Source organism: Carcharhinus amblyrhynchos, chromosome 10, assembly GCF_965287045.1.
Source record: "Carcharhinus amblyrhynchos chromosome 10, sCarAmb.v2.hapA, whole genome shotgun sequence".
In the NCBI taxonomy this organism is placed as follows: Eukaryota; Metazoa; Chordata; class Chondrichthyes; order Carcharhiniformes; family Carcharhinidae; genus Carcharhinus; species Carcharhinus amblyrhynchos.
This window is the reverse complement of record NC_137333.1, coordinates 31,993,555-32,570,270: the sequence shown is the minus strand read 5'-3', so window position 1 is coordinate 32,570,270 and position 576,716 is coordinate 31,993,555. Positions and strand designations below refer to the sequence as shown.

Here is a 576,716-nt window from a genome sequence, read left to right as displayed (position 1 = left end):
GGGCTGAGGACACAGCCTTGTGGGGCACCAGTGTTCAGGATGATTGTGGAGGAGGTGTTCTTGCCTATCCTAACATTGCAGTCTGTGGGTTTAGAAGTTTAGGATCCAGTTGCAGAGAGAGGAGCCAAGCCTCGGACCACACAGTTGGAGATGAAGTTCATGGGAATAATGGTGTTGAAAGCTGAACTGTAGTCGATAAATAGAAGTCTGAGATAGGTTTCTTTGTCATCTTGGTGTTCCAGGGTTGAGGGCAGGGCCAGGGAAATGGCACCTGCTGTGGACCTGTTGCAGCAGTAGGCGAACTGTAGTGGATCCAGGCAATCCTGGAGGATGGAATTGATTCGTGCCATGACTAATCTTTTGAAGCACTTCTTAACGTTGGATGTCAGAGCCACCGGACAATAGTCATTAAGGCATGCTGTCTGGTTTTCTTTGGTATCGGGATGATGGTCGTAAAGTAACCTGAATTGCTGGCTCACATCCATAACTGAGAATGACAGAACACAGAGTCCTAAAGAACAATCTCATGTTGTGGCCTCAGTATGATGATGAGGCCAGAACGTTATTCTTTGAGTGCTGTTGCCTGGATTTAGATCAGTTCTCAGATGTTAATGTGAGAACCAGGGATTGATAATTATCCTTCTTGAAGCACCTTGCAACAATCCATGCATACTGGAACATTACTGCAGTCTAGAATTTGCTATTTGCCTCTTTTAGCATTTGAACATGTTCCTTGTCATATCTTTTGTTCACTATTTTAATGGACTAATTTAATGCTTGTTTTAGAGGCCAATTATTGTGAACTTCCATTCAAATGTGTTGATCTTGCAAGTTGTTTATGTTTGTATGACAATACAGTTTCAATTACAATTGGCAAAGTAATTGGCCAGGATTATCCAGCCCCCTTACAATGGGAGCTGCTACAGGAGATTCAGTGGCCTAGTCAAAAGACAGCTGTAAGGCCAGAAAATCTCACCCATTTTTTGTGTATCACCAGTAGATAATGAATTACAGTTGTTGGGAGTCACAATGTGTGTGTAACACTAGTAGATGAGGCTCAATTACTTGTTAAATTTAACAGGACCAGGGATAGAGTTTCTGGTTTACATGCTGTGGTAGTGTAGTCCATTTAAGGGCCCTGTGATTGGGCTGGACTCTACGGAGTAGCAGCGTGGAAAGCTAAGCCAATCGAGTGCTAGGGCAGATGATCTGGTACGGGGTTGATTCTCAGTTGGAGCCGGAGAGCATTGGGGATTAGACGTATATTCAATTCTGTCAGATCCCAGTTTGCATATATCTATTTATTGTTGGTAATAAATCTTTTGTAACTTAATGCCTTCAAGTTATTACACAATCAGTAAGCCTGTGTACAAATTGCTCTCAAAGTTGTCCTAATTTTCCAAAGTGAAGTAATGTTTTATTTTTCTGCTGAAACTTATTTGCATAATAACACTTAGAAAATCTTCCATAAGTTATCAATGTTTTGAAATGTAATTGTTAATTGCTTTTTTTTCCATTAAAACATTTTGCTTGGCGTATTTTAAGGGGTAATATTGTGCAGTTTTAAAATTACAGAATCTATTTTCAGGGACATGATGATAGGGCACTTAGAGAATCATAATTTAATTGGAGTCAACACAGTTTTATGAAAATAAAAATGTGTTTGACAAATCTGTTTGAGTGTTTTTCAAGATGGAGGACTGAGAAGAATATCCTCCATGATTGAAATAATGTATCATTAATCAGAAGACAGAATGTAACAAGAGATAATAAGCTGTCCACAAACTGAGCAAATCAGTTGGTAAGTAAATTGGCAGAAGATCAATGGGAGATGTTCAAAAAAGAATTTGACGTGATACAAACCAACTTATACTCTCGAAGGAGCCGAGTTCTACTTGCCAACAAATAAGTCCATAAACAACTAAAGAGGGAAAGGACAACACATGAAAAAACAGAACAAAATCACAAACTTTGGCAATGGGAAGAGGCACAAAGACAAACAAACACAACAAAACAGATCACAAAACCAATTTAAAAAAAAGTATGAAAAGAAAGTTCAAAACAAACACAACCATTTTGTACAATTAAGAGCTGGATTTTCATGGAGTTGGGAACACTCAGTGGAGGGGTGAAAATGGCAGCTAGGGCATGATTCTGGGATCTTCAATCCCATTCCCAGGGTCTCTGATTTTCACTAGACCCTTTTAATGGTTGTTATGACCAGGTAAGAAGAACTGGCTCCTCTATTCAGCCTGCTTAGTTGGTCACAACAAAGATTTAAGTTTCTTTTTCATGAAGATATACCAAAATATATTTAACTATGTAGTGAGCAATCAGCAGCCAATCAAATAAAGTTTTCTTGGGTTAAAGAGAAAACACATTTATTAACAACTAGACCCAGAAAAAGAAAGGAAAAACACATCTTATTCATACACACATAGGTATCAGAAATAAGAAAGTTTAGAGTCCAATAAAAAAAATTAATTGATTGTGTAGTGAAGTATCTTTTGCTTTTCCTTGAGTTGTAGGCTTTAAATGTTGCCAATTTAGGATATGTGGCGTCTTGGCTGCAGTCAGATGTAGAAGGGGCAGCATAGTGATTAGCATTGCTGCCTCACAGTGCCAGGGACCAGGGTTCGATTCCTAGCTTGGGTCACTGTTTGTGTGGAGTTTGCACATTCTCCCCATGTCTGCATGGGTTTCCTCCAGGTGCTCCGGTTTCCTTCCACAATCTGAAAGACGTGTTGGTTAGTTGCATTGACCCGAAAAGGCACCGGAGTGTGGCGACTAGGGAATATCACAGTAACTTCATTGCAGTGTTAATGTAAGCCTTACGTGTGATTAATAAATAAACTTTTAACCTTAAGATGATGTGATGAACACAAAATCTGGGTTTGGTTGTAAGTTTTTGTTGACTTCTTCAACTGAGTAACACTCACTTTTTTCAAAAGAGGAAAATGGAAAGAACAAGAGCACTTCAGCTTGTTTCCTCTGCAGAAAACCTTGGCACTCCCTGTGTCACATGCAATCTCTCTGCAATTTTTGCAGCTTGGCCTCTTTTTGTTACGCCCATTGTGTATTTTCAAGGGATTTTGGGTGGATCCACCTGAGGCAGCCATTGTTTCAAAACCCAGTCTTTGAAAAATGTCCTTTGGATGTTGACAAGTTATTCAGGATCTGTGAGTTAAAGGAAATGTCTCTTCACAGACCCCTAGGGTGTCTTGTTTGCCCTTTTCACCTTCAGTTTAGAAATTGGCTGTCCATTTTGAAGAAATTTGTCCTGTCTCATTTCAAATTGCAAGTTAAAAGTTGAACTGTCATTATTTTTCAAAATTAATGGGGCGTAGCCTCATGACCAGGTGTGCGAGCTGGTTCAGTTCATGAGCCCATATCCTGACCCAGCTAGCTCCATTAGGTGGTAGGAATGTAATAGTTCGCCACAATTTTCATAAGAGTCAGGCCAGCTTTGTAAATAATTATGGATCACAGGATTTGAGGTGACCTGAGCCATAGTCAACATGAGGGAACCTTTTTAAAAAGTAAGCTCAAAAGACCTTTTTATGCTCTCAGGGCAATTTATGGCATTTTAATGTCCATTCTTCCATTGTACAGTGTATGGAACCATTAAAACCTATAGTAACAATAGGATATACAAAAATTGTTTTTTGCACATTGTTGATAACCTTTCACTTTCTTAGGAAAAACCCCTTTTTCCTACATGCTATTATAGACAATCATCTAGATCCTTTCAAGTATCAATAGCAGAAATTGCAAGAATCTCTTTATAGAACGTAGAACATTACAGCGCAGTACCGGCCCTTCGGCCCTCAATGTTGTGCCGACTTGTGAAACCAATCTAAAACCCATCTAAACTACACTATTCCAATATCATCCATATGTTTATCCAATGACCATTTAAATACCCTTAATGTTGGTGAGTCCACTACTGTTGCAGGCAGGGCATTCCACGCCCTAATTACTCTCTGAGTAAAGAACCTACCTCTGACATCTGTCCTATATCCATCACCCCTCAATTTAAAGCTATGTTCCCTCGTGCTAGCCATTTCCATCCAAGGAAAAAGGCTCTCACTGTCCACCCTATCTAATCCTTTGATCATCTTAATTTTGTCAATTGATGGCATAGATCAGAGAGTGTTAATAGTAGCACACTGGTCTCCAGTGGAGCTCTAGGAGCATAAAGGTTCAGAGCAGTTGTTATTTTTGCAGCTCTTGGTGGAGCACTTCAGCACAGAGGGCCTCACAGATTATTGTGGCTTATGCGCAATCTGGCAAGCCCTCCTCCTTTCCATCTCATTATCTTGCATGACTTCTTTCTGTCAATGACACTTCAGTGCATGTGGGTTCAAGGACGTTACTTTGACCAGGCACTTGGATGTGCAGCTTTCAGTCCAGGCACTGTAATCCTCGTTCACTTTTATCAGAATATCCACAAGATTCCCAGTTTGAATTGGGATGCAAATGACCTATTATCATAACTTAAAGTCTTTAAACAACATACAGAGCTTTGGTTTCATGAATTAGGTGCATCGTTACAAGCAAACAAGCCATAAAAATGACCTGGCAATTGGGAATGAAGGCCTACATAGGCTGAACATATCAGAATTAACAGCAGGAGAGTTAAAGATCCCCAAAAAATATGGATTGACATTTTGACAACAACTTACAGAATCAATAGACCACTTCATCAACAGATGCAGGGAAATGTGTATACTGTGGTTTTTCACATATAGGCAGAATTATTAACCTGGTAATTGCATCCACTCCCATGGAAGAATTCCAGAAAGGTCTCCAAGACAAGCCCAAAGTACATAGCATTGCAGAGTTACACAAGGATGAAGGTAAGTACTAAGTGATCCTCAAAGATCAACAAAGAATACAGATCCGAAGTGCAACATCAACTGTTGACACACTCACTAGAACACCCAGACCTAGCAAGACATGTGTGGCTTTCTCCATGCTCCAAGGAAATGCTTATCCTTCCTGCAATTCTCCAAGACATGCGGCAGAACAAGTCATTCTGCAGTCTACTAGAGCAAAGGCTGATGCAGCTACAAAAAAACCGTGCACTGATCCACACAGACTGTACACAAGAAATAAGGCTGACCATCTGCTACCTCGTCAGAAACATTTACATGAGGTGATTGATACACTGAAAAAATGACAAGATGAAGAATGATGAACATGTGTTTCACACCATCATTCTTTTGAAAAGCTCAAGTGCAGTCACAGCACCCGAGGTGTTTGATTAGATTCAAATTATCTGCCCTATTAAAGCCAAATTCTAAAAGACATGTATCTACAGACATGGAAGGCCATGGCTCAACATACTACTGCATAGTGTATACGGTTCACTTCTTCCATGTGCCCGAGGCATTGTACTGAAGTGCAAGGACAAGCAATCCTCCTGTGTGCCATAGATGTTCTTGTGGAGACTAAAGGCCCAGCAATTACACGTCTCCTGGAGTATGCCGTGACCTCACACTAGTAACAATCCATGGAATCTGTCAGACTCTACCTCAGAAGCTATTCCTATCACTCCTGTTCATGACCTAACATTGAAACATCCAGAGTCTTTCCATATAATTGGCAGTTTCATTGCAGGAGAATGCAGTCCATCACTTGATCTGGTATATTTTACACAATGTAAATGCCAGCAGCTATAAGAGAAAACAATGAAAGATTTACACTGAGGAAATTGTGGAAAATCATAATCAAAAGATGGCTTGCTTCAATTCAGCATGTCCACAAACACGAGACTATTTTGGCCTTACTTTTACAGGCAGGCAAGTCATGATACTGGAATCTTTGCGACTTGATATTTTTCACTACTTCGTCACTATATATGGGCTCGTAGATCTGATGAAAAGACTCGTAAAGAGACAGACTATTGGCCAGGTATGAATAATAACATTGAAGTTTTCATTAAGAAGTGCAAGGCATGTGAACAGCATATACCAAGTCAGCACAAAGAAGCTCTGATTCCACATGAAATTCCTACCCATTCTTGGTCCAAAGTAACACCGACTTCTTGAGTCCATGGCTCTGATTTCATCATCATGTTCATTGTCAACTACTTTACCTAGTATCTCATTATTCAACAATCATTCAATCCATAAAGAACAACTGTTGAGCACACTCGGAAGTGCTATTCTCAGTTTAGTTGATGTGCCTAGAGAGATCACAGTGGATAACAATCCGCAATTTATTGGTACATTATTAAAGGATATGTGTGAGAGGTTGAATATCGATCACACTACTACTTCTCTTCATTACACAGAATTTAACGGCCTAGCTGAATGAATGATTCACACAAGTACAGAGTTGCTAAGTTTATTGTTGAAACAATAAGCTCATAATCAAGATGGCACAGAAAATACATGACAACCAGCCGAGGTGACAAGGTTTTGATCAGAACCATGATCGTATGAAACCATTACACACCAAGGTGCAACAGTGAGGCATAACCCAGGAAAGATCAGATCCATTCCAGCTTCTTAACGCATGATGCAGTCTTACTGGAACAACTAGGAACAACATCCAAGAGTGGCAATGCCACAGATAACTGAGTATATAAATAAACCTTCAGACAAGGTTACCATTACAAGGTCTGGGCCTACAACAGATTATCTTTATGCTTCAGAGACTCATAGGCTGGAATCTTACTACTGTTCATGCCGGTGGGATAGCCACCAAATTCCCCAATCTCGTCGCTTTAGGAGCATGGCACGAATGGCAGGTAAGATCATACCCACAGATTCACCAATCCTATGCATTTGTGTAATAAGTAATTATACTTCTTTGGAAGGGGAAAGGTATATTTAAAAAGAGAGGAGGATGTTGGAAGATGCCTTTAAAGGATAGCAGGATGACATCACCAGAAGGGAAGTATGTTGCAATCTAGTTTTAGTGTTAATTTTAGCAGAGCACAGCATAGCTAGCTCTATAAATGTTCCCATGTACCTAGTCTGAATAAATGAACCCACAATGTGTTTACTCAATCCTTTATTGGTCCCTTTATAATATTATTAAAACATGATTGAGAGAAAGATTTGGAACAAATCTTTTGGATTAACACCGAATGGCAGATTGAAGTAATTAGCACTAAATATGGCAGGAAAATGTTTGAGAAAACTTTCTATAGAAGAGTCAAGAAAAACTTCTGTAAAAGACATAACTTATCTGAAAACAGCTTTTACAACAGGATGTCCAAATTAGCCCTCACAAATTCTGTACTTTTTGAATAATTTTATGATAGCCTTCAAGTGTGCAATCTTAACGAGATGGGGTTCGATGAGTTGTATGAAAAATTCAGCATTGTGAAAAGTATTATATCATCCATGTAGTATTCAGTTATTCAATCGTTTAGTGTTTGATTATCTTTCTGTTGACACTCCTCTGTTCTGTGTGCTGTTAATTCTGCTTGGGTGCGGTTACAGAGAAACTGATATGAAGCTGAAAGCAAGCAACAGTGGTTGAAAGCCCGAGAGGAGACATTTTAGAAGAATTGAATAAAACTTCTGTTGTGATATAAATGTTAAATAAGTAAATGGACAGTGTACATCAGTGATGTAAAATCAAGTGACGAGAGTGTATGTTGAGAGAGAGATCTACGTGAAGCCTTGTGCTGTGCCTTATGTTGTATATACTTTGAGGAATGTTTAATAAAAATTAAAATTCACCAAAAGCCTTTGATTCTCACCAAAGATAATCTAAGCTAAGGTGCATAAAGATGATAACAGAAAATTCAGATATAAAATTTGGTGTATGATTTCTGCATATCTCCAATGCATACATCACAAATTGTAACTTTAAATTTAGATTGAATAAAGGGACGCTCTGTTTGATAGTAAACCTGGATGGTTTGGCTGTTAGAGGTCCGAGCAAAACTTTGATTCTTTTACTAAGAAGAAAAGTCTAAGGTATTTAGGCTAGGAGATAATGACAGCACTTACCATGATTAAACTCAAAGGGTGGATTTTATGGGGCGTCCAAGAGCATAAAATGTGGCAGTGGGGTGACTTAATTAGGCAGGCATGGAAATTCACTTTCTCAAAGGGAACCTGACCTTTAAAGGTGGCCATTTATTTAGTTTATTCTAGTAGGGCGGGCTAGACTAGAAGTCAGGCCCACTGCCCCCAGAACATGTGCAGAGGCCATCAGGTGCTGAGGACTGGACTTGAAGGCCTTTCTTTGTGCTGCAGCACTTTGTTGAGTTAAATGAAAAAAGCTTAAAACAAGAAACAATTACGCACCATCCTCATCCCCACATAGTCTCATGCCCCATCCATTCTAACCCCTGCCCCCACATGGCCCTCAACCCATCCCGTGGCCCCCATAACCTCTTTTCAAACAATGCCCACCACCATTTCCTTGCATCTTCCATGGCAACTCACTCAGCATCCTTCAACAGTTATTCAGCAACTTTGACAGTTTCTTGACAGCTTTGACTGCTCTTTGGCAGCTCCAGTGAGCGTATACACTTATTACATACAATCATGTTTACTTTTAATAATTTCAAAAGGGAGTCTTACTTCTCCCAAAGGATGCCTTACCTCTCCTCTCCCAGAGGGTGACTTACCTCTTCCAAGGGGTACTCTGGCTATCCAGGTGAATCCACCAAGTTCAGACCAGCTCTTATCTGGTTTAATCTGTACACATTGGATTTCACACTGTTGACAGACAAAAATCTCACTTCTATAGAGGCAGTTGGTCATTTAAATGGCTAGCTGTCTCTGCAAACTTCATATGCATGAACACTAGCCAAACTGTAGTGCCTCCCCCACAAAAATAGGGAATGCCAGTTTAGGGATGAAACCTAGGATTTTTAGGCAAGTCCACTACTTTTGCTATGGCGGAGAGGATCCAGAAATTAAACTGTAACTCCTTTGCGGTGGTGGGCCTCACATCATCCCATGGTGATTTCCTATCTTAATATATTTGCATGTTATGAATACTCATTAAAATAAAGCGTTTTGTGATTACATAAGAACATAAGAAATAGGAGCAGGAGTAGGCCATCTAGCCCTTCGAGCCTGCCCCGCCATTCAATAAGATCATGGCTGATCTGTCGTGGCTCAGTTCCACATTCCTGCCCTCTCCCCATAACCCTTAATCCCCTCGCTTATCAAAAACCCATCAACCCGTGTCTTAAAAATATTTAGCAAGGCAGCCTCCATCACTTCAACGGCAAAGAATTCCAGAGATTCACCACCCTTTGAGTGAAGAAGTTCCTCCTCAACTCCGTTCTAAACCGTCCCCCTTTTATCTTGAGGCTGTGCCCCCTAGTTCTTCTGTCCTTTCTGAGCGGGAAGAGTCTCTCCACCTCTATCCTATCCATCCCATTCATCATCTTATATGTCTCAATGAGATCTCCCCTCATTCTTCTAAACTCTAACAAGTACAAGCCTAGTTTATTCAGCCTCTCCTCATAGCTCAACCCCCTCAACTCTGGTATCAGCCTAGTAAACCTCCTCTGTACTCCCTCCAAGGCCAAAATATCCTTGCGTAAGTGCGGCGACCAAAACTGCACACAGTACTCCCGCTGCGGCCTCACCAATGCCCTATACAGCTGCGGCAAGACCTCCCTACTTTTATATTCAATCCCCCTCGCTATGAAGGCCAACATCCCATTCGCCTTCCTGACCACCTGCTGCACCTGCAGGCTGGGTTTTTGCGACTCATGCACAAGGACCCCGAGGTCCCTCTGCACCGTTGCCTGACATCCTACCTTCATGATAGAATCACTGGCACACAAAAATTTTGCAGCATCCAGGTAATGTTTGTTTAAAGGTGGCATGCAATAGTTTATGTAGTTGCATCTGAGGTCAGCAGTTTTCCTTGTAGAAATGCTTGGCAAAAGGAAAGGGAGCAGGGGGATGGTAGCTTGCATGGAGGCTTGGGACTGCCAAGGGTAAATCATGGACTGGGGTGGTAGGTGTAGAATGGAGTCAGGTACATGGAAGGGTAATGTGGGACGTATCTAGCATCCTATGTGTGGTGGGTTAGTAGTAAAAACAGTCAGTCAAGGTAAGAAAATGTAGAGCCTAAATCCTGGTGTTGGTACTGTCCAAATGTGGGTCCATCTCAGGCTAGCACACTGCTCACAGAGCTTTGAGTTCACCTATAATATTCCAATTATCGCCATTGAGAGTGATCTCATACAAGCTCTTTTAAAATGCAAAGAGAGAAGGGCTGAAAATTTATCCATATTCCACAGAGTGGTGAGTACAACATGAACATTCAAAAAAGAATTAGTGCAAAAACACAACATTGATTCTTCCACAATAAAGAAAGGTCCCTAAGTCTCCTGGAACCATCAATTTATCCCAACCAGTACATTGAGCTCTCTGACAAAACCAGTCTTAACAAACAATGATGATGCATGTTTAAATAAAGTGAAACCAATGTAACATGAAATATCTACAAGCAAAATTGACATTTGATAAGTAACCTCTGTGCTCTCAGTAAGTCTTGTTTTAATGACAATGGAGTTGGGCAAGAAAGTTGAGGCTGTGAAGAAAAGCTTTCCTTTTTGTCCAGGATGTTCTTTTATAACCTGCACGTACCTGCTGCATCACCAGCTGACAGAGGATTTCACAATTGACTAGCTTTCGTCACCATGTGATTCCATGTTTTTTTCCCATGCACATTGTTGTCATTTTAATTGGCATTGCACGGGAAATGGGAAAAAACAATAGAGCAGAAGGTGCACACAACTCCTGTTCGACTGTTACAACAAGGCTTCATAGTTTTATAAGGGGAAAATAATGTAGTATTCAATGATTTATTTGTTTGATTGCGTGTGTATGTTGACTTTTCTCTGTTCTGTATGCTATTAGTTAGATCAGGGTATGGTTACAGAAAAACCGAACCTAAACTGAAAACTGGCTGCAGCAATGTGGAAGCATGAGAACAGATATTTTGGAAGCTTTGTAAATAAAGCTCTGTACACAAGGAACTTAGTGTGTACACATGAATGAAGTACAAAACACAACACTCCCCGATATGAAACATTGTCAGAGCAGGGCAGTGAAACCTTTCAGCAAAGTTCAGCAAACTATAACATTACATTCCCCACTCTCTCCTTTCCCTCTCTATGCTTTGTCTGTATAGTGCGCAAGAAACAATACTTTTCACTGTATACTAATACATGTGACAATAATAAATCAAATTTAAAAAAGTTCACAAACATAAAGGAAACAACTCCTATGTGTTTTCCATACTTTGCAATACTGCTGATAAAGAACAAACTTTTAAACATCTTTAATTGGCATCATCTGAGTGCAGAATGTGATTCCTGTTGAAGTGAGGAGAATGGGGCCTCCCCCACCCCCCACCCTTCCTCTATGTTAGTGCCGGAATCACCACACAACCACAATAAGGGAAGTAGAAATTATATATCTTTGCTACTTGCAAGGCTCAGCAATGACTTTGTGTTACCATGATGTGGATGTGCCGGTGTTGGACTGGGGTAAACACAGTAAAAAGTCTGACAACACCAGGTTTAAGTCCAACCAATTACTTGGTTGGACTTAAACCTGGTGTTGTCAGACTTTTTACTTTGTGTTACCAGCCATGCAAGTATAATTTTTTGCTGCTAACGTATAATCAGATTGCTTAATTGCATCGAAATGCATCACTGACTTTGATATAAGTAGGTCATTTTTTTAATACGTGGTAAATTCTAAAGAAAGCTGACTGCTAACTTTTCCTTGTCAACTATTATTGTTCTGCTTGCTCCATAAAGTGACAGTGATTGATTATCCAATTGTTAATTAATTACATGCCAATATCGTGTGAAAATAACAAGTACTTGTAAGAATTGATTGAAATTGTAATGTGTTGAACATGGCCTCAAGATGTATTGCCTCAAGCCACGTCTCTCGCCAGTAATTGTGCTACATCTTGCATTTTCAGTGATTACAGTACATGGGAACTCGTGAAGCAATCAGCAGTGGAAAGAGAATGCAGACTGAAATTGCTTTTCCTTGACAACATGGAATTTGTATGATATTCTGCTGCTGAATGTGGCCTAATAGACAATCTGATTGGTGCTTTTTAATTATATAAGTGATGAATGTGCAGCCATCACTGGCTTATTTAACATCACACACAATTGTGCCTGTACTGAAATAAGACGTGTCACAGAGGAGACAAAACATTTCAAAGCATTCCAGATAACTTCAATATATTTATCTTCTAGCAACTATTATCCATTTTTGGGATTATGTTCAAGGCTTGAAAAATGTTTCAAGGAGAAATGTTTCATCTTTTTATTAAATTCCCTTTTGAAAATTACTATTGAGTCTACTTCTAGCACCATTTCAGGGCAATATATATAGACACACAGAGGGATCTGAGTGTGCAAGCCCACAGATCCTTATAGGTGGAAAAGGTGGTGAAGAAGGCATATGGCATGCTTGCCTTTATTAGATGGGGCATAGAGTATAAAAGTTGGCGCATGACGTTGCAGTCATATAGAATGTTGGTTAGATCGCATTTGGAATACTCCGCCCAGTTCTGGTCACCACCCTACCAGAAGAACGTGAAGGCTTTGGAGAGAGTACAGGAAAGGATTACCAGGATGTTGCCTGGTATGGAGGGTATTCACTATGAGGTGAGATTGAGTAAACTAGGGTTGTCCTCCCTGAAAAGACAGAGGTTGAGGGGTGACCTAATAGTTTATAGAAGTATGAAGGGCATAGATAGGGTGAACGGTTGGAAACTTTTCCTGAGGTCAAAAATAACAAACACAAGGGGTCACAAGTTCAAGGTAAGGGGGGGGGCGGGGGCAAGGTTCAATACAGATGTGCGGGGGATGTTTTTTCACACAGAGGATGGTGGGGGGCCTGGAATGCACTACCAAGCAAGGTGGTTGAGACAGACACACTAGGATCATTTAAGACTTATCTAGATAGCCACATGAACAGACTAGGAATAGAGGGATACGAACAGATGGTCTAGTTAGGAACACATGATTGGTGCAAGCTTGGAGGGCCGCAGGGTCTGTTCCTGTGCTGTATTATTCTTTGTTCTTTAATGTATTCCGAATCACAGCTCACTGAGTAGCATTTATTTTTCTTATCCCTCCCCTCAGCTTTGCTTCAATTGTTTGAAATTTGTGTGCTGTGTCAGTGGAAACAATTTCTCCCTCAGCCTTTATTAAAGGCCATTAAAAGCTCTCATCATTTTGATACCTTGTAGTAAATTTCCCTGTAACCTTTGTTGCTCAAAAGAGAAGAATCCCAACTTCTTTAGTCTCTCCACATAATTGAATTACCTCCTCTCTGGTATTACTATGGTAAATCTCTTCACCACTTTTTCAGCCCTTTTTCTCTTGCTTCTCAGCAGTGCTCCTTACCTTTAAACCTTTAGGTTTATCAAAGAGGAAAAAAAAGAAAGGTGGAATTTTCCAACTGTTCACACTGGTGGGATTCTCTGTCCCACCAGGAGTGCACCCCCACCCATAGGTTTCCCAGTGGCATGGGGCGGCTTCAATGGAAAATCCCACTGACAGTGGCAGTACCGGAGAATCCCGCTACCTGTGAATCGCATGATGTTTCCTGCAGCTGAGAAACATGTGGCTGGGAAACCTGCCCAAAGTCTTCCCTTATTTAGTTGGGGGTTGAAAGTAAGTCACTTTAATTGTCTAAGTTCTCTCTTTGGGTCACTGTAGAAGGGTTTTCAGCATGTTGAATTGCTTTCCCAGTGCTATAGATTTGTGAATTACTCAATTTGCTGAGTCCATACTTCACTTTCCCTCCTAGAATTATCCTGATAGCTCAACTGGCATTCAGTTACAGGTTGTAGATAAATTTAAGCACTGAGGGCTGTTCTTTTATTATTCGCTCACTCATTCTGTGGGAAAGAATTAGTACAGACTCTGGTTTCTCACCATTCTTTTCAATGGAATGGGGCAGAAGCAAGATGCATTCTACTCTACGCCAGGAGAAGGCCTCCCACCAAGGTCACCAACCCCGTCCAGCTGCCCTACCCTGGCAAGCTCATTGCAAAAGTGGACAGGGCAGCAGTACTGCAAAAAGATGAATGATCTTCTGCACTCGACCAGGCTAAGTGAGCCTCATATAGTCTTTTCCTGAACCCCCAGGACACACCTCCTACCTCCACCTTCATCGCTCACCCAGCTACATTGGCCTGTGCCAACACCTGTAAGGACATCCTCATTCCCCCCTCTCCCCTGCCCCCAGATGATTTGTCATGTTCTCACTCTACTCGCTGCCATACTCTTCACACTCCAACTCCCGTTCAAGATCCACGCATGCCACGCCTCATCACTATCTTAAATGTCAACACTGTTGTCTACACTCTCCCTATGTGTGCCATTGCAAGACAAACTCAACCACAACAAGCTTGAGCAAGCATGCCTAGCTGGAGTAATGCCGGAGCTCAGAACCCTCACTGACTTTGAGGAGAGAGCCCTTGAGCTGGCCAGGGAGGGGAAAGAGCGTGCCTGTGCTGGTGGTGAAGTGGGGCAGCAGACAAATGTGAGAATCCTCAAGACATGCTGTCATTCTCATGTCCCAAATGAGTAATCAATGTTCCTTCTTTTTTCCCCTGTGAAGCACTAATGCCATCTCCCTTCTTTTGCAGGCAAAACAGCCAAGCAGGCTAAACCATCCTCGCATTAATAGAATATTATCGTGGATGGCAAAAGAACAATGTTATACTGGCACTTGTTAAAGAACTGAAGATTTCTGTAAGTTAGAGAGCCAACTGTATGGCTTATTCTACAGAGCACTGGACACAGATATGAACAGACTGTGTAGCTGTGCAACATCAAAGCCAATCAGATTGATGAATCATTAATGAGGCATGTCAACCAAACTAGGAAACTGCATTTAGAATATTGCATTCAATGTCAAATTATTGTACAGAAATAAATAAAGGGAAAGAAAGAATGGAGTCGGAGAGAGAAAATGAGAGACAGAGAAAAGAAAAGACGAGCACAGTTTTCATATCAGTGTTAAATTTGGCAAATCATTGAATTGATTTGAGACATTCTGGTCAGCTAAAATTCTACAAAGTTTTCCACAGAGAGGCATTTAAAGTGCAAAAGGAGATCATTGGGCCCATCAATTCCATGCTGGATCTCTGCAAATCAATCTAGTCAGTTCCAATTCTCAACTCCATCCCTTTGGCTGTGTAAATTTAATTCCATCAAGTGCCCATCTAACTTTCTTTTGAAGTCATTGATTGTTTCCAGTTTAACTGACCTGTGCAGGTTGTGTTTCGGGCAGGGCCCGGGAAAATCACACTCTGAAATCTCATTGGTGCAAATCTCATTTTTGGCCTCTTGCAGTATTTTCATCCCATCATTCCACTACTTGGTGTTCAGGCAGTAAAGTTGAAAATGGCCTCCATTTTCTCATAGCTATATGTTTTTCTTTATTGTGATGGAAAGGAAGTTCTTTATTCAGAATTTCAAAAGTACCAGCTAATTCATTTGTGTACAACAATTATAGTGTGTTACAAGAGCAAAATACTATGGATGCTGGAAAATTGAATGTTCTGCTAGGGGTAATGATCAGACAGATAAGATAGGGACATTTAAGGGGCTTTTAGCTAAGCACATGAATATGCAAAGAATAGAGGGATATGGACCAACGGCAGAAAAAAGGGATTAATGTAATTTGGCAACGTGTTCGGCATGACAACATGGACCGAATGGCCTGTTCCTGTTCTATGAAAGGCGATAGATCACAGTGGGACTGGAAGATCCCTCCAGCACCCTATGGCGAGCTGCTTATACCACGAAAATACACGCCGCCAGAAGAATGAGTTGGCCAGAAATACCAATGTTTTAAAGCCATGCTTTTCCTGATTTCAGAGAACTAGTTCCTTCTCTTCAATTTTTTATTTCAGCAACCCACTGTAGGAAAGATGGAGACCAAGCATGAAAGCTTCAAGGACTGGTTCCAGGGATGAGAATCTCCAGTTATGTCGATCAATTGGAGAAGGTGAGACACTCCTCTTTTGCTAAGGGAAAGTTGAGGGGAGATTTGACCAAAAATCATAACACAGAGTAGATTGGGGAAAACAAAAACTATTTACACTGGTAGCATAATCATGAACAAGAGGGTGCATAAAAGAAAAAAAATTTTCACTCAGCAAGTGGTTAAGATCTGGAATACTCTGCCTGAGAATCTGGTGGAGGTAAGTTCAATCAGTACCAGGGTGTCTGATGGGCGGTGCCAGACTGGCATTGCCCAAGATGCAACCCCCTGCCCCTGACCTCCCAGACGGCCTCAGTGGTCTCTCTCCCCACCAATAGAGAACAGGCGTGTTCACACTGCTGGTGGGGAGCAGTTGTAATCTCTGCTGGTGGGGACGTCTCCTGGCATGGGAGGTGGGGTGGGTGGGGATGGGTGGGGGGTGGATGGGGGGGTGTGGGGTGGGGGGGGGGGGTGGGGGGTGTTGGGGAGCGGGGGGGATACTACTGAGCCCAGAGAATACTGTCCCAGGCCCGCTAATCATATGGAAATTCGGAATTCAGAAAGAGGGCCTGGGAGACTTGTGATCATCCAGACATTGGTCATGAGTGCTGCTAAAGGTTCCCTGCTAATGTCTCCTGGCCCATTGAGCACTTGAACAGTGCAGTGGGCTGGGAGAATCCTGGTCCTGCTGTAGATATGATGGGCTGAATGGCCTCCTTCTGAGCTGTACCAATTTGGTGATTCTGTGAACATAAAATATATGCATCAATCTTAAATGGATTCTGCGACCTTTAAATGCAATATTGCTGTTCAGTGATATATATTTCTGTGTAATAGAGCTGACAACAGTATTTTTTTACAGTAATGCGCTGCACTAGTGGCTTTTTCTCAGTCATCTATGAAAGATATTTTTCAATTTAACTATCATCACCACTGCCTCCAAAATATCTCCTTCAGCTTGGAGTGTGATAATTTATCCAATCGTGTTTGCCATTTCCTAGCTGAGTGCAGGACAACGATCTGCCTGGACAGCTCTCCAATTCTCTCCTATCACGAGTATGTGTTTGATTCACCTCTTCTGTGCACCACTAGCCACAATAAATTGGGCTCTTCCACTGGCATTTGAAGGGTACACCAGAGCATTAACATCCTTTCTGAGGTTTCAATAAGTGATGCATACATTATAGAATCCTCTCAGGAAATCCGTCAGCCTCACTCCACATGATAAATGCACTCAGAAAATCATAATGCTAAAAGGCAACGAGGACAAGACAGCAATCTCCATCCATTCTATAAAGGCGAGCTGATTGTTTTTTCGGGCTGCTGTTAACTTTGGAATCTACATTTGCCTGATTTCTGTGTTCCAAAACTGAATTGTGACTTCTGCTGACAAGTATTTTTGCTGATGCTGGAGTGGTTCGATTTGCCTTCAAAGCAGTTTTATTACAGTCATGTGTGAGCTGGTATATATCTATTTTTGTACTTGAATAATGAACAAGAAGACAGGAAAAAGCAGGAGCAGCCGAGATAAATGAGACAAGGAGGGCTATGGTCACAGTGAATCTGCAGGTAGAACATTTTATACTATACCTCCAATGAGGAGCAATGCCTGAGGCACCTTCACTGAATGCAGAAGGATATCAGTGAGCTGTTACTAACTACAACTAGACCCAGATCTCTGACCAGGTCTTGGGCAGCATTTTCTGTTTCTATTTCAGATTTCCAGCATTTGCAATATTTTGTTTTTGCACAGGCAGCGCTGCCTGTTGGTGTCAAGATCCTTGTAGCCCTTTATGATATTAAATTTGAATTAATTTTAACTGCCAACTACACTCACAGCAAGGGTGTTTAGCAGCATGTCAGGAACCTGGAAATTTGAGTTGTGGGTTTGTTCGTGACATTTTAAATTCAGATTTGGCTTTTTGCCTCTGACTTCCAGATTTCCTGACCAATTAGAACGGGTGAACATAATGATGGCTATTCATGGGATGTGGCCATCATTGACTAGTCATGATGTGGGTATGCCGGCGTTGGACTAGGGTAAACACAGTAAAAAGTCTGACAACACCAGGTTTTAGTCCAACCGATTTATTTTACTATCAAATAAATCGGTTGGACTAAAACCTGGTGTTGTCAGACTTTTTACCATCATTGACTAGGCCAGCAATTTTGTCCAGCCCGAGGGTGTCTTGAGAAGGTGGTGATATGCAGCCTTCTTGAACTGCTGCAGAATATGTATCAATGGGACGGCCACAGTGCTGTTAGGTAGAGTTCCAGTATTTTAATTTTAAAGGTATACAGTACAAAAGTAAACAGGGGAGGCAGTGACATTGTGGTATTATCACTGGACCAATAATCCAGAGACCCAGGCCGTAATTCTCTCAAAAAAGTTCTAAGTGTCGGATTTGCAGGAAAACTGGTGCAAATACGCCAGTTTTTTCAGTACAACTTCACACTTGAATTTCCCATACTCTATGCAATGCAGAGGTCACAGTCGTGAATATAATGAAAAGCTTGGGGGGCAGGGCGTATTCATCCCTGAGGCCAACAGTTCCGAGCCTCTGCGCATGCACAGTGGTCCCTACCTGTCATCCTCCCGAATGCTGGCCAGCTCAATCACTGGTCAGCACAAGATCCTCAAAGTGCTGCCCCTCCTGACACCCCCACAACCTTATCACAACCCCCACTAGCATTCCCCGGCCAGCTCCAATCCACCCCACCCACCACCCCCAGCCCAGAATGCCCCAATCTGTAGCCCTACACGCCCTATCAGTGATGACCCCCCTAGAAGACTACCCCTTGCTAGACAGACACCATCACAGAATCCTCCCTGGCACATATCCCCATGCTGACCATCCCCCAAGGCTGACCAGCCCCCAGTCCTCAGGCTGTCCGATCGCTGGTCTCCCTCTAGCCTCGACTGATCCCAACGCAGAGTGGCAGTGGGACATTCCATCTCCATGCCTTGGCCCCACCATAAGCTCCACCCCCTTGGCACTGCCCAATGCCTAATGGGCAGTGCCAAGGTGCCCATGCACAGGGGGCACCACTCCCCTGCCCAATCCCCACTTGCCTCCCCTTCCCTCCAGCTGGGTCATAAAGTCATAGTCATAGAGGTTTACAGCAGGGAAACAAACTTGCCCATGCTGCCCTTTTTTTAAAACCCCTAAGCTATTCCCAATAAGCTAATCCCCATTGGTTGCATTTGGCCCATATTCCTCTATACCCATCGTATCCATGCAACTATCTAAATACTTTTTAAAAGACAAAATTGTACTGCCTCTTCTACTACCTCTGGCAGCTTGTTCCACACACTCACCACCCACTGTGGGGAAATAATTGCCCTTCTGGACACTTATGTATCTCTCCCCTCTCACCATAAACCTATGCCCTCTAGTTTTAGAGTCCCTTACTTTCGGGAAAAGATATTGACTATCCAGTCGATCCATTACTGCCCCTCATTATTTTATAGATCTCTATAAGATCACCCCTCAGCCTCCTATGCTCCAGAGAAAAAAGTCCCAGTCTATCCAGCCTGTCTTATAGCTCAATTTATCAAATCCCGGTAGCATCCTAGTAAATCTTTTCTGCAGTCTTTCTAGCTTGAGAATATCCTTTCTATAACAGGGTGACCAGAATTGCACACAGTATTCCAAGTGTGGCTTTACCAAAGTCTTGTACAACTTCACCAAGCCATTCCAACTTCTGGATTCAATGTTCTGACGAATGAAACCAAGCATGCCAAATGCCTTCTTCACCACTTTGTCCACCTGTGACTCCAGTTTCAAAGAGTTTTGAACATATACGTTGAGATCTCTTTGTTCTGTAACTCTCCCCAACGTCCTATCATTAACTGAATAAGTCCTGCTCTGGTTCAATCTACCAAAATGCATCACCTCACATTTGTCTAAATTAATTCCATCTTCCATTCGTCAGTCCACTGTCCCAGTTAGGACCATAGAACATTATAGCACAGAAACAGTCCTTTTGGACCTTCTTGGCTGTGCCGAACCATTTTTCTGCCTAGTCCCACTGACTTGCATCTGGACCATATCCCTCCACACCCCTCTGATCCATGTACCTGGCCAAGTTTTCCTTAAATGTTAAAAGCGAGCCTGCTTTCACCACTTCATCTGGCAGCTCACTCCACGCTCCCACCACTCTCTGTGTGAAGAAGCCCCCCCAATATTCCCTTTAAATTTTTCCCCCTTCACCCTTAACCCATGTTCTCTAGTTTTTTTTCCCTCTAGCCTCAGTGGAAAAAGTCTGCTTGCATTCACTCTATCTATACCCATCATAATTTTATACACCTCTATCAAATCTTCCCTCATTCTTCTACACTCCAGGGAATAAAGTCTTAACCTATTAACCTTTCCCTGTAACTCAGTTTCTCAAGTCCTGGCAACATGCTTGTAAACCTTCTCTGCACTCTTTCAACCTTATTAATATCATTCCTGTAATTAGGTGACCAAAACTGCACACAATATTCTAAATTCGGCCTCACCAATGTCCTACTTGGTCTGGCCTACATGTGACTCTAGAACCATAGCAATCCTTTGAAATGGTCTAACCAGCCACACAATTCAAGGGCACCTAGATACAGGCAATAAATGCTGGCCCAGCCAGTGATGACGAGATCCCATGAAGAAATAAATAAAAATTATGATGAAACTTTCAAAGGGAGTGGAGTATAAAAATAGGAAAGTCTTCCTAAAACAATGCAAGGCACTAGACCACACCTGAAACATTGTGTTCCTATATCTAACGAAAGAGACACTGGCATTGGAGACAGTCCAGATAAGGTTCACTAGGCTGATGCCAAGTATGGAGGGTTAATTTTTAATGAGCAGAGATTAAATAGGTTGGATCTGTACTCATTGGAGTTGAGAAGAATGAGGTGACCTATTGAGACATATAGAATTTTCAGGCTTGACAGTGTAGATGCTGAGCAATTGTTTCTCCTTGTGAGAGAGTCTTGAACCAGAGGGCATAATCTCAGAGTAAGGGGTTGCCTATTTAAGATGTGGAGATGCCGACGTTGGACTGGGGTAAACACAGTAAGAAGTCTGACAACACCAGGTTTAAGTCCAACCGATTTATTTGATAGTAAATTTACAAGCTTTCGAGGTTTCCCTCTTTGTCAGATGAATATCAGGGAAACCTCGAAAGCTTGTGAATTTACTATCAAATAAATCGGTTGGACTTAAACCTGGTGTTGTCAGGCTTCTTATAGTGTTTGCCTATCTAAGACAGAGATGAGGAGGAATTTCTTCTCTCAGATGGGAGTTCTTTACCACACAGGACTGTAGAGGTTGGGTCGTTAAGTATGTTCAAGGCTAAGGTAAGCAACTTCTTGCCTTCAGACAACCACACAACCTCAAACAGACCATTGTTCGCAGCAAACTACCCAGCCTTCAGGAGAACAGTGACTACAATACCACACAACCTTGCCACAGCAACCTCTGCGAGACATGCTGGATCATCGACATGGATGACATCATCACATGTGAGAATACCATCCACCAGGTACACGGTAAATACTCTTGCAACTCGGCCAACGTTGTCTACCTGACACGTTGCAAAAAGGGATGTCCCGAAGCATGGTACATTGGGGAGACCATGCAGACGCTACGACAACGGATGAATGAACCTCGCTCGACAATCACCAGGCAAGACTGTTCCTTTCCTGTTGGCGAACACTTCAGTGGTCACGGGCATTCAGCCTCTGACTTTCGGGTAAGCATTCTCCAAGGCGGCCTTCACAACACACGACAGCGCAGAGTCGCTGAACAGAGACTGATAGCCAAGTTCTGCACATGAGGACAGTCTCAACAGGGATCTTGGGTTCATGTCGCACTATCTGTAACCCCCGTGACTTGCCTGGATTTGCAAAACCTCACTTACTGTACTGTCTGGAGTCAATACACATCTCTTTAACCTGTGATCAGTGCTCCTTCCACTCACATAGTTGGCCACTTTAAGTCTTGAACAGCAGGTTAGGTGTAAAGATTCGCACATTAATCAGTAATCTGTAAACTGTCTGTGCTTTATATGCTTTGTCTGAGGCCAGAACTCTCCATTCACCTGACGAAGAGTTTAACCTCGAAAGCTTATGAGTTTACTATCAAATAAATCAGTTGGACTTAAACCTGATGTTGTCAGACTTCTTACTGTGTTTACCCCAGTCCAACGCCGGCATCTCCACATCATCAAGGCTAAGGTAGACAGATTTTTAATTCAGTAAAAGAATCAAGGGTTATGGGGATAAGGTGGAAATGTGAGTTGAGGATTATTGTATCAGTTTAGTCATGATCTCACCGAATTGTAGAGCAAACTCAATGGCCGGAATTTTACTGCCCCGCCTGCCACAGGAATCAGAGCAGGCAAGGGGCGGACAATGGAAAAGCCCATTGACTTGGATGGGATTTTACAGTTTCAGGATAAGCGAGGCCATAATATCCTATCCGATGTGCTGAATAGCCTACTTCTGTTCCTATGTTTTATCATCTTTTGTCTTTATAATTTAAGATGAATGACAAAAGAGCCGAAGACACTCTTATGGTTGACAAAGACTCCAGGTTGACTTTTGAGTATCATCAGTGATTCCCTCAATAATAAACATGGCATTGCTCACCTGTGTCTAATGCACGTGTACCATTCATTTTTGGACAGATTGTAAGATTCTGAGATATTGCCGATCAATCATCGAAAGGAATCAAAGGTAAAGGTAAAGATCCAAAGATGTGTAGGTTAGATTGATTAGCCATGGTAAGTGTGTGGGGTTATAGGGATAGGGTAGTGGAGAAGGATTGGGCAAGTTACTCTGTCAGAGAGTTAGTGCAGATTCAACCAGTCAAATAGCCTTTCTGCACCGAAAGGATTCAATGATTGTAAAGAAATAAAGATGAGGGTGACTTAATGACAATGCATGTTCACTTGGACAATCGTAGAAATGCCAAATTCCAAAGCAATGAAAGTCTATTCCCGGAAAAAGTCAAGTGAACTTATATTATCCATGAGATTCACTTCCTGATCTCTTGATCCAATTCTCATTAGACTGCTCATCACCCAACTTTCCTTCCTGATCTCTAAGTTAACCAATATTGTAAATCATTCTCTCTCTCTCCTTTACATATGTTTTCTTTGCACCTCTTAAGAAATGAGTGTGTTGTTCCTCAAGGGAAGGGGCATTTGAGGCACCAGTATAAGACTAAGCCAAGCCAAGCCTGTTCAGTAACACATTGCAGGTATACTGTGTACAATGATTTGGGTGTTCATGCATTAAACAATGTGAAAGTGAGCAAAGTAGCCCTCATTGCAATGGTGCTTTTGGATTAATGGTAAGCCTTTAGAGATGGAAATAGACACAGGAGCATCTGCTACCGTAATAAGGAAACACATGTAAAAGCACTTGCGAGAAGAAGTTCAGCCTTTGGGTTTAAGGAATACGTCAGCAAAACTGACAACCTATATGGGAGAATCCATCAAGATCATAGGTACTACCACTGTGCCAGTGAGACATTAGCAGCTATCTGCCCAACTTCCACTGATAGTTGTATCAGGTTGAGGACCAAGTCTACCAGGCCACAACTGGCTTAAAGAAATTAAATAGGGCAGAATATTTTCAAATAAAAAAGGAGGCCTGCTAGAATTAATAAAGAAGTGTGAAGGTGTATCTTGCAATGAGATGGGAAAAATTAAGGGCCTGCAGGAAAAGATCCACATAGAGGCAGCCCCATTGTTTTTTTAGGGCCAGACCCATACCCTATGCCTTGTTAGAGAAGACAGGGTGTAGTCAGGTAATTGGGAGAATGGTCGGGTGGTTAGGCTAGATGCAGAGGTCAGGGGGATAGTTGGATCAAGTCAGGGGGTAGTCAGGTTTAGGTAAGAGTGGCAGTTGAGATCAAAATGAGTGATTTGGGGGGGGGTGTAAATTGTAGAGTTAAACAAGAGTTAGAGTAGGTTTTAAACCGTCTAATATTCCTGGGTAACAATCCATGTAAGTGCATTGAAACTGTCTGAAGTCTCTGTCTCTAACATGGAGTGGGAGACATTTGCAGGGGTCCTGGCAAGCAGGGAAATTGCCCATCAGATGTTGAAGCTAACTGAGCAATTCCCATATAGGTCAGCCAGTCAGACTTTCCGAGAGTCCTGGCTCACAACTTAGTCATATGATTAGTCTCTAACCACCCAGAGGCTGGAAGGTTCAATCCACTGAACTGAAGCGTCAGCTACTTTATGGTGACCTTTGGCTAAAGAATTGTGCATGCATTTTCCAGAACATTACAGCTCACAAAAGTTATATCTTCCATCATTTTTGACAGATAGCTGTCTGTTCTGTGGCAAGCCCAAGGAGAGACAATTAATTGAGTTATTTAGACTGAATATATTTTGTTAGGGAATATTTGGATGAAATAATCTCATATAGTGCATAGAAACTATAAAATACTGCTTTAAAAAATGGAAATGGAACAGTGAAGCAATGAGCTCCAGATAAAGAGAACTCTCTTCAAAGTTACTGAATTGTTTACATTATTTGTTTTGGCAAATATCACTCTTTTGGGATTTATCTTGACAATCCCTCTTCCCTGACATGAACATTTTATGCTGAGGAATGTTGCCAATGCAAGGTTTAGGATGCATTTGTTGAGAATCACTATTTGTCCTCCCTCACTTTCCCAGGTATCGTTAGCACCATGAAAAGCAAGTCAACATGAATAAAATGCATCATCAATGACATCAGTTTTCACCAAGTAGAAGGTAACTATGGCAATGTACAAGGTTTTCCTTGTACCAAGGAAGTCCCATGCTTAATATATTAACTCATTAAATAAAGGAGTTTGTGTGTTAACTTTTACATCTTCCTATCAGAGACAATGGACTAGGTTTTGTGGCCGTCAAGAGCTGGTTTGCTGACTTAAAATTGGGTGCTGTGCCATGGGCACTCTTTCTAGTGCCTACCCAACCCCACCACAATTTTACCAGTGGCAGGGGAGGTATCAGCTGGTAGGAGGACCACCTGCCTGTAGGCCAATTGAGGCAATAAGTTTACAATTAATAGCCATTTAAGGGCCAACTCCCCCCTCCTACCCCCATTACTAAGTTTTAACCCATCATTAGATACAGTTTTAAGTAAACTATATTTGATTTGAGCTGTTAGAAACAAGACTTGGCTTTAAGTTTAGTTTATATTATTTTATTTGTGTTAAGGAAGGTGAAACCTGGGTTTTGCTTCAGTAGAGATTTTTTGTGAAGAACCAGGCCCTGTTTGTATACATGCATTTTTAATGAGTTTTTATGACTCTTGAGGTGGAATTTTGCTGTCCCACCTGCCATGGGAATTGTAGCAGGCAGGACATGAACCATGCAAAAGTCCATTGACCTCAGGCAGGATTTTTTGACACGAGGCAAGCATGACTGGAAAATCCCACCCTCAAAGTGAAGAGAATGGTTACTGACGCATTGGTAATTTAGGGAACTTAAAATGAATACAGGAAGTTGAAAAAAAACTGTGCTGTTGACCCAAAACAGGGGATCAGAGAACAGATTCCCATAGAGACAGGGCCAGATGTGAAAAGCAGTTTGAGTTCCATTTAGTACAGATATACCATAGAGTGAAGATAGAGAGGTCTGAGTTTCTTTAGCTGAATATGCCAGACTGCTGAAGAAATTAGTTGGAGGAACTCATATATATTGCCCTAAAATTAAAGTTAACTTACAGTGGGTTTTCTGGATTTCAAGGGAGATATCAATGGAAGGACTTTTAGTGAATGTTCAGAAGTCTACTGGAAAACAACTTCTTGCAGCTGAAACAGTTCTACCCTTGGGGTGGAAACAGTACTACCTCTTCACTGAAGTTTTGGGTCTGTAAGGTTATTACTGAGAGAAAAGTGATAGCATGAGTTTAAATTTTTTTTGTGGCATCTGTGGCGAAATGCTCCCAACCTTTTTGTTGTCTATTGTAATATAATTAACATTCCTTGTTTAGTAAGTGTTTTATCTTTTAATTAAAAAGTTAACAGCAGGCTCCAGCCAATCTATTCAGTAAATACGCTACACTGCTTTAAAGAAAAATTCAATGATTATCTGTCAATGCAGGTTCCATAGTAGTCAGGCCATTGTAGCTCACCTTCTTTGAGACTGCAAGCAGCAACACTGCTGAGACCAGTTAACTGCCAACCATTTGATTGGCAGGCAGCTCTCGAAGGGCTGATTTCCTTCCCAGATAGAGATGAAAATCCCATCTTGAGACCAATAATATCCCAATGGCCCTTAAATGTCTGAGGGGGGAGGGGGCAAGGTTACACCCCCCATCCCCACAAAATATTTCCAAATTCCAGCATTTAGAAGCTCGAGGTATTAAATATATGCACATTTCAATGAATGTGTAGTTAAATGAGCCCCATTAAAGGCCTTAAAACAGCAAGAAAGAGATGTGATTTGCATTTTGAATATCTGGCAGTTGTGGATGAGATGCTCAATATATATACAGTCTGATTTCTTTCCCGCTCATTTCAACAACCTGTGGCTGTTGCACTGTTGCCAGTTCTCTGCTTCAGGCAAAGACGGAAAATTTTCTCAATGTGTCATTAAAGTTTGGGACAAGCAAGTCACATCACTGGACAATGAGTAAAACCATCACAAACTTTGCATCCATCTGAGTGGTATCTTGGATGAGCATCTCATCCTAAAGATAGCACCATTGACACTTGCTCAGCATACTGGAAGTGTCAGCCTGGGTTAAGTTGCTGGATTGGTATGTGAACAGAAAATGCTATGACTCAGAGATGTTAGTATTACAGATGAACGTGGACTGACATTGGCAACCTTAGGAAACATCCTTTTAATGCGCAGTTGCTAACTTATGTAATGTAAATCTCGAGTGGCTGCCTGAAATGTTTCTGATTTTTATAAACTAAGGGCTTTGCTTCTTAGCCACTGCAGCAATGCAGAATGAGTTGTGGCTGTGGGCTCCAACGTGTGTAAGAGCATACTACAAAAATCAATGCACTTAGATCTGAAGTGGGAATTGAAATGGGGAGCCTCCATCAGAGGATAAGATGGTCGCTAAAGTAGAATTTCCTCCAATGCAAGGAGTGGACGTCCCACCTGCAGCCACTTAAACTCATTTGAGCACTTGGGGTCTTCGGATGGTGGGATGCAAAAATTCACCATCCGAAAAATTCAGGCCTTTGAGTTATATTAGAAAATTGGAATAACTCAGGAGGAAAACATTATATTCTTTGAGCTGCTGTCCTATTTTGTAATGATATTCTTAATGACATTCAAACTGGAGTTGGCTATTCAGCCCCTCGAGCCCATTCCACCATTCAACTGTACAATGGTTGATCTGTACCTTAACTCCATCAATCAATTCATAATGATGGTTACAGAACCACTTGATGGATCACTCACAGAGCCAAAACAGTTCCTCACTGCTTGTTTTATCAAGATTGCTCAATTTTAAACACCTTCATTTGATCTCCCCTTAACTGCTCTAAGGAGATCAATGCCCACCTCTCCAATTTCCCCACATTATTGAAGTCCGTTTCCTTGCTGTAATGCTGATAAATGTCCTCTGTATTCTTACCAAGGCTTTGACATCCTTCCTAAATTGTCATGTCCAGAATTGATGCAATACTGTGTTTTCTGTATTAAAGGCTAATATTTACAGGGGTAATAAGGGGTAATAATATGCTTTCTTAACTGCTTAACCAACTTGCCCTGCCACCTTTAAAGATTTGCAAATAAGCGTTGCCAGGTCTTTCTGTTCCTGAATGCTGCTCAAAATAGTATTGTTTAGATTATATTGCCTCTCCATTTTGTTTCTCCCAAAGTGGATCACTACACATTTTACATTATTAAATTACATCTGCATGTGTACACTTCATTTATAAGACTGTCTATCATTTCCTAAGGCCTGCTCCTAACCAATTCACAATTCAAATGATAAATTTTGTATCATCTGAAAACCTTGAATATGCATTCCATTTGCCAAGACCAAGCTATTTATATAAAACAAAAAAAATCACACTAATACCACCCTTCTGGGCACCCACTGCATATTTCTATAGAGTCAGAGAAAGATCTCTGACTCACCATTACCTTCTGCCTCCTCACCCGCACCCAACTATTTACCCAGTTACCACCATCACTTTAATATCATGGGTTGGAGTCTCCAACCCACGATATTAAAATAGACTGGTGTCTACGGCTGAAGAATTCTGGCCTATGTATTTCCATTTAAGTTTATTATTTATTAAATGCCTTTAAACAACATTAATCTTGTTAGCTTCAATCTACTTTGCTACTTCATTAAAGAATTCAGTCAGGTTATTCGCAACAAATTTACCTGTGATAACGTTTCATTGGTATTGCAAACTGCAACTGGAAATAAAATAAACCGAGGTCATGATTTTCTGTGCCCTGTCCTCCCCTCCTTCCCTTCCCCCCACCGCCCCCCATGTTTTCCAGCAGGCTCTTCAGGTCCCACCAAAGCCTGCCATGAAGGTGAGATCAGAAGATCCCGCGGTGGAAAGGGCTGGAAAATTCTGACCCAAGATAGAGATATAAAGAACATACAACCTCAGAAGATGCAGATTTCAACCCATTTTTTGAATTTGGATAAGGAAAACCAAGTCACATTGGACCACAGACAGATTGGAATCCCCTATAGAATGCTGCATTGGACTTAAAGGTCACAGATGCTAGGTTGAATTACTATAGATTGTATAAAGGAAACCATTCATAAACATGGACATAACGTTAGATTGTAACCAATATTAACATTGGATCTGTTGTAGTGACCAATGGTAACATGCTGTAATGGTCAGCTAACCCAGTAAACTATATAACCAATGACAAAATGATGTGATGGTCAGCTGACCAGCTGATTCAGTATAAATAAACTGCTGGTGTTTGTGGGAGCTTGGAATGGTCCAGGGTGAGACCTCAAGTGTTGGAGTAATGATTTTTAAACAGCTTTCTTTGATTTATAAGCTGGAATAAGTTTTGTTTCATTTTATTGCCTATAACTGAAGAGTTCCTTCAATACACAATGCCACAGGAAGGCTTGTCACCAGCTCAACAGAATAAGCATAACTCTAGGTAGGTGCATATTCAGCACATCATGCACTGAAGGCAGATTTCATGGGGTTCAGTCACAACTTAATTCTTAAATCATGCATGTCTAAATCATGCATGTCCAAATCATGCAGTTTCCATACAGGGCTGGTGGGGGGTGGCAGTGCCTGGGCAGAGCTAGAAAGTGGCAGGAGAGGAGGGGGTGAGGTGTTTAAGTAAACTTTTGTGCACAGAGATGGCCTTTAAAAAGGGTGCCTCAGTCTTCAAAAAAACAAAACTACTGGTGGCTTAATCAGAGCCTGCCTTGCCTGTGTGAGGTGGAATGTGCCTCTTGCCTTTTTACTATATCCTGCTCTTGCCATTTTTTAATATATCCTGAAAGATACAGCAGATAAGCAGCTGTTGGCTGCTTGTTAGCCGTTGGTGATGTTCAGGAAAGTTTTACCCTCTGTGTCCTGTTTGCAACTTAACAAAGGAGAGCTGGTGAGACAAATTATCCTCAATTCAGTATAAAAGACCACCAATCCCCTACTGTGTAATGTTGTCTTTGGACTTCCAAACCATTGTTTAGACAATGTCAGTATTGGTCATGTGACAAAGTGGCTTGAGATAATAGCTGGAACTTTATCACCTTGCCTGCCACAATCGGAGCAGCCAAGGGTCTGACAATGGAAATCTCCATTGATGTTGGGGGAGAATTTCTGGTCTCGCCCAATGAGTTTTATCTAAAGACCCAGAGAAATTATTGAGTCTGCAAGAGAACAGTGTAGGCTCACAGCTACAGGAAATCATTATCATCTTTTCCTTAAGAATGAGGAGGCTGTACATTTTTTTTAAAAGCTGATAAATCAGAGGTGTAGACTGTTGATCTGTAGACGTGAGTTCAATTCCTCCCAGGGAGCTGAGAAATTTGAATTCAAGTAAATAAATAATTGTGAAATTTAGAAAAAAGACTGGTAACAATGGCAAGTCATGAACCTACTGCATTATCTGGCTTACTCCTTCCTTTTAGGGAAGAAAATCTGCTGTTCTTTCTTGGTCTTGCCTTTGTTTCTCCAGACATTATGTTGGCCTACAACTGTTGTCTTATAAGGTGTGGCAAACAGTTCATTTGTATAGGGATTTTTAATCAGTAAGGGAATCAAGGATTATGGGGACAAGATGAAAACAATGAAGTTGAGGATTAGCAGATCAGTCATGATCTTGCTGAATAGCGGAGCAGACTGATGGATCGAATGGCCTACTTCAGCTCTTGGCTTATGATCAATGAATGAACGTTGACCCATATTCTATGAATGATTTTTTTTTGAAAGTTGTTAAAAGCAAACAGTGTTTAACTAACTTCAGTGGTTGTTAATGCTGGTGCTTACTTGATGGGCTAAAGGGTCTTTTCTTTGAGGGATGATGCTATGACTCCTTATCTTAATTGAGTTTTTGATGAAGTAACAAAGGACTCATGAATAAGGCACAAATTACACCATGTGTATGGATTTTCAAAAGGCATTTGACAGGGTATTGCAAAATAGATTTATAAGCAAAATTAAAGCCCATAGCATTAGTAGGACAGTGACAGCATAGATACAAAATTGGCTCAGAGATTGAATGCAGGGAGGAGTAATGAGCAGTTATTTTTCAGGCAAGATGGAAGTATACATTGGTGTCGTACAGGGATTGTTTAACATATTAACCCCTTTTTGTTAGATTTGATATACATTAATGAACTAGATTTGTGTGTACAGGGCATAATTTCAAGGGTTATGGCTGATACAAAATATCATAACGAGGATGGTAATACACAGAGATGGACAGGTGAATGGGTAAACACATGGCAGGTGAAATGTAATAGTGCCATGATACACTTTTGGTCAGAAGAATGAGAAGAAGCAACATGATCTAAAAGGTACAATTTTAATCAGGCACAGAGATACCTGGGAGTGTATGTCTGCAAGTCTTTGAAGGTGACATCCCAAGTTGTGAAGGCTATTCAAAAATTAAATTGGACCCTTAACTTTATTAACATAGGAATAGATGACAAAAACAATGATATGCTAAATCTTTATAAAACACATAGCTGGAGTAATGTACATAATTTTGAGTACCAAGCTTTAAGAAAAATCTGATGACCCTGGAGAAGAAACTTAATAGTATTATGAGAGCTGAGGGGCTTATGTTATATGGAGGGACTGGAGAAGCTGAGATTGTTCTCCCTAGGGAAGAAAGGATTCTATTGCACTTTTGTTGAAAGTGCTATCCTTTTTGGATGTTTCTCCTGATACTTTTATTTTACAGTAGACTCATTAAACACACAGTTTATTGAATCAGAAAGGAAGGTATTTGAAAAGCAGATCCTCCTTGACAAAATCCGTTCTTGACGAATATTGACAAAAGTAATGAGTGCCATGGAAAATGAGAATCATCCCTTGTCTCCATATTGGTTGCCTTCAGAGGAAAGACTTCAAGTTGATTCCTCATAGAAGAGCAGAATCCTACAGTGCAGAATGAGGCCATTTAGCCTATCAAATCTGCATCGGCTCCCTGACAGAGCCTACCCCTAAAACCCCAAGTATTTATCCCATTAATCCCCTACCTATACATCTTGAAATACTATGGGGCAATTTAGCATGGTCAATCCATCTAACCTGCTTATCTTTAGACTGTGGGGGAAATCAAAGCACCTGGAGGAAACGCATGCAGATTCAGGGACAACGTGCAAACTCCACACACAGTCACCCAAGGCTGGAATTGGATCTAGATCCCTGGTGCAGCAGTGTTAACTGTTGTGAATCCTGAACTTGCGTCCTTCCCTATAAGATCTTTTAACAAGAGTTTGCCAAAAGAACTTTTAACAAAAGTTTGATGAATGAATGAGGAAACATACTCGTGGTGGGACTCACAAATTGACTATCTCAATACATTTGGGATAGTGTTTTTTATAAATTTCAATTAAATGATCATTAATTAAAAATTGCCTTCTGATTGAGTAATTTCCTTTATCTAACTGTTAATATTCATTTGAGGGTAATTGCTTTAAATGAAAGAACAAAATTAATTTCTGTATTGTCAATAAAGTAAAATTATATTGAAGAGAATTAAGAGATAGAGATGCTCAGGTTTTGACAGAGTAAATAAAGAAAAACCGTTTTCAGTGGCACGCGAGTCAGTAATCGAAGAAAATACATTTAAGGTGGTTGACAAAAGAACCAGATATGACAGGAGGAAATGTGTTTTACACCATGAGTTATTGTGACCTGGAAAAGATGGTGGAAGTGGAACTTTCAAAAGAGAAGAGAATTGGATAATAGTCACAGGAAAATATTTGCATCGGCCTGGGGACAACAGGGGAGTGGGATTAATTGAATAGCATGACCAAAATTGGTCATTCTGGCACAGGCCCAATGGGCTGAATGGTTTCTTTTGATGATGTATCAATCTAAGATTCATATACAATGATAGCTTATAATTTTATGCATACCATTATGTTTTGAGTACAACTTTTCAACTTCTCACAGATGGAGGGTGGCATCTTATTCAGCAAAAGTGTGCGTTGACAGATCATGAGCACACAGCTGCAGATGAGGATCCCACTGGCAGCAGTTACTGGGAAAATCACTCTCATGTGAACATTAGAAAAATAATTTGTCATGCTATTAGTTTATAATGAGATTTGGAAAGAAATATATATGTATATAGGAACTTTGTAAAACACAGATTAGATTGTATTAAAACACACAGTTCCTTTTAAAATCTGTTTGTTTTATATGTTACACGTGACAACTCGGGAATTCTTTGTGCCACTTCTTTGTTAGTAGTTTTTTCTAGGTTAAGCATTAGCTGCATTGGGTCAACTGCCTGCCTTTGTTATGCTGATTGGAACCAGTCAAATACAGTCTGAACTTTTAGGCAACCCAAGGGAGGAACTTTGTAATAGAAGAAGGCATGCCGGTCTACTGTACACTTGGACGTGTTGAGGATTACAGTCCATTAGCAAACTTATGGCACTTCATCTTTACTTTCAGTGTTGGAGCATGGATATTAACCTCTGAATCAGCTTCATTTTGTAAGCCACTCTTGGCAGCGTGGTTGGTTTGTTTGGTAAGAGGCGTGCACATGAATGTGAACCAACGTGTCTATACTCAGTTCATGCAGCCCAGATCACTTTGTGTTGGAGGATATCCGCTGTGCGCTCATGCATTCCAAATGAACTGGTGAGTAAATGCAGATTAAGTTCTGCAACAAGTCTCCAGCTTGATTTATTTTGCAGGAAAGAATTAAACAACTATTTTTTGATATTTGAGAAAGTATATTTCTTTGGAAGTTTAGCTGAACTGTGGTCACATAAGTCATTTAGAAAATAAAACTCTTTATTTAGTACAGCCTTTGAAATGAATAGTGAATTTTGAATAATTTATTACTAACTTATATTAAGATCCTTATTGGCTAAGGAAAAGGTCTACAGTATTAATTGTACTCTCTAAAAATCAAGTGTTATGAGTGATTGTGAATTATAACATTAAGCAAAGATAACTTTTGAATTTTATCAATGAATCAGCACTGAAGCAAAAAATACAGTTCTTGAATTCGAATACATTCCATCATGAAGATTTTTTAAAATTTTAAATAAATATAGTACACAATTTGGAAATAGAATATACTTCAAATGAATAGAGTCCAATTTAAAAAAAGAATGCTTTTCTGAATTGTAAGTGTGTTAAAAAAATACATCTAAGTCAGTTAGAATAATATTCTATTCAATATTTTCTTCAGTCAATATTGAAACAATTAATTATGTTCAATTTTTTCAGAATTTGTCAAACTTTAATGATTTTACGTTATAAAGAAATCATGACAGTTAATTTTCTATTACAGCATCAGAATGTCTTATTAAGCCTTGGGTTGAAGTACAGTATTAGAGATTGTTTTTCATTCTGAAAACTTGCTGGGAGCTAAATTGAAATGACAAGTGAGAGAACATGAGCATCTGTTGTTCAGAAGTAGGGCAATCCATTCCCATCTTGGTTATATAATTGGGCAGTAACTGAAGTGAGTCCTTTAGTCTGTACTTTGCAATGGAAATTGTGTACTGAACTTTGTTGCTGTGCTGCTATTTTACAATAAAGACAAGATAGTCTCCATTGTAAAATGGAGGCCCACTAAGGTCCTGAGATTGTGCTATATCACCCTTTTTTCACAAATGGATCTTTCTTTTCTTTCCACAAGAATAACCTGCGACTTGTAACTCTTTTGTTATAGCCTTTGATCACATCATTGAAATGTGAGGGGTGCATGTAGAGAACAGTTTCTGCCACATTGCTCATTGTTTTGTTAAAAGTAATTCAATTTATTTTTCCAAAAAGGTGTTGCGATTTAAACATTAGAATGGAATGACAAACTTATGAGCTGTATGTTAAAGAAGCACCTGTTTCAGAGGATCAGATAATTTGGACAGACTGTTAATATAAATTATTATAGATGTTAAGAGGTAATAACGTGTTCAGAAAGCCAGCAGCTATAAAATATAAAGAGGCATAATCAACATAAATGTTACATTTTCAGAACAATTATTAGATGAATGGAAATTTGGGGGGGCAACAGTTTGTAACAGTGCAAATTAAATTGCTTATGATGACATCTTGATTTCAAAATGTGACTTGTGAAAAACTGGCCTAATGGGTTTGATAGATGTTAATGATAAGGAGGTCTTGTGGAACAAGTAATGTCTGCCTCTGAGCAAGAAACTGGGTTCAACTCATTGCAGGTTTTGGTGGCAAGGAAGGTGCATCCATAACATGGTTGAACAGTTTTAAGTATCAGCTTGTAAATCCTTCCAACATACACCAATGGTAGATGGTCAGAGTGGAGAGATTCCTGGTCAGCCATGTGACACAAATAAATTGGTGCAATCCATGACTGCAGGCTACAAGATGCATGTAAATTGTATATTGCCACAGCAAGTTGGACTCCTGAGGTGGGTTGTTGATTGCCTCCATTGGTTGAGTGGCCTGTGTGGAGCAGATTGGTGTCAGTAGCAGTGCGTTTGATTCCTGAGGTAGTTTCAGGACCTGCCTATTTGTGAAAGTGCCTGTAATGTGATGAGTCGGACCTGCCTGCAGGCAGCAAAATCTCTTCCATCCCACAATGGTAATTTGCTTGTCAGAAAAGAGTTTGGATGTAGGAGCACTAGACTGTAGAAAACACAAATGGCTGAAGTGTGCTAGGACATCAGGCACTTTGTAAACATATGGAATGGAAGTGCTCTGGATAGATAATGGAGAAATAGAGGAAATGTAGTAGAAAATTTATTAGATCAAAACTAACAATCAAATAATATTACCTTTTAAATGTATTTTAATTTAAAATCCACAGTCTCAATGTATTTGGATTACATTAGTTAGAATACATTGATTAATTAATCTATTATGTATCCTAAGGACGGTAGGTACAAGGGTAGTAAAAAAACAACTGTTGAAAATTAAATATAGCAGCATATTAGAAAAAAGTCTTGAGTGAACAGCAAATTTTGAAGCTGAAGGAACACCCAATAATGATGGAGCAAACACCTTACAAAATAAATAATAAGCTGGTGTTGGGGCTCAGAGCCAGCCCATGCAGCAATGTAATTTCTTTTGTTCATTCAGTGGACATGGGCATCACAGGCAAGGCCAGCATTTGTTGCTCGTTCTTAATAACCCTTGAGAAAATGGTGGTGAGCTGCAGTCTTGTACAGCTGCAGTCTATATAGTTTGGGTACATCCACAGTGCTGTTGGGGAGCATTCCAGGATTTTGACCCAATGACAGTGAAAGAATGGAGCTATATTTTCAGTCAAGAAGGTGTGTGACTTGGAGGAGAATTTACAGATGGTAATGTTTCCACATTTCTGCTGCCCATGTCCTTTTAGGTAGAGAAATTGTGGGTTTGGGATGTGAATTGCTGCAGGGTAGCTTGTAGATTATTCACACAGCATCCATTGTATGCTGGTAGGGGAGTTTAAAGCTATGAAAAGCATGTCGATCAAGCAGATTCCTTTGTCTTAGAACTATCATTGCAATAGGACGGTCAAGACCATGGTAGCATTCAGTGCAGATGATCTTGAAGGCAGTTTATTGAGGCATTAGAAGACAGTGATGTATATTCAAGGATGGGACGTAATTAGAATGTGGGGGACTGTGAAAATGTTAACATAGACAACAATGTTCTGAATGAGTTGTAGTTTGCAGTATAGGAAAATTGGCAAGATCAAGGTAATAAATGCATGGGCTAGCTCTTTGGCACCAGAGAGAAACAGGCAGCAGGGGGCAATTTTTTTTAAGGTGGAAGAATGCAATTTTGGTAGCAAATCAATTAGAGAATGAAGCTGAGCCTGAGGTTGAACATTTTCTCATAGCTCTGCATCTCTAAACTAAACTTGAGGTGACAGCCAGCAAGATGAGTCAAACCAGAGACTTGAGGATGGCTTCAATTATTCCAATTTTAGTTGAAGTGCATTAACATTTATTGTATATTTAATTCAGTTATAGTTTCAATTAATTTGTTCAGTTATTAGAAAACCACATTTTATTATCATTTTAGCTGCAGAAAAATTGAATTAGAAGTGTGAGGAGGAACATAATCCTGTAAGACCATTTTCTGCTTTACGTTTAAATTGCCTAAAGTTATTTTGTTTGTTATAAATGAATCATAATTGACTCACACAAAGTGTTAAATAAACAAGTTAATGGAGTGAAGGTGAGAGGCATTTCCATTATTTATTCAATAATAATCTAACAGCTTTACTGAAGCCTCAGGAAAACAGAATTTGTTGAACCTAAAACTGTTCACCCAATGATTAATTAACTATCCACAGTTCAAGTTAATTTTTGTATAGTACTTAAGTTCACACAGCATATTGAAGTTTTCTTGATTCCTTTTAATGATACGGTGCAGTTTGGGGACAATACATCTGATCAGCCATGAATGCAATTGAAGTTGCAGTTATTCAATTGAAATTAATGAAATTATGAGACTAAACTCCTGGATTCAGTGTGATTTTAGTTTATCTTTGACGATTTTTACATCGACCATCCATTACAATCCCCTTGGGGAAAATCATGAACTAAAATAACCAAGCTTTACTGAATGAAGCCCAATGAAGAAATTACCAACAAGAAACAAAGTAGCTTTTACTTCAACCAACCAATCAAAATTACAAATGAATTAACAGGCCAAGGAGACTTCAAATAAAATAATAAATTTCACTTTAAATAATTGATACAACAAAGGGGCTACACAACCATAAACACTCCTGCTCAAATGTGGCAGTATATGCAATCTCAGTCTTTTCAAAACAAGATTTGATATGTGGGATCGCTCTGTTTTCCACTCAATTCATTCAGTCCTCAAGTTATTTTCATTGCTGCTGCATTCTATACAAGGTCCTCAAATATGGTTAGCACGGCTATGAACCTTCTCTCATCTTGGCCATGTCAGTCCTGATGGCATAGCCTCCCAGAGTTCCTTTTCAACCAATAGTACCCAATAACAGTTCACAATCTGGTCCTCAGATACAAATTCTCAGCTCTTTTGCAAGCCTGAACTATGCACACCACTTTTTGGATTAGCTTGGTCATACATCACTACCCCCAAGAGCTTCTGGTATTCCATTTTTCTTCTTACTACCAGAAAGAAAACTCTTCATTGGTTAGTTTGCTCCTATGCACACCAGAAGTTTGATAAACTATGTCCTGCTGCAGCATTTCTTTCAGTCTGCATCTTTTTGCTGATCGCCTTCTGCCTCCAGCTCTCCTTTCTGTTTGTCAATTACATGGTTTCTGATCTTAACTTCCTTTCGGTTGGTGCTGCTTCCAGTTCATGGGAGTGCCAGATCTCTCAGACCCATACTTCTTATCACCCAATAACGTTTCAATTTATCCATTTACAATTGATATAAATTCTTAAGTCTCTTTCAAACATTAAAGGCAATTATAGATTGAACAGCCACTTGAAAGAGACTTCACATTTTTTCTTAGTGCTGTTTTGGGACAAAGGTCACCACATCTTGTATGTAACAAGGGAAACATCAAGAGAAAAATATACTTGACATGGTCCTTGCCAATCTACCTGTTATATATGATGTCTAATGCATAGACCTTGTGGAGAAAAAGTCCCGTTTTCAAATGGAGGATACCCTCAGTCATGTGTAATACTACTACCATAATAAATGGAATGGACATTGAACAGATCTAGCAACTCAAAATTTGGTATCTACAAGGTGCTGAGGACCTCAACCACACAATCTGTAACTGCATGGCACAATATACTTCACACTCAACCGTTATCAGAAAGCCAGGGGATCAAACATGGTTCAATGAAGAGTGCAGGAAGGCATGCTAGATGCACTGGGCATAAGTAAAACTGAGGTATCAACCAGACGAAACTACAACACTGTCAATTGCATGCTGCTTCTGCTGTTTGACAAGCAAATAGGCCTGAGCTAAGTGATCCCATAATCAATGGCTCAGACTACAGGTCTGCAGTCCTGTCAAATCCGATCATGGATAGTGATGGATAATTAAAATCTAACAGGAGGGGGATAATCCACCAATATCCCTATCCTAATGATGGGGAACACAAAACATCAGTGCAAAAGTCAAGGCTGTAGCAACAGCAACCACCTTTAGCCAGAAATACCAATTGGATAATCATCTTAGCCACCTCCAGGAGGTCTCCAGCATCATGGTCAGACCCCATTTGGGGATAAAAAGGTCTTTTTTCAGGATGGCAGCTGGTGACTAAAAGTGTGTCTCAGGGGTCAGTGCTGGCACCACAATTTACATTAAAGATTTGGAGTAAGGAACTGAAGTCGTTGTTGCTAAGTTTTGAAGGTGGTACAAAGATATGTCAAGAGACAGGTAGTATTGAGGAATCTGTGGACTGCAGAAGGACTTGGATCGATTAGGAGAGTGGGCAAAGAAGTGGCAGATGGAATACAATGTGGAAAAGTGTGAGGTTATGCACTTTGGAAGCAGGAATGAGGGCATAGACTAATGTTCTAAATGGGGAAATCAGAAACACACAGGGACTTGGGAGTCATGTTCAAGATTCTCTGAAGATTAACGTGCAGGTTCAGTCGGCAGTTAGGAAGGGAAATGTAATGTTAGCATTCGTGTTGCGATGGCTAAAATACAAGAGCAGGGATGTACTTCTGAGGCTGTATAAGGCTCTGGTCAGGTCCTATTTGGAGTATTGTGAGCAGTTTTGGGCCCTATATCTAAGAAAGGATGTGCTGGTCTTGGAAAGGGTCCAGAGAAGGTTCACAAGAATGATCTCTGGAATGAAGAGCTTGTCGGATGAGGAACGATTAAGATACCTGGGTCTAAAATTTGTTGGAGTTTTTGAAGGATGAAGGGAGATCTTATTAAAACTTGCAGAATTCTGTGAGGCCTAGATAGAGTGGACACGGAGAGGGTGTTTCCACTAGTAGGAAAAACTAGAACCAGAGGGCATAACCTCAGGCTAAAGGGATGATGCTTTAAAACAGATGAGGTGGAATTTCTTCACCCAGAGAATGGTGAATAGAAACCATGGAAATCATAGAAATCTGTGAAACTCTTTGCCACAGAAGGCTGTGGAGGCCAAGTCAATGACAGAGATTTTTGATTGATAAGTGGATCAGGGGTTATGAGGAAACTGCAAGAGAATGTGAATGAGAAATAAAAATCAGCTGTGATTGAATGGTGGAGCAGACTCGATGGGTTGAGTAGCCTAATTTTGCTCCTATGTCTTATGGTCTTAGATGCCAGCTTTAGGCCAATTCAAATCACAAAGTGATGTCAGGAAACAGCTGAAGGCGCTGGATACTGCAAAGCCTACAGGCTCTAACAATATTCTGGCAATTGTACTGAAAATTTGGGCTCCAGGATGAATCACACTCCTAGCCAAGCTGTCCAGTACAGCTACAACATTAACACATACACAAATGTGGAAAATTGTCCACATATGTTCTGTCACAAAAAGCAAAGAAATCCACCCCAACCAATTACTTGCCCATGAATCCACTCTTGATCATCAACAAAATGATAGAAGCTGTCATCGATACATGGCAATTATTCAAGAATAACTGTTCAGTTTGGGTTTTACCTGGACCACTCAATTCCTGACCTCACAGCATGGAATAAACATGGACCAAGGAGCTGAATTCAAGAGGTGAGGTGAGGGTGACTGTCTTGATATCAAGGCATCATTCGATTGAGTATGGTATCAAGGATTCCCAGCAAAACTGCAGTGAATGGGAATCAGGGGAAAACACTCCATTGGTGTCATACCTAGCACAGAGGAAGGTAGTTTTGGCAGTTGGAGGTCAATCTTCCCAGTCCCAGCACATCATTGCAGGAGTTCCTCAGGGTGGGGTCCTCACCACAACAATCTTCAGCTGCTTCATCAATGACCTTCCCTTCAAATTAAGGTCAGAAAAGAGAATATTCACGAAGGATTGTGCAATGTTCAGCATCATTTGTGACTCCTTATTGATGGAAAATATATGCATTCATCTGGACAAAATTCAGGCTTGGGCTGATGAGTGGCAAATAACATTGCCTGACACTTGAGTGGCATGAATGATCATCTCCAACTAGAGAATCTAAACACATCCCTTTGATATTCAATGGTATTACACTGTCAACATCCTGGGTTTTACCATTAACCAGAAACTGAACTGGACCAGCTATAATACTATGGCTACAAAAACAGGTCAGAGGTTGGCAATACTACCAAGGATGATTTCCTTCCACTCCGGGGAGGTAGGTCCTGCAGTGGCTGAATAGTCCAATCCTGGAACTCCAGGCATTACCACAGGTTTGGGAGGCAGTGTTTGATGAGGTGGGCAGGTGGGATACTGGATTCTGTACTCTTTCTGCTGTTTACATTTGGCATCTGTGTGTTCAACCCAGTGACACTTAAGGTGATTGACATCTTTGCGGATACTAGTTCTCCAGTTTTCGCATTTTAAGGTAAGTGATTCCTACATGTTGGTGGGGATGTTGCATTTATTTATGGAGGCCTTCAGAGTGTTCTTATGGCATATCTTCTGCCATCCTAGTGATCACTTACCACTGTGGAGCACAGAGTAGAGCATTTGTTTCAGCAGTCTTGGGTCAGGCATGCAGCTACTGCCAATTTGCTGACAGGATAGGTGTGCCAATGTGAGCATCCTCTCCCAGATCAATAACCCCAGCATCAAGGCACTGGTCACATTTGACCATCTTAGATGGGTGGAACACATTGTCTGCATGTCCAACACAAGTTCACCACCACCTCCTTCAGGTCAGTTAAAGACGGGGAGTAAATGCTGGCTTTAAAAAAGAGATTTAACTTTTATTATTATTTTGACACGGGACACCAAAGATTATAAAATGTTTATGGAAAAACCTGTAACTAGGAATTAGGATTTCAAATTAAATTATTTCTTCTTTGTAACTAATTCTGATATGAATACAATTTGATACCAAACTAACAATACCTAAGTTTGTTTTTTTATTAGCCATTTTATGAATTCTTGATTTTCCTTGCTGTATTTACATGAGCTGTGTTTTTGGCATAAACTGAGTCAGTTGTTGTGATGATTTTCTAAAGTATTTGGAGCAGCTATCATAACAAATAGAGCACAGATTGAAAGTTGAACAGCTCATCATGTCTTTCAAATTACTCTCATGAATTCTTTAATTTCTCCATGTGGAATAGCAGGGTTAAATGTTTACAAGATTTTAAAAGGTTTAGATGTCATTGATTAAAATGCAATAGGAGTATGAGGTGGTGTCAAACATTTACAAGGATTGGAGAATTGAAGATAATCCATAGGGATACATGCTGAATTCAACAAATTACTTGAAGCCAGTAGAGTTAAATGCCAATAGCAAAAATTGGCACATGCCATTTCGTTATTTAGACTTGCTTAGAAAATCATGTTACATTTTGCTGTGACTGCATAATAACTGAAGAGCTGTGTTTAAATGTACAGCAGCACAATGTTTGTTTATTTCAACAAACATCTGTTTATTGCTTATGCAAAATATCTGATGTGAAAACATTGTAGTAAACCTATCTTATTTGAAACAGACTGCTTTTGTTTTGTAAAAGAAAGACAGCTGTTCCCAGTAGCTCAAAAGGCAAGATGTTCAGCCTTGCTGACATGTTCCTTTGTTACTGTGTTGCTGTGGTAATTTCAAACCACTGAATAAACTTCATGAATGAGACAGCAAGATGAGGAAGCAAAACATATTCAGCACTGCAAAAGAATAGAGGAGGATAATTTATCCAAACCATACATGGAAAAATATGCCTGGTAGGGAATAATCCATTTTTCAAACTGATTGAGACAATGAGCAGGACTTTTCTCCTACTCCCAAAGTGTGTTTCGTAACCATGCGTCACTTGCTGGTGGTGGGATTTTATGGTCCTGCCATTGTCAATGGTATTTCCTGTTGAACACACCCATCACTGCTGGGAGACCCACTGTGGGGGTGCATCATTGATGAAGCTGTAAGATCCCATTGGCATGAAAGGGAGAAAAGATTTTGGCTAATGTAATAACAAATGGAAAATGGTGTTAAGTTATTTAACATGTTGCATTCTTGGCAAGTCTCTTATTTTTTGTGTGTCATTATAAATATATTCTTGCACTAAACATAGCTTTTTGTAGTTTCTGTCTTTTGTTCAAGCGAAGAAAGACATAATGTGATTTAAGAATTAGCCTAGAACTTGTTCCAATTTGTGAACTTCAATTTATTAATAAATATTTGAAATTCTTCAAGGAATACGTTGGTAAAATGTAAAACATTGGCTATTTAACAATGAGACACAAAATACTGCTTGATTCAAATAATGGTAGTCCTGAAGAACTGTAGTAGTTTGTTAATAACAATTTACTCAAGTGGGCAATTACAGCAAAAATATGTTCGCACAGACATGTTTCAGAAATATTGAAAAAGCAATCATCCATCACTACTGAGCTGGACTTGCTGAAGAAGATGAGTGGAAAGATACTGTAAATTCCTGAGATATAAGCAGCCTCTTCTAATGCAAGCATGATAGACTTGCGTCACTACCTATTTGGCAGAATGTTGGTACATCTTAGGATGGTATTGTTAATCTTTTACAAAAAAAAGGCGCCATGGTAGCAGTTGTTAGCACTACTGCTTCACAGCTTCAGGAACTTGGGTTCTATTCCTGGCTTAGGTTACTGTCTGTGTGGAGTTTGCACATTCTCCCTGTGTCTGCATGAGTTTCCTCCGGGTGCTCTGGTTTCTCCCACAGTCCAAAGATGTGCAGGATAGGTTGATTGGCCATGCTAAATTGCCCCTTTGTGTCCCAAGATGCATAGCTTAGAGGGATTAGTGGATAAATACTGAGCGATACAGGGATAGTGCCTGGGTGGGATTGTGGTCAGTGCAGACTCAATGGGTCAGATGGCCTCTTTCTGTACTGTAGGGATTCTATGATTCTTTCTTGTCTTTAGCATATCAGAGATGTTGTTGACAGTGGGGATTTGTTGTCTCATTAATGCCTTTTCTCTCATTATGTCTATCAACGTTTTCTGCACTTTTCTATATGATGTAATCATAGTAAGAAGTCTGTCAACACTAGATTAAAATCCAACAAGTTTATTTGGTAGCGCAAGCCAGTAGCTTTCAGAGTGCCGCTCCTTTGTCAGGTGAGTGGGAGTTCTGTTCACAAACTGAATTTACAAAATAATGGTTGGGATGCGAGTCTTAAAGATACAGACAACGTGAGTGTAGAGAGGGCTAAGCATAGGTTAAAGAGATGTGAATTGTCTCCAGGCAGGATAGTTAGTGAGATTTTGCAAGTCCAGGCAAGTTGTGGGGGTTACAGGTAGTGTGACATGAACCCAAGATCCCAGTTGAGGTCGTCCTTGTGCGCGGAACTTGGCTATCCATCTCTGCTCAGTGACTCTGCATTGTCATATGTCGTGAAGGCACCTTGGAGAACGCTTACCCAAAGATCAGAGGCCAAATCCCTGTGACCGCTGAAATGTTCCCCAACAGGAAGAGAACACTATTTCTTAGTGATTGTCGAGTGGTATTCATTCATCCGTTGTCGGAGTGTCTGCATGGTCTCTCCAATGTACCATGATTCGGGACATCTTTTACTGCAGCATATCAAGTTGACAACATTGGCTGAGTTGCAAGTGTATGGCCTGTGTACCTGATGGATGGTGTTCTTACGTGAGATGATGGCAGCCGTGTCAATGATCCATCACGTCTTGCAAAGGTTGCAGTGGCAGGGTTGTGTGGTGTCATGGTCACTGTTCTCCTGAAGACTGAGTAATTCGCCGCAGACAATGATCTGTTTGCAGTTGTGCGGTTATTTGAAGGCAAAAAGTGGGGGTGTGGGGATGGCTTTGGTGAGATGTTCATCTTCATCAATGACATGAAGGCTCCGGAGAAGATGTCGGGGCTTCCCCACTCCAGGGAAGTACTGGATGACAAAGGGTACTCTGTCCACTGTATTTGTCTTCTGAGGAGGTTGGTTCAGTTTTTCACTGTGGTGCATCAGAACTGTCGATTGATGAGTCAAGTGCCATATTCTGTTCTTAAGAAGGCATTTTTCAGTGTCTGGAGGGGTCTGTTGCGATCCTCCTCTTCTGAGCAGACCCTGTGTATACGGAAGGCTTGTCTGTAGGGGATGACTTCTTTAATGTGCTTAGGGTGGAAGCTGGAGAAGTGGAGCATCGTGAGGTTATCCGTGGGCTTGCGTTACAGTAGTGCTGAGGTGAATGTCCTTGATGGAGATGTGTGTGTCCAAGAATGCAATCGATTCCAGAGCAGTCCATGGTAAGTCTGATGGTGGGATGGAATTTGTTGATGTCAGCATATAGTTGTTTCAGTGATTGTTCACCATGAGTCCAAAGGAAGAAAGTGTCATTGATATATCTAGTTTAGCATTGGTTGAAGGTCCTGTGTGGTGAAGAGGTCTTATTTGAACTGGTGCATGAAGATGTTGGCGTTTTGAGGTGCGAATTTGGTCCTTATGGCTATTCCATGTGTCTGGATGAAGAACTGGTTGTTGAAGGTGAAGATATTGTGGTCCAGGATGAGTTGTAAAATTGCATCTGGAGATTGGCAGTTGTCAGCGTTGAGTACTGAGGTAGTTGCAGCAATGCCATCATCATGGGGGATGCTAGTGTAGAGCGTCCTGGCATTCATTGTGATGAGTGCTCCTGGTTCAACTGCTCCATGTTGCTGAGTTTCTGTAGGAAGTCCATAGGTTGCGACAAAAGCTGGGGGTTCTTTGTACACTGGATTTTAGATACCCTCAAATTGTTTTAACTCAGGCAGGAGGAGTATAGCTGCAGAAATGTTTGACAATGTGTGTATGACCTGTTATGCAACCTACAGTGATTCAGTTTTAAGTGCATTTATCATTGCTATCAGGATAAGTTCATACATTTTAAATGATTAAAACATGATTAGTAAGTGAACACAATTATGCACTTTTTTCATAATGTTTCTTTAATAAGACTGAAATTGTCTCAAGTGACTGAAGGTATCAGTGTATGAGATGTCAGCACCATCTGTTCAAATCTCTATGTTCAAGTTCCTCTTTGCTTAAATACAGCAAGATTAAATAAGGTTTCCCATGGGGAAGATGTGATTCCTAAGGTATGGTTATATGAGGAAACATTATTGGGAGAAGGGTAATGACATGTTATTTATATTCATGTCTAAATAACTCATTTCAATTTCTATTGACAGATATTTTTGATTCACCTGAGGCTACAAATTCAACTGGGCCACTTTTTTGAAATGAGGAATACACCACCTCATAAAATCCATACAGTGCAGAAAGCGGCCATTCAATCCATCGAGCCAGAACTGACAACAATCCCACACCTACAAGTTTACCCTGCTAGTCCCCCTGACACTAAGGGACAATTTTAACCCACGATCAGGGTCATACTTTATGCTGCTTGCTCTTACAATCCCATAGAATCTTAGTGTAGGAGGAGGCCACTTAGCCTCTGATAGAGTACCTTATCCAAGCGCACTTCTCCACCCTATGCTAGTAACCCTGCTCATTTACCGTGGCTAATCCCCATAACCTGCACATCTTTTGACACTAAGGGGCAATTTACCATGACCAATCAATCTAATCTGCATATCTTAGGGTGCTCTAGTTTCTTCCCACCATCCAAAGGAAACTCGGAGAAAATGCAAACCCCACACAGTCACTCATCCAAGGTGGGAATTGAACCTGAATTCCTGGTGCTGTGAGGTAGCCCTACTAATCACAGTGCCACTGTGCTGCCCTGCACCAAGATTAACCTAGATTGTCCTGATTAGCCCAGTGCTGGTCAGTGGCTGCACACTCAGCAGGTAGTCCATGTGCATATATGGCTAGCATAAATTAGAGGAGGATTGCAACAGACACCTCCAGATGCTGAAAGATGCCCTCATAAGAACATAGAACCTACCCCTGACATCCGTCCTGTAGCTACCCCCCCCTTAATTTAAAGCCATGCCCCCTCGTGCTAGCTTTCTCCATCCGAGGAAAAAGGCTATCACTATCCACCCTATCTAAACCTCTAATCATCTTATATGTTTCAATAAGATCCCCTCTTAGCCGCCTTCTTTCCAACGAAAACAACCCTAAATCCCTCAGTCTCTCCTCATAGGACCTCCCCACCATACCAGGCAACATCCTAGTAAACAGGATATGGTATTCAACTCATTGATTGACAGTTCTGACTTGCCAGTGAAAAACCGCACCAACCTCCTCAGAAGACAAACATAGGACACGGTGGACAGAGTACCCTTCATTGTCCAGTACTTCCCTGGAGTGGAGAAGCTACGACATCTCCAAAGTTTTCAACATGTCATTGATGAAGACGAACATTTCGCCAAGGCCATTCCCACACCCCCACTTCTTGCCTTCAAACAAACGCACAACTTCAAACAGACCATTGTCTACAGCAAACTACCCAGCCTTCAGGAGAACAGTGACCATGACGCGCAACCAACATTGTCTACCTGATAGGCTGCAGGAAAGCATGTCCAGAGGCATGGTACATTGTAGTGTCTGTATGGTCTCCCAACAACAGGTGAATGAATGCTGCTTGACAATCACCAGGCAAGACTGTTCTCTTCCTGTTGGCAAACACTTCAGCAGTCACGGGCATTGATCTTTGGGTAAACATTCTCCAAGACAGCCTTCATGACATGACAGTGCAGAGTCACTGAGCAGAAACTAATAGCCAAGTTTCCCACACATGAGGACAGCCTCAACCGGGATCTTGGGTTCATGTCACACTATCTGTAACCCCCATGACTTGCCTGGGCTTGCAACATCTCACTTACTGTCCTGTCTGGAGACAATACACATCTCTTTAACCTATGCTTAATGCTATCTCCACTCACATTGTCTGCATCTTTAAGGCTTGATTAGCTGTAAAGACTCACATTCTAATCAGTATTCTGTAAATTGAGTATGCACCTTTATATGCCCTGTTTGTGATTCGAACTCTCCACTCAACTGACGAAGTGGCAAAGCCCCGAAAGCTAGTGGCATTTGCTACCAAATAAACCTGTTGGATTTTAACCTGGTGTTGTAAGACTACTTGCTGTGTTTACCCCAGTCCAACGCCGGCATCTCCACGTCATGGAGTCATACTTGCCAGAAAGGATGCTTGTTGTGGTTGTTGGAGGTCAATCACCTCAGCTCCACAACATCACTGCAGAAGTTCCTCAGGGCAGTGTCCTCGCCCAACCATTTTCAGCTGCTTCATCAATGACCTTCCATCCATTAGGTCAGAAATGAAAAATGTTTGCTGACTGCACGGCGCTCAGTACCATTCACAACTCGTCCGATAATGAAGTAGCTCATTCTACTGCAGCAAGACTTGCACAACATTCAGGCTGAGGCTGAGAAGTGGCAAGTAACATTCATTCCACACAATTACTAGACAAAGAGCACCTCCAATGAGGATCTAAGCATCTGTTATTTTTCAAAGGTATAATGATTGCTGATTCCCCACCTCCAACAGCCTGGAGGGTATCAGTATCTGGAAACCTATCTATACCAGCCATATAAATGCTGTGGCCATAAGGACAGCTTAGAGGCTGGGGAACTTGAGAGTGGCTCTCCTCCTAGCTGCCTAAAGTCTGTCCAACATCTATAATAATTAAGTAAGGGGTGTGTTGCCTAGATGAGTTCAGCTTGAACAACACTCGATGCTTGAGACCGCCCAGGACAGGCAGCCCACTTGATCAGTACTCATTCAACCACCTTGAACATTCGCTCCCTACACCATTGATGTACAGTGGCAGCAGAGCGTATCTTCTATGCAATGCATTGCAGCAGTTCATCAAGCTCCTTTAACAGGACCTTCAAAACCTGTGACCTTTTTATCACTCAGAAGCACAAGACAAGCAGGCTCGTGTGGATACAAACACATGAATGTTCCCCTGCAAGTCACACACCATCCTGACTTGAAACTATATTGCATTTCTTCTTTGCCACTGAGTCAAAAGCCTCCCTCCCTCCCTAACAGTACTGTGGCTGGGCCCGCACGATATGCCCTGTAGTTGTTCAAGAATGATGTGGGTATGCCGGCGTTGGACTGGCGTAAACACAGTAAAAAGTCTGACAACACCAGGTTTTAGTCCAACCTATCTATTTGATAATATACTCGCAAGCTTTCGGGTTAGCCCCTTCGTCAGGTGAATGGAGAGTTCTGGCCTCAGAGCATATAAAGCACAGACAGTTTAGAGATTACTGATTAGAATGCGAATCCTTACACCTGACCTGCTGTTCAAGACCTGAAGTGGCTGATAATGTGAGTGGAAGGAGCACTGATCACAGTTTAAAGAGATGTGTATTGTCTCCAGACAGTACAGTAAGTGAGGTTTTGCAAACCCAGGCAAGTCACGGGGGTTACAGATAGTGCGACATGAACCCATCTGTAACCCCCGTGACTTGCCTGGGTTTGCAAAACCTCACTTACTGTACTGTCTGGAGACAATACACATCTCTTTAAACTGTGATCAGTGCTCCTTCCACTCACATTATCAGCCACTTCAGGTCTTGAACAGCAGGTTAGGTGTAAGGATTCGCATTCTAATCAGTAATCTCTAAACTGTCTGTGCTTTATATGCTCTGTCTGAGGCCAGAACTCTCCATTCACCTGACGAAGGGGCTAACCCGAAAGCTTGCGAGTATATTATCAAATAAATAGGTTGGACTAAAACCTGGTGTTGTCAGACTTTTTACTGTTGTTCAAGAAGACAGCTCATCACCATCTAAAGGGCAGTTATGGATAGATAATAAATTCTGGCTTTGTCAGCAATACTTGCATCCCATTTCTGAAAAAAAGACCTCAAAACATGAACCACTGAGGGCAGCACAGTGATGGGCACTACTGGCTCACTGCACAGGGATCCAGATTTGATTCTGGCCTTGGGTTTCAGTCTGTGTGGAATTCACATGTTCTTCCTGTATTTGCATAGGTTTCCTCCCACACTCCAAAAAAATGTGCAGGTTAAGTGGACCGGCCATGATAAAATTGTTACTTGGTGTCAAAAGCTGGGGCCAAAGGAGATTTTCGTAGTAAGTTCATTGCAGTGTTAATGTAAGCCCACTTGTGACACTAATAACAACCTCAAAAGGTGTGCAGGTTAAGTGAATTAGCCATGACAAATGTAGAGGGTTATAGCAATGGGGTAGGGATCAGCCTGGGTAAGATGCTCTTTATTGAATAAATGGCCTCTGTACTGTTGGGATTCTATGGAATAGGAGCAGGGACCCACAGAGATCTATTCAACAAGTTTGGCCCCAAAAACCTGACTCCATTTTTTTCCTCCAAATCACACACTGGCTTGGAATCACGTTGCCATTTCTTCATTGTAACTTGGTCAAAATTATGGTGCATTCTCTAGTAGCACTGTTGGTGTACTTTACCGCATGGACCAAAGCAGTCCAAGAAGTTAGCTCACTATCACCTTCTCAAGCTCTAACCTTGTTAGCAATGTCCACAACCCATGAATGAATAAAAAGAAAAATGAGAAAGCAGATTGAGATGGAAAGAAAGATGGTCATATCACTTACAACTTGTACCTCATGCCAAATGGTGAGATGAGGATAGGTATTTAACAGCAGGAGGTTGCTCTGTGCGCGCATGAGATTTCATTGGATTTGGAGTTAATATTAAGGATTCCCAGCAAGCAACCCCTACATGACTGTGTTTATGCTGATCCTCTTTTCTATCGCTCTACTGCCACCTTGAGTAAATCTGTTCTGCTGACAGGACAGAACGTAACCAAGGAAATTGAGGAGACAGTCTTGGCCTTGTTTGTGACCTATGATTTGATGAATATGATCTTTCAGATTATTGATTGACTAGTGTTTGGGACACTTCCAATTTTGAACCAAGTTTGTAGATGTCAGTGAGCAGGATTGGGCTGAGTTGCCTTCATGTTTAAGAGGTTTAAATTGATTTTTCAAAGACCAAACATGGTCACTGTGCAATTCTATGAAAGTATGCTTAACCTGTAATCCACTGGATTTTCAGGTGTACCAATAAAGCGATGTTTCTTAATCAGCTAAGCAGAAGAAATGAGTTTCAGATGTATATTTTCACTGACAGTGAACTTTTTTCTTCAATCAAGATGCACTTTTAAATGATCAATTGTTAAACAATTTTTGACTACTTTCCATTCAAAATTGCTGAGGGTGAGCTTTGCAATGTCATAGTCATAGAGGTTTAGAGCATAGAAACAGGCCCTTTGGCCTTGTCCATGCCTCTTTTTTTTAAAAGAAAGCCCCTAAGCTAATTCCAATTGCCTGCATTTGGCCCATACTCCACTATACCTATCATACCCATGCAACAGTCTAAATGCTTTTTAAAAGACAAAACTACTATCTGTGGCAGCTTGTTCCAGACATTCACCACCCTCTGAAAAAAAAATGCCCCTCTGGACACTTTTGTATCTTCCCTCTCTCACCTTAAATCTATGCCCTCTAGTTTTAAACTCCCCTACTTTGGGAAAAGATCTTGACTACCTAGCTGATCTGTGCCCCTCATTATTTTATAGACCTCTAAGATCACCCCTCAGCCCCCTATGCTCCAGAGAAAAAAGTCCCAGTCTATCCAGCTTCTCCTTTATATCTCAATCATCAAGTCCTGATAGCATCCTAGTAAATCTTTTCTGTTCTCTTTCTAGTTTAATAATATCCTTTCTATAATATGGTGACCAGAACTGCACACAATATTCCAACTGTGGTCTTACCAATGTCTAGTACAATTTCAACAAGACATTCCAATTCAATGTTCTGACCAATGAAACCAAGCATGCCAAATGACTTCTTCACCACTCTGTCCACCTTTGAGTCCACTTTCAATGAGCTATGAACATGTATCCTAGATCTCTTTATTCTGTAACTCTCTTCAAAGCCCTACTAGTAACTGAGTAAGTCCCGCCCTGTTTCAATCTACCAAAATGCATCACCTTGTGTTTGTCTAAATTAAACTCCATCTGCCATTTGCCAGCCCACTGGCCCAATTGATCAAGATCCTGTTGCAATTGGAGATAATTTTCTTCACTGTCCACTATGCCACCAATCTTAGTGTCATCTGCAAACTTAGTAATCATGCCTCTTATATTCTTATCCAAATCATTAATATAAATGACATAACAGTGGACCCAGCGCTGATCCCTGAGGCACACCGCTGGTCATAGGCCTCCAGTTTGAAAAACAACTCTACAACCATCCTCTGGCTTCTGGTCAAGAAGCCAATTTTGTATCCATTTAACTACCTCACCCTGGATCCCATGAGATTTGACCTTATGCAGCAACCTACCATGCAGTACTTTGTCAAATGCTTTGCCAAAGTCTTTGTGGACTACATTAACTGCACTGCCCTCATCTATCTTCTTGGTTACCCCTTCAAAAAAGCTCAATTAAACTTGAGAGATGATTTTCCACGCAAGACCATGCTGACTGTCCCTAAACAGTACTTGTATCTCTAAATGCCAGTCTCTCAAAATACCTTCCAACAATTTACTCACTGGCCTGTTGTTCCCAGGCTTTTCCTTGTAGCCCTTTTTAAACAATGGCATAACATTCGCCACTCTCCAATCTTCAGACACCTTACCCATGATTATCAATGATTCATATATCTCAGCTAGGGGGCCCACAATTTCCTCCCTGGCCTTCCACAATGTCCTGGGATACACTTCTTCAGGTCCTGGTGATTTATCTAGCTTAATGTGTTTTAAGACTACTAGCACCACCTCCCCTGTAATATGTACACTCCTCGAGACATCACTATTTATTTCCCCAAGTTCCCTAACATCCATGCTTTTCTCAACAGTAAATACTGATGAGAAATATTCATTGAGGACCTCACCCATCTTTTGTGGATCATAGATGACCTTGTTGATCCTTAAGAGGCACTACTCTTTCCCTTGTTACTCTTTTGCCCTTTATGTATTTATAGAAGCCCTTTGGATTTTCCTTTTGCCTAATCTGCCAAAACAATCTCGTGTCCCCTTTTTGCCCTCCTGATTTCTCTCTTAACTCTATTCCTTCACCCCCAAAGTCTTCAAGGGATTCACTTGATCTCAGATGCCTGTGCATGTCATGTGCCTCTTTCTTCTTCACCAGGGCCTCAATATCCTGAGTCATCCAGTCATGTCCTTTTAATAATGTAAGAATGTATATATTCTGTACATTTCACTCAGCAAACTGTTGTGCTTTTCATTATTGCTTTGGTAGATGGTGCGACATTTTTCCTTCTGTACAACTCCACGTGAATGGGTGTAGAGAATTGCTGAAACGTTGCCAGAGGCATCTTTGCAATATTTGCCTCAACATATTATTGAGTCGGTCAGCTTTGACTTTGCCAGAATTTGCCTGTTCTATTTTGGTTATGGGAACCTGTGTTTTTGAACTGCTTTTTTTGTCATGTCTACAGACAAGGGTAATTACCACCTCACAAAAAATTGAGGAGCAGGTTACACTTTGGAGTAGTTAGTTTTTTTTGTTTAAATGTGTCATCACTTTTTCAAGAGTGAATAAATCCTTGTGTTCCTTCAATTGCATTAACAACAACTGGAAAAATCTATTGAGCCTTATTTGTCTGTAACTTGTCATCTAAAGGTGTCAGCTATTAATAAGCCTGCCTTTGCATGTTTAGGTTTTTCAAGTTTTTTTGTGTTTCAATTTGCTTAAAGTGCAAACTGATAAGAGCGTGGCAGGAAAAGCTGAGCATGTGGGACCGAGTGAACAGAGCAATTAACTATGTATCACCTTTCCCAATCGGATTACACAATTGTGAATTTGACAGCGCAAGAACTGGGAAATGTAAATGAGAACATGTGTTTGCAACCTCAAATTGGGTAAGAAAAGAGAAATCAAGAGAGTGCCAGAAAGATTAAATTAAGAGTGAAATAAAGGAAAAAAATATGCATTGCACAAATTAAACAAATACTTTTTACAAGATCTCAAAGGTTTCAATGTATTTTTACAATGTGAATTATTTTGAGATAAGAAAAATCATTTTAAAAATCCAATATTTGTAAAATCTGGCAAATCATGGTACAAATCATAAACTTTTAATACAAGATTTATTGGAGTTTTAAAAAGTGTCATATTTAAAAATGCATCAATTTTCACATTTAAATGATTGTTCCCAATCTGGGTCTCCTTATTACATATTCAAAAATTGGGGAGGCCTTTTTAAGTAGGCAATGACCCCAAATTCATGCTGGTTCCAAACTTGCCATTTGAAGTAATGAATGTTTAGAGTGATGTTGGCTGGGCCACCATACTGTGCATTCTGTGTGCATTCACATTCTTGAAGTTGTGGAGACTCTCTGATATCCAGTAGTGGGGATATTGCAAATTCCGGCTCATTATTCAGTTCTAGATATGTAGACTGGGATATATTGCATATCTCATGTTGTTCCTAGACTGAAATGCATTAAATTTAACTTTGTGGAGAGTTTAATTTATATCTATTATTCAGCTACAGCAACTTCATGTTGTTCCGTGCATTTCAATGAGCCAGATGAGTTGCTATTTTTGTGGGGATAACTGTGTGGAGGGGCTTGTCTTAAATACCAAATTTGGATTTCTACATTTATCCATGCATCTGAATTCATCATGCATGAATAATTGAGTGCTGAGTGTTCAATGTTAGCTTGACAACAAATGAGGGAGCATTCATTCTAAATTATTGACACAGATGGTAGGAAGAAAAAAAGCTGAAGATCGAATAGGTAAAGGTTATGTAAGATTTTAGGCAATCAGTGTTAAAATATAAAAAGCATTTTATGGGGCAGACACAAAAGGATGTAATTTTATGATCCTGTCACAGCAGGCTTGGGGCCAAAAAAATGTTGCTGAACCATTTGTGGGACCTGAAAAACTTGCAAGCAGAAGGGACCAAAAAATTTCACCCAAAGAAATTATTTACTTTTGGCATGGGAATCGAGAATGAAGAGACAATATCTTAAAATTGGAGCTAATCCACTTAGGGAAAAAAAAAACAAGCAGCAGCATTTTTCCTAAAGGATAGTAGAAGTGTCAAATTCTATCCCATAAAAGATAATGTTATTACAATCAGAGCTTTCAAATCTCAGGTTTCTTTGTGCAAAAGTATTAAAGTTTATTGAGGACAGGTGGGCAAGAGTTGTTGTAAAGATTAACCATTATCAAAATGAATGGCAGAATGGACTCAAAAGGTGAAGAGGTCACTGCAGTTCCTTGTACTCCTAAAGTTCAGGTGAGTGAGATTCTACGTATTGGAGAAGCTACCCGAGTATGTACATTGCTTAGTCTTTTGCTAGACACCACTTGAATCCAAGATGGTGTGTTACGATATTTTTATGATCCATGACTTTGCAAAGTGCTCTCACTGTGAAATCCACTTTCCATTCATATTGTTAGACTTTTGAATCACCTCATCATGCACAAAATGTGAAAATCCAATTTTGTTTCATTGTAACAGTAATTTTCTGAAATAACCCAATAAAACTTGGCAAATCAATTGATTTTCAGTTAGTAAAATCAATGCATAAATTTTGCAGGTTTTTGATGCAAGGGCAAAGCATAGAGTATAAAACTAACTTACCTCAGGGATCCACAGCCTTGTCTGCAGGGAACAGAGCAGTGCAGTAAGTATAAAACTAATTTACTGGAAAGCTGTGATGTGATTGGCTAGTAAGAAATTGGTGTTAAATTTGAAAAAGAACACAGTTAATTGCTAAAATTAATTAGCTTTACAAAGTGCAGATGGCTAGGCGGTGATGTGCTGCAGCTGTATGATGTAGGAGCTGGCAGATCCCATTGTGAGCTGTAGTGACCACATCTGCAGCAAGTGTTGGTTGCTCTGACACTGTACCACGTCTGGGAAGGGGGGAGAGTTACCTGGACACTTTTTGTTTCAGGAGGTGGCCACACCTGGTGGATTAAGTATGGATGTGGAAGCCACAGGATTTACAAGGACGTTGCCTGGATTGGGAAGCATACCTTATGAGGATAGGTTGAGGGAGCTCGGCCTTTTCTCCTTGGAGAGACGAAGGATGAGGGGTGACCTGATAGAGGTGTATAAGATGTTGAGAGGTATTGATCGAGTGGATAGTCAAAGGCTTTTTTCCAAGGCTGAAATGGTTGCCACAAGAAGGCACAGGTTTAAGGTGCAGGGGAATAGGTACAGACGAGATGTCAGGGGTAAGTTTTTCACTCAGAGTGGGGTGGGTTCATGGAATGGGCTGCCAGCAACGGTGGCGGAGATGGTTTCGATAGGATCTTTTAAGACACTTTTAGATAAGTACATGGAACTTAGTTAGATAGAGGTTGAAGTAAGACTAGTAATCTCTAAGGTAGGAACATGTTCGGCACAACTTTGTGGGTTGAAGGGCCTGTACTGTGCTGTAGTTTTTCCTATGTTTCTGTGGAGTCAACAATGACCAGGAGGTCAGTTTCTGAATGAGCTCACGCTCAAGGGTCATCTGAATACTGGAGCTCAAATACTGAAGAATTGATATGATCTTGGTTTTGTATTGAAAGAAGTAGAATTTCAGTAGTTTCCTGACTGCTCTGTAAATTATCTCCATGCATAATTTTCTGGAGGTGAGGTGCTGTATAGCAGCAAAGATGGGTTGATGTGATGGCACAGACTTGCTTAATCCCACTTTTCACTGAGAGTGCCTGTGGTAGTTAGAGCAGGAGAGTATGTGGAACTGAGTCCATGAAAAGATCCACCATGATCTTATTGAATGGCAGAGCAGGCTTGAGGGGCCAGATAGCCTACTCTTGCTCCGAGTTCTTCTGTTCTTATGTAGTTCCATTGGTAACAATTAGGGTGTGTCTGGCATCATGGAGTTGATACAGGGCAGCCAAATTTGGGTAAGATATTGCATAAACCTCAAAAGGTCAAAAAGGCCATGTACAGCAGGTGGTGCTGCTCTTTCATTTTTCTTGGAGGTTCTTTGCAAGTAATGTTATTCCGATAACTGTGCTATTCATTTTAACTTTCTATCAAGATTTGTATTTCAATTACAATGCAACACAAAAAAGATGATTATGATACACCGAACTATTAAATGTTTTCACCATGGGAAGCTTTTAGCCCTTTCGAAATCACATTTTAAAATATTTCCATTATTGAATCTTTCTATCAGTTTCTGCAAAAGGAGTGGAATTGTTTTAAAAAGGGTAAGTTACACATTTCAGAGTTTGAACAATTGCACCTGATGGTATGGATTTCACACCTAAACAAAAGTTACACGGAATATTAAAAGTTCCTGTGCTTGATGAGGCAATAAAGACTGAAGTATCACTGAATTGGTTATCAGGCCATTCCTACAAACAGGAAGGCTGGAGGACAGAAGGGTGTCATTTGGCCTGTCAAGTCCAATGCTGGTCCTCAGCCCGAGGAATTCAGCTATACGCACATCCTAGCCAGAATTCTCCCAGTGTGATAGTGAGAGGCTCCAGCTGAGCCTGTCTCACAAACCAGAATAACCAGATCCCACGCCATACTTTGCGTTTGGAACCTGATTAATTATTCAAAATTACATTCCCCACTTGGCAGGTTGGGAGCAAATTTGTCCACCTGCCCACAGCTGGTGGGTTCAAAGGTCCCAGTGCTATATTTAAACACTAGTTCTGCATACTCATATCACTCTCTCCAGCCAACCTGCCTTCACCAGACTGTGCAGGAGGGATATCAGCAACCCAGTGAGAAAGGCAAGCAGCCTCAATCAGAAATCTATTCCTTGATTTAATTACCCTCTCCCCTGAGCCCATCACCTGCAAGGCACCCAAACCACACTTAAACCTCTACCCATTGTACCTGGAGTCTTCATTCATCCCCTTCCAGTAAATAACACGGTTGGTATTCCTTTGACCCCATTTTCATGCCGCCTTGTTGGGGTCCCATCTCCACCCCTTTGTCTTCCCTTTGCCTTCCATTGTTCAGCTTCTTCATCCACCTCCTTGACCTATTACCTGCCATCATGAAGCTTCGCCTTCTCCACCCATCCCTGTACAGCCCTCCTTCCATTATCTCTCTTGTCTTCATCAGGCCACACCCCATTTGTCATGGCCTCACCTTGCACTCCACCCCCAGTCAAACTTTGAACCTTTGTTACGATGGCTGCATGAATTCTGCAACACAGTGCTGTTCAGATAAACACTAGTGTGGGGGAGGGAGGAAGGGAGGATTGGGAAGGGGAGGGTTGGGGTGTAGGAAGGGTTGGGGGAAGGGAGGGATGGTTGGGGGCTGGAAACTCCCCAGTTCCAACCACTGTGCTGAGCTGACTTATTCACACAGGACAGTCCATGGGTCCACAATGCAGTACTATCCATGAAGACCAGCTCGGCATACAGATGGAGGCATGAACCATTCTGCACTGGCAGAGTGGTGAACAGCACACTAGGAGCAGTGCAGCACTACGGCACAATGTTTGCATTCACCGCAAAGTTTCTGGTGAACTGAGGATCACCTTGCGCACACTAATCTGGCTTGACACCAATTGATGTGAAGACCTTAATTACCCTTTGTGCAGTTGGTTGTGAGTCACCTCTGTGAACTGCAGCAGCCCATTTGGTTCATATGAACCTGTGGGGCTGTTAGAGAAGAAAGGATTAGATTTAGTATATTTTCACTGTCCCTTCAATGTTGTTAAGTCAGGATTGTATGTAGCATGGTGTGGAAATTACAAATAATGATTATCCCTTGCCCTTTTAGGGGTAAAAAGAGAGGTGTTTTGAAGATGCAGTCAGAGAAGACCTGGTGAGCTGTTACGGGTCATCTTGTAGTTAGTAAACAATATTGCCAATGCTGATGATGGAGGGAGTGAATAATTAAAGTGATGCTGATCAAATAGGTTGTTTTACCCTGGATGGTGTCAAGCTTGTTGATTATTATTGAACACGCACTCATCCAGGCAAGTAGGGAGTATTCCATCACATTCCTGACTTGTGCCTTGTGGAAGATTTGCAGAGTTAGTCATTCATCACAGAATTCGCAACTTCTGATTTGCTCTATTTGTATGTCTGTTCCAGTTAAGTTTCTGGTTGATGACAATGAGTGACCAACTCTATCATCAGTATTTTTCACATTCTCACTCTTGCAACAGATACTTTTAAAGACCGTAAGATGTAGGAGCAGAAGTAGACCATTCAGCCCATTTGCTCCAGCATTCACTGTGACCATGATTGATCGGATGTAATCCTCAACTTGACATTCCTGTCTTATCCCCATAATCCTTAATTCCCTTATTGATTAAAAATCCACAATTTTGAACATAACAACCCAGCCTCTTCAGTGGTCTGCAGTAAAGAATTCCACAGATTCACTACCCTCAGAAGAAATTCCACCTCATCTCTATCTTAAAAGGGCAACTCCTTATTCTGAAAATATGCTCTCTGATCCTAGTCTCTCCCACATGAGGAAATAAAATCTCATCATCTACCCTGACAAACCCACTGCTCACTTGCCAAGCCATTCGAGGCTGGGTGTTATGAAACTGACGAAAAATGGCATATCCAATTTGACTTGGCAAATTGACGAAACTCCTCAGCTGTAAATGTTGTGTCATTTTCAAACACCATGAGCTTTGGGATGCCATAGATGGAAAAGATCTGCTGCAATCCGTCAATGGTGGCTGTGTCTATTGTAGGCTTCATTAGCTGGACACTTAACCATTTGAATGTGCATCAACCAGGATGAAGAACATAAGTCCCATGAACAGTCCAGTGAAGTCTGTGCAATCAAGACCATGGTCCACCAGGACACTTCCACGTGTGCATATTTTCTGGCGGCAGCAATGACTGCTGGGTTTGACAACTCAGGCAGTAACTGACCATTCTTTCAATCTTTTTGACGTCGGGCCAGTGTCTTCATCCTACTTTATCCATGGTGTGCATCATGCAGCTCCTGTAATAAAAGCCATTCCCCTGGGATGGCACTATAACACAAGCCCCCACAATAACAATAACACACTATCCTCTCAGGTTGGGTGGAATTTTTCCATCCCACTTGCTGCAGGTACAGAAAATTTGGAGGACGATGTGGAAGTTCATTGAACTCAGGCATGAATTTCCGGTCTTGGGATGTGCATGGCTGGAAAGTCCCGCCCGTTATCTCTATCCAGTGCTATCTGATCTATCAGAGTGCCAACCTTGTAACACCATCCTCTTAACGTTTGACAACACTGGATCCCTCTCAGTCCAGGCTTTTGAGTAGCTGAGACTGACAATGTCTCTAGCAGGTCCAACATTGGTGTGCCACCATGCCACCCTCCTTTTAATTCAAACCTTCCAGTCCTGTAACATCTTTTTGCTCCCTTTCCAGTTTAATAACATCCTTCCTATAGCAGTGACCAGAATTGCATGCAATACCCCAAATGTGACCTTACCAATATCTTGTACAGTTTTAACGTAATGTCTGAACTCCTGTATTCAATGCTGTAATTGACGAAGGCAAGTTTGCCAAATGCCGCGTTCATCACCCTGTCTACCTGTGATGCTACTTTCAAGGAATCATGTACCTGCACCCTTAGGTTTCTCCGTTCAACAACACTCACCAGGGCCCGACCATTAATTGTGTAAGTCTTGTCCTAGTTTGTCTTAACAAAATGCGACATCTAACATTGAATCAAATTAAACACAATCTGTCATACCTTGGCCCACTAGCCCAGGATTCTGTTGTAGTCTTAGACAAGGTGTCCACTACACCACCAATCTTGGTGTCATCTGCAAACTTGTTAACCATTCCTCCTACATTCTCATCCAAATTGTTCATATAAATGACAAACAGTGGACCCAGCAGCATACCATTGGCCACAGACCACCAGTCTGAAAAACAACTTTCCACCACCACCCTCTGTTTCCTACTGGCAAACCAATTTTGTATCTAATTGTTTCTTCTCTCTGGATCCCATGCGATCTAACTTTGCCGACCAGTCTACAAGGCAGTACCTTGTCCCAGGTCTTGCTCAAGTCCATGTAGACAATGTCTACCACACTGCCTTCATCTGTTTTCTAGGTCACCCCTTCGATACACTCTTTCAAATTTGTAAAATACGATTTCCCACGCACAAGCCATGCTGACTATCCTTAATCAGTCTTTGCCTATCCAAATAAATGTAGATCTTTTCTCTTAGAACCCCCTCCAACAATGTACTCACCACTGATGTTCGACTCACCAGTCTGTAGTTCCCTGCTGCCTTTCTTAAATAATGGCATAACGTTTGCCTCCCTTCAGTCTTCCAGCACAACCTCTATCATTGATGCTTCTTTAGAAGTTGATGTAATGAGGCCAGAGTCGTGGAATCTCTCATGATGATTTACCATCTCTAGGAAAAATTTATCTCCATTACATTCCTAGGCTGTGATACTTCTTTGGCTTTTACTTTGTCCTTCAGGGGATGCAAATCCTTGGCATCTACCTTGAAGCTGAGCTACGTAACCCCATCCACCTCAAAGGTGCATTTCACACATTTTAAGCAGGTACCTCCTTCTTTAAATCCTTTTAGAACCTTTTCCAGATTTGTCCTGTGTTTCTCAAGGTCCATTAGTACACCATCCAAATATATCACCACTTCGGGGATTCCCTGCAATGAGCTTTCTATAGTACCCTGGAAAATAACGAAATGGTAGGCAAGTGTGCAGATACAACCCTTTCTGGATGTTAATGATGACCAACCTTTGGGAGTCTTCATCCAACTCCAGCCGCTGGTATGCATGTCTAAAATCTAACTTGGTGTACTTAATGCCCCCTGCTATCTTTGCATAGAGATTCTCTATTCGTGGATTGGGGTATCGATCTATCTGGGTTCCTCAGTTCAGTTAATTTGTAGTCACCATAGATTCTCACGGTACAATCTGGCTTCAACGTAAGGATAATAGGTGTAGCCCATTCAGAAAACTGCCTGGTTTTATGACACCCAAGACTTCCAATCTATTCAACTCCACTTCCACTTTATGATGAAGTGCATAAAGTACTGTGTGTGCTTGAAAGAATTTAGATGTGGCATCAGGATTCAAATAAATTTGTGTTTTCGGCCCTTTTTATTCTACCCAGTTCTTTTCTCAAAATGAGTATCTGCAAGGAACTCTTCAAAACCTCCGTCTTGACCATTCAATTTCTCCAGCCAGTCAAATTTTATGTTTCAGCCAGTCTTGACCCAGCAGACAAGATTTGTGATGCTCAACCATTCGAACTGGTAGCTGTGCTGTCTGGTTCCTATTGTTCTAACTGACCCTGTTGCTTTCAGCATCTTTCCCACAGATTTAAAAAAAACTTCCGAACAATTTTACCTCGAGTGCAGACCTTTCTGGGAGTATTTGAATGCATATTTGCATTTGACTGTGGCTGCAGTTCCAGTGCCGACCTTCATGTTCAGGAGTCTGCTGTTGACCATCAGGCCTACCTTGATAAGTGGCACCTTGTTGAGTGGGACCTGGTTTAAAGTACAAGTCCCGGATCCCTCCTTGGTTCCTCAGCCAGTTAGTTTAACAGTGTTGCCTGAACCATACTTTTTTTTGTGTTCTGTTCTGCCTGTTTTACTCTACATCAAGGCTTTTTGCAGTGAAAACTTGGATAACTTTTACTCCGGCAAGTTTCCTGAGAGTGCTCTCCACCTCACCAAAAACATGTTTTCATCCCTGGTGCTGCCCTATCCTTCTCCTGCTCTGTTGCATCCTCACTCAGGCTGATACTTGCAGCAGTCGTTTCCTGCCGTAGAAGGTTCACCTTATAGGGCACACCTTGTAGTTCACTTGCACCCTGCTCAGCACATTCAGTTGCCTAGGCCATCTCTACAGCATTCTCCAATGAGATTTAATCTAGCTAGCAACTTTTTTTGGTTTGTATTGTGGGACTGTTGATCCCGCAGACTAAAAGATCTTATAACATCTCTCTAAAGCTGAGCCGAATTTGCAGTGCCCTGCTAATCCCCTCAATCTGGCCATGAACCCAAATGGTGTCCCCGGCTCCTTCATGGTAGAATGAAACTTGTACTTCCAATATGATGTTTGAAGATTGGCTGTTAAAATGACCTCTGACCAGTCCCACTATTTGATCGAAAAACTTTGTCGGAAACATTAGATGATGTTAGCTCCTCATTAGACTGTAAGTTTGTGGGCTACACTCTGAGTAATATCATCTTTTGTTTTTCCTGTGACCTCATTAGCCACAAAGAAATAATGCCACCTTTCAATATATTGCCCCCTGCTCTCAACTTCTGGGTCAAATGACTCTATCTCCCTGATTAAATGCATCTTTCCTTGTTTCTTCTTAGCTTAATTGAATACCTTCCTCCCCCTCTAACTGTGCACTTCGATCTCCTGATGACTGACGTAGTTTTTCCACCGTGTGGCAACTGGAGGTGACTCAATGTGACCCCAATGAAAAAAGGTTTATTAAACTAATAACTCTCTATATAAGGGTCTAACAGAACATATGCAGAATTCCACTCTCTTCTCCCTGACTCCAACTGAAGGTCTTTTCTGTTCCAGGACATATGTTCTCGCTCCTGATTCATCCAGCAGCTGCTCCATAGGGTCTAGCTGACCACATGGCCACAAAGGATTACATCTTAAAAGGGGCCATTCACATCACTCATGGAAAAGACAAAACAGAACATGATCACCCATTATCAGCACTGCTGATTTGATAGTAAAACATCTTAACATTCAACCAGACCAAATGGAAATTTGCAGCACTCGAGATTAAAGGGTTAGCATTCCACCTCACTGTCACCAACTTTTATTTTTAATCACAAAATTTGTTCCCAAGTATGCGGAGATCACAGAACCTCTTTGGAAGCCAATCCCCACAGATGCAGGATGAGAATGGAAACTCCCCGAATAAGCAGTGATTGACATGTGAAAGTTGAAGTAACATCCATTGTTCCTGATGCATTTCAACCGATGTGCGGAAACGTATATTAGGAAATACAATTGAAGCTATAACCTCACAGTTTATTGGAGACAACAATCACTCATGTATCACGCTCATAGAACATAGAACATTACAGCGCAGAACAGGCCCTTCGGCCCACGATGTTGCGCCGACCAGTTAAAAAACAATGACCCTCTAACCTAAACCAATCCCTTTTTGTCCATAAACCTATCCATGGATCTCTTAAACGCCCCCAAACTAGGCGCATTTACAACCGCAGCAGGCAGGGCATTCCAATCCCTCACCACCCTCTGGGTAAAGAACCTACCCCTGACATCCGTCCTATAACTACCCCCCCTTAATTTAAAGCCATGCCCTCTCGTGCTAGCTTTCTCCATCCGAGGAAAAAGGCTATCACTATCCACCCTATCTAAACCTCTAATCATCTTATATGTTTCAATAAGATCCCCTCTTAGCCGCCTTCTTTCTAGCGAAAACAACCCCAAATCCCTCAGTCTCTCCTCATAGGATCTCCCCTCCATACCAGGCAACATCCTGGTAAACCTCCTCTGCACCCTCTCCAAAGCCTCCACATCCTTCCTGTAATGTGGGGACCAGAACTGCACACAGTACTCCAAGTGCGGCCGCACCAGAGTTGTGTACAGTTGCAACATGACGCTGCGACTCCTAAATTCAATCCCCCTACCAATAAACGCCAAGACACCGTATGCCTTCTTAACAACCTTATCTACTTGATTCCCAACTTTCAGGGATCTATGTACACATACACCTAGATCCCTCTGTTCATCCACACTATTCAGAGTCCTCCCGTTAGCCCTATACTCGACACATCTGTTATTCCTACCAAAGTGAATTACCTCACACTTCTCCGCATTAAACTCCACCGGCCACCTCTCGGCCCAGCTCTGCAACCTGTCTAAGTCTCGCTGCAAACTATGACACCTTTCCTCACAATCTACCACACCTCCGACTTTGGTGTCATCAGCAAATTTACTAATCCACCCAACTATACCCTCATCCAGATCATTAATAAAAATTACAAACAGCAGTGGCCCCAAAACAGATCCCTGAGGCACACCACTCGTAACCGAACTCCATGACGAATATTTACCATCAACCACCACCCTCTGTCTCCTATCTGCTAGCCAATTCCTGATCCAATTTCCTAGATTACCCTCAATCCCATACATCTGCATTTTCTGCAGAAGCCTACCATGGTGAACCTTATCAAACGCCTTACTAAAATCCATATATACCACGTCAACTGCCTTACCCCCATCCACCTCTTTGGTCACTTTCTCAAAGAACTCAATAAGGTTAGTAAGGCACGACCTACCCACTACAAAACCATGCTGACTATCTCCAATCAGTTCATTACTCTCCAAATAACTATAAATCCTATCCCTAATAATTTTTTCTAAAGTCTTGCCCACAACAGAAGTAAGACTCACCAGTCTATAATTCCCGGGGAAGTCTCTGTTCCCCTTCTTAAACAATGGGACAACATTCGCTATCCTCCAATCTTCCCGTACTATACCAGAGACCAACGACGACCTGAAGATCAGAGCCAGAGGCTCTGCAATCCCCTCTCTTGCCTCCCAGAGAATCCTAGGGTAAATCCCGTCTGGACCAGGGGACTTATCTATTTTCAAACTCTCAAGAATATCCAGCACATCCCCCTTATCAACTGCAACACTGTCTAGTTTACACCCCTGCAACCCAGTGTTCTCCTCAGCTACATTCATGTCCCCCTGCGTGAACACCGAAGAGAAATATTGGTTCAATGTCTCTCCAATCTCTTCCGGTTCCACGCCTCTCCAATCTCTTCCGGTTCCACACACAACTTCCCTCTGCTGTCTGTAACTGGCCCTAATCTTGCCCTAACCAACCTTCTGTTCTTAACATATATCTATAGAACGCCTTAGGATTCTCCTTAATCCTATCAGCCAAAGTCTTCTCATGTCCTCTTTTAGCCCTTCTTAACTCACTCTTTAACTCCCTCCTAGCCAATCTAAAGCTTTCTAGTGCACTACCTGAGCCCTCAAGTCTCATCCGAACATAAGCCTCCTTTTTCTTTTTAACCAACGAATCAACTTTTTTAGTGCACCACGGTTCCCTAGCTCTACCAATTCCTCCTTGCCTGACAGGGACATACCTATCAAGGACTCGCAGTAGCTGCACCTTGAGAAAACTCCGCATCTCGGACGTTCCCAGTCCCTGTAGTCTCCTAGTCCAACCTATGCTTCCTAATTCTCTCCTAATAGCCTCATAATTACCCTTCCCCCAGCTAAAACTACTGACCCGAGGTTCATGCCTATCCCTTTCCATCACTAAGGTGAACGTAACCGAATTGTGGTCACTATCGCCAAAATGCACACCAACTTCCAAGTCTAGCACCTGGTCTGGCTCATTTCCCAGCACCAAATCCAATATAGCCTCACCTCTAGTTGGCCTATCTACATACTGAGTCAAAAAACCTTCCTGCACGCTTTGTACAAAAACTGACCCCTCTAACGAGCTAGAGCTATAGCAATTCCAATCAATATTAGAAAAGTTAAAGTCCCCCATAACAATTACCCTATTACTTTCACTCCTAACCAGGATCGTCTCCGCAATCCTTTCCTCAACCTCTCTAGAACTTTTAGGAGGTCTATAAAAGACTCCCAACAGGGTGACCTCTCCTCTCCTATTTCTAATCTCTGCCCATACTACCTCAACAGACAAGTCCTCATCAAACTTCCTCTCTGACACTGTGATACAGTCCTTGACTAATAATGCTACCCCTCCCCCCCTTCTACCTCCTTCTCTATTCCGACTAAAGCATTTGAACCCCGGAACCTGCAACAACCATTCCTGACCCTGCTCTATCCATGTCTCAGAAATGGCCACAACATCAAAGTCCCAGGTACTGATCCACGCTGCAAGTTCATCCACTTTATTGCGAATACTCCTCGCATTAAAGTATACGCATTTCAAACCCTTCTCCACCCCACCCCCACGATGCCGTGCATTGCAGTCCCCATCTACGCCCCCCTCACTTTCACCCCCTCTACTCAGGATCCCACCCCCCCCCTCCGAATCAGTTTAAACCTCCCTGCATAGCCTTTGCAAATTTGTCCCCCAGGATATTGGTTCCCCTGTGATTCAGGTGTAGACCATCACTCTTATAGAGGTCCCACCTTCCCCAGAATTGCTCAAGTACCTGAACCCCTCCCTCCTGCACTGTCCCCTCAGCCACGAGTTCAAACTTTCCCTCTCTCTATTCCTCTCTAAACTATCCCGTGGCACAGGCAAGAGTCCGGAGATAACCACTCTTTCTGACTTGGCCTTTAGTTTCCACCCCAACTCCATAAATCTCTGCTTAATATCATTGTCATAATCAAAACACAAATATTCTATTGGAGGTTAGAAAGCACTTGTGATTCACCTATGAGCATTGACTCATGTATCTCAATGCTTGAAAGATCAGTCTCTGCACCAAGCACTGTTAACCACATTAGGATTTGGTCATTGTCTCCCACACTTCTACAGATGGTCTTCATCAGTATAATTTCAAAGTTAAGTATTTCATTGGTTCAATTAGCCTAGTATCTGACAAGCTTAGCCATGCTACTATCATAGCATGTAATAGTAGGTCAGTAATAGTGAAGTAATAGAAGTCAGTAATAGTGAAGCATCTTGCAATGGCGAAGCTAAAGTGATAGTAATGATGTTGCATGTAACTGTAAATCTTGTTATGTAGAAAGAGTTGAAATTAGAATTTATGACAAACAGCATATTGCAGAATGTAAGCCAGTCCTTCAAAATTGAGTGGCTTCATGAAATAGAGGAGGAACTGATGCTGTACTACAGACTATTACAACACAAAATGGGCCATGAGTTGTTTCCAGTGAGTTTATGGAATTCCTAGCAAGTTACAAATTCAGCACCATCTGATGCCATGTTCCAACCCACATTTGAATGGTGACATGGAATTATTCAACAGGGTGATAATGAGTAGTCTGAAAGCTAGTATGTCAGAGAAAAACATTTGAGCAATCCATTCACATCTTAATCTGCGCATATTGACCCATTCCACACTCTGGCCTATACTAGGTCGTAACTTTCACATGCATTGACCATTGTAAAGCTGTCACTGCTAGTCAATGAGAATGTCGGAATAAACTCAGGTGAAATCACAAAGACATGATAAGGCAAAAGCATATTTTGACAGTGAATAGGTGATGATCTGAAGTTGGAGATTGAGTATGCATCAAAGACCTAAAGTGCCACCACAAACTTGTATCACCTCTGTTTTGCATATTTAAAGACTTCCTTAAAATTATAAAAAAAGACAATATTTTCTAGTTGTAACTAGATTTGATGTTGAGCTGCCAGTGTTGGACTGGAATAGGCACAGTAAGTAGCCTCACAACCCAGGTTAAAGTCCAACAGGTTTATTTGGTAGCACAAGCTTTCGGAACTTTGCCCCTTCATTAGGTAAGTGAAGAGTCAGTTCACAAACAGGGCATATATAGACAAATTCAATTACAAGATAATAGTTGGAATGCGAGTCTTAACAGGTAATCAAGTCTTAAAGGTACAATGTGAGTGGAGAGCATTAAGCAGAGGTTAAAGAGATGTGATTTGTCTCCAGACAGGACAGTTAGTGAGATTTTGCAAGCCCAGGCAAGTCGTGGAGGTTACAGAAAATGTGACATGAACCCAAGATCCCGGTTGAGGCCGCCCTCGTGTACAGAACTTGGCTATCAGTTTCTGATCAGCAATTCTGTGTTGCCGTGTGTCGTGAAGGCCACCTTGAAGTATGCTTACCCAAAGATCAGAGGCCGAATTCCCCAATAGCTGAAGTGCTCCCCAACAGCAAGGAAACACTCCTGCCTGGTGATTGTCGAGCGGTGTCCATTCATCTGTTGTCGTAGCGTCTGCAATGTCTCCCCAATGTACCATGCCTTGGGTCTTCCTTTCCTGCAATGGATCAGGTAGACAATGTTGGCCAAGCCACAAGAGTATGTATCGTGTACCTGGTGGATGATGTTCTCATGTGAGATGATGGCATCTGTGTCAATGATCTGGCACGTCTTGCAGAAGTTGCTGGGGCAGGGTTGTGTGGTGTCATAGTCACTGTTCTCCTGAACATAGAACATAGAACATTACAGCGCTGGGTAATTTGGTGCATACAATAGTCTGTTTGAGGTTGCACGGTTGTTTGCAGGCGAGAAGTGGGGGTGTGGGGATGGCCTCGGCGAGATATTCGTCGTTCATCATATTGAAGCTCCTGTCCTGGCTGGAGACAATTCACACCTCTTTAACCTGTGCTTAACCCTCTCTTCACTCACATTGTCTGCACCTGTAAAGACTTAATTATCTGTTAAGACTCACATTCCAACCATTATCTTGTAATTGAGTTTTTGTCTATATATGCCCTGTTTGTGAACCAAATTCTTCACTCACCTGATGAAGGGGCAAAACTTTGACAGCTTGTGCTACCAAATAAACTTGTTGGACTTTAACCTGGTGTTTTGAGACTACTTATTGTAACTAGATTGTAAGGGAAGAAGGGAACTACATTGGGTATGTATCTTTGAGAGCAATTTCACAGAATACTCCGTCAATTGCCCTGGTTCTAGAAGCCAAGTAGTTTTCCCTCCATACAGTAAGAACACTTGAGCAGATTCTACATTAAACTGATAATCCCCTCCACCTGATTACTGTGCATCTGAAGATGAAACTTTACCCAGCAGCTTGCAGATTCCATTAGCAGAGCCTCTCAGAAAGCAGGGCGCCCGCTGTCCATAATTTCAAAACATTATAGTCAGTTCACACCTGAATGTGCACTACCAATGCAAGAAGATCCCAGTCCACAGCATGGAAGTTACACCATCTGGTTATGGCATTGGCAGTTTCACATTGTACTGAATTTCACAATATGGGGGAAATGTAACATTCAATAATCCAAATAATAATTAAGCAGAACAGATAATGACACAGAATTTACTGAAAGATAAACAGCATGTGAAGAATAGCTGCTGTTATTAAAGTGCAAATTGGCCAGCACATTTGGGGATGAAGAGATGAGCTGAGAGTTGAAAATCTCCAGAATGTGCTGTTCAATTTATTCCACTCCATTACTTGTTTTGTACAAACAACATCCCCTCCTTAGTTATCCCATCATTTTTCAGAACATACTGAATTTTCAAATTAACTGCCAAATAAACTCACCACAGAAAGTTAAGACAAGTAACTACTGACTAGTTAATAACTAATGAATAGTACCTTATTAACAACGTGACATTTTTAGTGACTTTTGAAGGTTTTAAACCACAGGATAGAATTTTATCGAAAGAGATCCACTTGCAGCTGGGTGGGAGGACGGCAGCAGGTTGAGAACCTTTTTGTTTCAAGAATGGATTTTGCCGTGGATGTTTAACCCAGTCACGTTAACATCCCATTCCTGGGCTTCCTAAGCAAACATTGTGCAGGGCTGATAACAATCGCATCTATCAATGGAAGGCTCTGTACTTAAAGGGATCCCAGCAGGGGTCAGAATCGCTGCATCCAACATTCCATACGAAGGCAGAAAAAAAGAATAATGGCACAAACTTTTAATTCACTCATGGGACATGGGTGTCACTGGCTGGCCAGCGTTTTATTGCCCATCCTTAGTTGCCCTTGATTGATAAAACTGAGTGAGTAATTAGGCCATTTCGGAGGGCAGTTGAGAGTCAAGCACATTGCTGTGGTTCTGGAGTCACATGTAGGCCAGACCAGGTAAGAACAGCAGATTTCCTTTTTTCTGACAATCAACAATGGTTTTATAGTCATCAGTCGATTCTTAATTCCAGAAATTATTTTTTGTTGAATTCAAATTCCACTATCTGTTATAGTGGGATTCAAACCTGGGTCCCCACAACATTAACCAAGTTTCTGGATTAATAATGTCTAATGTCCTTTAGGTTAGAAAATCTGCCATCCTTACGTGATCTGGCCTACATGTGACTCCAGAGCCACAGCAATGTAGTTGTCTCTTAACTGCCCTTAGGCAACGAGGGATGGATAATAAATGCTGGCCAGCCAGTGATGCCCATGTCCCATGAATGAATAAAAAAGAATAGTCTCGCAATAATACTACTAGGCCATGGCCTCCCCACATCCCCAGGAAGACACAGAAAAGCCATTCCCCTATTCTTTGACTCTTGCATGAAGGTAATATTTCAAGTAGTAATGGCCAGCAGGGAAATATTTCCTGTGGATATGAGGAAGAGATCAGTCACACAGGAATGGCTAGTCATTGCTTAGATAGTAAAGGGCAGCAGTAACTGGACACAGTGCCACAAGAGATGTAAAAAACAGGAAAAATGAGTGGCATGATATTTGGTGTCAGCTCCACAATCAGACTTCTGCACAATATTCTTCAGACCAACACACTTCAGCATTCTCATTCACTCCTCTCTTCTCCAGCACCTCTTCGTACACCCTTTTTTAACATTCAATGTTCACAATCACCTTCATCGGAGAGCTATCTCTCACCCTGTGGCTACCCACTGCAAATATTCTCATTCTATCCTCAACACACGTTCCACTTCTCACACTCAGAACTCCCTGCTTCCTCTCCCTGACAGGAAAACATAAAACTCCAGGGAAAAGCAGAGAATTAACTTTCAGTCATTGCCACATTGACAGTTTTGAGGTAACAGGCTCCAGGCATCATTGGGGTGGCACAGTCCAAGTGTCAATGATGCAAAAATGGGGGAATCCCAAATAGATGGTGACAGCATTAATTTTTAAAGTTTATTTATTATTGTCACAAGTATTCTTACTTTAATGCTGCAATGAAGTTACTGTGAAAATCCCCTAGTCACCACACTCCACCTCCCATTCTGATATACAGAGAGAGAATTTAGCATGGCTAATGCACCGAACCAGCACAGCTTTCAGGCTGTGGGAGGAAACCGGAGCACCCAGAGGAAACTCACACACAGTGACCTAAACTGGGAATCAAATCCAGGTCCCTGGCGCTGTGAGGCAACAGTGCTAACCACTGTGTCACCATTAACAATCATACTGAATTGATGTCATCATTGAAATGTCATGGGATCAGATTTTATGTCCACGAATTGGGCATGGCAGCACCATCTCCCACTCAATTTCATCAATTTTACATTGCCCGCTGCCTTTCCCTAGCTTCAGATGCGAAAAAAGTTTGGGTGTGCCTTTCAGCAACTACGCAAAGGTAGCCCAGGGTAGAAGGAAAGGTTGGCCACTGGAAATGTGGTTGTTGGCATAGCAACAGTGGCACAGAGGTTAGCACTGCTGTCTCACAGCTCCAGGGACCTGGATTCAATTCCTGGCTTGGTTTACTGTCTGTGTGGAGTTTGTACATCCTTCTTGTGTCTTTTTCCTCTGTGCTCGGTTTCCTCCCACAGTCCAAATATGTCTGGGTTAGGTTGATTGGCCATGGTAAGTGTCCCAGGATATGTGAGGTTAAGGCCTGAGGTCGGATTGTTATTGGTCCAGACTCAATGGGCTGAGTGGCCTCCTTCATTATAAAGTTCCTATGAACTACTAATTCAGTGACCTAGGGTAAAACTCTGGGGACTGAGTTTCGAATTCCACTGTGGCAAATGGTAAAATTTAAATTCTATAGAATTTTTGTTTTAAAAGTCAAATGGTGACCATCAAATCATTAGTGATTGTCATAATAACCCAACATGTTCACTAATCCCTTTTTAGGGAAGGAAATCTGCCACCTTTACCTGGTCTGGCCTATATATGACAATGTGGTTGACTCTGAAATGGTTGAGCAAGGCATTCAGTTCAAGGGCAGCTAGGGATAGGAAACAAATGCTGACCTACCTGGTAATGCCCATATCCCATGAATGAATAGGGGCAAGTTGCAGTATTGGTATGAGTTTTTTATGTCATTATTTTTATCTTTTTGACATCTCAATAAAAAGCAAAAACAGATTCTGACAGCTGGGGCCTTTACCATGACTGACTCAATATTTTCAGTATTGGTAACCCATGTGACACATCAACAAATTTTGGAATTGCACAATCAGTTGTAAGTGAAGTTCTAAGGAGTGAGAAGTCTTAATTATAGCAAAACACCACCTCAGGCATTAAAATAAACTTCATTGTGTGTTGAGTCTCATTCCTTCAAATATTATTGAAGGTTTCTACAACAATATAAAAATTGGATTTATTTTGGACCACATCTTTCTGTCTCTCCTATCTCTCTCTCTCTTAATCCTATCTTTCTTTCTATCTCTTTATGTTGTCTTATGTACATAATTTTAGCTTGATTAAATATTCTAATTGATGCTTCGGGTTGAATTTCACTAGCCTTTCGAGGGCAGGTTGTGAGGTAGGAAGGTTGACAGAATAATCTGGAAAGGCCAGAGTGGTGTATCCATGATCTTCTCACTGTCATTATTATTATTTTCTCAATAGTGGGAAAGGGAGCAGACAGCCACTGTACCAGGAGTTCAATGAGTGACAAATGAAGAGCTTCTTCCCACATCTGCTAGCATTTTACTGTGGCAGAGAAGCCCTTTACCTCATGGGGAAACCATTCTGTGAAACCCTGCAACAAACTGGCTGGCTGTCAGTGTGTTGGGGTCTCCTTTTGCAGCAATGTTTGGCCCATAGAAGGACCCCAAGCAGCAATGGTTGACCCTGCAATGACAATATCAACTGTCACCATCTATTCCTGACTGTGGCCTGCTTGACTGGTCCTGGTTCCCGCAGACCCCACCTATGTGATGCAGAGGGTCCACAACTGTCAACACACCCTCATCCTCAGGCTGCAATCCCAGTGGTGCCCCTGGAGTAGCACCCCTAGGGGCTTCTCTTTGGCTGTTATTTGCAAAATACCACCCAGTAGCCCTATTGCCTGTGTAAGATCCAGTTTTCATTGGCATGCACTGCAAATCTGAGTTTCCTTCAATGTGATTGGATGACGAGACACACTAAAACTTGCCCAGGTCATAGTGATCTCAGCGCCCCAGAATGGGGTTAGGTATACACAAGTAGGGCGCAACTTTAGTAGTTGTATTTTCTGAGAGTGCATGTATGAAAAGGAGTGCACAACTGAATGTCTAATCCTTAGCCATACTGGAGATGTTTGCCTAATTTAACCATCCATACATTTCGGGCTTTGAGTTTAGTCAACTGCAGTTATAACATTTCAAGAAGAAACAGAGGAACAGCACAGTGGGCAGAAACCATGATTTACTGATGAAGATCTGTTGATCATTGTCAGTCTTTTAAAAACAAGGGATATTTACTCTCTATAGTGTAGAAGTGCAACCTAGAAAGTTGATAACTAGAGAGCCAAGCAGGCTTGGGAGCTTATCACCATGGTCTTAAATATAAGTTAGAGAGGGTTGGGAAATATCCATAAGTATAGTCATCTGACTTAAAGAGTCATGTCAAAATTTGAAATGACAGTGGTGTGAAGAAAATTTAACAAATAGTCTTTGATATGAATGGAGTTTGCAAATTCTCTCCTTGAGTGCATGGGTTTCCTCCAGGTGCTCTGATTTCATCCCACAGTCCAAAGATGTGCAGGTTAGCTAGATTGGCCATGCTAAATTGCCCCTTACTGTTTAGGAATGAGTAGGTTGGGAGCTTAGCCATAATAAATGCATGCGGATAGACTGGAGGGGGGTCTTGAGTAAAATAATCTTTTGGGGAGTCGGGGCAGACTCGATAAGCTGAATGACCTCCTTTTGCATTGTAAGGATTCTATTGATCTACAGAAAGGAAATTAGAGGTATTGGAACTGTTTACTGCAGTATCTTAGCACACAAATCAAATTAATCTTCATGGTTACACAAAAAAGAATAATGAAGTAGGCAGTTACGTTACCAGGTTAAAAAGGTATCTGAAGAAATGCAGCTGAGAAATGCTGGATAGTGACTATAATTATTTACACATACAGCTGGCTATTGTAACATGTCCAGTTGGCTATCAAATATGCCTCATTTTACAATAAGCTATACTTAAAGCCAAAAAACTGTGCTGCAGCTTAAATGCACAGCACAAACTATCCTCTTCTTTAATCAGCATAGAAGGTAGATAGACAGGGAACCTCAGCAAACCAAAATGCTCATCTGTTTTGGTGAGGTTAGAGTGAGAGCTTTTGAATGGAAGCCATCATCCAGAATGTGTAATGCACAGCTAAGTATAACATCTTCAGCCATGCTTCATATTACCTTTAGAACCAGAGCCATTGAGAATGTGAGCTGGCAGGCAAACATAAAAGAATTTTCACTTTTTCATTTAATTGGTGTTTAACAAATAAAGCAGTCATTAAAGCAGTTCATCTGTGATAAAGTACATCTCTCTCTCTCTCTCGAATACACTTAGACATTTAAGGAATGTGGCTGAGAAGTTAAAGCACCAAATGACTATGCATTCACTCACTTGGGAGGATGATTTAATCTGATACCACCAGGGGAAACTGATGGGATCAGACTAACTGCCTGTTTTACATTGAAAATGACAAAGTTAAACAAGGCAGGGCATAAACCTGATTGCAAAGTTAATCCCATCAATTTTGTTCTGTGTATATGAGATTAAAAGGACCCATTAGTTCTTGTGATAGCTTTAAATAGCAAAGGAGCTTCAGCTTCTTTGTGAGGTTTTATTTCTGGTCATAACTGCTTCATTGCCACTGTCTACACAGCACAGTATTCTTGTTAATTCCAATTCTTGCACATGAAAAAGTGACAACAAGATAGAAAAATACATTAATGCAACTTTACTTTTGTCCACAGAGAATCATTTCAGAAGCAAAATAATGCTTTTAAATAAAAATAATCACATTCACATTTTTCTGATATCTGCAGCTTTGCAAATAAAAATTCTGATGATATTGCCAAGTCAAAAACACTATCCGTCAGAACTGTGAATATTCTCAGGCAGGCATCTGGCTCATTAAATTGCAAGCAATTGAACACCAAGAAACACGCAGACTTGTAAATGACTATGACTTTCAAAGCTGTAAAATCATCCAAAAAAGCTTGAAGGTGGAGATATACTACACTGAGATTCCTACATGTATTAAGAGCAATTTAAAGTAGGTTTATCAAGTAATGGAAAATATGCTATCACGCTCCTGACTTGTGCATTATAAATGGTGAATAGGCTTTGGGGTGGCATGAGGTGAATCATTTGTTTCAGAATTTCCAGCTTCTGACTTGCTCTTGTTGCCTCAGTATTTATGTGACTGGTCCAGTTAAGAATCCAATCAATGATAACCCCCAAGATGTTGTTGCTGGGGGATTCAGTGGTAATGCCATTGAATGTCAAAAGGAGATGGCTAGATTATTTCTTTTAAGAATGAGTCATTGCCTGATACTGATGTAACACGATCAGCCATTTCTCAGTCCAAGCCCAAATGTTGTCCTAACCTTTATTCTATGAGGCGTAGACTTCAATGTTATCTGAGAAGCTGCAAATGGATCATAAGAACATAAAAAGTAGGAGCAGGAGTAGGCCATCTGGCACCTCCACTCTGATTTGTGTGAAGAAGTTCATCCTCAACTCAGTCCTAAACCCAAAGCCTGTTTACCATTTATAATGCACAAGTCAGGAGTGTGATAGCATATTTTCCATTCCCTGGATGAGTGCAACTTCAAGGATACTTAAGAAATTCAAGTTTTTGCAGGGGGCAGTGCTGGCAGCAGTAGCAGGCCACTGCCTGGCCACGTCCTACTCTTCTGAGGGCTATAATCATCTTTACTCCCCCAGAGGGATCCCCGTGACAGGTTCACACCTGGGTGAGCCTGTTGTAAAGCTTGGTGATGTAATGTCACAGCTGAGAGTCATTGTATTGTGAGAGGGGGCCTGTTAATGACATTTAAATTTAGTAAAATACATTAAAATCTTGGGGGTTATCATTGATTGGTCCAGTTAAGAATCCAATCACATAAATACTGAGGCACCAAGAGCATGTCAGAGGCTGGAAATTCTGAAACAAGTGATTCAATAAGGTCATGACTGATCTTTTTACAGATTCAGCTCCACTTACCCACCTGCTCACCATAACCCTTAATTCCTTTACTGTTCAAAAATGTATCTATCGTTGCCTTAAAAACATTCAGTGAGGTAGCCTCAGCTGCTTTACTGGGCAGGGAATTCCACAGATTCACAACCCTTGGTCTGAAGAAGTTCCTCCTCAACTCAGTACTAAAGCTGCTTCCCCTTACTTTGAGGCTATGCTCCTGGCTCTGGTTAACAACATGGCATGATAGGAACTGCACATTCTGCAATCATCAGTGAACATGATTAGGGATATGGGGGTTGGGCCAAGGTGGGATTGTGGTCGGAGCAGACTCGATGGGCCGAAGGGCCTCTTTCTGCACTGTAGGTTTCTATGATTCTATGATTGATTCTATAACATTCTCACTCCTGATCTTATGAGGGGAAGAGGGTCAATGATAAAGCAACTGAAAATGATTGGACCTGCTACCTTAATCCCTTCTGGAGCTCCAGCGGCAACATGCTGGGGCTAAGATGGTTGACCACTAACCTTTTGACCACCTTCCTTTGTGCTGATGTGACACTAAGCAGTGAAGTGTTTTCCCTCAGGTTCCCATTGACTTCAGTTCACTATCAGGTTCCACAATGCCAGTTAAATGCTGCCTTGATGTTAAGAGCAATCATTCTTACCTGATTTCTAATTTCAGCCCTTTTCTCCAACACTGCCATGAGGTCAGGAGTGAAGTAACCATGGTGGATCGCAGACTGAGCATGGTGAGCCAGCTTGCTGACATTTGAGAGTGGACTGATGGGACAATAATTGGTGGAATTTGACTTTTCCTTTTTTTGGTCTGAAAATAACTTAGCAATTTTCCACTTTGTTGGGTGGATGCTGCAATTTAGCAATCTGGCTGGGTACGCAGCTGCTTCTAGAGCACAAATTTTCAGCAGTAAAACTGGGACTTTGTGATAATCTATACTGCCATTGCTGTGTCCAGTGCAATCAACCCTTTATTAATACTAAGACAGTAGCATAGTGCTAAATGTTACTGGACTAGTAATCTCGAGGCCAAGTCTAAAACTTCTGAAAGCTGAGTTTAAATTCCTCCGTGGCAGCTGGGGTATTTAAATTCAATTCATTAATACATCTGGAACAAAATTTTAGTCTCATCAGTAATATTTAAGAAACTATTGGATTGTTGTAAAAACCTAATTGGAGGAGGGGGGGCTCAGGAGGAAACCAATATAAATCATTTACTTAATCCTTTCTGGGTGAAGCTGGTTACTAATGCTTTCAGCCTTTGTTTTTTTAGCACTATCCTACTGGATTTAACCATCACTGAGGATGGGGACGTTCATGGACATTCATGAAGCTTTTCTAGTAGTTTACTGCCCTTGATGACTAGATGTAGCAAGACTGCAAAGCCTAGATCTGACCCAGTAACTGTGGGATCGTTTAGCGTGCAGATTCCACCATGTAACATGGATATAGCTTCGCTAGGTTAGCTTCTCATGTTTAGGTATGCTTGCTGCTGTTCCTGCATGCTATTTTCAACTTCTCATTGAAACAGCATGGTCCCCTGGTTCGATGATAATGTTAGTGAGTGATATGCCTGCTACATAGTTTCCAAGTCTATCCAATTTCGCACTCTGTTGAAGGCTGTCCTTAGTGCAAAGGCTAGTTTTTGGCTGGGATTTTGCACGCCCCCTCCCCCTCTCCCTGCCCACAACTCCCCCAGTACCATCCTCCCCACACCCCTCCCCCCCCACAGCCGGTTTTCTGGTAGTGGAGACAGCTCACCATTGGCCAACAGCAGATCATCTAGTCGTGTTAAAGTCAGCGGTCATTTGCATTCCTCACTGATTGTGTTGCCGGGATACCCTTCACGGGACGGTTGCATTAGGCAGGTCTGGAAAATCCCGTAGGTGGGAAATGCTGGAAAACCCTGGCCTTTGTCTTCACAAGAATGGTGAGCTGGTCACCCACAAACACTCTCTTGGACTGATGCATCTGTGAGCATAAGTCAGGTAGATTATTCCTTCCTGTTGGTTCTCTCGCCACCTGCTACATCATGTTATTGCATCGAGTTTGTTTATGATGCACAACAAGTCCAATAGCCACTGCCGGCTAAGTCCAAAGATGACTGTTGGTACCAATAAAAATTTACACCTTTGGGAAGATAGAGGGAGAATGGAAGAATATTACAACACATCAATTTAGCTTGTCAAGCCTGGTCCGCTATTCCTAGGTAAGCTCTTTAGTCAAGTCACGATCTCCTGTTTGCTTCTTTCATATTCTTATTTAATCAAAGAAGAAATGAAAAAGAGACAATAATAAACAAAAATAGAATGTCATGATTTTCTGGATTAAAAATTCTATGGATTTACGTCTTTTATAAACAGATGAATGCCAGGGGAATAAATGAAATTTTCACTCACAAATGTAACAAACAGTGTATTCTTATCAATGCAGATGGTAAACAAAATTTACAGTTTGACAGAATGCTAAGGTACTAAGATTAAAGCTGCACGGCTGTACTGCCACATTTTCATATGCACAACTGAAAAATAACTTTACTAATCTGGAGTCACATCTAGATTGGATTCTGAAATGTGTGTGGAAGCCCAGGGGAAGACTGTCTTGGAGGGTTCATGTTACTGCTTAGCAAAAATGGATTTTCCTGCCCATACAAGCAGCAAATACTGGCCAGGCATGGAAATCGGTACAAGCACCAATGTTCTGGCGTCAAGAAGTTGATTTGTAGCAATGCACTATAAATCAGGTGCAAATCCACATTGCAGAAATCGGACTTGGACACAGTCACAGATTATTGAGAAGAGGGATGAAGTAAGTTGCTAAAATAATTAAGGGAGCTAGTTCTTCATTCAGAATTAAGCAGAGCTTTAACAAGTAAGATGGCACTTGAAGGCAGGTGTAAACTAAGCTAAAGTTAGCAGATAAAGTTCTTGTTAACTTTAATGATTTGACTTACACAATAGACTCCCATTTAGCTCTGCTATTTCTGCTTTAATTGAACGTTTCAAAAAGAATATATGTACAGACAAAAGGTCAGGAACTCCATTACCATACATTAACATCTCATTAACGGGCTTTCCTGCTCTATTATCACCTCCACGTTAGGATTTCCACCACTGTTGAAGTGGCATCACATTGACAGTGTTTATACAGATCCAGACAAATGAGGGCCCAAGTGCACAAACAAGTACAACCCCAGAAAGGAGAGAGCCATGACTGGGGGCATTACCCCTTTGTACTGCGCCAGCACCACCCGCTGGGGAGTCTGTGCCAGTGGCACTGCCAGGGAGGGGGAGTCTTCCATTGCAGAGGTCCATAGAGGGGCAATTCCCTGGGTGGGCAGTTCCCCCAATTCTATTGGGGCAGTTTCCATGGGCGGTGGGGTGGAGGGGAGGATTCTGGAAGTCCATAGAGGAAGGAGTCCATGGGGCCTTTCCCTAGTGGATAGGATTCCCCATCCCCTTGGAGGGAGGGAGGGACTGGAATGGGGGTTGGGGGTGACATGTGAGTGTGGTGGGCCTCTCTGTGTCACTTTGGGGGGATTTTTTTTTGTATTGGATAGGTACATGAATGTTTAAGGCCAGGTTTGCTGGCAGGGTGGGCTTATTCAGAGGAACGTGATGTCTGGGAATGACCTCCAAGATTTTTTTTAACTGAAGTTGAAGAGGCAGGAAAAGTCAACACATCGCTTTTCCTGCCTGAGCTGATGCTTAGTTAAAAATGATAAAATGACACCTAATATTTAAGTATAATGGACAACTATTTCTTTTACATTAGGACATGGAGATGAAATGGTTGATATGCAGCATTGGATGAGTCGCAAAAACCCAGCTTGCAGGTGCAGCAGGTGGTCAGGAAGGCAAATGGGATGCTGGCCTTCATAGCGAGGGGGATTGAATATAAAAGTAGGGAGGTCTTGCTGCAGCTGTATAGGGCATTGGTGAGGCCGCAGCTGGAGTACTGTGTGCAGTTTTGGGCGCCGCACCTGCGCAAGGATATTTTGGCCCTGGAGGGAGTGCAGAGGAGGTTTACTAGGCTGATACCGGAGTTGAGGGGATTGAGCTATGAGGAGAGGCTGAATAAACTAGGCTTGTACTCGTTAGAGTTTAGAAGAATGAGGGGAGATCTCATTGAGACGTATAAGATGATGAATGGGATGGATAGGATAGAGGTGGAGAGACTCTTCCCGCTCAAAAAAGACAGTAGGACTAGGGGGCACAGCCTCAAGATAAAGGGGAGGCGGTTTAGAACGGAGTTGAGGAGGAACTTCTTCACTCAAAGGGTGGTGAATCTCTGGAATTCTCTGCCCGTTGAAGTGGTGGAGGCTGCCTCGCTAAATATTTTTAAGAAGCGGGTTGATGGGTTCTTGATAAGAGAGGGGATTAAGGGTTATGGGGAGAGGGCGGGAAAGTGGAACTGAGCCACAACAGATCAGCCATGATCTTATTGAATGGCGGGGCAGGCTCGAAGGGCTAGATGGCCTACTCCTGCTCCTATTTCTTATGTTCTTATGTTCTTATGTTCTTATAAAATTGCAAAGTGCTATAAATAAATTAGGTGAATGGGAAAGCTGCAGCAAATGGGCTTCAATATAAAGAAATGGAAAGTTATTCATTTTGGACCAGAAGGAAAGAAAATTGCCTAAATGGTGAAAAAAACAGAAACGGTGGAAGTCAGTGTACATAAATCATTAGAATGCTATTGGCAGATATGGGAAAAAAATACTCACATTTATATAGTTTCAGCAATCTTACCAGAATTTGGAAAAGTGACAAGGTTTGACTGAAAACTGGTGTGTTTCTCTCCAGAGAAAGAGGCCGGTTTTCTCTTCAGATCTTCTGAAGTGTTGTCAATAAAAGATGGGTGTGTCTCATGTTGAGGGGTAGGCCCCAAAAATGTCAGCAAAGCTAGGCTGCAATGAGATTTGGGAGCCCTTTTTAAAACGTGCCCTTATCAGTGCAGAGAAAAAGAACCTTAGGTCTCAGAAACACCCCCTGTTCCCCCACCCATGTGATCAAAGCCGACACCCTCCTCCAAAATTCCCCTGTAATATGAACTGGCATTTCTCCCCACCTCCCAAACAGTCAATGCCAGCGCCCACCTTCTTTTCCCCTGAACTTCGCCAAATCAGATCCCTTCCCCAACACCCCTTGAAACACAGTTTGCCAGCATGACCAACTCCCACATACATTCCCCCTCCACCACAAATAACAGAATCTTTTCCACATGAGGTTCCCATTAGGGTCCAGCCTGGCACTGCCTCCAGGCACAGGTTGGCACCATGCCAAGGGCAGGACTTGTCTCTTAGTGCTAGGGCAGTTCCAGACCACTGTCTGGCCATGTTCCTCTCCCCCATGGGACCAAACTCACTTTTATGGCCCCTAGAGGATCCCCACCATTGATTCACATTTGGGTGAACCTGTTGTAAACTGCGCTGACATGAGGATACATCGGAGAGATTTGAAAATATACCTGGGGTACTACATAGGGAGGCTGAGTGTATTTAATGTACCTGATTACAAGAACCTGATTATGTCACCAATGAAGGGCGTTGGAAACTGATGATTGCAATCTTGCCGGCGAGAGTTGCAATTCCTGGGTTTTGCTGGATCTTGACCTCCTACCACCAATCCTATGTAAGAAGTCTCACAACTCCAGGTTAAAGCCCAACAGGTTTATTTGTAGCAAACACCACTAGCTTTCAGAACTGGCTGTTCTTCCGTCAGATGGGTGGGAGTTCTGATCACAAACAGGGCATATAAAGACACAAACTCATGAATAATAATTGGAATGTGATTTACATGAATAATGATTGGAATCATTACTCATGTAAATTGAGCTTGTGTCTTTATATGCTCTGTTTGCGATCAGAACTCCCACCCACCTGATGAAGGAACAGCTAGTTCCGAAAGCTAGTGGTGTTTGCTACAAATAAACCTGTTGGATTTTAACCTGGTTTTGTGAAATATTCTGCTGTGTTTACCCCAGTCCAATGCCAGCATCTCCACATCATGACCAATCCTACGTACAGCAAGAGTGGGCTCAAGATCCCACCTTCCAAATATTTCAAAGCACATTACAGCCAATAAGATGCTGTTTAAATGTATAAATAATCAAAAGAGTTCATAGAATGCTGATCTTTGTGTCTCAAATTCTAAAATATAAGTGAGTAGTGGTCTTGCCTAAGAACATAAGAACATAAGAAATAGGAGCAGGAGTAGGCCATCTGGCCCTTCTAGCCTGCCCCGCCATTCAATAAGATCATGGCTGATCTGTCGTGGCTCAGTTCCACATTCTCGCCCTCTCCCCATAACCCTTAATCCCCTCTCTTATCAAAAACCCATCAACCCGCGTCTTAAAAATATTTAGCGAGGCAGCCTCCACCACCTCAACGGGCAGAGAATTCCAGAGATTCACCACCCTTTGAGTGAAGAAGTTCCTCCTCAACTCCGTTCTAAACCGCACCCCCCCTTTATCTTGAGGCTGTGCCCCCTAGTCCTCCTGTCCTTTCTGAGCAGGAAGAGCCTCTCCACCTCTATCCTATCCATCCCATTCATCATCTTATACGTCTCAATGAGATCTCCCCTCATTCTTCTAAACTCTAACGAGTACAAGCCTAGTTTATTCAGCCTCTCCTCATAGCTCAACCCCCTCAACTCCGGCATCAGCCTAGTAAACCACCTCTGCACTCCCTCCAAGGCCAAAATATCCTTGCGTAAGTGCGGCGCCCAAAACTGCACACAGTACTCCAGCTGTGGTCTCACCAATGCCCTATACAGCCGCAGCAAGACCTCTCTACTTTTATGTTCAATCCCCCTCGCTATGAAGGCCAACATCCCATTTGCCTTCCTGACCACCTGCTGTACCTGCGTACCTAAGGTACACAATGACCTTGTTGGACAACACCTGGAATATTGTGAGCAGTTCTTAGCACCACACTTTAAGAAGGGTGCAGTGGTCTCGGAGGAAGAGCACTGTTGAATTATCAGAATGATACCTGTTCTCCAAGGGTTAAATATGAGGAGAGATTGCATACACTACAACAAACTTAAATTTATATAATTTCTTTAATATAATATCCTGAAGTTCTCTACAGGTCCATAATAAGGCAAAATTAAACATTAAATCACATCAGGGTACATTAAGACAAATAGCCAAAAACTTTGGCAAAGAGTTAAGTTTTAAGGATTTTTAATTGCAGTGTTTACAAAGCACTTTTGAGATGCATTCCACTGTGAAGAGAAAGAAAAACAAACAAATTTCCTGGCCAGTGGGTAAGTGATCCAACTTGTCAATTCTTCCAGCGGAGGAGGCAGAGAGGGGAACGATTCTTGTGAGGAGAGTTGGAAGGTAAGAGGAGGCTGTGGAGAGACCTGGAAAGGTTTTTGTATATTTTTTTTTGAAAGATACTTGCCTTTGAGGTTTCAACCTCATTCTTCCAGCAGAGCAGGCAGAGAGGGGAACAATTCTTGTGAGGAGAGCTGGAAGAAAAGAGTGTTTGATTTTTAACTTTTTTCTGAGTTTTTTCCGGAGTAGCAGGAAACTGGAAGTAGGCCGTGGAGAGACCTGGGAATATTTTTGTTTTGCCCAATAAATGTGAACGGTGAGGAAACCCGCGACACTACACATTCAGTGTCTCCCACCCTCCTTCCTCTAACCTAAAAAAAAGGCTCAGTGTGAGAGCAGGTAAACTTTTTTCTTTTCTTCTTTTCTCTTTCGTTTCTTAGTAAGGGACATTAGCAGGGATGGTAGTGCAATGTTCCTCCTGTGGGATGTTTGAGGTGAAGGACACCACTAGTGTCCCAGCTGAGTACACCTGCAGGAAGTGCACCCAATTCCAGCTCCTTGAAGACCACATTAGGGATCTGGAGCTGGAACTGGATGAACTCAGGATCATTCAGGAGGCAGAGACAGTTATAGATAAAAGCTACAGGGAGGTAGTTACTCCTAGAAGTGAAGATACTTGGGTGACTATTAGAAGGGGTAAGAAGCAGTCAGTGCAGTGATCCCCTGTGGCCGTTCCTCTGTATAACAAATATACCATTTGGATACTATTGAGGGGGAACGGCTTACCACGGGTAAGCCATGGTGGACAGATCTCTGGCACAGAGTCTGTCCCTGTTGCTCAGAAGGGAAAGGGGGGGAGGAATAGAGCATTAGTCATTGGGGACTCCATAGTTAGGAGGACAGATAGATTCTGTGGGAATGAGAGAGACTCACGGTTGGTGTGTTGCCTTCCAGGTGCCAGGGTCTGTGATTTTTTTGGGATCCTTGACGGGAAGGGGGACCAGCCCCAAGTCGTGGCCCACATAGGCACCAAAGACATAGGTATGAAAAGGGATGGGGATGTAAGGCAGAAATTCAGGGAGTTAAGGTGGAAGCTTAGAGCTAGAACAAACAGAGTTGTTATCTCTTGTTCGTTACCCGTGCCACGTGCTAGCGAGGTGAGGAATAGGGAGAGAGAGCAGTTGAATACGTGGCTACAGGGATGGTACACGAGGGAGGGATTCAGATACCTGTATAAATGGGACTCATTCTGGAGTAGGTGGGACCTCTACAAATGGAATGGTCTACACCTGAACCAGAAGGGGTACCAATATCCTAGGGGGGCAGGGGGAGATATTCGCTAATGCTCTTTGGGAGGGTTTAAACTAATTCGGCAGGGGGATGGGTACCTGAATTGTAGTTCCAGTGTACAGGAGGTTAAGAGTAATGAGGTCATGAATAAGATTTCAAGGTCGCAGGAGTGTACCGGCAGGCAGGAAGCTGGTTTGAAGTGTGTCTACTTCAATGCCAGAGCATCCAGAATAAGGTAGGTGAACTTGCAGCACAGGTTGGTACCTGGGACTTCGATACTGTGGCCATTTCAGTGACATGATAGACAGGAATGGTTGCTGCAGGTTCCGGGTTTCGATGTTTCAGTAAGATCAGGGAACGTGGTAAAAGAGGGGGAGGAATGGCATTGTTAGTCAAGGACAGTATTACGGTGGCAGAAAGGACGTTTGATGAGGACTTGTCTACTGAGGTAGTATGGGCTGAGGTTAGAAATAGGAAAGGAGAGGGCACCCTATTGGGAGTTTTCTTTAGGCCTCTGAAAAGTTCCAGAGATGTAGAGGAAAAGATTGCAAAGATGATCCTGGGTAGGAGCGAAACTAACAGGGTAGTTGTAATGGGGGATTTTAAGATTAGGGCCAGTCAAGGACAGTAGTGAGAAGTTCCAAAGAGGTGGGAGAGGTGCTAAATGAATATTTTTCGTCAGTATTCACACAGGAAAAAGACAATGTTATCGAGCAGAATACTGAGATACAGGCAATTGAACTAGACGGGATTGAGGTTCATAAAGGAGGTGGTGTTAGCAATTCTGGAAAGTGTGAAAATAGATAAGTCCTCTGCGGCAGACTGGATTTATCCTAGGATTCTCTGGGAAACTAAGAAGGGGATTGCAGAGCTTTTGGCTTTGATCTTTATGTCGTCATTGTCTACAGGAATAGTGCCAGAAGACTGGAGGATAGCAAATGTTGTGCCCCTGTTCAAAAAGGGGAGTAGAGACAACCCTGGTAATTATAGACCAGTAAGCCTTACTTCTGTTGTGGGCAAAGTTTTGGAAAGAATTATAAGAGATAGAATTGAAAATCATCTAGAAAGGAATAATTTAATTAGGGAGAGTCAACATGGTTTTGTGAAGGGTAGGTCATGCCTCACAAACCTTATTGAGCTCTTTGAGAAGGTGACCAAGGACGTAGATGAGGGTAAAGCATTTGATTTCAGTAAAGCATTTGATAAGGTTCCCCACAGTAGGCTATTGCAGAAGATACAGAGGCATGGGATTGAAGGTGATATTGTGGTTTGGATCAGAAATTGGCTAGCTATAAGAAGACAGGGGGTAATAGTTGATGGGAAATGTTCAACGTGGAGCTCAGTTACTAGTGGTGTACCGCAAGGATCTGTTTTGGGGCCACTGCTGTTTGTCATTTTTACAAATGACCTGGATGAGGGCGTAGAAGAATGGATAATAAATTTGCGGATGACACTAAAATCAGTGAAGTTGTGGACAGTGCGGAAGGATGTTGCATGTTACAAAGGAACATAAATAAGCTGCAGAGGTGGGCTGAGTGGTGGCAAATGGAGTTTAATGCGCAAAAGTGTGAGGTGCTTCACTTTGGAAGGAGTAACAGGAATACAGATTATGGGCTAATGGCAAGATACTTGGTAGTATGGATGAGCAGAGAGATCTCGAGGTATATGTACATTGATCCCTGAAAGTTGGCACCAGGTTGATAGGGTTGTTAAGAAGGCGTACGGTGTGTTATCTTTTATTGGTAGAGGGATTGGGTTTAGGAGCCATGAGGTCATGTTGCAGCTGTACAAAACTCTGGTGTGGCTGCACGTGGAGTATTGCGTACCGTTCTGGTCGCCGCATTATAGGAAGGATGTGGAAGCATTGGATAGGATACAGAGGAGATTTACCAGGATGTTGCCTGATATGGTGGGAAGGTCTTATGAGGAAAGGCTGAGGGACTTGAGGCTGTTTTTGTTAGAGAGAAGAAGGTTAAGAGGTGACTTAATAGAGACATACAAGATGATCAGAGGATTAGATAAGGTGGACAGTGAGAGCCTTTTTCCTTGGATGATGATGGCTAGCACGAGGGGACATAGCTTTAAGTTGAGGGGTGATAGATATAGGACAGATGTCAGAGGTAGGTTCTTTACTCAGAGAGTAGTAAGCGCGTAGAATGCCCTTCCTGCAACAGTAGTGGACTCGTCAACATTAAGAGCATTTAAATGGTCATTGGTTAAGCATATGGATGATATTGGAATAGTGTAGGTTAGATGGGCTTCAGATTGGTTTCACAGGTCAGCACAACATCGAGGGCCGAAGGGCCTGTACTGCGCTGTAATGTTGTATGTTCTATATTCTGTCAATCAAAGCAGCCCAAAGGGTCAAGGCAGCAGGTGCAACTCTTTCAAAGTTAAAAAGGGGATCTTCCCAATGAATCTGACAACCTACTGTCAATCAAAGCACTTCACAGCAGTTTCAAAGCAGCTGAGCCTTTTGAGAGAAAGTAAGGGGATTTCCCTGGTAAGATTGACAGGCCCTTTCCATATGTGTCATTTAATACCTGGAGCTTAAGGCATTCATTAGGACCTACTGTAGAATGCAGTGCTGTGGCCATTTTAAAGGCTTCCATGTATCCAAGGGGGACAACTATCAGCGACAAGGGCACTTCAAAGGTTTTAAAGGACAGACACAATAATGAACATCTTTCCCAGAATGGTATCTGAAATCACCATCCTGAGATTGAACACCAGAGTGTTTCTCTGGTGGGGATGAAGAGTCTGGCTGTATTGAGGGTTGGGGGGGGGTGGCGGTGTGGAGAAAGAGTTTGGATCATCTTCATGCCTGTATGGAACGGGGAAGAGGGGGTAAGTTGACCCATTCTTCAGTAGATGGGTGGGAAAATGCCATGTGTACTGAGAGGTTGGGATTACTGCTATTGTGAATGGGAGTTACCATCTCTGCAATAGGGGGAGGCAGGCTTGTAGCTGTGCTGAGATCAGGGCTCTCTTTAAAAATGGAGCCCTGGTGAGCGCAAAACTGGGCTGGCCAACTTATTTCACGTTACACATGATTCTAAATGCTAAAAAGGGTGAATCCAACCTGATGCGCTGCAAATACCCGTAGGAAACACTCTGGTTTTCCCGCTGGGGGAAGGCACTTAGAGTGCAGTCCAGTGAATCACACTCAGCTTGTTAGAGTACCAGGCTCTGACTGAAAATTGCCATGTATCTCTCCAGAAACACTATCGAGATCTTCAGCCACTCTGACAAAGAAAATCAGGGGATGTAGTTTACATTGTCAGGACCCCATCAGAACTGATATTAAACTCAGCCCAGAAACTGCACCTCCCCTTCCCACCACCACAAAGGTAATCAGGGGCTTTCCCTCCCAACAACAGAATTATCAGAGACTTTTGCCCCCACTCAAAGTGCACAATTATCGGGAACTTCCCCTCCCCATAACCATTATGGCAGTATCACTGTTGTTTCCCTCCCCCATCTCAGTTCTCACTTCCCCCTGCATCATTGCAAGGTTCCCCACCTCCATGCCTGCACCACCCCCCTTCATGCCTGCTTCCCCTTCATTGCCAGCTTCCACCCACTTCAGTGCAAGATCTCCCTTCAAAGGCCATTCTCCATCACTGCCTAGTGTCCCCTTCGAAGGCCTCGACACTCTACCACCCTCCTGCATCATACATAATCAAGCAGCCCCCTCCCTCCCACCCAACATTGCCTCCTGGTACTGGCCAGTTGCCAACCTGTGCCAGGAGGCATTGACTGGTGTGCCCCTCTTACCCCTCAAGGGTATAGTTACTTTAGCTTCCCCAGCAGCAATCCCACTGTTTCTCCTCTTCCTAAAGCTGTTGTGTGTCTTGCCAGCGTCAGGTCATGTTGGTGAGGTTAGAATATTCAGTAAGGGGAAGATCATGTAGTGCGTAGACCCTTTAACATGTAAGACCATTAAATTTATCTGTGAAAGGGTGGAAATCTTGCTACCCCACAGGCGTTGGGTGGGGAAAATCAGGAAATGAGATCGTGCCAGCGTTGATCTGTTTTCCACAACCCACAAGTTTTAGCGCCCGCATCGGTATTCTGACAGGTGCAAAAATTGGCCCAGTATTCCAAATGTGGGCTTACCAAAACCCTGAACAGCTGTAACTAGACTTCTTTATTCTTGTACTCCAACCCCTTGCAATAAAGGCCAACAAGCAATTTGCTTTCCTAATTGGTTGCTGCAGCAACATTATAACTTTCTTGAGTTTGCACAAGCACATCCAAGTCTCTTTGAACGTCAACTCTTACAAGGTTTATACTTTTTTTAAAAATCTGCTTTTCTGTTCTTATGACCAAAATGAATAATTTCACACTTCCCTACATTGTACTCCATCTGCCTTCTTGTTGCAAAAGAAAGACAGGTTAAGTAAATGGGCAAGTCTCTTTTTTTTCTTTTCTCTGCCTGCAAAAGATGGTAGAAGTTTGGAATTTTCTTCTACAAATAACAGTTGAAACGCAATCAATGTTAATCTTAAATCTAAGATGAATAGATCTTTGTCAACCAAAGGTAGTAAGTGATTTGGAAAAAAGATGGGTATGTTATGTGAAGTAATCAATCAGTCATGATCTAATTGAATGACAGAACAAGCTCAAGTAGCTAACTGGCTGACTTCTGCCCTGATCTGCAATTGTCCAAACTTGGTTAAAAGCACTGGATTCCAGAAGTGAGGTGACAATAAGGGAACGCCACCACCTGCTAGTTCCTCTTCAAATTGCATATAATCCTGTTGTAAAACTGCACCTCTTACTTTATCAAATTCCTGGATGATCCAAGGTCCTGCCAAACAATTCTATGGATGCACCTTCACTGCAAAAATGCAGTTCACCATCAAGGTGCCAACAAGGTGTATACACGTGGTGGGTCATGCAAGGGTTGCTCTTGGATGTTGCTTTGAGAGTTGCCTAGTGTTTCATGTCCGTTAGTGTACGTTTAATCTGGACCAATTGACGGGCAACACGTCAACTCAATGACTATCACTGTCTGCTGTACAGTTACAGGGACCTGGGTCAGATCTCTGGCTTGGATCAATGTCTGTGGGAGTTTGCACATTCTCCCTGTGTTTGCATGGGTTTTCTCCGGGTGCTCTGGTTTCCTCCCACATCCCAAAAACGTGCTTTTTAGGTTGATTGATGTCAATAAATTGTCCCTGAATTGGATCTCCCTTAATCTGGCGTACATATAATTCCCTAAATTTCCACCCCCTTTATTGTGGAGTTCCACCAGAGGTAGACAAAAACGTCGACGAGTGACGAAAGACTTGAATAAGGCACTCACTGAGTGTTAAAATGGGCGGCGTGGGTTTGTAGGGCCGAAGGGCCTGTTTCCTGTGTTGTTCTTTGTTCTTTATCACCTTCTAATGGTAATTAGAGATGATCAATTAATGCTGGCCTTACCAGCGAAATCATACCCTATAAATGAATTTTAAAAATGTAGTCTGAAAAGACTCATTATCCCCTCGACTGGAGATATGTTCTGCTCAAATTAGAACTAAAGTGTTTTTGTGTGTTCCTCTATCCAATCAAAGCAATTATGATTAGGAGCCTTTCATCAGAACAAACTTGTGATCTAAGGAATCACTGAAACAAATGCACAAGTGAAAATTCCCAATCCCGAGTTAACGTATTAAAGTACCACAGCCTAGTAAAGATGGAGAAATCTCAAAGTCAACATTCTAAGCCAGAATTTTCTAATGTCACACATCCTTCTAATACCGCCAGCGAGAATGGAGAATTTGGCACTGAGCCAAATCTCTGCTCATGGCAGTGGGACTGGAGAATCACAGCCGCAGTCAAGGTTGGTAAATTCCGGCCCTAGAATATGAAGAACCTGCTTCATGGTGATGGGCATATTCCCATGCATAGGCATATAATTTGTAGTGGGGAGGGAGGGGTAAAGGTAAAGATGAGATCCCCCCTTGCTTAATGAGATCAAGCACAATGTAATCAATTAAATTGGACTCTAAAATATGTGAAGAGCTTAATCAAGTTCACTGAAAAATGCACCAAGGCTTTGTGTTGCACAATAATAAATGTCACAACAAAAGTGAAAATTAACTTAGATTTTACTGTCTAACTCAGTTGACATGAAAGTGCCTCACACTGATGAAGGTAGCAGTAGAATGAGTTCATGGGGTTTTTCTATAGATTGGAGAATATCCATCACAAAACTCTGACTAAAATGACAAACAGAGGGTACGTTATGTGCCATGATATAGACTGTGAAGCTGATTCAAAATGAAGACAGGATTTTTTTTGAGGAAGAAATAGTCTCACTATCAATTAATTTTCAGCATTTTTGTATACCGCAATATTCACTTTGAATATTTTAATATTACTCTGCTTTGAGATAATGTATGCAAAATACAGAATCTGACCCTTTTAGATGCCAATGCATGCTATTTCTGAGTATTTAAATTAGATCTCCCCAATAATGCTCATTAGTAATAATTCTTAAGCCATTTTAAAACAATTTGCTTTACTGGCTATAAGAAGCAGACTGCAGCTTTAAATACCTCAATGCTGGAAGTGCTAATCTGTGCACCAATTAAATCTTCCCTTTTCCAGGGATTTTGGGATTAGGAAGGAGTATTGTCAATCAGATGTGCTATAATAGCATGTGCAGTAGTTATGGTTCAAGAGGTTTATCCTTACTCGAGCTCCTTGAGCGTTGCAGTGAGCTGCTTGCTCCTGCCTGGTCTCCGTATCCAATTTCATTTAAATAATATATATTGAGGCAAGCAAAATATTGTGCTTGGGACACTGACTGATGCATTTTTGGACATGGATGCTTCATTGTGGGAGAATTTCAGAGCCTGTAAGATGACAATATTCTGAACTGGAAAAATGTCCCATTACCATTTCATTAAATGCTGTAAGTAGCAATGCTAATCTTGCTTGTCACTAAGCAATCATTGTATTTCATAATCTGTTTTATATTTTAATTATTGATGTCTAAAATAAAAGCTCATTTAATAGTTCAGTAACAGTGTTCTAGTACCAGAAAGGATTTAGTAATATGTATAGCAGTTAAGCAGCAACATTATTTAGCATATATTCAATCTTTAATTTTTTTTTCATATTCAATACCATTTGTTGTTACTGTAGCTTTTAATGCTTGGGATAGCTAAAAATGAGATATTTGGATGCTGATGCAATGATCAGGAATCTTCAGCAGTTTGTTTCCAGGTTCTCTAGTCAAATGAGAAAATTAATTCTGCAATAGTGCTTTCCAAACAAAATCTGACATTCTTCATTCAAAGTTGTAGATTATAAATTGACTGTGGAAATTTTATTGAGGATTTTAAAGTAATGTTCAATGTCTTTGTTTCCTATTTTAACCAAAAGATTGTGGCTCTGGATTCTGTTCACTGCAGTGAAGTAAAAGGCTTTCTAAGTTTCTGGTCCACTGCATTGCTGATTTTACCATAGACTAACTTGGAGTGGGAACGTTTGGCTGATATTAATCCAGATTTATATTTGTGAACGGTATTTTTATGCATATTTTGATGGCTCATGTTTTAAATTTCAGTTGACGGTGACTAATGTCACATGTGAGTAAATTGAAGTCAATTCACAAAATAAAAATATGCTGCACTCCCACTAACTCTTAAAACAAGTCACTTTACACTCCAAAGTTTAAAAAGTAATTTCTGAAAAGGATGGTTCTCTAAAAACAAAACACAGAGGAGTAGAATGTACAACCAGCAATTATTTTTGAAAGGAAACTGTTTTCTTGAAGGTTTCTTTGATATTAACACAATAACACAGAAGCTCCTGCTGTTGTACATAACGCAATGTTGCTAACTTGGCTGAAAATTGTAGCCTGTTAGGTCAGACTGAGAAATGGTGTGGTGCTCAGGAGATGAATAGAAACATAAAGGGGTGTAACCAGAGCAATACACACAGCAGCTACTAATAAGTAGGTATTTTCTTCAAAATGGATTAGAGTAGGTGACAAGTACTGTTTATTAATCTGGCCACAGTGAAGAGCTCTTTGGAGGAGGAAAAGTATCTGTAAGTGGATTTTTATAGAAGGATGTTATGTGGAACATGTTCAGAATTTCTGTTGGGTACAGGCAGAGGAAGTTGCTTCCAGGAATACTAAAACAGCAGGAGGCTGGCCTAGTCTCTGAAGGTAAATGCTGGCACTGCAGGGTAGATCTCTGCTACTAGGATTTAATAGGCATCAGAACAGTATAATGGAAAAAAATTAAGCTCAATCATTTAAATAAAATCAGTGACTGCTTTTAACCATCTTTAATTAGGTATCTATGCATGAGTGTTAACGCCATATGAATGTTTTACAAATATAGATGTTCAGGTTGCAGTTAGTGTATATATGGCTAATTACTAAACAACTGAAATATGGGTGTATCACCTGATGATAGAATAAATAGAAGTAAAATATACCGTGGAATATTTGTACAGTAGTGTCAAATTGAAAGAATTTAGATTGCAAGCCAAACAAAGTAAATACAAATAAATGCAAAATTCTTTGATAGAAACTAGATCCTTCCTCACTTTTGAGATTCATTCATACATCTGAAGTGTTTGGATAGTGATTTACAAAATATACTGACAGATGTTACACAGTGGTGTTATCAGTATGTAACAACATGATTGTAGCAAGTACCGTTAATGTCAAACTGGTTTGTTAATGAGAAATGCAGTTGTAAAATTAACAGCCGAATTGTCATGGGAGAGAGATAGCATTATAGAGCTGTTTCTTAATAATCAAATTCATGTGGATTATTGTAGGTATCCTGGCTGTTTCAGAAATAGCTACAGTTTAAATGTTCTGATCCAGATTGGAACCTCTATTTCTGACCTTGATCAGACAAAATAATACCCACTTGATTTCCTCTGATTTTTCTGGGCAATTTTCTGATGGAGAATCCTTTCAAATCATTCAGTGCAGGAAATCTTGTGGGGAGCAGCAAAGGGAACCTGAGCAGGGACCGCGTCCTCTATTTACAGCATTAGCTGTCGTATTCTGGTAAGTAAAAAGTTTAAGTGTCCCAAAGCTTCTTTGTAAAGCTATGGAGAGAAGGGAAGTGTGTCCGTAGATCAGATGGGAGATGGTAGGGTCGGTGAGGTAAGGAGAAGGTTGGAAGGTGGGTAGGGTGGCAGGTGGGTCACTGGAGGATAGTCAGCGATAATTAGGGGAATCGGGGATCAGTGAGGTGAGTTGGGAGTTGGGGAAATGGTCTGTGTGGTCAAGCAGGGGGTATTCGAGAGTCAGAGGGGTACTTAGTGAGGTTGGAGGATGGATGGAGGTGTAGTCAGGTTTGAGGGGGAATTGGAGGATCAGTTGTACAGTTAAACAGAAATTAGACTAGGATTTTACTGCATACCATTTCCTGGGTATCTATTCAGGTAAGTCAGAACAGTCTAACATCTGTGGGTGGAATCTTATCACCATTCATGCTGGTGGAATTTTCCCATCCAGTTGCAATGAAGAGAAATTTGGCTGGCTGAATACTCCAAACTTGCTGCAGCAAGAGTGTGATGTGAAAGGCCGGTAAGATCGTGCCCAGTGACTCTGACTCAGTATTAAAGACCTTTTCGGAGGTTCCTGGGGAGCCAAGGAATTGCCTACTCAAACGTCCTGGGTAATTCCCATGGAATCAGTGCATTGATACTTCCAAGAGATTTCCATGACAACTCTTGGATGTCCCCAACTATCTGGTGATCAGAAGATCTGGAGCCATATCTTTTAAATTCCAAGTGGTGAAAGTTTGTTGAGGTCAATTAGCAACACAGGGATTGGGATATGTGTACTTCATTCACATTGCTTTTTCATTTCCATGGCAGCAGCATGTGGACTAAAGTTAAAGACTTTGTTAAATTATTGCGCACTAATAGGACCCAATGTTTGTTCAAGGCTAATATGAATTAAGCATGGCCTGCATTTCTTATAACTAGTCTGTACCTCTTAATTGTGAGGTCCATTCTCACTGTATTAGGTACTGGAACTGTATCAAAAACCTGTTTTGTACATTCTTCTCATAAGGAAGAACGGGTGGAATTGGAGCAGTGGGAAATGGCTGGGAAAGAGTAAAAAGAAATCAGAGCAATGGAGCAGCAGGCCAGGGAGAGAGAGAATCGTTCCCACATGCAATGCTTGAGACCTTAGTACAGAAGCGAAAGGAGGTTAGAGCTCATTTTTCTGCAGATGGCATGGACAAGCACTTAAAGAGAATTAAGCAGATAGCTATGGAGATTAATGCCAGCAGCAGGCCCCAAGGACATGTAAACAGTGCCAAAAAACATTCAATGACCCCACACCATCTGGCTACCAGGCACATCACCAGCTTCACACTATCAGCAATTTCTAGGACTGAGGATCCATGCCTAACATTTATATAATACACCTCAGTCTCAAACACCACTACTGCAAACTTCAGACTGACAAACATCAGAGCATTAGAAGCAGGAGTATGAAATTCAGACCCTTGAGCTTTTACGACAATCATTACGATCATGGCTGAACTCCTGTCACCCTCAACTCCACTTTCCTGCCCGTTCTCCATAACTCCTTCATCCAATAAAAACATGCATCTCTGAGCTTTCACATAGTTAAAATATGACAACTCCACAATCTTCCAAGATACCTGCACCCCTCTAATTTTGGCCTCTTATTGTTTCTCTATTGAGGGCTGTGCCTTTAGTTGCCAAGTGTTATATGCAGGGATGAAATAGACATTAAACTTGTGTTCCTTTCCCTTACTGTCCATAATCAGTGTTTTTGAAAAGGAGTATGTGGGTGTTTGTTAACCCCCACATATATAGTCAATTTAAATAACCAACTGTAAGCTTTTCATGGATTTGAATAAAACAATTATTTGTTCGCATGTTGAGTCTGAAAAGCCAACGCTACATCTGTCACTCTTTCAGAGCACGTACACACCTGTGCACACATATGCACTTTAGGATAGTTCACCTTTACAAGTTAACCTAAAAGCTCTTCCTTTCTTTTTATGTGATTGCCTCGTCTTGTGGCAGACCTGGTAGAGAAGGGGCTCTTTACCATTCCTGAAGTGTTGTCATAGCAAAGTTGTTGTAGGTTCCCCCTGAAGAGATGGATTTTGAATCGGTCACGGAAATACCTTAGATCTCTGAAAGGTTCCTAATTGAATGATCATGGGTGGAGTGCATCCCCTGAATGGATATACCATAACAGCACCATTTGTGGATTTCACACTTCCGATTGTTTGCAGGCTTATCCAATACAGAAAACTGACAAACTTCCAGACTCTGGAAGGAATTTTCCCATCCCACCTGCCACGGGAATCATGGTGGGTGGGGGACAGACCACACAAAGGTCCATTGACTTCAGGTGGGATTTTCCAGTTTTGTGACAAGCGGGGCTGGGAAATCCCACTGCCGGTCTCCAAGCTCGATACATAACAAACAGAGGTACAGAAACCATTTAAATCATAAGTAGGTGTAAATGGTCACAAACCCTACTCCATTATATGCAATGGATTCAAACTTCATATCATTCTGGGTGCACAAGAAAAGTCTTGATTGGTCAGTTGATCAAACACCACAGCAACATCTATGCTTTAAACTGGAGATTGCATCATAATCAGGTTTTCAAGGCTGTTCCTTTTCGATTCCACCAGCACAGTTCATAAACCTCTGACTGATATAGAACTTATAACAGTTATTTGACAGTTGTGATTGTAGCATCCTTTTAATGTCTATTTTTAATAAGAAATGGCATTTCCAGAAAGTTATTGTAATAACTCCACGGAGGCGAAAGTCCTGTCATCAAGTTTCTTTATTTACACCATCCATCTGTACACAGCCAGCTCTCCAGTTGCTCCCTGCTGAATGCAGGCTGGGAGGCTGACACACCGGCTTTAAATAGGGAGAATGAGGCTCCCTGATTTAACCACCAATTAGGACTCATCAGGTATTTTCAATACCAACCAAATAAACAAACTCAAATTAACTTCAGGACAAATTAAAAGGGGCAAGCTCCCCAAAAGGAGGGTGAATAGCCCAAATCAGAAAGTAAAGTACAAAGGAAATTTAAAATGTGGTAATTAGGATCGATAATACACCATGGAAGGCACCAACTGTGTCTGCGGATACCACATTTTCCCTCTCCAGGGATACCAGGCTGCCAGTACAGCCGCAGTAGAGAAGCGGACAGTCAGGGTGAATGATCCCGTCAATCGCCCGATGCCCGGATCTGTTAGGACTCATCAGGTAGTTCATACTCTAAAAAGCCAACCTCATTCACCTGGCTGGAGTCATCAGTTATAAACTGAATGCAATCCAAGTTGCAAAATGATGAACATGAGATGCCGTTATTGGGCATTACACACTTCCATCGCAAGGAAAGGCAATGGAATCAGTGTGTCCATTCTAAGTGCACCTTCTCATATATGCATCAAATACCTGGTAAAAGTTCTTATGGAGAAGGGTACAGATGAGTTCAGGAACTAATTTGCCCTGCATCTAAGAAATCATAACCTTTTTCCTGAATGCAGCCAACAACAATTGTGAAGTGATGTGATTTTCATTATTTGTAACACTTCTTATGTTTGTCAAAATTCTTTGAGAGCACATTTTGTTGAGAAAGTTCTGCTCAATGAATATTCTTCCTGACTGGTTCAAAAATCTCTATTCCCTTAAAGCGTCTGCTTTACTTTTAAGAGTGCCAGGTGAAACATCCAAAAAGGATAGCACTCAACTATAGCTGCAGAGAAGAGATTCATGATTGTCGGATATATTCAAGGAATTAAGCTTTCTGATATATAATCATACACGCCACTTGGCCAACAATTTGAACACTGTTCAAAGATGCGCAGTTTAGGTTTATTGGCCACGCTAAAATTGCCCCTTAGTGTCCTAAGATACTTAGGTTAGAGGGATTAGCGGGTAATAATATGTAGGGATATGGGGGTAAGGCCTGGGTGGGATTGTGGTCGGTGCAGACTCAATGGGCCGAAGGGCCTCTTTCTGCACTGTAGGGTTCTATGGTACTGTAACCTTCAATGTTAGCTATTCATGTTAGCTAGTCCAAATTTCTTCAGGCAACTTCACCTATCTGAAAGTTTCTCGAAAGATAATAAGAACTCTCCAATGCCATATTTTCCAACTTTGGGTGCTAATCAAGGATTGAATTTCACTGTCTCCCTCCGGCGGGTTTTTAGGCAGGCAAAGTGTGAAATTTAAAGAATGGGATTCCTTCTATGTTTTTGCCCAGCCTCAGCGAAATCTCAGTGAGATTGCAGACTTGCCTCAATTGAGGTGCATAAATGCAGGACCATTTCCCATGTAGCCTCAATTTTTAGGTAGGCAGGGGGATTTCCCTTATGTGAGGGATGCCCAAAAATTAAAGGGTAGGAAGTAGAGGGATACCTCTGTCAGAAGCTGCTCCTCTCTCCACTTAAAATCTGGTGGCCTTTGGACCTTCCTGCCTCCTAGGACTCTCCCCCAGCACCGCAATCACCCACTTTGTTCCCCTTCCATCCCTACCCTGGAACCTGTTAAACTTCTCTTCCCTCACTTCCTGATTCTAAGTCTTGGGCTCAGAACTTCCTGCAGTTCCCTTCCAATTCATTGTAGCTCTTATTACTGCAGGAATTGGAGAGTTGCTGGCGAATCAGATTGGCCATCAGTTCTCTAAACTGGAATTTCCTCTAGAGTGAGGCTGGAGGTCCTGCCTGTAATTAATTTAGCTGAGCATGAAGTGGCTGCAGTGCTTTTCAAGCTGGGGAGGGAGACCTACCATATGAACTAGTCAGGCCGAGGAATTCTTTAAGAAATTGAAGCTTATCTCAGGTCATTGGAATTACTAATGGCTTTTCATTTTTGATTTGATTTATTATTTTCATATGTACTAGTGCACAGTAAAATTTTTTTTTGCATGCTATACAGACAAAGCATACCATTCATAGAGAAGGAAAGGAGAGGGTATGGTGTTACAGTCATAGCTAGGGTGGAGAGAAAGATCAACTTAATGGAAGGTAAGTCCATTCAAAAGTTTGATGGCAACAGGGAAGAAACTGTTTCTGAGACTGTTGGTATATGTCCTCAGAATTTTGTATCTTTTTCCCAAAAGAAGAAGATGGAAGAGAGTATGTTTGGGTGCATGGGCTCCTTGATTGTGCTGGCTGCTTTTCCGAGGCAGTGAGAAATGTAGACAGTGTCAGTGGATAGGGGGCTGGTTTGAGTGATGGACTGGTCTTCATTCATGACCCTTTGTAGTTTCTTGTGGTCTTGGACAGAACAGGAGCCGTACCAAGCTGTGATACAACCAGAAAGAATGCTTCTGTAGGTCAGAAGTGTCATTAATGATTACATGATGTTCAATTGCATTTGCAATTACGCAGAGACTGAACCAATTCATGTTCAGAAAGACCCGGACAACATTCAAGCTTGGGCTGAAAGTGGCAATTAACATTTGTGCCACACAAGTGCCAGTTGATGGGCATCTCGAACAAAGACTCTAAACCATCTCCCCTTGACCTTCAGTGCCATTACCATTGCTGAATCCCTCACTATTATCACTAACAAGAGATGGAACTGGACAAGCCATATAAATACTGTAGCTACAAAAGCGGTTCAGAAACTGGGAATTTTGCAGTAAGTAACTTGCCTCTGACTCCCCAAAGCCTGTCTACCATCACAAAGACACAAGTCCAAAGTGTGATGGAATATGCTGCGCTTTCCTGAATGAGTGCAGGTCCAACAACACTAAGAAGCTCAACACCATCCAGCTGACTCTGTTGGCACCTCATCCGCCAACTTAAAAATTCACTCTCTCTGCCACCAATATATAGTGGCACCAGTGTGTACCATATACATGTATTGCAGTAACTCCTCAAACAACAACCCCTAAACCCACACATTCCACTACCTAAAAGCACATGGGCAGCTAATACATGGGAATACCGTCATCTGCAAGTTTTCCTTCAAGTTACACAGCATCCTGACTCAACTATATTGTTGTTCTTTCACCATCACTGGGTCAAAAACATGGAATTTCCTTCCTAACAGTACCATGGATGTATCTACACAAAATGTACTGCAGTTATTCAAGAAGGTGGCTCACCACCACCTCCTCGAGACCAATTCCAAATGAGCAACAAATGTTGCCTTAACCAACACTGGTGACATCTGGTGAAAGAATACATTTTAAAAATCTATGAAAACACTTGCAGAACCACCATTTGATAGTCAACTTCCAGGACAGCATTGGTAGAAACCACTGAATGTCACAATGGAAATGTAGACTGAGGTTATGGTATCAATGCTTGCTGCCAAGCAAGTCCAGCTTAGTACCAGACAAATTCAGGCCGCTGTCCTCATGATTGTAGAAACCTGTGCTCAAAGCTCTTTTCAGGCTCTCAAAGTTCAGAAATCTGTTAATTCGCAGGATTGCTGTGAAGAACTACCTGGGAGAGAGATCATTTTGCAGAATTCTGCTGAATTCTCTCAGGATAACAGTATTCATACTCCCATCAATGCTACATTGCCAGTGCCCTTAATGATGCCCAGTCTGAAAGGATATAGCCTGAAGCTGGGCCTTAAGTCTAGGGCTGTTCAAGAGTTTCCTGCAAGGAAACTGTGAACTCACCCTTTGAACGTCAGCAGCACTTCCCAGCCATTATACAGCCACTTGGGGTAGCAATGCTGAGTAGTAGGGCCTGGGCAGGTGCAGCAGCACTCTGGACTGGCTGACAGACCACTGCAAAGGCAATAGTGGAGTGACAGTGTGAATGTTGCCATGAGGTTTGTGTAGCATAAAGTCATTACTGCTAACCTCAGTAATCCTAGAAACCTGCGAGAGTTGACGTACTGCTGTGAGTCAGAGCTATACAGCAAAGAAGCATTTGAGTAAAGATAAGAAAAAAGGGTCAGAAAAGGTCAGAGAGAAGCTAAGGTATCTTCAGAGGAAAAATAAAAAAAGCTTAAAGCACTCCATTGAAATATGTGAAGTATTTTCAAAGATTGAATTAATAAGTGGAAGTAGTGAATATATTTTCAAAATGGAACTGTCCTTTATAGATTTCACATTCTTAAAAATATTCTTTCACAGGACGTGGGTGTTGCCAACTAAGCTAGAACTTTTATTGCCCATACCTAATGTTCCTAAGATAATGATGAGGCATCTTCTTAAACTACTCACAGTGCAGAGTATTTCAGGAATTTGACCCAGCGATGTTGAAGGAAAAGAAATATATTTCCAAGTTAGGATGATCGGTGGTTTGAAGGACAATCTCCAGGTGTTCCCTTGTCTTAGCTACCTTCCTTCTTTTGATGACGGAGGTCATGTGTTTGAAAATGCTGTTGAAGGAGCCTTGGTGAGACTTGTAGATGGTACTGCCCTCATTGTGTGCCAGTGGTGGAGGAAGTGAATGTTGAAGCTGGTGGATGGGGTGCCAATTAATCAGGCTACTTTGTCTTGGATCAAGCTTCCTGAGTTGTTGGAGTGCATTCATCTAGTCAAGTGCAGAATATTCCATCACACTCCTGACTCATGCCTTGTAGCCACAGTATTTATATAGCTTGTCCAATTCAATTTCTGGTTAGTGATAACCCCCAGGATGTTTATAATGGGGTAATCCCACTGGGTGTCCAGGACAGTTAGTTATATTCTCTCAGGTTCGAGATGGTCATTGTCTGGACCAACCATCTTCAGTTGCTTCGTCTCCATCTTCAGTGGCTTTCCTCTCATCACAATGTGAGAAGTGGGGATGTTTGATAATGATCAGCACCATTCACCACTCTCCTCAGACACTGAAGCAGTCCATGAGCAAATGCAACACGAACTGGTCAGGCTTGAGCTGACCGTGAAAGTAAGATTCGTGCCAGGCAATGACCTCCAACAAGAGAGAATTTAACTATCACTGTTTTACATTCAATGGCATTACCATCACTGTCAACATCTTGTGTTTTGCCATTGATCAGAAACTCAACTTGACCAGTTTTATAAATGCAGTGAGTACAAGAGCAGGTCAGGGCTTAGAATTCTGCAGTGAATAAAATATCTCCTGACTTTTCAAAGCTTGTCCACCTTCTTCAAAGCACAAGTCAGGAGTGTGATGGGATACTCTTCACTTGCCTGGATGAAGGCAGCTCCAACAGTGCTTCAGAAATATGATACCATCCAGGATAAAGCTGCCCACTTGACAATACCCCATCTACAAATATTCATTCCCTCCAACACTAGGAGACATCGGCAGTAGTGTGTACCATTTTATAAGCTGTATTGCAGGAATCCGATGACGAGTAACTCATCTAGACATCTTTGACAGCACCTTCCAAACCCAATATAGCCAGTTCATATGCCTGGTAATTTTCTTTACCTTAGACTGCCAATATCTAGTAGGAAGTGGGCAACAGACATATGTGAGCACCACTGCCTGGAACTTCCCCTCCAGGTCACTCACTATCCTGACTTGGACTTATAATCACCGTTCCTTCACACTTGCTGGATCAAAATCCTGGGACTCCCTCCCTAATAGCGCTATGGGTGTATCTACACCACAAGGACAGCAGCAGTTCAAGATGGCAGCTCACCACCATCTCTTCAAGAATAGTAAATGCCTATCTAGCTAGTAATACCCAGATCCCATGAATGAATAAAATAAAGAGAAGTGTCAGTAAAAGTAAACCTGAAGATGTATCAAGCTGAAGTTTATACTCAGTTGGTGGGGATGACACCAAGATTGGGGGAACGGCAAATTGTGCGGAGGGTGTGGAGAGTCTGCAGAAGGATCTAGATAGGCTGGGCAAATGGGCCAGGAAATGGCAAATGGAATTTAATGTTGGCAAGTGTGAGGTGGTCCACTTTGGTAGGAAGAATGGTAGGAAGGACTATTACTTACGTGGCGAAAAACTGCAGCAGGCGACGGTGCAGAGGGACCTCGGGGTCCTTGTGCATGAGTCGCAAAAACCCAGCTTGCAGGTGCAGCAGGTGGTCAGGAAGGCAAATGGGATGCTGGCCTTCATAGCGAAGGGGATTGAATATAAAAGTAGGGAGGTCTTGCTGCAGCTGTATAGGGCATTGGTGAGGCCGCAGCTGGAGTACTGTGTGCAGTTTTGGGCTCCGCACCTGCGCAAAGATATTTTGGCCTTGGAGGGAGTGCAGAGGAGGTTTACTAGGCTGATACCGGAGTTGAGGGGGTTGAGCTATGAGGAGAGGCTGAATAAACTAGGCTTGTACTCGTTGGAGTTTAGAAGAATGAGGGGAGATCTCATTGAGACGTATAAGATGATGAATGGGACGGATAGGATAGAGGTGGAGAGACTCTTCCCGCTCAAAAAAGACAGTAGGACTAGGGGGCACAGCCTCAAGATAAAGGGGGGGCGTTTTAGAACAGAGTTGAGGAGGAACTTCTTCACTCAAAGGGTGGTGAATCTCTGGAATTCTCTACCCGTTGAAGTGGTGGAGGCTGCCTCGCTAAATATTTTCAAGAAGCGGGTTGATGGGTTTTTGATAAGAGAGGAGATTAAGGGTTATGGGGAGAGGGCCGGAAAGTGGAACTGAGCCATGACAGATCAGCCATGATCTTATTGAATGGCAGGGCAGGCTCAAAGGGCCAGATGGCCTACTCCTGCTCCTATTTCTTATGTTCTTATGTTCTTATGAGATCATACTGGATGTTGTAACAGACTGGATTCCTACCAAACTGTATGGCGTTATAACAAGATGCAAGACAAACTAAGAGGTGCAGCAAACTGCAAAGAACATGAAGCTGGGTATGGAAAATTAATGAGAATATGAACAGGCTATTTACAATTGGGGTTTTATCAAACTGAAGCAGAACATGAATAAATCATCGTACAAGTTGCCTTTTTGACATGTACAACAACCTTTCCCATTACACTTGAGAGATATTCACATGTTTCAACTTTGAGGTAAAAAATCGATGAAGGAAAATGTGCCATCTGCCAAGTACATGACAAAAGAAGCATTTGTATTGGAGAAGGAAAACGTCAGCACTTGGCAGCTTCATTTTTATACTGTACTATTGAAGCTGTTTCATTTGAGTAATTCTTTTCAAACCATTCTTAGCAGAGTAATGTGCAGATATGATCAGAATTGAACTTATTTAAGTGACTGCTCATTGGATTGGAAACTAATTAAGAAGTGGAAAGCAGTTCTATATTGTTTGGAGGATATAAGGACATATTTTAAGCTTTTCTTATTATTCAGGAATTAAAGTTTGCAAAATATATAGTAGATGTTTCAAATCTGTGCCCCTAACATGGAAGTATGATTTGAGATTTGGAGTTTATGACCTAGCTGTAACTCCCTGCAGGATCTGCTATTCTCTGCAGTTCAATTCCCACAAGGACACAAACTGCACCAGGAGCAAAAATAGTAAAATATACCCTTGGAATAAAATTAAAATCAAACCTTATCAGAGGGAAACTGTTAGAACCTCCTATTAAAGACCTGATATCATAGATAAACTTAAAGTAATCAAGCATAGTTATCAAGCCAGCATTGTAAGATATCCTGATGGAGCAAATTCTTAAGTAATATTTCTAAACAATGAACAAAATAAAAAAAATACTTGTAGCATCTATTCAATATTCTGTTTGCAGAATTTAAGAGTAACTTGTTTTGTTTCACAATAGGAGGAATTTTGGTAGCAGGGAAAATAAAAGTTATGCAATCTTAGGAGGCAAATCTCCAATTTGGGAGAATGAAATCAAATAGCATGCCTTTATAATTTGAAGATTCATTAAAATAAAATGCAGCTTTAGATGCTAACAATTTTAACAGGACCTTTCTAAATTAACATTTCTTCCTTACTTAAACTTTTCCTAACCTCTGACTGATTCGCAACAAAACCAAAAGCACAGTCTGACATGTCCTCTTAATATTCATTTTTGGAAATTTGTATGCTAGATTCTCTTGTCAGTGGATTGTTATCTTACCAACTACACAAAGCTTCAGTGCATATTGTTCCACATGAATTCTCCCCTGCCAATGTTGTAATTCAAATTATTTTTATCTTGTCACTGATCTTATTCAACGCTATCAGTGGTTGGTTAACCAAATTATTCAGAAACATTTTCACGAGACTGCCTGTGACAAGATGCCGTATAGACCTGCTCGCAGCAACATCCACAAAATGCTCTACTGCTTAAAACATGATGCAACAAATATTACAATAAAGAACATGCACCATTGATGGGATACAGTCTGTTTTTCCAACCCGAGTGTCCATACCACTTTCCATTCTACTGTCCATAGTGAAATCCTGATTTAATTAATTATTGTCACATGTATTGGGATACAGTGAAAAGTATTGTTTTTTGTATGCTATTACAAAACATACTGTTCATAGAGTATGAGAAGGAAAAGAAAGGGTGCAGAATGTATTGTTGGAGTCATAGCCAAGGTGAAGAGAAAGACCAACTTATAAGAGTTAGAGAACAGTTTTAAAAGCATAGAACAAGAGAAACTGATAGAATTAGAGGATATACAGGGGGCAGCTCACAAGATGTCACCGTGTTCAAGTGCCATCCTGAGTGATGTAATGTGAAGTTTAGTGGAATTCTGTGGAGAATGTACTTCTATTAGGTTAAATATGATCAAGTTGCATTGGGTAAAAATTGGTCCTCATTACACCCATTTTCCAGGTAAAAAGAGTTGGCAAAAATTATTTTCTCAGGGTTAGCTGAAGAAAGTTGTAAGGAGAGACTAGATGCACTGGGTCTTTTTTCCTTGGAGCGTGGGAGGCTTAAGGGTGATTTTATAGAGGTCTTTAAAATAATGAAGGGCATAGATAAGGTAGATAGTCAAGGTAGGGGAGTCTAAAACTAGAGGGCATAGATTTAAGTTGAGAGGGAAGAGATACAAAAGGGTCCAGAGGGGCAAATTTTTCAGAGGTTGGTGAGCATCTGGAATGAGCTGCTAGAGGTATTAGCAGAGTCGGGTACAATTTTGTCTTTTAAAAAGCATTTAGACAGTTACATGGGTAAGATGGGTCTAGAGGGATATGGGCAAAATGCTGGATTTGGGACTAGTTTAGTGGTTTTTAAAAAAGGGTGCCATGGACAAGTTGGGCCAAAGAGTCTTTATCCATGATCTGTAACTCTAACTTCCTGGAATGGGGAAACTGAAGGCAATTATAGTACAAATATTGTCACCTTGGCTAAGACAAGTTACCTCAGTACTAGAAGGGGATCAAACTGGGAATTTTGTTGTTTATTTGGTTCACTTGCATTATATTTGGTGAAGATCTATGACTTGGAAGCAGTACAATAAGGACAACTTGTAATTTCTTTAAAATGTATACGGACTCTCATTGTTTTTGAAAATTTGACTTTTAAGAGTTTGCATCAATAGTAAAGGAATCAATTGCAATGTTCCTGGATGATAGGAAATACTGATCCATGTGACTTGGTGACTCTTGATCTGGAAGTAGTTCCAGTAGGAGGGAAGTTAAGACCAAAAGCAATGTGGCCGACAGACACAAAATAGGGCAACAAGCAGAAGAGTTGGAGGACAAAGATGATCAGTGCACAGATGTAGGCATGAAGTAAAAGAGACAGACAGAAAGAACACAGATAATTATTGTGAGGAAAAGATGCCAATCACTGAGGAAGAGGTTAGTTTTTTGTTCAGCAGAAGAGTTGATAGAAACTCCTGGAGGTAGTGTGAAAGCTGGCTAAGCATGTCTAAAACCTGGAAAGCTATGTAAATAGCTCTGAGATTCTGAAGAGTTGGGTATTTTCCCAGAAGTGGCCAATCAGTGAACCAGGGTATTATTGGTTAGTTGCTTGAAAAGGAACAGCATCTGGACTTTCATGACCCAAGAAAGAGAGGATTTGTAGAAGTGTGCCTTGCTGATGATAAGCACACACTTGAAACTCGGAGGTAAAAGTGTTGTTGGGGTTAGGATTTCTGACTGATTCTATGAATAGCAGCATTTTGTGGAACTGTGTAGCTAGCTGCATAATGTTTTGTGTCTTCCGGGAGTGCTGTGAATGCTTGTGGTTGTGCAAGACATATTTTTGCTATATTGACTATTTAAAGTGAAATTTGCCATTTCATCCCATGAAGTGTCTTTTGCTGTTAGTTCATGTTTAGCTTGCATTAGTTCTGATTCATGTTAATTGAAATTTTGTTTGCAATCTCTTCACTTGAGAATTGTTTGGCAAGTTTGGTTATTTTGGTTTACTGTTTTCCCCCATGGGGATCATAATGTTTTTACCAAAATTGGGGCTAAGGAAACCGAGATTTCAAAAGAATAATTTGCTATTTTGCTTGTTTTTGATTCATTTAATAATTGATTGGTATAGAGGGATATGGGCCAAACCTGGGCAATTGGGAGTAGCTTGATGGTAAAAACTGGGCGGCATGGACAAGTTGGTCTGAAGGTCTGTTTCCATGCTGTAAACCTCTATGACTGCCTCTCAAAATTCTACATGATTTTCTGTCACTTGTTGCATCTATAGCATGTTGTAGGCAGCCAAATGCAAAGGTTCATCATCTGACTCAGACGCCTGTGGTGCCTTATCTCAAGCAGTTCTGAGTGCCAGAGACCAGGGCTGACATTGCCTCCAACTGCTGCCGAATGTCACTGAGGTGCTCCCCAGGATATGACCCTGCGCCTAATATAGACTCATGAGCCAGTACATGCCTCTGCACTGGTGGAGGATGCAGTGATGGTCCTTCCTCTGATGTATCCTGTTCTGAGCTGACCAGGGAGCTGGGGCTTATGGTAGCTCTGGTGCTCTATCAGGCCTACTGATGTCTGTAAGAGAGAGAAGATAGGTTTTGTTTATAACCAGGCAGAATGCAACTTTGCATGTCGCTCACTGTTAATATCAGGATATGATCAACTCATGGAGATGTCACCCATCCTGGCTTGCTGGGAGAGGCCTAACTCATCAGAATAATCTTAATTTTTGCCTGTCAGCTCGATGGAATTCTCCGCAAACTGGGACAACTGCTGGACATCACACATTCCTCTTCCCATCTGGGATATCACCCTGTAGCCGTGGACAAACTTGAACTGCACAAAGATAAAGAAAATAAATTTGGGGTGGCACAGTGGTTAATACTGCTGCCTCACTGCACCAGGGACCTGGGTTTGTCTGTGTGATGTTTGCATGTTCTCCTGTGTCTGCGTGGGTTTCCTCCAGGTGTTCTGGTTTCTTCCCACAGCCCAAAGATGTATGGGTTAGGTTGACCCTAGTGCTCAATTTACCCTAGTGTCAGGATTAGTGGGGTAAATATGTGGGGTTACGGTGATAGGGCCTGGATGAAACTACAATCGGTGCAGACTCAATGGACCGAATAGCCTCCTTTTGCATTGTAGGGATTCATAAGAACATAAGAACATAGGAGCAGGAGTAGGCCATCCAGCCCTTCGAGCCTGCCCCGCCATTCAATAAGATCATGGCTGATCTGTCGCTGCTCAGTTCCACTTTCCCGCCCTCTCCCCATAACCCTTAATCCCCTCTCCTATCAAATACCCATCAACCCGCGTCTTAAAAATATTTAGCGAGGCAGCCTCCACCACTTCAACGGGCAGAGAATTCCAGAGATTCACCACCCTTTGAGTGAAGAAGTTCCTCCTCAACTCCGTTCTAAACCGCTCCCCTTTTATCTTGAGGCTGTGCCCCCTAGTCCTATTGTCTTTTTTGAGCGGGAAGAGTCTTTCCACCTCTATCCTATCCATCCCATTCATCATCTTATACGTCTCAATGAGATCTCCTCTCATTCTTCTAAACTCTAACGAGTACAAGCCCAGTTTATTCAGCCTCTCCTCATAGCTCAACCCCCTCAACTCCGGTATCAGCCTAGTAAACCTCCTCTGCACTCCCTCCAAGGCCAAAATATCTTTGCGCAGGTGCGGCGCCCAGAAATGCACACAGTACTCCAGTTGCGGCCTCACCAATGCCCTATACAGCTGCAGCAAGACCTCCCTACTTTTATATTCAATCCCCTTCGCTATGAAGGCCAGCATCCCATTCGCCTTCCTGACCACCTGCTGCACCTGCAAGCTGGGTTTTTGCGACTCATGCACAAGGACCCCGAGGTCCCTTTGCACCGTCGCCTGCTGCAGTTTTTCGCCTCGTAAGTAATAGTCCTTCCTACCATTCTTCCTACCAAAGTGGACCACCTCACACTTGCCAACATTAAATTCCATTTGCCATTTCCTGGCCCATTCGCCCAGCCTATCTAGATCCTTCTGCAGACTCTCCACACCCTTCGCACAATTTCTATGAAGAATGGAATGGAATGAAAAGAGATGAAGGAGAGGTTGGGAAGCATATAGCCCTGCTGTGTGTGCAGAGCCCACCCCAGTAAGGGCTGAGAATAGAATTTGTGTAGAATGATAGATGAGATGCTGGGGATGTCCACACGTCCTGCAGCATCTTTCTGGGTGACGGAGGCAACCCGGCACTGGTCAATGGTGAGATCTTCTTTTCCCACTGTTGCCAATGGGGTTTCCTAAAGCTTGTACTCCCCACTACCAGGGAACCCACAATCTCTCCAATATGAAGGCCAGAAAATTATGTCCGTTGAATGAGATCTTTAACTGGATGATACCATTATGAGAATGTGAGATTGGAGTGAGCTAAAAGTTAACTTACCCTGGCGAAGTGGATTAGATCATTCATCCTCTTGCTACACTGGATGCTGTTTCTGATCTTCCTTTCCACAGCCTCCCAGGCCAGAGACTTGATGTCCTTGAATAAAGGACATCTCGGTGTTGGCAGTCACCATGGATGAGAGTGTTGAGGAAGTCATTGCTGAACTGGGATCATGCTTTATTTCCTTGATAACACCATTTTAAGATGTTTCCTGACAACCAGTGGGCATACTGAGAGCAATGTGTGTCTTTGGGTGGCATTTAACTATGGCACTTGTTAGACGTTAGACACTCGCAGAGCAGATGAATCAATATCCACTAGAAATGCACAATAAAACCCACCTGCCAATGAACAGAAAATTCTGCACATTATCTTTTTTTTTCAATTGAAGGTCTTTGAATGTTACAAAGAAAGAGGAAAAGTCTTGCATTTTTCCCATTGTTTGGGTGCCCTGAAATTGAAAGTGATTATTTCTGAAGCACAGTCACGATTGTGCTATAGGCAAAAATGGCAGATAATATGGGCACAGTGAGATCCCACAAGCAACAATGAGATAAATGTCAAAGTCTGTTTTAATGGTACTCCTATGGGGATAAATGTTGGGAAGGGTAATGAAATTATTTCCATATTCTTCAAATTGTGCTATTAAAAAGATAGATAGGGATTTAGTTAATAACTCATCTCAAAGATGGTTGGGCCAATTCTCCCCACAAAAATTTGTGTGCCAAATTCTGTAAAACCTGGAGTAAATCCTGTTTTGTTTTCCAGCAGGAGTTTCAAAATGGATTTCCCACATTGTGCATTGCAGAATGCATCAGCATGAATCGCATGAAAAATCTGCAGGTGGAGCCTATTTCCATTGGAAAGGCCAGCAGCATAGTGCTAAGCAAGCCACTGCGCGTGCACTCACCTATCAGTATCGATCAGCACACGCACAGTAGCCCCGCAGTGTCGGTCTCCCAGTTGAACATAAGAGCATAAGGCCAGAAGCAGGAATAGGCCATCTGGCCCCTCGAGCCTGCTCTGCCATTCAATAAGATCATGGCTGATGTCTTTGTGGACTCAACTCCGCTTACCCGCTTACCATAACCCTTAATTCCTTTACTGTTCAAAAATTTATCTATCAGCTTTATCACTGGCCAGCCCCAGGACCACACATCGTTGCCCCTCTGACCCCAGCCCTGGACGTTTCCAGACCAGCTTCAACCCCACCCCGGCAAATTCCAATCTCCAGATTCCATCCCCCACCAATGGCCAGCCCTGATCACTGGCTTCTCTCCCGATAGCACTAAGCCCAAGTGCAGAATGGCAGCAGAACCCATCACCCCCACAAATCATGACCCCATTAGATTCTATCCCCTTGGCACTGCCCCATGCTTGACTGGCAGTGCCATGTGACCCCTGGCCATTGCCACTTTGCCCTTTGGGCAGTGCCTAGGGAGCACCCCTTCCCCTTACCCCTGACCCTCTGGGGGGCCTGAATGCCCCCCCCCCTTTCACTCCTGCAGGGTCAGGTCACCAGCTCCCTTCAAATGGGGAGCTATTGTAAACCCTGCTGGAGTGAACCACTCCTGGTGGTGGTGGGGAGAGGCTAGCGGGCCTGGAGACTTCAGGCCCACTAATGATACATAAAATAGAGTTAAATTCGATTTGAAAAAATTATACAACAACATGCCAATTTCTGGCGCACAGCTGACAGCACCAGAAATCCAACGGGGGAGATGAACGGAGGTTATGGTGTCCAGTGGGGAACCTGCAAAATGGACTCCACTTGAATCTCCCGGTCTGATTTGCCCCTGGTATCTCCAACACTTCATCAGATGAAAACATGATATCACCCTATATGACACACTCAAGTTTCTCGTGGAAGGCTTTGAATGATGGAATCATAGAATCACAGTGCAGAAGGAAGCTATTCAGCCTATCAAGCCTGCACTGACAACAATCCCACCTAAGCCTTATCCCTGCAACACCTATGCATTTACCCTGGTAGTCCCTCTGACACTAAGGGGCAATTTAGCATGGTCAATCCACGTAGCCCGCACATCTTTGGACTGTAGGATGAAACCGGAGCACCCAGAGGAAACCTACATAGACATAGGGAGAATGTACAAACTCCACACAGAGAGTGACCTGAGGCCGGAATTGAACCCGGGTCCCTGGCATTAAGAGGCAGCTTGAAGCTTCAATCTTTGAGTCAGAAGTAAGACAGTTACCACTGAGCTGATGTTTATACATATATTAATCTCTCTTCAATAACATTGAAGGCTAGCTTTAAACAGTGCTAGCTAGCTTTAAACAGAGCTTGGATTTCAGGTCTCCTGCTGGTGTGTGCGGGCAGCGAATGGTATAGTTAGCAGTGGCTGCACACCAAAATTATTAAAATGTGCAAGCAGCACAAACATGGGTGAGCTGCTTGCAATTCAATCAATAGATTGTTTCAATCAAATGTCAATCAATAGCTGTTCAGCTAGGCTTGTGTACTAGGTAGCGTCCTAATAAATCTTTTCTGCACTCTTTCTAGTTTAATAATATCCTTTCTATAATAGGGTGAACAGAATTGCACACAATAATCCAAGTATGGCCTTACCAATGTCTTATATAACTTCAACAAGAACGTCCCAACTCCTATATTCAATGTTCTGACCAATGAAACCAAGCATGCCGAATGCCTTCTTCACCACTCTGTCCATCTGTGAGTCCACTTTCAAGGAGCTATGAACATGTACCCCTATTTGTTCTGTAACTCTCCCCAGTGCCCTACCATTAACTGAGTAAGTCCTGTCCTGGTTCAATCTACCAGAATGCATCACCTCGCATTTGTCTAAATTAAACTCCATCTGCCATTCGTCAGCCCACTGATCCAATTGATCAAGATCCCATTGCAGTTGGATATAACTTTCTTTACTGTCCACTATGCCACAATCTTGGTGTCATCTGCAAACTTACTAACGGTGTCCCTATATTCTCATCCAAATCATGAATATAAATGCAAATAACAGGGGACCCAGCATTGATCACTGAGGCACACAACTGGTCACAGACCTCCAGTTTGAAAGACAACCCTTTATAACCACTCTCTGTCAAGAAGCCAATTTTGTATCCATTTAGATACCTCACCCTGGATCCCATGAGATTTAACCTTATGCAACAACTTACCATGTGGTACTTTGTCAAAGACCTTGCTAAAGTCCATGTAGACAATATCAACTGCACTAACCTCATCTACTTTTTTGGTTACCCTTTCAAAAAACTCAACCAAATTTGTGAGACATGATTTTCCATTCACAAAGCCATGCTGACTGTCCCTAATCAGTCCTTGTGTCTCTAAATGCCTGTAGATCCTGTCTCTCAAAATATCTTCCAACAAGTTACCCACCACAGATGTGAGGCTCACTGGCCTGTAGTTCCCAGGCTTTTCCCTGCAGCTCTTTTTAAACAAAGGCACAACATTTGCCACTCTCCAAACTTCTGGCACCTCACCCGTGACTATTTATGTTTCAAGTATGATTGTGTGGCTACACGTTTTCTCCTGCAATTGCTGGGAAGAAATTTTGAAGTTAACAAGGCGGTGGAGGGTTATCTCTATTTGTCTTCATACTGCAATGTAGATAAATTTTATGCACAGCATATATTATTACAATATCATTGTTATGAAATATTATCCGTGCATTATTAACAAGGCTACTGACATGTTAGTTTGTTTTAAATGCTAATATTTATTGCAGATTTTATGGAATTAAGGGTATTCATTAATGAAAATAATTTTTCTGTTTCTAATTTAATTTGTAACTGTTATGTCTTATCAATATTTGGTACATGAACAAAGTAAGATAAATGCAGTAAGTTCCCCTTTCATTTAAAACAGAGAGCCAAAGGTTCAAATTAATGAATAATTGGAAATGATTCAGTTCATTTTATACTATGTACTTTCGACCACTGGGATGGTATGATTGCTGCAGTTTTGCTGTATAATTATCTTTTACAAATGATAAATAGTTATCCAGGTGACCAGTCAAGTTTAATGTTGGACACCACTCAGATGTTCTCAGTTATGTTCTGTTATGAAGCTGAGGTATGATGGAACATTATTCAGTGATTGATGGCACAAGCGGAAGGAATCTGTGGCAAGCAGGATGTTGTCGAGTTTGAAATATGATAGATTGGTCCTGGTTACGCCTGTTATCAGTGTGACAGAAAACACAAATTTAACCTTTCTCATAACAGCGCATGACAGATGATCTGCTCCCAAAGTGGAAGCAAAGTCATGGGTTATCAGGGCTGATTCCAGTAGGTGTTTCTGTGATAGATAATGCCAGTAACAGGCAAATAAATTGTATCCTATAGTCTGTACAGTGAAGTGATGGGAGCACTCCTGTTTAATCATTAGCTGTAGAGGATCTTCTCCTGCAGGATTGTCAATCCCCGTTAGGGGAGGGTGTGGAGAACGAGTCCTCCGGCTGCTGTGCTGTTTTGTCGGCGAGATCGGGTAGGCAGAGGGACGGTACTCAAGAGGAGGATAGTCGATTAGACTCGGTTAAGGGCCCGATTTAAGGTCAACTGAATGAGAGACTGACTGGAGTTGTTTGAAAATCCCAACAAGTGACTTTTTCCTCCTACGCCAGCAATGGGGTTGGGACATGGGAACAGTTCGAGCTCTGTTTTCTAATTTAGTCTGGAAAACCCAGCCGCCTTATTGTGTGTTTGAAATGGGTTGGACGTGCAACTCGGTTGAAAAGTTTCCAACTGTAAACATCCAAAAAGTACCTTTTCCTTTCTTTTTATCTTGCTGCTCTGGCTCCTTCATTCACTAGAGATCTGAGCCCTCCCCAGGAAACTTATCTCCCTCTAACTCAGGCTGGTAGGATTGCCTATACTGTGGCAACGTGGAACTAACTGTTGGGCTACCCTGGGCCTGCACCTTGCTAGTCTGATGGAGCAGAGAGAAGGGCCACAGAATTTGCCAGGTCATCACCTGTTCAGCCGTTTGAATCCTGCAGTTGCGGGCAAGTCTACTCCATATCCAAAATCAAATGTTGCTACGGATGCAAAATAATCTTAAAATGTTGCATGTTTCTGAAGTACAGACTGCAATATATGAGGTTTATTTCAATCTTCAATATTCCATTGCTAGGCAACGGTTAAACTTTGATCTTTTAGAACCTGGATCTCTGATAATTGTACATTGGGAGCGTTAATGGAATCAGTGTCACTGGGTAGAGTAGTGCATAATATATTACAAGGGATAAAAAGGCACATCCTAGATCTTAGCGTAAATGTGTTAAAATAGTTACAATGACTGAAGCATTCATTATTTGATAGTACTTTTCACTTAGTTCATCCATGTACTATAAATTAAAAATAAACCTTGATGTGATAGTTTCCAATTGTGACAGTATTTTTCCTTGTTTAGGTTGTTTCCAGCTCTGTAATGTTTTCCGAACTCATGACATGGAAATCGACCAGTGCTTGTTGGAGTCACTCCCTTTAGGACAGCGGCAACGTTTGGTGAAACGCATGCGATGTGACCAGATAAAGGCCTACTATGAACGTGAAAAGCTCCTTCAGAAACAGGAGGGATTCAAATACAAGCACAAACATGGGAAGAAAAACAAGGTTCACTTCATCTCCTCAGACATAATACAGGAAGCCATTATACGGCATGACGATAAAGAAGGTAAAAGATTGTCTTAAAAAAATCTCATACAACCTGAGCCATGGCTTCTAATTTTATGCAGTATAAAGCTAATAAGATCCATCCCAAGGTTCAGCATTCAGACAAATTTAATGTGCACATTTACATATAAATATCGAAGGAAAATAAGTCTTCTTCTGCTTCCTGAACTTTGAAACATGTACTCATATATATGAGGAGATGTTGATCTGGTGGTCATGTCCTGAGGGATCTCGACAGAGTGAATGTGAAGAGGATGTTTCCTCTTGTCAGAGAATCTAGACCTAGAGGGTCATTGTTCAAAAATAAGGGGATGAGACAAAATATATTTTGACGGTCATGAGTCTTTGGAAATTTTTCCTGAAAATTAATGGAAAAAGAGTCTTTGCATATTTTGAAGGCAGAGGTAGGCTGATTCTTGGTAAACAGGGGGGGTGATAAGTTATTGGGAGCGCAGATTTGAGGTTACTATAAGATCACCTATGATCTTATTAAATGGCAGAGCAGGCTCGAAGGGCTGAATAGCCTACTCCTGCTCCTTGTTTATATGTCACTGAATTGGTGATCCAGGCCAGTTCAAACCCTCCCATGACAGTTGGTAGCAGAATTTAAATTCAATTAATAAATGCGTATTATAAAACTAGTCTCAGTAATGGTGACCATCAGAACTATTATTGATTGCCCATCGAGCACTAATTCCTTTTGGGGAGGGAAATGTCATCTTTACCCAGGATGGCCTATCATAAGAACATAAGAACATAAGAAATAGGAGCAGGAGTAGGCCATCTAGCCCTTCGAGCCTGCCCCGCCATTCAATAAGATCATGGCTGATCTGTAGTGGCTCAGTTCCACTTTCCCGCCTTCTCCCCATAACCCTTAATTCCCTTGCCTACCAAAAACCTATCTACCCGTGTCTTAAATATATTTAGCGAGGTAGCCTCCACCACTTCAACGGGCAGAGAATTCCAGAGATTCGCCACCCTTTGAGTGAAGAAGTTCCTCCTCAACTCTGTTCTAAACTGCACCCCCCCCACCCCCTTATCTTGAGGCTGTGCCCTCTAGTCCTGCTGTCCTTTCTGAGTGGGAAGAATCTCTTCACCTCTACCCTATCCATCCCCTTCATTATCTTATACGTCTCTATAAGATCCCCCCTCATCCTTCTAAACTCCGAGTACAGACCCAGTCTATTCAGCCTCTCGTCATAGTCCAACCCCCTCAACTCCGGTACCAGCCTAGTGAACCTCCTCTGCACTCCCTCCAAGGCCAAAATATCCTTGCACAAGTGCGGCGACCAAAACTGCACACAGTACTCCAGCTGCGGCCTCACCAGTGCCCTGTACAGTTGCAGCAAGACCTCCCACCTTTTATATTCTATCCCCCTCGCTATAAAGGCCAGCATCCCATTCGCCTTCTTGATCACCTGCTGCACCTGCAGGCTGGGTTTTTGCGACTCATGCACAAGGACCCCCAGGTCCCTCTGCACTGTAGCATGCTGCAGCTTTTCGCCCTTTAAATAGTAATCCCTCCTACTATTATTCCTGCCAAAGTGGATAACCTCACACTTGCTAACATTGTACTCCATCTGCCAGGTCCTCGCCCACTCGCTCAGCCTATCTAGATCCCTCTGCAGACTTTCCACACCCTCCGCACAATTTGCTTTTCCACTTGTCTTTGTGTCATCAGCAAATTTCAACACCCTACACTCAGCCCCCTCCTCCAGATCATCTATATAAATAGTAAATAGCTGAGGCCCCAGCACCGATCCCTGGGGCACTCCACTAGTCACCAACTGCCAATCAGAATAGCACTCATTGATACCAACTCTCTACCTCCTATTAGACAACCAATCCTCTATCCATGCTAACACCTTACCCCCAACTCCATGCCCCCTAACCTTCTGAAGCAACCTTTTGTGCGGCACCTTATCAAATGCCTTCTGAAAATCGAGAAACACCACATCCACCGGTTCCCCTCTATCCACCGCACTAGTCACATCCTCATAGAATTCCAATAAATTTGTCAGACACAACTTCCCCTTAACGAATCCATGCTGCGTCTGCTCTATCAAACAATTCTTCTCAAGGTGCCTCGCTATATCTTCTTTGATGACGGATTCAAGCATTTTTCCAACAACAGACGTTAAACTAACCGACCTATAATTCCCTGCCTTTTGCCTACTACCCTTTTTAAACAGCGGCGTAACATTAGCCGTTTTCCAATCTTCCGGCACTTCCCCGGAATCCAGCAAAGTTTGGTAAATAATCACTAAGGCATCTACGATCACCTCTGCCATTTCCTTCAGAACCCTGGGATGTATTCATAAGAACATAAGAAATAGGAGCAGGAGTAGGCCATCTAGCCCTTCGAGCCTGCCCCGCCATTCAATAAGATCATGGTTGATCTGTCGTGGCTCAGTTCCACATTCCTGCCCTCTCCCCATAACCCTTAATCCCCTTGCTTATCAAAAACCCATCAACCCGCATCTTAAAAATATTTAGCGAGGCAGCCTCCACCACCTCAACGGGCAGAGAATTCCAGAGATTCACCACCCTTTGAGTGAAGAAGTTCCTCCTCAACTCCGTTCTAAACTGCCCCCCCTTATCTTGAGGCTGTGCCCCCTAGTCCTACTGTCCCTTCTGAGCGGGAAGAGTCTCTCCACCTCTATCCTATCCATCCCATTCATCATCTTATATGTCTCAATGAGATCTCCCCTCATTCTTCTAAACTCTAACGAGTACAAGCCTAGTTTATTCAGCCTCTCCTCATAGCTCAACCCCCTCAACTCCGGTATCAGCCTAGTAAACCTCCTCTGCACTCCCTCCAAGGCCAAAATATCCTTGCGTAAGTACGGCGACCAAAACTGCACACAGTACACCAGCTGCAGCCTCACCAATGCCCTATATAGCCGCAGCAAGACCTCCCTACTTTTATATTCAATCCCCCTCGCTATGAAGGCCAGCATCCCATTCGCCTTCCTGACCACCTGCTGCACCTGCAGGCAGGGTTTTTGCGACTCATGCACAAGGACCCCGAGGTCCCTCTGCACCGTCGCCTGCTGCAGTTTTTCGCCACGTAAGTAATAGTCCTTCCTACCATTATTCCTACCAAAGTGGACCACCTCGCACTTGCCAACATTAAATTCCATTTGCCAGTTCCTGGCCCATTTGCCCAGCCTATCTAGATCCTTCTGCAGACTCTCCACACCCTCCGCGCAATTTGCCGTTCCACCAATCTTGGTGTCATCAGCAAATTTCGACACCATACACTCGGTTCCCTCCTCCAGATCATCTATATAAATGGTAAATAGCTGAGGCCCCAGCACCGACCCCTGGGGCACTCCACTAGTCACCAACCGCCAATCCGAATAGCACCCATTAACCCCCACTCTCTGCCTCCTATTTGACAGTAAAAAGTCTGACAACACCAGGTTTTAGTCCAACCTATTTATTTGATAATATACTCACAAGCTTTCGGGTTAGCCCCTTCGTCAGGTGAATGGAGAGTTCTGGCCTCAGACAGAGCATATAAAGCACAGACAGTTTAGAGATTACTGATTAGAATGCGAATCCTTACACCTAACCTGCTGTTCAAGGCCTGAAGTGGCTGATAATGTGAGTGGAAGGAGCACTGATCACAGGTTACAGAGATGTGTATTGTCTCCAGACAGTACAGTAAGTGAGGTTTTGCAAACCCAGGCAAGTCATGGGGGTTACAGATAGTGCGACATGAACCCAAGATCCCTGTTGAGACCGTCCTCATGTGTGCGGAACTTGGCTATCAGTCTCTGTTCAGCGACTCTGCGCTGTCGTGTGTTGTGAAGGCCGCCTTGGAGAATGCTTACCCGAAGGTCAGAGGCTGAATGCCCGTGACCACTGAAGTGTTCGCCAACAGGAAGGGAACAGTCTTGCCTGGTGATTGTCGAGTGATGTTCATTCATCCGTTGTCGTAGCGTCTGCATGGTCTCCCCAATGTACCATGCTTCGGGACATCCTTTCTTGCAACGTATCAGGTAGACAATGTTGGCCGAGTTGCAAGAGTATTTACCATGTACCTGGTGGATGGTATTCTCACGTGTGATGATGGTATCCATGTCGACGATCCGACATGTCTTGCAGAGGTTGCTGTGGCAGGGTTGTGTGGTATTGTGGTCACTGCTCTCCTGAAGGCTGGGTAGTTTGCTGCGAACAATGGTCTGTTTGAGGTTGTGTGGTTGTCTGAAAGCAAGAAGTGGGGGTGTGGGGATAGCCCTGGTGAGATGTTCGTCTTCATCAATGATATGTTGAAGACTCCGGAGAAGATGTCGTAGCTTCTCCGCTCTGGGGAAGTACTGGACGACGAAGGGTACTCTGTCCACTGTGTCCTGTGTTTGCCTTCTGAGGAGATCGGTGCGGTTTTTTGCTGTGGCGCATCGGAACTGCCGATCTATGAGTCGAGCACCATATCCTGTTCTTATGAGGGCATCTTTCAGGGTCTGGAGGTGTCTGTCACGATCCCCCTCATCTGAGCAAATCCTGTGTATACGGAGGGCTTGTCCATAGGGAATGGCTTGTTTAACATGTTTAGGGTGGAAACTGGAGAAGTGGAGCATTGTGAGATTGTCTGTGGGCTTGCGGTACAGTGAGGTGCTGAGGTGACCGTCCTTAATGGAGATGCGTGTGTCCAAGAATGCAACTGATTCTGGGGAATAGTCCATGGTGAGTCTGATGGTGGGGTGGAATTTGTTGATATCATCATATAGTTGTTTCAGTGATTGTTCACCATGAGGCCAAAGGAAGAAAATGTCATCGATGTATCTAGTGTATAGCATCGGTTGAAGATTCTGTGCAATGAAGAAGATGAAGACGAACATCTCGCCAGGGCTATCCCCACACCCCCACTTCTTGCTTTCAGACAACCACACAACTTCAAACAGACCATTGTTCGCAGCAAACTACCCAGCCTTCAGGAGAACAGTGACCACAATACCACACAACCCTGCCACAGCAACCTCTGCAAGACATGTCGGATCATCGACATGGATACCATCATCACACGTGAGAATACCATCCACCAGGTACATGGTAAATACTCTTGCAACTCGGCCAACATTGTCTACCTGATACGTTGCAAGAAAGGATGTCCCGAAGCATGGTACATTGGGGAGACCATGCAGACGCTACGACAACGGATGAATGAACATCGCTCGACAATCACCAGGCAAGACTGTTCCCTTCCTGTTGGCGAACACTTCAGTGGTCACGGGCATTCAGCCTCCGACCTTCGGGTAAGCATTCTCCAAGGCGGCCTTCACGACACACGACAGCGCAGAGTCGCTGAACAGAGACTGATAGCCAAGTTCCGCACACATGAGGACGGTCTCAACAGGGATCTTGGGTTCATGTCGCACTATCTGTAACCCCCGTGACTTGCCTGGGTTTGCAAAACCTCACTTACTGTACTGTCTGGAGACAATACACATCTCTTTAAACTGTGATCAGTGCTCCTTCCACTCACATTATCAGCCACTTCAGGCCTTGAACAGCAGGTTAGGTGTAAGGATTCACATTCTAATCAGTAATCTCTAAACTGTCTGTGCTTTATATGCTCTGTCTGAGGCCAGAACTCTCCATTCACCTGACGAAGGGGCTAACCCGAAAGCTTGTGAGTATATTATCAAATAAATCGGTTGGACTAAAACCTGGTGTTGTCAGACTTTTTACTGTGTTTACGCCAGTCCAACGCCGGCATACCCACATCATTCCTATTTGACAGCCAATCCTCTATCCAGGCTAACACCCTACCCCCAACTCCATGCCCCCTGACCTTCTGTAATAACCTCTTGTGAGGTACCTTGTCAACAGCACTAACTCTCTAGTGACAGTAATTGCATTCAGGCCCTCAACTCCTACCATCCTTCTATCTTTAATACCCGGCAAACTATTCGCGTCCTCCTCCAGAAGACCGAGGCAAAAAACTTATTTAAGGCCTCAGCTATTTCCTCATCCCCCACCACTAAATCCCCCCTCCCATCCTCTAAGGGCCCAACATTCACTCTAGCCAGCCTCCCCCTCTTTATATATTTATAAAAACTCTTACTGTCCTTTTTTATATTTAGTGCTAGTTTAGCTTCATAGTCTATCCTTCCTTTCTTTATCAACTTCTTAGTCAATCTTTGTTGATTTTTAAACGTCTCCCAATCTTCTACTCGCCCACTACTTTTAGCCACTCTAAACGCATCAACTTTTAATTTAATGGTCTCCTTTATTTCCTTCGATAACCACGGCTGATTATCCCTTCTCCTACGTTCCTTCTTTACCATCGGAATAAATTTCTGCTGAGCACCGAAAAAGGTCTCCTTAAAGATCCTCCGCTGTTCCTCAGCGGTCCTACTGACCAATCTGCACCCCCAATCTACATTTGCCAATTCCTCTCTCATCCCATCGTACTCCCCTCTGTTCAAACAGAGGACACAGGTTCGGGACCCTACTTTCTCATCGTCCATCTGCATCAAAAACTCAACCATACAATGATCACTTGTCCCAAGAGGATCCTTCACCACAAGGTCCCTAATTCTACCCGCCTCGTTACATAACACCAGATCTAAGATAGCTCGCTCCCTCGTCGGCTCCAACACACACTGTTCAAGGAAACTATCCCGGCAGCATTCCAAGAACTCTTCCTCAAGCCCACCGCGTCCGATGTGGGTCAACCAATCAATATGTAGATTGAAATCACCCATAATTATCACCGTTCCATTTCTGCACGCATCAATTATTTGCTTGTTTATAGCCCGCCCCACCTCCAAGTTATTATTTGGGGGCCTGTAGACCACACCCACCAGTGCCTTCCTCCCCTTACTGTTCCTTATCTCCACCCACAATGATTCCACGTTCTGCTCTTTGGAGCCTGTATCTTCCCTTACTACCGCCCTGATATCCTTAATCAACAGAGCTACCCCACACCCTTTTCCCTCCCGTCTATCCTTCCTAAACACTTGATACCCCTGGACATTCAGCTCCCAGTCTCTGTCACCCTGCAACCACGTTTCTGTAATGGCCACCAGATCATATCCATTTGTGCTGATCTGCGCCACCAGCTCACTCACTTTGTTCCGAATGCTTCATGCATTCAGGTAAAGTGTCTTTATCCCAGCCTTTATCTGGACCCTATTTGAAGGAACGCTACCAACCTTTCTCATGCCCCTTACTCCCTTTATTATTGGAACATCCTTATCATCTTCCCACGCCCGTAACCCTCTCTTTTACTTTAGACATTGTAATTTCTCCTACCACGCCCCCCCCAATTAGTTTAAAGCCCTTTCTACAGTCCTAGTTATACGACTCGCCAGGACTCTGGCCCCAGCACAGTTCAGACCAAGACCATGCCATCTGAACAGGTCCCACCTGCCCCAATACTGGTGCCAATACCCTATAAATTCAAACCCATTCCTCCCACACCAATCCCTGAGCCACTCATTCATCTCTTTAATCCTATTTACCTTACGCCCATCTGCACGCGGCTCAGGTAGTAATCCCGAGATAACCACCTTGTTGGTTCTGCTTTTTAATTTGATTCCCATCTTTTCATACTCCCTCTGCAGATCCTTAGTCCCCACTTTGCCTATGTCGTTGGCACCCACATGTACTACAACGACCAGATTCTCACCCTCCCACTCCAGGTTCCTCTGCAGCCCAGATGAGACATCCTGGACCCGAGCACCAGGCAGACAACACACCCTTCTGTATTCCTTATCCCTGTCACAAAGGACAGTGTCTATACCCCTAACCACACTATCCCCAATTACCACTACATTCCTCTTTACTTCTTCCTCTTTGTCCTGTGTCTGCACCACTGTACTGTGGGCAGTTTGCTCATCAGCCTTACAGCCCTTGTCCTTGTCTACACTGGGAGCAAGAACCTCAAACCTGTTGTGCGGATTGAGAGGCTAAGGCCTTTGGGTCCCCCCCTCCTTCCTCCCCATTCCCCCCTCCTTCCTCTCACCCTTCTTCCCCGCAGCAGCACCATCTTGTTCCTGACCCTTAGAGTTAGCCAGTCTAGAGGGTGTGGATGTCTCTTGCACCCCATTATCTACGGTACACTCCTTCTCCCTGATGAGCCTCAGTGTCTGAAGCTCAGAGTTCAGCTCATCTACTTTGAGCTGGAGCTCTTCCAGCAACCAGCACTTACTGCAGACATGGTCACCTGGGAAGGACCTTGGGGTCCACCAGCTCCCACATCATACAGAAACAGTACATCACATACCCCTCCATCACAGTCTGTTATATCTGTGACTCCAGGCTCTCTCAAACGTGTTTGACTCTTAATGGTGTTCTGAAATAACTCAGATTAAGGGCAAATATGTACAAGCAACAAGTGCTGGCCTTGCCAGTAATGCCCATACCCCATAAAAGAATAAATAAAAATGAATATGATGGCACTATTACTTACTACTGTCAAGAATAGGTAGTCTCTGATCATCAAGTGTTCCTGTGGCTCTTACTTAAAGTTTGAGTTCCAATTGCTCTACTCAATGCCCACCTGAAGAATGAGTGGCGTTGAAAAATTGGGGTTGTGGGTGATGAGGTCAGAGAGTGCACTTTGTTTGCATTTAGAATACAAAAGTTCCGACAGTGCAATTTTCAGGCAGGTTGTTACTGACAACTGGGGGTCATACAATATTCACATACACCATGTGATGTGCTGCCTAATCAATAATACTTGAAGGGACCCCTTGAAGGGCACTCCAAGAACAGGAATGCTCCTCGCAAGTCCGTAATAATATTGTGACCCACTGTCAGCCACTTAGTAAACAAACTCTCCAAACAAGCAACCTTACATGGGACTTTACTGCTTTCTCTTGTTTGCAGTTTCTTTGAGTCTCTGTGCCTTTTTGTCTCAAAGTTAGTCTCACCCTCCTTGTTTCAAAGGAACTATTGAATAGCAGCAATTCGGATGAGAGATACATCTAACGCCTTTGAAGTACAAGTTAGAACAAAGTTAAATTTGTTTCTTTCCAACTTCAATAAATTTCAATGAGTTGTCTCGGATACTTTCTTAGCTTTCAACTGTCTCCTAGGTGACTACACAAGAAACTGCCCAATTATCTAATAATTATGGCAGGCTCTTTTGAACTCATACTATGTATCTTACTTTGTTCTTTCATTATCTGTTGTGTAAGGAATCAGCACTAATACAGAGTGATATCAAAGTTTAAATTTAAAGTTTATTTATTAGTCACAAGTAAGGCTTACATTAACTCTGCAGTGAAGTTATTGTGAAATTTCTCTACTTGCCACACTCTGGCGCCTATTTGAGTCAATGCACCTAACCAGCATTGTCTTTCAGGCTGTGGGAGGAAAACCACACAGACCCGGGGAGAAGGTGCAAACTCCACATAGTGACCCAAACTGGGAATCGAACCTGGGTCCCTGGTGCTGTGAGGCAGCAGTGCTAGCCACTGTGCCGCCCAAGAATATATTTGGGTAGAACTATATTACAAAACTATTTTCTTGTCCATAAGTAACGTAACATAAAAAAAATTAGTTATATAATAGAGTCTACTCTAGCCACTACTTAGAAAAGATTAACAAATGAGAGAATGCAAAGATCTGTTTTGAGAAAATCAGGCTTTGATTAGATTGACTTTTTTTAATACAGTGACTGAATGCTGGAGGATATCTTAATTAATATTGAGCATATGAACTTTCAAAAGAAATTTGATAAAATAACATGTACTATGCTTGCTAAAAAAAGAAGCTAATGATATATAGGGGGAAGTTGCTGCATGGATATAAAATTGGCAAAAGATGGAAAATAGAGTTGTGGTGAATGGCTGTTTTTCAGAGTATTGTGTCCAATTCTGTATGCAGTTTAGGAAAGATATAAAGACTGTAGAAGATTCAGGGAGATTTACCAGCAAGTTACTGGATTAAGTTGGGGTTGTGCTTCCCCCAACACTTCCATGACAGCAATAGGATCGATATCCAGCAGAAATCCCAATTTGGTCCCCTCACCTGATTCAACTGGCCATCAAGGTTCTTGGGTGGAAGGGACGTACTTGGAGAATCCCAGGCCTCATCTTCCAATGGATCAATTGATGCTACAACAGCCTCTTCCTTGTGGCCATCTTCTGGAAGAAGCCAATTCCAGACCAAATGGTCACCTTGTGGACAGTCAGTGTCTGTGGCAATGTCTTCTGTATCTGCAACTTCTGGCCCAGCTTTTGAAAGGAACCAAGAGATCCACAACCTAACCATCTGTCTGGGATCTAATGGATGGTGTCTCTGTGATGGAGTGAACCATTGCTCAATGAACACAACTCTTGAGCTGTTGTTGGATGAAAATCCATCGACTTACACACGACTTTGGAAATTCCTCTATGAAAAGCATCCAGTTGTCCAATTGCACATCATCATTTACATTTTCCAGAATACCCATTGGTATACAGACATCTCCATACATTAATACTTTTCACTGTATATTAATACATGTGATAATAAATCAAATCATTAAGGATATGTTTTTGACTGTGAACAACATAGAGGGAGCCAATGATTTGTTGCTTCTGGTAGTAAAGCTTGATAATTAGCTGACCTTTTTATTGGGGGTTTGTCTCACATGGAGCTTTCAATTTAATATCTAATTAAACAAGGTATTGATTAGAATCAATCCATATGGTCAACTCGTATTGTAGCACCAGCTCCAATGTCAATTTTAAAGTCAGTGTCAAAGCTTTTAACCTCTACAGACTAATAGTCTTGGTCAAGACCATTTACTTTCCCTAGAAACTGCAACTTTGGCTCTGTCAATGTTTCCAGTTTCTTGGATGGTGTGCATTTCATAAATATTCTCTTGTCTTCTCTATTGAAGTTGATGGAATGCAAAGGTACTTGAAGTGTCCTGTCTTTCCACGATGGAAACTACGATATGTTCCCTGCTGGACAATCTTAGCACCTATGCCAGTTCTTTGCACTGCAGCATAAGCACCTCAAGATGGCTGCCTGGTTTCCAGCTGTTTCATCCCTTTTGGCAGATTTTTGAACAGATGGGACCGCTGCTGTTGGCCTTGCTGAGCTAACAGGGTCATCTATAGCCTTGGTATATTGATGAATCATAGGCCAAACTACTAAATAAGGCTGTCTCATTAACTGAAGTGTTTGACCAAATGCGAGGTCATCTTTATTGCATGAAAAAAGATTTAGAGTCAAAGAGGTTTACAGCATGGAAACAGTCTCTTTGGCCCAACTTGTTCATGCCGCCCTTTTTCTTTAAAACCGTTAAGCTAATCACAATTGCCCGCATTTGGCCCATACCCCATTGTATCCATGTAACTATCTAAATGCTTTTTAAAAGATAAAATTGTACCCACCTCTACTACTACCTCTGGCAGCTTGTTCCAGACACTCAAAAAAATTGCCCCTCTGGACACTTTTGTATCTCTCCCCTCTCACTTTAAACCTATGTGCTCTAGTTTTAGACACCCCTATCTTTGGGAAAAGATATTGACTACCTACCTTGTCTGTACCCCTCATTATTTTATAGACCACTATAAGGTCACCCCTCAGCCTCCTCTGCTCCAGAGGAAAAAGTCCCAGTCTATTCAGCCTCTTCTTATAACTCAATCCATCCCTGTAGCACCCTAGTAAATTTTTTCTGCATTCTTTCTGGTTTAGTAATATCCTTTCTATAATAGGGTGACCAGAACTGCACACCGTATTCCAAGTGTGGCCTTACCAATGTCTTATACAGCTTCAACAAGACGTCCCAACTCCTGTATTCAATGTTCTGACTGATGCAACCAAGCATGCCGAATGCCTTCTTTACCACTCTGTCCACCTGTAACTCCACTTTCAAGGAGCTATGAACATGTACCCCTAGATCTCTTTGTTCTGTAACTCTCCCCAGTGCCCTACCATTAACTGAGTAAGTCCTGTCCTGGTTCAATCTACCAAAATGCATCACCTCGCATTTGTCTAAATTAAACTCCATCTTCCATTTGTTGGCCCAATTGATCAAGATTTGATTTGAGAACCTTTCGTCATGGGCTCTGACAGTGCAATCAAAAATAAGTTCATCTTTTTAATGCACAATATTCACAAGAACTAGCTAGATGATACAGGTTAGTGAGAAATAATTGAGTGAGTTTCTCTGCTCTTTGGGATAATTACACACTCACACAATCATGAGGTTTTGCTTTATGCTCAAAAGTGTCAAGGGCTTTAAGGACAGTTTCGATATCTGCAGAGGTCTCTTCTACCCCTGTCTCGAGGACATCACAAGTGATTGGTCCTACGGTATAACGGAATGAATTAACCTGGTCATCTACTCTTTAGCATGGAGGCCCAATGCTACATAAAATGCTTTTTTCCATAACTCTCACTTTTGGCCACTCTGTGGACTCTTGAGACTTTTGAGTGGGTGGGGTAGCAGCAGTGACTACTGACATCATTACCACTTTCCAGTCTGCCTTCTGCTTAAGCAGGTTGCAGATTCTCACTTTGATCAGGTTTTCTCCCAGTTCTGTGTTAAAAGAACAGTATAGCACAGGAACAGGCCATTTGGCGTGTGCTGATCATGATGTGTTTGCCAGTTTATCCTCTGTAGATTTTCCTACAATATTTCACAACTGGTTGTCCTCAAGTAAGATACGTGAAACTTACTCAATTTTCTTTTTCTGTTTAATCCATTTTATATTGGTGGCCCAGTGGTTGACATTACTTTCGCACAGCGCCAGGGGCCTGGGTTCAATTCCTGCCTTGGGTCACTGTCTGTGCAGAGTCTGCACATTATATAATGTAGAACATGGAGTAGTACAGCATAGCACAGGCCCTTCAGCCCTCAATGTTGTGCCGAGCTATGTCCAGGCCAAAGATCAAGCTATCCCACTTCCTATCATTCTGGTGTGCTCCATGTGCCTATCCAATAATCGCTCGAAAGTTCCAAAAGTGTCCGACTCCACTATCACAGCAGGCAGTGCATTCCATACTCCAACCACTCTGAGTGAAGAATCTACCTAGGATATCCCTCCTATATCTCTCACCATGAACCTTATAGTTATGCCCCGTAGTAACAGCTACATCCACCCGAGGAAATAATCTCTGCATGTCCACTCTATCAATCCACCTCATCATCTTATAAACTTCTATTAAGTCGCCTCTCATCCTCCTCCGCTCTAAAGAGAAAAGCCCCAGCTCTCTCAACCTTTCCTCATAAGACCTATCCTCCAAACCAGGCAGCATCCTGGTAAATCTCCTCTGCACTCTCTCCAATGCTTCCACATTCTTCTTATAGTGAGGTGAACAGAACTGAACACAATATTCCAAATGTGGTCTCACCAAGGTCCTGTATAGTCGCAGAATAACCCCATGGCTCTTAAACTCAAACCTCCTGTTAATAAATGCTAACACACTTTAAGCCTTCTTCGCGGCTCTATCCACTTGAGTGGCAATCTTCAGAGATCTGTGGACATGAACCCCAAGATCTCTCTGTTCCACCACATTCCTCAGAACCCTGCCGTTGACCCAGTAATCCGCATTCAACTTTGTCCTACCAAAATTAATCACCTCACACTTATTAGGGTTAAACTCCATCTGCTACTTTTCGGCCCAGCTCTGCATCCTATCAATGTCTCTTTACAGCCTACAAGAGCCCTCCACCTCATCCACTTTTCCACCAATCTTGGTGTTATCAGCAAATTTACTAACCCACCCTTCAGCCCCCTTTTCCAAATCATTGATCCCTATGGTACACCGCTGATAACTGGCCTCCAGTCTGAAAATTTTCCCTCCACCACCACCCTCTGTCTTCTATGAGATAGCCAGTTACTTATCCAATCAGCCAAATTTCCTTTTATCCCACACCTCCTTACTTTCTTCATGAGCCTACTATGGGGAACCTTATCAAACGCCTTACTACAATCCATGTATACGACATCAACTGCTCTACCTTCATCTACATACTTAGTTACCTCTTCAAAGAATTTAAACAGATTTGTGAGGCATGACTTACCGCTCATGAAACCATACTGATTATCCAGGATTAACCTGCATCTTTCCAAATGGTCATAAATCCTGTCCCTCAGGACCTTTTCCATTAACTTACCGACCACTGAAGTAAGACTAACTGACCTAAAATTACCCAGATTGTTCCTATTTCCTTTCTTGAAGAGAGGAACAACACTTGCCACTCTCCAGTCCTCTGGCACAATTTGCATGGACAATGAAGACCCAAGGATCAAAGCTAAAGACTCCGCAATCTCATCCCTTGTCTCCTGAAGTATCCTTGGATGTATCCCATCTGGCCCAGGGGAACTTCTGACCCTCAGGCTTTTCAAAATTGCTAATACACCTTCCCTCAGAACATCTTCGTCCTCCATCCTGTCAGTCTGTATCACACGCTCATCCTCAAAAGCATGGCCCCTCTCCTTTAGTGACCAATGAAGAAAAGTATTCATTCAATGTCTCACCTATCCCTTCTGACTCCATGCACAAGGTCCCACTACTATCCTTGTTTGGCCCTAACCTCACCCTGGTCATTCTTTTATTTCTCACGTAAGAGTAAAAAACCTTGGGGTTTCCCTTGATCCGACCTGCCAAGAACTTCTCTTGCCCTGTGTCAATGTGGGTTTCCTCCCACAGTCTGAAAGATGTGCTGGTTAGGTGCATTGGCCATGCTAAATTCCTCCTCGGTGTACCCGAACAGTGTTGCAACTAAAGGATTTTCACAGTATCTTTGTTGCAATGTTAATGTAAGCCTACTTGTGACACTAAAAAATAAACTCTTTATTTTCTATGAAATTTGATACCGCCTTCAATGGATTTTTTAATGCTATTTCTCCTTCCACTTTTAAGCATAGCATTTATAGCTTCAAATAATGTAATTTTCAAATATGTATTCGCTGAACTTGAGTTTCTGTATGATTTCTATCCACATAACATCTAATTTGCACAGAATCAAAACAAGCAACTCAAAAATAGAATTTGTGAGCATAACTGGGTTGCAGTCATTGCTATATTATATCCAAATATTGTGATCTTTTACATTGAGATCATTTTGTCTGAAACAATCGCCATTCAAAGAAAACAGCAACCCTACCAGGTCAAAAGTGATTTTCTACCAATTGTGTTGATTTGGGTTGTTCATTGATTTGCACCAAATTTCTTAGGCACCTTGGTACCTGTTTCATATGAATCCAATGATACCTGATCAACAGTGACCTGTCCATTGAAGCAATAGATTTGCTCTGCTGCTGCAGTTATCATCAATTATTTTAAAACAAATAGAAACTCCTGCTCTTATATAGCACTTTTCATGACTATGGGCATTTTATAGCCAATGAAGTAATTTTGGAATGTCATCTCTGTTGCCATGTAGGAAATACAGCAGCCAATTCAGGCACAGCTAGCTCCCATAAACAGCAACGCGACCAGATCATCTGCACACTTGAAGTTGATTTGTGTGATAAATATTGGTCAGCATACCATTATAATACCCCTGAAATAGTGATATGGGGTGTTCTATGAAATGGCAAATGTGGCTTCTGTTTACTATCTCATCTCAAATGTGGCACCTCTCTCGTAGGATCACTCTCTCAGTACTGTGGCAGCCTAGATTTCTGTGCTTGGGTCCTAGAGTAGGATTCGAGTTCACAGCCCTCTGACTCAGAGGCAAGAATGCCATCAACTGCATCACTAAAAGTTTGAGGATGGATCATTTTCTCAAAATTCCACTCTTATCGTGGTTGCTATTGAGAAGTAACAAAGCCCATACGCTCAATAATTAATTCAATTCAAATTACATATAAATGGAAAATACAAGCTCTGCAATTAGGGATTTGATCATGCTGCTTGTAATCTGAGATCCAATTTATGTCAGACCTTGAGCCCACAGGTTCTCATTTATACCATTGACATAACATCAGTTATATACCTGAAAATGGACTATAACTAATTTATCTCTCAAGGCATTATGAAAACTTAAAATGTGGTTTAAAAAACATTGATATAGTAACTGGCAGAATATTACATTCTGCATCATGTTGAAGCCTCCACCATATTGTCAAATGGATGTGTGAAAGAAAATCCCTATGGCTTTGTAGGTCCCAGTTCCGATTTGACAATGATGATCCAACCAGCTGTCACACTTAAGCAGCCAGCCATTCTGGCTCTGACATCCTCAACCATCTGTTCACAGCATCAATTCCACCAGACTCTTCCCACTACAATGAGAAGGATAAATATTGCATCAGTGACACTTGTAATTGAAATTACTGGCAATCACAAGAGTTGGCTAAATGTGTTTTAATGTTCTTTCTCAGTTTTTTAACCTTAATCTTTGGAAACCTTTGCAGCCATCTCAGTTTTAGTTAACAGTCTGATGGTGGACTGTCCTCGTGAATAAAATATTACAACCTACAGAAACTGGTTATTTCACATTTAGAAGACACAATTCTTCAGTACCATTTGTGTGTTGATTTATATAAAGTGATATGATAAAATCCCCTCAACTGCAAAAATGTAAAAACCTATGCTGAAGATCATAGTTTCAAAGTACCTCATAATTGGAGGCAATTGGGTTTGAACTCTCTTCAGTTTTCTTTTTTTTCCCTTCAAATAATATGGATAGTAGCAGCCCTTTGGGTCCTGAACCAAGTTGTTCTCATGCAAACTGGAAGGTGTTTCTTGGCTGGTTACTTTACCATATGTGCATCCAGCAGTGACAAGGTCCTTGTGCAGCTCAATATTACATTAGATGATGTGAAGGGTTTTGATGATGTAAGGAGGAACACCAATTTAAGATAATTGGGTTAACAACCAGCAGTGTGATGAGAAATACTTTTGAATGCAGTGAATTGTTAGTTTCTTGAAAAGGTGGTCAAAGATTCAATAGTATTTTTCAAAAAGGAATTTGATCTATTCTGAAAGGGAACAATTTTCAATTCTGTTGATGTAGCGACTAGAATGTAATTTACTTTAAGATAATGGCCCGCATCTTCCAGTCTCTAGATTTTTGGGACCACACACATGACCCAAAATATGCATCAGATCCCTACAGAATCCATAAAGCACTGAGCTCTGAGGAAATTATCCATAAAGTTTGAACATTCAATGGGCAATTCCACAGCTTTCTAAGGCCTCCAAAAAAGTTTCTGTCTGAGTTGGAGTTGGATTCTTTGGTTTGTTTTGACATGTAATCTGTATAATAAAAGATGGAAGGCAGAAGTTCTGGGGAGGGAGTTTTAGGAAGAAAGAAAAGTTTTAGAAAGCAAGAGGGTGATGGTCAAGGGGTGTTTTTCAGATTGGAAGGCTTTCCTGTGGGGTCCCACAGGGATTAGTGTTGGGGCCCTTTCTGTTCATGCTTTGTATTAATGATTTAGACTTGAATATAGGAGGGTTGATCAGTAGGGTCACGGATGTTACGAAATAGATAGAGTGGTAAATAGTGAGGCAGATAGCTTCAGATTACAGGAGCATATAGACAGGCTGATCAGCGGCAAAATCAGTCCAAGTAAATATGAGGTGACGCATTGGAGCAGGGCAAACAAGAAAAAGAAATGCATGGATGAATGGCAGGACCTTGGAAACACCAAAGATCAGAGGAATCTTAGTATGCCATTTCCTTAAGGTAGCATGACAAGTGGATGAAATGGATGAAGAAGGCATATGATATACTTGCTTTTGGCATGATGGCTAGCACTGCTGCCTCCCAGTGCCATTGTCTGTGTAGAGTTTGCAATTTCTCCCGGTGTCTGTGTGGGTTTCCTCCAGATGCTTTGATTTCCTCCCATAGTCTGAAAGACATGCTGGTTAGATGCATTGGCCACGCTAAATTCTCCCTCCGTGTACCCAAACAGGCACCGGAGTGTGGCGACAAGGGGATTTTCACAGTAACTTCATTGCAGTGTTAATGAAAGCCTACTTGTGACACTAATAAATAAACTTTAAACTTCTCAGCAACTTGCCTACATATTTACTCTTCAATTGTCTGTTAGGGGATCTTTAACATACTTACAGCAATGTGATTGCCCATTCTTTTGTTCCTCAGAATGCATGGCCTTGGAAGGTAGTGGAGGTCAGAAACCTTTAAAAAATATTTGGATGAGCCCTTGAAACATCATATATTTCAAGGATATGGGACAAGTGCTGGAAAATGGGATTTGTGTGACTTTAGTGGCAGTTATTATTGGTGCAGATTCAATGGGCTGAAGGACTTTTTCTGCGCTGTTCAACTCATAGTTCCAACCCATACAACCTCATATAAAGTTCTCTCTTGTGTACTGACTCTTCTATAGCTGCATGTATTGTGACACTTTTTTTTAAATCACCCTCTCTATCCCATCTGAAAACCCTGACAGGACAGCTCCTCTTTAAGCCACATTATAATGGCTATGATATATCATAACCTCTATACGTCTGTACCTTTTTTGTAATTTTGTGCTGTCAAATGCTTCCTGTAAATGCACTCGGAAAATGCCATTTGTTCTTCAAACCTCTGCATTTCCGATTCTTTGCAGGCATTAACCCAATAGTCAGATAGTTTAGTTTTCCTCTGTATAACAGTCAACTTAAAAGTTATGGATCTGAATTCTCACAAGGGATCCTGAGTGTGACAGTTGGAGTGTTTAATTATCCAATGACTGTTTCTTTTAGACACTAGCTAAAAACTGCTCACCGTTAATTCAGATATGTTACAGAGTTGTTCAGTTAAAGCGGGACTGTATGATGCACGATTCGTGCTTTCATGGTAGAACTGAGAAACAACATTTCAACTTCCAAGAATTGCATTTACAAAAGCTAGGACTCTCATATGGATGTTAAGAAACCAATGTTGGCAATTGAATTAAAACTCATTCATTTTGGGATCATCCTGTTATTTGGAGATTCCATATCATGGCATGGTCGTTTAATTGGAAATCCACTGCTGGTTCAAGTAGTGATTTACTCTAATTTTAAGCATATAGGCTCTGCTCTTATTGTGCAAACAAGGTGTTGACATGGTTTGTCCAGTTAAACTTCTAAGTCAGTGATGTTCCCAAAATCTTGATCATAGGAATCAGCTGGCGGTGCTGTTGAATTTCAGAAGAATATATTTGGCCTTTTTCATGTTGAAGATGGCCATTGTCTGGGAGTCATATTTTGAACATATCTGCTGTACGCTGGTTTAAGGCTGGATGATGCCCAGGCCTTCCTTTAGTTATGAGCTGTTTAACTGTCAGCCAATTTTTGAATGAAGCTTTATGAACTTTATGGAATTGTTAGAAACAATAGGACAGTAGTTACCATCTAGCAGATGATTTATCCCTCACGTCTTGTCTAGATCACGCCATTGTCGATTTCTATTGTTATTTACTTGAACGTGGGGTTCAGCAACCCAACAAAAGCATTAGGGTCTACTTTGAATATGAACATTGAAGAATGATTAGGTGAGGGTTGCGATTTTAACTCCAGCCTGAGTCTGGAAACTATCTTGTCTTTCCTGCCAGGTGAAGGCCTGGCAGAGTAGGATTGGAAATTGCCATTCAAAGCACTTTTGGACTTTTTTATGCCAACAGTAGGAGTAGGAACAAGCCATTCATAGAATTCTTATAATCAAACTTGCCGGAGTAGCAGCTGATAGGTGTGTGCAATACTGCACAGGTCTGCAGCTACATGTTAATAAGAGCTGCAGCTAAATTCACCTTGGGCTCATACTGACGTAAGGAGGAAACTGACTCGTGATTTCCTGCTAGTAACTCGGGTAGAGTTAAAATCAACCAAAATCACATAGTTTCTTGCCATTAGGATTCTTTCTTAAGCATATTAACTGATAATAATCTAGAATGATATTTAAAGTAACTTTATATATGTAAGTTTCTAATGTTGTATTTTCACTTACACACCCAATGGCTATGATAGCCAAAGATGCTATTGATACAAAGGAAGCTTTTGGCATTTTCCTACATTGAAGTCACCATACTTGTTCACACAATTGGACCATTTGCTGAATTCAGTTGCACTCAAGCTGTGCAGTTGGACTTGTGCCAAGTGAGTTTGTGTTTTTTATTAGAGCCGAGAAAGTAAAATCAATGTGTGTGGCATAAGTGCAAACATTAAAAGCTGTTAAATGTATAAGTATTTCCATCATGTTCAGCACGAAATGTTAGAAGTGACAAAGTGCATCAGAAGGTAGTCTTGTTCATACTATTGCAAAGAGGGATGCTTCACAAATGACGTGCAAGTTGTTGAATTGTTATCAGTGAGTGATAGCAGAGGAAAATTCTGTCCTTTTCTTAATAAATCCCAGGTGAAGAGAAAAGCTGAGATAGAGTAATAGGAGAGAAGATGTGACAAGTCAATCAATGGTTTGTTGAGAGTGAACACTGTTTTTAAGATAGTAGAAGGAAAGACTGTTGTTGTGATAACCTGCTATGCAGCTTCAGTGATTTAACATGAAGGGCCCTATTTTACCATTTTGATTCTAAATGCTGGGCAGACTTAAAACTGGGAGTGTTTCAGATCAACTTTTAGACCTGTTCTCAGATACCCCCATCCACACTCTGCCTGCAAAAATATCAGCGATTCCAAATCGCGCTTCACAAGCCTGTGGATGGGGCTTAATGCACCTCAAACCCTGCAGCTCTGATCGGCACCTCCAAAAAAAAAATAGCATGCTGCTCTCCTGCCACATCCCTGCCGGGCCGGGTAATGCTTCCTCCTGGCCCCTACTGATGCTGTCCCACCCAGAACGATCACTGCCCCCACTTTCGCCTCCCACTGATCTCAAGCAGAACGGCAGCAGACGTTCCCCCTCCACCCCCCGCAATCTCGGGCAGAGTGGCAGCGGACTCCCTTTCCTCCCTACCGATCTTAGGTAGGGGAAGGGGATATCTCTGCCTATCTCGGGCAAAGTGATTTCCCCCCCCCCAAACCCAGACCCTCCTGCACAAGGCCACCATCTCCTCCGGACTCCGATGGCTGTGTGACACCTCCCTATCTCTCCCCTGTTCCCCAATCATAGAGATACTGTTCCACCTCCTCACCCCCCACCCCTGCAACCACCCCTTCTCCCTCCTCCCCATCAGCACACCTGCAAGTGCTGACATGCTTTCCCCTCAATGCTAACAAGCAGACTGCATATAACTTGCTGGAATGTTCTGCCAAACTGCCTGCAGCTGATCTGCCCTAATAAGGCAGAGAAAACCCAAAGATGGACAGGCAGGCAGTGCAGCAAAAAAAAGGGCATATGACCAGTCCCCCGATTTTACTGGGGACGACCTCAGGAAGCTGCTAGACTGGCAGGGACAAGGTGGGACACGTGACCCATCCCCCTCCCCTCAGGGCCTCCCTGCCGCCCTCACATGCCTCATTCAAACTGCCAGCCCTCCAGCGCCTGGGTGGTGTTTCTTAGCATGCTCCTTCTCTTCTTCCTCCTCCTGTTGGGCATCGGCCCCCACCTCCTTCCCCTCCTCCAATTGGTCATCTCTCTGACGTGCAGGGCATAGCGTACCACCACAATGTGGGAACAGATTAGAGGGCTATATTGTAGGACTTCACCAGAGCGGTCCAGGCGTCGGAATCACATTCTGAGGAGCCTTATACACCTTTCCACTATCGCGCGAGTGACTATATGGGCCTTGTTATAGCGGGTCTGAGTCACAGGCCTCCACACAGGAGTCATCAGCCATATCTGAAGCAGGTAACCCATATCACCCACAAGCCACCCCCACTGTCTGGGATCCTCCTCAAATACCTCCGGGATGTCAGAGTTCCTGACAACGAAGCTGGCGTGCACACTATCAGGGTGTCTTGCGCTGACGTGCATAATGTTCATATTGTGGTCACACACCAGTTGGACATTCAGGGAATCGAGCCCTTTTCTATTGACAAATCTTCTTGGATTCTGCAGCGAGGCCTTGAGGGCAACATGAGTACAGTCTATGGCCCCCTGTACGTTAGGCATTCCCAAACCCTGCAGCCTGGGCTTCCTGATGGACCTGGTCCAGGTTAAATTTGAGGTACTGCCAGGCTGGGCAGAGACGGTTCAGTGACCTGCTTGACACAAGTGTGCATAGCTGACTGGGCAATGCCACAGACATCTCTGCTAGGGCTCTGGAAGGAGCCAGTTGCATCAATTTGAAGCCACAAAAGTGGGTGCCCCCTTCCCCAGCTGGGGTGCTAGGTCCTGCAGCAGGTGGTACAAGTGTTGCAGTGTTTCCTTTCGGAGGCAGAGCCATCAGTGGCACATGGTGCCCGACATCAGTTCAAATGACACTTGTGAACTGAACTGCCAGAGTCTCTGCTCCCTTTTTCTCCTGTGTTCTCTCCCCCTGCTGCTGGGCAAGTGGCAGACACCACCTTCCTCTAGTGGTTGCCTCCCTCTACTCCTGCAAGTGGTAAGTCCAGGGCCTCCTGTGCCAGCAATTCTTCATCCTGCCCCTCCTCCTCAGCTCCAGCAGCAACCAAAAGAACAGCAAGATCAATCGGTTGTATCGTCATCTCAACACTCTGAAGGGGGTGACTGGTGTTGGAGATGAAGAGGAACACATTTAGAGGTTAAGGAACTCTGCTTGCCCCTAGCCTAGTAACAGTCACTGTCCATACTACCCATTCCCCTACACACATGCCCCCCAGAATCATAGCCTCCTTGAAAAGTTCAGAGGCTGCAGCGGTGCAATTTGCAAGAGGTTTTTGCACATCCTTGAGCTGGCAAAGTGCAATAGTCAATGCTGAGACTTGGGTCCATGCTGCAAATCAGACATCCTGCTGAGCAACAACCCCCATCCCTCATACATACTCGCAGAGCCACCACCGATCTGAGAAACAAAATGGCCGCATCAAAAGAACCCCGTAAGCAGCAGAGAACTGTTTGAACGCTAGGCACTTGTGTCCTCGCTGATGAAGTGCGAGAGTCAGACTTTTATGGAGCATGTCCATTTTGCGCCGGTTCCCAATGGGCGAACACTATGGTAAAGGAGGACATGCCGGTAAAGTTGGGTGTGCAGCCCATACGTAATTGGAATGCATGCAAATGTTTTTAAATGGCTGTCATGACCGTTTTGGGCATGGTCCCGATTATAGCTATTTTTGGGCCTTGGTAAAGGGGGAACCGGCGCAGAGGTGGGTGAAGATCACGCTTCTTGCCTCATGCCAACTTTACCAAGTTTTTGCACCTAAAAACGTGTGCACTTCGATTGTAAAATAGGGCCCGAAGGTTTGAAGTTGAAGGTTGGCAAACTTGTTTATGTCTGAAGTTTGATACAATGCCAAATGATTAGAAACCCAATAATTAATTGAAGTTCAAGAAAAACCGAAATATATTTCAAGGAAGCATTTTGCGATTTTCAAAGAAATACTTGACAGGACTCCCCAGCCCTATAAGCTCAAGCTGTGTTTAGGAGAATTATTTTTGTTTTAATGATAAATCTCTATGATGCCCATATCCACATTTATTTTTGAAAAACAACAGAATAATTCTTCCACTTGCTCTGTGTTCTACCAATTAATGTCAGTGTGGATATTTGGCAAGAGATCAGGTAAATCAGAGAAAGTTCTTAAATACGTTTAGAATGGAATATTTGAAATGGAGGGATATGTTCTATGGATGTATGTTCCCAGCACTGAGCCTTTGTTCCTCCCTTACACAGAAGAATTTATGATATCTGCTACCACAAATTCCATCTATTAATTTATAATGGGTGGGAAATTATAGGAGGACAGTAGGTGATATTGCAATGGTCCAGGCACCATGAAAGCTGTGATGATATTCTGCCTTCAAAAAATGTTATGTCATGTTTCTGGTGAAAGGGGTGTTTATGCTTCAACTCTGATTACGGTGCAGATTATCTATAGTCGCCAGTTCATTTGCTGAGCATGCAGAAGATTAATTGCCCCTTAATATTAGAGTATTTTAATCTAGGCTAATGCACTATTGTTGTTAAAACATAGAACCTAGAAGATAGGAGCAGGAGGAGGCCATTTGGTCCTTCGAGCCTGTTCCACCATTCATTACGATCATGGTTGATCATCCAACTCAGTAGCTGAATCCTGCTTTCTCCCCATAACCTTTGATCCCATTTACCCCAAGTGCTATATTCAGCTGCTTCTTTGAATACATTCAATAAATATTCTGAGTTGTTCCCTGGGGTATCGGAATAAGGTTTGATTACATTGATTGACAAGAAGAAAATCATGAGTGAATGGAGCTAGGCTTACTGAGAGGGGAAAAAAAACAGTAGGCAGTAATCTCAGGTGTCTGAAAAAGACAAGAAGTTTATTTTCTGTCTCTCTCAGTTTGGGAGATTCAACCAGAATAGCATATTCATGATGAACTGTAGGTTCCTAGGGAGTATTAAGGAAGCAGTGCATAGATCTGAAGGTGGCAGCGCAGCTAGATTGGGTGGTGGAGAAGGTATATGGAATGCTTGCCTTCATTAGCTGTGGCATAGAATATAAGAGCAGGGAGGTCTTGGTACAACTTTAAAGCATTGGTTAGGTCACAGATGGAATATTGTGTGCAGCTCTGGTCACTACATTATCAAAAGGACATGATTGCACTGGAGAGGATGCAGAGGACATTCACTAACATGTTGCCTGAGATGGAAAGTTCCAGCTATGAGGAGAGACTGGATAGACTAGGTTTGTTTTCCCTGGAACAGAGGGCGGATCTGATAGAGATGCACAAAAATGTGAGAAACATAGGGTAGATCATAAGAATCTTTTCGACACAGCAGAGCTGTCTTAAGACCAGAGAGCATAAGTTTTTGATTTGATTTATTATTGTCACATGTATTAGCATGCAATGAAAAGTATTGTTTCTTGCGTGCTAAACAGACAGAGCATATTATCATCGATCATAGAGAAGGAAATGAGAGAATGTAGTGTTACACTCAAAGAACAAAGAAAATTACAGCACAGGAAGTGGCCTTTCCGCCCTTCAAGCCTGCACGACCATGCTGTCTGACTTAACTAAAACCCCTTACCCTTCTGGGGACCATATCCCTCTATTCCCATCTCATTCATGTACTTGTCAAGACATCCCTTAAAAGTCACTATCGTATCAGCTTCCACTACCTCTCCCGGCAACGAGTTCCAGGCGTCCACAACTGTCTGTGTAAAAAAATCTGCCTCATAGCTAGGGTGTAGAGAAAGATCAATTTAATGCAAGGTAGGCCCATTCAAAAGTCTGACAGCAGCAGGGAAGAAGCTGTTCTTAAGTCGATTGGTAAATGACCTCAGAGTTCTGCATCTTTTTCCCTACGGAAGAAGGCGGAAGGGAGAATATCCGGTGTGCGTGGGATCCTTAATTATGCTGGCTGCTTTGCCTCTCCAAATCCCCTTGCAGCACCATTGGAACCTTATCACAACTCACACTTCCACTTAGTTCTGTGCCATCTCCAAACTTGGAAACATTACCCTTAATCCCCACACTCAAATCATTGATATACATTGTAAATAGCTGGAGACCAGGCACCCACAGCCTGCCAACCTGAAAATGACTCATTTATTCATAGAACATAGAACATTGCAGCACAGTACAGGCCCTTTGGCCCTCAATGTTGTGCCAAGCTATGTCCAATCTCAAGATCAAGCTATCCCACTACATATAATTCTGGTGTGCTCCAAGTGCCTATCCAATAACTGCTTGAAAGTTCCTGAAGTGTCCAACTCCACTATCACAGCAGGCAGTCTATTCCACACTCCAACCACTCTGAGTGAAGAATCTACCTTGGACACCCCTCCTATATGTCCCCCCATGAACCTTATAGTTATGCCCCCTACTAAAAGCTACATCCAGCCGAGGAAATATTCTCTGCACGTCCACTCTATCAATGCCTCTCATCATCTTATAAACCTCTATTAAGTCGCCTCTCATCCTCCTCTGCTCCAAAGAGAAAAGCCCCAGCTCCCTCAATCTTTCCTCATAAGACCTACCCTACAAACCAGGCAGCATCCTGGTAAATCTGCTCTGCTCTCTCTTCAATGCTTCCACGTCCTTCTTATAGTGAAGTGACCAGAACTGAACACAATATTCCAAATGTGCTCTCGCCAGTTGCAGCATAACCCCACAGCTCTTGAACTCAAAACCCTTGTTAATAAATGCTAACACACTATAAGCCTTCTTCACAGCTCTATCCACTTGAGTAGCTACCTTCAGAGGTTTGTGGGTATGAACCCCAAGATCTCTCTGTTCCTCCACATTCCTCAGAACCCTGCCGTTGACCCTGTAATCCACATTCAAGTTTGTCCTACCAAAATGAATCACCTCGCACTTATCAGGGTTAAACTCCATCTGCCACTTCTCGGCCCAGCTCTGCATCCTATCACTGTCTCTTTGCAGCCTGCAAGAGCCTTCCACCTCATCCACTACTCCACCAATCTTGGTGTCATCAACAAATTTGCTAACCCACCCTTCAGCCCCCTCCAAGTCATTGATAAAAATCACAAATAGCAGAGGACCCAGCACTGACCCCTGTGGTACACCGCTGGTAGCTGGCCTCCAGTCTGAAAATTTTTCTTCCACCACCACCATCTGGCTTCTATGATACAGCCAGTTACTTATCCAATCGGCCAAATTTCCTTCTATCCCACACATCCTTATCTTCTTCCGAGCCTACCATGGGGAATCTTATCAAACGCCTTACTAAAATCCATGTATTCCTGCTCTGTTTTCTGTCTGTTAATGAGTTCTCAAACGATGCCAGTACATTCTCTCCAATTCCATTTACTAATGTTTTATCTGGGATCTTATCAAAAGCTTTCTGAAAGTCTTAATCTATCACAATCACTAGTTTCCCCTTATCTATTCTGCAAATAACATCCTCAGAAAACTTCAACGAGTTTGTTAAATATGATTTCCTTTTGTAAATCCATGTCAACTCTGCCCAATCCTGCCAATATTTTCTAAGTGTGTAGTTATACCATTCTTCGTTATAGATCCAAAATTTACCCCACTACTGATGACAGGCTACTAGGTTCTTTATTTTTTTCTCTCCCTCTTTTCCTGAATAGTGAGGTTACATTTTCCACCTTCAAATCTGCAAGAACCATTCCAGCGTCAATAGCATTTTGAAAGATGACCCCCAATGCATCTAATATCTCTGCAACACCTCTTTCAACACTCATAGATGTAGGGCCAAGGGATCTATTTATTCAAAGTCCCATTCATTTCTGAAGTATGATTTTTCACTCACAGTATCCTAGCAAAGAACAAAAACAGCCCGGGAAACAGGCCCTTCGGCCCAACGAGCCCGCGCCGCCATTTTAATATTACCAGTCCCCCCCTCCACCCATGACCCTTATCTATTGTTTTTATGGCAATCCACATTGAGGGAAACTAATTTAGGGACAATTTATTACTTCCAATCAGCCTAATAGCACATCATTGGGGTGTGGGAGGAAACCGGAGCACCCGGAGAAAACCCACGCAAGCACGGGGAGAATGCGCAAACTCCCACAGACACTGGCCCAGATCCATGTGTCTGCACAGCAAACAGTGATAGTCGCTGAACTGTCGTGTTGCTCAGCATCTGGTCCCAGTTTAAGCACACACTAACGACATGAAGCACTAGGCCAATCTCGAACATTCAAGAGCAGCCCAAGTACGACCCATTGAGTGTATGCCCCTCGTTGGACAACAAGGCGGACCGACTTAAAACCTGTGAATTAAAAGAGAAAAAACATTATTATCATACCATATCCTTTTACATTACCAGGGACGTCCCACTGCTAATGAACTTTATTTAAAACAATCTCCTATATCCTCCCATCTCCAACCCATGCATGTGCCTGTCTAAGTTACACTTAAACAACTCCAGCGTGCCTGCCTCCACCACCTTACTTGGCAGACCATTCCATTCCCCCATTACCCTCTGTGTGAAAAACCTCCCTCTAAAATCTGTGATATACCTCTTGCCCCCTCACCTTAAGCCCGTGGTCCCTCGTACTATGTGTCTCTAACATAGAACATAGAACACTACAGCACAAACAGGCCCTTCGGCCCACGAGTTGCGCCGATCACATCAACACCTATCTATAACCCCCAATCCCATAAAACCCCATATACTCATCCAGAAGTCTTTTAAAAGACCCCAGCGAGTTTGCCTCCACCACCACTGACGGCAGCCGATTCCACTCACTCACCACCCTCTGAGTGAAAAACTTACCCCTAACATCACTTCTGTACTTTCCTCCCCGCACCTTAAATCTGTGTCCTCTCATAGCGACCATTTCAAACCGGGGAAATAGCCTCTGAGAATCCACCCTATCCATTCCTCTCAACATTTTATAAACCTCTATCAGGTCGCCTCTCAACCTTCGTCTCTCCAGGGAAAAGAGTCCCAGCTCCCTCAACCTAACTTCATAAGGCATGCCTCCCAGTCCAGGCAACATCCTTGTAAATCTCCTCTGTACCCTTTCAATAGCTTCTACGTCTTTCCTATAGTGAGGCGACCAGAACTGCGCACAGTACTCCAAATGAGGCCTGACAAGGGTCCTATAAAGTTGCAGCATTACCTCCCGACTCCTAAACTCAATCCCTCGATTAATGAAGGCCAGTACACCATACGCCTTCTTGACCACTTCTGATCGAGGCTTAGCCTGTGGAAGGTGTGAGGCCGGTTGTGGCCCCGGGCTCGTCGTGACTGGTTCTTCTCGGAGTCGGGTTGCTTGTGAATGCAGCCCAAAGTGGGTGGTAAACTCCATCTAAGGCTAAACACTGGCACGAGACCGATAGTCAACAAGTACCGTAAGGGAAAGTTGAAAAGAACTTTGAACATAGGAAATAGCTTACCTCTGTTTACTCTATCTATTCCCTTCATAATCTTATATACATAAGAACATAAGAACATAAGAAATAGGAGCAGGAGTAGGCCATCTAGCCTCTCGAGCCTGCCCCGCCATTCAATAAGATCATGGCTGATCTGTCGTGGCTCAGTTCCACATTCCCGCCCTCTCCCCATAACCCTTAATCCCCTTGCCTATCAAAAACCTATCAACCCGTGTCTTAAAAATATTGAGCGAGGCAGCCTCCACCACTTCAACGGGCAGAGAATTCCAGAGATTCACCACCCTTTGAGTGAAGAAGTTCCTCCTCAACTCAGTTCTAAACCGCCCCCCCTTTATCTTGAGGCTGTGCCCTCTAGTCCTACTGTCCTTTCTGAGCGGGAAGAGCCTCTCCACCTCTATCCTATCCAACCCATTCAACATCTCAATGAGATCTCCCCTCATTCTTCTAAACTCTAACGAGTACAAGCCTAGTTTATTCAGCCTCTCCTCATAGTTCAACCCCCTCAACTCTGGAATCAGCCTAGTAAACCTCCTCTGCACTCCCTCCAAGGCCAAAATATCCTTGCGTAAGTGCGGCGACCAAAACTGCACACAGTACTCCAGCTGCAGCCTCACCAGTGCCCTATACAGCTGCAGCAAGACCTCCCTACTTTTATATTCAATCCCCCTCGCAATGAAGGCCAGCATCCCATTCACCTTCCTGACCACCTACTGCACCTGCAGGCTGGGTTTTTGTGACTCATGCACAAGGACCCCGAGGTCCCTCTGCACCGTCGCATGCTGCAGTTTTTCGCCACGTAAGTAATAGCCCTTCCTACCATTATTCCTACCAAAGTGGACAACCTCACATTTGCCAACATTAAATTCCATTTGCCAGTTCCTGGCCCATTCGCCCAGCCTATCTAGATCCTTCTGCAGACTCTCCACACCCTCCGCACAACTTGCTGTTCCACCAATCTTGGTGTCATCAGCAAATTTCAACACCATACACTCGGTTCCCTCTTCCAGATCATCTATATAAATGGTAAATAGCTATATAAATGGTAAATAGCACCGACCCCTGGGGCACTCCACTAGTCACCAACCGCCAATCCGAATAGCACCCATTGACCCCCACTCTCTGCCTCCTATTTGACAACCAATCCTCTATCCACGCTAACACCCTACCCCCAACTCTATGCCCCCTGACCTTCTGTAATAACCTCTTGTGAGGCACCTTGTCACCTCTATTACCTCTATTAGATCCCCCCTCAGTCACCATCTTTCAAGGGAAAACAGCTCTTGCCACATTTTGCAGCACTCTGTGTTAAGGAAATCTCTTGGCGTGAGCCACACCATCACACTGGCGAAGTGGGGCCTAAACCGGAAGGGCACCCGATTTGTGATTAAAAGAAATGCACCTCCCCCAACATGCATAAGGGGACACCCCTCTCCTCCTTCCAATATGCACAAGGTAAACTCTCCTCTTTTTCTCCACCACCTATATTTACCTGTGCGCTACCAATGGGTTCCCTTCATCTGGATCACGTTTTGCAAAAGCAGTTGTAAACCTCGCTGATGTAACATTAAGAGGAGATCCAAATTGTGAGGGCAGGGAGTGGCACGATGTGTCAGGAAAATCCTTTAATTATACTTATTGAAATGAAGTTCTCTGCCTTCTTGGGCAGGAATCTTGTTACGTCACCAGAAGTGGGCGCAGAGAATCGGAGAATTTGATCTTAAAGGTGAGATTCTTGTTTTCCAAGTCTCATGAGATTTTTGCACTCGTGATGAATGTGGGTGCAAAATGCCATATGTGTTTTGACCTTCAGAGATAAGATCGTCTCACAGTATTAATGCTCTCCTTTAATTAATAGAGCTATCATACCACCTTAATCAGCATCCTGCCTTTCCTAAATTTTGCATACGCTTGGATATTCAGTTCCCTGCTTTGGTTTCCTTGTTTCTCTAATGTTTCTCTAATGGCTGTCAGGTCATACATCTTCTTTTCAATTTGAGCTGACAGTTCCTCTGTTATATCACAAATGCTGCAGGCATTCAGATACAGAGACCGTTATTCTTTTTTTAAACTGGTTTTGTAAACTCTGACCCTATCTGCTGGCATATTCTTAAGTTTGCAATCGCTGTCCCTTTCTGCCATGCTCTAATTAACATTACCTTTATTGCCCAGAAGGAAAAAAACAGTTCAGACCAGTATTCTTATTTCTTGTTTTAGTGATGTTTCATTTTAAAGTATATCTGACCAGTATTCTATTTTCCTGTTTTTTGCTTCTGGGTGCCTTGTCATTGCCCTTCAATTTACTCAGTCTCCCCCTACATGATCCCTTCTTCCCTCTATTTACTTTAAAGCTTCCTCTACCTCCCTAGTTATATAACTTGCTCGAGAACTGGCCTGGGCATATTTCGGGTAAACTCCATCTCGACGTATAGCTTCCACTTTCTCCAGAACTAGTGTCAGTGTCCCATGAACTGGAACTCAATTCTCCTACACCAGCCTTTGAACCATGCTTTAATCTCTCTCATTTTATTTATCCTATGCCAATTTGCACTGGGCTCAGGAAATAATCTAGAAATTATTGCCATTTATGTTCAGCATTTTAATTCAGTGCCTAGCTACTCATACACTCAATGTAGAATCTCTTGCCGAATTCTACCTTTGTCATTGGTACCTGCATGGACCACAGCTGGATTTATCTCTCCCACCATAACTTTCTCTCCAGCCCTGAGTGGATATTCCAAACCCTGGCACTCGGTAGACAACACGGCCTTCTGGATTCTCACTTTCAGCTACAGAGAACAGTGTTCATCCCCCCTGACCATACTGTTTCCTATTGCCAGTGTATTTCTTTTGACTTTCCCTACCTGAATGGCTTCCTGTACCATGGTCAGCCTGCTCATCCACAATGCAGCCCTCAACATCGTCCGTACAAGTCGCAAGAACCTCAAACACTATTGCTGAACTGCAAAGGCTGTGGCTTCTCCACTCCTACCCTCTTGATCCCCTTACCTGCCTGTCTGGCATTCACACTATCCTATCCCTACCACTAGCTAAATTAGATGGTAAGCTAGGAAGTATGATTGTCTTCTGAAACAAAGTATTCAAGTAATTTTCCTCCTCCCTAAGGCATCCTAATATCTGCAACTCAGCATCCAGCACAGTGATTCCAAGCTAAGGATCCTCTAGATACAGATACCAGAGATCTGGTTGCCATGGGTGTAGTGGTATCCAAAAGTTCCCACATGCTGCAGCCGTAATGCATCACTGTCCTGCCATCTTTATTGTGTGAATTAAATTGATCTTAATTAATTCATAACTTCCCTCTCACCTACCTCCCTCACTCACCAAACTTCCAGTTTGACAGTCTGTGCACTCGGGCAGCACTCAGAACCTCCCGTACTTGCTGTTATGGGTTGGGGGAGAGGGGCTGGGTGGGTGTTGGTGAGGGTTGCTTCAAAGAGCCCTGAGGTCTCCTCTTACCACCCATTCATAAACAGAAAGATGTTTTGATTTACATCCCACTTTATGGGCAGTGCTGTGTTTCCCAGACCCTTAAAGTTGGAGATAACTAGTTTAGATCTTTATCAGGAAATCCCAGGAGTAGCATTTTGCCAAGGGACAGGTTGTTGAGGTTTTTTTTGAATTTAGGTTTTAAGGTTAGTCAGCCTGGGAGCAGCTATGAAACAAGCAGAGAGAATTTAAAGTAAAGTTTATTTATTCATCACAAACAGGCTTACGTTAACACTCCAATGAAGTTACTGTGAGAATCCCCTAGTTGCCACACTCCAGTACCTGTTTGGGTACACTGAGGGAGAATTTAGTGTGGCCAATGCACCTAACCAGGATGTCTTTCAGAGGAAACTGAAGCATCCAGAGGAAACCCACACAGACACAGGGAGAATAGGCAATCTTTGCACAGACAGTGACCCAAGCCAGCAACAGCAGTAATCAATCAATTTAGTTAAATACCATTTTCCTTTTAAGAAATCTGACCTTTTAAGAAATCTGACTTTCCCTGACTAATCCACATTTGTCCAAGTGATGGTTAATATTGTGTTTGTGAGAAACTTTCCCACCACCATTGCTAGATTTATACTTGCATCCCTTTCAACAAAGGGTACGATATTTGCAATTTTCCTCTGACACCACCCCTTTACCTAAGGGGGATGGAAAGATTATGTACAGTTGCTCCACAATTTTTACACTTGTGTTCCTCGGTGTCCTCTGATGCTCCATATATATCAGTCCTTCATGCCATTTTGTACAGCAGAATTGAGGTTAGGAACTCACTTTGTTGGATGCCACTAAATTGAACAAAAAAATTGCAGGACCAAATGAGATTGGGATGCACAGTTAAGAAACTAAGATTGAATCAATATTCTATCATTGAATATGTTGTCAAAACTTTAATGTGTTCAAATAAATGCACTCTAAATCTAATTAGCATATCAGCATTAATGAAAGCACTATTTGCATCTAAAGTTTTTGTTTCTTGTGCTAACATTTTGTTTTTCTTATTGTTATTGCAGTATTGAAGCTGCTGAAGGATGGTGCTGACCCAAACACATTGATCTCCTCGGGAGGCTCACTGCTCCATCTGGTAAGAACAGCCATGATGTGCCATTATTCATTAGGTACTATGAGGACATATGGACACAGCTCACTCATAGCAGAGTTTGCCTCCTTAACACATACATGTTAAATAAATGGATATAATTATTAGTAATTGTTAGGGTGTGAGAGTTAAAAATATTTTTCTTTTACCCATGGCAGAGGATTTTGTCGATTGTTTATGGTATTTTAGATTTCAGTGTTGCATCTGAATTTCGTCCCCACACTCTTTTCCCTGTCATAGTTTTTGCTCTTTGTACAGAAGGTTACATAAAGATAAGTGTGATACATTTTTGGGACAGGAGCCTCCCATAGGCTATCTGTAACTCCTCTTGGGCCATTTTCATGAGGAACCATCTGGATCAAAATTCTTTAAAAATATTTCATGACTACCATCATTTTCAAGTTTTCTTTGATCACAAATATTTGTATGATGCCTTCAATGTAGAAAAATATCCAAAGGTGCTTCAAAAAGGCATAGTAAGAAAAATGAATGACCCATAAAAAGATTATTAGAAAGGGTAATCAAAAACTTGATAAGCAGCATTAAAGAGAGTTTTAAGGGAGGACAGGCAGGTGAAAAAGTGAAGGGACTAGCTATGTGGCTCATTGGCACAATCACTAATGACAGGATGATGCAAAGCAAAGATAAGTCAAAGACAAAGTCAGAGGTACAGAGCATTCTGAAGAAGGGAGCTCTCAGGTTGGTTGAGGTTACAGAGATGGGTGGAGTGACCATTGTTGCCCTCGAACTTGGATCAACTGATGCTATGGACAAAGATACTCAAACTCTTGAATTATTATATAACAATCTCCTTTATAGAACTCTACCAAGTTACCACAAATGTATCAAACTCTACTACAAAACCTTAGCACAACAGGCATCAGGTTCATTATGCACAAAGTATTCAACCTCTACCTTTACTACTTTATACACAAAGTATTCAAAAGATATCAAAATTTCATACAACATAAACTCAAGACTTGGGCTTACGTATGGTAAGGCAAACTAATCAGATTCCCTCAACAATTGGCTTTGCTGTAGTTCCCAGACGTGGCGTCTTGCTGCTTGGCACAGACGTGATGGACTCAATAGCCTCTTTCTGCACTACAACTTTTCTATGATTCCATCTATTTTTTTTGCATTGTTCTTGTGATTGCCCCAGATCAGAGAAGGGTTTGAAAGTAACTGGTAAGCAAGCAAAGGTCTTAAAAAATCCATATACTTTTCAGATGAAGGAACAGTTTTAAAGTTGATCCTGGGTTATTGCTGCCGATATTTCCCCATTTCATCTTCTTATACAGATCTTATGGGCACTTACCATGCTTTCAGTCACTCCAAATGTGGCTTAACCAGGGTTTTATATAGCTGGAAAATGATTTTCCAACTCCTGTAAATGCCCTGGTTGAGGAAGGCAGGCACGCCTTAATCACCTTGACCACCTGTGTTGCCACTTTTAGGGAACTGTGGATCTTCATGCCCAGATCCTAAGGGTCCTCAGGTTCCTGGCATTTACAGTATAATTCACACCTAAATTTGATCCTCCAAAATATATCACCTCACATTGACCTGGATAAAACGCCATCTGCCATTTCTGTGTCAAGTCTCCAATCTATCTACGTCCTGTTGTATCCTCTGACAATCTTCGGCATTATCAGCAATATTTCTGGCCCATTTCTACTTGGGAGTTACAAATTAATCACATGTTGTGGACCTGAAGCAATATATCAATCAGATTCCCTTCCCTAAAGGAATGACATTGATGAATGGGTAATGTTTTATGACAATACTTTCAGGATCCCTTTACTCTCCCTGAACGTAGCCCAAAAATGATCAGATTTGCTGAATTCAATTTCATAATTTGTCATGGCCACATTTAAACTCAAAGGCAGGATGTTGCAGATGCTGGAAATCTGAAATACAAATTGAAAATTCTTGAAAAACTCAACAGGCCCAGCAGCATCTGTGGAGAGAAACCCAGAAGTAACATTTGACGTCTAATATGACTCTTTGGAACTGACGGGAGGTGGAAATGTGATCATTTTATTCTGTTGAAAAAGGAGAGAGAATTTGGTGGAACAAAAGGAATATCAGACATAGGTTAGAGAGTGAGAGAGATTAAATGACACAAAAACAAAAGGAGTGATACTAGCTATAGTACAGTAACAATACCAAAGAGCAGTAAGTGTTAATGGCAGAATAATGAATACCATGCCGAGCTCGAAATTGGTTTAATTGAATTGGAGTCTAAGGAAATAAAACAGTTGTTCAGTATCAGAGAGGGGAAGAAGGTCAGAGGGCATAGTGAACACATGACAAGGGGTGGGGAGAAAATATTTGGAAAGGCATCTATGCCCATGTTGGAGCTTGTATTCCTTAACACCTGAAAGGAAAACATTTTTTGTTAAGGTGTCAAATGAGATGAATGAAATAAAACTTGGGACAGAATAATTTTGAGATAGGGTGAGTTAGTGCTGCTAGCAAGGGTACTCAAGTGTGTATGTGTGGAGGTGCATGGCCTTGCATGTGGATCACAGGATGCAGCCAGAAGAGTAGTCCAAGGAATATTGTATGTCTTTAAGATACTTGTAATCCTGAATGGACTCAAAAAACTGAGGATGGAGCTTCAGTTGGAATTTACACAGAGTGAGATGAAGCTGGACACCAAGGAAGGAGATGCAGTTGTGATGGTGTGTTTTGGTAAATGTCTTGTCAAACACCAGAAGGAAAGTAGAAATAAATGAAGGCAAAGAAGGTAACAGATAAATCAAAACCCTGTTGGAGAGAGGAGCAGAATTTCTTCAAGATAGCTATTCCTGGAAGAGGAGTGGCAATGAATTAAACACTAAAACAAAAGTGAAAAACTGCAGGTGCTGGAAATCTGCAAGACAAACAGGAAGCAGCATCTGTATTTCTTCTCCCATTGTTGAGGAGATGGCATTGTGAGCAGTGAATAAAGCATGTTAAATTGAAAGAGCTACAAGTAAAGCACTCCAAGAACTCTTGTTAGCTGGTACAAATAGCTTGGGTGGAATCTTCCAGTCCTGCCAGCAGTGGGTAGCTTGCTGGACAGGGGGACTTAATCTGGTGGGAGTACAAAAATCAGTTCTCCAATGGCAGCATGAGCTTTAGCAATTAAGTTCCTGGATTTTGAAGGTGGATCTAGCTTCCCAGTGAACAATGTTAGGAAGCCTTATTGCATGCTTATTGAAATGTCACATTGCTGGAATCAAATTCCACACCCCCCCCCACCCCATTCCAAATTAAGTTCCCCACCAATGAAAAATAGCCATCACATTCATGAGTACACATCAATGGCATGCAACAGGCAAGGTAGACTTCTTCCATGATGTATGGATTTTTGGTGCTGTATTGTTGCCTTTGGGAAGCATCCATATATACTAGCCCATGCTTGAGATAAGGTGGTGGCAATGCAAATTGTGTGGAAGATGATCAAGAAGGAGAGGAAAGAATAGAGAGAAAGGTCGGAGTAGTGCCCAGGCAAAGGTGGAAGGGATGATGCAGGCTGTCTGGGTGACTCTTTAGATATGGTGTCTGCACCTTCAACCCCATTGAGTTCACAGAAGGGACAGCGACTTCCTGCTTCCCACTGCAAGAATTGATAAGCTCCTCATGGATGCATATGTAGTGAGATGAAAATCCATAATAACTCAGCTATGAGTTATCACCTTCAATAAGTGAATTAAGATGAATTTTACAACTTCACATTCCTGGCATGGAGATTAAATGCCTCAGGTTTTTGAGTCAAATCGAATGATCAAATCCTCTACTTGCGCTCTCTGTGTGTGAATCTCTGCACTGGCAAAATACAAAACTTGGCCAATTGCATCAACCAAGCTTAAGAATTATCATCTTCACTGCATCTGAGGGCAGTGGATCTGACTCCATCCTCCACATGGCCTCTGGAGTAAAAGTTCCACAAACTCCCACTACCTGAAGAAACACGGGTCAATTTGCTCAATTCAGAAAGAATTGGGGGAAATATCCCAAGGAAATATGATTAGACAGTTCATTTAAAAAAAGTTTTCTCATTTGATATGATTCAAATTTAGATAATCTTTGAAGGGAGCTTAATTGCTAACATTTAGCTTCAATGAGATAGAATATTTATTGTGTCAATCCTACATCACACTTCTCTCACACAGTGGAGGTTATGTGGATGGTTTATCTACTGAGCGTTTTTTTTTGGTAACACTACCGTGAAACGTTTTCTTGCCATCAGTAACAGCTGTCACGTTCACGTTTGAGACAGATGGAGCATAAGTCTCTCTCCCTGGGCTCAGATCCTACTAATTTAAAATGCCAGCACAATTATAAAAGGCAAGAAATATATTTTCAATCCCTAATCATCAGATCCTGGTCCTTTTTTATTTTCTCGTCCCTCTTCTAGACGTCAGCCATGTTTTTCCCACTCTGGCTGTACTTTTTTCAATCAGCCTGACTCCTGGATTCCTAACGTTGTATCCTCTTGTGTTATCCTTGACCTATTTCTCCACCCTTTACAACAGACTTATTCCTATTATTGTTACCTTTGTTTCAAGCCACTGTCTCTACTGGCATTTCATGCCAATTTGTGACAATCTATTTCCTAACTTACACCTTCTTGATCATAGAATACTAGAATGCAAAAAGAGTGATTCGGCCCATCAAGTCTGAAAGAGAAAGAGCTTCTTACCTAGTCCCTCTCCTCTGCCCTATCTGTGTAACCCCACACATTTATCATGACAAATCCACCTAACCTGCACATTTTTGGACACAAAGGGGAAACTTAGCATGGTCAATCCTCCTAATCTGCATATCTTTGGATTGTGGGAAGAAACTGGAAAACCTGGAGGAAACCCAAGCAGACACAGGGAGAATATGCAAACTCTACACAGAGTCACCCAAGACTAGAATTGAACCTGAGTCCCTGGTACTATGAGATGGCATGCTAACCACTGTGCCACCATGCTGTCCACAGTGTTTTGTGTGAGTTGATGACAGTTTTGCACGCCAAACATTGGGAAAGATAGTGACCTCAGATGAAATGTAGTGCAGTTTCATATTAGTGTTTAAGTTATAGGGAGTAATTGCATAAACTCAGTTGATTTGTATTTCATGAACACTCATTAAAACTGCTGTTGGAATCCCATCAGGGCTTCCAATCTTGCAGCATACCAGCAGGAAATCATGTCAGCGTCAAGCCTTTTTGATAAAGGCTGGCATGAAAAAAGCGGCCTTCAGTTTGCCAGAGAATTTGAGGAGAATGCAACATGCAATATCTACATACCATAGTGCTGTGCTGCTCCATGTGCACTCTTCCACGCAGACCAGTCTGACTACCATCTCCTGTTGAGCTTGTCTTCACTGGCAACTTGGAGCAGTACAGTGCCAGAGGTGGGAAGTATAGGAGTCTTTCCCTCTAACTCCCCACCTTTCCCTTGCCATGCACCAGATCCTCTCATCAGTGTCTATCTGGCCAACACAGTGCTGCGGGACATGCAGTCAGCATAGTAAAATTCCGAAGTTCGACTGGGAGTGGGGTGCAGTATGACGAGTGAGGTTGTGGAAGATCAAAAGCAAGGGAGGGGAAATGTGGAAGGAAGGCTGTGCAAGGAGGGTATGGGAAGGGCAAGCACAATGGGGGCAATCTGGTAGAATGGTTCTGCAAGTAGTAGGGTAGGTGAAGGTCAAGAGCTCACAATGGCAGGGATCCAGGTTGAATTCTGGGTTTGGATGTCTGTGTGGTGTTTGCATGTTTTCCCAGCGTCTGCATTGATTTCCTCCTGGTGCTCCAGTTTTCTTGCACAGTCCAAAAGCAGAGAGGTAGATGGAGAGGATGAACAATGGAAGGCAAAAGGGAAGACCAAGGGGAGGGAAGCTGGCTCCTCAGGGCTGCATGATACATAGACAAACAAGGAACACATCTGAGTGAGATGCAGTCCAGTTAAAAGATTGGTAAGGTAGTTCACTCAGCCAACTGGCAGTTAACTGTCAAACACCTGAAGACTGCTTACAGCCTCGCTAAATGATGATTGATACAGCTTCACAGCTCACACAGAACCATAGAATCCCTACAGTGCAGGAGGAGACCATTTGGCCCATTGAGCCCTTTCCCTGTAACCCTGCTAATCTCCTTGACACAAGAGGCAATTTAGCATGGCCAATCCACCTAACCCGCACATCTTTGGACTATGGGAGAAAACCAGACCATCTGGAGGAAACCTACACAGACACTGGGAGAACATGCAAATTCCACACAGTCACCCAAACCTGGAATTAAATCTGGATCCCTGGCACTGTGACGCAGCAGCACTAACCACTGTGCCACCCTTAGCTCTATTTAAGGAAGGGACTATTGGAAGCTCATGATCAGCAAGTTTTATGCGCAACCAGTGGGAGAGAGCACATCCTGAGTGAGATGGGGCCAGACTGAGTGTGGTTATCTGGAAATTTGGTACAGAGAGGAAAATATATTTTTTGTTTCTTTGGCTTTAACTTTTTAGTAATAGTGGTCGTGCCCTGCTGCAGGAGTACGGGCTACAAGGGGACAGAGCTGATTGGCAGTGGGTAAGGTTGAGTAAGTATTTACCACTTTTATTGCTTCTAATTTATAAAGTCTTTGTTGTGGTTTATATATTTAGCAGTGGCTGTATTCTGTAGTAATGACGACTGGGGAAGAAGGGCCCTAGAGAAATGATATTAAGCATCTTCCAGAAGGTTGAATTTAAAATAGCATGTCGTGGCAGGAGTGCTCAAAGCCATGGTGTGTTCCTCACGCTCTGTGAGAAGCCAGGAACGTCTCCAGCTGCAGCTCATGGAAGCCCGGTTCGGAGCTGGAGTAGTGGATGGAGACACTGGAACATCCGTGAGGTGGAGAGTATTGTTGTTAATACATATAGAGTGGTGGTCACACCACAGGCAGGAAGGGAATGGGTGACCACCAGGCAGAGCAAGAGAACTTGGTGGGCAGCGCAGGAATCTCCTGCAATCATTCCCCTGCAAAACGAGTATACCGCTTTGGATATTGTTGAGGGGGAGGCCTCTTGGGGAAAGCAGCAACAACTCAATTCATTGTACTACAGTTGGCTTTATTGCACAGTGGAGGGGTAAAAAGTTAAACTTAACAAATTGGTGCTGTATAAAAAGTGTAGATGAAGAAAGATATAAACATTGCTAACGTACTGCATTCTCCTTTTAAACAGTGTGCCCGGTATGACAACGTCTTTGCTGCAGAGATTCTGATAGAAAGGGGAGTAAACGTTAATCGGCAAGATGAGGATTTGTGGACTGCGCTTCACGTGGCGTGTGCTTGTGATAATCCCGATATTGTTTTGCTTCTCATGTTGGTGAGTACAGAATGCAGACATGACCAAACTGCATTAATATCAATGCTTCCAGTGAAAGGGATAGAGGATGTCAAGGTTTGCTTGAAGGCTTCCACCTGAGCTGTATCTTCCGACAGCCTCATTCCACATATTTGGTGACAAAGCGATTAGATTTCACACAACAACCTCCCTTTCCCGAATAACGTACTGAAGTCTGGGGCTCCAAAGATGAGGATAAATCACTGAAAGACTAAAGATGTAGCCTTTTTTTGCTGTAGCCTTTCTGCATCAAGCTCAAAATTAAGACTAAATTCTTGGCAATTTAGGTAGGAATATGGTGAATTGAAGAACAAAGGCTCTGCTTTAATAACTTCCTCAGAACTGTGCAAGTTTTCCTTGTCAACACATTTGTCCAGGCATTTATCTACTAGGACACTGGGCTCAGATTTACTTGCACAGTATGGGCCCCACCGCCAGAACCAAAAGCTGGGGGACTTCAGGCTTTAGTGAGTGAAGGGTTGATGAGGGGAATGTAGTTCACTTGGTATACAAGAAATTTGATGAAGTGCCTCCAAATAAGTTGGCAGAAAAGATGAAGCCCATGAAATAAAAGGAATAATACTAGCTTGGGCATGAAATTGGCGATGTGATAGGAAGTAGAGTTGCAGTAAATGGTTGTTGTTCAAACTGGAAGGAGGAATACTATGTGGTTGCCAAGGATTATTACCTTTCTTGATCTATATTAATGATTAACCTAGACTTGGGTGAGTAATGAATGAGTTCAAAATTTGCAGATGACACAAAACCTGAAAGAATTGTGAACTGAGAAGATGATGCTAAACTTCAAGAGGATGTTGGCAGGCAAGTGGAATGAGCGGACACAGGGCAGATGAAATTTGATGCAGAGAAATATGAAGTGATATACATTGGTAGAAAATACAAGGAGAGGGAAAATAAAATGGGATACTTCCAAAAAGAGCATAGCAATAAGAGAAATCTGAAGGTATATACGCACAAATCATTGAAGATTACAGGGCAGACAAAGAAAGTAGTTCAAAAGGCAGATGGGATCCTGGACTTTATAAATAACCAGATGAAATCAAACTTCTCAGCCAAGGGCTCAATTTTTGCCCTGCCCCCACCCCCCCAGTAAACACAGAGAAATTCATCAGGCGAATGAGGCTGCGGGAGTTCTTCCACAAATCCCAAGAGACCAACAACGAACACAATGAGACAGCCAATGAACCAGAACAGCTGACATAGAGATCTGCAGTGCAGCAACTGAACAGGAACAAGTCGAATTGGACTCCTCCGGAAGGCCGCTGCCCTCGACTTGACACGTATGCTCAAGCCATCAGGAGGTGCGTCAACAATAGATTCATCAGCCGCACTCTCAAAATAGCTCCGAACATCATCCAAGCACAATGCAACGCCATCCGCAGTCTCAAGACCAACCACAACATTTCATCAAACCAGCGAAAGAGGGGCCATCGTCATACTGAACAGAGTGGATTACTGCAAAGAAGTGTACCGCCAACTGAACAACAAGGAATGCTACAGACCTGCAGATCCAACCAAAGAACACATCCGTCAACTCAACAGAGTGATCACGACCTTTGATCCGGACCTTTAGAGCACCCTCCATACTGTCATCGAAGGTACTCCCCACGTTGGAGATCTCTACTATCTCCCGAAGATACACAAGGCAACCACACCTGGCCGTCCCATCATATTGGGCAATGGGACCCTGTGTGAGAATCTCTTCGGCTACATCGAGGGCATCCTGAAAACGATTGTAAAAATAACCCCCAGTTTTTGTTGCGACAGTACGGGCTTCCGACAGAAACTCAGCACTCATTTGAACCAGGAGCACTCCTCATCACAATGGATATCTCAGCATTCTACACTAGCATCCCCCACAAAGATAGCATTGCTCCAACTGCCTCAGTGTGGACAACTGCCAATTCCCAGATGCAATTTTACAACTCATCCGCTTTATCCTGGGCCACAATGTCTTCACCTTCAACAATCAGTTCTTTATCCAGACACACGGAACAGCCATGGGGACCAAATTCGCACCTCAATATGCCAACATCTTCATGCACAGGTTCGAACAAGACTCTTTGCCGCACAGGAAGTTCAACCAATGCTATACACTAGATATATCAATGACATTTTCTTCCTTTGGATTCATGGTGAACAATCACTGAAACAACTGTATGATGACATCTGCAAGTTCCATCTCACCATGGACTACTCTCCAGAATCGGTTGCATTCTTGGACACACGCATTTCCATCAAGGACATTCACCTCAGCACCTCACTGTACCGCAAACCCACAAATAACCTCACAATGCTCCACTTCTCCAGTTTCCACCCTAAACATGTTAAAGAAGCCATCCCTTATGGACAAGCCCTCTCTATACAAAGGATCTGCTCAGCTGCGGAGGATCGCAACAGACACCTCCAGACACTGAAGGATGCCCTCATAAGAACAGGATATGGCGCTGGACTCATCGACAGTTCTGATGCTCCACAGCGAAAAATCACACCGACTTCCTCAGAAGACAAACACGGGACACAGTGGACAGAGTACCCTTAGTTGTCCAGTAATTTCCCGGAGCAGAGAAGCTATGACATCATCTCCGGAGCCTTCAACATGTCATTGATGAAGATGAACATCTCACCAAGGCCATCCCCACACCCCCCATTTTTTGCCTTCAAACAACTGCACAACCTCAAACGGACCATTGTCTGCTGCAAACCACCCAGCCTTCAGGCGAACAGTGACCATGACATCACATAACCTTGCCACAGCAACGTCTGTAAGACGTGCTGGATCATCAACATGGATGCCATCATCTCACGTGAGAACACCATCCATCAGGTACACGGTACGTACTCTTGCAACTCGGCCAGCGTTGTCTACCTGATATGCTGCAGGAAAGGATGCCCCGAGGCATGGTATGTTGGGGAGACCATGCAGACGCTACGACAACGGATTGAATGAACACCATTCGACTGTCACCAGGCAAGACTGTTCTCTTCCTGTTGGGGAACGCTTCAGCAGTCATGGGCATTTGGCCTCTGATCTTTTGGGTAAGCGTTCTCCAAGGTGGCCTTCATGACACACGACAGCGCAGAATTGCTGAGCAGGGGCTGATAGCCAAGTTCCGCACACATGAGGATGGCCTCAACCGGGATCTTGGATTCATGTTACACTACCTGTAACCCCCAAGACTTGCCTGGGCTTGCAAAATTTTGCTAACTGTCCTGTCTGGAGACAATACACATCTCTTTAACCTGTGCTTAACCCTCTCTCCACTCACATTTTCTGTATCTTTAAGACTTGATTACCTGTAAAGACTCGCATTCCAACCATTATTTTGTAAATTGAGTTTGAGTCTTCCTATGCCCTATTTGTGAACAGACCTCCCACCTTCCTGATGAAGGAGCAGCGCTCCAAAAGCTAGTGGCTTTTGCTATCAAATAAATCTGTTGGACTTTAACCTGGTGTTGTGAGACTTCTTACTGTCTTCATAAATAAAGGCAGAGTGCAAGGATTATGATGAGTCATTGCAAAGCACTGGTTCCATCTCAACTAGAGTACTGTGTTCAATTCTGGGTATCACATTTTGGGAAGGATGTGAAAACATTAGAGAATGGTTTTAACGATAAGAAACTTCAGTAAGGTGGATAGATTGAAGAAGCAAAGACACTCCTTTAAGGAGAAGGTTAAGGAGATTTGACAGACGAGTTTAAAATAATGAGGGGTCTGGATAGACTAGGTAGAGAGAATTAGCACCAGTTGGAGAAAGATTCAAGAATCAGACAACACTGGTTTAAGGTGAATGACAAAAGAACCAACAGCAAGATGAAGAAAAATGCTTTTACACAGAGGGTGTTTCAGACTGAGAATGCACTCCTTGAAAGTGTGAAAGAGAGAGATTCAATTTGGGACCTTGGAAAAAAAACTTTCATAATCACCTGAAGAGAAAAATAAAGGGTACTATACAATAAGTGAGTGAGTGGGACTAGCTGAGTTGTTCTTGCAGAGATCTGACACTGTCTTGATGGGCCAAATGACTCTTCCTGTGCTGTAACCATTTTATGATTCTCATTACTCTATACTCTCTACTGGCTCCGTTAGAGTTTCTAGAGATGCTTAGTAGTTGACAGAATGGTTTAAAGTTGGTGAAATAGGGAACAGTACTGCACTTGGAGAAGCCTTGGTTTTGACATCCAAAAACTCTGGTCAGACCACTTGCTCCTAATTATGGGTGTTAAGAGTTACAGTCACTTTTGAGTTTCAACATGAAAAGAGGTTTGACAGAGCCAGTAAAGAATAGGACAAGATGCCGACAAGAGGAAAAAGGGCTTTCAGCTTAGGGTTCTTTGAGAGTGTTTCTCTTAGATCAACATAGGCCAGGAACAGTTTGTGTGTCATGCAAGATTTAACATGGAGGTGCTCATAAAACTCTGCTGATTCTTGGAAGCAGGCCACTAGCTTCAAAGTAGGGCAAGGCTGGCATGGCCAGTGATAGTGAAGGAGTTCATTTTCTGACCAGGGAGAAGCAGGCAAAACATGAACATGGCCTAATTTGGATATTAGGTTTTTCTATGGTGCAGACTGCCATTGATTATGTGCACGATGCTTTGCAGGCTTATATCAAAATGCTGAAATGCACCCACAAATGTTCTACTGACTGCTGACTATGAAGTTGTTTTGTGACCGTGTTTAGCAGATCATTCCAGTCTAAATCCATTATCCTGACACAAATCATGCTACTTTCATTCTGCACTAATCTGTAGTCCTCTGAGCATTCCAATATTTCATATAAAAGTTGTTCGCTCACTTGGTACCTATTTTATATGCCTTATTCCCTAGTGCTCCTATGAATTGACCATGCAGAGGCTGCAACGTGGCTGGTGCAGAGCTGTTGGCTTTCACTAATGGAGACTGCAGAAGCCTTTACACAATGTTGTCGAGCAGCTCGGCATAAAGTCTAGCTTCAGATTGTACTACCTTGGCATATATGGCAATAGTCAGGGCTGGCTGGTTGAGAGATAACAGTAATGACACTGGCAGAATGGGAGTAGTGGAAGCATAACCATGTGCTTAAGCCCCATCCCTCAAAATGACAGCATGAAACATGTCCATTTGCTTTTTTTTGATGAAGTACCATAACATCTGAGGAGAAAACCTGCCTGTTTCTCTGGTGGGAAATACACTGGTTTTCGGTCAGAACCTGACACTTGGCCATTTTTTTTGGTAACATTCTGCCCAAAGCCTCACACTGAAACACTTGCATGTTTGTCCCTTTGTGGTTCTTCACACACTTGTGTGATCAAATCCTTTTCCAGAAGTTTTGTTCTGACCATGGATAATTGTCTATGCATTCACCTGATATAGCTGTTTGAAGGATGAGTTACCTTGTGTGATTATATGTACATGCTGTACCTTACTGTCAGGAAGAGACCATTCCATGCGTCAAACCGATGAAGTCTTCTTCAACAATCTGCACAACTTTGCAAAAAGGTTTCACTTAAAGCACAGTTGCATTTCTTCCCTCAGGCTGGATATTGTGTTTGACTAGCTGATATTACAATCCTGGACCAGATCCTCAGATGTTAGGGACCAATAACTTTTTGTTTGAAGTAAAAAGTTTGAGATTCTAGGCACTTGCTTAGAAAATAAAGTAACAAGGTTCTACAGGTTTTGAACAAACAATTAACTTTACTATACAAGGTTAGAAAGATGAAACAATTTACAATAACTATTTTCAGAGTTATGACATATGTGTGAATTAGTAGAAAAACTGTGGTCAAACACACCACACTGCACGATAAGTGGCAAATGCAGCCAAGACAGATTTCTCAACGATCCAGTAAATATCAAGTCAATCAATCTTACTGGAATTCTATCTCTCTCTTTCTCTCTGAAAGAAGATCTCATCTTGGAATTCTCTCCTAAGGTTGCTCTGACTTGGAGTGCCTCAAACATGGTGCAACTTGTAGGTTTTAGTCTACTGAGACTCCGTTCTCCTGGATTTCTGAATCTACACTCCAGCACCTATTCACAAGCACAACTTCAGTTCTTTAGCCATGCCAAGCAGCATACCACTGCTTCAAAAGGGTACCTTCATCCCAGTGGTCCACACCAGGAATTCACCAACCTTCTTAGAGCTACAGTGATTCATTTGAGCCCCAATTCTTATAGTCTGCCAACTGCAGCCCTTCTTTTCTGCTTGGAACCTCTTTCTTTGTCCCTCTCTCTTTTTAACTGGAACCTCACTTTAATCTTATCTACAACTCTCTTTGGGACTTCTCCTGTCCCCATTCCCTGTTGCCTGCTTTGAGCTCCTTCTCTGATTTATGGTGTCCAGCTTCTGAGAGATGTAGTCCAATTTTCACACTGTTTTCTTTTTGTGCAGCCTCACAGGGCCTGTCCTTAGCCAAAAGCACTGCAAAATTCTGGATTGTACATGTGCGGCCTGGTTTTGGCCCACGCATGTGCAAAATTCCTGAAGTCTGTCAGGACTTGGATCCTGACTTCTGCCTGACAAGAAGGTAAGTTGACTCTTGTAACAATGAGCCTTTCCACAATTTGCAGGTATCTGACTGTGATGGGGCATTTATTGATGGGATTGCTAAGATCTTCATCCATAACCTTTGCACTTGAGCCATATGGGCAAACTGTGTCTACAACTTGGGTTGCTGTGTAACCTTTTTGTGAATGACAGTCCAAATCCAATCTGCCAATGTTGTGGCTTATTCCAAGTTAAAGCAGCTCCATAAGAACATGTTTCTTAATTTGTGGATTGGAGTCTTTTCAATTAATTGGTCAGTTTAGCTCATTAGTTAGTATACCAAACTTACATGTAGAAACAAAATCTCTCAGAACCGTCACATATTGTTTTATAGGTCCTCTATTTCCCGGGTATTTCTGATGCAAAGTATATTGTTGGACCATCGCATGTTTCTTTAGTTCAAAGTATTTCTCAAGGGCACATAATTGCTTTATCAAACACAGACACATTTTCTGTGAGCTGCTTGAATATTCACCAGCCTTCTGCTCCAAGGCAATGCACAATTATCATCATCTTGAAAATTACTGCTACGTCTGGCTGATCCATCCCTGTAGCATGCAATCCCACATCAGTGGAGGGTCTCCAGGTGTTGCTGGAGCTGCTAAAGTTAAACTTTTCTCAATCATCTCCAAACAATTTTTGCTAGTTGGCTATATATTTTGTTTATTGTAAAGCAATGCAGAGATTTAAATCCAGGGGGTTTATTACCAGAACTTTAAAACATCTCAAAACTTGCAGTAGTTTCACCACATGCATATTTGCATCTCAGATCCCAGGCTTTTTCTGGAATATTGCTTGTGTCATTTGCAATTTACCTCAGTAGCTACATTCACAGGCTTAAGCAAGCTAGCTAGTGTACAAAAATTAGTTACCAGACTAGCATAATCAAAAATAGATTAAACAAACCATTCAACATGACAGGCAGTTAAGTCCAAAAATAAAAGCAAAGTATTGCTGATACTGGAAATCTGAAATATATGCAGAAAATTCTGGGGAACAAAAACAGGAGTTCTGGCAGCATCAGTGGAGAGAAAAACAGAGTTAACATTTTGAGTCCCTCTGGGGACACACTGAAACTGCCAGGCTGTGTTTCTTTAGTTTTAACAGGTTTGGGGTTTAAATAAATTCACCGTTTCACAGTTCTATAGATATTCTCTGGCCTTTAAGAGTATTAATAACTACTCTAATAATTTGTTACTCCCGCATTAGGTTAATGGCTTTGTTGCAGCCAAAATTGAGTCAGTTTGGATTTAGCACTGAGTTCAGAATGCCCTATAGGGCTCAGGTTTCCCTTATATGTGAATCATCCTCCATCCTCTTTTACTTCCACTGCAAAATGGGATCTGTGAGAAATGAAGACACGCCTTCCAGATCCAAGTCCTGCCTGACATTTGTAAAGACCCATGACTCTGAAATTCCAGATCAATGCATCTGCCTTAAATTTTAACAAAAGCTATTTTCATCCTCAATTATCAATGCACAGCTTTTATAATGGAAGCAGCAAGCTCTCCAAAATGTTTAACAAATATATGTATACACAAATAAGTTTTATCCAAACTGTCAGCAGTATTTTTTTGTTAGGTTAATTTCTATGGTCATCTCACTCCACTACCTCTACCTATCAACTAATGCATTAATAAAACACTGTGGCTGACAATTAGATTAGTTTTCTGATATCGGCACTTATAATATGGAGCAGACTTATTGCATAGTGTTTTCCTCTTAAGTTTCAACTTTCACTGCTTATTAAGTGTGTGTGATCATACTGGTACATGGAATAGGATCTTCTTGGGAACACTCATGCAAAAAAAAATGGATTTCTGAAATGCAATGCAAACATTTTTTGTTACTGTACTGTAATCAGATATTTTACAATGCATAAGGTGTGGCAGCTCATGTACATGAAGTAACATTGTAAAAGCAAGAACATTGACTGCAAAGTTTTACTTGTCTTAAAGATGGCAAAATACATAACTGCAAGCATATTGAAGCAATGCAAAATATATTCAACGTTGAGCATTCAGTGTCCTTCAATGGCATGAAATGATTTGTGCAGTTTTTTATAGTGGAAAGCAGAATTTGTTTAGCTCTGCAACTCAATTGAAAAAGCACCACAGGTTGTGAATGCAATGATAAGAAAATTACAGCCAATAAATTGATCCGATTTTCCTCAATGGTTTCCAAATTCATAGATCCACAGAATCCCAGTGGTGCAAAAATGCAAAAACAGGCCATTCAGCCCATGGAGGCAGCACTGACTCTCCGAAGAGCTTCATTACTCACTATGCCTGTAACCGAGCACATTTATCATGGCTAATTCACCTATCCCCATGCATCATCATAGTTCTCTTTTGGCCTTCTGTTCAAGAAGGGCTGAAGAGACAATCTGGAAAATTACAGGTCTGTGAGCCAACTTAGATACTCACATCTAGAAGAGAATAAGCTTATTAGCGATAGGCGATTCAGTTTTCCGAAGAGGATGTCGTGTCTCTCAAACTTGATTGAGTTTTTTGAGGAAGTGACAAGAAAAACTGACCAGGGCAGGGTAGTGGACATTGCATACATGGACTTTAGTAAAGTCTTCAATAAAATTTCTCATGGCAGGCTGGTATAGAAGGTGAAGACGTATGGGATCCGAGATGAGCTGTTAAGATGGATACAAAACTGGCCTGGGCATAGAAAACAAAGAGAGTCGCAGTGGAAGGGTACTTTTCTAACTGGAGATCTGTGACAAGCAGTGTTCCACAAGGATCAGTGCTGGGGCCTCTGTTTGTAATATATATTATTTGGAGGAAAATGTAGGTAGTCTGATCAATAAATTTGCAGATGATACTAAAATTGGGAGCGTAGCAGATAGTGAGGAAGATTGTGAGAGGATATAGCAGGACATAAACCAGCTGGAGACCTGAGCCAAAATATGCAGATAGAATTTAACCTGGACAAATGTGAGGTGATGCGATTTGGAAGGTCCACTGCAGAAGAAAAGTATACAGTAAATGGTACAGCCCTTAGAAATATTAGCATATAGAGCAACCTAGGCATTCAGATGTACAGTTCCCTGAAGGTCGCAACTCAGGTGGTCAAGAAGGCATATAGCATGCTGGCCTTCATCGGTCAGGGCATTGAGTATAGGAATTGGAAAATCATGTTGCAACTATATAAGACTTTGGTTAGACTGCATTTGGAGTATTTTGTACAATTCTGGTTGCCACACTACCAGAAGGATGTTGATGCATTGGAAAGGGTGCAGAAGAGATCTGCCAGGATGTTGCCTGGTTTGGAGGATATGGACAATGAAGAAAGGTTGAACAAACTTGGATTGTTTTCACTGAAACCTTGGATGATGAGGGGAGACCTGATAGGGAGGCTTACAAGGTTATGTCAGGCTTGGATAGAGTGGATAGTCAGAGTCTTTTTCCCAGCGTCGAAGGGTCAATTACTCAGGGGCATAGGTTAAAAGTGAGAGAGGGAAAGTTTAAAAGAGATGAAAGGGGCAAGATTTTCATACCAAGGGTGGTGAATAAGTGGAGCATGCTGCCGGAGGCAGTACTGGAAGCAGATTCTAGAACAATGTTCAAGAGGCACCTGGATAGATACATGAATTGGCAGGGAATAGAGGGATATGGACCACGTAGAGACAAGAAAATATTAGATTAGATAGACATGTGTTGGCACAGACTTGGTGGGCTGAAGGGCCTGTTCCAGTGCTCTAATGTTCTTTGTTCTCTATTGCCACAATATTATGTTTCTGTGTGATGTTACAATGCAGAGATTAACCCCTTTTTAGAAGTAAAACTGAATCCCCCAAAGAGGAACACCTTGCCTCATAATCTGTTAAGTGTTTGGAGAGGTGTGAACTGTTCTTCAGTGATGTTTAGTGGGTAACTAATAGAAATGCCTGACACTGACTTTAAAATGAACATTTAACCATTTATTCATTTAACTAACAGGGAGCATTAACTAAACAAGTAATGTGTCAAATAAAATCAGATTCTAATAGTATGTTGAAATTAGTGCAATACAATAGATAATAGAAGTCAGTCATTCTCAAAAATACAACCAGGTTTGTGGCTTTCGGAATATTTTGGATTTCTTCTGTTGAATCCTCTGTCTGAAAGTTCTTTCTGATTTGGTAGCTTTTGCTAGTTAGATGGTGTGTTCCCTTAAGAGATATCTGAAGCTGGCAGAGCTAAGAAATACACTCTTCCTCTTGAGGCTTAAGAGGTGGCAGTTCTTCAGTTACTCCTTTGTTTCTCCCCCACATTCTCTCAATATTTTCTTATTTCTACATAGGACCTATCAATATTTCTACCAGAGGATTGGTCTGATGTTGTCAACACCATCAAATTCAAAATTATAGGTTCCTGGTAGCTGAGTGCCTGCTTTAAATTGCTGGGGCTAAATTCAAAAAACCAAGTTGTCTTGACAAGACTACTGCTTGACTTTTTGATAGAGTCCAAGCTGAAACATTTGTATGTATTTTGCATTTTAAACCTCCAAGCACTGAAATAAAACACCAGCTTTTAAAGGGATCACACAATGTTTATTTTCCCTGTAGCATTTTTACAAATTTTTGTATCTTTACCAACATCAAATTCCAAATTCTCAAACTCAGCTTTGCAACAATGGCAATGTGCAGCTCACCAACTATAGTTGCTACTAAAGTGTTTTGTATCTATATACATATGCATTTATATGTGCACTGGAGACCTAAATTTGACATTGCATTACCTCTTAGTCTGACCCCATCTAATAGCTTATTTTTTTTCTTATTCTAATGCTATCTGCCTTTCTCAATCCTTTGTGCACCTGATTTCTCCTTTCTAATGCTACATCCCTATTCCCATCCCCCAGCTAAGTTGATTTAAACGCAACAGCAGTAGTAAATGGCTCCAAAGGAAGTTGACCCTGGCTCTGTTGAGCTGCAACCTGTCCAGCTTGTTTAGGTCCGACTTCCCCCAGAACCAGTCCGAGGAATTTAAAGCTGCCCCTACTGCACCATCTCTGCAACCTCAGTTCATCATTCGGGAGTGAAACGGTGACACAGTGATTCGCACTGCTGCCTCACAAAGCCAGGGATCCGGGTTCAATTCTGGCCTCGGGCCCCTGTTGGTGTGGAGTTTGCACATTTGTGCCTTGTCTGTGTGGGTTTCCTCCGGGTGCTCCAGTTTCCTCCCATAGTACAGAGATGTGTGGGTTAGGTTCATAGAATCATAGAACCCTACAGTGCAGAAAGAGGCCCTTTGGCCCATCGAGTCTGCACCAAACACAATCCAACCCAGGCCTGATCCCCATATCCCTACATATTATCCCTCTAACCTACACAACTCTGGACACTGAGGGGCAATTCCTTAGCATGACCAATCAACCTAACCCGCACATTTTTGGACTGTGGGAGGAAACCAGAGTACCCGGAGGAAACCCACGCAGACACAAGGAGAATGTGCAAACTCCACACAGACAGTGACCCGAGCCGAGAGTCGAACCCAGGACCCTGGAGCTGTGAAGCAGCAGTGCTAACCATTGTGCTACCGTGCTGCCCAATCAAGGTTGATTGGCCATGGTAAATTGACCCTAGTGTCAGGGGATTAGCAAAGTAAATATGTGTGGTTACTGGAATAGGGCCTGGGTGGGATTGTGGTTGGTACAGACTCAATGAGCCTAATTGCCTCCTTCTGCAGTGTAGGGATTTGATGATTCTATTTGTCCTCTCCTCCTGTTTCAAAAACTCATTGGCATGTGGCAGCAGGAGTAATCTAAAGATTTCTATCTTTGATGTCCTATTTCTTGGTCTCCGTCCTAAATCTCCAAAATTTGACAGCTGGACCTCATCCTTCTTTCTACCTTTATTGCTGTTACTGATGATAATCTGATATTGATCACGATCTCTGGCTGTCGATGCCTCATACAGCCCTCCTAGAATGCACTGTAGCCGCTCAGTGACCCTGAGGATAAAATGCCATCCTGGAATTGCTTCTGCAATTGCAGAAACATCTTTAAATATATTATTATTGCTTTCCAAAGCCTTCTCCTGTCCCACCATACAGTTGAAACACTCATGGTGCCGTGGGCACGGCTCTGACTGCTGTTTTCAGAGGAACTGGATTTATCTTCACATGCTTTTTTGAACAAGGGTGTAACATTTGCAGTTCTCCAGTTTCTAGGGCCAACCCTGTACCTAAGGAAGGCTGAAAAATGATGGTTAGCGCCCTGCAATTTCCATTTTCCTCCATTTACTCAGATGCATCATATGCAGTCTTGATGTTTTGACTTTAAATACAGCCAGCCTATCCAATACCTCCGCCTTATCAATTTTAAATTCTTCTAATGTCTGAATTACCTTCTCTTTCACACTGGCCGAAATGGCATCTTTTCCCTTGGTAAGGACAGATGCAAGGTATTCATTTAAAACCTCAGCTATGCCCTCTTCCTCCGTGTTTAAAACCCATTTTTGCTCCTGGATCAGCCTTAGTCCTCCTCTTTTCACCTTTTTACTTTTTTATATATCTACAGAATACCTTGGGATTCCTTTATTTTGGCAACCAGTCTTTTTGCCTAGTCCCTCCTTTTCTTCTTTTATTTGCTTTTTCACTTTCCCTCTGAGCTTTCTATATTCAGCTGGTTCTCAATTGTATTTGTCCCTGATATCGGTCATAATCACACTTTTTCCTACTTTTTCATTCCTATCTCTTTTGTCATCCAGGATTTCACTAATGGGAGGTGAACAGAGGGATAGAAACCACATATGAGTAAAAAGTAGTCAGTCTAAATAAGGATTAGGAATCGGCTCAGGCTTGGTGGGTCAAAGAGCCTTGTGCTGTACTGTTCTTTTGCATTTTTTTGTAATTTCCTTGCAAATTTGTTCCTCTACATCCTTCCCACTAGTTAGTTCCTGTAAGTGACACCAACAATGTAATTGCCCTTTTTTTGTTCCTTAGGTCTATCCAAATAGACTTTGTTCTTGATCTCACTGGGACATTCTCTTTCATCAGTACTTCAATGGTCTTAATACCCCCACCTTTTCCCCTCATTTTCACTTATCTTTCTGAACATCTTCTATCCAGGAATATTTTACACCATGTCCAGGTCTCCTAAAGTCACAGGGTAACTCACACCTGTAACTCATTAATTTTATTTATTACATCTATGCACAGTAACCTTGATTTATACTTTATTACTTCCTACCTTAGTCTGTTCCCACCAGGTTTTTTTTTGAAAAACCTGAGGGTCAATAAGTCCCCTGGGCCAGATGGGATACATCCTAGGATACTTTGGGAGGCAAGGGATGAGATTGAGGAGCCTTTAGCTTTGATTTTTGTGTCCTCACTGTCCACGGAGATTGTGCCAGAGGACGGGAGAATGGCGAATGTTATCCTGCCTTCGAGAAAGGAAATAGGAATGACCTTGGTAATTACAGGCCAGATAGACTTACTTCGGTGGTAGGTAAGTTAATGAAAAAGGTCCTGAGAGATAGGATTCATGACCATTTGGAAAGATGCAGTTTAATCCGGGATAGTCAGCACGGTTTCGTGAGGGGTAAGTCTTGCCTCACAAATTTGATTGAATTCTTTGAGGGGGTAACTAAGTATGTAGATGAACATAGAGCAGTTGATGTTGTATACATGGATTTTAGTAAGGTGTTTGATAAGGTTCCCTATGGTAGGCTTATGAAGAAGATAAGAAGATAAGGATAGAAGGAAATTTGGCTGATTGGATAAGTAATTGGCTGTCTCATAGAAGACAGAGTGTGGTGGTGGAAGGAAAATTTTCAGACTGGAGCCAGTTACCAGCAGTGTACCACAGGGGTCAGTGCTGGGTTTTTTGCTATTTGTGATTTTTATCAATGACTTGGAAGAGGGGGCTGAAGGGTGGGTTAACAAATTTGTTGATGACACCAAGATTGGTGGAATAGTGGATGAGGTGGAGGGCTCTTGCAGGCTGCAAAGAGACATTGATAGGATGCAGAGCTGGGCCAAAAAGTGGAAGATGGAGTTTAAACTGATAAGTGTGACGTGATTCATTTTGGTAGGACAAACTTGAATGCAGATACAGGGCCAATGGCAGTGTTCTGAGGAATGTGGAGGAACAGAGAGATCTTGGGGTTCATATCCACAGATCTCTGAAGGTTGCCACTCAAGTGGATAGAGCCGTGAAGAAGGCTTGTAGTGTGTTCGCATTTATTAACAGGGAGTTTGAGTTTAAGAGCTGTGGGGTTATGCTGCAACTATTACCAGACCTTGGTGAGATCACGTTTGGAATATTGTGTTCAGTTCTGGTCACCTCACTATAAGAAGGATGTGGAAGCGTTGGAGAGAGTGCAGAGGAGATTTACCAGGATGCTGCCTAGTTTGGAGGGTAGGTCTTATGAGGAAAGTTTGAGGGAGCTGGGGCTTTTCTCTTTAGAGCGGAGGAGGATGAGAGGCGACTTAATAGAAGTTTATAAGATGATGAGGGGGATAGATAGAGTGGTTGTTCAGAGACTATTTCCTTGGATGGATGTAGCTGTTACTAGGGGACGTAACTATAAAGTTCATGGTGGGAGATATAGGAGGGATGTCCAAGGTAGATTCTTCACTCAGAGTGGTTGGGGTGTGGAATGCACTGCCTGCTGTGATAGTAGAGTCGGACACTTTAGGAACTTTCAGGCAGTTATTGGATAGGCACATAGAGCACACCAGAAATATAGGGAGTGGGATAGCTTGATCTTGGGTTTGGACATAGCTCGGCACAACATTGAGGGCCGAAGAGTCTATACTGTGCTGTACTGTTCTATGTTCTATCAAATTACTAATAAAATATTTTATTCAAAAGAGTTCTTATTTTCAGCTCCGTAGTTAGATAATCAATCAGGAGTAAGCTGTATAATTGTAATATGTTGCATTGACGCATCATGACAGAGGTATGCGCTCCACTGAGTGTTTCACTTGTTTATCTATGCAAAATGTCTGTTAAGGGTGAGATACAGGATGTCTCCTGCTGTCCTTACCCAACACGGCAGGTGGTGCCCTTACAGATAAACCTGCAACTTGGTGAAAAGTCAAGAGCATAAATGTAACCTGAGCTACTGTGTCCTGGAATAATATCTGGGCCCTAAATTGTTAGTTAGGTAATCGAATCTATTTTTGTCAGATTGGTGTAGTGTGGTGATGAGGGGAAGAATATACTCCAAATGCATACCATACTTCATCCACAGGGGAAATCTCTTCAATTCTGCGCACTGTAATGGAGTGGAGATGCCAGCGTTGGACTGGTATAAGGATAGTAAGAAGCCTCACAACACCAGGTTAAAGTCCAACAGGTTTATTTGGTAGCACAAGCCACAAATGGTTGGAATGCAAGTCTTCCAACCATTCCAACCATTACCTTGTAAATTGAGCTTGTGTCTACATATGCCCTGTTTGTGAACCCAACCCCCACTCACCTGTTGAAGGGGCAATGCTCCAAAAGCTTGTGGCTTGTGCTACCAAATAAACCTGTTGGACTTTAACCTGGTGTTGTGAGACTTCTTACAGTGTAAGAGGCAGTTATAGTGATAGAGGCCTGGAATGGTCTGTACCTTTTTTACTGTGTTTTAGACCCCAAGCCTACATCAGACGTAAACGAAAAAGAAACTCCATCCTTTCACCTGATGAAGGGCTGCATTATTGGTGTTGTTGTTTTTGAAGATGAGGTGTAAAACTGAGGCCCCAGCCTGCTTATTCCATCAGTTTGTCCGTGTCGTCCTCACATGGTCTATGTTTCTGAATATTATTTCAATTACTAAAAAGAAAGCATGCCAGTTTTATGGAATTTTGTATTTGAATAGTAAAGTTTGAAACAGAATTGCCAGTGATGTGCCGTTTATTCTAAATCCCTATGGATGGGTTTATCATACTTGGATTGCAGCATTATCATCTTCTTGCAGCACATAATGCAGGCAAAACATTGGAGTAATCTTTTATTCATACTATTTTTCTTAAATATAAAACAAAATTGTAATGAAGTGTTGAGTTAGTGTTACAGCCCAATTAAGAAAACAACACATATCACACTTGCCCTCATTTGCTAATTTGTTTTTACAATATCACCGGGGCCATTTTCACCCTCACTGCCTTGGGCATTAATATTGTGGGGAGTGCAACATTGTGGAATGCAGCTGACTGTCATCCCACTGTTTTAATGGAACAAAACAGAGACAATTTTTAGAGTAGGTTGCCAATCAGCTCCTCTAGATCATCATTCAGGAAGAGAAAGCCAAAGTTGTCAGATATGAAATTCAACAAAGTTTGAACCATAGCTAATTAACGGATTAATGTGAATTAAAAGATCACACCTTTTAAAATGGGTTAGCAAAATATCAGGGGTGCCAGATGTAATTCAAGATTAAAGACTGATTCAACTTCCCTCAGCTGCGCTGAGCAATATATGGAGGGGTAATGAACTGGAGAGAGGGGGGTACTCGTTCCTTACATTACAGCAGTGGCTATATGGCAAAAAAAAGACTTACATTAGTAAAGAGCTTTGGGACATCCTGAACTTGTGAAAGGCACATTTTCAATGCAAGTGTTTTTTTTTCTTAAATGCAACTTGTATTGATGTGTGGGTTGTGGAATGCTTCAGGGCTGTAACTGAAATGAAAATAGTTTAATCGAGCTGAGAGCTAGACATGTGTTTTTATAAGTTACGAGATTTTTTCAAATCGCAGTCCAACTGTCATTGCCAATTTGAAGGCTGATTGTTGTGAACTGTTTTTGGAAACAAATCAATCATCTGTTTTTGGCTGTAATTCTCTGCAGGTAACATTGTAACACTCTGTTGGCCGTGATTTCCAGGCACGTTCACCATGGCTCCAATCCTGTTAAAGCTGCAGCTTCTGGCGTGAGCCCAAAACCAGCAATTGTGCTGGCGGGAACCCTGAATATGATCATCCTGGGTCCTTCCTGTTGGGGTGATCAGGCTTAGAAGCCGATTTAAATCAATTTCAATCTCATAGGGGAGGTATCCTTCAAGAGAGCCGGATGTTGAGGGGCTCGGGTCGGACTGGAGTGGCCAGGTTGTGGGTCGTGATTGGATGCTGTTACCTTGAAGTCTGGTGCCTTTCACGTTCAAATTCTTATCTTGGAAAGCATTTCATACGGGGCGACACGGTAGCACAGTGCTGCTTCACAGCTCCAGGGACCTGGGTTTGATTCCCGGCTTGGGTGACTGTCTGTGTGGAGTTTGCACATTCTTCTTATGTTTGCATGAGTTTCCTCCGGGTGCTCCGGTTTCCTCCCTTAATCCAAAGACTTGGGTTGATTGGCTATTGCTAAAATTGCCCTTAGTGTGGTGAGATGCGTCGGTTAAAGGGATTAGTAGGTAAATATGAAGGGATATGGGAGTAGGGCCTGGGTGGGTCAGTGCAGACTTGATGGGCCAACTGGCCTCTTACTGTACTAGAAGGATTCTATGATTCTATGACCTTATTACATTTGAAGAGGTTCTGTGGTTAAAAAAAAGAAGCTCTTGTTTCATCAATCCTCTTGACATTATTTGTTTATGCAGCATTTTGTGCCTCATTAACTTCCAATAGGCTCTGTGGTTGCATATCTGAGGTCTAGCTTCACTTACCACAATCATCTCAACATTAAGAGGTTTGTTTGAATAGAAGTAGGAGAGCATCCACTCCCAATGGCCGTGAAGCTCATGGCAGCCCTAAGGTTCGATGCAACTGGGCCATTCTAGGGCTCAAGTGGTGATTTTGTGCAGGATTTCAGCCCACAAGTGCATCCAAGAGGTCATACATGCTCTGAATGCCTGCGCCTCCAGTTACGTTCACTTTGACCTCAACCCTGCTCACTAAGATGCCTGGACTGCAGAATTTGCAAAAGTTGCCAGGATGTCTCAGTTCAGGGGACCATCGATGGATCACATGTCACCTTGAGAGCACATGGCATCAACCATAAGGGGTTCCACACCTTGAATGTCCAACTTGGCTGTGGCCACTGACTGATCGTCTTGCACGTGTGTGAATGATTCCCAGGAAATGTGCATGACAGCTTCACACTGAGACAATCATAGTGCCCTGGGTCTTTTGAGGACCATCTCAAGCAGCAGCGATAGCTCATGAAATGAAGACCTACCTGATAAGGCCATGGCTGAAGCTGCCAGAGTGGGGGCCCAAGACTTTATATAATCCCTACAGTGCAGAGAGAGACCACTCGGCCCATTGAGTTTCCACTGATTCTACAACAGAGTATCTTAGCCTGGCCCATCCATTGTCCTACCCACGTAACCCCAAGATTTAACCCACTAATCCACCTAACCTGCACATCTTTAGACTGTGGGAGGAAACCCATGAAGACATGGGGAGAATGTGTAATAGTCACCTAATTGAATCCGGCTCCCTAGGGCTGTGTGGCAGCAGTGTTGGCCATTGTACTACTGTGTTGATACTATGTCGCCCCTTATAACTGTTCTAATGAGGTGCTCAAAGTCACTTGGACAGTAATCAAGCAGTGCTTATGGCTGCTAAAGATGCTTCTTCACCACATTGACTGCATCAGCAATGCTCTTTAACATAACCCCAGAGGGTATCCTGCATTTCCTTCACAACCTCGCTCAGTAGCAGGTTGACATACAAGAGTAGGAAGAGAAGGGGCATGCTGCTTCCTATGAAAAGGAGGGACCACGTGAAAGGAACCCAGACGGCAATCAGAATGCACCAGCTTAAGAGAACCAGGAAGGCCCTCATATCCTCATGGATTGAGGTTTGGTATCAACCAGCTCCATAGCACCCTCCTCTCCCACAACCTTCAGTAAGGCCTTTGACGAGGTCTCACATGGCAGCCTGGTGAAGAAGGTGAAGTCGCATGGGATCAGAGGTGAGCTGGCAAGGTGGAGACAAAACTGGCTCAGTCATAGAAGACAGAGAGTAGCAGCGGAAGGGTATGTTTCTGAATGGAGAGCTGTGACAAGTGGCATTCCTCAGGGATCAGTGCTGATCTCTGATCAGCTGTTTGTAACATATATAAATGATTTGGAGAAAAATATAACTGGTTTGATTAAGTTTGCGGACGACACAAAGGTTGGTAGAATTGCAGATAGTGATGAGGACGATCAGAGGATACAGCAGGATATAGATCAGTTGGAGACTTGGGCAGAGAGATGGCAGATGGGGTTTAATCTGGGCAAATGTAAGGTAATGTATTTTGGAATGTCTGATACAGATGGGAAATATACAATAAGTGGCAGAACCCTTAGGAGTATTAATAGACAGAGGGACCTGGGCATACAGGTACACAGTTCACTGAAAGTGGCAACTCAGGTGCAGAAGGTAGTCAAGAAGGCATACTGCATGCTCACCTTCATCGGCCGGGGCATTGAGTTTAAAAATTGGCAAGTCATGTTGCAGCCTTATAGAACCTTAGTTAGGCCGCACTTGGAATATAGTGTTCAGTTCTGGTTGCCATATTACCAGAAGGATGTGAAAGCTTTGGAAAGGGTACAAAAAAGATTTACCAGGATGCTGCCTGGTATGGAGGGCATTAGCTATGAGGAGAGGTTGGAGAAACTTGGTTTGTTCTCACTGGAGCGACAGAGATTGAGGGGAGACCTGGTAGAAGTCTACAAGATTTTGAAGGGCATGGACAGAGTGGATAGTCAGAAGCTTTTCCCCAGGGTGGAAGAGTCAATTACTAGGGGGCACAGGTTTAAGGTGTGAGGGGAAAGCTCTAAAGGAGATGTACAAGGCAGAGTTTTTTTATACAGAGAATAGTAGATGTCTGGAACTCGTTGCTGGAGGTGGTAGTAGAAGTGGATACAGTAATGACTTTTAAGGGGCGTATTGACAAGTACATGGATATGTTGGGAATAGAAGAATATAGTCCCTGGAAAGTTAGGGGGTTTTATTTCAGTCAGGCCGTATGGTCTGTGCAGGCTTGGAAGGCCGAAGGGCCTGTTCCTGTGCTGTAATTTTCTTTGTTTTTTGTTCTTTGTTCTATCCCAATTTACCATTGAGAAGGTGGTGGTTCTTTACTTTAGATATAAACCCAACCAAGAGTGTTTTATAGAACATAGAACATTACAGCGCAGAACAGGCCCTTCGGCCCATGATGTTGCGCCAACCAGTTAAAAAACAATGACCCTCTAACCTAAACCAAACCCTTTCCATCCATAAACCTATCCACGGATCTCTTAAACGCCCCCAAACTAGGCGCATTTACAACTGCAGCAGGCAGGGCATTCCAATCCCTCACCACCCTCTGGGTAAAGAACCTACCCCTGACATCCGTCCTATAACTACCACCCCTTAATTTAAAGCTATGCCCCCTCGTGCTAGCTTTCTCCATCCGAGGAAAAAGGCTATCAATATCCACCCTATCTAAACCTCTAATCATCTTATATGTTTCAATAAGGTCCCCTCGTAGCCGCCTTCTTTCTAACGAAAACAGCCTCAAATCCCTCAGTCTCTCCTCATAGGACCTCCCCTCCATACCAGGCAACATCCTGGTAAACCTCCTCTGCACCCTCTCCAAAGCCTCCACATCCTTCCTATAATGTGGGGACGGACCAGAACTGCACACAATACTCCAAGTGCGGCCACACCAGAGTTTTGTTCAGTTGCAACATGACGCTGTGGCTCCTAAATTCAATCCCCCTACCAATAAACTCCAAGACACAGTATGCCTTCCTAACAACCCTATCTACTTGATTCCCAACTTTCAGGGATCTATGCACACATACACCTAGATCCCTCTGTACATCCACACTATTCAGAGTCCTACCGTTAGCCCTATAATCTACACATCCGTTATTCCTGCCAAAGTGCATTACCTCACACTTTTCCGCATTAAACTCCATCCGCCACCTCTTGGCCCAGCTCTGCAACTTGTCCAAGTCTCCCTGTAGACTAAGACACCCTTCCTCACTATCTACCACACCTCCGACTTTGGTGTCATCAGCAAATTTACTAATCCACCCAACTATACCCTCATCCAGATCATTTATAAAAATTACAAACAGCAGTGGCCCCAAAACAGATCCCTGAGGCACACCACTTGTAACTGAACTCCATGACGAATACTTACCATCAACTACCACCCTCTGTCTCCTATCCGCCAGCCAATTCCTAATCCAATTTCCTAAATCACCCTCAATCCCATACATCTGCAATTTCTGCAGAAGCCTTCCATGGTGAACCTTATCAAACGCCTTACTAAAGTCCATATATACCACGTCAACTGCCTTACCCCCATCCACCTCTTTGGTCACTTTCTCAAAAAACTCAATAAGGTTAGTAAGGCACGACCTACCCTCCACAAAACCATGCTGACTATCTCTAATCAATTCATTACTCTCCAAATAACTATAAATCCTATCCCTAATAATTTTTTCTAAAACCTTGTCCACAACAGAAGTAAGACTCACCGGTCTATAATTCCCGGGGAAGTCTCTGTTCCCCTTCTTAAACAATGGGACAACATTCGCTAACCTCCAATCTTCTGGCACTATACCAGTGACCAACGACGACCTGAAGATCAGAGCCAAAGGCTCTGCAATCGCCTCCCTTGCCTCCCAGAGAATCCTAGGGTAAATCCCGTCCGGCCCAGGGGACTTATCTATTTTCAAACCCTCAAGAATATCTAGCACATCCTCCTTATCAACTGCAATACTGTCCAGTTTACAACCCTGTAACCCAGTGTTCTCCACAGCTACATTTATGTCCCCCTGCGTGAACACCGAAGAGAAATATTGGTTCAATGCCTCTCCAATTTCTTCTGGTTCCACACATAAATTCCCACTGCTGTCTCTAACTGGCCCTAATCTTGCCCTAACCAATCTTCTGTTCTTAATATATCTATAGAACGCCTTAGGATTCTCCTTAATCCTATCAGCCAAAGTCTTCTCATGTCCTCTTTTAGCCCTTCTTAACTCTCTCTTTAACTCCTTCCTAGCCAATCTAAAGCTTTCTAGTGCACTACCTGAGCCCTCAAGTCTCATCCGGACATAAGCCTCCTTTTTCTTTTTAACCAGCGAATCAACTTTCCTAGTGCACCACGGTTCCCTAGCTCGACCAATTCCTCCTTGCCTGACAGGGACATACATATCCAGGACTCACAGTAGCTGCTCCTTGAAAAAGCTCCACATTTCGGACGTTCCGAGACCCTGTAGTCTCTTAGTCCAACCTATGCTTCCTAATTCTCTCCTAATAGCCTCATAATTACCCCTCCCCCAGCTAAAACTACTGACCCGAGGCTCATGCCTATCCCCTTCCATCACTAAGGTGAACGTAACCGAATTGTGGTCATTATCACCAAAATGCACCCCAACTTCCAAGTCTAGCACCTGGTCTGGCTCATTTCCCAGCACCAAATCCAATATAGCTTCACCTCTAGTTGGCCTATCAACATACTGAGTCAATACTGAGTTTCCCCTTGTTACCATTGAATTCAATTATGCTTATGCTCCTTAATGCCAAGGGCATTCATTCTCACCTCACATCTTGAATTCAGCTGTTTTTTCCATATTTGGATGGGGATTCATATTGCCAAGTGGCCTTAGCAGAAACCAAACTGAGTATCGGTGAGCAAATTGTTGGTTGGTAAATGTCACTTGACACGTTATCAACAATACGTTCCTCTACGTTACTGATAAGTGAGTGTGGACGCATGGGGCAGTAATTAGCTTGATTGAATTTATCCTGTTTTGTGTGGTGAGGATATACCTAAAGAATTTTCTGTATTGTCAGATAGAAGCCAGAGAGTTGCTGTTTTGGAGCAGCTTGGTTAGCGATGTGGTCAGAGACCAGGACCACAGCCAGGATGTTGTCAAGATCCATAACCTATTCTGTATCCAGTGCATTCAGCCATTTTCTGATATCATATGAAATGAACCAATTTGGCAAAGAATTGTTTTTTGTGATGCTGAGGACCTCAGGAGGAGGCCAAGATGGATCATCCACTTCACAGTATTGAAGATGGTTGCAAATGCTTCAATCTAGTCTTTTGCACTGACATATTGGTTCCTTCACCATTGAGGATGAAGATGTTTATAGAGCTGCCTCCCCCTCCCATTAGTTGTCTAATTGTTCACCATCTTTTACAACTGGATCTGGCAGGTGAACAGAACTCACACCCTGTCTCTTGGTTGTAAAGTTGTTTCGTTCTGTCTATTGTATGCTGCTTATACTGCTTAGCAATCATGAACTCCTGTCAGAAGCTTTTTCCCAGGGTGGAAGAGTCAATGACTAAGGGAGCATAGGTTTAAGGTGCAAGGGGCAATGTTTAAAGCAGATGTACGAGGCAAGTTTTTTACATAGAGGGTGGGGGTGTCTGGAACTCGCTGCCGAGGGAGGTAGTGGAAGCAAATATAACAGTGAGTTTTAAGGGGTGTCTGGACAACTACATGAATAGGATGGGAATAGAGGGATATGGTCCATGGAAGGGTAGGAGATTTTAGTTCAGTCGGGCAACATGATCGTTGCAGGCTTGGAGGGCTGAAGGGCCTGTTCCTGTGCTGTAATTTTCTTTGTTCTAACCTTCCCAAACCTCTGCTGCATTCCTCACAAACCTTCTCAGATCAGCAACCTCCCCGCCCGCTTGACATCTCACCAAGGTAATGGGCCTGGACTGGCCATGTGAGTGGTTCACTTGTCAATGCAGGGGGGTATTGAGGACTCGCTGAGATGTTCCTCAGGATCCGCTTGTGTCTGATTACTGTCTGACTGCTGATTGCACACTAACTCCTGGGCTCATGTCTGAGTGAGTGTGGAGGGAGGGGGAACACACTCCTTTATCCAAGGCAGGGGGAAGGGACAAAGTTAAGGGTTCAATGATTGATAAGACTGTCACTCCAGGGTACCTGACACTGAGGGTCTCTTGGGAGTCTAAATGTTTTGATTGCTTGAAGGGCCCCCAGAAGTTTCACAGTTCTGATGGAGAAATGAACCCACCCTGTGGGACAGGGATCAAAGACAAGCATCGCAGTTTTAGATGAAATATTTTTTAAAATGGTGAACTATGACAATGCTATATTATCAAAACCCTTATGAACAATGTTTAACTTCACCTGTACCCACCTCTGTGCTCCTACAACTTATTAATCTTGTTTGACCCACTGCTATGTCTATGTTTGCCCAGAATGCACATCAGGTATGGAGATAGCCTGCTACCTTCTGCTTCCTGGGACCTCTGATGCCCTTGGCGCACTTCCTCTAGAGAGCCTGGACCTGACAGGACCCGACTGACTTTTGGAAGTCACTGGTGTTGCCCACTGCCCCTGACTTGCATCAGTATCAGAAAGCTGGGGATTGAGCAGGGCTGGAGACTGTTGGAGCCTCCTTGCTGGAAGGCTCTGTGATGGGTCCCAGGGTTCCCTCCTCCTGCAGGGTGCTTGTGTGCTCCTGGGCTACTCCATAGGATGAAGGAACTGCTGGAATGAGCTTTAGAAGCCTGTGCATCACCTGGTGTTGCCAGCCCTGGAGGCCCAACATTGTCTGCTTCATGGTGTTGAAACCTTTTGTGATAGTGATGTGTGCCTGGGCCATGATCTCAAGACCCTCAGTGACTGATCCATGCCTTTAACTGCAGCACTCATTGCCTGGAAGTCCTGCCTCAGGCTCTCCACTGTGATCGCCATTCTTGCAGTGTTGGCATTGGTGTTTCTCAATGCCAGCAACGTCTCCTGGAATTGAAAGCTTTAGGACTCATGAACAGGCTGGAAATAGAGGGATACAAGTGGTTGGTCTCGATAGGACAATGTGATCGGCACAGGCTTGATGGGCCAAAGAGTTTTTTCCTGTGCTGTACTGTTCTTTGTTCTTTAAGTCTCCCATCAGCCTTGCAGTTGCAGGAATGTTGCTGACAACATTCTTGCAGTCATCCTCCTGGCTTGACTGGAACTAAGTGCTGAGGGATTGCAGTGCCCCAGACTGGGTAAATAGGACCTAGTGAGTCAGGTTTGGTGTGTTTTATGTTGGGCAGCACTGAGTGGGGTTCAATCAGGATGGCATTGGCACTGATGCCTGGTATGACACACTTGTCAGTTTTGGGGAAAATTCTGCTCTATGAGTAGTGAATAATCTAAATGGCTCCAGCAGTTCATAGAATCCCTAATTGCAGAAGGAGGCCATTCAGCCCATCGAGTCTGCACCAACTCTCCAACAGAGCAACTTACATAGGCCCACCCTCTTTCCTGCCCCCGAAATCCCACACATTTATCCCACTAACTCTGCTAACCTACACATTCTCTGACACTAAGGGGCAATTTTTTTTATTACGGCCAATGCACCTAGACTGCACATCTTTGGACTGTGGGAGGAAACCAGAGCACCCGGAGGAAACCCATGCTAACACAGGGAGATGTGCAAATTCCGCACAAACAGTGGCCCAAGCCAGGAATCGAATCTGGGTCCCTGGTGCTGTGAGACAGCAGTGCTAACCACTGTGCCGCTGTGCTACCACCAGTTCTATGTTTGCATGAGTATGGCAAGTTAGTGGACAGGATATTTATCAAGATATCTCCATTTAAACTACTTATTGCAGCAATAGGCTAGCTGTTACAGTTCTTTTTCCAGGGAATTCTGATCTTCTAGGATACGTTACCAGTTGATGTGGTGAGTGCTGAATCTATGCATGCCTTTGAGAGGGTGTTTGATTCTTTGGGAAGAGGCAATGTCAAGACAAAAGTGTGTGTATATATATATATATCTATATATGTGAATTAATAGTTAATGTATAGATGGTCAATGTGATTTGCTGGCTTAGTTTTGAATATCAGTGGGGGGTGGAAAGAAATAATTTTGTGACATTTTTCCCCTATCTTCTCTTTCTGCTGCCTTTCCCAGTAGATGATATAAGTTTGGGGATGAGAAGGAGGTTAAATAGGAAGTTTTGAATTATGATGTGCCTGTCAAAATGTGCATGTGGGAAGCTCAGTGGATTAACTGATCTGTTCCTGCCTGTCACTTTTCTGCACTTATGAATCACTATGGTTGGAAGGCAATAAAAAAAGACAACTTAGCCTAGTAACTTCAGTGTTATAGAAATCCTGTACCTGCTTTGCATGAGCCCATCTAACAAACTTAAAGAGAAAATCCATCTGCTGCTGCTACTGGATTCAGTTACACGTGTGAAACTGAGGAGAGGTGAAGAAGTGCAGCACTTACAGTGTCAAGTTTCACACGTCAGGTACACAGATTGAAAACTTGAGTGAGTCCCCTTTTAACCACACTAATCATCTTCCACACAATTAGAAAATCTCTCCAGGAGGGTTCAAGATCAAAGAAATGTGCTGCAAACAATCTAAGTGAGGCATTACTCTACCAGACCTGCAAGCTGGTGCTAAGAATACAAGAGCTACTGCAGCTCTGTGCCAGAAATCTGCATCAAACTGAAGGCAGATTGTGTCTTCTCTTGGAACTCATTGCAAGGCCACTATGAGCAGAATTTTAAATGCCGGGTCAACCATTTGAACCAGAATGACTGGGGCTATGGGAAATGTGTAATTTATTCATCGGTAGACATGTACAACATTTGCAGGATTTTCTGCACCATCAATGAAAGAACTGCCCTGGTTATTTACTTTAGCCTGCACCCTGTACAATTTCAGACATGTTTAAAGATCCTAACAAGGAAAGTTAGCAAAGAAAATTCTAACAAAGGAAGCAACAAAAGCATGACTTTTATCGAATATTTGCGCAGCCTAAATCAAGAGAATGAGCAGTGACATTGCAGAGGGGAAGGTCAGGGAGCAGGATGATATAAAGCAGTCAGGTCCAGATGATATGCATGCCAGGAACTGAGAAAAAAGAGCAAGTGGCAAAGATCAAGTGTCAAGAATTTAAATGGAGAGATATATCACCAAACAAAGCAAAAGGACCTTGAAAGAAACTAAGCAACAAAGGTCTAACTCCTAGAAAACTATATGGAAAGAGAAATGGCAGAGGTCAAAAGATGATACAGCCTGGAAGAGCAATGGGAGTGACTTTATTCTAGAGTGAACTTCTCCCGTTGGGAATCAAAATCAGGATAAAGAGTGGGAAGCAGATGTTGGAATTCCCAGTAAGCACTCCCACTGAGCACAATACTGCAGGAGTGCTCAATTTTGGAAAATTACTCATTTGTTTTATGTGGGGGGTGAGGGGGGGTCAAGGTTTTGAAAATTCAAGCATTTATATATGGAGGAAGAAGAGAAAAATGTAACAATTTAAGATGGAATTTTATCTGAGGTGTGTCATTCCTGACAACTGAAAAAGATGTGGATGCCACTGCCACTGTTTTGTTTCTTGCTGGTTCCCACACGATAACAATTAAAGTTGAAAGTATCATCATGAGCACAGGAGAAAAGTGTGGTGATGCAGCGGGGGAACATTTTCACTAGTGAAACCTGCTGTCAGCTCGTGATGCTGCAGCAGCAATGGGTGGGCTAGAAAAGAACCTCCTGGACAAACAAAGTTCTGTGTCGCGGCCAAAACTTCCTGGCCTAAACTCCCTTGTCATTAACATAGATTTATTGAGATCTGAAAGGGTTGGCATGGGTGTTTTTCAAATTTAAATTTCACTTGTCAAATTTCACATTTCCTTTTATTAGTGTGCATCATCATTATCTGTTGAGACTAGCTTAATCAGTGAGCTAAATGTATTGCATGTCTAATGGCTCATAGTTATGAGGGGTGGGGGTGGCATTGCAGACATTTCCTTAACGTGGAAGAAAAGATGTTGGGGGCGATCTTACCAGCCTGTCACACCGGTCGATCAGCATGGTGAGCTGGTAAGATTGTGAGAGAAAAACTGGGTTTAAGCGCGGTTTCTCATCTCATGTGATCTTAGCAGCCTTGATCTGCTTGGTATCATTGGACGTGAGATTGATTTTAATATTTAAATCCACATTTAAATATTTTTTGTGAGCCCAGGCCCAGCAACGCAGATCAGATGTGATGACCTCACTCATGGGAACAGAAGCCATTGAAGCCTCCCCCATCCCCTCCCTTTCAGGTGGTCAGGGCAGGCAGTGCAAACCTTTCCCTACCTGTGGGGGGGATCATATGGTGGGGAAGTGCTAAGGGATGGGGCCTAAGGATAGGGAGGGTGAGGCCTAAGGGGCAGAGATCAGGGTGCACGTGCAATAACTCCCTCTAGCAGGGTTTCTCGACATGAATAGCCACCGTCTACTCTCCCTACTGGTGAGAATCATACTTTGCTTCATTCCTTTTCCCTTAAGTGTCGTAAGATTTTTTTTCTTGCTGTAAAAAAGGGTCTGAAACTCTGCTGTTTTCATTCTCATTCAGCGCTTGGAATGTTTTTAGTAAGATCGCCCTCATTGTGTTTTGCTTTCACTGTTTCTTGAATGTTCATGCCAGTGTGCAGTAATGTACTTCCTATTCTGTGGGACATGGTTGAACTTGCAGACTTAGATGTGCCTACAGTCTCGATTGCAAAGGACACTGGAGAGGGCTTTCTACTGGCATTCGCAATGGGCGAAAATGCTAACGCTGGTGGAAAATCCTTCAAGACAGCAGGAATGGGAATCTTCCTGTGAGAACTCATTCTCTGATTTTCCCCTATTCCTAATTAGTGATGCAATGAGGTTCCCACCCAAGAAACTGCCTTAAATACATTTAAATAAAAGTAAATATATGTAAGGGATCTCTCCACCATATGTTCCCCCCACAGGTAAGGAAAGGTTTACAACTTCTGCAAACGTGAAGCAGTTGAAGGAAGCCTGCCTGGGGCACAAAGGTAAGTACAGTCCCCGGGCAGAGAGGGACATCCCTGGGCACTATGCTGACAGTGCCTGGATGGCGGTGCTGTGGGCTGTGCCAGATGTGGGCCCTCTGGGCAATCCCATTGAAGGAGGGGAGGTTTCCCTTGTGTACATGTGGGAAGAGTTGCTCCAATGCTTGTGGTGGATGGAGGGTTTCCCCTGATGCTTATGGGAAGGTCCCCTGTGAGGGATGGGGGTAAGTTTATTTCTAATGCAGATTGGGTGCCCTTTTAAGTGCCACTACGATCACTGTGGGGCTGGCATTATTGGCTTCAACTAGCCTTGACCCACTAGAGTGACAGCAGAAGCCATGCCCTCAGATATTCTGTGTATAGAGTGCCAGAGAGCCTGAAAGAAAACTCATCTGTGCCCCAGGAGGGCAACAAACCAGTTTTCTTACTGAAACCCACACTCGAACAAACTATCGGAAGAATCCGCCTATTGCGGTGGCACAGCTGCCTCACAGCGCCAGGGACCCGGATTTGATTCCGGTCTCAGGTCACTGTCTGTGTGAAGTTTGCATGATCTCTCTGTGTCTGCATGGGTTTTCTCTGGGTATCCCAGTTTCTTCCAACAGTCCAAAGATATGCAGATTAGGCCATTCTAAATTGCCCCTTAGTCTCCCAAGATAGGTTAGGAGTATTCGTGGGGTAGATATGTGGGGTTATGGGGATAGAGCCTGGGTGAGATGCTCTGTTAGAGAGTCAGTGCAGGCCCAATGGACCGAATGGCCTCCTCCTATGATTCTATTCTATGATTCATCGTCTGAGATCACTCTCTGTGGGGATAAGTGAAATGTTGTAGCTGCATTGCAGGGCCTGTACAAAGTCCAGCTAGCCAATACTTTGATATGGACATGCTTTTGGAGAGTACTGACATTGCTCTTTAGACCCGTTATTTTCATACCTTCATTCACTGCCCACTTTACTCAGGACACCAAGCCATTCCCTTTTCTGTTCCTGCATATCCCTTGACCCCACCCTCTGTCTTTGGATCCCCATTGCACTTCTCCTTGCTCCTGACCCCATACCAAACCCAACCCCCTCACCCTGGCTCACCTTTACTATTCCCGAGCCTCCATGAAAGCTACCATTCTCCTGCTTTCTGCTTTCTTTTCCTTATGCCACACAATTCAAAAATGAATACTGCTGACTTCAGGCTCAACTACACAAAGCCAAATGTTGCATATCATCTTTAAACGAAAGCAAACCTCGTGTCACTAGGTTCTCTTGTGCCATTGACTTTGTCTTGAAGTCGAGACATAATTTTAAAAAGTTTAATGTTGATGAGTATTCCTAACTTAAAAATGGGTTACGATTGGGAAACTGCCACAGGACAGCGTGAGGCCCAACATCCCAACACGGCCACCACCGCTCAAGTATTGGATGTCTCTCCCGACCCACCACTCCACAACCACTGCGTTAGTACCGTGGGCATTCCCTCCATTACTGCCAGATCATTCTTCATTTTTCCCCATTCCACTCCATCAGCACACATTTCAGGAACCCTCCCCCCCCCGCAATCCCTCGTGCATCCCAGAGGACCCGCCTCCGGTACTGCAAGTTTTTGCCAGAGGACAGTGCCTCAAACAGATTGCTGATTTAATGTACGCCTCTCGACCTGCTGTCAGCAAATTGAAAGTTTAGCTGCTGCCTAATTCAGTTACTCTGCGCGTTACATTTTACAGGCTCCATAAAATCCCACCCCGCCCCACCTTTAGTCTGAAAATCTCTCATATGAACAAAGAGAGAGAGAGAATAAATTTTCCCTGCGTAGCTGACCTTGTCAGCTCTATCAGGCCCTACCAGATAGATGCCAGAAAACATGTGCCCTGATATTTTAACAAATAGAAACATAAGAAATAGAAGCTGGAGTAAACCATTCGGCCCATCGAGCCTGTCAAAGTGGCTCAAGATCTGAAGAGATCTATGACAGTTCTCAGTCAGAGCCTGGCATATCTGAAAAGTTATCAGAAAATTCAGCCCATCATCTCAGGCCCACAATTTTTTGTATGCATAAAATGAATTCGTAGAAGATCATGCAGACTTAGAGTCAGGCAAACTGGGTTAGCAATCAGTTTTTTCACACCTGCTGGTGGTTTGAAGCTTTGTATTGAGATAGTTAAAAGTAACATTTGGCTTGTTAGCACATGTTTGATGTAAGCACTAGCTCCATCACATAGATTTCACTCCAGAGGGTTGTATCAAGAACATGACTGTAGCTGTCACTTAAGAGCCTGACTAAAGATAGCTGGTGCTGAGCAGCTGGTGAGTGGAACAAATACACAGCAGTATGAATCTACATAACTTTAGACACACAAGTTGATCTGAGCTTTTGCTTTTAATGTAGAACTTCAGCAGCTAGCCATGCACATCAGGAGGACAAGAGGGAAAATTGTTGGAAATTAGGCAAAACATACCCATAATATGCATAGTCGTGTCAATGCGTGGTCCTATATATGATTGCTGGTAATGATTTTTATTTGAATCACTTATCTGTGATGAATGTATTTTATTGCAAAGAAGGCATGACAAATGATTTTGGATGTTGCAAATTTTTTCCCACTGGCTGTACACAAATTAAAATTATTGAAAAGTGATAGGACAACATCAGAAACTTGCAGCAACACTTAGTGAGGTATAATTCCTTCCTCAGACACACTGCCAAAAACAAGAATGATTAATTGGTTAGGCATTGGTGTCCTTGTGATTTTTCTGTTTATAAAATGGCTATCACCTTCATTCATAATAAGTGTCTGAATGACAAACAAATTCAAATCATATAAAGTGCTTCGGGATATTCTGACAGCTACGATAAGGTGCCGTAAAATATCAAGTTATTTTTCTAATAAATTTTATTGAAATTTTCTAAATATTGATTTCAAAAAACATTCAAAGCTATCCAGAATTTAGTTGTGAATAGCAATGAGACTGAAAAAAGAAAAACCTGAACACTTGTAAAAAAAAGGATGCAATTATGTTCTATTATTAGTCCTTGCTGAAGTTCTCTGAAATATTTTGCAATAGAGTGATGCACAACACTGAGTCTAATCCACACAGAGGCCATTTTATATCACCTCCTCGTCAGCTTTTCACCGAAGACTGACTCAAGATATTCCATACTTATGCAAGTGAATGTTCATTCTGTCTAGAAAACAATTAAAGTAAAAAGTCTGACAACACCAGGTTTTAGTCCAACCTATTTATTTGATAATATACTCACAAGCTTTCGAGGGACACCCTCTTCGTCAGGTGAATGGAGAGTTCTGGCCTCAGACAGAGCATATAAAGCACAGACAGTTTAGAGATTACTGATTAGAATGCGAATCTTTACACCTAACCTGCTGTTCAAGACCTGAAGTGGCTGATAATGTGAGTGGAAGGAGCACTGATCACAGTTTAAAGAGATGTGTATTGTCTCCAGACAGTACAGTAAGTGAGGTTTTGCAAACCCAGGCAAGTCACGGGGGTTACAGATAGTGCGACATGAACCCAAGATCCCTGTTGAGACCGTCCTCATGTGTGCGGAACTTGGCTATCAGTCTCTGTTCAGCGACTCTGCGCTGTCGTGTGTCATGAAGGCCGCCTTGGAGAATGCTTACCCGAAGGTCAGAGGCTGAATGCCCGTGACCACTGAAGTGTTCGCCAACAGGAAGGGAACAGTCTTGCCTGGTGACTGTCGAGCGATGTTCATTCATCCGTTGTCGTGGCGTCTGCATGGTCTCCCCAATATACCATGCTTCGGGACATCCTTTCTTGCAACGTATCAGGTAGACAATGTTGGCCGAGTTGCAAGAGTATTTACCATGTACCTGGTGGACGGTATTCTCACGTGTGATGATGGTGTCCATGTCGATGATCCGGCATGTCTTGCAGAGGTTGCTGTGGCAGGGTTGTGTGGTATTGTGGTCACTGTTCTCCTGAAGGCTGGGTAGTTTGCTGCGAACAATGGTCTGTTTGAGGTTGTGTGGTTGTCTGAAAGCAAGAAGTGGGGGTGTGGGGATAGCCCTGGCGAGATGTTCGTCTTCATCAATGATATGTTGAAGACTCCGGAGAAGATGTCGTAGCTTCTCCGCTCCGGGGAAGTACTGGACGACGAAGGGTACTCTGTCCACTGTGTCCTGTGTTTGCCTTCTGAGGAGATCGGTGCGGTTTTTCGCTGTGGCGCATCGGAACTGCCGATCTATGAGTCGAGCACCATATCCTGTTCTTATGAGGGCATCTTTCAGGGTCTGGAGGTGTCTGTCACGATCCTCCTCATCTGAGCAAATCCTGTGTATACGGAGGGCTTGTCCATAGGGAATGGCTTCTTTAACATGTTTAGGGTGGAAACTGGAGAAGTGGAGCATTGTGAGATTGTCTGTGGGCTTGCGGTACAGTGAGGTGCTGAGGTGACCGTCCTTAATGGAGATGCGTGTGTCCAAGAATGCAACTGATTCTGGGGAATAGTCCATGGTGAGTCTGATGGTGGGGTGGAATTTGTTGATATCATCATATAGTTGTTTCAGTGATTGTTCACCATGAGGCCAAAGGAAGAAAATGTCATCGATGTATCTAGTGTACAGCATCGGTTGAAGATTCTGTGCAGTGAAGAAGTCTTGTTCGAACCTGTGCATGAAGATGTTGGCATATTGAGGTGCAAATTTGGTCCCCATGGCTGTTCCATGTGTCTGGATGAAAAACTGGTTGTTGAAGGTGAAGACATTGTGGTCCAGGATAAAGCGGATGAGTTGTAAAATTGCATCTGGAAACTGGCAGTTGTCAGCATTGAGTACTGAGGCAGTCGCAGCAATGCCATCGTTGTGGGGGATGTTGGTGTAGAGCGCTGAGACATCCATTGTGACGAGGAGTGTCCCTGGTTCAACTGCTCCCTGTGTGCTGAGTTTCAGTAGGAAGTCCGTAGTGTCGCGACAAAAGCTGGGGGTTCTTTGTACAATGGGTTTCAGGATGCCCTCGACGTAGCCGGAATGCCCTCGTCTGGACTTGTATGCCCAAACCATCAGGAGGTGCGTTAACACCAGATTCATCAGCCGCACTCACAAGACAGCCCCGAACATCACCCAAGCACAACGCAACGCCATCCACGCTCTCAAGACAAACCGCAACATTGTCATCAAACCAGCAGACAAAGGAGGGGCCATCGTCATACTGAACAGAACGGATTACTGTAAAGAAGTGTACCGACAACTAAACAATGAGGAACACTACAGACAATTACCCACAGATCCGACCAAAGAACACACTCGTCAACTCAACAATCTGATCAAGACCTTTGATCCGGACCTTCAGAGCACCCTCCATGCTCTCATTCCACGTACTCCCTGCATTGGAGATCTCTACTGCCTCCCAAAGATACACAAGGCAAACACACAGAGGTTCTCACACAGAGTTCCATTGCCCGATATGATGGGACGGCCAGGTGTGTTTGCCTTGTGTATCTTTGGGAGGCAGTAGAGATCTCCAATGCAGGGAGTACGTGGAATGAGAGCACGGAGGGTGCTCTGAAGGTCCGGATCAAAGGTCTTGATCAGATTGTTGAGTTGACGAGTGTGTTCTTTGGTCGGATCTGTGGGTAATTGTCTGTAGTGTTCCTCATTGTTTAGTTGTCGGTACACTTCTTTACAGTAATCCGTTCTGTTCAGTATGACGATGGCCCCTCCTTTGTCTGCTGGTTTGATGACAATGTTGCGGTTTGTCTTGAGAGCGTGGATGGCGTTGCGTTGTGCTTGGGTGATGTTCGGGGCTGTCTTGTGAGTGCGGCTGATGAATCTGGTGTTAACGCACCTCCTGATGGTTTGGGCATACAAGTCCAGACGAGGGCATTCCGGCTACGTCGAGGGCATCCTGAAACCCATTGTACAAAGAACCCCCAGCTTTTGTCGCGACACTACGGACTTCCTACTGAAACTCAGCACACAGGGAGCAGTTGAACCAGGGACACTCCTCATCACAATGGATGTCTCAGCGCTCTACACCAACATCCCCCACAACGATGGCATTGCTGCGACTGCCTCAGTACTCAACGCTGACAACTGCCAGTTTCCAGATGCAATTTTACAACTCATCCGCTTTATCCTGGACCACAATGTCTTCACCTTCAACAACCAGTTTTTCATCCAGACACATGGAACAGCCATGGGGACCAAATTTGCACCTCAATATGCCAACATCTTCATGCACAGGTTCGAACAAGACTTCTTCACTGCACAGAATCTTCAACCGATGCTGTACACTAGATACATCGATGACATTTTCTTCCTTTGGCCTCATGGTGAACAATCACTGAAACAACTATATGATGATATCAACAAATTCCACCCCACCATCAGACTCACCATGGACTATTCCCCAGAATCAGTTGCATTCTTGGACACACGCATCTCCATTAAGGACGGTCACCTCAGCACCTCACTGTACAGCAAGCCCACAGACAATCTCACAATGCTCCACTTCTCCAGTTTCCACCCTAAACATGTTAAAGAAGCCATTCCCTATGGACAAGCCCTCCATATACACAGGATTTGCTCAGATGAGGAGGATCATGACAGACACCTCCAGACCCTGAAAGATGCCCTCATAAGAACAGGATATGGTGCTCGACTCATAGATCGGCAGTTCCGATGCGCCACAGCGAAAAACCGCACCGATCTCCTCAGAAGGCAAACACAGGACACAGTGGACAGAGTACCCTTCGTCGTCCAGTACTTCCCCGGAGCGGAGAAGCTACGACATCTTCTCCGGAGTCTTCAACATATCATTGATGAAGACGAACATCTCGCCAGGGCTATCCCCACACCCCCACTTCTTGCTTTCAGACAACCACACAACCTCAAACAGACCATTGTTCGCAGCTAACTACCCAGCCTTCAGGAGAACAGTGACCACAATACCACACAACCCTGCCACAGCAACCTCTGCAAGACATGCCGGATCATCGACATGGATACCATCATCACACGTGAGAATACCGTCCACCAGGTACATGGTAAATACTCTTGCAACTCGGCCAACATTGTCTACCTGATACGTTGCAAGAAAGGATGTCCCGAAGCATGGTACACTGGGGAGACCATGCAGACGCCACGACAACGGATGAATGAACATCGCTCGACAGTCACCAGGCAAGACTGTTCCCTTCCTGTTGGCGAACACTTCAGTGGTCACGGGCATTCAGCCTCTGACCTTCGGGTAAGCATTCTCCAAGGCGGCCTTCATGACACACGACAGCGCAGAGTCGCTGAACAGAGACTGATAGCCAAGTTCCGCACACATGAGGACGGTCTCAACAGGGATCTTGGGTTCATGTCGCACTATCTGTAACCCCCGTGACTTGCCTGGGTTTGCAAAACCTCACTTACTGTACTGTCTGGAGACAATACACATCTCTTTAAACTGTGATCAGTGCTCCTTCCACTCACATTATCAGCCACTTCAGGTCTTGAACAGCAGGTTAGGTGTAAAGATTCGCATTCTAATCAGTAATCTCTAAACTGTCTGTGCTTTATATGCTCTGTCTGAGGCCAGAACTCTCCATTCACCTGACAAAGAGGGTGTCCCTCGAAAGCTTGTGAGTATATTATCAAATAAACCGGTTGGACTAAAACCTGGTGTTGTCAGACTTTTTACTGTGTTTACGCCAGTCCAACGCCGGCATACCCACATCATAGAAAACAATTGACAGCAGACAATTTTAACTCTTTGGTTATCACAATAAAACCTGATCTATACACAGGCATTTGTAAAATTGATAGAAATCATGAGAAGTTCTGACTGATTTATTTCTTTCTTCTTCACCCAAGGGGCATGTTGGATCATTACAAGTCTCTTATATCAGCCAGGTTGAGTTCAGCTAAGTAAACACCAATAAAGTACTGAACCTGCTGGATTACATGGCATGTTTCAGATCTGAACATGCATTTACCTACAGACTTCTTGCCTTTATTGACACGTGGGTTATTGGTTCAAGTGTTGGAACAGGATGGCCATCATTCAGTAAAATGGGAATGCAGTTATTGATTGCATTATCATTGGAATATGACATTAGTATTTTGGGTAACAGAGCATTTGGGTCCTGAAACATACTTTTGCTGGGATTGTAAAAGAAATTACTTCAATTGTTAATCATTGGCCATCAAATTACAGAAGTGATGTTCTTCTCATTCTAAGCAATAATGCAACTTCCATCCCTATTGTTAAAAATATCAAATGTGAAATGTATAAATTTTTATTTGTTTCAGTATATATTTTTTTCTTTTTGATTTGACTCTGAATCACTTCTTTCTCCAACATTCCACTGTTTCTTTCTCAATATAGACCAATTTTTCAAGAGAAATCAGACAGCCATTCATTGATGTCCCTGATGTCCCAGATGTCCCATTGTCTTCACCATGCCATTATTAAAAAAGCTAGATGGTCTTGTTTTCTATGTTAAACCAGATGTCCTGTCAATCAAAGCAGTCCAGGAACAGGTAGAACTATTGAGTCCCTACCGTACAGAAAGAGGCCATTTAGCCCTGCAAGTCTGCGCTGACTCTTGGAAAGACCATTCCATCCAGGCCATCCCTCCACTCTATTCCCATTACACTGTGCATTTACCATGGCTAATCCACTTAACTCACTCTTTTGACTATGGGAGGAAAGGATGTGGTTGCACTGGAGGGGGTGCAGAGAAGATTCACCAGGGTGCTCCCTGAGATGGAACATTTAAGTTATGAAGAGAGGTTGGGTAGGTTTGTACATTTTTGTAGGAGCAGAGAAGACTGAGGGGCAACCTGATCGAAGTGTACAAGATTATGAGGGAGCTGACAGAATGGATAAGGAGCAGCTGTTCCCCTTAGTTGAGTGGCATGGTAGCACAATGGTTAGCACTACCTCACAGCGCCAGGGACCCAGATTCGATTCTTGGCTTTGTTCATTGTCTGTGTTGGAGTTTGCACTTTCTCCCCGTGCCTCCAGGTGCATCGGTTTCATCCCATAGTCCAAAAGTGTGCGGGTTAGGTTAAGTGGCCATGTTAAATTGGCCCTTAATGTCAGAGGAACTAGCTAGGATAAATAAGTGGGGATTGGGGTTTGGGTGGGATTGGTGTCAGTGCAGACTTGATGGCCTCCCTCTGCACTGTCGAGCTTCTATGATTCAAGAAGGGTCAGTCACATAGGTTCAAAGTGAGGGATAGGAGGTTTATGGGGGATGTGAGGAAAAACTCTTTTACCCAGAGGGTAGTGATGGTCTGGAATGCACTGTCTGCAAGGGTGGTAGAGGTGGTTTGCCTCACATCTTTTAAATAGTAGCTGGATGAGCACTGGGCAAGTCATAACATTCAGGACTATGGGCCAAGTGCTGGCAGATGGGATTAGGTGGAAGTTCAGGTGTTTCTAGTGTCGGTGGACTGCGATGGGCTGAAGGGACTCTTCTGCACTGATTCTATAAAACTGGGATGTCTGGAGGAATTAAGTGAAAATATGTGGAGAATGTGCAAACTTCGCCCAAGGCCAGAATTGAACACAGGTCCCTGGTGCAGTGAAGAAGCAGTGCTAACCACTGTGCTAGAAGTTTTACAAATTACTAGCTCTTCAGGAAAAAAGAGCCATCATCAACTTCCTAGGCCAACTAGGATATACCAATATTGCCAGCAATATCCATGTCCTGAGGATGAATTAACAATAACATGCTATGTCTTGTGGGAATAACTAATCTAGTTTTCCAGGTGTGGAGGTCGGTCAATTTCTGGCGTGCACTGCCCTTGGAAAAAGCTTTCACCAGCAGCATTCATGCTAACCATGGCCAAAAATATACAAAATGAGTCAAACATTTCCCTGAATCAGCTAGACACTCAACAGTTAAGGGAAGAGACAAATCCCGTAAAGTGCATTTTGACAAGTGCCTAGTGTAATTCTCGTCATATATAATCATTTTTTTCTATCCGTATTTGTTTGGAATATTTGATGTGCTGTATTTTTTATATTTGAATTGTGCTTCAGGGCCACTTTGCTATCATAGACTTGAGCCATAAATGCCAAAAGTGTGTCATAGCCGGATGTTTTCCCCACTGAAATAGATCAAGTCTATTTGTTTCTGATTCTTGTAATGATCCAGTTCAACCTTACGGATCATATTTATTTGACATGCATACAATTGAGCTCAATAATATGTGCTGTAACATCAATTATTGAGCAGCATGTCTTATGAATGCTGCTCCTGCTTTGAGAGGTCTGACCCATTTCTACTGACTAGTTTCTATTCTTGGGCTGCTTTAAGAGTTCAAGTTTGAATAATAATTTGCCAATTGCAGTGTCATAATAGCTTGCCAAAAAACACAGAGCTTTTAATAAGTTAAACTGCTGCTTCACCTTTACTGCCAATTCCGAAGAGTATAAAAAGGCACTCATTTTTTTTCCGCTTTAGATTACAGGAAGGTACAGAGAGATGGAGCTTAATAACAGGTCTCTGGTTCTCCCAGATGCATAAGTATCCGTGTATATTGAAAAATTAGACAATGTCACAAATGCACTTGTATTATTAATGTATCATGTTTTCCTTGATGTACCAAATATACTAGCACTGCATTTGCTTTATATTGAAGTGACACCTATAAACATATTAGTGGATTTTTTAAACTCCATAAATGATGCCCTTCTTTCTCAATTTGGGAGAATTTTATCTTGCCATCAGTTACGGATCTTGATGCAAAAGCAATTAACTGTCATATGCCATCTTCCATTCTGAGAGAAAACTGCCCCAAGCCAACTGGTGAAGAAACACACATTAGAATTATTCTCTTTTTGTATCAAAATGGATTTGCAAATCTGAAGATGGCAAAGCAAATTTAACTCTCGAAAGCTTTTTGTAATCTGCACCAATACTGATGTCGATTTTTAAAAAAAAGCAGATATAACGGTGCCAGTATTGTTGATAGATTTGGTTTCAACTGGCCTTAATAATTAACCATGCCCAAAAGAAATTTCAGTTCTGGCACATTTCTAGGTGCTGGTTCTCTCGTTATAGCTTTACTTTTTCTTCAAGAGGGCATAGCCCCTTGATATTGACTTTAAATCCAAGGTAAGTGCCCTTGAGGGCCTGGAAGGTGCACTTCTCTCTTTTAAGATGCATCACCACCTCTTTGAATCTCTGAAGCACGTCCTTGAGGTTTGCTAAATGCTCTCCTGGGGAACCTCCTGTTCTTAAGACATCATCCAGGTTAAAATAAACTTTCCATGATGCATTGAAAACAACATATGCTGAAGGGACACCTAAAGGTATTCCGGGTGTATTGAAGTAAACCCTTGTGGGTATTAATTGTTAAAAGTTTTCTTGAATCCTCGTCCAATTCTATTTGGCATGGCTGTACTAGGGATGGCTCATGTCTAGTTTTGTATTTGTTCGGTCTCCTATTAGCTTTGCACATAGATGCTCAATTTTTGGAATTAGATGTCTGTGCATCTTAGCTGCTTGATTGATAGTTAATTGTAGACCCCACTAATATAGAGAACCTGCTTAATTTCAGTATGGGTATGATGCGGGCAGCCCATTCAGAAAACTGTATTGGTCTAATGACACCCAATTTTTCAAAATGCTTTTGTCTCAATTTTTTGATTCAAGGCATAAGGCACAGGGTAAGCTCTAAAGAATTTTGGGGTAGTATCCAAATTGATGTAAATTTTAGCCCTGACTCCCAAAATTCTGCTTGATTCATTTTGAAAAACCTTGAGTTTTACTTTAAACTTATTGTAAACTACAATCCAATATACTGAAGAAATCTAGCCAATTTTAACTTTATTTGACGTAACTAATATTGTCCCATGAAACTAAGCCCCTGATTTTTTGAAATAATGATCAGGCAGCATGATTCCAGCCTTGGGTGACTGTGTGGGGTTGGCGCATTCTCCCCGTGTCTGTGTGGGTCTGTTTTCCCCTCTCAGTCCAAAAACTTGCCGGTTAATTGCATTGGCCATGCTAAATTGTCCTGTAGTGTCCCAAGATGTGTAGAATTAGTGGGGTTACAGGGATACAACAGGAGTGTGCCTGGGAAAGGTATTCTGTCAGAGAGTTGGTGCAGACTTGATAGGCTGAATAACCTCCTTCTGATATTCTATGATTTACTGATGCTTGAATAAGTGGGGCTGATTAGTCGCTGGTGTGGATGCAGTTCCCAAAATTTTTAGCGTTCTCTCTGTATGTGTGGCCAATCTAGCTTTGAATGACTTCACTTTAGGGGTTGAGATTAAAACCAGTCTGATCGCAGCCTTCCATTGCCAAAGATGAGTTTCTGACCACTTACTCATGTCATTACTAAGACCTTATATTTCCAAAGAATGTAACACAAGAACAGGAGTAGACCATTTGGTCCCTTCAGTTTGTTCCACCAGTCAGTAAAATCATGGTTGATCATATTGTGGCCTTGATTCCACTTCTCTGCCTGCCCATTGTAACCCTTAACTCTCTACTGTGGATCTGAAATCTATTTCCCTCAGCTTTGACTATCATTAATGACTCATCTCCACTGCTCTCTGTAGAAGACAATTCTGAAAATTGCTGACTCTCTGGGAGAAGAAATTCCTCCTCATTTTATTTTAAATGGGAGATTCATTGGGTGAAAATGTTTTCTGTCTAATGGTGGTGGTGGATGTTTCTGGTGGCACCATTCCTGCTGGCCAAAATGTGTGGACCTGCACCCGAATCTTTACTTGGAGCCTCATTAATTACGCAAGAGCGAGCATCTCTCCGAATCACAGGTCAGGAGCTGATTCACCCACCTGCTGTGAATTGGCAAGTTCAAGTGTCTGACTGTCAGGGACACTGCTACAGGGATGATTGATGATGCATTATTTTGATTGTCACAGACATTCAACCCTAATATGACAAAAACTGCTGTTTATAATGTACCTTTCATATTGTTAGGACATCTCAAAAGTGTTTGCCCTCACATTTTACCCCACCAGCTTCTACATTCAATAGATAATCTTCTGCCATTTCTGGTGTGATGCCACCATGAACGCATCTTCTCTCCTTTCCTTTCAGCGTTCTGAAGCAGTATTTCTTTTGTGACACCTTGGTTCACTACTCAATCATCCCCAATTCTCCTTCTCACAGCATCTTCATGTTAAAGCATGAGCGATGCAACAAATGCTTCTTTACCTCTCTTCCCACCAACTAAGGCCTCCTTCCAGTTGGATCAGTGACTTACTTGTACTTCTTTCAAATTAGTGTTCTGTATTTTCTGCTCACGATGCTGCCTTCTTTACACTGGAGGAATCAAATACAATTAGATAACCTCTTTGCATAACACTTCCATTCCATCTACAAGCCTGACACTGTCACTTATCTGCAGTGGTGATGATGTTTCCGTATACTTCCTTACCTTCTCCTTTCAATAAAGGTGGATACAATTTTATCTCTTAAAAAGCGTTTTGACTTTTACTTGGATAAGATTGGTATAGAGGGATATGGCAATTGGGACTAGCTTAGTGGTAAAACCAGGGTGGCATGGAAAAGTTGGGCTGAAGGGCCTGTTTCCTTGCTATAAACTTCTATGACTATGACTCTAAGCATGGCTGAGCAGGAGTGTCTCCTGCTCTTACTGTCTGCCATTAGTGTGTTGGAAGGGTTTTGCAGGATGATAGCCATGTTATGAATGCATCCTTCTTTGGATGTAAACCCTGAGCCTCTGGCTATATAGGGACACTACCCACTGAGTGATTAGGTCTCACGTTGTGACAGTAGAGCATAAAAAACTTTTTAAAAAGTAATTCATCCATAACTTTTGTTGAAAAGTAAGTCATTTCACTACAAGGCAACAGAAGTGTCAATCATCCAGGCTGTTTAAAGTATCAATAACAAAATTCATAAGCTCTTGAACCCACATAACCGTGTGTGAATAAACATTGTGAAATTGACCACAGAGATCTGACAGCTTGAGCTATGAAGCAACATTTTTTTCAAGGGTGCAGGTACATTAGCAGGAGTAATGGAATTCTAGTCTCTCAATCAAGTCTCATTATGCATTATTGGCAGTGGGGATATGTGGGTCCTGGGGCAAAATGGAGGGAGGAGGGGCATAGCTTGAAATAAGGAGCATAAGGAGCCATATGGGTGAGAGGAAGGACATGGCTTGGTATTAGGGATTTGAGGGATCATGGGACATAGGTTGGGGGCATCCTTAACATAGAGTGCACAAAGAGTCATGGGGTTAGGTGGAGGGGCACAATTTGGAATCGAGGGCACCCAACCTTTGACCTCTTGCCCAGGTCAGTTGAAAACTCCAACCTGCACCCGCCATCCACCCAGCAATGAAAATCCTGTCTTTGCGGGCACTCTCTCCCAAGCTGGCAAGTTTCCCAGCTACTGCTGCCATGCTAGAGGATGGAAAACCAGGCAGCAGTCTCAGGGTACAAGGATATTGAGGTGAGGAGAAAATTATTTGTTCAGAAGGTTATGAATCTTTAGAATTGTCAACACAAAGGACTATGGAATGCTGAGTTGATAAATATATTCAGGACTGAGATAAATAGATCTTTGGATTCTAACGAAATCAAGGAATGGAGATGGTGGAAAACTGGAGCTGATGTAATGATTCAGCCATGACTATTTTGAGCAGGAGAGCAGGCTGCAAGGCTCTATGGACTATTCTACTTCAATTAATTTCTGACCCTGCATTTCTGGCATGGAGCTCTACCCAAACTAATGCTCCTCCATAAGTTTGGTTGCTGACTGGCATTTGAATATCCCAACATTGCAAGTTGCATAATTCTTCGCAAAGTTATGGAAACACCGTCACCTTGAAGTAATGTATTATCCTGACTTGGACATATATATCTTCTCCTTGAACAGAGTTAAAACGTTGGAATATCCTACAAGACACTGTCATCACAAGATCTTCCACGAGTCAAGAGGAAAGCTCATGACTGTCACCTTAGAACAACTAAAGTTATTGTTGCCCACATCTCAAGAACAGTCTTGGGAAGGTGAAGGGTGGATGAGTCACAACTGACTACAACTTGCATTTATATCTCATCTTTAACATAGAAAAACATTCCCCAGCATTCCATAGAGATTTAATGAAAAATAGTCAATCAAAGGAAGAAACTAGAAGGGATGGTCAAAATTGTTGATTCAAAGGAGGATTTTTAAAGGAAGAGAAGAGAAGGAGATGAAAAGGTTTTGGAAAGGAATTCCACTGGTCAGTGGAAAAATTAGAGATAGAAAAGGGAAAGAAAGAACATTGAATTCTGAAATAAATTATTCAAAATATGTTTACAAAATAGAATATATCATTAAATTAACTAATGAGAAAAGCCTATAGCTGTAAAAGCTGTCCAAATATTAAAAGTATTGTCATCCAGAGATGTATGACAAAGTTTGATATGTATTTAATATTTTTTCCTCAGGCTGGAGCCAATGTATTATTGCAAGATATCAATGGAAATATTGCATTGGATTATACAATAGAAGGCACAGAATCAAGTTCCATCCTTCTCAGACATCTTGAAGATAACGGTACATAATTGATGTATTGATTTACGAACACTTAAATCCTCAGATTAATTTTCTGTTTGGAATTTTTTTTGCTATTTGTGTGGTGTAGTTTTTTTTCTATTTATTTTGCTCAACAAAGTTTCAAATCTAGATACAGTAAACCAATCAGGATGACGCATGATTTTCATGAGCAAAAATCCCCTGAGTTCCAGGCTAATCAGGAACTTTCCCTAGTTCCTGGCAAAGATTGTCCTGGCCCTTCAATTCATTTCAACGGTATTGTCATTGTATTTGTATTTGTGCACTATACAATGAAAAGTGAGCTTGCAAAATCTTATAGCAGAACACAAATGAATGCGTGAAAGCACATAGATTCATGTCATCTGTGTTCATATTCTGTTGTATATTTCTCTGTTTTACACCTGTGAGTCAATGCAGTCTCTGATTGGGTGTACGAAACAAAGGTGAGGGTGAGTATATGAAGGTTGATGGAACTCAAGTCAAAAACAATTGATAAGATCAGTGGTTTGTAGAATTGTATTAGTTTTGCCAAACAAGACAAATACAAACATCAGCATTATTAATTATGCTGTTAATAATTAGTTAATTATTAACTAGTTTATAAAACTAGTTTGATAAACATCTAATAAATGCAAGATAATTTTCATATTGTTAGCATGAAAATTCCTTGCCTTTTTTTTAATGTTTGTGAAGCTAAGCAAAGTTAGTATTGAGAAACAGAACTCTCCTTGCTTTTCCTTTCAGACATGCAGTGTTACTATTGAGTCGTGTCAGGTTAGGTATAACACAACTAGATGTAGACTCAATACAATAACATACCTCAGCCTGAACCTCAGGACAGCAGTCCTGATTGCGCTATTTCTTACCCTACCATGTGGCCTGGAATAGCCAATTAGTGCTCAGTTAGGGATGATTTTTGTTACTAGTCGATGTTACATATAGGGGGATATAGCAGGCCTTACTAAACATTGTTGGATTTGGGCCTGTGTCTGTGGGAGTTTGCACGTTCTCCCCGTGGTTGCGTGGGTTTCCTCCGGGTGCTCCGGTTTCCTCCCACATTCCAAAGATGTGCTTTTAGGCTGATTGATTGGGTAACAAATTGTCCCTATATTGGACCTCCCTAATCCTCGCACATTAGGCGTAGACTAAAATCATGAATAGGTCACTGAGACAATGGGACGGCGGCGCGGGCTCGTTGGGCCGAAGGGCCTGTTTCCCGTGCTGTGTTGTTCTTTGTTCTTTGTAACTAGGAATTGAGGGGTCAGGTTTTACAGTCAGTAGTGAAGCAAAGATGTAGCACAGTGATTAGCACTGCTGCCTCACAGTGACACGGACCCGGGTTCGATTCCCGGCTTGGGTCACTGTCTGTTTGCAGTTTGCATATTCTCCCTGTGTCTGCATTTATTTCCTCTGGGTGCTCTGGTTTCCTCCCATAGTCCACAGATGTGTGGGTTAGGTGGATTGGCCATGCTAAATTACCCCTTAGTGTCAGGGGGACTAGCTGCAGTAAACGCATGGGGTTATGGCAATAGAGCCTGGGTGATCAGCGCAGACTTGATGGGCCGAATGGCCTCCTTTTGCACTTCTGATTCTATGATTCTATGCTTGCCACTTGTTGAGAGATTTAGTGGGAATTTCAGCTTGCTAACTGTGCAGTGATACTGCAACTGATGGCATTCCCAGGGTACATAAGAACATAAGAACATAAGAAATAGGAGCAGGAGTAGGCCATCTGGCCCTTCGAGCCTGCCCCGCCATTCAATAAGATCATGGCTGATCTGTCGTGGCTCAGTTCCACTTTCCCGCCCTCTCCCCATAACCCTTAATCCCCTCTCTTATCAAAAACCCATCAACCCGCTTCTTAAAAATATTTAGCGAGGCAGCCTCCACCACTTCAACGGGCAGAGAATTCCAGAGATTCACCACCCTTTGAGTGAAGAAGTTCCTCCTCAACTCCGTTCTGAACTGCCCCCCCTTTATCTTGAGGCTGTGCCCCCTAGTCCTACTGTCTTTTTTGAGCGGGAAGAGTCTTTCCACCTCTATCCTATCCATCCCATTCATCATCTTATACGTCTCAATGAGATCTCCCCTCATTCTTCTAAACTCTAACGAGTACAAGCCTAGTTTATTCAGCCTCTCCTCATAGCTCAACCCCCTCAACTCCGGTATCAGCCTAGTAAACCTCCTCTGCACTCCCTCCAAGGCCAAAATATCCTTGCGCAGGTGCGGCGCCCAAAACTGCACACAGTACTCCAGCTGCGGCCTCACCAATGCCCTATACAGCTGCAGCAAGACCTCCCTACTTTTATATTCAATCCCCCTCGCTATGAAGGCCAGCATCCCATTCGCCTTCCTGACCACCTGCTGCACCTGCAGGCTGGGTTTTTGCGACTCATGCACAAGGACCCCGAGGTCCCTCTGCACCGTCGCCTGCTGCAGTTTTTCGCCACGTAAGTAGACTAGTAGTGATGTCATCAAGCATGCCAAACACTTCCTAAGATTTTCACACACACCAAAATGAAAACTAATGGCACTAAAATAAAATGTTTACATAAGGCAAACTGAAATTGGGATTTATAGACCTGGTGAAAGTAGAAGTTTAAAAATTCTGAAAAAGTGTTTTTAAATTCAAACAATTTAGCTTTAAAAATCCACCTAGTAATCATTTAGCAACACCCTATGATTATAAAATTACTTTTTCAGGATTAGTTGAGTTGTTCAATGAGTTTATTAATCACATCGTCATTAAAAATTCAGTTATACCTGACTTGATAGGTATCATTTTTTAAAATGCTTCAAAAACAATATGGGATTGGAAAAGTTGAAATTTGCATTAATTTCAATGATGCTGTTCAAGGAGGAGTCAACGGTGCAACCGATGTCCAAGCACTGAGTGACAGATCAGAACTTCGCCATTTCATAGAATCACAGAATCCCTATATTATAGAAGGAGGCCATTCAGCCCATCAAGTCTGTACCGACCACAATCCCACCCAAACACTATTCCCATAATCCTCATTTGCCCTGCTAATCCCCCTGACATTAGGGTCAATTTAGCATGGCCAATCCACCTAACCTGCACATCTTTGGACTGTGGGATGAAACTGGAGCATCCGGAGGAAACCCACACAAACACAGCAGGGAATTAAAACAAGGTAAATTTTGCATATCCCTCTTCAGTATGCATCTCCCTCTAACATGTTTCTATTATCAGCTTTCAAAAGCTTCCATCTAAAAGTTACAAAGCATTTCCATGTTTTTCGGCCCAGTTAGCCTGTGTTGGTATAGCAGTAGTGCTAATCCCACACGGCATCTTGTTCTATTTAAAATTTATTTATTAGTGTCACAAGTAGCCTTACATTAAAATTGCAATGAAGTTACTGTGAAAATCCCTCCGTCGCCACACTCCATTGCCTGTTCTGGTACACCGAGGGAGAATTTAGCAAGGCCAATGAACCTAACCAGAACGTCTTTTGAACTGTGGGATGAAGCAGGAGCACCCAGAGGAAGCCCATGAAGATACAAGGAGAATGTGCAAATGCACACAGTGACCCAAGCTGGGAATCAAACCCAGATCCCTGGTGTTGTGAGGCAGCAGTGCTAACCACTGTGCCTCCATTCTGTCCCATTTAGTCCCCTTTCTGTCAACTATCTATCTCGTGCAGCCATAAAAGTTGACGTGACAGGGTGGGAGAATAGAGAAACCTTGCCCAGAGGCAGATAACTTTGTTGCCGCCATCTCTGTGCTGTGTGCAATATTTGTCAATTATATCAATGAGGAATTCTGCATCACTCTCTGCCCTCGGGAAATTGTATATCACTATGCAAATGAAATTTTTCCTCATGGTCTTGGCATTAATTCTTAGTTCCAGTAACATTTTGCACAATTTCATAACTCTGTGTATAAAAATGTTTCTTCTGCTGTATGTTCTAATTCTCCTAGATGTGTACATATCTCTTGTCCCAGGCTCCAAGTTATCAGAAATAGTCTGTTTCTAATTTATTTTGTCTGTCTTTTTATAATTTTACATATCCCTAAGAAATCATGGTTATACAGGCAATTCTCGGACATATCATTTAATTGGATCCTGAAAAACGCGTCATAAGCTGAAATATTGCAAGTTAAATCAATTTTCCTGTAAGAAAAATGTTATAAATAGGGAACTGGTATCTGAACCCTAATTTCACTGCAAAGTAATGTTTCCTTTCCATCAACTTGTGACACAATGAACAGAGGTTTGGGATTGCCTCGTCATTTGATGATTTGTAATTTTGAAGAGAAAACCAGTTTACAGTGAGTGTTAAATAAACTCAAGCTTTCTGCAAAATAAGCTTCCACCTCACCTTTTTCTGCTGAGTCAGTTGGTTTTAAACTGGGACTTTTGTCACATTAAAGTTTGTGAGATCTTCTATATCTGAAAAGTAATTTGTCCTTCCGGAAGTTTGAAAGATGAAACATAAAGGAAAATAACTGTTGGTAAAGACCAACTGTCCACTGACATAGAATCATAGGATCGCTAAAGGGAGAAGGTGGCCATTCAGTCTATCGAGCCTACACTGAGCGTCTTGCAGAGTATCTTATCCATTTCCCCTCCTGCCCTATTCCCGTAACCCCTCACACTTACCATGGCCAATACAACTAACCTGCACTTATTTGTACTTTATGGTATCATAAAGTTGAAACCAGTGTTGTTTTTAATTTGATTTGATTTATTATATGGTGGCACAGTGGTTAGCATTGCTGCTTCACAGCACCAGAGACCTGGGTTCAATTCCTGTCTTGGATCACCGTCTGTGTGGAGTTTGTACATTCTCCCTGGGTCTGCATGGATTTCCTCTGAGGGGGTCCGGTTTCCTCCCACAGTCCAAAGTTGTGCAGGTTAGGCGAATTGGCCATGCTAAATTCTCCCTCAGTGTACCCATACGATCGCCAGGGTGTGGCGACTAGGGGATTTTCACAGTAATTTCATTGCAGTTTAAATGTAAGCCTACTTGTGATTAATAAATAAACTTTACTTTTTGCTTTTCCTTACTTTATTATTGTCACTTGTATTGGCATATAGTGAAAAGTGTTGTTTCTTGGGTGCAGAATGTAGTGTTACAGTCATAGCTAGGGTATCACAAAAAATAAACTTAATCTCAGGCAAGTCCATTCAAAAGTTTGATGGCAGCAGGGAGAAGCTGTTCTTGAGTCAATTGGTGTGTGATGTCAAACTTTTTTTCCAACAGAAGAAGGTAGAAGAGAGTATGACTGGGGTGCATGGGGTCCTTGATTATGCTAGTTGCTTTTCCAAAGTGACCTGCGTGGAACCCAAACTGTGTGTCATTGAGCAGGTTATTTCTAAGCAAGTGCTGCTTGATAGCATTGTTGACGACCCCTTCAATAACTTTACTGATGATCAAGAGTAGATTGTGGGGTGGTAATTTGCCAGGTTGGATTTGTCCTGCCCCTCTTAACGTTTTCATTCTTCAGTTTTACTTATGGCATATTGTAGCTCCTTTGATAAACTCTGGCATCACTTCTATTAATTGGAGAGGGTGAAATTTTATTTGTAACAAGATAAATGAATTGGTAATAAAGCTAGAAATTGAACTTATCTTGCTTTTTGTGTACTGCACATACCTGGGTAAATTTCACTATTGTAGCTGAACTGGAACAATTTGCCTAGGGGCACAGCAGATTCCAGAGCACAAGTCTTCAGTATTATTGCCAGAATATTGCCAGGGGTCGTAGCTTTTGCAATATCCTGTGCATTTGGCCATTTCTTGATTTTATGTGGGGTGAATCTGAAGACTGCAATCTGTGCTGGGAACATCTGGATGATGGCCACGATGGATCATCCACTCGGCACTTCTGGCTGAGATTGTTGGGAATGCTTCCATCATACCTTTTGCAGCAATGCATTTATATATTGCCATTCATGATTTCAAGATGTTTCAAAGAGCTTTTTAGCACTTGAAGTAGAGTTGCTGCTGGAATGAAAAGAAATGCTGCTGTAACTTTGTGCAGTCCAAGCTGCCATAAATATCAGTATCGCAGATCCAAAATTATTATAGTATTTGTACAAGGCTGTATTCTGAATATCTAACTGTGACTGGAATCTTATACTCTTATGGGTAGTGAGCTTGGAGATGGAAAGGCATTTGCTTAAGCAGGATGCTGAACTTTCTCATCTTCCTACCTCTGCCAGAATTAGGTTCTGTGAAGGAATGCCCATGGTCAACTTTCTCATCCCGCCACCAATTGAGTTCCTTAAGTTGCTAATTAATGACCAATTAATGGCCTCATCCTACCATTGCTGGTATTAATCAGCAGCAGTCAGTTCCCTGTCACTGCGTTGTCTGCATAGCAAATAAAACTGTGCTGCCAGCTTCTCACCTCTGGTTGGGAGGGCGTGAGTTGGGGTCCTTAGATCAAAGGCACTCACTGCCTGATTGAGGGGCTGAACATAGGGATGTAGGGTCTGCTAAGACCCACATCCCCTGTCCTTGCTGTTGAATTCATGCAACCCAATCCCCATGACCCTGACCACCAAACCCACCACCCCTCATCCCCCCACCCCACCAACCTTTTTACTTGCCTGTGGTCTTTCTCACTCTGTGATTCTTGGACTCCAGTGCCTGTCCTTCCTTCAGTAGCCACAGCCTCCCTAGTGGCGCTCCTGAGCACAAGAGTCGCCAGCCTCTGATTTCAAGGGAAGGCCAGCCGTTGGCCTTGCCACTGCTTGATTGACATGTGGGTCAACAGGCCTTCTGGAAAAGAAGCAGCATGGACCTCTTACTGCCTTTGCAGCCGGCAGGTGATTCCCCTGGTGCCTCAACATGATTCCAGCCCCAGACTCTGCACCCTGATTTAATTTTACTGTTGTTGTATAAATCACCCTTAATTTCTTAATATTGGTTTTCTGTAATGGCATTTATGTAATTGGAGCTGTATATTCTAATTGAATTTCACACTAATTATTCATTATTCCTATTCTCTTCTAATTATGTTGGTCATTAGTAATTGAATGTAATCACAATGGGAAAATCTAGTAAGTATGAACAAACTTCATTGTTCATTCATTGGAGGCAGATGCAGAAAGGGCTGCTTTCACATTTTTGCTGCAAATAGAAGTTATACAGAATATGTGGAAGACCTCGGAATTGAGTTCAAAATTTGGAGTGACTCAAGTAAGATCTTTTTACATTTACTGCATATCTATATGACATGCAAGGGAATATTGGGATTTGGTGAACCAGCAAAAAATATTGTAATTTATCTGACTTTTGCCATAGTTTAAAAAATTAAAAATTGAATTTGACAGCACAATCCACCTACACTGTCACTTTGGAAGGCAAATCTATTTGCAGGTTCTTTGTAAATTATTTCTGTGTAAATTCTATACTCACTATGCCTCTTCTGACCTTGAGTTAATGTTCTTTACAGATTTTAGTCAAGGTTAATGATGTGTTAAGCTGACTAAGGAGGCATTTAAAAATGATGGGTGGACTGTATTCCAGATTCTCATCCCGATTTCAGTTTACATATAAACATAGAAATTAGAAGCAGGAGTAGGCCATTCAGCCCTTTGAGTGTGCTCCGCCATTCATTTTGATCATTGAATTCAATATCCTGATTCCCCCCCCCTTCCTTTCATATCTCTTGATCCCTTTAACCTCAAGGGCTATAACTAATTTCTTCTTGAAATTAGACAATCTTTGGGCCTCAACCATCTTCTGTGGTAGTGAATTCCACACATTTGCCACCCTCTGGGTGAATAAATTTCTCCTCACCACTGTTCTTATCCTCAAATGTGATCTAGTTCTGGTCTCCCCTAACATTGGGAACATTCTTTCTGAATCTACCATCTCTAACCCTGTTAGAATTTTATAAATTTCTATAAGATCCCTTCTCACTCTTCTAAACTCCAATGAATATAATCCTCATATGACCTGCCATCCCAGGAATCAGCCTGGTAAACCTTTCCTGTACTCCCTCGATAGCAAGGACATCCTTCCTCAAATAAGGACACCAAAACAGCACCCAATACTCCAGATGTGAACTCGCCAATGCCCTATAATTACAATTAAATATACAATTGCAAGAAAAATTCCCTATCCCTCTACTCAAATCCTCTCGCTATGAAAGCCAACATATCATTTGCTTTCTCTACTGCCTGCTGTACCTGCGTGCTTACTTTCAGTGATTGATACACGAGGACTCCCAGGCCTCATTGAGTGTCCAACTGTCTCAATTTATACCCATTCAAGTAAAAATCTGTCTTCCTATTATTGCTACCAAAGTGGATAACCTTGCATTTATCCACATTATACTGCATCTACCACGCAGATGCCCACACACTCAGCCTGCCCAAATCACACTGAAACATCTCCACATCCTCCTTACAGCCCACCCTCCCACCCAACTTTGTATTATCTGCAAATTTGGAAACAATACATTCAGTTCTCTCTTCCAAATCATTAATATATAATATGAACAGATCCTTGCAGAACCCCACTAGTCACTGACTGCCAATCAGAAAAAGACCCATTTATGCCAAATCTTGGCTTCCTATCTGCTAACTAGCTTTCTATCCATCTCAAGACATTACCTGCAATCCACGTGCTTTAACTTTACACAGTAGCCTGTTATGAGAGACCTTGTCGAAAGCCTTCTGAAAGTCTAAATAAACCACATCCAATTGTTCTCCTCGGTCAACTCAACTAGTTACATCCTCAAAAAATTCCAATAGATTTGACAAGCATGAATTTCCTTTCTAAATCCATGATGACTTTGTCTGATTATACCACTGCCTTCCAAATGCTGAGTTATGGAATCCTTGATAATAGACTCTAGCAACTTCCCCAGTACCAACGAAGGCTGACTGGTCTATACATCCCTGTTTTCTCTCTACCTCCCTTTTTGAATAGTGGGCTTAAATTAGCTACCCTCTAACCTGTAGGAACTATTCCAGAGCCCAAAGAATTTTGGAAAATAACCACTAATTGATCTACTATTTCCAGGGCCACTTCCTTAAGCACTCTGGAATGAAGATTATCAGGACCAGGAGATTTATCCACCTTCAATCCCATCAATTTCCCCAAAACCATTTCTTTATTAATGCTGATTTCCTTCAGCTCCTCACTATAAAATATGTTTCTCTGATCTGAAAGTTTTCTAATTCCCACCCATTAATTGAAACTGAGCTCCTGATGTTTGTGTGGAGCAGTTGGATCCAGTTGCAGATTCTCTCTTCAAATAGGCACTCTTGCCCACAACAGTGAAAACTACCAGAAATATTACAGAAAGGAAAGAAAGTGGACAGGCAATGGCAGGCATTTAAAGAATGAATAGGTGAACACCAGAAGTTGTTTATTCCTGTTTGGCGCAAGAGTGGTAAGGGCATTGTGGCCAAACCATGTCGTACAAGGGAAATTAGAGGCAGTATCAGATTCAAGGACAAAGCATATAAATTCGCAGGAAAAAAACAATAGGCCTGAGGATTGGGGGCAGTTTAAAATTCAGCAAAGGAGGAGCAAGGGGATTGATTAAGAAGGGAAAAATAGAGTTTGAAAGTAAGCTAGCAGGCAACATAAAAACTAATTTTAAAAGTTTCTATGGATATGTAAAGAAAAAAAGATTGCAACCCCGGTTCAACTGCGGTCTTGTGGCTATGTGGAGTTTGCACGTTCTCCCCATGTCTGCGTGGTTTCCTTCGGGTGCTCCGGTTTCCTCCAACAGTCCAAATATGTGCGGGTTAGGTTGATTGGCCATGCTCAATTGCCCTTTGTATCAGAGAGCTTAGTAAATAAAGGTGTGGAGTTACAGGAATGGAGCCTGGGTGAGAGTATATTGTCAGTGCAGGCTTGATGGACCAAATGGCCTCCTTTGCACTGTAGGGAATCAATGATTCTATGTGAGCGCTTGGAGGTGGGTTCCCATTTTCCTGACCTGACCGCCTGTCCCCCCCGCCTCTACTCACCATCATCCTCTTGAGGCGCATGCTCCTACTACTCTGCTGGAGATTGAAGGCCATGTCGCTAAAAAAATGAACCTTAAGAGCATGACATTTTGTCAAACATTTCAGGTGCATATTCTTAGTAAAGTACAATTTCTTTCTCTGACACTCTCTACTGTTTTTTTTGCCAACTCAATGCTGCTCAAAATCCTGACCTGCCTACTGACTTTGGCTAACATCTTTTTGAGTTTTAGAGCTCCTAACCAAAAACTGTTTTACCTGCAAGTTTTTAGAAAAAACTCAACCATTGGAAGATGAGTTAAAATATTGACTATTGCCTGAGGTTGTGCTACTTGTGGATAAGTGGGAGCACTTTGAGTGGATTTCCCACTTCCACCCATCTCAGTACAGAATCACTCCTTACTGCTCTGCTAGAAAGCACCTTTGTACAGATCAGTGGTGCATTGCAAGGTCACAGATCATCGAATCGTAGAATCCCTACAGTGCAAAAGGAGGCCATTTAGCCCATCAAGCCTGCACCGACAACAATCCCACCCAGACTTTATTCCAATATCCCCACGTGTTTACCCTGCTCATTCCCCTGACACTAACGGTCAATTTGGGATTGCCAATCGACCTAACCCGCACATCTTTAGGGCGTGGAAGAAAGCCGAAGCACTTAGAGGAAACGCACGCAGACATGGTGAGAGCATGCAAACTCCACACAGACAATCACCCAAGGCTGGAATTGAACCCTGGTCCCTGGTGCTGTGAGGCAGCAGTGCTAACCACTGTGCTGCCTGATACAATATCTGTCCATTTGTTTAATGAAGCGGATTTATCCTGAATCACCATTATCATGGCCTGCATTGACTCAGTTGAGAACCACTCCTGAGGCTCCACAAAGGCTCTCCTTGACAGACATTCTCCTAATTACCTGCAACACCAATGCACAGAGCTAGTCTCCCCATCATCTCTGGCTCTGGGTGGCATATCTGGCAGTGCCTCACGAAGTGCTGTACCTTTAACATTCTCCTTCTCGAGGACCCTGGGTTTCAGTATTTGTATCCAGAAGGCAATTATACCCAATTATCTGAACCCACTGAAGAGGGAGTATTTATCCTAGACCATAGCTCCTATAATTGTGAATCCTTAGGACAAACATGTCAGGCATATTCATAGACAGTTCCTGATGGGTGAAGGCCCTGGAAGGTAATAAAAATGGATATGACTTAGTCCTAATAAATTAACAGTATTGACATTCAGGTTTCTCTTACATTGATAGAATAAAGTCAGCATGTGTTTCAGAGATATTTTTAATTGTCATCTATATTATGAGTCCATGGTTCTCAAATGAGTCAATGGAGGCCATGATCTTTGGTGATTCAGGATAACTTTAATAACTAAATTTACTGAATAACCACAATCTCCTCTCTACCCCCTCCGTTCCATCCCCTATCCAAATGAAGAAACTACTGGACAAGATTTCACTTTCTGTATTGTTATGAACACAGCAGATGTTAATTGCTGCACAAAGTAAGGTGTGGCACAGTGGTTAGCACTGCTACCTCACAGCGCCAGGAACCCGGGTTCGATTCCCAGCTTGAGTCACTGTTTGCACATTCTCCCCGTGTCTGCATGTGTTTCCTTCAGGTGCTCCAGTTTCCTCCCACAGTCTGAACGATGTTCTGGTTAGATGCATTGACCCAAACAGGTGCCAGAATATGGTAACTAGGGGAATTTCACAGTAACTTCATTGCAATGTTAGTATTAGCCTTACTTGTGACTAATAAATAAACATTACTAATCTCATGAGAGACTTATCTTACTGGGTCATATGCTACTTTTTTTTGAAAGTGAGAAGAAAACATACTAATCTGAGCATTTTCAAATAAAAAAAGTAAATTGTTTATTAACAAGAAGAAAAGAAAACTTAAGCACACTAGATTAAAGTTACACAGGCAAATTGATCCTACGCAACATTCCCCAAGAAGACTCTCTGTGTGGTTAGACTGACAAGTAAACACCATCTAGGAATACTCCCTTGTAGATGTTTAACTATAAAAATCCAGTGATATTACCCTGAAGTAAAGCTGCTTTTGCTTTAATCAGGCATACAGCACAACCTTGCAAATTTGCATCCACTCTGTTATGGAAATCCAGAACAGGACTGCTTTTTGCAGCCTGAATAATGTTTGGCTTAGCTGGATGTATGATTCAACCTGTACCACTTCTGAGCCCAGGCCTGTTTCCAGCAGTTCTTTCTCTCACAGCCAACATATAAGCTCTCAACGTTCACAAGTGAGGTGCTTGAAGAATGAAGGGTGGAAAATGTTTTTTTAAAGTTTATTGATTAGTGTCACAAAGTAGACTTTGCGACACTAATGTACATTATGCAATGAAGTTACTCTGAAAATCCCCTAGCTGCCATACTCTGGCACCTCTTCGGGTGCACTGAGGGAAAATTTAGCATGGACATTACACCTAAGGTTGGTGAGCCTAACATTTGCAGTGAGTAAGTGTTCAATGGTATTCTGAGAGACAGGGTCTACAGGCATTGAGAGAGGCAAGGATTGATTAGGGACAGTCAGCATGGCTTTGTGAGTGGAAAATCATGTCTCACAAATTTGATTGAATTTTTTGAAGGGGTAACCAAGAAGATAGATAAGGACAGGGCAGTTAATGTTGTCTTCGTGGACTTTAACAAGGCCTTTGACAAGGTACCACATAGTAGGTTGTTGCATAAGGTTAAATCTCATGGGTGAGGTAGCCAATTGGATACAAAATTGGCTTGATGACAGAAAATGGAGGGTAGTTATAGAAGGTTGTTTTTCAAACTGCAGGCCTGTGACCAATGGTGTACACCTGGGATCGGTGCTGATTCCACTGTTATTTGTCATTTCTATTAATGATTTGGATGATAATTAGGAGGCACGGCTAGTAAGTTTGCCAATGACACCAAGATTGGTGGCATAGTGGACAGTCGAGAAGGATTGCACATGAAATTGATCAATTGGGCCAGTGGACTGATGAATGGCAAATTGTGTTTGATTTAGAGACTGTGAGATGATGCATTTTGGTAGATCGAAACAGAGCAGGATTTACTCAGTTAATAGTATGGGGGTGGGGAGAGTTACAGAACAAAGAGATCTAGAAGTATCGGTTCATAGCGCCTTGAAAGTGGCATCACAGGTGGACAGGGTGTTGAAGAAGGCATTTGGCAAGCTTGGTTTTGTTGGTCAGAACATTGAATACAGGAGTTGGGAAGTCTTGTTGAAGTTGTATAAGACATTAGTAAGGCCACACTTGAAATTCTGTGTACAGTTCTGGTCGCCCTATTGTAGAAAGAATATCATTAAATTAAAAAGAGTGCAGAAAAGATTTACTAGGATGCTACTGGGACTTGATGGATTGAGTGATAAGGAGAGGTTGGATAGACTGGGACTTTTTTTCCTGGCGTATAGGAGGCTTTGGGGTGATTTTGTAGACGTCTATAAAATAATGAGGGACATAGATAACATAGATAGTCAACATTTTTTCCCAAAGGTAAGGTGGTCTAAAACTTGAGGGCATGGGTTTAAGGTGAGAGGGGAGAGGTACAAAAGGGTCCAGAGGGACAATTCTTTTGCACAGAGGGTGGTGAGTGTTTAGAACAAGCTGACAGAAGTTGTAGTGGCTACAATTTTGTCTTTTAAAACACATTCAGATAGTTATGTGGATAAGATGACTATAGAGGGAAATGAGTCAAAAGCGGGCAATTAGGACTAGCTGAGTGGTTCAAAAAAAAGCAACATGGAAAGTTGGGCCAAAGGGTCTGTTTCCATGCTATAAACCTTGATGACTCAATCTCTCCTTATATCCACTTTACTTTCCATCTATAATTCCATTGAGTTCAGCACTTCCTTAAACTTAACTTTTCCAAGATATAAAAATATTTCATTTTTTCCCATGGCCCCAAATCTCAGGTCAAATACAATTTAGAAATCATAGAACTCCTACAGTACAGAAAGAGGGCATTCGGCCCATCAAGTCTGCACTGACCACAATCCCACCCAGGCCCATCCCCATATTCCTACATATTTACCCGCTAATCCCTTTAACCTACACATCTCAGGACACTAAGGGCAATTTTTAGCATGGCTAATCAACCTAACCTGCACATTTTTGGACTGTGGGAGGAAACTGGAGTACCTGGAGGAAACCCACGCAGACATGAGGAGAATGTGCAAATTCCACTCAGACAGTGACCCAAGCCGGGAATCGAACTCAGGTCCCTGGAGCTGTGAAGCAGCAGTGCTAACCACTGTGTTACCGTGCCACCCCTTGTTTACTTATTAAAACTTTCCCTGAAACTTCTTTGGCTGTAAGAGTCTTTTACTCCCCCTTTGAAATTTAACAGTTGAAAATAACATATCCCTAGGTATCGCCAAATGAAAATGCTAAAGCAAGCTTATCTGGTCCCAAATTGGGCCCATTGCCGCTTTGACAACCTTTTTACAGTTAATATGCTAATACAATTGACTTTCCTTTTATGTTAACCTCTTAATTTTACTGTGATAAGGATTGTTTTCTTTCAAACTATTTCCTGCTTTCAGACAATTCCTCCCATTTTACCTTCAAAGTTGTTCTTACTACTTATATTTTTCCATTTTGTACGTATATACAGAACCATTTGAAGAAAATGAAATTTAGATTTGACACTTTTGTAGTATCACATTCATTTTGTTGATTCAATTTAATTCCCTATTTTACAAATGGAAAACATAAATCATTGCTGGGGTCGTGAATATTTATCATATAGGCTTGCTTGAAGAATGTTACTGACTTTTATACTGAGTACGTTACCGGATGACGTACTCTGAATACTGTACTTGCATCAAGTGGTGCTTTCATTGCTGTTAAGTTTTGTTTTCTAACATTTGAACGCAAATGCTAAACTCAAAAGTGGACTATTTATTGTGAAAATTAAGTCGCACATATATACTCTTGGAAATCTTTAGTAATGCTTCTTACTTGAATAACTTCACACTGCAGACTATTTTAAGACTAAAATCATGATATATTACATAAATTCCTATCTGATAATGTACAGGGTGGCACAGTTGTTAGCACTGCTGTCTCACATCATTTGGGTTTGATTCCTGGCTTGGGTCACTGTCTGTGTGGAGTCTGCACATTCTCCCCATGCCTGCGTGAATTTCATCTGGGTGCTCTGGTTTCTTCCCACAGTCCAAAATACGTGCTGGTTAGGTGCACTAGCCATGCTAAATTCTCCCCCAACGTACCCCAACAGGCGCCGGAGCGAGGCGACTAGGAGATTTTCACAAGACCTTCATTGCAGTGTTAATGTAAGCCCGTTGTGACTAATAAATAAGCATAGATCATAATTAACTAATTAAAGGTATACAATAAGTTACACTCAATAAGGCTTGTGTAGTTCTTTACAAGAGCTATTTAATTTCACTTCAGTCAGTTTTTCATAGAATTCTGATATTTAAATCCATCCGTTTACCATGGATGGTGTAAAGCATACAGCTGACTCATCAAATAGGTGAGGAAAGTGACGGTTTGAACTGATCCTGAAATAAAGGTTGTGGGATGTAGTAAACACACAGGAAGGATGTGACAAGCACTAACTTAATTGGTGTGCCATTGAATTTTAGCTTTTGAAGAAAGCTCAATTCTCAAAAGAATGCTATATATATATCTTTCAGTAGATGAGCTACTCTGTTTCAATTGGCATGACTCTCCAAGCAAAAAAGAATGGGCTGGAATTCTGCTCATTTTTTTAAGTGTCAATTTCAGTGATAAAACTGGAGAGAATCCCAACAGCATCATCGCTGTATCTGCAGTCACTTTGAAAAAAAATTGTCTTGAGTTTCATCTTGATTCTGATTTGCTCACCCCAGAATGATTTTATCTCAGCAAGCAGTGGGAGGGGTGTGTGTGGGGAGGAGGGGGGGTTGCTTTCCCTTTAAATGCTTCCCCTGCATTTGTTCCAAATCCAGTTGGGAGCTGTGGCCGCCAGCAGACAACCCCATCTTTCTCAGGGAGAGCTCACCAAGATACAAGATGGTGTGGAGCAGAGGCATGATATCTTCGATCCTCGCACAGGCAGATAGCCTGCCAGAAAGGTGGCTAACTCTGCCTAGGAGGCAATGTCAGCACGAGTAAGCAGCAGCTCTTTGCAGAAGAAGACACTGATCCAGTGCAGGAAGAAGACAAACAATCTTCTTTATACAGCCAGGGTAAATCACTGTTTTCTTACATCCACCTGCACCGCTTAACACACCCATCATACTTCCATGGTGACCTCACTCCCAGCCACCTCACAAGGTCATTGTCCAATGTCCTTCCTCTGCCTCCCAGGAGGGTTGTTCCGACCTGAAGAGTTGTGTTGGTCCTCCATTTCTGCCTCATATAATTCCTCACCCCTTTTTAGTGCCAGATTATGGAGTGTGCAGCACACCAAGAAGATGTGTGATTGTTTTCTGTGGGTTGTACCGGAGGAACCCAACTGGTTCAGGCACTGGAGCTGCATCTGCTTGGCCAGAACATGTATAAACACATGAGCCTCATTGTATTGAGTCTCTTTGGGTGTTTATGGTCTTTGCACTGGTGTGATCAGCTACCTGCTGAGTGGATACCCCTTATCTCCGAGGAGCCATGAAGAGGATGTGAAGATTGCGCTAGACAAAATATACACCACTACGAATAGCCTTGAGATGAAACATCCCGAGGCCTTGTTCATCATGGCCGGGGATTTCTATCAGGCCAAGCTCAAGAGCATACTACCAGGTTTCCACCAACACGTCTCCTGCTCTACCAGAGGCCCAAACATCCTAGGCCACTGCTACACAAATATCAAACATGCCTGCTTTATCGCCCGCCCACACTTTGGCAACTCAGACCACAAGGCTGTGCCCCTGCCCCGGCTGACAAGCAAAAACTGAAGTGGAAGAATCCATTAACGATTTGGACAATGTTGGTCTGAGGAGTTGGATGATCCCCTATGGGACTGCTTGGAGTTAGTGGACTCTCCGTATTTAAAAACTCTGTGACCAGCCTGAACGAGTGCGCCATTACAGTAACTGACTTCATCAGTATGGGTGTAGAAGACTGTGTGCCAAAGAAGCAAACCCGTGTGTTCCCTAACTGGAAACCATGGATGAACAGGGATATCCACTGCTTGCTGAAATCCAGGTCTGAGGTGTTCAAGTCAGGCGACACTGAGCTACACAAGAGAGCTAGATACGATCGAAGGAGATCCATCAAAGATGCCAAAAGACAGGACTGGACCAAGCTAGAGTGCCACACAGAACCCCATCAACTATGCAAGGTCTGCAAGACATAACAGGCTACAAGATGAAGGCATGTAAAATTGCCGGTTCCAATTTCTCTCCCTGATGAGCTCGATGCATTCGACACCCATTTTGAGCAAGAGGTCAGTGAGACCTTGCCCTCTACCCTGGAAGTCCAGAATGAACCTGTGTCTGGCATCATCATTGCAACTATCACAGAAGCTTTCTTGAAGATCAACCCATGGGAAGCAACTGACCCGGATGGGGTACCCAGACGTGCATTCTGATCCTGTGCTGATCAGTTAGTGGAGGTATTCAGTGACATCTTCAACCTCTCTTTACAACAATCTGTTGTCCCTATTTTCTTCAAGATAACCATCATCCCAGTACCTAAGAAAAGCTAAACAATATGCCTTAATGACCATTGGCCGGTGGCTCTGACGTCCATCATTATGAAGTGCTTTGAAGGGTTAGTCATGGCACAAATCAATTCCAGTCTCCTGGACTAGCTGGATCCACTATAGTTTGCCTACTGCCATAACAGATCTGCAGCAGACGCCATTTCCCTGGTCCTGCACTCAACCCTGGAACATCTAGGTGACAAGGAATCTTTGACAGGTTCCTATTTATTGGCTACACCTCAGCCTTCAACACTATTATGCCCACAAAACTCATCTCCAAACTCTGTGGCCTGAGCCTCAGCGCCTCCCTCTGTGACTGGATCCTGAACTTCCTGATTCACAGACCACAATCAGTAAGGATAGGCAACAGCACCTCCTCCACGACAATCCTCAACACAGGTGCCCCACAGCTGTTCTCAGCCTCCTACTATACTCTTTGTATGCCTATGACTGTGCAGCCAAACTCCCCTCCAATTCGATTTTCAAGTTTGCTGATGACACAACCGTAGTGGGTCGGATCTCAAACAATGACGAGACAGAGGACAGGAATGAGATGGAGAATCTGGTGAACTGGTGCTGCAACAATAATCTCTCCCTCAATGTCAACAAAACGAAGGAGAATATTATCAACTTCAGGAAGCATAAAGGAGAACATATCGTGCCTACATCAAAGGGAATGAAGTAGAAAGGGTCGAGAGCTTCAAGTTTTTAGGTGTCCAGGTAATTAGCAACCTGTCCTGGTCCCCCCCATGCCGACACTATAGTGAAGAAAGCCCATCAACGCCTCTACTTTCTCAGAAGGCTAGCATGTCAGCTATGACTCTCACCAACTTTTATAGATGTACCACAGAAAGCGTTCTTTCTGGTTGTATTCCACCTTGAGATGGCTTCTGCTCTGCCCTAAGACCAGAAGAAACTATAAAAGATTGTGAATGTAGCCCAAGCTTTCATGCAAGCCAGCCTCCCATCCGTTGACTGTCCATACTTTCCGCTGCCTCAGCAAAGCAGCCAGCACAATTAAGGACCCCACACACCCCAGAAATTCACTCTTCCACCTTCTTCCTTCGAGAAAAAGATACAAAAATCTGAGGTCATGTACCGACTGACTCAAGAACAGCTTCTTCCCTGCTGCTGTCAAACTTTTGAATGGGCTTACCTTGCATTAAGTTGATCTTTACACACTAGCTTTGGCAGTAACACTACATTCTGCACTCTCTCATTTCCTTTTCTATGAACAGTATGTTTTGCCTGTATAGCATGCAAGAAACAATACTTTTCACTGTACGTTAATACATTTGACAATAATAAATCAAATCAAAAAATCCCTCCAGCTACTGCTCTCCCTCAAAGACAGCCAGATTTAAGAGCATCCAAGAATGTAGCTATCATGGCAGCTCCTGGGGAAAGGGCACACACCAGCATAATACACATTGCATTGTCTGTGTCAATGTGCACATTGAGGGAATAAATGGTGACCCTTGCCATGGGGATCACAGAGCCACTTATGTGGAATCAATCAGATTCTGCATTTGGAGCAGGCCAACTACGCAGGCAAACCCTATGGCCCTGGCATCCTAGCTAGCCTGGTTCCGGTCAAAGTTGATGCACTTATGTGTGACAGACCGGGAAATGCTACAGAGGCTACCATTCAACATGAAATGAGCTGTTGGCATAAAAATTCAGTGCAGCTGTGATCTACAGGGCCACTGGCAATGGGTGACCTCCAAGTTTAATCTTCCCTCAAACGTCAACTCCTTCAATCTCCAGAATCCACCTGGTGAACATTCTCTGAACTGCCTCCAATGCCACCACATCCTTCCTTAAATAAGGAGACCATAAACTGGGTGCAATACTCCAGATGTGGTCTCACCAATGCCCTATATAATTGCAACAACATTTCTCTACTCTTACACTCCAGTCCCTTTGCAATAAATGCCAACATCCCATTTGCCTTTTTTATTATGTGCTGCACCTGCATCCCGACTTTCTGTAATTCATGAACATAGACACCCAGATCCCTCAACCCAGATGCATTCTTTTCTTTTTTTTGGTACTTTATTCCTAATCCAAAAGCCAATTAAGTCCAACCAGAGTCTCCTGATGAGGGACAAACCAGATCTAAGCTGACAAGACAGGATATACACTCCATCTTGGGCTCAACCAAACAAGATTCAAGTTGACAGGATGAGATATTACATCCCCTCCCAGGCTCAATCTGATGTTCTTCTTAGCCGAAAGGCCCAGATGGCTTTAAAAAAATTGCGTCAGGCAAAGCTTTAGTTTAATCTCATTGGCTACCCTGGGTAGCCTTGATCTTGGCCAAAAGGCCAAGAAGTAATGCACTTTGAATCTACTTCCCATTTAGGTAATAATTTGCCTTTCTTTTTTTCTGCCAAAATGGATAACCTCACACTTATCCACATTAAACTCCATCTGCCAGGTTCTGGCCCATTCTGCTAGCCGATCCATATTCATCTGTAAAATCTTTATATCCTCTTTACTGCCTGTTTTCCCACCTATTTTAGTATCATCAACAAATTTTGCTATGTTACTCTCTGTCCCTACTTGCAGATCATTTATATAGATTATAAACAGTTGAGGCCTGAGGACTGATCCCTGTGGCACCCTGCTAATTACATTTTGCCAGCCAGAGAAGGGCCCATTTATCCCGACCCTCTGCTTTGTCAGTCAACCAATCCTCAATCCAATCTAACACTCTACCCCCAATTCCCTGCGATCTCACTTTCCAGATCAGTCTTTTATGTGGCACCTTATTAAATGCCTCTGGAAGTCTAGATATACCACATCCACATGTTCCCCACTATCCACCTTTCTGGTTATGTCCTCAAACAACTCAAACAAGCTTGTCAAGTATGACTTACCCTTCATAAAACCATGCTGACAGTGATACATTGAGTTTTATATTTCCAAATGTTCATTCATTTCCTCCTTAATGATTGATTCCAGCAACTTCCTCACCACAGAGGTCAATCTAACTACCCTATAGTTCCCTACTTTTTGCCTCTATCCCTTTTTGAATAGGGACATCACATTCCCACCATTCTTTCCCACCTTGTCCACCTTGAATCTGCCAGTGGGAGCTTGGGAGAATTCCACCCACCTTCACATCCTGTCTAAAGTCAAATCATCTTTATTTTGGCAATTAATGAATTAATTTGGTAATTTTCAGTTGCAATGGAAATTACAGTAGCCTAGTTTATTTGGAGTAAATTCTGAATCTATTGTGTTAATTGGCCTTTGGATCATCTTTATTCATATTGGTCTTATGAGAGTGTTACAGCTTATTTCCAATAAAAAAATTGTTATACAAACATTTATATTATGATGCAAACATGAAGCTAATGATTTAAACATAAACAATTAAAACCAAAGTTGGAATTCATTTGAAGAACACTCTCAGCCCAACTAATGTAATGACTTTAACATCATGCTATTTCAGTTTCTATCAAAAAGTATCAATGTTTATCTGCTTCAGTTGTTTTTGAAAAAGTAAAATCAATCTGGAAAATATAATGTAGCTTAAAAATGCTGCAAGATTATTTATGAAATATTTGACAATCTGCCAATAAAACTTCAGTAGAATGGAAATTATGTTCATGGTATTGTGAGTTGATAATGAAAGATATTTTGCTATGTTGTCTTTATAAATTAAAACAACAAAACAGATCGAGTTGCCAACCCTGCTTGGATTCGTTCTGGAAGATTTTTTCACTTGAGTGTCTGCCCAGTCCGTGAACAGGCTATCCACTCCACCATCCTGCAGCGCACAGCAGTGCCACATTGATTGGAATGCAGTTTCATTGTTTGGATGATTCTTGACTGCCAGCCTAACAGCCTTTCTGTTAAAGTACCCTTTGATTTTCTGTAGAATTATGTAGTCTACGGCATAAAACAAGCAATTTGACCCAACAAGTTCATGTTGGCAAATACACTGTATGCAATCCTCCTATTATCTCTTCTAACCTGATCAACTTGTATCTATTACTTTCTCACTTACCGTGATTATCTGGCTTTCTGTTAAACATTGGCCAGAATACAGCACCAAAGGGAACTTATGGTCTTGTTGGTGATGGACCCCCATTGCAGGTTTCCTGTTGGCATAGGGTGAAATCAATGGGAAATTCCATTGATACTGGCAGGACCAGAAAACCCCTCTATTTGTGAACAGAGTGCCATCTCCTGCCGTGAGAAACACAATAAGAAGTCTCACAACACTAGGTTAAAGTCCAACAGGTTTATTTGTTAGCACAAGACACTAGCTTTCCAAGCGTTACCCCTTCATCAGGTGAGTGGGAGTTCTATTCACAAACATGGAATATAAAGACACAATCTCAATTTACAAAATAATGGTTGGAATGTGAGTCTTCACAAGTAATCAAGTATTAAAGGTACAGGCAGTGTGCGTGGCGAGAGGGTTAAGCACAGATTAAAGAGATGTGTTTTGTCTCCAGCCAGTACGGTTAGTGAGATTTTGCAAGCCCAGGCAAGTCATGGGGGTTACAGATAGTGTTACATGAACTCAAGATCCTGATTGAGGCCATCCTCAAGTGTGCAGAACTTGGCTATCAGTCTCTGCTCAGAGACCTTGTGCTGTCGTGTGTCATGAAGGCCGCCTTGGAGAACACTTACCCGAAGATTTGAGGCCGAATGCCCATGACCGCTGAAGTGTTCCCCAACAGGAAGAGAATGGTCTTGCCTGGTGAATGTCGAGTGGTGTTCATTCATCTGTTGTTGTCACGTCTGCATGGTCTCCCCAAAGGGAGATAGCCAAGTTCCGCACACTTGAGGACGACGTTAACTGGGATTTTGGGTTCATGTCACACTACCTGTAACCCCCACGACTTACCTGGGCTTACAAAATCTCACTAACCGTCCTGGCTGAAGACAATACACATCTCTTTAACCTGTGCTTAACCCTATCTCCACTCACGTTGTCTGTACCTTTAAGGCCTGTTTACCTGTAAAGACTCACATTCCAACCATTATTTTGTAAATTGATTTTATGTCTTTATATGCCCTGTTTGTGAACAGAACTCCCACTCACCTGATGAAAGGGCAGTGCTCCGAAAGCTAGTGGCTTGTGCTACCAAATAAACCTGTTGGACTTTAACCTGGTTGTGAGACTTCTTATTGTGTTTATCCCAGTCCAACGCTGGCACTCATGAGAGACAGAGCCAGGTAGGTCAGAGAATCCTGCTCGTTATCTAGTTTGACTACATTTTGTGGTAGTGTGTTTACATTTTTACTGTTCATATTGTTGGGTAAAGATGTCCTTCCTGAATTCATTATCGTACTTATTAATGACTGCCTTGTATTTTGACCCCTGGTATTGGAATCCCCAAAAAGGAGAAATATTGGTTGCGATTTCACTCAAAATGTGTTCTCCCTTCTCGTACAGCACTTTTTAATAAGTACATGCCCTCAGTTTCAATGTCATCTTTTTTGCACTTGGTCCAGAATCTCCTTTGAATACCCCAGGCGAGGTCCAACCAAGATTCTACAGAATAACTTCTCTGCTTAATAACCTACTCCTGCTCCTATTTCTTAAGTTCTTTTTAATTCTACTTGTCAAAAAATTAAACTTTGAGTTTTTTGCACTGGATTAGAGATGGGCAGGGCCTAAAGAGCACCCCAATCTCAAAAAGCTAAATTGAAGACATCCTCCCTGCCCCCAGGAACATTGGGAACCCCCTGCTCCCTCCCCCCTCCCCCCAAACACAGATTGCCAGCCTGATTTCGCTTTCCAACTTACAGAACGCTGGGTTGGAGCCTTCCAATAGTTCTCCCCTTAGGCCCCTGCCCCACCAATGCTAGGGGCAGTGCCAAATTGGCACTGCCCAGCCATGTTTCTGATCACCTGGGGCCTTCAGTGGCCTCCAAGCACTCCTCTGCGCCCATCATGTCTGGCCTCCATTTGTAGAGATAAGTAATGATTGACGTTGGGTTCCCACTGTGCCCAGGAGACAGAGAATCCCGTGAATAGATTGAACCCAGTTTGAAACTGGCAAAATCTATTTAAATGAATATTTAAATATGCTAAATATGCAAAAAGGATTCTTGCTGGTGTTAAATGCGCTTGGCCCCTCCTCTGCAATTCTCTGACATCGCATGGCCACTACGCAATTTGCACCTGAGTGCATGGGTCCAGGAAATCACCCCCTCAGTGTCAAATTTTATTTGGCAAAGCTCCAAAAAAATACCTTAATATATTTTATTACAACAAAGGAGCCATATAAATGCATGTTATTGTTTTGTAATTCTCTTGAAACCTACCTTTGTCTTACAGTAAGATCACAGGCAGCATTTTTCTTTCTCAATTTGTGCTGTGTGTTGCAGAATATTCCAGCTATTCATGTTGAATTCACATGTTACTACAGGTGTTGATGCAAATTCCTTACGGCAGATGAAGTTGCAGCGTCCTTCAAAAATGTTGGCAGATGTTAAGAATCTCCTGGCAACTGGTGGAAATATCAATCAAATGAATGATGAAGGAGTCACATTGGTAAGATCTTCAATTGCTTTAACCCAGTTTAGTCCATCAAACTTGACTGACCTTTTTGTATGTTCATTTGTGTTCTATTATTTGACAAAGCAACACTTTAATACATGCACTGTTCAAAAGTAAAGCTTTGGTGCACTAATGCCTGCTGGATACTTAGTTGTCCAAAGAGGTTTATCATAAATTATATCGTGCAGAAGAGGCCCATTGGCCCATCGAATTTACACCAACACAGATTTCACAAAGTTTATAGATTTCACAGTTCATTGCTGCTATTTGCATTACCCTTGGGGCTAACTATAGGAAAGTTCTTGGTATGGAAAACTGTGTATAATTCAGTAAATCCAATAATTTTTTTGGATTTATTTCCATGCCACTCATCATGTCAAAAATATTTGGCGGAATATTTTGTGTTATGCTGCATTGGTGCAATGAAATCCTTTTCCCTTCCATTTTAAAGTTAACCTATATGTGTGGTGTGTATGAGGAAGAGGGTTTTGAAGTTTTATCTATTTCTTCAATAATCTCCCTTGAATTAATTTGCATGGAGTTCCACTTCAGATTGATGTGTTAGAGTGTCCACTGTTGTTCACAATTTACATTATTGTTTTAGACTTTGCATTGCAAATATGCAATTCCTAATTTTGTGAATGACACCAAATTTGAGAGGCACAGGGATTTGTGTGGGAGGAGCCATCAATATTTAGATGGCTGACAACAAATTATGGAATATTTAGAGTCCAAGATGAGAGAAGCACAAATCTCTCAGGGGGTTGTAGAGCTGGAGAAGATTGCACAGATAGGGAGGGACAAAACAGGGGGGGATTTAAAAATAGAATGTTAATTTTGAATTTAAGGCATTGCTTAGCCAGGAGCCAATGTCTGTCAGTAAGCACAGGGGTGATGGATGAACAAGACTGGTGTGAATGAGTACAGAGTTTGGATAACCTCAAATTTATCAAGTATAAAAAGTAGGAGGCCAGCAGTTTTTGTGCTGGAGCAGTGAAGTATAGAGGTAACAAAATTATGAATGAGAATTCCAGCAGCAGAGCTGAGGCAATAGCAGTGTTGGGTTATAATTATCCCAGTGATTACACTGTTTAATGGTTTATAACACTAAAAAAAAATTCATTTTCAATTCAAATTGAGTTTAAATTTATTACTATATTTTTAAGGCAGCGATAAAACCTGAAATTCAAAGTTGCTCCCCAGCTCTCTGAATTTAACAACTGTTTTGGGATAGTTCAACTGAAAGGAAATGTATTATCATTCATTCCACTGGAATGAGATTTCTAAAATCCTTTGCATTCATTCAGGCATTGTTGACTTTCAGATTTTGTTGGCAGTGAAATCATCAAAGCAGCTAAAAATGTCCATAACAATCGATGTCTCCAGTAGTAGTTTCCCATCATCTGGTTGGTTAGGTTGATTGGCCAAGCTAAATCACCCCTTAGTGTCTTGGATGCGCAGGTTAGAGGGATTAGCGGGTAAATACTTAGGGATAGGGGGATAGGCCATGGGTGGGATTGTTGTTGGTGGGCCGAATGTCTTGTTTCTGCACTGTCAGGTTTCTATGATTCTATGATTGATTGTGTGCACGTAACTGTGAGTAACATGGCATTTTCTGCAAAGAGCATCCGTTTTTAGTCAATTTAGTTTCTTTGTAGCCCAGTCCTAGGTATTCTTTTCACAATAATTATGTGTTCATGTGTTGCATTTATATAAGACTTCATAGTTATCTTTTTGGCTTTCATAGTTTGTTTATTAATGTATTAATTTTTACTGTTGCAGTTACACATGGCATGTGCTAGTGGCTATAAAGATGTTTCCGCCCTACTTCTAGAGAACAGTGCTGACACTGATATCCCTGATAACTGTTACTGGACACCACTTCACCTAGCTGCAAAATATGGACAGGTAAATAAAAATCTTAACTTCTGTCTTGTTTCGCTCTCTCACCAGAATTATCAGATTTTTTCATGGGAATTTGTGATTGTTTTCTTACCTGCAATGTTGGAAGTCTTATAATTCCTGGGGAAAGCAAGTAAACGCTCAGAGTCTCATAATCATCGGGAAAATAACTCACGGGGGACATCTTACCAATAAAATTCTAAGTGCCAAATGAACGTGAAAACAGGAAAGAACTGCATCATTTTTTGGGCGAGCTCATAAATATAATTGTATGACATTTAAAAAAGAAATTGAGGCAAAATGTGATACTCTCCAGGAGGGAGACTGGGAAGCCAGCTGCTGAGCTCTGAGGGCGCCATTGCACTGGTGCCCTGGTTTGCCAGTGTAGAAAAACATTTGAGACTCACTAATTACATTGAAATTAATAAATGAGTATTTAAATCAGCTACACATCCTTCCTGGGTGTGAAGTTGATTTCGCTGGCAGAACAGGGTTTGTAACATTGTGAGAAGTGAGAAACTCGTGCAAGGAATTTTCACCTCTTGCCCAATCCTATCGTTTCGTCACTGGTATGGCAAGCCAATAAGATCACTCCTCACCTCCTCATTTTTGTTGCTGAATGTTTTTAAGTCAATTTATGGCGTGCAATAAATCCCCAATATAGATTAAGTCAGGTTCCACAAGACTTAACCTCCCAACAAGAATGAATTCTTTAACTGGTAAATTGTAAAGATTTATTAACCATTGAAAGCTGGATTGGAAACAAGACAGTCGGTTCACTAGCTATGTTGCTACAATGTCTTTTTTAAGTTAGTCATTTTTAAATACCACTAGTTAAACTTCTCTGCTCTTTCCTCTTGCTCCACAATTGTTTCATTTTCAAATATATATATACATTTCGTGTATGAAAGTTGTTGCTAATTCTGTAACTAACACCTTTAGCATAGTTAAATGTCTTTTCATTAAAAGGAATGCAGTCAGATTTAAAAATTGAGCCAAATAATTAGGACAAGTTAACCAAATCCTTGATCAAACAGCAACGTTTTTTGTAGCATCTTAAAGGTGGAGACTGGATAGCGTGATGGATTCGACTTTGTTCACGATCCTTTTTGTAGTTTACTGCAGTCTTGGACAGAACAGGAGCCATGCCATGCTGCGATGCAACTGAAAGTATGCTTTCTATGGTGCATCAGTAGAAGCTGGTGAGAGTTTTAGTGGGCATGCCAAATTTCCTTAGCCTCCTGAGAAAGTAGAAGAATTAGTGGGCTTTTTTAACTGTAGCATTGTTATGGAGGGACCAGGACAGGTTGTTGGTGAGCAGGACACCAAGAAACCTGAAGCTCTGGGCCATTCCCACTTCATTTCATTCATATTCTGCATTATGCTTCCTGAACTCGATGACTATCTTCTTCACGTTACTGACGTTGAAGGAGAGATCATTGTCATTGCAGCAGTTCGCCAGATTCTCTAGCTGTTTCCTATACTCTGTCTCATCATTGCTTAAGATTCGATCCACTTCGGTGGTGTCATCAGCAAACTTGAAAATCAAATTAGAGGGGAATTTGGCCACATAGTCATAGGTGCATATGGAGTACAGTAAGGTTAGTGTTCTTTGTACTGTTTTCTTTGTCCTCCTCTGGAACATAACCAGAGTTAAGAAAATGGAACCTGATGGAGGAGATACATTTTGCCCATCCAGCCACAGTGTCCAGTGCAACATTGTTGATGCAGTAGAATGTCTATGGGGCTGGTTTGATGAAGGACACTAGTATTTGTTGGACTGTCTTCCCGTTGAGTCTAGAGGATGCAGCAGAGATATTGCTGATGGAATTTCACTAGTGCTGTTATGTGTGTCAGTTATACGCAGTCCAGCTAACACTGCAGTACAGGAATGTGGGGATGACAATTGCTCTGGCTTGCAGAAGGGTTTATTGTCAAACATTTACTCCCGTAGTTTACAGAAAGCTGGAGATGCACAGGTGATGTCGTGTTGGATCCCCTCTTCAGTGGTGGTCTTTTGGCTGCCAAGGTATTGGAAGTAGTCAACATATTCCAGAGTCTCTCTTTCAATGTATATGTCTGGTGGAATTTTTTTTCTTATATCCATTCATGGGATGTGGGCATTGCTGGCTAGGTTGGTATGAGCAGGTGGAGGTGACCTGCCTTCTCGAGCTGCTGCAGTCCATGTGGTGTAGGTACACCTATGGATGCTGTCGGGGAGGAAGTCGGATGTTGAAGAAAAAACAGAAAGTACTGGAAAATCTTAGCAGGTCTGACAGCGTCTGTACAGAGAGAATAGAGCTAACGTTTCAATTCAGGATGACCTTTCATCAATTGCATCGTTGGCTCTATTGTGTCCCCACAGATGCAATCAGAACTGCTGAGATTTATAGCATTTTTTTTGTGTTTCAGATTCCAGCACCTGTAGTATTTTGCCTTTATTTAAGTCATACGGTAAGTTGCTTAGAGGGGAACTTGCAGTTGATGTGCCCATGTGTCTGATCTCCTTGTCCTTCTAGATATGTTTAAGGAGCCTTGTTGAATTTCTACAGTGCATTTTGTAGTTGGTACATAATGCTACCACTGTGTGTTGGTAGTGGAAAGTGTGAATGTTTATGGATAGATTGCTAATTAAACGGGCTGCTTTGTTCTGGATATTGTCAAGCTTCTTGTGTTGTTGGAGCTGCATTCATCCAGGCAAGTAAAGAGTATTGCATTGCACACCTGAATTGTGGCTTGTAAATTGTGACTAGGCTTTGGGGCATCAGGAGGAGTTACTCCACAGGATTACTAGCCTTTGACCTGCTCTTATAGTCACTGTATTTATTTGGTGAGTTCAGTTCAGTTTCTGGTGAATGGTAACCGACAGGATATTGATCACTGGAGGTTCAATGATGCGTGTAATCAAACTGAGCATTAGTGAGCAGCATACTCTAAGCAAGTGCTGCTTGATGGCGTTGTTGATGACCCCTTCCATCATTTCAAGAGTAGACTGTAGGTCAGTAATTAGCCAGGTTGAGTTTGTCCAGTTTCTTGTGGTAATAGGCCGAAGGTTTCCTTGCCCACGTTTGACCTGGTGCCACCACTCTTTATGGAGTCCAGAGTTGACGTTGAGGACTCCCAGGGCAACATCCACCTGGAAGTAAACCACTGTGCTTTCACTTAGAACCATAGAACCATAAAAAACTACAGCGCAGAAACAGGCCTTTTTGCCCTTCTTGGCTGTGCCGAACCATTTTTCTGCCTAATTCCACTGACCTGCAGCTGGACCATATCTCTCCACACCCCTCTCACCAATGTACCTGTCCAAGTTTTTCTTAAATGTTAAAAGTGAGCCCACTTAAATGTTAAAAGTGAGCTGGGTTGTCCTGCCAGTGAGACAAGACATACTTAGTGATGGTGTTTGAGACATAATCTATAAGGTATGATTCTGCAAGTATGAGTGTACCAGGCTGTTGTTTGACTAGACTGTGAGACAGCTCTCCTAAATTTGTCAGTTTACTCCAGAGGTTAGTAAGTAATAGTTTGCAGGTCAATATAGCTGAGTTGGCTATGTTGTGCTTAGGTCAATGCTCGGTGGTCCATCTGATTTCAGTCCTTTTATACGTCTTTGTGGTTTGATACATCTTAGTAGCTTGCCAGGCTATTTCAGAGGATATGTATGAGTCAATCACATTGCTGTGGGTCTGGAGTCACTTGTTGGCCAGACTAGGTAAGGATGGCAGATTTTCCTCCCTCAAGGGCATTAGTGAACCAGATGGGTTTTTACAATGTTGTGGAAATTTATCACTTCAGATCAGCCTTGGAGGTTTCAACAATACAGTTTTATTTCAGACATGAAGCTTTGGGAGAAAACAGTGGTACTCCACAGTACTTGGCAGCTACCTTCTCAACTACACAATGGTAGTTGATCATGTTTATATCTTTTAGACAATAGGCAGTACAGACATTAGCAGTTAACACATCGTTACAAATTGAGTAGGCAGACACAGACATCGGTAGTTAACACATCATTACAAGCAGACAGATACGGACATGGACAGTTAACATATTGTACATAGAATGGATACATTTAGGCAGTTATGTCCTCTATCAATGACTGGTTTTGATCTATTTAGTGACTGATCTTGTTACATTTATGTATTTATGTCCCCATCTGTGGCTGACCTCGGACTCCTTGTTCTGGGTCTGCCCTTATCTAAAGTGCTTCAAGCTCTGACCAGCTTCCTGCAGCATTTCGGATCCTGCATGTTTTAACTTCTAATTAACTCTGTGCTAAAAGCCAGTGCCTGTTAATGTCCCTTCCAATGTAACCATTTTGTGTCCGTCACTTTAATTCCCCCACAACATTCCCCCTGTTTGGTCAGGATTATGATTTAATATTCCCCAGACTAACAGCTGCATCTTTACATGTAGAGGTCTATCTTCTTCTTTCCTTCTTTGTCGTCTTCAGAGGAACCCATCGTGTATTCTTCCTTGATGGTTACACTGGCTCCTGGCACAATTCGTGTCACCATTGCTTTACAACAGACATTAAGGCATCCAACAATTAGGCAACAGACAATTACAATTGAAATGAGTATGACCAATCATGCAGTAAATAGGATCCCCAGCATCCCCCCACCAGCCATTCCAGCCAGCTACTTCCTTTCTTGGGTCCCTGTCTGAAGTTATCAAGTTGTTCTCTGATGTTATTAATGACTTGGGTAATGTTATAGGATTCGTGTGTGACGTGGGTTAGGCATTTGATTCCTATGATTGTACATACTCCCCCTTGTTGTGCTAACTGATAGTCCACTGCATATCGTGTCTGCTGTGTGCATAATCTCAATTCAGCCATTTCTTGGTTGACAGCCTCCAGTGCTTTTGAAGTGCTGTTTCTCAGGACTGTTGGTCCACAAACAATATGCCCCCCACCACCCCCCCCAACCCCCAAGATAGTGATCCAAGAAACCTGTATCTCAGTGAAGACCCCATTCTGTTGGGATGTCAGGGAGCATTTCAAGCTCTCTCTGTGCGTCTTTTTTCTCTATCTTTTACCAATTTGTGAATCCCTTTTAGTTGGGTGCTTAGTTCCAAAACATATCTCCTGATTTTTTCTTTTAGTGGACCTATATTCGTCCTACCTGTTACGATGCTTTCTGGTAATTGCATTGCCGGTCCTGTCATCAACTCATAAGGGGTTAATCCGGTTTTCTGGTTTGTGGTAGCCCTTAGCCTCATTAATATATTGGGCAATACTTCTGTCCACATTTTTCATGATGTTTGTATGGCTCTGGCCAGTGCATCATTAAGCGTCCTATTCATACATTCCACCATTTCAGTGGTAAGGGGTGTGGAATTTTTGTTTTATCCCCGTCAGTTGGCAGAATGTTTTTACCACCTTTCCGGTGAAGTGCGTCCCTTGGTCCGAATCAATTTGTAGGGGTACTCCCCATCAAGGGATTACTTATTCTGTCAATATTCTCGCCACCATAGTAGCAATTCAATTTGTAGTAGAGGACGCTTCTACCCACCTAGTGAACTGGTCTGCAATAACCAGACAATAGGTTTTGCCATGGGATTGTGGTAGTGGCCCTGTGAAATCTACTTGCATATGTTCCCAGGGTCGCTTTGGTCGTGCTGGTGTCCCATCTTAATTTTTATGGGACCAGGGTTGTGTTGTGCGCACATCATGCATCAGTGACAGTGTCGGGCTATGTCTCTTCCCATTTCTTTCCACCACCATTCCTTTCCTATACTGGTTATCATGGCCTCTCTACCCATATGTGAGAGTCCATGGTACAGTTCCAATAGGGTGTATTGTATGCACCCTAGTGCTATTACCTTATCTCCTTGTGTCCAAATGTTATCAGTCCCTTTGATCGCTCCCTGTACTTCCCGCTTCTCATTTTCCTGTTTTGAGGTATCCTCATGTAAGTCCCAAATATCTGTTTCATCCCCTGTCCTGTTGCAGCTAATGGCAGCTTGCCAACTGTCTCCTATTCTAAGGCTGACTGTGCTGCTCTATCTGCGGCTTGGTTCCCTTTGAAATTTAACCGGTCCAGGTTATCTCTTCCTGGTTCTTTCTGGTGCGCTTTTATTTTGATTACTGTGGCTTCAAGGTTTTTTGCTAGCTTTCAACAATGCCTTAATTCTTTGTTGGTGTTTAATAGGAGTTCCTCCCATGGCTATGAACCCCCTTCTACACCATGCTGTCGTATAGTCCTGTATGACTCCGAACGCGTATCGACTATCTGTATATATGTTTACCGTTTTGCCTTCAGATAACTCTAGTGCCTGTGTGAGTGCCACTAGTTCTGCCACTTGTGCAGATCGACCTCCGTCAATCCTTCCTGGATCTTACTGTCTCTAATTTGTCATTTACTACTGCCTACCCTGTCCGGGGTGATCCTTCCACATATTTGCGTGAACCATCTACAAAAAGGGTCTCCTCAGCTGTTGTTACAGGTACATCCTTCTACGTCCATATCTATATCCCCACAATTGTGTGGCTCTCCTGTATCGTCTAAAATCCCTCTGCTGGGTTATTTCCTGTGTCTCATTATTATTATGGACTTACTTGGAGGTAGGAGGACAACTTCCCACTTAGCCCTTCTCATGTTCGAGATGGACCTTAGCTTTCCCATGTTCAACATTTCCACCAAGGTGTGTTTGGTGTGAAGGATTATATTCCCTGTCATTAATATTGGCTTGCTAACCTTTACGGCCCAGGCAGCACAATCCAAGGTGGCAATACACCTTGGCAGTCCGGTGACCACTGGCCTTCTGTGGTTGAATAATAACCTATGGGTCTCCTTTTGTCGCCATGGTCCTGTGTTACCACTGTGGAATAGAACCGTCCCTCATTACTACAATGGATGTAGAAGTCCTTATTAGAATCTGGTAATCCTAGTCCAGGGGCTGATATCAGTTCTGTTTTTAGTTTGTTGTAAGCCTCTTCCAGCTCAGGTCTCCATTCTATGGGATTTAATGCTGATTTTTCCCCATTTGTATAAGTTCTGCCAATTTTGCGAATCCCAGGATAAAATTTCAGCTATACTTGAACAGTCCCAGCACCTTCCTGACCCCTCTTACAGTGACGGGGTTACGGCATTTGTTGTACCATCTTCTTTCAGTCTGTTGACATTTCTTTAAGCCCTTGGAATATGAGGTGTCCTAGGTACAGGACTTGTGTTTTCCCGATTTGTGCCTTTTTGGGGCTCACCTTTTAACCCTGCGGTTTTTAGTTGGTTTAATACTAGATATAGTGCTTCTTGATGTCCTGACTTGGATTCTGAAGTTATTAAGATACCATCTACATATTGTATGAACGTGCTACCCTCTGGCAGTTCAAGCCTGTTCAGGATATCACTCATTACTCGATGGAAGATAGCAGGGCGATTGTGGAATCTCAGCGGTAGCGAGTCCAAGTGTACTGTTTGTCTCCCACTGTAAAGACAAATTTGTCTTGGGATTTGGAATTCGAGGGTAGGGATCAGACTCCTTTGACTATATCCAATACTGTGAATATTTTGTGCTCCTGTGACAGTCCATTCAGGATTATCGAGGGGCTTGCTATAATGGGGTGCAACTTGAACGTTACGTTATTGAGTCCCGTGTAATCTATTGCGAGCGTATAGCTTGCATCAGGTTTGCTCACTGGCCAGGTTGGGAGTTAGTGGTGCTAGTGGTTTCTGTCAGAATCCCCCTTTCCACTAACCCTTTAAATATCTCCACTACAGCTTTCTCTGCCTCTGGTTTTATTGTCAGTAGGGCTTATGCTTCGGTCCAGGTACCTTTATTGGGTCTGTTTTAGTTAAGCCGGTATCTAACTTTGTTTTAACCCATACTCCAGGCACGGAAGCACAGATGGCTCCGAACCCTCCTGTCTCTAATTCCCAATTTCACCTTAATAGTTTCGAGGTGACTTGTGAGTTTCTCTATTTTAGTTTTCCAACCATCCTGTTTGAGCCAGATTAATTCTCCCTTTCCACAGTCTATCCAAATCTCATATTCTTTCATTAAATCATTTCCCATTATTGTACCCTGGTTATTTTTACTCGCATAAAACCTCATCGGTACATACAAATTATTTATTTCTACTAACATGGTCTCACTCAGGTAGGCGGGTGTTTTGTTCCCTCCTATCCCAGTTAGGTAAATCATTTTACTTGTAGTGGGTAAGGGTAGGTTGGTGACAGATATGGATGCTCCTGTGTCCACCAGCATCTCACGTTGCCTGCCCCCTACTAGTGCAGACACATAAATCCTTCCCTCCTTTTTATCCTTGTCAATGGGGGCTGCAGACCGTCTGTCTTGCTGACCTCAGAAGTTCCTTGGTTCCTCCGGTTCTGTTGTGGTCATGGATCGGGTAGGGGGTTTCCCATATTTATCCCAGCACACCATTTCTGTGTGTCCATGTTTATTACAGTGGCTACAATGTTTCCTGCTGCTCCCAAATCTGTTTCCTTTCCTTGAGATCCCACAATCCTTCGCAAAGTGGCCTTGTCGGCCACAATTGTGGCAAGTCAGTTTGGACTTAGTTCCATTTCTGTTACTATAAGCGGCTACTCTTTCTAGCCTTGCTCTTGTCTAGGATTTCTCCTCTCCGTCTTCTGATACACCACTAGTCCATTCTACCATTTCATCGTAATCTTGAGACATAATCACTCCCATTTTCAGGATGGTTTGGTGAGCACTAGAGAGTCCATCTTTGAAAGCCTGGATGAATGCTCGATCCCCACGACCTGGGTTTCATTGCCCTGAGCATTCTTGATGTACTTGGAACAACTGTTCCCCATACTCAGAAGCTCCTTCCCTCTTTAGCTGCTTGGTCATTGTAATTCTGCTCCAGTTAGTCTCTGAGTTTCTGTCTTAAATTGGGTGAAGGGTGCCTGTGGGGCATCTATTTCTGCTGTTAGGGCAACTATATGTATCCACTATCTCCCACTATGATCCTGTGGTGGAGGAGTGGCGGGGTCCACATACTACCTGCCTCCACTTGTCCGCTGTACAGGCTGCCCTGACCAGTTGGTGTATGTCTCTCAGGTGTAATTGGTGTCCTACCTAAATTGTATCTAATTCTTCCCAGAATTTAGTGTTTGTGCTTCTAGGTTGTAATTTACCCAGGGAAGCCATTATCTGCTGTCTCTTACCTGGGATAAATGGTTTATAATTTGCTTTTGGCTGCGCATCTGTTCCCCCTCGGGTTACTGGCACTAAGTTGTGTTCTAGTGCTTCCCACTCCTCTGGAGGAGCAGTTGGTCCCTGTCATGTGGGCTCATAAGGAGGTAGAGGAACAGTTTCTCCTCTCCGTTGATTCTCTTCTAGCACTCAGTTTTGTTTCTCCAGTTCCCTTACTCTGGATTCCAACTCTCTAATCTTTTCTTTATCTTCACTCCCCTTTTTAGTAGAGGCGACTACTTGGTCAATTAGTCCTGCTAACTGATGTACTAATAAAACCCCTGTCTTCTTTGTCTTGTTTCTCTTTTCTCCATCTATCCACTTTCTCTGCTATTCTAAGGTCTGAGAAGCATCCCAGCTCTTCCCTTTGCATCCTCTTTATTAACACTTGCCTGTCTGTCATGTACACTTCAGTAAGAGAACCTGTAGATCCCCTCTTAATTTCTTTATCTGCCATGTTGCAGACCTCACTACCCCAATTCACTATTGTCTCCTTGGCAACGAGTTTTAGGTACTGATTATTCCCTAGTAAAGTGTGCTCTCTACCGTAGGGACTTTACTACCCCCGGCCACTATTACTGTTCTAGCACTGTGTTTCACTACCATTTCAGGGTTTCAATTTATACTCATGGCACTATTACCACCACGGCAATGTGTTTCTCCACCGGAGTCCGGCTCTAGGTCAGAGTTGATCAAGCTCCTTTTCCACACTGCTTTTACAACATTGACAGTCCAGTACCCAGCTATACAAACTTTCATGCAAACAGGTAGCAACTCTGCGTTTGTTCGCTACTACAGAGTTTGATGTTAACCGACGTTTTCACTTGTGCTTCACAATCCTAAGTGTCCTTGGTGCCTCTACGCCCACTTCAGGGTCCTGACATTTGTGTGGGGGCTTTCCCCTCTTAACAACCAATCTAAGGCTGCACGTTTGAGACAGGCACTTCCTTGTTTTCTAGTTGGTCAGCCAAGTAATAGTTACTTATCACTATCAGCAGTTAGTACTTATCACTATACCATATACAATCAATATTTGTCACTGTAAATATCCCTTAATTTTAACCCTTTTAAACTGTATTATTGACCTCGTCTGACTCCCACAGATTCAGCGATCTCTACCCGGCTTTCTGATCATGGCCAATCGATCGAAACTTACCAGCAATGAGATTCTTGCCAATTACACAAATTGTTGTGGGAAATTTACTAGTTCGGAGTCAGACTTGGAGGTTTCAACAATACAGTTTTATTTTGGACATGGAGCTTCTGGAGAAAGCACTGGTACTGTGCACAATGGTAGTTGATCATGTTTATACCTTTTAGACAATAGGCAGTACAGACATTAGCAATTAACACATCATTACAAATTGAGTAGGCACATACAGACATCGATAGTTAACACAACGTTACAAGCAGACAGATACGGACATGGACAGTTAATATATCATTGTACATAGAATGGATACATTTATGCAGTTATGTCCTCTATCAATGACTGGTTTCGATCTATTCAGTGGCTAATCTTGTTACATTTATGTATTTCTGTCCCCATCTGTGGCTGACCTCGGACTCATTGTTCTGGATCTGCTCTTATCTAAACTGCCTCAAGCTTCCTACAGCAATTCGGATCTTGCATGTTCTAAGTAACTGTCTGTGCTGAAAGCCAGTGCCTGTTAATGTCCCTTCCCAGGTAACTATTTTGTGTGCCAGGCAACCATCTTGTGTCCATCACTTTAATTCCCCCACAACAACAACAATTGACAATGGATCCATAGTCACCATTAAAATATTGGAACATTGACTGACCAGGTCTGTGTTGACGTCTAAGTCTGTTTTAGCAACAATGCAATAATGCTGAATTGAAGAGGCTTGTAAATCTGGAACAAGATGCAATCATCCACATAATATAAATCATTTGTATGTATGGTGGTCAGTTTAGTTTTGATATGGAGTTGACTGAGGTTCAAGAGTTTTCCATATAGTTGGTATTTAATACTCTCAGAGAGGGCAGTTGATATTTGATGAGGTGAATAGCCACTATGAGGCAGATTGTGTACAGTATGAGGTGGTTATGTAGCTGTGTTTGGAGAAATTATTCGATGATGGAACAAGTCCTGCCAGCTGGAGGAGAGTGGCGGTAGACAGGGATATCCCCTTCAAAATTAGGTGTGAACTAGAAGGTGTGAGTTAGCTTAGAAACATGTGATTGTTTCTTAACTGCCCTCTGAAATGAACTAGCAAGCCTCTAGTCTAAGGATAATTAGGGGTGGGCAATACATGCTGGCCCAGCCAGCAATGTCCTCATCTCATGAGTGAATTGAAAAAACTTAAAAGAGGTCATTTTTAAAAACTTTTGTTCTATTTTTGTCACTCTCCACTCCCTCCATTTGTTTTCTTAATTATTCTAATTTACACCTTCTTGTTCATACCTAATTTTGGAGGTGATATATGAATGCTTGTTTTGTTAACACAGGTCCCAGATTCCCTGTGGAAGGCACCACACTGAAATAGTTCTCTATCACACACCTCTGTGCGAAAGACACTGGCCAAGTATAAGTGTGATGAAGGGCTGAAACTGTTAGTTCACCACTGGCCACAAAATTTAGGCCAATATTAGTTAAGATAATCAGAAATAGAATTTTCCAGAAAGAAAAAATAGACTAAGCAAAATACTGCAGATATTGGAATCCGTAATGAAAGCAGAGAATGCTGTAAAATCTCATTACATCTGGCAGCATCTCTAGGAAGTTTCATAGCACAAGGTTAAAGTCCAATATGTTTATTTGGTAGCAGAAGATACTAGCTTTTGGAGAACTGGCTGCCTCTTCGTCGATGAAGGGGCAGCCAGCGCTCGAAAGCTCGAATGTCCAAATAAACCTGTTGGACTTTAACCTGGTGTTGTGAAACTTCTTACTGTGTTTACCCCAGTCCAATGCTGGCATCTCCACAGCATCTCTAAGGACAGAAAACAGAGATAATGGGCAGGATTCTCTGGCTACACTTGCCTCAAAACCAGAGAATCCCACGTGAGGTCAGTGAACCTTCGGCTGTCTCCCCTCTGCCCCTCTCCCCCACAAAAATACAGGTGTAATTGGGATAGCCATGCGGATATCCATAACCACACCTTTTATTTGTAGGAAGTGAGACAAATTAAAGGAGAAATTATTCAATGATGGAACAAGTCCTGCCAGGTGGAGGAGAGTGGAGGTAGACAGGGATTGTTTGCGGCCTCTGCTCAGCGAAGAAGCAGAGAGCCCTCAAATCCTTCTGTTGGGAGGATGGAGGTGCAGAGGTAATGGGCATCCATAATAAAGAGGAGGCAGTTAGGACTAGGAAACTGAAAATTGGTGATATGACGCAGGGCATCAGAGGAATCATGAATGTCAGTGGGAAGAGACTGGACAAGGGGAGAGAGGATGGAGTCAAGATAGGAATAAATTAGTTTCTTGAGGTAGGTACAAGCTGATACAATGGGTCTACCAGAGCAGCACTGTTCGCAGATTTTGGAAAGGAGGCAGAAGTTATCTGTGCAGAGTTGGAGGATTATGAGGTTGGAAGCTCTGGAGGAAAGATCTCCAGAGGCGATAAAGTCAGTGACCATCCTGGAAACAATGGTTTGATAATTAGCGGTAGAGTCATGGTCCTGGAATAGGTAGGAGGAAGCTGACACTCAGCCTTTGTGAGGTGGAACATCATTGTAACATCATTCAAACATCATTGTAAAGCCACCATAGTCATAGGTTTCATTATAGAAATTCGGATAACACGGCTGTGAACATCCCTTGCCAGGAGACTCTGTCAGACTCATCATCCCAGGATGATCATGATGCACTCAACCATTTGGTCAGGTTTACCTCAAAACAGAAGCACTCGATCACTTGAATGAGGACAACATTCCTGAAACAGCTTAATAGTTGTCTGCCAACAGTTCTCAATGCAAAAATCAAGAGTAGGTAGATGGCCAGAGGGTGTCCAGGTAGAGGGAAAGTATAGGAAGCAGGTAAAAGGATCCATTGGTCGTGGGAAAGACTCCTGCCCAAAGGATGAGCACAGAGATGAAGACAATAGAAGAAATGTTCGGCATCATGCCGAGCTTGAAATTCATTGAGGTGAGATTGAAGGGGAAAAAACTGAGTCCTTTGCTGAGTACAGAATATTCAGCATCAGAGAGAGAGACAAGTCAGAAATACATGGTAAAGGATGGGATTGGAAGACAGATTGGAGCCAGAGGGATGAGAAAGTGTGGAGCGTTCCAAATGGGTATTGGTGTCAGTAAATTAATGGAGCTGCGTGTTATCTGAAGATGATGTGTGGTTTAACACATGGGTGGGACTCTTCGTCAATGATCAAAATGTCAGGATGGAGAAACCTGAATGGGAGGAAAGAGGAAATCAATGTACAGGTATCAAGAATGCTATATTCTTTGCAAAGAGACAGCTGGGATCATTTTAACTTTTATTGCTCTTGCAGGTTCAGCATAGGAAGATTGTGAACTGAAGTCAGTGAAAAAGTAAATAAGGCAAAGTGAAAAGAGTTTGCCAGTTCATTATCACTAGGGATTTGAATAATCGTGAAAATTAAGATGTAATATTTTGAGGGCAGTAACAAAGTGCACACTTTAGGGTAGATTTTATTAGCCCTTCTTCACTGTGAGATAACCTGCAAGTTGAGATTTTTATGGTATGCATGTTTGCGGCATATAAGTCATGAAAAAATACGTTGCATAAATATTAATTTGAGAGTCCATTTGTGAGTTTGTATTTTCATGCCAAACATTTCATTGAGTTCAGCATCACCAACATGTGGATGCTGGAGGGAGAACTGTGCAGACTCAGAAGAATGATGCCAGAGCTTTGAGGATTAAAATGTAAGGACAGATTACATAAACATGGCTTTTTTGCCTTGGGTTTAGAAGGTTAAAGGGGTAAACAAACCAAAGTATTTTAAATTATTCAACAGGATAGGCACTGAGAAATTATTGTCTCTCATGGAAAAGTCCAGTGCAAGGAAACACAAACTTAAAGTTAGATCGAGACCATTCAGAGTGAAATCAGGAAATATGCTTTTACACACAGTGATGTTGAATCTGAATCTTGTTTTCCAAAAAAGTTTTGGATGATGTGCCACTTGCAATTTTCAGGATTGAAATTACTAGCTCTTTATTAGCACAGGATACTGAGTGATGTGGAACAAATGTGAGTAAATCAAATTGACGTGTGGATTGGCCATGATCGAATTAATCAGATTTGAGAGGCTGAATGGCCTATTCCTCTTCCTTTACTAAAAAGATGATCAATGTATGTTTTGTTCCTATTCTAACAATAGCCTGATGTGTTGAATAATATAGATATGTAAAAATGAACAATAAAATGTGAAAATTATTTTGCTTCCTCTGCAGATTGCTATTGTGAAATTACTTTTGAAGCATCAAGCAAATCCTAATCTTCTTAACTGTAATGAGGAGAAGCCTTCAGGTTCGTAAATCTGAATCACTGAATTTGATAACTGAGCTGTGACAATAACTGAACCTCATAATAAGATGTAACCTGTTATACAAACGAGACATCCAAATCTCACAGATACACGCATACATTAAACTGTATTTCTTTAATGGCTTGAATGTAATAAAATGCCCCAAGGTAAGCATTATAAAAATGGCCTGGGGTTTCCACGGACTGGAAATCATGGTCAGATTGCTACTCACTCCACTCTACCTACACAAGTCTGCAGTTGTCTGTTTCTCACCCAAATGTCTGACCCAATCCGGTGAGAACTATACAGCTCCTGGAATCCTTCTGTGCAGAGCAGGATTTTTGGGGACGTGAAGTCATGACCCCTTTTAATGGAATTAATCAGGGGTGGTGTAGTGGGTAATTGGGGCAGGGGGCTGTTGGAGGATTGGTCAAGGGATGAGGGATGGTCAGGTAGTTGGGGTAGAGTGGGGGCATTGTCAGGGGCTGAGAGATATTCGGGGACTTGATAGGGTCATTGGGGGTGCTTAAATGAATGCTTAAGGGTTTGTTGCAGTTGGTTGATTGGAAAGCACGTAAAATTCTGACCTAAGTTGCTGAGATTTCAGCAATACCTGATTGATTTGTAATCACCTTGGGAAGCTAGATATGAATTTGCAGCATAACTGATCTCCAACATGCAATCTATGTTAACATGAAAGCAACTGGACATGCAACATAAAACAATAGCCCCAACAGTAGGCAGCACAGAACTGCCAGAGAATAATAGTCTTCAGTTAATATAAATGTCTACATTGCTACATGAGAATTGAGGTTTTATGATTTAAGGTTGTTTTCTGTATGTTTTCTCATGACAAAGACAGCTCCCATAGCTGAGCATGCCATTTATCCTGAACTCCTAGAATTCTGATGAGAAGTAAATGACCTAAAATGGCAACTGTTTCCCTCCACAGATGTTGTCAGTTTTTTTTCCTGTTTTTATGTCATTTATGTGTTCAGTTTATGGGATAAAGTAGCAACAACTAACAGGAGCTGGAAGTCCATATACACAATGTCAACCACAGTGCAGATTCACAGAATTCTTAGTGTGGAAGGAGGCCTTTTGGTTTATAGTGACTACATCTACTGTCCGAGCAATTCACTTAGTGTTATTCTTTTGCCTTTCTCCCTTTTAGCATGCATATTCTTCCTCTTCAAATAACAGTTTAATTCCCTTTTGAATGCCTTGATTGAGCCTGCTTCCCTATTAGGCAGTGCATTCCAGATTTTAACAACTAGCTGAGTGAAAAAGGTTTTTTTCAGATCACTTTTGCTTTATTTACTAGTGATGTCAAATCTGTGCCCTATCATTCTCGATCCTTTCATGAGTGTGAATAGTTTGTCCCTACCTACTCCGTCCAGACCCGTTATGATTTTAAATACCTCTATCAAATCATCTTTCAGCCTTCTCCTCTCCAAAGAAAACAGTCCTAACTTCTCCAATCTGTCTTCATACCTGAAGTTCCTCACCTCTAGAACCATGTTCATGAATCTTTTCTGCACTGTCTTCAGTGCCTTCCTGAAGTGCAACAGTTATTGTTTCTAGCAGTTTCCTCATCACTGACATTAAATTGACTAGCCTGTAAATGCTGGGCTTATCTTTATTTTTGAACAAAGGTGTTAAGTTTGCAGAACTAGATGCAATCCTCCAGCTGAGACGAAACAAGTTCACATAAGCCACTTGCTCTTCTACTCAGTGCCCATGTTTATATGGTTGAGGTTGCTGTATGCATTCTTAACCATTCTCTTAACCTGTCATTGCCATCTTCAAACACACCACTATTCTCCACACAATTCAGAATGCTTCCAAATTTTGAACATTTTCATTCTTGGGACATGGGTGTTGCTGACTGGCCAGCATTTATTGCCCATCTCTAGTTGCCCTTGAGAAGGTGCTGATAAGTTGATTTCTTGAAATGTTGCAGTCCATGTGCTGTGGATTGACTCACAATGCCATTCAGGAGGGAATTCTGGGATTTTGACCCAGTGACTGTGAAGGAATGGTGATATATTTCCAAGTCAGGTGGTGAGGGGTTTGTAGGGGAACTTGTTTGTGGTCTGCTGCCCAAGTCCTTCTAGATGGAAGTGGTCGTGGGTTTGGAAGATACTGTCTAAGGATCTTTGGTGATTTGCTGCAGTACATCTTGTAGCTAGTACACACTGCTGCTACTGAATGTCAGTGGTGGAGGGAGTGGATTTGATGACAATCAGATGGGCTGCTTTGTCCTGAATGGTATTAAGCTTCTTGAGAGTTATTGGAGCTGCACCCATCCAGGCAAATGTGGAGTATTCCATCACACTCCTGACTTGTGCCTTGTGAATGATGAACTGTCTTTGGGGAGTCAGGAAGCAAGCTACTCGCCACAGTATTCCTAGCTTCTGACCTGCTGTTGTAGCCACTGAGTCTATATGGCGAGCCTGGTTGAGTTTCTGGCCAGTGATAATTCCAATGGTAACCATGGGTGTTGAATCATTCAAGGCCTGGACCATTAATATAGATCAGAAAAAGCAAAGGTCCCAACATTGACTCCTAGGAAACTCAACTGTAAACCTTCTCTCTAGCCAAAAAATCTATTCACCACTACTCATGTTTCCTTTCACTCAGCCAATTTTGTATCTATGTCACTATTTTTTCTCATATTCCATGAGCTATAATTTTTGTCTCAAGTCTGTAGTGTGGCACTGTATCAGACACCTTTTGGACATCCATGTGCATTGCATCAGCTGCATTGCTCTCAAGGCCTCTCTGTTATCTCTTCAAAAAAAACTCCAGCAATATGGTTTTTGCTTAAGAAATCAATGCTGACTTCCCTTAATTAACCTGTATTTGTCCATGTGATTATTAATTGTATCTCTAATTATCGTTCCTTGTGTTTTCCTCACCACTGAAGTTAAACTGATAAGCTGTAGATGCTGGGCTTATTGCACCCATTTCTGAACAAGGGTGTAACATTCGCAGTTCTCTCAACCTCTGGCACCACCTTGAGTCTGTGGGAGAGTGAAAAGTTATTGTCAGTGCCTCGTTATTTTGCACTCTGACTTCCCTCAACTGTTGGTGGTGCCTTCTTAACCTTTAATACAGATAACCTATCCAAAACCATCTCCTTAACTATTTTCAACTCTTCTCGTGTCTGAATTATGTACTCTGTCATTATGGCCTGGGTAGCATATTCTTCCTTGGTAAAGACAGATGCTAAATATTAATGTCTCAGCTGCCCTAGCCTTGCCTCCATGTGAATCTCTTTTTGGTCCCTCATCAGCCCTACTCATCCTTTGGTCGCCTTTTTAATATTTATATGCAAATAGAAGATTTTAACATTCCATTTCATGGCGGCTGCAAGTCTTTCTTCAGGCTTCCATTTCCCTTCGTTTATTTGCTTTTTCACCTCTTCCCTTCTGCATTCTGCTTGGTTTTCAGTTGTATTTTCTCTCTGACATCAGTTATAATCACACTTTTTCTTTATCTTAATTCTGACCTCACCAAGGGAGCTCTGAATTTCTTTGCCATTCCTTCTCTTTCAAGAGAATATCCTTTAACTGTGTTGGAATGTTTTCTTCTTTGAAGTTAGCAATTCAGCTGCAATTTACCAACTCATCAAAAACTCGAACAAGTTAGTGAAACCTAGGGGGCAATTCTCCCTTCCTGCTGCGCTAATTTATTAGCACAACAGGCTGGGAGATTTCAGCAGGGCCAAATTAGCACAATCCGCACTAGGCGTCTGGCCCCAAGCACCTCTCTCAGCACCAGATTTCTGATGAAGTCAGCTCTGTGCCGAAAATAGCTGCAGAGCTGAATTAGATATGCGGAGGGGATTTTAATATAATTTAAATATGATTAGTTGGCTCGGGACTGAAGTCCTTTTTCTCACGACCCAGAGCCCCCTCACCCCACCCAAAGCTAGGAGTGGTTCATTCCAGCGGAGTTTAGAGTAGCTTCTCACTTGCAGGGAGCTGGCAGCCCAACTCCGCTGGAGTGAAGGAGGGACAATCGGGGCCCCCTAGAGGGTGGGGTGGTGGGGGATGTACCCCTGGACATTGGCACATTGGCAGTGCCAGCCTAAGGGGTCCCGCTGCCACTGTGCAGATAGGATCACTGGGGAAGGAGGGAGACCAGTAATCGGGGTGATCTGGGCTGGTGGGGCAGGACTGAGGGGGTGGTGGGGAGGGGGTGTTCTGCACAGCAGACGGGGGTGGGGCAGGTCACAGTTGCTGGCCATCGAGCGGGAGGCTGGCAGACAGGGGTCACTGCACATGTGCCAAACTTAGCATTGACAAATTGGTGCATGCGCAGTGGCCCACTCAGTGCTATGCTGCCAGCCTCTCAGGTGGGAATAGGCCCTGCCCCTGATTTTCAGTGTGATTTATGTAGCGCACTTTGCAGTGCACAGAGTGTGGGAGATACAATTTGAGAAGCCAACGTAATTTACTCCAGTTTTCCTGCAAATTCGGGACTTCCAAGTTTTTGGGGAGTGTCGCCTCCACGATTTTCCTTTAACAAATCTATGCTGATGTTCCTTAATCAATTCACATTTATCCAAGTGACTGTTAATTTTGTCCCAGATTACAAAAGCTCACCCATGATTGAGCTTAAATTGACTGGCATGTGGCTGGGTTCTTTTCCTTGCATTCTTTTTTTATGGTGTATAATTTGCAATTTTTCAGTTGTCTTGAGTCATTCCTATATCTAAGGACATCGTTGTGACCAGTGCCTGGGCACTTTTCAACTTTGCTTTACTCAGCATCTTTGGATACTTCCATTGATTCTGCTGACTTATCATCTTTAAGTGGAGCCAGCCTTTTTAGTACCTCCTCCTCTTAAAGTTTCATCCCATCCAGTATTCAAATTAACTCATTTTTCTCTATGTCTTTGGTAGCATCATCTTCTTTGGTAAAGGCAGGTGCAAAGTACTTGTTTAGAACCTTCACATGTCACACACAGCCTGTCAAATGAAAATGATACAACACATAGCATAGAGTGAAAACACAGATACCCTGATGCAATAAAGACAAAATGAAAAGAAACTTGCAACACATATCAAAGTCAACAGAAAGGATTTTTACGTTTATATTGGGATAGAGTGGATGGTCAGAGGCAAAATTGGCTCCTTAAACTCATAATAGTCAATTGAAATAAGGAAATTACAGATATGCTGGATAATTACTTTACATCAGTATTTATTGTAGACAAAATTAATGTCAGCAAGATAACAGTAATGAGGAAATTAATTACATTAAACAATGACAAATCCCCAGGACAAAGGTCTCCATTCTCGGGTTTTAAACTACCTAGGTCAAATACCCTAATTATAATGTTCTAAAGTTCTCTCAATTTAAAACATTTGACACAGTAGTTAGCACTGCTGCCTCATAGTGCCAGTGAGCCAGATTCAGCTCTGGCCTTGGGTGACTGCATGGAGTTTGCATGTTCTCCCCATGTTTCCTTTTGGTGCTCCGGTTTCCTCCCACAGTCCAAAATTGTACAGGTTAGGTGGATTGACCATGCTAAATTGCCCCTTAGCATCTTAAGATGCTTAGGAAAGGGGGTCAGCCATGACAAATATGCCAGGCTACAGGATAGAGGTTTACAGCATGGAAACAGGCCATTTGACCCAACTTGTCCATGCTGCCTTTTATTTTAAACCCCTAAGCTTGTTCCAATTGCCTGCATTTGGCCCATATCCCTCTATACCCATCTTATCCATGTAACTGTCTAAACTCTTAAAAGATAAAATTGTACCCACCTCTACTACTATCTCTGGCAGCATGTTCCAGACACTCATCACCCTCTGTGAAAAAATTGATTTTCTTATCTGATCTATGCCCCTCATTATTTTATAGCCCTCTATACGATCACCTCTCAGCCTCCTATGCTCCAGAGAAAAAAGTCCCAGTCTATCAAGCCTCTCCTTATAACTTAAACCAAGTTTACTAGCATCTAGTAAATCTCTTCTGCACTCTTTCTAGTTTAATAATATCCTTTCTATAATAGGGTGGCTGAAATGTGCACAGTATTCCAAATGTGGCCGTTCCAATATCTTGTACAACTTCAACAAGACGATCCAACTCCTGTATTCAGTTTTCTGACCAATGAAACCAAGCATGCTGAAAGCCTTCTTTACCATTCTGTCCATCTATGACTCCACTTTTAAGAATCTATGAACCTGTACCCATAGTTCTCTTTGTTCAGTAACTCCCCCCAATGTCTTACCATTAACTGAGTAGTCCTCCCCTGGTTCAATCTACCAAAATACATTACCTTGCATTTATCTAAATAAAATTCCATCTGCCATTCGTCAGTCTTCTGGCCAATTGATCAAGATCCCGTTGCAATCGGAGATAATCTTCTTCACTGTCCATATGCCACCAATCTTGGTGTCATCTGCAAACTTACTAACCATGCCCCCTATATTCTCATCCAAATCATTGATATAAATGACAAGTAACAGTGGACCTAGGTGCGACCCCTGAGACACACCGCTGGTCGCAGGTCTCCAGTTTGAAAAACAACCCTCGACAACTACCATCAAGCCAGTTTGGTATCTATTTAGCTACTTCATCTTGGATACCTTGAGATTTAACCTAATGCAATAACCTATCATGCGATACTTTGTCAAAGGCATTGCCAAAGTCCGTGTAGACAACATCAACTGCACTGGCCTCATCTACCTTCTTAGTTATGCCTTCAAAAATTACAATCAAATTTGTGAGATGTGATTGTATACTCACAAAACTATGCTGGCAGTCCAATAATCAGTCCTTGTGTCTCTAAATGCCTGTACATCCTGTCTCAAAATACCTTCCAATGACTTATCCACCACAGATGTGAGGCTCCCTGGCCTATGGTTTCCAGCAGCCCTTTTTAAACAAAGATACAACATTTGCCACCCACCAGTCTTCAGGCACCTCACCTGTGACTATCGATGACTCAGATAAGGTGGGAGGAAAGGACCTGGATGGGATGGTCTTTCAGAGGGTCATTGCAAACTTGATGGGCTGAATGGCCTGTTTCTGCACCATGGGGAATCTATGATGCAATGGTTTGTAATTTGCGCTTGTAGAGGGTAGGTGCTGCCTGATGAATCTAATTGTGTTTTGAAGGGGTGACTGAACAGGGAAATGTCAATGGGTGTTACTTATATGTACTTACAGCAGAAAACATTTGCTAAAATCCATGGCCATAATTTTATGTAAAAAGTTCAGATGCGTGTCTGAACTGGAAGCGCATAAAATCATATGAGAAGATGTTGGGCATCTGTCCTGATGTTTTCATGCGCTTGTATGATACTTCAGTTGGCTGATGCACACGCAAGTCAGAAGCACATCCTCCAACAATCAAGAAGACAATTTAAGTTAATTGAATAGACATAGACTGGGATTTTATGTAGCCCGCCTGTCTTTATGGTTGATAGGCAGGCTGATTGGCAAGCTGCAAACTCAATCCAGTGTGGAATGAAACGTCAGGGCTCAAATAAAATTAACAAATGTGTCTCTGTATGATTGTGTTGTCCAGACACTTGTAGCAAAGTTTTAACATTGATATTTATTTTTCACAATGTAACAACTCCCCTAGACAGCTCCACAGTTGCTGGCCCCCAAGGGAGCCCATTGGAAGCACCGTCCTGCATGCTTCCTTTTCTTGGTACTTGCCTTCTTCCTGTTTTGTTTGGCAGCACTCAGCTTTTCACAGAGCATGTTTCACTCTGGATGGCAGGTAACTGGCCAGCCAGCATGAAATTGCACAACAGAGAAAATCCAGGAAATTACAGGGCAGCGAGTCTTGAATCCATGGTAAGGAAATTATTGGAGAGGATTCTTAGAGACAGGATTTAGTCATGTTTGGAAAAATATGGGCTTATTATTGATAAGCAACATGACTTTGTGAGGAGGAGGTTGTGTCTCACGAAGTTGATTGAGTTTTTCAAGGAAGTGACAAAGACGATTGAAGGCAGGGTAGTGGATATTGTCTACATGACCTATAGCAAGGCCTTTAACAAGGTTCCTCATGGCAGGTTGATAGAGAGGCTGAAGTCACATGGGATCCACAGTGATCTAGTAAGATGGATACAGAATTGGCTTAGTCATAAAAGATAGAGACTAGCAGTGGAAGGGTGTTTTTCTGACTGGAGATCTGTGATCAGTGGTGTTCCGCAGGAATCAGTGCTGAAACCCTTACTGTTTGTAATATATATAAATGATCTGGAGGAGAATGTAGGTGATCTAAAGGGTGTGGAGGCTCTGGAGAGGGTACAGAAAAGGTTTACCAGCATGTTGCCCGCTTTGGAGGATATGAGCTATGAGGAGAGATTGGACAAACTTGACTTGTTTTCACTTGAACGTCAGAGGCTGAGGGTGTGACCTGATAGATGTTACAAAATTATGAGAGGCGTGGATAGTCGGAGTCTTTTTTCCCAGGGTTGAAATGTCAATTATGAGGGGACATAGGTTTAAAATAAAAAGAGGAACTTTAAAGGGGATGTGAGAAGCAAGTTTCTTACACAGAGGGTGGCAAGTGCTTGGCATGTGCTGCCAGAGGAAGTGGTAGAAGCAGATACAATAATGATGTTTAACAGGTTTAATGACAGATACATGAATAGACAGGGAATAAAGGGATACAGACAGAGAGGTAAATGGTCTTTAGTTTAGAAATGCGTCATGTGTTGGCACAGGATTGGTGGACCAAAGAACCTATTCTGTGCTACACTGGTCTTTGATTGTTAACACAGTAAGAAGTTTCACAACACCAGGTTAAAGTCCAGTGGGTTTATTTGGTAGCAAAAGCCATTAGTTTTCGGAGTGCTTGCTGCCTCTTGGTCAGGTGAGTGGGAGTTATATTCACAAACAGAGTTTATAAAGATACAAACTCAATTTACAAAATAATGATTGGAGTGCAAATCTTTACAGGTAATTAAAGGTACAAACAATATGACTGGAGAGGGGGTTAAGCACAAGTTAAAGAGATGTGTATTGTCTCCAGACAGGACAGTTAGTGAGATTTTGCAAGTCCAGGCAAGTCATGAGGGTTACAGATAGTGTGACATGAACCTAAGATCCCAGTTGAGGCCGTCCTCAAGTGTGCGGAACTTGGCTATCAGTCTCTGCTCAGCGACTCTGCGCTGTCGTGTGTCGTGAAGGCCGCCTTGGAGAATGCTTACCCGAAGGTCAGAGGCTGAATGTCCGTGACTGCTGAAGTGTTCCCCAACAGGAAGAGAACAGTCTTGGAAGCAGATACGCTAGTGACTTTTAAGGGACGTCTGGACAAATACATGAATAGAATGGGAATAGAAGGATATGATCTCCGGAAGGGTAGGTGGTTTTAGTTAAGTCGAGCAGCATGGTCGGTGCAGGCTTGGAGGGCCTGTTCCTGAGCTGTAATTTTCTTTGTTCTTTGTTTGTTGTGATCTGTCAACTAAGGTAATATGGATTGCAAAAGAAGGATTTAATAGATTAATCATAGAATCCCTACAGTGGAGAAGAGGCAATTCAGACCATCGAGTTTTCACTGACTCTCTGACAGACTCCTTTACACAGGCCCTCTCCCTTGCCCAATCTCTGTAACCTCACACATTTACTATGGCTAATCCCATCTGACCTACACATCTTGGGACACTTGGGGCAATTTAGTGTGGCCAATCCACCTAATTTGCACATCTTTGGACTGTAGAAGGAAATCGAAGCCCCAAAGGAAACCCACGTAAATGTGGGCAAAACATGCGAACTCAAGCACTATATCAGTGGCAGCAAAATGTTTGAGATGATGCCAAAAGAGTAAACGTTGGAAAATAATTTGATTTTATTCACATTTGAGATGACGTGTTGTTTAAAGCTTAAAAAGATCGAAAGAAGGACCAAAACCCAATTTGGCGCGGTCACCACCATAGCTCAAAAGAAAGAGGAAAAAGATGCAATGAAGCAAATATTATTCTAGTTATTCCAAGTTTCAATTTTAAATGTTTAATCTTAATTTATGTCATATCTCTTTTTGCTATGATTTGACACTCACTGATCATCCTTGTCCTTGACATCCTCTCCAGGCTCTCTGCGGTCCAGCACATTGAATTCAAAACTTAGTTCCTTATTTTCTTATGGTTCCATGACTCTGTTCTGCTCTGTCTGGAGCTTTGCATAGGTTTCCTTCGTGGATTGGCCATGGTAAGTTGCCCAAGTGTCCCAAGATGTGTAGGTCAGGTGGCATTAGCCGTAGTAAATGTGTGGGGTTTCAGGGATTGGGCATGCATAAAAATTGTCTGTCAGAAAGTTGGCGAAGCCTCGATGGTCTGAATTGCCTCTTCTACACTGTTGGGATTCTATGATTAATCTGTTAAATCTTACTTTTGCAATCTCTATTACCTTAATTGACAGATCGCAACGTGCAATCTTCTAGCTCCAATCTGCTGTGTACCCACCAGACCTTCTGCTGCACTGCACTATCATACACAAAGGGCCAGATTTCAATGAAGTTGGATTATATTCTGTGATTCTGTGAATTATGAATAACTACTAATTGGAACATAATCTCCTCAGAACCCGTGTGATGAATGAGTGGGATTATTAATGTTTTTCTCATTGTTAGATGTCGCAGCATCTGAATGTCTTGAAGAGATCCTGTTGAAAGCAGAGGAAGACTGGAAGGAGACATGGAGACAAGCTGCAACTGCTTGTCCTGATCCAGAGGAAGCGTATGAAGAAATCATTCCTGACACTCCTGTACCAGTGAAAAAACTGTAAGCTTCCCCATTACAAATTACAAATTAGCCTTTGACAAACACCCTTTTACTTTGATTTGCGATTTTAAGACTGAAAAACAAGCATCTTTTTCTTGAATATTGCTGAAAAATAAGAAAGGCAGTCAAATCTTTTTATCTTGCACTCATCAGGACAGATTTGCAAGAATGCCAAATGTCAAACAGAACTCTCTACTAGTCATAGTCCACTTGCCAACCAATTAGCGCCCACTTCTCAAGCAGCATAAATTGTTGTCCTCTTGCATGTCTCCTTTTTCCAGCTGTACAAAAGTTCTGCACGATCAAGGAACATATTGCCAGCTTTCATTTGTTACACATTGATTGAGAGCCTAACTTCGAGGGTATAGCACATATTGCAGAGAAAATCCAAGAAAGTGTTTTCGCTTTGTTTTTCTGGTTGTCTTGTACGTCCAGAAGAGTCAAGAAAGTTTCCTTGCCCAAGCTTTTCTTCCCTGTATCTCGACCTCACTAAGTCCCTTCCCACCAGTTTCCGAAGTCTCAAGGATTGCTCCTTTGGATCCTGCTGTCTGACATTATCCTCCATTATCTGACAGGTTCAGTCAAGAGGCTGATGTGCTTTTATTGCAGATAATGGGCTTGATTTTACCATCAAGTTACGCCCACGTTTGGGCGTGAAAAGTTGGTAAAGTCAGGTGTGAACTAAATAGTGTGATCCGAGCCCGCTTCCACAACAGTTCCCCCTTTACCCAAGACCCAAAAATGGCCGCGATCAGGACTATGCCTGAAACAGGCACGATGGCCATTTAAGTGCATTTGCACGTATTTAAATGGACTTAATGGGCTGCACGTCCGACCTTACCAGCATTTTCCCCTTTACCACCGCATTCGCCCATCCAGATTTGGTACAAAAACAGACACGTTCTATAGAAGTCCTGTTCAGGCGCTCCAGTTGGTGAGGAGATAAGTGCCAAGCATCCAACGGGTCTCTGCTTGAGATCAGTGGGGAGGGAGGGAAGGGAAAATCCGCTGTGATCAATGAGGGGGAAGGGGGTTCGTTCTCACTCTGCCTGTGATCAGTGAGGGGGAAGGGGAAGTCTGCTGCCACTCTGCCTGTGATCAGTGAGGGGGAAGGGGAAGTCTGCTGCCATTCTGCCTGTGATCAGTGAGGGGGAAGGGGAAGTCTGCTGCCACTCTGCCTGTGATCAGTGAGGGGAATTGGGGTGTGGGGGGGGGTCTGCTGCCACTGTGCCTGAGATTGGTGGAGGGAGGAGGGTCCTGCGATCGGTCTGGGTGATGGAGGAGGAGGGGGGTAAGGGGGTCAGTAATGTTCTGGGTATGGCGCAATGTCTGTGGGGGTCGGGGGAGATATTATACGGCCCCGGAGCGATGTGGCAGGGGAGCTGCATTCTATCATTTCTTTTTCTGTGCATGTGCAGTTGGAGGTGCTAATTGGAGTTGCAGGATTTTGGGCACATTAAGCCTCGTCCACAGGCTTCTACAGTGTGGTTTGGAATTGCTGATATTTTATCAGGCAGGGTGCATATAGAACATAGAACACAACAGCACAAACAGGCCCTTCGGCCCACAAGTTGTGCCGATCACATCCATACCTACCAGGCCATAGAACTATCTGTAACTCCCAATCCCATTAAATCCCATACAGTCATCCAGAAGTCTTTTAAAACATCCCAGCGAGTTCGCCTCTACCACCACCGATGGCAGCCGATTCCACTCACTCACCACCCTCTGAGTGAAAAACTTACCCCTAACAGCTCCTCTGTACTTGCTTCCCAGCACCTTAAACATGTGTCCTCTCATCGCGACCATTTCAGCCCTGGGAAATTGCCTCCGAGAATCCACCCTATCTATTCCTCTCAATATTTTATAAACCTCTATCAGGTCGCCTCTCAACTTTCGTCTCTCCAGGGAGAAGAGACTTGGCTCCCTCAGCCTATCTTCATAAGGCATGCCTCCCAATCCAGGCAATATCCTTGTAAATCTCCTCTGCACCCTCTCAATAGCTTCCACATCCTTCCTGTAGGGAGGCAACCAGAACTGTACACAGTACTCCAAGTGGGGTCTGACAAGGGTCTTATATATACGGGGGTGTCTGAGAGGATGTCGAAAAGTCAGATCTGTAATGCTCCCAGTTTCAAGTTTGCCCAGCACTACAAATCAAAATGGTAAAATAGGGCCCAATATCTTGGAGTTAAAATCTGCCAAGTTTCATGCTGTGGTGGTCCATATGGTTTGCCATCTGCCTTAGCTACTAACCATAGAATTCCTGCCCTAGTAAAAACCAGCCATTTAGAATTCTATTTATGAAGGGTTTGTGATTTTCAAGAGCATTGAAAAGTTAAATGTCATTGCAATCAGTTGAATGAAACAGATATCAGTAATATCAATGTATCTACGTTTCTTTTTGATATGTGCAAATCCTCTTGGGAAGGAGAAACTTGCAGCAAATAAAAGATTGTAGCCAAGGTCTTTCATAATTTTAATGTATTCAGAGTATTGATCTAATCTTCTTGAAGAACATCTTTTATGTATTTTCTATAGGTACAAGGAGAAGGAAGTATTTTTTTGGATCCAGTTATTGCATTGTAATTTTGATTAAGAATAATACAGCCCCATGTTTACTCCTATATGCATATTAATTGTTCCTTTCTCTTAAGTCAATTGATGGCATGAATGCTATTTTTTACCTACTAATAACAAAGATTTATCGATGCAGACCAAATCCAATACTTACCTTAGTGCGACTATTTTCAAGGACAGGGTTGTACAGCCAATGGGTTTGCAGGCAGAGGGACCGGTAAACATATCCTGGAAGGCCTTCCCGCTGAAGTCCAATCTGTCTGCAATTTTACGTGAAGCCGAGGAAGGTCCCTCCTTCTCACGTACAGTTCAGGCTACCTATGGCTGCTTCCTACTGGGCCTCAATTTTGAGACTGGTGTGTTTCCAAATGAGTTCAGGAACAAGAGATCAGCCTGGCAGGTCACTCTACTAGGGTGGGAAACTGAGGGCTGTTGGTGAGGTGGGGGCGGGGGGAGAGGGAGTTGGTACTTCTCTCAGGCCTTTTCCACATCATGCACTTCCCCAGATTTTCCAGTGGCTGCTCCCTTCCACACCAGAGGACATCTCCATCAAAATCCCCATCCCCCGCCCACCTCTACCCTCAGCTTTCCAATCAGTCCACAAGGTGGGTGTGGTGGGTTAGCGGAGGATAAAATCCCAGTCACTCACTCTGTTTCTCACTCTACAAATAGTGCCTGTCCTGCTGAGTATTTCAAGCTTTTGTTTTTATTCAGCTTTACAGTATTGCAAATTCGAGTGACCTTGATCATTTTGTCATTTTTTTCATTCTAATTAATTCCCCCAGGAACATAAGAGAATTTGAATTTTGTTTTAATAAAAATCAAGGGGATTTGCAAGGCAAGTATAAAATGTGATTGATTTTAGATGCTGCTGGCTTTTCAATTATTTCTACCTTTCTCCAAGGGGATAGAGGAAAACTCTTTCCTGCGATTAAAGGAGGTAAAAGGTAATACAATTTTCCCAGAGTCATTATTTTTTACTGCTGATGCTGGAATCTGAAAGTAAAAAAGAAAATACTGTAAAATCTCAGCAGGTCTGGCAGCATCTGTAAGGAGAGAAGAGACCTGACGTTTCAAGTCCAGATGACCCTTTGTCAAAGCTAAAAGGCATAGAAAGTGGCAGATATTTATACTGCAGGGTGAGGGAATGAAAGATGAGTCAAAATCATAGAAACCAGGGGAAAAGACTGCTAATAGCAATTTAATGGAAAACTGAGATTAAAGCAAATAACTATGGATGCTGGAATCTGAAACAAAAACAGAAAATGCTGGAGAACCTCAGCAGGTCAGTTAGCATCTATGGAGAGAGAATGGAACTCTGTTCTATCCTTGTAGATGTCGTCAGGTCTGAGCATTTTCTGTTTTTGTTGTTAATGGAAAGCTACTTGTATCTAATTCCTTTCATGCACAATTTGGAACAAAGGAAAAAGGTAAAAAGATGTTCTGACTTCATCAATATTGTCTCATATTATTTTTGTGACAGATTAGAGCTAAAAGAAACTTGCATATTTAAAACTTCAAAAAAAGTTGAGGTTTTTCTCATTTGTTTCAGAGGCAATGTCCTATTGGTACTATTGCTAGACTATTAATCCAGGAACTTAGCTAATATTGTTGGGACCTGGGTTCGAATCCCACAAGATGATGGAATTTGAATTAATTAAATAAATCTGGAAATAAGAATCTACTGATGACCATGAAAACATTGTTGATTGTTAAAAAAAACCCATCTAGTTCACTAATGTCCTTTAGGGAAGGAAATCTGTCATCCTTACCTGGTCTGGACTACCTGTGACTCCAGAGCCAGAGCAATGTGGTTGACTCTCAACTGTCCTCAAGCTACCAGGAATAGACAACAAATGCTGGCCAGCCAGCAAAGAACAGGTCCCACAAATGATCAGACAGAAACACTAAATTGCATGATCCACAATCCTGCCACTTTCTCTGATTTCTTAATCCCTCGTAATCTGTTTATGTTCCCTTGTTCTGCATGAACCCACAAATGCAAACAGGTTCTGCACACCCACCCTATCAAATTTAAATGTTACTATTTAAATAGGTTTTTCTTTCTAACATGACGGCTTGCAACTATTACCTCAGAAATTTCATTCCATTTTTATATTTGCGGCCTTTGTACACTGAAAAATGTCTGGCTGCAGTACATTAAGGGTAAAGATGACAGAGTGGACACAGAAGGTTAGGGCATGAAGGCACAATGAAGCAAGAAAGGAGCTAGTAAGCAGAGAAAATGGATAGGTTTCCAGAAGGCTGAATGCAAGCCAGGAGTAATGAAATGGAAGGAGTGAGGAAAAACCTTGGATTAGTGGAGCATATGGTCCATGCAGGAATGTGAGTTAAGAGGAGGTCATTAAGTGTGAGATGAGATTTTATTGAAATAAAGGAATGATAGTTTACATATTGAATGGCACCTGACAAAGATTGGGCAAAGAGGCTATGGAATTTCTTTGCTTCAAAAGGGAAAGATCATGGATTTCCACTGCAGATTTTCTTCTCCGTTCCAGAGAAGACTTCTGCTTTACTTTTCATATTTGCAGCTTTTGCTATTTTAAGTTTTCTACTCTATGTTTAGTGTGTCATTGTGTGAGATTCAATTCATGCTTACAGTTACTTCATCGCAGAAAAGAATAATATTGCAGCAAATTATAAGCCATGACTATGCTGAAATAATAGAAGGGTTCTAACTCTCAAACTCAGTGTTTATGAGTAAATGATTGTAAGGTTGAGTTGAAAATTACATAGCTATGGTATGATAGTGTAGTGAGAAAACTGATTCAAGATAGGCTATTAACAAAAGTTGAGTGTCTCATTATGCAACTACCACCTACGTCATGCTCCAGCAGTTGTGCACTTCAAACTGTTTTAGAAAGCCTCCTGATGCATTCAATTGAATAGTCCTGTTTATTCTCCAACTGCTGTTATTCAGAGTTGTAATTATTCTTCAAATATCATTTAACTCCTCTATTTTAAGCTGTGAAAAATATGATCAATTTAAGAATTTGTCGAAGTACTTTTACATCTTCCTAGAGATTTAGTAGTTACTACTTTCCCTGCTACTTTGAATGTTGTCTAATTGGTAGCCTTTGAAGAGAACACTGCCCTCAAAGGCCAATGATGACACATTTTCCATGAAAGATTGTATTTTTTGGCTGTCACTGAAGGAAAAAAATGTTAATTAGACCTAACAAGGTTGTCTCTTTCTGACATATCCAATTTTCATCATGTAGCTCAATCCTTTCTCCACATTTGCCTCTAATTGAAACTATTTTGTGGAGTGTTGGAAGTTTTGAAGTATTAGTGCTTCAGGATAAATTAGTTCACTGTAGAATTAGTGGCCTTTGTTAATGTAATAGAATATTGACTCAATTGAAGTATAAATTGTAGTGAGCTAAATTAGATTGCCCCTGAAATTGAATGTGGTGATCATGCTGTGTGATTACCTCTTCTGATCAAAGTGATGTAAGCAGCAAGGAAACTCCCTGCTAACTGCACATTTCCATCATTCACGCAGCCCAGTGTTCAATGAACTGCTGAGCAGTTGCACATCCCAGCAGTGGGCTCAAGATCGTGAAAGGCTAGGACCACCTAAGGTGAGCTTACATGTCTTAAAGCAAGAATGTACTTCTTAAGTTTGTATTCTTGCTGCAACGAAGGTTGCAACTGCTAGCACCACAACTGAAGATTTTTAGGAATATCATAAAATGATATAACAAACAAGAGAGCCTGCTCCCATATTTTTAGATGCCATGCTGGTGTTGCAGGTGCAGTAAGTGGGTCAGAGGAGAGAGATTCACTTTCCTCAGAGACCAGAAGGCTTTTCAGACAAACACTCAGAAGGCAGAGGGAACAAATGACTGTGCCGGTCAAGGCCAACTGTCTGGTGTTGCAAACCTGAGTGTAGTTGCACAATAAGTTTTCTGATCTCATATGTCTGGTCAAGGTCAGTGAATGCACCCTTGTATGCCATTTGCAACCAACTAAACCACTAGCCTTTCAAGCTGTGCCATTCACCACAGCTCCTTCACATGTCTATCAACAATTTATATCAACTGTTATTCAATCCACATATTACTTTCCTCCATCTCATCCTCTCACAATTAGCACAGCTGCAAACCACACACTCATATCCCATATGTTACACATGCTGCCAGCTATTCCGCAATAGCAGGTGTATCACCCAAACACATTGCAACATGGTCATTGTCATACTTTCCTCTTTATTGCAGTAGAAATTGGCTTGTAGTAGCTGGAGACTATGCTGTGATTAACTGAAAAAACCTGTCACTGAAGCAGTGGCTTTTGTGGAACCATTCTGAATAGGGATATTTTCCTGTGTCCTTGCCTAATGTGCCTTGTCAAACTGCACTCCACACTCATCTTGCAATCTGTTATGATGGTATAAGTATGTATCTTTTCCTTTGCCGTCATCTTTTCTCAAAACCTCCAGTTGTAGATTCATGTTTTCAGAGACCTTTCATCCATTCAGAAAGAACTTTCAGAAAGAACTTTCTGTCTGATGCCAGGAGCTGAAGACATAGAAAAAAATCAGGATGAGGAGGAAGATACACCCTGGTAGATCATTGTAGCTGCTCTGAGTGTTCTGATGGTGGGACTAGAATTGCATGGGACTTCCAATCAGAGATGGACATTTGTAATCATGCATTAGTCTATTTAATATACATAGTCACAGGGCCCAGCCGATTGTGCCATGAGAATGGGCAAGGTTGACAACAACATCGTTATCTCATGGGGTTGAAGATTTGGGTGCCATATTTTAAAGACAGCCGGACAGGCGCATACACCCTGCAATCCAGCAACCTCAGTCTGGCTAGCGGATGGAACGTACAAAACTTCCAATCAAAGTTGGAATCCCTACATCCAATGCTAATCAGATAGAAAACTACCACTTACTTGGATAGACTGAAAAGGCTGTCTGCCAATTCATGATGCAAAAGAACAAGTTCAGCTCAGGAATCCTCTCAGAACAATGGAAGAATCTGTATCAAAGCCATGCCCCCTTTTTTGCAGTGCTAGCTGCTGTAAGGCAATTTTAAATCTATGAAGGTTAGTGAATGGATAAATAGATGAATAAGTGGAGGTGGGTGAGGTAAGTGGGCAGCATGGTGGGAGAACAAGAAAAATGGTAAGGGGTAGGGTGGCAGTTTGGTAGGTTTGCAGGTGAATTAAGTGGTAGAGTGGCAGCTAGGTGAGGTGATACGGTGGTAGGGTAGCAGATGGATGTGTTGGGTAGGTAGCTGAGGAGCGGCTATGTGTATTGGGGGCTAACTGGGTCAGGTCAGGAGCGGTTGTCAGGTCATGTCTGGGGAGGGTGGGGGAGGGGAGGGGCGGGGCATGTAGTTGCATGGTCGGGAGAGTTGTAAGTCTCCTGGTGGTGGGGGTGGTGGGGGCCAGTCAGGTTGGGTTGGATGTTAGTCTGAGGAATCCAGGGTTTGTGGGAGCTAGTCAGATTGAGTTGGTGCAGGGTAGTGAGGGGATTCAGGAGGGTCAGTTGTAAAGTTACCGAGGAGTTAGACATGGACTTTTCTGTCTCACATTTCCTGGGTAACAGCTCAGTTAATAAATCAGAACTGTTTCAAATCTCCAACTATAACTCTGAATCAGTCACTCTTCTGGAAAGTCTCAGGGAGGAGGGAAACTTCCTGGGCAGTACAATTAAAACATCTGCCTAAATATTCCAGTCTCTAATCATCAGAATGGACATACTTCCCAAGATGCACTTTGGGACTCCATGAAAGTCCCAATGCACTGAATTCTTGGGAACCGCCCAGGAAATTTTGCACCCAAAAAGGAAGCAAAACCAATTTGCATATGTCATATGGCAAGATTAGGGCCAGTTACAGACAGTAGGGGGAAGTTGTGTGTGGAACCGGAAGAGATTGGAGAGGCATTGAACCATTATTTCTCTTCGGTGTTCACGCAGGACGATATGAATGTAGCTGAGGAGGTCACTGGGGTGAAGGGGTGTAAAATAGAAAGTATTGCAGTTGATACAGAGGATGTGTTGGATATTCTAGAAGGGTTGAAAATAGATAAGTCCCCTGGTCCAGACGGGATTTACCCTAGGATTCTATGGGAGGCAAGAGAGGTGATTGCAGAGCCACTGGCTCTGATCTTCAGGTCGTCGTTGGTCTCTGGTATAGTACCGGAAGATTGGAGGACAGCGAATGTTGTCCCATTGTTTAAGAAGGGGAACAGAGACTTCCCTGGGAATTATAGACCAGTGAGTCTTACTTCTGTAGTGGGCAAGGTTTTAGAAAGAATTATTAGGGATAGGATTTATAGTTATTTGGAGAGTAATGAATTGATTAGAGATAGTCAGCATGGTTTTGTAGCGGGAAGGTCGTGCCTTACTAACCTTATTGAGTTCTTTGAGAAGGTGACCAAAGAGGTGGATAGGGGTAAGGCAGTAGACGTGGTATATATGGATTTTAGTAAGGCGTTTGATAAGGTTCACCATGGTATGCTTCTGCAGAAAATGCAGATGTATGGGATTGGTGGTAATTTAGGTACTTGGATCAGGAATTGGTTAGCGGATAGGAGACAGAGGGTGGTGGTTGATGGTAATTATTCATCATGGAGTTCGGTTACGAGTGGTGTGCCTCAGGGATCTGTTTTGGGGCCACTGCTGTTTGTAATCTTTATTAATGATCTGGATGAGGGTATAGTTGGGTGGATTAGTAAGTTTGCTGATGACACCAAAGTCGGAGGTGTGGTAGATTGTGAGGAAGGGTGTTGAAGTTTGCAGGGTGACTTGGACAGGTTGCAGAGCTGGGCCGCGAGGTGGCGGATGGAGTTTAATGCGGAGAAGTGTGAGGTAATCCATTTCAGTAGGAATAACAGATGTGTTGAGTATAGGGCTAACGGGAGGACTTTGAATAGAGTGGAGGAGCAGAGGGATCTAGGTGTATGTGTACATAGATCCCTGAAAGTTGGGAATCAAGTAGATAAGGTTGTTAAGAAGGCGTACGGTGTCTTGGCGTTTATTGGTAGGGGGATTGAATTTAGGAGTCGCAGCGTCATGTTGCAACTGTACACAACTCTGGTGCGGCCGCACTTGGAGTATTGTGTGCAGTTCTGGTCCCCACATTACAGGAAGGATGTGGAGGCTTTGGAGAGGGTGCAGAGGAGGTTTACCAGGATGTTGCCTGGTATGCAGGGGAGGTCCTATGAGGAGAGACTGAGGGATTTGGGGTTGTTTTCACTGGAAAGAAGGCGGCTAAGAGGGGATCTTCTCGAAACATATAAGATGATTAGAGGTTTAGATAGGGTGGATGGTGATAGCCTGTTTCCTCGGATGGAGAAAGCTAGCACGAGGGGGCATGGCTTTAAATTAAGGGGGGGTAGTTATAGGACGGATGTCAGGGGCAGGTTCTTTACCCAGAGGGTGGTGAGGGACTGGAATGCCCTGCCTGCTGCAGTTGTAAATGCACCTAGTTTGGGGGCGTTTAAGAGATTGGTGGATAGGTTTATGGACGAAAAGGGATTGGTTTAGATTAGTGGGTCAATGTTTTTTTTAAAATAAGACTGGTCGGCGCAACATTGTGGGCCGAAGGGCCTGTTCTGCGCTGTAATGTTCTATGTTCTATGTTCTATTAACACAGTTGACATGGCATCTCTGGCCTCAATTGCACTTATTTCCTTACTGGTCAGACCTCAAGCCTGTGAGAATCACTGGTGACCTTCAGAGGAGACTACATGTGATGGCCTTGCTGGGGGTGGGGGGGCGGTGGTCAGAGGCCATTGAAGTCTTCGGGTGGTCTGGGGCATGACCATGTAGAAGGGAGGTTTCCCAGTTCATTGGAAGATTGGGATGCCAATGTGGTGATGCCCCAGCGTGCAGCTATCTTCCATGTTATCACATAGAAATGTTGTAAAGCATTTCATATGCCATGCATTGATTTGAAAACCAATAGTAGTTACTTTAGCAATCATGTCAGGGAATTGGCAACAGGTCATGTGAAGTAATGAGATGAATGATCAATTAGTATGATAAATTTTGGCAATATTGGTTCAGGACACTAGAATATAATAATACCATAGAATCTTTAAACTACCAGGAGGTTATTCTATCATCCCATCCAACAAAACATCCTCAGTATTAATCTTATAGTACTCAAGGAAGAAAATTGTTTTCTGTCTGTGAATGGTACAAATAGTGGATCTACCTGTGATAGTATTTAAACGGTACTTAGTTAGATAAGCCATTTCTTAAAAGTCTAAAATGAAGTAAAATAAATTGGATGAAACTGATATAATTGTCAGATTTTGTGTCACATCAAAGTTTAAGAGGATAACATTTCAAATAATGCATTAATGCTAATGTTTTATAAATATATAAAAAGGAAGAGGCTGGCTAGGGTGAACGTTGGACCCTTAGAGGATGAAAGGGGGGACTTAGTGGTAGGGGATGGGGAAATGGCTGAGGTCTTGAATAACTTTTTTGTTTCGGTCTTCATGGAGGAAGACGTGAATAATTTGCCGGGTGTTAGCGATGGAAAGGTGGTAGGACTGGAGGGTCTCAATGATATTATTGTTACTAGAGAGGCGGTGCTCGATAGACTGGTGGGACTGATTGTGGACAAGTCCCCAGGACCGGATGGAATGCATCCGAGGTTTCTGAAAGAAATGGCGGAGGTGATAGTGGATGCCTTGCTGGTTATTTTCCAAACGTCGCTGGATTTCGGGGAAGTGCCGGAAGATTGGAAAGCGGCTAATGTTACGCTGTTGTTTAAGAAGGGTGCCAGCCAAAAGGCAGGGAATTATAGGCCAGTTAGTTTAACGTCTGTTGTAGGTAAAATGTTAGAATCCGTCATCAAGGAGGAAATAGCGAGGCATCTTGAGGGGAATTGCTTGATAGAGCAGACGCAGCACGGTTTCGTTAAAGGGAAGTCGTGTCTGACAAATTTATTGGAGTTCTATGAGGATGTGTCTAGGGCGGTGGATAGAGGAGAGCCAGTGGATGTGGTCTTTCTTGATTTTCAGAAGGCGTTTGACAAAGTACCTCACAAGAGGTTATTGCAGAAGGTAAGGGGGCATGGAGTTGGGGGTAGGGTGTTAGCGTGGATAGAGGATTGGTTGTCAAATAGGAGGCAGAGAGTGGGGGTTAATGGGTGCTATTCGGATTGGCGGTTGGTGACTAGTGGAGTGCCCCAGGGGTCGGTGCTGGGGCCTCAGCTATTTACCATTTATATAGATGATCTGGAGGAGGGAACCGAGTGTATGGTGTCGAAATTTGCTGATGACACCAAGATTGGTGGAACGGCAAATTGCGCGGAGGGTGTGGAGAGTCTGCAGGAGGATCTAGATAGGCTGGGCGAATGGGCCAGGAAATGGCAAATGGAATTTAATGTTGGCAAGTGCGAGGTGGTCCACTTTGGTAGGAATAATGGAAGGAAAGACTATTACTTACGTGGCGAAAAACTGCAGCAGGCGACGGTGCAGAGGGATCTCGGGGTCCTTGTGCATGAGTTGCAAAAACCCTGCCTGCAGGTGCAGCAGGTGGTCAGGAAGGCGAATGAGATGCTGGCCTTCATAGCGAGGGGGATTGAATATAAAAGTAGGGAGGTCTTGCTGCGGCTGTATAGGGCATTGGTGAGGCCGCAACTGGAGTACTGTGTGCAGTTTTGGTCGCCGTACTTACGCAAGGATATTTTGGCCTTGGAGGGAGTGCAGAGGAGGTTTACTAGGCTGATACTGGAGTTGAGGGGGTTGAGCTATGAGGAGAGGCTGAATAAACTAGGCTTGTACTCGTTAGAGTTTAGAAGAATGAGGGGAGATCTCATTGAGACATATAAGATGATGAATGGGATGGATAGGATAGGGGTGGAGAGACTCTTCCCGCTCAGAAAGGACAGTAGGACTAGGGGGCACAGCCTCAAGATAAAGGGGGGGCGGTTTAGAACGGAGTTGAGGAGGAACTTCTTCACTCAAAGGGTGGTGAATCTCTGGAATTCTCTGCCCGTTGAGGTGGTGGAGGCTGCCTCACTAAATATTTTTAAGACACGGGTTGATGAGTTTTTGATAAGAGAGGGGATTAAGGGTTATGGGGAGAGGGCGGGAATGTGGAACTGAGCCACGACTGATCAGCCATGATCTTATTGAATGGCGGGGCCGGCTCGAAGGGCTAGATGGCCTACTCCTGCTCCTATTTCTTATGCTCTTATGTTCTTATGTTAAATCAATATGTCGTGTTCTTGTCTAAATGTTTTCATGATTTATACAAAATAACTGACCTTTTCAATCACCAGTCTGAGTTTTGAGATTTAACCTTCAGCTATTAAATAATTCCAGTGAGGTGTCCGAGTTTGAACTTCAATCTTTGCTCTTCAAATGTGCTGCAACTTCTGGAACATGCCCAAGAGAGAATGTAGCAGCTACTTAGAAATGAATTAAACTTGGCCCCATTACTTGGGATGCAATATGGACCTTGGCCAAGGAGAAACTGCTATATTGACAGGATGTGGCGGTCGATAAATTCATTATACCTGACTGAAGAGTCTTTGTAATGATGGGATTAGTTCTATAACCATCTGTTATTCGATCAATATCCCTGCTGAGTACAGTAGGAAAACAGCCAATAGCATCCATAATTCACACACAATTGTCTGCAACACATCATTAATATTCATTTTTTTCCACCTGCTCCCACCACCAACACAAAATGTGTTGGTTAAATTCAGTTTCTTAACAGTACTATCATGTCTTTGCTCCATGCAGTCTGATGAGTCAGAAGGTCATCAATATTCTCTTCGTATTATTTTAATTTTCATCTGGCATAAAATAGAATACAACAGCAAAGTGACATTAAAGCCTTGTGACCCATTATCCTGTCAAGATACAAAGAGCAACCTTAAGTGCGATTGATAGTGCCTGAATCAGAAGAGTTCCCTTGATTTGAATTTGAATTTTCCCCAAATTGCTAATCTTTGTTGGAGGAAGTGGTCTAACTTGTGTATGTTTCTTAATCCCTCAGGAACCCTCTCGCCCTTCCCATTGCCAAACAAGATAGCCTGTTGGAAAAAGATACAATGTTTAGAGACGCCGCTGGGAAATTGTGCAAACAAAACTCGCAAGACAGTCAGTGTGACAACCTAACAGTGAATGACACATCCAAACTTGAGCAGGTATCTACAAATGTTTAACAGCTACAATGTTTATCATGTTTAACAACTATGCAAATTACTAATGTTTTTTTTCATTGATATGTATTCAAGATATCTTAAAAGACATCTTTCCACAAGGTGTATTTCCTTAAATCGTTAACTCAAACATAATTAACACAGTACTTCAGAAATCCTTTACCAGCTGTTATTATTTATTGCATCCTAGAGTATGTGTGTCTGTTGTGTAATGCAAAGTTATATTTGGTAATCTGAGCTGAGCTATTTCTGAGAAAAACACCCTCCATTTAATGCAGTTCTATCCAATGACAACGTATATCTGTTCATTTGGTGGTTCACAAGGATCCAAGTGCATTTTTGATTTATCTTGTTTCTCTGAATAATAACTAACGATATGGGCTTGCCCCCCACCTCCCCTCCCTCCCCCCCCCCCCCCCCCACCCACACACACACGTTACCCAGAAAACGTTAGAAAAATTTAGAATTACTTCTAGAACTGCTTCTGGGTAACTATAGCACCCATGCCCATAGAAGGAACTCCCCTCACGGAACTCTGTCCCTCCCACTCCCTGATTCACCCATGGGCTACGGGACTCCCTCCACTATCTCCCACCCCCCAGCAGGCCTCCCATTCTGCTAAAGCACCTCCTTGACCAATCCTCTCTGCCTATGGAATCCCTTGACTGCCCCTTCGACCACATCCCCATCCCCCAACTACCTCCCCACCCCCCCTCAAACCTCCCAACTGTGCTGCCTATGACCCTGACCTTACTCCCAACATCCACCTACTCTGCCCACATCCCAATCCACCCCATTGACCCCCGCCCCCCAAAGTTATCACCCCATCTCTGTCCAGTCCCTGACCACCCAATCCACCGCTTACCAACTAATCCCACTCCCCAACCATGGGCAACCCAACCCGATCCCCTCAACCCCAAATCTTGCCTTCTTATCTCATAAACCTACCTCATCCCTGCTCAGTGACTAGATCTTTAATCTTACCAACTCTATGGCAACCTATAATTAAAACTGGAAACTGTTTTCATTGAATACTAATATTCTTAAAAATATGTTTCATGGAAACTGTTGAAAAGGCACAAAATAAATTGAAAGTGAATGTATGTGAGGCAAGATGAACAGGCTCCTCTTAATCAACCCCCATAGTTGGTCAAGTAAGGTTAATTTAAAAAGGATTCCTTTCCTTTTTGGTATCTTTCTGCAGTTCAAGTATATTTATGTTTTAAAAGGAGCCAATTTAACTATGCTTTCCTGTGGTAAGGCGTGAGTTTATTAGTTACTAATATGTGAGAAGAAAATAATAAAATGCAATATATATAAATAATGATCAGAAATTACAACTGAGTCCAAAAATCAAGTTACAAAAGATACCTGCCTTTGGTTTGTATGTGAGGCGGAGAAGTTCAAACCTTGTGGCTATTAAGTTGGGTGATTCTGGTAATGTTGACTTTGATAGTTGGTTTGGAGATTCTTGGTTCTGCAGCTTAGCTGAAAAGATTTGTCCTGTTTCCTACCCAACTGACCTTTTGCTGACTTATTTTCAACAATCAGAGAGAGAGATTTTTTAACTACAAGAGCAGGGATGCCTAATGGAATGTTATTCAGCTGTGGCTTCACAGCATTAACTAACAGAGTGGACCTAGAACACCACATTTGTACACAGATACCAAGTTTGCAGTTGTTTTTTTAACATCTACTCACGTGTATTCCTAGAATGGGAAAAACTTAAAATGTAGCTGGGATATAGCTCACAGGGAATGGTCTCTGCTGAGATGGTAACCAGCCTTCATTATCTCTTGCAGAGATTACAGATCAGTTTTTTCATTGCATCTCTTCCTTTGAGTGTTTCTGTCTGGGGAAAAGAAAGAGTGTGTCATCGCATTGTCTCTCTGTCTCTCTCAGGACTGAATATGATCCACATAGAAATTCCTGCCCATTTGTTCTGTTCATATACCTGTTCATTTGGTGGTTCACAAGGGGACATAGCTTTAAATTGAGGGGTGATAATTATAGGATGGATGTCAGAGGTAGGCTTTTTACTCACAGGGTAGTAAGGGCATGGAATGCCCTGCCTACAGCAGTTGTGGACTCGCCAACTTTAAGGGCATTTGAATGGTCATTCCATAGACATATGGATAATATTGGAATAGTTTAGGTTAGAGGGTCATTAGATGGTTCCACTGGTCAGCGCAACATCGAGGGCCGAAGGGCCTGTACTGCGCTGTAATGTTCTATGTTCTATGAATTCCAGCATGTGGTTTCTTTGCAATCTCAGCCAATTCTTGCTTATCTATTGTTCTATTCTATATCTTATTAAAAGTTCAGTATGTCCATAAGTATTTTTCAATGATGGTTTTCATAGATTTGAATATGGTCCTGCCGACGGATCTTCCCTGCTGAGGGATTCCCAGCAATGGGGGATGGATTCAATGAAAAACCTGGTAGAAGCAGAAGATCAATGGCGGTCTGCCTTCTACTGCTGAGAAACATGCTGTGGGGTGGGGGAAGGATCAAGGGAGCGAGAGAATGCTGTCCATTATCACTGTTATAGAGACCCACAGCAAAGGCTTACTCGGTTATTGTCACAGTTGAAATGAGACAATTGTGGGTGCATCCATGGGATACACCAGAAAGCTAAGAGCATCTGAAAGAGCTTAAGTTCAAATTCTGAAAGAATAGACAAATTTCATAGAACTAGTAATACCTCAGAATTCAAGAGCGAAAATGAAGAGGTCCACATTCAGAATAAGGCATAATTTCTGAATACAAGGAAGCAATTTTTCTAATAGAGATTTAATCTGTATTAACAAACCATCCTGTTCTAATTGTGCCATTCTAAACAATCACCAGGAACATTTCAAGCCTAAACCATTAGATGCTGTAGAAAGCTACAAATCTGGAATAAGAACCCAGATAAACAGTGGGACAATTGATGAGTACATTGTGGCATGAAGAATTTACCATTACTTTGCAACTTTGGCACAGATTAAAAATATGTCTTGTAATGCACAGTCTGTGTAGATTGATTAATGAAAGGATCTGATGCAAGTTATCAAACACACAGGCCAGAATTATCTAGTCATTCATGCTGACAGGGATCTTGTGGTCTCAGTGATGGTGCACCTCCACTCCAGGTTTTCCTGCAGCATGGGGTGCATTGGGAAATCCCATTGACAGCAGATCCAAACAGGCCTGAGGGCAGCAAATAGCATGCCATCTCTTGCTACAAGAAACACACTGTGGAGAGGCCAGAGATTTCCCCCCACACCTCCCCTTTCAGTATCTCCCTACTTGCTTGGCTGGGTGCTGCTCCAACAGCTTTCAAGAAGCTTGACACCATCCAGGACAAAGCAGCCCAATTAACTGGCACCACATTCACTCCCTCCACCACCAATGCTCAGTAGCAGCAGTTATACTATCTGCAAGATGCACTGCAGAAATTTACCAAAGATCCATATTCAGCACCTTCCAAACCACAACCACTTCCATCTAGAAGGGCAAGAGAAAAGGAAAAGGCAAGAGCAGGTGAAGGAATATCAGTGTTATTTGAAGAAAGGAGGAATTATGAGTGTGAGGCCAGTTTGTTGTTCTCAGTGCTGGATGTGGCAGGTCCTGGAGTCTCCTAGCCTCCCGGATGTCCATATCTGCACCAGTTGTGTTGAGTTGCAGCTTCTAAGGGACTGCGTTGGGGAACTGGAGCTGCAGCTCAACAACCTTTTGTCTGGTCAGGGAAAGTGAGGAGTTGATAGAGAAGAGTTATGGGCAGGTGGTCACACCGGGACCACAGGAGGCAGACAAGTAGGTCATGGTTAGGAAGGGGAAGGGGAAAGGTCAGGTACTTGAGAGTATCCCAGTGGCTGTGCCCCTTAACAATAAATATTCCTGTTTGAGTACTGTTGGGGCAGACAGCCTACCTGGGGAAAGCAACAGTGGCCGTGCCTCCGGCACAGTGTCCGGCCCTGTGGCTCAGAAGTGTAGGGCAAGGAGGAGGAAGGCAGTAGTGATAGGGAACTCTATAGTGAGGGGGTCGGACAGGCGATTCTGTGGACGCAGTCAAGAAACTCAGATGGTAGTTTGCCTCCCTGGTGCCAGGATCCGGGATGTTTCTGATCCTGAAGTGGGAGGGAGAAGAGCCAGAGGTTGTGGTACGTATTGGTACCAATGATATAGGTAGGAAAAGGGAAGAGGTCCTGAAAGGGGAATATAGAGAGTTAGGAAGGGAGTTGAGAGGAAGGACTGCAAAGGCAGTAATCTCAGGATTGCTGCCTGTGCCACGAGACAGTGAGAGTAGGAATGGAATGAGGTGGAAGGTAAATGTGTGGCTGAGGGATTGGAGCAGTGGGCAGGGATTTAGGTTTCTGGATCATTGGGACCTCTTTTGGGGCAGGTGTGACCTGTACAAAAAGGACGGGTTGCACTTGAATCCCAGGGGGACAAATATCCTGGCGGGAAGGTTTGCTAAGTCTACTGGGGAGAGTTTAAACTATAAAGGTTGGGGGTGGGAATCAAATTGAAGTGACTGGGAGAGAGGAGGTTAGCACACAAATAGGGAAAGCTTGTTGACAGTGTGAGAGGGAGGATAGGCAGGTGATAGAGAAGGAGAGAGCTCAGACCAAAGGTTTGAGATGTGTCTATTTTAATGCAGGGAGAGTTGTGAACAAAGTGGATGAGCTTAGAGCATGGATCACTACTTGGAAATGTGATGTGGTGGCCATTACAAAGACTTGGGTGACTCAGGGACAGAACTGGTTCCTTCAAGTACTGGGTTTCAGATGTTTCAGAAGGGACAGGGAGGGAGGCAAAAGAGGTGGGGAGGTGGCACTGTTGATCAGAGATAGTGTCAAGGCAGCCGAAAAGGTGGACGCCATGGAGGGATTGTCTTCGGAGTGGAGGTTAGGAACAGGGGGAGGGGTCAATAACTTTACTGGGTGTTTTCTATAGTCCACCCAATAGTAACAGGGATGTTGAGCAGATTGGGAAGCAGATCCTGGAAAGGTCTAATAATAGCAGAGTTGTCGTGATGGGAGATTTTAATTTCCAAAATATTAATTGGAATCTCCCTAGGGTAAGAGGTTTAGATGGGGAGGAGTTTGTTAGGTGTGTTCAGGAGGGTTTCTTGACACAGTACGTGGATAAGCCTACAAGGGGAGAGGCTTTACTTGATTTGGTATTGGGGAATGAACCTGGTCAGGTGCCAGATCTCTCTGTGGGAGAGCATTTTGGAGATAGTGATCATAATTCTATCTCATTTACAATAGCATTGGAGAGAGATAGGATCCGACAACTTAGAAAAGTGTTTAATTGAAGTAAGGGGAATTATGAGGCTATCAGGCAGGAAATTGGAGGCTTAAATTGAAAAGAGGTTTTCTCAGGGAAATATATTGAAGAAATGTGGCAAATTTTCAGGGAATATTTGTCTGGAGTTCTGCATAGCAACATTCCAATGAAACATGGAAGTTATGGTAGATAACCATAACAGGAACCATGGTGTACAAAGACTGTGATAAATCTAGTCAAGAAGGAAAGAAAAGCTTACAAAAGGTTCAGAGAGCTAGGTAATGTTAGAGATCTAGAAGAGTATACGACTAATAGGAAAGATCTTAAGAAGGAAATTAGGAGAGCCAGAAGTAGTGCTGTAGTTTTTCTATGTTTCTATGAGCAGACATACATAGGAACACCACCACCTGCAAGTTCCTCTCCAAGCCACTCACTGTCCTGATTTGAAAATATATTACTGTTCCTTCACAGTCATTGGGTCAGAGTCCTGGAATTCTCTGCCTAATGGCATTGTGAATCAACCCACAGCATGTGGACTGCAACGTTTCAAGAAGGCAGCTCACCACCACCTTCTCAAGGAAATTAGGAATGAGCAATGCTGGCCAGCAAGCAACACCCATGTCTCACGAATGTATAAAAAAAATGAAATCCTGTATTTGAGCTGGCGTGCAAGATTTCTTTCACTGTGAAATGGGCATCAAAAAATGTTTGGTAATTCCATCCAATGTAAGTGACTCGCACAGCTTCTGTTCACATAGAAGGCTTACGCCAAGCCTAAATGGGAGGACTTAGCCAGAAGAGTGCTGCTGATTACAATTTTGTGACTTGTAATCACTGAAATGGCTTCTTCATGGCAAAAGTAGTTCAGTGCAGAATTGCAAATGTTTTAACTGTTAGAAGATAGGTCCTATTACTTGCAAGTGAAGGACAAAGCAAGAAAGAGAAATCTTTTCAGTGGAAAATGGAAAACAGGAGTGTCAGAAGGATGGAGTTCACAATTTTGAGGTTAATCCAGCATGTTTAAACAAAGAGGATTTAGGGCTAAACTACTAGCAATCATTCAAACGACAAGAGTTTTTTTTACAAAGATATTGCTAAATCAGCAGTATGTAACCTGTGCATCACAATAAGAGACTCACATGAAGTTATACTCCCAATTTACCCTATGGCATCTCCAAAGGTCTTTCAAAGTTAAGATTAAGTTTTAACTTTAATCTTTCAAAGTTAATCTGAAGGCATCTCCAAAAATCTTTCAATGTTAAGATTACACAAACAATGCCAAATTGCTTGTGCAATCAGAATGGTGCATTGATCATAATTCCAACAGAGGAAGAAAATCTTCAAATGTTGGATAAAGCAATAAGGGACGGCACAGTGGTTAGCGTTGCTGCCTCATAATGCCAGGGACCTGGGCTTGATTCCTAACTTCAGTGACTGTCTGTCTCTGCAGAGTCCGCATGATCTCCCCGTGTCAGTGTGGGTTTTCTCCAGTGCTCTGGTTTCCTCCCACAGTCTGAAAGATGTGCTTGTTCAGTGCATTGGCCATGCTAAATTCTCCTTCAGTGTACCCAAACACATCGGAGTATGGTGACTAGGGAATTTTCACAGTGACTTCATTGCTGTGTTAATCTAAGCCTACCTATGACACTAATAAATTAAAAGAAAGAAAGTTAAATGATCACAATGTCAAGTTGCAAAGAAATGTGTGCTTTCATGCAATTTGAAGTATTTACCTTGGCTGAAAAGCAAATCGTACTCAATGCTAAATGCTAAATGTGCCTGCGTGGCTTTTCTCTGTGCAAGAGTTAAAGTACTAATGAAATTAGTTCAGTTCAGTTCATGGTATGTGCATTGATCGACCATTCAATGCAGGTCAATAGATTCTTTTCAACTCTGAATCTTTTGGAGTTGCAGCTACAATTTCAGTTGATGGTATTGGAAAGTCATCATCTACTCCCCCATTGTCAAAATTGCATCTTCACCAGATGCAAGAGAAGGTGAATAGAGTGAATAAAAACTACTCACAGATATAAAACAAAGTGATTGGAAGATTTTAGGAGTCAAAATGTTTCACCAGCAGTTCAAAAGAGATGATGCGCTGTCACGTTTGCCGTACGAGGTCTCAGAGATAGGCTGGTGAAGATGCAATTTTGACAATGGGGGAGTAGATGATGACTTTCCAATACCATCAACTGAAATTGTAGCTGCAACTCCAAAAGATTCAGAGTTGAAAAGAATCTATTGACCTGCATTGAATGGTTGATCAATGCACATACCATGAAAAGAACTGAACTAATTTCATTAGTACTTTAACTCTTGCACATAGAAAAGCCACACAGGCACATTTAGCATTCATTCAACCAATTCAAGAAATTAATTTGAATCACACTTTTTGCCTTGTGTAAAATGCTAAACATATAATCAACTGGGTATAGAGGCAGTTAAATACTCACATTCATGGGAATTAATGCAAGTGTGACAGTGGAAGCAAGGAAACCATCATATTATGTGATGATTTGATTTATTCTGGTATGTATGAATCATTGTTTTTGTGGGTGGACAGTTGATGTGCTAAGCTGGTTTGTGCTGCCATATATCCAGCCTTGAGAAGAGATTCTTCCAAGTGAAATAGTTTCTAATATTGGTCTTGCAACTTTTATAGCTGATGGCCTCAATTACTGATTCAGATTGTCGGACTGTTTTTCTTGGATGGCCATAGCCTGGAAGAATATACATTTTAAAGATGTTTTGGCAGCATTTTAAGGTGGAGATTCTTCTTATTGCAATGTATATAATAAAGGGTCTCATGATTTGGTTGAAGCAATTTGTGAATGATCAAGGCATGAAAGTCAAAGCTTGAAGCCCCATAGCATTTGTTTTATTATAGTGCAATATATTTTGAGTTTGTCTAGGCTATATTACTAAGACTCTGTGTTTTACAATGGTATGTCAACTTTTCAGCCTGTAGACCAAATTCCCAGCCTTTCGTCTAGTAATCATGCTTAAAGTCTACGCAGAGGGAAGGTAGAGTAAAAGTGAAGGAGTAATATGTTGATCCTTGCTACTCAACATTGTTATTACTAATGCAGTCTATATGCCTGCATACTACATAAATACAAATGGTTGATATGGTGTCACATCGGCTGCTAGTAATCTTACCTCCAAGCAAGTTCAAGGAAAGACAAGAATAAATATTGGCAACCTCTTTGTCATGGTCTCACCCTTCCCTATTTCTGTAATTTCCTCCAGTCCTACCATTTGCCTCACATTCAAATCTTTCATTCCTCCAATATATTCTTCTCCCTTCTCTTTACATTTCCAATTGTCTAGGCCCTGTGATTTAGAATTCCCTCCATGAACCCTTCAACTTCACCATCTCCTTCTTTAAAACTCATCTTTTATAAGCCTTTGGTCAGAACATTCTTCTTTATCTCATCATCTAGTTTTGCTTGAATGTCACCTTGAAATGTTTTTCTACAGTAAAGATATTAACTAAATGCACATTGTTCTCGGGAGAGTTTTTGAGGGTTCTTTGGAGGAGCTTTGTCACATTGAAGACATAGAGTTATGAGCCCAACATGGATAGTAGAGCAGTTGATGTCTCGTGTAGGCTGCTGTTATGACTGGAATGTGTGAGAAATGCTGGAAGAGGCATTACCTTCAGACATTTGAATCCAAAACAGCCTTCTCCAGTAGCACCCTATTTCAGGAAGGATATCTTTTCCCAAGGTCATGCCATTCTTCAAAGGATCAGGACACGTGAATATGGTGCTCGTATTCATACTCAGAGTGAAGTGGATGGTTGAAATGAGAGGGATAGCAAAGCTGATGTTCATGTGGGCCCATGATGGAGGGCAAGTGTCCAAGGGGACATTCACTGCTACTCATCAGCTTCCTCCTGGAATCTGGTGGCTCTGAGGGCTTCATGTGCATGTCTATCTTGTCTGACCTGTGCTATGAACTCTTCCCTGCAACCTTGGTCTCACCATCCTCATCCGCTTTGATATCTTCTTCATTGGAGGAGATCTGCAGCTCCTCTATAACCTCATCTAGCAATTCCTTGCCCCTTTGCATTGGCAAATTGTGAAGCATGCAACAAACCATGAAGATCCATGAGAGCCTTTGGGGACTACCTGCAGTAACCCGCTGGATATGTCCAGACATCGGAATCACATCTTTACCAGGCCTATGGTGTTCTCCACCAATATTTGGGTGGACACGTGAGCACCATTGTACCTTCTCTCGGATGCAGTTTTTGATCACCATATAAGTGTAATCAGCCAATTTCTTTGCGGGTACCCTTTATCACTGAGGAGCCAGCCGTGGATATTTTATTGTCCATCGAAGATGCCTGGGATCTACAATATGCTGAAGATGTAGGAATCGTGAATGCTCCTGGGATACCTTGCGCAGGATTTTTTTGTTGTGGTTGCAGACCACCTGTTTTAGTGATTTTTAGCCTTTGTTATGTTACTGATGGTATGCTAAAGAGGTCTTATAGCATCGAGTACAGTTGGTGGTACCCTGCGTCTGTGGGAAACCAAAATCACTGTCCCAGCTTTCCAGCTCTCCTCATCTGAGAATTGTCAGATCTGTAGGGTGGCCCTTTAAGAACATAAGAAATAGGAGCAGAAGTAGGCCATCTGGCCCTTCGAGCCTGCCCCGCCATTCAATAAGATCATGGCTGATCTGTCGTGGCTCAGTTCCACTTTCCCGCCCTCTCCCCATAACCCTTAATCCCTTCTCTTATCAAAAACCCATCAACCCGCTTCTTAAAAATATTTAGCGAGGCAGCCTCCACCACTTCAACGGGCAGAGAATTCCAGAGATTCACCACCCTTTGAGTGAAGAAGTTCCTCCTCAACTCCGTTCTGAACCGCCCCCCCTTTATCTTGAGGCTGTGCCCCCTAGTCCTACTGTCTTTTTTGAGCGGGAAGAGTCTTTCCACCTCTATCCTATCCATCCCATTCATCATCTTATACGTCTCAATGAGATCTCCCCTCATTCTTCTAAACTCTAACGAGTACAAGCCTAGTTTATTCAGCCTCTCCTCATAGCTCAACCCCCTCAACTCCGGTATCAGCCTAGTAAACCTCCTCTGCACTCCCTCCAAGGCCAAAATATCCTTGCGCAGGTGCGGCGCCCAAAACTGCACACAGTACTCCAGCTGCGGCCTCACCAATGCCCTATACAGCTGCAGCAAGACCTCCCTACTTTTATATTCAATCCCCCTCGCTATGAAGGCCAGCATCCCATTCGCCTTCCTGACCACCTGCTGCACCTGCAGGCTGGGTTTTTGCGACTCATGCACAAGGACCCCGAGGTCCCTCTGCACCGTCGCCTGCTGCAGTTTTTCGCCACGTAAGTAATAGTCCTTCCTACCATTCTTCCTACCAAAGTGGACCACCTCACACTTGCCAACATTAAATTCCATTTGCCATTTCCTGGCCCATTCGCCCAGCCTATCTAGATCCTTCTGCAGACTCTCCACACCCTCCGCACAATTTGCCTTTCCCCCAATCTTGGTGTCATCAGCAAATTTCGACACCCTACACTCGGTTCCCTCCTCCAGATCATCTATATAAATGGTAAATAGCTGAGGCCCCAGCACCGACCCCTGGGGCACCCCACTAGTCACCAACCGCCAATCCGAATAGCACCCATTGACCCCCACTCTCTGCCTCCTATTTGACAACCAATCCTCTATCCACGCTAACACCCTACCCCCAACTCCATGTCCTCTGACCTTCTGCAGTAACCTCTTGTGAGGTACCTTATCAAACGCCTTCTGAAAATCCAGAAAGACCACATCCACCGGCTCTCCTCTATCCACCGCCCTAGACACATCCTCATAGAACTCCAGTAAATTTGTCAGACACGACTTCCCTTTAATGAAACCGTGTTGCGTCTGCCCTTTACCCAGCGTCAGTGCAATATACCTATTGTACAAAATGTCCTCTGGGAATTCATCAGCATAGTTTGTCTTCGTTTACACTTTCACTGCTTAATTGGAGTGTGTTTTAAGATGGTGGTGCTGAGGTCTTGGTGCCAGACCAGCTTGACCCCTTCTTGTGTGTGTGGAAATCCCTCCCGATGCCCTGATGGAACATGATGGTCATGTTTTCTTCACTCCAAGGCCTTTCAATTCTACACTATCCTTGATCCCATTCTGACTGTTGTTGTACCTAATGGCTTGGTGGACTTTTCCTGTCCCATCTCAAGATCTCTGATGCAGTATGATTCCTAAACCCTCACACCATTCTCTCTCTCTTCCTCCCTTCCCCCTGTCCCTCTCCCAGGCCTCCCGCAATGAGACCTTTGAATGTCCTCCAATGACTGTTTCCCTTTCTCTGTGGCTGCAAATGTCTCCCTGGACTGAATATGGCACCTGGCGCCCATCTACATTCTTGTGGCTTCCCCACCCAACAACACATGTGATTGTATGTTTACACTCTACGGACAACATTTTGGGTATGACTGACACTGGACTTTCATGCTCTCCCTCCTTTCCTGGACTAGGATAAGAAGTGCCTTGGCAAGCCAAACAATGTAAAGTGTAGACAGTTTGCTAGTTTCCCATTCTGACCCCCAAGTCACCGATATCATTCTGCTGGAGAGTCTACCCATTCAAGCTCCAAGGTGAAGACATATAGAATTGCTGGCAACAATACATCCCTCCGTCATGAGTTCAATGCTCATTTTGAGAAGAGGATTAGCGAGAGGTCATCATCCTCGCTGAAAGCATCAGTCGAACCAATATCCAAGGTCACAATCACAAACGTCAGATTTGCATTCTTGAAAGTTAACCCATGAAAAGCAACTGAGTGGGATGGAGTCCTCAGCTGAGCACTTAGACCCTGCATGGACCAGTTGGTGGGGGTATTTGCAGACATCTTTAACCTCCCCTTACTTCGATCTGAGGTTCCTACCTGCTGCAAGAAGCCAACCATCACCTCTGCACGAAAGAGAAACCAGACAGCGTACCTTAATGACTATCACCCGGTCTCTCTGACATCCATCATTATGAAGTGCTTCGAAAGGTTAGTCGTGGCACACATCAGTTTCAGTCTCCCAGACTGCCTGGATCCACTACAGTTTGCCTTACGCCACAGCAGGTCCACAGCAGACGTCCACACTTAACCACATTAACCCATATTCCAACCATTATTTTGTAAATTGAGATTGTGTCTTTATATGCCCTGTTTGTGAACAGAACTCCCACTCACCTGATGAAGGGGCAGCGCTCCGAAAGCTTGCGGCTTGTGCTACCAAATAAACCTGTTAGACTGGTGTTGTGAGACTTCTTACTGTGCTTACCCCAGTCCAACGCCGGCATCTCCACATCATGTCCACACTTAACCCAGGAACACCCTGGGTACTTATATCAGACTCCTATTTGTTGACTACAGCTCAGCCTTCAACACCATAGTTCTAATAAAACCCATCTCCAAACTCTGTGGCCTAGGGTTCTGCTCTTCCCTCTGCAACTGGACCGTAGAGTTCCTAACTCACAGACTGCAATTAGTAAGAATATGCAACACCAGGTCCACCCTTAACACCCCACCCTACAAGGTTCCCTGCCAAAAAAATTAATGCTAAGCATGTTCCTAACATTTTGCAGTGGGAAACATGACCTGCCATTGGCAGGTTCCTGTACTATTGCAAACCGGTTTTACAACATAAGAACATAAGAAGTAGGAGCAGGAGTAGGCCATCTAGCCCCTCGAGCTTGCCCCGCCATTCAGTAAGATCATGGCTGATCTGTCGTGGCTCAGTTCCACATTCCCGCCCTCTCCCCATAACCCTTAATCCCCTTGCCTATCAAAAACCTGTCAACCTGCGTCTTAAAAATATTGAGCGAGGCAGCCTCCACCATGTCAACGGGCAGAGAATTCCAGAGATCCACCACCCTTTGAGTGAAGAAGTTCCTCCTCAACCCAACATTTCAACTACTTTCTTGCTCTCACATTAATCTACACTTCCACCGTCCATGATGCCTCCTGTGGACAAGAGTAGAAAATCCAAACTGAAGCATTTGGACAGACTAAGAACATCAAGGTGATCCCTAAATGCAAGTCCTTCATTCAGTTGTAATATACCAAAGTTCTAAGAAGTAAAGTTGTTTTAATGCTTGTGTACTAAAGGAGAGAAAAATAACTCTTTGTTTAATACAAATTCATTGTGCTAAGAGCCCTATGGCTTAATGCTTTCAGACGTTGTACAAATGTTGTTAAAGTCTTCAAGGCATTGAAATGGCAATAATTTTAGTCATTAAAATCCTGAACAAAGGATAGATATTAGTGAGTCCTTTAGGACTGGTAATAACTTTGATAACAGACAACATTTGGCATGCATCAATTATAGGAAAACTTCTCAAAGGAACATTACCTCTCATACTCATCTATTTCTTATATATTCTGTGGCTGCAATGTCTGAAAAAAACAAATCAATTTAATTGCTTATTTGACACCTGAACAAATGTAGAGTCACTAGTTGTATATTCATGTAAGGTGAGCAAATAATTATGTTCTAGCCTCAGGCGCTGCTGCATAGAAATTAAAATACAGCGAGTAAGGTTCAGAATTTATTGAAGTAGTAATTTGAGTGGCAACTTAAAATGAGCCAGATAACAGCTGAGATGTATAACAGGCAGCAGATAACTGCCCCCAACTCTATTTTGGGCTACTGCCCAAGAAGAATTTGTTTCTCATGAAGGGAGTACTTAGCAGGAAGCAAAGCTTCCAATTTGGTATATTTTTAGTTACTGTGTCCGTTGTGGAAAGTAATGTGGTTTTGACTGGGTGAGGGAGAATGAGCAGACTCCCCTTTTTTTCCAACCCAACTCAGTTGCAAGAAAGGATTGTTCAAAATTCTTTCCTCCATGGATGTTTTTTCCTGTCTCAATGTGTCATTTTTTTAACAAGGAGCCAATCAAACCAGGTTAGATCATCCTCACCCCTACCTCGGCAGTTTTGACAATGTTATGTGAGCAGCTTCACGCCTTAAGGACTATATAAACCTGAAATGGTTTCACTGGAATAATTAATCAGTTCAGCTGTATGATACAAGAAAATTTGACATCCAGCTGAACTTCTGCAAGTCCATCAGCTGCTGCTTCTTGAGGGAAGAAAGTATTGTTAAATAATGACCTAATAAAATCATGATTTTAGAAAGCCTAGTTTATTACATTTCACTTGTGTGTAATCGATTTGCATGGGAAGTTAGGAAACTCTTGCATGATTCCTTACTACTTAATAACTTTGAATTGTTAGTTGTTGCAGCATTCAGTTATGCCTATATATTTGAGGAAGAGGCAACTGTAGCATGTTCCCGTCAAAGGACAAAGGACAGCTCCTAGGTTTAGCTGGCTGGAGATGCTGAGCTACAAGAGCTATATAAAAAGTGGATGCTTTCGGAATGGTAGCAGGAGATATGTGGACATTTGACAGACTTTCCCAAGTTAGTGCAGTCCCTTTCACAAAATAATGGCCCGAATTTTCAGGATGGTGAGTTCTTGCTCAGCCCACGTCATCTCGAGAGTCGGAAGGTAATGCATACCTGCCAACTCCAATAGGCCCATCGCCCATTTCACACACAAATGAGCATTGATTGGCAGCAGGCAAGGCTTCCAAGCTCAATTAGATGGAAGTCCTACCTTCCAATTCCAGCCCGTGTTAGCCAGAAGAGGTACTGCAGCATTGTGTCTGCGACAGTCCTGGGAACCACAGTTCCGCTTAAGAAACAGGTTCCTTGTGGAGGGGGAAGTTCAAGGATGCCCTGGGGTATCATGATGCAGGGGGCAATATCGTTGTTGGGCAATAGACCAGAGGTTTCAGGAGGGCTGGATGTCTCTGGTTAGTGAGGGGAGAATACCTTAAGTCTGGAGGGGCTTTCCAGTGAAGGCACCCACCAACCCCTTCCTACCCAAGATCGAAGGTGAGAATTTTTTCTGTTTCCTACCCTCAGCTGTTGGTCACCTGCCAGCCAGGACCTTGATGCTGGGTGGGAAAAGGCAAAGTCCTGGCCTATATTCAGGCAAATGAGTGTTTGAGCATTTCTATTGTAATAATGGCTAGTCTCTGATTGTCAGTGCAACAATCCACTGAGTCATGTGGAAGCAGTGGACTGGATGAACAGATTGCAGTCTTCATTCTACGGCAATGATACAGTGATGATGGTTTCCTGCCCTGGAATCCTTGAACTTATCTTGGCATTTGATGGCTAGACCTAATCTCAGGCATCCTCGTACACTTCCTCTTCAGTTCACTGCAGCCCTGGTTGCTATAGGGATTGGAGAGCAGCCGGTTAATTGGAATGGCTGGCAGATCTCTAAGTTGGGACTTATAAGTGAGACACCAAAATTGAATAAAAAAGGTATTTTATATCGATCTTCACTATAGGGGATAGAAGAAACATCCCAGAAATAGCTGTAAATCAGGAAATGAAAGAGAGGGAGGGAAATTCAAATACTATTATAGCAATTAAAATTCAAATAACATTATAGAAATTACTGAAACATGGCTAAGAGAGGGGCTGGACTGGCAGCTCAATGTTCCAGGGTACAGATGCCATTGGAAAGATAGAACAAGAGGTAAGAGAGGAAGGGGAGTTGTGTTTTTGATTAGGGAGAAAGTCACAGCATTTCTGAGAGGGGACATATCTGATGGTTTGCCCACTGACTCTATAAGGATAGAACTGAAAAAAAAATCACTTTAATCGGATTGTACTTCATGCCCCCAAATAATCAGCGGAAAATTGAGGAGATAATATGTGAGGAGATTCCAGATAGCTGCAAGAAAAATAAGGTGGTAATAGTAGGGGACATTAACTTTCCCAACATTGGCTGGGACAGCCATAGTACTTGGGACTTGGATGGAGAGAAATTTGTTGAGTGTATACAGGAGGAATTTCTCATTCAGTATGTGCATGGCCCGACTAGAGAGGGGACTAAACTTGACCTCCTCTTGGAAAATAAGGAAGGGCAGGTGACAGACCTGTTAGTAAGGGATCATAAAGAAAGCAAATGGAATATTGGCATTTATAGCGAAAAGAATAAAATATAAAGATAAGGAAATATTGTTGCAACTGTACAAGACATTGGTGAGGCTGCACCTGGAGTAATGGGCACTATTTTGTTCCCCTTATTTTGAGCAAAGATGTAGTGGCATTGGAGGCAGTTCAGAGGTGGTTCACTAGATTGATTCCAGAGATGAGGGGGTTGTTCTATGAAGAGAGATTGAACAATTTAGGCCTATATTCTCTGGGAATTTAGAAGAATGAGAGGAGATCAAATTGAAGCATACAACATGATAAAAAGTATAGATAAAGTAGACGTGGAGCAGTTGCTACTGCTGGTTGGGCATTCTAGGGGTCATAGCCTTCGGATAAGAAGTAGCAAATTTAAGAGTTGAGGAGAAACTACTTCTCCCAAACGGTTGTGAGTCTGTAGAATTTGCTACCCCAAAGTGTGGTAGACACTGGACCAGTGAGTAAATTTAAGGAAGAGTTTGACAGATTTTTAATTGATAATCGGTTGAAGGGTTATGGGGAGAAGGCAGGAAAATTGGGATAAGGAGCATATTAGCCATGATCAAATAGCGGAGCAGACTTGATGAGTCAAGTGGCCCAATTCTGCTCCTATTTCTCATAAGCTTACAAAAGAATAACTTGGGCCAATGAATGGCAGATGCAGTTTAATTTAGATAAATGGGAGGTGATGCATTTTGGTAGATTGAACCAGGGCAGGACCTACTCCATTAATGGTAGGGCGCTGGGGAGAGTTATAGAACAAAGAGATCTCGGAGTACAGGATTCATAACTTCTTGAAAGTGAAGTTACAGGTGGACAGGATGGTGAAGAAGGCATTTGGCATGCTTGTTTTCATTGGTTAGAACACTGAACACAGCAGTTAGGATGCCTGTTGAAGTTGTACAAGACACTGGTAAGGCCACATTTAGAATAATGTGTACAGTTCAAGTCATCCTATTATAGAAAGAATATTATTAAACTAGAAAGACTGCACAAAAGATTTATTAGGATGCCTCAGGACTTGATGGTTTGAGTTATAAGGAGACGCCGGTTCGACTGGAAATTTTAAACTTAGGGGGTGATCTTATAGAGGTTTATAAAATAATGAGGGGCATAGATAAGGTAGATAGTCAACATCTTTTCCCAAAACTAGAAGGCAGAGGTTAAAGGTGAGAGGGGAGGGATATAAAAGGGTCCAGAAGGGAATTTTTTCACTCAGTGGTGGGTGAATGGAATGAGCTGCCAGAGGCAGTAGTAGAGGCGTATACAATTTTGTCTTTTAGAAAGCACATATACAATTGCATGTGTAAGATGCTGTAGGGGGGAATTCTTATTGGTAGCCTGATCCTCTTAAAAACTTAAGAAAACAAAAGAATTAAATTCTCAAAATCTTAACTCAAGACATAACCACAATTTATTAAAATCATGAAATAATCATTACAAGACAGACAAGACATAAACCCTATGGCCATGGAAGGCTTTCAGGTGGTTAAATAGCTCTGGATCAGTGCTCAAGACCTCTCCAAAGATCTGAGGCAGTGAGCCAAAGTTCAATACAATTATACATTTTCCTACCTAAGATACAGCTTCTAATTAGCTGAGATTCAAATTTATTTCATAATAACATGTCAGTCCAAAACATGACAGATTACCTCAGCCAGCTTTGATGCATTACATGACTTAATGATATTCTATTTGCCCCTGCATCTTGTAGATAGTACACATTGTGTTACTGACTGTTGGTGGTGAAGGAGTGAATGTTTGTGGATGTGGTGCTAATCAAGCAGGCTTCTTTGTCTTGGATGGTGTCAAGCTTCTTGAGTGTTGTTGGAGCTGCATCCATCCAGGCTTGTGGGGAGTATTCTATCACACTCCTGATTTGTGCCTTGTAGATGGTGGACAATCAGAGGATGAGTTATTTGCTGCAGTATTCCTAGTCTCTGACCTGCTATTGTAGCCACTGTGTTAACGTGGCAAATCCAGTTGAATTTTTGGTGAATGGTAACCCCAAGGATGTTGACAGTGGGAGATTCAGTGATAGTAAACACTATTGAATGTCAAGTGGAAGTGGTTAGACAGTCTCTTATTGGTGATGGTCATTGCCTGGTATTTGTATGACACGAATGTTACTTGCCATCTGTCAGCCCAAGCCTGGATATTGTCCAGATCTTATTGCATTTGGACATGAACAGCTTCAATATCTGAGGAGTCGAGAATGGTGCTGAACATTGTACAATTATCGGTGAACAACCCCACTTCTGAAATTATGACGGACGGAGGGTCATTGATGGAGCAACTGAAGATTATTTGGCTTAGGATTCTACCCTTAGGGACTCCTGCACAGATGTCCTTAAGCATGAGCTGGCTGATCCTCCACAACCATAGTCATCTTCCTATGTACTAGATATGACTCCAACCAGTGGAAAGTTTGCCCCCTGATACACATTGATTCCAGTTTTGTCATCCAAGCACCTTGGCTTTGGTTCCCCTATCTTCCCCCTGTTTGGAAAGTACCTTACAACTCCTCCTGAAGGATTGCCTATTGTTCCATTAGACTTTTTCCTTTCAGTCCTTGCGTTCCATTTTACCTTTGTTATTTATCTTTACCTTCTCATCCCATTGAAGTTAGTTCTTTCTCCTTGCTCTTCTTCATTACTATTCTAAGCCTTGTGATACAATGATCACATAAGTGTTCCCTCAAAATCAATTTGTACACTTGGCCCACCTCATTCTCCAGCTTCATAATCCAGCAGTGTCTTACCAATGTACCAAGAACTTACTAGTCAATGAAGTTGTCCTGAATACAATTTAGAAATTCCTCCTTGCTCTTTGCTCTTTGTTCTATATGTGTTAAAATGTTGTTAATATTTGAATAATTGATGTCCCCCAGTAGTTCTCACACATCTCTTATTTGCTTCCAGATTTACAACTTTGTTGCTTTCTCACTTATTGGAGATTATACACTGTGTGTTCATACTTTGCTTGCTTCTCAACTCTGACCAGATGGATTCTGCCCTTGGTCTTTCAAGGACCTTCCCTCTTTTCAACACAAAAATATCTTCCTTAAGCGTTACTGCCATTGCACCTCCATTTTATCCCTCCCTAATTTTCTGAATACTTTTTTAATCCCTTGATATTAAGCACCCAATCCTCAGCATTTTTAAGCCATGCTCCCATTATTACTGCTACTTCATATTCTCAAGAAGCTATAAGTGCTTGTAACTCACCAAACTTGTTCTCTACATGCTGTGTGTTTACATAACATGCATTCTAAGCCAGTAGTTGTATTCGTTCTGGCATGTCGATATGTGTGCTCATGAAAGATTCACTGCATCGTGAATGCTAAATACAATGAAAAGTGAATCTGACTTTGCACCCTGGGCTACTATAGATACTGATAGTCTGGATTAAATTCTTGCAATGTGCTTGGGTGAAACATTCCTGAATCAGCTTCTTGGATTTCCCTGCCAACTCGGTCAGTTTGTCCCCACTTGAGTCCAATCTCTGTGACTTTGCTGTGCCTGCAGCTGATCCTCCTCAAAATAGAATCATTGAATCCCTGAGTGCAGAAGGAGGCCATTCGGTCCATCATGATTGCACTGAGCACAGTTCCACTCAGACCCTATTCCCATTACACCTCAGATTGACCTTGCTAATCCCCTGGGTTAATTTAGCATGGCCAATCAACCTAACCAGCATATCTTTGGAGTGTGGGAGGAAACCAGAGCACCCAGACAAACCCATGTAAACAAGGGGAGAATGTGCAAACTCCATATAGACAGTGACCCGAGGCTGGAATTGAACCCGGGTCCCTGGCACTGTGAGGTTGCAGTGCTAATCACTGTGCCACCCCTAATCATCTTCCCCCTCTGATGAGAAACATGTTATACCCCATGAATCTCGTCTCAGATCACACGTCTCTGAACAACTGAGTTTTGCTGCGGGCAAAAGACCACAGCAATGCAGGTAATCTTGGAGACCCAATCTGTTAAAGGACTGGGACTGCATCTTTTGGAGGAGGCCAGTGGCCTGCTCAACAATGACCCGTATTCTGGAGATGGCAGTAGTTGCGTTATCCTGAGGCATTTTGCAATGGGATGAGCAACTGCCTCTTGACCAGGTACTCGTTAATTGCCAAAACCATCTGCAGAGTCCATGTGATGGAACAAACAGTGCCTGCAACTACCTCAAGATGAAAGAATCATGATAGCTGCCAGGAAACCAAGTGCACATCTGAAGGAAGTGCTTACAATAGTCGCATATCAGCTGCAGATTCAATAAGTGGGACCCCCTTAATGCTGATGAGTGAAACAATAGGGCTTTGAAGGCTCACAGGTCTGGCCAATCAGGCCCTGCACCTGCATGAATCCTGTCACCACATGGCTCTCTGTGTCTGACTAGCACATCAGTGCTGAAGGTGATGCCCTCAAAGTGCCATCTGTCACCTGAAATATGCTGCTGTGGGCTGCCAATTGTGAGGTCTCAAAGAAGTTCACTGTGAACCCCTGAAATAAGCCAGATCCGGTACATGTAAAGATTACTGTCAGCTTGACAGCCACTGACACATGGTGCCCCCGAGCCTTGAGGCATGAGGTCATTCTCCAGGAGTGTTTACAATTCGGACACCACATACCTCGACAATTGCAGCCATCATCTACTCCTACTGCTGATTCTCTGGCAGTACATTTGATTCCACAAATATTGCCTTTTATTCCTTCCTACCTTCAGGAAGGACCTGAAGAGAGAGCTAAGAAGAGCCAGGAAGGGACATGAGAAGTCTTTGATAGGTAGGATCAAGAAAAACCCTTAAGCCTTCTATAGGTATGTCAGGAATAAAAGAATGACTAGAGTGAGATTAGGGCCAGTCAAGGACAGTAGTGGGAAATTGTGTGTAGAGTCTGAAGAGATAGGAGAGGTTCTAAATGAATATTTTTCATCAGTATTCATACAGGAAAAAGACAATATTGTTGAGGAGAATACTGAGATACAGGCTATTAGACTAGACAGGATTGTGTTTCATAAGGAGGAGGCATTAGCAATTCTGGAAAGTATGAAAATAACAAAGTCCCCTCAGCTGGATGGGATTTATCCTAGGATTCTCTGGGAAGCTAGGGATGAGATTGCAGAGCCTTTGGCTTTGATCTTTTATGTCGTCATTGTCTACAGGAATAGTGCCAGAAGATTGGAGGACAGCAAATGTTGTCCCCTTATTCAAGAAGGGGAATAGAGACAACCCTGGTAATTATAGACCAGTGAGCCTTACTTCTGTTGTGGGCAAAGTTTTGGTAAGGATTGTAAGAGATAGGATGTATAATCATTTAGAAAGGAATAATTTGATTAGGGATAGTCAATACAGTTTTGTGAAGAGTAGGTTGTGCCTCACAAACCTTATCGAGTTCTTTGAGAAGGTGACCAAAGAGGTGGATGAGCGTAAAGCAGTTGATGTGGTGTATATGGATTTCAGTAAAGTGTTTGATAAGTACCCCACGGTAAACTATTGCAGAAGATACAGAAGCATGGGATTGAGGGTGATTTAGCAGTTTGGATCAGAAATTGGCTAGCTGTAAAGAAGACAGAGGGTGGTATTTGATGGGAAATGTTTATCCTGAAGTTGTTACTAGTGGTGTACTACAAGGATCTGTTTTGGGGCCACTGCTGTTTGTCATTTTTATAAATGACCTGGATGAGGGTGTAGAAGGATGGGTTTGTAAATTTGCGATGACACTAAAATCGGTGGAGTTGTGAACAGTGCGGAAGGATGTTGCGGGTTACAGAGGGACATAGATAAGCTGTAGAGCTATGCTGAGAGGTGGCATATGGAGCTTAATGCGGAAAAGTGTGGAGTGATTCAGTTTGGAAAGAGTAACAGGAATACAGAGTACTTGGCTAATGGTAAGTTACTTGGTAGTGTGGATGAGCAGAGGGATCTCAGTGTCCATGTGCATAGATCCCTGAAAGTTGGCACCCAGGTTGATAGGTTAAGAAAGCGTATGATGTGCTAGCTTTCATTGGTAGGGGGATTGAGTTTTGGAGCCATGAGATCATGTTGCAGCTGTACAAAACTCTGGTGTGGTCTCACTTGGAGTATTGTGTACAGTTCTGGTTGCCGCATTATAGGAAGGATATGGAAGCATTGCAAAGGGTGCGGAGGAGATTTACCAGCATGTTGCCTGGTATGGTGGGAAGGTCTTATGAGGAAAGGCTGAGAGATTTGAGGCTGTTTTCATTAGAGAGAAGAAGGTTGAGAGGTGACTTATAAAGTTAAGAGGCATATAAGATGATCAGAGGATTAGATAGGATGGACAGTGAAAGCCTTTTTCCTCGAATGGAGATGGCTAGCATGAGGGGACATAGCTTTAAAAGATGGGTGATAAATAAAGGGTAGATGCCAGAGATAGGTTCTTTACTCAGAGTAGTAAGGCCGTGGAATGTCCTGCTTGCAACAGTAGTGGACTCGCCAACATTAAGGGCATTTAAATGGTCATTGCATAAACATATGGATGATATTGGAATAATGTAGGTTAGATGGGCTTTAGACTCATTTCACAGGTCAGCACAACATTGAGGGCCAAAGGGCCTGTACTGCGCTGTAATGTTCTTAATTTAATGTTCTACCCTTTGATCAGCATTCTTGTACCCATGCTCAATTGTCCCTTAGTGTCAGGGAGATTAGCAGGGTAAATATGTGAAGTTATGGAGCTTGGGCTTGAGTGGGATTGTTGTCAATACAGACTTGATGGGCCGAATTGGTCTCTTTCTGCATCATAGAGATTTTATGATTCTATGTTCTCCAGCTAACTGCCTTTGTTGCTGAGGCTGCTGCTCATCTCCACTGCTCCAGCCCATTCCTAGAAGGTGGCTCCCATAATCAGATCCAGTCTTGAGCACTAAGATGTTAGCTCCCAAATTTTCCCTTGCACATAAATGAATGAATCTTTTTCGAAACTGTTCCCCCGCCCACCCAATCTTCTCATTCAGGACTCCCAATGCGACAACTCTGTTTAAGGATGGCAAGTCGGCTTTCAATGAGTTCATGTTTGCTAATTCCCTCATTTGGATTGAGTTTTTGATGGCTGCCTTTTCAGTCAAGTGCAGTGTAATTCTGCTGTGCAGAGGGATCTGATGTCCTTGTGCAAGAATCAGATGGAAGTTAGTTTGCAGGTGCAGCAGGTAATTAAGAAGGCAAACAGAATTTTGTCCTTCATTGCTACAGGGATGGAGTTTAAAAACAGTGCGGTTATGTTGCAGCTGTATAAGGTGCTGGTGAGGCCACACCTAGAGTACTGTATACAGTTTTGATATCCTTACTTAAGAAAGGATATACTAGCACTGGAGGGCGTGCAGAGAAGATTCACTGGGTTGATTCTGGAGTTGAGAGGATTGGCTTATGAGGAGACACTGAGTACACTGGGCCTGTACTCATTGGAATTCAGAAGAATGAGGGGAGATCTTATAGAAACATAAGATTATAAAGGGAATAGATAAGATACAAGCAGGGAAGTTGTTTCCACTGGCAGATGAAACTAGAACTAGGGGGCATGGCCTCAAAATAAGGGGGAGCAAATTTAAGACAGCGTTGAGGATGAACTTCTTCACACAATGGGTTGTGAAGGTGACGAATTCCCTGCCCAGTGAAGCAGTTGAGGCTACCTCATTAATTATTTTTAAGGCAAGGATCGATAAAGTTTTGAACAGTAAAGGAAGGTAAGCGGGCGATAAGCGGAGCTGCGTCCACAAAAAGATCAGCCATGATCTTATTGAATGGCAGAGCAGGCTTGAGGGGCCAGATGGCCTACTCTTGCTCCTAGTTCTTATGTAACCACCTCATCTACAAGATTCTGACAGGGTATGAGGCCCATGCACCTCTGATGTTATTGCTGTTGTGTCTGAACTTAGTTCTTAACTGCCTGATTAGAGTATAATTGCCTGCTCACTCAGGCAGGGTGGCCATTCACCTGCTAAACCACCTCCTTAAAAACTGCACAGAAGCAGCAACACATCAGGCAATCTGAACACCCCACAGCAGTACAAAATTACTGGTTTGTCTGCTCTCTAACCTGTCTCTGTGGCAAAAATCAGCTTAGCATCTCAAAGTATGTATCAAAATACTCTTAATTACATCAATTTACACCCACATAGAAACAGGCCACTTGTTCAAACTGGTCTGTGGTAATGTTTATACATTTAGCATTTTTATCCTGGGTCCTAAAGGATATAACTGCTAGACTGGGTGTGCAGCAGGTGGTGAAGAAACCAACAAGAGTGAAAACAACTTGTATTTATACAACATCTTTAAAATAAGATGTTATTCTGAGGCATTTTATAGCTGCCTTAAAAAGTAAAATTTGACAGATACTGGCGCAGAAGACCAAAAACTTGGTCAAAGAGTGCACTTTCAAATTATCATATCGAGAAATAGAATGTTTGAATCAAAGGAGTAAAAATTACAAAGATATAGAAAGTCAAAATGTGAAAAATTGTGTTATTTTTAAGAACTTTATAACAATAGATTTTGGTATAAAATGCTATCATGTCGATGTCTCACCTGGACTGTACTGGCTATAATTGGTAGGCTTGGGAATTTAGGTTTATGGTATCACTTTTGGAATATGTCAACTGTAAAAAGGATTCTTTCAGAACTAAAAGCATGCAAAAGATCTCATTATTAGTAACTTGTGTATTAATTCCTTAAGCCACACAAAAATGTTTGGTTAAGTATAGGTTTTCTTTTCAACTAAGGCACAGATATCATGGACACAATCTTTTTGCCTTACTGAGCTGGTCACTCTAGGTCCCCTGGAAGTTCGGAACCTGGAGTGTCCTGGCTGATTTTTGGTTACTAATATAGCCGTGTCACTCTGAGACTGGGCAAAGCTCTGAAGCCCCTCAGCCACAGTGCTCTGCGACTGAGCCAAACTCTGGAGGGCTGCAGTTTTAGCCCCCTGAGACTGGTGCAAGCTCACAAGACCCACAGCCATGGCCCACTGTTCCTCCAAAATGCTTCCAAGATCCTCAGCCATTATGCCTCTGAGACCTTAAGATGTGCCCTGCTGTGTCTCCAAGATGTCTTGCTCCCTGCCACTCATGGCAAATATTTCCTGAGGCAGGATGCCACCCTTGCAATGTTGACCTGGCACTTGGCTTGGGGCCAGCTGAATCCTTGCCTCTGGTAGACCTCTGCATGCCCAAGCCCTGAGACATTCCCACTTCTACCCAATGTACCTCATCATCTGTGCTGTGCGCACCAGTAAGTGGCCAAGAAGCCTTCCCATGAATATATCTCACCACGGTGATGATATCTACCTTGGTGGATTGTGTGATTGATGCCTGTAGCGAATGAGTTGTGCTGGCTTCGGATTATTCCTCAGGGCTTCCTCCGAGGTGTTGTCACTGCTGACTGGGAACGTTGCTGTGGGAACAGGGTGGGGGTGATTCCAGGTGAGCCAGGTGCATCCGGGTCGTCTCCTGCAACAGAAGTCACAAGGTTCAGTGCAAGAGGTTCAAGTATTGGGGCAGCATGCCACTTACTTAAGATATGTCATATAAAGGTTTTGCAGATGCTCATTTCCATCTTATGTGCTAACCTGGTTGTCATTGATACTTCGTTCCTTGCCTTCCCCTGCCAACTCCATGTGTGGTCCTCAAAGGGAGTGAGAAGACACAGCTTGGGAACCAACCCCTCGGGCCATCTTGTCCTGTGAGGGCTGAAGGGGGATTTAAAGCCTGATAGCTGGAAAGGCCAGGATGTCAGCTTTGTTGGGGATGGGGTAATTGGGTGGTGTATGTCAGTACTGTGCCTCGGTTGGCAGAGATTGTAATGGGGGGAAGGTGAGGGGTGAATGGGGTGGGGTACGGTACCAGAGGGTTTGGAGGAGGGGGTCATGTGCTGGAAGGCTGTGGGCACTAGGGGATGGATTGGTGTGAACATTCCAGGTGCGACAGATGGGACCAATATCAAGACAGGTTGGACAGTCACCCTTTCTGTGAGGAGTTCATTCATTTTCTTCTGGCACTCCTGTTGCCATTGCTTCCCAAGCTGCATTGCCACCTGACCCCTGGATCATTGCCTTCTGCGGGAGAGAAGATGGCCCTCCTCACTTCCCCAGTGTATGAACCATGGAGCAGCTCTTTGTGGTGCCATCTTCTTGACATGACTGACTGACAGTCCATCATTAGTGCTTATATGGAGCTTCCCCCTTTATTTAATTTGATTTATTATTGTCATATGTATTAGTATACAGTGAAAAGTATTGTTTCTCGTGTGCTGTACAAAGGGCCTGATTTTACCATTTGGAGTCTAAGGGCTGGATCTGGGCGTAATGCAGATCCGAACCCAGAATCCTCTTTGCAGCATGTCCATATGCGTTTTGCCAGCTCTGGTCTGATCGGCGCTGTGGGTGGAGCTTAGTGCTGCCGGAATGATCAGAGCTCCGGGAGGAGAGGGGTGGAAGTGGGTCAGATGTATCTCTGACAGCAGAGAGTGGCAGCACATCCACTCCGGGAGGGGGGATTCACTCCTCTGGTGGGGAGGAGGGGTTGCCTGCAGAGTGGCTGCAGACACCCCTGCCCCCCCCCGCCAGAGATCCATCCACCCGCGCCCCACCCCCCCCAATCAGTGAGCAATCGGGCCCCCCCACCACTAGACAACGATCAGCCCACTCACCCCCTCTCCCAGAGATACATCTGACCTGCCTCCTCCTCCTGCACTATGCATCCCCCCACCCCCCAAAGGATGCTATGAACAACCACCACCCCCCCACCCAGAGGATGATCTGGGTCAGAGAGCCATTGCAGGTTCTGAAGCTGCTTCGGAGGTTCCCCTGCAAAATAAAATTCAGCTTCAGATTTTTATTTTGCAGGTCGCTTTCAGTGCGAATCTGGAACGGACTAAAAGAAGGTAAAATGGGATTTGGTGGGAAATTTGGGCGCGCGGTTCATTAAATCGATTTAGATGTATGCTAATACATGTAAACCATCAGGCCGCCTGATTCGCACGTGGACCGGATCCGCGCCCAAATTGGGTGTTGGTAAAGTCATGATTTACTTGGACTCGGGTGCAGATTGCGTTAAAGGCCCACGCCCGAAAATGGGCGCAAATTGTTGGTAAAATCGGGCCCATAACGTACCGAAGGTAGACGAGAGTGTACAATATAGTGTTACAGTCATAGCTAGGGTGTAGAGAAAGATCAACTTAATGTGATATAGGTCCATTCAAAAGTCTGATGACAGCAGGGAAGAAGCTGTTCTTGAGTCTATTGGTATGTGTCCTTAGATTTTTATATCTTTTCCCTGATGCAAGAAGATGGAAGAGAGTATGTCCAGGTTGCATGGTGTCATTCATCATGCTGGCTGCTTTTCCGAGGCAGCAGCAAATGTAGACCATGTCAATGGACGGGGAAGGCTGGTTTGTGTGATGGACTGGGCTTCATTCATAACCCTTTGTAGTTTACTGTGGTCTTGGACATAGCAGAAGCCATACCAAGCTGTGATACAACTAGAAAGAATGCTTTCTATGGTCCATCTGTAAAAGTTGGTGACAAGGTAGTGACATATAAATTTTCTTAATCTCCTGAGAAAGTAGAGGCATTGGTGGGCTTTCTTGACTATAGTGTGAGCATGGGGGGACCAGGACTGGTTGTTGGTGATCTGGACACCTAACAACTAAAAGCCCTTGACCATTTCTGCTTCATCGCCATTGATGTTGACTGGGGCATGTCCTCCACTAAGCTTCCTGAAGTCAATAACTATCTCCTTCGTTCTGTTGATGTTGAGGGAAAGATTATTGCCCTCGCACAAGTTCACCAGATTCTGTATCTCATTCCCATACTCCACCTTATCATTGTTTGAGATCTGACCCACCATGGTGGCATCAACAGCAAACTTGAAAATCGAATTGGATGGGAATTTGGCCATAGGTGTATAAGGAGTATAGTAAGTGGCTGAGGACACAGCCTTGTGGGGCACCACTGTTGAGGATGATTGTGAAGGAGGTGTTATTGCCTATCCTTACTGATTACCATCTATGGGTTCAGAAATCTAGGATCCAGTCACAGAGGGAGGAGCCGAGCCCCAGGCCATGGAGTTTAGAGATGAGTTTTGTAGGAATAATGGTATTGAAGGCTGAGCTGTAGGCAATAAGTAGGAGTCCAACATAAGTGACTTTGTTGTCTAGGTATTCCAGGGTTGAGTGGAGGACCAAGAAGATGGCATCTGCTGTGGACGTGTTGTAGGCGAACTGTAATAGATTCAGGTAATCTGAGAGGCAGGAATTGATTCGTGCCATAACTAACCTTTTGAAGCACTTCATAATTTGTTAACACCATAGCGCTGTGGTCACTTTGGATGAGTCACTTCTTTCTGGCTGTATCACAGCTTGGTATGGCTCCTGCTCTGCCCAAGACTGCAAGAAATTACAAAGGTTGTGAATGTAGCCCAATCCATCACGCAAACCAGCCTCCCATCTATTGACTCTATCCACACTTCCTGCTGCCTCGGCAAAGCAGCCAGCATAATTAAGAACTCCACATATCCCGAACATTCTTTCTTCCATCTTCTTCCTGTGGGAAAAAGATATAAAAGTCTGAGGTAATGTACCAACTAACTCAAGAACGGCTTCTTCCCTGCTGCTATCAGACTTTTGAATGGACCTACCTTGCATTAAGTTGATCTTTCTCTAGCTGTGACTGTAGCACTACGTTCTGCACTCTCTCATTTCCTTCTCTATGAACGGTATGTTTTGTCTGTATAGCACGTAAGAAACAATACTTTCCACTGTATGTTAATACATGTGACAATAGTAAAATCAAATCAAATCAAAATCACGTGCCCATGGCAAGAACCGCCTGGTGGCTCTTTCATCGCACTAAATGTCAAAAGATTCCGGTGCGTGGCATGATGAATAAAAGGCACAAATAACTCCTGTTTTCTTGCTCATTCAACAATTTGTTTGGGAAGATCACTACAATTAATCACTACAAATAATTTCTATTTATGTGCTGTTGCAATCAAGTGAGACAAGGTAGGAAGGCACCCTTCTTTTCCCACTCCTCATCTGACCGAGATGGCCACCACATTAATGATGGACAGCCCAGTGGCACAGTGGTTAGCACTACTTCCTCACAGCACCAGGGTCCCGGGTTCAATTCTGGCCTGGGTTGACTGTTAGTGTAGACTTTGCATGTTGGTTTTCTCCAGGAGTTCCGGTTTCCTCCCACAGTGCAAAAGATGTGCAGGTTAGGTGGATTGGCCGTGCTAAATTGACCCTAAGGGCCCAATTCTACCAAACACTCCCTTCCGTTTTCGGGTGCGAAATTGCGGTAAATTCGGGCATCGGGCCTTTAATACGATCTGCACCCAAATCTGGGCAGATCGCGGTTTTACCGACACCCGATTCGGCTATGGATCTGGTCTGCGCCCAAATCAGGCAGCCTGACGATTTAAATGCATGCTAATGCATTTAAATCGTCAGGCTGCCTGATTTGGGCGCAGATTTAAATCTATCTAATGAACCGCACACCCAAGTCTACCGCCAAATCCCACTTTACCGTCTTCACGTCTGTTCTGGATCCGCGCTGTAAGTGACTTGCAAAATAAAAATCCAAAGAATCCCTGAAGCGGCTTTATAGCCTGCAAAGGCTATCTGACCCAGATCATCCTCTGTGTGTGTGTGGAGGAGGAGGGAGGCCAGTCAGAGGATCTTCTGGCGGGTGGGGGAAGGAGGAGGAAGCGGGTCAGAGCATCCTGTGTAGGGGGGAGCGGGAGGAGTGCAGCAGGAGGAGGAGGCGGGTGAGATGTATCTCTGGTGGGGGTGCAGTGAGAGGACTAATCGGTGTTTACTGGTGGGGGTGGGAGGCCCGATCGCTCACTGATTGTAGGGGGGGGTGCTGCGGATGGATGACTGGTGGGGGTGGCAGGGGGGTCCGCTGCCAGTCTGCGGGTGATCCCTCCTCCCTATTGTGACAGTGTGTCAATTCTCACCAACTAAATGAATGCATGCTTCAATGAGCCTAAGCTCTGACACTTATGAATAAATTCAGCAATTCAATTTTTAAATGATATCTCGTATATATTTCTCATCTCTTAAATATATTAATGCAATAGGAAACCAGGAGGAGGGATTCATTGCTCCGGTGGTGAGGAGGGGTCTCCCACAGAGTGGCAGCGGACACCCCTGCACTCCCACCAGAGATCCATCCACCCACCCCCCCTCCCCCTATCAGTAAGCGACTGGGCTTCCCCACCACCACCAGACAATGCTCAGCCCTTCCCCCCTTCCCCTCCACCTCCCCCTCCACCTCCCCAGAAATACATCTAATCTGCCTCCAACCCCCTACAGAGGATGCTCTGTGTCAGAGAGCTGCTCTCTCCTCCCTCCCCCACCCCCCGGAGGATGCTCTGCGTCAGAGAGCGGCTCTCTCCTCCCTCCCCCTCCCCCCAGAGGATGCTCTGTGTCAGAGAGCTGCTCTCTCCTCCCTCCCCCTCCCCCCAGAGGATGCTCTGTGTCAGAGAGCGGCTCTTTCCGCTTTCTTTCTTTCCCAACATGGACACAGGCATGTGCAGTTCAAAGCTCTGATCGTTCCAGTAGCGCTAAGCCCTGCCCACAGTGCAAATCAGACCAAACCCGACAAAAAGCATATGGGCGTGCTGCAAAGAGGATTCCAGGCTTGGATCTGTACTATGCCCGGATCCGGCCCTTCGACTCCAAACGGTAGATCCAAAGTGTCAGGGCTCAGACATGGTAAAATACTTAGGGTTAAGGGATAGGGCCTCGGTGGGTTTGTGGTCAGTGCAGACTCGATGGGCCAAATGGCTCCTACTGCACTGTAGGGATTCTATGATTCTAAGATCATGTCTCATATCCGATTTGTACAACTCCCAAAATCCTGATCATTAAATTCCAATTGAACCTTCTATTGAGTAAAATGCTGAACCAGGATCAAAGATTTAATAATATTTGCTTCCGTTATGCTTGGAATTGCCTTTCTCATTAATAATAAACATTTTAATAACAAGTTTTGTTCTTAAGATCATAAGCTTTCTCTTGCATGGAAGAATAGTTGGAAAATAAAACCTTTAATGAAATAATGGATGTGGAGTTTGCAGTGAGAGCATTAGATTTATATTGCTAGCTTTGTCGGAACAAACAATTAAGGTTTATGACTCATTCATAGAATGAACTTAGCAGTTGTTCGAACTTTCTGAACAATAATAGCATGTCACCATGACATATTGTGCAGTGACAACCTTTCATTAGAGGTGACTCAGTATAGCTGCAGTTGATTTTTATTCTTAACATTTATAAAGTATGTGATTAAACTGTTGGCACATTACTCAATTGCAGGAGCGTTGGTGTGTTTATAAAGGAAACTGATAATTTGGTCACTTGTGATGGCATGTTGTTTACAGTAATGTATATTTAAGCAAAAAAAAACCTCATAAAGCAGGAGGTAATATAACAAAGTGTGTTTTGTTTTATAGAGGATTAAATTCTGGTTACAAGGATTTATAATAAAATATATGCTCAGCAGGAACACTTGTTGCTAGATGGCCTATTTCAATTGAAAAATATTTGCATCAAAACAATCTTTTTGTTAAAATTATGTTACCTGTTTAAAATGGACTATTCAAGGCCATAAGAAAATCTGCATTACAAGTTCACAGCAGACCCTGAGCAACTTTCCCCAAACTAAACTAAAACTAGTACACCATATCAGTAGCACACTGAACATGCCACTCAAAGAGTGGAACTTTGGTGAATCCTGGGAGCAGTTGCTAGTGATATTATGGGGCTGGGAATTTCTCAGCCATGCTTGTCCCAAAGCCGGAAAATCCACCCCGAGGTCATTGGACCTTTGTATGGTCTGTATCCCGCCCGCTATGATTCTTGTGGAGGGCAGGATGGGAAAATTCTGTCCATTATGTCACAGAGCTATCACATACATTTATGCCAGTCATTTTTCTGCTATCTCTCCACAATATTAACAAAGACATTCTTACTTATTTTAAGCATGTGATGCCACTGTTAAGGGAAAAGAGAGAGAAAGCCATGATTGTGATAAGAAACATCATTACAATTATTTCTACTTATATACCCCTGAACTCATGTTCACACACCAGGGAGCAGTCCATGTCCAAATGCAGCCAGACCGGGATAATATCCAGGTCTGGGCAAACAAGTGACAACTAACATTTGCACCACACAATGACCATTTACAACAAAAGAAAACATAACCATCATTCCTTAACATTCATGGTATTACCATTGCTGAATTCCCCACAGTCGACATCACGGGTTACCATTATCTAGAACTGGACGCACCATTTAAATACTGTGAGTAGACCAGAGGCTAGGAATCCTGTGGCAAGTAACTCATCTCTTGACTCCCCAAAGCTTGTCCAGTGTCTACAAAGCACAAGTCTAAAGCATGATGGAGTACCCTCCACCTATCTGGATAAGTGCAGCTTCAACAATACTCAAGAAGTTTGACATCATTCCCAAAGGCAGGGGAGTCTAAAACTAGAAGGCATAGGTTTAAGGTGAGAGGGGAGAGGTACAAAAGTGTCCAGAGGGACAATTTTTTCACACAAGGTTGGTGACTCTCTGGAACAAGCTGACAGAGGTAGTAGTAGAGGCCGGTACAATTTTGCCTTTGAAAAAGAATTTAGATAGTTACATGTGTACAATGGGTACAAAGAGATATGGACCAAATGTGGGCAATTGGGATTAGCTTAGGGGTTTTAAACAAAAGAGAAGGGTGGCATGGACAAGTTGGACCGAAGAACCTGATTCCATGCTGTAAACCTCTATGACTCTATTCAGAATAAAGCAGTTGATTGGCACCCCTTTCCGCATTCAATCGCTCCACCATCAGTGCACATTGGCAGCAGTGTGTGCTGTTTAGAAGAACTTAGGAAGCAACTCCAAATCTACAACTGCTACCATTTCGACAGGCAAGGGCAGTTGACACTTGGAACTATCACTATCTGCAAATTCCTCTCCAAGTCACTCACCATCCTGACTTGGATTTATATTTCCATTGCTGGGTAAAATCCTGGAACCCTGTTCCCAGAAGCACTGTGAGAGTACTTGCACCACAGATACTGTAGCAGTTCAAGAAGGCAGCTCACTACTACCTTGTTAAGGATAATTCAGGATGGACAATACATGCTGGCCTAGCCAGCCACACCCACATCCCATAAATGAAATAAGTTAGAGTGGGAGGAATGAATATGTGATATTTTTAAAATCCATTTAAAGGTGGAGGTATGCAAATCTCTAGGTTGATGACTTGGATGGGTTCAGGCTGAGTTTGGTGGCCTGTCAGGATACATCATTCAGGAAGTTTAAACATGTGGATGGGTAATTTGTCTTTTTCTTCCCGAAACAGCAGCTGCTAAGTTGCTCTGTATAAACTTTGCCCGCAGCGGGTAGATGATCAGACACTGGACAAGCTTGAACTTGCAAGGTGGGATGAAGAAAGGGGAAGAGAAAATTTCCATTGGGGGACTTTCAGTTCTGATCTATGCTTGTGGCTTGAGTCAATTGATCCTTTCTTACTAGCTGATTAGTTGGCTAATTACGGCTATGACCCATGGATTAACGGTTTCAATTTGATTAGATTATGGCTGAGTGAATGAATTTCACAGCCAGAATCCTTTATCTGAAGCGATTGTGGCTAATGGCTTGTTTCTCACCTTGCTGCTGTCTGGATGCTCTATGCATGAGTCAGAAGATGTGGTTTATCCATGCTTCTCTCAGGTGATTATCTTTGATGGGGTCCTAAAGGCAGGTTGATTCCATTTTAATGGCTTTAGAATTTGTAAGATCGAGTGATGTAAATGTTCAGTCATCTTATAAACTGCTGTTTTAAGTCACTGGATTGTTTCGTTCTTTTAAAACTCAATCAGTGGCTTTCAAACAGTCAGTCATTCTTGATTTAAAAAACATGCTTTATAAGAATGCATTTTATCTCTACTAAGCACTTCAGAACAAAAGTATTGGAACATAGGGAAGGCAGTGGCACAGCAGTACTGTCACTAGACTAGGTATCCAGAGACCCAGAGCAACACCTGCTGATGTGGGTTAAAACCCTATCAGCGAGATGGTGAAATTTGAGTTCAATAAAAATCTGAAACTAAAAGTCTTGAGATGACCAAGAAATCATTGTTGTTAAAAACCCATCTGGTTCACTAATCTCCTTTAGGGAAGGATTGACTCTCAAATGCCCTCCAAAACGGAGGGCAGTTTGAAATAGGCAATAAATGTTGGCTCAGCCAGCGATACCCACATCCCTGAAAAATGAATAAAAAATGATAAATGCAGAAGGTATTATTTTCCGGATTGTGCTATATACATTTTAGTTTAATGAGAGCCATTAATAGAGAAATTTGAGATTTTCCAATCAGAATATTTCATTTTATGTTAATTTAAAACTATTAGTAGCATCTCTCAACAGCAACAATTCAGTTTTCATTTATATAGCACCTTTAATAAAGACCCTTAACTGAATAAAGACCCTTATCCTGTCAATGTTTAGGAATATTTTTAAGTGAAGTACACAAAAAAGGATTCTTCACATATCTTAGCAGCTGCCTGATTTCACAGAGGATATTTTCCTTCTCCTTTGCCAGCTGAATTTGGACAAGTCTTTTGCATGTGCATTTGTTTGTTGCAGATATGGGTTATACCATGGATAAAAGCAACTTGTTCAAGGTCTTCACAGTAGAATCATTAATGTAGCCTGAAGTACAAACCTACGCACTCTATTATAGAACACATTGTCTCTTACCTGAATTATTTATGGAGGGATGTGTTGTAAAGTCTTTCATTTATGCAGCACCTTTCACTACCTTAGGACATCCTGAAGAGCTTTATATTCATGCTGTTTCAGAGATTTGATACAGACACCATGAATCACATGGCTTCCTTTTGAACTGTAGGGATTCTAATTAAGTCAATAGAATCATGGAATCCCTAAGGTGCAGAAGGAGGCCCTTTGAGCCTGCACCAACAACAGTCCCACACAGGCTCTATCCCTGTAACTCTACATATTTAGCTCCCTAATCCCTAATAAGGGGAAATTTAGCATGGCCAATCAACCTAACCTGTATTTGAAATTCATTCTGTAACATTGCTGCTGACTTGTTTACAGCCAGGTTCCAAAACTAGTAATGAAATAAATGACCACACCATCAGTTTTAGATGTTGAGTAAGGGGATTAGTGTTGGCTGGAACTCCAACAGAACTCTTCTTTGAGAAGAGCCACAGGCTTTTGAATGTCTCCCTGAGATTCACAGGACCAGGGATCCGAGTTCAATTCCAGCCTCAAGTTACGATCTGTGTCGGTGTTCGTGTCTGCGTGGGTTTTCTCCCACAGTCCAAAGATGAGCAGGTTAGTTTGATTGGCCATGATAAATTGACCCTAGTGTCAGGGGGATTAGTAGGGTAAATGTGTGGGGTAACGGGAATTGGGCATAGGTGGGATTGTGGTTGGTGCAGACTCGATGGGCCAAATGGCCTCCTTTTGCACTGTAGGGGTTTTATGATGCTACGATTTGATTCTATGAGATCACAGACAAGACCTTGGTCCAACAAAAAGATTGCATATTGCATATTTCCAAATGTGTTGAATGTCAAAATACTTCAAAAACCTTGTATTTATCTAGTGCCTTAGCTTGAAATATCGCAAGACATTAAACTGGAGTACAAACAAACTAAATTTTAGACCAAGCCAAATAAGGAGTTTGGATCAGAAAACTAAAAGTAGAGTCAAATATATTTATTGAGTGTCTCAAAGAAGGAGCGGGGTAGAGACGCAAAGGAATTTCGGGAAGGAATTCCAGAGTTAACAGCATAGGCACCTGAAGAGAAGCTGCCACTGTGGAACAATCAAAATTGTAAATGAACAAGAGGCTAAAATTGGCAGAGGACAGGGATCTTGGTGGTTGGGAGGATGGGACAAGATTACAGAGATATGAAGGGGCGTGCCATGGAGGGATTTGAAAACCAGGGTAATAATTTAAAACAAAGTGTTAATTAATTGCCAGTTTAGGTCAGTGAGTACAGGGTGAAAGGGGAATGGGATTTGGTGTAAATTAGAACATAGCCAGCAGAATTTTGGATTAGCTTTATGAAGGCTGGAAGATGAGTGACCGACCAGGAGGGTATTGGAAAAATCAATTCTCATGCTGACATAAGTGCAATTTGAGAGTTTGAGCAACTGAGACAGAGGTGGAGTTCAGCAGTGTTATGGATGTGAAAGTAAGGGCTCAGAAGCTTATCTATGGATCAAATACAATATCAAGCTTGTGAACAGTCTGAGTAGGCCTTAGACAATCACCAGGCAGAATTTGCAATCATCACAAATAAACTACCTGAATCATGCCATGTATAAAGAGAGGCAATTTCTTGAAGGTGCATAGGATGCCTTTTATGTGACAAAGGAATTTAGGAGCAATTTTGTCAGAAAGTCACTTTGTATGAAGAACTTCTACACGTGCACTAAAAAAAATTGAATATGAGATTGATCTGTTATATTATGGACCATAATTACAAACTTTTCTTGAGAAAGTCAAACATGAAAATGCAGAATTTTAAGTTGAGAGATGTTGGGCAAGATTTTCCAGATCTTCCCACTGGTGGGATTTTCCGGACCTGCCAAAGGTGTTCAGCAGGTTCCCTGGCAGGCGAACAATCAAAATACCATAGACTTCAACAGGACCAGAAGAACCCGCTGGCGGGCAGTGGTGAGTTGCCTCTGCTACCAGAAAATCCCAGTCATGTTTTCATAATCAACTGTTTTCATTTGTTAAGACCATCTTAAGATTCAAGGACTTCAGCCCTTATTAGATATTTGGAGGGTTAAATATAGCATCAGAGGTTTCCACTGGGGACACAGCATGGGTTCAGTTCTGTGATAACTCAAGATGATTCGGTATGCCAGTTATAAAACATGATTTATTCAACGAGATGAAACTATTTACGACTAAAGGATTTGCAACACAGCTCTGCTCCCAACAGCTCTCCCACCCTGATGTTGCGCTCCCTCGCTCCCGATTGGCCGAAGTTTGCACACTTGCAAAATTGGTTCTGGCCTCATCATATGCCTCATCAAAGAGCCCATCACACAAACTTCCCTAGCAAGTGTACTTAGTGCAGTGATCTGCTTGCTACTGCAGCAGGTTACCATTTGCCAGATAAAGAGTTTCTTGTGCATGTTTTCTCAAATTCCAATTGTATCAATTAAGATTTGGGAAACAGTATTATGTTTGTGACAACTTCTGTTTACATATCACCTCTAACAGAGCGGAACATTCCAAGTGTTTCACAGGAGCGATTATAAGGCACAAATGAGGGTTTACAGAGAGGAAGCAAAAGTGAGAGTTAATCTAACAGTCCAGGAAACTTTTTATACGATTCCTCCTTCGAGGCAGGAAATTAAGAAGGGAAAGGTGCCTGCACATGCTGCTGCAGCAGGAAGCACTGCATGTGGGATAAGGCCAGGGAGAGCGTAATGGGACTGAGATCGGTGTTGGGTGATTATGTGGAGGCCAAGCTCTGCATCACCACAGGAAGAATCCCTGTCCTCACTGGTGAATTTTGCAGCAGCCTCCTTGAACTCACTGAGGACAATGATCTCCGCTGCCCCTCTTATGGTCTGAGCTCAATCTCATTTGTTATGCACAAGTTTGGCAGCCAGATAAAAGAAAGGTGTGATCAGAGGGGTTTACGTTTTTTTATTATTGTCACAAGTAGGCTTACATTAACACTGCAATGAAGTTACTGTGAAAATCCCCTGGTCACTACACTCCGGCACCTGTCCAGGTACACTGAGGGAGAATTTAGCAGGGTTGATGCACCTAACCAGCGCATCTTTTAAACTGTAAGAGGAAACCGGAGCACCCAGAGGAAATAAGCAGAGATTGGATGTAATGCATGTCCCCTGTTGCTTAATGAACCCTTCTCAGAAGGGAAAGAGATTGGAGTTTGAGCAACAGGACAGATGAGATGGTGGTGAGAAAGTTTTGTTGAGTGTTGATATGTGTCTCCCATGACTGAAAGTGAGAGTTCTGGTACATGATTCAATGCTGAGGGATACTGGAGGGAATTGAGGGAGGAATGAGAGCATTCATCCGCTTCCTGATGCTGATGGCACTTTGCAGGTGAGTGGTGGCCTCCCTGACCTCCTGGGCAGTGTCCCCTCAGATTGGAGAGGTCAGATTGGTGTGATTCTTTGAGCATCCCTGGAGTAGAACACAAGCTGGTGGGCCCAAGCTCCTCGGATAAAGGCCTCGAGGGCGATTGTGCTGAGAGCTGGTGCTACCGCCCTTTTGAGGCAATTTGCTCCTGGATTCCAGGCATCCTGCACACTTTGGTGAAGTTAAGTTGTCTGAAGACAATGGTGGGCATATGCTGTTTAAATACAGCCCCGTGACCTTCAAGTCCACCATCAGGTAGACAAATCAGCTGCAGAGAAGAACTTGTCTGTGCATAATTAATTGGGTGCAAATTTGCGATCCTGTTATTCTGGTTAGCAGAAAAGGAACGCCCTGCCACCATATTTAGTCTCAAAATAGGAGAATTCAGCTCACTAATTCTGTTTCTCTCCTCAGTGCAGCTTGACCTGCTATTTATTTCCACCATTTTTTGTTTTTATTCCAGATTTCCTGTATCTGCAGTATTTTGTTTTTGTATATATGTTTTGGGGTAGTGATACTAGTAGTTTAGAGATTATCAACAATGGGGAGGCAGTAGTGTAGTGGTATTGTCACTTAATGAGTAATCCAGAGAGCCAAAATAATTCTCTGGAACCGTGTTTAAATCCAACCACAGCAGGTGGTAAAACTTGAATTCAGTGAAAATCTGAAATTAAAGCTCTTATGATCATGAAATCATTGATTGTCACAAAAACACATCTGGTCCACTAATGTCCTTTTGGGAGGGAAACCTGCCACACCTACCTGGTCTGGCATACATGTGATCCACAACAATGTAGCTGATACTTAAATGTCCTCTGAAATGGCTCAGCAAGCCATTCAGTTCAAGGGCAATTAGTGATGAGCAACAAATGCTGGCTCAATCAGCAATGCTACATCCACGAATAAAAAAAAAGCAAAGATATGCATTAGGTTTTCAGCAGCAGATGAACTGAAGCAAGGACAGAGATAGGCAATATTAAATAATTCGAAATAGGCAATTCAGGTCTGAAGCTCTCCTTAGGGTCAAATAAGGTATCAACAAAACACATTTGCCAGAGGTGTCAATGCAAGTTCACATTCCCAGTCTGGCTTCAGACTGTACGTGAATGAAATTTTAGAACGGACAATATATTATAATAGACTTTGAATGGATAATAGCTTTAAAAGAAGACTTTCTGCCAGGGAAGCAGCAAAAACACACAACTGTCCAGAGAACTGGTTATGAGAGCCAAATTGTCCAGTTAATTTATGGATGAACCACAGTATAGTAGGCTGTAGTCTTGGATGCTAATTTAATTATATTCTCTCCAACAATTGATAGATATGCAAAGCTTGGATGAGATGTGAACTGAAACTCATTAAATGATTTTGTGTGCATAATATATCATTGTGACTCTAAACTCAAATGATTAATAGTTCTCTGTTCAGAGTCAATTTGGGATGGGATATAATGGTGATAAAGGAAGATGACACCAATCTTATTTAAGTGTAAAACAGCCAGCAATTCATAGTGTTTACACTTGGGCTGTGTGAGTTGACCCGCCCTTGCGTAAACTTTGCTTTATTGGTATCTCAATGAGAGACTTTGGGGAAGGGAGGCTGGAATTTTCTACTCCTGTTTTCAGTGGGCACGATCACCAGCAGTTATGTAGGAGTCCCAAAATATGGTTTACACTAGTAGGCTTTCCTATAGCAATGGTCCCAACCTTTATCCTTAGAATCCTTATTAGAATAAATTGAAATGCCATTATCAGATTGCTACGCCTAATAATCTGCACCAACCACATCCACATAAGATGGTTCATTCACTTCACTGTGAATCACAACAGGTCTCCAAGGAATGTGATTTCAAGGAGGGGCTCTATGTATAATTTCTTGAATCAGAGTGCCCCCGATCATTTAAAGCTGAAGATACTGGCAGGCCAGGCTCAATCAGAACTAGCTTGACATTGTGAGATCTATCCTTCCTTTTTTTCCACAATTAGTTGAGTTGCATGGCAGGAAAGCTGCCATTAGGGCTCGTGGCTTCCTCACTGTTTTTCCTGCCTACTGCACCACTCTGACTGTTCTTGAGAAAGTTCCACCCTTAGCATTGAAATCCATACCAAACAGCTTTTGGCACTAAAATTAGGTTTTACAATTGTGGAATCTCATTTATTTCGGGTATTAATTATTAATATCTTCCTTATCTCTCTGTTGATTCCATCTACCTTTCTACCACATTGTTCCACTTTCTGTACATGACTTGGCATTGATTTAAATATTTTAACATATGCTTTAAAGTTCATTTATTAGTGTCACAAGTAGAGTTACATTAACACTGCAATGAAGTTGCTGTGAAAATACTTCCTGGTTCAGACTCGTGCTTGGTAAGAATTCTTCAATCTGATTGGTAAAGGAGGTAAACAGTTCCTTAACCTGATCACACAGGTCCTAGTTCCTCTATAGGTGCTGCTGCCCTAAAATAGATTTATAATCATCTAATTTTCCTGTGTAAGGACCTACCTTGTATTAAGGTGATCTTTTTCTACACCCTAACTGTGACTGTAATGCTGAATTCTGCCCTTTCTTCTTCTCTATGTATGGTATGCTTTGTCTGTATAGCGTGCAAAAAACTATACTTTTCATTGTATACTGATACATCAAAATCAAATCTGAGCAAGTATATATGTAATAAATTGGCTGACTGTGTTCATTTGCAGCAGATTACAAAATCCAGTTTTCCTCATATATTTAGTATAGTGTTCAGTTCAGTTGTGCTCAGTTCCAGAAATGACACTTTGACTGTGCTGGGCAGAACTGACTGATGGACTCATATTTTTCAATAGATCGGAATCCTATTTTCTGTAGTTTGGAATAAACAGGAATGTAAGAAAAGAATTGTTCTTCCATTCGGTATGATTAAGGCTTCATATCTGTTTGTCAGCAAAACCGTTCAATTTCACATCTGGCATGATAAACTGGAGTTAGGATCTGCTGTTCTTTATGGGAGAGTTCTGCACTTCTACTATCCTTAACATTAAGAAGTGTTTCCAAAGTTCTCTCCTGAAAGACCAGTTTTTCTGCTTGAAAAGGAGGAAATGCAGGAGGGGGAGAAGGACTGACAGAAGGAGAATGATCTGTCCCAAGATCTTCAGTGAACAACTATTCTTTGTCATCTTCAGCAAGGAATAGTATATCACTTGTCTCTACTTCACTGAGGGGGTGTTCACTGAAACCTGCCACTTGTTGCTGCCTAAATTGCAGCCTCGGAGCAGGATGAAGACAGCATTGCCACTGATTATAAACATGACCTTGGCAATGAACATAGAACATAGAACACTACAGCACAAACAGGCCCTTCAGCCCACAAGTTGCGCCGATCACATCCATACCTTCCAGGCCATAGAACTATCTGTAACTCCCAATCCCATTAAATCCCATATACTCAACCAGAAGTCTTTTAAAAGACCCCAATGAGTTCGCCTCTACCACCACCGACAGCAGCCGATTCTACTCACTCACCACCCTCTGAGTGAAAAACTTACCACTGACATCTCCTCTGCACTTGCTTCCCAGCACCTTAAACCTGTGTCCTCTCGTAGCGACCATTTCAGCCGTGGGTAATAGCCTCTGAGAATCCATCCTATCTATTCCTCTCAACATTTATAAACCTCTATCAGGTCGCCTCTCAACCTTCGTCTCTCCAGGGAGAAGAGACCTAGCTCCCTCAACCTATGTTCATAAGGCATGCCTCCCAATCCAGGAAACATCCTTGTACATCTCCTCTGCACCCTCTCAATAGCTTCCACATCCTTCTTGTAGTGAGGTGACCAGAACTGCGCACAGTCGTCCAAGTGGGGTCTGACAAGGGTCCTATAAAGTTGCAGCATTACCTCCCGAATCCTAAACTCAACCCTCAATTAATGAAGGCCTGTACACCATATGCCTTCTTAATATTTAGGACACTTTCCAAGTAGAAGTGGGTGATATGTGCTTGCTCTTCAACCACTGCCTATTCAGTTTGTAATTCTTGGCTAACTGAAAGGAGAAGGACACAAGGGTATGGATGGAGAGGATGGATTGGGTGTGAGTAGGAAGGAAAAAATAATTTTTTACCCGATCAACACCTGGGAAATCTGAGGAGATTATACAATATGGGGATACATGGGAGAGGGATTGGCAGTGCAGTGACAATGGCAGTGAAGAGCAGAAATAGGTATAAGAATGCCAACATCTTCAATGGTTTCAATGCTACAGCTAGCCATAGACTCCAGTGATGGCAAAAACTTAGGGTAGGATTTTTCACGCAATTGAGGAAGCCTGAAGAAGATCTCACCACTGGCAACAGGGCTTTCCATTAAATACACCCCTCACCACTGGGAAACCCGAGGCACAGGTATGCTTTTGGCAATACTAAAAGATTCCATCGGTGTGAATGGCCTGAAAATTCCCCCTTAAATCCTCCATGGGTTATGGACTTATGGGAATGGTATAACTCTGCTGGTAAACTCCTTCAGCTCCTGCTGCCTCTGGCTATGTGCACCTTGTCCTGTAAATGTGTTAGTGAATGTGGCCCAATGTTTTTGATAATGTGTCTATCATATTTGTACAACTGGCAGTGTGTTGCAGCTTTGAAACAGAGCCATTGGCTGGAATATTACCGTCTCGCCTGCTTTGGGAATCGGAGCTGTAGAGGAACAGACAACGGGAAGGTCTATTGACCTTGGGCAGGGTTTCACGATTTTGGACAAGCGAGGCCATAAAATCCTGCTCACAGAGTCACGTAGAGCAGAAAAAGGCTCTTTGGCCTCAGTCCCAGTACTGATCCTTGTGGTGCATCACTCGACACTGTCGTCCAGCCACCTGAACAATCTTCTATCACTATCCTTTTGTGTCCTATAACTCAGCCAGTTTCTGGTTCATCTCGCCCGGTCTCCCTGAATTGCATGTGCTTCAACCTTCTCAATTAGTCTCTCATTTGGAACCTTGTCAAAAACTTTGCTGAAATCCATATAAATTATATCAATTGAACTTTATTCATCCACACATAATCACATTTTTGAAAAATTCATTCAAATTTATTAGGCATTACCTCCTTCTGACAAAACCAGGCTAAAATCATCTCTAATTAGCTCATGCCTTAATGTAGTGGACATTAACTGTCATAACGAAATGCCAGCGAGAGGTTTGTAGCAGTATTGGTGAGGGTATGATGAGGCTTATGAATGTTAAATTTGAGTCACAATTGATCGAGATTGATTGTGGGTGAAGGATTTGTGTGGGGTGCATTGAACAGTGTGAGGAGTTCATGGAGCAGTTGGTGGGATATGGCATTTGAAGATGCATATATTGACTTTGACCAGTCTTGTGTGGTTATTAAACTTTGTGCTGCCTTGCATTCAGCTCCTTGCTGTTAGTCACCTGGCAGTCTACTCCCAATGCATTTTGAGTTTTTTTTTACGGAGGCCTCTCTGCCCCGTGGAGTTAGATGACACCTCTCCTATCTGAACCTCCTCAACCGAGGCCTCCTGTGCAAAGAACAATACAGCACAGGAACAGGTCCTTTGGCCTTCCAAGCCTGTGCCGATCATGATGTCTTATCTAGACCAACTGCTTGTATTGCTCTATTCATGTGTCTATCCAGATAAATCTTAAATGTTGCTAATGTATCTGCCTCAAACACGTCACTTGGCAGTGCATTCCAGACCACCAAAACCCTCTATGTAAAAAAAACTTCACCTGAATATCTCCTCTGAACATTTTTCCCCTTAACTTGAACTTAATTGTCGTTTCTGCCCTGGAAAAAAGTTTCCAACTGTTCACCCTGTCTAAACGCCTCATAATTTTATAAACTTCTATCAGGTCGCTCCTCAGCCTCCGTCTTTCCAGGGAGAACAATCCCAGTTTATTCAATCGCTCCTGAAAGCTAATACCCACCATACCAGGCAACATCCTGTTAAATCTTTTCTGTACTCTTTCCAAAGCCTCCACGTCCTTCTGATAGTGTGGTGACCAGAATTGGACATAGTATTCCAAATGTGGCCTAACCAATGTTTTATACAATTCTAACATAATTTGCCAACTTTTATACTCGATGCCCTGTCTGATAAAGACAAGCATGCCATATGCTTTCTTCACCACCTTGTTCACCTGTGCTGCTACTTTTAAGGATCTGTGGACCTGCACGCCCAGATCTCTGTGTGTCTATGCTCCTGTTCGTTCTGCCATTTATTCTACAGCTCCCACCTGAATTGGATCTACTAAAATGCATCGCCTCATATTTGTCTGGATTAAATTTTATCTGCCGTTTCTCCGCCCAGCCTGTCTGTATCCTGCTGGATTCTCTGACAATCTTCATCACTATCCGCAACTCTACCAAACTGAGTATCATCCACAAACTTGTTAATCAGGCCAGCTATGTTTTATTCCAAGTCATTTATGTATATTACATATAGCCGAGGTCCCAGCATTTATCCCTGTGGAACACCACAAGTTATAGACCTCCATTCAGAAAAACACCGTTCCACCGCTACCTTCTGTCTTCTATGGCTAATAAGAAGTCTCACAACACCAGGTTAAAGTCCAACAGGTTTATTTGGTAGCAAACACCACTAGCTTTCGGAGTGCTGCTAGTGGCATTTGCTACCAAATAAACCTGTTGGACTTTAACCTGGTGTTGTGAGACTTCTTACTGTGTTTACCCCAGTCCAACCCCGGCATCTCCACTTCTATGGCCAAACCAGTTCTGAATCCATCTAGCTAGTTTATCCTCTACCCCGTGATTTAATCTTTTGCACCAGTCTGCAGTGAGGGACATGCAGTTTTGGAAAATTCTGGAGCCCAATCTCTGCCATGATATTCCATCATTCAGCATTCCTCTTACTCACACTCTCTTCTGCATGTGCACTTTGGCCAGAATGCATCTTGCCTTTAAGAAGTGTAGATTGGTTTTCAGTAGTGCAGACTATAGCTTTAGATGGAACTAACCTCAAAATTGCTTCGGAAATAACCTGTCTGGTTTAATAAGGCAACTTGACCCCTGTACCCAATTTGCAACCTCATCAAATTGTGCAGCGTGTGTTTTTGATTCAAGGTCATAATTAACATAATTGTGAACAACAGTATCCCAGAACTGATTCTTACGATCCACTTTAAGTCATTCTGAACCCTTTAGTCCTGTCTTGCAGGCAGCTAGCTATCCAATTTAGCACCTATGCCCTGACTTCAAATGCTCTGATTTGTGTATTATGTAGCAGCTTATCAAAGGCTTTTTGAAAATCAATGCTTTTATCAACCTCTTCACGCAAATTAATTTTTGGATTATTGAAATCCCTCGTTAATATTTTAAGTCTTTTGCACATTTTTCAATTAATTTTCGTCTAGATGATTTTTCACTTCTTTTCCACTGTTAGGTGGTCTCTAGACCAGCCCTATTGGTGAGTGATCCCTAATAGTATTTACCACTATCCACATGGAATCTATTTCTGTCTTAGTGTGTTTGTATTACATACTCCACTGCAGTTATGCTACTTTTATTAAATACAGCTGCTGTAGCTTACATTTTCCCTCTCCATCTTTTCTAAAAATGTTTTATTCTGAAATGTTTAATTTCCAATGTTGTCATTTCTATAGCCATATCTCACTATTGCCTTCTATATTTTGTTCCATATAATGCATTATTGTCTCCAGTTCCCCTGCTTTAATATAGCTATTAGATGCATTTACTATACGAACCATTTAACTCAATTTTAACAGTAGGCCTTCTCACTTCATTTTTAAACATCTCTTTACACTCCTGTTTTGTAACATAGGCAGTGATTTTCAGCCTGCATTAATGAGAATAGTAACACTGGCACAAAATATGGTGAGAATCGGGAAACACGATTTTCACCGGCGAGATCACGTATCCTGATTTCCTAGGCTCCTCACCAGCAACATAACTAACTTCCATCAGGAAGGTCAGAAACCTCATTTAAAGGCATTATGGTGAATGGGCAGCACGGTGGCATAATAGTTAGCACTGTTGCCTCTCAGCGCCAGGGTCCCGGATTGAATTCCAGCCTCGGGTGATTGTATGTGGTGTTTGCTCATTCTCCTTGTGTCTGCCTCAGTTTCCACCGGGTGCTCTGGTTTCCTCCCACAATCCAAAGATGTGCAGGTTAGGTGGCAAACCGCTCCTTAGTGTCCTAAGATGTGTAGATTAAAGGGACTAGTGGGGTAAATACTTGGGGTTACAGAAAACAGGTCAGGGGTTGCAAGGATATAGGGCCTGTTGGGATTGTTGTTGGTGCAGATTTAATGGGCTGACTGACCTCCTTCTGCACTATAGGGATTATATGGATGTGCTCATTAGTCATCTTATTCAAGATATGGAAAGTGGCAGCGCCTTGTTCCCCTGTGCGATAAGAATGCACGTCCACTGAATGCATTCAACTGCCTCTGGGGAAGTCATGCGGCTCACTGAGGCTCTCAAGGGCTGAGACACTTCATCCAGGTGGAGTTGAGAAGGGCAACTGCTGGGAAGTGATTATATGTCAGGAGGAAGTGAAGCTTTTTTGGAAAGGTGCTCTCGTTGGGAAGCACATGGGTGAATGTCCCAGATCTTGATAGGTGGGTCAGAGCATTGTTAGAACTACTCATCGTTTGATGTTCTCTTCTCTGTTTTTGGTTTGGGACAATCAAGGAGCCATTATAGGTGGTAGTTCTTTTGATTGCTATTGAGCAGCAGTGACATTGATGTGCTAGTGTCCTACAGAGGAGGGGGAGGCAGGGCCCGCTAATCTTCTGGAAACAGGGCCACAGATAGCAGAATCTTGGAGGAGACATTACCAGCTATGGGTACACCACCATAGAACTTCCTACCTCTAAATGTCAGAGGTCCAAAGCCAGAAAAATTGCATCTGTCCTGGTGGATGTGGACCACCTGTGCCAGGTGATGCAGGACTTGGCATCAGATGGACTGGGAGATCACACATTGCCTGTGACCCTGAAAGTCACTGCCACTCTGAAGTTCTACGTCAGTGGCTCCTTTCAGCAATGCATGGATGATCTGTGTATTATCTCCCAGTCTGCTGCACATAGGTGCATCAGGATATCTTTGCAAATACCACAGGTATGCTATTTGTGAGGGTCCATTGTATATTAATTTGGACTAGGACCAGGCGAGCTGGAACACTAGGGCCACAAGCTTCGCAACATAGCATCCCAGGGGCAGGTTGTCATTGACTGCACCCACATGGCTTTGCAGTGCCAATGGAAACATGAGGCACCACTTGTAAGCTACAAGGGATGCTATTCCTCAAGGTTGAAATCATCTGTGATGATGTTTGTTCTGCTTGTTTCCTTGGTAGCATCCATCACATTTTGGGACGCTCGCAAGTCCCAACAGCTTTTAAGGAGAGCAGTGGCTGGAAGGATGGCTCCTCTGGGACAGGGATGCCCACTCAGGAAGTGGCTGATGACGCCAGTGCAGAGGCTCCCAAGCACGTGCTGAGACTCACTACCATGAGACTCCTGCATCAACACTTGACCTGCCCAAGATGCGGTTCTGGTGTCTGGACTGGTCTGGGAGATCCCACCAATACAGGCCCCAAAGGGTATCCTCTATCATAGTGGTCTGCTGCGCTCTGCACAGTCTGGCAAGCCAAGCAGCTGGATCAGGAGGAGATTGAGGAGTGCCACATCTCCTTGGATGAGAAATTGAAGTGGGCAATGAGGGGCAACCTACAGAAGAGGTGGAAAAGGAAGGACCTCAGGTGATAACCAGGGCCTGCATGGACCACAGGGCTCATTGTCTCTGTTTGGTGATGGTCAGGACTAGGGTGTGAAGAGCTCTCCCACCATGGCGTCTGACATCCACTCACTCACTACCTGTAGTGCGTGCAGGAGGCCATTGTTATGGCCACACCTTGCATGGGCAGGAAGCTAAATAGATTGGCCAGACGATGTAGGAGAATGATGGTGACTTGCAGTGAGGACAGAGCAATGCCCCTTTTATCCTGTGTGAATGTCTGACTCAGGCTTGGCAGAGAGAGCTGAACGTGACCTGCCACTGAATGGGGTGATCCCTGGTCCCAGAGAGGCTGACTGACACACCTCAGCTGCTGCTGCCTCCTCTGAGGTCAGGGGTCCTCATGTTTTTTTCAACCTACTGACGAGGTGGCGAGACTCCCTTATTCTCGGCCTGCGGCATTCTCATCACCAGGTAATGCTGGCAGACATGAGAGAACTGAGCATTGCTGTGGGGGAGGTGAACGTTCCCTGGATTGGGGGATTGGGCTGTGAGGGGTGTCACTGCGAGGAGTACTCCAGCAGCAGCATGGCTTTACTGCGTAGCCAATGTGGGAGGTGGGAGAGACATAGCACTGCCGTTTTTACACTGCACAGGGATGAAGCACTGAGTTTGTGGAGCAAGGTGCCATAACATGATATTGTGGAGGATCCGTATGGGCGAACAAAGTGATTTTTAATACAATTGGGCTATTATCATGGTGACTTATCTTTATAGTTGCTAGGATCCTCTACGCCCACTCGCTGTCTATTGTTTCTTAGAGCGGGACTTTCCGGCCACACTCACCCCAAAACCAGAAAATCCCACCCAAGGTCAACAGACTTTTCTATGGTCCACCCCTTGCCTGCTACAATTCCTGTGGTAAATGGAACAGGAAAATTCGCCTCTTACTCATCCTCACTCTCTCTCTACATCTACATGTATCTTCAGGATCCAGAGCTGAGGTTGAGGAAGCCTGGAGGACTTCCACTCCCCATTGCCTGAGATGACCTTGGTGGGTGTCCGTTGGTGGGACCAGGACCTTGAGGGTCCTGGCTTGATTTTGAGCTGCATAGATGTTGCTGATCTGTTGTGGGCAAAGTTTTGGAAAGGATTATAAGAGATAGGATTTATACTCATCTAGAAAGGAACAATTTGATTAGGGATAGTAAATATGGTTTTGTGAAGGATAGGTCGTGCCTCACAAACCTTATTGAGAGGTGACCAAAGGGGTGGTTGAGGGTAAAGCAGTTGACGTGGTGTATATGGATTTCAATAAAGCATTTGGTAAGGTTCCTCACGGAAAGCGTTTGTAGAAAATATGGAGGCATGGGATTGAGGGTGATTTTGCAGTTTGGTTAGCTGAAAGAAGACAGAGGGTGGTGGTTGATGGGAAATGTTCATCCTGGAGCTCAGTTACTAGTGGGGTTACCGCAAGGATCTGTTTTGGGGCCACTGCTGTTTGTCATTTTTACAAAGGACCTGGGTGAGGGTACAGAAGGATGGGTTAGTAAATTTGCTGATGACACTAAAGTTGGTGGAGTTGTGGACATTGCGGAAGGATATTGCAGGTTACAGAGGGACATAGATAAGCTGCAGAGCTGGGCTGAAAGGTGGCAAATGGAGTTTAATGCAGAAAAGTGTGAAGTGATTCACTTTGGAGGGAGTAACAGGAATACAGAGCACTGGGCTAATGGTAAGATACTTGGTAGTGTAGATGAGCAGAGAGATCTCGGTGTCCATGTGCATAGATCCCTGAAAGTTGGCACTCAGGTTGATAGGATTGTTAAGAGTTTGTACAGTGTGTTAGCTTTTGTTGGTAGAGGGATTGAGTTTCGGAGCCATGAGGCCTTGTTGCAGCTGTATAAAACTCTGGTGCAGCAGCCCTTGGAGTTTTGAGTGCAGTTCTGGTTGCAGAATTAGATGAAGGATGTGGAATCATTGGAAAGGGTGCAGAGGATGTTTACCAGGATGTTGCCTGGTATGGTGGGAAGGTCTTAGGAGGAAAGGCTGATGGACTTGAGGCTGTTTTCTTTAGAGAGAAGAAGGTTAAGAGGTGACTTAATACAGACATACAAGATGATCAAAGGATTAGATAAGGTGGACAATGAGAGCCTTTTTCCTTGGATGGTGATGGCTAGCACGAGGGGACATAGCTTTAAATTGAGGGGTGATAGACATAGGACAATGACAGAGGTAGGTTCTTTTCTCAGAGAGTAGTAAGGGCGTGGAATGCCCTTCCTGCAACAGTTGTGGACTCATCAACATTAAGGGCATTTAAAGGGTCATTGGATAAGCATATGGATGATATTGGAATAGTATAGTTTAGACGGGCTTTAGATTTGTTTCACAGGTTGGCACAACATCAAGGGCCAAAGGGCCTGTACTGCGCTGTAATGTTCTATGTTCTATCTCCTCAGTATGCAGGGCGGGAGGTTTGTTGTGCACAAAGAGGGGTGTGTCAGATGGGCTGGACACACCCAGGATCTCCTGGATGGAAGACACTGGGCTGAGATCCTGCCAATCCTCTTCCGGGTGCCTAGGGTTCCTCTATGGGATGGAGGAGCATCTGGAGTGAGATCCAGAAGCCTCGTTGTCCTCTGGTACTGACGCTCATGATTCATCCTGTACCATGGAGGTCATGCCCTCAGTTATGGAGGTCATGACCTCTGCCGTGGAATGCACTTCCTGCACCAAGGTCTCCACTGCGGACACCACACTCACATTGTTGACTGCATTGCGTTGAACTGACGGCACCATCTCCTCATACAGTAGGCAATGGAATTCCTCCAGTCGGCCTTGCAGTCCGAGAAGGGACATTATAATCTCTTCCTGATGCCCGTGACTCAGCCTTTGTAGCTCTGGGAAGACCAGACACTGGGACACATCATCAGTGTGGGTTTCAGCAGATTCCAGCATTCTCCCAAGTGCCAGATCCCTGGCATATCCCTCCCTATCCCTGCTGTGAATCATCATCACTTACCCACCAAGTCTATCTACTAGTTATTCCCAATGAAGTGTAAGTATCTGTGCTGGTGGAGGATGCGGGTGACAGTTGTGACATCTCTTCCATCTAGCCTCTGAGATGTCTCCCTTGGAGTTGCACAGGCCTGTGTTCTCCAGAAGCCATGAGGATGATCTGGTTGGTCATCTGATTAACCTGCAAGGGGAGTGAGATGGTATTAACATAGAACATAGAACATTACAGCGCAGAACAGGCCCTTCGGCCCACGATGTTGCGCCGACCAGTTACAAAAACAATGACTCACTAGCCTATACCAATCCCTTTTCGTCCATAAACCTATCCAGAGATCTCTTAAACGCCCCCAAACTAGACGCATTTACAACTGCAGCAGGCAGGGCATTCCAATCCCTCACCACCCGCTGGGTAAAGAACCTACCCCTGACATCCGTCCTGTAGCTACCCCCCCTTAATTTAAAGCCATGCCGCCTCGTGCTAGCTTTCTCCATCCGAGGAAAAAGGCTATCACTATCCACCCTATCTAAACCTCTAATCATCTTATATGTTTCAATAAGATCCCCTCTTAGCCGCCTTCTTTCCAACGAAAACAACCCTAAATCCCTCAGTCTCTCCTCATAGGACCTCCCCACCATACCAGGCAACATCCTAGTAAACCTCCTCTGCACCCTCTCCAACGCCTCCACATCCTTCTTGTAATGCGGGGACCAGAACTGCACACAGTACTCCAAGTGCGGCCGCACTAGAGTAGTGTACAGTTGCAACATTACACTGCGACTCCTAAATTCAATCCCCCTACCAATAAACGCCAAGACACCGTACGCCTTCTTAACAACCTTATCTACTTGATTCCCAACTTTCAGGGATCTATGTACACACACACCTAGATCCCTCTGTTCATCCACACTATTCAAAGTGCATCACAAGGGCAGACAGATGGAATAAAGTTAACTCGCTTAAGGCTTGCACCATATTTGTATGTTTGAGTGTTCTCACTTCTGTCTCTTGCTGCCATCCCATCCTCTGCAGAGTACAGTCCTGCTCCTCACTGGCTAGCTTCAGAGCTTTCTCTTCAGAGGGCATTAGGGTTAAAGTTCAGGCTTGACTCCAACAGGTTGTCCCTACTCATGTTGTAGATCTTGGCCCTAGCATCTCTAATCTTCCCGAGGCCTTCTTGGAACACTATGGGATACTTCCCAATGGCTTTGCATAAACTGCAGTACCCATATGAAAGATCTGTTGCCAATCTAGATGTATTTTCTGCAGCCAGTTCTTCCCAAAAGGCTGAGCCTTGTTCCTTGCATCACTATTGACGGGAGTCAAACTATCTGTTGCCCATGTATAATTGGGCTTACAGTCGTCCCAAAAATACGTAACATCCCTGCAGTGTAAGTGGTCAATCTACCCTTGGTGTCATGCTGGCTTAAGAGAGCCAATTCTCCCCAGTAATATACACAGCGGCTCCTGTGTCCATCTCCATGTCTAAGAGCGTGGCCATTTACCTGGAGTTTAATCTTGATTGGAGCCATTTTGGGTGCAGCGATGCAGTTCAGCTGTATCATTTCCTCAATCCCAGGCTGGCTTATTTGTAAACCCCTGTTCTAAGGTAGTTTTGCCTGGGCTCACTCTCAATGCATTGTGGAGAGACTTCCCATCTAGTTCTGGAACCCGGCGGCCTCCGACTCCAGTCATCCTTTCTTGGCAGCAAATCGAAGATGAGGGCGTTATCTGCTAGGACTTAGTTCTGTGGTTTAGCCTGAAACTCTTGGGCCCCTCTTTCAACATTTTCATAGGAAAGGTCCAAATCTGTGGCTTTCTTGAGGTCCAGAGTTAGTTCAGTCAGCAAGTTCCTTTGGGTCACAATATTATTAATTCCACACACTAAACGATTCCTTAACATTTCCGAAAGTGCTGACCCAGACTCACAGTTTTTTGCCAATTTCTGCAGTCTTGTCAAGTATTCAGTGATTGTTTTCTCCAGGGAGTCTAACTGCCATGTTAAAGCTGTAATGTTGCAATATAACAGATGGTTTAGAGTTATAGTGGTCTGATATAATATCTACCAATTCTTCAAAAGATTTGGGCTGTTGGGTAGGTTAAAATTTCTATGATGCTGAAAGTTGGGACCCCACAAGTGGTCAGGAGGATGTCTTTTTGTCGGTCATCCTCTTCTATCCTGTTTGCCTGGAATAAATATCTTTCTTTTGGAATAATGGGCCAATCCTCATTGTAAATTTCCACTTTCCCAAACAGCGACACTTTCAATATCTCCCCATCACTGTCTTACTATTGAAAGGCAAAACTGTCCGAAACTTTTTGTGTTCCTCATCACCAATGTAATGACTCAAGAAGTCAGACTGGAAAGGAACATAATTTATTACAGAATGCAAAGTAAAACCAGTGCTATGGTGTACACCCACTAGTCTCCACCTAGGATGGAGACTCCTTGGGGAAAACAATCACTGAATACTTGACAAGACTGCAGAAATTGGCAGAAAACTGTGAGTCTGGGTCAGCACTTTCGGAAATGTTAAGGAATCGTTTAGTGTGTGGAATTAATAATATTGTGACCCAAAGGAACTTGCTGACTGAACTAACTCTGGACCTCAAGAAAGCCACAGATTTGGACCTTTCCTGTGAAAATGTTGAAAGAGAGGCCCAAGAGTTTCAGGCTAAACCACAGAACTAAGTCCTAGCAGATAACGCCCTCATCTTCGATTTGCTGCCAAGAAAGGATGACTGGAGTCGGAGGCCGCCGGGTTCCAGAACTAGATGGGAAGTCTCTCCACAATGCATTGAGAGTGAGCCCAGGCAAAACTACCTTAGAACAGGGGTTTACAAATAAGCCAGCCTGGGATTGAGGAAATGATACAGCTGAATTGCATCGCTGCACCCAAAATGGCTCCAATCAAGATTAAACTCCAGGTAAATGGCCACGCTCTTAGACATGGAGATGGACACAGGAGCCGCTGTATCTATTATTGGGGAGAATTGGCTCTCTTAAGCCAGCATGACACCATGGGTAGATTGACCACATACACTGCAGGGATGTTACGTATTTTTGGGACGACTGTAAGCCCAATTATACATGGGCAACAGATAGTTTGACTCCCGTTAATAGTGATGCAAGGAACAAGGCTCAGCCTTTTGGGAAGAACTGGCTACAGAAAATACATCTAGATTGGCAACAGATCTTTCATATGGGTACTGCAGTTTATGCAAAGCATAAAGTTTATGCAAAGAGGACAAGCTTGGACCTCAAAAGCCATTGCTTATATCTGAATTTATATGCAATAGATTTGAAAAACTATGGAGTAGAAATATGCCAGTGGCACAAAATGGATGTTCCTAGATTGGTCGCCCTTTGTTTTATTGCAGTCATTAGAATTAAATGTCAGATGCTGAATATAACTGGCATCCAGTCCAGTACTGGTCATTTTGAACCATTTGCTGAGACAGATCTTTACCCTTATATTGATAAAATCATTTACTGATTGCTTTTGGAATATTTAAACATTGTTACTGAAAACCTTCTTCACAACCTGACCAGTAAAATCGATCTGCTTAGAAAGGGATATAAGGCACCCACAATTCTGATTTCTAATCTTGGTTAGTCCAGAATTTGAAGATAGAAATTTATATGCATGCTTTGCCTTCTTTTGTTTACCCTAAACATATCGATCATACAGCAAGGATTAGTAAACCAGCAATGTGAATTCTTTATTTGAAGGTAAGATTAATTTATAATGGTAACTGGGAGGTTATGTAGACATGTTTGACCTGTAAGATTATTGCTGTGTTCTGCCTACAGAGGCATAGGATTATACATCACCTCCTGCCTCACTGCGGTAGTTATGGACAGGAATTTAAGATGCACTTTTTAAAGGTGCATATTATTAAATAGTCAAAGATTATTTACATTGTATCAAAAGAAAACTGCATCGCAATGAATCTATAAGTCTCTGAAGCGTGCTGGTATTTTGTATATCTAGACTCAGTTACAGTAAATGTGGTTTGAGATTGCACTGTCTTCAGAATGCTGGTTGCTGGTTCCAGATTCTTGTCTGTTTTGAAGCTTTTTTAATAACACTTCTTTGCCTTTTCCTGTTAAGGCTGTCTGAGAACAAATTATTGCATGCAGTTCAGCATTTTTGAGAAAAACAAACTAGGCACTTATCAGCCCTGCTCTCATTATCTCAAAGCACGATGGACTAATTGGTCAACCTTTAGCATTTTAGGTCTTCACTGACAACCTCTGTTTTAACTGAAATTACTTTAAGTGAGACATTTCAAATCTATGTTAAAATTTTCTGTCAGACTTTCCTTATCAGAAAAATAAACAAATATTAATGCACCCTCTGAATTGAAACATTTTATATTGCTTAATCCCCATATTGGTAAATGAACTGAAATAAGTTTGAAAATATATAAGAAAAAATGTAACTTTCCAATTATAGCACCACCTGTTCACCACGGATCCTGCCTCACGCACCTGTTATACTCTGCTCCTCCTTGTCACTGCAGATCCTCCCCCTCCCCAATCTCCTATTTGTGGCCTTGTCCCCTTCCCAGCCTCCAATTTTGGCCTCTTCCCCTCCCTAGCCTCCATGTTGTGGCCTATCCCCCACCACTGAGTTATAACCTCTCACCTTCCAAACCTCCAAGTTGTGGCCTTTTCCCTCCCCAACCTCTGAGTTGTGGCCTGTCCACCTTTCCAACCCACTCTCTGACTGAATCTCCCACTCTGTTTCACCCTCTCATCACTTTCCCTTTACTGTACCGGCTTTCCTGTTTGAAAATCCAGATCTGATCCAAAGATGGAGCTCTGATAATGTAGAGGTGCAGATCCCAACGGTGGAGAAATGCTGAGCTGTGGTGGCAATAATCCATGCTTTTTTCAAATGCTCCTGCCAGTGGCAACTTGGGAAAAGAGCAGTGGGGCAAGAAGAGTATTTATGATTCCCTGAAGATTTTCTGTTCCTGATTGAGGAATTTGTTCCATGATAAGAATCCATTCTGGTTATGATTTCTTTCTCCAACCCATTCCTTATATTCAAAACTCCAGGTGAAGCTGATCCCTCCTGCTCCAAATGATGACCTGTCTACCTTGAGTGAACTGACAGATAGAAGCCTTCTCTATGAAATTCAGAAGAGGTTCACCAATGATCAGATATATGTAAGTATACATGCTCAAAAATGTGGTTTGCTATCTGAAATTTGCCACTGATTTTTAAAAAAATTGTAATTAAGTAACACTTTCATAAACCCAGGATGTCCCAAAGTACTTGATAGAAAATAAAGTACCTTGAAATGTAGTCAGTGTTGTAACTTAGGAAATGTGGCACCAGTTGTACACAGTAAGCTCCAAAAACTGTGATAATGACCAGGTAATCTGTTTATTATCGATATTTAATAAAGGTTCCCAAACCATAACACTAGGTATAGCCCCCTGCTCTTGTTTGAATTTGATCCTGACACAAATGCAGAAAAATCTAGCCCTAGATTTCAGAAACTCAAGTGATATCAAGAAATTTATATTGTAGCTTAGTGAATCAAGAACGAGTTTTTATTCAACTTTAATTCAATGCTTTTATTGCTTACAAGATCCATCTATGTTATGCTCAGGATCAATGGGGTACTTGAAATACAGTCAACCGTGAAGGGAAATCAAAGTAAACACAGGTGGCTGGAGGATCAAATCCATTGATCTGACAGTTGAATCTTTTGCAAGACACTGTGTGTTGAACCTGTTACAGATCAAAGACTTCAAGTACAATGGAGAGTATTTCAACGATTTCAGCACATTGGGAAGCCACAGCAACATAAAATCAAAGTTGTGTGTATACACTGGGGCCAAGTGCACAGGTGGGCAGATTGGAAACCACCCTCCTCCAATCTCCTCTCTATCAGAGAAAGGGCTCTGAGCCCATGGGTGCAAATTTAATCTCCATGGATGTCATGGAGATTAAATTTGCACAGCTAATAGGAAGGAGTGCAGAAGTTGATCACAGGGCTGCCTGAAACCACCATGCCAGGGCTGATTTTCAGATCTGCTAGAGCTAGAAGGGAAACCCAGCATAACATTTCCATCCTGGCACAGAGTGAGAAAGTTAACCACTTGTCCGTAGCCCCAGCCCTTAGAGGGGCCTTTCCTCTGCAGCCCAGCAGCTGCAGAGGGTCAAATAGCCACTAGAACTTCTTCCCAGTACCCCCTTGCGGCATAAGGCACCATGCCAATGAGTCAGTGCCAGGGGGCAGTGCACTTTTGGCACTGTCAAGATGCTTGGCCTGAAGGGAGGCTGAGTGGGGGTCTGAGAGGGGGAGGAAGCTGAGTGGCGGTCTGGGAGGTGAGGAAGCTGAGTGGGGGTTGAGGGAGGAGGAAGCTGAGTGTGGGTCTGAGAGGGGAGGAAGCTGAGTGTGGGTCTGAGAGGGGAGGAAGCTGAGTGTGGGTCTGAGGGGGGAGGAAGCTGAGTGGAGGTCTGAGGGGGGAGGAAGCTGAGTGGGGGTTTGAGGGGAGGAGGAAGCTGAGTGGGGGTCTGAGGGGGAGGAGACCGGGGGTTTGAGGGAGGAGGGGAGCTGAGAGGGGGTCCGAGAGAGGAAGGGAGCTGAGTGGAGTTCCGAGAGAGGAGGGGAGTTGAGTGGGGGTGTCAGTGAGGAGGAGATTTGAGTAGGAGTCTCAGTGAGGAGGGGAGCTGAGTTGGGATCTCAGGGAGGTTGGGTGTCTTAGGGGGTGTTTGAGCTGGGTAGGGGACTGATTGGGGGATCTGAGGGGGAAACAGAGCCGATGAGGATTCTGAAGGGGAAGGGAGGACTGAGTGGGGGTTTGAAGGGGACAACAGGCTGAGTAAGGAGTCTGAGGGGGAAGTGGCCTGAGTTTGGGGGGGGGTCACCATCATTCCTATGTGGAGGCGGAGGGCCTTTATTGTTAATTATGGATGGAGGTGGGAATATGCCCCTCTTTGGTGAGAGGTTGATGCTGCTGTCCTGGTTAGCAGGGTGTTGGTGGGGGGTGCAATAAACGAGAACAGAATTTGGGTTGCCATTTAAAAATGGCAGCCGGAATACCATGGCAGGCCAGCGGTTTCATGATATGAATAATTTAGCATCTGTCAGATGGAAGAATCCCACCTGATAGACACCACTAATGCCAATGGGAAACCCTCCTGCTTTCCCGCTGGTATGGGCATTTAGTTCCAATTCGGGAGAATCGCGGCTATTATCGAAACGGTAATAGATTCCAAACCTTTGAGATGCAGAGGGGTTTGAGCATTCTGGTGCCTGAATCACAAAAGGTTAGTATGCAGGCACAGCAAGTAACCAAGAAGGCTAATAGAATGTTATAGTTCATTGTGAGGTAAATTGAATACAAAGTTAGGGAGGTTATGCTTCAATTATACAGGGCAATGATAAGATCACATCTGGAGTATTGTATGCTCTATTGGTTTCCTTACCTAAGGGGTTGGAAGCAAATCAGAGAAGCTTTACCAGATTAATACCTGACTGTGTGTCTTCAGAGAAAAGATTGGATGGGCTATAGTTATATCCCCTGAAATTTAGAAGAGTAAGAGGCAACTTGATTAAAATATCAAAGACCTTGAGATACTTTGAAAGGGTGGTTGTGGAAAGGTTGTTCCCTCTTGTAGGGGAATCTAGGTCATTGTTTGAATATAAGGGATCATCCATTTAAAATAGAAATGAAGAGATTTTTTTCCCTGAAGGTTGAGTATTTGGAACTCTCTTCCTCAAAAGGTGGTGATTGCAAAATCTTAGAATATTCTTAAGGCAGATAAAAATAGATCCTTGATAAGTAATCGGAAGAGAAAACACTGGAAAATCTCAGCAGGTCTGGCGGCATCTGTAGGAAGAGAAAAGAGCTGACATTTTGAATCCAGATGACCCTTTGTCAAAGTAATGATAAGTAATGGTGTGAAAGGTTAGAGGTGGTAGATGGGAATGTGGAGAAATCAGATCATCTGTGAGCTTATTGAGTGGTGGACCAGGCTTGAGGGGGGCCACATGGCCTACTCCTGCTCTGATTTGTTTGTTTGTATGTACCACCGATGCCCACCTTGCCACCTCTCCTTAGATTCTGTAGAGGCAAATTTGGAAATGGGAGATTAAAGGGATGAACAACCAAACCTAAGATTCTTGTTGAATGTTGCCTACATTATGAAATATATTTTAACTGATTTTCTCCTGCAGTCTCCCTTCAGAAAACTCCTCATCTGGTTAGTCATTGAACTATTGATTTTCTTTCAGACTTACATTGGACATATTTTGCTGCTAGTGAACCCATATAAAGAACTTCCAATATATTCCACCATGGTAAGTACTATTACTTTCTTATTGATATTATATAATCCAGGAGCAGCTCATGTAACTTCAGTCTGTGCTCTCAGTGAGAAATAGTCTGCATTGGGTTTGGGGAATCTCAATTTTGATCCTAATAAATATAGTGTTATTTTTCTGTTCAAGATATTGCGTAAAGTTGGCATTCAGTTGTTTATCACTGGCTGATCTACGAACAGTAAGAAGTCTCACAACACCAGGTTGCTTGCAACATCTCACTTACTGTCCTGTCTGGAGACAATATACATCTCTTTAACCTATGCCTAATACTATCTCCACTCACATTGTCTGCATCTTGAAGACTTGAATAGCAGGTTAGCTGTAAAGACTTGCATTCTAATCAGTATTCTGTAAATTGTGTGTGTCTTTATATGCCCTTCTCTGATCAGAACACTCCACATACCTGTCGAAGGAACAGCATTTTCGAAAGCTTGTGGGTTTACTATCAAATAAACCTGTTGGATTTTAACCTGGTGTTGTGAGACTTCTTACTGTGTTTACCCTAGTCCAACGCCAGCATCTCCACATCATGATCTACAAACACCATAGGTCCTTCTGGCTTGCACAGTGAGCATCCCAGCCCAAAGTTATGCTGTAAACTCTTGGAATACACATTTGAATACATTACATCAAACACTGTGGCACTCTACAGACGTCACCAGCGTGACCAATGATTTTTTTACAGAACCTTGGGTGGATGGATGAAAAGCTCAGAGTGGAGGCCATTTGCCTTGAATCCTCTTCTCTTTCTCTATAGTAATGAACCGGGGAACCACTAGTGGGAAACCACTTCTGCTCCTTTTCCCTTCCCAATGTTTTGAAAGGAATGGGAAATCCTTAAAAGAGCAGCTTTAAATACTCACAGAACTCAGGTCCAGAGAGGAAATCAGTTCCAAACTGGTTTCCTGTATGGAGTTCTCCTGTTTGTCATTATTGTAGGGCACAGCGGTTAGCATTCCTGTCTCTCAGCGCCAGGGAACTGGGTTCAATTCCGACCTTGGGTAATTGTCTGTATGGAGTTTTCACATTCTCCCCATGTCTACATTGGTTTTCTTCGGGGGCTCCAGTTTCCCCACAGTCCAAAGATGTGTAGATTAAATTGATTGACAATGCTAAATTGCCCCTTAAAGTCAGGGGGATTGCCGGAGTAAATATGCAAGGTTATAGGGATAGGGCCTGGGTGGGAATGTTGTCGGTGTAGATTCGATGGGTTGAATGGCCTCCTTCTGCACTGTGGGGAATCTATGATTCTATGGGGAGCAAAAACTTGTGTGGCAGGTAATATCCGCTCTGTGCTTTAATAGCATTTTCACTTAAGTTCTGAAACCCTTCACTAGTCATGTCACTTCTGGAGTGCTCAGAGTTGAGGTTGGATAGCTGCAATTGCCCTACCTGGCTGAGAATGATGTGAAAATCATATATCACTCTTAGTGGTCTCGAGCCCACTTATACTTAGATTTCGCAAGTTACTGCAATGCACGGAAATCTGGCAGAAATCTAGGATATTCACACTTACCACTGTGTTGAATTGAAACAGGGTTCTGTTAATGAGCTTTGGAAAGTTTGTTTGCACAAATCTCTCAGCGAAATAGCCTAACTCACATATGCTACATTTCCTCTGACATTTTGCATTGCAAGATGGTGTTACCTTGTATCTGTCATTATTCTGTAAAAAGTTTCATGATCCTATGTTCTGACAGATGCTGGGGAGTGACATAATGCATTCCCAGCCTGGATATTATGTTTATTTGTTTTATCCCAATATGACTGTAGTGTCCCTACCTGTCCTTGTGCCTGTTCCTTTTTCTGAAAAATATTCCCTTTTTGGGAGCTGTTCCCTCTCTGTTGTATGGAAATGCGCAGACTCAATGTCTACTCCTGTACTGAGGTGCAGATGAGTATGACTAGAGCTGAAATTTCCTGATCATTGAAATTCTACAGCGCAGAAGGAGGCCATTCAGCCCATCGTGTCTGCACTGTCAGCACTCCCACCCCAGGCACAATGCCACAACCCCACATATTTGCCCCACTAATCCCTCTAACCTACACATCCCAGGACACTACGGGCAAGTTAGCACGGCCAGTCAACCTAATCCACATATCTTTGGATTGTGAGAGAAAACTGGAGCACCCGGAGCTTGTAAGGTTGCCTGGATTGTCTCATACAAAGTAACTCCATTCAGCCCACAACAATGGTTCCCTCCAGAGCTTGTTGCAAGAGTAGTAATGTGTTGTCAACCTACAGAGAAGTAAAAGTCAGGGATTACATATTAAGGTTTTTATCTTCTAAGGCTGGACAAGATCTGAGGTTCTGCAGTAAGTAACAAGATAAGAAAGGCAGGAATTCTTTGCTGATGGCCAATATTTTTATGCTGACCCCTGCCACATAATTGGTCACTTCTGCATATTTTATTGGCTTTAGAAGCAGCCAACCTTTCCACTGCAAGCAGAACTTCTGCCCACTTCCAGATCATTCTCAGGACCTGTACTGGGGGAATTAAATACCACACAAGGTTCCAGATAAGATTGTTTTAACCTTTGTCACTGAGTGCCAAATTCTCCATTCTTGCTGGCGATGGCGGCAGGACATGAATGGCGGGAGAATTCCAGCCTGTGTTATTGCGCATCACTGAGCTTCCAGCTCTCTGAAGCACTGATCATGCATGTTTTTAACAGCATATTTTCTCTTGTTTGTACAGTATTACCTGAAAGTGTATGATATCTTTGATAGCGCTAATAATTTGTAGTTGTGCAAATGCTTAGGTTCCCAAAAGGCAGATTTGTGAGTGTATACAAAATGCCACAGTTGCCTTTGATGGTGCCTAACCAATGGGCATCAGATGAATTGTTGGGTGGCCACCTGCCCTTGTGCCAATTGAGGCCCTTAATTTGTCAATTGGTGACCACTTTAGGGTTATTTCCCATTTCAACTGTTATTTTAGGGTTGAAGTGGGAAACCTGGCAGGTAACTGCTCAGGCATGTGACAGCTAAAGGAGGGTATGCCTCCTCTGCAGACCTTTGTTTCTGTCAGAAGTCCCGCCCAGCTTGGGTCACACCACATTCCCTATGCAACCTGCTACTGTCACAGGAGTGGCCAAGCTGCCCCGGTGGCATTTATGAGACCAGATTTGATTGACTTACAATTCTTGGATTAATTTGTGATTTGATTTGATTTATTATTGTCACATGTATTAGCATACAGTGAAAAGTATTGTTTCCTGCGTGCTATCCAGACAAAGCATACCGTTCATAGATAAGGAAAGGAGCGGGTGCAGAATGCAGTGTTACAATCATAGCTAGGGTGTTGAGAAAGGTCAGCTTAATACATGGTAGTTCCATTTAAAAGTCTGATGGCAGCAGCGAAGAAGCTGTTCTTGAGTTGGTTGACACATGATCTCAGACTTTTGTACCTTATTCCCGACGGAAGAAGATGGAAGGGAATATGGCCAGAGTGAGTTGATTATGCTGGCTGATTTTCCAAGGCCGTGGGAAGTGTAGACTTTACTATATTATAGACAGCTAGAGTTATGGGGTCTGGGTGGAATTGTAGTCGGTGCAGACTTGATGTGCCCAATCGCCTCCTTCTGCACTGCAGGATTCTATCATTCTATACGGAGTCAATGGATGGGAGACTGGTTTGCATGATGGAGTGGGCTACGTTTACAACCCTTTGTAGTTTCTTGTGGTCTTGATCTTAGCAGGAGCCATACCAAACTGTGATATATCCAGAAAGGATGTTTTCTATGGGGCATCTGTAAAAATTGGTATTACAGGTAACAGAATGCCAAATTTCCTTAGCCTCCTGAAAAAGTAGAGGCATTGATGAGTTTTCTTAACTATAGTATCAGTGTGGAGAGACCAGGAGAGTGGTTGGTGATCTGGACACCTAGAATCTTGAAATTCTGAACCATTTCCACTTCATCACTGTTGATGTAGACAGGGTATACCCTCCATGACACTTCCTGAGGTTGATGACCATCTCCAATGTTTTACTTGAATGGAGGAAGAGATTATTGTCGTCACAGCATTTTACGAAATTCTTTATCATTTTCCTGTACGTTATCTCATCATTAGAGTCATAGAGGTTTACAGCATGGAAACGGGCCCTTCAGCCCAACTTGTCCATGTCACCCTTTTTTTAAACCCTTAAGCTAATCCCAATTGCCCATATCCCTCTATATCCATCTTACCCATGTAACTATCTAAATTCTTTTTAAAAGACAAAATTGTACCTGCTTCTACTACTACTTCTGGCAGCTTGTTCCATTCTTTGTGTGAAAAAATTGACCCTCTGGACACTTTGGCATCTTTCCCTTTAAACTGGTGCCCTCTATCTTTAGACTTCCCTACCTTTATAATAAGTCATAAGTGTATAAGGAGTATAGTAAGGGGTTGAGGAGACAGCCTTGCGGGATGCCAGTGTTGAGGATAATCATGGAGGAGGTGTCGTTACCTCTCCTAACTGATTGCAGAGGCAAGAACTCCCCTCCTATTGAGGCTAAAGTCTCACCACTAAGCAATTAATGCCTCAACAAATGTGCTGTGGGACAATGGGAGTTTGCAGGAGTGGACAATATGCCCACTTTTACCTCCACTCATGCATCTGTTTAATCTCCATAAAAGGCTGCCGTTTGTATGTCTGATATACTGTATTGACTTGACGGTCTGATAGTCATTGGTAACTATTAGTGAAGTAATTTACCAGGATGAATTCTGCACATTTTCTGGCAATTCATTTAATTGCTTGTTATGATCTTATTAATGTAGTGTCATCTCAATTTGTATAAATTTCTAAGACTCCTGAATTCTTCCAGCAGGTTTTTTAGCTAACGATACAAGTGAGCAGTCAAAACGGTGCTCAGCAGGAATAGGTGAAGGGCAAAAGGTTCCATTTCAAAGTCTCCTGCATTTCATTCCCATCAAGAATGTTGGGTTAAAATTCACTCCCATCCCATGCTATGGATAATCAGTAGAATCCATTGAATCCTGATGGTACAGAAGGAGGCCATTTGGCCCATTGATTCTGCACTGACCACAGTCCCACCTGGGCCCCATTTCTGCAACCCCATGCAATACCCTGCTAATCCCCCTGTGACTAGGTTCAATTTAGCATGGCCAATCACTGACCTGCACATCTTTGGACAGTGGGAGGAAATCAGAGTGCCTGGAGGAAACCCACACTGACATGGGGAGAATTGCAAACTCCACACACAGTGACATGAGGCTGGAATTGAACCTGGGGCCTTGGTGCTGAGAGGCAGCAACACAAACCATTGTGCCACTGTGCTGCCCATAGCTACTTGGCTGCAGCACTGGGCTTTTGTGGTCGTGCTAAGGAAAATCAATCCTTGAATTCACAAGATTGTCACAAGATTTACTCTACACAATCATTATTGTGCTCTTAATTTTTGATTTTGCTAGAAGGTGATTTTTTTTCTGGAATACTTTTCTTGAGCGTTACTCTCAGTTTAAAGAGGTTACTGTTTCTCTATAGTTAGAGTGCATGCCAGTTGTAATCATCATTTCATTCTTTCCCAGCTGAAGCCTGTATTATAATATTTCTCTGTGATGTGGCATCTCGGCCTTTTGGCTAAGATGCAAATGAGATCAAGCCTTGGAGGAGGAGCTACACCTACTCCAATCAGCTTGGATCATGTAGATCAAGCCCAAGACAGGAAGTGAGAGCCCTGTCTTGTCAGCTTGGATCAGGAATGTCCCAGCTTGTTGGGACTCTGAATTGGCTTTAATTGACTTGATTGGATTGGAATAACGTGAACAAAAAAAATTTCTCTGTGATGGGAACACAAATGCTGAACTCTGTATAGTTTGTCCATTTTTGTTTTGCAGATCACTGAGCTTTATGTCAGCAATACAGTGAAGTTGTGCTCCTCACTCCCACCCCACATATTTTCCTGCACTGAAAGAGCCTATCATATGATGATACAGGAGCAAAGGTCCCAATGCTTCATCCTAAGGTACAGTTCACACTTCTTTAGTTATGATTCAGTCAGCAACCTGAGGACCACTTCTGGCAAAAAATATAAATTTGAATTTTCTCTTGTTTGCTTGTCATTCTTCTTTTGAGTGCTTGTAAGCTGCCAAGTCTCCCTATCCTCTCAGAAATAAACTTCATTATTAATTAGAAAAACAATTTGCATTTATTCAACATCCTTCTCAAAGGAGGAAATCAGAATGTTATCAAGGGAAAGAACACTGGACAGGAGAACAAAAAATTCAAAACATGGGCCGAATGAAGGGATTGATTGAAGAGGTAAAAATTTATGAGGGTATTGAAAAAAGGATGGAGGAAATAGTTAAAAAAGATCCCGAGGTAAAAGTCGCTGAAAGCTTGTTTTCCAGTGGTGTAATACAGAAGTGGGGGATGAGAAGTAATTCATGAGTTGGAAGAGTGCTGGGTGTAATTTGGGATAAAACAAGTACTGGAAAAGTTGCTGTAGTAAAATAGAGCATGGCCATAGTGATGTTTGGAATGGCCTCTTTGTGTTTGTTGTGGAGACAGTGGAACTAGGTAGGAACAGTGCAAAAACAGAGATGTATTGTGCTTTTGTGGGCAAGAGCAGGACTCCTGATTAATTGGAAGTTGTGAATGATGGAGGAAGAGACATTGCCAAGGAAAAAGAATAAAAAAATCAATGAATGCAGAGAGCTAAGTAGATATCCATGAGGGCAATGCACTGAAATTAGGATAATTTTAGTTTTGGTGACTGCATAATTATCGTGTAGCAAGCTGAACCGAATACCACATACTATCCGATTGTGTCAGGGTACCTGGTTGATGAACATGGATTGCGCAAACCAAGGACAATGACTTTGGTTTTACTGATGTTAAGTTACAAGGAATTTTGTCTGCGATTGGACCTGATTATAGATGACCATTCAGATAGTTGCTTGTGTTATGGACAGGAGAGAGAGGCAAAATTGAACTCTTTTATTCTCCCACTCTATCTGCACATTCACCTTGGCTTATCCACCTCACTTTCACATCTTGGTCATTAATAAACAATTTAGCATGGCCAAGCCACCTACTCTCCACATCTTTGGATTGTGGGAGGAAACCAGTGCACCAAGAGGAATCCCACACAGATACATGAAGAATGTGCAAACTCCACACAGGTAGTCACCCAAGGCTGGAATTAAACATGGGCACTGGCGCTATGATGCAGCAGTGCTAACAGTTGTGCAACCATGCTGCCCACATTGCTTGTAGAACCAATCTAATCTATGAACCTCTACTTCGCCTGTGGTATCCACACCAATTGCAAAGTGAAACCTACAACTAATGTCTTCAGCCAGTTGAACTCAAATTACTACATGAAAGAATTCCCTCATTGAAAAAATAAGTAGTGGTGCTTATTCTAAAAACCCTTGGTTGACATATAGTCAACTTTTTAAAGTAACTCACAGCAACCTTTTTTTTAGATTAAATTGGTAGTTTTGTTTATTCTGGTGTTGAAACCTGGGAAATGACTGCAACTTCACACATGCATATATGTGCACACGTGTGTATGTGCGTGTGTATATACATGTGTGTGTGTATATACAGACATAGATGTGTGTACATATACACATGCACACTTGGGGATATAGAAAAAGGGTTTTACAATAGATATTAATTGTATAAAGAAACAAAAATGAATCATGTGATTTTCAGAGTTCAGGATACACAAATCAACAATAATACCAAATACTTTAGCCAATCGCATTCCACTCCTCAGCATAACAGTATTTTATTAATCTGTGAAATCCAGAGTTTTTTTGCTGCTCAATGTCAGTGCTACTTGACACTTTGGTGAACTCCTAGCAGCCGTTGGTTTAAGTAAAGTTACCTCTTTAATACAGAGACACTGGCTTTGTGAGTTTTGTATTGTCTGAAGTCTTGGCTTGGATGACCCCACTCCCTGGTTGCTGAGCAGCCTAAGATGCTCAGCCCAGAGTTCAAATAAACATTCTCATTTGTTCCCTTAGAGGTCACTATCTAACCAGACTAACTTGTGACATCACATCTGTGCACCAATCCATTTTGTTCAGACTATAAATAAACCCTATTCATGAAATGTGATTAAGTGTTTTAAATTTTCTCTCCAACTAAAATTTTATCGGATAAATCTTGCATATTTCCAAGGTTCAATTATTCCCTTGAAATATAGCTTCATCCTAATGTCTTTTTAATATGATGCCCAGCAGTAAAATGCTTTTGGCTAAAGCAAACAATATTCCTTAAAATCAATAATACGTTGAAAATATCAGTATATGTGTTTTACAATCATAATCACTCATTTGAATCAATTACTGCACCTCATGTGTAAATGGCTTCTTGTTAGCTCATTAAAAGTCATTTAACTGAATGCTGCTCATTCTGTCAGTGCTTTAATGTTTAATGGTTTAAACATTTTACCACCCCATTAAGGGCTCCACTTACATTAGTGTGACACATTAGGAATAGTTCACATGGAGACTCAGAAGTTAGATTGATATGATTTGTGAGGGTCACTGTTGCTGTTAGCTCCCCTTCGAAATGGGGAACTATGTGAAGGTTAAGGATTTGGTATAGGGCCTGGCAGATGGGAGTCAGAGTGCAGACACTTCCTATTGCAAAATTGAAAGGGGTCATAGATAACAGATGTCCAAGGCTATGTGGACCTCACAGTATTAAGTCAGAGATAGGATAGAGTTTAGAAGATTAATTAATAGACATGCAGCAGTTGCAATCATTAGGAGCATTGTGTACTCCAGCTGCATAGAGAGACAAGGGCTGTGTGCTTTACAGGAAAAAAACCAACCTGCTGAGCAGCGGTGCCTTACAATCAATGTCTCCAAGGCTAGTGGGCTCTGTACTGCACAAGGAGTAGTGACTAGGGGAATCTGCAGCTGAGAGATAGGGAAGACATAAAGAAGGGAGGCAGTTATGCGAAGTTCTTGAGGAGGGTGGTCGTTGATGTATGTAATGGTGAACATGGACTCTAGATGGGGTAGGTATAGGTCCACATTGGGGCATGGGTACTTGGCAGGTAATAGGTACAGTGGGGGAGGGTCAAAATACCCACCACAACATCAATGGGATCCAGTATTACTTCGGGAAGGCTGGAAACTATCCTGCGTAATTCCACATTCACATCATGAAGAGCAAGGTACATATCTGCCATATGGAAATTGAAGGAGGAAGCATTGAAATCAGTCTTGAGGTACAGGTGTAGAAGCAACATTTTGAGGTCCAGAATAATAGTGCCTGGCAAAAACGACAGTAACTGCAGTTCTGTCCAGGATGGATATCAGGCAGTGTGAGAGGACTGCTAACTGCTGTCCCAGTTTCCACCCTCACCCCAAAGATGTGCCGGTTCAGCTGATTGGCCATGCTAAATTGTACTTTAGTGTCAGGGGGATTAGCAGGGTAAACAGGTAGGGATAGGGCCTAGGTGGGATTGTTGTCGGTGCAGGCTTGATTAGCCAAATAGCCTCCTTTTGCACTGCATGGGTTCTATGGGGGCCCTTCTTGGGTTGCAATGCCACTTATTGGTGGACAAGTCCAGGTTAGTTATGAAGGAAGGAGACCTTAAATTTGTTGATTTTCCTTGCATGCTATTCAAGTAAATGTCCTGATGGGTACAAGAAGAAAAGCTTTGACAAAAGATTGTTACAAACAGTTCAGGTGAGGTTCCCCAAAATTGTTAATCCAGTGGAGATCCCTCACTTTGGCACCATCTGACTGGAATACCCCCAAATTGTTAGAATCCTGGATAAGGTGGGATAAATTGCCTCCCTGTGTTCATCAACCCCTCTGTTGGGAGTAGTATGTTGTAAGCTGAATAGATCCCTTTTCACAGATACCATTTTCCCAGAAATTTAAATTGGGCTGTGCCAAGGTGCCCTTTGGGCAGTGTCAGTTTGCCTCTTGGGCAGTGCCAGAGTTCCAGGATGGCACTGCCTAGCCAAGGGGCAACCTCCGTTACTCCCCAACTTTCAATGTCCTCTGTTCCCTCCAGTGGAGTCGGCCATCTGTTCCCCATTAGTGGTGAGCAGGCGTAAACCTCGCCAGAGTGAACCAGTCCCAGTTGAGAGGAGACCCGTGCAGGCCTGATGACTTCAGCCCTGGACCCGCCAATGAAATAGAAATGAAGGTTTCCATACACTAATGAACTCCATTCTGATTTCTGAAGTAGCGCAGTGGACTGGGAGAATTCCTCCCCCCCATAATTTGAGTTTTTTTTCCCTTCATTATTATAACAAAATGTATTTTTTTTCAGCAATACTCAAGTTCTGCACTAGACAATCTCGAGATGATTACCTCTGTAGTTATGCTTTTTAATTTATTCGCTAGCTAGCTACTCAGAGTCCTTCAGCAGAACTTCTTTCTCAATCTACATATGTTGTGGTACCAAAGTGGGCCACAACAACTGGATCTTTTTCTCCCACTCAAAATTCCACTCCAGTCTGGAGGAGATAGAACATAGAACATTACAGCGCAGAACAGGCCCTTCGGCCCACGATGTTGCGCCAACCAATTAAAAAGCAATGACCCTCTAACCTAAACCAATCCCTTTCCATCCATAAACCTATCCACGGATCTCTTAAACGCCCCCAAACTAGGTGCATTTACAACTGCAGCAGGCAGGGCATTCCAATCCCTCACCACCCTCTGGGTAAAGAACCTACCTCTGACATCCGTCCTATAACTACCACCCCTTAATTTAAAGCTATGCCCCCTTGTGCTAGCTTTCTCCATGTGAGGAAAAAGGCTATCACTGTCCACCCTATCTAAACCTCTAATCATCTTATATGTTTCAATAAGGTCCCCTCTTAGCCGCCTTCTTTCTAACAAAAACAACCTCAAATCCCTCAGTCTCTCCTCATAGGACCTCCATACCAGGCAACATCCTGGTAAACCTCCTCTGCACCCTCTCCAATGCCTCCACATCCTTCCTATAATGTGGGGACCAGAACTGCACACAATACTCCAAGTGCGGCCGCACCAGAGTTTTGTACAGTTGCAACATGATGCTGCGGCTCCTAAATTCAATCCCCCTACCAATAAACGCCAAGACACCGTATGCCTTCCTAACAACACTATCTACTTGATTCCCAACTTTCAGGGATCTATGTACACATACACCTAGATCCCTCTGTTCATCAACACTATTCAGAGTCCTACCGTTAGCCCTATACTCTACACATCTGTTATTCCTGCCAAAGTGAATTACCTCACACTTTTCCGCATTAAACTCCATCCGCCACCTCTTGGCCCAGCTCTGCAACTTGTCCAAGTCTCTCTGTAAACTATGACACCTCTCTTCACTATCTACCACACCTCCGACTTTGGTATCATCAGCAAATTTACTAATCCACCCAACTATACACTCATCCAGATCATTTATAAAAATTACAAACAGCAGTGGCCCCAAAACAGATCCCTGAGGCAAACCACTTGTAACCGAACTCCATGACGAATACTTACCATCAACCACCACCCTCTGTCTCCTATCTGCTAGCCAATTCCTGATCCAATTAACTAAATCACCCTCAATCCCATACATCTGCATTTTCTGCAGAAGCCTTCCATGGTGAACCTTATCAAACGCCTTACTAAAGTCCATATATACCACGTCAACTGCCTTACCCCCATCCACCTCTTTGGTCACTTTCTCAAAAAACTCAATAAGGTTAATAAGGCACAACCTACCCTCCACAAAACCATGCTGACTATCTCCAATCAATTCATTACTCTCTAAATAACTATAAATCCTATCCCTAATAATTTTTTCTAAAACCTTGCCCACAACAGAAGTAAGACTCACCGGTCTATAATTCCCGGGGAAGTCTCTGTTCCCCTTCTTAAACAATGGGACAACATTCGCTATCCTCCAATCTTCTGGCACTATACCTGTGACCAACAATGACCTGAAGATCAGAGCCAGAGGCTCTGCAATCGCCTCTCTTGCCTCCCAGAGAATCCTAGGGTAAATTCCATCCGGCCCAGGGGACTTATCTATTTTCAAGCCCTCAAGAATATCTAGCACATCCTCCTTATCAACTGCAATACTGTCCAGTTTACAACCCTGTAACCCAGTGTTCTCCACAACTACCTTTATGTCTCCCTGCGTGAATACCGAAGAGAAATATTGGTTCAATGCCTCTCCAATCTCTTCCGGTTCCACACATAACTTCCCACTTCTGTCTCTAACTGGCCCTAATCTTGCCCTAACCAATCTTCTGTTCTTAACATATTTATAGAACGCCTTAGGATTCTCCTTAATCCTATCAGCCAAAGTCTTCTCATGTCCTCTTTTAGCCCTTCTTAACCTTGGAAGATTCTCACACTATCAGTGGCAGAGAACAATATTTCATTGTGACATAGAGGTGATGTTTCCCCCTGAGCAATTTTGGAACCCCCCCCAAAGGGATCTACCTTGCTCATAATCTTAAATAAGTGTGTGTGAGATGGTAGGAAGCTGCTGGATTTGGTAAATTACGGCAGGATCTGCCACTCTCTATCATGAACAATTAACAGGTCTTTATTTTTTTTAAAACTGGTGACAACCTTATTAAGACAATTAACAAGCTGAGTAAATTCTCCAATAGAATGATGTTCCAATGACAAGACTCATTCAGGAATAATGAAATAAATCATTACAGAATATAGTCACTCAAATAATATAATATCAGGCATCTGTTGGCCTCTTTTAAGGCAGTATCCACCCCTAACTACTGTATTTTATGTTCACTTTTACTCCTGCCACTTGAATAGGTCCCAATCCACAGCGCCATAGTTAGTTTGCTCATCTAGCCCACAGTCACTGCTCTCGTCCACACAAGCAGCAAATATCTCAAACCAATTGGACATTGGAAAGGGGTGAGTTTCCTCTGCTGATACTTTCTGGGTCATCATCATTTGCAATCATTCCCTTTTGTCCCTTACTGTGGACCAGATCAGGAGTGTTGAGCCTCAGGGTTTTGACTGTCTCCTGGGACAATGTATCCAGAAAACTCTTTCCTCCTCAATGCGTAACAGTATTCAAGAAAGCTCAAGACCCCAGTTCATCAATTCAGACCCAACCTGCCTTGAACTGCAGACAACTGGTGAAAATATAGATACACTCTTCTCTGCCACTGAGAGCGCGTGCCTCGAAGGCTGTGTTTTCTATCTGATATCCAGGTTGAGGATATTTCCTCTAGGCTGAGAAGGAACATAGAGTAGGAGGGAATGGATCCAGTTACTGGAGTCCCTGTCGATTGCATGCATTGCACTAGTGTCCAGCAACTTCCACATGCTACAGCTCCGACCCATCACCAACCCTTCCATCATTATTATGTTTTATATAATTAATTAGATTTCAAGTTTAGAAATATCACTCAATTGTTACCTGTATTTGTACCTGGTAGTTTAACTGATTTAAGTTATAAATTCAATGCCATACTTATTATCTCCCCAGTACTAGTTTAAATTTTTGCCCTTGTTTAGATGGATAAAAGCAATCACCTACCTGCTCACCTAATTAACATCTTGAACACTGACCAACGACTTGAAACTGAAATAAGATACAAAAACAGCATTCCCTTCCCTCTGTATCCAATTTAGCAGCCGTTCCTTGCTGTAGTGTCAGGCGGTTTCTGTTAACCTAGACTTTTTAACTAGTTTACAGTTTTAAAGTTCTAAACCGGGTAGTCACGGATAAGGACAAGGAATGGCCCTTAGGTGGAGGGCACTTAATTGAGCGAGGGCCAATTACATGCAAATTAAACAGGAGCTGGGGAATGTGGATTGGGAGTAGCAATTTCAGGGCAAACACACATCTGATGTGTGGGAGGGTCTTAAAGGCCTGTCTCTGGAAAAATGGCAGGATTCAGGAACCATGAATGACTAGGGATACAAGAGAATAACAAATAGAGCACGTTAAATAGTAAAGGCCGTATCAGTAATCCTCATACTAGACAGGTCAGACAAGAGCAGGGCAAAGAGCAAGGGAAGTCTGGATTAAACTGCGTTTATTTCAATAGAAGAGGCCAGATGGGCAAGGCGGATGAACTCGGCATGGATGAGTACAAGGGACTGGGAGATTATATTATATTACTGAAACTTGGTTATATTGATTATATTACTGAAACTTGGTTGAGGGAGGGTCAGGACTGGCAGCTCAATGTTCCAGGGTACAGATGCTATAGGAAAGGTAGAACAGGAGGTAAAAGAGGAGGGGGACTTGTGTTTTTGATTAAGGAGAACATCACGGCAGTAGTGAGAGGAGATATACCCGAGGGTTTGCCCAATGAGTATTTCTCATCAGTACTTACTGTTGAGAAAGCATGGATGTTAGGGAACTTGGGGAAATAAATAGTGATGTCATGAGGAATGTACATATTATAGAGAAGGAGATGCTGCAAATCTTAAAGCACATCAAGATAGATAAATCCCTGGGACCTGATGAAGTGTACTCCAGTACATTGTGGGAGGCTAGGGAGGAAATTGCGGGTCCCCTAGCAGAGATGTTTGAATCATCGGCAGCTACAGGTGAGGTGCCCGAAGATTGGAGAGTAACAAATGTTGCACCTTTGCAGGGAAAAGCCTGGGAACTACACCCGAACGTCTGTAGAAGGTATTCAGAGAGACAGGATCTGCAGGCGTTTAGAAAGACCAGGACCGATTATGGACAGTCAGCATGGCTTTGTCTCATGAATTTGATTGAATTTTTTGAAAGAATAACGAAGAAGGTAGATGAGGGCAATGCAGTCAATGTTGTCTACATAGGCTTTAGCAAGGCGTTTGACAAGGTACTGCATGGTAGGTTGTTGCATAAGGTTAAATCTCATGGGATCCAGGGTGAGGTAGATAATTGGATACAAAATTGGCTTGATGACAGAAGAAGGATGGTTATAGAGGTTGTTTTTCAAATTGGAGGCCTGTGATCAGCAGTTTGTCTCAGGGATCAATGCTGGATCTACTGTTATTTGTTATTTATATTGATGATTTGGATGAAAATTTATGAGGTATGGTTAGTAAGTTTGCAAATGACACCAAGATTGGTGGCATAGTGGACAGTGAAGAAAGTTATCTAGGATTGCAACAAGATCTTGATGAATTGGGCAAGTGGGCCAATGAATGGCAGATGGAGTTTAATTTAGACAAATGCAAGATGATGCGTTTTGGTAAATCGAACCAGGGCAGGATTTACTCAGTTAATGGTAGGGCATTGGAGAGAGTTATAGAACAAAGAGCTTGAGGGCTACAAGTTCATAACTCCTTGAAAGCGGAGTCACAGGTGAAGAAAGCATTTGGCATCCTTGGTTTCATTGGTAAAAACATTGAATATAGGAGTCAAGATGAATTGTTGAAGTTGTACCAGACATTGTTAAGGCCATACTTGGAATATTGTGTACAGTTCTGGTCACCCTATTATAGAAAGGATATTATTAAATTAGAAAGAGTGAAAGGTTTACTAAGATGCCTTTGGGAATTGTGGTTTGAGTTGTAAGGAGAGATTGGATAGACTGGGACTTTTTTTCCTGGAGTGTAGGAGGCTTAGGTGTGATTTTATAGAGGGGCATAGATCATGCAGATAGTCAACATTTTTTCCCGAAGATAAGGGAATCTAAAACTAGAGGGCATAGGTTTAAGGTGGAAACAGAGAGGCATAAAAGTGTCCAGAGGGGCATTTTTTTCACACAGAGGCTGGTGTGTATCTGGAATGAACTGCCAGAGGTAGTAGAAGCAGGTACAATTTTGTCTTTTAAAAAACATTTCGAGCTTACATGGGTAAGATGGGTATCAAGGGACGTGGGCAATTGGGACTAGCTTCATGCTAAAAACTGGGCGACATGAACAAGTTGGGCCATAGGGCCTATTTCTCTTTGGTAAATCTCTATGAATCTAAGGGAAACTGTAAGCTTAGTCAAAAGGAAAAAGGAAACATATGATAGGTCTGGGCATCTAAAAACTGACAAAGCCCTTGGGGAGTAGTGAATGTCGGATGCAGCTTAAATGTGGAATTAGGAGGGCTAAAAGGGACTGGGAAATGTCTTACACAAACAGGATCAAGAAGAATCCCAAGGCTTTTATGGATGTATTAGGAGCAAGAGGGTAGCAAGCAAAGGAGTAGGGCCACTCAAGGACAATGGAGGGAAGTTATGTGTGGAGCAACAGGAAGTGGGTAAGATCCTTAATGAATATTTATATCAGTATTCATCAAGGAGAAGAACATGATGGATGTTGAGGTCAAGGCTAGATGTGTGAACGCTCGAGAGAATGTTGATATATCGAAGGAGTAAGTGTTGGGTATCCTAACTTGCAAAAAAGGTAGACATGTCCCTGGGACTGCATGGGATCTATTCCATGATATTGCGGGAAGCAAGGGGAAAAATAGCTGGGACCTTAAAAGATATCTTCACATCCTCTTTGACCACAGGTGAGGTTACAGAGGAATGGAGAATAACCAGTATTGTTCCCTTGTTTAAGAAAGGAAGCAGGGATAATTCAGTAAATTATAGGTCCATGAGCCTGACGTCAGTGGTGGGGAAGCTTTTGGAGAAGATAGTGAGGGACAGGATATATGCACATTTGGTAGAAAATGAACTAGTTAGTGACAGACAGCGTGGTTTTTGTACGGGGAAGTACACCTCTTGCGTGTTTGAGGACGTGACAAAGATAATTGACAAAGGAATGTAGTTTATATGGACTTTAGTAAAACATTTAACCAGGTCTCATATGGCAAACAAAAATTAAAATCATATGGGATTCGGGGTGGGTTGGCAAGATGGATACAGAGCTGGCTTGGTCATAGAATAGAGTAGCGGTGGAAGGGTGTTTTTCAGAATGGAGATCTGTAGCTAGTGGTGTTCTGCAGGGATCAGTGCTGGGACGTCAGTTGTTTGCAGTATATATAAATGATCTGGATGAAAATGTGGATGGTCTGATTACTAAGTTTTGAATGACACAAAGATTGGTGGATTTGCTGATAGTGCTGGGGATTGCCAGAGGTTGCAACAGGATATAGATGAATTGGAGATTTGGGCACAGAAATGGCAGATGGAGTTTAATGTGGACAAATGCATGGTGATGCAAATTAGAGAGCCAAATTTAGGTGTGAATTATACTGTAAATGGCAAAACTCTTTGGAACATTAACATACAAAGGGAACTGGGCATGCAGTGCTCAAAAAGTGGCTACAAATTTGACCAAGATGATTAAGAAGGCATGTTGCATGCTTGCCTTCATCAGCCGGGGAATTGAGTACAAGAGTTGGCAAATCATGTTGCAGCTATTTAAAACCGTGGTTAGGCCAAATTTGGGGTATTCGTGCAATTCTGGTCACCACACTACCAGAAAGATGTGAAAGTTTGGAGAGTGCAAAGAAGGTTCACCAGGATGTTGCCTGGTCTCGAAGGTGTTGACTATGAGGAGAGGTTGAATAAACTAGGATTGTTTTCACTGGAAAGACAGAGGCTGAGGGGAAACAAGGCCTTCAATGAGAGGCATAGACATGGTGGATAGTCAGGCTTTTTCCCAGGATAGAAGAGTCAATTACAAGGTGAGAGGGAAAAGTTTAAGGAAAGTGTGTTGGAGAAGTTTTTCATGCAGAGGGTGGTGAGTGCCTGGAACACACTGCCAGAGGAGGCGGTGGAAGCAGGTACATTAGCAACATTTACAAGGCATCTGGATGGGTACATGAATAGGGAACGAATAGAGTGATACGGACTGAGTAAGAATAGAAGTTTTTTTTCATTTAGTTAGGGCATCATGATTAGCACAGGCTTGGAGGGCTGAAGGGCCTGTTCCTGTGCTGTACTTTTCTTCTCTGTGTTCAAAGTCTGTTAATTGAAGCTTCAGGAAAAGTTACTGGCGACTTCCCACCTGCACTAGCTTCCTTAGTACCTGCTTCTCTTTATTCATAGTTCTCTCTATCCCCACTTTATGCTCCCCAGTTAACAAGAGTTAAGTGCCTTTTGGAGATAAGGAGAAATACAATAAGGAAGCAATTATTTTCACTCAACCATCACTACTTGCTTTCAAAGGTTTTCGCTGATGTTGCTGTTTTAAAATGAGTGAAACCGAGTAGTGAAATTCAAGTTTTGATTCATGTATTTTGAACCAGTTTGCATTAATGTGGTCGGGATTCTGAAGGAGACATCTGTGTCACTGAAGGAATTAAACTCCATGGTGCAATCATGACTTACTGAACATGAAATTAAATTGTATCATTTGTATTAAGCTTTGTTTCATTGGAAGCTGATGCTCTGTTAAATCTGTTTCCTTTCCTGTGGAGCATTTGATGAGCTTTAAGAAGGATTAGGCTTTTATTGTCTTTTGCAGTGGCGAAACTGGATCAGGAAAGACAGAGGCCTGTAAACACATTGTAAAACACCTGGCATGCAGAGCTGTGACCACTGAGAGCATGCTTGAAGCAAAGATTAACCATGTAAGTAGCAAAGAATAATCAGTCACATGGCAAAAAAGCTCTTGAAATCCATTGCAATAATCGGGTTAAGCTAATGGTATTGCGCTGCTTGCAACTTAACGAAACTAAAGTCAAAATATCCAGACTTCTCAATTGTTCTGAAATTGTTTGTTCTGTCCCCAGCGCATTGCATCACTTGATAGGAATCGAGATTCAACAATACATTGTGTTCACTTTGCAAACTTTGTAGTGTTCTTGATACCCAACCTTTGAGTAACCTGAATAACGTTCATTTTGTAAATTATTCCCCACAAGCAACTTATTGTTGTCAAGTGCTGCACAGGAAGCGACAGTGTTCATACATTTTTAACCTTCTACTTCTCTGCCCTGAATACTAGAGGGACAGAACTGAAAAGTAGGGAAGTTATACTAAGCATGTATTGAACATTGTTTAGACCATATTTAGAGTACTGTGCGCAGTTCTGGTCACTGTATTAAGAAAAGGATAAAGAGGCACTGCAGAGGGTGCAGGGAAAACTTGCAAGGATGATGCCTTGATAGATCTGTAGCGGCATGGGAGGGTGAGCCAGGGTGACAGGGTCCTAGCTGATTTTATGGAACTTGCTTCTTCCAGGCCCCACAAGAAAAAACATAAACTTACCTTTAGATCTCTTCAGATGGTCTACTCACTAATACTAGTTAAGTGAGCATAGTCCACCCTTCATTCAGACCACTTCAAAAATGCTAGTCATGATCAAATTGGGAAGATGGCATTGTGGTTGTGTCATTGGACCGGTAATCCAAAGACATGAGCCATCTATCTGCGGATCCACAAGAGATGGGTGAGATACTGAATGAATATTTCTCATCAGTATTTATTGTTGAGAAAAGCATGGATATTAGGGAACTTGAGGAAATAAATAGTAATGTCTTGAGGAGTGTGCATATTACAGAGAAGGAGGTGCTGGAAGTCTTAAAGCGCATTAAGGTAGATAAATCTGTGGGACCTGATGAGGTATATCCCAGGATGTTGTGGGAGGCTAGCCTTGTGGGTCCCCTAGCCGAGATATTTGAATCATCGATAGTCATGGGTAAGGCGCCTGAAGATTGAAGAGTGGCAAATGTTGTGCCTTTGTTTAAAAAGGGCTGCAGGGAAAAGATTGGGAACTACAGGCCGGTGAGCCTCACATCTGCAGTGGGTAAATTGTTGAAAAGTATGTTGAGAGACAGGATCTACAAGCATCTAGAGATGCAAGGACTGACTAGGAACAGTCAGCATGGCTTTGTGAGTGGAAAATCATGTCTCACAAATTTTAATTGAGTTTTTTGAAGGGGGATCCAAGAAGATAGATGAGGGCAGTGCAGTTGATGTTGTCTACATGGACTTTGGCAAGGCCTTTGACAAGGTACTGCATGGTAAGTTGTTGCAAAAAGTTAAATCTTATGGGATCCAGGGTGAGGTATCTAAATTGATACAGAATTGGCTCCTTGACAGAAGGTGGTTGCAGAAAGCTGATTTTTCAAACTGGAGGCTTGTGACCAGCGGTGTGCCTCAGGGATCAGTGCTGGGCCCACTGTTATTTGTCATTTATATTAATGATTTGGATGAGAATATAGGGGGCATGGTTAGTAAGTTTGCAGATGACATCAAGATTGGTGGCATAGTGGACAGTGAAGAAAGTTATATCTAATTGCAACGGGATCTTGAACAGTTGGACCAGTGGGTTGACGAATGGTAGATGGAGTTTAATTTAGACAAATGCAAAATGATGCATTTTGGTATATCGAACCAGGGCAGGACTTACTCAGTTAATGGTAGGGCATTGGGGAGAGTTACAGAACAAGAGATCTAGGGGTACATGTTCATAGCTCCTTGAAAGTGGAGTCACAGGTGGACAGAGTGGTGAAGAAGGCATTCAGCATGCTTGGTTTCATCGGTCAGAACATTGAATACAGGAATTGGGACATCTTGTTGAAGCTGTGCACAACGTTAATAAGGCCACATTTGGAATACTGTGTGCAATTCTGGTCACTCTATTATAAAAGGATATTATTAAACTGGAAAGCGTGCAGAAAAGATTTACTAGGATGCTACCGGGACTTGATGGATTCAGTTATAAGGAGAGGCTGAATAGACTGGGACTTTTTTCTCTGGAGCGTAGGAGGCTGTAGGGAGACCTTATAGAGGTCTATAAAATAATGAGGGGCATAGACAAGGTAGATAGTCAATATCTTTTCCCAGTGGTAGGGGTGTCTAAAACTAGAGGGCATGAGTTTAAGATGAGAAGGGAGCGATACAAAAGTGTCCAGAGGGGCAATTTTTTCACACAGAGGGTGATGAGTATCTGGAACAAGCTGCCAGAGGTAGTAGTAGAGGCGTATATAATTTTGTCTTTTGAAAAGCATTTAGATAGTTTCATGGGTACAGAGGGATGTGGGCCAAATGTGGGCAATTGGGATTAGCTTAGGGGTTTTAAAAAAAAGGGCGGCGTGGACAAGTTGGGCCAAAGGGCTTGTTTCCATGCTGTAAGTCTCTATGACTCTAAAGGGTTTGTCTAATACAGGCTTGGTGACGAGTATTACATGACTAGTGACGGGCGCCAATCCCTGCCCCACGTCACTAGTAAAACTAGAGCCTAAAGTCTCTGGGGAGCATTTGTGGCTTGGTTTTTGGTGCTTCAGGGAGTTAGCATAGGAATGATGTCTGCTGTCTTGTCTGAAAGGGAATACATCACACTAGGCTCTTGTGGGTGTGAGAAGATCTGAGTAATGAGTGAGGGTTGCAGCTGCTGTGGTAATTTTGCAGAAATATGGTGCATAATTTTTCTAAAAAGTCAGTGATTTTCAGGGATGAGCAATAAAAGACTGATACAGCATGATGCTCAGAGGTAAGGCAACATTGGTGTAGAGCAGTGGACACAGCACTGGTTCTTAGTCGCACAAAGGGAATGCAGTTTATGGACCAGCTCTCACAGAGCAATTATGTTTTAGCCATCATTTAGGTAGCATTAAGGTGTTTAGTATCCCTCACAGGATAATGCAAGAGACAAACACGTGACTGTCCTGTCAGGACCTGTAGTCCTGTATATCTGGAAATAGTTATGTTCATACAGTAAACAGTTATCGTTCAGATATCTATGTCCCTGCAACTGTTCCTTAACCAGTCACAATCAACATACAACAACTTACATCAACAGTACTTAGAGTGCAACAGTAGAGTTCTTCTTCTGGTTCTCCCAGGGTTGTGTCCAGGGATACCATTCTGAAAGATGCCATTAACTTCTCTTTAAGTGGGCCCAGCACTGGAAGCACTGCTTCTGCACCCTACATCCTCCAGGCCTAACACAGGCCCAATCAGAAATTACAGACTGTGGAATAATTCCACCCACACCTCTTCCAAACTGAAATTCAGCGGCAGATGGGCTCAGAGACAAGATCATGTTTTGGGTATCAGAAAAAGACCCAACTGAGCAGTATGACAGCACAGTGATTAGCACTGCTGCCTCTCAGCACCAGGGACTCAGGTTCACTTCCTGGCTTGGGCCACTGTCTGTGTGGAGTTTGCACATTCTCCCATGTCTGCATGGGTTTCCACTGGATGTCCCGGTTTCCTTCCACAGCCCAAAGATGTCCAGGTTAGGTTGAATTGCCCATGCTAAATTGCCAATTAGTGTCAAGGGGCCTAGCAGGGTAAATATGTGGGGCTATGGGGAATGGGGCTGGGAGGGATTCTGGTTGGTGCAGACTCAATGGGTCGAATGGCCTCTTTCTGCACTCTAGGGATTCTATGAACTCAATTCCTGAGGTGGAGACAAAAATCAGGCTACTGCTATCAATTCTGGGTGAGCACATTGGTCTCCAAAATGTTAATGCATAAAACAGGTCTGTTAGGGTGATTGGGAAGATCATAGAAAGAAGGAAGCAACATTTCAAATCAAAACATCAACTTGAATTATTTATCCAATGTAACAAAAATTATTTGCTGTGATGTTAGTCCTGTGGTTATCACAAGTTGGAGCCCAAAATAATTTCCAGCAAACCCACTGGATGTTTTACAAACAGATTTATCCTTTAAACCAAGAGATATAAAAATATAAATATTCTTTAGATTGTAAATACAAATTGAAAGCAGGCTACAAAATCCAACTACAAGAGGAAGAATTGTTTAAAATCTGAAAAAAAGTAAATCTTATTATATCTTGCCACAGATATTTCAGCTATAACTTCTCAACAGAAAAGGGAAACTTTTAACAAGGGTGATACTGCTGTACTGATAATAGGATTGAAAAAAAAACAGGCTATTCTCTGTGTTTCTGGTGATTTTATCATTTATTCATTCACAAGTCGTGGGCAGCACTGGCAGTGCCATTTTCTATTGCCTATCCCTAGTTTCCTTCAGATGGTGATGGTGGGACGTCTTCTGGAATCGTTATAACCCAGATAGTATTCTTTGTAGTAATGCAACTGTATGGCTTGTTAAGCTACACCAAAGGGGAGCTAAGGCAGTGGGTCTGGAATCACACGTAGATCAGACCAGGTAAGGAGGTCAGTTTTCTTTTCCTCTGAAGGTCATTCACGAAACAGTTGAGTTCTTACTACAAACTAACAGCATCCTGGGCATTCTTATTGACACAATCTTTCTTTATTTCCAGGTTCTTATTTTAATTAAGTTCAAATTTTCAAACTGTAATTGCTGGATTTAAACTCATTTTATCTGAATTTATTAGTCCAAGTCCCAGCAGAGCCTCACCAGTTACCTCTCCAATGGACACCACAGTTGCTCTTCCTCTAAGACATACTGCAGTCCCAGCAGTGGCCATCACTCTCAGTGGTGCTGCTGAGTCTGAAATGTTGTCAGCCTTTAGATTAACCTGCAGATCCTGGGGACGGGATTCTCATCCTGAAGGCACTGGAAACTGAAACAATTGACAGTTAACTGACTGAGATTTAACTGCATTGGAGCTCCCAGACAGGGCAACAACAAGATAACCACTGGCTTTCAGCTAGTGGACACATCACACAAACATTAAATTCCACCCGTTAAGCCAGGGTGGCACAGTGATTAGCACTGCTGCCTTATAGCGCCAGGAACCTGGGTTTGATTCCTGGCTTGGGTCACTGTCCATGTAGAGTTTGCAAGTCTTCCTTGTGTCTGTGTGGGGTTTCCTCCAGGTGCTCCGGTTTCCTCCCACTGTGTGAAAGACGTGCTGGTTAGATGCATTGACCCGAACAGGTGCCAGAGTGTGGCGACTTGAGGAATTTCACAGTAACTTCATTGCAGCATTAATATAAGCCTTACTTGTGTCTAATAAGTAAATGAACTTTATAAACTTCTGTACTGAAGGGATTCTATGAAGTGGGACACACCCAGCAGAAATCAAAGACCGATCAATCCTCTTTTTAATAACCCTTTCCTAGAACCTGGAGTTTCCATTTGTGTCTGTCTCTGGTTGAAATGTAATACCACTCCAGTTTTTATCTGTGTCAGTACAAACCCATTCGCATTGGATACTGTTATATTTCTGCATGTACGTCTCTCTTTCACTTAGTGCCATCTCCTGGAACACAAGCTGCATTACACTATAGTTTGATTATAATGGGTAATGAAACAGCTTAGATTTAAGCAGCATCTTTTTTTTATGCGTCAGAAATATTCCAACACATTTTACACGTGGTTAATTGTTTTGAAATAACGTACATCCTTAGTGCTTCCTCAGCTATCTTCTCCTTGATAATCTAATTCAGAATGTGAACAGATGACACTGAGCTATACACTTCCACTTTGTTTCATGGCGCATGCAGCAGCTTTTTCAACATACACACTTGGACTGTTAGGAAGACTAAAGATATTGGGAAGGATTCCCACCAATGTGATCATCTGATCCCACCGAAGGTGACCATCCACAGCGAATTCCGAGCAGACAATACAAATGACCATCGATCTTGGTAGGACCAGAAAACGTGCTAAAGGGAGGTTGGAGAATCCTGGCCATTGTCTTGACCCCAACAATTAACTCCCACACCACAGATTTTATTTTTTTCTATGACTACTATTTCTGCCTTGGCACCCTATTCACTGCTAAGTTGTCTCGCCTAACATCCAGTTTGATTGATTACTGGGTAGAAGTGGAGATGGCACATTTGCCATGGCTAATCCATTTAACCTACACTGTGGGAAGAAACTGGAGCACCCAGAGGAAACCCACACAGACAGATACCCAAGGCCAGAATTGAACCCACTCCCAGGCACTATGAGGCAGCAGCACTAACCACTGTGCCATGGTGCTACCCCATCATGTTTAAAATGTCAAAGCTGTTAAAGATATTCAACATACAACATCACACTGGGTTATCTGTTAGCCTTTTCATTCACTACCTTGGACCACATTTCTCCTCTGACATCCTTGCTTCTAGGTCTGTTAGTGTATGGATGTTCTTAATTGTAAATGTATAACATATTGTGCAAGATAATAGGATTAAAAGGCACTTACTAGGTAAAATAAGAGTTAAAAATATAGTAATCATTATTATAATTATCAATTACATGCGCACAAGGATAACTGTAATTGATAACTAATCACACAAACACACAGAGCATTTACAATACTACGTGCTGGAGATTTCACTACATCCCAAGTTTTGAACCTAAGGATACTTGATGGTTTAGCATTTATGTACCTATTCTAATACTTGTTGTATGTTATTGTGGTTGTCTGAGAAGGAGGTTCAAAGCATAGAGTCTGAAAAGTAGTTATTTACTGCAGAACTATGTGCAGAAATACAAGGCAATAAGATTCTTCAATCCAAGTCATGAACTTTCTCCATTCAGACTACTGTCACACTACTACTACCACGTAACTCCCTGTCTCCCTTTACATCAACATGGGCTGTTTCCCCAATCTCATATTAATCCTTCTAATCCTGAACACCCTGAAAATAAGGAGTTGCTTTTTTAAGGTAGAGATGAGAAATATTTTCTCTCATAGTGCTATGAGTCTTTGGAGCTCTCTTCCTAAAATGGCAGTGGGAACAGAATCTTTGATTTTTTTGTGGGTGGGGGAGAGTAAAAGGTTATTGTAGTTGGGCAGGAATATGGAGTTAAAGTTTCAATCAGATCAGCCATGGTTTTGATGAATGGCAGAGCAGGCTCAAGGGGCCAAATTGCCCACTCCTGATCTGTATTCATATGTTTGCATGTACCCAAATATTACACCTACCTCCAAGTCTTTAACCAAATATAAATATTACTTAACATGTTACCCCTTCTTCTTCCAAGTCTCTGACTTCACAGGTTTAAATGGTCTGAAGGTTTCATGACCCTCACTGATCGTGTTCTGTTGAGGTTTGGAGGATTGATATTCTGAACTTAAATTTCTTATTTCTGACTTGGCTGTTTTTCAATAGAAGTGCTGTATTTGGTGTTTTGTTTGTTGGAAGTTCAACACTTGTTCCTTTTCTTCCTCTCCTTACTGTTGTGCTGTTCCCAATTAATTGATTATCTTTCATGGTTGAAAGTCATGTGTTTATCCCTTCCTTTACATTAACTGTGATCTCTATTTCTGTTCATTGAATTGATGTTGGTTCTTTTTAACAACTTGATTTGTCATTTTTTGTGTTTATCATGGCTTTGTGTAGCCCCTGGTTGCTAAGGTTTTAGGGATTCCTAGATTCTGGTCTCCTGTGGTGAGGAAGGCATTTGACTAATGTCTTGCGATCGCCCCATTGCCATAACCCCTCTAACGTAAAAGAGGTAGACTTCATCTGATTCAGTTTTTATTTTTAGCGCTGAAACATTTGCTTGTTTGCATCTTGGGCCATTAGTTCTGGTGAATGGTTAGGTATGAATGCACTTACTAAGAAGTAATATTGACAAATGAATGTGATATTATGTCAGCAAGTCCTACCACCTAGTTTTTGACTTTGATCTTTGATGATTTGCAATGTGATGAAGAATCATCGCACTCAGGTACTTGTTGATCCTGCTGATTTATTTCCTGTTCATGCTGATGAAATTTACTTCATCCCTTTGGAAAGGAGTTGGATTATCTGCCTTAGAAAAGAGTGTCAAAGTTCTGCAGTGAAGGCCCTGTTAAGATCATTGGTGTTGTTGGATGGTTTGTGGATCTCCAACTTGTTGTAAGTACAACACAGACTCAGAAGAGAAAATTACAGATCGTGAGTCACACATAGTGTTTCCAGTACCTGCTTGTTCCTGTATTGGAGCAGTTCTAGATGTATGCCTTTAGCTGGGAGTCTGATCTCTTGTGGGCCATTTAAAAGTGTGCCTGTTCCACAGCCAGAGGTTGTCTAGCCACGATTCTCAATTGGACAAGACTGTCACACTTGCTCCTGTGTCTAGTTTAAAATTAGTGATGTACCCACAACGCATATGACAGCATTTCGGAAGATATATCTGGGATCATTAATCTTGCCTCGGGAGATTGTTGTTCTTCGTCATGGTGTGATTCTTCTATTTCATTGTTGGCTTTTGTGAGACGGTTCGCTGATGATCCTTTGTATATTTATAGGGTTTTGATCTGCTTATTTTCCCAGTGTCGCAGTCTTTTACAATGGAAGCATGCTTCCATGCCTACAAGACGTTGGCACCTGTGAGGCTTTTTGGTGAAACAAGCACTAGCATAGATAATCGCCCAATGAGTTTTAATTTTATATGGTCTTTACCCTGGATTGTCTATTGCACTTTATTATTTAATAAGCTGTATCATCATTGGGCCTCTTATCTCCCACTCCCCCCCCCACCCTTTCTTGCTCCTTCCCATTCCTTCCTCTCATTGCTATATCAGGATTAACGTCAGAGTTAAAATTGTAATGGAGAGGATTCAGATAGTTCACTGTTCAGTGGGTGTAGAATGAGTCAGACTCTGTCTGGAGCACTGAATTCAATTCTGGATTCTGCATCACAGATAGGTGATGTTAGCCTTTTGGATAATATAACAGATTGATTTGGGGCTAAAAGGGTTAAATTATACAGAGACTTTGCAAAAACTTGTATTGTATTCCTTTGAATGTAGATGTGATTAAAATGTAAAAAATGTGCAAGGTTGTCAAAATTTATTTGTTAGAGTCATAGGTAGGCTTACATTAACATTGCAATGAAGTTACTGTGAAAATTCACTAGTCGCCACATTCCGACACCTGTTTGGGTACACTGAGGAGGAATTTAGCATGACCAATGCACCTAACAAGCATGACTTTCAGACTGTGGTAGGAAACCGGAGCACCCGGAGGAAATCTACACAGACATGGGAAGAACGTGCAGGCTCCACACGGACAGTGACCCGAGCCAGGAATCAAACCCAGGTCCCTGGCTCTGTGAAGCAACAGTGCTGTCCACTGTGTCACCATACTACCTCCAATAGGTAGATAAAGAAAAATTACTTCTTCTGATGGGGGAATCCAAAACTACGGGGCTATAGTCCTGTGGATAAGGGTTCCAATCCCAACATGGCAACAGGTGGAATTTAAATTCAACTAATAAAATTCTGGAATATAAAACTAGTCTCAGCAAGGATTATCAGGAAACTAATATATTTGTTGTAAAAACTTACCTGGTTCTCTAATGTCCTTTAGCGAAGGAAATCTGCCTTCCTTGGCTGATCTGCCTACAAGTGATTCCTGACCACAGCAATGAGATTGACTTTTAACTGCCCTCCGAAATGCCCTAGCAATCCCTTCAGTTCAAGGACATTCAGAGATGGGCAACAAATTTACACTTTAAAAGAAGAAATGGAGGTATAGACTATTTTCTAAATGAGGAAAAGCTTAAGAAATCAGAAACACAAAGGGACTTGGGAGTTCTTGTTCAAGCAAGATCCTCTTCAGGTAAACGTTAAGGTTCAGTCAGCAGTTAGGAAGGCAAATGCAATATTAGCATTCATGTTGAGGGCTAGAATACAAGAGCAGGGATGTACTTCTGAGGCTGTAAAAGGCTCTGGTCAGACCCCATTTGGAGTATTGTGAGCAGTTTTGGGCCCCATAGCTAAGGAAGAATATGCTAGCCTCAGAAGCAGTCCAGAGGAGGTTCACAAGAATGATCTGTGGAATGAAGAACATGTTGAATTAGTATGGTCTGAACTCATTGGAGTCTAGAAGGCTGAGGGGGAATCTTATTGAAACTTACAGAATACTGTGAGGCCAGGAATGAGTAGACGTGGAGAGGACGTTCCCACTAATAGGAAAAATTAGAACCAGAGAGAACAACCTCAGGCTAAAGGGACGATCCTTTGAAATAGATAAGGAGGAATTTTTTTAGCTAGAATGGTGAATCAGTGGAACTCTTTGTTGCAGAAGACTGTGGAGGCCAGGTCATTGAGTGTCTTCAACACAGAGATAGATAGATCCTTGATTAATAAGGGGATCAGGGGTTAGGGGGAGAAGGCAGGAGAATGGGATGAGAAAAATATCAGCCATGATTGAATAGCTGAGTAGATTCGATGGGCCGAGTGGCCTGAGTGGTATTATAGTCTTATAAATGCAGACCTTGCCAGTGATACCATATTTCATTAAATAATTAAGGTTGCAGGGGGTGGGGGTGGGTGCGGTGTCTGGTTAATGGGGATCGGGAGGATGAAGATCAGGTCAGGCCTGATGGGAGGGGCATGGGTATGGTTGGATCACGATTTGCAGAGGGGTGGGTGGGTGTTGTGGGGGTTTTGGGGGAAGTGAGTGCCAGGGGTTAGGTCTATTTGACCCAAGTGGGTTGTCAGGTCGAGCTTTTGAGCAGCAGTGAGCCTCAGGTTGGGTCTTGGCCCTGAGGGGGTAATGGTTTTGGTGGGGCCCAGGGATGAGTGGTAGGGGTGTTACAGTGAGTGGGAATGTGCCAGGTCAGTTGGGCCTGGGATAGGGGGCAGTGTGGTTCAGATTGGGTTCGGCCTTTGGATTGGGGTGTGGGAGACTAAGGGTCTAGTTGGTGGGGAGGGTGATACTTGAAGTAGTCAGGTGGTGGGTGGAATCCCGCATGGAGTCAGGGTGGGCCAGTGCTGTCATTACTCGGATGCTACAAGTGATTTTAAATTTTGCAAAACTATTGCTGTAACAGTCAGAACTATCCAAAGTTTGCGATTGAAATCACAGTTTAGGGTGGTACTAGTGCAGGGCAATTTCCCAAAGGAAGTTTGAACTTCCTGTATGATTGCCAGAACTTCCAGCAGCAGTTCCTGGGTGTATCTTTTGGGATGTCTTACCAATTCACTAACCTCCTGATACACTACTCTAGAACTTGGAAGGTACGGCCAATGCTTTTATTCCCAAAATAGCATGATGCGTCTTACTTCAAGAGAAGAATATATTTTGCTCTCTCCCAATTAACGTGTCCAACTGAAACCACAGAATCCAGGATTAATTTGAGCTTTGTTTCTCCTGAAATAAAATGCACCTGGGAAATTAAAGCTCTGACTGAAAATAATCCTCTTAATTTTGATGGGCTATCAGTTAAATCATTGAATATAAAACTGGATAAATATTATCCAGTCCTAAAACAATTCAGTTCAGGTCGAATGATGTTTTTAACACTTACATATTTTGGTGTACTGAAATTGAAGAATTACAATGATACAATATATAGATATATAGTGGGGAAGAATCAATTCATTCACACATTTTGAAAGAAATTTCCATGTCAGCCTCATTGATTGTAAAGTTTACACGGCTGTTCTGGTGCTGTTTTATGTTTTGATGAATATTTTCTTTCTAGGTCAGCTGTGTACTGGAATCTTTTGGTCATGCCAAAACAACACTGAACGAAACTTCCAGTCGATATATCAAGTACTTGGGGTTGCAGTTCAGTGAAAACAACAGGACTTTAACTGGAGGTAAGGCTTTTTGTGAAATCACTTACTTTCGGGCTTTCACAAAATTGCACTCCTGGTGCAAATCTCCCAGAATTGCAAATCACAAATTTAAGAAAATGTTCAACGCTATTTTCTGACCATTCATAACTTCTAAGTTGAAATGGTTTTGAAGTATCTGGTTCAGATTAACATCAGCAAGCAGTGATCATTCAAAATCTGTTGGGTTTTATGACCTGAATCCAGCCTTAGTGATGTGGAACCCAATGATATAGCTTCATTAGAGAATGAGACTTTATAAAAACATTATCGGACTACATTCTGGTTTTGCAGGTGCAGCTCTGTTCCTGAAAACATCTGTAACAGAGAATTATCATCTAGCCAAATTTGAAGTTTCCATCTTTTTTCAAATAAGCCTTTTACAAATTATCTTTTAAATACAGGGTAGCCAAAATGAAATGCAAGCACCATGGGTAGAACTTAATCAACAAATCTCAGAATCACAGACTTGTTACAGCACAGAAGGAGGTTCTTTGGCCCATTGTGTCTGCAATGGCTCTGAGAATGAATATCGTGACTTAGTGCCAGTCCCTTGCTTTTTTTCTGCAATTGTGCACATTGTTTCTATCAAATAATCTCTCTTGAATGCCTCAATTGAAACTATCTCCATCATACTTCCAGCCAGTACATTTCAGACTCAAACCATTCACTGTTTGAAAATGTTTTTTCTTAAATTGCATTTACTTCTTTTGCAAATCACTCTAAATCTGTGCCGTCTTGTTCTTGATCCTTTTACGAGCAGGAACAGTTTCTCCATCTATCTTTTCGTTAGAAAGAAGGCGGCTAAGAGGGGACCTTATTGAAACATATAAGATGATTAGAGGTTTGGATAGGGTGGACAGTGATAGCCTTTTTCCTCGGATGGAGAAAGCTCGCACGAGGGGGCATAGCTTTAAATTAAGGGGGGGTAGTTATAGGACGGATGTCAGGGGTAGGTTCTTTACCCAGAGGGTGGTGAGGGATTGGAATGCCCTGCCTGCTGCTGTTGTAAATGCGCCTAGTTTGGGGGCATTTAAGAGATCCGTGGATAGGTTTATGGATGGAAAGGGTTTGGTTTAGGTTATAGGGTCATTGCTTTTTAACTGGTCGGCGCAACATCGTGGGCCGAAGGGCCTGTTCTGCGCTGTAATGTTCTATGTTCTATCTTCTGTCTAGCCCCTTCATGATTTTGAACATCTCCTATCAAATCTCCTCTTAGCCTTCTTCTCTCAAAGGAGAACAGTCCCCAGTTCTGCAATCCAGCCTCATAACTGAAGTTTCTCATTCCTGGGACTATTCTTGTAAACCTTTTCGGCACTCTGTATTTACACCCTTCCTATGGTGTGGTACCCATAACTGCACACAGTACTTCAACTGAGGTCTAACTAGAGTCTTGTATAAGTTCAGCATAACTGCCTTGCTCTTGTAGTCTCTGACCCTATTAATAAAGCCCAGAATACTATATGCTTTATTAACTGCTCTCTCCACCTGTCCTGCCACCTTCAATGATCCATGCATACATACACCCATATCTTCTGCTCCTGCACCCCTTTCAAAATTTTACCCTTATTTTGTATTGTCCCTCCATGTTCTTCCTACCAAATGCATCACCTCACACTTCTCCACATTGAACTTCATCTACCCATTCCATATCACTTTGAAGTAATACATTGTCCTCTTCACAGTTTACAGTACTTCCAAGTTTTGAGTCATCTGCAAACTTTGAAACTGTCAAGGTCTAGGTCATTAGTATATTTCAGAAAAATCACTGATCCCTATACAAAATGCTGGGGAACACCACTACAAACCTTCCTCCAGCCCAAAATATGTGCCTTGACCATTACTTGCTGTTTCCTAGCATTCAGCAATCTTCTATACCAATATATGTGACAATAATAAATCAAATATAAAAAAACCTCTCTCCCATCTCTCCCCATCTTTTCAACTTGTTCCTCACATCACTGGAGCAGTTGGTGCCAAATTCACTTCCAACACCTCCAGGCATTCAGTGATGCTTTGCCAGGACATCAATTAAAATAAATGGGCTTCCTGGGTTTTCCCCACTCTTAAAGTATAAATATTTCTCACTATTTGTTCACCTACCCAATCATCTTGGAAATTCTACAAAAGGAACCTATTTTCAGTTCTGGTCAGGTCTGGGAAGCCTCATCCAGCATCCCCTCTCTGAATCAGGGTCACTGAGGACAATCTCTGTGCCTGTAATTAAGAATGATCAAATCAGAGCAGAAGAGGGGCCAGAACTGAGACATTCTCGTCTGTGCATGTCTGATGTTCGTGAATACACTCACTGAGTCATCACCAAAGATTTTTAATAGGTATACACAACTTTCTGACTCCATTCACACATAGAAACTGCTCACCTAGTTCCTGAATGGCCTTGGAGGAAAGTGCAGTGTTAGCAAACCACACATTGTGCCAGAGTTTGTGATGCATCTATATAACAGGGAATTAAGTCCACTTATGGCACAGCAAGAAATGTAAGCCCCAGATTTTTGTCCCCAGGTCTGGTTTGCTGAATTGCGAGATTTTTCGGCTTGGTGAGCCCAACATTTAAAAGTGCTCACCCCCAGTCAGATATTCAGTTGTGGGCTTTGAGGAGGCATTGTGGACTGAAACAAGAGTCAGGTCAGGAAACCACAGAACGAATGCTGAGGCTGCTGGGTGCAGAGGCAGGCTTGGTGCAAGGCACTGAGTTTAAATAAATAAGAAGTAATCATTTTAAAAATCCCTCGATATCTCACCACTTCACACACCACATGCCTATGCTCCATCCATGCCAACCTGACAACCCATACCTCACCCATCTCTTATGATCCTTGTGCCAACTTAGTGCCAACTTATGCCCCCACCTACCATCCCTTTGCCCTTACCCCCTACATACCAACTCATCTAGTATCATTTTAGTTCTTTGACAGCTTTGACACTTTCTTGATAGCTTTGGCAAGTTTGACTGCAGGACAACTCTGTAACATTTGTTTGACGGCTGAATTAATAGACAGCTCATTAGCATTAACTTAACAGCTGGACAGCTCTTTGATAACTTGACAGTTCTATTGAGTTTGTGCGTAAAGAAAGAAGCTCATTATCATGTTCATTTTTGACAATCCCAAAGGGTGCTTCCCTCTCCAAAAGGGGTACTTTACCTATCCAAAAGGACCGAGAGTTTTATTAAAGTTTTAGAATATTTCTGTAACCAAAAGAAAAGTGACAGGACTACACAAAAGCCTTCTTCTTAAAATGAGATGTGAGCTAAAGATTTGTGTGTGTATATGTAGACATCTTTTAATTTATGATTTAAAAATTTTAAAAATAATGCATTTGACAAGCTTTGGTCTTGAACAAGGTATAGAATACTTTATTATGAAACTGCTGCTAAAAGTTATGGGTAAGAGTGAAAAAGGTGTTAACTAAAACAGAAATACAATGTTTAAAAGCAATAAGGATAGAAAGATACTTAAAGATGAAATTTCAAATCACTCTGTGAGATAAAATTGTGGGCCCATTACTTAATTTGTATTTTTCCAAGTTGAAAAGTTCTGAAATTTGAGGTTCAGTTTAGCAGATGGCTTCTGTAGTTGACTATTTGGAGATTTACCTATTTAGGCAGATTCAGCAGTCATAGAGTCAAAGAGATTTACAGCATGGAAATGCGCCCTTTGGTCCAACTTGTCCATGCCGCCCTTTTTTGTCAGCAGGTTTCTGAGCAAAAGAAGAGGTTTTCTATTCTTCAATATATCAGCAGTTAGCACACTTGTAGACTAATGAGGTTCTCTTGGTAGAACTGCAGTTTTTTTAACACCTTTGTCCTCCCTTGGTCAAGAACCCCCTCAATTTTTTGTTTCTTGGTGTTCTTCTTGGGGTTTCTGCATACAAAAAAGTCTGTTCTCAAATAAATCTCGGACCATTCCAAACCTTATCACGGCTGGTATGTTAATTTTGCTGAAGGATTGTGTACCCGGCAAAAAAGTTATGTTGAGGTCCTTTGAATTCCCTTCCTGTCTTCTGTCTTTTCGGAAGTAAAATGGTTTTTTCGCACCTTTTAGATATCATTGACCATCCCTGAAGGGATCTTTGCACTTTTTTTAAATGTAGACATCTCTATAAGTACATTTGGGAGGTGCCATGTTTTTTGTTCACACTTCCGTTTTGAAAAAGGCTTTTAAATTCAATGTAAAGATTTGAAAACAGAAGTATGTTTTTAAAACTGTTGAACATAAAATCTTTGATATTTTAATTATACTTTCATGACAAGCAAAATAGCTTATGTATTATTTATGGAATCTCTTCGTGTCATCAGGATTTCTAAAAGCAAACGGTATCCAAGATGTTTATTCACTCTTGTCAAATAGGGAACTCCCTCAACCTATTTGATATGAGTGCCACAAATTGAAATGAAACAAATGATGAGAAACTCTCACCATAATCTTGCTGGCATTTACATTGGTGGGATTTCATAGCTTTTCTAACAGTACGCCCTGCCACTAGATGCATTCAATGGGAAACCCCATTGACAATGGTGAGGTCATAAGGTCCTGCCACCAGCAAGCAGCGCAGCACGTGCCAATGCTGCAAAACACACCGCAGAGAGGGAGAAAAGCCCTGCCCTTTATTTTTAATGGTGTTGCTTGAAGGATAATTATGTTCAAGGCAATGGGAGAAATTACCTACCCTTCTTCTAATCATTGTCACAGGCTTCATTTTAATATTTCATCCAAAAGGTAGCATCTTTGACAATTACAGCTCTATGATTGTGCAATTTTAACCTACACTATTTGCTTAATTCCTCGATTGGGGTTTGAACTCCTGATCTTCAGTTGCAGACTGAAGACTACAACTGACTTTGCCAAGGTTGTCCTTGGGTTGAACATTATGAACCTTTAATGTTTTCATTGGTGATTATTGTGAGGAAGATTAAACTATTTCACTTCATGGTAAACTCTTGCCCATTGATATAAATGTGTCGTAGTACGCTTCCAAGATTCATAATGCATAATCTCCTCATTGTGTTCAAAATAAATTAGTTTAATGAAACTATGTCAAACTTCAAAGTAAACTCTGAAAGAGGTAACTTCACTGTCCCAGCAGGAAGCAGCAGTTATAGGGGTTGTATGGTGAGAAATCATGGACACATGATAAAGAACAAAACTCTTCATGGACAATTTTATATCATTAAAGTAAAATAAAGTTATAAAATAAATACGTTGTTATTGCAATGATAAGTTTGTCATATTTATTGCAAGTTAAATAATAATTGGAATCTAGAGTTGACAAACCTTGTTGAACGACATGACAGTTCTCTGATTATTTAATAAATTATTCTTCCTCCAGCCAGAGTTTATACCTACTGTTTGGAAAAGTCCCGTCTTATCTCTCGACCACTTAACCAGCGCAATTTTAATATTTTTTACCTGATGAATGATGGTCTGTCAACTGAGGAGAAGTGTGCTTTGTACCTCAACAATCTTTCTGCACACAGGTATGTACTGTGGCATATTCTTTCTAAACATGTTCTGAGATCATGTTCCATCTATATCAAATATACCAGCAGATGGCAGTATCGTTGTTCATGGTGAGCCAGAGGATGCAGTATTTATTATAACAAGGATATCATCTGATAATGGGAAGTATGACTGAAAATTGTGATTTATATGTATATTTGAAACGGAAAGCAGAGCATGGATTAGATAGATAACTTTAACACTGCCCGTAAATTGCCTAAGCAGAAAGATCGCCAGGTTCCAAAAGCAGGCTGAAGCTATTTGGGGGAAACACTCCACTCCAGAAGTTTAAATTTCAAACCCAAACTCTGGCTATTGAGCGCTGCAGGTCAGAAAATCAGATAAAACTTGAAGCAGCTTTGTAATAAATTGAGAACATTATTACCACGTGCAGTGTACCTCTCTATATGCCACATCTTTCAGTGATGTGGAGTTGCCAGCATTGGACTAGGGTGGGCACTGTAAGAAGTCTCACAACACCAGGTTAAAGTTCAATAGCTTTATTTGAAATCATGAGCTTTTGGAGCACTGCTCCTTCATCAGGTAAGTGAAGAAAGCAGAGAGACTCACCTGAGGAAGGAGTAGCGCTCTGAAAGCTTGTGATTCCAAATAAACCCGTTGGACTTTAACCTGGTGTTGTGAGACTTCTTACTGTGCACGTCCTTCAATGAGATTGCAATCCATTCTACAGATCTGAAGATTCTAATTCAGCATGGAAACCAGAAAATATATCAAATATAGTTTTCCCTCAGTGTTATTATTCTCATGTTCTACTATATAGTGAGCACAAGTTAGTCGGTAGCAGCAAAGCACTAATTGTTTATGAATTATTTGAGGATTAATTAACTACCCTGTTCGGCACAGGTATATGATCCAGAATGCACAGGAGGAGGTGACAGCAACTGAGACAGTTCGAAACAGAGACAGATTTCTTGATCTAAAGCAAGCCTTAAGACACTTGGGTTTTAACACTCTGGTAAGATAAACCAAGTTTTGAACTGTTGTTTTACATCCTTCCAGTGTTCTGAAAACACAAGATAATCTACACAGTTGTTATTGCACCAACCACCTTCCTCAGTCAATTCAACATAACAAGGTGCAGTTGGTATGGGCAAATCGAGTCACCAGAAATGCTGCTTAAGGTCACTCTCTGATTACCATTTTTGACTGTGATTGAAACTAATTTTAACTTTCTTTTCTGCTGGGGGCAATTTTCTGCAGCTGTGGGAACATAATTGGAGCAGAATCTGGGAAATGGCAGCCACAGTTTATTAGATTGTTGTTTTATTCCAATATTAGGAGCTATATGCAGTCTTATGGTGCCGTAGGGAGTGTGAAGATGGAACTTTGTTCCCATCAGGACAATGAGGTGGTCACTTGTAACAATACTGTCAAGGACAGAAACATCTGTGACATCTTGATCTTGATGGGATGAGGTCAACCAACTTTTTTCCTCTTGTTTAAAAACAGAAAATGCTGAAAAATCTCAGCAGGTCTGACAGCATTTATGGGAGAGAATAGAGTCAACATTTCAAGTCTGGAGGGTCATCTAGACTCAAAACATTGGTTCTATTCTTTCTCCACAGATGCTGTCAGACCTACTGCATTTTCTGTTTCTGTTTCAGTTTCAAATTCCAGCATCTTCAGTATTTTGTTTGTATTTTCCCTCTTGTTGTTTCTCTTCACCACATGGTGCAGACCTATTCTAGCAGTTGTGTCCTTTAGCACTCAGCCTGCTTGGCCTCTTGTCGTGCACTGAGTCATGCTTGGTGATGGTAAATGAAATCTCCCTTCCACAGTACATTCTGTGCCCTTGCCACCCTCAATGCTTCCTTCAAGTTGTGTTTAACATAGAGCAATACTGATTCATCAGCTGAGGGGGGATGGTAGGTGACAGCAGGCAGGAGGTGTAATGTTTATCTTCATGCCATGAGAACTCATGGGGGTCAGAGTCAATGTTGATGACTTCCACAGCAACTCCCTCCTGAGTGTATACTACTGTGCCACCAACTGTGGTGTGCCTGTCCTGTTAGTGGGACAGGACAAACCCAGGGATGGTGATAGTGGTGTCTGGGGTATTATCTATAAGGCATGATTCCGTGGGTATAACTATGTCGGGCTGTTGCTTGATTAATCTGTAGGGCAGCTTTTCCAATTTTGGCAAAAACCCCCAAAAGTCAATAATTGAGGGCTTGCCATTGTCATTTCTGGTGCCTAGGCTGGTCCATCCTGATTCATTCGTTCCATTCCTAAGGTCTCGCTCTAATTTTGTTCTTGTTAATCCTCAACTCCCAACCAGCAAAAATAGTTTATATCTTCCCTTTCTGTTTCATTTAATATTTTGAAAACTTTGATCAAATCACCCCTTAAATTAATGAGGTTTCCTTCCTAATAGCGTTTCAATGTCATTCTTATCAAATAAAAAATGATTTCTTATGTGACCTGACCAAGTTGAATAATCCATCTTGACTTTTCTCACACCGTTATTCTCTCCACCTGAATCCGCTTGGGCAGGTTTCCACCTGCCATGCTCCATTCTTATCTATCAGATTATAGCCAAAAATTATCTCAATGGCTCCTCTTCCTGTTCATTCAATATTAGCGCTGTGTTAAATTTATCAATTACATAAGAATGTAGAAATTAGCAGTGAAATTAGGCAATTCAACCCCTCAAGACCATTCTGCCATTCTAAATGATCATGGCTGATCTCCATCTCATCCTATATCCACTTCCCTGCCTTTTCCCCATAGCCCTTTATCCTGCTTTTAATGAAATATTTATCTATCTTTTTCTTGAATCCATTGATAGAATTTGTATCCACTGCACTCTGGGGCAGTGAGTTCCATAGATTCACAACCCTCTATGAGAAGTAGCTGCTACTTATCTCTGTTTTTAACCTCCCCCCACTTACTCTACAGCTATGACAGTTCTAGAAGGGGGAACATTTGGTTAACATTTACTTTATCAATCTTGTTGAGTATTTTATATAACTCAATCAAATCCCCCCTCACTTTCTGTACTCCAGCGAGCATAAGCCCAAGCTACTCAACCACTCCTCATACAACAGGCCTTTTAACTGGAATCAATCTAGTGAACCTCTTCTGAACCATCTCCAGTGCCACCACATCCTTCCTTAAAGTAGGTGACCAAACTGATCACAATACTCCAAGTGTGGTCTCACCAATGTCTCATACAATTGTAACAATACCTCTCTACTTTTATACTCTAGACCCTTTGCAATAAATGCCAAGATTTCATCTGCCTTCCTTATAACATTCTGTACTTGCATATCCACTTTCTGAGATTCATGCACAAGAACACCCAGATCCCTCTGCACAGAGGCCTTTTGAATCTGTTTCCCATTTAAATTGTAATTTACCCTATTATTTTTCTGGCCAAAATTGATAATTGCACATTCATCCACATAAAACTCTATCTACCAGATTCTGGCCCATTCCCTAGCCTGTCAACATCCATTCGTAAAGTTTTTATCTCCTTATCACAACCTTCTTTTCCGCCTATTTTCATGTCATCAGCAAATTTCTCTATGTTACACTCTGTCCCTGCTTGGATATCATTATTAAGATTGTAAATAGTTGTGGCCTGGGAACTGAACCCTACGAGATCCCACTAGTTACAGTTCACCAACTGAAGAAGGGCCCATTTATCCCAACCCTCTGTTTTCTATCAGTCAGCCAATTCTCAATCCAAGCCACTACTCTATCCCCAACTCCTTGGGATCTAACCTTCTGGATCAGTCTCACCTTATCAAATGCTTCTGGAAGTCCAGATAGATCACATTCACAGGATCCCCATGAATCTGCTACATTCTGAGCACTGCAGAGAGGCCTAGCATGATTCACTTCAAAAATCAGAGGATAGGGCCTATTCCTGCCCAAGAGGCCAGCAGCATAACGCTGAGCTGGCCTTACGTATACGCCGATCTGTCAGTGTCGAGATCGGCGCATGCGCAGTGTCCTCCGCATTATTGGCCTCCAGATCGCTGGCCAGTCTAACCACTGGCCAACCTTGCAACACCTCTTCCCCACCTCCCCTCCTCCCCCCCCCCGCCCCACAACCCCTCCGATTGCTCGCCTCCCAGACATACAAGGGCAAGTCCCAATGTCATCACCCAAACATGGCCATCCCTGATCACCATCCTCCTTCCCTCTGCTCCCGATCCTTATGCAGAGTGACAACGGCATCCCCATCCCCTTGGCACTGCCCAATGCCTGGTGGGCAGTGCCAAGGTGCCCCTTGGGCATTGCTAGTTTGCCCCTTGGGCAGTGCCAGTGGGCTAGGCTGGCACTGACCAGGGAGCACTCCTTTACATCTGACCTCCTGGGGGTGGTCTCAGTGGCCTCTCTTCTCTTCAGTGAGGTTGGCCACCTGTTGCCTGTTAGTGTGGGGGGGTGGCTGGGGGGAGTTGTTAGCAGGCCTGGAGGCTTTAGTCCTGGACCCAGTATTCTGATGTATATTCAAATTTACATATTGAAATCAGCTCTGCACCGAGGCCTGGGCGCCCAGCGGAAGGTCTGTGAAATGGCCTTCACTGATGCCTCCTGCCCTGCTACACAACGGGCTGGGAGAATTACCCCCGTTGTTTTGGGGGCCAGTGAAGCACTCCAACACCTGCAGTGCCCGTTGGCTGTGGAAGAATTTCTCTCTGGACTAAGTAAGATCAAATTAACAAATCACTAAATCAACGAATTAAAATGGTAACTACTTAAAGGCCACTGTAACAAAAGACAAAAATCATAATGGCATCTTATCAAATTAAAACTAAATGTAGGTTTGGGGGTTGATGAAGCATCACAGTCCATATGATACTCCATGGATCATGAAAGAGTTTCTCTCAGTTAATTAAACAATCCACAGTTTGCCTTCATACAGTTCATGTGCTATTAACACTTAGTCTTCAGCTGTGAGGATGCCACTGTCATCCATTCCCCAAAGAAAAATAAAAGTAATGTGCAATGTTTGTGTATGTCATGATGTTTATACCTGTATATTATGTGAGCTGAATTTTGCCATTGGGCTTTGACATTTCATCACCTGGGGTACAAGCAAGACACTACTTTGCACTGGTGCGTAGCAGCATCTGGGGCAATATTTTACTGGTGGTGACCGATAACAGACTGCCACTGGAACCACCATTGCAATGAGAATGTTGGCCTGTCCCCTTGAGCTGCTGACCCATTCAGAGAGCTGGCAACTCTGTAATTTCAGCAGGACCGCCACTGGCGGTGTTGAGGCTACATTACGAGGGAGATGGCAAAGTGCCTTCAAAAGAGCCAGTAGGTGATATTTGAACAGCTGAAGCCAGCAGGCAATTGGAGGTGGGGTCATGGGACACCGGCAGTATTTTGTGCTTGAGCTAGGCCATTGCTACCCTGGTTCCCCTTCCATGATCAATGGAGTGTCAGTTAAGAAGGGACCTCTGAGCTTGCTGGGAGGTCACCAGGATTTGCCTGTTTCATTAAGTGTAACAATTAGCCATCTATTGGGTGGGTGGCCACGCTGCTAAGGTTTCTGTCACTGGTAATATGGCATTGTAACAGGGAGACTTCCTGTGCCATATTGTCAGCCATGTACCTTTAAAGCTGCCTTCAATGAACCTAGAAAGTTCAGCCCTACCTGTGTAGAAATGTTAGGTGGAAAGTTACAATCCTCTCAGAGGCAACACTGCCTCCATTTAACACAGGAGGTTTCTTCCTTCAACACTGTAACTTGTGCTGCCATGAAATGATATGATGATTGTAACTTTCCACCTAACTTTTCTTCACACACATAGGGCTGAATTTTCTAGGCTCATTGAAGACAGGTTTAAAGGTAGATGGCTGACAGGTTACATTTATGGAGCAGCGCTTACAGGAGCTTTTATCAGAAAACTGCAGACACAAATCCATTGAATTTCTTCCAATTGATTCAGATGGAGATAATTAGAAGCTATGAACCTGGGATTTGTACCTTTTCCATCTGGGAGCACTCAATCAAAGAATTGACTCTTCTGGATCTTCCTGCTATCATGCCTAATCAGCCTATATGTAAATTTTCTGTGTACACATGCATACATTAACAAATCAGTAGTGCATTATAAATGAGTTGTTGGTGTTACTCTGTATGTACTTTACATCTGTTTGCATTGGTATCAAGTGTCTTCACACTGCTGTGTGCCAATCTACATGTTTGTTTGTTCAAGTGTTGTATTACATGAGAGTGTATATGTTACTGTAGTGTTTTAAGCCTAATGCAGAGTGCTTTTGACAAATACTTCTGCTGAATTTTAGTAGTCACGGAGGGAAGTATTTTCTGGCAGCCAGCTGGCTCTCCAAATCATTCCTGTCCCAACAAAATCCCAGCCTTTGAATCTCAAACGTTCTATGATTTTGAATTGCATTCAGCCCATCTAGTTCTGCTTTTCTGCTTACTCTTCACTTTACTTAATGACCTTCAATATAGCTTGTTAAAAACCGGAAGCAGCAACTTGGAGTTTACATTATGGAAGTTTTGATCTTGTTATCTGATAGAATAATGGGCTGAAATTCTCTGGTCTTATAAGCCACACTGCCACTGCCAGCAAAATCAGAGAACTTGACGCTCAGTCAAAACTCCGTTCACTGCAGTGTGTCCAGAGAATCCCAGCTGCAGACAAGGTTAGAGAAATCTGACCATGATCTTTTCACCTTAACACCTTTCCTGTTTATATTGTGAGCTAAACCCCACAGCACCATGGTAGCAGACACATTTCAATTCCTTGCCAATGGCTGAGAGAGTGAAACTTTATTGCCGACCTTTGTCGTCGACTGATCAACTGATACAATCCTGCTTGAGGGACACTGTTTCTTGAAGAGCCTGTGAAAACAACAAGGTTTTTTTTTCTCTTGAGTACACCTGGCACAGGAGTTTGCCTGCTGGGAGTATGTATCTGCAGCTTGAGCAGATTAATTCAGCTTTCATATCATAAGGTGGTTTCCAACTCCTTGGGAAGCTGACTCACTATCTTATTTACATTGCAGTGCAGTGCCAAATTCAGGGTGTTTCACACACCAGCTGCTGAACAGGAAGTGGAGCGGCATTAAAAATTCAATGTGTTTCTAAACTTTAAGACCATTTCCACCAACTTTTTCAACCAAGCTTTGGTCATCTTTCCTAATCTCCCCTTTTCCTGTTTCTGTGCATCTTTTCCCTTTGCATTTTTGTGAATTAAATTGGGGTGATTTTTACGAAGGACCAAAGAACCTACATCAAGAGCATTTATTTCATTACCTTCCCAAGTGCTTTACAATGTATAAAGTACTTTTGGAAATATTACCACTGTTGTAGGGAAATGCAACAGCTTTGCCCACAAATAGGGATGAGCAAAGTGACCAAATAATCCTAATTTTGATGGTGTTAAATATTCGATGAATATTGGCCATGACACCCTCATGGAATTAATGTCATAGGACCTTTACATGCCCTTAGCAAAAGAGTAGGGGCTGCTTTCAAAAGATGGCACCTTTGACAGTGCAGCATTTATTTCAATTTATTCCAAAGATTTAGTTTTTGTTCAAACAAAAAGGTGCTGCTTTCCTCATGGAGTACTAGCTAATGTGATTTAATTAAGTAGTCACAATGTGTATATGCCAGCGTTGGACTGGGGTAAACACAGTAAAAAGTCTGACAACACCAGGTTTAAGTCCAACCGATTTATTTGATAGTACACTCACTAGCTTTCGGGTTTGTCCCAGGCAAACTCCTGTGCCAGGCGTACTGAAGAGAAAAAAAACAACCTTGTTGTTTTCACAGGCTCTTCAAGAAACAATGTCCCTCAAGCAGGATTGTATCAGTTGATTCCACCACAAAGGTCGGCAATAGAGTTTCTCTCTCTCAGCCATTGGCAAGGAATTGAAATGTGTCTGCTACCATGGTGCTGTGGGGTTTAGCTCACAATATAAACAGGAAAGGTGTTAAGGTGAAAAGATCATGGCCAGATTTCTCTGACCTTGTCTGCAGCTGGGATTCTCTGGACGCACTGCAGTGAATGGAGTTTTGACTGAGCGTCAAGTTCTCTGATTTTGCTGGCAGTGGTAGTGCGGCTTATGAGACCAGAAGGGACAAACCCGGAAGTGAGTGAGTGTACTATCAAATAAATCGGTTGGACTTAAACCTGGTGTTGTCAGACTTTTTACTGTATTTAATTAAGTACCAGGTACAGACTTTAACCTGATTCACTTCCTTTGCAATCTGTCTCAACACTATTCTCCCCTGAATCTGGCTAAGTCAGGGGTTCTATTCGTAGACACGCAGGGTAGAATAGTTGTAGGGTGATGCGGCGGCGTGGGCTTGTTGGGCCGAAGGGCCTGTTTCCCGTGCTGGGTTGTTCTTTGTTCTCTTTGTTAACATGTCGCTGCATACATTTGTGTATCTGCTCATGTTGAAAGTGTTGTTATTATTAGTATTACTATTCAGTTTTATGTGTTTTTTGTGGCATTCTTCCTCTGCACATTAAAGTTTATACATTAGAGAAACAAAACAAAATACAGGAATCATTTAGTTGTTCAGGCAACATCTGCAGAACGAGTTGACATTTCAGGTCAATGGCTTTTCATTAGAACTGGAAGATGTTGCAGCTGAACAGCTTTTAAGTGGCTACAGTGATAGGAAAAGATGGTGGAGGCAGACAAAGAATATAGGGGATTATTTGTGATTGGGTGAAAGGAGGAGTGATTAAATAATAACAGTGATAATATCACCAAAGTGGTCTGGGAATATGGTTGCTTTGCTTTGTTTAGTTTTGGTTGCAGGTGAGGTTCTTAAAAACAGGGAGAAATGTAACCTCCAAGAAGGAAGAGTACGTGATTATATAGCCACACTTATGGAGAATCTGTGCCCAAGATAGATGTTTTAAGACCTTGTTCCAAGAAGATTTGAGGAAATGTGCATTGTGACACAAAAAAAAAGATAAAGTGGCCTGTTGACGATTCACTGAATTCCTTCAATTTAATACGGAGGACACATATTGTTATAAAAGGGAGGTTGACCCCCCCCCCCCACTCTGAGAACTAATCACTCAAAGAAGAGTACCTTGCCTCATAATCTGTTAAAAGTGTATTGGAAATAGCATAATCTGCTTTTCAGCAACTTCTAGTGGTTAAATCAAAATAACCAGCTGAGACTCTCTCTGTAAAATCAACAAGTATTGCCAGGACAACAGGCTGTTTTTGAAGTTTGCCCAATTAGTTCAAACTAGGTATTTGAATAATAGCAGCCTAACAGATTTGAATTTGATGTTTTGGTAATTTGTAAACCAATCCTATTGTGGGGATGTTGTTATGTCATCAGAGGGTATACAACCCAGCTCCCAGCTCCAGAGAGCCAGCCAGCTCTAACTAAGAGTGAAGAGGTTAACTAACACATTAACAAACCAAATACAATACTACTCTAACAGACTGCTGGTCAGATAAATACTATTCCCACGTATTAACAAAAAAAATAGAATTCTTAGTCACTCTTAAAATGTAACCAGGTTTTATCTTCTGGAATCTTCTGTCTTTTTTGCTGATTTGTTCTATCTTCACTATCAAGATGAGGCTTTCTTTTCATACCTTTTCAATCCAGATGAGGTTTTGAGTTAAAAGCAATTAGCTGTGGCACAGACAGTTGCGGACTATGTCTCTCTCTCTCTTTTTCTGTCTCTCTCAAGCTGTGAGCTGTGGAAGAGGCAGTTGCTGGCTGGGTCTCTGGAGCTGGGACCTGGCTCATGTACCCCCTGATGACATAGCAACATCCCCACAATAGGATTAGTTTACAGGTTACCAAAGCATTAAATTGAAATCTGATAGACTGCTGTTATTCAAATGCCTAATTTAAAATGAGTGGACAAACTTCAAAAACAGCCAGCTGCCCTGGCAACACTGCTGCCTAGCCTCATGATACAATGTTTCAGTCTGTGTAAGGCATGCATCTGTATCTCTCTTTTAAGTACAGAGAAAACAAAGCCACCTTTTAAACAGATAATTTTACAAACACTTGGCTAAGATCAAGTGTAGTATCGACATGCTGCACTTGGTTGAAGTCATTAGGTTACTTTTCAGCTTCATTTGAAGCAATTTTTTAAAGCAGCATCTCGGCCATTTGACTAAGATGCAAATAAGATCAAGCCCTGGAGGAGGAGCTACACCTGCTCCAGTCAGCTTGGATCATGTAGATCAAGCCCAAGACAGGAGGTGAGAGCCCTGTCCTGTCAGCTTGGATTGGGAATGTCCCAACTTGTTGGGACTCTGAATTGGGTTTAATTTGACTTGATTGGATTGGAATAAAGTTTAAAAAAAAAATTTACAAACACTCGGCCTTTTGGCTAAGATCAAGTGTAGTATTGACATGCTGCACTTGGTTGAAGTCATTAGGTTACATTTCAGCTTCATTTGAAGCAATTTTTTAAAGCGGCATCTCGGCCATTTGACTAAGATGCAAATAAGATCAAGCCCTGGAGGAGGAGCTACACCTACTCCAGTCAGCTTGGATCATGTAGATCAAGCCCAAGACAGGAGGTGAGAGCCCTGTCCTGTCAGCTTGGATTGGGAATGTCCCAACTTGTTGGGACTCTGAATTGGGTTTAATTTGACTTGATTGGATTGGAATAAAGTTTAAAAAAAAAATTTACAAACACTCGGCCTTTTGGCTAAGATCAAGTGTAGTATTGACATGCTGCACTTGGTTGAAGTCATTAGGTTACATTTCAGCTTCATTTGAAGCAATTTTTTAAAGCGGCATCTCGGCCATTTGACTAAGATGCAAATAAGATCAAGCCCTGGAGGAGGAGCTACACCTACTCCAGTCAGCTTGGATCATGTAGATCAAGCCCAAGACAGGAGGTGAGAGCCCTGTCTTGTCAGCTTGGATCGGGAATGTCCCAACTTGTTGGGACTCTGAAGTGGGTTTAATTTGACTTGATTGGATTGGAATAAAGTTTAAAAAAAAAATTTTACAAACACCAACTTTGCAACAATATCAATTCTCTATTAGATGTAACTTCTATTTATATTATTCTTTTGCATGTGCAATATGAGGGTGAATCTGACACTTAATTGCACATTCTGGTGGCTTATAAGTAACTGACGATGGGCTATCTTGAACTGCGCCCCGTAAGAACTCCCACAGTGGTTCTAGAATAATGACCTAGTGACAATAAGGAGACAGCAATGTACGTCCAAGTAAGGATCATGTGTAACTCGGGAGGGGATCTGGCAGTGATGGTGTTCCCACGCCCTTGTTTCCCTTGTAATTCTAGCTGGTAGTAATAACAGATTTGGGTGTTGCTATAAAAAAGACAATTGAATTAACCAATCAATGGATTTTGGGGAATTTTCATTTATAATGAAGGAGGCCAACAAGACTGCTTCTAGAATCATTAAGCAGAATGGTTGACCAATGCCTGCTCCAGATTCATGGAGGATTTGTTGGATTCATCTTTCATTCGCCCAGCTGATCCACCAACAAATGTTTAGATCTACAGCCCATGTTATCCAGATAGCAATGTGCTTACTGTCCAATGCCCACACAATGAATGGGCCACTCAAAAGTCCATCTCAAAGTGCAGTAGTTAAAATATTGACTCTTAATGGCTTTATACCTTTCCAAATAGATAATGATCTTGCTGTAACATGTTATTAGATACATTCAAAAAATGTTGACTGTCTGAATTCCACTGTGTATAAATGTACAATGAGAGTTTCTTTAAGCATCTTTGGCCTTGCAGTCTGCTGGAATGACTAATTGAATACTAGGGAACAATAATTCAACTTAAAATAATATGACTTCTGCAACGCAAGAAAAGAAAATCAGATTTGCATTTTTCACTGAGCAATGGCACATGACAGATCTGACAATTGTATATTTATGCTTGGATATTTGTTTTATGTGACTTCCTTTTGATTTCTGCAAACCATCTAAGACAGCTAACCAGTTATCAATTTTCTTTTGACATATTTTGGTATTTGTCACTTAAATTTGAGAGATGTTAGTGATGCAACTTGGAAATTGTGATCTAATATAACCAGTTCTCATTCTTAAAACCATTGTTGATTTAGTAAATTACAACACTGGGTTTAAAATACTCCTGATTGGTAACATGCTGTGTAGAACTGATCAGAAAATGTGTTATGCTGCAATTTAACAGGAAAATAAACTTATAGATGATTGAAACATGCTCTGCACTGTGTTTTGTTTTTCTGATTTTAGGAAGTTGACAACCTGTTTCTGATTCTGTCTGCGATCTTGCTTCTTGGGGATATCCAATTTTTGACTCTGACAGACACTGAAACAGCATATGTGTCTGATGTGCAATTACTGGAACAAGGTCAGTGTGCTGAAGAACAAACAATCACCAGTTACTGTCTGACAGTGTGTCTGGATGGATGAATAACAAACACATCAGCAGATGGAGCCAGCACAACACATAACACTGTACCACCACTTAACATTCCACAGGCACTGAGGGAAAACGCAGCATGACAAACTGACAGGTTTCTACCACAGCCTTCCAGCATTTTCCAGCCCACTGATTTTGGACTAATGCAGTAGCATCCTTTGCCGTTGGTGTTATTCCTATCCATCCATAAGCCATAATCCATAATTGTACACGACTATTCCTATCAAATTATGCTGTTTGCATAATTTGATAGGAATAGTCGTGTACAATTATCCTGGTAGTTGTTGTAATGTAAGCTGGTAAACATGGCTAGCCTCATCAGTATTGCTGTGCTCAGTGTTAGGGAAGCCTCATACAGACTAGATGATTTGTAGTTTTAGCGCTCTGGCAAGAGCTTGAGGTCACTGTTAGTGATTCAGCTCAATGTGTAAATTGAAAATTCAGACACAAAAAAGTGCTACAGTTTGGGTTCCTGTAAGTGCTTCTAGCTGCTCAAAGCTTAGCCTTAGTTTTAAAAATGTTTTCTTTATTGAAAGGCAGGTTCTGCATCAAAATCATACAAATTAAAAATGCTTGGAACACTAAAATGTTATACATCACTTCATCACTGAACAAATAAAATGATTTGTCAGTAGTTTTTCTGAAGATGGTGCCTGAAAATGTTGGAGAATACAACTAGTTATCAATGACCAGGAGTTTGAATTTTATATTTTGAGCCATTTGTGCTGTGTGCTTCTAACAGATTGTACAATACTATACAATGTACACAACTCTGCACAATGTATACAATTCTGGACCAACATTATGTTCAACTGTTCCCAAATACACAAGTAGCGCTGTAAACAATCTATACTATATGCAAGTTTGTTATTAAATTCAACTCAATCTTATGATTTTTACATTGTGTAAAATGTGGAAATAAATTATTTCATTTTGGTTGAGATTACATTTGGCATAATTTCATGATGCTCCACCAATGGGTTTGAAGGGGGGGGGGGGTGGAAACAAGGTTTGTTAAATCTTTTTTGCCGCCTACCTGCCTGCCTCTACTCCAAGCTCAATTTAACCAGCAGCAGGAGAGGTTCCCCCCACTTTCTTCCCAGCCCTAACCCTCATGACCCCTCAAAACCCATGATCAAAACCAATTTATATCATATCCAAGGGAACTTTATATTGTGGGCTCAACTTCACCAGGAGTTGATTCAGCAGAACTGAAATTAATTCTAGGATAGGATTAAAAGAGAGAGATCTTCTCACCTCTCTGTTGCCATATAAGCATAGGGACTGGAGTAAAATATTCTGTCCTGAGAGCCTGTTCTGTTTTTGCCTGATAGTGGCTGATCTATACTTCAATTGCATTTAATTGTCTCTGATTCATATCTCGCCATGTCCTTGTCTGACAAAATCAATTCATCCTACTCCTGAAAATTTCAGTTCATTCAGTTTGTGCAGCCTTCTGAAAGTGAAAATTTCAGATTTCCACTGCCCCCTGTCCCAAGAATGAATAAATGTTATCCTGGTTGATTTCATCAGTCCAATCCAGCCTTGCAACCTTCAGGGCTTTGTTGCTGTGTCATAGTTTCACTGGAACGTACATGAGATTTTAAGTGTTTTTTTTAATTTTGCTGAACTGTCTCCATTTTGAAATGATAATAACTGAGCTGGTAAACACACAAGTTGAAGTTCAAGTTGTTTTTCAGTGGCTGGCATTCTGCAAGTCCCGGCTGATGACCTCAGTTCAGCCTTAACATCTGATGTCCAGTATTTTAAAGGTAAATTTCACGCTCTACAGAATCCTTTTTTATTAATTCATCATATTTTGTAAACTTAAAATATAAGTAATCTTTGTTTTTTTTTCCATTTTGTTCCGCTATAGGGGATATGATTTTGAAGAGACACACGGTAGATGTGGCGAACGTGTACCGGGACCTTCTGGCAAAGTCACTTTACAGCCGTCTTTTTAGCTTCTTAGTGAACAACATTAATTGTTACCTCCAGAGCCAGGATGACAAGGATGGGTAAGTGTTGTTGTTTCTGTCATATTTCTGTCTAAGTTTGTCCTCAGCCAAATCACAAGTCTTTGTTAATCTAAATACAAAACATTTGAGAAAAGAAATTTATACTCAAGGCTTCATCAGTGGTGAGCTGGAAGTTATGCTATTGCAATCCATCTTATCTCTCTCACACAACTAGAACTCAGCCAGGTTTAAATGCTTACTTCAGTCCTAATGTCATAGAAACATAGAAGATAGGAGCAGGAGGAGGCCATTTGGCCCTTTGAACCTGCTCTGCCATTCATCACTATCATAGCTGATTGTCCAACTCAATAGCCTAATCCTGTTTTCTTCCCATAACCTTTAAACCCATTCATCCCAAGTGCTATATTTAGCTGCCTCTTGAATACACTAAATGTTATAGCATCAACTATTTCTTGTGGTAAAGAATTCCACAGGCTCACCACTCTTTGGGTGAAGAAATGTCTCCTCACCTCCGTCCTAAATGGGCTACCCCAAATCCTCAGACTGTAACTCCTGGTTCTGGACACTCCCACTATCAGCAACATCCTCCCTACATCTACCCTATCTAGTCCTTTTAAATGTCCAAAGATGTGCAGGTTAGGTGCATTGGCCATGATAAATTGCCCCTTAGTGTTCCAGGATGCATAGATTAGAGGGATTAACAGGGCAAATATGTGAGGTTATGGGGATAGGGGCTGGTGGGATCGTGGTCGGTGCAGACTCGATGGGCTGAATGGCCTCCGTTCTGCACTGTACGAATTATTTGATTCTAATTTTATTAGTCTCAATGAAATCCTCCCTCATTTGTCTGAACTTCAGTAAAAACAATCCTACCCTGGTCAATCTCTCCTCATACATCAGTCCCACCATCCCTGGAATCAGCCTGGTAAGCCTTCGCTGTACTCTATTGAGAGCAAGAACATCCTTCCTCAGAAAAGGAGACCAAAACGGCACACAATACTCTAGATGTGGCCTCACCAAGACCCTCTATAACTGCAACAACACAACCCTGCTCCTGTACTCAAAACCTCTTGCAATGAAGGTCAACCTACATTTGCCTTCTTTACTGCCTGCTACACCTGGTGCACAAGGACACCCAAGTCCACACTTCCTTCTTCCAATTTACAGCCATTAAGGTAGTAATCTGCCTTCTTGTCATCAAAGCTAACCCCGTAATTGCTAGGATGAAATTAAATTACTAAAAAAATTACTCATCTACAATATAAAAAATAATATTTGTCATTTTTATAATTGTTTGTGGGTGATTCTGGCAAGGCCCTGCTTTTTGCCCATCACTAGTTGCCCCAAAAAGTTGGAATCAGTACAGCATAGTCCCACATATTAGGCCTGATTCTCCCATTGCGACCCTGCAACTTCTCCGGTGGGTCGGGTCGGGAGATGCACATGTTGGACGGTTCGCAGTTTCCCTGTGAGTGCTTATGACCCACATACATCTCCCAACCGGAAGAAAATGGCACCGTTGGGAACATGCAGAGAACCGGTGGGAAGTGAGGCAAGTCATTTGAATAGGTTTTTCGCCACATAAGTAATAGTCCTTCCTACCATTATTCCTACCAAAGTGGACCACCTCACACTTGCCAACATTAAATTCCATTTGCCAGTTCCTGACCCATTCGCCCAGCCTATCTAGATCCTTCTGCAGACTCTCCACACCCTCCACGCAATTTGCCGTTCCACCAATCTTGGTGTCATCAGCAAATTTCGACACCATACACTCGGTTCCCTCCTCCAGATCATCTATATAAATGGTAAATAGCTGAGGCCCCAGCACCGACCCCTGGGGCACTGGGCATTGGTGAGGCCGCAGCTGGAGTACTGTGTGCAATTTTGGGCGCCGTACTTACGTAAGGATATTTTGGCCTTGGAGGGAGTGCAGACGAGGTTTACTCGGCTGATACCGGAGTTGAGGGGGTTGAGCTATGAGGAGAGGCTGAATAAACTAGGCTTGTACTCGTTAGAGTTTAGAAGAATGAGGGGAGATCTCATTGAGACATATAAGGTGATGAATGGGATGGATAGGATAGAGGTGGAGAGACTCTTCCCGCTCAGAAAGGACAGTAGGACTAGGGGGCACAGCCTCAAGATAAAGGGGGGGCGGTTTAGAACGGAGTTGAGGAGGAACTTCTTCACTCAAAGGGTGGTGAATCTCTGGAATTCTCTGCCCGTTGAAGTGGTGGAGGCTGCCTCACTAAATATTTTTAAGACGCGGGTTGATGGGTTTTTGATAAGCGAGGGGATTAAGGGTTATGGGGAGAGGGCAGGAATATGGAACTGAGCCACGACAGATCAGCCATGATCTTATTGAATGGCGGGGCAGGCTTGAAGTCTAGATGGCCTACTCCTGCTCCTATTTCTTATGTTCTTATGTAATATATTTTAACATATTTTACATGTATTTTAAATGTTATTATCTGGCCCAACATGGAACTTGCCGGGCCTGACTGCATCCCCCACCCCATCAGGAGTACTTCAATCCAGCGGGGTTTAAAGTGGCTCCCCATGTTTGGGGAACTAGTGGGAGACCCCACCAGAGTGAAGGGGCAATCAGGGCACCCCCAGGGGGACGGACGGCCGGGTGGTGGTGCCCCATGGGGATGGTCACCCTGGCAGTGCCAGCCTGTGCCCCAGGCACTACCCAAGGGCAAAATGCCCAGGGGGCATCTTGGCACTGGCCACTGGGCATTGGGCAGTGCCAAAGGGGTGGGGCCTATTATGGGCAGTTGGTGGGTCTGGGAGGTCCTGCTACCTTGGGATCGGCCTGGGCTAGAGAGAGGCCAACGATCAGGGTAGGCTGGTGGTGGTGGGAGGGGTGGTGGTCTGCTGGGAGGAGGCCTGACCCTAGGGAGGGCCAGCGGGGTGGGGTGTCTGCTGGGGTGAGGGTGGTGGGGAGGATCACCACTACTGGGGGGGAAGGGGGGCTGGATTGGACTTCGGGGTGCTCCAGGGGGAGATAAAAGGCCTAGATGGCCTACTCCTGCTCCTGTTTCTTATGTTCTTATGTTCTTATAAGTGTTCAGGGCTGGCTCGGAAATTGTTGTGGGGGCCACGGTCAGGCCTTGGGGGGGGGGGGGTGCTGGAGGGGCAGCACTGTGGGAGTTCTGGGCTGTCCAGTGATTGAGCTGGCCAGCAAACGGGAAGACTGCCAGATCGGGGCCACTGCGCATGTGCAGAATTCCAGAGCTGTCAGACTCTGGCACGAATAAGCCCTGCCTCCTGAGTTTTAAATGAGATTCACGATTGTGACCTCGGCAGTGCACAGAGCAGGGAGATTCAGGTCTGAAGTTGTACTGACAAAACAGTCGTGATCTAGAACAGCTTTCCCACCAATTCAGCGCCTTTTAGAAAATTGCACCCCCCCCCCCCCGCCACCCAATAGCATCCAAAATGAGCTTTTAGTGCTACTTACCAAGTACGAGACTTAATTGAAATCAGTTTACAAACTTACCATTGTGATATTTGAACTCTTGTTGCACATAATGATTCGACTACCATAACCTGCAGGGCAGAATTTCATGTATTACATCCACACGTAGCGGCAGAAGCAGATGTGACTGCCATTCTCGGTCTGAGCGAAATCAATTCAAAATCACACCATTATGCTGGCTGACCACTTAACTGGCAGCCAATGTAACTTGTGGCCACAATGGACAAGCACGCAGTGAATGTTATGTCCAATGGCGACCCACCGTGAAGTCTAAAGGCGGCATGCAGAGGCTATAAAGGCATCACTACCTGCAGAATGGCCAGAGCTGGTGGGAGGGGAGGGGAAGGGAATTCCAGTGGCCAGCAAGAAGACGGCAATGTCCCGAGAGCTCTATACTGTGCTGAGACCAACACAGAAAACACTCTCTCAAAACTCCAAAGCACCACCCCAACTCACTCCCTGAAACCCCCAACTCCACATCCAGCACCTGCTCCATTCCCCTTTTATCCCGCCCTGGAATACAAAAAGTTTAAAGACAGTTGTTTCCACCCACCCGTGCTTCTCATGCCCAAGCTTGAAATAGCACGGGGCACATAAAGTATTCATGAGTGGGATTTAATCCCTCAACAAGCAGCATAACTGTCAGTGTGCATGTGCAGATCAGGGCCAGCACTCTCCAACTGAAATATCATGCGAATGTGCGATGATATTCGGATACACGCCCAGCATCATCACTCATCATTTAATGAGTTACTGAGTCTGGTGCATACCCACCCAGCAGATATTAACTTCTACCCATTCTGTCTGCTTTGTATTTTGTAGATTAAAGCACACAAACTGGACCACAATTTAAACATTAATGTTTGGCCTTACAGTTCTTCTTGTGCGTCCTTAATGGTTAGAGACACAAAACACAAATTCCAGAACAAAAACAGGAAAAATTATTGTTTTAAAGCTTTGCCTACAATAGCAATGGTCATGTTGTTCCAGGTTCTTGGTGCAAGTTTTTATAGTTAGACCCTAGAAATGTAAAATCAAAGAGGAGTTTCAACTAATTTACATTTTTTCTTCTGTACCAGATATGGTATGTGTTGTTATTAATGAAACCCATGTCCTCAACAATTTTTTTTATAGCCCCACTTTTTAATTTTGATTTGTACAAAATTATCCTCATTCATCTTGGAAGATGTTGTGCGTCTTACTCTTACTAAGAGATTTGGTTGGAGGCAAAGACCCTTTTTCAAAGTAATCTTTATTTTCATTCTCAACTACGTACTAGGACAGAGCCGCTGCTCATCTTTGAGATTCTCCAAATTCTCTTCTGTGACAGCATTGTTACATAGCTCCTTATGCACTTGTTATAGCTATTGCTACTGTTAATCCTTTACTCTACAGACATCAGTTGTTGTTTTATAAATATTCAGTTTGAGCTATTGAGGTGATCACACAACACAAAATTTGTACATCTAAATATGGATCACCTCTGACACGATAACATAGAACATAGAACACTACAGCACAAACAGGCCCTTCGGCCCACAAGTTGCACCGATCATATCCCTACCTACTAGGCCTATCTATAACCCTCAATCCCATTAAATCCCATGTACCCATCCAGAAGTCTCTTAAAAGACCCCAACGAGTTCGCTTCCTCCACCACCACCGACGGCAGCCAATTCCACTCATTCACCACCCTCTGAGTGAAAAACTTACCCCTGACATCTCCTCTGTATCTACTCCCCAGCACCTTAAACCTGTGTCCTCTCGTAGTCTTCTTCTGATAATTATCAGAATAATAAATATTGTATTACTTTGAAAAAAATTCACTCGTTTTGGGTCAACATAACTATTGTTATATTATGCAAATGAATAAGGTGACATCATGCCATGTGATATTGGCACATTAATGTATGGATGTGTTTAATTGACACTCTTAACTCAGCAATTTAAACAAAGTCAAGGAGAAAAAATTTATCCTATTTTACATTCCATCAATTGAAATCAATGGAAAATAAATTTAGGTGATGTATGAAATGGGCTGCCAGTTTATTATTGCCAGTGTTAAGACCCAGGCCAATGTATTTCACTGCAGGTATGATTCAAGTGACCTACTAGGAAGCTTTTATCAAACAAAGTTTACTTAAAATATAACAAAAATGTTTAGCATAATTTTTGCCAGTTAAAAGAATTAAATACAACACAATATAATTGCTAACAGCTAGCAATCTCTGCAGTTCCAAGTTAAAACGTGGAGATTCCGCTGTTGGGTTGCGGTAAACACAGTAAGAAGTCTCACAACACCAAGTTAAAGTCCAACAGGTTTATTTGGTAACAAAATTCATTAGCTTTCAGAATGCTTGCTGTCCCTTCGTCAGGTGAGTGGGAGTTTACTTCATAAACAGGCATATAAAGGCACAAACTCAATTTACAAAATAATGGTTGGAATGCGAGTCTTTACAGGTAATCAAGTCTCAAAGGTACAGACAACGTGAGTGGAGAGAGGGTTAAGCACAAGTTAAAGAGATGTGTACTGTCTCCAGCCAGGACAGTTACTGAGATTTTGCAATCCCAGGCAAGTCATGGGACTTACAGATAGTGTGACATGAACCAAGATCCTGGTTGAGGCCATCCTCATGTGTGCGGAACTTGGCTGATGTCACATGGCAGAGATTAATAGTCAAGTTCTACACACATGAGGATGGCTTCAACAGGGATCTTGGGTTCATGTCACACTATCTGTAACCCCCACGACTTGCCTGGGCTTGCAAAATCTCACTAACTGTCCCGTCTGAAGACAATACACATCTCTTTAACCTGTGCTTAACCCTGTCTCCAGTCACATTGTCTGTATCTTTAAGACTTGATTGTCTGTAAAGACTCACATTCCAACCATTATTTTGTAAATTGAGTTTGTCTCTTTATATGCCCTGTTTGTGAACAGAACTCCCACTCACCTGACAAAGGAGCAGCAGCACTCGGAAAGCTAGTGAATGACATTAAGGAGCTCTTTTGACCGGCTTGTCCCCCCCCCCCCCCCCCCCACCTTCAATGGGCAGAGCGAGCTAGTAAATTTGTGCGAGAGCTGAGAAATCAGGAAAACGCCTGATTTATCAGCTCTCGCAATTTTACAAGAGCCAGATTTCAAGTGAGGTCAGCCTCTCACTGGAAATGAGCGAGAGGCTGAAAAATTTATTTAAATTAATTTAAATAGTTGTTTGCATCTAGATAGTGAGCCCGGAGCCTAATCATCTGGGCCAATGGGGGTGGAGTATGAAGGGGTGGCCCAATTGGATGGGGAGGGGGGCATTCGCACTATGCAGATATGATCAGATTGGGGGGGTGGGGCGCTACACATTTTGTAAATACGATTGGCTCAGGCGATGGGGAGCGATCGGTCTGCACAGCGGGAGCTAGATGTCCATGCATTGTGGGACTCATGATCAGTTGCAGGGCTCCCACATTGCAGAGGGGGGTGGAGTTTGTAGCAGGGGCCTGACAGCTTTCTCACTGTCTGCCAGACCCCTATTGTTGCAATTGTGCATGTGCAGTATCAGAGGTCTGCACATGCACAGTAGCTCCCTCTACAGCCTGGCTGGTGAATTAAGGCTAGCTACTGCCTGCAGCAGCTAGAAACAGCAGTTTTTCAAGGCTAAGTACATAAGATTGGGCATGAAAACTCACTCAAAAAATGGATCAGGAACTCCCTCATTTTCACACTAGCTAGACACTTAGAAGCATTCTTGTAAAATTCCACCCAGCTTCTCAAGCAACAGGAAAATCCCAATACATTGCTATTCTTGTCCTGAAGAACCCTTAAGGTTTGATTGGGTTGAGTCTCACAGCTTAACTGTCTGTGCTCAATGTACCAAATCAATTAGACTTACCCTGTTACCAACACAGAGAGAATTCCTACTCTACTTTTAATCAAGGCAAGAAATGCCACTTTTATAAGCTGTTGCAGAATAATATCATACCCTGCATAATTGCATTAAGAACATCCTGGAGACTTAAGCCATGATGAATTTTAGTCACTCTTGCAGCAAGATTACATGAATTTGTTTCAATAGATTTTTTAGAATTTCATAAATATTGCTCACAATTCTCTTTGTCAGCAGGACAGAAAAGTCCCCTATTTGTTTGTTTTATTTAAAAAAATCACCTTAGCCAAATGTGTGAGGCCCACACTACTGTCATCATTGGCATTATTGACCTTCCAGCGATTATTGGTGTCTTCATGTATCACCTCTGCTTTCTTACGTTCACAGGAACTCAGCACTTGAAATTGGGATATTAGATATCTTTGGTTTTGAAGAATTCCAGAAGAATGCCTATGAACAGGTGGGAGTCCTAATGAATGGAGCGAAAACAGTTGAGACACAGTTCCCAAAGTTACGAGTGATGAATGAAACGCAAGAAAGCTTTACATTAAACTACAATGCAATAGCTCATCAGTGTGAGACAGAATAAAGGGCAAGGAAGATTGCAGAATAGAATTTGGCAGGGAAATTTCATGAACTCATGCAAGTCTGAATCTGTGACAATTACTATGCCAAGCTTGTCAGGGGACAGCTCTCTCAATTATGGCACAAGTCACTAGATGTAAATGAGGAAGATTTTGCAGGGTTGACTAGATTGGTTGTGCCTTTGCTGTATCCAGTGTAAAGTGTGACATTGAGTAGTCCATTTTGTTTTACTCTTCTTATACTTTATTGTTTCTGAGTTGCTTGCTAATCCATTTCAGAGAACATTAAGAGTCAACAGTATTGTTATGGATCTGGAGATGCAACAGATAAAGACAGTAGTTTTCTTTTCCTTAGGGGTATTGATTTTTTTTTACAACAATCCAAATGTTCTTCCAGATTTTACTTAATTAACTGAATTTAAATTTTCCAGCTGCCTTGAACAAGATTCATCGCAGCAATAGTGAGAGGAACTGAACAAAAGAGGTTTTATTAAAGTTGACTATCATTAGGTGTGTAAGCATTTGCTAACTCTCAACTCTAATCTGATATTTTGATAGTTTGACCAAAATTTAGCATTTGTTTGGAACACATGCACAAAAGACACAGAAAGCATCCCAAAAAAATTAGAAAATCAAGACTGAAAGGTCACCCTTTCCAGTGCATCAACATACTTCTGGTAGCTTGGCAACCAGAATTATACACAGTACTCCAAATACTGCAACTGTATAAGACCAAAGGTTTCGAATTCCTATACTCAATGCCTTGACCGATGAAGGCCAGCATGCCATATGCCTTCTTGACCACCTTGTCCACCTGAGTTGCCACCTTCAGGGAACTGTCAATCTGCACACCTAGCTACCTCTGTATGCTAATATTTCTAAGGGTTCTACCATTTACTGTAAACTTTACTTCTACAGTAGACCTTTTAAATCACATCACCTCACATTTGTCCAGGTTAAATTCCACCTCTATCTTTTGGCTCAGGTCTCCAGCCGACTTATATCCTACTGTATCCTCTGACAATCCTCACTATTCACGATTCCCCCAATTTTCATATCATCTGCAAATTTACTAATCAGGCCACCTACATTTTCCTCCAAATCACATATATAGTAAACAACAGAAGCCCCAGCATTGATCCTTGTGGAACACCACTTGTTACAAATCTCCAGTTAGAAAAGTAGCCTTCCACTGCTACTCTCTGCTTTCTATGCCCAAGCCAGATTTGTATCAACCTTACCAGCTCACCTCAGATCCATATGACTTCACTTGCCATGAGGAACCTAATCGAAGGTTTTACTAAAGTCCATGTATATAACAACCACTGCCCTATCCTGGTCAATTTTTCTTGTCATTTCTTCAAAGAACTCCATCAAGTTTGTGAGACATGGCCTCCCCTGCACAAAACCATGCTGCCTATTGTTTATAAGCCTATTGTCTTCCAGGCATCAGTACACTCTCCTTGTGTTTTATTTCTCTTAGCTTTACTGACCCATTCACTGAGTTCTCCAATGTTTCTGTACTCTCTACTGTGGCCCTTGTTGGTTTTTGTCTTTGCTTTTTCTGCCTTCCACTTTTCCCCTTACTGCCTTTTGTTTCTGTCCCCACGTTACTTCCTTCTGGCTTCCTGCATCAGTTCCCATCGTCCTGCCACATTACTTTAAACTCTCCCGAGTAGCACTAGCAAACACTCCCCCAAGGACGTTGGTTCTATTCCTGCTCAGGCACACCTTCCCCAGAACCGGTTCTAATGACCGGTTCTAATGCCTGCAGGTGCAGCAGGTGGTCAGGAAGGCTAATGGGATGCTGGCCTTCATAGCGAGGGGGATTGAATATAAAAGTAGGGAGGTCTTGCTGCAGCTGTATAGGGCATTGGTGAGGCTGCAGCTGGAGTACTGTGTGCAGTTTTGGTCGCCGCACTTACGTAAGGATATTTTGGCCTTGGAGGGAGTGCAGAGGAGGTTTACTCGGCTGATACCGGAGTTGAGGGGGTTGAGCTATGAGGAGAGGCTGAATAAACTAGGCTTGTACTTGTTAGAGTTTAGAAGAATGAGGGGAGATCTCATTGAGACGTATAAGATGATGAACGGGATGGATAGGATAGAGGTGGAGAGACTCTTCCCGCTCAGAAAGGACAGTAGGACTAGGAGGCACAGCCTCAAGATAAAGGGGGGGCGGTTTAGAACGGAGTTGAGGAGGAACTTCTTCACTCAAAGGGTGGTGAATCTCTGGAATTCTCTGCCCGTTGAGGTGGTGGAGGCTGCCTCGCTAAATATTTTTAAGACGCGGGTTGATGGGTTTTTGATAAGCGAGGGGATTAAGGGTTATGGGGAGAGGGCGGGAAAGTGGAACTGAGCCACAACAGATCAGCCATGATCTTATTGAATGGCGGGGCAGGCTCGAAGGGCTAGATACAAAGAACAAAAGAACAAAGAACAACACAGCACGGGAAACAGGCCCTTCGGCCCAACGAGCCCGCGCCGCCGTCCCACTGTCTCAGTGACCTATTCATGATTTTAGTCTACGCCTAATGTGCGAGGATCAGGGAGGTCCAATATAGGGACAATTTAGTACCCAATCAATCAGCCTAAAAGCACATCTTTGGGATGTGGGAGGAAACCGGAGCACCCGGAGGAAACCCACGCAACCACGGGGAGAACGTGCAAACTCCCACAGACACAGGCCCAAATCCATGTGTCCGCACAGCAACAGAGATAGTCTCTGAGCTGTCATGTTGCCCTCGAGATGGTCCAGTTTAAGCACACTAACGACATGAAGCAATAGGCAACTCCCGAAGCAACATCCAAGAGCAGCCCACTACAACCTGCCGCATGCATGCCCCTTGCTGGACTTAAATGCCTGTGGAGACAAAAAAATTCATTATTAAACGTAATCCCAAGCCTACAATGTTTAGTAAGGCCTGCTATATCCCCCTATATGTAGCCCGCTCATGTGGCTGTCTAAGTGACTCTTAAACAACCCTAGCGTGCCTGCTTCCACCACCTTATTCGGCAGTGCATTCCACACCCCCACTACCCTTTGCGTGAAAAACTGCCCTCTAATATTTGTCTTATACCTAGCCCCCCTCACCCTAAGCCCGTGACCCCTCGTTCTATCCATTTTTAATAGCGGAAAAAGCTTACCACCATTTACTCTATCTATCCCCTTCATAATCTTATAAACCTCTATTAGATCCCCCCTCAGCCGACGTCTCTCAAGGGAAAACAGCCCAAGTTCGTTCAATCTTTCCTCGTAAGACAGCCCTTCCATACCAGGCAGCATCCTGGTAAATCTCCTCTGCACTCTCTCCAGGATCTCTACATCCTTCCGGTAGTACGGCGACCAGAACTGGACGCAGTACTCCAAGTGAGGCCTAACCAAAGTTCTATACAACTGCAACATCAGACTCCTACTCTTATATTCTATACCTCTTCCTATGAAGGCTAACATACCATACGCTTTCCTCATCACATTCTGCACCGACACCTTCAGGGACTTGTGCACTTGCACCCCCAGGTCTCTCTGCGTATCTATACTCCGGATAGTTCTACCTTTTATCGTATAACTCCCCTCCACATTATTCCGGCCAAAGTGCATCACCTCGCATTTCTCCGGATTAAATTCCATTTGCCATCTATCTGCCCAATCTACCAGCCTGTCTATGTCTTGTTGCATTGCCAGGCACTGCTCCTCAGTACCCGCCAATCCAACCATCTTAGTGTCATCAGCAAATTTGCTGATCACACCACCTACCCCCTCTTCCAAGTCATTAATATATACCACAAACAGAAGAGGTCCTAGTACCAAGCCCTGCGGCACACCACTGGTGACAGGCCTCCAATTGGAAAAGGAGCCTTCCACTACTACCCGCTGTCTCCTCCTCCCAAGCCAGTTCTCCACCCATCTACATACCTGGCCTTGTATCCCATGAGCCTTCACCTTTTCTATCTGCCTACCATGAGGGACCTTGTCAAACGCCTTACTGAAATCCATATAGACGACATCAACGGCTTGTCCTTCGTCAACCGTTTTTGTCACCTCTTCAAAAAACTCCACTAGATTCGTAAGGCACGACCTCCCTGTAACGAAGCCATGCTGCGTATCCCTGATCAGATTGCAGCGCTCCAGATGTTCATACATCCTATCCTTGAGGATCCTCTCCATTAGCTTGCCTATAACTGAAGTCAAGCTCACCGGCCTATAATTCCCTGGGTTATCCCTCTGACCCTTTTTAAACAACGGTACTACATTTGCAATCCGCCAATCCTCTGGGACCTCACCTGTGTCCAAAGAAGAGACAAAGATTTGCGTCAGAGGCCCAGCAATTTCATCCCTCACCTCCCTTAGCAGCCTGGGATAGATGCCATCAGGCCCCGGAGATTTATCCGTCTTTATACTGTCTAAAAGTCCCAACACCTCTTCCCTCGTGATGACTATTTCCCTCAACGGATCCTCAAACTCCTCAAGCACAGCACCAGACATCAGGCCCCTCTCCTGCGTGAATACCGACGCAAAGTATTCATTCAAGATCTCCCCCATTCCCCCAGGCTCCAAGCATAGTTCCCCTCCTCTGTCCCTGAGAGGACCAATCTTCCCTCTAACCATCCTTTTGTTTCTAACATAGGAGTAAAATGCCTTAGGATTTTCTTTAATCCTACCCGCCAAAGCCATTTCGTGGCCCCTTTTTGCCTTTCTGATGCCCCTTTTAAGTTCTCTCCTACATTCTCTGTATTCTTCTAACGCTATCTCTCCTCAAATGCCTAGATCTAATGTACGCCTCCCTCTTCCTCCTGACCAGGTCCTCAATATCCCTAGTTACCCACTGCTCTCTAATCCTACCCTTCCCATCCTTCCTCTTGACCGGCACGTCTTTCCTGCAAAGATTTTAGTTTTCCCTTGAGAGACTCCCACATACCCAGCGTCGACCTGCCATCAAACAGCTTACCCCAGTCCGTATCTTTAAGATCCTGCCTAATCCGGTTGTATCTAGCCCTCCCCCAGTTTAACACCCTCCCCTTAGGACAGGCTTCATCTTTATCCATTAATATCTTAAACCAGACAGAGTTGTGGTCACTGTTAGCCACATGCTCTCCTACTTCAACGTCAACCACCTGCCCAGGCTCATTCCCCAGAACCAAGTCCAGTATAGCCCCCTCTCTGGTCGGGCTATCCACATACTGCTCCAGGGATCCTTCCATTACACACTGTACAAATTCCTCCCCGTCAGCACCCTCTGATCTCGGCACCTTCCAATCTACCCCGGGGAGATTAAAATCTCCCACTACCACCACCCTATTCTTCCTGCACTTATCTAGAATGTCCCTGCTTATCCCTTCTTCCACAGCCCTCGGGCTGTTGGGCGGTCTGTAGTACACACCCAACATAGTAACATCTCCCTTCCTATTCCTCAACTCCACCCAAAGCGACTCGATTCCTATATCCTCTATACCTCCCTCCCTCTGCACTGCTATGATGCAATCCTTAACTAACAACGCCACTCCCCCACCTCTCAGCGACCCACCCCCATCACGCCTGAAGCACTTATACCCAGGAACATTCAACTGCCAGTCCTGCCCTTCCTTTAACCAAGTCTCTGTCATCGCCACCACTTCCAACTTCCTTTCGAACATTATTGCCTTCAGTTCATCTGTTTTGCCAGTCACACTCCTAGCATTGAAACACATGCACCGAAGACCCTCAGAAACAATCCGATCCTTCTTCCTACCCTCCGGGCTTACCCTATCCCCAATCCCAGTTCCGTCCACCTCCCCACCCCCCCTCCATATTAGTTTAAACCCTGCCGAAACACTCCAGCTAACCTTCCAGCTAAGATATGCACGCCCTTCCCAGTTAACTGTACCCCATCCCTCTTGTATATTTGCCCCTCTTTCATAAAGACTTCCCAGTGGTCTACGAATCTAAAACCCTCTGCCCTACACCAATCCTTCAACCACGCATTTAGTTGGAGTATCTTATTATTTCTAGCCCTGCTAGCCCCAGGCACCGGCAGCAGCCCAGAGAACGCCACCCTGGAGGCCCTACATTTCAGCCTAGCCCCCAACTCCCTGAACTGCCTACATATGTCCCCCCTGCACTTTGTTCCTACATCCTTCTCTCCTACGTGCACTATCACATCAGACTCAGTCCCTCCATCCTTTAAAATTCCCTCTACCCTTTCTGAAACATCCTGTACCCCTGCTCCAGGGAGGCAGACTACCATCCTGGAGTCCCGCTTTTGCCCACAGAACCGCCTGTCAATCCCTTTGACTCTCCCATCCCCCACCACTATCTCACACCCTGCACTCTTCCCTTCCTCCGAGGTATTCTGATCTCCCTCCCTTGCCTTCTCTACCCCAGCGGTCACCCCACCCTTAATATTCCGGGGTAATTCCTCCGGGGCGGTCCTAGTGCCATGACTCCTTTTCTTTTTGCTCTTCCTAACTGTAACCCATCCATCCCTCCTCCTAGGTCCTGGTATCTGCTCAGTGTTACTGTCCCTATCCATTATTTCCTCATTTTCCCTAACTAAAAACATATCCTCCAGCCTCAGTTCCAGCTGCCTCACCCGGGCCCTTAATCTCTGCACCTCTAGACATTTCCCACATATGTGTGCTTTCGGGAGATGTGCTGTCTCCAGAAATGTCCACATATGACAACGAACACAGTGAACACGTGTAACCCTAGACCCTGCCATTATGTTTGCCCCCTATTAAGGTGTCCTATTAATTCCTCTTACCGAGCCTGCGCTCGCCCAAGCCCAGTGAGCTTAAGCCCTTTTACCTCTCACTCTGCTTCCCTCCTCACTCCGCTGCCCGCTATCTACCTTGGCCTTCTTTTTATACTCCCGCGCTCCCTTCCCAGCAGCCCCCGCGCCTATCTCCCGCTACGGAGTGCCAAAATAATCAAAAACCCTCCCGAACTAGAATTAAGTCAAAATACAGTAATTACAATGCAGCACACTCACCAAAAGGCAGCCACTCGTCGAAATCACAGCTCCAGAGAACAGTGAGCCTACTCCTGCTCCTATTTCTTATGTTCTTATGTTCTGATGTCCCATTAATTTAAATTCCTCCCTCTTGCATCATCCCTCAAGCCATGTTTTCATGTCAGCTATCCTGACATTCCTGCTCTGACTAGCACATGGCATAGGTGAGAAATCCTGAGATTACTACCTTTGAGGTCCTACTTTTTAGTTTAACCCCTAACTCCCTAAATTCAGCTCCCTAGCTTCTCTAACATTTTGAAAGGTAACATTTCAGAAAGTACAACCGCCATCATTTCTATTGGATAATTTACACCCTATTACCTGTGATGTTGTTAAGTATTTCAGTCTGTAGGTATATAAACATTTTTTGATTCCTATGTTACTGTATTTTTCCTCGAAAAATACTAATAGTTAATTTTTTGGTGATGTTAACTATCTCCTAATTAATTTAACATCTGCCACCAAACTTAAAGCTTAAAGATTTGTACTTCTCATTATTCCTTGAAGCTTGTTAAATATTTAAGGGCATTCTGAGTATTAACATCTGTCAACTTTGATCAACAAATAGCAGAATCAATCTCAGGTCTTAGCAAATATTGGATCAGTAACATTAAACTATTAATGACTAGACAACTTCTAATGAGGATTTTCAGATATCAGTAAAACCAACAAAAATACTTAACAACAAAGCAACAACATGGTGCAATTAGCTCAGTTAACAAATATTGTTTAAAACAGCATCTCACAATGCCTCAATTTGCAGCATATTGACAACGTTCATTCGAAACCTATATTGCCCCACACTTGTATTCTCAGAGATTTGCTGAGTGAGAGGGCAGCAAGAAGGCAGCTGAAGTACAATGTAGGGAAGGGTGAAGTTATTCACTTCAGTCATAAGAAGAGAAAAGCAAAATATTTATTTAAAATGTGTGAAAATTGTAAGTCTAAAATTCGAAGAGATTTGAGTGTGTTCATGTGAGGTACACAGAAAGTTTTGCAGGTGCAAGAAGCAATCAGGAAGGAAAATGAAACATTGGCCTTTATCGTATGAGGATTGGAGAAAAGGAATAAAATTGTGCAGGGCCCTGGTGAGATCACAGCTGGAATATTATGTACAGTTTTGATCTCATTTAAGAAATAATATACTTGCATTGGAGGCAGTGGTGAAGGTTCACTGAATTGGTCCTTGGGATAAAGTGGTTGTCCTATGATGAGAGAAAGCATGAATTGGGCTTGAATTCTCTGAAGTTTAGTAGATGAGAGGCACTCTCATTGAAACCATTGTTTCGTACAGTTAAGACTGGCATAGAGAGATTTTTGGTCTGTCGGGGAATCAAAGAAAATGGAAAGCAGGCGGGAAAGTGGAGTTGATTTCCAAAATCAACCATTATTACATTGAATGGTGGGTAGGTTCGTTGGGCTATATCATCTACCCCTAATGTTCTATGGGAGAAGTATTGAAGGAATCCTGAATTTGTGATATCCACTCCTGGAAGGCAAGCTTCTTTACCAGGAGCACAAAGTCAAGGCATGGAAATTGGAAACAAAACATTTTTATAAGGATGGAGTAATGTTTAATATAACAAAAGAAAATGCTGTAGAAACTCATCAGGCCCTACTCCTGCTCTTACTTCTTATGTTCTTATGTTCTTAGGTCAAGCAGCATCTATAGTGAGGGAAACAAAGTTAACACTTTGACTCCAGTGCAACTTTTCAGAATAAAGGAAGAGTCATATTGGACTTGAAACCTTAACTTTGTTTCCCTCTCCACAGATGCTGCCAGACTTGCTGAGTTTTTATAGTATTTTTTGTTTTTATTTCAGACTTCCAACATTCACAATATTTTGCTTTTATTTTAATGAGTAATATTTAGAATAGTGATCAACTAAATATCAGCATTAATTTTTCATTATTGTCACAAGCATCAATATATACTGGAAAAAAATGAAATGTGTGTTCTTGTCCCTTAGCTTTGCATCAACATGACTAATGAGAAGATCCATCAGTATATACAGGAGACACTCTTTCAACAGCAGCAGGTGGAATGTGTGCCAGGAGGTGCCTTCATGGAAACTGCCAACTCTCCTGGCAACCAAAATTCTGTTCTGGACTTCTTTTTTCAGGTACACTTTGAATGCTTGCATTGAGATTGTGAAATTATTATTTGCATATGACCCTCACAAATGCTAATTCAGTTCAATAAGTTAATAAGAACAAAGAACAACACAGCAAGGGAAACAGGTCCTTCAGCCCATTGAGCCCGCGCCGCCATTTTAACATTGAGTCCCCTCTCCACCCCTGACCCTTGTCTATGCTTATGGCATTCCACAGTGAGGGAAGACTAATTTAGGGACAATTTGTTACACCAATCAGCCTAAGAGCACATCTTTGGGGTGTGAGAGGAAACCGGAGCGCCCGGAGAAAACCCACGCAAGCACGGGGAGAATGTGCAAACTCCCACAGACACTGGCCCAAATCCACGTATCTGCACAGCAAACAGTGATAGTCACTGAGCTGTTTTTTACTTTATTTTCACTTTATTTATTAGTCACAATTAAGTCTTACATTAACACTGCAATGAAGTTACTGTGAAAATCCCCTAGTCGCCACATTCCGGTGCCAGTTCAGGTCAATGTACCTAATCAGCATGTCTTTCAGACTCTGTATATCTTTTTGCACGCTATACCAGCCTTGCATCAAATCTACTTTTGGCAAATGTTTTCGCCATAATTCAGTTCCTGTTGAATCGTGCAAAATATTTTTCATTTCTTGAAAACGGTTCCTGAATGCAATTGAAAATGTCACAACTTAAACTGAAACCAACTCCATCTTGTAAATTGTTAGGTAAAATGAAATAGGAAAAATACAACATGATAAATACGGTCCTCAAAACACACACGACAATACTGTTATCTGTGCTCACTAAGAGGTGGCATGCTAGCACAGTGATTAGCACTGTACCTTACAACGCCAGGGACCCGGGTTTGATTCCAACTTGGGATCTTTCTGTGTGGAATTTCCACATACTCTCAGTTTCTGCATAGATTTTTTCCAGGTGCTCTGGTTCCCACCTGCTATCCAAAGACATGGTTCTCAATCTTACCCTTCATTTGCGCCACGCTTCTGCTGCAGTGATGTCGGAGAATTTAGCAGCTAGCCAAATCTCCGTACGCTGTGGTGAGATGAGAGTTTAGGTGGATTGGAAGTGCTAAATTGCCCCTTAGTTTGTCTGTGTGTGTGAATGTGGCTATATTTGTTGTGCTGTAATGTCCCTCAAGCTGTAAGCCCCAAGCAACAGACTAGCATCCTGTTTCAGGACCAGTTAGCTGCAGAAAGAAACAAAGGTTTGACCTGTGCACTGCAAGACTGCAAAAACGTTGAGAGAGATAATCACTAAGAAGAGCTTGTGTACAATAATGATTGCAGACTTGGGTTTCCTGGTTTGGACAGATACAAATATGAATCAATAGACTTTAACTGTATCCTTTGGTTCCCCAGGCTATCAGAAAAATGGTCATCTTTGATTCAAAGGCAGATATAAAATGCTGAATTTATCTAGTGACTTTCAAGTCCTCAGGATGTGATTCAAGTTAGGAAATTACTCCTGAAGTCACTGTTGTAATGTCAGAAAACAAGGTGGCCATTTTGCACACAGCAATGTGATAAATGACCAGGTAATTCATTTTGATGAAGTTGGTTTAAGAACAAATATTAACATTTGGAATACTATGAGCAGTTTTGGACCCCATATCTAAGGAAGGATGTCCTGTCCTTGGAAAGGGTCCAGAGGAGTTTCACAAGAATGATCCCTGGAATGAAGAGCTTGTCCTATGAGGAACGGTTGAGGACTCTGGGTCTGTACTTGTTGGAATTTAGAAGGATGGGGGGGATCTTATTGAAACTTACAGGATACTGCAAGGCTGGGGAGAGTGGACGTGGAGAGGATGTTTCCACTAGTAGGAAAATCTATAACCAGAGGGAACAATCTCAGGCTAAAGTTCCTTTATAACAGAGATGAGGAGGAATTTCTTCAGTCAGAGAGTGGTGAATCTGTGGAACTCTATGCTGCAGAAGGCTATGGAGGCCAGGTCATTGAGTGTCTTTAAGACAGAGATAGATAGGTTCTTGATTGATAAGGGGATCAGGGGTTAAGGGGAAAAGGCAGGAGAATGGGGATGAGAAAAAAATCAGCCATGATTGAATGGCAGAGCAGACTTGATGGGCTGAGTGGCCAATTCTGCTTCTATGCCTTATGGCCTTATTGCACTGGGAAAAATTCACTTCTCTTCTGAAAATAAGTCCATGGGATCAAGGACGGCATGGTGACACAGTGGTTAGCACTGCTGCCTCACTGCGCCAATTCCAGCCTCGAGTCATAGTCTGAATGGAATTTGCACATTCTCCCCGTATTTGCGTGGGTTTTCTGCGGATGCTCCAGTTTCCTCCCACACACTAAAGATGTGTAGGTTGGGTAGTTTGGCCGTGGTAAATTATTCCTTAGTGTCAGGGAGATGAGCAGGGCAAATACATGGGATTGCGGGGATTGGACATGAGTAGGATTGTTTTCAGTACAGGTTTGATGTTCCAAATGGCCTCTCTCTGTATTGTAGGGATTCAATGCTTCTTGCATCCACCAGAAAGAGCAGATGGAATCTTATTCAAATATGATTATATTTTTAAAACCCATTTTTTAAAAAAATTAAGCATTAAATTTTGCATTCAAATATTTTGACTAAGATCAAGCATCAGATCAAACCTATGATGGGGTGCAATGCCTATCTTGTAAGTTTGGAACTTGTTCAGCTCTTGTGGGGACCATAAATTGGATTCAATTTGAATTTGTTTTTTGAAGCAAGCAAGGAATGGATTTGGGCATGTCTGCTTCACTCTGACTTTGTAACTTTAAGAGTGGAGTAAAAATTAATCAAATATAAATTCCTTGATAGGTACAGATTAAAAAGTTGAAAATGTGTTTTTCATGAAAAATAAGCATTTTTAATCGGAGTGCCTATTCCATCAGCTACTGACTGTAGTCATTTTCTTAGACTTCAAATTTTTAAAAAATTAGAAAATGCCAACTACCAACTATCCTTGCATCAAAAACTGCAGTTTAGTTTTGAATCTCTTTTTAATTTGTGCTACAGCGATTAATTTGATTTTGGGATGTGGCCAGTTTCCACTGTGATGTTTCTTGAACAAGTATCAAAGATTGCAGAAATTCAACTAATGATAGTCCTAATTTGCACTTGAAATTGCACAATCTTTTCAGTTGGTTTTCTGATTTTGGGGGTTGAATGCCAGTCCAACCTAGCTGAAACCTCAGGCCAACAATTGAAACTATTGAAGCTAGAGTACTTTACTCTTTATCAAGTGAACTGCTGCTACTCTGGTTGCACGCAATAATTTGGCACTGTCAGAAATAACTCTTTTTGCTGGTTTAGTTCTGTGCAACACTCGAGAAGACACTACTATATAATGTGCCTGTAGAAGCATATTTAATGAAAACAGTTTCGGAGTAAGGAGCAGGAGATGCAGGTGCTATTTTATCACACAGGGGAGAAATAAAATTAGTTCATTTCTTTTAATCTATCACAACATCAGCTGTGTAAATTAGTCTTAATCTCGAGATGCATTTGTGTCTCACTAATCAGCATGTGGCAATTGTGCTTAAGCAACATAATTCAAAATATGTAGACTTTGAGATGGAAAAAGTACATGGGGGTCAAATTGCATAGTGTTGGACTATGCAGAGAAATCTGTGCCAGAATGGGTATGCCCGTGCCCTAACCGCAATAAAGCCTCTGGCCTCATTCAAATTAGGCTAGTGAGCTATTGATGCCTTCACAAAGGTTAGATTGGTCCTGTAAGGAAATCAATCAGAGGGGAAGGGAGGTTATTGAAGGGCACTGATCGCAGTCTTCAAGGCTGCTTTGGAGCTGGGACCAACATTCTTCCTGGTTTCTCATTCAGGTAAGTATTTTTGAAAAACGTACTTTAGAAGTTATCTCGATTAGTCCTTTTGAGGACAACTGGTTTGGTTACGTATAGACATTTGCCTGAATGCAAAGAAACTCAATTTCAGGAAAGGATCTTGAACCAGGTGTCTGGTTCCCAATTTGTATATGCAAAAAGGCTCATTTCTGTTTCAGGCACAGGTCCTGAACACATTCTTTTGCCTTTGAGAGTATGATAAACTCATAGTGCAGAATGTGTATGTACAAGAGCTCTCCATATTGGATGTTCAGATACCTATATGTCTCTAAAATAGGCATCACCTGAATCAGCTGAGTTTTATCAAAGACTGCAACTAAATGGTTGCTACTTTTAAATAATGAGCTGGACATCTATATCTGAATATCACTTTAGGTTATGTTAAGTAACAGAATTTAAATAATTCTAACTCTGGTGCAGTAAGTTGCAACGAAATTTCCATTTGAGTTTTTCCAGAGTAGTTGTGCCTGCTGTCGTCACAGAATGTTCTGAAAATTTGGTAGAATTCCCAGTTTTGTAAAAAAAAAGCAAAGTCATGCTAGCGAGCCAACACTGAAGATGCCTCTGTCTAAGGACTTGTTGCATCCATCTCCCGAGGAGGAGAAGAGGAAACAAGAAGAAGCGGATCTTGCAAAGCCCCAACTCCCACTTCATGGATGTCAAATGTCCTGGTTGCTACAAATTCACAACAGTTTTCAGCAGTGCACAGATGGTCGTGCTATGTGTTGGGTGTTCCACTGTGCTTTGCCAGCCCACCGGAGGAAAAGCCAGGTTAACAGAAAGCTGTTCCTTCAGAAGAAAACAGCACTAAAGATGACAGTTGGCATTTGAGGGTGGGTGAGATGCCACCCAGCTGGGCATCATGAGCCTGGCTGAGGGGCATGGATCCACTTCCTGGGGGTGTGGATGGCAGGGGTGGAGCTGGGGAAGTGGAGGGTGCGTGCCTGTGTCCTCAAGCCTCACCACCTGCTTTCTAGAAACTTTTTTGGACCCTCTTGCTGGTATTGAATTATTTGTTAGAATTGTCAAATATAATGACATAACATAAAAAAAGGGGAACAAGGCCAACAGCCAAGCTTTTCAGGAAATCATGAGTAGAGTTGACAATCTCCAAATTATAAACAGGGTATCATCCAAATCACAAAACCATTTCCCTCATATTTATCACTGCGCCTAGTTTCAATTTGTAGCTTATATTTCCATTATCAACTTTATGGCAAATGAACTTTACTTCATTCCCATGTGCTATCTCATCAATTGGACTCTGAGATTATTTATTTCTGTATGATGCCATCATTTCTCGGAGCAAATAACTTGAAGTTAGAATAAAGGTGAGAACATCTCCCAAAAGGGCTGATTATCAGTCATCTCAGTTTGTGACATCAATATACCCATAGAATCTAGCCACAACAAAGTGAGCAGGTGCATGGTAATCCTTTCATTCCACTAGGGACCAAGAGGAATAGTAATGGAAGGCACGATACAAACATTGCCACTGTAGGCAACTCCATCACTTGCAGTTTGGCATTGTTAAAGTAACCAAGCTTTATGCTGTTGGTTGAATTGGTATTTGAAAAAAATCTTGGGTGAGTGCACAATTTTGACCTGTGATGCCACCGAAGATGGCACTGTCAAAGCCTGACATGTCTCCATCCTCTTCTGACAAGGCCAGTGTGATGACCCAAGCTGGGAGGGGCGTTCAGATGAGTGTCGCTTTCATGCATCAGGAGCCTTCCAAGTTATGACTTGGCGTTCTGTTTCTGAACTTGGATCATACAGATCTATTTGATGTATTTGGTTACAACACACCAAATAACGTGTTCAGCTGCAAGAGGGACCCAGCTCAAGCTTTATTTCAAGGGCCAGGCACCAAACCGGCAGTTAAGGTCATTTAGGCAATTACAAAGTCTCTGGAAGCATGTAGAATGTTTTTGGAGTGTTTTGGTGGGTTCCTGGATTTGGTCGTGTGTATTGCCGCATGCTGGTAGAGAGGACAGTGATTTGGTGAGCTGGTCATATAAAGACTGAAGCAGGTATGGGAGATAGAGCAGCCGAACCTCTGGGTTTGAGGCATGATAAAGAGAGGAATAGCTCAACACAATGCCCTCTGCGAACTTGCAGCAAGACTCCATCACCCTTCCTGACTGTGTCAGGAGGCTGAATGGAAGGATCATTCAGGAACTTGGTGTGCATGATAGTTCACTTTTGTTAATGCAATCCCGTTGAGGTTCTACTTTGAGTCTTCTGCAGCAGTACTTGTCTACTTGCCACCTCTACACCACACTCCCCAAGTGCTCCCTCCCCCGCATCCAGATAAGCTGGAAGGCCATCAATGCCTCAACTTTCTTGGAAGACTAAGGAAATTTGTCGGCTACAACTCTCACCAACTTTTAAAGATGCATCATGCATTCTTTCTGGTTGTATCACAGCTTAGTATGGTTCCTGCTCTGCACAAGACTGCAAGTAATTACAAAAGGTCATGAATGTAGCCCAATCCATCATGCAAACCAGCCTCCCATTCATTGACTCTGTCTACACATCGTGCTGCCTCAGAAAAGCAGCCAGCATAATTAAGAACTCCATGCACCCAGACATATTCCGTTCCACCTTCTTCAGCTGGGAAAAAGACACAGAAGTCCGAGGTCATGTACCAACCAACTCCAGAACAGCTTCTTCCCTGTTGTCATCAGACTTTTGACCGACCTACCTCGCATTAAATTAATCTTTCTCTATACCCTAGCTATGACTGTAACATTACATTCTGTGCTCTCTCTCCTTTCCTTCTCTATGTATGGTATGCTTTGTCTGTATAGCACAAAAAAATACTTTTCACTGTATACTAATATATGTGACAATAATAATAAATTAATTGATCAAATAATTGATGTTCCTTCTTCTCCAGCCTTTACCAATATTGACCACAGCATTTTCCAATAGCACTTCTTCATTGTCCAGCTGTTTGGGACTACCCTCACATCATCCCATTCTCCTCCATCCATAAATGAAATTGAAAGCACCCAACATTTAACTCATTGCACTTCGTTCTACATATCTAATGCATCTGAAAAGTTATTAGGCTAGACAGAAGAGGGGTGATTAAAATCATAGTGGTGGATTTAACACTTCCCAGACAAAAGCAGGGTGGCTTGTTAAAACCAGTGAGCAGTCTGCCTGTCACCTTCTCGATAACCCCTGCCTCCACTGCAATTATGCCAGCTATGAGGGCTGTGTTGGGTAGCTTACCTGCCAGTGGGCCAATTAATGCCACCCATCCTGACAGGTAGTTAGACTGGGTGAAACGTCAACAACTGCATGAGATACTCTGCAACTCTTGCTCTTATATTTCTGATACACGAGCTGTTTTCGAAGCTTTTCATTTTGCACTCATCAGGATGAGCGCAATCATGCCAACATTCAAATGATGGTAATAGATCAAACTGCAGGGAGAAAGGGTGCTGGCTGATTGGCAAGTCAACTCTTTGCTGAGGCGTTGCCATGGAGAAAGCAACGAAGAAGTATAGCCTCCCGGTGTATCCAGCTAATTTAAAAAATGTGCGAGGCATGAACATATTCAATCCCACTCTTATACTAAATCTCAGCCAGTCTTAGATGGCTGCAGTGGAGGCAATGTATACATAAATCATCAGAACTTTGTGGTGTTGTGCCAAAAATTTAGATTCTGAATTATACTATTATTAGCAAGAATTCACCAACTTAATTTGCAACATAAAAACATCAAGGCATTTTGTATGAATAATTATACATTTTTCCAATTCAGATGATTGTGACTCAGTGCTGATGAGGGGCAGGGGAAGTGGAGCGCGCGTGGGGTGGGGGAGGGTGGTGGCATGCCAGTTTGCAGGGTAACCCCATAACAATGGTCTTTGGGACCTAGGACTACATCTTGTTATTGACAGACAATTATTTGGCCACTGCCAGGACACCATAGCTTTTAAGGACAGCCACCATCTTCCAGCATTTGCAGGCCAATCATAGGGCTAGCAGCCCAGCAGCCTAGCTGAGAACAAAAGCCACGCTGGGTCTGCGCCTGAAAGAAGAGGACAACATGGAAGCATTACAACCACGTAAATGGGGTCAGGGGGAGTTGTGATGGGTGCATTAATGAGACACAAAATGTTGTTACTGCAGCAGTAGCCATTGTTGCAGCGGGCAGAGGATCCTGTGAGCCAAAGAATGCCCACAACTTGTGCCCACTAGACAACTGCCAACATTTACCTGGTAGTTTCTCCACCTGGCAGAGGGCACCATCTGCTAGTAAAATGCCAGTGCTGGTGGAATGAGGACATTTATTGGCTGTGTAAGTAGCTCAATTAGCTTCTTGCAAAGGGGCTGTCCTCCACGTTCCTAATGAGTAAAGACAGAGAATACAGAGTTGGGGACAAATGGCAGAATGGCTGTTGGCTTCAAGACAGAATAGAAACACTCTGCCCTCTGATTTCTTTTTCAAAGTGTTGTCTGTGGCCAGATTTTCCACCTGTACTTTTAAACATTTTGGGAATAAAAAGGTGAAGAGGCAGGTCTCATGGCGTCATGCTGGTGGGGCGGGCTCTGCTGCCCTACTAGTAACCTCGGCTCTTGAGAGATTGCGATGCCACTTTTGAAGGACGGCTCAATCTTAAGAAAAAAGAAACAGATATGTTGTCAACCCTCCCCGAGAGAACCACTCCCACCACAAACCTCCTCAACAAAAGTTCCCACTCCCATAGTCGTGCCCAATGGCACTGCTGCTGCCTGAGCATGAGCCTCTTCACTTGGGATCTGCAGTTATCTGTGTGCCCATGGCGGATGACTCTGTTCATCAGTTTCCCATTTTACAAAACCTGTTGTAAACCCCGCCAACATGACATCACGCTGGCAAAGGGGGGCATTCCCCATGTGTGGGACGATACTGTGGAGAGACCCGCTAAATATATGGCAATACGTTATGGGTTTCCAGCATTTCATGGTGGGAACCCCATAACATCACTGGTGGAAATGGGTAGTGCAGAGCAGGAGTGAGGGAAGGGGAATAAGTCAGGAAAGTCCCACTTGTGTGTTTCAGGAGTTCCCCCTTGATACTCATCCCCTGTTACCATTCTGACCCACCAAAATCAGGGTGGAAAATCCCCACTGGAGAATGATTAATTGACCTTTACTCCCAGTGTCCAAACATGGAAAGTATTTTCCCCAAAGGTCAATGTGGGACCATTGGTGTTCTGACGGAATGTTCCCTTCTATGGGGAACAGCATAACTAGAGACCATTCAACATAGTCACCTAGAAATTCAGAAAAAAACTTTTTTACCCACACAATCTGAAATCCTTTACCACAGGGAGAGGTTGAAGTGAAAATTATAGATACGTTTAGGGAGGAACTAGACCAGCATTTGAAAAAGGGAAGAGATAGTTCCGATGATTTAGATGTGCAGAGATGGGGGAGGTGTCTTGAATGGATCACAAACAACATCATGGCCTGTTTGAGCCTACTGGCCTATTCCTGCACCATGCATCCTCTGCAATTAGCTGCTGGTGGCGAGATGGCATAGCAGCGGGAAAATCACCTTCCACCTTCACCCCCACTGTACCATACCATTTTACAAATCTGCAACCTTCCAGCTCATTCCCAGACGGCTGGCAAAATACAGCCCAGTGTTCTGCAGCAATTGCATAAGGACTGTGTGTGCTCTTACCAGCTTGGGCCCCACTGCAAATTTTGTTGTTAGTCAAAAAATTAGACCACCTATAGCTAGCTCCCTTTATTAAAATAGCAGATCTGTTAGACTGCAGCAAATCACTGTGGTTTAGGCAGCACTCTCAAAGGATGCCCTCCAACAACCAGAAGGACAAAAGGTAAATGGGAATACCATCCCCTCCAGGTTTCTTTCTGTCGTGCACCATCCTGGCTTGGGTGCATGTTTCTGTTCCTTTACTGTTGTTGGGTCAAAATCCTAGAACTTCCTACCTAACAGCACCATAAAAGCATCTTCAATAAATAGATTACAATCGACCAAAACATCACTCATCCCCTTCCTTGGGCAATTTGGAGTGGCCAATAGCTCCATCTCAAGAATTTTTTTTCTAAATCTCATCCATTGATTGAAAATATCAGTGTATTATATCAGAAGTGAGGGAAATGTGGAACAACCATATCACATTGAACAGAATAAACAGATGGTTAGGGACTATTTTCTTTTCAATGTAGGCCAATGATTTGTTGCGTTCTTGTGTCAGTTAAGGTGAAAGATGTTTGTTGGAGTTGGGGAGGGAAACCATTTTCCCCTTATGAGAGTGTTAGAGTCAAGCAATTCAGATACGTTTAGCAAAGCCCAAAGAAGGTCAAAACTCCCCAACTTTAACTGTTTTTGCATGTATCTTTTTCATAAAAATGATAATACATAAATGCAAAATAATTGCCATTTTTTGATGGGGATTTGTGTCAACTGCATTCTAACCACCTAGATTCTGCATAAGGTCATCAAACTGGAAGTGAGGAGACAATTCACATTATCAGCCCTGAGTTAATTTGAATCAAATTCCAAATGTGAAAGCATATGCCATTAAATGACTTCTTCCCACTCTTTGGTGGTTTTGTATTATAATGAATAATTCATACTTTATGTGCACTATTTATGTGTATAAGTGTAAAGAACATCATTGTGTGATGATGTTAAAGGCCATGTGCATTTCCTGTTAATTGAACCTCTGAGTTGACAGTTTGAATGTGTCATTAAGATAAATGTGCAATCCTCATTGTAAACAATATTACTTAAAAGGAAATTAAAAGAAAATTAGGCCGTCCTTTTCATCTGTATTTATATAAGATGGGGCAATTATAAGCATTACGACTGCAGTGTGTTTAATCAGGAAGCATTAAGGTGTAAGGGACAGGGCCAGGATTTTCTGAAATATCAGCAAAGATCGATGTTTAATGGGAAAAATGGCACTGAAGTCACTGATGGCAATGATGGCTTTCTGCTCCATTTAGTGCAGAACTACCCTCAGCTGCTTCAATAACCTTCACTCCATAATAAGGTGAGAAGTAGGAATGTTTGCTGACTTTTTGGACAATTTTTAGCACCATTCATGACTTCTCAGAAGCAGTCATGCCCATATGTAGGAAAATGTAGACTGTATTCAGGCTCGGGTTGATAATTGGCAACTAACACTCATGCTACCTAAATACCAGGTAATGACCATCTCCTAGAAGAGAGAGTCCAACATCAACCCCTTGATGTTGAATAGCATTATCATTGCCCTCATCTTGGGGATTACCATTGAGCAGAAACTCAAATGGACCAGACATATAAGTACTATGGCTACTGGAGAAGGTCAGAGACTGGGAATTCTGTGACAAGTAATTCACTTCCTTACTCACCAAAACCCCCAGTGACCATTTACAGAGCATAAATCAAGGAGGGTGATATGTCTGGCCACAACACTCAAAAAACTCAATGTCATGCAGGATAAAGTAGTCCGTGTGACTGGCATCTATCCATCACCCTAAACATTCACTCCCTCCACCACAATGCACAGTGGCAGCAATGTCTACAGCTCTGTACATAACAAGATCTAGCAACATTGTTTACAGACCACATAGAACAGTCAGACTTCTCTGCTTAAATGCCTACGTACCTTAAGAGGAATCTGCACAAAAATATTGTTGCAATGTAAATGATTGGAAATTGAAAATCAGGGCAGATAGAAGGATTCATACTAATGGGTGTGACACTGGAAGCAATGGTGGTACAGGTGGGAAGGAGGACTTAGAGGATCTTTAAGGATCATTTTAAGAAATGAGCAGAAGCAGGTGGCTGGGCAGGTCAATTTCCAAAGTTTGGACCCGAGTACCTGCCAACAGTGCGATGGGAGGTTTAATAACCATTGCAAGTGGGCAACATCAGTGAATGAATCTTCACATGAGCTTCACTGCAATACCAGCCTCTCATGCTGCCCAATGAACTACACTCCCATGACTCTCTCAGCACCGGTCCCTGGTACTTAAGTTTCATCCCTAACATCCAGTTAACTCTACTCACCCTCACACACTACTCAATGCCATCACAGCACACCTCTTACTGCCTCTACATTTCTTCAGCTACTCAACGCTAGTGGACAAATCATCCAAACACATTGCTCGACAACCACTGACTTTCTGCCCTCTGTCTTGCAGGGCAAGGTAGTCTAAATAGAAGGAAAAGGAGAGAACCAGGCTGGGCAGTTATGCCTGCATGTCTCGAATGAGATGAATGGGATAGTTACCCATATCACGGAGCCAGCTGCAATGGGTCCTCATTAATTCACTAAGAAATTAAAGATGACAGCATGTTCTTTTTTTTTCCTTTCTTAGCCCCTAGCACGAGCCCATCCTGCTATCTGGCATTGCAGCCCAACCCCATTCTCCTATAACAACCTTCCCATTCTGAGTTTCTGTTTTCAGACATCCAAGAACTACCGTTTGCCCAGCCACAGCAGTCCAAGGATGAAGAGAGAGAGCAACAGCACAGCAGTCTTGATAAGGCCCCTTCACTTGATGTGATACACTCAGCCACCCGCTCACAAGCTGACACTTCATCCAATTTGGAGGCTATTTTAAGATTGGGATCAACATGTGGGCAGTCATATGGAAACAAGTGACCTATCGCCAGGCTAGGGGTGAAAAATGGATTAGTTGCCAGCTTATAGGGGACCGGAGATGCCCGATGAATGCTGCTGAAGAGGATTCACTCCACATGATATCAGGAAATGGTTCGAGGCACTGAATACTGCAAAGGCAATGGGCCTGATAACATTCTGGCAATAGTACTGAAGACTTGTGCTCCAGAACTTGCCGCTCCGCTAGCCAAACTCTTCCAGTATGGTTACAACACTGGCATCTACCCAACAATGTGAAAAATTGCCCAGGTATGTCTTGTACACAAAAAGCAGGACAAATCCAATCCAGCCAGTTATCACCCAATCAATCTACCCTTGATCATCAGTAAAGTGATGGAAAGGGTCATCAACAGTGCTATCAAACAGCACCTGCTCAGTGAAGCCCAGTTTGGGAACCGGCAGGGTCACTCAGCTCCTGATCTCATTGTAGCCTTGGTTCAAACATGGACAAAAGAGCTGCATTCCAGAGGTGAGGTGAGAGTGACAGCCCTTGACATCAAGGCCGCATTCTACTGAGTGTGACATCAAGGAGCTCTAGCCGATTCAGAATCAATGGGCATCAAGGGGCAAACTCTCTGCTAGTTAGTTGCCTACTGCAGAGGAAAATAGTTGTGGTTGTGGAGGGTCAGTCATCCCTGCTCCAGGACATCTCTGCAGGAGTCCCTCAGAGTAGCGTCCAAGGCCCAACAATCTTCAGCTGCTTCATCAATGACCTTCCCTCTGTCATAAGATCAGAATTGGGGATGTTCGCTGAATATTGCACCAAGTTCAGCACCATTCAGCACTCCTCAGATACTGAAGCAGTCCGTGTTCAAATGCAACAAGATCTGGACAATATCCAGGCTTGGGCTGACAATTGGCAGATAACATTCACACCACACAAATGCCAGGCAATGACCATCACCAATAAGAAAAACTCTAACCACGTCCCCTTGACATTCAATGGTGTAACCATCACTGAATCCCCCACTGTCAATATCTTTGGGGTTACCATTGACAAGGAACTCAACTGGACTCGCCACACAAACACAATGGCTACACAAGCAAATCTGAGGCTGGGAATACTGCGGGAAATGACTCACTTCCTGACTCCCAAAGCATATCCACCATCTACAAGGTACAAGTAGGTATATACCTTGAGATATTCCATCTGAATATGATGGAATACTCCTCACTTGCCTGGATATCTCCAGCTCCAACAACACTCAAGAAGCTTGACAACATCCAGGACAAAGCAGCCCGCTTGATTGGCACCACATCCACAAACACACACTCCCTCCACCATCGATGCTCAGTAGCAGCAGTATATACTACCTGTGAGAGGCACTGCAGAAATTCAACAAAGTTCCTTAGACAGCACCTTCCAAACCCACAACCACTTCCATCTGGAAGAATAAGAGCAGCAGTTACGTGGGAACACCACCATCAGCAAGTTCCCCTCACCATTCTGAATCGGAAATATATTACCATTCCTTCGCAATCACTGGGTGAAAATCCTGGAATTCCCTCCCTAATGGCATTGTGGGTCAACACGAAGCAGATGGACCGCAGCAAATCAAGAAAGCAGCTCACCACTACCTTCTCAAGGGCAATTAGGAATGGGCAATAAATGCTGGCCAGCTGGTGACGCCTATGTCCCACAAATGAATAAAAAAAAGTTCAAATCCCACCTTGTGAATGATGTAGCCGATGACATGAGACCAAATCAAAACTGAATTGGCAGTTAACCCTGATGGTCTTACAAGTATTGTGTATAAAATAAACCTCTCAAGGTCAATATTTGAAAGGTGTGGAACAATTGGGTGTTGGAAGGCGAAAAATCATTCACTAAAGATGGAAATATACCAGCACCCTCATTAGAAACATTGTGCCCATGGCCACAGACATGTGGAATGAACGTGACCTCAATATTGCCAAAAGCTCATTTCTGAATTGTAATATTGAACGTGGTTGATGATATCGAGGACAATTGCTTGTGAAATGATGATGCTGAGTTTACCAGTATTACTAATGATGATTTGATTTGATTTGATTTATTATTGTATACATATTAGTATACAGTGAAAAGTATTGTTTTTTGCTTGCTAGACAGACAAAATAAACCATTTATAGCGTACATGGGGAGAAGGAAAGGAGAGGGTGCGGAATGTAATGTTACAGTCACAGATAAGGTGAAGAGAAAGATCAATTTAATATAAGGTAGTTCCATTCAAAGATCTGATGGCAGCTGGGAAAAAGCTGTTCTTGAGTCGGTTGGTACGTGATCTTAGACTTTTGTAATCTTTTCCTGATGGGAGAACGAAGAGCAAAGAAAATTACAGCACAGGAACAGGCCCTTCGGCCCTCCAAGCCTGCATGAGCCATGCTGCCCGACTGAACTAAAGCCCCCTACCCTTCTGGGGACCATATCCCTATATTCCCATCCTATTCATATATTTGTCAAGATGCCCCTTAAAAGTCACTATCGTATATGTTTCCACTACCTCCCCCAGAAGCAAGTTCCAGGCACCCACCACCCTCTGAGTAACAAACTTGCCTTGTACATCTCCTTTAAACCTTGCCCCTCACACCTTAAACCTATATGGGCAATGCAGACAAGTATGAGATAATGCATTTTGGAAGGTCTAAAGCATGTAGGAATTGTACAGTAAACAGTAGAACCCTAAGAAATATTGACAGGCAGAGGGAGCTGGGCGTGCATATCCTCCAGTCACTGAAAGTGGCAACGCAGGTGGATAAGGTAGTCAAGAAAGTATATGGCATACTTGCTTCATTGGTCAGGGCATTGAAAATTGGCAGGTCATGCTGCAGCTGTGGAGAACCTTAGTTAGGCTTCATTTAGAATATTGTGTACAATTCTGGTCACCACACTAACAGAAGGATGGGGATGCTTTGGAGATGGTACAGAAGAGGTTTACCAGAGTGTTGCCTGGTCTGGAGGGTATTAGCTATGAGGAGAAGTTGAATAAACTCGGTTTGTTCTCACTAGAATGACAGAGGTTGACGGGTGACCTGATAAAGATTTACAAGATTATGAGTGGCATGGACAGAGAGGATAGTCAGATGCGCTTTTCTAGAGTCAAAAATTCAACTACTAGGAACATAGGTTTAAGGTACATGGGGAAAAGTTTAGAGGAGATGTGCAAGGCAAGTATTTTTACACAGAGGGTGTGAATGTCTGGAATGTTCTGCCTGGGGAAGTGGTGGGAGCAGGTACAATAGCAACATTTAAGGGGCAACTAGACAAATACATGAATAGGATGGGAATGGAAGGATTAGTATACAGTGAAAAGTATTGTTTCTGTAAGTGCATATAGTTTTTCTTTAGGCAGGCATCATGATTGGCGCAGGCTTGCAGAGCCGAAGCTGTTGCTGTGCTGTACTATTTTTTGTTCTTTAGCAGTATGGCGGCCAAGTTCGCAATTTATACAGGGGAAACCCCAAAGATATTAAGCACCACAACAGCATCGCTGTAATATCAACACCACATTTCTCAATTTCCTTTGATTGTTGTAAAAGATTAGTAAGGTGGGAGAGAGAATGTCAGGGGTGCGTGGGGTCCTTGATTATGCTGGCTGCTTTTCTGAAGCAGCGGGAGATGTAGACGGAGTCAGTGGATGGGAGGTTGGTTTATGGGATGAACTGGGCTACGTTCACAATGCTTAGTAGTTTCTTGCAGTGTTGGTCTGGACAGGAGTCATACCAAACTGTGATACAATCAGAAAGAATGTTTTCTATGGTGCATCTGTAAAAATTGGTGAGAGTTGTCATAGACATGCTGAATTTCCTTAGCCTCCTGAGAAAAATGGTGAAGATGACGCCAATTCACATGATGATGTTGTACAGCCAGTTTATTGAGACATTTGTTTAGTGATTAGTGTGATTTCAAAGGATTTCAATGTGAAGTCTTGTAGTAAATTTGTTAGGGTATATATTTACATTGAGTCGGATGAAATAGATGCAGTTTATAATGTAAAAAATAAATAAAATTTAGAGAAGTAATATGAATTTTGTATTTTTGGTTTAATTTTTTTCCATTACTGTGTTCTTTTTTAGGTCCAGATCTAATCCCTCAAAAACATTGCCTATGTAAAAACCAACTTATGACCTAAGAAATTGGACTTTTATGCGAGTACCATATGGTATTCCTCTGGCTTTTCCTGTGAGGTTTTGAAATTACTTTCCAATAAATCTATGAATTTACCAAAATATTTTCAGGAAATTCCCAGACCTCTTCCAGACAATATAATAGGGAACGTTCCAGAAAAATTACCACACCTCTTAAGTTTGTTGTGATATGGCATACTCATACCCTAAGGGAACACATCATAAACTTCTGTCAATCATTACCACCAAGACAGGATGTGAGAGATTAGTCTTATGAGGTTCTAGTAAACGTGTAAATTTCCAGCACTCAGTTGGAAAGCAGCAGACCCACTATCTGAGATTATTTTGTTCCGAGCTTTATTTTTTGGACTTCAATATTTACAAATCAGATAAACAAGCCATTAAGATTAAAACTGCTACAGGCAATAAAGGCAGGTCAATTTTGGAAGACAAAGACAGAACATTTCAGGTCTATCAGGTTATGACCTGAAATGTCCTGATAAAATATGGTCAACAGTCACTTTGTCTTTTAGACAGATTTGGAATATTAATATTGTGTCAGTTGGTCGGGCTGTGTGATATCAGGATTCTATCAATTTGGATGTACACAGAAAATGCACGTGCCTACATTTTTTTTATCCAGCAATACCGCCTGGTTCTACAAGATGCAATACTCAGGACAAGAGAACTTATTGTACACAGGGAGAACATTTGGTCAAAAGTAGCTATGCCAGCCATAGTTCTTTAGCCGTAATACCATCTCTTGGCCACTTTCCTACATCCTTTTATATTTTTCCTTTTTAAATGTTTCTAATTTTCTTTTAAATGCTGTTGTGGATTCTGCCTCAAATAATAACTTGTTGTAAAACTTCTAACTTTGGCAAGGTTCTAAAACGGTCAGTAAAGGATCAATTGTCTGTTGACAGGAAAATCCATCAGGGTGCATTAGCCAGCCATTCTCTCCTTGTACATGTGTACACTTCTGTTGATGTCATAAATTCCCTGCACATATAGAACATAGAACATAGAACATAACAGCGCAGAACAGGCCCTTCGGCCCACGATGTTGCGCCGACCAGTTAAAAAGCAATGACCCTCTAAACTAAACCAAACCCTTACCATCCATAAACCTATCCACGGATCTCTTAAACGCCCCCAAACTAGGCGCATTTACAACTGCAGCAGGCAGGGCATTCCAATTCCTCACCACCCTCTGGGTAAAGAACCTACCCCTGACATCCGTCCTATAACTACCACCCCTTAATTTAAAGCTATGCCCCCGCGTGCTAGCTTTCTCCATCCGAGGAAAAAGGCTATCACTGTCCACCCTATCTAAACCTCTAATCATCTTATATGTTTCAATAAGGTCCCCTCTTAGCCGCCTTCTTTCTAATGAAAACAACCTCAAATCCCTCAGTCTCTCCTCATAGGACCTCCCCTCCATACCAGGCAACATCCTGGTAAACCTCCTCTGCACCCTCTCCAAAGCATCCACATCCTTCCTATAATGTGGGGACCAGAACTGCACACAATACTCCAAGTGCGGCCGCACCAGAGTTTTGTACAGTTGCAACATGACGCTGCGGCTCCTAAATTCAATCCTCCTACCAATAAACGCCAAGACACCGTATGCCTTCCTAACAACACTATCTACTTGATTCCCAACTTTCAGGGATCTATGTACACATACACCTAGATCCCTCTGTTCATCCACACTATTCAGAGTCCTACCGTTAGCCCTATACTCTACACATCCGTTATTCCTGCCAAAGTGAATTACCTCACACTTTTCCGCATTAAACTCCATCCTCCACCTCTCGGCCCAGCTCTGTAACTTGTCCAAGTCTCCCTGTAGACTAAGACACCCTTCCTCACTATCTACCACACCTCCGACTTTGGTGTCATCAGCAAATTTACTAATCCACCCAACTATACCCTCATCCAGATCATTTATAAAAATTACAAACAGCAGTGGCCCCAAAACAGATCCCTGAGGCACACCACTCGTAACTGAACTCCATGTTGAATACTTACCATCAACCACCACCCTCCGTCTCCTATCCACCAGCCAATTCCTAATCCAATTTCCTAGATCACCCTCAATCCCATACATCTGCAATTTCTGCAGAAGCCTTCCATGGTGGACCTTATCAAACGCCTTACTAAAGTCCATATATACCACGTCAACTGCCTTACCCCCATCCACCTCTTTGGTCACTTTCTCAAAAAACTCAATATTGCAGTTGTTTTCACACCAAACTTACAGCTATGGTAATTTTTCTGGAACTTTTCCAATTGTAGTATCTGGAAGAGCTCTGGAGACTTTTTGAAGATATTTTGGTAATTTCATGGATTTGTTGGGAAGTGATGTCAAAATCTCACAGGAACAGCCAGAGAAATACCATATCTACTCTCACAAACGCCCAATCAGTAAAATCTCATCATTCTGTATTGCATCATGCTCTAACTTCCCTTACTGAAAAAGTTGGAATAAACTAATCTCATTTAATTTCTAACCCTGACTACATTAGGACTCTGCTACATGTCCTCACCAACATTTGTTCCTCAGCTAAGATCTGTGAAAGATTATCTGGTGTTTTATATCATTATTGTTTGTGAAACCATGATGTTTGCAAATTGGTTGCTGGGTTTTGCTGTGTGACAACATTGAAAATATATTCCAGTAGCTCTGAAAAAATCTCGATGTCCTGAGAATGTGAAGGATGTTAGATAATGGATAAAATTTTAAAAGCTAGATAATATTGTAAATAAAAAGGTTTTTGTGGGTGATTTTATTATAGGATGGTGGCTTCTACTGCAGCAAGAGATGCTGAGTGCCCTCTTCCTGTCTGCATTGGAGATGTGACAGTAATTACTAAATAATATATAATGGGCAGATCTACAAGAGGTGCCAAGATATGGTTGATGTCCTGTGCTTATATTGGAGCTAGACTCCTCATAAGTGACATCAATGGGAGATTGGCAGATTTGCCAGCATCTTAGTGTGGATTCTTGTCACCATTATCCTGTATGTCACCCCATCTAATTCCTCAGTGTCCTTTACAGTGGAATGCATTTGCAACTTTGCCTTCCAGAGAACGGGTCGAGGAACTTGTTTTTCCCTTGGGTTGGTTGCAGCTCTCTCACCTCTATGGCTCAACACATGCTGTTTCCAACTCTGCACCAGCCTCTAAAGTACGTGCAGTGCCAGTATCTGAGTTGGTGGCTATAAATTTCAGATCATGTGATGGTGTTTCTTTCACAGAAGTATGGTGGGCCACTCTTTCTCTTTCTCCTAAGGCTATAGCAATTCTTTGCTATCTGAAAGCATAAAATAGAAATGAAAGAGTTGAAATCAGGGAGGGGGGCTGGGGAGGAAAGCAAGAGTCCATGTTCACACCACGAGCAGCTTGAACTTCACAGCAAGCGGAGGGTGAGGTGGACATTGAGAAGTAACGTATGTCCTGAATGTCTTCAGCAATGCTGGCCATTATGTCTTCCATTATGCTGAGTGATGAAGACATGCCTGCCTGTCTGTTTTCTGCTGTTCGTTGTATTTTGTACCACTCTGTTGTGCAAAAGGAAGGTAAAATGTCAGTGATTATGTTGCACTGTGTTTTATTGATGTGCCTGCCATGACTGATTGGTGCAGCTATTTGGAAGCAGTGAGAGACAAGGTTTCAGTGGATGTGTGAGGATGAAATGGTATATCTGAATATTAGGTGTATGTCTTGAGTGCCATAGATTAGCATGTAAATGTGTAGGCAGCATTAAGTTTGCATGCTGCCTGCCTCAATGGGAACTAGCGTGGAGAGATAATAGGTCACTAAAAAATGAGCTTTAAAAGACTGTCATGCAAGTTACTCAACTCATCGGAATAAGCACTCTGTCGCAACATCAGCTCACTGATGTCCCTTCCCTCGCCCTCCAGACTTCTGTCCCCCATTGCAATGGATCTTCAATGTGGCAGTTGGCATCCTATATATGAAAATCTATCAACTGTAAGGCATGGAGCCCTTTTCACAATCCTAGGACTTCCCAAACTCAATGAAATATTTAGTGAAGTATCATCATTTGTGCCAGCTTATTTGCACACAGCAAGGTTCCAAAGGCGTACACAGTTTAATCAACTAAAACTGAATTGTTTTTCAGTGTAGATCATTTGTAGTTTGCAAGCTGGAACATGCTGCCCATTAAGGAATTATCTTCATAGGACTATCTAAATCCAAGGATGAAAAAGTCTTATTTCTCAGTGGCATGACTAGCCCTCTAGACCCTCTTAATATAACACATTAATCAAAAGTGCCCTGGAGTAAATGAACCTGTCTGTCTTGGCCACAAGATTATCAGGTCTGCCACAATAGGGCTGATTTGGTTCTGTACAGGAAATAAACTGATACACCAGGAGCCAGGAGATTATGAGCAGATAAAACCTGCATCATCCTGAAGCAAGGCCCTTATGTGCATCCTCAAAGAAACAACATTACAAATATTGTAAAAATGTCATGATAATGTATTGTGAATTACTGTTGAACTTTATGGCTTGTGACTGTAATTGATTTAAGTCTGTTTTTTCTCTTTTACTGACTTGCGTAACAACGAAGTTCTAACTATGCATACCCTGTAAAGATGCAAAATGCAGAATTTGAATCTCAAATACCGATACACCACGATAACTTTTGTTCCATATGAATGAATGACAATGTTCTGCTTTCAAATTAAATGGGTTCTAAAGGATCCCTTCAGTTTAAAAAAACATGTATTGCAAGACTGCTGGTAGTGATAACAAACCATACATACAGCTCTGAGCTCTTGAGTTATTCATTTGCAGCATAGAAACAGACCATTCAACTCTGTTCAGACTCCCCCATCCTCATTACCCCCTTCTCCATTCTCATATTGCTCCATTTCCATTCTTTCACCAACATTTAGGCAGCCACCTTCTTAAATGTATCAATGATACACGCCTCAAACAAAGATTCTACATTCTCACCACTCTCTGTATAAAGGAGTTCCCCCAGATTCTTTATTTGGTCTGTTGGTGGCTATTGTCCATAATTATATTTTGCTGAATACCAGTACTGAAAACATCATGAATATAAAGAGCAGAAAGGGGGCAAGGCATATTTTGCCTGATGTCTGTCTTATTCTACAAATTGATTTACCCAAGGAAATTGGAACGGGATCTGAACAAGCAATAGATGCTGGCCCAGCAATCTCTCAAAGATAGATGATGGTGATTGTTTTGGTGATCTATTATTCTCCCATGCCGTTGGATGCCAATTTTCAGTGATGCCTGAAGAGAATTAGGTTTGAGGCTATCAACATAAACTTATGGAACAAAGTTGAGGAGAAAGCTGTGGCATGCCCGCGACTGCCAGGAAACAGGAGGTTGCTGCAGATGAATGATTTCCCACCACCTCTATGGACAACCTTTTGGCTTCTGACTCTTGTTTTTTTTCCAGAGAGTAACAGGCAGAGTGCCAACATTGCAGCTGCACGCCTCTTAGATCTGCAACTAAGTTGCTGTTTCTTGCCCTTCTTACTGTCACAAAGCTCAGGCACTGGTATAGGCCTCAGCTGGGAATGCCTCTAGGCTACATAAATTCCCTGGAACAAAAAATCTCAACTTTCCTGGATACTGCTGTTGTCCAGGATAAAAACTGCAGGGAGGAAAAGTAATTAGTATGATAGCTCCATTCGGATTACTGAGGGTTACACACTGCATTAGCAACAGCATGGTTCTTTCCATGTGCCATCACTGCCTCTACATCCCCTCCCCTGCCACCACCACTTTTTAGCTATCACAACATCCCCACACATATAGTTACTCTCCACCTGTTGAAAATATGAAATATAAAACATTTTGAACAATGCACTCACAACATTTATTTAATGAAATGATAGAATACAACCTGGTTAAAAGTTGCCTTATTATGCTTGATAATTTTCTTGTTCAATGAGAAATTAAGACATCATATCAGTTAACTGTCATATTTTAAATTCCTTCACAAAACACTCTTCAAATACAGTTATCATCATAATTCCAGGTCTGCTTTTTATTTTTGAATTAAGCTTTGTACAATTTTGCCTGCTTTTAAAGATTTTAATGTGTCTTGGTTTTAATGTGAAGTGAATGATATTTTACGTGCATAAGTTAAAAGCAGCTTTATATAGTGAAGTGGCTTTCAATTTAGTTCTGCTCAATCCAACCAAATGGAAATTGCCCAATTAAAAAGTCAGCTACACTGCTAATTTATCCAATGTGTTACTTTATCATTTCAGAAACCTACTGGCTTATTGTCGATGCTAGATGAAGAAAGCCAGACACTTCGATCAATGGAACAAAACCTCAGCAAACGGCTCCAGTCCCATTTGGAAACAGCTCACACAAACACTGTTTACATGTCTGCAAAAGATGGAAATGGGAACATTTCATCAAAGGATCAAGGCTCAGCTTTCACTATCATGCATTACGCAGGAAGGGTGAGTTTACAGAAATGAACAATTAGTCACATATGGTTAATTAAGATTTTAGATTTTAAAAAGTCATTAGTTCTATTGACGAAATTCAAGAATAATTACTAGATTGTCTAGCTCCATAAAACAGTCTCAAAAACATTTTTGTGCAACATAATCTAATCTGAGTAAGGTAAATGATAGTATTTCTCTTGTGATAAATAGCATTTTGTATACCATGAAAATGCCATGGATTTGCTCACTCACTGCAAGCTCAAATTTGGTGATATTTGAAAATTGTCTATACAACATGTTAAAAATAAATAATGCTGAAGCATTATTCAATCACCCCCCTCCACCCCAACTTCTCTCTCAGCCTCTTCTGCTCCAAGGAAAACAACCCCAGTCTATCTAATCTCTCTTCATAACTAAAACTCTCCAGCGCAGACAACATCCTGGTGAATCTCCCCTTTCCAGTGCTATCACACCCTTCCTAGAATGTGGATTCCAGAACTGCACACAATACTCTCGAGTCAAAAGGTTTACAGCACGGAAACAGGCCTTTCAGCCCAACTTGTCCATGTTGCCCAGTTTTTATCACTAAGCTATTCCTAATTGTCTGCATTTGGCCCATATCCTTCTATACACATTTTACCTATGTAACTCTCTTAATTCATTTTAAAATACAAAATTGTACCCGCCTCTACTACTATTTTGTTGTATATCTTGCACCTGCAATGTAGGCAAATGCATCCTTGCTGGACTGTTCATTAAACTAGAAAACTGAAATGCAAAGATGACAAGACTCCAAGGTTGATATTTCAGCAGAGCACTGAGGAAGTGTATTGCTCGAATAAGACTTTTCCATTGTTTACAGTGGAAAAGATCCACTAGCATTGTATGAAGAAGAGGAAAGGTGAGAGGCAGAAAGTTTAGGGGGGGATGTGAGGAAAAACCTTTTTTACCCAGAGGGTGGTGATGGTCTGGAATGCGCTGCCTGGGAGGACAATTGCTGGGCTAGCCAACGATGCTAGCTAGATTCATTGAATTAAATTTTCAATCTGCGGCACAGTGGTTAGCACTGGTGCCTCACAATGCCAGGGACCCTGATTCAGTTCCAGCTTCAGATACTGTCTGTGTGGCGTTTGCACATTTTCCCCATGTCTGTGTGGGTTTCCTCCAGTTTCGTCCCATTGTCTAAAGATGTGCAGGTTAAGTTGATTGGCCTTACTAAATTGACTCTTATTGTCAGAGGGATTTTCAGCCTAAATACGTGGGGTTATGGGGATAATGCTTGGGTGGATTGTTGTCAGTGTGGGCGGAATGGCCTCTTCCTGCACTAAACTGGCATTTCAACTCATGGACTCTTAGTTTCAAGCTCTGTGACATAACCTCTACACTACCATACATAAAAGAGGTATTCGTTAGTTTTTATCTTTAGCTAATATTTTAGCCATTTGACAGGAAAGAAGTTGAATCGGAAGCGAGGGCTCAAAGTAGTTTAAGAATCTTTTTAGTTTCAATTTGACAAGCTCAAAATAGAAACAGCGATGGAGGCTTGTCTTTCAAATTTTATTCTTCAGTACACTGAGTGACTTTTTTGCTTAAAATTGCTATCAGCATCGAGGAAAGTAGTAGCTCAGTCATTTATTTGCATCAACTAAACAATCTGTTTGAGGTGCACTGCCTCTGTGAATTCAGAGAGTGACTCCCCCTCTTTTGTGAAATGGAGGTTGAAAGTGGAAGAGGCACTGGACTGGATTTTACAGGATGCCGTATGCCACGTCTGCACCACCCTCACCCCCTTTCCACACACCTCCCATCAAACTCTCCTATCCTTTTGCACCCAGACTAAAGATGAGACTGCCCACAAAAATAAAGCTGCAGCACAGACTTTTTAAATTGGAAGCAGTCTTTATTTATTCAAGCCAAGACCTCAGCCCTCAACAAAAAAGGATTCCCATCTTAGAGAGCTGACAACCAATCTGATGTGGCCAGCAGCTCTGTCGTCCCAGTAATACTGTCGTCACAAGCCGCTGCTGAGACTTCACTGCCACATATTGCCTCCCTCCCTCACTCTACTTTGCTCCTGCTTGTTCTCTTCCTCCCTCACTCTACTTCACCCCCACTCACCACTTCCCTCCCACACTCCCCTTCCCTTTTATTCATTGTCTCCCTCCCTCATTCCACTTTGCACCCACTTGTTCTCTCCCTCCCTTACTCACCGCTTCCCTCCCACACTCCCCTTTCCTTCTACTCATGGTCTCCCTCCCTCACTCCGATTCACTCACCTCACTGCCTTTCTCTCACTCTCGACATCCATCACACTTATTGACTCCCTCGCTCATTTCACTTCCCTCCCACTTGTCATCTCCCTTGTCCCACTTTCCTTGCAACCGCTGCCTCCCTCCCTCCATTTTCCTCCAACTCTGCCTCCCCCCTCCTCCATGTCTCTCCATCTGCCTCTTGCTCTCCACCTCTTCTTCTCACCACCTTCCTCCTTCTCCCCACCTTCCTTCACCTCCCACCTCCCTGTCTCCACCTCCCACCTCCCTGTCTCTACCTCCCTCCTTCCCTTATTCCACTTCCCTTTCACTCGCTGCTTCCCTGCTCAACCCTCCCACCCCCGTTTCCCTCAGAGACATTCAGTCTCTCACTCAACCCATCCTTCCTCAACTCACCTTACGATCCTCCCAGTCCCCCGACACTCCCACACACATCTGCCTTCCCACTCACCCCCTCTTTCCCCAACCCTCTCACTTGCCACTTCCCTTCCCCAACCCTCATTCACTGCTTCCCTCTCTGACTCTCATTCACCACTTCCCTCCCCTAATCCTCACTCACGGCATCCCTCCCCTGACCCTATCACTCACCGCATCCCTCCCCTGACCCTCTCATTTACCGCCTCCTTCTCTCGATGCTCCTACTTTGCTTGCCTCCCCTGACCCTCTCACTTGCCACTTCCCACCTGACCCTCTCACTCACTGCTACCCTCCTCCAAACGTCTCACTCGCCGTTTCCCTCCCCCAACCCTCTCACCCACCATTTCTTTCTCCTGACCTCTTCACTTGCCACCTCTCACCCCGACTCTGCTACTCAGTGTTTTCCTCCCTGACCATCCCACTCACCTCATCCCTTTCTATCCCTCCAACTTGCTGCTTCCCTTCTCAACCCTCCCACTCACCCACTAACTCTCCAACCCTCCCTCTCACCACTTCCTTCCCACTCGCTTCCTACCTCCATTTTCCACTTCCATCCCACTCACCACCTTCCTCCCTCTCCACTTCTCCATTGCTCGCTGCCTCCCTCCCTCACTCACTCCACTTCTCTTACCTTCAGCCTCTCTTTTCCTTTCCAAATCCTTTGCAGTTACCATCTCCTTCCCTCTCTTCACTTCTATCCCACTCACCACCTCACTCCATCTCTCCATCGATGCTGTCTGACCTGCTATGTTTACCAAGCATTTTCTGATTTTACTTAAAATTTAATGTGCTTCTACTTCTCTCGCTCTTTGCTCTCACCTGTTATGCATCCCCTTCTCCAGTAAGAAAGAATCCTACAACATCTTTGGGTGATGTGACTGTCAGGATTGAATTGCTGTGAGCTGTGGTTTTGATGCTTACAACAGTGCTAAACTGTGCATCTAAGTTTAAAGCACTTCAATTTGAGATTGAGGTGCAATGTAGATAGAGATTGCAGGTCGTTAGGAGATGGAGGTTTTAGTGAATTGAGCAATAGATGAGGCTAATGACACAGTTGGCAACATTTAAAATTTAAACTCACTCATTCTTCATAATTCATGTCAAACTGTAAAACTTATTCCCGCATTATTTTCTTGGAGAAAATGCCCTGACTTTGACCTCCACTGTTACTTGTTCTCACTGCCATGTGAGCAGCTGTCTGAAGGGTCTCATTTAAAATGTATCTGCTTATTCATTTTTACACTTTTTTTAACCAACGACTGGCTCACTCCCATTCTTTCTCCCTCCGGGATAAGCCTTTGTGGCCTCATCACCTACACCACCATAACCTCAGCAGAAGTTAATTCAACACACCAAGACTCAGAATTGTGAACAGCCACTTAGGCCAGATTGAAAATACCGAGTGTCATTTAGAAAGAAAAATAACCAGCTAATCCTTTCCCATATGTCACTGAGCGTGAATGTGAAAGACTGATGTCCATTGCTGGAAAACAGCATCTAAGTAACATGCAATGCACAGAAGTGGGCGTCTAAAGACTGTGTTTGTTATATATAGCCTGGAGTCAGGACTATAAATTTTTTTTGATGCAGACTGCTATCACTGGTGCTACCCATTTTAAACTATAATCATACAATGGGGAAATCAGGCTACTAGATTAGTCTCCTGACTCTTAATATCCGTTTGCATAATGGCCTTTTAGTGCTGATCAATTTGTTTTCATCTTCTCATCAGTACATGTGTCAAAAATAGCCTTCTCAACTGTCAGCTAACCTCTGCCATGGGAATGCATCTGGAAACTGCTGCAGGCCCACATAGTCTCTGAAACTGAAACTTTCATTCCGGCTAAAGACGCAGAAGATGGATTAATCAATGAGGAAGCTTTCAATTTTTTTCTCTCTAGAGCGATTTTCCAGACATAACAATCAGCATCGTCTGGTGCAGAACCAGTGATGAATTGGTCGAACTTCAAAAGGTTGTTTGACATGCAAGTGGAGAATCGTTTCATGCTCCTTAATAATGTTCTTGCATGACCCTACTTAAAGCACTCACATCACCTCACCGCCAAATCAAGAGAGGAAAGAGAATAAACCACTATCAAAAGGTGTAATTTATATAAGGTCATAATCCCTTTGTGCTTGTGTGAGAAGCAGGAATTTGTTCAAATTCTGCAATACGATCTAACGATTGCCTTGTACCCAAAATGGTTGCATTAAATCCCTGGACATTTTGTCATGGACATATTAGCAGATGGGCAGGAGTCGTGGTACAATGAATGATGTTATTTTTGTAGCACTTACTTTAAAAAGTGGTGCACATTGCTCGAATGATCAAGGATATCTGGTTGTTTTCATATTAATTGTTGTAAAAAGAAGATTGGCATTGCCAACACAAAGTAAACCAAAAACTGCATTTAATTTGTGTTATTCACACTCTCTGGACACCCTAAAGAGCTTTACAACTGATTGATTACTTGTGAAGTGCAACTACTATTGTTCAGACAGACACAAGAGCCAATTTGCATCGGACAAAGTCGCATAAATAGCAAGTAAGATAAATAATCAGTTAATATACATTTTTTATTATTGTTGTTTAAGGGAGGAATATTGGTATGGCCATTTGAAGGACTCTGGTTTTGTACTTATAGTGCCAAGCATTCTTTTTCATTCAACCATACAGGCAGACAAAATCTCATTTTAATATTTAAAAGATTGAACTGGAACTAAGCACCTTAAAGGAAGCAAAGTGGCAATTTTTCAGAAATACAGTTTCATTATGGATCTTATATTAACTTCATGTGAACACTTCTGCTCCCAAATATCTAAAAGATGAATCTCAAAATCATGTGCTCTATATACGACTATGTGTTAGGTATTTTCTCCTCTTTTTCTATGAAGTGTAATTCATCACTATCCACTGGGAGTTTGTTCAAGGGTACCTCTTACATGTGGTTTTGGACAGTGTGTAATAGGTAATGCTATGGGGTGGCATTGCAGCTGTCTTTATTCTATTCCTGCAGGAAGTGTTCAGCTATGTTAAAGCAACAAGTTGGAAAAGATCATATGCAAATGGTATATCGCTTTGATTGTCACACATACTAAACTTTGTGCCCAGTTCGACTCACTGACAGACAAAAAAGATATTCAAGTCCTGGAAAGAAGAGCCAGGAGACTTGAGATAGATTTTCCCTCTTAGCATAAGGGAAAATCAGACTACTTAACTTTAAAATAAGTCAACTGATAAGTAATTTAAGAAAAAAATGGCATTCAAAAGATAGCTGTGAAAAATGCTCTGACTAAACTGGAAGTGAAAGACAAGTGGGTACAACTTCAATGCCAGTGATGTATGTCATGTGGCCATGGCACTGCCTGCCCCCTTGGAATCAAAGCAAGTCAGCATAATGTTGCTTGCAATGCTGTGTGAGATAGCTGCAGCAAACAGCTGTAATGTGAGTGCAAAGTACTTTCAGTTCCTACCACAACTGTAGTTATGGTTAAGTATAGAATCACACACAATCTGAGACTGGAGCAAAGCAGGACATGAATCTCTGCACATCTGGGGCCCAATTCTCACATTGCAACCCACAATTTTTTTGGTGGGTCTGGTTGGGAGAATCGCGTGTCGGTCTTTTTCTGGGATTTGCACATGCACCAGGAACGCATGCGCATCTCCCAGAGCCGGAGAACAGTCGCAGTTGAGACTGCCCTGGAAACCGGCAGGAAGAGAGGTAAGTAATTTGAATTTATATTTTGCATGTCGTTAACAGGCCTGGCAAGTTCCATGCTGGGCCTGATAGCATCTCCCATCCCGTCAGGAGTATTTCATTCCGGTGGGATTTCGGGTAGCTCCCCACATTTGTGGAACCAGCAGGAGACCTCCCCAAAATGAAGGGGGGGCAATCGGGGTGCCCCCAGGGGGTTGGGCGGTGGGGAGGTGGTGCCCCTTGGACGTGGGCTCTTTGGCACTGCCCAAGGGGCAAAGTGCCCACGCCCAGGCGGCACCTGGGCACTGCCCGCAGGCATGGGGCAGTACTAAGGGATTGTGGGGCCTATTTCAGGCAGGGCCTATTATGGCGGGACCAAGGGGTGATTGGTTGGGGAGGGCGGTGGGTGGTCCCTCTTCCACTCTGCCACCCTGCATTGGGATCAGACTGGGCTGGAGGGAGGGCAGCAATTGGGGCGGGCTGAGGGGGGTGGTGGTGTGCTGGGGAGGGGGCGGTGCCTGGCTCTGGGGTGGGGAGGAGGGTGTGGTCTGACCCCACAGGGTATCAGTTGGGGGGGGGGAATTGCCACTGCTGGGGGGAATGGACTGGATATCGGGGCACTCTAGCGCGGGAAGGATCATGGCTGGCCCAGGAATGGTTGTGGCGGCAGCAATCGGGCCATGGGGGGGTGCGGGGACTGGAGGGGCAGCACTGTGGGGGTCCCAGGCTGGCTAGCGATCGAGCTGGCCAGCAAATGGGAAGACTGACAGATGAGGATCACTGCATATGCGCAGAGCTCCAGAGCTGTCAGACAGACTTTGGCGCGAATAGGCCCCATCACCCCTGTGGGTTTTTAATGATATTCATGATTGTGACCTCTGCAGAGTGGGAGATTCTGGTCTAAAGCTGCACTGAAAGAACAATTGTGATCTAGAACAGTTTTCCCACCAATTCAGCACTTTTGGGAGAATCACCTCCCCTGATTTCATTTTCATGGATGATATTTTATGGTCCAACTCCACACTACACCCCATCCACCCCCCCTTACCGCATACCCACTGTGTGGTTTAATTATGAAATGGCTCTACTCAGCTGAAACCCTCGTCCTGAAGCCTGCCAACTAGGCCCCGCCAAGAGCTCATATTTACCTGAAATCTGATATCCATTAGCTCCACCTCTTCGGGGGCTGCCTGTAATTCCAGTAGTGACCACAGATCAAATCTTGTGCTACTGGGACTAGCGAGCAATCTCTAATTGGATTGGCGGTAACGCTTTAAGGTAGGACTTCCTCTCCACATGGGGACGCAAGCTTCACCCTTTGGTCGTGGCATAGGTGTATTGTCACCAGACTAGTAATCCAGGGTCATAATCTGGGGACCAGGGTTCAAATCCCACCATGGCAGATTGTGAAATTTGAATTCAAAAAAAATCTGGAATAAAAAGTCTAATGATAAGCATTATTGACTATCATAAAAATCTTCCTGGTTCACTAATGTCCATTAGAAAAGGAAATCTACTGCCCTTATCTCGGCTAGCCTACATGTTCTTCTAGACCATGGCAATGTGGTTGACTCTTATGTGGTCTTTGGGATGGCATAGAAATGATGTGGAAATGGAGGCATTGGACTCAGGTAAACACAGTAAGAAGTCTCACAACACCAAGTTAAGGTCCAACATGTTTATTTGGTAGCAAAAGCCACTAGCTTTTGGAACGCTGCTCCTTCATCAGGTGAGTGGGAGTTCTGTTCACAAACAGGGCAGATAAAGACACAAACTCAATTTACAAAATAATGGTTGGAATGTGAGTCTTTACAGGTAATCAAGTCTCAAAGGTACAGACAATATCAGTGGAGAAGGCGTTAAGCACAGGTTAAAGAGATGTGTATTGGCTCCAGCCAGGACAGTTAGTGAGATTTTGCAAGCCCAGGCAAGTTGTGGGACTTACAGATAGTGTGACATGAACCCAAGATCCCAGTTGAGGCCATCCTCATGTGTGCGGAACTTGGCTATCAGTCTCTGCTCAGCGACTCTGCGTTGTTGTGTGTCATGAAGTGTGTCGTGTAGCGTGTCGTGAAATTATTTTGTAAATTGAGTTTGTGTCTTTATACATCCTGTTTGTGAACAGAACTCCCACTTACTTAACAAAGGGGCAGCACTCTGAAAGCTACTGGATTTTGGTACCAAATAAACCTATTGGACTATAACCTGGTGTTATGGGATTTCTTACCATGGCAGAGAAAGCCATTCAATTCAAGGGCAATTAGGGATGGGCAATAAATGCTGGCCCAACTAGCCCATGAAGGAATTTTTAAAAATAACACTCCATGAACTGTCAAATGGCTCAGGGACAGGCTAGATCAGCAGGGATGTGCTCACTCTTCAGATGGTGATGCAGGAAACCTAACCACCAAAGAAATCCTGCTCCTTGTGTAGTATGATCAACTTGTGAAGTGGACTTCCACCACGATAGAGAGAAAAAATCCTGGGCTTATTTAAGAAATACTTAAAAATCGTGATAATTTGGGATATTCAAAACCTCTTTCTAGACAGATAAACAGCTAAGATACCTTGAATGTCCTTATCTTCTATTGTTTTCTATATTGTGACACCCATATTTTCCAGCAAATAATTTTAGCAAGTCATTTTAGTAGAAACCTTGACTGAAGTAGAAACTTTGATTGACTGAATAATGAGAGGCATAGATCAGCTAGATAATCAATATCTTTTCCCAATATAGGAGAGTCTAAAACTAGAGGGCATATGTTTAAGGTGAGAGGGGAGGGATACAATTTTTTTCACATAGAGGGTGGTGAGTGTCTGGAACATGCTATCAGAAGTAGTAGTAATGTCAAGTACCATTTTGTCTTTTAAAAAGCATTTATACAGTTAAATGGATAAGATGGGAATAGAGGGATATGGGCCAAATGCGGGAATTGGGACTAGCTTAGTGATTTAATAAAAAGGGTGCCATGGACAAGTTGGGCCAAAGAGCCTTTATCCATGCTCTATAACTCTAATTTCCTGGACTGGGGAAACTGAAGGCAATTATAGCACAAATATTGTCACCTTGGCTAAGACAAGTTACCTCAGTACTAGAAGGGGATCAAAACTGGGAATTTTGCTGTCTATTTGGTTCACTTGCATTATATTTGGTGAAGAGCTATGGCTTGAAAGCAGTACAATAAGGACAATTTGTAATTTCTTCAAAATGTATATGGACTCTTGTCATTGTTTTTGAAAATGTTTAAAATTGACTTTTAAGAGTTTGCATCAATAGTAAAGGAGGCAATGTTTCTGGATGATGGGAAATACTGATCCATGTGACTTGGTGACTCTTGACCTGGAAGCAGTTCCAAAAGTGGGAAAACCAAAAGCAATGTGGCTGACACTCACAAAATAGGGCAACAAGCAGAAGAGCTGGAGGGTAAAGGTGATCAGTGCACAGATATAGGCATGAAGTGAAAACAGACAGAGACAGAAAGAACACAGATAATTATTGTGAGGAAAAGATACAAATCACTGAGGAAGAGTTCAGTTTTCTGTTCAGCAGAAGAGTTGATAGAAACTCTTGGAGGTGGTGTGACAGCTGGCTAAGCATGTGGGGTTAAGGAAACCCAGAGATTTCAAAAGAATAATTTGCTATTTTGTTTGTTTTGATCCATCTGAATTATTGAAACTTTGCAGTTCAGTCATAATCATAGAATCCCTACAGTGCAGAAGAAGGCCATTCAGCCCATCAAGTCTGCACCAACTCCCTATCAGAGCATCTTTTCCAGGCCTTATCCGCATAACCATACACATTTACCCTGCTAATTCCCCGAAACTATACTACTTGGGACACTCCTGAGACAATCAACCTAACCTGTATATCTTCGGATTGTGTGAGGCAACTGGAGAACCTGGAGGAAACTCATGTAGACACTCAGTTAATGGTAGGCCGCTGGGGAGAGTTACAGAACAAAGAAATCTAGGGATACATGTTCATAGATCCTTGAAAGTGGAATCACAGGTGGACAGAGTGGTGAAGATGGCATTCGGCACACTTGGTTTCATTGGTCAGAACATTGAATACAGGAGTTGGGATGTCTTGTTGAAGTTGCTCAAGGCATTGGGAAGGCCGCAGTTGGAATATTTTGTGCAATTCTGGTCACCCTATTATAGAAAGGATATTATTAAACTAGAAAGAGTGCAGAAAAGATTTACTAGGATGCTACCGGGACTTGATGGATTGAGTTATAAGGAGAGGCTGAATAGACTGGGACTTTTTTCCTGGAGCGTTGGAGGCTGCGGTGTGATCTTATAGAGGTCTATAAAATAATGAGGGACATAGACAAGGTGGAAAATCGATATCTTTTCCCAAAGGTAGGGGAGTCTAAAACTAGAGGGCATAGATTTAAGGTGAGAGGGGAGAGATACAAAAGTGTCCAGAGGGGCAATTTTTTCACACAGAGGGTGGCGAGTGTCTGAAACAAACAACCAGAGGTAATAGTAAAGGCAGGTACATTTTTGTCTTTTAAAAAGCATTTAGATAGTTACATGGGTACAATGGGTATAGAGGGTATAGGCCAAATGCGAGCAATTGTGATTGGCTTAGGGGTTTAAAAAAAGGGGCAGCATGGACAAGTTGGGCTGAAGGGCCTGTTTCCATGCTGTAGACCTCTGACTCTATGACTCTATGTTTCATAATGATTATTATTTTAGTGAAAAACAGGAAATCTTCACCAATCTCCATAACACCTGCTACAATTAAATCAACCATCTCTTCTCCATCTGAGAACACCAGCTCCTTTGAACTCATTTTCAGATATAAATTACCTGCACATCCAAACATGAATAGGGATGTTGACACTAATAATGCAACGTGGAGAACGTGGTATATCATTTGATTTTAATTAAAGAAAGTTGAGCGTTGCATTCTGAGTTCTGAACAAACTTGATTTTTTTTTGTTTTTATTCCAATTCAATCCAATCAAGTCCAATTCAGAGTCTCAACAAGTTGAGACATTCCTGATCCAAGCTGACAAGACAGGCCTCTCACCTCCTGTCTTGGGCTTGATCTACATGATCCAAGTTGGTTGGAGTAGGCATAGCTCCTCCTCCAAGGTTTGATCTAACTTGATTATTTACTTTGATGTTCAGCATTTAAACACCCTTGATTACAAACGAACATGTGTCAGCACAAGTACATTGCCTACAGATGTACTTTAAAGTTATGGTGCTTCTTATCTTTGATGGCAGTAGCGATTAATTTTATTATTACTCCATTAAAATTGTATTTTCTTTGGAAATGTAGGTGCCACTTAAGCAGAAAGATTATCAGTTCTGAGTATAGTCAATTTACTTTGACTTTACTGATCTTGATCCAGATAATTCATCACATTCAACTGCATTTGCATTCACTCCTGCTGTAAGATATTATATAGTAATCTTCAATTGAGCAACTGAACAATGCAAACAAAACAAATTGAAAGCATAAACATTTTGGATAAGGCAAAATGATGAAGATATTCAATGTTCTGTCTTGTAACAGGTGACCTATGATTTAACAGGGGCGATTGAAAAGAACAAAGATTCACTTTCTCAAAGCCTCCTTTTTGTTATGAAATGTAAGTGTTTATATATATATAAATATAAATCAAAAGCATATTGCAAACACTATACTTATACTGCTTTATTTGTTGTTAATTAACTGAACTAGATTGTTATGTGGAGAATCTTTTCAATATCATCAATTAAATGTGATTTTGTAATAATATAGTTCCCACTGTGTAATTATGCAATTCTTTACAATGTTTTGATTGAACTGGTGTTAATACGGGTCCCAGCAGATTTTGGAAACAAGTACTTTCTGTATTCGATTGAATATGTTTGCCATATTCAAAGCCTTAACAAAAGATATTCCAGGGTTTTTCATATTATTTTGTATTAAAAACATTAATTGTGAATAGTAGTTTGTAGGTTATTTTTAATTGATATATTGTATAAACTTACTGTTAATTGCTTCCAAAAACAAATAGACATTGCATTATACTGCTGCTCCAGTTTTACTACATATAATTTTTAGCAATATGGGTAATACTGGCAAAGCCATATTTATTGCCAAATTTCTAAATAAAGTCCCACAGACCCAGATGACCATAGGCTATTTTCCCAGAGCTGACTGGTGGTGTTTTAACCTGAGGGTCCTCAGGCGAGAAGCAAGGTTCTGAAGACGGGACTTCCATGAATAACCTTAATGGGTGCAGGATTTGAATCCGCGCTTTTGGTGTTGCTCTGCACCACTACCCACATGTCCAGGCAACAGAGCTAAAGTTTCTAAATACTGAGAGACGGTAGTGTTGGCTCTTGATCTTAAATTGCTGCTCAATAACTGAATTGAATAATATCAGAACCTTGAGCAGGAATTCTCATTTAGGAAGAGAAGTGTTGAAAGTAGTTTTGGACCATTTTTTGGGAGTATAAAGCAATGTTACGTAGAGCATGCCCCAAGGAGAAGACACCTGAAATTTGGCCTCTGGTCACATTTCAATAAATTGGGCGATCTCAGTCCAGCTGTTTCTTATTTAATGAAGCCCACCTATTTCAAGGGGATTGATTTTTATGCAGCTTGCTGCCATTGGCAACTGCCCTTAAAGTGACACCTGACACAGGACAAAGAGAGTTGGGTGGAGGGGGATATGGTTTGATCACAATTTGCAGCCAAGGGTGGGAGTGGATTTGATCACAATTTAGCAGTAGTCTTCAAGAGAAACAAAAGTAACATGCCTCACATGTTTGTTTTTAATTTTGACTACTTTTTGTTGTCAGTCACAACTTAACTCACCCAGTGAAAAATCTGAAGCAGATTAGGCCTGATATCTGTTCTGCTCAATGCCCTCCAATTTTGAAGAAGAGGAGCCTAAGATTGCCAGGGCACTTGGAAGACTGTCCTACCCAGGTCAAAATTGGATATCCTTCAGGCACTGAAATCAACACCATGAGATTGATGTTGTTTGGCTCTTTTCTGCATTTGGGAAAAGGTGCACTGGTATCCAAATTCACCCTCAGAATAGATTTCAGAGTTGTCACTCTGGTTTTCAGAAATATTCAAAGACCAGCCCAAAACCTGATTGTTGCAAATTTGATGGATTCCCATTCCATGTGTAAGAGTTATTTAAGTACTAGTGGTTTAAGATGCTTTTCAATGGCTTGGGAGAACTTTTCATGTTGTTAACACCACAAAAGTTGTAATAGTTTTCGCAAATAATGCTTTATAAGATAAGCATGCAAGAAAATAAATAGAATCCTACAGTGCAGAAGGAGGCCATTTGGTCCATTGAGCCTGCACTGATGACAATCATCCATGCCCCCAGGCCCTATCCTGTAAGCCCACATATTTATCCTACTAATCCCCTGACACGGAAGACAACTTAGCATGACTAATCCACCTAACCCACACATTGTTGGACTGTGGGAGGAAACTGAAAATCCAGGGGAAACCTACACAGACTGGGGAGAACATGCAAACTCCACACAGACAGTGACCTGAGGCCAGAATTGAACCTGGGTCCCTGGCGCTGTGAGACGGCAGTGCTCGCCACCCAATGCAAGATACATGCCAGAAATGTGGTCCAAGATTATGAAGGACACATTTATGAGTTGTTTCTCTATAGACAGAATGGTCAACAGCTGGGATAAGTTGTCTGTAAGAGTGATTGAAATTCAAACATTCGACTCTTTCAAGAGCCAGCTGGATTCTATAATGGAGTAAAACAGTTGGATTGGCCATGTACGAGCATGAATTGAAACAGATCGAACAGTCTTTTCTCATTCAAATCCTCCTTGTAAAGTTAATTTTCAAACTATTTTACACTCTTAATCAAACTGCCTGTGTCTGTTTACCTAACTCACTCCCTTTTGTAAATAAAAACAGAAGGTGCTAGAAATGCTCAGTGTATTAGCAGCATATGTGGAATGAGAAACAGAGTTAATGGGTTCAATGTTCTGGTCCTGCCAGTAGTGGGCACGATTGGGAAAATTTGGAGAGCGGCCGAAAGTCAGTTTCTCGCTCCACAAATGCTGCCAGACCTTCCAGCATTTTCTGTTTTTATTTCAGATTTCCAGTAGCCATAACTTTCATAGTCTCAGATTCTAACATAAAAGACAATCAGGTTTACACTAGCGCTTATCTCAACATAAGCCACCGAGTCTAATCTCATTATACTGCTCCTCCCCATACACTCCCCATACTGATGTGACAAACTGTTATTCTCAAAATGGAACTGAAACACTAGGTGGAGCTTTATGCTGCGTTTTATCATAGGTCTGACCTGAAAGTGTTCAGTTCTGACTTTGTAGCCCAAATCCCATTCTGCTCTGTCTTAATCCATTCCTCTGAGCTGGTAAGTGGGATCACCCTTGGGATCACAGAAGGGTTATTCTTTTAAATCAGGTCCAACTATATCATCATTTTACTTTTTAACTTTAACTCTGACCTTTTTATATCCTTTAAATCTTTGGTATTTACTTTAGAAACCTTGGTACTTACTCTAAAATCCTTCAATGTTTATAACTACATTTCTAACAGTGAGAATTTTGTTTTGTTGCCTCTTTTCTACTTTTTACTTTCAAGTCACTGAATTTATTTGACTTCTCCCCTTCTCCCTAAGTCACTGATCATGATATTGCAGCTATCAGAATAGGATCTGCTTCAATTCCACAATGATTAAGATGGAACAATGGTTAGCACTGCTGCCTCACGGGGCCAGGGACCCAGGTTCAATTCCAGCCTCAGGTCACTGCCTGTGTGGAGTCTGCACTTTTTCCCCATATCTACGTGAGCTTCCTCCAGATACTCTGGTTTCCTCCCACAGTCCAAAGGTGTGCTGGTTAAGTTGATTGGCCATGCCGAATTGACCCTAGTATTGGAGGATTAGCAGGGTAAATGAGGGTTACAGGAATAGGGCCTGGGTGGGATTGTGGTCAGTTCAGACATGATGGGCCAAATGGCCTCCTTCTGTACGGTAGGGATTCTATGATTGCTTGGATAGTCATCTCCACACCAGTCTCTAGTCAGAAAGAGCAGAGCATGCATGACTGCACTCAATTCATTTTTCATTTATTTATGCTCTGGTCCTGCCAGTAATGGGCAGGATGGGGAAATTTTGGAGAGCAGCCAAAAGTCAGTTTTTTTACACATAATCATTTTCTTTAACACAAGAAAGGCTTTTAAACAACATCTGAACAGTTCCGTGGCAATCTTTTCCAAAGCTCATTTTGTACTTGCCATTATACTGCAGTTCCAAGCAGTTGGACATGACCTGCTTGAAATGGTCAATGGCAGTCTGAAGAATTTAATCTTATTGAATTTGCTCCCAGGACATTATAGATCAGATAGAAAAACCAGGCTGGAAGGGAGAATGTCATAGATCCTGTATGAGCTAATGACATAGGAAAGAAAGCTGGATTTTCATTTTAATGATTGGTAGCTCAAGGTTTCCCAGGTCAGTGCACTCACCTCAAGTGTCCTGAACAGTGTGATTTTCATTTCAGGAAGACAGGTACGAGATAGAATCTGGCCTGCTGTCCACTGTTGCAGAAAGGAGAAGGGCACAGGGACTGCAAATGTCCAAGTGGGCTGATGAAAAGACCCAGTTTGATTATTTGGGACTTCATTATAGTTGTTTTGTTTTCAAAGTAGGCCCTCTAGCCCTCATTCCTTATATTCTCTCATCCTTCCGCACACTCTATCCCCCATCCATGCCAACAAATACCAACCCATGCCTTTTCACCCAGAGCCATTTGCCCCTCATAATCTCCATGCCCTTTCAGCCACCCCAATAGCTCATCATATCCTCCATTTCAACCTATGCCCCTTACTCATTCCCATGGCCCTTTGTAGCCCTAATTCCAACTTAAGTGCCAACTCTTGTCAGCAAATGCTCCTACTGATTCCCAAGAACTCTTATAGTCTCTAAGTCAGTAGTGCTAACTCATGCCAAACCAGTCTCCCTCCCACTCATCCTCATGAACCCTTAAAGCAACTATGCCAACTTAATACCAATTCACGCCAACACATGTCCTTCCAATACCATTTGTCCTGCACAGTCCATGCTACCTTACCCAGTACACATCATTGGCAGCCCTCAGGAGCCATGTTGTAACTAAATAAAACCAAGTTTGAAGTATCTAATACAGATTTCACTGTCTAAAAAATACCTATATTAGTGAAAGACCATTCAATACATTTAAATGTCCTAAGGTTACCTTTTATGTGAGATTATGAACTCAGTGGTTTGTTTATAAAAATAATTAAGTACTTGAGGGGATTTAATAATTCTTTAATAATCTCTTGGAGCTGTCAGTCAAATTATGTACACTTTCCTCCCCAACAACTGCAATAATGACTGGCTGTAGAAGTAGTCGAGCAGTAATAAGATGGTAAACCCAGCATTTCAGGCTGTGTTAACAAACATTTGGTGAAAGCAATTCTTTGACTCTCAGAGACATTGCAGGCAGATTTTCTTTTTTCAAAGTTTAGAGGTCAGGGGTGTGAACTGACGTGATATCTTGACAGTTCTGCATGCCCTATCCAATCTTCACAGGCATTTATGTCTCCAAAATGAATTCGTGGAGCATGTATTGTGTATTTCTGGAATAAAAATGCCCTGTGAACTGAGGTTAAATAGTCCAGCCGATTCATACAGTGCACTTTATGCCCCACTCTCATTCCTCTACCCATGAAAATGGTATATGTTGGAAATGGGGCAGGATTTCTGGATTTGGGCCCTACCAGCATTTTTAAAAGTCCATAGAGCCTCCCCAACTCTGTGAAAATCCAACCCATTAAACTCCCTTTTTCTCTTCACAAATGCTGCTCAATATTACCACCGAGCTGGGGCATCAACCCTGGTTCAATGTAGAGTGCAGGAGGGCATGCCAAGGGCAGCATTTTTTAATTTTATTTCTGATTTCTGACATCTGCAATATTCTGCCAATTACATAAGGTCTCAGTGCCTATTGTTACTGCATGTATCACTGGAGGAAGCTTTAAAATGCTGAATTTTGAATTAAATCTGAAATTAAATCTTTCTTGTGGAAAATGATCAAAAATTTTTAAAATGTGACAAATGTATTTTAGGTTCACTCCACTCATTTAGTGCTCTGATGATCAATTTGGAATAATCAGCCTAATTTTCGATAGCATTTTTGGTTACAGTAGACAGTGCGGTTGACATTTAAATGCCCTCTGAAAAGGCCGAGAAAGCCACTCAGTTGGATCAAACCACTACAAAGTCTACAAAAAATGAAACCAGATGGATCACCCTGCACTGATGTCAGTACAGAAATGACAATAACAAGCCCAGCCATGTCAACCCTGTAAAGTCTTCTTGACGAACAACTGGGGATTTATGCCAAAATTGGAATAATTATCATGCAGACTAGTCAAGCAACAGCCTGATATAGTCATATTCATATACATACATTCTGTGCCACCCTCAGTACTTCTTCAAAATGGTGTTGAACCTAGAAGTATTGACTCATCTCCGTATATGTGTGTATGGTGTGTGTGGGTGTGTGTGTTGGGGGGGGGGGGGGGGTGGGGGGGGGGGTGGGGGGTGTGCGGAGGGGGTTGGTGGGGGGGTGGTGGAAGGGGGTGGGGGGGGGTGGGAGGGAGAGGGGGGAGGAGGGGTGCTGGTGGGTGTTAATCAGCAAGAGATTTCTTTGCCTATGTCTGACCTGATGATATGGGACTTCGTGAGGTCCAAAGTTGATGTTGAGAATTCTGGGATAACTCAGGTGCCACCATCACTATTTCTGGGTATGTCCTTTATCACTGATAAGAGGTGGTGGCACAGCACTATACATTCAAGAAAGGGTTATCCCAGAATTTTCAAACATCATCTTTGGACCTCATGAAGTCCCACGTCATCAGGTCAGACATAGGCAAAGAAACCCCTTGCTAATTAACACCTAACAGTACCCCTCCTTCCCTCCAACCCCGTCCCTCCCCTCCAACACACACACCCACACAACCATATATATACACACACACACACACACACACAAAGATGAATCAATACTTCTAGGTTACTCACCATTTGGAGGAAGCACTGAGGGTAGCACAGAATGTAAGATGGGTGGGGACTTCAATATCCATCAGCAAAGTGAGTTTGATAGCACCACACTAATAAGCTGGCAGAGTCTGGTGTCTGCTACATTGGGTCTGTGACTGGTGGTTAAGCAACCAACAAAGGGAGAAAAACCTACCTGACCCATTCTCATCAGTCTAGCTGTTGCACATACATATGTCCCTGATAGTATTGGTAGCAATAACCACTGTACAGCTGTTGTGTAGACAATATGCCTTTTTCACTTTGAGGATACTCTCCATCAGGTTATGTGGCACTGCCACAATGCTAAATGGGATAGACTTAAAACAGATCTAGTAGCTGAAACTAGACATCCATGAGACACTGTGGACAATCAGTTGCAACAGAAGCATACTCTACTGCAACCTGGAACTTCATGGTCTTGTGTATTCCTCACTCTACCGTTGCTGTTAAGCTGGAGGATAAACCCTGGTTCAATGGAGAGTGCAGGAGCAGCATCAGGGATACCTAATGAAAATGAGCTTACAACCTGGTGAAAATACAGCATAGGACTACTTACATTCCAAACAGTATAAGCAACATGTGACAGAAACAGCTAAGCAATCTCACAACCAATAGCTGTAGTCTAAGCTCTGAAGTCCTGGCACACCCAGTCATGAATGGTGGTGGACAATTAAACAACCACTGGAGGAGAAGGATCCACAAATATCCCCTCCCTTAACGATGGAGGAGCCCAGCACATCAGTGCAAAAGATAAGGCTAGAGCATTTGCAGCAACCTTCATTCCAAAATGGATGATCCACCTCAGCCTCCTCCTGAGTTGCCCAGCATCATAGATGCCAGTCTTCAGCCTATTTGATTCACTTCATGTGAAAAATTGTTTCAATACAGCTACAACACTGGTGTCTGCTCAAGAATGTCTTGCCCACAAAAAGCAAGATCAATCCAACCCGACCGATTTCTGCCCAATCAATCTACTCTGAATCATCAGCAAAGTGATGGAATGGGTTATCAACATAGCTATCAAAGGACACTTACTCAACGATAACCTGCTCACTGACACTCAGTTTGGATTCAGCCAGACCCACTCAGCTCCAAAACCTCATTACAACCTTGGTCCAAACATAGACAAAGGAGCTGACCCCAGGAAGTGAGATGAGGGTGACTGTGCAATGATAACTGCAACTTGAACTAGATGAGGACGCCACAAAATATGCAATGAGAAACATACACAAGGGACTTTTCCAGTATTTATGGTTGCCCTTTGGCATATCATCTGCAAGAACAATCTTCCAGTGAATAATGGAGAATTTGCAGCAGGAATTCCAAAAGTCATGGTGTACATGGACAAGTCCTAGTAATGGAAACTTAACAGGAAGAACATTTGGCCAACCGGCAGGACATCCTTAAGAGATTTAGAGATGCTGATATAAGATTGAAAAGGGACAAATGTACCTTTTAGGCCATTGAACTCACATATATATTGTATGGGGTCAGCGTTAAAGAATTTAGGTGTCCACGTTGGGGTTCACATAGATTCTGGAATTGACCCTTGTATCCAATCTAGTTCATTTTGAAAAATGCCTTTGTACCTGCACAAAATCACTTGAAAGATACCATCCATAATTTTTAAAATTTCCAGTCAATTTAGCTTTATCTGCCAGAGACAATCCTGCCCAATGAGGCTGGGTACGAATCCTTTACAACAATCATGGGAAATTGAGCAGTTCAGTGTTGATATTACAGCGATGCTTTTGTGGTGCCTAATATCTTTAGGATTTCCCTGTATAAGTTGTGAACTTGGCCGCCATACTACTAAAGAACAAAAAAAAGTACAGCACAGTAACGGCTTCAGCTTTCCAAGCCTGCGCCAATCATGGTGCCTGCCTACACTAAAACTGTATGCATTTACAGAGCCCATATCCTTCCATTCCCATCCTATTCATGTATTCGTCTAATTGCCCCTTAAATGTCGCTATCGTATCTGCTTCCACCATCTCCCCAGGCGGCACACTCCAGACACTCACACCCTCTGTGATAAAAAGTTTGCCTTGCACATCTCCTCTAAACTTTTCCTAAGTATTTTAAACCTATGTTCCTAATACTTGACTTTTCTACCCTAGGAAAGTGTATCTAGCGATCCACTTTGTCCGTGCCACTCATAACCTTGTAAAACTATCAGGCCACCCCTCAACCTCTGTCGTTCCAGTAAGAACAAACCAAGTTTATCCAATCTCTGCTCTTGGCTAATACCCTCCAGGCCAGGCAACATTCTGGTAAACCTCTTCTGTACCATCTCTAAAACATCACATCCTTCTGGTAGTGTGGCGACCAAAGCCTCTCAATGTATTATCCCAGTCTTCAGCCCCTTTAGTCTAAAGGATCGAGTTGCTCTATTAGTGGCATTCTTTTTACTCACTGTTGTTGCAGAGACACCTTTGCTTTCTTTCTCTGGAGATTTGTGATGGCACGCCACCCCCTTCATTCTGAAGCTCGCAACTATAATCAATTTACTCTCATCGCCAATGTAATAGCGTAAGGTAAAAATGAGGAGGCTGCTTAAATCACAATGGTGATTTATTTAACCACACAATGTAAAACTTTATACTGGCACAGCAACTACAACACAGGTCTTCATTCCTTGCCTTCTGGGCTTCATTTGAATATTATTAGTTAGCCTTGGACGCAATTGTCTGGCTTGCTTGCCTGGTGACCTTGCCCATGAAAGTCTTCACCTGTGAGGATCACATATGGTTCCCAGCAAGGGGGACGTGGCATGACAGCCTCAGCAGTGGGACTGAAAGCTATTGAAGCTCCTCTGGGTATTCAGGGGCAAGGTTGGGCTGTGCCCGTTGGGCAGTGATAACTTGGGACCCTGGCAGTGTCCATCAGGTACGCTGCCAGCACTTAGAATTTTTTTGTGAGATCACCCATGTTGATTTTCAGTCAGACCCTGACACTTTGCCATTTTTTGGGTAAATTTCCATCCTGTGTTTCAAGTGTCAGAAATATGGTTAACTAGAGGACACAGACTTAAGGTAATTGGCAAAAGAGCGAGAGACAATATGAGAGAGCTTTTAAGCCAGCATTTTAAGATTATATCAGTTTACTCAGCTTACTGGTGGAAATAAGAGTTAATTTCAGATGGAAATCACCATCTCAAAGTGCTCAGTGTCATGGAACTGGAAATGCAGCATATAAATGGCTTTGGTTTTAGAGTAGTTTAAGAAACAGGTTATTAATAATATTCTTTTTTCATTGAATTTGCAGCCAGTGAAAATGTCGTTATTCACCAATTCTTTCAGGCCAAATTGACCCAGACTGGTTCTCTCATTCCTCTACATCATCATCTAAGCCTTAGAGGGTCCAAAGCAGTGATGTTGTCCCAGAATATGTCTTCTACTTCTCGAACCAAAGGACCAAAAAAGTTTCTGGACATCAACAGCAAGGTACAAAGGAGGGTCAGAATTTAACTAATTTCTTCTACAATTACATAACTGGAGTTGAATTCTTATTACAGGAACATGCAATCCAGCTCCACCATAAAAATACTGCAGATTTGCTGAATGTTAAATCTGCGCAGAAAATAAAGCTCATTTTGTTTTGTACAGAACAGTGAATCTCTGGACCACTTCTAGATTCGCAGTTGGTTGGTTGAGTTTCTCGACACCATCAAATGAATAGAAATTCAATAGCAGTGCATCAGGATTTCCATGCACGGTATGGCCAATTGGAGACGTTTCTCAGTAGCAGCCTAAGCACTGAAAATGGACACATTGCCCGGAATTTTACCAATTCCGGAGAGGACGAGGCTCACAGAACAGAATTCTCCATAGGCTTTGGATGGGATTTTAAGAGCGAGGTCATAAAATCCCACACATTAAGTCCAAAAATTTAAGATTTGGTTTAGCATTTTTCACACATACAATTGATAATAATGACATTTTAGTAGATTTGCCCATTCATTTATGAGAATTGCTAAATAATATTCATAGGATGCAACCCCAAAGGCTGGTACATAGAATTCCAGACTAATCTGACACAGAAAATGAATGAATATCCATCTGCACAGATTTAGAGATATCAGGCAGTTGCTGCATATCTCTGCCCAAACACGTACACTGTTATACCAGTGGATATGTCAAATGCACTCTAATAGAATGGATGTATGTCAGACTGCCTGAAATAGAGTATATTAATCTTTATGTAACTGGATAAGTTAATTAGAGAATATACCATTAAAACTGTGACTTTAGTTACATACATTATCTTCTTATTCACCACCAAGCATTCACCATGATGAAGGGAAATCATTTCGTGGGCAACAACACTTTGCAAGATATATGTTTCTCATTAGGACAATGGGATTTGAACAAAATCAAATGAGAATTTTTTTCCCGACATTTTTCAGATCACCAAATTTGGCCTCAAAGAAAGACTTAAATTTTCATTTCATTATGAAATCCAGAAATTCACAAATCGTACTAATTATTATGAGATATATTTGTAAGAGTTACTGTAAAAGGGAGGGGCTGAGGCAGCAGTGCTAACCACTGTGCCACCCATTGCGGTACCATTCCCAAACTCTCAAACATTAAAGCAGCCTGTGCCTGCATGCAACAAGACATGAACAATATTCAGGCCTGAGCTGATAAATGGCAAGTGGTGTTCATACCACACAAGTACCACAAAATTACCATATTCGAAAAAGGGAATCAAACCATCTACCCTTCATATTCAATGTCATTACCATTGCTGAATCCTCTGCCTTCAACATTCTGGGTTACTATTGATAAAAAACTTAACAGCCATATAAATACTCCTGACTGATCAAAGCCTGTCATGGATATTCAATATAAAGCTTGATTGGCACTCATTCACCAACTTTATCATTCTCTTGTTCCACCACCAGAGCTCAGTGTCAGCATAGTCTTCCATCTCAAGACACACTGCAGCAACTCACCAAGCCTCCTTCAACAGCACCTTCCAAATCCAAAACCTCTATCACCTACAAAATGCATGGTAACACTAGTACCTGCAACAGCCTCTTCAATTTACCTAAGATCCTGAATTGCCACATTAATGTAATTCCTTCACTGTGATGAGGTCACCTAAACAATCTCCCTCATGTAGATGCATCTACACCATATGGACTGCAGTGATTCAAGATGGCAGCTCACCATCTTCTTGTGGCAATTAAGGATGGGTTAAAAGAAGGAGACCTAACCAGTGGTGTCCATGTATGGTGAATGAATAGAAAAAGCAAGTACTTAGTAAATTGCTCTCCTAATTCATGATTAATTTCCAAATTTACCAGCATCTCTGTTTCCCCACCTTTAGTTCAGTCTGGCAGTGGAATGGTGACTGATTGAGAACAATTCTCAGCGAACACCATTCAGCAGCAAGTCAAAGTACAAGCTATTACCTAACAATTGACGGTGATCACCATGACAGGCTTAACAATCAAGAGCAGGCGTTTATTTATCTTGCTCCTGTAAGATTTTCTGGCATTTGTGCTTGATCTTTGCTTCTGATTTTGGTTCAGAACATAGCTTCCTCTTTTTCTGCCAATTGATGTATGCCATCATAATTTTTCAATCCTGTTCTTCACTTCTTAAATTCATATTAATCATCTCCATATTAACTTGGGATAGGCCTAACAAAGACCATTGTGAAAGATTCATCATTTCATCTCGTCAGTCTGGGGAACTTTGATTTTTCTATTATCCATTGCTTTCTTCTCTTCAGTTATTCTCTACCTCTGTTACACAGAAAAGGGCAGACAGAAAATCAGACATTGAGATGGGAATGATTGAAATAGGCTGAAGGAGACAAAATGGTTACTAGGGCAGAGAAACAAGATAGTAGATGACATGAAGGCAGTGAACTCAGATTGGAAGAAGGGAAAATTAGATGGAAGGAGTTTAAAAATAACATTTGATAAGGTCTGACATTACAGATTTGTGGCAGAAGCACATACAATATAGTCACAGGAATAAATTTTATGACTGCATCAAATTACAAAAGCTCTGGAAAACATCAGGACCTAAATAATCATTCAGAGTAGGCAACTGAGGACAAATTTGGTTCAAATGCGAAGAAATGTATTTTGAAATTTAGGTTTTTTACAGCAGAATTGAGAAGGTTAATGAGTGACTGTTATGGATATTCAAGATTATCAAGATAATTAGTGATAGATTATTTCCATTGGTCAACGAGATGTTAGCAAGAGAAAAAAAAATTAAGACAACCATAAAAATAATTAAAGATCAAGTATAAAAACTTATTAATATAGAGGATGATTAGAATGTTTGCCTTAAACCCTACTTCATACAAAGTTATTGCTTTTAAAAATGAATTGGATGTTTGAAAAAGAATATTAAAGTTAGGGGGTTACATGAGCAGGAGAGTAGAATTAAAGCAAATAGCTCATATGGAGAACAATGCTGGTGAAGCTTTGATGGCCTGCAAGGAATACTTCTGTTTGTATCAATTGCAACAGGTATAACAAAGGAAGGAAAACTTGTATTTTTTTTACAGTGCCTGTCAAGAGTTCTCAAAGAATTCACCACAAATTGAGTGTTTTTGAAGTGTGGCCAATGCAATAATATAGGTTATTTCCATAACTCAATGGGCTCATACAAAGAGTACATGGCCCGTTGATAGATAGAAAAATCACCAGGCACTTGCCCTGTGAGTTTCATTCTGTCTTGGATGTATCAGATTCCAGGATCTCATTTAATTCTTTTAATGAGCCTTAATTAAGTAGAAAAAAGGAACAGGAGTAGGTAATTTAATTCAATTTAGTTGGAGTTCTGCTCACTGTAAGTTCTTGCAATGTTTTGTTTGTGTTTGTTTCATACATTTATTTACATCCCTGATATTTTTATGTTCTTCACTTCTGCCCAAGATTTTCAATGCTTGAAAGGGATGGGGTATTTTGCCACTTTAAACTTAGATTTATCAAACAAGCCACTTTTATTACTTTACCTTCATCAAAATCAAATGTCATTTCTTTCCCAGTTATTAAATCAGTAAATTTGGATCATATTCAACATTGGATTTGGGCATCTGAATCCATCTCCTGTACAAAAATGTGCAATTGCAGATGATAGAAATAGTGACAAATAGCAGTCACCAATAATAATTTTTGCTGTCCCTGAAGAATATCATCCTCACTTATGTTTCTGATCTTTTAACATCACCTCGTTGCCGTTGTTGAGCAAGTCATGGAACTTGCTCAACAACCATAGAATTGTGTACCCAGCTTGGAGTGGATGCCTTCATGAAAAAAAGGAAAAGGAGAAACTTAGTTGAAAAACTTTCCGAGAAACTTTTTTTTTCGCAGAAGAGGGTACTTTTTTGCTTTTCTCATCCAGTGGGTGCTTGCCTGGAATATACTGCCTGAGAGTGGTGGAGACAAATTCAATCAAGTCATTCAAAAAGGAATTAGATCTGGAAAGGAAGAATGAACAGGATTATAGAAAGAAAGTGGGGATATGGCACCTAGCGAGTCACATGTTTGTAGAGTCAGTGCAGACATGATGGGTTAAATGGCCCCCTTCTGTGCTGCAGCATTTCTGTAATTTATGAAAATACCAGAAAAGTCTTTTGTATAAAAGTAGTGTATATGAAAACATTATTGGTGTGTTGATCATTGTTCTCCAAGCATTAAAGTGACTGTAGAAAAATTGTGGGCCTGAAGCTCATGGTTTCTCTGCACCTGTACTACCTTTTAGTACCCCAAGTGTAAAGAAATCTCTGAAAACTAGTCCAAAAACAAAACTCAGTTGGCCTGAGTAGGAAGGTCAGGTGAGACGGGCATGAAAGAAAATCCACGAAGGTGTAAGGCACAGAGTGGCAATCTGATGCTGATTGCCACTGATTTTTGGCTCATTTGTCAAGCTCAAGAAACAATACCTCATCTCGCAGGTATTGTATAAGCTTTTGGATTCAGCATAACAATTTTATATCATAGCCATTGCTCCCAAATATTTTTGGCAGCATGTACTGGTAAGATTCTGATGTTACCTTTTACATCTTCTCTAGACCCATCACTTATCTTGTTACTAGCTCTTTGCATCTAGCACCATTATTCCTTTTGTTAGTTAATTTCTGTTGCCTTCCACAATATTATAAACTTACCTTTTGTTCATGCCTCCTTCATCACTTTCTGTACCTTCTTAATGCTAACTTTTTCCAGTTCTGACAAAATGTCATTGACCTGAAAGTTTGGGCAGACCTTAGCATCTCTGAAAATACTCTTCCATCAAGGACAAATGTATGTCATGAACCTAACAATAGATGAGACCGCCCACTTCCTTGGCTGTCCACAGGAGCCCCATCTACTTAAAGATGACGTGGATTCCTGAGGCTACAGGTCCAATCAAAGGACCTGACACTTTTAAAGATTGGCAGCCCCATTGGGAGAGCTTTGCGTTACTCAGACAAAAGGAGAATATGAGTGCACATCAAAGTAAAAGGGTCCTTGGAAGCTTGCATCAAATTTAATAATGATGAGGACAAATTGAATGCGCACATTGAAGAAGTGGGGAAACATCTCTAGTGGAATGATTTGGGCACATGTGCAGCCAATCCTGCCCAATAGCCCTGTCATTGGAGCCACCTGCACCGATGGCCATCCAGCCTGTGACCTCCCAGGTAAGGCAATCAGCAAAGGCTACTACAATGCTAGAAAGATCCCAGCGGAGTCCTCCCTACCCTAATTCCCCTACTTGCTTTTCATTGGCTGCCTGCTGCTCCAGTTCAGTAGTTGTTATCAGTAGGACCCCACGTTGGCAAGATCACTGAAGTGGAAATGTGCAGGCCACTGACCCAACTTTCTAATTTCCCTCCCATTCACACTTTCAACCTCACCCCCAATGGTTTCATCAGATGTCACGTCAAATTGTGCAGATGCTACATGACCTGTTGCGTATTGCCAGCATTTTCTGTTTTTTTTTATTTTGATTTCCAGCCTCAACAGTATTTTGCTTTTGAAGAATACCTTAAGTTGCTGAATTGTCTATCAACTAATCAATTGTTCTGTTTTTTAATTGTATTGTGTTTCTTTTCTCTAAGCTGCTGAAAAAGAAGAGAGCAGCAACATTCCTCCAACGCCTGGAGCGTGATGGGCCGATAACCCTGGCTGCCCAGCTCAGGGTAAGTAATGAAGAGCAGCTACTGGCAATCTTGAATGCCTGGTATAGTTGCCTCTTACATTATAAACAGTAATCATAAAATTGCTTGTTTGAAAACATAGCAGGATTGCAAAGTAGATTGCTTGCTAAGTCAAATAATAAAAATGGAATTTCTGATTGCTCTTCATAAAGACGAATTAAAAAAAAACCTTTTGACGAGTCCAAAATATAGAAGGAATATTAAATCTTTCCTGCATTTCTCTTACCTCTAGAGTTCCATTAATGATATAATGGGAAAGCTCCAGAATTCAACTCCTCACTTTGTACATTGCATCAAACCTAACACATCAAAGCAGGCAGACATGTTTGACAACTTCTATGTATCGGCTCAACTGCAGTACATTGGTGTATTGGAGATGGTGAGGATGATCCGTCACGGATACCCTGTGCGATTGTCTTTCAATGACTTTCTTACAAGGTAGGTTCTCTGTAAAGTGGCCAAAGATTTAGGGTAATTGATGTTCTGAAGTATAATCTTACCTCGAGCATACAAGTCCCTACTGTATCTATTTGCTATTTAAAGGACTATCAAAGGTTAGTTTACATTGAATATTAACAACAGTGTCACGAAGAACATAAAAAGGAACTTAAGAAAGGAGTTAGAAGCACGAAAAGGGGTCATGAAAATTCCTTGGCGACCAGGATTAAGGAAAATCCTAAGGCATTTTATGGGTATGTAAAGAGCAAGAGGGTAGCTGGAGAAAAGATTGGTCCACTCAAGGATAATGGAGGGAATCTATGCATGGAACCAGAGGAAATAAGATACTTTGCCTCAGTATTCACCAAAGAGAGGGACTTGATAGATGAGGAGCTAGGTAGGGTGTGTCGATATTCTGGGCCATGTCAATATAAAAAAGGAGGAAGTTTCGGATGTCTTAAAAAACACTAAGGTAGAATAGACCCCAGGGATTGATGGGACCTACCCCAGAATACTGAGGGAGGCAAGGACAGAAATTGCTGGAGCCTGACAGAAATCTTTGTATCCTCATTGGCTATAGGTGAAGTTCCAGAGGGAACTGGAGGATGGCCAGTATTGTTCCATTGTTTAAGAAAGGCAGCAGGTTTAATCCAGGAAATTATAGGCTGGTGAGTTTTACAGCAGTGGTAAGGAAATTGTTGAAAAAGATTCTTAGGGACAGGATTTACTCACATTTAGAAGCAAATGGACTTATTGGTAATAAACAGCATGGTTTTGTGAAGGGGAGGTCGTGTCTCACTAACTTGATCAAGTTTTTCGAGCAAGTGACAAAGATGATAGATGAAGGAAAGGCATTGAATGGTGTATACATGGACTTCAGTAAAATCTTTGACAAGGTCACTCATGGTAGACTGGTACAAAAAGTGAAGTCACACAGGATCAGAGGAGAGCTGGCAAGGTGGATACAGAACTGGCTTGGCCATAGAAGACAGAGGGTAGCAGTAGCGAAGTGCTTTTCTGAATGGAAGACTGTGACTAGCGGTGTTCCACAGGGATCAGTTCTGAGACCTTTGTTGTCCGCAGTACATAATATAAACAATTAAAATTGGTGGAGTTGCAGACAGTGAAGAGGATTGTCAGAAGATATACTAAGATATAGACCAGTTAGGGACTTGGGCGGAGAAATGGCAGATGGAGTTTAATGCAGACAAGTGTGAGATAATGCATTTTGGAAGGCCCAACGCATGTAGGACTTATACAGTAAATAGTAGAATCGTTAGAAGCATTGACAGGCAGAGAGATTTGTACGTACATGTCCACCAATCATTAAAACTGGCAATGCAGTTGGATAAAGTAATCAAGAGGGCATACGTGCCTTCATCGGTCGGAGCACTGAGTATAAAAATTCGCAGGTCATGCTGCAGCTATCCAGAACATTAGTTAGGCCTCATTTAAAATATTGCGTAGCATTCTGGTCACCGCACTATCAGAAGGATGTGGATGCTTTGGAGAGGGTACAGAAGAGATTTACCAGAATGTTGTCTGGTCTGGAGGGTATTAGCTATGAGGAGAGGTTGGATAAACTTGGTTTATCCTCACTGGAATCATGGAGGCTGAGGGGTGATCTGAGAAAAGTTTACAAGATTGTGAGTGGCATGGGCAGAGTGGATAGTTAGATGCTCTTTCCTAGGGTAGAAAAGTCTAGTATTAGGAACGAAGGTTTAAGATGCATGGGGAAAAGTTTAGAGGAGGCGTGTGAGGCAAGTTTTTTTACACAAGCGAGTGGTGAGTGTCTGGAACACACTGCCCGGGTAGGTGGTGGTAGCAGGTACAACAGCAGCATTTAAGGGGCAACTAAACGAATACATGAATAGGATAGGAATGGAAGGACATTTTAGGCAGACATCATGAGGGTTGGATTTATGACCATTTGGAAAGATGCAGCTTCATCTGGGATAGTTAGCATGGTTTCATGAGGAGTAAGTTCTGCCTCACAACTTTGATTGAATTCTTTGAGGAAGTAAGTAAGTGTGTGGACGAAGGTAGAGCTGTTGATGTTATATACGTGGATGTTAGTAAGGTGTTTGATAAGGTTCCCCATGGTAGACTCATGAAGAAAGTAAGGAGGTGTGGGATAGAAGGAAATTTGGCCGATTGGATAAGTAACTGGCTATTTCATAGAAGACAGAGGGTGATGGTGGAGGGAATTTTTTCAGACTGGAGGCCAGTTACCAGTGATGTACCACAGGGATCAGTGCTGGGTCATCTGCTATTTGTGATTTTTATTAATGACTTGGAAGAGGGGGCTGAAGGGTGGGCTGGTAATTTGCTGATGACACCAAGATTGGTGAAGTAGTGGATGAGGTGGAGGGTTCTTGTAGACTGCAAAGAGACATTGATAGGATGCAGAGCTGGGCTGAAAAGTGGCAGATGGAGTTTAACCCTGATAAGTTCGATGTGATTCATTTTGGTAGGACAAACTTGAATGCGGATTACAGGGTCATAAATGGTTCTGAGGAATGTAGAGGAACAGAGGGATCTTGGGGTTCATACCCACAGATCTCTGAAGGTTGCCACTCAAGTGGATAGAGCCATGAAGAAGGCTTATTGTGTGTTAATGTTTATTAATAGGCGGTTTGAGCTTATGAATTATGGGGTTATGCTGTAACTATACAGGACCTTGGTGAGACCACATTTGGAATATTGTGTGCACTTTGGTCACCTCACTATAAGAAGGATGTGGAAGCGTTGGAGAGAACGCAGAGGAGATTTACCAGGATGCTGCCTTGTTTGGAGGATAGGTCTTATGAGAAAAGGTTGAGGGAGCTGGGGCTTTTCTCTTTAGCGTGGAGGAGGATGAGAAGTGACTTAATAGAAGTTTATAAGATGATGAGGGGGATTGATAGAGTGGACATTCAGAGACTATTTCCTTGGGTGGATGTAGCTTTTCTTAGGGGCATAACTATAAGGTTCTTGGTGGGAGATATAGGAGGGATGTCTGAGGTAGCTTATTTATTCAGAGAGTGGTTGGGGTGTGGAATGCATTGCCTGCTGTGATAGTGGAGTGGGACACTTTTGGAACTTTCAAGCGGTTATGGATAGGAACATAGAGCACACCAGAATGATAGGTAGTGGGATAGCTTGATTTTGGGTTCGGACATAGCTCGGCACAACATTGAGGGCCAAAGAGCCTGTATTGTACTGTACTGTTCTATGATCTTTCATGGTCGCACAGGCTTGGTGGGACAAAGGGCCTGTTCCTATGCTGTACTTTTCTTTGTTCTTTGTCACGGTTCCAGATGATGTTACTACTAAAGTCAGATTCCAGGATGGAATTCAGCTTCCAGCTTAATAGATTATAACTTATACTCTTTGGTTAGATATTTGGATGGACAGAGTCACAGGACTGCTGATGAACTTCTAACCAAAGAATAAAACATATATTAAACAAGAAAAGACTAACTATAATAATTCTTCACCCCAGCTATATCTTTATAGGTATGTACAGATTTTTAAGAATAACACAAGTTACAAAATAAATCTTATACTGTATGTTCTTGGTAGGTACATGGTCCATGTAAACCAATAGATGAAATATGGTCAGCTGTCCTACACCGTGAAACCAAGTGATAGATGTCACTAAATAACTTCTCATCAACTCTTAACCCTCACCCCTACTCCACCCCCCCACCCACCCTATCCACCTATCTCTTCAATTTGGTGCTGTTTCTCTAAACCTTGCTTCAACTTCAACTGGACCTCGTTCCTTTGACTTCTCAGTCCTCCTGGAATCTTCCTCTATCCTATTCCCTAGTTTCTGAAACTTTCTGTTCTTTAGCTTGGAGTTCCCTATATATTCTCCTGCCTGTTCTGGCAGTGCCTGCGGAATGTTCCTTGCCTCTGGATTATCTGGTTCAAACTGTATCTCAAATCTTTCTGCTTTTCAGTACGTGGCTAAGCAACAGCTTTCAAAAAAAAACCCTGTAATTTCTATTGCATCGTAAAACAATGCAGGTAGAGTTTAAAGTGAAACTACTTGCTTTGTACCTTTGTTAAGCTAAGCTAAAATTTTAACCCTTTCTTAACTAATACCGAAATACAAATTAAGCTTAAATGGAAAAATTATCTCTTATTCCTAATATTCACAATGCAAATGTGTAAATGACTTAAGCTATTTCCTAACAGCAGGAAAATGTTTAAACTTCATGGAGAATACCTTGAATTTACTGTAATCCTGTTGATTATGTTGTGTATTCTTCATGTTTGATGTGTGGGTGAAAAACTTGAAGCAGTGTCAAGTGTATGAGGATGAAGTGAAGCTATAAATATTAAGCATGAGTCACGACTGATAATTGTTGATTAGCAAGAAATGAGGTGTGTTGTTTTGAGCAGTGTGTAAGTGTAGTGGTGCAGTTGGAAAGATTTGACAGTATGTTCACTGACTACTGCTGTGTGGTGATTGAACCTCTTGCCCACACAGTTTGCCTTTCTAAAGCGGTGGTGCTGGAGCTCTAGAATATTGAAACAAGAGTTGAGGTCACTGGGAAGTGACAGCCACTCAATATTTTTTGCTTTAAAAGTGATATTGGCATATTTTTTTTATTAATATATCATTCAGATATCATCTAGAAATCTATGTTACATTTCTTAGCCGCACATCATTGCAGTTGTAAATGCGCCTAGTTTGGGGGCGTTTAAGAGATCCGTGGATAGGTTTATGGACGAAAAGGGATTGGTTTAGGTTAGTGGGTCATTGTTTTGTAACTGGTCGGCGCAACATCGTGGGCCGAAGGGCCTGTTCTGCGCTGTAATGTTCTATGTTCTATGTTCTAAAGGAGGTCATGGATGCCATGTACTGTCAGGCTGGTCAATATATCAAATTCAGAACTGATCAGCCTGTCAATTAAAGAGGCAGTTGTCTCTAGAACCAGAACTGGATTATCCCTGGTGCAGGGGTCATTGACTGTACACATGTAGCTATCAAGGCTCTCTCATAGCAATCAGGTGTCTTTATGAACAGCCTGAACATTGAGTGAATGGAAGCTGTTTGTGTAGGTGTGTGTGCTAGGACCCCAGGAAATTTCTCAGAATCCTAACCATAGGCAGTTCCAAAAACCTCAAGTTCTTCAAGCCACCCAAGTGCCGATGTTGAGCAGGTCAGTCATGTGGTTGCGATGCCTTGCTAGATCTGAGTGAGCCCTGCAATACGCATTGTCAAGGTTATCTGACATGATTAACATTTGCTTCATATTGCACAATCTGGCACTGTTGGAGGGAAGTGACAGTGGTGCCAGAGGAAGATGCCGAGTGAGTGACATCCTCAGAGGATGATCATGATGTACCCCAGATGCCACTTGATGAATGTAGCACCAGGAGCCTCCAGCAAAGGAGACTCATGCACATGATAAGGTGATTCTCATCTCTCTGTTCATCAGATGTTTCATTTGAGGACAAGTGGCGGGAAACACAAAACCTAGAAATTCTCTTCCAGAGGCAGTTACTGACCTGTCATCAGTGACCTTTAGTATCTGTGTGCCTTCATTTAAACAGGTGCACAGGGGATCCTCACCTTGACAGACTAACAAATCATTGGATTTAACATTTAGCTAACATCAATTGTTACATTGGTAACTTTTTGTGAATTGCATCACGGTCCTCACTTACATAACTTGTATCGAGTGATTCCTCCTGTGCCTGAGTCGATGCGGGGACAGGTTGCTGCCTGATGTGCATTAGATGGTCTCAGAGTATCTGAACCCTACTGGGGCTCACTACACTTGAGGCAATCTGCATCTGTTAGCATTCAGAGCAGGATAATAATTTTTATCACCATTGAACAGGCTGGGAAAATGTCCTGAGAAGGGCAGCATTGTTTAAAACCTCCTCTTCTTTGCCCATTGAGGTCTCATATTGTGTTTAGATCAGAGGAAATGACTTAAGGGTGTCAGAAAAAGTGGTAACCTGAAAATTCGGAGCAATTTAGTACCCAGCAAAAGATGGCTAAGGAACTGATAAAGAAAGGGAAAAGGGAACATGAATACAAGCTAACAACTGTAAAAGCGTCTTTAGGTATGTGAAAAGGAAAAGATTGGCTAGGACAAATGTGAACCCATTAAAGGTGGAGACAGGAGAATTTAGAATTCCAAACCCATGACTACTATCATCTGGAAAGACAAGGACAGCACCACCTGGAAATTCCCTTCCAAGTCACTCACCACCCTGACTTGGGAATATATTGCCATGCCTTCACTACTGCTGGGTCAAAATCCTGGAACTCCCTCCCGAGAAACACAAGGACTGCAGCTGTTCAAGAAGGCAGTCCACCACCACTTTCTCAAGGGTAAGCAATAATTGCTGGCCTATGAATGAATGACAAAAAGAGGAACTGTGGAGAAGTTTAACAATTACTGTGTCTGCCTTCACGGAAGAAGATACAGAATATTTCCGAGAAATGCTTGGCAACCAAGGGACTGTGAAACTGAGGAACTGAAAGAAATTGACAAATTCCCTGGACAGATGAGCTAATCCCAGAATATTGAAGGATGTGGCTATAGAGATTGTGGCTGCATTGGTGGTTATTTTTCAAAATTCTATAAATTCTGAAGAAGTTCCTGAAGACTGGGAACTAGCAAATGTAATGCTACTATAGAAGAAGAGAGGGAAAGTGGAGAACTGTCGACTTTTCAGTAGTAGAGAAAATGCTGGAATCTATTTTAAAGGATGTGATAACTGGGCATTTAGAAACTAAGGGTAAAATTAGGCAAAATCCACGTGGATTTCTGAAAGGAAAATTATGTTTGATAAATTTGTTGGAGTTAGAACAAAGAAAATTACAGCACAGGAACAGGCCCTTCAGCCCTCCAAGCCTGCACCAACTAAACTAAAACCCCTTACCCTCACGGGGGCCCTCTATTTCGAGAGGGAAATAGGAAATATCCCTCTATTTCCTTCCTATTCATGTATCTGTCCAGATGCCTTTTAAAAGTCACTATCTGTTTCCACTACCTCCGCTAATAGCAAGTTCCAGGCACCCACCACCCTCTGTATAAAAACTTGCTTCTTTGAGGATGTTACTTATCACATAGGTAAAGGAGAACCAATGAATATGGTGTATTTGGGTTGTCAGAAGGCTTTTGATAACATCTCATACAGGAGGTTAGTAAATAGAATTAGAGCACACGCGATTGGGGAAAATATACTGGTATGAATTGAGAGTTGGTTAACAGGTAGAAATCAGATGATAGGAATAAATGGGCCATTCTCAGGATGGCAGGCTGTTACTGTTGGGTTACTGCTAGGGCCACAGCTGTTCACAGTCTAAATAGATGACTTGTATGTGGGGGCTATTTCCAAATATGCTAATGACACAAAACTAGATGGGAGTGTAAATTAAGGAAAATGCAAGGCTAAATGAGTGGGCAAGAATGTGGCAGATGGGAATTAATGTAAATAAGTGTAAAGTTGTCCACTTCGATAGAAAAAAAGAGAATCAGAATATACCTTAAATGATGGGATGCTTGGAAATGTTGGTGTCCAAAGGGACCTGGATGTCTTTGTCCATGAATCACTTTGAACGCTACATTGTCTGCTCTGTGTTGACATAGACCATGATTAAGCAGAAGATTGAACTCCCAGGGATGAGATTCCATTGCTGGACTGACCTGGTGGAGCACTGCAGTAAGTCCCGGTATAGATTTCCCACATCATTGTTGTGTGCCGTGCTCTGCACAACCTCATGTTACAACATGGGATGCCTTGCATCCAGAGGATTAAGATGAGCATCAATCTTTATCTGATAGAGAGGATGTGGAGGAGGTGGTAGAGCAGGTAGGACAGGATAATGAAACCCTGTATTAGAGTCAGGATCCATTGAGAAATGTGCAAGAGACGCACAGGAAATCCTAATGTATACCTGTTCCCTGCAATCAAGGTGCTCTAGAAACACCTGTATTAAAATTCACTCCCACATTGTCATGACATTGCCTTTCTCGTATCAATCACTAACAATTCAAAACCCCCCACCCTCACTCTCCTGGACCCACTCTTCCCCTGCCTCTCTCCAGTACCATCCTCTCCCAATTGGCATAACACATCCATACCTCTTTCCCCACTGGTGTAGCATCCACCCAACTGCTTTGAACCTAATCCCATGGAACGTTTCTGGGGTACTCTTCTATTGTCCTGGCCAATATAAATCTCCGAACAGATATCACAAAAAAAAACAGATCGTCTGGTTGCTGTTGGTGGGAGTTTGCTTTGTGCAAAATGGCTGCTGCTTTTCCTAAATTACCTCAGTGACGTCACTCTTAAAGGTACTTAATTGGCAGTACAACGTCTTGGGTCACCCTATGATTGTGAAAGAGATTACATCATTGCAAGTATACTTCATCAAGGTCCTTGGGACTACACTGCTGGCATTGGCTGTCAGGGCTATATGTTCCCGCTGCTTTCACAGAGTTTGTTTGGAGGCTCTCCTGGTTCCCTGTGGATAGATAACATGTTTCCCAGTATCCATTTACTGCATCAAAGGCATCAGTACAATTTTGGAAAGTCACGGAAACTGTTCTGTGCTATGTTTTGCCATGACTGAGTGTTCCAATCACTTTTAGATTGATTTCCAACACCAGTTCCAGCCAGAACACACCTCCCTTTTAAGGTTGCAGACTGACTTTAAGTAGCGCAGCCTTACAGTTTTTCACAAATAGACTTATCCAACGTGGTGTTTAGTGCCAGCTGAATGCTACAATTGTTTAGTCAGAAGCACCAGGCATAGTTTTTCTACCTCACAATTCATGCATCTGTTTTCAGACCCTGCACAATTTTACAGCCAATATATCTAGAAATTCAAAAAGGTTTTTGACCTAGAATCACGTAATAGACTAATGAATAAGGTCAGAACATGTAGAGTAAGGGGCAGAATGATTTTCTAGCTGGCTGCAGTTCACAAAACAGAGAGTGGCAGTAAAACATAGCTATTGACAATGGCAAATGGTAGGAAGTAAGTTCTGCAAAGATCAGGGATCCATACTGTTCACAACTTGCCTACTCCCCATATCTGTTAATTCTCGAGAAACCAAAATTTGTCCATAAGAAATTTGTAGACGTCTCCAAATTTGGGTTGAATGAAGAGGTGGGTGTTCAGTACGGAGGAAGACAAAATGTAAGAAGACATTAATAATCTTGCAGAATGACACCTAATTGTTATGTGAACATTAATGTAGTGGTATGGTACTTTGGGAGGAAGACATGTTACATGTTACTTGCAAAATAGGAATCTAAATGAGGTAGAAGAGCTAAAGGATTGGGAATGCAAATAATTAATTAACAATACTGTGCTGGTTAATAAGAGTTTAAATAAATCAAGCCAAGCACTGGGGTAATTTCTAGAGGGATAAATTAAAAATCTTTATTATATATATATGGAACTTTGGGTCAGCCAGCAAAGGTGTAAAGATTTACAATGATGATTCAAGAATTGCAAAGCTATACCGACCGGGTGAGGTGGTGGTGGGGGCAGTTTGGATGAACAGACTGGGGTCCTTTCTATTGAAAACAGAAGGCTGAGAGGTGCGCTTGTACAGGTTTTTAAAATTTTGAAAAATTTTGATAGAGTCGACACAAATCAGCAGTTTAACATCTTAATGAAAAGCCTCTTTGGCTGTGCACCACGCCCTCAGTCCTGTCCTGATCCATCAGCCTGGATAATTCAATGGAGAATGACAGAGGGTACCCTGTCACATCATGTTTTAAACATTCAGGTATTTTAAGAACAAAAACAGCCACAGGTACGGAGGACACTGAAAAATAAAGTGTTTGAAGAATTCAAGGTGTATACCAGAATGCAGTATGGTTCTCCTGTGTCTTCTCCAAATGCTGCAATAGATGTTATTAGACAGAATGAAACTAGGGGACGATTTACAGTATGTTCAAATCTAGGCGTTGAATATTTGTTCCCTCGAGGTCATTCAGACTGTATGTTTTGTTTGGTTTCATTTTACAGTAAACATCCTGTGTGTTGCCTGGTGAACATTGTAAGATAAGGAGATAATATTAATTTCATTGAAATTGAAACAGAGAGATAGAAACAGAGTGTAATCTGATCTCTGGATCAAAGCCAGCTCCCACCTCCCCTCGGCATATCAGCTCATAGCTTTTTTGCCTAAAAGCACAGCAACAATATGTTCCGCTGTTGAGCAACTGCCAGCTCTCTTGTCAGGTTTCATTGGGAGCTGAGTAACAGAGCTGATGTTTGTGACTAAACCCCGGTGTAATACACAGTTACAAAATCATGCTGATGTGGAATCAGAGACAAAAGCTCTCTGAGGAATTCTAAGAGCCGAGTTGTGTTGGCTTCAGTCTGACCTCTGACTTTTCCATATCAATTAGGCAAAGTGAAACTGGATGAGTTTCATGCCTAGCTGTGTTCTTGTTGTTCACAGTGAATGTGTACAAGCCTTTCGTAACAATTTTTTTAAAACAATGAGAGTGATTCTGTATCTGTCTGTAGGAATGAACAAGGGCAGTTACCTGCCAGTGTGGTGGAGTAAGACTGGTTGAAGGAATGTTTTATACTCTAACACAATAATGCACTGACTTTGGCTGGGGCTTCATACAATCTGTATTATTTGTTGTGACGATAACATTGTTGCGTTTCACAAAAAATATTTACAAGTATGAATACACCTTTCCCTCTCTTCAATAACCCCCTTCCCCCACCAAAAGAAATTTGGCATGCCTTCTTTTACAGTGTAGGTCACACAGATCTGATCAGAGATTTTAAAATATGATTTCCGAATTGTTTAACATACAACAACTTGCGTTCCAAATTCATTCCGTGAAAGATTTGTGAATCTGACTGTTAGAAAAATGCAACTTGAAAGCCCGAGTTCTGTTTAGGTTTCACAGTTACGCAATACAGAATGTGTTGGGAATCTCTCTTCTGTACATTGCCCAGTTAAATTCTGTGGGGGATACTGAGGGTGGTGGGGCCAGCCTTTTATCCACCCAACCACATCACCTCAGCCAATAGTACATATTATGGAGATTCCACCCACAGTGGTTAGCACTGCTGGCTCACACCACAAAGGACCCAGATTCAGTTCCAGCCTTGGATGACTGTCTGGTTAGAATTTGCACATTGTCCTCATGTCTGAGTGTTTCCTCTGGATGCTCTGGTTTTCTCACACAGTCCAAAGGTGTGTAGGTTAAGTTGATTGGCCATAATAAGTTGCCCCTTAGTATCCTAAGATATATAGGTCAGCAAAGTAAATATGAGGAGTAATGGGGGAAGCCTGGGTCAGAGTCGGTACAGACTTAATGGGCCGAATAGCCTCTTTCCGCACTGTAGAGATTCTATGATTGTGACTTTGGGTAAAAGGAAAAACAGAATTTTAATTTTTAAAACTTCCATAAACTCAGAACGCCTTATTGAACTATATACTTCTGAAGTTCAGTTACCTTTGTAATGTAGAAAACACAGTAATCACTTTGTACACTTCAAGACCCCAACAATACAATAAAGATCAGATAGTCCATTTTAGACATTGTGTTTGAGGGAGAAATATTAGCTAGAGCACCAGGAAAATTGTCCCTGCTCTCCAAAACTTCCTGTGAGTTTTTTTTTTCAGTTTCAACGAAATTAATATTATCTCCTTATTTTATAACATTCACCAGGCAACACACAGGATGTTTACTGTAAAATGAAACCAAACAAAACATACAATCTGAATGACCTTGTGGGAACAATTACCCACCTGGTGGAGCAGACTCCGCCTCAGTTTGATGTCTCATCCAAATGACGGAAGCTCTGGCAGGACAGCACTCCCTCAATACTGCATGGAAGATTCAGCTCACATTGTGCACTCAAGTGTCTGGAATTCAGCTTGACCCAACCACACTCTTAACTGAGAGGTGAGAGTGCTATTCAGCCAAAGCAATACATTTGCGTATGTGATTTCAATGGAACTCCCATCAGCATTGAGGTTCCTTGGAAACAACCCAAATATTTCCTAGCAAAAAAAAAATTTAAATAGATTTGTATATTTTTTTAATGCAATATGGCTCCCTTAGAAGCTCAAGAAATAGATATTTTTCTTTTCTTTTGTTGTTAAGATCCTCAGAATTCTTCCCAGCTAAGCAACTTATGGTCAAAAGACTGCTATTGATCATTTAATTTAAACTGAAAACCAGTTACCATCACCATCTTATTGTGCAATCTTTGAACAAATTTGAACGTTGAATTGATCAAAATGGTGGGGTTTGAAAAATCTGCAATGAAGTGAATCATTGAGGTACATTTGGATGGTAATCTAGAGATTAAAGGTTCATCAGTTTAGTTCTTTTATGACACAAATGTTGGGGAGCTTTTTCTCGGTTTCTACTCAGCTCCAGTAAATGACCCAGGTACAATAATATGGATCACAACACACACCAGATTCTTTCCAAAGGACATCATCCAACTTCCTTCCACATCATATTCCAGTTTAGATAATTCAGTCAAACTTGAAGGAATGTAGGAATACAAACACAGGTTTAGATCATATGTTTGCTACCAGTTGTGAGTTATTAAAAAAGAAACTGGTGCTTCTATATTCCAGTATTTTTATGATGTTTACAGGAACTAAACTGATATCATGAGCTTGATTTTCAGCTTCACTTTCTGGATGATGTCATGGCTGAGGGAATGCTTTATAGAATCCATCTGATTTCAAGAAAATGAAAATAGGATACAACATATGGCTGACACACACACGCAGATTATCACTCAGGCGATGTAGTTAAAATTACTCTGTATGAGTGCCTGCATAGTTGTGCTGATTGTGACTTCAGATTTGGTTGGCATACACAGACAGTCAGAAAGCCAAAGGAATTTTCTTAATTTATTGAAGTATTAAGATTAACCAGATAAAAGGCTGGTTGACAAAAATAAGGCTCATGGAATAGAGGGTGTCAGCTTGGATAAAAGAGTTGGCCTAAGTTTTTCACAGAGCAAAGGATAGTAAACAGTGGTGTCCCCCAAGGGTATTGCTAGGACTACTGCTTTTTCTGAAGTATATAAACAACTTGGATATTGGAATTCATAGTAAAAAAAATTCAATATTTGCCAATGATACCAAACTTGGTGATGTGACAAATAGTGAGTGTGATACGAACTGACTGTAACCAAATTTAGAATAGGCAAACAAACGACAGATGGAATTTAATGCAGCATCTTGTAAAGTAATGAATTTTAGCCAAAAAGACTGGACTGTCTGGTGGTTATGAAAGGTACTATATAAATGTAGTCAATATCAATAAAAAGGCAGAAAAGTTGCAAAACAAGTTGCTGACTGGCTATTACCAATTTTACATGACAAAACCAAGTCAATGTGTATCCATTTCTGTCACTTGATTTCTGTGATTTTCTTGGATTTAAGATTTTACTTAAAAAAATTAATAAAATTCGCTCAGTCCCTGCGGCAACTTTTCACATAAACAAGTATTTAACCTATAATGTGAAAAATAGCTTTCTCAGTGGCTGAGCTAGTGTTTCATTCCTTATGTCCAGCTCAATTAGCCGGTATCCATGACACAGAAAGGGCAGATCCAAACTGATCTCTCAATCTGTCTCTATTTCTTTGACTTATAGTCAAAGTTTTTCGGGAACGAAACACCAGCAAGAACAGATGGTCAAGTGTAACCTGTTCTTTCAGTGTGACATTTAACGTGGTCTTTCTGATGATTATCAGACAGCTGCCTTTTACTTTGCTTTCATCTCCAATTCTGGTTTAATCATCGGCTAATGCATCAGGGATATAAAACAAAAGGCAGATTTCAGCATTTGTCCAATTTCCTGCCCTACCACTCTCCAGGGTACAGTTTCCCAGGTGTCTGTTTATTACTTCATCTAATTTTCTTCTTCTTCAGTTCTCTGCCCAAAGGCAGGTCCAACCCATAGTACCACAGCCTCCACCACAGGAAGGGCAAGGAGGCAAGGTCTCAAATCCACATGTGCCAGAACAGGGATTGAAACTCTTTGCTCTGGCCACCAACCTAATCCCAATCAGTTATCCAGCCAATTGAGCCAAATGGCCTGTATAGGGGTTGGACTTGCTGTGGCAACATCTACTTTTACTCCTGGGTCTGAATTGTGATTGTAGAGGTTCCAGTTTACTTTCCATTACATAGCTGACCAAGATTCCCTCTCATGCATACTGCCTCCTATTGGCATGTGTCAGAAGGACTTGAAGCTTGATACTCAACTTATTCAGCCGCATTATGAATTGCCTTCCTTGGTCTCAGGTTCTGGAGCGGGACTTGAACCCGGAGCTTTCAGCTCAGAGGCAGGGGCCCTATCACTGAATCACAAGGCCTCCATCATCCAAGTTTATATTCCTTATATTTATCTCAGTTGGCAATCAGTCCATGAAGGTGGCATCACTGCAGAGTTGATTCTGCATCCAGTAATATCTGCTCCATAGCTTACGCAGTGAACAACTTATTGCAGTCCTTCATGAGATCAGCGAACACAACACAAACTAGGAGACATGCTGCTCGGTTCTGCACTGTATTCACCAATTCAATACAAGGAAATGTATCCACAAAATTAGGTTGTTACTTACAAGAGTAAGTTTGTACAAAAACCAAAGGCAGGAGAATGATCAGTTAATCTACAGGTATATTAATTGTTCATGGCTCAGTGCGGAATGTTAACCATACAGACCATTGCTTCTCTTCAAATCGTTTATCAGGTTTTGGAACCAGCAGGAAGGGATATTGGGGGCCTGAAAGATCAAGGTCAGGCTAGGAAGTGGCAACAATGTTGGAATGGGTGAGATGAGAGTAATTGGTTCATTTAGAGTTGTGATCGGGTGGGAATGCTACCACGTCTTCCTGGTCTCATATTCAAATGAGTTTAAAATGCTATTGATTGAGCTTAACAAGTGGTCCTCAGGCTTGGTTACTCTGAGTGTAGGTTATGTTGAAGCTATAATTCTCAGATCCTTCCGTACAGTTTACTTACTCAAAGGTTTTATCCCGATGCCCTTATTTGCAAACTGGACAAAGAACAAGCACAAGTAAAGGTTCAATAAGTTTATTAATAATAACACTATTAACCCTTAAATTACCCACATAAAACAAGAGGATACCCCAGATTCAAGTACACTACCCGCAAAGATGGTTTGGTTAAATTGCAGGCCTGATTCTCTGAATCCCCTGATCAGTCATCATGGAGGTGAGTCTCAATGGCAGCAGCTTCTTTCCTCCCTTCCTTCTCTGGTCAGTCTTCCAGATGGTCAAGGTCGCCTCCCTCTTCGAGTCTTTGCTGCTGATGTGACTGAGATGTGTATCTTTATTCCCCTGCTTGTCTGCCTTTTCAGAAACTTCTCTGACTTCTAGCCAATGAGGTCTTGGGCGGGGGTCCCAGTACCCAGTGGGTTTTTTGATGTCTGCCAGACAGGTCACTGGGGCCCATCCCCACGTGTCCATCTCCATGGTGTTGCTTACATGTAAGATGCAGGAACTCTAGGTGACAGAAGGTCTGGCCTGATTTGGGCTTCTAACAAGACGCTGGTGCATTTCAATGGAGTGTGATGATCTCCTGCTGGGGCTCAATAGAAAGCAGTGATCTTTGATGACTGATTGATGGGCCAGGCCCAAACATGTTTCTGTGTATTTGTATATTTGATCTTAGTCAAGTCTGGCTTGCCCAAGGTTTGACTGTGTTTGATTTGAGGAAATTGTGGAGCATTGGTAGTGATCTTTCGGGAATCACTAGAATCAGGGAAGATACCACAGGACTGGAAAGTAGCAAACGTAGCACCGTGGTTTAAGAAAGGAGGGAGGCAACAGACAGGAAATCAGAGGCCAGTTAGCCTGACTTCGGGCATTGGCAAGATTTTGGAGTCCATTATTAGAGATGAAATTACAGATTACTTGGAAGTGCATGATAAAGTAGGACTGAGATAGTACGGCTTTGGCAAGGGGAGGTCATGTCTGACAAATCTGTTAGAGTTCTTTGAAGAATTAACAAGAAGTTAGATAAAGGAGAGCTAGTGGACATGATTTATTTAGATTTCCAGAAGGCCTTTGACAAGATGCCACATAGGAGACTGTTAAATGAGTACCCGGGATATTAAACGTAAGATCCTGGCATGGATAGAGGATTGGCTGACTGGCAGAAGGCAGAGAGTGGCGATAAAGGGGTATTTCTCAGGATGGCAGCCAGCGAGTAGTGGTGTGCCTCCAGAGGTCAGTGCTACAACCACAACTTCTCAGAATATACATTAACGATTTGGAGGAAGGAACCGGAGGCATTGTTGCTAGGTTCACAGATGATACAAAGATATGTCGAGGGACAGGTAGTTTGAGGGAGCAGGAGGGTTGCAGAAGGATTTGGACAGGTTAGGAGAGTGGGCAAAGAAGTGGCAGATGAATACAATGTGGAAAAGTGTGAGTACTTTGGAAGGAGGAATGGAGGCATAGACTATTTTCTAAATGGGAAAATGCTGAGGAAATTAGAAACACAAAGGGACTTGATAGTCACTATTCAAGACTCCTTTAATGTGCAGGTTCAGTTGGCAGTTCGGAAGGCAATTGCAATATTAGCATTCATGTTGAGAGGGCAAGAATACAACAGCAGGGATGTACTTCTGAGGCTGTATATGGCTCTGGTCAGACCCCATTTGGAGTACTGTGAGCAATTTTAGGCCCTATATCTAAGGAAGGATGGGCTGGCCTTGGAAAGGGTCCAGAGGAGGTTCACAAGAATGATCGCTGGAATGAAGAGCTTGTCATATGAGGAACAGTTGAGGACTCTGGGTATGTACTTGTTGGCGTTAGGAAGGACAAGGGGTGGATCTTACTAAAACTTACAGGATACTGTGAGGCCTGGATAGAGTGGACGTGGAGAGGATGTTTCCACTAAAAGGAAAAACTAGAACCAGAGGGTACAACCTCCGGCTAAAAGAACAATCCTTTAAAACAGAGGTGAGCAGGAATTTCTTCAGCCAGAGAGTAGTGAATCTTTGGAACCCTGTCGTAGATGTCTGTGGAGGTCAGGTCATTGAGTGTCTTTAAGTCAGAGATAGACAGGTTTTTGATTAATAAGAGGATCAGGGGTTATGGGGAAAAGGCAGGAGAATGGGGATGAGAAAAAAAATCAGCCATGATTGAATGGCGGAGCAGACTCCTTTGTCTTATAGTTTTAATATGCCCAATTCTTTAATTTAAGATATCCAATTTAATCAGCCTTAAAACTAGGCCCTGATTATATTACCACAGTTGTCTCAGGATTTTAGAAAGGGTGCCTCAAATATATGCCAATCTCCTTATTTGCATGTCCAAAATACCTAAAACGTCGTCTTCAGGCAGAGGTAACAGATGCATATTTTTGATCTTTACCCAACATGACAGGCAGCACACCTCCAACTGGCCAAACTTTAGTTGTGTAAGTCATGTCTAAAAAATTGGAATTGCATGAACCAATTATTTAGCCATGAAATTCTTTGGGCTTTTGTAAGAATATGTCCTCTAGGTGGCATTCTATTACAATAATCTGCCTTTACTGAGGACATGGAAAATGATCAAGAAAATGCAGAATTTTTCATAGTTGGAGACCATTTTGCCTTATATAATGACTCTCTGAACAAATTATTCACTTCCTAGATAACCTTCCATATTTTTCAAACACATATCCTCTTTCTTGTTAAATGTTACTCTGGAACCTGCTTCCACTATTATTTCTGATGGATTGCTTTCACACTTACGCACAAAAACAAATCACCTAACTTCTTGAATTTTTGCATTACTGAAATATGAAACATTTTGGAACCGACTTACCAGTTATGAAGTTATTTTTTGTGAATTATCTCCTCTCAAATTCTTCATTCTCCTGCTGATTCTCATTTAACCCTCTTTGTCTCCATGAAAAGAGCCCTGTATCCCTCAAACCAGAAGAGGCCTCATGTCTCTCATCTGTGCTCACTACTGAAGCTTCTCTTCTCTGGTACATCTTATTGACTCTCTTCAGTACTGCTGCCATGCTCTGGCTTTGGCATTTTTCTTAAAATAATCAAAAACCAGTGGGATTAGCGTGACTTCTTTGTTTCCATACTCCATATCCTTTTTATAAAGCTGATCGCAAGACCCACACTGCCCAGACCGATCGTGCTCCTGTCCCACCCACCGATCTCCTACAGACTGGCATTGGGCCCCGACTCCCCATACCGATTGCATGCAGAATGGCAAGTGGGCATTCCCCTACCCAACTGCCTTGGCTTGACCCTGCCCCTGGTGGGCAGTGCCATGGTGCCAGGCTGGCACCACCCTTTCTGGCACTACCCTATCCCTCAACTCCCCGAGTGGCCTCAATGGAGAGGACCTCTTCCAGCAAGGTCACAAAGGCAAGTGAACCTGGACGATTGCACCCAGGCTCGCTAATCACATGAAAATTGTTTTAAATAATTTATTCAGCCACTTGCTGGAAATGAGCAAGAGGCTGTATTTTGATTTGATTTATTATTGTTGCATGTATTAACATGCAGTGAAAAGTTTTGTTTCTTGCGCACTATACAGACAAAACATATCATTCATAGAGAAGGAAACAAGATAGTGTAGAATGTAGTGTTACAGTCATAGCTAGAGTGTAGAGAAACATCAACTTAATGCAAGGAAATCCATTCAAAAGTCTGATAGTAGCAGGGAAGAAGCTATTCTTGGGTCAGTTAATACGTGACCTCAGATTTTTGTATCTTTTTCCCAAAGGAAGAAGGTGGAAGAGAGAATGTTTGGGATGCGTGGGGTCCTTAATTATGCTGGCTGCTTTGCTGAGGCAGCAGGAAGTGTGGACAGAGTCAATGGATGAGAGATTGATTTGTGTGATGGATTGGGCTACATTCACGACCTTTTGTAGTTTCTTGCTGTCTTGGGCAGAGCAGGAGGCATACCAAGCTGTGATACAACCAGAAAGAATGTTTTCTATGGTGCATCTGTAAACATTGGTAAGAATTGTAGCTGACATGCCAAATTTCCTTAGTCTTCTGAGAAAGTAGAGGCATTGGTGGGCTTTCTTAACTATAACGTCAGCATGGGGGGACCAGGTTGTTGGTGATCTGGACACCTAAAAACTTGAAGCTCTCGACCATTTCTAATTCGTCCCCATTGATGCAGACAGGGGCATGTTATCCTTTACGTTTCCTCAAGTCGATGACAATCTCCTTCGCTTTGTTGACGTCGAGGGAGAGATTATTGTTGCCGCACCAGTTCACCCAATTTTCCATCTCATTCTGTCTCATCATTGTTTGAGATCCAATCCACTACGTTGGTGTTGTCAGCAAACTCGAGAATCGAATTGGAGGGGAATTTGGCCACACAGTCATAGGTGTATAAAGGAGTACAGTAGGGGGCTGAGAACACAGCCTTGTGGGGCACCGGTGTTGAGGATGATCATGGAGGAGATGTTGTTGCCTATCCTTACTGATTGTGGTCTGTGAGTTAGGAAATGTGTCAGTAAGAGGCAAGAAATCACCCATCAACCGGTGGGGCAAACCAGTAAAATTGTGGCCCTATAGTCTGTATCATCTGTAAGTTAAGCGCAAAGTACTCTTCTCTATGTTACTATTTTATATTTTGATTAATGTAAACAATAAAACGGCTCTACATATCTGCCCCTTTCCCTAACATCTGAAGATTTGTCATATTGTCAGATTTGGCTTTCTATTCTCAAGCCATTTTTCACACAGCTATTTTAATTGTAGAAGTCTCACAAAGGGGAATGTTATAAAATGCCTTCTGAAAATGCAAGTAAATGACACACGTTGAATGTTTTCTGGAATTTGGAACAGGAGGTAATGAAACTAAATCTACAGTGAGAACAGTGAGTGCACAATCATGCTTAGTGGTTGGCTTCAGAAACATTGCAGTAAACTGCAGAACTAATGAGAATATATTAGCAATCAGTAAATTGTCAGCATCTGAAATAATGGGTATAGATTTGCAGTTAAATTAGCACCTTGATATTTAGTAAACCCTTTGAACGATTGGGGAATAAGACATTAACTGATGAAATAGGAATAATAGGAAAAATGTTAGGATGTCAAAGATTATTTTTGTAGCTGGAAGCCTGTATCCAGTGGTGTTCTGCAGGGATCAGTACTGGTTCACCTCTGTTTTTAGTCTATATAATTTTTATGGGTATGGTCAGTCAGTTCACGGCCCCAAAATCAGTGGTGCGGTAAGTAGTGAGTTAAAAAGCCTTAGATTACAGAACTACATAGATGGGCAGAACAGTGGCAAATAGAATTTAACCCTGAAAAGCGTTAGGTGATGCATTTTAGGAGGATTAGCAAGGCAAGGCAATACAAAATGAACATTAGGATGCTTGAATCATAGAATTCCTATACTGCTGAAGAAGGCTATTGAAGCCTGCACTGATAATAATGCCACCTAAACCCCATCCCCTGCTAATTCCCCTGACAATAAGGATCAATTTAACAAGGCTAATATCTGTCACCTCACAGATAAATCGACAGGCTAGTCATCCAACAATATGCTGATCTCCAACTTTCAGTGTCAGGAACTTGGACTGTTAATGCACCTGACAGATAGTCCAGTGCTTGCATGGTGACCAAACCAGTCAACCAACATGTACATGCTCATCAAGAGGCGAGTATCTGAATTAGTAGAAGGTATGGAGCAAGGATGTGAGATGGTGCACCTCCGTCTTTGCAAACGGTTAATACCAGTCCCTCAGAGCTGATAACTGATGGGCCAACAACTGACCTGTTCATGTGAGCACAAGGTATCACAGAACACTGCAAATGAAAATCTGTCAAATATCACCGCATCTCAGAGATCTTGTGCAAAAACGCATAGCACGGCCGTGTGCATCACCAGCTGTTGCCACACATACCCATCCCTTTCAAGGTCCCAGCTATGTTCTCTCGCTTTCAACAAGTGCTGAGAGAGGATGCTGCTGATTCTTACAAGCCCCAACACTGACTCTGCCCTTTCCTCATCCACTTGATCAGTTCCCCTCTTGAGTGACCAAATTCACTGTTGTTCTCCATCATTGTCAGCACTGGCAGATTTGGCACTGTTCCACAGAACCTTCTCCTCTCACATACGTCCTGGTCCCTGCAAAGACAATAGGACGGTGCTGATATCCAAGGGAGTAATGACTCACGGTTGTTTCCACAGGCTCTGCTGTTTCAGAGAACAAAGAAAAGTACAGCACAGGAACAGGCCCTTCAGCCTCCCAAGCCTGTGATAGTCATGATACCATAATGAAACTAAAAAAAAACCTTCTGTCCTTACACAGTCCATATCCCTCATTTCCCTCCCTTTTAATGTACCCATCTAGATGCCTCTTAAATTTTGCTAATATCCTTCCTTCCACCAACTCTTCTGGATTATGTTAAAAAGCCAATGACTATCCCTCTCATAATTTTGTAGACCTCTATCAGGTCTCCCCTCAGCCTCCTTCTTTCCAGTGAAAACATAAGAACATAACATAAGAACATAAGAAATAGGAGCAGGAGTAGGCCATCTGGCCCTTCGAGCCTGCCCCGCCATTCAATAAGATCATGGCTGATCTGTCGTGGCTCAGTTCCACATTCCCGCCCTCTCCCCATAACCCTTAATCCCCTCGCTTATCAAAAACCCATCAACCCGCGTCTTAAAAATATTTAGCGAGGCAGCCTCCACCACCTCAACGGGCAGAGAATTCCAGAGATTCACCACCCTTTGAGTGAAGAAGTTCCTCCTCAACTCCGTTCTAAACCGCCCCCCCTTTATCTTGAGGCTGTGCCCCCTAGTCCTACTGTCCTTTCTGAGCGGGAAAAGTCTCTCCACCTCTATCCTATCCATCCCATTCATCATCTTATACGTCTCAATGAGATCTCCCCTCATTCTTCTAAACTCTAACGAGTACAAGCCTAGTTTATTCAACCTCTTCTCATAGTCAACACTGTCGAGACCAGGCAACATCCTGGTGAACCTTCTTTGTACTCTCTCCAAAACTTCCACGTCCTTCTGATGGTATGGTGACCAGACAGGGAAATCATAGAAACCCTACAGTGCAGAAAGAGGCCATGCAGCCCATCAAGTCTGCACCGACCACAATCCCACCCAGGCCCTATCCCCATATGTTACCAACTAATCCCTGTAACCCACACAACCCAGGACACTAACGGACAATTTAGCATGGCCAATTAACCTAACCTGCACATCTCTGGACTGTGGGAGGAAACCAGAGCACCTGGAGGAAACCCACGCAGACACAGGGAGAATGTGCAAACTCCACACAGACAGTGACCCAAGCTGGGAATCAAACCCAGGTCCCTGGAGCTGTAAAGCAGCAGTGCTGACCACTGTGCTACGGTGACGCCCTTGAAACTAAGATCGAGGTTATTTTCAAGGGTGGAAGTGTCAATTATAAGGGGGCACAATTCAAGCTGAGAAGGGGAAAGTTTAAGGGAGATGTGCAGGAGAAGTTTTTCATGTGGAGGTGGTGAGTGCCTGGAACATGCTGCCAGAGGTGATGCTGGAAGGAGAGACATTAGCAAGATTTAAGAGGAATTTGGATGGATACATGAATAGGGAATAGAGGAATACGCACAGAGTGGGGGCAGAAGGTTTTGCAGTACTCCAAATGCAGCCTAACCAAGGTTTGATATAGCTGCAAAGTGATTTCCCAACTCTTGTATTCAGTGACTCTGCTGATGAAGGTAAGCATGTCATATGTTTTCTTAATCACCTTGGCACCCGCGTTGCCACTTTTGGGGAACTGTGAACCTGCATACGCAGATCCCTTTGTATCTTAATGTTCCTAAGGGTTCTGCCATTTACAGCAAAATTCACACCCAAACTTGAACTTCCAAAATGCATCACCTCGCATTTATCCAGATTAAACTCCATCTGCATTTCTGTGCCCAAGTCTCCAATCTATCTATTCTGTTGTATTGTCTGATAATTCCCAGCACTCTCAGCAAGTCTATCAATTTTCGTGTCATTGCAAACTTAATCAAAGCACCCACATTTTCCTCCAAATCATTTATATATACTACAAACAACAGAGGTCCCTGCACTGATCCCTGCAGAACACCACTAGCTATAGTTCTCCATTCTGAAAAACACCCTTCTACTGACACTTTGTCTTCTTAAACCAAGCCCATTCTGTATCCATCTAGCTAGCCCACCCCAAATCTCATGTGATTTTAGTTTTTGTACCAGTCTGTCCTGTGGGACCTTGTCAAATGCCTTACTAAAGTCCATATCAACTATATCCACTATTCCTTTCCCTCATCAATTATTTTTGTTACCCCTTCAAAAAACTCAATCAAGCTGGACCTTTCCCATACAAAACTATGCTGCCTGTCACTAACTAGTCCATTTTCTTCCAAACGTGCTTAAATCCTGTCCCTCAGTATCTCCTCCAAAAGCTTCCTCACTACTGACATTCGGCTCACTGGCCTATAATTTCCTGGATTATCCCTGCTTCCTTTCTGAAAGAAGGGAACAACACTGGCTATTCTCCAGTCCTCTGGAACCTCACCTGTCCTCAATGAGGATGTGGAGATATCTGTTCAGGCCCCAACTTGTTCTCCCCTTGCCTCCCGTAGCAACCTGCGATAGATTCCATATGGCTCTGGGGATTTGTCTGCCATAATGCAACTTAGGATACCCAACACTTCCTCCTTCGATATATTGACATTCTCTAGAGCTTTCATACACCTATTCCTGACCTCAACATCTATCATGTCCTTCTTCTTGGTGAATATCAATACAAAGTACTCGTTAAGGATCTCACCCTGTTTCCAGAAGATTAGTGAGCCCTGTCTCCCCCTCCTTTGCAGTGCATTGGTCCTGGCTGTGTGCAGTGACACATCAATGTTGCTACTGCTGCTCATTGACAATCAAGAGAATTATTAACTCAACAGGCTACATGATTCTCCCGAAACAAAAGCTGAAAAGAAGAGAACATCAAAGTGAATGGTGAGGTGTCCTAACAATGGCTTTGACCCATAGCCCTCTCAGCATTTGGGGCATTCACCCATCCACCCTCCCTATGTGAGCACCTTTCCAATGAGCCTCTCTTCCTTCCCTATCACGCAGTAGCCACTTCCCCACAGTCACTCTACTTAACTCCACCTGAATGAGGCTTTCAAATCACTCAATGAGCAGTGTAACTCTCCCAAGGGTGAGAATGAGGTCAGTTGAGTGCATTCAATGGAGCTGTGCTCTAATCTCATGGGAAAACAAGGAACTGCCACCTGTCATGCCCTGATAAGCGTCTTCGCCATAATGCCTTGCATTGGGGCCACATCTGTGTCACCTCTCTGTTGTGTAGATATGAACAAAGAATGAATAACAGTACAGCACAGGAAACAGGCCCTTCGGCCCTCCAAGCCTGTGCCGCTCATTGGTCCAACTCGACCATTCGTTTGTATCCCTCCATTCCCAGTCTGCTCATGTGAATATCCAGGTAAGTCTTAAACAATCCCAGCGTGTCTGCCTCCACCACCCTACTTGGCAGTGCATTCCAGGCCCCCACCACCCTCTGCGTAAAAAACGTCCCTCTGATATCTGAGGTATACCTTGCCCCTCTCACCTTGAGCCCGTGACCCCTCGTGATCGTCACCTCCAACTTGCTTCCCACTATTCACCCTATCTATACCCTTCATAATTTTGTACATCTCTATTAGGTCTCTCCTCATTCTCCATCTTTCCAAGGAAAGCCTCAGGGAAAGGGCGTCAATCAGTGACACACTCATGCATTGCAATACTGACTAAATTGGCACGATTGAGTCATCAGGACAAGGTCAGGGAGCTGATTAGGCAACTGGTTCCCCTTGTGGCAGCCGAAGCATAGTTGATACATGTGAAGACTGCACATAGTATGACAACTCCATCCTTGGCGGGCACCTTCATTTCCCAAGCCTCATGCGCTACAGATTAAATGAGCCTTCCACTTGAACAGCCAAATACCCACACACTAATTCCTGACAACCCGGCTTCCATAAACAGTGTTCTTGTACATCCAGACAGCTTATGTCCTCAGGCTGAAAACTGCCTGAGTGTGAAGTTTCATTCCAACTGCACTCGTCTTTCCTCTTGTATGTGAGTCTTCAGAGTCATAGGCCAAAATTTTACCACCCCATGGGAATTGGAGCAGGCAAGACAAGGGGAAGGTCTGTTGGCCTCGGGCAAGATTTTACGGTTTCGGAACGACTGACGCAATAAAAACCCGTCCATAGAGTCATAAAGTGCAGAAAAGGCTTTTTGGCCTATCAAGTCTGCATGGATAATATTTTAAGTAAGAAATCTGACAGCACCAGGTTTAAGTCCAACCGATTTATTTGATAGTAAACTCGCAAGCATCCACATCATGGATAATATTTACCACTAAATGCACAATGGAGTCATCAGGAAAGGATCATCCCATTTTCCTGCACTTGTTCATGTCCTAATAGTATTTTAAGTGCTCATTTTTTAAAGATTGTAAGATTTCCGCTACCTTCCCAGGCAGTGCATTCCCACAACCTCTAAGGGAAGACATTTTTTCTCAAATCTCCTCTGAACCTCCTGTCCCTTACCCTAAAATTACATCCCCTTGTGATTGATCCCTCAATCAAGGAGAACAGCTGCTCCATACTCACCCTGTCCATATCCCTCACAATCTTATACACCTCAATCATGTCCTCCCCTTAGATTTCTCTGCTCTAAAGAACACAATCCAAATCTATCCAGTCTAGAGTATAAAAATACAGAAGCGTTGTTACAATTGTATAAGGCATTTGTTAAGAACCACCAATGTTCAGTTTTGGTCACCTTTGAGGAAGGATGTAGTGGCACTGGAGGTGGTTCAGAAAAGATTCACTAGCTTGATTCCAGGTTTGAAGGGGCTGTCATATAAGGAGTGGGTTTGTATTTGGAGTACAGAAGAATGAGGACTGAGTTATCTGAAATACTCAATGGGATTGATAAAGTAAACGTTAACCACATGTTCTCCTTTTAGAACAGTCTAGGACAAAAGGTCATAGCTGTACAGTAAGAGAGGGGAGGTTCAAGACAGAGGTGAGGAGATCCTCACTGAGGATTTTAAATCTGTGGAACTTGCAGCCCCCCAGTGCAGCAGGTGCAGAATCAAACACTGAATTCAAGGAAGAGATAGATATATATTTGATCAAAGGTGGGATAAGGAGCTATGAGAAAAGGCAAGGAAGTGGTGTTAGGATGAGATGGCGATCAGCCATAATCATATAGAATGGCGGAGCAGGCTTGAAAGGCTGAATTGCCTACTCTCACTCCTAATTCCTATGTTCCTCCTTATAGCTAATGCTCCATCTCAGGCAACATCCCAGTGAACTTCCTCTGTACTCACTCTATTGCAATCATCTCCTTCCAATACTGAGGTTACCAGAACTTCACATACAACTCCAGCTATGCATAGCCAACAGTGTACAACTCCGATATTACCTCCTTGCTCTTGTACCACAATTGATGAAAGCAAGTGTCTTAACTATGCTATTCACGTGCTTTGCCATCTTCATTGATCTGTGAATAATTACCCTTTTGTTCCTCTGAGCGTCCCAGTGTCTTGCTGTTCATTAAATACTTCCTTCTCTTATTTCTTCTTCCAATGTGCATCACTTCACACTTATCAAGGTTAATTCCATCCGTTCTGCCCATCTGACCAACGTATCTATATCTTCCTGTAATCTACACCAATCTTCTTCACTATTAACCACATTTCGCCTATATTGTTTATGTTTTTAAAACGCTAAGGATCCAAGTACTGAGCCTTGCGGTATACGCTGGGCACCAGCATCGAATCACTTTGTGCCCTATTACTAAGCCAGTTTCTGATCCATCTCACCAATTCCCCTGAATTCCATTTGCTATAACCTTCTCAATCAGCGTCCCATGTGGGACCTTGTCAAAAGCTTTGCTAAAATCCATATAAACTACATCAACACGCTCATTACGGATTACGGACAGCATGTTGGCACAGTGGTTTGCACTGCTGCCTCACACCTCCAGGGACCCAGGTTGGGTCACTGTCTGAATGGAGTTTGCACATTCTCCTTTTGTTTGCGTGGGTTTCCTCCAGGTGCTCCGGTTTCCTCCCACAGTCCAAAAATGTGCAGGTTAGATTGATTGGACATGCTAAATTAACCCTTAGTGTCCCAGGACGTTAGAGGGACCAGCGGGGTAACTAAGTGGAGATAGGGCCTGCGTGGAATTGGTGTCGGTACAGACTCGATGGGCTGAATGGCCTCCTTTTACACTGAAGGGATTCTATGATTCTATGAACTGAACTTCCCTCATCCACACACTTGGTCACATTTTAGAAAAATTCTAACAAATTTATTAGGCATGACCTCTCCATAGCCATGCTGACTATCCCTAATTAACCCATGCCTTTCCAAGTGGATACTAATCCTCTCCTTCAGACTGTCCCTATCATTTCCCTATCATTGAAAATTGGAACCACATTAGCCATCTTCCAGTCCTCTGATACTTTGCCAGTGGATAGAGAGGAATTAAAAATTTGTGTCAGAGCTTCTACAATTTCCTACCTCACCACCCATAACAGCCTGGGATGCAATTCATCTAGACCTGCGAATTTGTCCATTTTTAAGCCCATTTTAACTTCCAATACCTTTCCATTTCTTATGTCAAACTGTGCAAGTTCTTAACAGTCTCTCTTCCTGAATTCAAACCTACGTTCTTCTTTTCCTGAGTGAAGACAAAGCGAAGTATTCATTTAACCCCCTTCCAATATCCTGTGGCTTAATGCACAGATTGTCCTCTTTGTCCCTAATGGGTCCTATTTTTTTCCCTAGTTATCTCTTCTCTTTAATGTATTTATAAAATACCTCACGATATTAACCCTCATGAGGCTGGGGACCACCCCTTGAGAGAGTCTCTGCCAATAGAGCCTGGCATCTCATGGGACCTCATCCAGGGCCCTCACAGTCACCCCCTGAGCTAACCCTGTGAATTCACCTGCTCCCACCCACTTTCCAGCTGCCACTCTGGAAGGACAATCCCTCTGCGGTGATATCACCACAAGCCCAGCAAGGAAGACAGAGGAAGCACTGCCTGCAACCCAGCCTTCAGACCCCTTTGAACCTAGAGGCTCACAGCCATGAAGGACTGCCTAGGCCTGCAAGCGACCCCATTCCCCAGCGACCCACTCCTCTCCCCATTGGTTCTCAGTGTCACTTCTTTGGATCTCGCACATCCTCTCCAGTGCCAGCTCTGCAATTGGCACCCTGGAGGGTGATGGTGATTTGGGTGATCGCCTGCAATATCTGCTTTGGAGGGAGGTCGCTAGGTTCTCGTTTTTATTCGGTTATTATATGAAATGAATATTCAGTGAGGGGGAAATCCCAGCAGGAAGCCTTGCTAATGATATGTTGATGTATTTAAATGAGGTTGCTGACCTTCCATGACAGGATTCACGTTACGTTGCTGGTGAGGGGCGTGGAAATTGGGAAATGTAATCTCACCAGCAAGTATTGCATTTCCCAACTCTCGCTATATTTTGCGCCAGTCTCGTCATTCTCCCTGATGGTTGATGCAAGCTGAGAATTGCCCCCATTTCATTGGTTTTTCATTGATAGAAGGTATAATGATGCATATGTGCAGCCACCCTTGACTATGACCCTAAATTACAGGAATGTGGCTTTAGTCTTTCTCTTGATCAGTTAGGGGTTTCCAGCCAGTAGATTCACTGTTGTTTTATATAAAGCAAGGTTTCACAACACTTATATAACACACAATTAAAATTCAATAAGGTTAGAATTTCATTATAAGATTTCAAAAAACATAAACACCTTCAAACTCAAACACACTTCAATCTTACAATTGGCCCATTGAGCCTGTTCTGCTATTCAGTTAGATCATGGCTGATCATCTGCCTTAAGTCCATTTCGTGGAAATTCAAGTTCAGTACGTGAGTTTCTGAGGATGTAAATTTCACAGTCTGCTGTGGAGAGAACGTCTCAGCTCCCGAAAATGTTGGCAAAGAAATGTGCATTTGGAACTCTCACTAATGAACTAATCAGGGATTGCATATTTTGTGGAATCCATAGTGATTTAGTCTGCAAGAAGTCGCTGTGAGAAAAAATCTAATATTACAAATAGCCATTGGTATCTATATGTTAAACAGACAATCAGAAAAAAAAAGCAGAGATTTTAGGCAGGCAATGGAAATATGCATAATGCAGGATGCACTCTGCTCCAACTGCAATGGCCAGCCACCCTCCAAACAGTTCTGTTCGGAGGGTGCTGGCCATTGCAGAGTGCTGCAGATCGAAAGGACAGCATCTCTTCCCTGCCATCAGCAACATGGCAGCTGGTTGTTCCTACATGGGTAGAAGCATCCATAAGGTGAATGAAGTGGAGCTTAGCCAAAACAGCAAAGCTATAGAGCTTCCAACAATGCTCTTGCGGAGGTGTCAACATTTTCACAGAAAAAGGGTGAGATCTTCACCACCTACGACTTAATTTGCAAAACTGACGATAAAGATTGACACTAGAGCAAAGCATAATGTAGTGTCCAGCCAAATGTTACAGAAGCTAGACCCATATACAGCATCAAACCCCAGCACTAGGATAGCCCTTATGGCTTATGACAGACAAATCATCTACATGAATGGTGTAGCCCTACTGCATAGAGGGCCGTTCAAGTTTCATATAGATGATCAGAATGTAAGGCCACTACTCAAGCTTCGGACGGCTTGGGTTCATTCACCTTATCCAGAAGTGTATGCTTTACAACACCAGACCCCAGAGATGACAGAATAAAAAAAACCTTTTCAACTGTGAGATCATTGGTACGCTACCAGTAATATATCACATGAGACGAGATGATTCGGTACCACTAACATTTGTACCCTGAGAAGAGTACCAATAGCCATGAAAGAGAAAGTAGTCAATGAGCTGCATTGGATAACAGCATTAGGTGTCATAACTCCCATAGACAAGGCCACAGAATGGGTTTCAGAATGGAAGCAGCAATAAAAATAGATGGTACCATCAGAACATGTATTGACCCAGTAAATCTGAACAAGGTGCTGGTCAGACCTCATCACCTGATGAAGACAGTGAAACATGTGGTAAGAGACGTGCCAAATGCCAAAGTTTTCAGGATCCTTAATGCAAAATGCAGATTCTGATTAGATGAGTAATCCTCGAAACTAACCATGTTAATGTTTTCGATAGGCAAATAACATTTTCTTTGTCCAGTCTCTAGGTCTTCCAGTGGTGCATGGATTAACTGTTTGCAAGCCAATCTTGCGAGATCATTGTCGATGACATCCTGGTCTGGGGTCATACTATGCAAGAAAACTATGCACATCTTCGCGTCATCCTCAACAGTGTGAAACGCAGATTCAGGGTCAAACAGGTTCCTTACATGATCCATTTGCTCTCAGCCATTGGTGTAAAGCCAACCCATACAAGACAACATCTATATGACAGAGGGCCTCTGTAAAACAAGCATGTCTTACAGTGCTTTCTTGGTATGGCAAAGTATCTTTCTAAGCTCATCTTGTGTTATACTGAGGTCACTGGACCGCTTTGTCACTTCCCCAAAAGGACGTAAAATAGTCCTGGCAAGAGCACCACACAGCAGTTTTCAAAATACTCAAACAAGCACCTTCAGCCCTTCCAGGGCTACATTACTTTGACTTTTGAGCACCTATACTTATTGCTACGATGCAGAGATTGTCCCCCCTTTTGAGATGTAATGCCAAATCCCCCAAAAAGGAATATCTCTTTGTTAAAAGTATATAGAAAGTAATTTGTTGAAAGTATGTGGAACAGTGTGAACTGTTCTTCAGTAACACTTAGTGGTTAACTAACAGAAATACCTGACCTTCACTTTAAAATGAAAAATTCACCATTTATTTATTCAACTAACAGAGAACTTTAACTCAATAAGGAACATACCGAACAAAATAGGATTCTAATGGAATGCTGTTCAAAAGAATACAATACTCATTCATTAATCAAAAAAACAAAATGCAGTCACTCTTAAAATGTTCAACCAAGTTTTGTAGCTTTTGAAAACTTTGAGTTCTTCTGCTGATTCCTCTATCTGAAAGTTCTTTCTGATTTGGTACCTTTCTCTAATTAGATGGCGCATTCTCTTAAGAGATATCTGAAGTTTGTAGAGTTGACAACTGCTCTCTCTCTCTTGAGACTTGAAAGGTGGCAGTTGGTATCTCCTGTTTTTAACCCCTTGCACTCTCTTTTATACCTGTGATGATCTATCAATTTGTCTACAATAGGATTGGTCTGGTGTTGCTGGTAGCTGAGTGCCTGCTTTAAATTGATTGATTGAGTAAATTTAAAAAAAACAGGTTGTCTTGTCTTGACTTTTTGATACAAATGTTTCAGCTTGGACTCTGTACGTACTTTGCATTTTAAATCTCCAAGCACTGAAACAAAACACCAGCTTTTAAAGGGTTCACACAGTGTTTTTTTTCATTTAGCATTGCCAACATCAAATTCCAACTTCACAAACTCAACTTCACAACATTATATCAGCAGTCTGCATCCAGAACTGAGACTCATCATATACAGAATGAAAAGGAACCTTCTTACATGGTTGTCTTACAGCTGTTGAATTGGATCATCAGCCACTCGTAATTATCTAAAAAAAAGCCTCTCTTTACTGTATCTACACAACTGCAGTACATGATACGAAAGCTGCAATGTTACAATCTCTGCAGCATCTACAAACATGGTAATGAGGTGAACTTGGCTGATGCCCACTTCAAAGTTTTCTTATCCATTGCAGACCAGGCAGTTCATTGACATAGACATCATGACAATAGAGGTACTGTCCTCTCATCAAATTCAGGAACTCAAAGATGCCTTCCAGGCAAACATCACATGCAGACGATTGCATGATGTCTTCATGAAGGGCTGACAAGAGTCGTCAAGGGAGCTTCCCCACGAGCTCTGCATATTCTTTGTCAGAGAGGAACTAACAGGACAAGGTGGACTAATACTGTGTGGCCAGCACTTCTTCATCCCTTCAGAAGTACCACACCCAACTCTTCACCAGCGATACCCCAGATTCAAAGCAGCCAGATACAGAGCCAGAGAATCACAGTGCATACATGGAAAGGGAAGTTCCCAGATGCGCATCGTACAATCCATTCAAGCCACATCATACAAAAGAACTGGTACATTTATATGAGGTCCATACCACCCATGGTCATTCACAGCAGCTGATGTCTTTGAATGGAATGATAAACAACATTTAGCCTTAGTTGATTCATATTCCAGCAATGATGAATGCCACAGTCACCATCAAGCTCAAGAGACGCTTTTGCAACATATAACATCCCACAGAGATTCATGACAAACAATGCTCACCAATTCATCTTTGTGGAATTTCGAATCTTTGCACACATATAGGACTTCCATCATATTACAAATAGCCCCCTATATCCACAGCCAAAGGGTCTGGTGGAATGAGTGGTTCACTCAGCCAAACATCTTCTAAAGAAATGTGCCCTGCTTCAATCCTCAGCCTGCTTAACCTACCACGATAGGTTTTGCCCACGTCAGCACAATGACTCTTTTCCATGCACACCAGGACCTCAATTCCTAGTGCTAGGACTCTGCTGCAGCCCAAACATGAAGCCGAAGTGAATGATGTCCCCAAGCATCACAGATTGAGAAGGAAGATTCACTACAATCAAGGTACCAAGGGCCCTCTAATACCTGGTCAAATGATCCTCATTGCATGTGGCCATGACCAGATGACGGTGGTACACAGTCATGCCCACAACTGAACAGTTACATGATAGCCTCAGACAGTGCCCACTATGTATGCAACCACTATCAAGTTCTATAGGTATCAGAGCCAGCGCCAACATTGACACAGCACTTCAGTCATCCAGTCTATGGCACAGACCCCTTAAACCAGTGGACATATAGGTTTCTCCAAAGGTCAACATCTGCACTCTCAGAACATTAAGAACTGGCTATCGAATTTCAGCTGTCATGCCGCACTGTACATGTAAATAGTTATGCATCGCTAGCTCGTTTGGCTTATATGTCTCACAACGGTCTGTATATTGCTTCTATGGCGCATATCTCATGCCAATGGGTCTTTCAACTAAATGGGGAAGATGAAGACCGAGTGCTCAGGTGAAAACGTGATGATATGGCTACAGCCCAAAGATGTGCAGGTTGGGTGGATTGACCATGCTAAATTGACCCTAGTGTCAGAGATTAGCAGGGTAAATATTGGGGTTACGAGAATAGGGCCTGGGTGGAATTGTGGTCAATGCAGACTTGATGGGTTGAATAGCCTCCTTCTGCACTGTAGGGATTCTACTCTATAGAAAAAGGTCACATGGCAGGAGCACAGGAGTTATCCCCGGGAGCGCAGGTGTTGAAGTAACTGCTAAGCTGGCGAATTAACTACTCGTTATTATTAGTGATTTGGGAACTCCCAAAATTTACAATGATTATTTCTGTTTTTGTCTATGCAGATACAGAAATCTAGCTGACATATTACTGGGGGACAGAAAGGAGCTTTCTATGGAAGAGAAGTGTTTCCTCATCCTCCAGCAATGTAAATTACATGGCTGGCAGGTATGTGACTGTAATCTGTGCTTTTTGTGGTGATTGCATTACAACTCGAGTGCCAGTGAGGCACAGCAACATATCTGTACGAATAAATACATTGAAATGGAAAATGTGTTCCAACATAAATCTTATTTCGGATTTGCTACTGATGAGCTCACACATGTAAGGGCAGAATCCCAGATTGAGGCTCCAAAAAGAACGCTGACAGGGAGAACATCACGGATCCACTAGCAAAACTGTGGTTGCGAATTTACATCCAACCATTGCAGATTATGAATTCAATCAAGCTGATAATTTGTGGCCTAGCACCAAAAACTAACCATAACTGATGCTACATTGTTATAAAAATCCAAGTGATACAATGCACAGGCCCTTCAGCCCTCCAAGCCTACACAATGACATTGTCCTATCTAGGCCAACCGCCTGTATCCCTCTATTCCCTGTCTATTCATATGTCTATTCAAACAAGTCTTAAATGTTGCTAACAATGTCTGCCTCAACCACCTCACTTATCAGTGCCTTCTGGGCCCTCACCATTCTGTAAAAAAAAACTCCTCACCACACATCTCCGCTGATCCATTCCCCCCCTTACTTTGAACTTGTGCCCCCTCATAATCGTCATTTCTGCGCTGGGAAAAAGCTTCCAAATGTTCACCCTATCTATTTGCCTCATAATTTTATAAACTTCTGTCAGGTCACCCCTCAGCCTCCGTCTTTCCAGGGAGAACAATCCTAGTTTATTCAATCTCTCCTCAGAGCTAATACCCACCATACCATGCAATACCCTGGTAAACCTTTTCTGTACTCTTTCCAAAGCCTCCACCTCCCTCGGTAGTGTGGTGACCAGAATTGGACACAGTATTCCAAATGTGGCCGAACCAACATTTTATCTAACTGTTTGCCAACTTTTATTCCAGATGCCCTGTCTGATGAAGTCAAGCATACCATATGCTTTTTTCACCACCTTTTCCACTTGTGCTGCCACTTTTAAGGATCTGTGGACCTGCATCACCTCACATTTGTCTGGATTAAATGCCATCTGCCATTTCTCTGCCCAATTTTCCAGCATTTCAATATCCTGCTGTATTCTTTGACAATCTTCATCACTACCCTCAACTCCACCAAACTTCATATTATACGCAAACTTGCTAATCAGACCAGCTTCATTTTCTTCCAAGTCATTTATATATATTAAAACAGCAGAGGTTCCAGCACTGATCCCTGTGGAACACCACTAGTTACAGACCTCCATTCAGAAAAACACCCTTCCACCATGCCCTCTGACTTCTACAGCCAAGCCAGTTCTGAATCCGTTTTACTAGTTCACCTCTGATCCCGTATGATTTAATCTTTTGCACCAGCCTGCCACGAGGGACCTTGCAAATGCTTTCCTAAAGTCCATGTAGACAATATCCACAGCCCTTCCCTCTTCAATCATTTTTGTCACCTCCTCAGAAAACTCCATGAAATTAGTGAGGCATGACCTCTATCATACAAAATCCTTCTGTCTGTAGCTAATGAGACCATTCAGTTCCAAACAAGTATAGATCCCATCTCGAAGAATCTTCTCCAATAATTCCACTATCATTCAAGCTCACTATAATTACCCAGGTTATCTTTGCTACTCTTCTTAAATAGCGGGACAACATTGGCGATCCTCTGGGACCTCATCAGTGGCCAACGAAGAAACAAAGATTTCTGTTAGATGCCCAGTAATTTCATCTCTTGTCTCCCTCAGTAATCTGGGATAGATGCCATCTGCCCCTGGGGATTTGTCCACCTTAATATTTTCTAATACACCTAACAGCTCTTCCCTCGTAACGATGACTTGTTCTAATGTTTACATACCCCTCTGAGACACCACCAAACAAGGTGTCCCTCTCCTTTGTGAATACCAATGCAAAGTACTCATTAAGAATCTCACCCACTTTCTTTGGTTCTATACATAATTTCCCTCCTTTGTCCTTATTTGGACCAACTATTTCTCTAATTAACCTTTTGTTCCTAACTTATGTATAAAATGACTTGGGATTCTCCTTAATCCTGGCTGCCAAGGACATTTTATGACTCTTTTTGCCCTCCTGACTTCCTGTTTGAGCTCTTTTCTACTTTCCCTATATTTTTCAAATGCTCCATCTGTTTTTAGTTGCCTGGACCACACATGTGCATCTTTTTTAACTAGACTCGCAATTACCCTGATCATCCACAATTCCAGAATCCTGCCTTTCCTGCCCTTTCTTTTCTCAGGCACGTGCCTGTCCTGCACTCTGATCAACTGTTCCTTTAAAGGACTTTCACATGCAAATGTGAATTTATCTTCAAACTGCCTGTCTCAAACAACAGCCTCCAAATCCTGCCAAATCCCAAGTTAACACCTTAGCTCTAGGACAACACTTGTCCTTTTCCATGAGTATCTGAAAACATACGGAATTTTGGTCACTGTTTGCCCCATGTTCCCCACTGCAACATTGATGACCTGGCCAGGCTCATTCCCTGATACTAAATCCAGTATAGCCCCTTCTCTAGTCAGGGCTATACTGGACCTAGTACTATGGAATGAGCTCGGCCAGATGCCTCAGGGAAGGGTTCTGCCATTCCCCCTTTTCCTTAACAAAGGCCCAGAATCTGTGACTTGTGCTTAAACCAAAGAATTTGTGGTTTATAGTGGTTAACAATGCTGCCTCACAGCACAAGGGACCTGGATTTGATTCCTGGTTTGCATCACTGTCTGTGTGGAGTTTGCATATTCTCCCCATGTCTGCGTGGGTTTCCTCCCACAGTCCAAAGACATGCTGGTTAGGTGCACTAACCTGAATAGGCACTGGAGCATGGCGACTAGGGGAATTTCACAGTAACTTAATTGCAGTGTTAATGTAAATCTTGTGAATAATAAATAAACTTTAAACTTTAAAAAATGTTATGGCAGCTTGGGATGGATAATAAATGCTGCCTTGAAGACATGGACCAAATCCCAAGAACTGCAAAATAATCAGCAGCACTAGTTGGGAACTGTTGTTTGGGGCAATTAGCCTTTAAAATGCAACAATCAGTACAAATTTGTGGGATTAAATATCAATAATTGTATTACAACACACATGAAATCAGCCAGTTTCACATTATGCAGAATTCTAAGAGCATAACACTGCAGTTGCAGGAAATCTGAAATTGACAATGCAAGAAACGCTCCGCTGGCCGATAGCAACTGCGGAGAGAGAAACAAAGATCATATTTCAGGTCAATGAGCTTGATATTTACTCCACAGATGCTGCAAGGCTAGTCGATTGCTTTCTGTGTTTTCTGTTTTTATTTTGTCATTTTGTAACATTGCCTTTCAAATAAAGTTCTGGGGAAAGTGACCAGAATGTGCAGCATTAAATATATTCATATCATTTTTATGATTGGGACTGTGGGTTGCTATCTCTCTTGCTCCAGGACTTTTGTTTAATTAAAGAAATGAATTTGATTCAATTGTTGTTCAATCTTTTGATCAATCTTTTTTAATGAAAATCTTAGCTTAGATTTTGCAAGATTTTGCTCCCAGGACAGGGTCTCGATGGGACTATAGTATCGTGAAAAGATCAGACAGGAAGGTCAGCACGCTTGTAACTCCTGATTCTTTGATCATTAAAATGAATTACCAGAAAATCAGGAATGTCACAGTTTGGTGGATTAACCTTGGCACCTAATTTTCTAATCGGTGCTTCCATCAAACAGTTTGAGCCTCAAAGATTTTATCATTACTTGTTAGCTTTCTCCTTGCTAAGTGTAAAATTGAATATTTTCACCATTTGAGAAGCCTTCTGTGGTTACTGTTTGATTTTAATTGGAAATTATCATCTAACTCTGGAATTTGACCAGTTTTTTATGTCAAGGGTAAGCACAATAATGGCAAACATGCTTTTAGCATGAATTTCAGGCATTGCTATTTCCACTAATCATATTTGTGTTCGAGGATGTTCAACACAGCAAGTTTTTATGCAGCAAATAGATTTCAATTTCAATACATATCTTTTTTGGCAAGATTCAATAAATTAGAATCTCAGAAACAATGGTTTAACTTAACTTTCCAATCCACCCGCTAGCGGGGAGTCCAGCAGTGTCAGAAACCCAGAACTTTTGACAAGCCTGTTGGTAGCCTCTTAATGTAACCACTGCATTTGTGCTCTATTTCTGGGGTTCATGACCAATTAGAATGAGCACATGTCAAGACATGTAGCAGTGTTCTGTTTCTGGATACAGATGTTCAATGATCTCATCAGGACAGGAAAGATGAGTGGCCTGGCACATTCAACCATATCCTGATATGCATCTTATCCTGACTTGCTTTGGCAAGCATTCTCCTGCCCATCACTCCTCAGAAACTGCAGATGTATGTATGCATTTCTCTCCGACGAGGCTCTTTCTCACATTCCCACCTGACTATTCACCATTGACACTCATCTTCAATGCATTGTCACACCTATCTTTCACACGGACCATCCATAAACAATATCCTTCCAGCCTCTCAGAACAACCCATTTTTCACAGTCATAGATTTTTTTCTTTCTATCCATGCAGGAAAGGTGATAGCTAATGACTCTAGACAACTCTGCTTTGGTAATTACAGAGGAGGAGAAAATGGAGATAAGTTGAGTCTCGGAATTTATGGCCAATGGAGATGTGGGGGGGAGGTGTCTTGCTGGTGACAGAATTAAATATCACATAGCCACATCACATACAAAATTATGAGAGGCACAGACACGGTGGACAGTTAGAAGCTTTTTCCAAGGGTAGAAGTGTCAATTACAAGGGGGCACAGGTTTAAGGTGAGGAGGGGGGAGTTCAAAGGAGATGCGTGTGGGGGAAGGTTTCCATGCAGGGAGTTGTGGGTGCCTGGAATAATGCACTTCCTGAGGCTGTGGTAGAAGGGGATACATTAGTAACATGTAAGAAGCATCTGGATGGGTACATGAGTAGGGAGGAATTAGAGCGATGCAGACTGAGTAAAGGCAGAAAGTTTTGTTGTAATTAGGGCATCATGATCGGCACAGGCATGGAGGGGCAGAAGGGCCTGTTCCTGTGCTGTACTTTTCTTTGTTTTTTGTTCTGTATTAATATTTCCCAACTTTATTAGTATTTCTAAGGCACCAATGCTCAATACCCCTATTCCTGTTTTTATATATATATAAATATATGAGTTTTTACTACCTATTTTTATATTTCTTGCTAGTGTTTTCTCATACTCCAGTTTCTCCCTCTTTATTTATTTTTAGTCATTCTTTGCTGGTTTCTAAAACATTCCCAGTTTTCTCACCTACTGCTAATTTTTGCAGCATTGTACACCTTTTCTTACAATTTGATACTTCTGTTAACTTCTTTAGTTAGCCCCGGCCTTCTCGCAGACTCTTTCTTTCTCTGTTTCTCATGTGCAGTAGATCATGGTCAGTTTAAAAATGGAGGTTGGCAGATTCCTGGCAGTTTCCTGACATGCCAGCAATTTCAGCTGCTCTAATCTGCTGTCCACTTTCAAACCTATCTACCTTATCAGGTTAAAATACCCTCCAATCTGTTTATCTTAGTGTCTAGTCAGTTTGTCGCTTATAATTTACTTCCGTTTTTATTTCGCTGGTAAGATAAAATCATTTGACAATTCCCTTGGTCTGGTCCCTGATCAGCTGATGAATCATCATCCATGAAGGACTCCATGAAGTATTCGTGCTAGCATGAGAAACAGTTCAAATTTGACATGGAGCATATTATGTCATTTCAATTGCTGATGACATCAAAACAACAGGAATAACTGTTACGTGTCAAATAGGAGTACAGCATAATAGTATCTCTAGAATCATAGAAACCCTTCAGCACAGAAAGAGGCCGCTTGGCACATTGAGTCTGCACCAATCACAATCCCATCCAGGCCCCACCTCCATATCCCTGCACGTTTATCCACTAATCCCTCTAACCTACACATCTCAGGATTCTAAGGGTAATTTTTAGCATGGCCAATCAACCTAACCTGCACATCTTTGGACTGTGAGAGGAAACAAGAGCACCCGGAGGAAACCCATGTAAATAGGAGGAGAATGTGCAAACACCACACAGACAGTGACCCAAGCCAGGAATCGAACCCAGGCCCCTGGAGTAGTGGAGCAGTAGTGCTAACCACTGTGCTACCAGATCTCTAGTCCTCCTTGATCTCTCCATTTCTGTGAATAGTTTATGTCATCCTACCAATTTCCAGGGCCGCCTTCTGCAATGCAGGGCAGTCTTGTAAAATGTGTTGGGTGTTTTACCCACCTTGACCTGCTCCCAATAGTATAGGCACTGGTAAGTTGTCCTGCAATTATCCCATCCATAAGCCTGTTAAGGCCCTTCACTGCCCAGTTAATTGGCATTTAAAGACCTCGATTCTCTCCACAGCCATAAAATGCAGTGTCAGGTGTGCCAGAGTGCAAAGGCTGTTTTTGAAGTGGCGGGGGAGAGCATTCATTCATCAGCGGGTGCTTTATGCACATCAGGGTAACCCCATCACGCCACTCATCCCCCTATGTTTCTCCTATCTGCTTTCCAAAACCTGGCCTGCCAACCTCCTCATTCCCCCATGCGTAAAAATGTTAAAAAGACAAGTCTAAAGGCATTGTATCTGAATGTGTGGAGCATTGGCAGTAAAGTTGACAACTTAATGATTTGAATGAGATTATGGAGACATGGCTGCAGGATGACCAATGAACTGAATATCCAAGGGCATTTGATATTTAGGAAGGACAGGCTGAAAGAGAAAGAAGGTTGAGTGGTGGTGTTAGTAAAGGATGAAATCAGTGCAATAGTGAGAAAACACATTAGTTCAGAAAATCAAGATGTAGGGGCCAATTATCCTGTTCCGCCTGTCACGGCAGTCATAGTGGCAAGGGGCAGACCATGACCTCAGCGGGATTTTCCAGTTTCACGAAGAGTGCAGTCGGAAAATCCCACCTGTAGAATCAGTCTGATGGAGCTAAGAAGCAACAAGGGGTAGAGAACATTAATGGGAATTGTCTACAGCCTTCCAAACAGTAACTGTAAGGTAGAGGATGACATTAAACAGGAAATTAGACATGCATGTAGTAAGGATGCTACAGAAATCATGGGTAACTAGATAATGGAGAACTGAGAGATGTGGTGTCTTTGGATTTTCAGAAAGCTTTTGATAAAGTCCCACATAAGGGTTTGGTGTGCAAAATTAAACACAAAGGATTGAGCAAATATATTGGCATGGATTGAGAATCAGTCAGTAGACAAGAAACAGAGTCGGAATATGAAGACTATGAATTTTATGAAATTGGTCTTTTACGGAGTAGCAGGCAGTGATTAGAGGGCTACCATATGATCAGTGCATGCGTCCCACTTATTTACAATATATATCAATGGTTTTGATGTGGAAATCAAACATTATGGGCCCAATTTTACCAATCGAAGGCTAAGGGTTGGATCCGGACGTAAAATAGATCCGTGCCTGGAATCCCTGTTCCAGCGCGCCCATACACTTTTTGCCGGCTCTGGTCTGGTCCGTGCTGTGGGGCGAGGCTTAGTGTTGCCGGAACAATCGGAGCTCTGAACTGCACATGTGCAGTTCGAAAAGTAACCTGAAACACGGCGCCCAGACAAAACTGAGAGAGTTGGAGGGGGTGACGGGGGATGAGCTCCAATCGGATCCCCTGGGAGGCAGCACCCACCACCCCCCACCCCACCATGATCACACCCCCCCCCCCCCCGGGAGACAGGCCCCTCCAGCAGACACCGCCCCCGCCCCACCCCGCGATCAGACCCACCCAGGAAGCAGCCCCCTCCCACGGTCAGACCCCTCTTGGCGGCAGCAACACCCGTGCAATCAGGCCCCCCTGGGAAGCAGGCCCCCCTCGGAGAGCACACCCCCACAATCCACCTGGATTGCTGCTCTCCTGCCACCATCCTCTGACCTGCACTCGTTGATGTGGAGATGCCGGCTGGGGTAAAGAAGTAAGAAGTCTCGCAACACCAGTTTAAAGTCCTGTTGGAGTGGTGTTATGAGACTTCTGACTGCACTCCTTGGACAGCCTGCAACACCCTCCTGGCCTTCCGCCGGCATCTGGCGGAAGAGTGGGGTGGGGCTCAGATGGGTCTCTGGTTGGGGAGGGGGTGCGGAGGATGGGAGGAGGATGGACTTGGGAGAATTTCCATCACCCTCCACCCCCCCCAACCAGAGATCCATCTGAGACTGCCCGCACCCCCGTCCTCTGGCAGATGCCAGCAGGAGGCCAGGAAGGTGCTGCAGGCTGTCCAACGAGCGCAGTAAGGAGTCTGACTGTGTTGACCCCAGTCCAACGCCGGCATTTCCACATCGAATACAGGTCAGAAGGATGGTGATGGGAGAGCAGTAATCCAGGTAGGTTGGGGGTGTGCTCTGCCGAGGTTGAGGGGGTGGGCTGCCTCCCGGGAGGGGGGTTTCTGATCAAGGGGGGAGGGGGGGAGCCGCCTCCGAGGGGAGTTTGATTGCAGCGGTGGGGGGGCGGGGGGAGGGGGGAGGTTGCCTCCAAGGTTGTTGGGGGGGGGTTGGATCATGGGCTGGGTGTGCTCTGCCGAGGGGGTCCTGCCTCCGGCGGGGGGGGGGTCCGATCATGGAGTGGGAGGGTGGTCTGTCTTCCAGGGGGTTCGGATCGTTCATGAGCAGGTCTGCTGGGGTGGTTAGTGGTGGGGGTGGGGGGGGCTGTGGAGTTGGGGGTGGGTGGTGGTCTGCGAAGGGTCTTCAAGAAGGATGGGCTTAGGAGGTTCCCCTGCAGAATAGGAATTCATTTCGGATTTTTATTCTGCAGGTTGATAACAGCGCAGATCCGGAACGGATCTGAAGACAGTAAAGTGGGGTTTGGCGGTAGAGTTGGGCGCGTGGTTCATTAAGTCTATTTAAATGCATGGTAATGGGACCTGATCCGTGCCCAAATCAGGTGCCGGTAAAGGCGCGATCTGCCCAGTGTCAGGTGCAGATCGCGTTACAGGCCCAATGCCCAAATTTACCACGATTCGGGTGCGAATATTTGGTAAAATTGGGCCCTATATTTCCAATTTTGCTGATGATACAAAGCGAGATGGGACTGTGTGTGAAGAGGATGGAAAGAGGCTTTTAGACCTTGAATGGACAAACACATGGCAGGTGCAGTGTAATGTGAACAAATGAAAAACACATGGCCCACTCTTTCTAATTTCTATGTTTCCAATTCCTTCCTGCCCTAATGGCCCAGGACTTATCAGTCTCCAGTTCCCATGATCTTCTTCCCTGTACCTTTTCGCAGTCCCAGCAGCTCCCACTATTAATCTGGCACTGCTGGAACTGTTGGAGCAGCTAGCCAGTCGAGCGGGCATTTCTTGAGATGATTTCCTGCCATTGTTAAATCCAGCCTGATGGTTTGTACCTATTCCTGGGATGTAGAAACTGGATTTTTACCCAACATAAATGCAAGATTGAAATTTCATGAAATTCAGTAACTCTTGTCAAAGAGTAGTAAAATCAAATGACTTTTCACAGCATTAAATGAGTATAACATTCCTTGGATTCTCATTAGAATATTTTTTCTTCTTATGGTATGCTTATACTTTTACTCCACATTTAAATCTTTTCATTTTCCAGATCTCAATAGTTTTTATCTTTGGAATTTATTTAGGTTAAAACTGGTTACCAACACGTGGGCTTATTCCTCATCTGATCAAATCGCACAGTATCAGGAAACTTATATTTCTTAATTTATCAACAAGTTCAGAAATTGTACAAGAAATTCCAAATTATAGCTGTATTTCTGTCTCAAAATTCATATCAGCAAAGTAATGTAACTCCTGAGATGAGGAAGTCTCTGTCAGTGTGGATATGATAGCAAGATTTCTCAAAGAATGTAATAACTTCCTACAGGATGTTTTGACAATTCAGGATTCCCTGATTCTGAGAGTGCAAGGGTAATGCAGTGCCTCACTGATGTCACTTCTTAAACAGAATAATGTAAACAAGTAAAATGACAATAGAAATAATACTCAGTTTGCTGCAGAAAAGCCCAAGTTTGACACTCAGAGTTAATTTAAAAACAAATACAACACCATTTGTCTGGGCCACGCGGAGGATAAAACAGCAATGTACGAATGTGCGTAAAACTGTTCGAACCACCAGAAAAGCATTTAAAACTCCAATTTTGAAACAACAGGCCCTTAGCGTGTTCTTTAAGGAGGTTAAGGAGCTTCAACGACATTTCCCGTTCCTTCCCTCTAATGGCCCCTTTCAAAATTCAAAACTGTTCTGGTGGTGATCTCCAACCGCAACATGACCCAGCCCCTTCGGTGCTTTGAACATATCGCCCCACTTGTTGAATATCTGATAGAACACAGAAAAAGAGAAACAGCAGGGAAGTTTGCAATCCAAAAACTGAACCTGCTTTATTTCCTTGTGCATACATATTTTTATTAATTCATCACAAAACCAGCATTTATTTCCCATTCTTAACTGCCCTGGAGAAGATGATGGTGGAGCCACTTTTTTGAACGACTACAGTATAGGTATTATAGCTACTAGGAAGGGAGTTCATGGATTTGGATTCAACAGTAGTGAAGGCTCAACAATATTAGGGTGGCATGCTGGCACAATGGGTAACACAGCTGCCTCACAGCGCCAAGCATCTGGGCTTAATTCCAACCTCGTGTCACTGTGCAGAGGTTGCACATCCTGCTTGTGTCTGCATGTGTTTTCACCAAGTGATCTGGTTTCCTCCCACAGTTCAAAGATGTGCGGTTTAGGTTGATTGGCAATGCTAAATTGATCCTAGTGTCAAGGGGATTAGCAGGATAAATATGTCGTTTAATATAGGGCCGGGTGGGATTGTGGTTGGTGCAGACTTGATGGACTGAATGGCCTTCTTCTATACTGTAGGGATTCTGATTATAGTTCAAAGTCAGGATGTTTTGTTTCTTGGAGGAGAACTTGGGTGGCGGTGCTTCCATGTGTCTGAAGAAAATGGGGCAACACACAATCCTGCATACTCAATGTTCCTCAGTCTTCCCAGATTAATCTCAGGGAATAAAGATCCTGTGACAACGTTTGGTCGGAAAATAGAACCAGAGGATGCAGCTGAAGATTTGCAACAAGTAGATATTCCGTTTATGCCAGAAACAGCTAAGACATCAATATACAATGAGTAAAATCAAATTTTTATCAGAACTCTCACACAAAGGCATGTAAAGTTAATAGTAGACACATCATTCTAAAAGTGGATAATGTGATGAAACAGCTATGAAGCTAATAGGACACACCGACAAAAGGTTACTGTTATGCAATTGGAATGATAGAATAAAGACATAATTTCCAGAGATGTCACTACATCTAAACTGGCTGAAGTTTTAAATGAACACATTCTCCACTTTGATTTGCTCCATGATGGTCTACTGGTTAGGATTCGGCACTCTCATCGCCGTAGCCCGGGTTCGATTCCTGGTCAGGGAATCGGTTCTTTATTCTTTGTGACTCTGACATTGCAGATAAGAACATTGCAACGTCCCAAATGGGACCTGTTTTAACTCCGCAATGTTATGCTGAACAAGCTATGTTCAAGTGGTCCTGCTGAGTTTGGATTTCCCTCCTGTGTGATACACAACCTGCCTCTTCCCCTCACCAGGAAAAATAGGACCTGTCAGAAAAGGTGGCAGAAATTCTCTGTCTAGTTCCTAACCTCAGTAAAAAGTCTGACAACACCAGGTTTTAGTCCAACCGATTTATTTGATAATAGACTCACAAGCTTTCGGGTTAGTCCCTTCGTCAGGTGAATGGAGAGTTCTGGCCTCAGACAGAGCATATAAAGCAAAGTCTATTATCAAATAAATCGGTTGGACTAAAACCTGGTGTTGTCAGACTTTTTACTGTGTTTACGCCAGTCCAACGCCGGCATACCCACATCATGAGTTCCTAACCTGCCATCTCTAAAGGTCCACAGAGTCAGGAAGACGCGGTACAAATTCAACAAACTGGGAGTACTGTGAACAGAGCAGGATGAAATCCATTTGCCTTCCTGGCAGCTTGTATTCTTCACCTGTAGTATAAACTCTACATTCTGAAGGCTGAATAGAGGGAAATTGGGTGAAAAAGTAAAAGATAATGAGCTAATTTATAAAATGATCACCAGACCTTCCAAAATACTTTACAGCGTGTCCTTTTAAAATATATTTTAAAAAGATAACCAACACACCCCCTGAGCCACTGTCCATGCCAAACGTGTTAGGGCATGGGCAGTATATTATGGGCTTTATTGACCATTGATTATTTATTAATTATAACAACTAGGCTGCTGATATTTAAGTAGTATCCATGCCACAATTCAATCTCTGCAGCCCAGGACTTGTCATGAGGAGTGATAGCCCTGGGACTAAGCAAGACCTCCGCATCAAACTTCAGCAGCAAGTGCCAGGATAGAATTCTCCAGGCTGTCCAAGGCTTGTGGTGCAGGGGGTAATGTCCCTGCTATGGAATCATAGTACAGAAAGGGACCAACCAGTCCATCGAATCTGTCCTGACTGTCTGAAAGAGCATCACACCCAGGCCCTCCCCTTTGCCCTATTCCAGGCATTATCATGGTTAATCCACCTAACCTATACATTTTTGGACTGTGGGAGGAAACCCATGCAGACACTGGGAGAACACACAAGCTCCATATTTACCCAAGGCCGGAATTGAACTCAGGCCTTGGCATTCTGAGACAGCAGTGCCAACCACTGCCTCTGAGCCAGAAGCTCAGGGTTTTGGCCAAGGGTGGTGTGTTCATGATGTGGTCAAACAGGTTGAGTACCAACCTGCAAAATCCTTCCAACATTCACCAATGGCAAGCAGTAAGAGCAGGAGAGACTCCTGGTCAACCAGACTTTGTGTGGAGTGACACCGCTCAAGCTGAAGCGACAGGCTAGCCACCTGTTTCAGGAAAAACCTCACCTTGGGACACCTCTAGGTGCAGGAAGAGAAACAATTACAAGTAGTGAGGCATCTTTGGTACACTCCAGGTCACATCAAACATCTTTGTGGAATTGGAGTCTCTGCCTTGGCTTCCAGGTTTTTGTGGGGCCTGCTGGCTCATGCTCCCCAAGATGAAGCTCTTCCCTTTGCCTTGCCTGGTGACAATGGGCCCTTCTCCTCCGTTATATGAAAGCTGTGAAGAAGGCAGCATTGCCTGCTACCTGTACTCTACACTTGTGTCTGTGTAAAAATAGTTGAGAAACATGATTGACCTTAACCTATAATGATCACCTCCCATTGACAAGCTAGGGAGGCATTGTGAAGCCTTTGGGCTGCCCTCTTTCCAGCTATTCCATCCCCAAGTCCTCGCTTGCAGCTGTAGCACAGCCTCAACTCAGCACAGGTAGCAGAGTTCCCCACACACCAATCCCCCCTGTCCGGTATATCCCTGTCCTCCACACTGAACCATTTGGATGTCCCCATGTCCCATGTCAACCCCACTCCTCCCCAGGGAGTTCCTATGCAAAGTGACCCATCAGAAACCACACCATGAGATCATTAAATGTCTCCCTTCTGGATAACAGTTCCCCATTTACAAGCCATAGATGCCTTCCCTGACTGTGATAGAGCTATCTGTCACCCAGTACCGAGACACCAATACCAACATATGTGAGGAACTGACTATGTCCTGCACAACATGCTGTGCACATGACCGACAGGCGCTCCTCCCTCTCTAGACTGGGACCAAGTCATGCATGTCAGGTATAGCCCTGTTGCATGGTGCACACTGCCCCAGAGACTGTTTTTAGTTTCTTGCCTCAGCTACGTGGTGCACATTTCCCCAGTCACTAACACACTTCCACATTGTGCCTTTAATTGTCAGCTCCACCCCCACAGTGATGTGACTCTGTCTACCTCTTCCTTCCCAGACTCCAGTCACCTCCCACCGTCACTCCCACAGCCATGCAGGTCTGTCAACCCTTACCTCCAGTCAAGTGCATGCCTTCCACCTCCCTTCCCTTTCCACTTGTCTTGCCTAACAACCTAGGCATGGCATCAGAGCAGCCACAAGAGCATCACAATGAACGATGGACAAACACTATGTACGATCTTCCCAAAAAAATTCTTAAGTGCTGGACGAGCATGGAAATGGGAGAAAATCATGCCTATTTTTGGGCGAGCTCCCAGATATGATCGTATAGCACGGCAAAGTGTGATTCTCGTACACAGAGAGTAGATGGAGTGTATTCACACTGGAAAGCCAGCTACTGTAGGTATGCTATTATGCATGTGCAGACTGATCAGGGCACCAGTGCACTCAAGCTCCAGTGTACCGGGAGATCTCCTGTCCACCCCCCACAGACATGGCCATCCCTCAACTGGATATCCCTTATCTCTCACCTGTGCCTCCTGTTCATCATCCCCATTCCCTGATGCAGAGTTCCTTCTTTCTCTGCCTCCTACGGACCTCCTCCTCCCCATCCCCACCCTCATCTGTTTAGCCCCCTCCCTTCAGGTCCTGCCCCCTCAGGCCCTACCCACCAGGCAGTGCCAGGTTGCCCAGTGAGTATTTCCAGGGTTCCATGGTGGCAGTGCTAGTCCCTGCCCTGACCATCAGGGGGACTTCAATGGCCTCTGGTCCCACTGGCAAGGTCATCACATTTGGTCCCCACTGGTGGGGATCATCTGTAATCCTCGCCAGTGTGGACTTCCAATAGCCCGGACTATTGTGTCCTGAGCTCACTAATTAAATAGAGAATAGGCCGATTAATTTATAAATCAGCATTGAATATAAAAGTAGGGAGGTCTTGCTGCGGCTATATAGGGCACTGGTGAGGCCGCAGCTGGAGTACTGTGTGCAGTTTTGGGCGCCGTACTTACACAAGGATATTTTGGCCTTGGAGGGAGTGCAGAGGAGGTTTACTAGGCTGATGCCGGAGTTGAGGGGGTTGAGCTATGAGGAGAGGCTGAATGGACTGGGCTTGTACTCGTTGGAGTTTAGAAGAATGAGGGGAGATCTCATTGAGACATATAAGATGATGAATGGGATGGATAGGATAGAGGTGGAGAGACTCTTCCTGCTCAGAAAGGACAGTAGGACTAGGGGGCACAGCCTCAAGATAAAGGGGGGGCGGTTTAGAACGGAGTTGAGGAAGAACTTCTTCACTCAAAGGGTGGTGAATCTCTGGAATTCTCTGCCCGTTGAAGTGGTGGAGGCTGCCTCGCTAAATATTTTTAAGATGCGGGTTGATGGGTTTTTGATAAGAGAGGGGATTAAGGGTTATGGGGAGAGGGCGGGAATGTGGAACTGAGCCACGACAGATCAGCCATGATCTTATTGAATGGCGGGGCAGGCTCGAAGGGCTAGATGGCCTACTCCTGCTCCTATTTCTTATGTTCTTCCCAGGCATAAGGCTAATGACATAGGCAGAATGGGTCTGGCAAGATTGGGAGAAGTGAAAAATTGGGTGCAAGCCCAACCTTTTGCCTCTAGCTTATATTTCCCATCCCTCTTCACTTTTTGATTAATGCAAAGCGGTGGAAAAACCCTGCCTGATATATTTCCACTGCTGGTGAGATGGGAAACCTCTGCCCTTTGGCCTTCTACTTTCCACCATGACGATGCTTCCTAAAAGCTAGTTCTTTAATCCATGTTTTCTGGCCTGTTCTATCATCTCCTTTCTTGGCTCTGTGTCAAGTTTTGTTTGACAAAGCTCTTGTGAAATGCCTTGGGACATTTTACTACATTCAGCAAGAAGAAAAGACTTGCTTTTGTATTGCATTCTTCACAACCATTTTCAAAGCACTTTACAACTTGTTGTAATCCAGGAAACATGACAACCAAAACTCCCACAAACAGCAATATGATAATGTCTGCGTAATCTGTTCTCTCGTGATAGTTCAGCAGCAAATATTAGCCAGGACACCAGGGTAACTCCTCTGCTCTTCTTCAGAATAGTGCCAATTAAGGGAGACAATCTGGTCAAAATTCTAGGTCGTGGCTGTTTGGTTGGCAGTAGGAAAAAGACCCAACTCCTGTTTCATGCCATCAAAGTGAAAATTCAGCTCCATATGTTTAAAGCTCCTGCAGCCTCCATTTTCTTCTGCATTTGACAAAGTCTTTACTTTGTCCATCAGTTCCTGCCAAATGTTGTGCATCTTTCCTGGGTGATCTGTAGCCACAAACAAAACAACCTAGATGTCTGACAGAAAGAGCATCAAACTAGCAGCTAAAAATTGAAGTGCTTTGCTGTTCTAGCAACTCAAAGTTAGGCATCCATGAGTATAGCGGGCCATCACCAGCAGCAGAATTATACTCAACCACATCCCGTAACCAACCTCATGGTCTGGCATATTCCCTACTCTGTCATTACCATCAAGTTGGTCTTCAACCCTAGTTTAGTGAAGAAGCATGTCAGGAAAACATAAAGCATAACTAAAATTGAGATGCCTACCTGGTGAAGCTACAACACAGGACTACTTGCATGCCAAACTCTAGGAGTAGCACATGATAGGCAGGACTAAGTGAATGCACACCATCTGATCTAAGATCTGAAATCTTGCCACATCCAGTTGTGAATTGTAAAGTACTGAGTTGCAATGGCTGGAGACCAAGAACTTAGAACAATCAAAGTTTGTCAACTCAGAGCAGCTCTTACGTGCTCTTTGTCTGCCTATGCTATTGGGAGACATCCCACACACCGACACGTGATCCCTTATGTACCCACGTGATTTCAACATCCATAAAACACACAGTCTATGTCTACGATGAATGATGCACAAGACGTCACTGGATGAAAACTATTTATACTATATATATTGAACAGGCTAACAACATATAATCATTGCACAAAACATGGATTTGGCTGCTGCACTGCTGGCATAGCCCATTGTGTCTTCTTCCCCAAATCCCTACTTTTTTAAAATTCAAAGACCAGGTATAGGCTAGTCCAGTTGTCTCCAAACTCCGATCCAGATGCAGCTCAGAGACCCCTAGGCTAGTCCATGGCATAGTTGTGGAACCCTGTATTTGGTTTGGTTATAGTGCTGGAATCTTGTATTTAGTTTGGTTACGCACCAACGGTTATTTGGCTATGCTCTAGGTACATTTAGGTTCCATTCAAAACTGTCAGCCACCACGACAATCCATGGAAGGTTCGGGACTTTATTTAGGAACTGTGACTCTTTGGTTTAATGCAGCTTGAGTGTGCTGCATGATACACATCTGGATACTTTGTCCTCATAGATTTAGGGATTCCTTTGCCTTGTATCTGATTGCTTCCTGCCCTGGGCTCTTGGTGGAGTTGCTGGGTATAGTTCCTCTGCAGAAAAGCAGGGTTGACAAATCACTGCCCACGCAAAATATATCTTGTACATTTAACCCATCTCTCATGGAGAATAATGTGTGGAACTGGTGGGGAAGCTCCCTTGAGAAGTAGGGGCAGCCTTTCATAATGTGATTGTGAAGCATGTGAGATCCGACTGTGGAACATTCTTGAGTTCCTAGATTTGATGAGAGGAAAGCAACGTTATAATCATAGTCATCGTATTTATATGTCAATATCTTCCTTGTGAACTACCCAGTCAGTGGTGGGCAGGGCTCTGAAAAGGGCTTCAGCCAAGTGCAACTCCTTACCACATTTGTAGATGAAATTGAGATTGTACTGTTGCAACATGAGCATTGTGCGCTGTAGCCAAACACAAAAAAGTTTGACAAGATTTTTTAAAAATAGTTATGAATGACTAATGATCTGACTCTGCTTTTATGGGATGACCATATATGAAATCATGGAATTTCTGATAAGCGAAAACCAGGGCAAGGAGCTCCTTCTTGATCTGGGCATAACGAGTCTCAGTGTCAGTGAGGACCCTCAATGTAAAGGCTGCTGGTCTGCCATTTTGGATGAGATTGTGTCAAGTCTATGCTGAGAAAAAACTGCTGATGGAGCATAGATACTCCAACATTTAAGTATTGCAGCATTGGAGAGGCCGAGAATGTCTCCATGAATTTGTTATGGTATGATACAGATAGCTTCCCAATGAAGTTGCAGTTAATGGGCCTTTGTGCTGTATCGCTCCTGGGACCTGGTGCTGCAGACTGTGTACATCTAGACCAAAGTGGATTAGCCCAGTCTGATGCTGTCCCAGATACCCAAGAGCAGCTTTACATTTTTGTCAACGATATGAAATTGGAAGCTTCCCTATGTGCAACAGAGAGAGGCCACACAACTTCCGTGCCTATTGTTTGTCTGCCATATACCACAAGGTCCACCTGAGTATTAAGTTCTGGTGCTACATGTGGCCCTACTTTCCACAGCAATTGTGTGGGCAGTACATTGTACTTTGATCCAGTTTTGATCTTATGTCTTAATTTTGCGTTGCTGCAGGCAATATTTAAGGTGGTGAAAATGTCACCTTCTCACTGATGGTGTTGACACTGACAGCAGAATGTTGTTGCAGTGGTTTGGTTGCTCTGATTGAGCTCCAGTTTGTTTACCTTGTTCATGCTCCTAATCTTGGAGAAGTGACTGACTGCAATGTGGCTGGTGGCATAGGAAGGATGCTGGAGTTCTATTCTGTGAATGGTGGCCTCCACAGTTAATCCCCAACCGAAAGAGGACACTCTTGTCTGGTGATTGTCGAGCGGTGTTCATTGCATTCCAACCATTATTTTGTAAATTGAGTTTGTGTCTTTCTATGCCCTGTTTGCGAAGAGAACTCCCACTTACCTGATGAAGGAGCAGCACTTTGAAAGCTAGTGGCTTGTACTACCAAATAAACCTGATGGACTTTAACCTGGTGTTGTGAGACTTTTTACTGTCTCCACATGCCCTGTACTGTAAAACTGTCTTTCTCCCACCTCTCCTTGCTACTTTTCTCTGACTGCTCATTCAGAAAACAGATACTGATGGCTGATTGCAACATTAGGGGCAGCATTTTCTCAAAATATTTCTAAGTGTAAAACCAGCGATAAAATGGGTGGTTTTCTCACTGGTTTTATCATCAAGGTGAGTAATGATAATTTATAGCACTCTGTGCAATACTGAGGCCAAATTGTGAATCTTGCCAGTTGGAGGGTGGGTGGAGTCTCAGCTCACCCAAGAGGCCAGCTGCTGAGTTGTAGGGGCACCATTGTGCAGTCACGCCAAACTCAGAGGCTGTAATGTGAATCTCGCCAGTAGCTGGCGTCATTTGTATACAGTATAGTTGGAGATCAATCACTCCTGCACCGCCCCACCCCCAAATCATCAGTAAAATCCCCTGGATATTTCTTGCCAAGGAACTGTTTAAGGACAACATCATGATGGACTCCACACACAATGCAATTTTTACAACTCGTTCGTGAGAATACCATGCACACACTTTCTTGCGAGGATTTTCAGAGTCCCAGTGTGGGACTGTCTATCCAGTATGATGTTATTGGCATGATTATGTGCTCAAACATTTTTGGCAATAGGTGATTCTCCTCGTCTTCCTTCTATTCAAAAACAAATGATTCAAATTTCACGACAGCCTCAGGCTTGCTTTGCTTAATAAAATATACAGCCTTACCTTCTTGAAAATATCCAATAGACATTAGATGCACCACTTTGTCTCAAATTTTGTCCAATTGTCCGTGGTGTTTTTGTCAAACACGAGCAGGTCAATGTAGTGAAGTCCCTGTGCCATTCTGCCAACTCCTGACCTTGAGTACTGGGTGATCATGATTGTCAACCAACGACTAAAAACAGTAGAGGTTTAGGATTAGTTCTGAGCAGCCCTTACATGCTATGTGTCTTCCCAGTCACCCCCCACCCTTCCCAGCTGCTGCCCTCCTTCCCAGCTGCTGCCCGTTGCCACCAACCGCCCCCCCACCCCAAATTCCTGATATGAGATCCCTTATATATCCGTATCACCCCAGAATCCACATGACTACCTGATCTACATGACTGGTGTTGGACAATTAAATAACTCACTGAGAGAGAAAAATGCAAAAATCCCCATACTCAATAATTGGGGAACATAGAACATCAGTGCAAAAGACAAAGCTGAAGCATTTACAACAGTCTTCAGCCAGAAATTGAGAGTAGACAATCTATCCAGGCCTCCTCTAAGTCCCCAGCATCACAGATGCCGAACATCAGTCAATTCGATTCACTGCATATGAAGAAATCATAGAAACCCTACAGTGCAGGAGGACATTCGGTCCATCAAGCCTGCACTGATAACAATCCCACCCAAGCCCTATTCCCGTAACCCAGAGCAAACCCGTGCACACAAGGGGAGAATGTGTAAACTCCACAAAGACATTCACCCAAAGCCGGAATTGAACCAGGGTTCCTGGCACTGTGAAGCAGCAGTGCTAATCACCTGTGCCACTGTGCTACCCATCAGACATGGCTGAAGGTACTGGATACTGCAAAGGTTCCTGACAATATTCCAGCAATAATACTGAAGGCTTGTGATGTAGAACCAGCTTTATCCATAGTCAAGCTGTCCCAGTTCAGCTACAGCATTGGCAGCTACCCGGCAATATAGAAAATGTACTGTACACAAAATAGGACAAATTCAACTCAACCAACTACTGTCCCAAGAGTCTATTGTCAATCAGCCACAAAGTGATAGGAGGGGCCATCAACAGGGCTATCAAGCAGGAATTGCTTAGCAATAACCTGTGTGCTTATGCTCAGTTTGGATTCCGCCAGGGCCACTCAGCTCCTGACTTCATCACAGCCTTAATTGAAAATGCTGAATTCCAGAGGTGATGTTAGAGTGGCTGCTCTTGACGGAATGTGCTATCAAGGTGCCCGAGCAAAACTGGAGTCAATTGGAATCAGGTGAAAACTCTGCACTGATTGGGGTCACACTTAGCACTGAGAATAATAGTTGTGGTTGTTGAAGATCAATCACCTCAGTCCCAGGACATTGCTACAAGAGTTCCTTAGGGTAGAATCCATCTTCAGCTGTTTTATCAATGACCTTCCCTCCATCATAAGGTCCAAAGTGAGGGTATTTGCTGATGCTTGAACAATATTCTATATACTCCTCAGAAACTGAAGAAGCCTGTGTCCATAAACAGCAATGCCAGGACAACGTTTGGGTTTGGGCTGATCAAATGGCAAGCCATATTCATGCCATAGAAGTGTCAGGCAATTACCATCTCTAACAAGAGAGAATCTAACCATCGCCCCTTGATATTCAATGGCATTGCCATCATTGAATCTTCCACTATCAATCCTGAGGATTGCCACTGAACAGAACCTGAATTTGTATAGGATACAAATCCTATGGCTACAAGAGTAGCTCAGAGGCTAGGAACCTCGGTGATGATAATTTATTTCTTGATTAACAAAACTTGTCCACCATTCACAAGCACAAGTCAGAAATGTGATGGAATATTCACCCATGCCAAGGTGAGTGCCATTCCAACAACATTCAAGAAACTTGACACCATCCAGGACAAAACAGCTTGCTTGATTGGCACCCCATCTAGCACCTTTAACGTTCACTCCATCCACCTTCGACACACAGGTGAAGCTGTATACAAGATGCTCTGCAGGAACTCACCATGGATCTTTCGACAGCACCTTCCAAACATGTGACCTCTATTATCTACAATGACCAGGGCAGCAAATGCATGGGAACACAACTATCTGGGAGTTCTCTATCCAGCCACACACACTGTCCTTTCTTGGAATTGTCTGACGTGAGGATATTTCTGATGGCTGAACAATATTCAGCACCATTTGCGACTCCTCAGATACTGAAGCAGCCTGTATCCATAAGCAGCAAGACCTGGACTACACTCAGATTTATGCTGCTCACTATCACTGAGTCAAAATCCTGGAACCCTAATGCAGCACTATAGGTTTACCTACAACACATGGACTTTAGCAGTTCAGGAATGCAGCTCACCACCACCTTCTCAAGGGAAATTAGGCACAAGAAATAAGTGCTATCCTGGCCAGTGACACTTGCATCTAGTGAGTGAATAAAAAGAAGACTTAGCCATTCCAATTCATGCCCAACATCAATGAAGCAATCCCTCAAACTGCAGCCCGGCCTGGAAAAGCTGCAGCTGTACTTCATTCCTCACTCTGAATCCTGATATCATTGACAAAAAGCTCTGAGTAGTAAGTGCAGTCTTCGCCAAAAGTTTGCTGTGTGTATATACTGAGGCCACCCAAAGGAAAAGCCATCAGGTTGACTGTGTGAGGTGTTGGTAAGTACTTTGGCGCCGAGAGTAGAGAATCAGTCTGAAAATATTTAACCACAAAAGCCATTTAGCATTTAATTTTATCTCACACTAAATCAAAATCTTGAATGTGATGTGATCTTCCATTGTGGTGCCAAATGCAAATTTTAAAAATAAACATTAAATCACTATAAATTTTTCAGAGATCTAATTTTCAACAATGGGGGATTGTGATAGGTCAGAGGGTAAAAATTTAAAAATATGTAATTGAACTCTTACCCACCCTCTTCTAGGTTTAGCAGATAAAGAGCAGGTAGACAGCCACAACATCCACAGCAGCTGAGTTAGAAATTTAAACGTTTTAGTGAGGCTCACAGCCAAATTTAATCTGTTTTATGGTAAAACCGTAGCCCACCAACAGCTAATGGGAGGGGATAAATACCTTTCCAGTGCTTGTGTGGCCGAGGAGAGCAGGCATGCTTCCTCATGGCTCCACAAGTCCCCCCCTTCTCCCATCAGACCAAAACCACCCCCCCCCCCCCCCCACCCCCCCACACACCCCTACACAAAGACACCAGACTCTGGGATCGAATCTTCTTCAAGATCATACAGTTCTCCCTATCCTGACCAGGGCTCAATGATTGGCAAGTCCAACCCCACATCAGTCCAAATCACGCCTTCCCAGAATGGAGCTCAGACTGGCAAAGACAGCTTTGCTTTTGATCCAGGTTCACTCCTCCAGCCGGATCGGATACTTATCCCTATAGCGGGGGATCAGATCCCCAGCATCGGGGCCCCTGAGCTTGGATCCTCCACCCCACCCCAGGATTGCAAATCAGGCCAATATAGTCCTGGGACCTGTTCCAGGATCCTCCTAGCCTAATCTGAAGCCAAATATGTCAGTCAAGAACAAAGGATACACATTGGGAGTTAAAACTCCATCCAATGCATGCAGGAAGCTGGACCAAAATCCCTGCAGCCCTGCCCATGTACTACACCCATTAATAACAAGATACTTGAATCAGGACCTGATTAAATCAGGGGTCAATTACATGAGAGTTGAATGATGACACTATGTTTAGTCACTGAGTCTTAGCAACCAAGACAGGTACAACGTGTTCACAAACAAAGATCTAAGACACTTGGTACGCATGAATGTAGAGTTACAGTTTGCATGTTGCATGTCCCATGACATGTGCTCTTCTCTTGGTTCTGAAAATATCTCAGGCAAGGGGCAACTGTCATTGGCAAATTACCTGCCCACCCCAGTTTCATGAGATCTGATACTATTCTGCAGTAAACTAGATTTATTACTTTTGTTCCTGACTATCATCCTCCCTTCGCTGGGACACTGCATGCAAGTAATGTTTCTCGTGAATTATAATTCAGTTGGTGTTCTGGGGGACATCATTTTTTATTATATCACTTTAAATGAAATATGTTACTCCTCAGTGTTCTGGTTGAAAATAGGTTAAGTTGAGAATCTAGGTATTTGGATTACAATCTGTGACAGAGGTAATGTCAATAGAAAATCACCAATTCTACATAAACAAAGTAATGTCTTTAAGACTTTTAGCTTCAGGCTAGGCAACATTCTCTTTTAATGCACTGAATGGAAAGTTCTTATGTGGAATGACCCAAATGGCTTTGATCCCTCGAATACCAAGAATTGTTAATCTGGCTGTAGCTAAAGCAATGCAAATTATCGGACTAATTAATGAGATATTAAGCTTTAGCTAAACTTTGATTTGGACACTTTGTAGCTTAAGACCCTTTGAACACATCACACTGCACAATGGAGTCCATTCTGAATTACTTTCATGCAATCAGAAGTTCCTGGTTATTAAAATTCCCATTGTTTTTATTCAGATGAGCCAGAGTGAAGTGTTTATGAAGCATTGGCAAACAGATCACCTCAATGAGCAATGTCTTCATTTGCAGAAGAAAATTATCATATGTCAGAAAGGTAATAAAACATTAAAATTACATTGTTCAATTTATCTTTTACTTTGTTAATGTATGCTTTCACTTTGTCATTTAAAATTTTCAAACCCAGTAAAACAATGCTTTTATTCATATATGTTATGATCCAATTAATTTAATTATAGTAGTTCAGAAATCATTGAACAGGCTAACACAAATGATTCCAGTACAAGCGGCACAGCAGCATGGTGGTTAGCACTGCTGCTTCACAGCGCCAGAGACCTGGGTTTGATTCCCAGCTTGGATCACTGTCCATGTGAAGCTTGCATGTTCTCTCTGTGTCTGCATGGATTTCCTCTGAATGCTCCCTGGCGCTGGTTAGGTGCATTGACTCGAATAGCTGCCAGACTGTGGCAACTAGGAGAATTTCAGTAACTTCATTGCGGTGTTAATGTAAGCCTTACTTGTGACTAATAAATAAACTTTAAAAGCTAAAATGTTATTGAAATTCTCAGGGCTATTAATTGACTATAATTTTTGTTACCTGTTCACCAGTCAGTAGCATTCTGCATTATTGACTAGTACATTTTATTGTGTGAACTGCGATCCATAATTCTGTTCCATAACTGTAGTTGTCAGAGAGTTTTTAGCCCGCCAGCGACTGCTGCAAAGGATGAACGTTAAACAGCAAGAGGTCAACTCCATTGAAAGCTTTTTGCAGTCTGCGGAAGACATGGGACTGAAAGCATATGATTCCTTGGTCATTCAAAATGCATCTGACATTGCACGGGAAAATGACAGGATTCGGAATGAACTTAATGCAGTTTATCTGAGGGAAAAGTTAGAGGCACGACACAGAGACGAACAGGCCACAAAACGGTAAGCATGGACCTCCAATATTGCAGTCTTTGTGAGGAATGATTGCTGGATTTGTAAGAAGCCAAGATTTTTAGAACATATAAAGTAAGGTTAAAATAATTTCAATGAGCCACATAATTAGTTTCGTATGTTACAAATATGAATGGTGGGAGCTATTCCAAGAGATGAAAAATACTAATTAAATATTGCAGTAAAATTGAACCACCCCAGTGTGCTGAAAGTTTCGGGACTTAGTGATTCAATTTATCAAATTCAGGTAAATATTACTTGAAGAGGTACAATTTGACAGTTGATGCATTGCGCACAAACAGGTTCTGTTTAACACACGGGTGTTTGGAAAGCCGGTTGCTTTAAATAATGGTTTGCTCCAGTGAAAGAGTTAACCATTTTGTATCATCCCAGCAGCCTATTTCAGGCAGGCATGCAGTGTCTGCAGCAATCGCGGTATTGGTGGGACTGCTTGCTGTCATCTATTTTCCTAATTGCGAACAGCAAAATAGATGACACTGGGGGAATCTTAGCTCCCATTGCAAAACAGGATAATAAATCATTCAGAAACGTGTGTTTCATTTTGAATCATAATCTAACATCTCATATATAGCAATAGAGGTAGAATGTTTTAATTTGCACAGAGCAGAAACGAACAGGAGAAGACAGCCAGCTTTCTGTGGATTTTTTGTTTGACAGGAGTAGTGCTTCCACCCTCACTTCACAGTGGGGGTGTTGGTTGCTTGCTTGTGTGAAAAGCTGGCATTACGTTTGCATGAACAGGTTCATTGTTCTAATTCAGCATCTGGACGTCATTTTAATTTCAGATCTGGCAACGGGAGTGGAAAGGTCAATGAAGACAGTCTTTCGGGCTGCCGAACAACGAAGCAGTTTCACTCGAGTTCGGTGCCGGCACCTACCTTTGTCGATGGGTTGGCACATTCTGTGATTGGATCATCCATCAGATCACCCTCCCTTCACTCAGTATTCAGTATGGATGATAGCAATGGCCTGCAGTCACCACGGAAACAACCTCCTCCTAAACCAAAGCGGGACCCCAATACGCGACTGAGTGCTTCATATGAGGCTGTGACTGCATGTATATCGGCGGCTTCTAAAGAAGCAGCAAATGAAGGTTTGAAGAATGATTGTTCACGTTGAGAATAGTATAAAATTAGACTAAAATGGACAAATCTTCTTCATGATTAATCTGTCCATTTATGTGACATTTAGTAGTGTCATGGGTGATTTAACTGCCAGGCTATAATATATGTACCTTCTCAGCATATTGCCTTTTTTTTTCCTGTAACTGAGACTTGTACGATATTTCCTGAAAACAGTGAATCCTAGTAACCAGCTGCAAAATAAAGTGATAATGCTACCAAGGTGATGTCACGAAACATAAGCAGTATTTTAGGTACATCACAGCATCTTATAAAAATAGTGAATTGTGCATCCAGTCTGTCATCATTGGTGTAATCGAGCACAGAAGGAGGCCATTCAGCCCCTTGTGCCTGTGCCAACTCTGAGAGCTATCCAATAGTCCCGCTTCCCCACTCTTTGTCTCATAGCCGTGCAATTTTTGTTCCCTTTCATGTATGTGTGCAATTAGTACTGAATCTGCTCCACTTTCAGGCAGCGCATTCCTTTATATATCCACACCATCACAGTTTTGTGAAGTAGATTGGATGGACCACAGGGAATTTTGCTGCCCATCAATTTTTGTATATACATATGTATGTAGATACCACAGAGTGATTTTTTTAATAATTTAATCACTGCAAATCGAGTACAATTTTACATCATTTGAATTTTGCTGCTGCTATCAGAACCTTGCCACTAGATAACTATAGTGTAATCTCACTCCCATGTGTCCATTATTAACGCCAAAAGGTAAATTTTCCCATTTTATTGCTGAAGAATAAAGCCACACATAAAGGGACCATTGGTCAGAAGGATAGTGTTACAGTGCTGGAGCTGTCTCTCCAACCTCTGCTCCAGTTGTGTGCAGCTTCCCACTTAGGTCATCGGATTGGATAATTGATGCTTTTCAATCCAACAACAACAACATAATTCACTTTGTGAATATTAAAAATCCAGCATAGTGTGCCACAGCTAAATACAAGTATTTCAAATATTATCCCTATTTTGTTTAATCTGCTGTTGTATGATTCAGTAAAAATTAATTTAGCTGTGAAATTCCAATTTTGTTCTTCAAGAAATTTCACCAAATGTTCGCATAAATAAGCTAAATAGTTAAATATATATAACTACCTAAGAGTGAGTTCAAGATAATATTTTAATCCTCAAGAGTATGTGCCTCCCTCCTCAACAACATTATGTAAGAAGAAAAAAGGAACTTGCAATTATATACCACCTTTCCCAACCTGAGGAATCCCGAAATGCTTTACACTGAAGAACTTTTGAAGTGTGGTCAGTATTGTAATTGCAACCAAATTACATGCAGCGTGCACCCATATCACAGCCTCACCTACTCTCAATGAAACCCAGCTTTCATCTCATTTAAACTCACTATTACACTCTTGTACTTACTTCTGCAACTTCTGACTCAAAGAAGATGCACAAACTTTTGGCTTCCATTGTGCTTGTTGAAACTCCCTTGCATTTGGTCACAATTGTACAAAAATATTCTTTGCTTCTTCTACAATACAGCTTCCCATTTGGGGTATCAGATTGGATATTTGACATTTTTTAATCCGACAACATTTAGTGACTAATACAACATCCAATTGGCTGTAAAGCACTTTAAATATCTCAGTGTCATGCAGGATGTTACATAAAGATTTTATTTTGCTGCATCTTTAGCTTTTCAAATTTGAACATTTTTAACAAGCAAATGGAAGGTATCAAATCTTAACTTTATCAATGCTGAAATCATAAATCTTAGAGGTTCCAACAGAGTAAGCAGGCTGGAAGCAAGTATTTTCAGCAAAATTGTAAAGATGAAGCTAATTTTCCCTCTTTTGATTTTGAATATGGGAAGAGCAAGTGGAGGCAAATTGGCTGTGAAAGATCACATGACCAAACATTTCATTTAATTTTCCTGTACCTGTTCAACCCATATAATATTTTACTCCAAGTGCAAGAGGGAAAAAAAATTCTGACCACCAGAATTTTGCTTCTGATGCCACAACATATGAAGATAAATTTCACATTTCACAGCGCCCAAAGTATGAGAATTCAAGTTTATTCCTGTATTTTAATGGTGACAATGTCAAACATATGTTTCTGAGCCCTTGATAATGTACTCCTGGTACATGAATATTGCCACCAGGAAACTGAAGATTCAATGTCTAGTCTTTTGCTATGCTGAAAGGCAAGCACCAACTATCATTCAATCCACCTGTATCTTTGATTAGCCTTGTAATTCACCTAAATCTGAATTTTTGTGGGCATTGTCTCAATTTAAGCAACAACTTCAATAGAAAATCATTTGAATTTCTGGAGAAACAGTGCAACTGGTTAAAGAAATTCGCTTCTCCAATCTTTCCATTGATGTTATAGTGAAAAATCCAGAATACTCTGTGGAAATTCCCCCAGCCGAATCTTTTGGATCATTTTCTCACTTCTAATCAGCTCTGACAATACATCTGTCTCTTTGCCGCTGGAATTTGTTGCACACTGCCCATATCTATGAAGAACATAATTTGGAAGTTTTCCCATTATTCTGGGAGAGCAGTAATTGAGTGGTCTCCTTATTTTCTGTATTAATTATTTAAATCAGCAGGCAAGCTTTCTGAATTAAAGTGGCTTTAATGAAGATTCAGGTACATTTAATTAAATAAATTGAAATGTGGCGATCACAAAGTAATTAATTAATTAAGCAGTTAGGCTGCAGGAATTAGAAATTACTTGCAGAGAATAAAAGGAAATGGTAACAAATTAATTAAGTAAATACAACTTGAAATGGAGCAGATAAAACAGTCTTTCACTGAATGAGGATCAGAGTAAATCTTTCCAATAAAACAGGACACACAGCCAGCAATTACTAAATTCATTAAATAAAGATTGATTTCAGATAAATTAATGAAATAAAGGAGGAGACACTGACGAAGTTAAAGTGGTCTTACCCAGAATTGTTAGGAGCTCAAGCAAATAAATTGATTGAAGACAGAAATGGCATTTAAATAAGTCGTGAAGAAGCTTGTCAAAATTAATTAAATAAGTAGGTGAACTTGAATAATTCAAAATATTCTTACATATCAGCAGAATGAATTAAAGACACTGGGGTTAATGAATTCCAAGCGGTCTTGTAGATTGTCAAGATTAATTAAAGTCGCAGGCTTCATTTGACAAAATTAATTCAACGATGAAATGGCCTTTAAGAATTCATAATGGTTTTACGCATCACCAAAATTAATTAAGAGGTGGGCCTTAAGAACTCAGACTGGGCTTTCACAGCATTGGCTAAATAGCAAATATATTTACCGATTATAATTGTTTTCACTATTAGTAGTAATGCATTAGTGTGGCCATTTAAAACAAAATTATTATTTCCAACTGCCATCTCATAGATTATCTGGATTTATACTATTGGATTAGTTAGATTAATAATTTAATGGATTTGGTTGTACAAACCTCAAGCACATCACAGTTGAAAACTGTGACAAAGGGCTATTATCATTTTACAAAACAATGTCCTGCAATCACATTACATGGTTTACTGACAAGGAAATGTTCAATAATGTGACTGATATTATTGTTGTAATACACCTTAAATGATAGCAGCATGTCATCACTTTAAGGGAATTGTGTCATGTGATCCAGCCTCAGGTATATTGTAAAAGCCCCCTTTCTGGATCACATGACACACTTCCTTTAATATGACGGCATACTGCTATCCCTCAAAGGCATATTACAATGATTATTACTTCAGTGATTGTAGTTCAGCTGCAACAGTTTTTTTGAGTTTGTAATTGCCTCTTTTATTCATGTAAAAGAGTGTGTGTGGGATCTTACACTTAAAAGAATGTCAGAGGGTCCAAGGAAATGAAATGATGTGGATCTTTCTACTAACAGAATACAGCTCAAATCACCTGTTACATCAAATTGGAAACTTGCCTTTTCCCTCCTATTCCACATTAAAGGATTGAACCCAAGGTTCACACTGTGTCACTATTTTAATCATAGTCCAACATTTGGGACTTGGGGTGATGGTTGGGAATATAAGTCCCCAGGGTCCATTTTGAGCGGGAAAAGAATGTGGAAATGGTGCAAGACATTTTTTTCTCTATACTCACAAAATACCTCCAAAGCATGCAGAATAGAAAGCCATTTATGCCACAGTCCATGCTCATTTTGTTGCTCGATTCCTAATTGCCTTTGTGAAGGCGATGATGAGCTGCCATTTTGAACTGCTGCAGTCCATCTAGTATTGATCCATCTGCAGTACTTTTAGGAATGAGGTTCTATTATTTTGACTGAGCAGCAGCAAAGGAACAGCAATATGGTTCTAAGTCAGGGTAGTGAGTGATTTGGAGGAGTTCTTGCAGGTGGTGATGTTCCAAGGTGTCTGTTGCCCTTGCTTTTCTAGGTGGTAGAGGTCACATGTTTGAAAGGTGTTGTTGAAGGAGCTGTGCTGAGTTACCACAGTGCATTTTTTTTATGTTCCATACTGAGTTTCATTAATTGATTTATTATTGTCACATGTATTGCAGTGCAATGAAAACTTGTTTTTTGCAAAGTTAAAAATTTATTTGTTAGTTACAAGTAAGGCTTACATTAACACTGCAACAAAGTTACTGTGAAATTCCCCTAATTGCCAACTCCAGCACCTTTTTTGGGTCAATGCACCTTACCAGCACATCTTTCAGACTGTGGGAGGAAACCAGAGCACCCGAAGGAAACCCACGCAGATACAAGCTATACGGACAAAACATAGTACATAGGGGAGAAAGAAAGGAGGGAGTGCAGAATATAATCTTGCAGTTACCGATAGGATGAAGAGAAAGACCAGCTTAATATTTGACAGGACCATTCAAAAATCTGATGGCAGCAGGGAAAAAGCTATTCTTGAGTCAGTGGTTATATGTGGAGGGTGTGATATGCTGGTGGAAAGGGTGCAAATCAAGTAGGTTGCTTTGTCCTGGATGGTGTAAAGTTTCATAAGTGTTGTTGGAGCAGGTGAAAAGTATTCCATCACATTCTAGACTTATAGTTTGTAGATAGTGGACAGGCTTTGGAGAGTCAGGAGGTGTGTTACTCACTACAGAATTCCAAGCCTCTGAGCATAAGCTTTTTTATCTTTCACAAAATTATTTTTCTGACCTGTTTTGTTGCAATTCCTGTGTCACCAATCCACTTGTGAACTTTTCTGTCACTGGCTTCCTATTGGATCACTTACCTTTTAGGACCAGTTCCTTCCTAAACCAGTAAAGCCCTGCTTCCATTGAGTTCCTTGTGTAATATCACTAATATCATACCATTGCCATTGTTCTATGCTTTCAACCAATATAGGTCCCAGTACAATTCCATGTTCTTATCTGTTGTCTGAAGTAAATGATACATATTTAATTGTGTATACAGCAGCTTGGTTTAGTCTATTTAAGGCCGACTGATATCTTTACCTCTTGCATGCAACTGACTTGAAGTAACTGATGAGCGCAGCTCTGTGTCATGTATAGATAGAACATATGGGGCTCGATTTCAATCAAGCAAATGAAGGATATTGAATTATAGAGCTATAACTCTTGTTTACATAGAACATAGAACATAGAACACTACAGCGCAGAACAGGCCCTTCGGCCCACGATGTTGCGCCGACCAGTTAAAAAACAATGACCCACTAACCTAAACCAATCCCTTTTCATCCATAAACCTATCCACGGATCTCTTAAACGCCCCCAAACTAGGCGCATTTACAACTGCAGCAGGCAGGGCATTCCAATCCCTCACCACCCTCTGGGTAAAGAACCTACCCCTGACATCTGTCCTATTAATTTAAAGCCCCCCTTAATTTAAAGCCATGCCCCCTCGTGCTAGCTTTCTCCATCCGAGGAAAAAGGCTATCACTGTCCACCCTATCTAAACCTCTAATCATCTTATATGTTTCAATAAGATCCCCTCTTAGCCGCCTTCTTTCTAGCGAAAACAACCCCAAATCCCTCAGTCTCTCCTCATAGGACCTCCCCTCCATACCAGGCAACATCCTGGTAAACCTACTCTGCACCCTCTCCAAAGCCTCCACATCCTTCCTGTAATGTGGGGACCAGAACTGCACACAGTACTCCAAGTGCGGCCGCACCAGAGTTGTGTACAGTTGCAACATGATGCTGCGACTCCTAAATTCAATCCCTCTACCAATAAACGCCAAGACACCGTATGCCTTCTTAACAACCTTATCTACTTGATTCCCAACTTTCAGGGATCTATGTACACATACACCTAGATCCCTCTGTTCATCCACACTATTCAAAGTCCTCCCGTTAGCCCTATACTCGACACATCTGTTATTCCTACCAAAGTGAATTACCTCACACTTCTCCGCATTAAACTCCATCCGCCACCTCTCGGCCCAGCTCTGCAACCTGTCTAAGTCTCCCTGCAAACTATGACACCCTTCCTCACAATCTACCACACCTCCGACTTTGGTGTCATCAGCAAATTTACTAATCCACCCAACTATACCCTCATCCAGATCATTAATAAGAACATAAGAACATAAGAAATAGGAGCAGGAGTAGGCCATCCAGCCCTTCGAGCCTGCCCCGCCATTCAATAAGATCATGGCTGATCTGTCGCTACTCAGTTCCACTTTCCCGCCCTCTCCCCATAACCCTTAATCCCCTCTCCTATCAAAAACCCATCAACCCGCGTCTTAAAAATATTTAGCGAGGCAGCCTCCACCACTTCAACGGGCAGAGAATTCTAGAGATTCACCACCCTTTGAGTGAAGAAGTTCCTCCTCAACTCCGTTCTAAACCGCCCCCCTTTTATCTTGAGGCTGTGCCCCCTAGTCCTATTGTCTTTTTTGAGCGGGAAGAGTCTTTCCACCTCTATCCTATCCATCCCATTCATCATCTTATACGTCTCAATGAGATCTCCTCTCATTCTTCTAAACTCTAACGAGTACAAGCCCAGTTTATTCAGCCTCTCCTCATAGCTCAACCCCCTCAACTCGGTATCAGCCTAGTAAACCTCCTCTGCACTCCCTCCAAGGCCAAAATATCTTTGCGCAGGTGCGGCGCCCAAAAATGCACACAGTACTCCAGTTGCGGCCTCACCAATGCCCTATACAGCTGCGGCAAGACCTCCCTACTTTTATATTCAATCCCCCTCGCTATGAAGGCCAGCATCCCATTCGCCTTCCTGACCACCTGCTGCACCTGCAAGCTGGGTTTTTGCGACTCATGCACAAGGACCCCGAGGTCCCTCTGCACCGTCGCCTGCTGCAGTTTTTCGCCCCGTAAGTAATAGTCCTTCCTACCATTCTTCCTATCAAAGTGGACCACCTCACACTTGCCAACATTAAATTCCATTTGCCATTTCCTGGCCCATTCGCCCAGCCTATCTAGATCCTTCTGCAGACTCTCCACACCCTCCGCACAATTTGCCGTTCCCCCAATCTTGGTGTCATCAGCAAATTTCGACACTCTACACTCGGTTCCCTCCTCCAGGTCATCTATATAAATGGTAAAAAGCTGAGGCTCCAGCACCGACCCCTGGGGCACTCCACTAGTCCACTAATAAAATGTTTATGTGATCATAGAAACCCTACAGTACAGAAAGAGGCCATTTGGCCCATCAAATCTGCACCAACCACAATCCCACCCGGGCCCTACCTCCATATCCCTACATATTTACCCATTAATCCCTCTAACCCACGCATCTCAGGACACTAAGGGCAATTTTTAGCATGGCCAATCAACCTAACCCGCACATCTTTGAACTGTAGGAGGAAACCGGAGCACCCGGAGGAAATCCATGCAGACACAAGGAGAATGTGCAAACTCCACACAGACAGTGACCCAAGCCGGGAATTGAACCCAGGTTCCTGGAGCTGTGGAGCAGCAGTGCTAACCACTGTTCTACTGTGTCGCCCTAGACAAATGTTTTATGGCCGTCATTGGACTTTTAATTCCAGATTTTTGTTTCATTGAATTCAGATGTCACCATCTGCGTGGTGGGATTCGAACCTGGGTCTTCAGAGCTTTACCCTGAGTCTCTGAATTGCTAACCCAGTAACAATACCACTCTGTTACTCTTGATAGGCTTATGTCACTGCTATGTATTTTACTTCAAAATTTGTAGTAAATTAGAGATAACTGGTGGAATTAGAGATAACATGGCAAAGTGGGGCCTAAAAAAGCCACAGGGTGGGGTGCCATTATTGAAGATCCCATAACACGCATACAGGCAACCCCATCCTCCCAACATGCATATTTTTCACATCAGTAAGGGGTGCGATCCCAATGTGGGGGACCATACAGCAGGGAAGCCCACTAATTAAATGGAAATATATTTAAACAAGGTTCCAATCTTCCTGGGCATGAACCTTGTTATGTCAATGGGAGGGCTGGTGATAATTGCCTCCTGAAATTTTGCACCCATGTTGCCATTTGCCACAGGTATAAAATCCCAGGCAACATGTTTGCACCTCATCTCAGTTATAATTTCCTGTAACTTTCAAGGAAAGTCACTACAGCTTAATCTTTCATATTTCGGGCTTGAACCCAATAAACTGCTCGGCATTTAGCTGAAAGTACAATGGGATTCAGGCAATGAGTTGTAGCTTTTCGACTAATCCTGGGAATTTGCAGACAGTATAGAAAACTGTCATTTCTAACTGGAGCATTAATGGAGTGTTACATTGAAAGTTTGTCATCAGAGCTTAGCGTAAATACATATAGCAACATGGATATATGAGCTACAGTTAGCTATATGTGGACCCGGGACCTGGATTCGATTCCTGGCTTGGGTTACTGTCTGTGCAGAGTCTGCATGTTCTCCCCGTGTTTGTGTGGGTTTCCTCCAGGTCCTCCAGTTTTCCCCACAGTCTAAAGTGTTCGGTGAATTGACAATTCTAAATTATCCCTTTAGTGTCAGGGGGACTAGCTAGAATAAATATATGGTGTTATGGGGATCGGGCCTGGATGGGATTGTGGTCAGTGCAGACTCGATGGGTCGAAAAGCCACCTTCTGCATTGTAGGATTCTGTGATTCAATGCTAAAGTTCTTATGAAGCAACACATTGTAATAATTTGCCTGCACCTAAGGTTCATTCGGTAAAATGTTTTTAACTCTGTGATATGCATGGTTCATTACATCTACTCAACAAAAGTTTCCAGAGAATACAAACACAGTTGTTTCTATTAGTGAGTTAGGCGTTCATCCATCTCGGGAGATGATGGCCTGTGCACCGTGTGTGTACACACTTCTGTATTAAACATCACTTGTTATTGCTGTAGTGGCCAAGTGGTAGTTCTTTCTGCAGCCGGCACAAATGAGCAGCATTGACTGATATTATTTTCTTCCTATGGGCTCTTTTTTCACCATCTGGTCATTTCTTTTACTCTGTGATTCTTCCACGTCTTTCTTCACTGCTTACCTCCAGGCACTCAGGTCAGCAGCAAAGATTTCTCATGCATAGTCTCCACTTTCAATCAACTTGATGTCTCACTTCCTTGTATCACAGACATGGCAATCTATTGGTCTTGTGCCTGTAGTAAGCACGCCATGGAGCATCTGTTAGGTGATGTGGCTGTCATCCATTTGGCTCACATGATCCAGATAATAGAGTTGCCACTGACTCGAGACAGCAAACATATTGGGGACCCCTGCACCCTGGAGTACTTCTGTATTTGCCAATCTGTCTTGCCTGGAGGTTCCCAATATTCATCTAAGGTAGCGAAGGTTGAAGCTGTTTAGCCGCTTTTCTTGGCTTGTATAAGTTATCCGTGCCTCACTATTGTAAAGGAGGGTGCTGAGAACATAGTTAGTTTGCTAATGATCCACACTTAACCTGTCAACTCTGGTATGACAGCCTTGGCAATCCTGGTGTTGATTTCAACATCAAAGGGCAGGTTACCGCTAATTGGTGATCTAAGACATTGAAGCTGCCGACAGCCTCCAGAGATCCAGCTGTTGATGTATATCCTCGCCCAAAATGTTGGTCTTTCTGACACTGATGCAGTCCAAACTCCTTGCAGCCCAGAGATCTGATCTATAAACTGTTTCAAGTTGATTTCAGTGCAAGATGCCAGCATGGCTTCATCAGCGAAACAGTGTGTCTGCATTTTGGTTTTGGCATACAATCTTGCCAAGGTGAACAGCTTGCCATCAACTCTGGCATGCAGGTACACATCTTCATTTGAATTGAGGTAAGTATGCAATAGCAGCATGGAGGAAGATGTGCCAAAGAGTGTTGGCTCCAGGATGCAGCCCTGCTTCACCATGCTACTGAATGTGAAAACCTCCAATGATGTCCCATTGTAGCTGACACAACTGTGGAAAGAAGAACCTTTGTTGCACCGCCTCCAATGCAAATGTATCCTTCCTTTAAATATGGAGATCAAAATTACACACACTATTTCCCTGCACCTTCATTATGTCCTCATCATAACTTGCATCTCCACTTAGCTTTGCATCATCAACGAATGTAGATACATCACTCTACCTTCATCTAAATGATTAGTAAAGATTATAAATAACGAGGACCCAGCATTGATCCTTGTGGCCCTCCATTTGTCACAGCCTACCAACTTGAAAATACAGTCTGCTTCTTGTCCATTAACCCATCCAAGCTAATATATCACCCCCAACTCCATGAGTTCTATCGTCTATATTCGCCATTTGTGTGGCACCTTATTAAATGCCTTTTGGAAATACAAATATATTCATCCCCTTTTTTCTATGCTACCAGTAACACCCTCAAAAAAGTCAAATAAATTTATCAAACAAGATTTCCTTCTGTAACAATAGTGTTGACTTGTTCTAACCAGGCTACTTTTCCAAATGTATTGTTAAGACTTCCTTAATAATGGATTTCAGTGCTATCCTGATAAGTGATGCTTGAAAAACTGATCTATGGTTACCTGTTTTCCCTCTCCCTCCTTTCTTGAATAGCAATGTTACATTTCCTATCTTCCCATCTAGCAGGATGAAAGTGAACCAGAGAAACAGAGATGTATAGGAAAGGAATTCCAGAGCTTAGGACCTAGGCAATTGAAGGAAAGCCCACTTATTGTGAAGATTTTTGTTAGCATTATTCATTCATGGGATTTAAGAGCTGCTGGCTAAATGGGCAGTTATTACCCAACCCTCATTGCCCTTGAGAAGATGGTGATGAGCTGCTGCCTTCAACCATCATGGTCCACATGTTGTAGGAACATCCACGGTGCTGGTAGGAAAAGAGTTCTAGGTATTATAACCAACAACAGTGGAGGAGTGGCAATCTAGTTCCAAGTCAGAATAGTGTATGACTTAGAGGAAACTTCCAAGTGGTGGTGTTCCTAAGCATCTGCATCTTTGCCTGTCTTAGTGGTAAAGATTGTGGAGTTGGAAGGAACTGACAAAGAACCTTGATGAGTTGCTGCCCTGCATCCAGTAGATGATGCACACTGTTGTCATTGTGCATTCATGGTGCAGAGAATGGATGCTGAACGTAGTCAATCAAGCTTTGTCCTGGAGGGTGTCAAACCTTTTGAGTGTTGTTGGAGTACATTTGTCCAGGCAAGTGGAGAACATCTCATCACACTCCTGGCTTGTACCTTGCAAATAGTGATCAGGATTTGGGGAATCAGGAAGTGCATAATTCCATGCCTCTGACCTGCTCTTGTAGCCATAGTATTATGTGGCTGGTCCAGTTCAGTTTCTGGACAATGGAAGCTCCCCGAGAACATTTATAATGGGGAATTCAGCAATAATAATAGCATTAAATATCAAGGGAAGATGGCTGGATTATTTTTGTTGGAGATGACCATTGTCTGACACTTATGTGGTGCGAATATTACTTGTCATTTATCAGCCCAAGTCTGAATATTATCCATATTTTGGAAATAGACAGCTTCAGTACTTAGGGGTCTCAAACAGTACTGAACAATGTGCAATCATCAATGAACATTCCCACTTCTGTTATTTAGAATCACAGAATTACTATGGTGCAGAAAAAGGCTATTTAGCCCATCATGTTTGTATCAGCTCTCCAAATGAGCATCTTGACTTAGTGCCATTTCCCCTGCCTTCTCCCCATGCTCCTGCACATTGTTTCTATTCAAATAATCATCTAAACTCCTCTTGAATGTCTTGATTGAACCTGCCTTCACCACATTTCCAGACAGTGATTTTGCTACCCAAACCACTCATTGTGTGACAATTTTTCTTGTATCACTTTTGCTTCTTTTGCAAATCACTTTAAATCATTCTTTATCCTTTTATAAGAGGAACAGTTTCTCTCTTTCTACTCTGTCCAACATCTCTCATGATTTTGAACTTCTCTATCAGCTCTCCTCTTTGTCTTCTTCTTTCCAAAGGGAATAATCCCAACTTCTCCAATCAATCCTCATAACTGACGTTCATCACCCTGGAACCATTCTTGTAAACCTTTTATGCACTCTCTCCAATGTTCACATCCATTCTATTGTGTGGTGCCCAGAACTGTCCACAGTATTCCAACTGAGGTCAATTCAACATATCCTCCTTTCTCTTGTACTCTATGCCCCTAATAATAAAGCTCAGAATATCGTATGCTTTATTAACTGCTCTCTCCACCTGTCCTGAACCTTCAATAATCTGTGCACACATATACCCAGGTCCCTCTTCTCCTTCGCAGTTTTTCCCCTTACTTTATATTATCTTTCCATGTTCTTTGTATCAAAATAAGTCACTGCACACTTCTCCACATAGAACTTTATCTGCCCACTCCACCAATTTTTCTGTGTCCTTTTGAAGTTCTACACTGTCCTCTTCACAGTTTACAATACTTCGGAGTTTTGCATTATCTGCAAACTTTGAAATTGCCCCCGCACACCAAGATCTAGATCTTTAGTATACTTCAAGAAAAACAAGGGTCTCAATACCAAATGTTGGGGAACAGCACTCTAATCTTCCTCTAGTCCAAAAAATATCCATTGACCACTACTCTCTACTTCCTATTACTCATCCAATTTTGTATCCACATTGCTACTGTCCCATGGTTTATAATTTTTCTCACAAGTCTGTTATTTGGCATTTTATCAAATGCTTCAGAAAGTCCATGTACACCACATTGATGACATTACCCTCATTGAGGGAAGGTCAATAATGAAGCAGCTGAAAATGGTTGGCCCTAGGACACTATCCTCAGTGTTCGAGGATTGAGAACATTCCACAAACATCTTCCTTTGTGTTAGCAATCACTCCAACCAATGGAGGGTTTTCTCCCTGATTCCCATTGACTCCAGTTTTGCTATGGCTCCTTAATACTCAGTCAGATGCTGCCTTTATGTCAAGGGCAGTCACTCTCATTTCACACCTAAATTCAGATCTTTTGTCCATGTTTGAACCAAGGCCGTAATGAGGTCAAGAGCTGAGTGACCCTGGCAGAACCCAAACTGAGCATCAGTGAGCAGATTATTGCTGACTAACTGTGGCTTGATAGCACGTGGACACCTTCCATCATTTTACTAAACTTTGCGTGTAGACTGTTGGGGCGGTAATTGGTTAGGTTTGATTTGTTCCGCTTTTTTGTGGACAGGACATTGCTGGGCAATTTTCCATATTGTTGGTAAGTGCCAAAGCCATAGCTGTACTGGAATAGCTTGGCTAGGTGCACAACTAGCTCTGAAGCACAAATCTTCAGTACTATTGCCGAATATTGACAGGGCCCATAGCCTTTGGCATATCCAATACCATTTGATATCACTTGGAGTAATTCAAAATGATTGAAAACTGGCTTCTGTGATTCTGGGGACCTCAAGAAGAGGCTAAGCTGAAACATTCAATCACCACTTCTGACCAAAGATTGCTGCAAATGGTTCAGTCTTATCTTTCGCACTGATGTTCTAAGCTACGCCATCATTGAGGATGGAATATTTGTGGAGTCTCCTCCTCTAGTTAGCTCCTTAAATTGTCCACCACTATTCATAACTGGATATGTCAGGACAGCAGAATTTAGGCCTGATCCATTGATTGTGGGATTGCAATTATAATTGGGCATGTACGAGAGGACAGAATTAGAGGAACGTAGATATCTCAAATGGTTGCTTGGTTGGAGGAATCACAATGCATTTATCTATTATTTCAAAACAAAACCATGGAGAGATTTGAAAACAAGGATGGATGGCGTGGTAGCATAATGGTTAGCACTGCTGCCTCACAGCACCAGGGACCTGGGTTCGATCCCAGCCTTGGATGACTGTGTGGAATTTGCACATTCTCCCTGTGTTTGCGTGGGTTTCCTCTAGATGCTTCGGTTTCCTTCCACAGTCCAAAGATGTGCAGGTTAGGTAGATTGGCCATGGTAAATATGTGGAGTTACAGAGAGAGTGCAAGGGAGAGAGCCTAGCTAAGATACCAGTCAGAGCATTGGTGCAGACTTTATGGGCCGAATGGTCTCTTCTGAACTGCAAGAATTCTATATTCTGTGAGAATTTTTAAATCAAGATGTTATTTGACTGGAAGCCAATGTAGGATCATAGAATCGCTACAGTGCAGAAAGTGGCCATTCAGCCCATTGAGTCTGCACCAATCACAATCCCACCCAGGCCCTATCCCCAACAACCCATGTAGGTCCACAAGCACAGGGATCATAAGGGAACTGTACTTGCTGTTTGAATATTCTTAGTATTATTAGACTAATACAAAATATTTAATTAGTCTTCAGAGGAATATGAAACAGAAGTTTTAGTCAAACATGTCTTACTGCTCTGGTTTACATCTTCCACAAGACCTTACGAGAGACTAAATCATGCAGTGCTGCATTACTTCCTATGACAGTGTACACAGTATATGAATAGCATATTAAAAAATTAAAATTATCCCATTACCAACCCAACATCCCATCTAACATTACCCCTCTCCCACCCATCTTCCCCCCTTCCCCCACATCGTCATCAGTCACGGCCTACCCTCTGATTTCAGCATCTCCTCTGGCCATTCACACCTTCTATTCTCTCTGGACTGCCGTTAGCAGCCTTTCCCCTTTGTTTTTGTGGCTGTGACTCATCTTTCATTCCCTCACCCTAGAGTATAAATATCTCTCATGTCCTATGCGTTTTAGTTTTGACGAAGAGTCATCTGAACTCGAAACGTCAGTTCGTTTCTCTCCCTACAGATGCTGCCAGACCTGCTGAGATTTTCCAGCATTTTCTCTTTTGGATTCAGTTTAATATATTGCACTACATCTCCCCATGTCTCTGATTCCTGTTTCTATATTATGCAGTCGATAATCTTATTTACTTTTCTTAGTTCCTCATTTTTCCTCCATTCTCATATAGACTGTCGCTGTGGTGATTTCATAAGCCTAACAGGTCCTCTTCTCCTTTGGAGGGGGTCGGGGGTTTGAGTCCTGGGGGGTAGTCCCATACAGTATGCTGTGCAGGAGAGGAATGGGTAAATCATCCAGGTTGTCATTTGCATTAACAGTTAAATGCAGCATCTCTGGCTAGTTCGATTGGGTAAATAAAAACTTCCATAGCATAGGAGGTTACTTATGTATGGAAATCAGTATGCACCTAGTGTTCCATCTCACCTTGCCATGTGCTGTTTGGATAAGATAAGACCATGGGTGTGGTGTTTCTTCAACGAGCTGTCCATAACAAGCTTGGTGAGTGTGTGTGGGAGGGCAGCGATGAATAGCACAAGTAATACAGCTTGCTAACACCTCTTCCAGAGACTTTGAGTCACCAAACAAATGTTGAAGTCTAGTTCAACATTTTGCGATGTCCAAATGTCCTTGGTTCAATTGTTGTATTATGTCAAATCTCAGGACTCTTAGATTGACCAATGTCTTGTCATGGATAAATGAATTATCAACTATGCTGAAGTATCCTCTTTCAATGTTCATAATATTGTCTGAGATTGGGATTGTGAGGCATGTAGATTGGCCATCCTTTTACACAGTATTCTCTGACCTGAGCACATTATACATCAGACTTCTGTACATCTTTGATTTCATTCACTTGCTGATTTGTTGCTAGTAGATTTGTTGTTGTTGCTAGTACAATGTTTCTACCTCTTCAACAAGGGCTGCATGCAAAAAGAATTGCAGCATGCTGCTGTGCAGAGGGACCTGGGTGACCTTGTGCAGGAATCTCAAGGAGTTGGTTTGCATGTGCAGTAGATAATTAAGAAAGCAAATGGAATTTTGTCTTTCATTGCTAGAGGGATGGAGTTTAAAAAACAGCGAGATTATGGTGCAGCTGTATATGGTGCTGGTGAGGCCACACCTGGAGTACTGTGTACAGTTTTGGTCTCCTTACTTGAAAAAGGATATACTTTTGGGAGGGGGTGTAGAGGAGATTCACTCGTTTGATTCTGGAGTTGAGAGGGTTGGCTTTTGAGGAGAGACTGAGTAGATTGGAGCTATATTAATTGGAATTCAGAAGAATGAGGGGAGATCTTATAGAAACGTATAAGATTATGAAGGGAATAGATAAGATAGAAGCAGGGAAGTTGTTTCCACTGGCGAGTGAAACTAGAACTAGGAGGCGTAGCCTCAAAATAAGGGGAAGCAGATTTAGGACTGAGTTGAGGAGGAACTTCTTCACACAAAGCGTTGTGAACCTGTGGAATTCCCTGCCCAATGAAGCAGTTGAGGCTACCTCATTGAATGTTTTTAAGACAAGGACAGATAAATTTTTGAACAGTAAAGGAATCAAGGGTTATGGTGAGCGGGTGGGTAAGTGGAGCTGAGTCGACAAAAAGATCAGCCATGATCTTATTGAATGGCGGAGCAGGCTCAAAGGGCCAGATGGTCTACTCCTGCTCCTAGTTCTTATCTTCTATTGTTCTTCTCACCTTGTTTGGGCTTTTGCATTGGGATGCACAATAAATCATCTTTCTATTCTGCTGTTTTATGGAACATACTGTCTTTGCATCAAACCTCATCATCCTCACTCTGAATCTTTGTAGTCATGGAGGCACCTCGTTGACCCTAGAATGTGAGTGTGTCACTAAGGGTTTGTGGCCTGTCTTTATCTTCAAGTAGAGACCAAGGACATTATCTATGAATTTCTCGTAAGCATATGTGCTTACTTCTCTATCAGAGAATCCCTCTGCTCAGTCCCAGAACAAATGTGAAGTAAATTGGTCCATGCTTTTTATTCACCTGCATCTGAAACAGTACAGCTGCAAGTCCTGTGGAAAATGAATCTTCAGCCATGAAAGTGGGTAGCTCAGTGTCACAGTGAGTTAAAATATCAGGCGATATCAGCTTCTTCTTCATTTTCTCAGAAAAATCCTGTTGTTATTCCTCCCAGCACCATATGTATCTTGTGATAACAGCTGCCATAATGGCTCATTGACAAACAGATAGGTTTGGCAGGAACTTTCCCACTTGGTTTATCATATCCATGACTCTTTGGATTGTTCTGTTGTGAGGAGCTGGAAACTCCCTGACTGCGCTCGTCTTCTGTGGATCAACTCTGATACCAAAAACATCCACAATATTCCCAAGGAACTTGAGAGTCAGCTACAGAAAATCATATTTGTTGTTGAGTGTAAGCCTTGCTCCCCCTAGGTGTCATAGGACAGCCCCACACTCTAGTGTTAGGTCCTTTCTGAGTGCACTCTTAGATAGGACATCATTCATATGATATATGATTCTATCTAGTCCTGGGATGTTTGACATTGTTCTCTGGAAGATTTCTGGCACTGATGTGATGCCAAACGGTAATCTGCTGAAACAAAACGTCCCAAACAGAGGAATGATGATCATCAACAACTTGGATTTTTCATTAAGGGATAGTTGCCAAAACTATTGTTTGCATTGAGCTTCATGAAGATTAAACTCTTCCTCAATTTAGCTAAGCTCTCATCACAGATGCGATAGTATGAACTTCATGTTGAACTACTTTGTTTATCTGGATAAGATTTACACAAATTCTGATCGATCTGTAGGGTTTGGCACTAGGCCCATCCCTGAGCACCAGCTTGCTGGTTCTAACACAAGTGAAATAATCCCCGCTTCAACAGACACTGGAATTCTGCCCGCCACGGGAATCGGAGCGGGCAAGGGCGGACAATGGGAAGGTCCGTTGACCTCGGGTGGGATTTTCCGGTCTCAGGTCGAGCGAGACCATAAAATCCCACCCAGAGAGTCAGTTAACTTTATTACTTTTGGCAACTTTTCTTCATTTCCAGGTGTAAATTGATGTGTTATGCTGTCTCCAGCTTTCCTCGTCCAGCGAAAAGTTTTGAAAATTCAGCTTTGGAGTTTTTGGGCTGATCTTCTCGACTTTCTAATTTTTTTACTCTGTGAATCAGATATATGTCAGTATTGGCCTCCCTGTTCAAAAATGTGCAACTCTGGTTCTGAATCACAGACAACGGGTGCAAATTTATGGATCAGGAAATGTGATGAGCTGTTCATAATTCCATTGACTTCAGTGTGACCAGAAATTCCTGCCACTGGCAGGGGTTGTAAAATTCAGCCCAGTGCTTCTGTTATTTTGTTCTCTTTGTGTTGGAGGATTGCCTTCAGTTCTCCTTTGACTTGAGTTCTTGAATATCCAACCCTGAACTTATAGTTTTTTCCATGATGGCTGAAGAGAGTTTCACTCTGATCATGTTCCAACATCAAAAAAAAACAAAGCTGCTGCATCTGTGTCTAACTTAAAGCATGTCTAGTTTCCCACTACTAGGATATCAGCATTCTAATAGATTCCAGTAGTTCCCATCCCTTCCAGGAAAAGCACCTTAATATCATAGATGTCATCTACTTCATTCATTGTGCCACCTTTTAAAGGTTTCCCGATATATGTATTCTGTGCAGGTTTCTTGCTATGGCACATAGCCTGGAAGTGGACCATCTTTTTCCTCTGCCCCACTAATAACAGCTATTTTGGACCGTTGATGGATGTTTTTCCTGTCTCCCCTGCTTTTTATGATAGCTTTTCCTTTTTTAATATATTTGATATACTCGACTGAGTCAGCTACTTTTGAGATAGGGCTCCCCCATCATCTCAAACTGCAGCTTGATTCTGTTTCCTGACCTTAGCTTTTCTGCTCAGTTGAATTGCCTTTATTAAAGTTTGATTATCTCTCAACTGCAAGTTGTCAAAAGACATTATCCAACACTGTCTCTGCTCAGTTCATCTTTCAAGCTGCCATACTCATGGTGCTCTAAAAGTCCATACAACTCGTGTATGTATGTTTCCCCTTGATATTGGGTATGTTTTTTAAAGTTAAGTCTGCTGAACAATATTCTTTCTCAGATTGAGGCGAGAGTATCAATGTGCTTTGATTACTTCATGGCTTTCCCCTCATCAATAATCTGTGCTGAGGATATCATCCAACAACCTTCCATCCCATATAACATCTCAGTGAGCTTCCTTCACTCCAAGGCTCAACATGGTGTGATATCAGACAAATCTCCAATACCATTTTGGCGATGCTTCTGCCTGGTTAAGTCTTGGAACTTTCTCAAAGCTTTCAGGCAATGATGGAGAGTTTTCCGTCTTTTTTTTACATGCTTCTACCGTACTATATTAATGACTAATACAAAATGCTTAATGAGTCTGTAAAGGTATAAGATACAGGAGCTTTATTGGGACACATCTTTCTGCTCTGGCATTTATCTTACAACTAGCTGTATGGCTAAATCATGTGATTCTGCACCATTCCCTGTGCTGATATGCACAGCATATGATCAGCACATAAAACAGTTAAAATTAACTCATTCAGAACCGAGTATCCAGTATAATACATTTTACTCCAGCTCTGAGTCAAGACAAGAGCAGTAGTTTCAAGTTTACAGTTGTAAAAGCAGTAGAAAAGCTGAGATTAGGCAGTTGGATAATGTTATAGAGGTAGAAAGAGGCAGTCTTAGTGATGGCACAAGCATCAGCTTTGAAGCTTATCTCGGTATCAAATGTAGCATCAAGATTGTGAACAGACAGGTTTAATCTTAGGCTTTTGCCTGTCAAAAGGATGAGGAAGTTGGTAGCTAGGGACCAAAAACAATGGCTTCGGTTTTCCCAATTCTTAATTGGAGAACATATCTGCCCATCCAATACTGGATGTTAGAATAGCAGTCTGATGATTTAGTAACAGTGGAAGAATCAAAAGTATTGTGGTAAGGTAGGGCTGGCTGTCATAAGCATACATGTGAAAACAGAAGCTGTGCCTTCCTATGATGTTGCTAATGTACAGTAACAGGGACTGAAAATAGATCCTTGGGGTACACTAGAGGAAATGTTGTGGGAGCAGGAAGAGAAACCATTGCAAGTGATTCTCAGACTACAATTAGATAGATTTGAACCCAGCCACATAAGAACAGTCACACCCTGCTGAATGACAGAGGATACATATTGGAGGATTATGGTGTGGTCGACTGTGCCAAAGCTGCTAATAGGTCAAGAAAGACTAGGAGGGAAAGGTTACCTTTGTCACAGACATTATCACATTGGATATCTTAGGATTAATTGTTCATTCTTAACCAGGATCATGATATTTTTGATAATCTTTGCTCCACCTTGTTTGGACAAAGAATTTATAACTGTTCATTAAACTATATTTTTTCCTTTATATACTGAAGTAGAAGCTGCATTTCAGCTTTCTATTTTCATTTTTTTTTCCATTTATAATTTTGTTCCGTATGCCTATTTTTTGTCTGATAGGCTAAACACTGGCAATGAACTCAAACAGAACACCCAATCTCCTTCATTTAGCCTTAAAATACTGCAAAATACTCCAAGTGACATATAAAAATTACAGTTGAATTCCTGTACACATTTAGTTTTTTACGTTTAAGTTTTGCTTTCATCTAAATTAAGCATGCTCACATCCACTATCAGAAAAAGTCCACCTAGATAAAGCAATAACTAAGTTAGATGCAAATAGTTTTTTTAGAATTTAGTGTAAAATATGGGGTATTTATTTTGGCTATATCTTTGTGTTTTTTTTCTAATTGGTTACTTTCATTACTTAACTGTAATAAGTTTACCAACCTGCGTAATGAATTTGGTTGAGAGCCCAGACTCCCATAAAAAGACAAAGAACAAAAAATATTACAGTATAGGAACAGGCCTTCAGCCCTCCAAGTCTGCACCAACCATGCTGTCCGACGCAACTGAAATGCCTTACCCTTCTGGGGACCATATCCCTCTATTCCCATCCTGTTCATGTATTTGTCAAGACGCCCCTTAAACGTCATTATTGTATTTGTTTCCACTGCACCCCCCGGCAGCGAGTTCCAGGCACCCACTGCCTTCTGTGTGAAAAAAAACTTGCTTTGTACATCTCTTTTTAACCTTGCCCCATGCGTCTTAAACTCAGTAATTGACTCTTCCACTCTGGGAAAAAGCTTCTGACTATCCACTCTGCCCATGCCCCTCATAATCTTGTAGATTTCTATCAGGTCGCCCCTCAACCTACGTCATTCCTGTGAGAACAAACCAAGTTTCTCCAACCTCTCATAACTAATGCCGTCCATATCAGGCAACATCCTGGTAATTTTTTTCTGTCCCCTCTCCAAAGCCTCCATATCCTTCTGGTAGTGTGGTGACCAGAATTGAACACTATATTCTAAGTGCAGCCTAACTAAGATTCTATAAAGCTGCAACAGGACTTGCCAATTTTTAAACTCTATGCACTGGCTGATGAAGGCAAGCATGCCATATGCCTTCCTGACTACCTTCTCCAGCTGCATTGCCACTTTCAGTGATCTGTGTACCTGTACACCCAGATCCTTCTGCCTATCAAGGGCTGGATTCTCCAAACTTGCCTGCAACTCAGATTCTCCAGTCACTCTGCACTGAATAGAGGTTTGACTGAGCACCAGATTCTCTATTTGAATTGGTAGCAGTAAAGGGGCATGAATGGCTAGAGAATTTGGCCTAAATTTGTTGACTCAGATGCTAAGAAATGAAAATTTTGTCTGATTGACAGACTTATGATGTTACAATAAGCTAATTTTGCATTTTGTTAATGGATCAATATTTATTTACATGAGATAAAAAGGTGTCAAGTGCTTATAACTTAAATGTTTGGATGATTACTACCTTCATAGAGTTGCAGCAACAGTAGCTTTTTTTTAAGGAAATTATGAATGGGTGTTTTTAAGCAGTTCCACACACATAGGAGGCATTGTAAAATAAAAATAACTTTTGAACAAGCTGAGGTACAGAAAGGCTCACAAGTGAATCTCAGAACAGAGCAACAGGCGGATGCCATTACTTAGAGCTATAGGTTCATTGGTGCTCCACAGAGTTTACATTGGGTGAATGGGCCTATAGTTCATGGGTGAGATTTTCTGGCCACATTCCAAGATCTTAAATTCCCACTTAAGGTCAACGAGCGGGTCTGCCCCCACCCGTTACGATTCCCGTGGTAGGCAGAGTGGGAAAAGTCCGCTCCATGACTCCTCTGAGGATGGGGGAACCATGAGTCATGAAGAAACTGGCCTGATTCAATGAAAATTGTGAGGCTTTGAATTTCTGACCCAACAATGGAGTTGACTTTGTTGAGAATACTGCGTGCAGGCTTTTTGCCTGTAACCTTAGCCTAGATCAGCAAAAATTGAGGGTGCCTGTAATGGTGTAGAATCCCAGAATCAGGTCTGTCCTGCAAGTTTCAAATGGCTCCAGATTTCTTAGCTCTGACAATTCTGCTCATTATCTGGAAACTAATAATGAACACCAATCATACTCGAAGGTTTAGGCTCAATTAGCAGAGATCAACCCCCAGTCTATTCCTAGACTCCTGTAGTGGCCTTTGCCTTTTTCCCTGTCCTGAGATCCATTTATGAGCCTTTTTTCACCTTAACTTGTACAATTTTTTTTTTCTTTTACAATAGATCTGCTTCCCACCAGTTCCAAATTTCAACCCACCACACATAAGTCTTGGTGATGGTTTCTATCCAGCTGCCTTCCTTGCACATTGTTCACCAGATTAGCTCTTCTGTTCTCCGACTTATGTAATGCCATGGGAAAATCTTTAAATTGGATCCTCAACCTTCAAAATACAGCAACTTGAGGTTTCTTCACCAGCAGTGCTTGTAACATTGGCGATTAATCTTTAACTTTTGGTGACTCCATGACAATCAAAAGGAAGTTTGACAGCTCTAGTCAGGGGGAGAATATTGACCAGGGTTCCTGCACCTAATTGCATATACAGGTTCCTGCTGAAAATTATTGGACTGCAGATGGAAATAGGAATAAGCTTGGGTGTAGTGTGTTGGTCCAGCCACCACACCTTATCCCTCCTCCCAACTTCCACACACTGACATAGAATGACGAGATGACTAAAATGCACCAATGGCAAACAAAATGGAGTATTAAAAGCACTAGAATCTTTGAAACTGCACTCAACCAAAAAGAGGCTGAAAGAAGGGGCAAATATATAATACAAACTTTTTAAAAAGCTCCATGAAAATTAAACTACTTTGACACCTATTTCATTTACGAACATTTAAATAAAGCAGATCCATAGGAAGTGAAACTATTTTTTTTTGATAGACCTATTTTTTTTTATCCACAGTTCTGACTAAGCCAAGGCCTCACAGCGATGATTACAGCACAATGAAAAAGATTCCTCCGCCAAAGCCCAAAAGAAGCCCCAACACTCGACTGACTGGTTCGTATGAAGAAATCTACATAAGGAAACCATCTGCATCTAAATTCACAAGCACAAAGACTAAAACAGCTCACTGCACTGGAACTATTCAACGAGCAGCATCTGCTGATGGGCCCCACTACAGCATGTTAAGTCTCCATCTGTCACAGGAAGAGGATGTGGAACCTGTTTATATAGAAATGGGAGGGACTGGAGGAGCAGGTGGAAATTATCTGACAGAGGTGGACAGTCCTGATCAAGGAGAATCTGTTTACGAAGAGATGAAATATTGTTTGCTAGAAGGCAGTTCAGGTGCTTCAATCTTTGCAAAGCCAGCAGCTTGTCCTCTATCCTGTGCAGAACTGAAAACGCCAACATTGCCTGAGGATTTCAGAACAGGCAGCCCAACCATGACAGGCTGCCAGGAATCAGTATGTGACATTCCACCACCATTTCCAAACCTCCTCCCACATCGACCCCCTCTGCTGGTGTTCCCTCCGACACCAGTGCAGTGTTCCCCTGCTTCTGACGAATCACCCCTTACTCCCCTTGAGGTCAAAAGGTTGCCAGTTCTGGAAACAAATTTGAATTACTCTGTGCAATCAGATGGCATACCACCTGCCTCTCAACAATACACAAGCCATCAAATAGGAGAAAGTGAGCCACCAGCGTCTCCTGGCCTGGGTGTGTTCCGTATATCAGGAAAGATGTCTCCTCCCTCAACACCTCCTCCTCTTCCATTAATTCCCACCCCTCCCTACAGGCAAGCTTCACATTTTATTTTCCCACCAGACACTTCTGCCTCTTGTTTTGCCAATACAGGAAAAGTAGTTTTGAGCACAGATGTTCCCAAAGTACCTCAGAAACCTCCCTTACAAGGAGGAACTTCTACAAACTCTACAAGATTGCCTTGCTCACCAGTAAAAACCTGCAGGACAGAACCTGGAAAGAATGTTTCCTCCTCAGCAGGGAATGCATTATTATTTCCTTACTCTTCCACTATTGCCAGGCCAATTACCAGCCCTCTTGATGAGCTGAACAGTCTTTTCAGCTCAGGCCGAAGTCTTCTGCGAAAGTCAGCAGCAGGAAGGAAGATACGGGAGCAAGCAAGTGAGTAATTTAACTTACGTATAATAAATCTGAGAAGTCTACTGTATTATGGGGAGCCAGGTTTGTCTGACCAGTGGTCTTAGACCTGGTTTAGTATCTGAGCCAGAAAGTAATAGGTTCAAGCTCCACTCAAGTGACATAAGCATCGAATGCAGCATTTCACAAAGTGGTAAGTGCTGCACTGTCAAGGGCATCAACTATCGGACAAAACATCTTCTGTTTCACATAGATGTGAAAGATCCCAAAGCACTATTAAAGAAGACACAGTTCTTTCTGGTGTCCTCACCAATATTTAATCCTCAGGAAAGTAAAACAGATTTTCTAGTTGCATATTTCATTGCTGTTTATGGGACCACATTGACTGCAAATGTTTGCTACATTTTTCTATGTTACAACTATGACTGGAAAGCACTTTGGGACATCCTGAGGTTATGAAAAGTGCAACATAAATGCAAGTTCTTTTTAATAGGCTCCAGACATTTCACTGATTTATATAGACAGGCATAAAATAAATATCCCCACCTAATAAATAAATCAGAGGACATACTTGTATTCATAAAATATCTTTTAATACCATAAAATACCCTATCCCATCTTTAAGATATCTCAAAGTTGTCTTCTCTGATTGATTAGTTTTAAATTTGCAGAGGCAAATATGCAAACAAATCAAATTGCAGACAGTTGTATCCCACAAACAGAAATTTGATAAAGGACCAGTCGTCCTTCATTGATGCTGCTCATTGCTGGAAAAATAATGTCAAGCCACTTTCCTGCTTCTTTCCATGTAGAGAATGATTCTTCAAATAATATTTGCAGGAAGTTTGGGTTTGATTAATAAATGCATTTTCTACAAGTGCGACAAACAAAATAAACAGGAAGAAAGCTTTAAGTGTTTACTAGGGGAAGCACGTATGGGAAAAAGAAAACTTTAATTTTACCTAGATGTTTAGTAACCACACAATAGCTATACCTATTAGCTTTCCATATTTCCCTTTCAAACACAAGTAATAAGTCTCCTAGTGCTTATGAAAAACAACATTTGTGTTAACCTCATAAAGCAATTGGCTGGGAATTTCTTTGAATCTAATTGTTCTCTGTTTATCATGTAAACAGTGTTCTTGCCATAGTAGATTTCACTGGTAGAACAGGAGCAGCTCCGAAACTGTCAGTGATTGCCTTCAAAAACATGGTGCAAAAGGCAGTCACCAGTTCCATCAGCAACGATCACTACCCAAAATCCTATTTGCCCCTTGGATCAAGTTGTCAGCACGTGTCAGTGTACCATTATAGTAGTGGATGCATAGCTATTTTCAGAACAGCAAATAACAGTTGGTTGATGACAATAATTATCTACAACATCATTCCATTCCTCCTTTTCTCATGATGACAAGTCATAAATTCATTCATTGCCACATATACTAATGCCGAAATTTTGCTGCTATTTATTCCATCGGGATCTAACAGTCCTGCCAACTGTGCACCTCTGCCATTGGTTTTCCAGCAGCAAGGGGTTGTTCATTGGGAAACACCATTGATAACTGTGGGACCAACAAATAAATAAGGAAGTATATAAATACAAATTCTTTCTTTCATTAAACAGTTCATTGCTCAACTAAAATGAATGTATTTAAATTGGTCTTTGTGCAAAGTAGAAGATATAAGAATAAATGATCTTTTATGTGCAGCAAAGATATCAGAAATGGCAAGTCTAGCTTAATGGTAAGTTAAGTCCTCAGAGGTTTAAGAATTCCAGAAGATATGTTGCCTTGAAGGGTATTAAGAGAATCCTTTTTTAAAACAAATTTCATCAATAGCTTTTCAAATTAGAGGGAATGATTGGAAAACATAAAAGAATTTTAAGTGCTAAACATAAAAGATCATTTACTTCTGTACCTTATAGTTGCACAAGACCAATTTAAATATCTTCACTTTAGTTGAGCTATGAGCTGTTAATGAAAGAAAGAAAGAACTTGCACTTATATATTTATTTATTAGATGAGAATGTCATTGGTTAAGTACCATTTATTGTCTATCCCAAATTGCCTGTTATATGGCACCATTGTGGAAAGCAGATTAAAATCAAGAAATCTGCGTGCATTGAATTTCTGCATGGCCAGTTTATCTGCTGATAGTTTCAACAGAATAAATGAGCATAAATTGTTACCTGAACAACCTTTTCAAAGTCAAATATATGCATGAAAACTGTTAGCAGTCCTTGTAAAGGCTGCCAACATCTTTATCACCAGGCACAACCACTCTGTTTTAAATGGCTAGCATCTTTAATTCCTATCTAAGGTGATATCCAAAGCCACCCTGGCTCTGAAGATCACTGTGCTATACTACTGGTTTGTTCTTCACAGGGCTGATAATGACCGGTGCTGAAAGAATGGACTGATCTTTTTAATGCCTCAAAGCATCCAAAACACTGGAACATTCTGACAGTGACCTATTTATCTGGTACTAAACCTTGAAGCCTACTGAACATACAACACCACTAAATCTAGTTCATTGAGCCTACATGCTAACCACATACAAGGCTCCATTCAAATTTATGAAGCTCTGGCTAATGTAGCTGGAGTGCCTGAAAAGTGTTCCTGTCACGAATATCATTTCAGGTAGGTGCTCCAAGAGAGTACTGTCAAAACAAATGGTTCATTTTTTCTCCCGGTGCAACCTACTCTTCCATTTCATTTGACACCTCCACATGTCTAGCTTGCAAAGATAATCCTTGAAAGGGTGATTGTTCTCCAAGTGATATTCACTGCAGCACTTTGCTAAATGCAGGTTCCAGGTAATGTGAGTCCCAATCCTCATGACATTCCTACTACTTTAAGCTTGTCTTGCAATGCTAGTTATGTCAGCCTGGTGAGATTCAGGTGCATTCTTTTGAGTCTTCTCGGACTTCCATAGCCACACTGATTTTAAGATCATTCAGGGAATAATTATATTGCTTATTTTAGGATGGCATGATGGCACAGTGGTTGACTGTGCTGCATCACAGTGCCAGGGACCTGGTTTCAATTCCTGGCTTGGATCACTGTCTGTGCTGAGCCTGCACATCCTCCCCCATATCTATACGGTTTTCCCCAGACGCTCCAGTTTCCTCCCAATGCACTTAACATGCTGATTAGGTGCATTGGCAATGCTAAATTCTCCCTCAGTGTACCCAAACAGGTGCCGGAGTGTGGTGACTAGGGGATTTTCACAGTAACTTAACTGCAGTGTTAATGTAAGCAACTTGTGGCACTGTAAAACTTAATCAATATTTTATATTTGTTGGCTTTGAATTTAATCTGCCATCACTTGTCCACTTACAATTTTGATCCAACACATCCTTTGTAATAACAGAACAGTTTTTATCTTATTTTGATTTGATACTCTAGAGTCATGGACAAATTGCGCAATGAAGTATTGTGGTTAGCAATCCTAATTCACAGCACTACATTTTTTCCAGCCCTTTTCTCCAATTTGCATTCTCAAGCGAGACTCTGTTGGAGAAATTAAATAGTTTCATTCAATTGCTTATTTTCAAATCTAACCATCTGGAGCCACCACATTAATCACATCTTTCCAATCATTTTTCATGCTGGTTTTGGCAGCCATTTTTCTTTCTCATTCAGGGCACTATGTGTAAATAAAACGAACATTTCTTATCTGACAAAAAGCATTACACATTCTGAAAGCAAAGTTGCAAATTCAACCTGAGAGTTGGTTAAGTGATCATATAGCTGTTAGGTGGACAATTTTATTTCTAAGCTTGTCCATTGTATTGGCTGGGAGGTGACAGCCACTTAGGCCTCAGGTAGTGGGAATTTTCAGCTTGCTGTGAGGGGGAGAAAGGATTATCGAAGTTGGAGTTTTTACTATTCTCCTGTGGAACTACAGGTTTCAAAGTGTGCCATTGTCCCAGTGCACACCATGACCAACTAGAAAATAAAGAGAATGTGCAATTGCTGTTCATGAATTGTGTGTGTGAGATGCACCATAGGAGTAGCAGGGTGTGAAATTGTACCCACTGCGAGTACAAACAGCGATGCAGATGCAAAATCTCATGAGAATCAGAAAATGAGATTCACACCAGCAAGATCTCATTTTCTGATTTTCCCAACCCCTTGCTGATGATGTAACATTTCAAAACATTTGATAAATTTAGAATGATTAGCGGACTTCTCTGCCATATCAGCCCCCACCCATTTCCCACGACCACAACATTTAGAATTCCTCCCAGCCAGCACGACGTCATGTCAGTGAGGTTTACAACTGCTTTTTGTAAAATCTGAAGCAGTTGAGGGGAACGTTCCAGGTGCAAATAGGTAAAGGGGAGAAGGGCATGCCCTTGCCCCGGCTCCACCTTGTCAACGTGACGGCATGGATCACACCTCCATATTTTTTGTGCACAGAGTGCCGAAATATCTGGAGAGTCAGCCCAGCTGCACGCCACTTTTCTCACTTCAACCAGCACTGTTTGCACTGAGTGGAAGATTCTACCCACAGTTTTTACAATTACTAATGAAGTAGTACTGAGCAAATTGATGAAACTGTGGGCTGACAAGCCTCCAGGTCTTGAGTGACTTCATTCTAGGATCCTAAAATAGGTAGCTAATGGAGTAGTAGGTGTATTTGTGTTAATTTTGAAAAATTCGCCAGATTCTTGAAAGATTCCATCAGACTGGAAAGTAGCAAATACAATTCAAGAAAGGAAAGAGGCAGAAAATGAAACTATACGCTACTTAGTTTAATATCTGTCATGAGGAAGGTTGTTAAAATCGATCTTTTAAGGAGGTTATAGATGTGCACAGAGAAAAACGCAAGGTAATCAAGAAGAGTCAGCATGGTTTTGTGAAAAGGAAATCTTGTTTAATAAATTTATTGGGGTTCTTTGGAGGAGTGACACACAGTATGGATAAAGCGAAGCCTGTAGGCATACCATACTTGGATTTCCAGAAGACAACTGTAAAGTGCCACATCAAAGGATACTATGCAAAATAAGAGCTAATAGTGTAAGGGGTAACATATCAGCATGGATAAAAGATTGGCTTGCTGACAGAAATCAGAGTGTATGCCTAGATGAGTCTTTTTTCTGATTGGCAGGATGTGACCAGTAGAGTCCAGCAACAGTCTGAGCTGGGTCCTCATGTTAATGACTTTGATGAGGGAAGTGAGGGCATAGTAGCTAAATTTGGAGATGACATTAAGATGGTTAGGAAAGTATGTTATGAAGTGGACATAAGGAAGTTGGATTTCAATAGATTGAATAAGTGATCAGAAATCTGGCAGATGGAGTACAATGTGGGAACATGTGAAGTTGTTCACTTTGCAGGAAGAATAAAGACAAAATACTGCTTAAAAGGAGAACATCTGCTGAATTCTAAGTGAGCTAGGTGTTCTTGTACATGAGTCACAGAAAGTTAGTTTGCAGATATAGCATTATAATTATGAAGACTAATGACAGAGCAATTAAATGTAAAAGTAAGGATGTTAAGCTGCAGTTATACAGGGCATTGATGGAACTACATCTCAAATACTGGACAGAATTTTAAGCATGTGTTTGTCATCAGCATAAACAGCGATGCGGAACCAAAACCTTGTGAGAGTTAGAAAATTAGATTCTTGCCAGCGAGATTTCTTTTCCCGATTTTCCATGCCCTCTGCCCATGGCACAATGAGGTTCCTGCCCAGGAAGTCAGAAACCTCATTTTAATAAATTATAAGATCATTAATGAACCAGCCTGCCATCGCTCTCCCCTTCACTGAATATTTAAAATGTGCTGATGTAGCGTTGCACCAGTGTGATTTGCAACAACTCTGTTAAACCGTGACCCTGACAACCTCTTTTCTAAAGGGCATATCAGAGGTGAGCGCACTGGTTCGCCACTACCCTACAGGGAATCAATTGGAGAGGGAGAACTGGAGAGGATGTGGGGGCACTGGCTATGTCATTCTCGAGGGCCAGGGATTGAGTCCTGGCAGTTTGTCAGGTGAGGGGCGATGCGGGGGTTGTTTGTGGACCTCTGTTATCGTGGTGCTGGCGGCGTGGGCTCGTTGGGCCGAAGGGCCTGTTTCCCGGGCTGTTTTTGTTCTTTGTTCTTTGTCTCCAATGGGTGTGATGCTTGGTGGAGAGGGTGGGCCTTAGTGTGGACTTTGCATGATTCAGGTTGCCCATGTTGAAGTTTAAGTGATGGTTTCTCAGAAACATTGCCTTTTGTGGCAGCTAGAAATGGGTAAAATGGGAAAATCCACAGGGTCAGCACAGGAGGCAACTGCAAGTGGGGTTCAATTATATTCTCAGAAGATTGTCCAATTTTGGAACTCTCTGCCTCAGAAAGTGGGTTCATTGAATATTTTTAAGGAAGAGGTACATAGATTCTTGTTAGGCAAGGAAGTCAAAGATTATCAGAGAACGTGGGATTTGAATCACAAACACATCAGCTGTGACCTTATTAAATGGCAGAGCAGCTTGTGGCCTACACCAGCTCCTAATTCATAGGTTCATATGTAATTTTTCAAAGTTCTTCTTGGTGCGTGAAATGTGGCCAGCAAAAACAAAAGTTCATTGTTCACTTTAGTGCGCAGGAGGCCTCATTATTCCAAAGAATACTTCACATATACGACTCTGATCATACTTTTGTGAAGAGCCATTGGTCAGTTTACCATGTTACAGACACGATATAAAAACATATTGTTGGCCTTGTGTCACAATCCCTGCTCTTGTTTCCTATAAATATGTCCGACAGCCTGCACAATGCCTTTTCACTTACTTAATTTATTAACATCCCCAGTTTTAATATGGGGATGTCCCAAATTATTCATATTTTCAAAATATATGCACAGATATCGTATACAAAGTACTGCCATTTTGACTGGTAAATGCTATCTTTCTAAAATTAGCAATGTGTTCTGGTAAATGGAATATTTCTGCATTACTCGAGATGTAGATAATCTTCAGCTTTCCTACAGAACTTTCTGATTTGTTTTGATTTATTATTGTCACATGTATTGGGATACAGTGAAAAGTATTGTTTCTTGCGCGCTACACAGACAAAGCATACCATTCATAGAGAAGGAAACGAGAGAGTGCAGAATGTAGTGTTACAGTCATAGCTAGGATGTAGAGAAAGATCATTCAAAAGCAGCAGGGAAGAAGTTGTTCTTTGAGTCGGTTGGTAGGTGATCTCATACAACAAAAGGAGGTCGAAGAGGGTACATCCGGGGTGTGTGGGGTCCTTGATTACGCTGGCTGTTTTTCAGAGGCAGCGGCAAATGTAGACAGTGTCAATGGATGGAAGGCTGGTTTGCAAGATGGACTGGGCTTCATTTATACCCTGTTGTAGTTTCTTGCAGTCTTGGACAGAACATGACCCATACTAAGCTGTGATACAACCAGGAAGGATGCTTTCTATGGCGCATCTGTAGAAGTCGGTGAGAGTTGTAGCAGACATGCCAAATTTCCTTAGTCTCCTGAGAAAGTAGAAGCAGCTACGCACTGCACTGCCCAGCTGAAATTTAATAGATAACATAATATGGAAAGAATGATTGCATTTTCCTTAAGAACCAATTGCACAACTAGTTAAATGATTTTAAGAATTACATAAAACTTAACTGCACAGATGTTACATCTAAAGTGTGGGGGATATTTATTTTGGTAACCTCATTGCTGCTAACTCTAATAAAAATAACAAATCCCTAATTAAATGACTATAATGTACATTTGTGGATGAGTTCCTACATGCTGCGAGTAATGCATCAAACGACCGCTCCCTGAGTCGGTAGTATAGTACCTTACAGTCTTGAAGTACAATGAACACGCACTCCATATTATTTGGCATTGAGGTCAGCTGTAGCATAAGGGAAGCAGGTTGTTGGACTGACAACACATGCACATGACATGTGCTAGGCTTATTAAAGCTTCAAAAGAAACATATTGATGAAGTTCATGTTTCATTCTGCAGTCTCACTGCCTGAAAAATTTGCCAGAACTCAATATATATTTGAAGTACACATTGGATCTGCTGAAACATTTATATATTGCTGTTTAAGGGAATATCTATTTGATAGTCACCTGAAGTCTGTTGACCCAGCAGTTTAACTGTTTATTTCAATTTTCCCCTGGGTTTCATAATTGCAACTAATTGCATTTTCTTAAAGATAGAACTGGTTTTAGTCCCGGGAACTGTGAGCTGACACCAAATAGGATGTAAATTTTCCTCACAGAATCCTACCATGCAGAAGGATGCCATTCGGCCCATCAAGTCTACACCAAACCAAAATCCCACCCACGCCTTATCCCCATAACTCCATGCATTTACTCCAACTAGTACCCCTGGCACTAAGGGGCAATTCAGCATGGTCAATCCTCCTAACCCACACATCTTTGGGCTGTGAGAGGAAAGAGGAGCACTCGGAGGAAACCCACATTGACACGAGGAGGAAGTGCAAACTCTACATGGGCAGTGACCCAAGCCGGGAATCGAACCCGGGTCCCTGCTGGTGAGGTGGCAATGCTAACCACTGTGCCACCGTGCTGCCCCATCATGCTAGGTGGGGATTGTGCAAGGTGGGGTGAAGTTCACTCAGTTCAACAACTCAGCCAGTTGTCTAAATAAAACATAAAAATTAATGTTTATTTCAAGACCTTTGAATAACCAGCAAAGAAACAAAACAAAAATAAAATAAACACCTAGATCTTATGTGAACCTAACTTTATACACAACATATCTCCTTTAAACCTGGACAGCTAATCTGTTTCCCATGGAAAACTAAACACACAGAATCCAACAGCAACAGGTTTTCGGTAAGGCAAGGCAGAGGCAAGGTCAAAACATAGAAATGAACATCTATATTTCAAAATATTATTTAAAATGCTGCAGTAAATGCAGTACAGTGCCACAGTGGTTAGCACTGCTGCCTCACAGTGTCAGGGTATCGGCCTCAAGTCACTATCTGTATGAAGTTTGCACCTTCTCCCCGTGTCTGTGCGGATTTTCTGTGGGTGTTTCTGTTTCCTCCCACAGTCCAAAAATGTGCAGGTTAGGTGGATTGGCTATGCTAAATTGACCCTAGTGTCAGGGAAAATTTGTGGGGTTATAAGAATAGGGCCTTGGGATTGTGGTCGGTGCAGACACGATGGGTTGAATGGCCTCCTTCTATACTGTAGAGATTCTATGGATTCTACAAAGGAATCTGTACACGGATTGCAAAATTGTCACTTAGAGGTACATAAAGTAATTAGGAAGCAAATGGAATTTTAATTCTAATTACAAGAGGGAATGAAGTTCAAAAGTAGGAAAGTCTTGATGAAGCTATACAAGATGTTGTTGAAAGCATACTTAATGTACTGTTTACAGTTTGGCTAACCTTATTTAAGGAGGGAAATACTTGTGATGGAGGCAGTTCAAAGTTCACCAGGTTGATTCTGGGGTGAAGGCATTGTTTTATCAGGAAAGGTTGAGTGGGTTGGACTTATACTCATGGGAGATTTTTAATTAAATATTTAAGATTCTGAGGGAACTTGACAGGGTAAACATTGAGTACATGTCACCCATCATGGAGAAGCCTAGAATGAGGGGTCATAGTTTCAGAATAAGATGGGGAGTCAAGGGTATGGAGAATAGGCAAGAAAATGGAGCTGAGACGAATCAACCATGATCTAACTGAGCAGGTTTGAGGGCCATATGGCCGACTTCTGTTCCTATTTGATGACACCAAAGTCGGAGGTGTGGTAGATAGTGAGGAAGGGTGTCATAGTTTACAGGGAGACTTGGACAAGTTGCAGAGCTGGGTCAAGAGGTGGCAGATGGAGTTTAATGCGGAAAAGTGTGAGGTAATTCACTTTGGCAGGAATAACAGATGTGTAGAGTATAGGGCTAACGGTAGGACTCTGAATAGTATGGATGAACAGAGGGATCTAGGTGTATGTGTACATAGATCCCTGAAAGTTGGGAATCAAGTAGATAGGGTTGTTAGGAAGGCATACGGTGTCTTGGCGTTTATTGGTAAGGGGATTGAATTTAGGAGCCGCAGCGTCATGTTGCAACTGTACAAAACTCTGGTGCGGCCACACTTGGAGTACTGTGTGCAGTTCTGGTCCCCACATTATAGGAAGGATGTGGAGGCTTTGGAGAGGGTGCAGAGGAGGTTTACCAGGATGTTGCCTGGTATGGAGGGGAGGTCCTATGAGGAGAGACTGAGGGATTTGAGGTTGTTTTCGTTAGAAAGAAGGCGGCTAAGAGGGGACCTTATTGAAACATATAAGATGATTAGAGGTTTAGATAGGGTGGACAGTGATAGCCTTTTTCCTCGGATGGAGAAAGCTAGCACGAGGGGGCATAGCTTTAAATTAAGGGGTGGTAGTTATAGGACGGATGTCAGGGGCAGGTTCTTTACCAGAGGGTGGTGAGGGATTGGAATGCCCTGCCTGCTGCAGTTGTAAATACGCCTAGTTTGGGGGCGTTTAGGAGATCCGTGGATAGGTTTATGGATGGAAAGCGATTGGTTTAGGTTAGAGGGTCATTGCTTTTTAACTGGTCGGCGCAACATCGTGGGCTGAAGGGCCTGTTCTGCGCTGTAATGTTCTATGTTCTATTTCTCATGTCTCTTTTACTACTTTCATCCTTTTAAAAGGTGAGAGACAGAGCTTACCTCTGCCTTGGCTGAAAAGCAAGACAATCCAGACATTTATCATTAACCACAATAGCAGAGTTGCCCATGATACATGGAGTATAAGAAATAATGGACTTGGCTTATTTTTAGACAATATCCTCCTCATTCCTCAAGCTGGAATTTTCAACATGGCATCCTTCTCAAATTCCAACCCTTCTTCCTAAACTGAAACCTGAAGCACCTCCTGATGCTAAAAGAAAAGCTGCAAATAACAAACAGATTAGGCTCTTTTGTGAAAGGTGGAGGGGATAAATCACGTTGCTCAATTATGGAAAGTTTCTTAAAATAAGCTACCATGTTTCTATGATTAATAGGGTTTCTTAAATTCTTTGCTTCATTCCAGGATTGACATAAAATGAGTCAGTTATCTTTGAATAAATTCTTCAAAGCTGTTCTGCAATATTGCTGTAAGGCTCCTTTCTACTCAGGGGTATATCTGTTCCCCAATGATACAGCACCACCTGTATAATATTCAAATCTGTTAGCTTGACAATGTTGCATTTTCTGATTTTTTTAAAATTGTAGTGTTTGTAAGATTGAAACATTTATGGAAAATATGCTGTCAGTTTCTTTAATTTTACTTTTTTGTCTTTATTTGTCGTTTATTAGGCACAAATAATGAAGGTAGCCTGAGTCTGTCTAACAGAGAAGAAAACTGTGGAATAGGGAGCATATCAGAGACGCAGGATAGAAATGCTAATAATCCTTTGACCAGCTTGTCTCCTGTGGTAACTGCAGCTCCAGCAGTGGAGAATGGGAATCAACTTTTGAATGGTAATTTGTATTTCACTTATCAGTGAGATTTTACAGCTGTGCATGCAGTGAATATTTGGAAATGAAAACATTGTCCAGAAAAAAAAACATATTCTGCCTCTCCTCGAGATCCGATGATCCAAGTACTCTAAAGTTGTAAAATCCTAGAGGGCCTGCGAGCAGCAGTACACATGTCATTTAAAAGTACACTTGAGTGGGAATTCACGACTCTCATGATTTCCTGGATGTTTGGAATGGGAAGTAGCAGAACAGTCAGTACTGTGCTGTAAGACTCTCTGGCACATGCTATTTGTGTATTTATGATCAGGAAACCTGATTTTTTTCAAAGGTTGCAAAGTTTTGAGAATGAAAAGCTGAAATCTATTGTGTTTCCTTCGTCTTGGTCTTTTAAAATACCTTAATTAAGTGTACAACAGAAACTCTTTTTACAGAACTCACATTAATAGAAGGACATGGGTTTTACCTACTTTGTTAGCATCCACAGCTTGATGCCATTCATTTGAAACTTTCCATCAAAAATGTTGGATGCTGCACTGGATTTGATACCTGAGTTGGCCTATAATTATTTTGCTTTCAACAGACATGAGTGATGTACAAAATGAGCATGATAGTAAGGGTGCTTAAATTTTCACGGGGGAAGTATGCCATCTGCTTACAAGCTCATTCCAGTTCCATGTAAAAATGACCTGAAAAAATGTACTGATGAGATTTTGTACTCTTATATCTCACCTTTAAAGCGAGACGAAGGTAAAGTAAAACATGTGGGCTTAGAACTTACACGATGAGATACTAATGTACAATGGCATTTGTCTCAGATCCCTCACTCCGTGGAGTAAATTTTCAGGAATTACGATTGAATTCCCAGCATGGAGTCTCACTTGACAGAAACATGGACTGGAGAATCGGAAACTGAGGCCAACACTATGGATTCATGCTGCTTATTTCTTTTCCTGATTTTCTGTGCTCTGATTGAACAAGACTGTGCCAAGACGTTTTCTGAGAATTTCATCTTCGATATTAGCAGAGGTATTAAGAGATCATTCATCCTCTGCTTAAATCCCAGATAAACAAATTTCAGATGGACTTGTTGAATAATATTATGCGAATATCCCATGCTGTTATTTCTTTTCTTTTTGATATAACATCACACTGAGGACAATCGTAGTTTCCCAATTATGTCTACACAGCCAAAATGAAGTGGAATCCAAATAAAACTAAATTGTAAAATGGAATGATAGTGATTTTGAGGAATATGCTTAAACCGTTCCATGGTGACGTGTTTCTCATTGGAGGTCCAACATGCTGGAATATCCCTAGCATTCTGCACATACTGGGACCTACGTTGAACACCCATATAATAGATACAAGATGGATGCAAAAATAACCGTTTTAACAGTTCATCTGCTTGTGAACCACTGGACCACTGATAAATTTATTGAGCCACATGAAATATTAAGGTGAGCTATGGTCCCCTTTCGAGCTGGACTCTGAAATTTCCTCAGTCATTTCTTGTATTCCAGAAGCTCCAAGTAATATTTCTATGCCTAAACATCCTAAGAAATGTCTTTAAAAAGATCACTGAATGTTGCTCAACAAAGGCCCCAAAAGCTTTGTGCAATTTACTGCTCCTCGTTGCACATTAAAACTGCTTATTTCTGTGAATCAGCCCTTGACCCCTCCTGTTCACCTTTATCCACATACATTATCATGCGTCTCAGAGTCAGCAAAAATGTGAGGCAAACATTTGGCATCCGCAGTTCACCTCAATTATGTCCATGGGCCCTGAGGATGAATTTAGGATAGTTATTGATCCTCTCTGTTCTGGCTTGCCATTGATGCAGACCTTTGCAATCTAAGGTACTAATGGTTTTAGGCCTTGCCAATTGTTCAACGCTGCCTTGCTATTGATGAAATATTGAACTGGATGACTACAAGAAGCATTATAATTCTCCTCTTTCCTTCTAAGCTCCTGAATCAGGAACAATGCTGGAATCTGAGTTGAGTTATGGTTTATTTCATGGAGTGATCAGGAGGTGAGAAAAGCAAAAGCAACAAAATGGAATTTTTCACTATTTAATGTCCTTTTCTTCTCTGAGCTTCACAAAGATAGATTTCACTCTTCAAATGGCTTTCACTGTATAGATATTTGAGATCTGAACTCACATTGTAGAATTATGGTAATTATAGTAAATACTGAAATGCATTAATTCTCTGACTGGTAATTGAAAAGATGAATAAGCAAAACTGGTCGTAGTTGATATCCCTATACATCTGACCATATGGAACAACAGAAAGGAGAACACTACACCCAAAAATTATCTAATTCTTTTTCCCTTCCTACCCTCAAACCTTCCAGTGCAAAAAATACATGAGTAAAATGTAATGTGTACTTTACAAATGTTTAAATATATTTATGTTGTGTCATAAATTTTGTTTATAATCTAATTGTGTTTGATGGTAACATATTGGGGCATACTTGCCTCTTTTGCTTGTTGTTTTGGTGCTTTTTCATTTCAGATTGGATCTATCTTTCAGGAAGACTGCATTTCATTCGGGTGATGTGATTTTTGCAGTCAAATAAACTGATTTTGAGTCCTTGCTTATTTTAGTAACACATTGCTTTTGTAATTTCCAGTGTAATATTATTGATCAAATTCTGGTCTAAAATTTCTATCAGTGTCTTATCTCTGATGAATTGCATTTTCAATAAAAAGAATATATTTCAGTGTATGTTTCTTTTCAGTTCAGATAAATTAAATGGATAGATATATCAGTTTCTGGATTGTAGAAAATGCTTTTTGTCATGGCTCTACTTCCCCTGAATTTCAATACTATTACAATTTATTTATTACACAGTGCAGGTGTAATTTTTAAAATACAGAACAGTGAAGAAAGTTTGATTGTCATAGGTTTGGATCACTCAGAATCCTTTAAAAATAGAGGAATGCTGATTCTGGGATTCCCAACCCCATTCCTGGGCTGTCTATCTGATGTTCAGGATTGTCTTTAAGGGTGTGAGCTGTCAAGATCCCAGATCAGGCATTCCTGATCTGGCCATCACCAATGCGAAGATCAGAGTTTCCTAGTGCCCCACAATTTTCATGGTGTTGGACCAGGTTCTTCAAGAGTCATGGTTCACAGCCTCTCAGAGGAGTCGTGATCCCTAGTCTGCATGAGGAATCCCTTTAAAAAAAAAAATTCAAAAGGTTATCCTCATCCCCTAGGCCAAGTGATGCCTCCCCAACCATATCAACTCCCATAGGCCCCTCATTTTATATGCTTGGCTCAGAGGTCAGGCAATCATTAGCGTATTAAAGCAACTGCTCCCTAGAGAAAACATTGTCTGATCAGGCTCTGCCTACAATGTTTGCCACGACAAGTTGTGGTTTCAAGGATTTGTGGTTTTTGCTGTTGATACTTACATTAGCCTGTGGTGATGATTGACACTTATATTAGCTTGTGGTGAAGATTTTTTTCAATATATCAAGAAATTATGAAAGAACTATTTTTTTCACGCCTCACTAAACATTTTGAACTTCATTGTTTGTAGGTAGTGCATAGTGGGCCAATGGCTTGACATAGGAGATATGAAGGGCCACAGATGGGTGGAAGGGTAGAGCTTCACGTACTGGGTAGATGGATGGGTAGAGCTTAGCATTCAGGGCATGGGGTGGTATGGACATGTCATGAGGTGGGCATTTTAAACAGCGCTTTGGCTGCCTTTGAATTTATTCCTGGGCCCAACTCAAGCCTGCACCCACCTTAGCATGAAGATCCTGCTTTTGGGACACTTTACCCTGGCGGACAAGCCGAGGTCGGAATTTTCCCAACTCCCACCACCCACTTTGAGAATGAAAATCCAGGTCATACTGTTCAGTCATTTATAGTTGCATGGTAACTTAGAGGTTTTGAATGAATAGACATCAAGTGTTAGATATTGGCCTATTACCTCCAGGACTTTAGTTCAAATGTAACCCAAACTGTGATAATGAAAGACAGTTGGAACAGTGGCATAGCTAGGAGGATAGCAATTGCTCCCCCTGGGCACATTTCTCAGAAGTGGCGCCTTTTATACTCACTACCTCCCTCCTGACTGACAGCTTGATAAACCAATCGGGAGCACGGCTCCTCACTCACTAACTCCCGCCCACCCACAACCTCCTGACTGACAGCCCGATAAACCAATCTGGAGCATGACTCCTCACTCACGAACTGACAAGTTTACGGAGAGGCTGGAACCTGTATTGCAAATGTGCATAACTTAGGAACTGAGTGGCAGCAACATTCCTATAAAGTGCAGTGAGGCGAGCGGATAAACACACCAGTACTCGTTTGTTAATTACACTGTATCTTTTAATTCTGTCACAAAGTTGAGCCAGAAGTCATGAAGTTGAAATGTGCCATTCCTCTGTTGGAATTAACCATCTTGCAGCACTCCTGAGATTATAGTGTCAGAGAGAAATATTCATTGTCCTTCCTACTGTCTGCAAATGTCCACACGAGGGGATTTTGAATGCCTTTCAAACTTTGTGCACGGAATTCATTAATTACAGCCTACCTGTGATTATCGATTTTTTTTAAAAAATGTATATTTTGCGGTTATATATTGTGGTTTATGGGGAAGACCCACACCCAGCCCCCTGACTGACAGCTTGATGAACCAATCCTAGGATGAGACATCACCCTGTTCCACCAATCTGGTACACCAATCCGGTACACAATCTCATTTAGTGCTGACTGACAGCTGAGTTCACCAAACACAGCACGGCACGTCTACAAGCTCCACCTATCTGGACACGGCTCCTCAGCCCCGTTCCGTCAGTGGGACGGCCCGGTCTACAGATGAACATCAGGATAGAGCAGGAGTCATTTTTGAGAAGTGGCGCCTTTTCAAAAATAAATGTTTTTTCAATGGAAAGAAAATTAATTACTGAGAAAAGAATGGTTGTTTTGCATGCGACATGATGATGCCAGACTGTGATGATGTCAGCGTGGGGTGGGGCCTGAACAGGGTGGGCGGGGATTGGCAGAATAGTAATGAGGGGGCGTTCATTTTTATTTTGTGGCGCCTTTTTTATGTGCTCGCTTCTCCTAACCTTCAAACCTGGCCACGCCACTGGGTTGGAGGTATCATTTTTGGATGAGATAGTAAACCAAAGCCCTCAGGTAGGTGTACAAAGCTCATGAGACTATTCCAATAGATAGTAGGGAAGTGCTCGTAATATCCTGGCTAATATTTATCCTACAACTATCAAGATAATTTAGTCATTTTGCTTCTTGCTGTTTGTGAAATGTTGCTACACTACAACAGGGTCTACACTTTTTTACATTGGTTTTAGAATAGGCCATCTATTGCAAGCAAGGTGTTGGCAGGATCTCAAGAAATTCTCCCCAAAATCTCTGTACAGCCATAACACCGGCCAGAACTAGGAAAAAAAAGCATTGATTTGTTGGAGATGTGAAATGCTGAGTAAAGTTACTTTAGCTCTCATACTGCTCATCTGCTGATATCCACTACTCCATTGCCAGGAAAAAGACCGTTAGCTCGATGTATTGAATATCTTTTTCATTCTATATTTGTAAAAATATTCTAATCACTAGACTGTTTGATAGATTATAATTTATTTTTAATTTGAATGATTTGTTAAATGAATGACTTAAGAATTTTATACGACTGTATTATGGCATTTGTCACTGATACTGAACTATGTAACTTCAAGCCATTGTGTGAGAGTCCAGTGGTAGAGCTTTTCCTCATGTCAATAGGTTATGGGTTAATGATCTATATTAACAATTTCTATGTTTCTAAAGGATCAAGAGATATAGGGGAAGGGGGGAACAGGATATTGAATTCGATGATCAGCCATGATCAAAACAAATGGCGGAGCAGGCTTGAAGCACCAAAAGGCCTAATCCTGCTTCTAGTTCCTATGTTTCTATGACCTACTCCACGTTTAGACTGCCACTTCAGTGCAGTGTTGCTGTCTCAGAATTATTGGTCTATAGTGTCTGCTTCCTGGAGGGTTGTCCTGCAGGTGCTACTCCAGAAGATACACTAGGTGACCTCTTCGAATTCCCCACAAAAGGACTACACAGGAATTGCCAAATTTAAATTCTGGATGGGCAATTGCGATTTACTGGGAAACATTTGATAGTTTGATTTAAAATGGAGACTTTGGATGATTGTGATTGTTTAGCAGAATAATCACCCAGGAAAAAGTCAGAAGAGTTAAAACCTCTTCTAACCACTCCTGGGTAAATATAGTACTGACAGCTCCCCAAACCCCCCACTAGACTCCCCGACCAGCTTCCCAAATAGTCTCCCCACCTTGTGACTACCTCCAACAAAGCCAATGTCCCAGGTACCGTGCTGCCTTCCCCCTCAATTACCTTTCTGACTATCCATAGCTAATTTATAGATCTCCCCCCGCCAAGTACCCTGCAGTACACCTACAACTCCTTGAGTACCATCTACCTTCCTAACTAATCTTCTGACTCCCAGCAACCCGCCCCCCCCACTACCCTGCACTACTGGCCATCCAATCACTTGTGATTGAACACCTGAACAGCATCCCCCTCACCCTCCCCCCTGAGATTAGCAACGCACTCAACTGACAACCCAGCCCCTCACTAACCATCTGACCTGCACCCCATCCCGCATCTTCCTCTGTAAACTCCTTTGCCTCACCAACCTACCACCCACTTCTCCCCAGCTTCTTAAAATGGCTGGACCTATAAACCTGCCTGATTTGTGGAAGCCATAAGAGGCAGGCGTGTCCTCCTTTCCTCTGACTCTGCCGCATGTAACTGAAGATCTCAGGAACCTGCTTTGTGTACTTTTCTCATCTAGTCTGAGTTGAAAGGTTGGGTGAATAAGGTGCAGCTGCATTCTAGTAAAATAAGTGGAGTATCTGACTCTGATTGTCATTCCTCAGAAGTTCTGACCCACTGCAGTGAAATGTTAAGAAAAAATGCCCGTCAAATGAATCTCTAAAATCCACTGAAATTTTACAAAGAACAAGAAATGTTGGGGAATATTTTGGAATACCTGTGATGTGAAATAGCATGAGCAAAATGTAAATTCCTTCTTGCTTACTAATGGGATATCAATTACTGCCTCCTACATTCGTCTGAAGCCATCAATGGAAATTATATAAATCAACAGCAAATGTAAGACAAAGTCATAAAGAATGCTAATGATTTTGCAAGCGATGCACCTTCCTAACTTGGAATAATATCAGCATTCCTTCACTACAACTGGGTCAGAATCCTGAAGCTCCCTCCCAAACAGCACAATTGGTTCACCTACACTACATGGACTGCAAGTTTCTCGAGGACAAATAGAGATGGACAATATAAAGTTTAGCCTAGCCAGTGATACCTATATCCTAAGAAAGAATGGAAAACAATTCTTAAAGGGAACATTTTACAATTGTTTTGCTATAAAGTATATCCACAAAAGTGTGGATTTGAGTCAAACCATATAATTTTAAGTAAACTGATTTATGTTTAAAACTCGGACACCAAAATCTGCTTTTTAAAATAGAAATATATGACTTTTTAGAGCTCATTTTATGCCTTGTGATGTTGAATTACAGAATACTATGCAAGTTTTAATTTTAGAGGCAAACAAGAGAACTCAAGGTCTGATTCCACCCCACCCGACCTACCCTTTTTATGCTCACTCTCAGCATTTGATAAAAGGAGGCATCCCTCCACTCCCAAATTAGTCCCCCCATTACTATTTTAATACTGTCACTGTTTCATCATTGCAACATATTTCACTCTTCTATTCGCCTCAGGCAAAGATCAAGCTTTGAGCATCCTGTACAATTTATCAAAGGAATGGATTCAACAGGACAGTTCTATTCCAAGTGCCCACAACATTACTTGATTTACAAGCATTGTTTCAATTTGAAAATCTCAAAGCCTTGCGTCAAACACTGGCCTCAAAGTAAGAAAATATTACTAGTCACTCTGGTCAATGGCTCAGAGTGACCCTGTGTCACATTATATATCAAGGTTGCAAGATAAGTAGAAGTCTAACATAATGCAAGAAGGTTTCAAATGTGGAGCTTAATCAGAAAGCAAAGCAAATTTTATACATTTAATATAGTTGTGTTGCATTTCTCTGTGCTGTTTTAGATATGCAATAATAAATATTTAAATTGACACCATTCCACCGAGGTCCTCATCTAAGCCCCCTGCAGCAGAACATATGCTTGAACTTGTCCTCTGGTGATCTGGCGCACAAAGTGTGCTTTCTCCCTTAACAGTCTGCAGTCCAACGTGCACACCATATGCAATTCCTGACTTTATACTTGTCTCTAAGATATGTGCAATTTCAATATCCGCACTGGTGGCTTCTAGAGCTGGGTCAAGTGATGTGTCCTCATCATCAACATTGTGATATTGCCATCTTACTTCTTCCTGGGCATGCTGTGTCTTGGTAGTTTTTGGGTGTCTGAAATCAGGAAATCATGAAAGGGGAAGATTGGTGTGAAGAAAATCACTTGGTTCAGAAACAAGACGTCCATAGGCATACCGTCTGCAGTTTGCTAATCATTCCAAATAAGATGAGGGTGACTGTCTGACCAAAGATCATTTCTCACTGGTATACTCATCTCATCTTTTATTAACAGAGCTACCCCACTTCTTTTTCCTTTCTTCCTGGCCTTCCGCAATGTTAAATACTTTTAAATATTCAGGTCCAAGGCGTCGTCATTTTGCAATCACGCCTCTGTAATGATCATATGCTGATTTATTTCTATTTATGCTATCAACAAAATCATCCATCTTATTATGACTCATATGTACATTCATATAAAGAACCTTTAATTAGGTGTACATCCGAGAAATGCCTGATGCCATCTTCCCCAGCACAGCCAACTGGTACAATTACACATTCAGGATGCCTGAACAGACCAAACTCGAAGCTCAAGTATTGACTTACTGAACGTGTGGACTTTCTTTTAAAGACAGAGGAATTAAACCAAGTTTGTATTCTGTACATTGTAAATAGTTAATGTTCCGCTATGGCTATCCAGCATTGTAGTATGCTTGTAGGTACCGTCTCATCTAAAACAGGGAAGATGCAGACTGTGTATTTGTGTCTATATTGTGATGACCTGTATACAGAAAGTGATGTGTTGTAGCACAGGAGCTCTCCCCAGCATGGCTACATACTCAACATGTAGGAGCTGCTAAAGGACTCTGAGTAAACTGTTTAACTTGTTAGTCCTTTGTCATCATTTCTATACAACCTAGCAACTTTACATTTCCTATTGTTCCTGTGTCACGTTCCCTCCTCCCCCAACCCTACCAATTGCCCTCACCCCCCCCCAACCCCCTGCCCGTCTCTTTCCTCCTTCGCCAATCACCCTTGGTTGAAGTGTCTGGTTTGAAGCCCTGCCTGAGCCCTCACACCATCCCCCTCACACAATGGAGAAAGCCAGTGAAGAAACCCAACATCTCCAACAGTGTAGTGTGTCACTGGTTTTGGTGAGAAATCTGTGCAGTGCTGTTGCAGATAGGCTTTGAGTGTTGCACTTACCTTGAAGTCAGGAGTGAAGTGAGGGCTGATAGCTGCACTCCATTTATATCTTACCATGTTTCAGACTGTTCAGAGTTTCTGCTGATATGATGCTGCACTGGAAGTTTCTATGTGGTTCAGGTCCTCTTTGATGAGTATGCATGATATGATAGTGCATGCAAATGGAATTCCTGCCAGGGATCAGCAGGAAACCCAACCAGTTATCCATCAAAGTGGTGAGGGCACTATTCTGAGTTCTGTTCTTGCCGATGGATTTCTGATCTTTAATCTCTCTCCAACTTTTCCGGGTTGGCCCATCACAATACCCACTGCAGCTGGAGGAGACATTTCCACCCTGTAACTTTATCGATGGGGAAGGTCCCGGTTGAGATTGTCCTTGTGTGTCCGGAACTTGGCTATCAGTCTTTGCTTAGCGACTTTGCGCTGTCGTGTGTCGTGAAGGCCACCTTGGAGAACACTTACCCAAAAGATCAGAGGCTGAATGCCCGTGACCGATGAAGTGTTTCCCAACAGGGAGAGAACACTGTTGCCTGGTGATTGTCAAGTGGTATCATTCATCTGTTGTCGTAGCATCTGCATGGTCTCCTCAATGTACCATGCCTTGGGACATCCTTTCCTGCAGTGTATCAGGTAGACAATGTTGGCCGAGTTGCAAGAGTATGTACCATGTACCTAGTGGATGGTGTTTTCACGTGAGATGATGGCATCCGTGTCAATGATCTGGCATGTCTTGCAGATGTTGCTGTGGCAGGGTTGTGTGGTGTCGTGGTCACTGTTCTCCTGAAGGCTGGGTAGTTTGCTGCGAACAATGGTCTGTTTGAGGTTGTGCAGTTGTTTGAAGGCAAGAAGTGGAGGTGTGGAGATGGCCCTGGTGAGGTATTCGTCTTTATCAATGACATGTTGAAGGCTCCGGAGAAGATGTCGTAGCTTCTCTGCTCCGGGGAAGTACTGGATGACAAAGGATACTCCGTCCACCGTGTCCCGTGTTTGTCTTCTGAGGAATTCGGTGCGGTTTTCTGCTGTGGCATGTCGGAACTGTCGGTCGATGAGTTAAGCGCCATATCCTGTTCTTATGAGGGCATCTTTCACTATCTGGAGGTGTCTGTTGTGATCCTCCTCATCTGAGCAGATCCCGTGTATACAGAGGGCTTGACCAGAGAGGATGGCTTCTTTAACGTGTTTAGGATGGAAGCTGGAGAAGTGGAGCATCATGAGGTTATCTGTGGGCTTGCAGTACAGTGAGGCGCTGAGGTGATCATCCCTAATGGAGATGTGTGTGTCCAAGAATGCATCCGATTCCGAAGAATAGTCCATGGTGAGTCTAATGGTGGGATGGAACTTGTTGATATCATCATATAGTTGTTTCAGTGATTGTTCACCATGAGATCAAAGGAAGAAAATGTCAGTGATGTGTCTAGTGTGTAGCATCGGCTGAAGGTCCTGTGCAGTGAAGAAGTCTTGTTCGAACCTGTGCATGAAGATGTTGGCATATTGAGGTGCGAATTTGGTCCCCATGGCTGTTCTGTGTGTCTGGATGAAAAACTGATTGTTGAAGGTGAGGACATTGTGATCCAGAATGAAGCAGATGAGTTGTAAAATTGTATCTGGAAACTGGCAGTTGTCGGTATTGAGTACTGAGGCAGTTGCAGCAATGCATCATTGTGGAGGGTGCTGGTATAGAGTACCAAGACATCCATTGTGACGAGGAGTGTCCCTGGTTCAACTGCTCCATATGTGCTGAGTTTCTGTAGAAAGTTTATAGTGTCATGACAAAAGCTGGGAATTCTTTGTACAATGGGTTTCAGGATACCCTCAACATAGCCGGAGAGGTTCTCGCACAGGGTCCTATTGCCTGATATGATGGGATGACCAGGTGTGTTTACCTTGCGTATCTTCAGGAGGCAGTAGAGATCTCCAATGCTGGGAGTACTTGGGATGAGAGCACAGAGAGTGCTCTGAAGGTTTGGATCAAAGATCTCGATCACAGTGTTGAGTTGACGGGTGTGTTCTTTGGTCGGATCTGCGGGTAAACGTCTGTAGTGTTCTGCACCATAATGTCTTCACCTTCAACAATCAGTTCTTCATCCAGACATATGCAGGACCTCCAACCAATGCTATACACTAGACACATCGATGACACGTTCTTCCTTTGGACTCATGGTGAACAATCAGTTAAACCACTACACGATGACATCAACAAATTCCATCCCACCATCAGACTCACCATGGATTATTCTGCGGAATCGGTTGCATTCTTGGACACACGCATCTCCATTAAGGACGGTCACCTCAGCACCTCACTGTACTGAAGCCCACAGACAATCTCACGATGCTCCACTTCTCCAGCTTCCACCCTAAACACGTTAAAGAAGCCATCCCCTACGGACAAGGTCTCCGTATACACAAGATCTGCTCAGATGAGGAGGATCGCAACAGATACCTCCAGATGCTGAAAGGTGCCCTCGTAAGAACAGGATATGGCGCTTGACTCATCGATCGATAGTTCCGACATGCCACAGCAGAAAACTGCAATGACCTCCCCAGAAGACAAACACGGGACACGGTGGACAGAGTATCCTTCATCATCCAGTACTTCCCTGGAGCGGAGAAGATACAAAATCTTCTCCGGAGCCTTCAACATGTCATTGATACAGACAAATATCTCACCAAGGCCATCCCACAACCCCCACTTCTTACCTTCAAATAACCGCACAACCTCAAACAGACCATTGTCCGCAGCAAACTACCCAGCCTTCAGGAGAACAGTGACCACGACACCACACAACCCTGCCACAGCAACCTCTGCAAGATGTGTCAGGTCATCGACACAGATGCCATCATGTCACGTGAGAACATCATCCATGAGGTATATACTCTTGCAACTGGGCCAACATTGTCTACCTGATACGCTGCAGGAAAGGATGTCCCGAGGCATGGTACATTGGGGATGTACCATGGTACGACAACAGATGAATGAACACCACTTGACAATCACCAAGCATGACTGTTCTCTCCCTGTTGGGGAACAGTTCAGCGGTCATGGGCATTCATAGAACATAGAACATAGAACATTACAGCGCAGAACAGGCCCTTCGGCCCACGATGTTGCGCCGACCAGTTACAAAAACAATGACCCACTAGCCTATACCAATCCCTTTTCGTCCATAAACCTATTCAGCCTCTGATCTTCGGGTAAGCATTCTCCAAGGCAGCTTTCACGACGCACGATAGCACAGAGTCGCTGAGCAGAGACTGATATCCAAGTTTCTCACACATAAGGACGGTCTCAACTGAGATCTTGGGTTCATGTCACACTATCTGTAACTCCCACGACTTGCCTGGACATGAAAAATCTCACTCGCTGTCCTGTCTGGAGACAATTCTCTCTCCACTTACATTGTCTGTACCTTTAAGACTTGATTAGCTGTAAGGACTTGCATTACAAATGATTTATTCTGTAAGTTGAATTTGTGTCTTTATATGCCCTGTTTGTGAACAGAACTCCCACTCACCTGATGAAGGAGCAGTGCTCCGAAAGCTACTGGCGTCTGCTACCAGATAAGCTGTTGGACTTTAACTTGGTGTTGTGAGACTTCTTACTATGTTTACCCCAGTCCAACGCGGGCATCTCCACATTCTGGAATGTTCTCAGCAGGGTGGCATTGCAGTGGGAAAAATGGTGTGGAAGCCATCAGCCGTAGAGCAGTTTCCTCCACCGTATCGTTGGGAACCTATCAAAATAAAGGGCAGGTCAGATGGTGTCACGCTGGAGAGTTGGGCACTGACTGAGTCCGCCCGCAACTTAATTTTCAAAATTTCGGGACACCCCTTCTCAAGGCTGCCCTGACACAAACAAATAAAAATAGAATTCCCCACCCAACAAAATGCCCACTATGAAATCCCCTGTATGGAACCCCTTCCATTATGGAATAGTCCCCCTCCCCCCTCCCAACCCAGGCAGCAAGCCCTCATGGAACACACACTGAACACCCGCCCACAGAACTCCCCTCCACGCAGCCAAACCCCACCCCCTCCATAGAACACTATTCCCACAGAACACATCCCTCACACCGCCACCAATAGCCTGGATAATTCCTCAGTATGAACCCCGCCCCCCCCAACACCTCTGGGAGATATGTTCATCTGTGCATCTACAGCAGGTTCTGCTCACCAGGTGCACATAGTGGAGGAGCTGTCGTGATTCGTGTTGGCATGCCCTAATATTTGGAAGAGATTATCTGTCAGGCGTACATGGTAATTGTACTTAAATGGCATTGGCGGTGGGCTGGGATAGTAGGGACAGCAGATCCCAGCAGCATGATCTGTTTTGTGACTTCCATGGGATTTCCCGCTCCTGCTGATCCCACCCTCAAAAGCAGGAGTGGAAATTTCCCCCTACCCCATATTTGGAAACTGCAAACCTCCTCAGTTTTATATTGTTGTAAGTTTTAAAATTGTACTTCTCATTCCAAGTCCAAATCATTTATGCAAGCAATGAACAAAAGTGATTTTATTACGAATTCTGGAAAACCATCTTCTACCTCCAAGTAGCTACCAATCCAATCAGCCACGTCTATCCTGAAGCCAAATATTCTGAATTCACTCATGAGTCTACTATGCAGTAACTTACAAAGTCTTTTGAAAATCCAGTTTTATTACCCATAACTACTCTTTACATTACCTCTTCAAAGAATTCAATAAAATTCATCAAGCATGACTTCCCCTTTCAGAAATCCGTGCTGACTATTGTTTAATATATTTTCAGTTTTGAGGTGTTCTTGATGCTCCAGTCCAACCAAGCTCTCTCGGTCTGGAATGCACCAATCTGCAACAAATTTGATTTGGTGTTGTCCACTTTTAATTGACAAATACCCATAGTCTAAAAATAACAAAGCCCAAATTCAGTAAGACTCTATTTGTAACCCCCATGACTTGCCTGGGCTTGCAACATCTCACTTACTGTCCTGTCTGGAGACAATATTAATGATCTGGATGAGGGTATAGTTGGGTGGATTAGTAAGTTTGCTGATGACACCAAAGTCGGAGGTGTGGTAGATTGTGAGGAAGGGTGTCATAGTTTGCAGGGTGACTTAGGTTGCAGAGCTGGGCCGCGAGGTGGCGGATGGAGTTTAATGCGGAGAAGTGTGAGGTAGTTCATTTCAGTAGGAGTAACAGATGTGTTGAGTATAGGGCTAACGGGAGGACTTTGAATAGTGTGGAGGAGCAGAGGGATCTAGGTGTATGTGTACATAGATCCCTGAAAGTTGGGAATCAAATAGATAAGGTTGTTAAGAAGGCATACGGTGTCTTGGCGTTTATTGGTAGGGGGATTGAATTTAGGAGTCGCAGCGTCATGTTGCAACTGTACACAACTCTGGTGCGGCCGCACTTGGAGTACTGTGTGCAGTTCTGGTCCCCACATTACAGGAAGGACGTAGAGGCTTTGGAGAGGGTACAGAGGAGGTTTACCAGGATGTTGCCTGGTATGGAGGGGAGGTCCTATGAGGAGAGACTGAGGGATTTGGGGTTGTTTTCGCTGGAAAGAAGGAGGCTAAGAGGGGATCTTATTGAAACGTATAAGATGATTAGAGGTTTAGATAGGGTGGATAGTGATAGCCTTTTTCCTCGGATGGAGAAAGCTAGCACAAGGGGGCATGGCTTTAAATTAAGGAGGGGTAGTTATAGGACGGATGTCAGGGGTAGGTTCTTTACCCAGAGGGTGGTGAGGGACTGGAATGCCCTGCCTGCTGCAGTTGTAAATGCGCCTAGTTTGGGGGCGTTTAAGAGATCTGTGGATAGGTTTATGGACGAAAAGGGATTGGTTTAAATTAGTGGGTCAGTGTTTTGTTTTTAAAAAACTGGTCGGCGCAACATTGTGGGCCGAAGGGCCTGTTCTGCGCTGTAATGTTCTATGTTCTATGTTCTATGTTCTAATACACATCTCTTTAACCTTTGCTTAATGCTATCTCCACTCACATTGTCTGCAGCTTTAAGACTTGATTAGCTGTAAAAGACGTAAACTGAGTGTGTGTCTTTACATCCCCTGTTTGTGATCAGAACTCTCCACTCACCTGACAAAGGGTCAGAGACCCGAAAGCTAGTGGCTTTTGCTACCAAATAAACCTGTTGGACTTTAGCCTGGTGTTGTGAGACTTCTTACTGTGTTTACCCCAGTCCAACACCAGCATCTCCACGTCATATTTACAACAGGCAGAAGGCAATATTCTCCATTCTGGAGACAAAATACAGTGGCAGGGAAGTCTGTGAAATTCCCTCTGGGCAGTGGGGTAGATTTTCACTCCCAATTTCCAGCTCATTAATTTTGCATTAAAAAGGAGCTTGTTAAATCTTGTGACAGGGCAGCAGTAATTTGTCCAACCCACAGATACCTCAAGGGGTTGAAGGCTAGTTATGGGCTAAACACCTGTGCTACCATAGTTAACAAACACAACAAATCATAGGTCAGCAACACCTCCCTGGGAACTCACCTCCAGACTGTCCAGGAAATGCAGGTGATTATCTTCCTGATTGTGCCTAGTACTTTGTGTTGTTTGTGTATGCTTAAAACTGGGCCAGCAGATGGGCACCACAATAGCTCAGTGACTATCACTGTTAGCTGTGCAGATACATGGATTTGGGCCAGTATCTGTGGGAGTTTGCACATTCTCCCTGTGGTTGCGTGGGTTTCCTCCGGGCGCTCCGGTTCTCTCCCGCACCCCAAAGATGTACTCTTAGGCTGGTTGGTATAACAAATTGTCCCTAAATTATTCTCCCCTTAATCAGGTTTCTAACGGGGGTACCATAAGTATAGACATTGGTCAAGGGTGGAGGAGGAAAAACACATTGTTAAGATGGCGGCGCAGGCTCATTGGGCCGAAGGGCCTGTTTCCAGTGCTGTGTTGTTCTTTGTTCTTTGATGGGAGCAGGAGGTTCCCCCACCTGACCATGTCAGCCTGGGAGGGGGGCACCAAGGAAGTCAGTGTCCGTAGCTAGCAGAAATAGGCCACTCTGCAATGCAGGAAACAAATGAAAGGCCTGTTGCGCTCTGCCAGTATCTAAAACTTCTACTTACTCCAAACTCAAACTGTCAAAAGGCCATTAGGCATTCTAAAGATTAGAGTCCAAAGTGATTTCACACACTACCCATAATGTTACTGAACCAATTATCAATAGGGCCAGGCTAATGTCCTGGGTCATGGGTTCAAATCCCACCACAGTAGTTGGTGGAATTCAAGTTGCATGCACCATGGGCAGCAAAGGCAATGTCCCAAAGCTGAGGTGGGTGTAGGAGTCACTTTTGGGGGGTCTGCCATTAGCTAGTCTCTGAGACAGGGGTATAATCTAGCCCCATAAGCGGGGAAAGGACATTCTCGATGAGAGGGCAATGAAGCCACAAACAAATCTCAGCCATCCTGATGCCGGAATCTACTGCTGAAGGGACTGTGCAAACTTGAGGGAACCTGGCACTGGGTCGGGAAGCCTAGGCAGCTGGATGGGTTGGTGGTTGTCACAATACAAGGCTTATAGGAGCCATAACATTGTGATGTGAGGGTCTGCCACTGATGTTAACTGATCCTGTTCAGTTTAATACGGAGGCTTGACAGAAATGAATTCATAAATAATAAAAGTAGAAAATGCTGGATAAACTTAACAGGTCTGGCGGCATCTGCGGAGAAAGGACAGAGTTAACGTTTTAGATCTAAACAATCCTTCTACAGTTCTGTCTGACTTGTTGATTTTATCCAGCACTTTCTGTTTTTAATGTAAATATATATCTCCAGTGCAGGAGGAGACTCCAGATGTTCAGGGACACGGTCACCCACCTCCACCAGATTCTTCAAGAGTTAACATCACATGGATTCAGAGGCCACCCGCTGCCTATCATCCTGAAAATCATAGCTCTATGCTAGCTCTATACTATGCTAGTATATGCTAGATATAGTGGCTTATTTTGGAGCTCCACTGATGACCTTTGTGGCATCTCCCATCCTACGCACATAAGTGCATTGGGGATGTCACAAGTGCATTCGTCCTGAGGGTGCATCGCTAAATTAAATTTTCCAGGACCAGGCTAGTCAGGACACCAAAGGCATGAAGTTCGTCCATAAAGATTAGTTCCCACAAGTGTAGGGAGCCATAGACTGTGTAGATGTGGCTCTCTGCTCCCCGTGGTGTCAGGATGTCTCCTTTATAAAGTGCAAAGACTTCCACTCCCTGAATGTCCAGATCAACTGCAACCATACACATTCTGTGAGTGTGTGTGCTGGATTCCTGGGAAGCGTTCACAACAGGTATACTTTTGGCCACTCTCAGATAGCAGACGTATTTGAGGGAGCTCAGCAGCTACATGGTTGGCTTCTCAGGGACAGGGTGTATCCCCTCAGGAGTTTGCTGATATACCTGTGCGGAGGGCACAGAGTGCAGCAGGGACCCTTACAGTGAGGCTCATACTGCTACACATACTTCAGTTGAGTAAACGTTTGGGATGCTAAAGGTTTTGGTGCCTGGACTGCTCAGGTGGCAGATTCCATACAACTCCCAGAGGGTGGTGTGCATCATTGTTGTGCGCAGTGCCCTCCACAACCTGGCACTGCAACAGGGCAAACAGCTGACAGAGGAGGATATGGATGAGCAGCAAATCTCTGTTGAGGACGGCACCAAGGAGGAACATCTGGAAGAGGCAAAGGAAGGCCATCAAGTGAAGATGAGGGTTTGAATGCGAGGAGAGCTTGGGATGTCCTGCTAGCTTCCCACTTCATTTGTGTCCAGGATTAGGGCAAGCACTGAGGTCCCATCTTTGGAGGTGGCCCATCTCCACTGTGCCGTGGCAGTGCAACCACAGCCCTACTATTGCTCCTGTCCTGGGAAGAATGCAGGTGCTCATGGTCCATACAATGTAGGAAGATGATGATGACTTGCAGTGAGTATAACGCATTGGTCTTCAAAGAGCGAATGCGAATGTTTGACTCTTGCCTGACTGAAGGCAGCTTGTGAACTCTCACTGACCAGGGTGATGACACATGGAACAGACCCATCTCTGCTGATGCAGGCTCATCTATTTTTAAGGATGGCCATGAGGAGATATGTCACTGGTGCTTGAGGAACGGCTCTCACAAGTCTGCAGCTGCTGGCCTCCTTATGCTGAGATCAGACTTCTCCAAATGACCAGGTTGAGTGTTGGGGCTGACCACAGAGACAGAGGCCAGGTGAGACTGGCATGACTCTGTTCTGTCAGTGTGAAGGAAAGACAACCAGTGAGCTGACATCCTTGCAGACATAAGATAAAGGTAGTAGCATTTATCAGCATCCAACCTTTTGTGTTAGATACACATCATCGTATATGTGGCAGGGAATGAGAGCAGGGGTCAGTAAGATGGAGCAAGAACTTCGATTTAATACATTACAGAGGTGTTCACAAACTAACATAAGTGCTCACTATGTACAAATGGCTAACAAAACCCATGCCCACACTGTGCAAATATAACTTCTTTACTTTCTAACCCTGCTGTTATGTTTTGGTATTTCCTCAGCATCCACAGCTGAGGTGGAGGCGGCCTACTGTCTGCCACGCCCTGTTGCCCAAGATAATCTTGGCAAGTATCATTTGGAGACCTTCAGGTAGCTTGCGTGTGGTGGTGCCATCCATCTCAATGTGTGGGATTGAAAGAAGGGAGTCAGATGGTCTGGACACCCCCCAGGGTGCACTGGGTGGAAGGTCCTGGGTTATGCATGTGCTTCCCCTTCTCCCTGTGGGTGTTCAGGGGCACCTGAGTTTCTTATTGGGATGGAGAGACAGCTGGTTTGAGAAGCTCTGCTGTCCTCTTAGCATATCATTAATGTAGTCAGCTTTGGCATCATCCAGCCTCACTTGCACTTGCCTCCTCACTAATTGGACCTCTCGGTAATCAGAATCACAGCTGGTTTCCACCAACAGAGACCAGATGTGATAGCCTTGCAGGGGCGATCATAGGCCATTAAATCTCCCAGGTGATCAGAGCTGGCCCAAGCAGTGCCAACCTGGCATTGCCCACCAGGCAACATGCACTGCCCACCAGACACTGTCAATGCCCACTGTACACCATAACTGTGCCACGGGTGGAGTCAGACTAGGGAGAGGTTATGGCATGGTGGAGGCAAGGGGGGGAGCTCTGCAGTGGGGGTAGCTTTCCGTGATGATCTGCAGACAGGGTTGACTGGCAGAGGAGGTATGCAAGCAGGAGTGATTGGCAGTGTGGGGGTGTCAGAGACTGGAAAAGGGGGGATGCATGTAAGATGGACCACGGAAGGGATCATGATGGGAGACTCACTGGGAGTGTTCTAATGCCTCAATGCCACCTCCCTGTGTTGCCATGGGGATGGAGGGGTTACACTGCTGCTGATGATGTTGGGGAGTGGGGCAATGTCCTGCAGGGGGCAGTGGAGAGGGGAGGGTGGGGTATAGGAAGTCTCCCAGTTCATAAGATGGCATTTTCAAACTTGTCCAAAAAGTCAGTCTGAAACTCTCCCATTCTCTTATTCATTCACTAAACACTTCACTAAGGTTGTGTCCCTTGACCCAGATTTTTTTTTAAGTTCTAAGGTGAATTCCTTACTAGCAATTTGCTTTCAGTTGCACTAAATACATCGTTGTCAAAGAAATTTTATCTTAACCTGTATTGTAAAGCAAAGCAAAATTAATGGCAGAAATCAGAAAGTGCTGAAAACACAGCAGACAAATTAACATCTGAAAGAGCAAAGTGGCAAACTACTAGGGAACTCAACTCAAATAAAACATTAACATTTCCCTATCATTCCCTCAGAGGCAGATAGATTTTGCATTATCTGCTTTCATTTCATAATACAGTATTGTGCATGGTGAGCATTCTTTCACAGTGTTTTGTACCATGTGAACAATTCAATCTATCACATACCTAACATATCTAACATAATTGAGAATGACGTGTTCTTTTCATGCTCTTGTCCTGCATTGTCAACAATTCATCTCTTGCTACTGTGGGATACAGTTAAGAACATGGGTGGGATTGATCATTTTCTATTGATAATCGAGTCATTACTCCAAAACTCTCCATTTTTTTTTGATGATATCTGACTTCCTTTACCCCAGTAGTTGTATCTTCAACCATTGAAGCCCCATGATCTTGACTTCCTGACCCACACTGCTCCAGCTCTCTATCTCCTTCCTTGAAGGTTCTTTTTCTAAAACCATCTCCTTTGATTAAGCCTTTGATCATTGCTCCTAATTGTATTCTTTTTTGCTTCATAGCTATTTTTGTGAGATTGCATCTCTGAAGAAAAAGCTTAGGAGATTTTTTCCTGCCTGAAAGAAGCTATATAAATGCAAGGTGTTACTGAACGTTGTAACCAACTCCAAAGGATGATCCATCTGTTACTAAACTACTATCATACAGAAATTCAGAGCACATGCAAATCCTGCTGTACATGCAGCACACCTCCAGGGATCGGAGGCAATTGGAGCCCCTGGGTGGTTCAGGGAATGGCCGAGGCAGTGCCCAGTGCAAGCCTGACACTGCTGGGTATGACGTTACAGATTGTGGTTGAGTACAGTTTGTTGTTGTTGATAGCTCTCAGCACCTCATGGATGCCCAGTCTTGAGTTGCTAGATCTGTTCTAAATCTATCCCATTCAGCACGGTGGTAGTGCCACATCCTCAATGCAAAGACGGGACTTTGTCTCCACGTGAATTATGTGATGATGATTCCTAAAGATACTATCAAGGACAAATGTATCAGTGGCAGGAAGGTTGGTGAAGGTGAGGTCAAGTATGTTTTTGTCTCTTGTTGGTTCCCTCACCACCTGCCACAGTTCCAGTCTATCAGCCGTGTCCTTTAGGACCTAACCCACTCAGTCTGCAGTGATACTACCAAACTACTTTTTGTGATGGTCATTGAAGTCTCCCATATAGAGTACATTCTGTGCCCTTGCCTCCCTGAAGCGGTTCAATATGGAGGAATACTGAACTATCAGCTGAAGGGGATGGTAATCAGCAGGAGGTTTCCTTGCCCATATTTGACCTGATGCTATGAGAATTCATGGGGTCCAGTGTTGATGTTGAGGACTCTCAGAGTAATTCCCTCCTGAATTTATATGGCTGTGCTGGATCTTCCTTCTGGTGAGACAGGATATATCCAGGGATGGTAATGATAGTGTCTGGAACTTTGTAATCTTTAAAGAGGTGTTAATGCCTTCTGTGACTGCACACAATCATTTTGCAAAGAGATGCACCAACCACATTTACATTTGTAAGGCAGAGCTCCAGCCAATGGAAACAGTGAGGGTGATTCTCCCAGCCCGCTGTGCTGCTCCAGCAGCACAACGGGTCAGGAGACATCAGCGGAGGCCGTTTCACAGGCTTCCTGTAGGGCGCCACAACTTCCACACGTTTTCCGGGGCAAAGACTTTTAGTGTGAGAAAGCTGATTTCAACATTTAAATCAGAATTACTATATTATCTGTGGACCCAGGGCTGAAGACTCCATTAATGAAGACTTCACTAACATCTCCTCCCCCTCCCCCCACACAGTTTTTGCCATAAGGATTAATCCAGTTTTAGAACTTCATGGTCATTTTGTTATTAACAAGGGCAGAAATATTGTTTATCAGGCTGAACACTTCCCTCTTTGAATATCTTCTACATTTCAAATAAAATGTAACTGGAATAGACTCTAGTCCCTATTTCATTAACTCCATATAGAGCAAGCAAATTGCAGTGAATCTCCAGAGGTTCATTTCACTGAAAGCAAAGGAGCAAACTAATAGCTAAATGCAAAACACCATTCTGGCTAATGGTTTATCTGCCTCATTCTCTGAGGAACAGTTGAAAGACAAAATATAATGAAGTAAATCCCCAATTGGAAATGTATTAATCAATCATTTATTGTCTGTAGAGAACCCAAATTCCAGCACATTGAAGTTTATTTATCAGTTATAAGTAAGGCTTACATTAACACTGCAATGAAGTTACTGTGAAATTTCCCTAGTCACCACACTCTGGTGCCTGTTCGAGTCAATGCACCTAACCACCACATCTTTCAGACTGTGGGAGGAAATTGGAGAACATGGAAGAAATCCACGCAGACACAGGGAGAATGGGCAAACTCCACACAGACAGTAACCCAAGCCAGGAATCAAACCCAGGTCCCTGGAGCTGTGAGGCAGCAGTGCTAACCATTGTGCCACCATGCCACCCACTATTATGATCATTAAATAAGCTTTACCTGTCTTGCTGAGTACTTTTTTAAGAAACTGGATGGTAAAGGGTAAAACAGTTGTATTTAATTCTGGAGAGCAAACAGGATAATTGTATCATTATGGAAACTGCAACAGGCTGACAACAATTACTCGCTAATAGGAGAAGAGCATAATTCTTAGTGTGGGTGCAAACACAGCTTTAAATGTACCTTGCAGCTTATTATTGAATGTGTCTGGTCTAAAGTAAAACTCTCTCTAAATCAGTCCAAAGATGTGCAGTTAGGTGGATTGGCCATGCTAAATTGTCCCTTAGTTCAGAGGGACTAGCTAGGGTAAATGCATGGGGCTGTGGGGATGGGGCCTGGGTGGGATTGTGGTCAGTGTGGACTCAATAGGCCAAATGGCCTCCTTCTGCACCATAAAATTCTATAATTCTATGAAATGAATTGAGAGTACAATAATTTTGATTGGGAAATAAGTAAAAAAAAGATATTCAATAAAAGGTATCTGGAATTAAGAGTCTACTGATATCATGAAATCATCAGAAAAAAACCATCTGATTCACTAATGTCCTTTTAGGGAAGGAAATCTGCCAAGCTTACCTACATGTGGTCTGGCCTACATGTGACTCCAGAGCCACAGTAATGTGGTTGACTCTCAATTGCCCTCTGAAATGGCCTAGTAAGCTACTCAGTTGTATTAATCACTACAAAGAAAAGGATAGACCTAAGGCATTGACCTAAGCAATGGAAAAGACCCTGCAAACTCCTTGTTACTAACATCTGGGGGCTAGTGCCAAAATTGGGAGAGCTATCTCACAGACTAGTCAACAACAGCCTGACATAGTCATTTTCATGGAATCATATCTTGCAGATAACACACCAGACACCACCAATACCATCTCTGAATATGATGTGATGCCAATCAAGTGGGCTGCTTTGTCCTGGATGGTGTCAAGATTCTTGACTGTTGTTAGAGCTGCTCCCATCCAGGGAAGTGGGGAGTATTCTACCACACTCCCGACTTGTGCCTTGTAAATGGCGGATCAGCTATGGGGAGTAAAGAGGTGAGTTACCCGCCGCAGTATTCCTAGCCTCTGGCCTGCTCTTGTAGTCATTGTGTTTATGTGATGAATCCAGTTGAGTTTCTGTTCATTGGTAATCCCAAGATTGTTGACAGTGGGGGATTCAGTGATGGTAACACCATTCAATGTCGAGGGATGGTGATTAAAGTCTCTTTTATTGGTGATGGTCATTGCCTAGCATTTGTGTGGCACGGATGTTACTTACCACTTGTCAGCCCAAGCCTGGATATTATCCAGACCTTGTTGCATTTGGACATGGGCTGTTTTACTATCTGAGGAGTCACGAATGGTGCAATCATTGGCAAACATCCCCACTTTTGACCTTATGATGGAGGGAAGGTCATTGATGAAACAGCTGAAAATGGTTGGGCCTCGGGCTCTACTCTGAGGGATTCCTGCAGAGATGTCCTGGAGCTGAGATGACTGACCCTCCACAACCACAACCATCTTCCTATGTACCAGGTATAACTCAAACCAGCAGAGAGTTTGCCCCTGACACCCATTGATTCCAGTTTGGCTAAGGTTCCTTGATGCCACGCTCAGTCAATTGCAGCCTTGATGTCGAGGGCCGTCACTCTCACCTCACCTCTGGAATTCAGCTGTTTCATCCATATTTGAATCAAGGCTGTAATGAGGTTAGGATCTGAGTGACCCTGGCAAAACCCAAATTGCCAAGTTATTGCTGAGCAGGTGCTGCTTGATAGCACTGTTAATGATCCCTTCCATCAATTTACTGATGATCGAGAGTTAATTGACCAGGCTGGATTTGTCTGGCTTTTTGTGTACAGGACATACCTGAGCAATTTTCCATGTTGTCAGGTAGATGCCAGTATTGTAACTGTACAGGAAGACCTTGGCTAGGAGAGTGGCAAGTCCTGGAGCACAAATCTTCAGTACTATTGGTGGAATGTTATCAGGGCCCGTTGCCTTTGCAGTATCCAGTGCCTCCAACCATTTCTTGATATCACATGGAGTGAATCGAATTGGCTGGAGTCTGACATCTGGGATAGTGGGGGCCACTGGAGGAGACCGAGATGAATCATCCACTCAGCACTTCTGGCTGAAGATTGCTGCGAATACTTCAGCCTTATCTTTTGCATTGATGTGCTGGGCTCCTTCATCATTGGGAATGGGGACATTTGTGGAGCCTCCTCCTCCAGTGAGTTGTTTAATTGTCTATCACCATTTGTGACTGGATATGGTAGGATGTAGAGATTAGATCCAATCCTTTGGTTGTAGGATCACTTAGCCCTGGCTATCACTTGCTATTTATGCCGTTTGGCATGCAATTAGTCCTGTTTGGTCGTTTCACCAAGTTGACACCTCATTTTTTAGATGTGCCTGGTGCTGCTCTTGAGATGCTCTCCTGCAGTCTCCATTGAACCAGAGTTGATGGCAATGGTTGAGTGGGGATATGGCGGGCCATGAAGTTGCAGATTGTGCTGGAGTACAGTTCCGCTGCTGTTGATGGCCCACAGCACCTCATGGATACCCAGTCTTGAGTTGCTAAATCTGTTCGACGTCTATCCCATTTAGCACGGTGATAATACTGCACAACACAATGGAGGTTATTCTCAATGTGAAGGCTGGATTTCATCTCCCCAAAGACTGTGCGGTGGTCACTCTTACCAATGCCATCATGAATAGATGTATCTGCAGCCGGCAGATTTGTAAGGATCAGGTCAAGTATGTTTTTACTTCTTGCTGGTTCCTTCATCACCTACTGCAGACCCAGTCAAGCAGTTATATCCTTTAGGACCCAACCAGCTCAATGACTAGTGCTGCTGTCGAGCCACTCTTGGTGATGGACATTGAAACCCTCCACCCAAAGCAGTCACAGCAGTGTATTGGCAGGAGGGAGGGTGGTTTGAAGTGCGTATACTTTAATGCGAGGAGCATATGCAATAAGGTGGATGAACTTGCAGCCTGGATTGGTGCCTGGGACTTCAATGTTGTGGCCAATTCAGAGACATGGATAGAGCAGGGACAGGAATGGTTGTCGCAGGTTCCAGGGTTCAGATGTTTCAGTCAGAGCAGAGAAGGTGGTAGGAGATGGGGAGGCATGGCATTGTTAGTCAAAAGGACAGTATTACGGTGGCAGAAAGGACGTTTGCTGTGGACCTGTCTATTGAGGTAGTATGGGCTGAGATTAGAAACAGGAAAGGAAAGATCACACTGTTGGGAGGTTTTTATAGGCCTCCAAAAAGTTCCAGAGATGTAGAGGAAAGGATTGCAAAGATGATCCTGGATAGGTGCGAAAGTAACAGGGTAGTTGTAACGGGGGACTTTAACTTTACAAATATTGATTGGAAAAGCTATAGTTCAAGCACGTTAGAGGGGTCAGTTTTTGTCCAATGTGTGCAGGAAGGTTTCATGACACAGTACGTAGATAGGTCAACAAGAGGTGAGGCTACATTGGATTTGGTACTGGGTAATGAACCAGACCAGGTGTTAGACTTGAAGGTAGGTGAGCACTTTGGTGATAGTGACCACAATTCGGTTACATTTACCTTAGTGATGAAAAAGGATAGGCATATACCGAAGGGCAGAAGTTATAGCTGGGGGAAAGGTAATTATGAGGCTATTAGGTGAGATTTAGGATACATAGGGTGGAGTAGGAAATTGCAGGGGCTGGGAACATCTGAAATGTGGAGCTTATTCAAGGAGCAGCTACTGTGGGTCCTTGATAAATATGTACCTGCCAGGCCGAGAGGAAGTGGTCGAGCGAGGGAACCGTGGTGTACTAAGGAAGTTGAATCTCTGGTGAAGAGGAAGAAGGAAGCTTATGTAAAGATGAGACGTGAAGGCTCAGTTAGGGCACTGGAGAGTTATAAATTAGCCAGGAAGGAGCTAAAGAGAGAGCTAAGAAGAGCTGGAAGAGGACATGAGAAAACTTTGGCGGATAGGATCAAGGAAAATCCTAAAGCTTTCTACAGGCATGTCAAGAATAAAAGATTAGGGCCAGTCAGAGACAGCAGTGGGAAGTTGTGCGTGGAGCCTGAAGAGATAGGACAGGCACTGAATGAGTATTTTTCGTCAGTATTCATGCAGGAAAATGTCAGTGTAGTTGAGGAGAATACTGCAATACCAGGTAGTAGACTAGACGAGATTGAGGTACATAAGGAGGAGGTGTTGGCAATTCTTGAGAGTGTGAAAATAGTTAAGACCCCTGGGCCAGAAGGGATTTACTCCAGGATTCTCTGGGACACTAGGGAGGAGATTGCAGAGCCTTTGGCTTTGATCTTCATGTCGTCATTGGCTTCAGGTATAGTGCTGGAAGACTGGAGGATAGCAAATGTTGTCCCCTTGTTCAAGAAGGGGAGTAGAGACCATCCTGGGAATTATAGACCAGTGAGCCTCACTTCTGTTGTGGGCAAAGTTTTGGAAAGAATTATAAGGGATAGGATTTATAATCATCTAGAGGGAAATAATTTGATTAGGGATAGTCAACACGGTTTTGTGAAGGGTAGGTCATGCCTCACAAACCTTATTGAGTTTCTTGAAAAGGTGATCAATGAGGTGGATAAGGGTAAGGCAGTTGACGTGGTGTATATGGATTTTAGCAAAGTGTTTGATAAGGTTCCCCATGGTAGGCTATTGCAGAAAATGCAGATGCATGGGATTGAGGGTGATTTAGCAGTTTGGATCAGGAATTGGCGAGCTGATAGAAGACAGAGGGTGGTGGTTGATGGGAAATATTCAACCTGGAGTTCAGTTACAAGTGGTGTACCTCAAGGATCTGTTTTGGGGCCACTGCTGTTTGTCATTTTTATAAATGACCTAGATGAGGATATAGAAGGATGGATTAGTAAATTTGCTGACAACACCAAAGTTGGTGGAGTTGTAGACAGTGAGGATAGATGTTACAGTTTGCAGAGGGACATAGATAAGCTGCAGAGCTGGGCCAAGAGGCGGCAGATGGAGTTTAATACGGAAAAGTGTGAGGTGATTCACTTTGGTAAGAGTAATAGGAGTACAGAATATAGGGCTAATGGAAGGACTCTTAGTAGTGTTGACGAGCAGAGAGATCTCGGGGTACATGTGCATAGCTCCCTGAAAGTTGGCACCCAGGTTGATAAGGTTGTTAAGGCGTACGGTGTGTTAGCTTTTATTGGTAGAGGGATTGAATTTCGGAGCCGTGAGGTCATGTTACAACTGTACAAAACTCTGGTGCGGCCGCACTTGGAGTATTGCGTACTTTTCTGGTCGCCGCATTATAAGAAAGATGTGGAGGCATTGGAAAGGGTGCAGAGAAGGTTTACCAGGATGTTGCCTGATATGGTGGGAAGGTCTTATGAGGAAAGGCTGAGGGACTTGAGGTTATTTTCATTGAAGAGAAGAAGGTTATGAGGTGACCTGATTGAGGCATACAAGATGATCAAAGGATTGGATAGGGTAGACAGTGAGAGCCTTTTACCTCGGATGGTGATGGCTAACACAAGGGGACATAGCTTTAAATTAAGGGGTGGTAATTATCGGACGGATGTCAGAGATGGGTTCTTTACTCAGAGGGCAGTAAGGTCATGGAATGCCCTGCCTGCAGCAGTTGCTGACTCGCCAACTTTAAGGGCATTCAAATGGTCAGTGGATAGGTATATGGATAACATTGGAATAGTTTAGATTAGAGGGTCATTAGATTGGTTCCACTGGTCGGCGCAACATCGAGGGCCGAAGGGCCTGTACTACACTGTAATGTTCTATGTTCTAAAGTTCATTTTGTGCCCTTGCCAACTTCAGTGCTTCCTCCAAGTGTTGTTCAACATGGAAGAATACTGATTCAGCAGCCAAAGGAGGACAGTACAAGGTAACCAGGAAGAGGTTTCCTTGTCCATGTTTCACCTGAAGGCATGAGATTTCATGAGGTCCAGAGTCAATGTTATGGTCTCGCAGGGCAACTCCCTCCTGACTGTCTACCACCGCCACTTCTGCTTGGTCTGTACTGTCGATGGTAATAGGGCAAAGGGTATAGGACAAAGACCATGATAAAAATATGATTTATGGTTTTGCACAAGTCCAGAATCAAAAGCCCAATGGTATGTTCCTTCAGAGATTAGCTGCTGACTTGTACATGCAATTCATCTTTCCAAAAGCAAGGCTTTCACACTGGGAGAAAACATGTCGAGGTGAATCAGTCTTGAAAATACAAAGATTTCAATGTTCCAGTAGTTCATGGTGTTGATGAGAACCAGGCAATTTACTTGGACAGGAGTCTTCCTGCTGTTCCCTGTCAGGTGGTAACATGGTAGACTGCCTAAGCTCAGTTCAACACAGTCAGAGAGCAGGGCCTATTCCCACTGGAGAGGCTGACAACATAACACTGAGCAGGCCAATGCACATGCACAAATGTATCAGCGCAAAGATTGGCACGTGTACAGTGGCCCCCACATTGCTGGCTTCCCGATCACTGGCCTGTCTCACAACCCCACTTCACTGCCCCTTTGATCGCTACTCTCCGGGCCTCCTGAGGCAGGTCCCAATGTCTCCCCCTCCTACCAGACCTGATCTTCTTGATTGTGCTCCAACACCCCCAAGCATTCCTGACCGCCCTCCTTCTCCACCAGCAGCCCCAACCCTACTCCTGCCCCCCACCCCCGACCTGGATGGCCAGCCTGATTGCTGTCTATCCTCCCTCTGCCTGGTGGGTGGTGCCAAGGTGCCTCTTGGGTATTGCCATTTTGCCCCTTGAGGAGTGCTGGGGACCAGACTGGCGCTGCCAAAGTGGTAATGCCCAAGGGGCATCCACTTACCCATGATCTCCTGGGGGGACTTCAATGGCCTCCCTTCACTCCAACGGGGACAGGCCTCCCCTGTTCCCCATTACTGGGGAGCAGGGGTAAATTCCACTGGAGTGATCCAGTCCTGGCTGGGGGGGGAGATGCTTGCCACACCAAGTCACCTTGAGTTATCACTAAAAGATAAATGTCAGGGGTGTTTCTCTCATCCCATTGCGCTAATTGTTTAGTGCAGCAGGCCAGTAGAATCCCATGGCAGGCAATGCACAGGATTTGTGCATATGTTTCCACCCCAATAGCGTCTCCCAGCACCAGATTCCTGGTGCCGACTCCTCTGTGCTGGAAATCGAACTGGAGACAGGATAAATATTTTAATTCAATTTTAATATAATTTTTAAGTCTCTGGGCCCACTAGCCTCTCCACTGCCAGGAGGATTTCACTCCAGCGGGGTTTACAGTATTTTCCCACTTTCAGCTGAGTGCAGGGGGAGCAATTGGGGTCCCCCAGAGGGTTGAGCATCTGGGAGAGGGCCCTGGGCATTGGCACCCTGGCAGTGCCAGCCTGAGCTCTTTGACACTGCCCAAGGGGCAACGCGCCAATGCCCAGGGGGCAATAGGTAGGAGTGGGGGTGGGGTCCTGCTGCCCACTCTGAAGTCGGGATTGATGGGGGAAAGAGGGATGCCAGCTGAGTAGGTGGGTGGTCAGCCTGCTGCGGGGGTTGGCACTGCAGGGGGAGGGGGAGAAATCGGAGAAGAGGTTGGAGATCGCAGTGGGCTGGGAGGAGGGAGGGTTGGGGCTGAGCTCAGGAATGGTTAGGGGGCCAGCAATCGAACTTGCCAGCAATCGGGAGGCTATCAGTGCATGACCACTGCGCATGCGCCAATCTCGGCACTGATAGATCAGCACATGTGCAGTAGCCTGCTTAGCACACTAATTTCAGTCTCTCCAGCAGTATTATGTCCCACTCCCTCGTCTCTAATGATATTCATGCTGGTGGCCTCTGCGGTGCACAGAGTGTGGGAGATTCTTCTCTGAACTCCAACTGAAAAAAATAGCATGAATTATTCCAGTTTTTACGCATATTCAACACTTGGATTTTTTTTGGGAGAATTCCGGCTGTCATCTTTCTCCAGGTGGTTAAATGACTGATGTATTTGATTTAAAAACATCAAAAATGCAATAGATCAATTGTGTCAGATGGTAAAACCATAATTGTGATTCAGATATTAGAACATGTCATTATAAATGCAGGTGCATAACTGCAGGTGCATTTCTATTCATGTAAACAACATTGAACAGCAGACACCTTTGACCATTTTTCCATGAAACAGGACCACATTAATATACGTGTGTGGATCTGTATATATTATTTAGATTGTTTGAACATAAGTAGTCCTTTGTTGGGTTTAATATGCTGGAGATGATCTGAAGCAAAAGTGATAATTAGAACTCATGAACAAATGAAGTGTGATTCATTATCCTGAACAACCTACGCCAATGAATTTTCTGATAAGGTATCACAACAAGAAATGATTAACAACTACTATTTGAAGTTAATTGATTTGAAGAACATGCTTTTCCTGTTAATTATAACTATTATTATGGTGAAACATTGTGAAATTAAGTATGTGGATTTACCTTACAAGAGTGTCCTCTAGAATCATAAATCTTCCCTGCAGAGTTTTGTAAGCTACAACAAATGCATTTCTACATGATTTATAGTTTAGTCTATATAATTGCATTGTTCTTTGCTTTCCTTACTCAGCTCTGTCAATTCTCCAGTAGGAAGCATGCTGGGAGACTACTTCATTTGAAGGACTATCTTGAGCAGTTCTGGACTCTGGATTACAGGGTGCAATCACAACAAACAAGGAAAAAAAGTTGCCGCAATATTCCTGCATAATGAAACCAACAGTGGGGTGACTGAAGTGGAAGTGAATGTAGGGATAAATGTAGGTTGATTCCAGAGTTGAGAGGGTTAGCTTATAAGGAGAGACTGAATAGAGTGGGACTTATATTCATTGGAATTCAGAAGAATGCGGGGAGCTCTTATAGAAACATATAAGATTATGAAGGGGCTATGAGGAGAGGCTGAATAAACTAGGCTTGTACTTGTTAGAGTTTAGAAGAATGAGGGGAGATCTCATTGAGACGTATAAGATGATGAATGGGATGGATAAGATAGAGGTGGAGAGACTCTTCCCACTCAGAAAGGACAGTAGGACTAGGGGGCACAGCCTTAAGATAAAGGGGGGGGGCGGTTTAGAACGGAGTTGAGGAAGAACTTCATCACTCAAAGGGTGGTGAATCTCTGGAATTCTCTGCCCGTTGAGGTGGTGGAGGCTGCCTCGCTAAATATTTTTAAGACACGGGTTGATGGGATTTTGATAAGCGAGGGGATTAAGGGTTATGGGGAGAGGGCGGGAATGTGGAACTGAGCCACTTCAGATCAGCCATGATCTTAATGAATGGCGGGGCAGGCTCGAAGGGCTAGATGGCCTACTCCTGCTCCTATTTCTTATGTTCTTATGTTCTTATGAATAGATAAGATAAAAGCAGGGAAGTTGTTTCCATTGGTGGATGAAACTAGAACTAGGGGGCATGGCCTCAAAATAAGGGGGAACAGATTTAGGACTGAGTTGAGAAGGAACTTTTTCACACAGAAGGTTATGAATCTGTGGAATTCCTTGCCCACTGAAGCAGTTGAGTCTACCTCATTGAATGTTTTTCAGGCAAGGATAGATAAATTTTTGAACAGTAAAGGAATTAAGGGTTATGGTGAGCGGGTGGATAAGTGGAGCTGAGTCCACGGAAAGACCAGCCGTGATCTTATTGAATGGCGGAGCAGACTTGAGGGGCCAGATGGCCTACTTCTGCTCCTAGGTCTTATGTTCTTACATCAACGGGTCAAGAGTTTCAGGTTTTTAGGTGTCCAGATCACCAACAACCTGTCCTGGTTCCCCCATGCCAACACTATAATTAAGAAAGTCCACCAACGCCTCTGCTTTCTCAGAAGACTATGGAAATTTGGCATGCCAGCTATGGCTTGCATCAACTTTTACGGAAGTACCATAGAAAGCATTCTTTCTGATTATATCACAGTTTGGTATGGCTCTTGCTCTTCCAAAGACTGCAAGAAACTTTCAAAGGTTGTTAATGTAGCCCTGTCCATCATGCAAACCAGCCTCCCATTGACTCTGGCTATACTTCCCACTGCCTCGGCAAAGCAGCCAGCATAATTAAGGTCACCACATACCCTGGACATTGTCTCTTCCACATTCTTCCATCAGGGAAAAGGTAGAACTCTGAGGTCACATACCAAGAAAAGCTTCTTCCCTGCTGCGGTCAGACTTTTAAATGGACCTGCCTTGCATTAAATTGATCTTTCTCTTCAACCTAGCTTTGACTGTAACACTACATTCTGTACTCTTTTGTTTTCTTCTCTATGAATGGTATGCTTTGTACAGCACGCAAACTGTATACTAATGCATGTGACAATAATAAATCAAATCAAACAGCACAAATGTTCATCACAGGACATGATTCAGCCATCACCACCTTAATGAGAACTATTTAGCAAACACTGGGATGTCCGTCTGACTGGAGGTCTTGTGCTTTGGCACAACCAATGAAGACAGGCATCTCACTTTGATAAATAATTACAGTTAACCCTCAAAGGCTACAATACATACCTAACACCATGTTGTTTTGTGGGGAGTAGAGATTACTATAATGCATCTAGTATCAGCTATGAACAAATGACTATATTAAAGCATTGTTTGTTTGTTTAAAGATCCAGCTAAATGGCATCTCTAATATGAAGTAACAATAACTCTAATGCAGCACTTTTAATAAAACATCTGTGTGCAGTTTTGGTTGCCGCATTTGCGAAAGGATATGTTGGCCTTGGAGGGGGTGCAGAGAAGGTTCACTAGGCTGATACCGGAGATGAAGGAGTTAGTCTATGAGGAGAGATTGAATAGACTGGGTCTGTACTCATTGGAGTTTAGAAGGCTGAGGGGGATCTTATAGAGACATATAAGATAATGAAGGGGCTAGATAGGGTAGAGGTAGAGAGATTCTTCCCACTTAGAAAGGATAGCAGAACTAGAGGGCACAGCCTCAAAATAAGGGTGGGGGGGGCAGTTTAGATCAGAGTTGAGGAGGAACTTCTTCACTCAAAGGGTGGCAAGTCCCTGGAATTCTCTGCCCGTTGAAGTGGTGGAAGCTACCTCACTGAATATATTTAAGTCATGGGTAGATAGGTTTTTGATAGACAAGGGAATTAAGGGTTATGGGGAGAAAGCGGGAAAGTGGAACTGATCCACTTCAGATCAGCCATGACCTTGTTGAATGGTGGGGCAGGCTCGAAGGGCTAGATGGCCTACTCCTGCTCCTGTTTCTTATGTTCTTATTTATTTCCCCAAGTTCCTTAACTTCCATGATCTTCTCAACAGTAAATACGTTGAGAAATATTCATTTAGGATCTTACCCATCTCTTGTGGATCCGCACATAGATGACTTTATTGATCCTTAAGAGGCCATGTTAACATATTTTATAATGAGAGCAAAACTCAGTTAAACAGTGGACTGAAGTTCAATACTGCTTTGTCCCATCTTTACTCTTTTCTTCATCAATTCTAAAGCCAAAGGAACTATGGCCTTTGCACCCTTGTCTGCAACAATAAATCTTTGCAGACAGTTCGTTATCCTTTTTTTAACAGCTCATTCATATATCTCTGCTGCAATTTAAGACACTGATGAATATGAATCTATCCCTGCCTTAAATTTGTCTTGTCCGTTGCTGTGCTGGCTTATACACGAAAAATGATTTGCTATAAAAATAACACGAGACTGATTCTTCAGAGCTCATAACAGTATCATTTAGCTGCAAATAGCATACTTACTTATGCTGCAATCAGTTAATATATACATCACCAGCCAGCCACCCCATTGAGCTAGTCTATCCAGAAGGGTGCTAATAGTGGAGTAGAATTAAAATTTGGATGCCTGTGAAGCCGTTAATCATAGTTGACTTCTGTGTATCTGTTGTAACAAACCAGGGAGTGTAACCCAGCAGAATGAAAATTGAGTATTAGGTTGATGAATGTGATGCCTTTCCCAAATAAAGGACCCATTAAATCAACGTGTTTTAATCTGTGCTGTTTTCAAACAAGGGATAGTTCAAATTCAATTTTAACTGAAATGGGACAAATATTTTCTTTCAGTTGAAAATAACTACAGATATGATAACTCCCAAAATTGATAATGCAGTTTACACAGAATTTCCCCCATTTACGTGCCCAAACACAATTCACTTGCTATTGCTGTAGTGTTATATACTAGGGGCTGAATGGATTTCTTCTGTACTACAAACTTCTATATTTCTCTTTATTGATACAAACAAAAGCGAATGTACGCAAAAGACAGATGCTGACTTGAAATGGATACTGTGCTTCTAAACAGCACAAGCAACAGCGCTTCAAAAATAAAGGTGTTAGCTGTAAAGCATTTTGGAACATTCCAAAGTGGTGAAAGGCATTTTATAAATCTATCCACTTCAAGTACAGAAAGCTTTTCAGATGTTGTTTTTAAAACTACTTTCTTACCAATTCCCTCATATTCCATCCCAGCCCTCTTGACTATTTGCATGGATACAGTGAGAAGTCTGACAACACCAGGTTTAAGTCCAATCGATTTATTTGATAGTAAACTCGCAAGCTTTTGGGGTTTGCCCCTTCGTCAGGCGAATGGAGAGTTCTAGCCTCAGACAGAGCATATAACAGCACAGGCAGTTTACAGATTACTGATTAGAATCTGAATCTTTACACCTAACCTGTTATCCAAGTCTTAAAGTGGCCAACAATGTGAGTGGAAGGAGCATTAAGCCCAGATTAAAGAGATGTGTATTGTCTCCATACAGTACAGTAAGTGAGGTTTAGCAAACCCAGGCAAGTCATGGGGGTTACAGATAGTGCAACATGAACCCAAGATCCCTGTTGAGACTGTCCCATCCATCCAAATTTGCATGGACACAAGGGCATTCATTAGCTATTCTTGGTATACAAGAATTGACTAGAAACACTGGCAAGCAACAGAACTATAGAAGGCATCCCAGTTAAACCTGATCCTGGCCTGTGTCATCCACACTTTCAACACTGGATATCTGTTTTGAGTGGGATTTTGGACCATTTGAACCATTTCCATCTTCTTTCGCTCACAAACACAATTGTCACCTTACTTTAAGACTTGATTACCTATAAAGGCTCACATTCCAACCATTATCTTGTAAAATGGGTTTATGTCCATGCATGCCCTCTTTGTGAACACAGCTCTTTACTCACCTGATGAAGGAGACTGAAACTCCGAAAGCTGGTGCTGCCAAATAAACCTGTGGACTTTAACCTGGTTTGTGAGACTTCTTACTGTGCTTACCCCAGTCCAACATCAGCATTCCTACATCACCTTACTGCAACCCATGCTTAATACTAAAGAAGCTCGAATTGGTTTCATGAAAGAAGTAGCCCTCAAAGAACTGAAAACAATTAACCAGCCACTAAGAACAATGCAGATGCCTAGGGCTAATTGTTTAGGCCCCTGTAGGGCCAGGATTGGAGGCAGGCAGGAGCTAAAGGTAGGCCCATTGGCTAATGCACCAGTTTCCTGACTCCTTCCTGCCAGGGCTAATTTTATGGAGGCAAGGTGGGAGGCTGGGATGGCAGAGCTATCCACTCGCACACCACAGGTAGCCAACACAGTTCATTTTGAGCCTTTCATGACCAATTAAAAGAGGTTGAATGGGATTTTTCTGTAAGTCTCCAGTTCCACAGAGGCCAGTTTAACTTTTTAAAGGCTGTCTCCCAGTGGTACACTGGGGTGGATCACGGGGTGGGCAGTGTCAGGCCAGGCTAGAGCCATCTGTGCTTGTCTGGGTGCTGCAGCAGCCACAGGTGACCTGGTAGAGGAGTTAACTCCACCCCCTCCACCCAAACACCGGTGGCTCAGTTGAAAAAAGAATTTTACATTTAAACTTTTAAACAGTCAGAGAGAAGGTGCTTCCATACTTCTATTCCGAAATAATCTCTCCCTTAATTACCACTCCCGTGCACCCCACCGCCCCACTCCTGCTTTGAGAGGTTGCCTGCTGCCCACCCTCTGACCATTAATTAGTTTCCCTGGGGAAAATCACAAAGAGGATGCTTCATACACAGGCCTGCATTTTACTGTGCCACTGGGATCGGAGCCAATGGCAGGAAATGGGGGGATGTCTCGGTT

General features: G+C 42.6%; 1 protein-coding gene and 1 pseudogene across 4 annotated transcripts; both read left to right on the top strand.

Annotated features, from left to right (window-relative positions):
* Positions 1-115,131: 115,131 nt before the first annotated feature.
* myo16 (myosin XVI) lies at positions 115,132-542,536 on the top strand. Of its 4 annotated transcripts, XM_080196877.1 has the most exons (32): positions 115,132-115,387; positions 148,651-148,721; positions 155,939-156,082; positions 200,754-200,862; positions 224,904-225,028; positions 226,817-226,942; positions 241,497-241,572; positions 252,179-252,329; positions 265,918-266,068; positions 322,382-322,492; positions 325,576-325,641; positions 331,514-331,641; positions 343,980-344,085; positions 355,778-355,895; positions 361,260-361,407; positions 362,294-362,405; positions 373,656-373,773; positions 375,546-375,617; positions 375,722-375,863; positions 383,574-383,646; positions 392,727-392,879; positions 415,791-415,991; positions 427,898-427,973; positions 437,730-437,908; positions 443,541-443,621; positions 443,872-444,077; positions 477,584-477,686; positions 501,689-501,785; positions 502,375-502,621; positions 503,437-503,744; positions 527,246-528,430; positions 539,699-540,773. In XM_080196877.1, the coding sequence occupies exons 1-32, from the start codon at positions 115,162-115,164 to the stop codon at positions 539,887-539,889; spliced, it is 5,400 nt and encodes a 1,799-aa protein (XP_080053003.1). In that variant the 5' UTR covers positions 115,132-115,161; the 3' UTR covers positions 539,890-540,773. The 4 variants fall into 4 exon arrangements, with proteins under 4 accessions (XP_080053003.1, XP_080053002.1, XP_080053000.1 ...); XM_080196876.1 differs by lacking the exons at positions 115,132-115,387; positions 148,651-148,721; positions 155,939-156,082; ... (2 more) ...; positions 226,817-226,942; positions 241,497-241,572 and adding an exon at positions 541,830-542,536 and having other exon boundaries at positions 252,243-252,329; positions 539,699-539,863; XM_080196874.1 differs by lacking the exons at positions 115,132-115,387; positions 148,651-148,721; positions 155,939-156,082; ... (2 more) ...; positions 226,817-226,942; positions 241,497-241,572 and having other exon boundaries at positions 252,243-252,329; positions 539,699-539,863; positions 540,679-542,536.
* LOC145349352 (small ribosomal subunit protein eS27 pseudogene) lies at positions 397,306-397,656 on the top strand (annotated as a pseudogene).
* Positions 542,537-576,716: the final 34,180 nt, after the last annotated feature.

What these genes read in the sequence shown, in the direction of transcription:
- myo16 (XM_080196877.1), top strand. Translation starts at nt 115,162, where the DNA reads ATGGAAATCGACCAGTGCTTGTTGGAGTCACTCCCTTTAGGACAGCGG. An exon ending in TAGCTGCAAAATATGGACAG is followed by an intron (nt 226,943 to 241,496) that starts GTAAATAAAAAT and finishes CTTCCTCTGCAG; the next exon opens with ATTGCTATTGTGAAATTACT. An exon ending in TAATGAGGAGAAGCCTTCAG is followed by an intron (nt 241,573 to 252,178) that starts GTTCGTAAATCT and finishes TCTCATTGTTAG; the next exon opens with ATGTCGCAGCATCTGAATGT.